This window comes from Schistocerca americana, chromosome 1 (assembly GCF_021461395.2).
Source record: "Schistocerca americana isolate TAMUIC-IGC-003095 chromosome 1, iqSchAmer2.1, whole genome shotgun sequence".
NCBI lineage: Eukaryota > Metazoa > Arthropoda > Insecta > Orthoptera > Acrididae > Schistocerca > Schistocerca americana.
Window position 1 is genome coordinate 879,309,188 of NC_060119.1, and position 540,010 is coordinate 879,849,197.

General features: G+C 43.4%; 1 protein-coding gene across 1 annotated transcript; it reads right to left on the reverse strand.

The window, feature by feature from the left end:
* Nucleotides 1-26,515: 26,515 nt before the first annotated feature.
* On the reverse strand, nucleotides 26,516-438,594 carry LOC124614230. The gene is made up of 4 exons (XM_047142926.1): nucleotides 438,560-438,594; nucleotides 412,962-413,137; nucleotides 118,416-118,577; nucleotides 26,516-28,612 (listed from the first exon to the last, which is right to left on the reverse strand). Exons 2-4 carry the CDS (start codon nucleotides 413,014-413,016, stop codon nucleotides 28,362-28,364), a joined length of 468 nt encoding a protein of 155 aa, XP_046998882.1. The 5' UTR covers nucleotides 413,017-413,137; nucleotides 438,560-438,594; the 3' UTR covers nucleotides 26,516-28,361.
* Between the last annotated feature and the right edge of the window lie 101,416 nt (nucleotides 438,595-540,010).

Below are 540,010 nucleotides of genomic sequence, written 5' to 3' on the forward strand. Positions count from 1 at the left end.
CTCCAAAGAAGGGCAACTGTAGTGTATGTTGGAACTACGTGGTATATCACTGTTGTCAGTTGCAGGTAAAATTCTCACAAGAATTGTATTAAATCGGCTCCAAGTTATTTCAGAGAAGATTTTGCCTGAATCACAGTGGTTTCCAAACCTCCAGAGGCATGACAGATATGATCTTTTGGGCTAGGCAACTCAGGGAAAATGCAGAGAGCAACATGAGTCTCTATATATAGTCTTCTATGGCCTGAAAAAAGCCTTTGATTCAGTACCTAGATCTACCACATGGAAGGTACTAAGACAGTCTGGATGTACTGAACACTATGTGGATCTGGTCCATGCTCTACATGATGGCATGTCTGGACAGGTTTTTCATGGTAACTCTGCATTGGGTTCATCTCCAATCACCTAGGGTTTGAAACAAGGTAGTGTGATTGCTCCTATCCTCTTTGCACTGTACATGGCAGCCATGTTACATGAATTATCTACAAACATCCAAGGTGTGGAGATTAAATTTTGTTTTGATAGAGGTCTCTTCAATCTGACAAGACTTTGTTCACAGAGATTACCCAAGTGACGGAACTACAGTGTGTCGATGACACTGCATCACCTGCTCTAACACCGGCAGAGTTACAACTGTCAGTTAACTGCTATAAAACTGCATGAGATTGCTTTGGTCTTACCATCAATGTGGGAAAAACAAAAGTACTCACCTATTCTGCCCCAGCTTTAACTCTCCCTGTGTTCGGTATGTCTATCCTGGACGCAACACTGGAGCAGGTCGAGCAATTTTCATATCTCGGAAGCATATTTTCTAAACAGTGTACCCGCAAACAAGATATTGATAAAAGAATTTGGGCTGCCCATACAGCATTTGGATGGTTGATATACAGATTCTTCACGAATAAAGACCTAAAGCTGCACACCAAACTCATGGTGTACAGAGCTGTTGTTATTTCTACACTCCAGCAGGACTGTGAAACTTGGAAACTATACCATCATAACATCAAGAAACTTGAATGCTTCCACCAACAAAAAGTCAGATATATCTTGAACATTAAGTGGGAGGACCATGTGACACACATTGTAGTTCTCAAGGAAGCACATCTAAACAGCAACAGTATTGAGGCAGCCATCATCATTCATCAACTGTTATGTTTAACCCATGTTCATCATCTGAGTGATACAAGGCTTCCCCCCAAATCCTTCATCATGAAATCCGCTCCGGCAGCACACCTTATGGAGCCCCTCTCAAGCACTTTACAGACCAGATAAAGCACATCATGAAGACAACTGGCATAAACATGTAAATGTGCGAAGAATGTGCTGTGGACCACTTACTGTGGAGGAACACTACATAGATCACTGTCAACTTGGTTGAAGGAGAATGCCACAGACACGAAGAGTCCAAGCAATAAGCAAGAAAGCTCTGTCAGTTACAAACCTGCCCTCCTCCAACCATTCAGTGTAATGTATGTGGACATATGTTTAATGCCAGGATTGATCTTTTCAGCCCTGGAAACACATCCAGAAGCTGAACTGAAATGGCTGCATGGGGCAGCCATGTGGTCTAAGGTGCTTGCCATGGTTTCCAGAATGAGATTTTCACTCTGCAGCGGATTGTGCGCTGATATGAAACTTCCTGGCAGATTAAAACTGTGTGAAGGACCAAGACTCGAACTCCCGAGTTTGAGTTTCGGTCCGGCACATAGTTTTAATCTGCCAGGAAGTTTCTTACCATCATATGGTTTGCAAGGCTGCCCCCGTCAGAGGTTTGAGTTCTCCCTTGGGCCTGGGTGTGAGTGTTGTCCTTAGCATAACTTAGTTTAAGTTACATTAAGTAGTGTGTAAGCCTAGGGACCGAAGACTTCAGCAGTTTGGCCCCATAGAACTTACCACAAATTTCCAATTTTGAACTGAAGTGCTCATAATATGCAGGAAGAAGCTGTGCATACTCAGAATCGAGTTGGAGCCAATCTACATCTACATCTATGTGATTACTCTGCTATTAACAATTAAGTGTCTGGCAGAGGTTTCAATGAACCACTTTCAAGCTGTCTCTACCGTTCCACTCTTGAACGGCGCACGGGAAAACTGAGCCCTTAAATTTTTCTGTGTGACCCCTGATTTCTCTTATTTTATCATGATGATCATTTCTCCCCATGTAGGTAGGTGCCAACAGAATGTTTTCGCAATCGGAGGAGAAAACTGATGATTGAAATTTCATGAGAAGATACCGTCGCAATGAAAATATCCCTTTGTTTTAATGACTGCCACTCCAATTCACATATCATGTCTGTGGCACTATCTCCCCTGTATCACGATAATATAAAACGAGCTGCCCTTCTTTGAACTTTTTCGATGTAATCCGTCAGTCCCACCTGATACAGATCCCACTCTGTAGGGCAGACAAGCATAGTGTAAGCAGTCTATATAGTAAATCTGTTGCACTTTCTAAGTGTTCTGCCAATGAATTGCAGTCTTTGATTTGCTCTACCCACAAATTATCTATGTGATCATTCGAATTTAGGTTACTTGTAATTGTAATCCCTACGTATTTAGTTGAATTTACAGCCTTCAGATTTGTGTGACTTATTGCGTAATCGAAATTAGAGCGGATTTCTTTTAGTATTCATGTGAATAACTTCACACTTTTCTTTATTCAGGGTCAACTGCCACTTTTTGCACCATACAGATATCGTATCTAAATCATTTTGCAATTAGTTTTAGTCATCTGATGAATTTACAAGACAGTAAATGACAGCATCATCTGCAAATAATCTAAGAGGGCTACTCAGATTGTCTCCTGTGTCATTAATATAGATTAGAAGCAATAGAGGACCTATAAAACTTCCTTGGGGAATGCCAGATATTACTTCTATTTTACTTGATGACTTTCCATCTATTACTACGAGCTGTGACCTTTCTGACAGGAAATCACGAATCCAGTCGCCTAACTGAGGCGATATTCCATAGGCATGCAGTTTGGTTGGAAGAGGCTTATGTGGAACAATGTCAAAAGCCTTCTGGAAATCGAAAAATATGGAATCAATGTGACATCCCCTGTTGATAGCACTCATTACTTCATGAGTATAAAGAGATAGTTGTGTTTCACAAAAACAATGTTTCCTGAATCCGTGCTGACTGTGTGTCAATAAACTGTTTTCTTTGAGGTAATTCATAATGTTCCAGAACCCTACTGCAAATTGACATTAGTGATATGGGCCTGTAATTCTACGGATTATTCCTACTTCCCTTTTTGGGTATTGGTGTCATCTAAGCAATTTTCCAGTAGGTATGGAACTTTCTGTGAGTGAGCAGTTATATATTATAATTGCTAAATATGGAGCTATTGCATCAGTATACTCTAAAAGGAACCTGACTGGTACACAATCTGGACTGAAGGCCTTGCTTTATTAAGTGATTTAAGCTGCTTTGTTACACTGAGGATATGTACTTCTAAGTTTCTCACCTTGGTAATTGTTCTTGATTGGAATTCAGGAATATTTACTTCCTCTTCTATGGTGAAGGAGTTTCGGAAAACCGTGTTTAATGACTCTGCTTTTGTGGCATTGTCATCAGTGGCTTCATCGTTGTTATCGCGCAGTGAAGGTATTGATCGTGTCTTACCACTGGTGTGCTTTATGTATGACCAGAATCTCTTTGGGTTTTCTGCCAGATTCTGAAACAGAGTCTCATTGTGGAAATTATAAAAAAGCATCTCGCATTGAAGAACATGCTATATTTCGAACTTCTGCAAAACTTTGCCAATCTTGGAGATTTTGTGTTCTTTTAAATTTGGAATGATTTTTTTGTTTATTTTACAACAGCGATCTGACCCATTTTGTGTACCATGGGGGATCAGCACCATCACTTATTAATTTATGTGGTATATATATCTCTTTGAAATCATTTCACATCTTTTCAATGCTTATGTGAGCAGATCAGAAGGAGAGGAGACTGTCTCTTAAAAAAGTGCTAAGAGCATTTTCAACAGTTTTTTTAAATATGTGTACTTTGTGTTTCTTTTTGATGGTTGTGGCTGTTATGGTATTCAGCCTAGCAGCAACTGCCTTGTGGTCACTAATTCCTGTATTCGTCATGATACTCCCTATTTGTCCAGGATTATTTGTTGCTAATAGGTCAAGTATGCTTTCACAACCATTTATGCTTTGAGTGGGCTCATGAACTAATTGTTCAAAATAATTTTCTGAGAAAGCATTCAGTACAATTTTGGATGACATTTTATGCCTGCCACCGGCTTTAAACATATAATTTTTCCAGCATGTTGAGGGTAGATTGAAGTTGCCACCGACTATAACCATATGAGTGGGGTACCTATTTGAAATTAGACTCAAGTTTTCTTTGAACTGTTCAGCAACTATATCTTCTGCGTTGGGAGGTCGGTAAAATGATCCAATCAATAGTTTAGTCTGATTGTCAAGTATAACCTCTACCCCTACTATTTCTCAGAAACTATGTAATACAATTTCACTACAAGGTAAACTACTCCTGACAGCAAGAAATACTCCACCACCAACTGTATTTAATCTATCTTTTCTGAACGCTATTAGGTCATTTGAAAATTTTTTGGATAAGCTTATTTCCGGCTGCAGCCAGCTTTCCGTGCCTATTTGAGCTTCAGTGCTTTCTATTAGAGCTTGGAGCTCTGATTCTTTCCCAACACAGCTATGACAATTTACAACTACAACACTGGTCGTTTCTACAACTACCTTACTGAGTTTTACCTGCCCCCTTTTAGACGGCTGCCCTTTCTGTGGTTTCCTGAGACCCTCTAACCTAAAAAGCCGCCAAGTCCCTTTCACACAGCCCCCGCTACCCATGTAGCCACTTCCTGTGTGCAATAGGCTCCTGACCTATTAAGCAGAACCTGGAAACCCACCACCCAATGGCACAAGTCAAGGAATATGCAGCCTACTTGGTCACAGAACTGCCTGAGCCTCTGATTCAGACCCTCCACTCGGCTCAGCACCAAAGGACCACAGTTGGTTCTGTTGACAATGCTGCAGATGGTGAACTCTGCCTTAGTCTTGCAAGCAAGACTGGCGGTCTTTACCATTTCCGCTGGCCACCCAAAACCAAAAAGAATCTCCTCTGATCCAAAGCAACACATGGCATTAGTACAACATGGGCCACCACCTGCAGCAGTTGGCTGGACCCCATACTCTTCCTGGCATCCGGAGACACCCTTTCCACATTCGGAATGACTCCCTCTGGTATGCACATGGAATGCACACTGGCTTCCTCCCCCTCCTTGGCAGCCATGTTAGAAGGGGCCCCATAATGCACCTAACATTGGAGCTCCTAACTGCCAGCAGACCCAACCTCTGTGAATCCCCAGACCATGCAGGCCGAGAAGCTTCCTCTGGGACTGGGTGGACAACTGCATCCAGCTCAGAGACTTCATCAGCCACAGACAGCACCCAAGACCTGTTCGTCAAACGAACTGGGGAGGACCTATGATTGGCCCCTCAGAAAGTCTTTCACTGCCTGCCAGACTTTGGAATGATCTCCCTCTCGACCACAGGTGCAGGCAGTACCGGGGGTGGTCACAGCAGTAGACCGATCGGGGAACACATGGGATGTGCTCGATGTCCCTCACATCCCCGCATCTGAACCCCCACAGTGACGCCCCTTGGCAGCAGCCTCAAGCTGTGTTACGGAAGCCAGCACTGCATGGAGCTGTGAGCAAAGGGTCACCAACTCAGCTCGCATCTGTACACAGCAATCACAGTGCCTATCCATTACTGATGTCGCTCCTGTTTGAAACTCATAAAAATATGTAATAAACCAACAATTTACTCACCTTATTAGCAACAGGAACTTGTGGTGTTCTCTCACTGACAGTCTAACCAACACTAAGCTGTTCTAACCAAAACAAACAAAAGCCTGTATGATAGGAGGGTCAATACAAGGGTCGATATCAATGGCAGTACTAAACTTTCTAAAATAAGAGGTTGTTCCCAGTAAGCACTCAAACATGCAAGAAATTACAAAAAAATACTAGTAACTACACAGGTAACTGAAAATAAGTCGCTCCTGTTTGAAGCTCATAAAAATTAGTAATAAACAAATGGTGAACTTGCCTTATTAGCAGCAGTAACTGACAATGATCAATGAGGCAGAAATTCTTTCAGGTCGGGCACAATAACCAGCTACAATGGAGCATCCATGTTATGTTTGCGGATTTTGAGGGGCATGTAGAAGGTGGCTGTACTGGTTGAGAAATGGAAATGGATTCAGGAGAGAGGTTCTGGGAGAGACCTAAGGCTTTAAGCAGGGATTGGATGTTATGTTGGACTTCTGGGGTGGGATCACTCTGGCAGAGTTTATAGGTGGAGTAGTCAGATAGCAGAGGCTTTCCACAAGGTAGTTACTGCGATTCACAATGACAAGGGAGGAACCTTTGTCTGCAGGTAGGATGATTAAGTCAGGATTTGTTCAGGTCTCTCCCCCCCTCATCCCACCCATACCCTGCTATTCCTCCCCTCTCCCTGCCCACTCCAGATTGACACTCAAATTGACACTTGCATTCTGGTCTGAGCTGCTGGTGATGGCAGTCATGTGTGTGTGAGGTGTGCTTGCTTGTGTGGATTTTTGTGTGTTTTCTTTTCTAAACAAGCTTTTTGCCAAAAGCTAAATGTGCAAGTTTTTTCATTGTGCCTGCCTGCAACTTAGTGTGTCATCTGTACGGTGAGTAGCAATCTATTGTTTTCCTAATATTGTTGATATTCCAACCACAGTTTCCATTGTTTGATTTTGCCTAATGACTTTTCTTCCATCCCACAACCCTGTGATTTTTTCCTTAATTACTATTTTCTAAAGCATTAGTCTTCTCAGTGCCTGTTCTTTCCTTATTTCCTCTGTTTTTTCATTTCCTTCCAAACTGCACATGCTCTGACTTCCAAGCCACTCTGTATCAGTGATCTTGTCTGCTTACAACAGAAGGCTATGTGACTGCTCAGATTGGTGGTAGTGCTGCGTCTCATGCTCCACATTCATCCCACCATTAATTATAATTCTTCTTATTGATCACATTTCCTCCCTCATCCTTGTGATTTTCACATTTTATTTTCCACACCTACCTGTACTACACGGACTTTTGAACCTCAACCTAACCAACCCCCTCCAACTCTCTTCCCTTGACCCAACACGCACTTAATCCTATACCTAATCCATTCCTTTTCTCCCACATTTTTGTACATTTTTACATGCTTGTGGCTTTTTTTACAGTGTCACATATTTGTTTATATTTTTATGTATTTGTGCTGGTTTAGCATGTGCCTACATATTTGTACACATCATTTCTTTTATCCAGCTCCTCTTGCAACTATCTAAACCTTCATTTGCCGATTTACACATCATTTCTGTTTCCTCAATACCATCCCTACCACAATGGTCCCCTGGTCCATCTTTCTGTACTTGTTCAGAAAAGTATCCCTTTCCTTGGCTAAAACCCAGTCCCATACCCCGTTCCGTAAATGCTGCCTAAACCATGGAATCCCTCCCAATGACCTTGCCATAAAAAAATTCCTTTCTCTGCAACCCACCCCTCCTTTTACAGTGATCTTCTCTTTTTGAGATTCTGGCAGACCCTGGTCCTCACAACCCTGGTACAGTACTACAGAAACATATCTGTATGGCACATGCATGCCAGAACCACCTCTGCTCCCTCCACAAGATGCTGCCACTATGAAATCCCTTCATTTCCGAAAGAGAACCCTCTGCTCTCCACTACCTGTAGGAGCCTTCCAGACACCACCTCCATAAGTTATCCAAACTACTGTCATCCTACTGCTACTTTGGGACACCACTATCCACAGTGTCCCTCCTCATCAACTCCTCATAGCACCCAGACCCTGTCTAGCTGACATTATCATCCTGCCTTGTCCTCCAAAACTCCCTCCAAAGCCAGAGCTGAAGTGTGCTCTACTCTCTGTTGTTAACCTTGTCACCGAAATCCTCAGCCCCACGGAAGTTTCAGTCCTATCCAAAGGCATCACCGTTACCCTAAATCCACATTGGCCCCCTTGGCCAGAGAAGAAGATGAAGATGCATAAATCTCTGGATGTACCCCCCCCCCCCCCCCAACATCCCAGGAGGTATTACCCTTTCCCTTTCAATCAGGGTCTGATCTTACATTCATGGATGTCACTTCATCCTCGCTGGTGACGCACACTGATTCGGCACAATGAACAATTCTGGCCCTTTCAACATCCATCCAGCCTTCTGTAATACTCTCTTCCAATGGAACAATAATGTTTAGTACCCTCACCACCTGGAATTGCAGTCTCTTCTTTCTCTCTACTCTCTTGCATTGCAAGAATCTCATTTTATGGATTTTCATTTGCCGATTCTTCGTGGTTTCCATGCCTTCTGCTGGAACCAGTCCGATTCAGTCAGTCTTTTGTGAGCCTCCATTGGTGTCTGCACATTGGCCTGCATGGACATTGTTAGTTCCTGGGTTCCTCTTCATACTGCACTGAAAGAGGTGCCCAATCAGATCCAGCCTCTGTGGTCCCACAGACTGGCCTCCTATGCTTCCTGCTCTTCTTGCCGTCATTCGACAGTTTCCTCCTCCCTTCCTTTACTTTGGGGATTTTAATGCCCATAACCTTCTGTGGGTGGTGCTGTGACCACAGAGCAGGGCAGGATTGCTGAAGACCCACTGGCATGGCTTGATTTCTGCCTCCTCAACACTGAAGCCCACACACACTTTAGTGTGGTACACCGCACTTTCTCAGTTATTGATCTTCCCATCTGCAGCCCTGGATTCCACCCCCTGTTCAATGGGGAGTTCATGATGACTGTGTTCTTTTCTGCAGCCTCACTCACCTGGACACCCTTCAGGTGGGCCTATACAAATGTGCTTTGGGAGACCACTTCCTCAGCTACCATCCTAACAGTGGCACTCAATGGCAGTGATGAGTCCATACAGAGTTTGACTGATGCCATCCACTCAGCAGCTGCTTGAATTCTCCCCGATAGAAGACTGTCCCTTGATGGACCCCTGATATTGCTGTGGCTGTTGAAGTCCACTGTTGTGCCCTCCAACACTACAGAAGGCATCCGTCTCTTGAGCTCTTCCTAGCCTTTAAATGGCTTTGTTCCTGGGCACGTTATGTTCTTAGGCACCAGAAACGGATTTGCTGGGAATGACATGTTGCTGCCATAGTGCCGTATACTCCCTCTTCCCAGGTATGGACAAAGATCAGGCACATTTTAGGTTGCCGTCCTCCTGCAGGTGTCTCAGGAATTTCTCTGAATGGTGTTATCCTCAACAGCCTGGACTATATCACAGAGAACTTTGCTCAGCATTTCATCTAGGTCTCAGTGACTGTCCACTATCCATCTGCATTTCATTTTCTCAAACACCGTCTGGAATGACTCCCTTTATCTTTGTTTCTCACCACCTAGAATCTTATAAAGTCCCATTTAGTGAGTGGGAATTTGCCAGCACCCTTGCTCTCTGCTCCTGGACTGGACGGCTGCACAACAAGATGCTTCAACACTTATTGGTGCCCAGCCAACGTCACATACTTGCTTTTTTTAACCATCTCTTGAGCTAGGAGGAATTGTCTTCCCAGTAGTGAGAAAGTATCATTGTTCCAGTTCTGAAATTGGGTAAATTACCTCTTTAGATGGACAGCTATCATCAGATCAGTTTAATTAATGTCCTCTACAAGTTACTTGAACATATGGTGAGTCAAAGGCTGTCTCAAATCCTTGAATCCTGGGACCTTTCAGCTTCGACCCAGGTGGTTTGCATCAAGACAGCTCTACTGCAGATAATTTAGTTCATCTGCAGTGAGATAGCCAAACAGCTTTGGCTGGCATCAACACCTTATTGCAGTCTTCTTTGATCTGCATAAAGCTTATGATACAACATGGTGCCACCACATCCTCACCGCCTTACATGACTGGGGCCTCTGTGAGCCATTCCTGAGTTTTATCTAGAACTTTCTTTCATGTTGCACTTTTCAGGTACACATTGGAGCCTCCCATATCCCATCTATAGGAAAATTAGTTTCCACAGGGTCTGTTATGAGTGTACCTCTTTTTAATGGATGTCAGTGGTCTGTTGGTGTCTGCGATGCTTCTGGTTCCCCCTCTTTGTATCCTGCTGATTTATTTTTTTTTATTTTTATTTTTATTTTTTTTTCATCCATGATGGGTGCTGCTGAACACAGACTGGAAGAAGCAACACACTGAGCGCAATCTTGGGTTCTTGCTCGTGGCTTTCATTTTTCAGCTGCCAAGGCAAGCATTGTGCATTTTTGCCATTGCCAAACCCTTCATCTCCGTCCACATCTGTACCCAGATAGCCAGGCCCTCAGTGTGGTGGGCTCTCGTTTTATGGGATGGTCTGTGATGCCCGGTTGACAAGGCTTCCCCATCTTCGTCAACTAATGCAAACATGTTGATTGCACCTAAATGCTCTTCAATGCCTTAACAACAGCAACTGGGTCATGGACTGCTCTGCTCTAATATGGCTCTACACAGTACTGGTCGAGCCCTGTGTAAGTTACAGGAATCTCGCATACGGCTCGGCATCACCTTCACCATTACTGATGCTGGACTTTATACACAATTGTGGACTACAACTGGTAACTGGTGCCTATCGGACTAGCCCCATGATCAGTCTCCTACCATGATCAGCCTCCTAGCGGAGGCAGGGGTTCCACCATTATGAGTTCTGCACCAACAACAGTTGATCGCTTTTGCGTTCCACATTCACTGCTCCCTGGTGCACCCAAAGTGCGGCCTCCTCTTTCCAGATATGCAGATCCACCTCTTGCAACAGTGGTCCAAATCTGGGGTTATGATCATCATCTGTATCTGGTCCCTTTTTTCTGATCTCCAGCTTTCTTCTCAACCACCTCTTCTTCAGGCGTACCCATGTACACTTCTGTGGTGCATCCTGTGTCCACAGCCCTTCTTGGCCTATCACGAGATCCGAAAGACTCACCTCATCCTGAAGTTCTCCACAACCAATTCTTCTCCGTTCTTGGTGTATTTCGGGGATTGGAAGTAGTCTATACTGATGGATTGAAGTTTGCCGATTATGCTTGCTTTGCTTACATTCATGCAGGATGTAATGAAGTCCTCTCCTTTCCAGATGGCTGCAGAGTTGGTAGCCATCTCTCATGATCTCGAACATGTCTGTTTGTCTGTTCCTGCACCAGTGACTCCTTCTGTATCTGTAGCAACTCCTTGAATAGATTACAAGCTCTTGACCGATGTTATCCTCACCATCACTTGGTCTCGACTATACAGGATTCCCTTTTTGCCCTCAAAATAATATAGACGCTTAGTGGTCTTTGTCTGTACCCTGTGTCACATTGGGATCCTGTGGAAATAAACTGGCTGACAGGCTCACCAAATTGGCCAGCAGCAAGCTGTCTTTTGATGCTGGTATTCTGGAATAGGAACTTTGATCAGTAATACGACGTCAGGTTCTAAGGGTTTAGAATGTGAAATTGCTTACTCTGACTTTGCCAAACAAACTATGGGCAACCAAGGAGACCACGAATTTGTGGGGGCCCTCCGTGAAGACCTCTCGCAAAGACTCCATCATCCTTTGCCGGCTCCACATTGGCCATACTGGGCTGAGTCACAGTCATCTCATTTCATCACAAGGTTTGACCCCGTTGTTATTGTGCTGCCCGTTTGACAGTGGTTCACATTTTTCTGAACTGCCCTAACCTAGGTGCCCTGCAGAAATCTCTCAATCTTCCTGATTCGCTAACACTGGCGCTAGCACATGATGCCTCAGTGACTGACCTCGTTTTATGATTTATTTACAAAGGGATTTTTTACTATTCTTTCAAAGGGAGGGCCCCTCAGCCTTGTCGGCCTATTGAAGGACTGGCAGGATGCCCTGTTGCCTCATCTGCCCTGAATGGGTAGCAGCTGTCTGGGCTTGATAGTCCACTCCAGCACTCTCACTACCTGCCCTTCTTTCTCCTTCTTCCATGTTCTGTTTCACTTGGTGTTCTTTCTCTATTCTCTTGTGCTTCTCTCACTCTGTCCATGTCACTTGTATAATTTCTAGGTATTGTTGGGTGAGGTGCCTTTAGTACATGGTGAGGGGTATGTTCCCCATTGCACCTTCTGCCTTTGGGGGCCTCCAGCTGCTACCTGGATGGGACATCTCACCCATCTTTCTTACTTTCGCTCCTTTTCTTCTTCTTTCCTCTAAGCGTTGTTGACCTCCAGTAGACCTCGGGGTTTCCTTTCCTTCAGTTTTGTGCACTCAGCCCTCCTCTGGTATGCAGTTTTCCTTGTTCCTGGAAGAAGGGGCTAATGACATCATAGTTTGGTCCCTTTAATTAATAAACCAACTAAACAAAATCCACAAACCCAACAATCCTAGACTCTCCATTGTAACTGGTTATTGTGCCCCCACTGGAAGAATAACGGCCTCATTGACGAACACCTCCAAACCAACTGCCCAAAATGTACCCTCCCACATCAAAATTACCAACCACTTCCTTCACTGACTCTACATCATCCCCACCCTCTTACCTTCTGGATCCCTATTCATCACTGTTGATGCCGCTTCCCTATTCGCCAACATCCCTCATGCACATGGTCTTGATGTTATTGAACAACTACCTTCCCCAACATCCTTTAGACTACAAACCAACTACCTCATTCCTCATATCCTTTACTAACTTTGTCCTCACACACAAGTACTTCTCCTTTGAAGGGGAGGTATACAAAAAAATCCATAGCACAGCCATGGGCACCTGCATGGCACCACCCTATGCCCACCTGTTTATGGGTCATCTAGAGGAAACCTTTATAGCCTCCCAAAATACTAAACCCCTGGTCTTGTTCAAGTTCATTGATGATACATTATGTGATCAAAAGTATCCGGACACCTCCAAAAACATACATTTTTTATATTAGGTGTATTGTGCTGCCATCTACTGCCAGATACTCCATATCAGCAACCTCAGTAGTCATTAGACATCATGAGAGACCAGAATGTAGCACTCTGCAGAACTCACAGATTTCAAACGTGGTCAGCTGATTGAGTGTCACTTGTGTCATACGTCTGTAAGTGAGATTTCTACACTCCTAAACATTCCTAGGTCCGATGTGATAGTGAAGTGGAAACATGAAGGAACATGTAGAGCACAAAAGTGTACAGGCCGACCTCATCTGTTGACTGACAGAGACTGCCGACAGTTGAAGAGGGTCGTAATGTGTAATAGGCAGACATCTATCCAGACCATCACACAGGAATTCCAAACTGCATCAGGATCCACTGCAAGTACTATGACAGTTAGGTGGAGGTGAGAAAACTTGGATTTCATGGTCGAGTGGCTGCTCATAAGCCACACATCACGCCGGTAAATGACAAACGACGTCTTGCTTGGTGTAAGGAGCATAAACATTGGATGACTGAACAGTGGAAAAACATTGTGTGGAGTGACGAATCATGGTACACAATGTGGCGATCCAATGGCAGGGTGTGTGTATGGCCAATGCCCGATGAATGTCATCTGCCAGTTTGTGTAGTGTCAACAGTAAAATTTGGAGGCAGTGGTTTTATGATGTGGTCATGTTTATCATGGAGGGGGCTTGCACCCCATGTTGTTTTGTGAGGCACTATCACAACACAGGCCTACATTGATGTTTTAAGCACCTTCTTGCTTCCCACTGTAGAAGAGAAATTCAGGGATGACGATTGCATCTTTCAACACGATCGAGTACCTGTTCATAATGCACGGCCTGTGGTGGAGTGGAACCTTCACAATGTCCCAGTCCATTGTTATGATGCCACTCCCAACCCCAACTGCTTGCCAAAGAGATCATATCCCTGAAGTAGATCAAGGTGCAAGACATGCCCAATCTATCCACCCTTACCCTTTCTACTCCAGTTCTATCACGTGCTTATCCTACCCTATCAGAGGCCAGGTTCCCTGTGAAAGCAGTTGTGTCATATAGCAGCTCTGCTGTAATCACAGCACAGCTTTTCATACTGGTATGACTAACAACCAGTCATACACCAGGATGAATGGCCAATGCCAAACTGTGGCCAGGACCATATTAGATTACCCTGTGGCACAACATGCAGCTGAACGTAACATGCTGAGTTTCAATGGCCGCTTCACAACTCGGGCTGTTTGGATCCCTCCCTCCACCATCAGGTTTTCTGAACTGCTGCAGATGGGAGTTATCCTTACAACACATTCTCCTCTCCCAACATTATACTGGCTTCAACCTATGGTAACCTACTATGCACACACCCTCCATCCAACAGTTTCCACCCCCTCTGTCCTATCACTTCCTCACAACACAGGCCTACATTGATGTTTTAAGCACCTTCTTGCTTCCCACTGTAGAAGAGAAATTCAGGGATGACGATTGCATCTTTCAACACGATCGAGTACCTGTTCATAATGCACGGCCTCAACCTCCCTGCCCCACAACCTTCCAACGCTGTCCCTGGCAATCTTGTCATGCCTCCACCTAGGTTCTGGATGCTCAGCCAGACAGCATTCTTTTCTCCCTCTGCCCATACTCTGTTACCCCTCCCACTTGCCTACACCACTCCAGATTGCAGCTCAACATGGTAGTTGCATTCTGGTTCGACCGCTCTCATTGTGTGCCACCCTCTACCAACACACCTGGCCATCTTTCTCCTTTCCTGCCCCTCTCCTATTCTGCTTCCAACCCCTCAACCTCTCTGCCCCACAGCCACTCGACACTGCCCCTGGCAGTCTTGTCATGCCTCCACTTAGTCCCTGCATACTCTGCCAGACAGCACTCTTCTCTCATAAGCCACACATCACGCCGGTAAATGACAAACGACGTCTCGCTTGGTGTAAGGAGCGTAAACATTGGATGACTGAACAGTGGAAAAACATTGTGTGGAGTGACGAATCACGGTACACAATGTGGCAATCCCCCCCCCCCCCCCCCCCCCATCCATACTTTGCTATCCCTCCCCCTTGTCTGCCCCAATCCAGATTGCCACTCAATATGACAGTTGCATTCTGTTCCAAGCTGTCGGTGATGGTTCTCGTGTGTGTGTGTGTGTGTGTGTGTGTGTGTGTGTGTGTGTGTGTGCGCGCGCGCGTGTGATCTATGTGCGTTTTCTTTTCTGAATAAGGCTTTGGACAAAAGTTAAATGTGTAACAGTCTTTTCATTGTGTCTGTCTGCAACACAATGTGTCATTTTTATAGTGAGTAGCAATCTATCTTTATTCAAATATTGTTTAAAATTATATGAACAATTTAGTATGTGGCTCAAGGTACACAAACATGTAGCTTTTCATGCACTCCATTTACAAGTAGTGCAGTAAAGCTCCTGAAATTAACCCACCCTCCACCTACTGTCCACGCACCCTCCAGCCAACAGTTTCTGCCCCCTCTGTCCTATCACTTCCTCCCAATTGTCATCCCCTCAACCTCATTGTTTGCTGCCCTCTGCCAAGGCATTCACCTGTCTTTCTTCTTCCCTGCCCCTCTCCTTTTCTGCACCCGCTCCCCTCCCTGCCTCGCAGCCTCCCAACATTTAACCCAGCAGTCTTGTCATGCCGCCATCTAGTCCCTGCATGCTCTGCCCAGCAGCACTCTTTCCTTCAACCTGTACCCTGCTATCCCTCCCCCCTCACTCTACCATTACAGACTGCTGCTCAACGTGAAAGTTGCAGTCCGGTCCAAGCTGCCAGTGATGGCGGTCACGTGTGGATAGGTGTGTTTGCTTGTGGGAATGTGCGTGTGTGTTTTTTGAGGAAGACTTTGGCTGAAACCTAAATGTGTAACATTCTTTTCACTGTGCCTGTCTGCAACAGTGCATCATATCTAAGGTAAATAGCAATCCATTCTTTTCCTAAAGTTGTTAATATTCCAACCTGGAGTTTCCACTGTTATCTTCTTTTTATGATTCTTTTACGATTGTGTGATGGCAACAGCAGAATGGTTTTGTAGTTTCCCTTGAGAGCGTGTGTCTAACTATACCAACAATGCTGGGTTAAAACAGTCTTATCCTTCTTCGAAATAGCTCTGTGTAAGAACTGTGAAAATCTCCATAACAGTCCCATACTGACCTGAATGGTTATAAATCTGGTAGCCTGACTCTGAATTCCTTGTACCTCCTCCTTGTATTCAGTTATTTCATTTACAGTATTTTATGTATCGGCATTTCTGACAAGGAGATATTTGTTAATGCTGACTATAAATCAAAGTGTTTGGAAGGCATTCCTAAAGGTGTCTGTTGTGGTGTGGCTTTGTATGGTAGTGAAACATGGAAAACAAGCAGTTCAGCCAAGAAGAGACTAGAGGCTTTTGAAGTGTGGTATTGCATGAGAGTGCTGAAGATAGATGGGTAGCTCGAGTGACTTATGAAGAGGTAATGGATTATGAAATCTGGGAAATGACTAGCTGAACCCTGGCTTCCAACTCTTCGAGCATGTGTGGACTGGTTGCATGCACCTTGTTTTTATAACAGTCCCCAAAGATAAAAATCACAATGTTTTCTACCTGGAGAAGGAGAAGGCCAGTCAACTATTCTATCATCAAAAGCACTTCATATTGCTGTCATAGAAGCATAGGTGATGTGTGGTCTTGCATGAAATAACCGTACATCTTTGCATTAGGTATTAGTGCTTGAAAAAAAAAAAAAAGGATGCAGTATATTGGCCACATATCTGTCAGACCATATTGTTTCATGAAAAAGATGGTCCAATAATTTGTCTTGCACTAATTTCACACCACACTCCTGTTTTCACATCATGCAGACGTTGTTTCTGTAATTCATGAGGATTTTTGGAGCTCCAACATCGAATATTCTGAGAATTTACATACCCTGATAAATGCAGCCATTCTTCATCAGGGAAAAAAAAGTGTCTCAGAATCAACTTCCCCATCGTGCAAAGACTGTAACAATCAGGTGCAGTAACGACCTCATGCAACAGTATCTGAGTTCCTCAGTTGATGCACTACCAGTATTTTATATGGTTTCAATTTCAGTTTGTGCACAGCTCTGTGAGCAGATGCTCTTGACACACTGAAGCCCAGAGATTTTCTCAGACATCTTTCCAAGGCCTCCCTTATCTCATATAATTTATTTTTGGTTAAAACACTAAGCCTTCATTTGTGTAACATAGATCCAGTCTCTTGAAATTTCTTCACTAATCTGTATATTGATGAATCATTGGGAACATGCACAAAGCTGACATTCCACATATGATTCTGTTTTTGCATAGTTCAACACAAGAAACATCTGTTGATCCTTTGCGTATACCATACCAAATGGAAATTCAAAATGTAACACCCGAACACTCATTCACATGGTTTAGAAGACACACAAGGTGTTTCTGTCTGAGGACAGAGCCCAACAACGTATCCCCGACTCAGCGCAGCTGCAATGACAATATCTAGCTGTTGTGACAGTGCCACGACATTTAAGAGTGACGCCACGTCAGTACGCGCAAACGGTGATAGAGGCGCTCCGCAACTCGGCTGAGCGCAGGAGCGCCACCTAGCTACGAACAGCGCCAGCCGCATGTCACGGCACGGCAGTCGAATGACCGATACGGAATTGGTAGCATGCAACAATATTTGAAGCAATTAGACTTGACAAAAAAACACAAAAGAAAACACCAGTACACTCAGTCACACAGTGTAGTGAGTACTAGGGAAGTATTGGTATCCAAGAACTATGCATAGCAACAATCAGCATACGGAGTGGCAACAGCCTGCAAATGCACCACACAACCTGCGGACGCCTCCCGCATGTCTTTCATGAGAGACCCTGTATTTATTAATGTCTATATCAACATAGAATTTTAATTGTATGATTATTTCATGCAATTCTACTGACAAACGCAGCTACCAAAGCACAGTTCTCGGAAATCACTCTTCCCGCACTCCTTATGTGAATGGAACAGGAGAAAACCCTAATAACTGGTACAATGGGACTTATCATCTGCCACGCGCCTCATGTTGATTTGCAGAGTATGGATGTAGATGTAGTGCAGATATCTAATGCAACTGCCTAGTAAGCAGGAGGCCTGGTTTTGTCTACCGGCCTTGGTACAAATTTTCTTTGTAGCCAAAGAGTTCTTTCATTCCCTGAATGTGGGAGAGGTAGGAATTTCTCATTTCTGAACATATTCTATGTCCAGCCGTGGGATCAAACACAGAAATGGTGTGTGTTCTTTCAGACATGTCCAAAAGGACAGGCAACATTCATATGGATAAATACTTTATTCATTGCCCAGAAGACAATTTCACATAATAGCACATAAAGTACGTAAAATAAGCTAATGTCCTTGTCTAAAAGTCAATGCAATGTGAGCTATTTCTAAGTGAAAACATGCTGAATTTCTTGATTAATTTTCTAGTAGTTGATTCCAATTATAGTTTGTTATGCAGTAGGACACCAATGAATTACACACATTGTGCTTTATTTTGAGCATGACCAATCATTCCTATTTGTGGATCCAACACATAATTTTTGTTTGAAAAATTGAACCAAGCTATGCTATGACCAATTGTAAGCTTGTTCATCTGTCATCTGGACTGTGTTTGATATGGGCATATTTGGACCCTTGATAAGTGTGGTTGCATCATCAACCAACCATACAATTGCCAAAGGCTCTTTTAAAAGCTTCGAAATGTCATTTATAAGGGGTACAGGCGAATAATAACAACAATTAAAGCATCTACACCTATACTCTGCAAACCTTTGTGAAGTGCATGACACAGGGTACGTCCTTTGTATCAATTATAAGGCTTTCTCCCAATCCATTCACTTATGGATAACAGGAAGAGTGATTGCTTAAATGCCTCTGTGAGTGCTGTATATAGTCTACATCTTGACTTCATGGTCCCTATGAGAGAAGTACACAGGAGGTTGTAGTATATTCCTAGATTGACCACTTAAAGTTGGTTCTAGAAACTTTATAAGTGGGTTTTCATGGGATAGTTTGCATCTATCTTCAAGTGTGTGACAGTTCAGCTCTTTCTGCATCCTTGTGACCATTACCATGGGGCAAACAAAGCTGTAACCTTTTGAATTGCCCTTCTTTCTATCAGCTTGTATGCATCAAATGCACTTGAGCAATACTCTAGGATGGGTCACAAGAATATTTTGTAAGCAGTCGCCGTTATAGACTGATTGCATTTCCCTAGTATTCTACCAATGAACTGCAGTCTGTCATTTGCTTTACCTGCGACTCCGAGTATGTGATCATTCCATTCCACATCCCCACATTTTGTTACACACAGGTATTTGTATGGGTTGGTAGATTCCAGCTGTGACTCAATGGTATTATAGTCACAGGATAGTACATTTTTTTATTTTGTGTGGTGCACAATTTTACATTTATAAAGATTTTGAAATCTTATCAAGATCTGACTGAACAGTTGCACAGCTTCTTTCAGACAGATATTCACTGTAGATAACTGCATCATCTGCAAAAAGTTTGAGGATACTATTATTATTGTTTACAAGGCCATTAATATACAACATGAAAAGCAATGGTACCAATGTGCATCCCTGGGGCACACCTAACATTACTTCTACAAACTGTCAATGACTCTACATCTTAGATAATTTGCTGTATCATCCATACCAAAAAAAGTCCTCATCTAGTCACAAATTCCAACAATGGAAAATACAGGATAGAATGTAACAGTATTATGAGAAGGAAAGTTGCTACGCACCATATAGTGAAGATGCTGATTCGGAGATAGGCACAACAAAAAGAGCCTCACAATTACAGCTTTTGGCCATTAACCACACTGCCAAGTGTGGTTTCAGTTGCCTGAGACTGCAGGCATGTGAGTTGCATTGGTGTGTGTGTGTGTGTGTGTGTGTGTGTGTGTGTGTGTGTGTGTGTGTGTGTGTGTGTCTATTGTTGACAAAGGCCTTAATGCCGAAAGCTATAATTGTGAGAGTCTTTTTGTTGTGCCTATTTGCGACTCAGCATCTCTGCTGTATTGTGAGTAGCAACTTTCCTTCTCGTAATATAGTCACAAATTCTGCATGATACCCCATATGAACATACTTTGGATAATAAGTGTTGATGTGGTTCTGAGTCAAATGCTTTCTGTAATTGGAGGAATACTATGTCTGCATAACTGTCTTGTTCCATGGCTTTCAGTACATCAAGTGAGAAAATTGCAGATTGGATTCCATATGATGTATGTTTTGGCATCAATGATAGTTGGCAAGGAGAAGACCATTCTGTTCAAGATACCTCATTAAGTTTAAGCTCAGAATATGTTCTAAGATTCTACAACAAGTGGATGTCAAGGATATTGGCCAGCAATTTTGTGGATCCCTTCTGCTACCCTTCTTGTAGAAGGTTGTGACCTGTTATTTCTTCCAACTGCTGGGCATGGTTTTTTGTCCGAGGGATCTAGATTCCAGGTAAAAGAGGGACTAACTGAGCTGCAAATACAGTACAGAATCTGATAGGGACTCCAGTGGGCCTTGAAGCTTTATTCAGTTTTGAGAATTGCCACTGTTTCTCAACACCACTGACATGAATATCTACTTCACTAATCTTTTCAGTGGTAGGAAAATTAAACTGGGGAAATATGACTGGGGTTTTCTTTGTAAAGGAACATTTTAAAATGGAGTTAAGCATTTAGCACTAAGATATTCATTCATTGTCAGCCATCAAGCTGAAATGGGAGCTTTCTGTGAATAACTACGTTTTCAGAGAGAATTTGAAAGCAAATCTGTGCTTTATGTCATTTGAAATTTGCGTATTGTCTTTCAATAGTAACAATATCTTGACCTTTCAATGAATCGATGCCTGATATAAATTCTCTTTATCTAAGATTCAAGTAGGTCTGAGCATCAAATAAACAGCTACTGTGGAAGAAACTGAGTTTCATTTCCAATATGCTTGAAGAAGAGTCACCTCCTAACACTCACAGTTCAACTGCAAGGAATAAAAGGCTATCTTGAAAATCATTTATGAGTATCTTTATACAAATAAATTTTGTGCTCCATTAACACTGTGCTGTCTAACCTAGAACCAGAATGTTCACTGACTGGCTATGTCAATAGGTGGCCAGCAAGTTTAATTCTGGCAGATACAAAACAACAACAAAAACCACAGATGGTGACAGACTGTAGCTGTATCAAATCAGTCAAACGCAGTCATGGATCTGGATCTTCACCAATAACACTTATCCAAGAGAAGTGTAGAGCACAAGGAAACAGAGCAAAAGGATGGGAATGCATTTTCTTTGCAAATTGTGATATAAGCACATCATTTAAAGAATGAAAGATGGTAACAGTGGACCCAAATAGAAACATACAAAGATTTGCCTTGAAGGATAAAGCTTGTCCTGTATGATTTCTTTCTCTCCCAAAAATTAAGAAAGCTATCTGTGCAAAGAGAAACAGATATTTCTACCAAAAAGCATTTATGAACAGATTTATGAAGTAGATGTATTACAGGACATTTGCTAAATAATTTGAGAATATACTCTGGTGCATAAAATTTGGTGGACAGTATTTTGAGATGATTTCGAGGGAAATTAATGGGAAAAATAAAATTTACATGGATTTTGGGAATTCCATGTTACATAACTTGCATATCTAATGATCAATATGTATACAGATGTGGGTCACAAAATTTTATCCTTTGAACAATTCTTTGGCAACAACACCCTGTGGTATAAATTAATGTTGATGAACATGGAGGAAATGTTTTTCTTTTGCACATTGTTTCAATTCTCTACAGTTGAGATGATTATTTATTTACCTGATTCTAGTTTAAAATCAATAATCTAAATGATTTTTCCTGTGATTAGTAACTATTTCTCAAGCTGTTATCATATTTTCAAATTACTGTGTGATTTATGGTGTCCATAGCATGGTCCACAGTCCTGGGAATCCTTACTCCCATAAACGCCAAGAACAGGTGGAAAATGACATGTTAACCATCATACAGTGCTAAGGTTTATATCTAATTAGGCTTTCCCTAATTTTCACTCATTTCCTTTCATAATACATCTTCTTTGCAGCCCTCTCTACAGATCCATTTGCAATGGTGTATCATTTGATTTGATGTTCTGCTAGTTGGAGAACAACCCAGCTGTCACAACTAGAATCACAATAAGAGTGGTCCTTCAAGTATTTGTTCCATAAAGTATGAGTAATATTATTTAACAGTTAACTGCTTAGCTTTAAAAATAGTTTCAATAGCTTCTTTTATACTAGCAAATTATAGATTGCATGATAACTAGTGCATTTATTGGTAAATTCCATTAACCCAATTTTTTTCTTTATCGTGCATTTAATGAATTTTCTTGATTGTCTCTAGGTGGAGAGAATGAGGGTATATTACTTAAATTTGATTTGCTTTTAAAATATTCTGACCCTTTAGCTAAACTGGATCCATTAGATACTGGTGGTACACAGGAAAGGTCAGAACACTCAGATGTAAAGGACAGCAGTAGTTACAGAAACCCGTATTTTATAGCAGATCTAGGTTTCAGATATAACACAGTCATCACCAGTGCATTACCAGAAGAGTCATAAAGATACAAACATGTCAGAGCATAACCTTGTAACAGTTAACGCTAGCATTTGCATGGTAGAATCAAAACTATTCCGACTCTGCCATGTAAATGCTAATGTCAACTGTCACAAGTTTATGCTCTGTCACATTTCTACCTTTATGAATCTCCGGGTAACCTTCATGACTCTTCTGGTACTGCACTGATGATGACTAACCTACAGTCAAAAATCTAGCCCTGGAATAAATTACAGATTTCTAAGATTGACTGCTGTCCTACTTTGCATTTGGATTCCTTTCCTGTGCCATATTTGCTTCTGAAATACAGAGCTGTAGTGTCTGAAACAATCACGAGTGGAAACATAAGAGACCATCATAAGTGAAATTTCCTCATTACAAAAGAATAAAGAGTTGTTTCAATAAAATAAAAAACTTTTTATTGTGTAACTACGTCAATATAAACATAATTTTAGATCAAAATAGGAGCATTTAACACAATCACTTCTGAAAACATTTATTAGATCTTTTGTCATTCTGTTTATGCCATGTGATTTCAAAGGGCTTTTTAAAAGGTACCTGATTTCTTGCCCCCTTGATTAATAAGTGAAAACTATAAAATATATTATATATTTATAACAACAGCCATATCAGATTAACACACAGTTGGTACAGAATTGCTGGAATCAGAACAAAATTTAAAATATTAGGCCACTGCAAGGACATAATTAAAGGTTTATAAAATCAGTAACCGATACATGGCAGTATAGTTTCAGTTTCACATGCTCACTTTCTTGTCTGAAATTTCCAAAACAAACTGCATTTAACAACTTCAAAACCGGAATGTAACATACAAACAGCTTAGAATAATTTAATGCACTTGCTAAAATGCAAACGCATTCATAGGAGAATATCTACTTAACATGTTTCAACAACATTTCTGCATTGTTAATAAGTTCAACAAATAAGGTAACAAACATTATATACAGAATACTTCTTTATGGAAACATTCTCTCACTCTCTCTTAACAACAAACATAATCTCTCTATGTTGCTGTCCATCTAGAACACACGACTGAATGAAAGCATTCACTGTAATTCTTTTAGAAATCATGAAATGCTTTTTGAATTCATTTCTCCATCAGTAAAGTGACACACATACAACAAAAATAAAATGTGAAAATAAATATTCTGCAATGGCAGCAAGGCATGTTGATTACTATGTACTTTCTCTAACTCTATATACTACAGATCACATTGACTCACTGCAAAGTAGCATTTTGCACACTAACCAACCATATCCAGAGGATTTAAAGCTGTGTAAGTGTTATTTTAGTAGAACATTAACAACATTGCATGAGTTATTTAGCTTTTCTACACATTTCAATAAATGTGCTCGCTGTATGATATTTAGTGTTCACTCAACTATGCATACAAATTAATTGTGTTCAATGAGGAGTTGCCATTTTCTGTAAAACTTTTCTGTTTTTTTAATGTACTGATACTCGCACTTGAATACGTTTAAAAACTGTTTACTCAAGCCTGTTTACCATTAAGAAAACCAATATTTCTCTCTATGCATATTCCTTTACACTGACCTTAGTGAAACATTGGGGCATTCATATCTACAAGCTTTCAAACAGACCATCATACAAAGAAAAAAAATACTTTATATTCTTCAGTCTGATGAAGTAAAATCACAGCTACACACTTCATTAGATATGTGGTAAAAGTTATTGCTGCAAACACATCATTACAGTAGGCATCACTTGTGAGATCTAACAGGGCAGCCACCTCTACACAACAGATCAGTTTATGATTACATCATATTTGGTAAACAGTTCCAATTTTACATAACATGTAGCTACTCTGTTGATAAAATACAATGAAACAATGATCCTGGGTAATGCGAGGATTTCCTTTACTGTAAGACAGACAAGAAGCTCATTCTTAAATGTGATATACATGCTGTAATAATAATACATTGAAACTCTCAGATGATAATTATATGGCATTTTTTTTACTATTACTGGGATGTTATAGCTCTGGAAGTTAATACAGTATGTTATTTTGATGGGGAAAATTGATGGAACACAAAAATTTATATCACAATAAAAATACTGAATACCACCAGAACAGCTGTCATACAAGAAATGGAAGTCAAAAGCCTCCCCACATCTCCAAGATTATGATTAAAAATTGTTCACACTATTCTGAATAATAATAAAATACTTTATCTGGTTCACTATTTCAGGCGTTTGAATGGTTAATGTTAGTCTGTGTCAGCATCTTATTAAATAGTATTAATTTAAATTATAATTCATTTGTTTAAAATTATTTATTATACAATAATTAAAATGCTATTGTAAAACCACTACTTACATATAACAATACACTAGAGTTTTTAGCCCATGAACACTAGTGTGTCAATACAGCTTCTGCTCTAGTTTTTAAGTTATAATATTTACATATTTTAAAACATATTACTTGACTAATAGGCTTTTATTCCCTTCTTAAAGCATATCTTATGGAACCTTCTAACACTTCTTGTTACATTTGTAATCACTAAGACTTTTCCACACCATTACCTGACTTAGAAGCAGTGTGCACAGAAGTATGTTAGTTTTGTTCTTTTGTTAATGAATGAACATATACATGTTTTCTTAATATTTCTGATTGTGCAACAACACTTACACAAATGCATAGTGTGCTGCCATATGTGGCTGTGGTAAAGGTGCAAGTGCTTTTGTTTCCAGTCAGTTATGGTATCTGAAGAAATCCGTGTATGAATTACTGTGAAGTGATCATCAAACTCTGTTAATGAAAGTGGCTCACTGTTCATTTATTCCATTTCTTTTGATCTGCTAAGGCCTTTAACTTTTTCTTCAGTTCTTACTTTTCATCCCTCTTCAATTGTGGGTGTACTGGGGTTTATAAGTGCATTGTTACCATTTATTGATTTATAGTTAAGTTATAGGCTATATGTGTACCTTGATTTTTAACAATATATTTAGGGCAATTATGTAACTAAAGTGGAAGAAGCCATAATGATGGACACATCAAAAGTGTGAAATGTAGCAGTAGGTTCTTCCGAGACACACATCAGACCATGTTGTATGGGCTGCTAAGGGTTTAAAAAAAAAAAAAAAAAAAAAAAAAAAAAAAAAAAAAAAAAAAAAACTCTGAGACGTTTTGACACATTTTAACAGAAGCTTCATTTTTAACACACTGTGTGCAAATATATATACGTAGAAAACCAGCCATTACACTTACTGATTTAGTACGCAATCCAATTGATCTTAAACAGAAAGATGCTATACATTTAAAATACTGAATGAAGCCAAAGCAGGAATGATCCAAATTCCACACTGCATCTGGTTTTGAGGTATGTGTGTTATGTAATATACATTAATAAAGGAAGCATTAACGTAACAAGTTATTCTTGTGAGTATTGAACAATATTGACAAATGGATCACTGAAGTTAAGAAATAGTCTAATATGATATCAGACCACAAAGCATTTATTGCAGTTTGATAGTAATATAATCACTGTAACACTTAATTTTCTACAAGGAAGTTCCTTGACATAAATTTTTGTATACTTTGTTTATACTGAATTCATTATAGCGGTATAAATAGTTATTTATGGCCAGTCTGATTAACAGAAGACAGTTTTATATTCCACAGATTACTGTATGCTGACAGGTTGTCATCATACTTAACAGAGGCCGAAGGGTATTCCAGCATTTCATGTTGTCTAAATTGAGCAATCTGCACAGGAATACTAATGGTGTGAGATATAGGCAGTGTCGGTCTGAAATTACTTGGTTTATTTTTGATAGTTATTTAATAAAACTATAATAGGCCACCCGCATTCATCACATTTGCCCAGTGCATACCACCAGCAGACTTAAGCCGAACAATTAGTGTAATTAACTCTGCATAGGTGAGTGTGTTGCATCCTCATGTCACTGCAAGTAGTTTTGGAACATATGGTTACTAATGCTGATATCGTAGTGTTTTAATTAACTCAAAAATGGTAGATTAACATAATTGTTGTAAACATAGCCTGTTGTTCTTATTGTGAGCAGTCTCCAAGTGTATTATAAAAAAATAGTAAAGAATTATTTTTTCCTTACAGAGTATGCAATGGTTACTTAACCGAAAGCTCAAAAGATTTCACGTCACAAGCTACAATATTTGTAACTAAACCAACATTACTTACATTTCCTTTTTATGAGGTACGTGAAGAATATCATTAGTTGTAACATTCTAGTTCTTATTATTTTTTATTCATGCAAATATAACACAATAACTGAACATTTAATAATTACATGAATTCTTTTGCTCTGCTTTATAGTTATTGCCCATGACAATTAACATTTTATCAGCGACACAAAAATGAAAGATGAAGAAACAAACAATGTCGCCACACTTCACGCACATTATATAGCTTCTACCATATTACTTTATCAAAATTGCAGTTTCATTCTTTACATCGATCAAGCATGAGCCACATGTAGTAAGCAAAATTCACGTTGTATTGAAACACTTCCCAGCAACGTGTCTTTAATATTACGGTTTCCCTTCCTCACTGTGGTTGATACGTATTTCTGGATCTCATTCGTGAACTATTTTCCATCGTGTATACAACTATCCAACTACAGACGAGCTGCTGATCATAATACTTTTGGTTTACAAATACACTTAACTACTTAAGACCCTACTTATTATAACTTTTAAATAGAACTTTTTTTCAAAGGCTTAACGCATCTACACGCAGGCAACCTCATACGTCATCTGGTAAGAAATTTGCAAGTGATCTGAAAAAAAAAAAAAAATCAAATAATCCTTCTGGCAAAATTCTGCTCTGCTGCAATCTTGTAGCATTAAACGTCTTCCTCAAGCGTGACGCCTACTACATTTTATGCTACATTGTGTTTTTTCCTCGCTACAAACTGCGCATTTGCAATACCACCGGTGTCGTAACACAGTTAAATGGTCTAGTAATTTCTGTACGAATTACATGGTTCTTCTCATCACAGTTCCACCACTACAATTTTAACGCAGAACAGTCTAATTACAATATCTATAGGCTAATGACTGCTATCGAAATAGCCGAGTATGAAGCAATTGTTGCTTAGTACCTTTGTTGTACTGATTTTTATATTGGCTGATTTGGACTGTCGATTGGATGTCGTACTGTCTAAACAGTTAAATTTAATTAATCAATCGATGTACAGTTCTTTTTGTTCCGTAGTACGGTAAGCCACATCAAAATTAGAGACAGTGTGACTTGTGAATCGGAGAAATAGCTTAGTGAAAGAAGTATTTCTCATGTCGCTTTGCCATTAATTTCTTTTACTGCATGCCGACATTCTGTATTTGTTACCGAAAGTATTGCCTCTCTATTCGAATGAAATATTCGTGCTGTTCGTGAAAAATAAATCAGTTTCATATATACTTCCAACGCACAAACCGTGGTAAATGTGCGATTACTTCGTGCTTAATGCGACGAGGTACTGAACACAGACTGCAACGCTTCTAAACTAAGCGAATTTTGCAAGAAAAGAAAGTACAGGGGAGACTGAAAAGCAGTAGATTTTGGGTGTGTGAAATCTAAACTTAAACATTCGATACGACACTGCGTACGAGGCTCGTGTGGGAAACGTAACTGAAGGCGGGTGACGGGTCGTGGCGAGACGTAGGTGTCGACTGCGACGCGAGAGGTTTTGCAAACGCGGGTTAACTGGCGTTCCGTGGCGTCTCTGCTAGCGGGCTTTGCTGCTGGTGCTGCCTGGAGGTCGGATGGTTGGTGTGGCGACAGCCGGCCGGCGAGGCGGCGTTATAAGGCGCTGGGGGCAGCCGACACACTGGCGCCAGCGCCTGCGCCAGCCGCCAACAACGCTATCGCCAGCAGCGCACCCGCCGCCGGGCCAGACCGCGAGCGCGCTGAGTTGCAGCGGTCCTCGTTGCACGTGCAGTACTGCACGTGCACATCGTGTGTGCCCGATCGCTGGAAGCACGAGCGGCCGTCGGAATTCGAGTCATCCGTCAGGTAGCCGCAGCCGCGTACCACACGAGTCTTCCCGTACACTGCAAAATTAAGAAAAAGGAAAAACTAGGTTACAATCTTTGGTACAACAGATTCAGAAAAGCAGTAGCGTGTCACCTCTGCAAGTTGCTGGTGTCGGGCGTCCTACCGCCAGGCGCCAACGACCCCAACTGTTCTTCATTCTAGCAACTGGCTCGCCATGTACGATAATATACCTAGAAAGAACTAACAACGCTGGCTATTTACGCGTAAGCACACTCAACAAAAAATTAATCGACCCCAGAAGACATGTTAATACGTTTAGCGTCCACGAGATTCTTACAGTATCCTGTATCCAGCTAAAGCCACTCATTGATGATGAAAGTGGACTATCAGACCAATTGTGTGATTGGATTGAAGAGTTCCTAGATAACAGAACGCAGCATGTCATTCTCAATGGAGGGAAGTCTTCCGAAGTAAGAGTGATTTCAGGTGCGCCGCAGGGGAGTGTCGTAGGACCGTTGCTATTCACAATATACATAAACGACCTTGTGGATGACATCGGAAGTTCACTGAGGCTTTTTGCGGATGATGCTGTGGTATATCGAGAGGTTGTAACAATGGAATATTGTACTGAAATGCAGGAGCATCTGCAGCGAATTGACGCATGGTGCAGGGAATGGCAATTGAATCTCAATGTAGACAAGTGTAATGAGCTGCGAATACATAGAAAGAATGATCCCTTATCATTTAGCTACAATATAGCAGGTCAGCAACTGGAAGCAGTTAATTCCATAAATTGTCTGGGAGTACGCATTAGGAGTGATTTAAAATGGAATGATCATATAAATTTGATCGTCGGTAAAGCAGATGCCAGACTGAGATTCATTGGAAGAATCGTAATGAAATGCAATCCGAAAACAAAGGAAGTAGGTTACAGTACCCTTGTTCGCCCACTGCTTGAATACTGCTCAGCAGTGTGGGATCCGTACCCGATAGGGTTAATAGAAGAGATAGAGAAGATCCAACAGAGAGCAGCACGCTTCGTTACAGGATCATTTAGTAATCGCGAAAGCCTCACGGAGATGATAGATAAACTCCAGTGGAAGACTCTGCAGGAGAGACACTCAGTAGCTCGGTACGGCCTTTTGTTAAAGTTTCGAGAACCTTCACCGAAGAGTCAAGCAGTATATTGCTCCCTCCTACGTATATCTCGCGAAGAGACCATGAGGATAAAATCAGAGGGATTAGAGCCCACACAGAAGCATACCAGCAATCCTTCTTTCCACGAACAATACGAGACTGGAATAGAAGAGAGACCGATAGAGGTACTCAAGGTACCCTCCGCCACACACCGTCAGGTGGCTTGCAGTGTATGGATGTAGATGTAGATGTAGAGCTACCAAATTGTGAGGATGTTATTGCTACATTTCACCAATGTGATAAAAGTGCGGTAGTTTCACGTACATAAGTTATAAAAGGGCAGCGCACTGGCGGAGCTGTCTTTGCACTCAGGTGATTCGTATGTAAAGGCTTGCGACGTAATTATGGTCGCACGAAGAGAATTAACAGATTTTGAACTCTGATTGGTAGTTGGAGCTACACGCATGGGACATCCCGTTTCGAAAATCGTTGCGGAATTCAATATTCCGAAATCCATTGTCAAGAGTGTGCGGAGAATACCAAATTTCAGGCATTACCTCTCACCATGGACAACGCAGTAGCCGACGGTCTTCACTTGATCGTGAGCAGCGGCGGTTGCATAGAGATGTCAGTGATAACAGATAAGCAACACTGCGTGAAATAACTGCAGAAATCAATGTGGGACGTACCACGAACGTATCCGTTAGGACAAATGGTTCAAATGCCCCTAGAACTTAGAATTAGTAAACCTAACTAACCTAAGGACATCACACACATCCATGCCCGAGGCAGGATTCGAACCTGCGACCGCAGCGGTCTCGCGGTTCCAGACTGCAGCGCCCAGAACCGCACGGCCACTTCGGCCGGCTCCGTTAGGACAGAGGGGCAAGATTTGGCATTAATAGGATATGATGGCCGACGATCGACGCAAGCGCGTTTGCTAACATCACGACATCGCCTCTCCTGGGCTCGTGATCATATCGGTTGGAAATCTGTGGCCTGGTCAGATGACTCCCCTTTTCAGTTGGTAAGAGCCGATGGTAAGGTTCAGGTGTGGTGCAGACCCCACAAAGCCATGGATCCAAGTTGTCAACAAGGCACTGTGCAAGCTGGTGGTAGCTCCATAATCGTGTAGACAGTGTCTACATGGAATGGACTGGGTTCTGTTGTCCAACTGAACCTATCACTGACTGGAAATATTTATGTCTGGCTACCTGGAGACCATTTGCAGCCATTCATGTTCCCAAACAACGATGAAATTTTTGTGGATGACAATACGCCACATCACCGGGCCACAGTTGTTCACTATTGCTTTGAAGAAAATTCTGGAGCGAATGATTTGGTCTCCCAGATCGCCCAACATGAATCCCATCGAACATTTATGGAACATAATCGTGAGGTCAGTTTGTGCATAAAATCCTGCTGCGGCAGCACTTCTGCAGTTATGGACGGCTGTAGAGGCAGCATGGCTCACTATTTCTGCAGGGGACCCCCAACGACTTGTTGAGTCCATGCCATGTCGAGTTACTGCATTAGGCTTGGCAAAAGGAGGTCCGACACGATATTTGGAAGTATCCCATGACTTTTGTCACCTCATTGTAGTTCCAGATATTTGCTATGGGATTAAGGCCGGGTGATTTACCACGCTAGTCGAGGTGCCTGAATGTTTGTGAAATCAGTGCAGCCCTGTGAACGTGACTGTTGTCGTAATGGAAGATGGGAGTGTCCATAGCATACTTTTCTTAAACTTACAGAAGTAAGGGCAACATCTGGTCATGGAGAATGTTGAAATGGAAATGGAAATGCCCTGTGGCTAGGGCCTTCCATCGGGTAGACCGTTCGCCTGGTGCAAGTCTTTCGAGTTGACGTCACTTCGGCGACTTGCGTGTCGATGGGGATGAAATGATGATGATAAGGACAACACAAGACCCAGTCCCTGAGTGTAGAAAATCTCCTATCCAGCCGGGAATCGAACCCGGGCCGTTAGGTATGACATTCCGTCACACTAATCACTCAGCTGCCAGATGTGGACAGTCTTGAAATGGACACCCTGCTTCATGTTCACAGTAACCTGAATGATTGGGGCCAAGTCACAGTGCGAAAAACACCCAGAAAACATCACAGAACCACCTCTGGCTTAGCCTGAACTACACCTCCACATACTGCAAGCTAAATAGTTCAGTGAGCCGTCGGTGCACTCGATATGTTGCATGATTTGAAAAGAGACTAAATCGCAACTCATCAAATCACACTATATGCCTCCAGTCAGCTACTGTCCAGTCTCTGTGTGCTTGGCCCATTGCAGAATTCCAGCTCGATGTACCACTGTGAGAAATGGCTTATTGTGCGATACCCTATACCAAATGTCCGTTGTAGGCAGTTCCCTTCGCAATGTTTATTCAAAAACTAGTTGAAATGGACTTGCATTAATTGACGGCATTATATCCTGCCAGGTTTTTAACCGATCGTCAGTGAAGAGGCATGACTCATCTCTGCTCCCTTTCATTTAGGATCTAATTATGACTGTTGTTCTTACGTCATGTTGCATTGCTGAGAGCAGTATGTCATTCCCTGTAGACATGCTGTGTGGTACGTGTTGACATGCTAACAAGCTAGACAACTTCGTTCCCGGTGCGCTCAAGGGTACATCCAACCACGATAGCTCTTTTCTATCCTTCAGACACATCTCCACGTTGACTCAACTTACTGCTCTGATTCCAAACAACAGACCGGCCATTACTTATCACTTCACTGTTGTGGCTTACGTCAGCAGTGGAAGGTCACATGACAAACCGGTACTTGTTCTACACCATCTACAATGCACCAAAGCGACCAGTTTGCTCGTATGAGAGAGTGACTGCTCCGTGAACTCATACGAGCAAGCTGCCTAAACAAATATGACTTGATAACAAACTCATCAGAATATTCTAATAGACACGGAATTTGTTACGTTCGTAACATATGATGAAGATAATGACGGTGATGTTTATGAAACTGATGATTAACTGATGAAAAACATATTAGATGATAGAATTGCTACACCAACATTTTCTCCATAGTCACTTATCAGATATACACCGAGGTGAAAAAAGTCATGGGGTACCTCCTAATACAGTGTCGAACCTCCTTTTGCCTGGTGCAGTGCAGCAATTCGATGTGGTATGGACTCAACAAGTAGTTGGAAGCCCCTGCAGCAATATTCAGCCACACCGCCTCTATTGCCATCCATAACTGCGAAAGTGTTGCTGGTACAGGATTTTTTTGCATGAACTGACCTCGCGATTATATCCAGTTCGATAGGATCCATGTCGAGCGATCTGGGTGGCCAAATAATTCGCTCGAATTGTCCAGAATGTTCTTCAAACCAATCGCGAACAACTATGGTCCCATGACATGGCACATTGTCATCTACAAAAACATCATCGTTATTTGGGAACATGAAGTTCATGAATGGATCCGAATAATCTCCAAGTAACTGAAAACAATCAGGACCCAGTCCATCACATGTAAACACAGCCCGCACCATTAGCGAGCCACCATCAGCTTGACAGTGCTTTATTGACAACGTCGGTCCATGGCCGCGTGAGGTCTGCAAACACTGCTGCTCTCGGTCGTTAAGTGCAGGCCGTAGATCACTGCGCAGTCCGTAGTGACAGGTAATACCAATTGAATTCCCTAACGATTTCCAAAATGGAATGTCCCATGCGTCTAGCTCCAACTACCACTTTGCATCCAGAGTCCGTTAATTTCCGCCGGGCGGCCATAATTACGTCTGAAACATTTTCACCTGAATCACCCGAGTACAACTGACAGTCCCGCCAATCCACAACCCTTTTATGTCTCGTTCATGCGACACTACTGCCATCTGTGTAAGTGCATATCACTGTCCGATGATTTTTGTCACAACAGCGTACGTACGACGAGTGAATAATTGACACCATGTATATCAGATGTAAGAATAGTTATACCAAAATGTTCTCTATAGTAACATACCAGATATAGGTAGAAAAAGTGGAAATGTAAGGCATCACAATCATACAGCAAGACGTGGTTCTCGAGCTTCAGCAGAAAAACAGGATGAAGGGTGGGTACTTCAGGCACCCATCGTCAGCTTCATGTTCCTGTGGTGAACGGAATCAGGGTAGGATGCCCTTACCGATCTCTAGACAACACTCCCGTAATGAAATCGAGGCCTGGCGAATGCTCTGTAGAATTGCAGAGCGCCGGAGTCGCGATCTGAGCTACTAAAGTCTCTTCTGATTGTTTTCTCAGATGATAAACTGAGTAGTAACCTGACATTTTCTACCGATTCTACGAGTCGTTTAACAGTCAATTTCAATGAAAGGGATAGTTATGACGCTGAACGAAGAGAAAACAATGGAAAACTATTCACTCACAAAGAACATTCTACAACTCATAGATACTCCGCAAGCTACCGTATGGTGCGTGTCGGAGGGTACCCCGTACCACTACTAGTCAATTTCTTTTCTATTCCATTCGCAAATAGAGCGAGGGAAAACGACTATCTGTATGCCTCTGTACGTGCCCTGATCTATCAAATTTTATCTTCATGGTCCTTACGCGGAACGTACATTGGCGGCAGTAGAATCGTTCTCCAGTTAGCCTCAAATGCCGGGCCTCTAAATTTTCTCAATAGTGTTCCTCGTAAAGAACGTCGCCTTCCCTCCAGCAATTCTCATTCGAATTCCCGAAGCATCTCCGTAATACTTTCGTGATAATTCGAAACTTCCAGTGACAAATCTAGCAGCCCGCCTCTGAATTGCTTCGATGTCTTTCCTAATTCCGAGCAGGGGCGGATCCCAAACATTCAAAAGTTACTCAACAGTGGCTCGCACTACTGTCCTATATGCGGTGTCCTTTACAGATGATCCACGCTTTCCTAAAATTCTTCCAATAAACCGAAGTCGATCATTCGCTTTCTCTACTACAATTCTCACACGCTCACTTCATTTCATATCGCTTTGCAACGTTAACGCCTAGACATTTAATTGACGTGAGTGTGTCAAGCGGCACACCACTAACACTGTATTCGAACATTATGGGTTTGTTTTTCCTGCTCATTAACTTACATTTTTCTATATTTAGAAGTAGCTGTAATTCATCACACCAACTAGAAATTTTGTTCAAGTCACCTTGTATGCTCCTGCAGTCACTCATCTTCGACACCTTTCTATACACCACAGTGTCATCAGCAAACAGCCGCACGCTGCTCCTTACGCTGTCCGACATATGATTTATGCGTATAACACACTTGCCTGGGGCAATCCTGACAATACTCTTGTTGTGATGAACACAAGAAGTGTTTTAACGATGGATGGAACTCTGATTGGCTTTGGAAAAGAAGCTAACTCTTAAAACATTGCCTTGAAGGTATTTATTCTTCTGAATTAATCAGCTTGGCAGAGAATCACATGAACCAACAAAAAATTATATTACGAGGGTGAGTCAAATGAAAACCTTAAATTTGCAATAACAAAGCGAAATTTCAAGCAGTTATCCGGTAAGTTGGTAAGCGTGCTACAGCGTGCAGAATGGCCTATAGGTGGCAGCATAGTGCAGATGCACACATACCGTCGCAGTATCAGTATAAAGATGGTCGCCCCACTTGCAACTTGCACCAGGGAAGAACAGCGTTCTGTTATTCGGTTTTTGCGTAGTGAAGGTGTGAAACCTATTGAAATTCGTCGACGAATGAAGGTTCAGTACGGTGATGCATGTTTGTCACAGCAGCAAGTCTACGAATGGAATAGGAAGTTCGCAAATGGTGTGACTTCAGTGGAAGATGCTCCTCGTCCAGGTCAGGCACAACGAGTTGTGACTCCACAGAACATTGCAGCAGTTGAAGCCATAATGAAGGAAAGCCGCCGAGTGACACTGAATTACATTGCAGCATGTTTACAGATTGTCATGGGTCAGCACACCACAGTTTCACTAAATGTCTGCAAGATGGGTGCCTCGGCAGCTGACTCCTGAAGTGAGAGAACGACATGTTGATGCTTGTGAAGAACTTCTTCGGCGCTTTGAACGAGAAGGTAATGGCTTCCTTGCAAGAATCGTTACTGTGGACGAAACCTGGGTTCACTTCCACCACCCAGAAACGAAGAGAGCGAGCAAGGAATGGCGCCATTCCTCATCACCAAAACCAAAGAAGTTTCGAACAGAACCATCAGCAGGGAAGGTTATGCCGACTCTCTTTTGGGACGAAAAAGGCGTCATTTTGGAGCATAGCATGCCTAGAGGGACCACTGTCGCCAGTACATCATACAGAGATCTCCCAAAAAATCATCTGCGGCCTGCAATGAAATCAAAGCGACGTGGATTGCTGTCAGCAGGTGTCCTTTTGCAACATGACAATGCAAGGCCCCACACTGCCTGTACAACAGTTGCAACCATCAGAGACCTGCATTTTGAGTGTCTTTCTCATCCACTATACTCACCAGACCTTGCCCCAAGTGATTTCCATATGTTTGGACCACCCAAAGACGGAATGGGAGGAAAGAAATTCGGTTCTGATGAAGAGGTACGGCATGCGGTGCATGAGTGGTTGCACGAACTACCAAAAGAATTTTTTTTCTAAAGGAATTTATGCACTTTGTAAGCCCCGGAGGACTTGCTCTGAGCGTGGGGGAGATTATGTTGAAACGTGATACAGATTTGTACCACTTCTGCACAATAAATAATATTTTTAAAAAAATGTAAGGTTTTCATTTGACTCACCCTCGTAATACGAGTAAATCGACGAAACTAAAAGTATCTTAATGTAGTCTGGTAAGCATTCTCCAAAACAAGAGACACGCTGATATAGACTGATCAACCAAAACATTATGACTACCTCATTTGAAACGTAATACAGAAGCGGTTTACGTAGCATGAGTTCGACAGGTTCTTGGTACGACTCCAGAGGTGTGTGGCACAAGCTGTCTATGCACAAGTTACGCACTTCCCGTGGTTTGTGGGCACAGAGCTGGCACCTCTTAACATCTCATATGTGTCCCATCGAGTTCAGATCAGGCGAAATTGGTGGCCACTACGTCACTGTAAGTTCACTATCGCGCTACTCACACCAATTGCCTTATGGTAGGTATAGTTACCTGCCGGAAGATACCATCGCCTTCAGGGAAAACATGTATAATGAAAGGATGTAGGTGGTGTCCGATAACGTTCACGTAGTCCGCAGTTGTCATGGTGCCATCAGTTATTGCCGCAGGTCCGATGGTAGCCCAGGTGAAAGCCTCCCATAGCAGAATACTGCCTCCGCCAGTCTGTACCCGTAGCGCGGTCCGCATTTCAAGCAGCCGTTTTCGCCTGGATGACGGCGCATCCGGACATGACAGTCCATCTGGTAAAAAACTAGAAACGTGATTCATACGACGAAGTGACAAGTTTCCACTAATCTATTGTAATTGATGACGACGATGGTTGAACGTGGGGTCGCGTAGCGATGGTTTGTTGTGGAGCTCCATGATTAGCGTGCTCTGAAGCCCTCGTGCCTGCACTGGCATTGTAATCCGCCATCAGACCTCCTGCAGGTCGCCATCTGCTCTGCTTTACAGAACGTGCAAGCCTCCGAGGTGTGGAGATGCAACAGCTTGTCGCCCACACGTGGTTCCACCGTCCTTCAACCACTTTCCATATTATGCTCATGACAGTTGCACACCTACGGCCGACGGGTTTCGCAGTTTCCAAAATGCTCGTTGCCCGATGTGGGGCCGTTTGGCTTTTGGAAAAGTCACTTTTGTCCTTATTTGCGACCCGTGTCATCGCTAGAAAGATTTCCCATTTGTGTCTGCCCCGCTTATGTAATGCACTTTCCGCACCGCGTCGCATGCCCGCAGTGCAACCAGGCGGCGTTTAATCCCGCTGTGAGCAGTAATGGTAATGCTTTGCTCATCAGTGCAGTAAGCGCGTGAACGAAACATCTGTATGACGCCTCCACGAGGAGGAGGTGTTTCAGTGGAAACGGGACCAGTACCATCAAATTCACACTGCGTACTGCTCGATGGATAAGAAGCTTCGAGGTGCCACACACAGCGGTGGTCAGGCCAATTTCTACCATTACGTAAGACTGGGCGGCCGCCTGGGGCGGCTAAGAGCAGAAAAAATTAAGTTCGAATCAAACAATGAAACAGTTGGGCAAATGAGGAGAAAAAAAATGAAAAAGAGGAAATATGAAAACACCGAACTATTTTCAAAAGCGTACGGAGCAGTTACTTAATAAGCCTTTACTTACTTTGACAAAGGTAAAGACATTGCCTCTATCTAACTCAAAACTAAAGCACCCGCTAGTGATTCATCTCGCCCGAGCACTGGAGAGGTGCACGTTCGCTGCCTTGCGATCATAACGCGACTTTATGCTATACCTCCCTCAGTCCCTCTTTTTGTTTTTGTGACTGCAGGTCATTCGTCAATTGCCAGTTGTATTGAGTGGTTCTGTTGATGTTTTTAGTTCTACTGTTATTTCCTGTCGATAATCGATCACGTATTCACAAGTTAGGTTTTAAACTTTTCTTTTAACATAGTAAAAGGTGAGTGCAGTTCATCATACCCATGCATAAAAATGAGATAGTGTCTATCTGTCTCTGATAGGCTGAGACTCGCAGAGAGAGGAGGAGACTGGTGTTTAACGTCCTGTCGACAACGAGGTCATTAGAGACGGAGCACAAGCTGGGATTAGGGAAGAATGGGGAAGGAAATCGGCAGTGCCCTTTCATACGAACCATCTCGGCATTTGCCTGAAGCGATTTAGGGAGATCGCGGGAAACCTAAATCAGGATGGCCGGACGCGGGTTTGAACCGTCGTCCTCCCGAATGCGAGTCCAATATGCTAACCACTGTGCCACCTCGCTCAGTCGCAGAGAGAAAAGAGCTGCATTGTCTTTTCTCAAACAAATTAGCTGTCGTTTCCTTAAACTAGGACGTATGTATTTGTTGTTCTTAACCAACTTTAAAGAACTGGCGACAAAGAGTGAAAACTGACGACTGTCCCCAGAAAATGAGGACGTCTGCTCGCCTTAGTTTAATGGGAGATTTGAATTGTAGTGCCGTTGGCTGTTGGTGGTGGTGGTCGTGGGAGAGGGGATATCGGACAGACCTATAGTAGTAAAATAAATAGAGGATAGTCATTTTTCAACTACAGCCTAGGGCGGCAAAACACCTAGCAATGGTCCAGGCGGTGGTTCATCATCTATTTTGAAGCGTTTGCACTATCGGTATTGATTCGTATGGTGTTTTACCAGTCTTTGGATTGGGAATTACTATTACAAGGGTCGAATGAAAAGTAATGCCTTCAGTACTGAAAGGAACCAACGGGGTTAACGATTATGGGTAAAGAATTGTAATATTTCTTTATTTACCGCCTATGCCGTAGCAGAGAATTAGATTGTTTCATAACAGATATTAAAGAGAATATCAATGAGTAATTTCATCCTGAAATAACGTAGACCACAAATCATAATTATAGTTAATTTGCGCCTGAAGTAGACCGGACGCATTCTCTTTCTTGTCCGTCATTAGTGGTAATCTGATGTATAGAAACTTTAATCCGCCATTTCATGCAATCCCATTTGATGCGACAGCTGATGCAATAATAATATAAACATTGTGGAAAAAGCATTGTTCAACTGGACATACCAGTGAACTGGTGCGAAAAAAAGATATAAAATAAATCAAGCTGTGTTATGTGTCTCGTTAATTTCATTAATCAAAATATGAGCGTTTTCTACCCTCGACGAAATTAACTGCTTATAAGCATACAGAGAGGTGCATGGTCAAATAAATTATTCACTACGAAGTATAAGTTAGAATGTTACAGAGCACATTGAAAGGTGATAAATATCGATTCGGATTTAGTATGGACTGTCGACTGTGCGGCAGATAGCAAATTTATACCATGATACGATATGTGAACCTTCCAAGTAATAATGAATTACAGTATCATTAATTTCTGAAATGTAGCACATGCCAATCGAAACGACACAATAAGAATTCGAGAAAGTATTTTTAAAAAAAAAAAGCAATAGTGATGATTTAAGTCTCAATTTTGAGAGAAATATGCTTGCCTAAAGTTTAATCGACATTTTTCTTTCAACCTGTCTTCTCTGTCCTCAGTTAAACTTGCTAGAGGTAGTCTATTCTTTCCGATTAATTTCAACAGATAAAAAGCCGAAACGTGACCCACGCGTCTACCACAAGTAGAAGGAACTTTCTCGTACGGTCACATTTTCACGTTGTACCTGCATAACGAATTGATAAGAGAAATAGAATATCATTTGGAATATTATAACTGATTTTTGTTAAGAATTTTTGATGGAGAACGTAACAAGCCACAAATTCTCAGCTGATTTACAGCCACGGAGTTCAACAAGAACCAGCATGGAGAAAACAAAATTGATTGTTGTTGTTGTTGAAGAACAGCGTTGCTCATGCTAATCGGCCTCGGCTCCCAGTAAAGAGTGGTCTTCGCGGTTTCAGATTTGAGCGTAACTCTGTCCGAATGGCCGGGTTTCTTCAGAGCCCAGAGAGCCTGTGCGTGTGTCCTGCGTTACATAAGCGGCCCTGAAGCCTTAAAACAGCGAGGCGGGTATCGATCTGTGGCTTCCAAGTTGACTGCCCCCTCTACCACTACCTACAGGGGTTGGACAAAAATATGGATACATCGCTAGAAATGCATGCTTGGACATAAATGCGGATGTCAGTCAAGTCTGCAGATTGCACTATTGTGTTTGACAATGAACGGCACTTGTCCAATGTCCTCAATACGTTGCAAGTGTGAATCGTGGTCAGAACAGTGTTGTGTGTACTCGTTAAGTGCATCACGTCGGAGCTCGAGGCATTCGAACATGGGCAGATTGTTGGTTCTCGTGCGGTGGGTGCTTCCGTAACCATGGTAGCCGAAGTGTTTGGTGTTTCAAAAGGGACCGCATCATACCAGGTGTAGGGAAAGCGGAAAACATCATCCGCTAAGTCACAACGCGGACGTAAGTGTGCGTTGAGTGATCCTGATGGAAGGCCATTGATGAGGACTCTGATGAAAAATAAAAAGATGGCAGCTGCAGAGGTCACTGCAGAGCCGAATGTCGCAATCGCAAAATCTGGCAGTACGAAAGCAATACGAAGGGAGCTTCATAAGCAGGGGATTGCAGGGCAAGCTAGAATTCCAAATCCACACATCAGTGCCGAAGCCGTAAAACCTGGACTGTTGAGCAATGGAAGAATGTCATCTGGTTGGTTGTTTCCAACTTCTGCCTAACAAGGGGAGGCCACGACGTTTGGATCGTGGATTTACGCAAACTTCGTACACTCGTAATACTCCATGAGGACAACAAAATGTGTAAGCAGTAGCGCGTATTTCTCAAGTGTTATTGAGAAAATCGCAAGATAATTTCGGTCGTCAAATAAATACCTGCGCGTGGCCATTTTTAACGTGAAGCTGCGGCAGCCGAGTGGTTAGCGTTCAAGCACCGTAATCGCTGTATCGCTGGATCGAGTTATTTTCTTTACTATTTATATTACAATTGATATAATGGGAAAAATACGTGTAATCGGATGAACTTTTATTGAATTTACAATGTTATTTGGCAGTCTACAAATTTTTATTATCACAAATAATATAATATTCATAACTTTATGTTTTCCATATTTTGACGAAAAATACCATCCTGCAACTTGTAATGTCGAAAGCGACGATTAATTGTACATCTCTCGCAAGCCTTGTGTGCCGGTCAAAACTTGCCGGTAACAGGTAGTTTCGGGCTCCTTCCAGGTATAATGGATTTCTCAAATCACGGACAAGCATACATTTTCAGTATCACTTTATGCGATTGGTCGATGGTTATGAATATTATATTATTTGCGATATTAAAAAATTTGTAGACAGCCAAATAACATTGTAAATTTAACAAAAGTTCATCCGATTACGCGTATTTTCCCATTATATCAATTGTAATATAAATAGTAAAGAAAATGATTGTGTTGAAAATAAAAAAAAGAAACTGACGAACGGGACTCGATTCATCGAACCAGCGATTAAGTGGCTTGAACGCTAACCACTTTTTTTTTTTTTTTTTTTTTTTTAAAGGTGTGCTTTTGTTTGTTGATCCTTCCACTCAGTTTCTTTTTATTACAGAGGCCAACCGGCACTCTGACCGAACACACTGAGCTACCGTGCCGGCTATCACTCGGCTGCCGCCGCTTCACGGCAAAAATGGCAAAAATGGCCACGCGCAGATATACTATGTATATTTGACGACCGAAATTATCTTTCGATTTTCTCAATAACGCTTGAGAACTACGCGCTACAGCTTACACATTTTGTTGTCCTCATGGAGTACTACGAGCGTACGAAGTTTGCAGTAAATCCGCGTTCCAAACGCCGTGGCTTCCCCTTGTAAGTTTATGTTCCAAGATTAAACATGACTGGAGTTCGGCGACGATATGGGCAGCCATATCGTGGTATTCCATGAGTATAATGGTTACTCTGCAAGGTCTCTCTAGTGCCAAGCCAGCCGCTGTGGTCGAACGGTTCTAGGCGCTTCAGTCCGGAAGCGCGCGGCTGTTACGGTCGCAAGTTCGAATCTTGCCTCGGGCATGGATGTGTGTTATGTCCTTAGGTTAGTTGGATCTAAGTGGTTCTAAGTCTAGGGGACTGATGACCTCAGATGTTAAGTCCCATAGTGCTTAGAGCCATTTGAACCATTTCGAACTAGTGCCAAGGACTATGTGATCATTTTGGACAATCACGTCCATCCCATGTACAATGTTTGTTACCCAAATGTCATACTGTTTTTCTTGAAGAAAGACGCCCTGTTCGCACAGCTCGCATCGTCCAAGAGTCGTTTTCTGAGCATGAGGATGAATTGTCGCGCCTCCCCCGGTTATCACAATCACCAAATCACAATGTTATTTACTTTTCTGGTCTACTTTGGAGACTAGGGTGTGTGATCGCTATGCACCGCCATCATCGTTACCTGAAGTTGCTACCATTTTGCAACGAGAATGATGTAAGATTATATTTAAAACTTTAAAGGGCCTGTATTTATCCATTCCGAGACGACTGGTAGCTATTTTGAATGCTAATGGTTTTCCAGTACCATATTTGGCATGACAGTTTGTTGTGCTTTTGGTGTTTCCACGTATTTGTAACCCCCCCTCCCCCTCCCCCCTGCATATCCCGGCGCATTGCACAGTCGTTTCCGCAAGACGAGCTGTCGGCCCTGTCTGGTGAGGGTGCACTGATAGGCATGACTCAGAACTTCAAGGAATCAAGAACTCTGTTCTCGAGAACAAAATGGAATTGAATACACCTCCGAGAACCGAGAACTTTTATGAGAACAACCAAAACCCGTTCTCGTTCTGGTCTCGAGCGACGATGACATGATCTGCGGAACGGGAGGTCTCGTTCTCGGATGTGGAATTCGAACAACTGACATCAGTTCTTGAGAACGTAGAGAACACGTTTGAATCAAGAACTCTTCATTTCTCGGTTTGTGCAACACTAGTCTTGATCGTCTCTCGACGCTAATACTCTGACGAAAAATAAATAAATAAATATTCGCAAACGCAAGAAAGAGTTGTGCGACACACACGAAAGTTGGTAGGCGTGGTTCTACATCTGAAAGATGATGCCTACTCAAAGATTAGAACCGAACATATCTGGAAGAAGTCAAAAGAAACGGGATGCTGATTCCAGAATGAGATTTTCACTTTGCAGCGGAGTGTGCGCTGATGTGAAACTTCCTGGCAGATTAAAACTGTGTGCCCGACCGAGACTCGAACTCGGGACCTTTGCCTTTCGCGGGCAAGTGCTCTAGCATCTGAGCTACCGAAGCACGATCGTCGAGATACTGGCAGAAGTAAAGCTGTGAGTACCGGGCGTGAATTGTGCTTCGGTAGCTCAGATGCTGGAGCACTTGCCCGCGAAAGGCAAAGGTCCCGAGTTCGAGTCTCGGTCGGGCACACAGTTTTAATCTGCCAGGAAGTTTCATATCAGCGCACACTCTGCTGCAGAGTGAAAATCTCATTCTGGAAACATCCTCCAGGCTGTGGCTAAGCCATGTCTCCGCAGTATCCTTTCTTTCAGGAGTGCTAGTTCTGCAAGGTTCGCAGGAGAGCTTCTGTAAAGTTTGGAAGGTGGGAGATGAGATACTGGCAGAAGTAAAGCTATGAGTACCGGGCGTGAATCGTGCTTCGGTAGCTCAGATGGTAGAGCACTTGCCCGCGAAAGGCAAAGGTCCCGAGTTCGAGTCTCGGTCGGGCACACAGTTTTAATCTGCCGGGATGCTGATTGATTTCTAGGATCCATAAGAGAATCAGCAATAAGCCTTCTGAAATCGCCAGAAGGGATTCGGGAAAACCACAGCAAAAAATTTTCAGGACGGAAATGCGACCGAGTCTCGTCCAGATGCAAATCATGTGACTCAACTACGGGTCCACATCGCGCTCATATCAAGGAAAACCCTGGTGAGACGGTTCACTTAATTAGGGAAGATTTTTTTTTTTTTTTCGTTCTTCGAATACCTGACGGCTACCAGAAGACTAGGCAAGTTGTTACAGCGGAGATTAATGAAACACGTACGGAGTTGTGGAAACGAAAGTCTACACACTGTTGATTTATCAAATCTGAACAGAGTATGTCTGCGTCGATGGTCCAGCCCGATAGAACCGCTTTGTGTTAGCATGTTTAGTCTGACCGCAGAACGAACACCACCACTTCTTTCGAACTATTCCAATTCTCGACGTCATTTACTGGAGCCCTGTTATATTTTCCACATTAAATTGCGCAATCGATCATTTGAGTCAAACTGTAATGCTCTATTCACTCCTTTCATTTCACTTCAGCAGTTTATTTGTTTGTAAAATAATTTGCCTTTCTCGTTGATTAAATTTAGTTGTACTTTTTAAATGAAGAAGGAAAGCCATTTATAGAGATAGAAGTACCAACTCTGAAATGCATTCTTGATTCTGCGAAGACTTTCGTATGTTTTTGCCATTTTTATAGCGGAGACATGGACTTTCAAAAGTTTTTGAGCGTGGCAGAGTAACAGTAATGCCAGCCTAGAGTAAAGCTATATACAGATTTCTACCCCTTAGATAACACGCTAGTTTACAAAGGTTTTTTCTCAGTCAATAAGGGACAGTGAAATAAAGAATGTGGCTTTGTGAAGTTCTGTTAACTCGTCAAAAGCAGAGACAGGAATGGTGGCTGTTAGTGCTAGGGGGGATCAGGAACAAAATTTTCCCTCTGCAGATAGTTCACAGTTTTTCGCCTTTGTATTTTGCACAACGTTTTTGTGGACACAGGGTTTGCAGCCCCTCATCCCAGTGAACATTTCTCGCAAATTTATGCGTATTATGTCGCATGATCAACGTGACACACGAGGCGGAAATATTCAGTGGCATGCTGCAGCGTTCTTTATAGTGGAAGCGACGCGTGTAAAAGAAAAGGACGAAAATAAATGTAAAGAGAAATGAGTCTGCAATTTTTTGTTCAAGTCTCGTGGATAAGAGGCACTTAATCAGTACACCTAACATTCACGCGACAGGCCCTGTAGCAATCTTTCTGCAAGAAGCTGCTTTGGTTTCCTTCGACGACAGCCTTGATAGACGATGTGCCTTTTTTAGGCAAACAGAAAGCCTGATAACGATTATCGAAATTTTCAAACGGTATTTCCAAGCTGGTTCTGCATACACCATCTTCTATGCCATTTTAACATTTTCTACTGCAGTATCTGCTAGATCGAGCTTCTCTTTCTTGAAGAAAAAACATAAAGCAAAATCTGACGATCTTCCAACTTATTTCCTATCATTTTCGAAGTTATTACAGAAAATCCCGAAAACGACTTCAGTGTAACGTGTGCTCCCTGGCATGTTACGTAAACCTGGCATTTCAGCTAGGTCATCGAGTTACGCAACAGCATTCGGAAAAGCAAGAGTGAATCGGAATGAATCTACACGAAATAACAAACCCAAAGAAATTATTCGTCAACGCAATACTTCGTGTTGGCTTAATCATTCTACTCTACTTAATCGTTCTACTGCTCAGATTTGTGCATTTGTTAAAAGGTCATAAAGGTACGAGTATCTCGACATAAGTTTACGAATTACATAGGATGACATTATCAGATTATTTACCTGACTGTGTCCTCTAGAAAGTTCGCCCTCTACCGATCAAATTAATCTCCTCGTACAACAGTTTACAATGCAAATTATAGCTTGGAATAACGGTTGATCATATTCTAGATTACTGTACTACAATTAGAACTTTATCGACAGAAAGTTGTTTCAGAATAAGACTCACTATAATCGCTTTAGCCACATTTGTTCTGTGAGGAAACGCTGTGGATTGTCAATAAACGGAGTGTGCCATTATGAATACATTGATTAGGGTGATACACAAGCTTCTAGCATTGTAGTTTCCACGATCTTGTTTCCACATCTTATTCGATACGCCTTGACTTTTGCACATATGATGAAAGGCTATGGTATTTGTGAGCTAGAGATAATAGTCTGTCAGGTGAAAAGAAAGGAAGACTTCCGGATTTTTAGCATGGTAGAGAAGCCAAGGCAACAGGCAGAGTGCAGTCTAGGGAATCACAACAAGACATTAATTATCTATTTTCAGATAGCCCATTAGACGATGCGGATTCGCCACACACAGGAAGACCACTGGGCTTTGTTGCAGGCCTTTTGAGCAGTTTAATCCACTATGAAACACGACAGTCAGCCCGAGAACAAGCAGTCGTGATGATTTGTGACTAGTCAACGGTGCGTCTCATTTATAACCCGTAGGTTTGCAATGGAAACCTCACTCTTTAAGTGAAAATATAAAAAAATCCGCGGGTTACCATTTGTACATTAACGTCTACAATATTGCAGTGCCTGTGTTATTAAGAAGTACGATGTAACGTTCCTTTGGACATGCATGCACGCGTGTATTAACAGGTATCATGATTACTTTTGAAGTAATTAACAGTTTACTTTCTTTTTTTTTTCATCATTTGACTGCCCTTTGTAATGTTCCTTGTGAGTGTGGCAGCGGATGTGTGGGAGTACGGATTACTGTTGACCGCTGTTTTGAACATCAACGTCACATTAAGTATAGTACATAACTTTTAAAAATGATCAGTTTCCGAGCATAGCCTAAGGAATAAACACAAGATTATGTTCGCAAAGACGAAGATCCTGGCTCACACTTCGAATTATTGGGACTCTGTTCATGGAAGCAGTGGAAATTAGAATTTGTGACAGCAATTTCAATAGCAGCTATGCACTCAGCAGTGCATGGAAGCGTCGCTTGATAGAGAGCGGTCATAGAGGAAGACTTCACGTAGTTCACCACCTCATAGGGGTGGTGACGCTTGTAACCCCTCGTTACATATCGGGTCTTTTTTGAAGCTAAAATTTATTCGAACTGGCAGTGAAAAGTCCCATATTTCATAGAAAATCACGAATTCCCGTTTTAAAGTAGATACAATTAAATAAAAAATAATAAGAGCCAGTGGAATAGAGTATTATAGGCAAAGTAGCAATGAGCTTTATTCAAAAATGGCTCTGAGCACTATGGGACTTAACTTCTGAGGTCATCAGTCCCCTAGAACCAAGAACTACTTAAACCTAACTAACCTAAGGTCATCACACACATCCATGCCCGAGGCAGGATTCGAACCTGCGACCGTAGCGGTGGCGCGGTTCCAGACTGTAGCGCCTAGAACCGCTCAACCACCCCGGCCGGCGTGCTTTATTCAAAGAGTCTCTAACAAACTTTCTTTTGTTTTACAACTACTACATAAATCCAATGCACGTATCTTTAGCGTATGGGAGTCTTTATCGTTTGGGATTTTGTAGCATCTGGGAGTCCTTGTGTTCGAGATTTTAGTGTTCGAGCTTTTAGCGCTTGAGTCCTGAGTATTCGCGTCTCTTAAGTTCATGCGGCACTGCGTGCAACTGTTAACTTCATTGAAAGCCAGGTCCATTAAAAGCAAATTTCTGTTTGTTTAATTTATTGCCAAAAGTACGAAAACTGACAGAAATGAGATAACGCTAACATCCAGCGAACCTCTCTGTCGATAAAAGATCGCTACCACTACCCCAGCTTAAGAACCTCAGTTGTTGCCGAAGCAACCACGCGTCACAACTTGACTTTGTGTTAAAGACTCTGTTTGGACATTTACTACCGGGCTAAAGCGGACCATTCATAGTAGTGAATCATATCAAGAAAACAGTGTTAATAAAAACCGAGTGAACAGGAAAAACTATAGTGTCCTCTGATTTCGAATAGAGTATGACGAGAAGTGTATCTTGTATTTGATTATCTTTGGACAATAATAATAGTGATATTTTATTTCACATGAATACTAAAGGGAATAATTTTCAACGGGCAATACATGGTGCTGTGTTAAATGAACCGCGTGACTTTTGAAGGAAGTGATTTGGTGTACATGTGCTACGCAAATCAAAGATATCAATTCATTTTGAAACGCGAATGTAATTGTTATGAGCATCTTGGGCGGCAATCGCTAAACATCGCAGTTCGCCAATAGTAATAAAATGAATCTAAACTTATTAACGAAAGATTCTGACTAAAATTAGTACAGAGAGCGGACATAATTAACAAATATTGACTGCAGCAACAAATACTATTGCGTCGCCTCGCTTTCGCGTATCTCGACGAGGTGAAGAATACTGACTGGGCAGAGAAAAAGGACATTACAGCTTTTGCAGATCGTGGAAGTGCCAGTAGGTATCAATAAGAGGAGTCACACGCTGTAAGCGACGCTGGACCTTGAGCACAATCACGGTAGAGGGTCCCACCTCAGCATTTACCGTCCCCATGACGTCGTCATGGCGCTATCTGGTCCTCCATCGTGATGCTGTATGCCCGACCGGGACTCGTATGGCAAGACGACGTGCTGATTCTCCTGCGTCCAGAGTCCCCTTTGGGCTCACCATTGTCGGCGCGCCTGGGTCTGTTGTCGCGTCAGGGCAGTCCGCAACGACCTTAGCCGTGCTCACAGTCCGTGGTGCTCCACATGCCGGCACGGTGTCCGTCACTATACATAAATGGCTGCAAACAAGCTAGTTTCCTGACTTGAGGTAGGCGACGTGTCTGTGTGATTATGCACGCCTGATCGAACGGCGAAAACCTGGGACCCAGCGTGTATCGAAAACCGACACACACGGACCGATACCTGCACAAACTGTCAAACCACCACCCGAGCCAGAAAAGAGGCATGATTAGTACGCTCGTAACGAGAGCAGGACGAATATGTGAGGCCCAACACCTCAAACGAGAAATGCAACACCTGGAAACTGTCCTGAGGGCAATGGGTACTCCAAAAAATTATATGAGAAGTGTAATAGAGCCAAACATTCGGCGAAGTAAGGAACCAGAAAAAGAAATGTCGGGTACGGCCTTTCTGCCATACATTCCCAGAGTGACGGACAGAATCGGCCGTATATTGCGCAAACATGTCGTAAAGACGATTTTCAAACCGACAAGGAAGATCAAAGAGTGTCTTAGATCGGCGAAGAAGAAAAGAACCACTTGCAATGTCGGGAATATACCGTATACCATGCACATGTGGAAAATTTTATGTCGGAATGACTGGACGATCCATCAACACCAGGATCAACGAGCATAAGCGACATTGTAGGTTGGGGCAGGTGGAGAAATCGGCCGTGGCAGAGCACGCACTCAATGAGACCGACCACGTAATAAAATTCGCCGACACGGAAGTTCTGGCTGTAGAGAAGCACTATCACACGCGCTTGTTCAGAGAAGCTGTAGAAATACAGAAACACGCGAATAGTTTGAACAAGAAAGAGGAAAGCCTTAAGGTCAACGGATCCTGGCTTCCCGTACTGCAGCGAACGACCGTCGCAGGTAGCAAGAGGAGAACCGCACCGGAAATGACCGCGGAGAAGCCCTCGGACGTTAGCGCCAGGTACATATAGTCTGCGCCCGCTAGCTCGGCTCCAGTTCACCACCGGCAATGGAGGGTGAAGCTTTGACAATGCCAGCCACTCGTGCTGGCGAAACGTCAGAAAAATCATTAGATGAACGTCGGCCGAAGAACCCGAGACAGAAGCCAATAGGCAGTTTTCAACAAGTGGCCACGAAAGCCTTAACAATTTTGTAAAATTTCTGTTCTCTCAAGCACTAATTGCGTGAGGTGGTTGAGATCCTGGATGCCGTTGAGTATGGCTCTCTTGAATCCATAGATTCTATACTCGCATGGAAGTTGTTGGATTCCATCCACCACGATCAGCAACATAAAAAAAAAAAAAATGGTTCAAATGGCTCTGAGCACTATGCGACTCAACTTCTGAGGTCATCAGTCGCCTAGAACTTAGAACTAATTAAACCTAACTAACCTAAGGACATCACACACATCCATTCCCGAGGCAGGATTCGAACCTGCGACCGTAGCGGTCACGCGGTTCCAGACTGAAGCGCCTTTAACCGCACGGCCACACCGGCCGGCCATCAGCAACATCGTCAGGGCCGGTGCGAGAACATTTTTTCCACATTTTCCCCTCGTACATTTTACCCTGTGTCAGTTATCGTTAATAATTGTGATACGTACTGTATACAATCTTGCACTGGGCGGCCCTAGTGCCTCTCCCAGTTGACGCCCAAAGCGGCTGCTTCTAACTGCGATACGTCCTTTATAGAAATCTTGCTGTTGTGTCACCTCCAGAGGTGTACAAATTCCCCTCGCAGCCTGCTTGCCCCTAGCTCCTCTGCAACCATTCATACAGGTCAGCCTGCCGCGACGTAAACACAAGAGTGCGCGTGTACTGAGGCACAGTGGGTAATGCGGCCGATTTGGGCTCCCGCACGCACGGGCTACCTGGGGTCCCGCAGGCCTGCCAAGCTTCGCGGGACCCGCTCAGCTTGCTGCGCCTGACAGGTTGCGCTGTCAAGCTACCATGACTAGAGTAGCCAGGTAGTTAGCCCGCAGTTCATTTATCGCAACGGTGGGGGCAGCACAATGAATAGGTCGAACTTTAGTGAGATTGAAAAAAATTGACAACCGGCGAAGACATGCTGGTAACGAAACAGAGCACAAGTGCCGCATGGGAAACGTTTTTGGTGTATTTATGAGGCCGCTTCAAATAAATCGGTATGTGTGTCTCAATGCAAACTATGTAAAAAAACTCTTAAGTACTTAGGGAACCTCGAGTATATTACGACATGTGTGCAAATTTGACAAGCAGTTCCCTCACTCCGTAAATATCTTGAAAGAGGATAAAGATTTAGTGGCCGAAAAGTGCGTCGAAATGAGTGCTAAGGACCTGAGACCATTTAGCAGTATCGAGGGAGATGGATTTCTTAATTTAGGGCAGACACTGATCGACATAGGTAAAAACGAGGAAGAGAGTGAAGAATGTGAAGAATGTTTATACTGCTATGACTTCTCTGAAGGAGGCTGGATACGGTGTATTAGCTGCGGACGCTGGGCTCACGGCACTTGTGCAGGGATAGAAAGTGATGATGACGAAGCTGTCCACACTTGTGTACTACGTGAAAGTGAGAGGCCTAAATAAAACGTAATACCTGATTCTACAATTGGCAGAACCATGTTTCGAAACCTAATCGTCACATTATTACGTTATTCCTGTCCTTATTTCAGCTTTAGAGATGAATTCATGCTAGTTCCCCATCTTACCCCGCATATGAAGCAAGACGGACAATTGGTAGTTTATGTTTCAAATCCAGATATTTCTAACTAAATGTAACACGTTTGCAGATTAATTGCATGTTATAGTAATTCAGTGGTTAAGTAAACAAATGATAGTCAAACCTACTTGAATTAGTTTAATTTTGTCCCTTTTGTAAGGGTTTAAAGTTAGCTTCCCCATCTTGCCCCGCCTTCCCCTATATAGATAGTAAGCCCGAAATATAAGCGTAAAGGAAGAATGTACAAGTAAAACCCAATATTTTTTGACCTGATATTAATATATATACAATGTTGGGGTTTGTCTTTTGGTGCTCAGGTAAAATAAAAACTTTTAATTAACGTTCATAATACGACAATGACGGGCGCAGACTAAACGACTGCGTAGCGCAGCTTAGCAGTAATACGGGCAGGCAAGCAAGTTTCCCGCAGCCTGCCCGGGTTGGGTTCTGCTTGGTTTGGCTGGGAGTGAAGCAGCCTGCCCTTTCTGTTGACAACGCACAGCGGCCTGCCCGCCTGGCCACCAGGCAAGCACGGGCGGGTTAAAAGCGGAACATGTACACCACTGGTCACCTCTGCGCCTCTCTCAGCTTGGAGTCCCAAGCGACGGCTTGTGTCGCTTGGCCTCAAGCCGGCCTTGAAGATCGTACAACAATAAATTGAAGTCTCGTTAGAGAACGATCCTACTGATGAGTAATTTCGGCGTATGTTGGCAGGTGATTCTTCTCCTCAAACGAACATGATATTCTCACAAGCAACCAACATCCAAATGCTATTTTTGAATGAGAAACTCACTCCGCAACCTTTCCTTACACACAGAATGCAGGTGGCGTTACTACTGCCTACAGTCCGCATCATGTAAGGAGGCATAAGGATGGCAGTTATGGCTGAAATAAGCGGTTTTCGCCTGTACCGAATTTTTTCGTCCCCAGCTTAATCTGACAGTTAAAAGCACTCAAAATAACTGGCTCTATTTTTTCCAATAATAAACTAAGACTTCGAACAAATATTGAAAAATTGAAATGAAGTTGAGAGAGTAGGAGATCTCGATCGATATGCGATTAAAGCTGTAGCAGAAATCGGTCTCAGTGTCTCCAGAAGCTGGCCACTGGTGGCCGAGCGGTTCTAGGCGCTTCAGTCTGGAACCGTGCGACCGCTACGGTCACAGGTTCGAATCCTGCCTCGGGCATGGGTGTGTGCGATGTCCTTAGATTAGTTAGGTTTAAGTAGTTCTAAGTTCTAGGGGACTGATGACCTCAGAAGTTACGTCCCATAGTGCTCAGAGCCATTTGAACTTTTTTTTTTGTCTCCAGAAAAGACAGCGAATGTGAAGGAGACGGGCGCAGCGACAGCGAGGGCGCAGGGCCACAAGTTGATGACTTCACTGTATCGTCACTTTTGGGTGGTATCAATTTTTCAGCCAGAAGCAACCACAAAATCAAAAGTTCGGTTATTATCCCAAGTTTATAGCACATCACTAGAATTACAGGTATGTCAATCGAATTAACCTTCTCCTCCAACGAACATTGTAAATGTTTTCTCGTTATGTGAAGTCACATTTTGTTGTGGCTCACGCTGTTTTTTTTTTAATTTTTTAAAGCAGATAAAGTATTGTACTTCAATGATACCGCGACTCATAAAATATTTCCAAACTAGGAATGGTGCCATTCCGCAATACGTGTCTGACAATGACAGCGTAAAACCATATACAACAGATGTGGACAAGATCTTGCGCACTGCACGTACACGCGTCCTGTGTAATAGGTCACGCCGCACGGCAACATGTGCAACTCAGACACTATTGTATTGATTATCATGTCATGTGTTTCTTGTCAATTTCTGCAGGATTGTTATTAAAATATCACCTAGCGCTTTTCCCACTTTCTCTGATAACCTTACATTTCATATCAATGGAAGTTTTTGCGAATAAACTTTACTCGTTTTTAAACAAAAAATTTATTTAAATTGCAGAACTTTTAGCACTGCTGCTAAGGCAGACCTATATGTCGGTTTTTTAACCCGGTTAAAAGCAAAAATAAAAAAAAAACTGTGATAATCGAGACCGAACAAATACCGAAAAACATCAATTATTCGGAACTAATATAGCATTATCGGTTTTAGCCCATCGATTTTTCCCATCTTTAGGAACGGGGCCCAATTTTCTGCCGTTTTGCGCAACCCGCTCAATTAACCGCTAGCAGCCAACAAGATTAATTCTTTTTCCGAGTGGCTAAATACTAGTTACAACTATTTGATGAGAATCTCTCTCCTCATGCATTAGTCTTTCCTACCAGTAATTCTTTTTTATGCACATTGATTTATCATTAACTACAGTCAAACAAACCCACACAGACACGCATTTTAAAATTACACATCTTTTTAAAAAAATTCTGTGGAGTAGAAGCAGTTGTCAAAACAAATGTAATGATTTCGGTTAGTGTTTGATGTTAATTTTGTCGTGTATTACATTTTTACTTATACTACAGTCCAGTGCGAACTGTGCCGGCCGAAGTGGCCGTGCGGTTAAAGGCGCTGCAGTCTGGAACCGCAAGACCTCTACGGTCGCAGGTTCGAATCCTGCCTCGGGCATGGATGTTTGTGATGTCCTTAGGTTAGTTAGGTTTAACTAGTTCTAAGTTCTAGGGGACTAATAACCTCAGCAGTTGAGTCCCATAGTGCTCAGAGCCATTTGCACCATTTTTCCAGTGCGAACTAAAATGACAAATATTGTAACTAGTTGCAATGACCTTGTCGTTAGACAGTCGATTTTTGAGAAAAATTGCACCTGACGCCTTCACAGAGCTGCGTCAACTTCCTCGCCTTTCGACGCGACGCGGAAGATGTGGAGCACTGGACGCAACGTCTCTTATATAGACAACTGATCAAAATAGATTTTAAAATTTATTATTCTCTTCATAGAGGCGAACGTATAATACAATATACCGCAGACAAATTAACTTGACTGTTGTCCTCAACAACACGGTCCGGCAACCCAGACATTGTTTGCCCACCCAAGGCCGTCATGTTTTCGCAAATCTCAGTTCGTCCACTCACCCTTGACGCTGCGTGTGTCTGCCCAGAAGCGCCTCCCTACCTGACGCCGACTGTAATACGAACTGTTGCGCAGAAATGCTAACCATTTGCATAGCCAATCATGTCAATTATACCAATTCGGTATTTGTTTAATGCCGTTCCATGGTGTCACAGTTTTAATGACCAACAGTGTAGACAGCGTATTAAAAAAGTATTCTGTGTTTTGAGGGGCGGTAGTAAGGACCAAAACAATAAAAACGTCCAGTAGACTCGGATTCTAAAATCAGTATCTTAAGAACTATGAGCACTTGTTAATCTTCTTTACTGCTAGCTCTTTGCTATTTGAACGACCTACAGAAGGCAGTTAACAAATGAGAACACATTATTCCGTTACTGTGAAACAATAGCGCTTCTAGTGTAATCTGCTTGTTATTACATACGAGGTGCACTTGTGAACCATCGATACATGAAGTGCTCAATATGATGTCCATTGAGAGCAAGATATGCTTCTGTCCGACGTCTTAAGGAATTGCGCACTCTCTGAAAAACTCCAGGTTGTGATATTTTTCAGCATACGGGATACGGGGTCAACGGTTGCTTCCATTTGCCAGATCATAACAGATCATTTACCGCGTGGAATAATAGGCTTCCATTATGCTGGTAACTCCAAAGATAAAACTACAGTGTAAAGGCACGTCAAAACTTATCAGACCACAAACTGGTTCCAGTAGAAGTAGTGTAGGCGCTGCACTTATCGAGAACTGTGAATACAGTTCGAAATAACAATACTAACAGATTTTAACTGCATCCTGTATCCGTGGAAAATAACAGAGGAGTGTGTCCTCATTGGTTTTTACTGCATTTTGTAGGCAGCAAAGTTCTCGCAGTAGAAGAAATGTGTTTCACAGTAGCGAAGGTGCGAAATTAACCCAGTCTCCATAGCACTTACGGTACGGTGCGCATTTTATATAGTCCATGTCTACTGGGTATACACACGTCAAAAAAAGTTTTGCGTCATCCCGGTTTCCAGAACTCCTTAAGACAGACGTTGACTGTGGATATTGTTTCACAAACACAGTCCCTTTGACTGTTCAGAGATGTCACTAAACCCGCCCAAAGATCTAAACAACCATGTATGAGCAGCGCCTATTACACGGAGGGGATCCGACAGCCGTACAGTTCCCGTGATTCCTCCAGGAAGGAGGTACACGGCTCGTGTTGTCTGTAGTTCAACCATGCCTAGACGGTCAATACCGCGGTTCGATCGCGTCCACATTGTTACTTTGTGCCAGGAAGAGCTCTCAACAAGGGAAGTGTCCAGGCGTCTCGGAGTGAACCAAAGCGATGTTGTTCGGACATGGAGGAGATAAAGAGAGACAGGAACTGTCGATGACATGCCTCTCTCAGGCCGCCCAAGAGCTACTACTGAAGTGGATGACCCCTACCTACGGATTAATGCTCAGAGGAACCCTGACACCAGCACCACCATGTTGAATAAATGCTTTTCGTGTAGCCACAAGACGTCGTGTTACCACTCAAACTGTGCGCAATAGGCTGCATGATGCGCAATTTGTATCACGCTCTCTTCACCGATGAGTTTTGCATATGCCTTCGACCCGACAATCGTTGGAGACGTGTTTGGAGGCAACCTGGTCAGGCTAAACGCCTTAGACACACTGTCCAGCGATTGCAGCAAGGTGGAGGTTCCCTGCTGTTTTTGGGGTGGCATTATGTGGGGCCGACGTATGACGCTGGTGGTCATGGAAGGCGCCGTAACGGCTGTACGATACATGAATGGCGTCCTCCGACCAATAGTGCAACATATCGGCAGCATATTGGTGAGGCATTCGTCTTTATGGATGGCAATTCGCGCCCCCATCGTGCACATCTTGTGAATGGCTTCCTTCAGTATAACGACATCGTTCCACTAGAGTCATCAGCATGTTCTCCAGACATGAACCCTACCGAACATTTCTGGGATAGACTGAAAAGAGATGTTTATGGACGACGTGACCCACCAACCACTTTGAGGGATCTACGCCGTATCGCCGTCGAGGAGGTGGACAATCTGGACCAACAGTGCCTTGAAGAACTTGTGGGTAGTACGCCACGACGAATACAGGCATGCATCAATGGAAGAGGACGTGTTACTGGGTATTAGAGGTACCGGTGTGTACAGCAATCTGGACCACCACCTCTGAAGGTCTCGCTGTATAGTGGTACAACATGCAATGTTTGGTTTTCATTAGCAATAAAAAGGGCGGAAACGATGTTTATGTTGATCTCTATTCCAATTTTCTGTACAGGTTCCAGAACTCTCGGAACCGAGGTGATGCAAAACTTTTATTGATGTATGTATTTGTTTTGTCATACTACCACCTCTGAAAATCTATACTAATAATAAATCTGTTGGTTGGTTGGTTAATGTGGAGGAGGGGACCAAACTGCGACGTCACTTGTCCCATTGGATTAGGGAAGGATGGGGGAGGAATTCGGCCGTGCCCTTTCAAAGGAACCATCCCGGGATTTGCCTGAAGCGATTTAGGGAAAACACGGAAAATCTAAATCAGGATGGCTGGACTCAAGTTTGAACTGCCGTCCTTCCGAATTTGAGTCCAGTGTGCTAACCACTGCACCACCTCGCTCGATAATAAATCTGTAAAACTGTCATGTCTGTTTGAACACACTTTCCAAAACTACTAGATGCATTTTCATGGGGTTTTACCGAGCAAGGTGGAACAGTGGTTAGGACGTTGGACTCACATTCGGAAGAACGACGGTTCAAACCCGAGTCCGGCCATCCTGCTTTGGTTCTCTGTGATCTTCCTAAATCTCTTCAGGCAAATGCTGGGAAAGTTTCTTTGAAAGGGCACTGTCGACTTCCTTCCGCATCCTTCCTTAATCCGATGAGACCGATGACCCAGCTGTCTGGTCCCGTCCCCCAAATCTAACAACCAAGCAACCAATCATGGGGTTTCCGCAGGTAACTTGAGCGTAGCTTGGGGCACCAAATTTGCTTTATTTCTTCAAAATCGGATCACGGAAAAAATATATCGTGATGCAAAATTTTATCAATAATAATATTATAAATGCGAAAGTAACTCTTCTGTTTTTACGAATAAACCATTTGGTAGACAGATAGCTTGAACCCCAGGATGAACACAGGCTGCTTTAGAAAAATGAGTAATACAAGATGCTCATTGAAATGAAGAACATTACGTGAATCATGGGAAAATATTTACACAAAGGAATTATAGACGCTGGCTGCGAGTGGGGATTGATTTAGATCAATAGGGAAAGTTGAAATTTGTGCCTGGCTGGAATTCGAACGCAGTCTCCTGCTTACTAGTAAAATGCGCTGACTACTGCGCCATTCAGACACAGCGGTCATCGCCACTGCACGGACTACCCTAGCATGTCTCCTGATCGAGTGAGATGGCGCAGTTAGTGGTTAGCACACTGGACTCACATTTTGGAGGATGACGGTTCAAACGTGTGTCAGGCCATCCTGATTTACGTTTTCCGCGATTTCCTAAATGGCTTCATATAAACGCCGGGATGGTCCCTTTGAAAGTGCATGGCCACTATCCTTCCCCATCCCTCCGCAATCCACTGGGGTTGATGATCTCATTGTTTGGTACCTTCCCCCGAATCACCCAACCAACCACGCCTCCTGCCTGGTACAAATTCTCAATTTATCCTCACGATACTAATGTAGTGCCCCTTGCCGACTATACTCGTTACTCGCAGAATTTCGCAGATTCCAAAAAGAGTTTGAGCCTGAAGGGATCACCGGCTGTCTCGCCTTAGTTATATATGTGTGGTGTTTGTTCCTTCGGATCTGACCTAAAGAACAGGCACCACATCTATCAAAATATTTACTGTTTCACTTCTGTATTTTATCATATTTGCGAAAAAGCTTTTGTTGGTTAATACGTGCTGCATGATACGATTCAAAGCAATGAGCTCAACATTTATACAATTTTCAGTGCGGTTAATCCATACTTCCATCACTATTTGTCGCATTTGTCTAATGTATAGGTAGTTCAACACCACGATGCATGGATGCGCGCTCCTGCCCTTGCCCCTCTGCTTGGCAGCGAGTCTACGCATGCCAACGCATCGTGCATTGGGATACCTTGGGCGGGGGAGAGTGGTGAGCAGTCAGGAGATATCCTTACCCGACCAGGCAGCCATATGAGGGCAGCTGATTTTACTGCATGTACTGTAGCTTACTTAGAATGAGAGTTTCACTCTGCAGCGGAGTGTGCCTGATATGAAACTTCCTGACAGATTAAAACTCTGTGCCGGACCGAGACTCGAACTCGAGACCTTTGCCTTTCGCCAGCAAGTGCTCTACCATTTGAGCTACCCAAGTGCGACTCACGCCCCGTCCTCACAGCTTTTACTTCTGTCAGTACCTCACCTTCCAAACTTTACAGAAGCTCTCCTGTAGATTACTTGTTCACCGCCGGCCGGTGTGGCCGAGCTGTTCTAGGCGCTTCAGTCTGGAACCGCGCGACCGCTACGGTCGCAGGTTCGAATTCTGCCTCGGGCAGATGTGTGATGTCCTTTGGTTAGTTAGGTTTAAGTAGTTATAAGTTCTACGGGACTGAAGATCACAGCAGTTAAGTCCCATAGTGCTCAGAGACATTTGAACTTGTTCACCGTCGTTCATCACAGCAATACTTTTTTTGAACACCCTGTGTATTAAATTGATGGGTATGATGTATTGGTGGTGGTATGTGGATTAAGATTGTTATTCTTCATTTTCGTTACGGACGGTCAAAGATGACGGTGGAGAGAGGGTGGTGGAAGGAATGGGGGCACTACGAACTATCGGCGGAAGTGTGTCGCAGCGGCTCCCGCTGGGAATGGGCCGCGTGGCGTGTGGTGCAGCCCGTCGGCAGAAGCACTCGCCGACGCAGGGCCCCTTGTGGCGCAGTGGCCGCGGGCCGCGGAGTCGAGGGCGCCCCTAATTGGAGCGCTGTCGACGTCGCCGTCGCCGTCGCCGGCGGCTCGAGGAGCTGGCCGGCGATCGGCCGCCACGGCCAGGTGGGAGGCGCCGGGGCCTCGTCAGCTGTGTGCGAACCCCGCTAATCTGTGTGCCGCACATGCGGGGCCCGGCCGCCTCACCTACCGGCAACTGCCGGGTGAGGGGACGGCAGCGCAGTCGTGTCTACTTATGGAGGTAAGGAGAGGTCTAACGTTCTGTCCCCGAGAAGGTCATTTCGAACGGAGCATAAAGCCGTCGACGCGTGGGACGATGCAGCTACCGTTGACGTGGACGCAGATAGGGTATCCAATGTGACGAGGCACAGCGCCCCCGGCCTGCTGCACGAGCTGGTTAAAGTGATTTTGCGCTCTCAGAGCTCTCCAGTCGCAGTTCTCGGCTTTATTTGCCTCGCAAACCACTTAGTTTGTTCACGAATGTGGACGCGTGTAGAATTCCTACGTTAGCTCTATTAAAACGCACGTTTCCTTTCTTGAACATATGCTAGTCATGTTGTCCTTTCTGTGATCTACATAAATAAAAACTTCAAATCCATGAAGGAATGGCCAGCTGGTGTGGCTGAGCGGTTCTAGGCGCTTCAGTCTGGAACCGCGCGAACGCTACTGTCGCAGGTTCGAATCCTGCCTCGGGCATGGATGTGAGTGATGTCCTTAGGTTAGTTAGGTTTAAGTAGTTCTAAATTCTAGGGGACTGATGACCTCAGATGTTAAGTCGCATAGTGCTCAAAGCCATTTGAACCGTGAAGGAATGAAGATACACGTTCACTCAGTAACGAATTCAGCTTAAAAGTTCACCAAATCGAACAAACTCACTGCTGACAGACAGCGCCCTTATATTTATGTAACACCAAATATTACAGTAAGTATTTCTATTTATTTCTTAGGAAACGCCCACAACCTAGTAGAAAAGGCGAAGGTGAGAAACAAATTTGCAAACAGCAATATGCGAACCCTCTACCGATCCAGGCCAGAAAAGAAAAGCACTCCGTCTTCAGGATACAAGTGGCCCATCGTGACCATCCGACTGCCGTGTCATCTTCAGTTGAGGATGCGAATAGGAGGATCCATGCCATAAAATGGCGCCTTAACCAAAGATGCTGTGCTGAAGCTCTACTTCTAGTGACCGCGTATTTTATGTTACAGTCTTCTAAAGACTTTTATCACTGAAATGTTATTGACAATTATAACAATTCGTAACAAGAACGACACATTTTCATGAGTTTTCTATAGGTCGTTGCCTTGAAATAGCTTACTGTCATAACAAGTGTATTATAACGTGAAAAGAACTAAATACGAAAATTCTTTAACCGCTAATAACGAATCGCTCTCGAGGCATCCAATATGGTGGTCCTTAGACACAGTATATGTTCATAGGGTGTAAAGTACAACATAAAACCCACCGAATATGGGCTTCTACTGAACACGACAAATGCAGTATGACGTCTTGCTTTGTGGTTCTAACATATGGAGCTTTCTTGCTCCCTACTGATTCTATTTTACGCGGCACGTTGCCGAAATATTGCGGGATTTATTTTGTGTTGCTATGACAAAATGGCTCCTTGAAAAGAAATAGCAGCAAGTGACATCACAAATATCGTGGAGCGCAACCTCAATGTTAGCTCTCATCCCGCGTGCCGACGGCTTAAAGCATATGGGAAAAAGAACGATTCACGCACAACCGTGACAGTGTTGTGACCGCTATCATTGCTGTTGATGTCGGGGTTTACGGTAAGCGTAGTGATGTGGGAGTTTGCGAAGATGCTATTGCAATACGACGTATTTTGTCTTTTCTTTTCTTTGCACTTAGGAGAGAGTGGCAATAGTGTACGTTTTGTGTTTTTGTCCGAATGCACACTCAAAAGCAGAATACCTTGAACGACTAGAGATAGGACGTTCCTAATCACAGGACATGTACATTGTTTGTTCTGCAGAAATGATCAGCATTTCAGTCACTTCAGTTCAGCCTGTGTCCTGTTGCCTAGTAAGCACAGGTTCCGCCCTGGGCTCTGAGAACCTGTTCCAGGCGTGATGGTATCGACGCGTATAAGACGCGAATGGCGTCCCGTGGTATAGCCATCCGCGTTGCACTCACCTGGTGTCAAAGTTCATGTATGGTATTTGACACTGGGTCACAGCACTGCACCCGTCGCTTCACCATATCCCACACGTTTTCGACTGGCGACAAGTCTAGTGATCTTGCGAACCAGAGCAAAAGGCTGACGTCCTGTGATACCAAGAAGGCACGTGTTCGTACAGCAACATGTGACCTTGAATTGTCTTGCTGAAAAATGGCGTATGGGGTGTTGTGCAGAAGGGTATTGCTATGGGTCGCAGGATGTCGTTCACGTACGTCAAACTGGTCACAGTGACCTGGACACGCACCAACTGTAATTTGTGGCTGTACCCAATAGTGCCCCACACCAGGTGGCCTTGAGTTGGCGTTGTATGTCTTGTGCGAATACAGTCCCTGTGACTCTCCCTGTCTGCGGCGAACCAAAATGCAGCCATCATTTTCAAGCAAACAGAACCTGGATTTGTCCGAAAACACTTTCTGATGCCAATTCTGTCACCAGTGACGTTTTTCATAACGCTTACCCTCTAGCATCTTTCTTCATATTTGTAAAATGTAGGCGGAGAAGCCGGCCGGAGTGGCCGAGCGGTTTTAGGCGCTACAATCTGGACCCGCACGACCGCTACAATCGCAGGTTCGAATCCTGCCTCGGGGATGGATGTGTGTGATGTCCTTAGGTTAGTTAGGTTTAAGTAGTTCTAAGTTCTAAGGGACTGATGACCTCAGAAGTTAAGTCACATAGTGCTCAGAGCCATTTGAACCATTTTTAGGCGGAGAAGTTGACGACGCGCACATAACCAGTGCTGTAATTATCGGCGATCCCTGATAGTGTACGATGTGTTATACTGTTCCACTGTTCGCTAGAGCCGAGGAAGATGCAGATCTGTCCTGTGTCCTGGAATGCCATTCGGATGTGGTGTCGATCTTCTCGGGGGGGGGGGGGGGGGGGGGCGGTGGTTTCGGTGGTGCGACCTGACCCATCTCGTCGTGTTCTACGGCCTTCCGTGAACCATTCTGCACACACACGTCGGGCTGCCGAAACACCTCGTCCCACACGAGCAGCAATTTCGCTGATGCATGCGATTATCTCATGCCAATAGTGCGCCCTCTTTCAAACCCATTGACTTGACGGTACAGTTCGCGCATAATTCTGCGAGACATCCTGCACGTCTGCTCAAGTCACAGTGGTCTATTACCTTCGGTTATAGCGACAACGAGAGCCGCAGGCACAGTTTAACTGTAGGTGGTATTGTGCCGCGGTATCGATCTTGACCTCGAACTCGCGGGCTGACATAGTTCAAATGCTAACCATTTCTGCAGAACACACTAATGTACATGCCCTGTGAATATGAACGTCCTATCTCCATTCTGTCGAGATGATCTGTCTTTTTCTGAACATGAGTGTACGTTCCATAATTGCCATTTCTGAAATTGTTATTTTCCATTCTCCTGATGTTGTGTACTTACGCCTGTGTGTGGTTAACATTTCTGCGAACATAATACAAGGCGTCCATAAAAGAATATCCCACTTGTATATTTGAATAGTATCAACTGTAAGTGATGTACGAGGGGCTTTCAATAAGTAATGCAACACATTATTTTTCTTGGCCGATTTCTGTAGAAAAAATGCGAAATCTGCTGTGGGACGTCGTGAAATATTCCTATTTCAGCCCCTATAGTTTCATGAAGTTCTGATAGGTGGTGGCGCCATATGTAGCCTTCTAAAAGGCGTCTGTAAAGAAGGTTAGTCCCAAGCAGAGACCCGTTATTGAGTTTCCTTTGGCGCAAAAACCAAAGAATATTCATAAGCGCTTGTTGAATGTCTACGAAGACATGGGGGTGAACAAAAGGACAGTGAGTCGTTGGGCGAGGCATCTGTCATGATCGCAACAAGTTCGCGTAGATGTGGCCCACTCCCGCGTGCCAGCCGACTGTCCACACGGCTGTTATTCCTGCAATATTAGAACGTGCGGACACTCTCATTGGAGGTGATCCACGCATCACAACCAAACGCCCCGCTGCTCAACAGGGCGTCTCTGTTGGTAGCGTCGACATACGCGGCCACCAGTTGGGTACTCAAAGGTGTGTGGCTGCTGGGTTCTTCGACGGGTAGCGGTAGATTTCCATATCTTTAGCACTCTGCGGGAAGCAGCACGTGGATGATGGGGAGGTTACTGATGCAGCAGGGCGTCGGCCAGTGGAATCCTCCGGACATACGGGCCCTCTGAGTAACGTGGCGTAAGACTGTCGCATGGAACGGAAATTACGTTGAAAAATAGGATTTTGTTGCCGAAAGAGAGGGGAATAATATGGTCTATTGAAAAAAAAGCCAACTTGCTTTCAGAACAAGATCTGGTACATTACTTATTGAACACTCCTCGCAGAGTACTGGTTTCTTGATTTGCCGCTTGGAGCACCACATAAACAGAATGGCGACTCCTGAGCGTAAAGCGATTAGTGTTCCGCTGCTGCCTAAGAGTGAAACTGTAAACGTACGTTTTGTTTAAAGCTTAGTTGTGATTCTCCGTGTGGCAAAAGCACCGCCGATGATACAGTCAGTTCGAAATGACCAGATGTCAGTGTAATGGAAAAAGCACGGGATGATCAAAAGTGCTTGAAAAGGATATTGACCGTGTCAGAGCGTGTTGCCCTCGTAGTTCCAAGAAGTCTGTTCGGAAAGCAAGTATTGAACTTCATTTGCCAAGGACGACAGTGCGGAAAGTTTTAACAAAAAGTTTACACACGATTCCGTACCAAGTATAGTTGGTACTGTACATGATTTAAAGCAAGATGACTATGGTGTACGCTGTAACTTTGTAAGTGAAGTATTGCAGCGAGAAGATGACTTTCTTGATCATGTGCTGTTCAATGACGAGGCAAATTTTCATCTACGGGGGAAGATAAATACCCACAATGTTCGTACCTGAGGGTCAGAATATCGTCATGAGCTTCTACAATATGAAAGAGATTCCCCAAAATTAAACTTTTCCGTGCTGTGTCCCGACGTGAGGTATGCGGATCACTTGTCTCACTGCAGTTACGCTAATAGGGGTCGCTTATCTGGTTATGCTTCCCCAATTAGAAACTGAAACTGAAAATTTTATTTGCCAACAGGACGCAGCCCTCACTATTGACATCTCTTTGTGCGAGAATGGTTGAACTTAGAAGTCGCTGACCATTGGACTGGCCATAATGGTCAATGCGACTGAATTGTTTTCCGCTGGCCTCCACGACCAGCTGACCTCAAGCAAGATGATTTTTTTCCTTTGGAGCTTTACAAAATATCGTGTCTAGGTTCTATGACGATATAATCATTTGCCAGACTTGAGTCACAGAATTGAAGAGGCTATTGCTTCCATTACATCGAATGTGTTAACCAAAGTTGAGAGGAATTGGATTTTTTGACTGGATGTGTGCCGTGAAACTAAGGATGCACATATTGAACATTTGCAAGAAAAACTACCGTACCATAGTTTACCAAAATTTGGTGTATGATTTGTTATAAAAAGTCTAAATTAAACTACTGAAATTGGGACGTTGTTATATGGACGTCCGTACTATAAAATTGTAGTTTCGCTTGAGAATTTGAACGTTCTGATTTGTCTAGTATTCTACGGGAGAGGTCGAGTCTTAAAAATCTCTCGAGAGGTCGCCAGATAAAACCGACGAAAGAGGTCTGGAGGGAAGTGAAGGAAGAATACTGTCACACACATACTGTCACGGAACTGCAGCTCACTTTTGTTACACATTGCGATAGCAGCGCGCCTAGTGGGCAGCAAGCTACACAGTTAAGTACAATATCGGATCAAAGCTAACAACATCGTTCTACAAAAGGGGGCGTACGCAGCGCAAAAAACTGTAGCAATCAAAAAATATGACACAAAATTTATGCTCCTGTAGGTTTCCTAAGGCCCGAAAAAGGTATGAAACAGCATATTGCAGGACTTAGAATGCAGACTTAAGCGGCCGAAATTTGGGTTTTTGGTGATACTTGTTTTATAGGCAGAAAGCCGTGGTCAAAGGCATAATTCTCTGTCCAATGTTTCGTCTTCAAACACTCGAACATCATCAAAGGCTTTAACCACTATGAAAGTAGTTACAGTCGCGCCGATGTATTTTATGATGTTTGTGATGGGAAGAGTTGACGCTGTTTCTTTTATTTATCACTGCGGCCACAACTTGTCTGTTTTCAACCTTTCTTCTTTTATGTTAAAATTGTTTTTGTTGTTTTGAATTTCTTTGGCCTCTCTGTACATCCTAATATAGTAACGATTAGATCTTCTTAAAACTACAGTGTCAGAGTACTTAGGAAACATTTTACTGACACAATGTTTACACCAACTAGAAAGCTTCACGAGTATCACAACACTGCAAAGGACTTACGTCCACCGCTTGTCACAACAAGAGTGTAAAAAATCCCTTGCACTTGCGGTCGAGTGTTTTAGGAACCACAAAAACAAACATTAATATCCGCCTTAAGGAACGCAAGTACAATTGTCGCTTGGCCAAGATGGACAAATCAGCAGTTGCAGATCATGCACCGGGACGAGGGAACCAACAAATTCGTTTCCCTGACACTGTGGTTTTACCAAGGTCTAATCATTACTATACGAGGACGTACAGAGTGGCCACAAAATTCAAAAGTGCAAAAACAACTTTAACAAAGAAGGAGGAGGATTGAAATCAGACAAGTTGTGGGCCTTAGTGCCAAATAAAACAGATAGCGTCAACTCTTCCCCACTACAAGCACCATAACATACACTGGTGCGATTCTAACTGCTTTCTGAGTCGTCGGCGCCTCTCATGATGTCTCCAGCATTGAAAGACAAAAAGTTAGTCGGAGAATTATCCTGGACCACAGCCTTATGCCCACAAAAAACGACTGTCCATTTAAGACTTTCTTGAAACTCACAGACGTTTACTGGAGAATAACGTTTCTTTTTTAAAAAAGAAATCGGTAGTAAACAGAAAAGACATGATGAATGGCAAAAAGTTGTAAATCTACACCTACCAGTTTACGAACCCGTGCAATAGGAAATTTGTGTGGAATGCAGAACCTACATTATTTAAGGCACCAGATAATCCAGCATTACTGTAGCTGAAGAGAAAACTACAACGCAAGCATGACAATAAAAGGACAAAGAACAATACAACTGCTTTACAACTCAAAAAAAGTCATTTCCGCAATCGTTGCCACATCAGAGCCACGGATTTAAGAAATTTTCAAAAGAGTCTATATTAAACAAATAACTGTGAGCTTGGAAGTCGAAGAAAGTGGAACAATGAGCTGATCTTTAGGTTTCGTGCAAAATTTTTGCTTAATAAGGAAAGTGACAATCGTAACAGTCAGCAACAGAAATAAATGCTTCTGATGGATGAAATATTGCATTTATATTCTATTGTTTTCAGTGGGACAAGTTGTAATCATATAAAATTTCAAAAGTATTTCTTCATGAAGACATCGTAGCTTTTGTCATTTCATTAATGAGTTTCGGCTCTGTTTACATTTATTTCGCAATATTCAAGTCTCTTGATATTTTACTAACGCTTGGGATGTAAAAATATATTAACTATTTTGTAAATTAAATAGAGGAAGTTAATGATCTTTCCTTCGAGAGGACCACAGTCATACAGTCAGTTGATGAACAGATGCGATGATTGCAGGTCACAGAAATATATTAGGAGTTAAATACGCCATACTGTAGTTAACGGTTCCCAGTTGTGCACAATATCAGCCATTTTATGTATCTCGGATATGTACTCGTATTCTGTTATACGATAACTGGTCTGTAAGACAAGAAATATGTTTCTTCGACGATGGCATGTCACTGACAGGTCAGAGTTACGTATTTCAACATTTCAACAAGCACTTGAAAATGACCACAACGCTGAAATCATGATTGTGTAAAATACGTAAGTAAACTATTAAATCCAAATGGCGTAAATTTCCTTTTTAAAAAACAAAAAAACAAAAAAGAAAAAACAGCCGGCCGGGGTAGCCGATCGGTTCTAGGCGCTACGGTCGCAGGTTCGAATCCTGCCTCGGGCATGGATGTGTGTGATGTCCTTAGGTTAGTTAGGTTTAAGTAGTTCTAAGTTCTAGGGGACTGATGACCTCAGAAGTTAAGTCTCATAGTGCTCAGAGCCATTTGAACCAGTTTTTTTTTTAAAAAAAAACAAGCATTAATGACGCTTATGTCGTTAAGTGAAGAACTACTCTGTTGCCGCCAGGGGCGCTAGTATGTCTTCAACTGTCAGACTTTGACAACTTTCAAACAGTTAGCGTCGCGATTATATAATTATGTCAGAGTTGCGTCGTCCGCGAGAGAGTAAAGTATGAGTTCGCAGTATCACCTTTAGACTGTGCTTTTCCGGTGTATGGCGCGAAGTGTTTCGGTAGATACCGCAGACTATGAAATTAAAATTGTGTTTAACTGCCTCATATTCTGAACTGACATTTCGCAAGGTGGATTTGAAATTGCGACGTGCAGACAGTAGTCACGTGTTTAGGGAGTAGACTGTTTTCGCCGTGTCGAGCGGGATGTGAACTTAATGGAACCACAAAGTAAAGTGATTCTCGGTGTAAACTGTTGTGCCAGAACTTAATAAAGTGAAAGCTATCGATCGTGACGGTTAAGAGAATGCTGTACGTGGTTGACCGCTTTGTATGAAGAGTACAAACTGTGAAGATGAAATAAAAAAAATTCTTAGGACGAAGTAACATTTCACAAAATAATAATCCAAAAGCTGTGGTGTTTGGACTGTGGAGTAACGTTTCTGCAAAGTGAACGTTTTCTGATGCATATCGTGGACTGTGATTATAAAGTGATTCTCGCCGTAACTGGTATGAAGACTACCATGTTCGAACTGTGGTGAGAAACTATAAATAGCGCAGCGGCGTCAGTACAAACCATGTGTTGGCTGCACGTAGCTCATTTGATCTATTCGCCGACTATAGGTAATTCATTCAACGAGGAGACTCCAAATGTTGCACTTTCTTTCTGCATCTATAAAGAAGTGGCCATTTTCAAAGGGGACAAGCACAGCAGCAATTATTAATGACTTCACTATTGGTTTATGGATCGCCAACATGGGACGACGACACGCTGAGTGATTCTATTCATTGGGCTTTATAAATTATGGGAATTTCTCCTCTCGTGGACAAATATCAGAAAGAATTTCTTTGTAACAAAACATAATTTTGTGCTGAAGTTACATTTACGACGTCTCATTGTTGCTACATTTATCATGAACTTAAAACCCAAGCATTTTAAATAAGACTTTCAGTGATTTCAAAAACTTAAACTAAAATTAATTTCTTTTATTAAATGACTGTCCATTGCTAATATTATACTTTTCCGAATATTTTATCTTTTGACGCTGCTGTCATTCTTGTTGCAGTAACAGGTACTATGTATTGATCTGCAGTGATAAAAATTTTTTCAGTTTTTGTTTTCTTCATCTTCTGCTACAAGTAAATGTGTAATTACGATGTTACTCCTGTCTTTTGCATGTTCATTCAGACCGCATCTGCTGGTGAAATACGTTCATCCTGCAGCTTCCACTATTAAACCAAATGGTTACGACCAAGCAGGAACGCGTAGGTGAAATTTGATTGGTGCAGCATTTATAACGTATGGAATATTTGAATCTGCATGTTATTTGTTAACGTATCAGATTTCGTCACACTCTGGTATTCCAGATCCACTGTGGGACCTTGCTTACTTGTTTGATGAATACTGATAATAGGTTCAGTCTGAGTGAGTGTAATATTCAGAGAATTGAGAAAAGTTAAAATTTAACTGCATACCCCTGATCATATACATGTTTAATTAGAAACGTATCAAGTTTTCTCCCCTTTTAATATGTTTTCTTGGATTAAATTTTGCTACAGTTTAAAAGATCAATTATTTTATTACTAAATGTTTATATGGTCATTTCTGGTAGAAATAATCTTAGGGAGGTTCCTTTTTCATTACAAGTTTTGCCTATTCCAAGAATGTTCAAGGAAACTCTGCTCTGCGAAAGATATTATATACTCGATATCCATATGTTACTGCAGATCGTGAGCCATTTCTCTTTAAAACGTATATTATGAGGGAATAATTTAGACTGGTCCCAGGAGCCACTTAACTCATCGTTTGAGTCGTGCCAGAAAGTAATCAGCAAACACTTTTAGCGTTGTCACTCAAAAATTTAGACTTTACAATAGGCAGATTCAGGCTTCTTCAGAAATTGAGTACATGGTTTTAGCTACTTGCTTACTGCAGAATTTTATAGAACATACGACAGAAATACGTAGGGTAAGCTGTTCTAAAACTTACAGAACTAGAGTTTTCCAAAAAATGATACATTCTTAAGAAAACAATACCAATGACAAACATTCCTACTGTCAATATTGTTTGAGGATAGTTAGTCATAATTTGTTTTTTCATTATAACTTCATTTTGGAGGTAAAAATAATTTTGACAAACAGTACTTTCAGACCGAAATGTGCACACAGTACTGGAACGTTTGTCACTTTTACGCAAATATTGACTAACTACTAACCGAATTTTACTTACATACACTCTCATACGTGGTAAATTATTCAGTCTCGTTTATTACATGGAAATAATTATTAAACAGTCAATATAGTCTTTAAATACGATATACACTGAAGCGCTAAAGAAACTGGTACAGGCATGCGTATCCAAATACAGAGGTATTTAAACAGGCAGCATACGGCGATGCGGTCGGCAATGCCTATATAAAACAATGCCTATATAAAACAAAAGTGTCTGGGGCAGATGTTAGATCGGTTACTGCTGCTACAGTGGCAGGTTATTGAGACTTAAGTGAGTTTGAACGTGGTGCTGTAGTCGGCGCAAGAGCGATGGGACACAGCATCTCCGAGGTAGCGATGAAATGGGGATTTTCCAGTACGACCATTTCACGAGTGTACCGCGAATATCAGGAATCCCGCAAAACATCAAATCTCCGACATCTCTGCTGCCGGAAAAAAGATCCTGCAAGAACGGGACCAACAACGACCGAAGAGAATCTTTCAACGTGACAGAAGTGCAACCCTTCCGCAAATTGCTGCATATTTCAATGCTGGTCCATCAACAAGCGTCAGCGTGCGAACCATTCGACGAAACATCATCGATGTGGGCTTTCGGAGCCGGAGGCCCACTTGTGTACCCTTGATGACTGCACGACACAAAGCTTTAAGCCTTGCCTGGGCCCGTCAACACCGACATTGGATTGCTTAAGATTGGAAACACGTCGCCTGGTCTGACGAGTCTCGTTTCAAGTTGTATCGAGTGGATGGACGTGTACGGGTATGGAGACAACCTCATGAATCCATGGACCCTGCAAGTCCACAGGGGACTGTTCAAGCTGGTGGAGGCTCTGTAATGCTATGGGGCGTGTGCAGTTAGAGTGATATGGGACCACTGACACGTCTGGATACGACTCTGATAGGTGACACGTACGTAAGCTTCCTGTCTGATCAACTGCATCCATTCATGTCCATTGCGCATTCCGATGGACTTAAGCAATTAAAGCAGGACAATGCGACATGTACAGAATTGCTACAGAGTGGCTTCAGGAACACTCTTCTGAGTTTAAACACTTCCGCTGGCCACCAGACTCCCAAGTTATGAACATATATGAGCGTATCTGGGATGCCTTGCATCGTGCTGCTCAGAAGAGATTTTCACCATCTCGTACTCTTACGGATTTATGGACAGCCCTGCAGGATTCGTGGTTTCAGTTTCCTCCAGCACTACTTCAGACATTAGTCGAGTTCATGCCACGTCGTGTTGCGGCACTTCTGCGTGCTCGCGAGTGCTCTACACGATACTAGGCAGGTGTACCAGTTTCTTCGGCTCTTCAGTGTATGATACAGGTTGACTTGTAAAAGCGATACACTGTCGCCTTCGACCTAGCCACCAACCATACACTGTTGTACCGCGGGTTGCCGCCGTTCCAATACGCTAGGAGCAGACCGGTGAGAGACATGTCCAGCAGGTGCCACAGTACCATTTGGCGCTAAGCTGGCCATATGCAGCGCTTCTATCCTCGGTACTAAACCACATGGCACCACCGCGCCCTCCAGGTATCCTTCCTCCGAACAGCTTTATAGGATGCTGCCCGTACGCTCTCCAGACACCCCACACCGGGAGTTAGCGTTACACGGTTTTCTGGGCTTAATACCAACCACGCCTAGTGGTTCCTCAGTCAGATTTCCTTCACCGAGCACAAAGTACACTCCGGGCTTTAGCAAGGCCACTTCAAGCGGATCACACACTCAAGACACGTAAGAAAGAAAGTCCCGAGTATTATTCCTCCTGAACCTCTTTTATAGACATGTATTAGCTACATTCTGATATATAATGTCAAGCCGCTCCTGCACTTAAATGTAGGGTATGCCTTTATCATATAATATTATATTGGATCATGTTGGGTTACAGCAGGAGTACTACGGCGCCTGTATATAAGAAATAAGAAAGGCCGCACACTCAAGACGTTGCTGCAGCTCTAAAATAGGTGAAATATGGAGCAACACTTCGGGCGGTAACATTGAAATATAAAATTGATAAAATGATCCTGCATAGGAATGCAGGTGATGTTCACTCAGGTGTGCAAGGAAGGAAGACAGCTGCTGAAAAAACAGATTTATCTACCAATTTCAAGGCACTTGCTACATGAATATTTCCGTTGACAAGAGCTGAGGTCACATTAGTTATTCAGCACTTCGTAGAACACAATGAGTTGATAATTCGTTTTAAATGTGGTACGCCTGATGCAAAATGGTTTAGAAATTTTTCTTCGCACATTTCGTTGACAATGAAGAAGCCTGAAGCTCTTGAAATGAATTGTAGGAAAGCTATAAGAGATCCCTTTACCATTTGTGATAAACTGAGAGAGTACTTCCTCGTGTGTCAGCTGGGGGCAAAAGTCTTCCGCAACTTATCGTTTTTGGTGGTATATCTTAGCTAAGTTTCGAAGCAGAAAGAGAAATGCATGCGGCTACAGATATGCCTGCACCATACAATGATCTAGAAGTTATGGCTCTAGAGTCTGTGAATGAGGACAAAATAGTTACATATTAAATTAAAAAGACATTTCGCTTATTAATAAGAGTGATCTGATAGGGAAGCTGCCAATTCTTCATGTTACTGCTGGGGTGGGAAATATCAAACGAGTAATCTGCTTTGTGTTTAAAGGTCTTGTTCATGATAAAAATTGAGACTGTGACTGTCTTTTGTGTACGTTTTTGCATCAATATATTAAGTATAATAATAGTAAACAGTTCCTAGGCATTGCTGGTTGACTTCATAGTATTTAAAGTACGCAATTTCTATACATTGCTGGTTGACTTCATAGTATTTAAAGTACGAAAAACAGATCCGTTTCATGCCATAAATATCCTAGCCGTATACCTCGCAAAAAAATAAACAGTTATACGAGCACGTACGTATCAGTTTGTTTTTTCTCTGTCTTAATTTTAGGACCTCGACCTTCTATTTCAATGTACATAACAGTATCATATGTGTATCATATTTTGGAGCAGACGTATCGCATTTACGAATTTCAGTTCAAAAATGATACACTGTTTTTATTTTTTCTAGCCTGCACTTGTAACTTTAAAGAAATAAGTACAGTCACATTATATCAGGTTGCTCTCTCTAACGTTTACAATTTTTTCCTAACAGTTACTCTTTTTCTTTTCAAATCTACAGACAAATTTTGTGACTTTGTATCACACATTACTTAGGTCACCTTACCCTTTTTTTTTTTTGGTAATGCAGCAAAGGTAGAAACTTAAAAAGACGTTTATAGTTTTCGTTCGACAGGAAATGTTACTACAATGTAATAAAGAAAAACACTGATAAATAAAAATTTCGTTACACTTGTTTCCACTCTAGTTCCAATACAGGTAGAATTCTTGAAATCAGTGTCCATGTATTTTGGTTTGGACAAACCAAAAAACAAAGAATACGTGCACATTGACTCAAACAGTTTTTGTCATTCATGTTTATGATGACAAATGAAACAACAAACTAAAAAAATGAAAAATCAGAAAGTTCGAAAACTCCACACGCTGCAAGGAGAGAAAGAAAATACAGTACGGTGCCGACAACACTATAATCCACAAGAAATACAACCACCATAGCACATGAAGGTGACAGCACTACAAGGGATGGCGGTTATCGGTAAAACAAACGGCTTTCGGTGAAATCGGGTTTTTCCAACGCCAGTTTAACCTGCGTGTTAAACTGCTCAAAATAACCGATTTCTCAAATAACCGATTTTCGGTTTTTTATTCCCATATCATGTAATAAACGTAAAAATCGAAAAAAGATAGAAAAATGTTAACTTCCTCAGTTTCAAGATGAAAATAATGCAAATATTAAATTAAGTAGGAAAATAAAACTTAGTCCTTCGCTGCTTTTGATAAGCGGTTGAATAATAAGAAAACATCACCAGTATTCTCCTACTGATTTTAATTTTTTGAAACTTAGCTCCGAAATTATGTTGTAACCGAGGATCATATCAATATTTCTAGATTGCAAATAGTCAGTGCTAAGGACTGAAAACTGAGATTGAAGAACTATTTTTCGTTTTAATTGTCCGTTTCCAAGGGCTACAAGCCGATAACGGCATATTGTGTAGATACAGACAGCAGATCAACTACTTTTTTTTCTTATAACTTTAACTGAACTGCTGATTTTTATGATTTCTCCTTTCATTGTGGCACAAGTTTGTTGCGGCTTCTCCCGTTTTCAGTCTTGTAAAGCAAATGCTGCATCGTAACTCAGTGATACCGCACTTCGTAAAATACTTCCGGAGTAGGGATGGTGCCATTTTCTCGCAATACAACTAACGTCCGACGATAAACTACAATACATAGAAAAGATGGGGCAAGTCTTGCACATTGCATGCACACGATTACCATGTAAGAGGCCACGCCACATGGTTCAAAATGGTTCAAATGGCTCTGAGCACTATGGGACTTAACATCTGTGGTCATCAGTCCCCTAGAACTTAGAACTACTTAAACCTAACTAACCTAAGGACATCACACACATCCATGCCCGAGGCAGGATTCGAACCTGCGACCGTAGCAGTCGCGCGGTTCCGGACTGAGCGCCTAGAACCGCTAGACCACCGCGCCCGGCACGCCACATGGTCACAGATACATTAATGTCTCAGCAATGCTGTTCCAGTTCTTCAGCAACGCCTTGAACGATTGCTTTTTCATCGCCACGGGTTGATTAATGCTTCGTAGCTTATTGCCATAGGACCGTCACGCCATTAAACGACAAAAAAGGTTCAAATGGCTCTGAGCACTATGGGACTTAACATCTGAGGTCATCAGTCCTCTAGAACTTAGAACTACTTAAACCTAAGTAACCTAAGGACATCACTCACATCCATGCCCGAGGCAGGATTCAAACCTGCGACCGTAACGGTCGCGCGATTCCGGACTGAAGCGCCTAGAACCGAACAGCCACAACGGCCAACATTCAGCAGTTCTGGCAGACAGAAGATACGGTATAGTATGTGATCTCTCTAGGTGCACCCATACTTTGTATGTAAGTATCTATAATGGATGAACACTACATAGGCATTCTTCAGTTCATTGGCATTCTCCGACAGTTTCGAAGGACTGCTACATTTCTGAAGACTGATATACTCTACACAGGAAGAGCAGATGTATTCTATTACAGTTGACTTATATTTAATAATGATAACGTACAGTGACTGAACAAAAAATAAATAAATAAATAAATAAACAAACGGTGAATCACTCAGAAGACACTCAAAAAATGTTTGTGAATTCCTAAGGGACCAAAATGCATAGGTCATCGGTCCCTAGACTTACACACTACTTAAATTAAGTTAAACTAGCCCGCCATTGGCCGTGCGGTCTAACGCACGGTTTTCCGGGCGGGAAGGTGCGCCTGGTCCCCGGCACGAATCCGCCCGGCGGATTTGTATCGAGGACCGGTGAAACGGCCAGTCTGTGGATGGTTTTTAGGCGGTTTTCCATCTGCCTCGGCGAATGCGGGCTGGTTCCCCTTATTTCGCCTCGGTTACACTATGTCGGCGATTGCTGCGCAAACAAGTTCTCCACGTACGCGTACAACACCATTGCTCTACCACGCAAACATAGGGGTTACACTCGTCTGGTGTGAGACGTTTCCTGGGGTGTCCACCAGGGGCCGAACCGCACAATAACCCTCAGTTCGGTGTGGGACGGCGAAGGGGTGAGGTGGACTGCGGTAGTCGTTGTGGGGTTGTGGACCACAGCGGCCGGGACGGATCCTCTCAGTCGTTTCTAGGTCCCCAGTTAGCATACAATACAATACAATACAATACAAGTTAAACTAACTTCTGCTAAGAACAACACACACACCCATGCCCGAGGGAGGACTCGAACCTCCGCCGGGAGTGGCCGCGCAGCCCGTGACAGGACGCCTTAAACCGCGCGGCCACTCCGCGCGGCTCAGAAAACACTGTCGGACGTCAGTGTAACTTTGTATGCACACACACCATTGACTGGTATGTAAATTATTAGAGTTGCAATTCTCTGTGTAAGGTAGAACAGCTATTAGAGTGCATTAGTGTTGTTTTTGTTTAGTGTTGTTACCAGGTTCAAAATGGCTCTGAGCACTATGGGACTTAATTTCCGAGGTCGTAAGTCCCTTAGAACTTAGAACTACTTAAACCTAACTAACCTAAGGACATCACACTCATCCATGCCCCAGGCAGGATTTGAACCTGCGACCGCAGCGGTCGCGCGGTTCCGGACTGTAGCGCCTAGAACCGCTCGGCCACCCCGGCCGGCTGATACCAGGTCTGGGAGGGTCTATAAGGGAGGTAAGTGATCACTGTGACGCACACGGAGATGCCACATTGTGGGGTGAGAAAGCGTTGTAACTACCTGACACCGTTTGAAACGGGCTTCATTGTGGGTCTCCATTTGGCTGGCTGGTGGAATCGTACAATATCCATAGTCGTGGGGGCATTCGCATGTGACTGGCCCCCTGCTGGACTGTATGGAAACGTGAGGGCAGGCATACTCGGCGTCAAGGTCCGGTCGAAAACATCTGACCACCGCAGTGGTGGATCCTCGTCTTGCGCTCCAAGAACATCGTAACCATTCAAATCTGCGCCTGTCATTCGAGAACAGGAAATGGACTCCCGGACACGTTCTGCGTCATTAATCGGAGACTATCAGCAACTAGACTAGGAAATTATTGTCCCAAGTGTAGGCTGCCGTTAACATAGCGACACAAACAACTGCGTTAAGGGTGGTGCTGTGACCGGGAAATATGGACTGCTGATGTATGGCTGGCGAATGCCGATTCTGTATTACCCTGGACAACGACCGTCGGCCAATATACGATCTTGTAGTGCCTGTATTATTCTGATTTACAATGCAAAGTTCCTCTGGACCCGCATGCAAATTTTAATGGTCATCACTGCATTTTATAGTCGACGGCTGTCCATATTCGCAATTGCGAATACATTTAATGTATATAGGCGAATATGGCCAATGTCTTGAAGAGGCGCAACGACATTAAGCGGCCCCTAGACCATCAATAACATCGCGCAATGACACTGCGCTATATTACTGACGTTCTCCCTGGACTGCTCAATAATATTGTCAATTATATCGTTAATAATAATGTGCAGTAATGCTGTGATTCGGAATTGAACGATAAATACGCTGCTGCTGTGGTAATAGGTGGATAAAATATTGGTTCAAGAAGCACCGAAGATTGCTCACGAAAATCTGTTCAGAGATATTGCGGTTTAAGAAGCCGCTTCAGCTGTGTTTAACGTTTTTATTATCAGATCACAACCGGTTTCGTGGCACTGAAGACCACATCCTCAGGTGACATCTGCACAATAGCGAATCATGAAAGACTAACAGACCCTAAAATACTCACTAGCATGAAAAAAAACTTCTAAAATAGAGAAAATTGTACTCACTTAGCGAAGTCTTGAGAGCTAAGTAGTCCGGAACATGGAATCCAACATTCGTTATCTGACCAAACCAATAAACTGCTAAATGGCGGTACGGCAATGAATCTTAATCAGCCGTACGTTGGAATCTTGATCCCTGACTCCGGCTGATTTTGATTAATTATTAGTTTGCTCAGACAACGAATATTTGGTTCCACTTTCCGGGCTACTTAGCTCTTATGACTAAGTCAAACTGGCAACAACACAATTCAGTATATCAGTTTTTTACAGCTGCCTGGTCAGTCACGTCAATGAATTTACTTCCGTACCTGTTAGAAAAACACCTGTGTTGTGTTTTTTATTTAATGTAACAGTTAATTAGAATTGTAATGGGCAGTCAAATGAAAAGAAGACACTACATATAACGACCTTGGGGCGGACGTTAGTGATGCAGGTAGGTGTATGTATAGAAGTGCACTCTGTTGTGAATCGGCAAGGAACGACGTGAACCTTCACAGCTCTGCCGTTTGTTAGACGTGCTGGATCCGGGGTCACCGAGACGTGTGTGCGTCCAGCTGCACCGAGGAGTCCGGGAAAGAGGAACAGTGAGATGTAATGCAGTTTCTGATAGCGGAAGGGGTGCCAGGCAGTGAAATTCATGCTCCTGTGTATGGCGAACACAGTACGTGCGCATGTGTTTGCGTGGAATAAACGATTCCAGGAAGGTCGGGTGTCATTAAAAGACAGCGGTCAGCCAGGACGGGATTATCGTGTCATTACGCCTTCTGTCATTACTGTGGTGGATCCTGCCTTCAGAAATGACAGCCGGCGGACGGTGGAAGTCATTCGGCTCATGTTGAGCATCAGTTATAGTACCGCTCACGCCTTCGTGACAGAGCATCTTAGGTTCCGGTAAATCTGTCGAGTGGGTTCCACAAAGCCTGACGAAGGAGCAGAAGCTGAACAGAATGTCAACATCACTGCAGCACCTGCAACGTTATCAAAGGTATCGTTTCCTGGCCCATACGCTCGAGGCAAATGAAACATGGTGTCAATCTTTTTGAGCCGGAGAACCAGAGCTAGAGACGGCAATGGAAGTACATGGAATCGCCCCCAACGAAAAAATCCAAAACCGTTGACGTCAGCTCCAGCAAGGTCACTATGACATTTTTCTTTGACTGCAAGGGCCCGTTGCTCATTGACTTTCAGGAACACGCGCCGCAATTAACGCACAGCACGTGGCAACTTTACAAAAACTGAAGCGCGCCCCAAGTCCAAACACCCAGGAATGTTGACGACGTCATTCTGTTGCGGGATAATGCCTGCCGGCATGTTGCCAAGGTTGTTTCAATAAGCTGCCGAAGTTTCGCCGGGAAGCTCTTACACTGCCATCATACAGCCCCTATCTCTCCCCAACGATTTCCATATTTTTGGAGCTCTGAAGAAAGACATTTGTGGTCGTGAATTTGCTTCGGACGAAGAAGTACACGACAGCGTACAATCACGGTTCCGTAGGCAACCGCAAACATTTTTTCCTGAAGGCAATGGCCGTCTTCTCTCAAAGTTGGGTAAATGTATTAAGAGTTATAGCGATTACTTTTGAATCAATAAAGAGTTTACTTAAGTAATGGAAACTCTAGGTTGCAATATCGGGAAAGGATAGACTGCTGCTCACCGTAAAGGTGACATGTCGCATTGCAGACAGTCACAACGAGAAGGCTGTTACATATTTAGCTTTCGGCCAAAGCCTTCTTCAGAACAGAAAACACACACACATTCTCACAAGCATGCAAGTATTCCGATCCGAGCTGCCGAAGATGGCGATCATGTGTGCTTGTGTGACTGTGTGTGTGTGTGTGTGTGTGTGTGTGTGTGTGTGTGTGTCTTCCTTACTCAAGAAGGCTCTGGCCGAACGATAAACGTGTAACAGTCTCTTCGTTGTGCCTGTTTGCAACTCAACGTGTCATCTTTACGATGGGTAGCAATCTATTCTTGTCCTAATATTGTTGTAAATAGTTTACTTACGTTTTTCAATCTCTCGGTTTCATTTCATAGGTTTTTGTGTCTATGACTTTGTGTTGTTTCCCGACGGGAGCGTTGTTTCAGACTGTTTTCTTAAACCCACAAAAGCGAGGCATTCGAGACAGTTCCGCACTGTCTTTTTGTGAACAAAATAAGGGCTCGCCGAGTGTCGGACCAAATGCGTGAGCGGCAGACAGAACTCAACTCTTTCTTAACTAGACGGGGCGACATATATAAAGATAATTTCTGGAGCTCTCCAAGGGAATGTCTAAAATTTGAAGAAGTGGACTAGCGGAAGCTCTATGAAGCAGTTCGCACAGGATGATGATGTCTGTTGGAAAATTACAACGCCTATAGACTGTGGGGAAATACAGGAAGACTTGCGGAGGATTTTTGGTGGACGAACTGACAGTTACTCTGAACGTAAATGTGTGTCACGTATTGCGCATTAGGTGAAGGAATCTGTTGTGTCTAGGCAAGACAGCCTAGACACAATGAGAGGAAGCCGAAAGGCACGCGCTAAGCCAAAGCAGGGTGCGTGAGGTCTGAAACAGGATACGTAATGAATGCTATAAAGAAAAGTACGTAGCTTCTGGAATACTTAACTTTAATCCATCCTTTTGGTACATCGGGAGATTGTGGCGATACAAGTGAGACTCTTTAGATACATGCAATGTTACTAATGGCGCCTTGCTAGGTCGTAGCCATTGACTTAGCTGAAGGCTATTCTAACTATCTGCTCTGCAAATGAGCGAGGCTTCGTCAGTGCAGTCGCTAGCAAAGTCGTCCGTACAACTGGAGCGAGTGCTAGTCCGTATCTCGAGACCTGCCTTGTGGTGGCGCTCGGTCTGCGATCACACAGTGGCGACACGCGGGTCCGACATGTACTAATGGACCGCGGCCGATTTAAAGCTACCACCTAGCAAGTGTGGTGTCTGGCGGTGGCACCACAGAATCAATTACTGTTCGATTACGCTATTAGCGACAAACCACTAGAGACAGTAATAATCGTAGGACACCTGAAGTTAACCGTACGGAGCTTCCTTAAGCGGAATGACCACATAGAACCATTTGTACGAAAAGAGATTGGGGACAAAGGGCGCCCATCCGATAGTTGGTTCAAATATTCATTACTCTGTGACAAGCAGTACTTTCCAACTGAGTTCCAAGTGCCATGTGTCAAGTTCTCCTCCACTTAGCTGGGATTGTTTAACGAGATAACACACGAGTGTCTGGGCACAGCTTTTTGGGCTGCCACAGAAATTATAGAGGAATGAAAGAACGTAAACAAGACTTTTGTTCCGCAAGATTTACACAAGATTGTTGAGTCAGCTAAAATTATGAACCCATTCCACGTAATTCCAATGCATAAAACCGATTTCTTTGATTTTTAAAAATGCTGCTAGAACATTATTGTCAATGCAGGATTGTAAGATCTCCGAACGCAGCATGATCAAAATGTCTAATACTCATCCTCCTCAAATATCTATATAAAAATTCTTCCTGTGAACCAGAAGAACGGGAAAATGCCAGTGTATTCAAAAGAGGAAAGACAATTGCGCATGTATGCCATACCACACTTCATCTGAAAGACCAACCATGAATAACAGTTGCAAAGCAGAAAGACCTATCGAAGGTGTTGCCATATCTTCCTCAACGGCAAAGGGAGTTCTACAGTTAGCTTTGCAACATCTGATATCAAGAACTGAATTATGTAAGAAACAGAAGTCAATACTGAGATATTATTTTTCTTGAATTTAATTATGCCAGTCTCCTGTAAAAATATTAAAAGAAATGAGGAATGGCTTTTGTTGCTACAATTCTCCTAGTTAAAATATTACTGCTGTATTTCTGTACATGTACCATTACAAATAAAATGGTTCAAATGACTCTGAGCACTATGGGACTTAACTTCTGAGGTCATCAGTCCCCTATAACTTAGATCTACTTAAACCTAACTAACCTAAGGACATCACACACATCCATGCCTGAGGCAGGATTCGAACCTGCGACCGTATCGGTCGCGCGGTTCCAGACTGAAGCGCCTAGAACAAATAAAATGTAGTGCTTCTCTATTAATGGATGTTTCCTAGTATTGCATTTAGAATATTCTTAATAAATTGTTTATTTTATCATTTGTCTCATTATTTTCAGATTATTCTGTGGTATCAGAATACCTTCTCAATTTTCCCTTTTAGGATCACTTTGTTATCCGCGTATCAGTCGGTCTGTCTGTCTGTCCGACAGGTAAGAACCCTATTTATGAGGAACGGGTTCAGGTATCATGTTGAAATTTATGTCATATACCAAGGTTTATGATGCCTTGAGCATGTAAAAAGTTTAAGTTTCTATGTCAATGCAGTCGAAACATACGGCCATTTATGTCACGTATTTTGATACTCCCAAACTCACTCATCAATATCTGTAGGGTACTTCCCGTTGAACTAAAATCATCAAATTTGGCAAAACGAAAGGTTTTGTAGAGCAGGAAAAGAAAAACTCCGAAAATTGTTAATCTGTAATTAAATCAAAGGAAAAAAATTTTTTTTTGTCAAGTTATCCGACTTCCGAATATCGTCTAAAACCCCTTTTTCTCATAAACGGGTAGGTGTGTCGAGTTAAAATTAATGTCACTAAAGTCTGCGGTCCCTTGGCGGTGTACAGCATTTAACCGTCTGTGTCGATGCAAGCAAAAGATACAGCCATTTATGTCATAAGTTCGATATTTTGTCATTATCAATATCGACAAAAGGCAAAAATCACCAAAATTCTCGATACCCAGCAAGGATGAACACAATAAAGTTTGTACGGAACCCTCAGTGAGCGAGACCTATTTGCAATCAACCGGAGTTTTTGGATGCAAATAGGTTATGTGGATAAAAAGATAAGTTGTTTCTTATTTTCCTGAGAAATGTGGAATTTGGCACTTAGAACCTCTTCCATATCCACTCTTCAATAAAAAACTCTTAGATGAAGATGAGTTTCCTCTTAGGAAAGCTAAACTCACCAGAGAAGCAGTTCCGACGCTAAGCTTGACAATGAAACCAGGACTAAAGAAAAACTAAGGTACGTTCACTGGGTTTGTCGAGCTATAAAACCGTTCGATAATGTAAAATGGTGCAGGATGTACTAAATTCCCAGAAAAAAAGCTATAACATACGATACATATGAGAAGCAAGAAGAAACAATAAGACTGGAAGATCAAGAACGAATGGCTCGGATTAAAAATGGCGTAAGACAGGGATGCAGTCTTTCTCCCCTACTGTTCAATTTGTACATCGAAGAAGCAACGGCGGAAATAAAAGAGAGGTTCAAGAATGGCACTGAAATTCAGGCTGAAAGAATATCAACGGTAAGATCCCAGCGGATCTGCTGTCCTCGAACATACTGAATAGAATGAGCAGTCCATTGCGCACAGAATATGGACTGAGACTAAACCGAAGAGACGAAAGTAATGAGCCTTAATAGAAATGACATTGGTGATAAACATAACATCAAAACTGGAGACCACGAAGTATACTTAGTGAAGGAACTCTGCTACCTTGGAAGCAAAATAACGTATGACGGATGAAGAGGACGTAACGAGCAGGCTAGCACAGTCGAAGAGGGCATTCCTGCCCAAAAAAACTCTACTAGTATCAAACAGTTGCGTTAATTTGAGGAAAAAAAATCTGAGAATGTTCGTCTGGAGAACAAAATTGTATGGAAGTGAAACATGCAATAACCGAGCGAGGTGGCGCAGTGGTTAGCACACTGGACTCGCATTCGGGAGGTCATTAGGTCGCAGTCATTAGGGAAGGAAGGGGAAGCAAATCGGCCGTGCCCTTTCAAAGGAACCATCCCAGCATTTGCCTGGAGCGATTTCGAAAAATCCTTTCTTAAACAACGTCTACAGTATAAGATCAACACCCTCTGCAAATTTCAAGTTTCTACCCTTAGTGGTTTGGGCTGGGCGATGATGAGTCAATGAGTCAAGTATCCGGACACCTGGCTCAAAATGACTTTGTGGCGCCCTCCATCGGTAATGCTGGAATTCAATATGGTGTTGGCCCACCCTTAGCCTTATATTCCCGGCAATCAGTTGCAACAATTATGCATATAATAAGTTGTTGAAAGTCGTTTGTCGTGGAAAAACTGGCGACTTCGAACATCATTATGTTTTCCGCAAACAAAGTTGTATTTCACAAATGTTATTAATTGTCTTCATAATGTTAACTACGTATAGTTAACGGAAGGCGTAGAAACGATATTCCGAAACGAATACGTATAGCGTAAGTCAAACGTTCGAATTAGAATAGAGACCCCACGAACACAAATTTGCTGTGGGAGGTATGAAATATAAACTCCGTTACTCGCTCATTACACTTGAAGGACAGATGTTGAATGGGCCGAAACGAGCCACCGCATAACAGCGTAGTTGACTGCTAACTTCGAAAGAAGGTAGATGCGGTCCCTAACGCAACTTATAACATCGTCGAAAATCAGTGCGGACGTGAGAGCTTTGGTACACCCCGTTAAACAAACGGAAAAATGGAGGCGGTACAATTGGAGAGCGATCCGCCTTCACCAACATGCATAAGCAATTCATTAATAGTTTATATATATATATATATATATATATATATATATATATATATATATATATATATATATTTGAATTACAAAAAACTAATAATAAAAAAAAGTTGCATGGCGCGAGATTCGATCCGGCGACCTTCGGATTACGAACCCGAGCGCTTACCGCTGCGCCACAACGCTGTAGAACATTATCAAGCGTAGAGAGTATTTCACCGCAACGGTTTCTTTTAACTCGATTTTCTCGACAACGGCTGAGAAGTGCATCTTGGTGCTTTGCCACATTACACCTCTGGCCATGAGCTTTTATTATGCGCAGTATGAATCGAATCTTAATTTCACAATTGGCGGCCTCCCCTTGTAAGATGAGAAATAGCATCACCTGAATGGCACGACTGTACTTCGTAACATCCAGATGTGTTCAATACTCGATACAGGTCGACTTAGAATGGACTAAAATGACAATAACAGAAGTCGGGATACTAAAAAAGACAAAATATAAACATGCGATGATTTTGTGAGCAATGAAAGAGGAAACTTTTTTCCAGAAAGGTGCCATGTAGCATACCGGATCCAAAGGGTACGAGAAATATGCAGTGATCAAAGTGCAGTATAATGAGAAGCGAAGAACAGTACGAAAATAGTTGAAAGAATTTAAAAGATCTTCTACTGTATTTTTCCAATCTCGCATTACGAAAATGGCATCGTAAGCGGTTCAAAATTTTTAGAAAATCGTCAAACAATAAATAAAGGACTGCTCAGTCGTACTTTGAGGAGTTACTATCTGACGTGTTTACATCGAAATGCCGTATGTTTTGAGCCCGTTTAAAAATAATAAATGTTTCTTTGTTTCGGGTATGACTTTTCCGTGGGAGGCAGAAGTACCTAAAGTTTCTGCCTAATCCTTGTTAGCATTTGGCTCGTTTTTATTGCTTCCTTGTCGCCGTCTAAGCGAAAATGGTGTCAGTTCAGAAAAAGACACAAACTCCACGTTGGAACCCAAAGTTCAAATTCATTGTTACGATGCAAAGGCAGTTTCGTTCTGTTTACAAGAAAGTAGTACCAGACGGCAAGAGGATAAAAGAGTGATACAGACAGTTTCCGGACACTTGCAGCATTCTGAAGCGGCATGCAGGGTGTCGCCGTGTCTCTGAAGAAAAAGTTGAAAATGTCCGTCCAGCGTTCCAAAGAAATCTATGCAAATCAATCCCCCGGGTTTCACAGGAACTTCTGACGCCACATGCAGCTATTCATAAGTCCTCAACCGGCTACGTCTGGATTCGTACAAGATGCAGATTCCACAGGCCATAAAACCCGATGACAGGCAACGGCGATATGGATACGTACACTCCTGGAAATGGAAAAAAGAAGACATTGACACCGGTGTGTCAGACCCACCATACTTGCTCCGGACACTGCGAGAGGGCTGTACAAGCCATGATCACACGCACGGCACAGCGGACACACCAGGAACCGCGGTGTTGGCCGTCGAATGGCGCTAGCTGCGCAGCATTTGTGCACCGCCGCCGTCAGTGTCAGCCAGTTTGCCGTGGCATACGGAGCTCCATCGCAGTCTTTAACACTGGTAGCATGCCGCGACAGCGTGGACGTGAACCGTATGTGCAGTTGACGGACTTTGAGCGAGGGCGTATAGTGGGCATGCGGGAGGCCGGGTGGACGTACCGCCGAATTGCTCAACACGTGGGGCGTGAGGTCTCCACAGTACATCGATGTTGTCGCCAGTGGTCGGCGGAAGGTGCACGTGCCCGTCGACCTGGGACCGGACCGCAGCGACCCACGGATGCACGCCAAGACCGTAGGATCCTATGCAGTGCCGTAGGGGACCGCACCGCCACTTCCCAGCAAATTAGGGACACTGTTGCTCCTGGGGTATGGGCGAGGACCATTCGCAACCGTCTCCATGAAGCTGGGCTACGGTCACGCACACCGTTAGGCCGTCTTCCGCTCACGCCCCAACATCGTGCAGCCCGCCTCCAGTGGTGTCGCGACAGGCGTGAATGGAGGGACGAATGGAGACGTGTCGTCTTCAGCGATGAGAGTCGCTTCTGCCTTGGTGCCAATGATGGTCGTATGCGTGTTTGGCGCCGTGCAGGTGAGCGCCACAATCAGGACTGCATACGACCGAGGCACACAGGGCCAACACCCGGCATCATGGTGTGGGGAGCGATCTCCTACACTGGCCGTACACCACTGGTGATCGTCGAGGGGACACTGAATAGTGCACGGTACATCCAAACCGTCATCGAACCCATCGTTCTACCATTCCTAGACAGGCAAGGGAACTTGCTGTTCCAACAGGACAATGCACGTCCGCATGTATCCCGTGCCACCCAACGTGCTCTAGAAGGTGTAAGTCAACTACCCTGGCCAGCAAGATCTCCGGATCTGTCCCCCATTGAGCATGTTTGGGACTGGATGTAGCGTCGTCTCACGCGGTCTGCACGTCCAGCACGAACGCTGGTCCAACTGAGGCGCCAGGTGGAAATGGCATGGCAAGCCGTTCCACAGGACTACATCCAGCATCTCTACGATCGTCTCCATGGGAGAATAGCAGCCTGCATTGCTGCGAAAGGTGGATATACACTGTACTAGTGCCGACATTGTGCATGCTCTGTTGCCTGTGTCTATGTGCGTGTGGTTCTGTCAGTGTGATCATGTGATGTATCTGACCCCAGGAATGTGTCAATAAAGTTTCCCCTTCCTGGGACAATGAATTCACGGTGTTCTTATTTCAATTTCCAGGAGTGTATATGAAATGCTTAACCGAATTGATCGGAATCCTGCTTTGAAAACTAATGTATCTGGAGCTGTGAACAAGCAAAACATTCGCATTTGGGAGTCACAGACTTCACACAGTGTCAGGGAAAGGGGCGAAATAACCCGGAAGTAACGTCTGATGTGGTCTTGGGTGCGACAAAATAATGGGAGGAGGCTGTCACAGGAACGACGTACCTAGGCAAGTTAGACATGTCTGCTTATGCTCAGGCTGAATGCCTGCCACCAAACCAATGGCTTCAACATGATTGTACTTCACCTCACTGGTCGTTGGACGTTCAGAAAACTCTGAATCGAACATTTCCAGAACGCTTGATTGGACGTGACAAATCTGTGAACTGGCCTCCACATTCTTCTAACATCTCACCGATTTTTTTCCTCTGGTGCTACGTGAAGGACAAGGAGTTCGCCGCTGCAGTATAGGACCTTCAAGGCCTCCGTACTAGGATTGTGGAAGTCGTCAGTGCCACCCTCCGGACATGTTGCGGCGAACCTGGATGGAAATGGAACGCAAACTAGACATTTTACGCGTCGGGACAGGGACTCACGTGGAATTGATTTGATTTAGTATTTTTTTGAAAACTTGACATACAACTAATTTTTGAGAAGGAAATACATTTATTTTATTTTATTTTTTATTGGAAGAAAATTGTAAATAGAGTATTTCGGTGTAGGCGCTCTGTATTTTTATCGGCTGATGATGACTTTGTAAGAATTCAAAACCGAATATGATACAAATTGTTTGACCTGAGGCTGGAAAACGAAAATGAAAGAATTAGCTTTATCACACGGTTACATGGTTGACTTTAGAGAGCATGCGTACTCTACGTAAGCTAAAATATATATAACTTAAGAATATTGTGATTGTAATTCGACCTAGGCACAGGATTGAGCAATGTCATAGATCTGAGAGTACACTTCGACATTTGAATCTCAATGGACTATCCAATGGCAGCCAGTGCTTCTCGAGAAAAAATGCTACCAATCGAAGTAATGGAATCGTGTTGGACTTGCTACTGCACACGCCACGTGGAAGTTACTCCTGCGGGAAATCAGGGTATGCTTCCTCAAACTATCCGAATGGATAAAGTCACGCATTACGTACAGTATTGGTGACGTTAGTTCTGACCTAAATGTAAATTAGCTGGAAACCAACTGTCGATGCAGCTACCTTATTTAAAGAAGAACCATGTCTTGGTTGGTCGCTATATCAGTCTATGAAAGGTCTTTAACAAAGCGGATTATTTCTTTGAATGATTCAGCTTATTCACTTGACAACACTTCACTTCTGATGAATGGGGAAAACGTAAAGCAGAACAGTTTTCGAAGGCCGCTCTTTCAGATTAGCAGACGAGAATCGTGACCACAACGTCTCCTCGTCCTGTGGACGTCAGAACGGAGCCGGGTGGTGCAGTGCTCGGCACACTGGACTCGCGTTCAGGAGGTCGCCGGCTCAAATGGTCGTCCGTTCATCATGATTTAGGACGTCCGTTGTTTCTTTGAATAGTTTAGGGCAAATGCTTGGTTGGCTGCTGCTGACATAACGAGGGTAACCGGCGCTCAGGGCAAACTTCGACTCTGACGTCCTTCCCTCCGACCCTCCTCTGCTGCCATTCCGCTCATTCTAGGGTAAAAACTGGGGTCCAACTAAACAATATTCTGAAAATATCTTGTAGCAAGTGCATGTCAACGGAGTATGGTAGAAAATATTCAGTGAGAACTATGATAGTAGTTAATGAAAACAAAGGTGAACAGGTAATATATTTTAATATGTTGGCTGTACAATATCACATGAATGCGAAAAAAAATGTGCAGATTAAGTTCAATACATTCGGAAGTATCTGTGGAACAATTGATAGAACTTTACAGCAAGAATCACGGAAAGAAAGAAGCTTGGAATTTTATAAAACAGTCGATTAGCCAACCCTATGTGGAAGTTAATCGTAGGTATTGAATAAAAGGCAAAAAAATAAGGCAAAGAATGGAACTGAGGTTTCTTATAGCGGCAAAGGATGTAAGAGAACAGATGAAATACGAAAGGAAGATATTCGTAAAGAGTTGAAAATTTGGAGTTTGGAAGAAAAGTGGATGAAAACAAATAAGATGGAATGGACATCTACAAATAATTCATCTGGAATCCCACGTCAGACAAAGAAGTTTAAACGGAAAGGGGAAAGAGATCCCGGCAGACCGAGAAAAAGATGGGAACCGTAACGAGCCACAACTGGTCTAATACGAAACGTGTAGAAGCAGAAGAAGATGTACCCTTCCTTGCCGGCTGCTGTGGCCGAGCGGTTCTAGGCGCTTCAGTCCGGATCCGCGCTGCTGCTATGGTCGCAGGTCGAATCCTGCCTCGGGCATGGATGTGTGTGTTGTCCTTAGGTTAGTTAGGTTTAGGGGAGTGATGGCGTCAGATGTTAAGTCCCATAGTGCTTAGAACCATTTGAACCATCTGAATCCCCTTCCTCCTCCCATTTTACCAGTTCCAATCCCTCCCCTTCTCTCTCCCTCTTCTCCTTTTCTTTTACCCTTCTTCATTTTATGGCCTGTTATAAACCAACGCTCACACGGAAAAGGCGTCTGGACACGTGCCTCCGCTGCTCTGCCCCTTTGCAAACTCGCTTCCCCCTGGTCCGAACTTGCGCTCTGTTTGTAACGACCTTGACGGAATGTTAAGCCCCGATCTTCCGTCCTTTCCGGACGTAAGCGGCTAGTAAGCTAAGCAGCCATGTCGGGCAGCGGCTGGCGAGGAGGCGCTGAGGCTGTGGTGTGGTGCGGAGCGGCCTGCGACGGGGGCGGCGGCGGCGGCGGCGCAGGTGGCGGCGACCGTGTTTTGCGAGCCCCGCAGAGTGTTTGCTGCTGGCCGCCTGCCATGATCGATAGTGGGTCACCACTGCTGCCAACGCCGCCCTCCGGCTTCACCGCTGGGGTTCACCTAGCCTTCTGGGGATCGCGACACGTCTAGACAGCCACCGACAACATTCGAGGCAGCCATCAATTGGCGATTTAGTGCGATCTCGTCCGACAGGCTGTAGCTTGCTTACCGTTGGAATTTTTGTGGCACGCGCTCCAGTGGAAATAGAGGAGAGCGCATCGGAGTTCTCAGTCGGTGCCAACTTCGGTCAAGATGTTAATATAATCCATCTCATACACCCGAGATATACTGATAAGCCAAAACATTATGACCACTGCCAACTGCGACATTGGACTCCCCCTAATGACGTTGCGGAGACGTGACGCTTTAACGAAAGTTTATAAGCGGAGCAGACAAGGACGGCGGATCACCCTAGAGAAGTTATCGACCGCAATTAGGAGCCGGCCGAGGTGGCCGAGCGGTTCTAGGAGCTACAGTCTGGAACCGCGCGACCGCTACGGTCGCAGGTTCGAATCCTGCCTCGGGGATGGATGTGTGTGATGTCCTTAGGTTAGTTAGGTTTAAGTAGTTCTAAGTTCTAGGGGACTGATGACCTCAAAAGTTAAGTCCCATAGTGCTCAGAGCCATTTCAACCATTTTTTTGCAATTGGGAAATCCATTGAAATAAGCTACTTTGATAAAGGGCATATTATTATTACGCATAGCTTGTCCACGAGTATCTCGAAAACGGTGAATCTGATAAAATGTTCAAGTGCTACTGTCGTGAGCATCTATGGAAAGAGGTAGAAGGACAGTGACATCACGACTGAGCACTAAATGGTTGGACGTCCTCCACCCTTCAGAGATTCGGAGGCTTATCTGCTGTGTGATTTGCGACAGGTGGTGATCTGTGACAGTCGGCCGGTGTGGTCGTGCGGTTCTAGGCGCTTCAGTCTGGAACTGCGTGACCGCTACGGTCGCAGGTTCGAATCCTGCCTCGGGCATGGATGTGTGTGATTTCCTTAGGTTAATTCGGTTTAAGTAGTTCTAAGTTTTAGGGGACTGATGATCTCAGATGTTAAGTCCCATAGTGCTCAGAGCCATTTGATCTGTGACATCTCTGCCAAAAGAGCACAATGCTGGTGCACGCACAAGTGTTTCGGAGCACACCGTTCATCGTACATTGTTGAACATGCAGTTCCGCAGTTGACTACCCCTACGTATTCACATGTCTGCCAATGACATCGCGTGTTACAGCCGCAGTGGGCCGGAACCATCGGGATTCGACCGTAGATCAATGGAAACGTGTCGGATCTTCGGGTGAATCACATTTTTACTACACTATGCCGATGGTCGTCTCCGCAAACACCGTGATCGGGATGAACGGCGGCACGAAACGGGCATCCAGCCACGGACGCAGGCTGGTGAGAACGGTGTTATGCTATGGGAGACATTCTCCTGCGTTTGCGTGGCATGCATGGTAGTAACCGAGGACATGCTGACCGCTGCGAACCACCTGCATGCTTGGCGTCTTCACCAACGACGATGTCATCTTTCAGCAGTGTAATTGTCCGTGTCTCGGAGCCAGACCCATGCTACAGTGGTTTGAGGAGCATTATGGTGAACTCACGTTGATGTCTTGGCTACCAAATTCGCCTGTGTCGTTATCGGTCACCATCACCACGTACGCAAATCTACGGCCCGTTATTTATGTGAACTACATGAACTGTGCATAGACATCTAATGCCACATACCTCCATAAACCTACCAACAAACTGTCGGATCCCTGATACGCAGTATCAGTTATGTATTTCGTTCCAAAGACAGGAAAACAAGCTATTAAGCAGGTAGTCATCAGTTAATTGAGTGTCAAGACAGTCGTTATATTCATTCAGCGTGCAACATACCAACTCACCAGAAGCTAATAGTAATAATTCCCTTAAAAGAGCATACTGGTCGCCTTACGCTTCTGTATATTGTGTAGAACTGGAACCAGGTGGTCATGTGGCCCTTCACCGATGACGTAGGTCATGGTTGTGCAGTGTTGTGTATGTTCCAGTCGGTTGTATGGAATCGGGGAAGTAAGATCAGTCGACGTGAAGATCTGACAGAATTTCAGAAAGGAATTATCGTGTTTGGACCCGTCCAAGACCACACCGTGAATGAAGTTGCTCGATTTGTTGGTTTATCAATGTGAACTTTTTGTAATCTACAAGATTTACTACATGTAGCCATGTCAGATAGCATGAGAGCAGTGATCCGAAAATGGTCCTAACCGATGGGGACCAGAGGGAAGTGCCACGCTTTGCAAATGACAATCGGTGGGAAGGACTCCGAGGCGCGCACTTCAGCGCCTTATCATCTACCATGGTTTCACCGTCCTTCAACCTCTTCCCTCACGACAGTACCACAGGAATAACGGAGCAGCTTCGCCGTTTTCGATATCATCGTTTCCAGGTGTCGGGACATAACAATCTGGCCTTTGACTTGGTCACTTAAGTCAGTGAGTTTCCCCATTTTGCACCAGCATCGTGGCTAGGATGACTGCCCATTCGTTTATACTCCGCTAATATACCTCCCTTAGCGAGTCACGTGCCAGTGAGGGGAGTCTCGCGGTCAACATTGGTCGTAATGTTTCGGATCATCAGAGTACATTTTATAATCTGTTAAAGTGTCGAAGGAGGCGTAGTAGACATCGTGATCACTGAATTGTGACCTCATACCTGATACCATATAAGGTCTCTGGTCGTCTCTAGAAGAACACTGGTCAAAGGTGAAAGATCCGTTTGGTATGACCTACGTGTTGTGGAATGACCTACGTGAGATCTCGTAGAAAATGTCGCTGGTGCTCAATAGGACTGAGACCTGATCAGTTTGGGGTTAGCTTGAGGCGATGACAGTACGCGTGATACACCTTCGAAGCATTCTACGAGAGAGCGCGCTCGATAAATGGATGCTATTGTTATACTGATAGACGTAATTGCCGCTTGGGAATGAGTGCATCTGTGTCGGACACACCCAGTTCACGAGGAGAACTCGTTACTGGTAGTGAGGCGTAAAGGTCTCTACGGACACTATCCATCAGCGGCCCTGCTTAGCGTCGAGGGGGCTGGTGGCTGGTGCCTGAGGTACGGAGGTAGTCCCAGCAGTGTTTGCTCGTTACGCCCTCTTTCCTATCGCTACTAACGCGTCCAACAAGATCATTTGTTAACACGACAGAACTTGAACTTGAGACCGACGGTCTCATCAGTGGGTTTCTGTCAGCATTTGTCGAGTTAGTCTGTCTCTTAGAAGGCATTAGAATTGGGTGATTTTTGATGCTTTTCTAAGTGTAGAAATACTTCGATGAAGTCAACTTTGATAGAATCAGAGACTTTTACACAACTATCAAACCTATATAGCTAATTAAACTATGAAAAGCGTTGAATTGAAGAAAAGAAGAATCAGTTGTTGCTCGAATATATACTACAATTATCATTTCTGAAAAGTCAAAACACAGTTTTAATTTGTTACAAATCACACCGTTCAACGCACAGGATGTTATAGAAATGAAATAAACTAAACTTCGTTAATTTAAAACCACTAAATTCGAAACTGGCGTTAAAATTAGCGTATAAGTTCGATTTTCAGCCTTTATCAGTAATTTCGCTTTTATGATTAAATATTGGGCCCGAAGTACAAGCAGTCGCAGAATGCATGTGTTGATTCTCACAGCATAGTATCATCTGGTAAATGCTCTGTTCGTATTTGTCGTACGTAAAATTTGTAAATTTATGGTAAGATCATATGGGACCAAACTGCTTAGGTCATCGGTCTCTAAGCCTACACACTTAGGTTAAAATCTAACTTAAACTAACTTACGCTATGGACAACGCACATACCCATGCCCGAGGGAGGGCTCTAACCAACCGGAGGAGCCGCGCGGACCGTGACAAGACGCCAAAGACCGCGCGGCTACCCCGCGCGGCTTTGTCGTATGATCAGTAGCATTGGTGTCACGTAAATACCCTCACTTCTTAACAACTGACATGTTAAAGCATACACGTCTCACAGTGCATCCATGACATTTCTGTCGTGCTATATTTCCAGCTGACAAGCTGCTCAATAGGCACCCACAAAGTGTCTCGTGCATGTTTTAATTGTGGAGATAACTTCGATATTTGCGGTGAAGTGGCATTTACTTCGAGAAGGTGATAAATTACGACTTTTATTTTCGCTGTGAAATTGACAAGCAGAATAAAAATTGGGAACCACAAGTACACTTCCCATATGTTCGACCAATCTCAACTTGGATTTAAATGAAAAAGGACATCGTAAGCCATTAGTACTGCTGATGATTTGGATGGAGTCCAGCTACCATATAAATGGCTGTTATTTTTGTATGGTTCCACTATGAAACTTAAGAGTCTCCATGAAGGGAAAAAGAAACAAGACTTGCATGCCCTAATAAACACTTCGAAACCATCCCTGTACTTCATAACAAAAAAAAAACTTCCTATTTATAAGCTTTCAGGAAAGGTTTCTGTTAACTGTAATGAATCTTCACTTGAGTATGAAAAACTGCAGACGTATCTCCCAGTACATTCGCCTCGGTTCTCAAGATGGCACAAAATAAGTTCAAAAATCTCACCAGGGATACAGAACTTTCTGGAAATGCGGCAGAACTTGTGGCATTATATTTGAAATCCTGAAAGTACAAGACTCGTTGATTGCGTCAACGTTCCGGAATAGAATTGAAGAATTAGTGCAGTTCTTTAAAAACTGAAATTGACCTTGTAGCAAAAAGTTTAACACTCTTTGTTATTCATAAGATGTTGCAGCACTAATAACCATCCGTCCCGCGTGGAGTGAGTCATGATATTTTTCACAACGTCTAGAATGCCCTGCGTCTTCAGAACTGTTTTCACGTGTTGGTTCTTTACTTCGGGTATGAGGCTGAAGTAATAAGGAAATTGTACATCTACACGGCTTCTCTGAGAATCACTCTTAAGTGCCTGGCAGAGGGTTCATCGGACCATCTTCACACTAACTCTCTATTGTTCAACTCTTGAAATGCGCACGGAAAAAACGAACACCTATATCTGTCCGTGAGAACTCTGATTTCCCTTATTTTATTGTGATGATCGTTTCTCCCTATGGAGGTCGGCGTCAACAAAATATTTTCGCATTCGGAGGAGAAAGCTGGTGATTGAAATTTCGTGAGAAGATCCCGCTGAAAAGAAAAACGCCTGTAACAGGTCCGAAGCACTCTACATACACATCTGCATAGGTACTCTGCAAATCACACTTAAGCGTCTGGCAGAGGTAGTCTTCCCTATTTCTCGATAATACAAAACGCGCTGCCCTTCTTTGTACTCCGTTAACCCCATCTGGTAAGGATTCCACACCATGCAGCAGTACTCCAAAAGAGAATGGACAAGCGTAGTGTGTGCAGTCTCTTTAGCAGATCTCATGCATCTTCTAAGTGTTCTGCCAATAAAGCGCAGTTTTTGGTTCACTTTCCCCACAACATTTTCTGTGTATTCTTGCCAGTTAAATAACAGACTCCAAGTAAATTGACTGACTACGTATGCTATGAGTGCTGTCATGAAGCTTATTTCTTTAATTCTTCCTTCAACCACTTTCTTGAGAGATGTGACGGAAGTCCTGATGGTTTCTTGTTTCATTGGCAAGGTCAGAATGTTAGACGGGTCTGTATTCAATTTTGCGTTCTCAATAAAGTACCTTGAAATTGCTGTTGACGTGACCTTATTTAGAATCAGCAACAGATCTTCACTTCATAGCTTACCGGTACGTTTAGAGCTAACTAGCTGCTTAAAATTCAGTATCATAGTTGAACAGGAGGCGAGTTAGTTGATAACTGCTCTAAGCTGTACAAACAAATCGAGTGTATCAGAGAGGAGGAGGTTATCTGGCTGTGTATGCTGGAAGGGTAAAGGCTGATTTAATGGGTAGTGAAAATTTCTTGAATGACAATCCAAATTCACTGACGGAAAAAAATAGCAACACAAAGAAGGAATTGTGAGAAATATATGAAAGTTGTCAGGCGTGTTTCTACAGGTGTAGATGATGTCTACCCAAATTTCGCACCAGCCGCACAAGAGCGACTTGGCTGCTACGGGGTGGGAGGCAGAAAGCCAGTGCGCACTCCGTGTGCTTACCGGGTGGAGTCATTACAGATTTGGAACGGGTCGTTCTGGATGCCATAAAGTGTGTAGGATGCAGCCAACGGCAGCCGGTGGCTCACGTCTGCACCAATGATATGTGTCGCTTTGGATTGGAAGAGATTCCCTCTGGATTCAAGCAGCTATCGGAAGTGGTGAAGACTGATATTCTTGGTAGCCACAATAAAATAATAATCGGATCCTTTTACCGATCTCCCAACTCAATTGCCGAAGGGTCAAAGAAACCTTGCGTCTAATTTCAAGCACGTACCCGACTCGTACATGCATGGCTAAAGTCCATACAAATACTTTCAGAGTAGACTTCCTGACACTTAAAATATTTATTCGATGTCAATAAATTTCTCTTCTTCGGTAACACTTCTCTTGTTATTTCCAGTATACATTTCATATCCCCTCTGCTTCGGCTGTCAGTAGTTATTTGCTGCATCAATGACAAAACTCATCTACTATTTCAAGTGTCCCGTTTCCTAATCTAATTCCCTCAGCATCAACTTATTTGATTTGACTACGTTCCATTATCCTTTTTTTTGCTTTCGTTAATGTTTATCTTATATTCTTCTTTCAAGACAATGTCCATTCCGTTCAATTGTTCTTCCAAGTCCTTTGCTGTCTAACAGAATTACAACGTCATCGGCAAACTTCGAAGTTATTTCTCCTCCCCCCACCCCCCACCCCCCTTAACTTTAGTTTCTCCTCCAAATTTTTCTTTGGTTTCCTTTACTGCTTGTTCAGTGTATAGGTTGAATAACATCAGGGATAGGCTAAAACCCCGTCTTTATACCCTTCATGCCCTTCGACTCTTCTAACTGCCGTTTGGTTTTTGTACAAGCTGTAAATAGGTTCTCGCTATGTATGTCACCCCTGCTACCTTCAGAATCTCTGACAGAGTATTCCAGTCAACGCTGTCAAAAGCTTTCTCGAAGCCTACAAATACTATAAACATAGGTTTGCATTTTCTTACACTAAGATAAGTCGTAGGGTCAATACTGCTTCTATTGTTTCTACATTTCTCCAAGGTCCACATTGATCTTCCCCGAGGTCGGCTTCTATTTGTTTTTCCATTCTTCTGTAGAAAATTCGTGTTAGTATTTTGCAACCATGTCTTATTAAACTGATAGTTCTGTAATTTTCAAACTTGTACCAGCAGCTGCTGTCCTTGGAATTGGAATTATTATATTCTTCTTAAAGTCTGAGGGTATTTCGCCTGTCTCATACACCTTGCACATCAGGTGAAAGAGTTTTGTCATGGCTGTCTCTCCCAGGGCTATCAGTAGTTCTGACGGTATGTCGTCTACTGCCGGGGCCTTGTTTTGGCTTAGGTCTCTCAGTGCTCTGCCAGATTCTTCTCGCAGCATCACATCTCCCATCTCGCCTTCATCTACGTCCTCTTCCATTTCCATAACGTTGCCTTCAAGTACATATTATCTATATACTCCTTAAACCTTTCATCTTTCCCTTCTTTGCATGGGACTGGGTTTCCATCAGAGCTCTTGATATTCACACAACTGCTTCTCTTTCCTCCAAGGGCCTCTCCAGTTTTCCTGTAGGCAGTATCTATCTTACCCCTAGTGATATATGCCTCTACATCCTTACACTTGTCCTCTAGCCATCCTTGCTTAGTCATTATGCACATCCTGTCGATCTCATTTTTGAGACGTTTGTATTCCTTCTCTCCTGCTTCATTTACTACATTTTTATATTTTTTCCTTTCATCAATTACATTCAGTATTCGTGAGTTACTCAAGGATTCCTACTAAGCCTTGTCTTTTTAGCTACTCGATCTTCTTCTGCCTTCACTATTTCATCTCTCAGAGTTAACCATTCTTCTTCTACTGTATTCCTTTCTCCGGTTCTTGTCAATCGGTCCCTAATACTCCCCCTGAAACCCTCTAAAACATCTGCTTCTTTCAGTTTATCCAGGTCCCTTCTCCTTAAATTCCTGCCTTTTTTTAGTTTTTTTGTTTTAATCTGCAGTTCATAATTAATAAATTGTGGTCAGAGTATCCCTGGAAATGACTTACAATTTAAAATCTGGTTCCTAAATCTCTGTCTAACCGTTATATAATCAATCCGAAACCTTCCTATATCTTCAGGTCTCTTCCACGTATACAACCTTCTGTCATGATTCTTAAACCAAGTGTTAGCTATGATTAAATTATGCTCTGTGAAAAATTCTACCAGGAGGCTTCCTCTTTCATTCCTTTCAACCAGTCCATGTTCATCTACTATATTTCCCTCGCTTCCTTTTCCTACAATCAAGTTCCAGTTCCCCATCACAATTAAATTTTCTCTCCCTTAACTATCTTAATAATTTCGTTTATCTCATCATACTTTCCTTTAATCTCTTCATTATTTCCAGAGCTGGTTGGAATATAAGTTTGCACTTCTGTGTTAGGTGTAGGGTTCGTGTCTATCTTGGCTAGATAATGTTTTCACTATGCTGTTCATAGTACTTTACCCGCACTCTTAGTTTCTCATACATTATTAAACCCACTCCTACATTACCCCTATTTGACTTGTATTTATTACCCTGTATTCACTTGACCAAAAGTCCTGTTCCTCCTGCCGCCGAAATTCACTAGTTCCCATTGCAACTATTTTCAAACTATTCATTTTTCTTTTTTAATTTTCCAATCTACCTGCCCGATTAAGGGATCTAGCATTCTACGCTCCGATCCGTAGAACGTCAGTTTTGCTTTCACTTACGACAAAATCCTCCTCGATAGTCTCCGCCTGGAAATTCCCGGAATATTTTACCCAAGGTGACGTCATCATCATTTAACCATACAGTAGAGTTGCATGCCCTCGGGAAAAATTACGGCTGTAGTTTCCCGTTGCTTTCAGGCATTCTCACTACCAGCACAGCAAGGCCGTTTTGGTTGCAGTGCAGATCAGTCAGTCATCCAAAAAATGTTCTAATGTGTATATTCCTCTGGGATCAAACTGCTGAGGTCATCGGTTCCTAGACTTACACACTACTTAAACTAACTTATGCTATGAACAACACACACACTCATGCCCGAGGGAGAACTCGAACTTCCGGCGGGAGGGGCCGCGTAATCCGTGACATGACGCCTCAAACAGAGCGGCACAATTATCCAGACTGTTGCCTCCGCAACTACTGAAATATTGCTGGACCTCTTCAGGAACCACACGTTCATCTGGGCTCTCAAGAGATACCCCTCTGTTGTGGTGCTTTCTGTATCGTTGGCGCACGCAAGTCAGTCCACCAAAGGCAAGGTCCATGGCTAATGGGGCGTTGGTTCTTACACATACTGTGTATTACCAGTCTTTCCCTACAGCTCACATCTATTTTTTGAAAACTTCTAACGTCTTGCACCACTTTACTATGTCCAGCGCTTTTTCTAGGTAGACATGTCGTTCTAACATTTCTCGATTTTTCTTAAGTCTTGTTCCACCTGATTTAGTTTTCTCATGCGCATCACTCTGTCAATGACGGAATGGTTTCTTTAAAAGAATCCCGAGTGATTTTCTCTCATATCATTGCGAACTAGTCAAGATCAGCGCCTCTGTATACATAGACGTCGACAAGACGTTGAGCTGCAACCTTCCCTCCATACATCTTCCGGGCTATGTGTTATCCTATAGCGTCTTGATATGTAGAGGGCGTAGTGTGTACAGAGGGTAGAAAGAGTTCACTTATCAGTCCCACGAGAGAAGAAGCGATGTTTTGGTGATATACGTCGCAACAACGGCAGCTGACACCGTCGGGTGTAGAGGCAGCTTAGCACACAACCACACTGCTCTACAACGACGGCTTCTTTCAAGCAATTAAACTCGGCAGCAGACAAGTTGTGCCCATAAAGACTCCCCGACGCCTGGTGATCATGGATGGGCCATTACTCTGTTAACGACGCCATCCGATGGAGATCTGCCGTCGGGGAAGAGCGAAAGGCAGGTCAGGGAAGAGAGACCCGACCTCAGAGCGTGGGGATTGGACTCCGCCTGCACTGGTTCTCACGCCCAAAAAGGCCGCTGACGTTAATAAACATAACTTGTCACCACAAAAGAATTAGAGCGGAGGATGGCACCAAACGATAGACTACAGGACTAGCATTCTGGCCAGCTCGCTACCCAATCCGAGAATTTCAGTATCAACGTTTCATTTGAGACGCGGTTCAAGCCGAAATTCCTTTTCTTAATGGCAGTAATTTGGCGCTCTGACTGTCGTTCAAAAAAAATGGTTCAAATGGCTCTGAGCACTATGGGACTTAACATCTTAGGTCATCAGTCCCCTAGAACTTAGAACTACTTAAACCTAACTAACCTAAGGACATCACATACATCCATGCCCGAGGCAGGATTCGTATCTGCGACCGTAGCAGTCCCGCGGTTCCGGACTGCAGCGCCTAGAACCGCACGGGCACCGCGGCCGGCCTGACTGTCGTAATTCGGACTAAAATATCTTTTTATCCTGTCTTTTCACTGCTGCACAGTTTATGCTATATAGGCATTTTCAAATGTATAATATAACCCCCCAAATTAATGTAGACTCACATAAGGAAACCGTAACACCAAAACAAAAAAGTTAATGTAGAGTAATGACACTTCGGAAATACATTTGTTTAGGTAACATATTGAAGTGATTAACATTGCAAGATCACAGGTTAATGTAAGTGCAAGATAAGCCATTGCAAAAGTGAAATGCCGCTGTATTAATAACCGCTCTAACCGCCAGAATGTTGAATGTAAGCATGCAAACGTGCGTGCTTTGTGTTGTACAGGCGTCGCATGCTAGTTTGTGGGATGGAGTTCCATGTCTGTTGCACTTGGTCGGTCAGTACAGGGACGGTTAATGCAGCTGGACTTGTCGATCGATGATGTCCCAGATGTGCTTGACTGAGACAGATCTGGTGATCGAGTAAACCAAGACAACACGTTAACACTCTGTAGAACATGGTGAGTTACAAAAGCGGTTTGTGGACAACTTTTAAGCTGTTGGAAAACACCCTCTGGAATGGTGTTTAATAAATGGCAGCAACAAGTCGTTTCATCAGATTGATGCACAAATATGCAGTCAGGGTGCGTGGGATAACCAAGAGAGTGCTCATACTGTCATATGAAATCGCGCACCAAATCATAACTCCAGGTGTAGGTCCAGTGTGTCTAGCACGCTAGCAGGTTGGTTGCAGGCCCTCAGCTGGCCTTCATCTAACCAACACACGGCCACTGATGCAGAGCCATCTTTCGTCATAAAACACAACAGACCTCCATCGTGTCCACAACGTGCCTTTGCTTGACACCACTGAACTCCCAAATGACTGTGGTTTGGGGACGGTGTAATGCATGCTACAGGTCGTCTGTCTCGGTGCCGTCCTTGAAGTAAGCGATTTGTAACAGTTCCTTGTGTCACTTTGGCGGTAACTGCTGCTCAAATTGCTGCTGCAGACGCAGTACAATGTGCCAGGGTTATAAGCCGAACATAATGGTCTTACTTCTCGGTCGTACCACGTGCCCGTCCGCAGCCCGGTTTTCTTGCGACCTTTCGTTCATGTGACCACCGCTGCCAGCAACTATGTACAGTGACTATATTCCTGCCAAGTCTTTCTGCAGTATCGTAGAAAGAACTTACGGCTTCTTGCAACCCTCTTACACGACCTCGCTCAAAATCAGCGAGCTACTGATAACTGCGTTTAAAGGCATTCCTGACTAAAATCAACTCGCTGCGTGCAGTCTCAAAAGTAATTAACGCTCACGACCGATACAGCGTGAATTTAAAGCAAACCTGATTTGCATCCTGATACTGGCGCTCCTAACATTGGGGCTCCCAAATGCCAAAAATCCCACCCCGATCTTGCAGGCTAAGAGGTTTCCTCTGAAACAGGACTAGCGACTGCAACTGACTAAGCGACGGTGTTAGACATAGACAGCACCTGGAACCTGTTTATCAGACTAACCGCGGAGGCTTCACGTTCGGCCCCCAGCAAGTCTTTCGCCGCCTGCCACGCCCCGAGGCGACCTTCCACACGACCGCGGGTGAGGGGCCAACCTCAGTGCGAGCAGTAACTGGACTGGCCACCGGTGCGGACCGATTGGCGGACTCGTGGGTTGTGCTGGGTTCAAAAATGGTGCAAATGGCTCTGAGCACTATGCGACTTAACTTCTGAGGTCATCAGTCGCCTAGAACTTAGAACTAATTAAACCAAACCAACCTAAGGACATCACACACATCCATGCCCGAGGCAGCATTCGAACCTGCTGTAGCGCCTAGAATCGCACGGCCACTCAGGCCGGCTGGTTGTGCTGGGAATCTGATGGATCCCCATGCCTGGTAAACAACAGTGATGCCCATCCAATGCAGCCTCAAGTTGTGTAACCGAAGCCACATGACCTGGAGCTGGTGCGAGGTTCACCAACTCGACTCGCATCCGTACACAGCAATCACAGTGTCTATCGATACTAAAGACCGTGGAAAACTACTCTCCACAGACAAACAAACGACTGTTGACACGTGCTGTTGAACTCTACTGTAGACGCTGACGAAAACGCAAGAACTGTGTCTAGATTAACACGTAGAGATTCAAAGACTAAACTACCAAAACACACAGTTGAAACTATATAATTCTCTCCTGGTTAGTAACTCATAAAATATCACAAAATCGGTTCCTTCCTTGCTGCTCCCTGTGCCTCAGCCGATTGGTGCTGTGAGCGAGAAGAAGCAAAGACGGAAATAAAAGAAAGGTTCAGGGTGAAAGGATACCAATTATAAGATTCGCGGACACATTTCTGTCCTCAGCGATTGTGAGGAAGAATTGCGGGACGCTGTTGACTGGACCGAACAGTCTAATGATCGAACGCTATGGACTGGGAATAAACCGAGGAAAGACGAAAATAATGAGCAGTAGCTGAAATTGGATTAGCTAGAATTTAATATCAGAATTGGGAACGACGAAGTTCGCGAAGTGAAGTAAATCTGCTACTTTGGAAGTAAATAACACACGATACAAGAAGCAAGGAGGACATGAAAAGCAGACTAGCACGGCATAGAGGACACTTCTGACCATTGACCTTAATTTGAGGAAGAAATTTGTGAAACTGTACATTTGGAGCACAATGCATGGAAGGGGATCGTGGACAGTGGGAAAACTGGAAAAGAAGAGAATCGGAGCGTTTGAGATGTGGTGCTATAGAAGGACGTTGAAAATCAGTTGCACTGATAAGATAAGGAGTGAGGAGGTTTTCCACAGAATCTGCGAAGACAAGAGCATGTGGAGAATACTGACAAGAAGAAGAGGAAGAAGAAGAGAGAAGGAGGAAGTGTGTACTTGAGGTAGCTCCAGAGGGTAAGAAATATAGGGGAAGACAGAGGTTGGAACATGTCCAAAAAATAATTGAGGAGGTTGGGTGCAAGCGGCACTCTGAGATGGAGAAGTGAAATAGGAGAGGCATTCGTGGCGGACCGCATCAAACCAGTAGAAGACTGACGACTTAAAAAATATGACGTAATTGAGTCTTTAGCCTCTACTGTAGTCTCTGATCTGCTCTAGCTCGAACTTCCAATTCCGCCACCCCACCCCTTTCGTGTTTAGTGTACACTCTAGCATCCGGCGTTACTTTATATTGGTAGCGTAGTCTTATAAAAACAAGTGGATTCTTCCATGTTAGGGCAGTCTTCAGCATTGCTTAGTGCACTTCCATATTCGTCACGAGTTCGTGTTGATGTTACCTGCTGATCTGTACAGTCGACTCACCCATTTCACCGCAGTATTCTCTCTTCCAGTAAGACATGCAGCAGTGCTTCTGTAAATTTGGAGAGGAGGAGAGAAGTAATGGCGGAAGTGAAATTGTGAGTGGGGGTTATGAGCTTTACCTGACCCCATTTGTAAGAATACCGCTGGGTACTGGAAAAATGTGTCACGCTACATTTATCTGTTTAGTGAGTTTTTCCTCTATGATTTAAGTGCTACTGGAAGCTGATTGAATCTAAATCTCTTTATTACCAACAGTACGAGAAAAACGTCATTAAAACCAATTGCAAATGCGAAATACTTGACCGTAATTGGCTTCTAACGTGGGAGCGTAGAGTCTCGTGTCTCGTCGGGATCAAACTCATTAGATACAGAGAACTCACTCCTCATGGACAAAGACCAAGCGAAGATAGTGACCACCGTGACATTCGCTTGAATTATGGAAACCATGCGAAATGTGTCAGCGCTTGCTGGACGGGGACTATGTGCGTCACACTGCTCCCGAATATAGTCCAATATTTTTACAACTACACCGATGGGGAAAAAATCGCAACACCAAGGAGGAGTTGTGCGACATAAAGGAAAGTTGCTAGGCGTGTTCCTACATATGGAAGATGATATCTATTCAGATTCCGCACCATTCGCATGAGAGTTGCGCTAGTAGCGCCACTGTAAGAATAAAAATCAGGTTTTCTTTAAATGCACTCTGTAACGATCATGAACTTTCGTTACCTTTGAGACTGGATGTGGTGAGCTTATGTTAGTCAAGAATGCATTTAAGGCGACGAGGACGCCGTTACCGGCACCTCACTGAGTTTGAACGACGTCGTACAATAGGGCTAAAGGAGCTGGCTGTTCCTGCTGCAATAAAGCAGAAAGACTTGGCAGAAATGTAGTCACTGTGCATGATTGCTGTCAGCGGTGGTAACGGAAATGTACGATCGCAAGAAGACCGGGCTTCGGGCGGCCACATGGCACTACCGAGAGTGAAGACAACTGTGTTCGGCGTATGGCCCTGGCACATCGTACTGCTCCTGCAGCAGCACGAAATTTGAAATTACCATATCAACACCGGTAAACCGTAACTTCCAATCATTTCGGACTTCACTGGTCGTTTTCGACCTTCCTCTTGCACCACACAATTCATTGTTACATATTATGATATCTGAAATTTGCTCGAAATCTCACAGACTGAGTCAGCGAATTGGTGAATGTGTTTGGACTTAGATCTCACCTTCCATAGTTTCGTCGACTGCAACTAACAATTTCATTCGGTATACACAACGTTATGAAGGCTCTTGATATGCTGTGGTGCTACATGGGATTGCTTCACTTTCGATTGTATCTACAGATGTTAAGAAAAGTATCACATATTACTATAGGAAGCAGTGTTGGTGGAAACTAGAATTTCCTATAACTATACGTTCCGAAACCAGTACCTGTTGGGATATAGGTTGTTTCAGTTGGGACGAGTAATGTTACTATTCGATGTTACAGGCAGGATTCATAAGAGAAGGAATAGTAAATTACCACAGTACGCACTTGGCGGAAGATGCAAATCCTCGAACAATCTTGGAGGTCAGACATCAGGATCGCCTCAGTAACAATGAATGGACAGGAATTGTCGGAGACACACCCATAGAGGCATACACTTTACCGATAAGAATGACAGATACTTCGTGTGTATCACGACGAATTACGAGCGCTATTGGAGAAAGTTACCCTTGCAGATTCCATTTTCTACGGATCGTGCAGTGGTACCTCATCACAACGTTTCAAGGGCGATGGACTGATCAAAAACGTCCAGTAGCATTGTCTCCCTGTTCACCAGACCTGAATCCGTCGGATTTTTGGCTATGGGGACATTTAAAGGCATTGGTGTAAGCCCAACGTATCGCCCATCTTCAGATGTTGCAGGAACGCGTTGCCAAACAATCTGAAGCAACTGGAATGGAGCCAGTTCTATGTGAAAGAGTGGGCGAATCAATACAAAGAAAGGACTAAACGATATTTCAGGATGAGTGGTAACCAGATGTAGCACTGCTTATTGTATCAGTTCTTATGTAACAGCAAAATGGATATGAGAAGGCAGATCGCTCCATATCTCGAAAGGTTTCGGTTTCCGAACAAAGAATGATAGGAACTTTTCTTTTAATTTTGATCAATACTTTTTTCTGGAAGAATATGTGACACTTTTTTGAAACACACAGGTTGTATATACTAGTGACCAGGCCTGGCTTCGCGTAGATAGCGGTTATAAATTACACACACAAAGCATCCTCGTGAATCAGTCTATCAAGTAGTGAAACTAGTAGCAAAATCCCTATTGCAGCGCCTTCATATACATACAGAAAAATGTGGCAGGGGACTCTAATTCAACATAATTCAGCCAAATTGCACACATATTTACAAATTATATACACAAATCTTACTGGCTATTCAATCTACCTGTCAGTAAGATAGTCTCTCTGGGCAGAACTTAAGCAACAAAACGTCTAGAGAAGAATTCGAGCAAGACGAGAAAATTCGCTTCAGAACAGGTGCCAGTGGGCTTGGTTACAACCATCAGGTTCTTTAGGTGACACCAAAACTTTATTGGTATCTCACCAAAACACAAAAGGTGTACATCGACTCCGAGTCACTTAATGTCAAAGACTTGACCGTTGTGAGTCAATGTTTTAAGTGCTGCGGCTATGGTCACTCCATCAAAATATGTAGAAACCAAGAGGCTATATGCGGCAAATTGGCCAAGCCGACCACAAAAAGTCGAAATGCAGGGCCGGGGAACCCATAGCATGTATTCCCTGTAGAAGCAACAGAAGACAACGTAATAACTCAAAAGCAAGAGAGTGTCAGACATAGACAATTACTACTCAGGCTCATTGACGGTGTTGATTATGATGATTAATCAATACATAGTGAAAAACATTGAGAATGATAATATACGCGACACTACTACAAGAAAGCACAAATCTCCCTCCTCTAGAAGCAGAAACTTCGATGTGCCATCTCATGGTTCCGACAGCTGAACCTACTAACGAGCAGCACATACAATTACGACTATATACCCGCTCTATTACATTCAACAACACTAGGGGAGAGTTATACAAATACAACGGAGTATCCTGAGGACATGACCTTAAGTGGAGCGATACATAACGCGGTAGCAAAACTAATAAAGAAATAGATGTTCTACTGGCTAAACTTTCAAACCTCGTTAATTCGAAGAACAGAGGAATTAGAGAACGAGTAAAATCCACAACACTTAGATACAGGCATCGCCGTATCAACAACAGCCTTGAGAACAGACAATCCAAGCACTAGACCCAACGCAAGGCAATACGCAAAACACACAAGTAACGAAAACCAAACATAACTAGGAACATCAAGTAAGAAGGGAAGTAAATACGGCACAACCAAGTGTGATCGTTTCATAAAGCCTGTGGTTTTTGTATCAGGCGGACTACTGAACCCGGGCACAGTACCACCAAGTACTGTGACCAAACCACATATTATTGAATGCAATAACAACAAAACTGGTGAGAAAGTGGCGGTAGAATAAGGAGACACAGATATAGAAACATCCATGCATTAATTCCTACCGACCCCAAAATCACAACCGGAAACTGCGAATACACAAAAGACAATACATTATGAAAGCGAATCTAGTAACGATGAAAAGAAAATGATGATGAATACAGGTGTCCAGTTGATACCTGTAACATACATAATCAACACACACCAGCAGATGGAACCAGTACAACAGTATCCGGTACTTCCTTGGCAGGACAATCTGCCACTGCACAATCCAACAATGCCACCAAACAGCAAAGTAACAAACCCCCACCTACATTCAGATTTCAGTCTTACAACAAAAAAACGAATTTGAATAAACCTCTACCAGTGTATCAGCTGGTATTGTAACACCAGTAAAACCATACAAAAAGAGTCTTCAACAGACGCCACAAAGTATTTTCAGGACTTGGCGTGTAACAAAAAAGGCGATAAAAGCGTGTGACGTAGTGAAGGTAGTGCAACACAGCACACGCCACGAAACGCTGACGTCACACCTACGTCCCATGGTGCCGACATGGAGTCCAACACACCCTCCATCAACGGCGCCACTGCAAAAACAACCACACCCGTCGGCAACAGCCCGATGGCATCCGGTACCACAAAAGCAGCGCCCATCGTAGCCAACAATATATTTAATTATAGTGACTTAGCAATTAATATTAAGCTAAGTAGATTAGAAAGAAAGGAAATTTTACAGGCAGATCAAAGAATGCTGCTTAGGCAGCTGCATTCAAAGGGTAACTCTCTGTTTCCCAGCTACGGAGCAAACAGACAGAATCACCTTTAAGACAGAAAGCATACCAACCGACCCCGATCAGTTGTTAGACTTAATGGTGCAAGTATGTATACGAAGGGAACAACCATTTGATATGGATAAGATTTATGCCGACTATTTCAGAGCACACGGACGGACGTACATCGACTATGCTCAAACTGGTAGCAAACGCTATGTGCACTTTAAGCACTCATAGCATCACTAATGAACATTCTTCAACTGAATGCAATGAGGAGCAAGCAATCTAGTGCTAAACTCCCCAAAATAGTTAAAGACCTAAACATAGATATACTGTGTCTACAACAGCCATACACCAACCAAGGCAAACTGGCATGCTTTCTGACAAATGTGATAACCATAACCGGTAATCAGAACAGCAAGGCACCAGTTTCCATATTAAATAAACATTTAAATATTGTCAAAATAACCGAATTATGTGATGAACTCTTGGTAACAACTGAACTTTCATATCAAGGAGATACATGGATAATTGCTTCTCTATATGCCCAATACAGTCATTCCAAAGCGCCCTATGCAAATTATATAAAGCTAATAGCCGAATACGCAGAAGATAAGGACATAAACGCCAGTTCCACAATTTGGAATTCCAACATAACACACGACAGAGGACGCATAATAAACGACATCAGACAGAAACGTGACTACACGTAGTTAACGTAGAAGGAAACATACCAACGCACAGTGGACTTGAGGGATCAGAAGGCAATATAGATGACACTCATAAATAACGCTGCCAGAGAACGCATTATGGACCAGACCACATTACTGTCAGTGACAACAACGCTATCACTTTCAGACTAACAAGACAAAACAACACAGTATACACCCGACACTTACTATTCCATGAAGCTGACTGGGAGAGACTAAGAGGAATAGTACAAGACGGAATCCTTGAAACCATCGGCGAAAGCATTGACTTCAAGGCAAACATGCTTACCGATCTCATCGCAAAAGTACAAAATACATCCTTACCAAAAAAACAGAACACAGAACGCTCACAAATACCATGGACAAATAAGCTGACTAGACTAAAACAAGAAACACGAAGAGCGAGACGATTATACCAACGGTCGAAAGCAGACAGAGATAGACAAAGGAGACTGTAAGCATATAGGCTCGAAAAAGACCAATACAAAAACGGATTATTCAAAACACGTTAACAACACGGGGACAGACATATGGCATCGCAAATACAGACAAGCATATCGTGGGAATCAAAATGAATAACTATTGAAAAATAAAGAGCCCACTAGTTCTGGGAACGCTAAGACAGGATGACGGCGTGATGACAAAGGGATGGAGACAAACAGCACAATTCCTGCTGCACAGTCTCCTATCTGATGAAATCGCCATCGGTGACACACACCAACAAGCAACACTGCGAGACGAACTGATCGCACCATACAACACTACCACAGTCACCTGTACTTTCGCGCAAGAAGAAGTGGCGATAGCGATCTCAGAGCTCAAAAACAAGAAAGCACGTTGACCAGACGCAGTTCATTAGAACTACTAAAACAGGTAATACCACAGATAACCCCATTCCTTACAACCCTGCTAAACGACGCTCTACGGCTGGGTCGTGTGCCTACAGTTTGGAAGGTCTCCAAGGTAGTCGTAATAACGAAGGCAGCTGACAGGGATCCATCAGATCCCAAGCCCTATATGTCTTATAAATACACATGCCAAGGTCCATGAAAAGCTACTGTGCAGGCGTTTACAGGCGCACAGAGCTCTACATGGCCTACGCCAACACCAGTTCGGCTTCAGAGAGGGAAAGTCGATTAATAATGCCATTAACCAAGCGTTACAACTTGCCAACAGCACCAGGGCTAAGTATGCAATTATGATTGACATTGCTGGTGCCTTTGATAATCTCTGGTGGTCCGCAATCTTCAAGAGGCTCAGAAAACTGTAGTTACCAGAAACACTATACGACAGTCTACTAGACTACTGTAAGAACAGAGTGGTCAGGTGACATATGGACGGCCGAAAACTAATGTAATTACAAAAGGCTGCCCCCAAGGTCGATCTGTGGCCCCATCTTCTGGGACATCACTATTGAACCCCCTCCTGAAACTACTGGAGGGAACAATAACGACAGATGGAGTTATCGCATACGCAGACGTTTTGGTCGTAGTGTCTGCTGACAATACGTCCCAGGTAGAAGAAAGAGCAAATGGAACATTCAAAACAATAAGACAATGGTGTCACAACAACAAACTCAAGATAGCCGATAACAATACAAAATACATTTTACTGAAAGGGTTTCTCCAGAGAAACCCTAGTCTTAATGTTGGAGACAAGCATTAAACGAATAGTTTAATTTTTTTTAAATTTCATAAATGTTTACAATCGTTTATCTATCCACTTTAAATGCAAGAATCTTGTTCATTTTAGAAAATTTTTTTTCGAATTTATAATACGTCTTAAACAATTTAAAAAACCCAACAAGAAACTGTATACTTGGAAGTCGCCCAACACAATGTTGGGTGAATTCCAGATAGACCATGTGGCCATTTCCAAGAGTAACACAACAGAAATTCTGAATGTGAAAACGAGAAGAGGATTTTTTAAATCAGACCACCATCTTCTACAGATAAAGACCAGATTACAACCCAATAGAAAAAAGCCAAAACTAAACAAAGTGCTGAGACCAGACCCCGAATACATAAAACTCAACAAGGAAAACATCTTACAGGAAATTAGTCAGACAAACACCACAAACTGGATAGAACTTGTGGACGTCCTCAAATTCGCGATGACATTGGGTCAACCCCCGAGAAGGATAAAACACAGGTGGTGGAATATAATATGTGACCAAGCAATAGAAGAAAGGACCAATGCCTGGAAAAACTTCAGTAGTCACAAAACATCAGAAAATGGCAACAATTTTTAGTAATCCGAAAAGAAACATCGAAAACAATTCTGAGGGGAAAAAGAAATTATGACAAACGGTGACTAGATGAGATAGAACAAGACTTTAAGAAGAACACCACCAGGAGTTTTTATAAGACGTTTAAAGAACATATTGCAGGATACCAGCCACTCAATCCTTGCTTCTAGAGACCGGATGGTTCACTAGAAACTAACACGAAGAATAACTGCCAAATCTTCGCAGACTATTTCAACAAACTTCTCAACTGCGAAAGACCTACAGAGGATATTCACTACCAGACGTCTACACAAAATCCCGACGCTGAACCACCAACCATCAACGAAACAGCAGAAATTATCAAGACACTGAAAAACAATAGAGCCCCAGGAGAAGATGGAATTACTGCAGAATTACGGAAGTTAAATGATGAAAGATTAACAGGAAAAATCCACAAAATCATATTAAACATTTGGAAAACAGAACAGATCCCTTCTGAATGGAAATGCGCACTCATCCATCCACTCCACAAAAAAGGGGATAAAACTGAACCAAGTAATTACATTGGTATCTCACTCGTGCCGGTCACATATAAAATCCTATCAAAAGTTCTCATGAATAGATTAGAAGAACAAGCTGACCCACAAATAGGAGAATACCAGGCTGGTTTTCGCAAGGGACGATCATGGAATCTGAAAATGATTCTCCAGATGAGAAACACCCGAAACACAGTGGTCACTTTTGTAGATTTTAAAAAGGCCTACGACTCAATAGACTGAGTAGCACCCTGCAACACGCTGGAAGAATTCATCATTGACAGAAAGACAAGAGCAATCATTCGGCAAACATTAATTGACGCAGTCTCCAAGGTCAAATTTATGGGGGATATCTCTGAACCATTTGAAATCCAAACTGGAGTGCGACAGGGTGACCGACTTTCACCATTACTCTTTAATATCATTCTTGAAAAAATTATCAGGACATGGGAGAAAGAAGTCAAAGGAATCCAAATTGGCATTAGAAAAGATAATAGATTCAATGTGAAGTGTTTAGCTTTTGCAGATGACCTTGCAATCCTCACAAATAATAGAAAAGACGCCACTAACGCCATAGAGAAGTTACACGAAATTGCACAAAGAACTGGCCTGTAAATTTCACATGAGAAAACCCAGTACGTAGAAAGAGTGCCACAAGACAAATTGCCTATTGTGACAACCCATGGGAAAATCGTACAAGTACCACATTTTAAGTACCTGGGAGAAATCATCCAGCCATCAAGGATCAACCTAAAGGCCAATGAGGAAAGAATAAAAAAACTACAGAAAGCATATAAACTCACGTGGAACTATTATAACAAAAAGTCCATATCCATTAACGCAAAATTGAGGCACTACAACACTGTCGTACTTCCGGAGGCACTGTATGCATCTGAAACAACACAAATAAGTGGGCAAACTAAAATCAAAGAAATAGAGAAACCAGAAAGGAAAATTCTAAGGAAAATTTTTGGCCGGATACAAGAGCAAGGAAAATGGAAGAAGAGACCAACATCAGAATTATATAAATACTCAGACATGATTACGGATACAATAAGGAAAAGAAGAATGCAGTTCTACGGACATATCCACAGGATGAATGAAAACAGAATTTGAAAGCGAATTCTTAATGTCATCAACTCAGGCAGGGGAAAAACAAAATGGATAAAAGAAGTTGAAGAGGACCTCAGACAAGCACACATAACAGTAAACGATGCAGAAAATAGAACTGAATTCAGGAACAGCATCAAAAAACATAAATTTGACACCACAACACAGAAGAGACCAGGATGCAAATAAACAGCGGAGCGAAAAAAACAACACAGTGAACACATGAAGAAAATTTGGGCTCAGAAAAAACATAAGCAATCATCATAAAGGAATTCAAGTTCAAATGCTCTCTTTAAATGGGAATAATCGAAAATAACAATAATAATACGTCTTAAGTTATAATATGTCTCTGTCTCTGCCTTCATAAATTCCTATCTTCCATTCATAAACTGCTAATTTTAAGATTTTAGTTTCTTAATTACTTTTAAGTTTATAAGCATTTAAAGCTAAAATATTATTAATTCTTATTAACCGTATGTGCAGTTGACGGACTTTGAGCGAGGGCGTATAGTGGGCATGCGGGAGGCCGGGTGGACGTACCGCCGAATTGCTCAACACTTGGGGCGTGAGGTCTCCACAGTACATCGATGTTGTCGCCAGTGGTCGGCGGAAGGTGCACGTGCCCGTCGACCTGGGACCGGACCGCAGCGACGCACGGATGCACGCCAAGACCGTAGGATCCTACGCAGTGCCGTAGGGGACCGCACCGCCACTTCCCAGCAAATTAGGGACACTGTTGCTCCTGGGGTATCGGCGAGGACCATTCGCAACCGTCTCCATGAAGCTGGGCTACGGTCCCGCACACCGTTAGGCCGTCTTCCGCTCACGCCCCAACATCGTGCAGCCCGCCTCCAGTGGTGTCGCGACAGGCGTGAATGGAGGGACGAATGGAGACGTGTCGTCTTCAGCGATGAGAGTCGCTTCTGCCTTGGTGCCAATGATGGTCGTATGCGTGTTTGGCGCCGTGCAGGTGAGCGCCACAATCAGGACTGCATACGACCGAGGCACACAGGGCCAACACCCGGCATCATGGTGTGGGGAGCGATCTCCTACACTGGCCGTACACCACTGGTGATCGTCGAGGGGACACTGAATAGTGCACGGTACATCCAATCCGTCATCGAACCCATCGTTCTACCATTCCTAGACCGGCAAGGGAACTTGCTGTTCCAACAGGACAATGCACGTCCGCATGTATCCCGTGCCACCCAACGTGCTCTAGAAGGTGTAAGTCAACTACGCTGGCCAGCAAGATCTCCGGATCTGTCCCCCATTGAGCATGTTTGGGACTGGATGAAGCGTCGTCTCACGCGGTCTGCACGTCCAGCACGAACGCTGGTCCAACTGAGGCGCCAGGTGGAAATGGCATGGCAAGCCGTTCCACAGGACTACATCCAGCATCTCTACGATCGTCTCCATGGGAGAATAGCAGCCTGCATTGCTGCGAAAGGTGGATATACACTGTACTAGTGCCGACATTGTGCATGCTCTGTTGCCTGTGTCTATGTGCCTGTGGTTCTGTCAGTGTGATCATGTGATGTATCTGACCCCAGGAATGTGTCAATAAAGTTTCCCCTTCCTGGGACAATGAATTCACGGTGTTCTTATTTCAATTTCCAGGAGTGTAGATATAAAATTTATTCAATTCCGAAGACTACAACTATTTTTAAATTTTTTTTGAAATGTGTTCTACATAGGCGTGACCCACTGTGGCGCTGTTAAACTGCTGTCAAATGGTGTTATTATTAACGTCCGTGTTCATCAGGTACATTTTAGTGATGTGAGATAAAGTATGTGTTGTGGCTAACCTGTGATGGTTCAATATATATTGCTGGTGTGATTGTCGATTGTTTAATGTTTATTTACTCTGTCGTTATCTCGAAAATATTCGTAATTAATTCTGTTTCTTGAGTCTCTGTTTTGTTGAAATTTAATAATGATTAAAAGTAAAGTTATTAGAAATCCTCTGAAGGCTTTTAAGAAAAGGAGAAATGTTGGAAAGCCAAAGGTATGTGTTATTACTGTAAACAATAAAGACGATAACCAAGTGAGTGAACCTAACCTCTCAAGTACACCTGCCCATAGCAGTCAAAGTGGGAAAGAAAATACTTCACAGAAGAAGCTTGGTTCAATGAGTGAAAACTATGAATGTTTTATGGGCGAATCGGATGTGAATGAAATATTTGATATGTCGGTTCTCAAAGGAATTTTTTCAAACTGTGTAAGATGTATTCATTGTAGTGAAGTTGGTCTGGAACTCTCCACAATAAAGCACGTAGGACTTGCTAGTGAAATACAACTGAAATGTGATAAGTGTTCATACATGACCACCTTTTGGAACAGTGTTGCAGTAACTGCAACTGAAGAAAATGGTAGCAAAATCTACGAACACAACAACGAGCGATGCTTGCTTTAGACAAGGAAGGCCTTCGGGCTGCAGACAGGGCTGTAAAGAGTCTAGAAATACAAGCAAGAGTAAACAGGAGGAGGAACAAGAGGAAGCTAGAGGAGGAGTTTGCAGAGGATGAAGATAATCCATCCTATGGACCTGGAATGCACTAAAAAGTTAATCCAATCTTTGTCGCTCGATTCCCAAAACTTTTATTTTCTCATACTAATTACATGTTTTCTAAGGATCTTCCAAACATATTTGTTTCAAACTTTCAGTAAATGTTACACAGTACCTTCTGCATAATTTAACACAGCCTTTTTCCAAAAAACTGTATATTTTTGAATATATAAATAAAAAATTGCAAAAAAATGTTGTGAATTTTCATTACAATTGAAAAAAAATCGTCTTTAATAACTGAACTAAAATTTTGTAAAATCCCTGTGTTAAGTTGTAGCCCATATTCCAATAAATAATCTGTAAAAAGTTCAACTTCCTACCTCAAATACTTTATGAGGAAAGATGTAATTTAGAAGCGTTATTTTAACATTGCAAGTATAGGGCGTTCCGGAGCCCCTTAACAGGATATACAAGGGACGCGAACAGTGGCAGATGTTGAATGATCACAGATGCCATGTACTCATATGAAGCAGTGGTATCAGTATCTGTCAGGGTTTGAAGGAGACGTCGTTGCGAGCCTCTGGCTGGTTGAATCGTGTAATATCCAAATTTGTGAGGCATTTGGATGTGCCAGTGACCCGATATTGGACTGCATCGGACTGTGAGAGCAGTTATATTCGACGCCACGGTTGCAGTCGACCTGTCTGACCACCACAATGGAGGATCACCATATTGCGCAGCAAGCACATCGTAACTCCTTCACATGTACGCCTATCATTCCACAACAATTAAGCGCTGTCGGGGGTGGCCGGCGCTTGAATGGGTGACCATCCGGGCTGCCATATGCTGTTGCCATTTTTCGGGATGTACTCAGCCTAGTGATGCCAATTGAGGAGCTACTCGACCGAATAGTAGCGGCTCCGGTCAAAGAAAACCACCATAACGGCCGGGAGAGCGGTGTGCTGACCTCTCCTATCCGCATCCTCAGCTGAGGATGACACGGCGGTCGGCTGGTTCTGATGGGCCACTTGTGGCCTGAACACGGAGTGCTGCTACATCACTGCTTTGGGACTAGGAGCAGCTTGATAAGAGTATTCCAGTTCCATTCGTAGGCTGCTGTTGACACCAGAACATAAACGGCTGCATTTGGAATAGTACTGCGACGGAACTGTTGATGAATGACGTCGCATGAATCATTGTTCTGCACTACCCTGGGTGATCTTCATCCGCGAGTTTGGCGACGACCTGGAGGGAGATCTCATTCTTCAAATGTTTTCGAGATGCACTGCAGTCTTACCCCTGGCGACATGATGTGGTGTGCCATTGCGTATAACTTCAAGTCACGGCTGGTAGTATTGAGGAACTTTGACGGACCAATGGTATGTAATGGACATGCTGCGTCCTCACAAACTATCTCTCATGCGACAATACATACTGATCAGCCAGAACATTATGACTAATGACCCACTGTCGACATAAACGCGTCCAGGCGATAGCAGCGTCACCTGGCGAGGAATGACTGCTAGACAGACATACGCACGATGCACATAGTATCAGCGAGCGTGCTGTCCGTGTGTAGAATGGGGAAGATGCGCGTTCTATCTGAGTTTGGCCAAGCGCAGATTGTGATGGGCCGGAGGCTCGGCACGAGCATTTCGGAAACTGCACGACTTGTCGGGTGTTCAAGGAGTGCTGTGGTGAGTGTCTTCAACACGTGGCGAAACCACGGTGAAATCACGTCCAGACGCGGTGGGCTTACGTGGCAACCCCTCAATACAGATGTCGGACGTCGTAGGCTGGGCAGACAGGTAAAACAGGACAGGCGGCGAACTGTAGCGGAACTAACATCAGATTTTAATGCTGGGCAGAGAACGGCTGTGTCTGAACACACAGTGCACCGGGCGCTCCTAACGATGGGCCTCTACAGCCGACGACCCGTGAATGTGCCAATATTAACATCACGACATCGGAAACTACGACTGAAATGAGCATGTGACTATCGGCGCTGGACGTTGGCGCAATGTTAGAGCGTTTGATGATCTGCCGAACCGCGATACCTTCTTCATCCTGCCGATGGGAGGGCGCGAATTCGTCGTCTTCCAGGGGACCAGCTCCTTGACACTTGTACTGCGGGACGGAGACAAGCTGGCGGCGGCTCAATTATGCTCTGGGGAACTTTAACGTGGGCATCCATGGGTCCATCAGATATCGTGCAACACAACATGACGCCCAAGTTTCAAAATGGTTCAAATGGCTCTGAGCACTATGCGACTTAACTTCTGAGGTCATCAGTCGCCTATAACTTAGAACTAATTAAACCTAACTAACCTAAGGACATCACACACATCCATGCCCGAGGCAGGATTCGAACCTGCGACCGTAGCGGTGGCTCGGCTCCAGACTGTAGCGCCTAGACCCGCACGGCCACTCCGGCCGGCAGACGCCCAAGGCGTATCCTACACTTACACCCCTTCATGATGGTCATGTTTCCCGACAGCAGGGGCATTTTCCAACAAGATAATGCGCCATGTCACAAGGCCATGAGTGTGATGGAGTGGTTCAAGGAACACAGTGGCGAGTTCCAATGCCCCCCCCCCCCCCCAACTCGCCAGATCTAAGATGTGATTGAACGTGTCGTCAGAGCTCGGGATTAGGTGACTTGTGTGTGCAGACATGGGGCTAGATCCTTCCAGCGTCCTACCAACGCCTCACTACTTCCATGTCACGACGCGTCGCCATTGTTATCCGTACCAAAGGTGGACATACCAACTATTACGCAGATGATCATAATGTTCTGGCTGATCAGTATGTGTGTGTGGGGGGGGGGGGGGGGGAGAGGGGGTAAGCCGCTTTTTAACAGGACAAAACTCGTTCACAAATAGGACATGCCTCTATGAACTGTCTGCGTAATGTTGGGGTACTTCTACGGCCAGCAAACATCCATTCCCGACAGAACATGTGTAGGACTGTCTTGGGCGTCAACTCTGTCCCAGAGTTAGTATCCAGGATAATATAACCAGTTACAACAGTTGTGGGCCACCTTGCCTCAGGCGAAGTACAACGCCTTTATGAGATCCTTCCCAACACAATCAGCACATGCATCTAGGTCGGAGAGGGTGCAACGTCATGGTGATGATGGGCCCATACTGCCAATTTCTTTATAGATTTGACTCGATTTTGTAATCACTAAAATAACATCACATACTCTCCCAACCCGTAAGGTTTCATTTCGTTTGCTCCTTCCCTTTTGGGTGCTTCACTTTTTTTGTCAGGCAATGCAGCTTCTAGTGTTGCTCAGATAATTAAATCCAATGGTGTGAGAACCTAATCTTGCTGTCGGCTACTTTCGAGTGGGTATTGAGGGCTGGTGGATGGTTCATGCTGAGCCGGGAGCTCACCTCTCTGGACGATCTTGCGGCAGATGGTGGGCTGGATCTTGCCCAGGTGCTCCAGCGGCGGCTTCATGCTGCAGTTCACCTCGCCCAGGGTGTACGGGTCGAATGGGTCGCCGCACCGGGGGTCGTACTGCGAGTTGCACTGGTAGCACACAACCGAGAACCCTGCAACAACCAACAACAGCGATGAGTGGCAGCTTCCTTCAGAGCAGACAGTTACAGTAGCTACAGGGTCAATTTAAATTAATTTTCATTTAATAGTGGAGCATGGTGGACTGCTCCCATCATCCATGCACCATTGCGAGCCTGGCACTAGCGGCTCGCACTGTTTTTCCAGTTCCTCTGTGCAAAACAGTGCCTGACAGTTTTCTAGTAGCAGACTTTTCATGGTGCGAAAATTTATGCTATTTCAGTAAAAAATACAAGTCTGGCCTCACTTAAAATCAAGAATAAATTTTGACATCCTTAGAGACTTTATAAAGATATATGCAGTATGTGAATACAAGAATTTTAAATGTTTTTTGTAGGAAACAGAGTCTTTATTGTTATGAATTGCATGTTGTCGAAACTACAAAAGAATGCTGTTTTCTGGAAATTATGTATACAGATGCCACAACTGATGTCGTTTCATGCAATCCGCAATGTTATATCTGGCATTCAAAAACCACCCGTTAGATTTCCATGTACTCTCAGTCAACAGGCGCAAACTACTAGTCCGACACTACACTACAATGAACAGGACCTTTTTGTAGGAAATTTAATGTAGTTCAATTTCGTACCGGAGTACGTTTTCGCTAGTTCCCGTAGTTTCCGAGATATTAAAGAAAAACGTACAAAAATGACCTTCAAACGCACCCCAATTCCCATACTCAGCCCCATCGATCAGTATTTCTAGTATGTTATTCAAGGCACCTCCTAGAGAAAGTTGCGATAGCAAAAAATATATCCCACATTTTAGTTTACATCGACTGGCCTTATTATGTCACGGGCTTAGTCGAACACTTGCAAACTGTAAAATTGGCGTTTATGTAAATTTTACCTAACAGTTTTTAGAATTTTATCAGCATAAAATAAACAATTGCATCGTTATATTCGTCAGGTCTTCTGATAAGAAACTACTGTGCTTTTAAGGGTTACATTTGGATCGAAATGTTAATATAATTAGTTTTAGCGTAAAGTTTTGTACAGTGATAGGAATGAGTGACACAAACAACATACTAAAAATCGTAACTGGTGAGGGATGAGTATGGGTGAGAAAGTGCGTCTGAAGGTCATTTCTGGCGTTTTTCTTGAATAATTAAAAAAATATAGCCTCCAGCGATAACGTTTCCCAGTACAAAATTTAAAGACATTAAATTTCTTACAAAAGGCCCTGTTCATTTTTCCTGTAGAACTAATAGTTTGCGCGTAGCGCGCCAGAGAATATGAGAATCTCGCGAGTGTTTTTGGAGGTTAGGTATAGCAATGCAGGTTGCACAAGGCGACATCGGCAGGGCAGCTACAGGGTGTTTCAAAAATGACCGGTATATTTGAAACGGCAATAAAAACTAAACGAGCAGCGATAGAAATACACCGTTTGTTGCAATATGCTTGGGACAACAGTACATTTTCAGGCAGACAAACTTTCGAAATTACAGTAGTTACAATTTTCAACAACAGATGGCGCTGCAAGTGATGTGAAAGATATAGAAGACAACGCAGTCTGTGGGTGCGCCATTCTGTACGTCGTCTTTCTGCTGTAAGCGTGTGCTGTTCACAACGTGCAAGTGTGCTGTAGACAACATGGTTTATTCCTTAGAACAGAGGATTTTTCTGGTGTTGGAATTCCACCGCCTAGAACACAGTGTTGTTGCAACAAGACGGTGTTTTCAACGGAGGTTTAATGTAACCAAAGGACCGAAAAGCGATACAATAAAGGATCTGTTTGAAAAATTTCAACGGATTGGGAACGTGACGGACGAACGTGCTGGAAAGGTAGGGCGACCGCGTACGGCAACCACAGAGGGCAACGCGCAGCTAGTGCAGCAGGTGATCCAACAGCGGCCTCGGGTTTCCGTTCGCTGTGTTGCAGCTGCGGTCCAAATGACGCCAACGTCCACGTATCGTCTCATGCGCCAGAGTTTACACCTCTATCCATACAAAATTCAAACGCGGCAACCCCTCAGCGCCGCTACCATTGCTGCACGAGAGACATTCGCTAACGATATAGTGCACAGGATTGATGACGGCGATATGCATGTGGGCAGCATTTGGTTTACTGACGAAGCTTATTTTTACCTGGACGGCTTCGTCAATAAACAGAACTGGCGCATATGGGGAACCGAAAAGCCCCACGTTGCAGTCCCATCGTCCCTGCATCCTCAAAAAGTACTGGTCTGGGCCGCCATTTCTTCCAAAGGAATCACTAGCCCATTTTTCAGATCCGAAACGATTACTGCATCACGCTATCTGGACATTCTTCGTGAATTTGTGGCGGTACAAACTGCCTTAGACGACACTGCGAACACCTCGTGGTTTATGCAAGATGGTGCCCGGCCACATCGCACGGCCGACGTCTTTAATTTCCTGAATGAATATTTCGATGATCGTGTGATTGCTTTGGGCTATCCGAAACATACAGGAGGCGGCGTGGATTGGCCTCCCTATTCGCCAGACATGAACCCCTGTGACTTCTTTCTGTGGGGACACTTGAAAGACCAGGTGTACCGCCAGAATACAGAAACAATTGAACAGCTGAAGCAGTACATCTCATCTGCATGTGAAGCCATTCCGCCAGACACGTTGTCAAAGGTTTCGGGTAATTTCATTCAGAGACTACGCCATATTATTGCTACGCATGGTGGATATGTGGAAAATATCGTACTATAGAGTTTCCCAGACCGCAGCGCCATCTGTTGTTGAAAATTGTAACTACTGTAATTTCGAAAGTTTGTCTGCCTGAAAATGTACTGTTGTCCCAAGCATATTGCAACAAACGGTGTATTTCTATCGCTGCTCGTTTAGTTTTTATTGCCGTTTCAAATATACCGGTCATTTTTGAAACACCCTGTAAATCACCCTGTATATACAGCCTGTTTTTTTTGTTTTTTTTTTTAAGTGTAAGATATTCCTACATGAGGTACTTCTGATCAAAACTTGAAGAGTATTTCCTAAAATCGTATGTTTGGAAACCAATACCTGATGAGGTATGGCCACTCTGCTTGTGACCAATACTGTATAGTATTCGGTAGTGTAGGCTGCGTTAATAACGTGGTTCATTGCACATGTCTGAATGGTTGTAATTCGCAGGACACTGGTGATGGCAAATTGTGATATATATACACGACGAGGCACCACGCCAGTTTCTACACATCGTGCGATAGCAACTCGCCGCAGCAATTCCTGAATTGAAATTAGTGCAGACGTTACAGGAGCGTGTGACCAACCACGTGAAATAATCAGGAAGCAGCGAGGGGTATTTGAAAGATATATCGTGAAGAAGGGCTTAAGGATGCGTCTGGATACGCGGAAACCACAAGCAGCACTGCGTGTAGTGTCTACTTCTAAATAGCAGACGGATGGGAATGAGAGGACGGATTGGCTCGTATTCAACAGGTATCAGTTCCTGGACGTATCATGCAGGAAACTTTCTTCCAGTTTTGACTAATATTGCCTCCAGTAAGAGTATGTGGCGGATTTTTTATACGCCTTGTACGTATACAGTGAGGCTACAAAAGTAGAGGGACAGCGATATGCACATACATAAATGGCGGAAGTATCGTGTGCACAAGGCATAAAAGGGCAGTCCATTGGCGGAGTTGGCCTCTGTACTCAGGTGAATCACGTGAAAAGGTTTCTGACGTGATTATGGCTGCACGACGGGAAAATTCAACATTCCGAGCTCCACAGTGTCAAGAGAATGTCGAGTATACCATATTTCGGGAATTAGCCCTCATCATGACAATGCGGTGGCCGACGGCCTTTACTTAACGACCAAGAGCAACGGATTTTGCATGGAGTTATCAGGGCTGCCAGACAAGCAGTACTGCGTGAAATAACGTCAGAAATCAATGTGAGACGTACGACGAACGTATTCGATAGGACGGTGTGGTGAAATCTGGCATCAGTGGGCTATGGCAACAGACGACCGACGCGAATGCTTTTGCTAACAACACGATATCGCCTGCAGAGCTTCTCCTGAGATCGTGACCAAATCCATTGGATTCTAGGAGACTGGAAAACTGTGGCCTGGTCAGATGAGTCCCGGTTTCAGTTGGTAAGAGGTGATGGTAGAGTTTGAGTGTGGCATAAATCTCACGAAACCATGGACCTACAAAACACTGTGCAAGCTGGTGGTAGCTCCTTAATGGTGTGGGCTGTGTTCATGGAATGGACTGCGTCCTCGGTATGCACGGCTACTGGGAGACCATTTGCAGCTATTCATGGACCTCATGTTCCACACAACGATGGAATTTTTATGGATGACAATGCGCGACATCACTAGACGGCGATTGTTCGTGATTGGTTTGAAGAACTTTCTGGACAATTCGAGGAGGAGGAGGAGATTAGTGTTTAACGTCCCGTCGACTAAGAGGTCATTAGAGACGGAGCGCAAGCTCGGATTAGGGAAGTATAGGGAAGGAAATCGGTAGTGCCCTTTCAAGGGAACCATCCCGGCATGTGCCTGAAACGATTTAGGGAAATCACGGAAAACTTAAATCAGGATGGCCGGACGCGAGTTTGAACCGCCGTCCTCTCAAATGCGAGTCCAGTGTGTTAACCACTGCGCTATCCCGCTCGGTGGACAATTAGAGCGAACGGTTTAGCCACCCAGATCGTCCGCCATGAATCCAGTCGAACATTTTTGGGACGTAATCGAAGTGTCAGTTTCTGCACAAAATCCTGCTCCGGCAACATTTTGGGAATTATGGGCAGCAATAGAAGCTGCACGACTCAATATTTCTCCAGGGGACTTCCAGCAATTTGTTCAGTTCATGCCACGTTGAGTTGCAGCGCTAAGCCGGGCAAACGGAAATCCGACACTATATTAGGAGGTATACCATGGCCGGCCGGTGTGACCGAGCGGTTCTAGGCGCTTCAGTCTGGAACAGCGCGACCGCAACGGTCGCAGGTTCGATTCCTGCTTCGGGCATGGATGTGTGTGATGTCCTTAGGTTTAAGTAGTTGTAAGTTTTAGGGGACTGATGACCTCAAATGTTAAGCCCCATCGTGCTCAGAGCCATTTTGAAGGTATACCATGACTAATGTCACCTCGCTGCACAGTAGAGAACAGCCCTGGGATTGCAAGTGTCCCTACTATGACTCGACTGGCAGATTTTTTCTGGTGTTTCTGCAGATATTTTCAATTCCGTTTTTGCAGCGTGCAGCTATATTCAGCGCAAACAAATACTGGTCATTAGGTGTTTCGTGCGAGTACAGTGTCAACGGAAAGTTTCCGTTTGCTTCCTGTTACAAACTATGTGATTTTGTAAGTGTAATTTTACATACCCGCTTGATAGAGCGGTCCAAAATTAGAGCGGCTTTAGTTTTGTCAATATGTGTTAACAGGGACAGTGAAACACGAGGAATAATCAACGCTCCAGCAGCGACTGAGCTGCGCTGCTGCATGGCACTAGCTGTCAGAGCGGGCCAGGACGGCACCAGGTTTCCCGTTTCTACCGCAAAACAAACAGAATCTTTCTGATGACACTGCGTTTAGCATGAAATACGCATGTATGATGAGTACTATTCGCCTGGACTGACACCTGCTACACATTCGAAAAGCTAAATTGAAAATATCTGCCGCAACGCCAGCGACTCTTAGAAAGACTCTTAAGAGGGACACCTTGAACATATATAGGGTGAACCAGAAGTCCATGAGAACTATGAACACTTCTACAGGTTCGCTCTGTGACACACATCTCTTCTACCGCAAGCTTTTTGCGTTTCATATTATGAGAGGCGGTAATACGGGCCAGAAGAAGAAAAAACGTCCTGTAAACATCGACCCTAAAATACATACCTTAACAGTTATGAGCATTTTGTTCAGTGTTTTACGACAGAAAAAATGAACAAGCGGTAATTGTTCTTAAGATATGCGTCGTAGAGCTTATGTTTACTGGACTTTTTTTTTTCTTGTTTTGGTTCATACTACTACCTCTCAAAAAATGAAAACCAAAGGGCATTCAATAGAAGAGATATGCCTCACAGTGGCGAAAATGAATGACAGTTCATAGCTGTTAATGTGTGCATTTTAAAGCCCTCTTCACTAGACTTTTTTCCTTGTATAGGTCCATGCTACCTCCTCAGAAATTTTCGTTGAAGTTCTTGCTCAACCTATATATGTTGTACCAAACAAACAATACTTCGGATACATGGATACCTCGTATCTCAGGTGTCAGGTGCCAGCTAATTTAAATAAGCCTATAGCTCCATTAATTCCTGGAAAATGCACCACAGACCCAGATCTGCCATACACTCATATCTAAGTTACAGAAACGGAGCGGGGTGGTGTAGTGGTTAAGACGCTGGACTAACATTCTGGAAGATGGGATCAAATTCACGTCCGGCCATCCATACTTGGGTTTTCTGTGACTTCCCCAAACCGATTAAGGCAAATGCTGGGACGGTTTATTTGAATGAGACAAGGACAATTTACTTCACTGTATTGTCAAATCAGAACTCGTGTTCTGTCTCTAATGATCTGGTGGTCGACGAGACGTTTAATCCTAATGTTATTTTCTTCCTAATTTATAGATTATGCATCTCTTAAAATTCCAGATTTCGCCGTAAAGATTAGTGCCGTATTCAATGCTAAGGATGTTTTATAATTCCGCATTAATATTATAGCAATGGGCATAACACTGTCGATTTAAAGTCAATATCATCGTTAAATACGAACCATTCACCGGAAACATCGATGACGTTCAGTTATTCAGTGAATGTGGGTAGTTTATGTCGTAGACCCATCTCAAAAATCTTTACGAGATTTTTATATACATTCGAAAAGTCAAGTTCTCAGAAGAGCTGATAGTATCTAACCGCTTATAATTTGTGGCCTGGTATAAATGGATAAGCTTCACCGCCGGATTCTGTGTACAAGTAACATATTATCACCTACCATCCATCGTCATATGAAATGCTGTGATGTACGTGTGTCAACTGTGTGTCTCTATTTTCGATCCTCTTAAGAGTAGAGCAGAGAATGGACATATTACATTGTGCCAAAATCAGACTCAGTTCTGTAATGCATTTATTTAATAGGCTGAACGCGTCAGAAGGGGCGATGTATAGAATGATTACAACCCCGTGTTGCCATAGTCAAAGTGATTTGTGTACTAATACGCCCAGTTTGCAATATTTCCCGTAAATGTCGTTTCTGTAGCTTCCTTAAACAGACATATTCATGTCGTTTCACTTCATTTATTGGATACGTGAAGCCTGTTAGCTGTCACCTAAAACACGCTGCGGAACTTTCGCAATGCTAAGTTTTACATGATGTTGCATTTCATATATTTCAAACAGTTCAAATGTGTATGAAATGGTTCAAATGGCTCTGAGCACTATGGGACTTAACATCTGAGGTCCCCTAGAACTGAGAACTACTTCAACCTAACTAACCTAAGGACATCACACACATCCTTGCCCGAGGCAGGATTCGAACCTGCGACCGTAGCGTTCACGCGGTTCCAGATGTAGCGCCTAGAACCGCTCGGCCACTCCGGCCGGCTTGAGAGGCTCCGTCCGTGCCGCAACCGCAGTGGTCCACAACCCCACGACGACTACCTCGGTCCACTTCACCCCTCCGCCCCCCCATACCGAACCACTCTTTCAGGGTTATTGTGCGGTTCGGCCACCGGTGGACCCCCCCAGAGAACGTCTCGCACCAGACGGGTGTAACCCTTATGTTTGCTTGGTAGAGTAATGGTGGCGTTCATGGAGAACTTGTTTGCGCAGCAATCGCCGACATAGTGTAGCTGAGGCGGAATAAGGGGAACCAGCCCGCATTCGCCGAGGCAGATGGAAAACCGCCTAAAAATCATCCACAGACTGGCCAGCTTAGCCAGCTTACTGGATCTCGACACAAGTCCTCCGGGCGGATTCGTGCCGGGAACCAGGAGCTCCTTCCCAATCCGGAAAGCCGTGCGTTAGACTGGGATTTGAGTTGGACGAATACCTGGCGAAATTTACCTGCATCATGTGTAGTGTCACCAGTGAAGTACTGAAGTGATGGTGTTACTGCATTAGGATGTTTTTCATGGTTAGCATGTAGTTCCCTAATATGTAAGAATATGTACACATATTTCAGGATTGTGTCCTTCTTACCTCACAGCAGCCTTCGGCCAACAGCCTTCATGAACTGACATAGCATATCAGGTAAGCATGGCTAGCATATCCGCAGGATGGCATTGGGAAGCTATCTGCTTCTATACAACAACAAATGCAAGAGTATATATTCGTGGCTGTCGGGTCACATTTAATATTCAGTGATTGAAACTAAGGTTTAGCTTGTCACGGAGGTCCCATGTGCGCTGTAATTACCGTACGGCAGCGAAACTTGGTGCATATGCTAATGCGGAACCGATTTACGCTGAAAAAATTTGTTCCTGTTTTGCCACCATGTGCTAATCTGGCACAGTGCAGCATCTCGCTGACATCTCTTGTTCTCATAGTGAACGAACTGCGTAAGTGGACTCGCATTCGGGAGGACGACGGTTCAACCCCGCGTCCGGCCACCTGATTTAGGTTTTCCGTGAAGTCCCTAAATCGCTCCAGGGAAATGCCGGGATGTTTCCTTTGAAAGGGCACGGCCGACTTCCTTCCCCGTCCTTCCCTAATCCGATGAGACCGATGACCTCGCTGTTTGGTCTCTTCCCCCAAACAATCCAATCCAACTGCGTAAGTGAGAGTTAATAATAAAATCACCAACATGCCTTTGTCACTTGTTTGACCTTTTCTGTCCATGTCGCGATCCTAGTCCATTATATATGGACATATTTCTGTACGATACGTCTTTCTCGCATTGACAGTGCCAGATTCGCAATAGTTGGCCAGAATTGGAACTAATTTTTTTCCCTCGTAAATCGGTTCTGCATTAATGCAGTAGAATATCCACCAAGTTTCGATGCCATACGATAATTGCAGCCTACTCTGGACCTCTGTGAATAGGTGAATTTAAGTATAACCATCCTGTACTAATTATGTCATCATATACAAATGGATGAACGTTTAATATTAATTAAATAATAATAATAATAATTAAATTACGAACTTATCCAAGAAGTTTGATACAGTTTGGACTGATACTTCATAGTGCAGCACTTTCAGTCTTCGTCAGTGTAATTTAGGTGGTGTACTGTTTTTTGCGGACTGTTGTAGACGAACACTGATTAGCTACAGAAGAGAGGGAGAGAACAGGTGAGGAATGAGGCGCTAGACGCATTGGAGGCAACGAGGGCACTCGAGGCGCGCTGACAGCCGCGTAATGCGGCTTGCATCGAGGGGGCGTTAGGCGCTCCACTTGAGTGCCGCGCTGTTTGGTAAGGGCCGCAGCGAATAAACAGCCGCCGTGGCACACGGAACAGGCGAAGCACGTGCTGGCAGTGGGGGTGGCTGCTGCTGGAGAGGATCAGCATCCCCCCCCCCCCCCCCCCCATCTCGCGTCGCGCTCCAAATTTCCGGCGTGAAGCGCAGCGCCCGCGGCGGCTCTGCTCATCAGCAAGGCGTGCTGCCTGGCGCTCCATCACCTGCCACTATCGCACAGCCACTTTCAACGAGGACAAAGCGCCCCTTCTTCTCTACTCGCCAACGCCGCTCCATACGTCTCTGTGCCGCGCATTCCTAGGAAGCTTGACATGCAGCACACGTATTCAGCCGTTCCTGCAGACTGTGAAACATTATGTATGGTTTCTGTTTCATTTATCAACGGAGATGGCGCAAGCCTATCCGTCGCCGGGGTGTGAACATTTCTTTCGTACTCCCAGCAGAGGTTGAAGTTTCGTTGATCAGCTAACCCAGTTATACTAAGAGGGCTATTGTTTTTTCAATCTCCAAACCACAATTAAACTCAAAAATGTTTTATTTGCAACTTTTAACTACTATTTGCAGCTACTTCCTCTCTTAGTCGTTGTAAGTAGGCTGTTTAGGTTTTTATGTTGGTAACGTCACCTAGCGCTCTGTATGGAAATCACTGGCTGTGCTGTGTGCAGTCTGTGGCTGGTGGGCATTGTTGAAGTAGTCACTATTGCAGTGTTGGGCAGTTGGCTGTTAACAGCGCGTAGCGTTGCGCAGTTGGAGGTGAGCCGACAGCAGTGGTGGATGTGGGGAGAGAGATGGCGGAGTTTTGAGAGCAGATGATCTGGACGTGTGTCCATCAGAGACAGTAAATTTGTAATACTGAATATCATGAACTGATATATATATATATATATATATATATATATATATATATATATATATATATATATATATATATAATGACTTTTGAACACTATTAAGGTAAATACATAGTTTGTTCTCTATCAAAATCTTTCATTTGCTAACTATGCCTATCAGTAGTTAGTGCCTTCAGTGGTTAGAATCTTTTATTTAGCTGGCAGTAGTGGCGCTCGCTGTATTGCAGTAGTTCGAGTAACGAAGATTTTTGTGAGGTAAGTGATTCATGAAAGGTATAGGTTAATGTTAGTCAGGGCCATTCTTTTGTAGGGATTTTTCAAAGTCAGACTGCGTTGCGCTAAAAATATTGTGTGTCAGTTTAGTGTTGATCAGAATAGGTAAAGAGCGAAATGTCTGAGTACGTTCAGTTCTGCTCAGCTGTTTGAAAATCAAATAATGTAAGAGGCTTATCAGCACAGTAATTCATAAATTTTTCTAAGGGGACGTTTCATCGTCATTCCAATTTAGACATTTTTCGTAGCGTGGCACGAACTTTCTAATACCCTCGTCATAGAAGGAAGAATGTATGAGGACAATAGGCTGCAAAATGGAATCGGCAGTGGAAATCTGATGACACTTTGCACAGGTGTGTTGGGCAGTGTTTGTAGTATGCCTGACGATCGCGTCACGTCGCTCTGTTCAGTTCTGAGCAAGCAGTGAGCACATAAAGATGCCTAGAACAATAGTGTCTCCTGCCAAGTATCTGTACCACGAGGTTTTGCCAGATTTCATGCAACCCCACATAACGTACCTGTCATGCATTTCTGTCTTAATGACAATGAAGACGCCCCTGATGCATTTTCTACGGGAAGTGTTTGATCGTCCACCTTACAGCCCAGCCTTGGCTCCCTCTCATGTTAGTGTCTACTCACATAAAATGCAGGCTATGAATACAACATTTTGGCACAGACAACGAACTGCTGACAAGCGTGGAGAAGTGGCGAAAAACACAGAGGGAGCTGCCTTCTACGACGAAGGTATTTGAAAGTTATTACAACGCTACAACAATTGTCGAAGTCGGAGTGGCGACTACAAATAGAAGTAGCTAGAGGGTGTAGCAAACAGTTGCAAATAAAACATTTTTGATTCTCACTGCGGTTCCCATTTCGCTACCGATTGGACCTTACTTTCCTAGTAGCCCTTGTACAAAGTGTAGATTGAAAACTAATTTTGAGAAGGCGGAATATCTATGCTGCAAAGAGGAGGGAAATAACTTTGGCACTATTGGACACCGAATTAAAGTGCTTAAAGAGTTTAAGTGTCTGGAGTATGTGAAACAGGTATGCAACAACAGATCAGGCACGGAAGACAGAGAGAGAAGGATGGAGAAAACAGGTAAGGAATGAGACGCTGGACGCAGTGGAGGCCGCAAGGAAGATTTCTGCTAATTCCACACACTGCTCGTTGTGTGTACCAAAATGCGTTCCTCGCAGACAGCTGTTCATGTGACAGAACAGATGAAAATCAGAGGATGCCAAGTCTGTGATGTATGGTAGATGATCAGATACTTCTCACAGAAAAAACTGCAGGAGCGTCTTTGTTGCATCTGTAGTATATGACCGAGAAATGTCATAAAGAAGGAAATCAGGCAAAAGCCCTCAGATGGATTCTACACTTAGTCTTCTTCCCCCCCCCCCCCCCAATTCGGAGAGCACCTCTTGCAACCCCGAATAGGGGCACCTATGATCACCAATATGATGTTGTTCTTCTCGACACAGGGGTCCTACAGCTGTCGCTGCAACTCCCATATCTGTCGCTAGACGCCTCGATCTCACCATTCTTTCTTATCCACTTCGATTCCTCTTCTCTCCATCGCTTTTGGACACACCTTAGCCACTTTTTTCGTGATGTTCCTCCTCCTTTTTTTCCAGAAGATTGCCATGAAAGTTCTTTCTTTGGCCATCTGTCTTCTTCCATTTTTTTGACATGCCCTAATCGTCCAAGCTGTCTTTCTTCTATACTATCTGTAACACTATAATTGGTCTACTTCCTTCCTCTTACTTCCTCATTTCTTACGCGGTCATGTCGGGAGATTCTACACGCTCTTTCTAAGTGGTCCTTTTCTAAACCCCGAAGTCTCCTTTTATTCCTTTCTGTAAGTTCCCAACACTCACTCTCATAACTTGTTATTGGTTCCACGCTGGATTTATAGATCCACATTTTAACCTTTAAATTCATATTAAAGGACCAAAGTGCAGCATTTAATTTTTGTACAGCTGCACTCCCCTGACTGATCCGTTGATGAATAGCTCTGTCACATCTTCCATCATATAGGATACTCCACAGACACTTACACTCTGTAGACATTTTAATTTGATATCCACCAAAGTCCAACTTAATTCCCTTCTCTCTGCAACGTAGATACTCCGTCTTCTCAAAATTAATTTTCAAACTCCACTTTTCTATTCTTCCAACAACTTCTTAAGTTTATAACATAACCAGTATGACTTCCGAATTAATAATTTAACTACTGCTGAGTGTTCAGTTTCACAGCTCCCTGGAGTTAATTTGTAGAGCTACAACTCGATCAGTCTGTTGGAGATATGCTGTAGAGATAGTGAAACTTGAACAGTGTGCTGGTATTGGAAGGATTTCAGTTTGTGTCTGATGCGGATTGCGAGTGGTGACAAGTTCACATACTTTATGTTAGACTGATGCATTTGAGCTTTCGGGTTCTCTTTTCCAAAAAAGCTTCTGACGATGGCACAGGATGTCTCGAAATTGATAATGTGAAATAAAATGGTTCTCTGACACGTTCGTATCGATATATTGTGGGTAAGCCAGAGTCAGTGCTTTGACTTTGAGTTCTTTGGCGCGCCGCGGGAGCACGCTGCTCCTGGATGGGCGGTCTGGAGACACAGCACAAGCGCCAAAGTGAAGTCTGGGACCTGGTCAGACAGTTGTAGTCATATCCCTAGAAGCCCGAACTCGCGAAGTTCTCCTGTACAGTGAGGAAGTTGATGTTGGAGGCAACAAATTATCCTCTTTGGCGGTGTCCACGCGAAGGGTAGCCACAGACAAAATTGTCGTTTTCTCCATGGCATCTCCATTGCTGGTATGGAACATTCATTCCGCTGAAGCAAGGTTACTTCACCACGAAGGTGTTGCTGGGAGACCGTTTGGCCGCTGTTATCACCACGCAGTGAGTTGATGGTGAGCTCCTGACTGCTGCAATGGACAATAATTGAGTTGTGCCAAAGCCCTGAATTTAACAGCCCTCGTGGGTCCCAATCACTGATGAGTAATTTCATTTTTTTTAAGGAAGTGGCAGCGCTAACGTGATTGCTTTGGGTTATTTATTTGTGTTAAGCTGTAGCATCACCCGAGCCGTATTTTGCCATAAATGGCGTTCACTTGGAACCGCTCGAGTTGTTATTCGCTTAAAGGTGTACTGTTTGATAAAAAGGGGCCATGTGAGAACCAATTACTTGCTGGTAAATTTATTGACGCGATTAAGCGATGAAAAAGATGCGACGCTGGTCCCTTATCTTAAATGATTCGTAATTGTTTTTATGACACTTGTACGTATTGTAGTATTGTTGTTTTTCTGTTTTATAGCTCTAAAACCTAACCATTTTTCATTCCACTATGTAAAAATTAATGGGATCGTCTGTTGAGACCGACGTCGAATGTGAAACCCAATCTTTCCTGGCAAAGTCCTCGAGGTGGGGCCTAGGCATTCGCCGTTTACTACCTGAGAGTTTGGTATAAAGCTACCATTCTAATTTCTTGCCTGTGTCGGTGGAAACCTGTTGGAATTAAGTTGATCCTTGAGATTGTTAGACGAGTTTTCTTAAATGTTAAGTTATTTTGAATTATAATTGGTATTTTTTAAATACATTTTCGTGTTAATTTTCAAAGACGCCTTTTGAACTGAGTTGATGTTTCATATGATTATTGGCGCCTTGAATGTTTGGAGATTAGCGCTTTTTAATTGAACCGATAGCGCTATAAAACCTTTTGATGTGCCATTATTTAACTGAATCCTTAGCTCCTTTAAACTGTTTTGGAAGTCTTTCACTTATTCTGAGTGACAATTTTAATCAATGCTTTGTGACCTTACATAATTGTAGTGTGAGGGTTTGCCTTAAAGATTAAGTTTGTTAAGGTTACCGACTTGTGCTTTGTGCAAATTGCTTTGCGATGCAATAAATTTGTCATTTTTCTGTTTAGTCAGGGCTCGCAAATTTCTCTCACAGCCGGATCCCGGTATCCTATACCCTTTCAGTCTCACTCGGAAGATGGAGAGAGGTACACGGCCGGAAATGAGTTAGGGAAATGATGTTTCTGTGGCATCACCGCACATATCTAATGGATCAAAATATTGAATAAATACAGCGTAATCCAAGTATATAAAATTACAGCTACACCTTCCGCAAAACCACCGGGAACGATATAATACAGGATAATCGAAGTCTGAAAGAGTAAACTCAAGCTCCACAAAACAAAGAGTAAACTCAAGCTCCACGAAACAATGTACTGCCTCGCCCTACCTTAGGAAAAAGTCATCTTGTCTGTCATCTCTCCTCCACTTCTTCCCTTACCTTCGTCGAGCCATTCGTCCCGAATGGGTAATAGTGGTAAAAATACGTTTCGGACTGTGTAATGACTACAGTCTGTGACATCTCTTCCGCGTGATGAATGTTGGTAAAAGTATTAGACTGTTTGCGCACTCGTAGGGTAAATCTCTGTCTCCCTCCCTCTTATTGTAATTCCACTCACTTCTAAGCATCGCGACCCATGATTTAATCCTCGTATCCCAGTACTGGATTTTGTTATCAACATTGTGCTTCTTAACAGACTTTTCTAAATTACTTGCATGCATTCTTCACAGCAGAGAAAGCAACCGCAGTTACCTTGCACTATTACGAGAAGAATTAAGTTTTTCAGAACCCACGCCTCCTTTCAGTTCGTGTGAAACTTTGTGTCAACACCGCATTTCGAATGTGAAATCTGCGATGTAACTTACAGATCAAGGTATCACTGTCCTATAAACAAACCGATAACAGTATCGGATGGACAGGAACTGAATTGTTATTGAAAGTGCAGATTCTTAAGCACTGTACTAACCGTCTCTTTCATAAAACTTCGAATACCCGAATGTCAATATGTTCTTTGTTCGCTGTTGGACAGAAAGTACTCAGACATCACTTAATATAAGTACAGGGGGACAATTATTGAACTATATGAAATAAAATCGTCATAACTTCTGAACGGTTTTTGTCAGGGCGTTCAAATTACGCGGTTGGTCGGGTGGCATGATGGGAATTGTATGATTTGGTTTAGCGACGAAGCCCACTTTCATTTGGATGGGTTCGTCAATAAGCAAAATTAGCGCATTTGGAGGACTGACAATCCGAATTTCGCGATGGAGAAGTCTCTTCACGCTCAACTGGTGACTGTGTAGTGTGCAACGTCCAGTCACAGAGTAATAGGTGCGACATTCCTTGATGAAACTGTGACTACTGAACGATACGTGAAGGTTCTGGAAGATGATTTCATCCCCATTATCCAAAGTGACCCTGATTTCGAAAAGATGTGGTTCATGCAAGACGGAGCTCGACCCCATCGAAGCAGCAGTGTGTCTGATGTTCTGGAGGAGCACTTTGGGGACCGTATTCTGGCTGTGGGGTACCCAGAGGCCACTGGCAAGGGCCTCGAATGGCCGCCATATTCACCGGATCTGAACAAATTCGACTCATTTTTGTGGGGCTATATTAAAGAAAAGGTGTACAGCAATAATTCCAAAACCATTTCTGAGCTGAAAACAACCATTCCGGAGGTCACCGACGGCATCGATCGTCCGACACTTCAGCCGGTCATGCAGAATTTCACTATTCGTCTGCGCTACATCATCGCCAATGATGGCAGGCATGTGGAACATGTCATAAACTAAACCCTAATATCTGTAGCGACGTTTACAAGGTTAATAAAGTACGTTTACGCCGTAGTTTGTAACTAATTTACGTTTTTTTTACACATAGTTCAATAATTGTCACCCCGTGTAATGACTGTAACTCGGTACTCAGTCGGCAGCGGCAACATGAATACTCGGAAAACTGAACTATTCCTTCCAGTTAAGTCAAGGGTCCGCAGGATGGAAGATTAGTATGTGCCACTGGTTTAAAAAGCCGGATTTGGATGCTGCGAATCCTAACACTCTCCAAGGCAACTGTTTCTAGGTTAGGTGCGAAGAGTAAACGTCTACTCAGAGGGAGGTAGGCTAATTAACGCAGAGAAAGGAGAGCACTGAAAAGGTCATTCTGACGAACTGGCAGTCTTCCAAGGCGGCTCGCACCAAAGGGCTCTACACCGTTTCAGTGAACAAGACATCACTTATAATAGCGATAGTTCTGACACATCGTCACCGTATCAAAATCTCGAAATAAGACTTTTGACACATTCTGTGTGTTTAATACTCGAAATGTTTTGAACTTCTAGGGATAGTGGGGGAAATATGGTTTTTAAAATAGAACGGTGTACTTTTCAATAACGAGATATACTGATATAAAATTAGACAAAATTTTCGTAGTAAAGTCGGTAAATGTGCTAAATGTAAAGCATCATACTCTGCACATTCAGCTTCACCTCTGTTACGTAAACGTCATACAATAAGCTGAAAACTGCGCCATGCCAGTAGCTCTGATTTCTAGATTAGCACATTTCTCCAATTTTTTTCCGAAAAACTCATTACAAATTTTATAATAATGTATTACATCACTGTCTTTCTGTTTTCAAAAGGTTTAAGGGGGGTAGGACGTCAAACGGGCCGACTTGGAGCAGGAAAGGCACCACAGGACATTTTAATTTCCACTGTCTATACTTTTGCAAATAAATTCATAAAACTTTGATAGCATGATCAGGAAGGATTCAGGATTCATAATCATAGCAGTTGAAGCTCAAAAACGTAACAAAATACATTTTTTACATGTGAAATTTCATCATTTTTTCACTTACTACTGGCTGCATTTGTTGCTATAGGTACACTTTTCTTCCTAAGTAAGAGAGATTCTTCGATGAATTTTGCACAGCGTACAAACTATAGTTACATGTGTATGAAACTCTAGAGTTTATTTAATTTATGAGAAAATGAATTAACTGGTACATTTTAAACTTCATGTTTAGAAAAAACTCAAATTTTATAGTTAATTATCTCAATTTTTACCACAGTTTTTAATAGATTTGGAAAATTCTAGAGTTCCATACACCTGTAAGTACTGCTTGTATGCTGGGCAAAATTCATCGAAGAATCTCTCTTACTTAGGAAGAAAAGTGTACCTACAGAAACAAATGCAGCCAGTAGTAAGTGAAAAAAATGATGACATTTCACACGTAACAAAAAGGTATTTTGCTATGTTTTTGAACTTCCACTGCTATGGGTGTGAGTCCTCAATCCTTCCTGGTCATGCTGACAAAGTTTTATGAATTTATTTGTAAAATTATAGACAGTGGAAATTAAAATGTCCTGTGGTGCCTCTCCTGTTCCAAGTCGGCCCGTTTGACGTACTGCCCCCGTTAAAACGCTATGTCGAATTACCGGCACAGATTTTAAAGCACTGGATCGAATCTGGGAGGAGAGAGAGGGAGCGTCAAATCCCCGTAATCAGATTCAGTCCCCGTGCCTCCTCCAAGTCACTCCAGTGAATGCGTTGACGGTTGCTCTGAACAGACCATTACTGACGCCCCTGCCTGAGCCTTGTGCGATCAGAGTTTGTGCTCTTTCTATACGGTACAGTCACAATGACGTCACCACCGCTTACGTTCGACATCAACGTGCAATAACTACTCACTGATGGCAGGTAGCAGCACTAACAGTAGAGAGTGTATAAATAGTGTCGGGAGAACGCGGGAAAATGTGAAGTCGTTGTCGTAATGCGGAAACTGAGCGATTGTCTGATATCCAAAAAGGGGCGAGCATTGACTTTTGGACGAAGGGTGGAAGCATTTCTGAAGTGGCTAAGGTTGTAAACTGTTCGCTTGCTGCCATGGTTAGAGTATACCGCGCATGGCGAAATTGTGCTATCCAAAATCGGTGATGAGGCAACTGTGGTGCACCACGGGCCTTGGATCACAGGGGTGAACGACAGCAGTAGAGATGTGTTCTGGCGAACAGATGTGCAATTGCCGAGCAACTGACCTCCCAGATGAACCAAGCGGCTATCAAGAGTGTCTCCTTAACGTAACGTATTGCGAATACATAGAAAGAAGGATCCTTTATTGTATGATTATATGATAGCGGAACAAACACTGGTAGCAGTTACTTCTGTAAAATATCTGGGAGTATGCGTGCGGAACGATTTGAAGTGGAATGATCATATAAAATTAATTGTTGGTAAGGCAGGTACCAGGTTGAGATTCATTGAGAGAGTGCTTAGAAAATGTAGTCCATCAACAGAGGAGGTGGCTTACAAAACACTCGTTCGACCTATACTTGAGTATTGCTCATCAGTGTGGGATCCGTACCAGATCGGTTTGACGGAGGAGATAGAGAAGATCCAAAGAAGAGCGGCGCGTTTCGTCACAGGGTTATTTGGTAACCGTGATAGCGTTACGGAGATGTTTAATAAACTCAAATGGCAGACTCTGCAAGAGAGGCGCTCTGCATCGCGGTGTAGATTGCTCGCCAGGTTTCGAGAGGGTGCGTTTCTGGATGAGGTATCGAATATATTGCTTCCCCCTACTTATACCTCCCGAGGAGATCACGAATGTAAAATTAGAGAGATTAGAGCGCGCACGGAGGCTTTCAGACAGTCGTTCTTCCCGCGAACCATACGCGACTGGAACAGGAAAGGGAGGTAATGACAGTGGCACGTAAAGTGCCCTCCGCCACACACCGTTGGGTGGCTTGCGGAGTATAAATGTAAATGTAGATGTAGACTTTTCAGCGAACGTTGATGCGCATAGATCTCTGCAGCAGGCGCTGGTTCGTGCTTTCATGGTGACAGCTGTTCATCGGCAATGAAGGCTTGAATCTGCACGCCAGTATCGCAACTGAACATCCACCGAGTGACGACAGGTGGCCTTTTCAGATGAATCATGTTTTATGCTTCATCGGACAGATGGCCATTTGCGTGTAGGGCGCGAAACGTGTGAGGTGACGGGCGAGCGTGGCGCCCTGAAAATATTCTAAGTTCGGAGTTGGCGTGGCCGCGCGGGGGCCTCTCGGCGGTCCACGGCCCGGCAGCAACCACGTGGTGCCCAACTTTAGCTGAGCAAGGGGAGTAGCCCCAGCGTACGGTCCAACCGACCACGTGGCTGGGAATTCCTTGGTGACACTGTGTCGATGAAGGAGACACGCCGGGAGTGCCAAAGATGGCGGACTTTGTGAAACCGTAATGGCAGACATTTCACAGTTCGTATAGAAATTAATAGTAGCCAGATGAATCATGATACCTCAAAAAGAAACATGTACATTACATTATTTGCACGACGATTCTGATGGTGTAATGAGATTTTCAATATATTTCTTAGTTTAAAGTTGAGTATCTGACTGTAAATTATACAAGTAACACCCAGCAACGAATTTCCAGAGTCTAAACAGTTCATCCGATTTCGTCCATCCACGTGTCTTTAGAAAGCTATTAGTGTAAACCTAAATTGGTATGAATTACAGGATGTGCCTTGAATAGTACATCAATTATTTGAGGTCAAATTGGCCAATTATTACTAATCGCATCAGACCATAAGTACTCCACAGTGACACGAAATAACGGTAGCAGCAGTCTTATAAAGATATTTATTCGTCTATGTCTTTGTTTATATCCGATACATACTATTCACGAAGAAATTTGTTAAATATTTACTGTGTTTTAGAAAGCACAGAGACATTACGCTACTGGCCTACCTTTTGTTCTATTCCTTTGATATATGTTTATTTAATTTATTTATGTATCTAATAATGTGTGTTAGAATGTGTTTATGGTCCATCCGTAGGAATATTTATTTAATTTCAAGTTATTTAAATGTAAATCCAGTATTTCGAGTGGGTTTCAATATGTTTGTGAGTGTACGTTGGCTTGGAGACATGGAGGGAGCAATCTAACCAACCACACGGGGTAGTTCTGAGCAGGGCTTCTGCAGTGAAGACGTAGTATGCGTTCACAAGTGAATATCTCGCAAGCTATGTTGTTGTTCATAACTCATTACGTGAAGTAGGAATCTATTGTTTCCCTGTTATTCAACTCGTATTTTATTTTAAGTGCCAGAGCATCGACACCAATAAGTGTTTGGCAGAAATATACCGCATTCTCAAATGTACTTCTACTATTGTACTCGACATTTAAGGTTGCTGAGATAGAACCTGCAGATTTTATTTAATTGCAATCTTTCATTTATAAATGTCTATATTACGTTCAAAATTCACAATTGCCGAGTGATAGGAACCTTCGGCCATTCGATGCATGTGTCTATTCATATTGTATTCTGTACACTCAGAAGTATTTGGCTTGTAATGCGGCAGCTACATATTCCAGCCCCTAGACAACGAAACCAGCCAACACTTTTCATAATGAGATTTTCACTCTGCGGCGGAGTGTGCGCTGATATGAAACTTCCTGGCAGATTAAAACTGTGTGCCCGACCGAGACTCGAACTCGGGACCTTTGCCTTTCGCGGGCAAGTGCTCTACCATCTGAGCTACCGAAGCACGACTCACGCCCGGTACTCACAGCTTTACTTCTGCCAGTACCTCGTCTCCTACCTTCCAAACTTTACAGAAGCTCTCCTGCGAACCTTGCAGAACTAGCACTCCTGAAAGAAAGGAGTGCTAGTTCTGCAAGGTTCGCAGGAGAGCTTCTGTAAAGTTTGGAAGGTAGGGGACGAGGTACTGGCAGAAGTAAAGCTGTGAGTACCGTGCGTGAGTCGTGCTTCGGTAACTCAGACGGTAGAGCACTTGCCCGCGAAAGGCGAAGGTCCCGAGTTCGAGTCTCGGTCGGGCACACGGTTTTAATCTGCCAGGAAGTTTCAACACTTTTCATATTTCAACTCTGAATCCGAGGGTACATAGTTGAGGGCCACACCACCACACATCATTTCATTTTGTATAATTTGAAAGCCCGCAAACGTTAGAATGCAAACACAGTGCAACAATCGCCGGAAGAGTCCAGGGTAAAGGAGGGACCGTTATGGTCTGGGGAATGTTTTCATGGCATTCCCTGGATGATCCCATCATTGTGGAAGGCACAATGGATAAAAACATGTATGCACCCCCCTGCAAGCAGTTTGCTTTTCCTTTGCACGATGGCACCTACCAACAGGACATTGAGACGTGTCACACAGCTCGCAGTGAGTTTATCGCATTCCTCTGGTCACCAAAGTCACCGAATTTAAACCAAATCGAGAGTCTCTGGTGCCACCTCGATCGAGCTGTTCGCACCTTGCTCTAAAACTGAGAAACTTAGCGCAGTGCTGGAGTCGGCATGGCTCCATATCCCTATCGGTACCTTCTAGAACACCACTGACCCTCCTCCTGCACCTCTCGCGCTACATGAGGTGGTCATTCAGGCTTTTGACATGTGGTACATTAATGTGACTGGACAGTATATAATGACGTAATCGTCCGCTGGGAGATAAACGCTTATCGTTATTCTACGCTTCCTTCTTGAATGCTGTTAACGGAGTTAATCTTTTATTTCTAAAACATAACCGAATTTAATAGTGATGGATAAAAGATCAAGGGTGATAATTATGAAGCAATAAACTATTATGTCAGTTTTTGAAATTCTGGTTGAGACGTGGATTCGTTTGTGAAATAGTATGGGTTTCTAAATTTCTGAGCTGACGTGTACAAACGTGTCGTGAAAAGCTGACACTGGAAAAAAAGATGGACAATTATTTCACTTTAAGTGACCATCATCGTTTCCCCATAAATCTAAATCGTACTACTTGCGCAGATAACAATAAACTCCCTGCTCTGAATAAGCACATGATTTAAAATAGCGAGAAGTGAAGCACTACATCCCCGGCGTCGAAGTCATATCTCCAGACGTGTTAAGACAAAACAATTACGCTGTACATCGAGTTGCCAGGTATTCAGGGATATGGTCCATACGGTTTTCATCAGTTTCTAAAACTTAAAGAACATGTTCGAGGACATAACTTTGACAGTGATAAAGCTGTTCTCTAGTAACGGTATTAAGAAGCTGGTCTCTCGTTGGGAGAAGGGAGAAATGTGTTCATCGCAAGGGTGAAAGTGTTGAGAAATAAATATTTAGACATGAAGAATAAAGATGCAGAACGTTAATAACGTTCCTCGTACTTAAAAAGCTTTAAGAGTTTTCACATAAAAAATTCGGAAGGATTACATTTCAATACGCCCTCGTACAATTCCCTAATTTTCTTCCAGTGATTCTCAACTTGGTATCTGCATTTCCTATGATTTGTTTTATGTGGTCATTCCTCTTTAGTTCACTCTGAACGGTTAGTTGTTTGATTAAACATGACGTTATTGAAAGAAGAAGATAGTCTCGTAAGTTAGATAATTCCACCGCATAAGCATACTCGGCTTTCCCAAAATTTAGAAATTTTTTTAGGACAATGCTTAAGTTTCTCGGACTGGAGTGTTGGTGTATAAATTTACACTGAAGCCAGAGAAATTGGTTTAGGCATGCGTACTCAAATACAGAGATACGTAAACAGGCAACGCCTGTAAAAGGCAAGAACTGTCTCGTGCAGTTGTTAAATCGATTACTGCTGCTACAATGGCAGGTTATCAAGATTTAAGTGATTCTGAACGTTGTATTATAGTCAGCGCACGAGCGATAGGACACGGTACCTCTTAAGTAGCGATGAAGTGGGGATTTTCCCGAACGACCATTTCATGAGTATACCTTTGAATACATCGGTGCGGCCGGAAAAAGATTCTGCAAGAACGGGACCAACGTAGACTGAAGAGAATCATTTAACGTGTCAGAAGTGCAACCCTTCCGCAAATTGCTGCAGATTTCAATGCTGGGCCATCAAAAAGTGTCAGCGTGCGAACCATTCAACGAAACATCATCAAAAAATGTTTCAAATGGCTCTGAGCACTATGGGACTTAACATCTGAGGTCATCAGTAGTCCCCTAGAACTTAGAACTAGTTAAACCTAACTAACCTAAGGACATCACACACATCCATGTCCGAGGCAGGATTCGAACCTGCGATCGTAGCAGTCGCGTGGTTCCGCGTTGAAGCGCCTAGAACGGCTCGGCCACCGCGGCCGGCGAAACATAATCGATATGGGCTTTCGAAACCGGAGATCCTCTCGTGTATCGTTGATGACTGCACGACACAAAGCTTTACGCCTCACCTGACCCCGTCAGCACCGACATTGGACTGTTGATGATTGGAAACACGTTGCTTGGTCGGACGAATACCGTTTCAAATTGTATCGAGCGGATGGAAGTGTACGAGTATGGAGGCAACCTAATGAATCCATGGACACTGCATGTCAGCAGCGGCGCGGGATTAGCCGAGCGGTCTTATGCGCTGCAGTCATGGACTGTGCGGCTGGTCCCGGCAGAGGATCGAGTCCTCCCTCGGGCATGGGTGTGTTTGCCTTTAGGATAATGTAGGTTAAGTAGTGTGTAAGCTTAGGGACTGATGACCTTAGCAGGTAAGTCCCATAAGATTTCACACACATTTGAACATTTTTTGCATGTCAGCTGGGGACTGTTCAAGCTGGTGAAGCCTCTGTAATGGTGTGGGGCGTGTGCAGTTGAAGTAAGATGGGACCGCTGATACGTCTAAATACGACTCTGACAGGTGACACGTAAGTAAGCATCCTGTCTGATCACCTGCATCCATTCATGTCTATTACCCATTCCGTTGGACTTGAGCAATTCCAGAAGGAAAATGCGACACCTCACACTTCCCGAACTGTTTCAGAGTGGCTCCAGGAACGCTCTTCTGAGTTTAAACACTTCCGCTGTCCACCAGACTCCCCAGACATGAAAATTATTGAGCATATCTGGGATGCCCTGCAACGTACTGTGCAGAAGAGGTCTCCACCCCATCGTACTATTACGGACTTTTGGACAGTCCTCCAGGATTAATGGTGTCAGTACCCTCCAGCACTACTTCAACCATTAGTCGAGTCCATGCTAGGTCGTCTTGAGGCACTTCTGCGTGCTCGCGGGGGCCCTACACGATATTAGGCAGATGTAACAATTTCCTTGTCTCTTCAGCGTATAACGTCAAAATGGGCAAGTACTGCACTTTATGGAAGTTCCACATTTTTAAAAATTTGGACAATTTCATAACTATTCTTAGTAGTGAAAGGCTGGCGAAAGGCATAAACCATTCACAAAATAATTAGAACTTTTACATGCACTGACAACTGGGCAAATCGTATGACACTGTGTAGCCTACTTTTCGAACGTAATATAGGCATTTTTTGGTTCGTCTTTATCAGACATTTCTTCTTTAATTTTGAATTTATTCAAAATTCCGACTTATTAATGCAAGCTTTTGTGTCATTGGCAAAATCTTATAAAGGTTGTTTGTTAGGACACAATTTTGTGGAAAATGGTCGCGTGCCTCTATAATGACTTTAATGATATTTAAAATTTGCGGTATTTTGTCACACAAGAAAGTTCGATCGACGAGTGAATAGACGTTTTCACCCCCCCCCCCCCCCCCACCCTCCCAATTTCTTTTTTTTAAAGAGCAATCACACAAGATACTACGTACTCTCATTCACATACTTACTATCATTGAGACCTTGGAGAATAATTGGCTATCTTTTTGAGCAGAAAAATTCCTGCTGGGGTGGGCTCCGTGGCGGAATTAGGAAGAGCTGCATTTGGGGAGCGAGAGGGCGCGTGCAAGCAGCTGCGGCTGGATTAGGGTCGCGCGCGGAGTTACTGGGTTTCATTTGCCCGCAGTGGCGGGGGACCCACTACCACACTTGCCGGGATTCTGCCTTGGCGGCGTATCCGATTGCACGTCGCTTCAGCAGTGCGCCCGGATTATACGAGGGCGGGGTCCATTCGCTGATAGGCTTGAGGTTTTCGATGTTAATGCCAGAGGCACTTGTCGCAACAGTCAAAAGGGCGCGGAGGAAGGATACATAAATAGAAGTGCTGCATTAACTCCGTGGAACAGAGAGACGAAGAATTCAAATAAGGTGTTCCGGAACGAGGAACATCAGTTTCTAAAAGCTGTCGATTGCAAAAACTGCTGACACGCCTTTATTTCTCGTTAGATGATAATTTACAAATTATTCCTCGGTGGCAAAAATTGTATGTATAAGTAAAGGTCCATAGTACTTTAGCAACGCAGTCCATTCAGATTAATGTGACTACCGCCTATGTTAGACTCAACGTGCGGTAACCACTTATAGACGGTAGGTGGCATCACTAGGAGTGAAAGGTATACAGGGTGGTCCATTGATAGTGACCGGGCCAAATATCTCACGAAATAAGCATCAAACGAAGAAACTACAAAGAACGAAACTCATCTAGCTTGAAGGGGGAAACCAGATTGCGCTATGGTTGGCCCGCTAGATAGCGCTGCCATAGCTCAAAATGATATCAATTGCGTTTTTTAAAATAGGAACCCCCATTTTTATTACATATTCGTGTAGTACGTAAACAAAATATGAATGTTTTAGTTGGACAACTTTTTTCGCTTTGTGATAGATGGCGCTGTAATAGTCACAAACGTATAAGCACGTGGTATCACGTAACATTCCGTCAGTGGGGACGGTATTTGCTTCGTGATACATTACCAGTGTTGAAATGGACCGTTTACCAATTGCCGTAAAGGTTGATATCGTGTTGATGTATGGTAATTGTGATCAAAATGCCCAACGGGTACTTCCAACGTAATGTTCTACCGATGTTACAACAAGATGTTTCACCGCATGACAGAATGGCGATGTACTTCCAACATGATGGATGTCTGGCATATAGCTCGCGTGCGGTTGAAGCGGTATTGAATAGCATATTTCATGACAGGTGGATTGGTCGTCGAAGCACCATACCATGGCCCGCACTTTCACCGGATCTGACGTCCCAGAATTTCTTTCTGTGGGGAAATTTGAAGGATATTTGCTATCGTGATCCACCGACAACGCCTGACAACATGCGTCAGCGCATAGTCAATGCATGTGCGAACATTACGGAAGGCGAACTGCTCGCTGTAGAGAGGAATGTCGTTACACGTATTGCCAAATGCATTGAGGTTGACGAACATCATTTTGAGCATTTATTGCATTAATGGGATATTTACGGGTAATCACGCTATAACAGCATGCGTTCTCAGAAATGATAAGTTCACAAAGGTACATGTATCACATTGGAACAACCGAAATAAAATGTTCAAACGTACCTACGTTCTGTATTTTAATTTAAAAAACCTACCTGTTACCAACTGTTCGTCTAAAATTGCGAGCCATATGTTTGTGACTATTACAGCGCCATATATCACAAGCGAAAAAAGTGGTCCAACTAAGACATTCATATTTCTTTACGTACTACACGAATATGTGATTAAAAATGGGGGTTCCTATTTTAAAAAAACGCAATTGATGTCCGATTGACCTACGGCAGCGCCATCTAGCAGGACAACCATAGCGCCATCTGGTTTCCCCCTTCAAGCTAGACAAGTTTCGTTCTTTGTAGTTTTTTCGTTTGACGCTTATTTCGTGAGATATTTGCCCGGTCAAGATCAATGGACCACTCTGTATAAAGCGTGTCGGGGGACACTGGAAACAGTACAGTCGTTGTCGTAATGCGGATACGGAGCGATTTACCTGACGCCCAAAGGAGCCTGATCATTGGCTCTCGGAACAAGGGTGGGCCCAATTCAGAAACAGTTAAATTTGTAAACTGTTCGCGTACCGCTGTGGATAAAGTATAACGTGCATGGCAACATGGCGCTATCCAGCACCGGCGCCGAGACAACTGTGGTGCACCACGGGGGTGAACGACGGCCTCGGAGATGTGTACGGGTGAACAGAGGAGCAACTGTTGGGCAACTAACCGCCCAGATGAACCAAGGCGCCTCCTGAACGACCATTCAGCGAACGTTGCTGTTGCTGCGTATGGGCGCCCACAGCAGGCACCTGTTTCATGCACCCACGCTGACTGCAGTTCAAAGGCAACGAACGGTGGAATTTGCACGCCACTATCGCAACTGAGCATCCACTGAGTGGGACAGGCAATCTTTCCAGATGAATCACGTTCATTCTCCATCCGACAGATGGGCGTTGTCAAGTGCGGCGTAAAACGTCTGCATTATCGTGTAGGGAATGCTTCCGTGGTATTCCGTGGGTGACTTCGTCATTCAAGAAGGCACAATGGAACAACACAAGTATGGGGGTGTCCTTGGGGATTACGTCCACCTCTACATGCAGTTTGCTTTTCCTCGGCACGATGGCATCTACCAGCTTGGCAATGCAAAATGTCAAGCAGCCCGAAGTGCTAGTGCGTGGTTCGAAGAGTACTACGATGGGCTTAGCGTAATTTTCTGGTCCCCAAACTCTCCGTTTTTAAGCCCAATCGAGGATCTGTGGGACCACCTCGACCGCGCTGTTCGCGCCATGGATCCTTAATCGAGAAACCTAGCGCAGCTGGTCGTGGCATTGGAATTGACATGGCCCCACACAACCTACCTAGAACCTCACTGACTGTCTTCCTGGACGTCTTGCAGGCTTCTGACAAGTGGTAACTTTAATGTGACTCGATAGAATTGTACAGGTATCCCATGAAATCTAGTGGCATTACCTCTGTTGAGCGATTTCAGCTGTTTGTGGATTCAGGGCTTATTTATTTCGACGTATTGCATTTCGATGTTGGTACGAACTCTCGCAGTACGATCTTCGTGAGCGAAACGTTTTAGGAAAAAGGCGTGTAGTATTACGTTCTTCTCTCTACCATCTAGCGATTCAGTGCCATTATGGTCACGGAGTGTCTAGGCTTCGATGCGTTTATTGATTTAACACAAGATCAAAATTTCTTAGGATTTTGTGTCATGTCTGCAAATACTGGACTGGTGCCCTTGTCCCGCCTCAGATTATGCTACGCAAACATAAATTTCGGTTTTTTCCCTGGGACTGGCTAGACGGTGCTTCTTGGACGCAATCTGACTGTGAATTTCATTCTGTAACTGTCCGGAATTGGCGAAGTTTAAAAGTTTCCGCGGCTGGCAGTCAAATACCATATCTCGACCTTCCATAATAAATCTCACGAGAAAGCTTTTGACGCCGCAGCTTTATCCGACCTAAGGTTTAAATTCTGTACCGATGCCCAGGCATTTGCCAGTGATGATTTTATTAATTATGTTGAACAATCTAGTTTCGAACAAGCTCCTGATGCTGCGTGGCAGGCTAACAGGGAATCACGTCGTGTGTTGACTGGAGCACGTCCACGCAAGAGTGATATAACAGCAGCAGAGTAGGCAGCTTTACGTTCACTTAGACTTGGCCCGGATATTGTTATTTTATCCGCGGCCAGGGGCTATAGTTGTTCTGGACTATCGAGAGTCTTAATACTTTCCACGCTGTTCCCCTTAGGTTATATAGCCATCCGCAGATCCAGAAAGAAGTGGTTCCTCTTCGTCCGATTCTGAATAACACTGGTGCTCCGACATATCATCTACATCTACATCTACGTGATTACTCTGCTATTCACAATAAAGTGCCTGGCACAGGGTTCAATGAACCACCTTCAAGCTGTCTCTCTACCGTTCCACTCTCGAACGCCACGCGGGAAAAACGAGCACCTAAATTTTACTGTGCGAGCCCTGGTTTCTCTTATTTTATCGTGATGATCATTTCTCCCTATGTAGGTGGGTGCCAACAGAATGTTTTCGCAATCGGAGGAGAAAACTGGTGATTGAAATTTCATGAGAAGATCCCGTCGCAACGAAAAACGCCTTTATTTTAATGATTGCCACTCCAATTCGCGTATCATGTCTGTGACACTATCTCCCCTATTTGGCGATAATACTAAACGAGCTGCTCTTCTTTGTACTTTTCCGATGTCATCCGTCAGTCCCTCCTGATGCCGATCCCACACCGCACAGCAATACTCCAGAACAGGACGGACAAGCGTGGTGTAAGCATTCTCTTTAGCATACCTGTTGCACCTTCTAAGTGTTCTGCCAATCGCAGTCTTTGGTTAGCTCTACCCACAATATTATCTATGTGATCGTTCCATTTTAGGTTATTTGTTATTGTAATTCCTAGGTATTTAGCTGAATTTACAGCCTTCAGATTTGTGTGACTTATCGTGTAATCGAAATTTAGCTGATTCCTTTTAGTACTCATCGAATAACTACACACTTTTCTTTATTCAGGGTCATGTAGAAAAGCACCTTGCTACACTGCTGAGCCCGCTAGTTGGTCGATGTGAGCATCACATTAAGAACTCGGAGAGTTTCTTACGTCGATTAGAGAGAATGCGTTTAAATGACTCTGATGTTCTAGTAAATTTTGGTGTGGTCTATCTCTTTACTAGTGTTCCTCCTGCAGATTCGTTACCGTTAATTGAGGTTAGGTTTGGTGTTGAATTAACGAATCTGTTTGACTTCTACTTACTTTTTACTCAACGACCAGTACTATGAGCAGAAAGATGTAGTTGCGATGGGAAGACCGTTGTCATCTATTATTGCCAACTTCTAGGAACGTGCCTTGGAGTCGGCGGCTATGAAACCTGCGTGTTTATTTAGATTTGTAGACGATACTTTTGTTCTTTAGCCTAAGAGCAGTTAGAATTTGAACAACTTTTTTTTTAGAAAACCTTAATTCATCCAGCTGAATGTTCGTTTCACGATGGAGATGGAAAATGATAGCTGCCTTTCCTTTCTTGGACATGCCTTTACAGGAAACCTACTCACACTGACTTGTATCTACAGGCTGGTAGTTGTCATCTCCCGGCTCAGCTTGAAGGGGTTCTCCGTACCTTGGTGCACAGGGCCCACATCATCTAGGACTCTGCGGGTTTGCTAGCTGGATTAGCCCATCTAGAGATCACCTGTCACCAGAATGGTTTTAGTGAAAGACAAATCAGACGTGCGTTGCGCTATCGACCAATCGTGCACCGGTGGAGTAATGACAGTACTAAGGTGGCACCAACGTATATGGTCTTTTTGCCTTAAGCAGGGAGCATTTCCATCAGGGTGCGTCGTATTTTGCGGAAATATAATGTGGAATGTGTATTTCGACCACTATCTAGAAGCAGGGCCCTTTTAGGTTCCGTAAAGAATGATCTTGGTTCCCGTAAGGCGGGTGTCTACCGTATTCCTTGCAGTTATGGCATGTCCTATATTATATGTGAGACTTAGAGGACCTTGGAGGACCGATGTACTGAGCGTAAGTGCCACACATGCTTACCACAGCCGAGCAAATCTGCTACTGCAGAACGTTATCTTAGGCACTGTTCATTCTATGGAATATAAGAGTACGGAGATTAGGGCATGCACTTCCAGCTATCGGGATAGCATTATTAAGGAAGCAGATGGAATTAAATTAGCAAGTGGCCTTATACATAGAGATGAAAATTTTTCCTTAAATTCTTGCAAGATATTCGCAAGGTGCAGGTCACAGTTATGAAGATGGAAGAACGGACGATGTAGGCAGACTAAATTTTCTGTAGTAAAATCTGTGTTGATTCCTCCATGTAACGATAGTTTATTGTCTACCTGTTTTGCCGATGAAGGGCTCAGTTTGGATCCCAAGCATCTGATGAGACATGAGACTTCAGTGTCGTATGTTCCATAGCATGCTTACACGGATAATATTGCCGTACGGGGTAGTCGTTTGGTCAGGGGCGCATTGTCACGGTTCGTGCCGCCCCCCTGCCCTCCCCCCCCCCCCTCCCCCCCGTCGGAGGTTCGAGTCCTCCCTCGGGCATGGGTGTGTGTGATGTCCATAGCGTAAGTTAGTTAGTTTAAGCAGTGTGTAGGCTTAGGGACCGATGACGTCAGCAATTTGGTCCCATAAGACCTTACCACAAATTTCCAAATTTTCCAACGGATATTATTCCTAAGGGAACTGTAGACCAGCTGCACTACGACTCTTCTTAAAACGTCTTATCTACAGGCCCTGATGAGCAGATAGGTCGTCTCTGTTTCAGTTTCATAAGGCGTTCACACAGTCACAGGTGGATTATGGGTATACATCGATTACCAGGGCCAGCGGTCTGAAGATCATAGACACACTGATCAATGAGTAGATAAGGCTGTACCCAAATGCCTCCAGAATCAGCACTTAAGTGTTGAGGATGGTGAGCCACCAATATCCACCGAGATGTATCACTTCATGTAAGTTGTCTGATCCGTAGTCATCTGAATTTCCACCTGATTGAGCGCCCATCCATGAAAATGAAGTTCTCCCCTCATCAATGAGGGACAGACATTTGAGATCCAGCGAAAACAGCCCAGTGGCAGCTGGTGTGAATCAGATTTGATTGCTTGCCCACGGTTGGAGCCAGCCGCCACTTTGGACTTCAAGAGGCCCAAGGTAATTCTTGTTTTCCTCGAATATAACAGGGAAAGCGCTTAAGAATTAATTTCTAGCATGAAGTTATGTAACATCTTATAACAGCACCCTAATTGTTTCACATTTTAACCTGCAGGATTTAATCTGTTCTATATCCCAATACTGCTCTTAAGATCCGACTACCATATTAAAGTACCATATCCAACACTGGCATAAAGGCAAAAATGAAATGAAATGATCGTATGGCATTGCTGGCCTGGAGGTCCCATCTGGGGAAGTTCGGCCGCCGAGTGCGAGTCTTATTTCAGTCGACGCCACATTGGGCGACTCGCATGCCGGTGATGAGGATGAGATGATGATGAGGACAACACAACACCCAGACCACAAGAGGAGAAAATCTCCAACCCGGCCGGGAGTCGAACCCGGGCCCACTGCATAGTAGGCAAACAGCTCAGCAGGCGGACAGCATAAAGGCAATGATCAGAGTACTTGAGCAGATTACATGCGTTCGTGTTACGAAATACCTCATACACTGTGATACCCTGGACTTAGGGGAGAGTGTTGTACCTAGAGGATAGTGTGGCTAGGAACAGATGATGTTTTTTGGTCGGTACATCAGTCTCGTGACTGATTTTAGAATCACATGAAAGAATGTGAACTAAAGACCATCATCAGCAGTTTCCGGAATTTTCTATGGTTTTTGTTGTTGTTAGGCATGAAGTTCAGTTTCGTGCAGCAATTGTAAATATTTCGCATTCTACACGTGTAGTGCTGTATAATATACTAAAAATATTGGGAATATACTGTTAATTCTTCAGATACGGAATTTTATGGTGAGTAAAATGCTATATGTTTTTAGAACTATTTATGTAACATGCGGACAGCTAAGCCATACTTCGTCGGTCGTGCGCCACCCTGTACCATGAATCAGATGGTCTTTTACCATGGAACATGTGATAGTTGCAAATGAAGTGAGTTTCTTTAATCTCTCAATAATTTTATCAGCTTTGAAAATGGAAATTGGGTTTAGTTTCCAGTAGCTCCTATTTTAAAATGTATTTGACTTGTAACTGGATTTTGATAATACTTCAGCTTGATTTGATTTCATGTTATCAAATTCAGAGAAACCTTAATTTTCCGGAATATATTTTCGTAATTTCGGAAATAGAATGAATACCATCATTTAAAAATAGATTACGAAAGTACGAGGTGCGACAATAAAGTAATCAGAATGATTTTCTTTGCTAGATGTGACAACCCTGCAGGCTTGCATAGGCACGATATCTTTGACCTTGGTCTATAAGCTGCTTCTAGACCAAGCGGCACATCGATGCAACTGTTCAGTCGTGGGTTGTGCTGTAATAAGTTAACACGTGTTTGTGTCTCTCGTGACGGAAATGGAACCGCATAATATTGCGCAATGGTATGCCATTTCTTTTTGTGTTAAATTGGGTGAAACCGCGACGACAACTTACAGTAAGCTTCAGAAGGCTTTTGGAGAGGAGGTTATGTCAAGAGGTCAAGTTTTTCCTTGGCATAAAATGTTTAGTGAAGGCAGAACGAATGTTGAAGATGAAGACCACAGTGGACGACCATCAACCTCACGGACGTATGTCAACTTGGCCAGGGTGCGTGAACTCGTACGATCTGATCGAAGATTATCCGTGAAAATGATTGCAGAAGAACTGAACATCAATCGAGAAACAGTTCGTCTAATAATAACTGAAGATCTTGGTATGAGAAAAATTTGTGCAAAAATGGACCCCAAAAGTCTCACACCACAACAGCGAGAAACACGGAAAAATGTGGCAGCCGATCTGTTAGAGCAAACGGTAATCAATCCAGAATTGTTAAGCCTTGTTATCACTGGTGATGAAAGTTAGTTTTTTCAGTACGATCCAGAGACAAAACGACAGTTCGCAATGGTGCTCAAAGGGATCACCCAGACAAAAAAAGCCCGCATGTCAAAGTCAAAAGTGAAATGCATGCTTGTGTGCTTCTTTGATTCCAAGGGAATTGTTTATAATAGGTGGGTGCCTCCTGGACAAACAGTTAACTAATATTACTACAAAGAAATTTTAGAAGGACTTCGTAAAAGAGTTCTTCGTGTCCGTGCCAACATTCCTGATAATTGGATTCTGCACCACGATAATGCGCCATCTGTCAGTACAGCAATTTTTAAGCTCAAAACAAATATCAGTACTACCACAGCCAACTTATTCACCAGATATCGTTCCGTGCGACTTTTTTCTGTTTCCAAGAGTCAAAACGGCGGTCAAGGGACACCATTTTCAAACAACACGAGATGTCCAAAAAGATGTGACGAGGGTCTTGGAGGCTATTACAGATGATGAGTTCCAGAAATGCTACCATCAATGGCAGAAGCGCTGGAAAAAGTGTGTGCAATCAAAAGGGAACTACTTTGAAGGAGACAACACTAAACTTGGCTAAAATGGTAAGCAACATTTTTTTCACATCGGTCTCATTACTTTATTGTCGCACCTCGTATATTAAACTTCTGTGAGAGGAATGACCAGAGACGAAGGTCGAACTACAACGCTCTCCACTGTTACAAGCTATCCAGTGCTTGAACCCAGCATAGAAACCAGTCCAGTCCTTACGGGCCACTTTGAAGCTACAACATCGAGCCAAAGAGGCCAAACTATTCTGAGTAGTAGGTCTTGTGTAGATTAGGATACTGAAGCAGTTAGTGGATAAACGAACACAGGAGGCACGCAAAAAGGCTACAGTGACTGCATGATGTGTAGTCTCGCCATCGAGGAGAAGAATCTTATGTCATTGAGAGGAAGACTGACTGTAACTGAGGGACAACAAACTGTAATCGGTAAATCGCACTACACAGTCGTGGCGTAGCTCCTTCCAGCGAGCGAGGCGGGATGAAGTTCTGTTACCTCGCCTACAGATTTGAATGGCAGCTTTCTTCAGATAGGGACTAATGCAATATAATGGCCAGTGTTATTACTGTTGTTGTTGTGATCTTCATTCTGAAGAATGGTTTGGTGCAGACTAGTCTGTTACGTGCAGGCCTCTTCATCTCTACACAGCTACTGCAGCCCCATCCACTTGAATCCCACTTCCTCACCACTCCACCCTCTACTATCAAATTAATCATTCGTTGTCGCTCATTACATGATCTATCAACGTGGCCCTTCATTTAGTCAAGCTGCACCACATCTCATCTCCGCGATTCGGTTTAGTACTTCTTCATCTAACAATATAACCTTCAGAAGTCTTTTATAAAGCCACATTTCAAAAGCGTCTATCCTCTTCTTGTCCTGTTTATCGTCCACTTTTCACTTCCATGCAGGACAACACTCAAACAAGTGCTTTCAGATAGGACCTTCAAACACTTAAATTTATAATAGAAGTTAACATACGACTCGTTTTCTTGTATTACCAGTCTGCATTTTATGTTGTATTTTCTTCTGCCATCGCTTGTTATTTTGCTGTCCAAACAGCAATATTTGTCTAGTAATACTAGTGTCTCATTTCTCAGTCCTGTGTGCTTAGAATCACTTGACTAATTAATTCGATTTCATTCTGTTACTTTAGACCATTTTTTTGGGAATAACTTCTTTTAAAGATACTCTCAGTTCAAACAACTGCAGGCCGGTGTGGCCGTGCTGTTCTAGGCGCTTCAGTCTGGAACCGAACGACCGCTACGGTCGCAGGTTCGAATCCTGCCTCGGGCATGGATGTGTGTGATGTCCTTAGGTTAGTTAGGTTCAAGTAGTTCTAAGTTCTAGGGGACTGATGACCTCAGATGTTAAGTCCCATAGTGCTCAGAGCCATTTGAACCAACAACTGTTCTAGTATGAAACTAACAGTACCGACGGCACTGTTCTAACGACTGAAATTCATTGGCAACAAAATCATATTTTGGGCACGTCAATACTCCATTTCAGCACCTTCCTTACGGAAGACTGGAAGCGTCTGGTTCCCGATGGCGAGAGAAACGTTAAGTATAATACTGTAATTTTACGTTTTCTATCACACTTATGTCTTTAGTTGACACAGCAGTGCAGTGGTTCTGATACTGAAGAAGATCCTTCAACTCCGGAAAAACAGGATGTTACCAAAAGTTACCACGAAAGGGCGGATCGAGCAGCCAAGGAGACGTGTCGTGATTCTCCGATGTTTCAGTGTGCCATACCCCTGCATTCTATCACCTCGCTGTTGAGGTACAAAGTCATGCGTAGATGGGAAGACCAGTGGTTGGAAGTGACCGACAACAAGCTCTGTGTAGTAAAGCCGACAACTCGGCCGTGGCGTACTTCCTTCCAGCCACGTCGACGGGGCGAGGTCCTCCTTACTCGTCTTTGCATAGGCCACCAGCCCATGACGCATGGCTTCTTACTCTGGCGAGACGTCCCTCCAATATGTGGTGCCTGTGGCGTGTAGATCACTGTGCACCACATTTTATTGGACTGCGTTTTATTTTCCAGCCAGCGGATTGCGGAGGATTTGCCGACGGATCTGCCCTCTATTTTAAGCAATGTTCAAACGAATGCGATTGAAGTTTTACAGTTCTGTGAATTATCTTAACGGAATCCAATGGAATAACAAATGTGAAATATTCCTGCGTCGTGATGTGGTTTTTTTGGTAAAGATTCATGTAGAATAATGAGCAACTTTGGGAATCTGATCAATATTGTTGAACCTGGATAGAAACAGAAAGCCGAGGACGGTGTTACTGCTGAAAAATCGTATCACTAACTGTCTTGAATAGTATAAAATTCGCACTGAAGACACTAGCCGATTTGTAGCTGGTAGGTATAATGTAATGATGACACGCGACATTTACAGTGTATTAGTTCTAGTGCAAAAAGACAGGCACACGTACGAAAATTTCAGTTATTTGTTAAGTTACCTAATCACAAAATGCTCTATTTTTAACAGGAGTTCAGGGAGATGTTTCTAATGTGTCAAGGTTTTTTGGTAAGTGGTCGGCGAGTTGGTCAGAGAGTCACATTTCCCTGTGCATTTCTTTTAGCTCTTCTGAGTTTTGTTTTCTCTGTGTTTTGCTTTCACGTATAGCTACTTTCCATCCTAATTGGTTTTAGCGCATGTGAGATAGAGTGACGGTGTGGTCATATCGAGTTCATGAGAGTACAACAATTTTAATTTATCTCCACATTCGTTTGTTTTGATGAGTGTAAGGGCGCTGATGATCTCGCCGTTGGGCGCCCACACGATTCAAACACACACACACACACACACACACACATACCAGGAGGAAAAAGACTCATTCCGAAGACGAAAGGCGATCATGGAAAAGAAATGTAGAGTCGTGCAACGAGGAGAGGCGAGGTGTGAAGTTTGTGACGTAACATTTATTTCAAAAGTCGTAGCACTTCACAAATATTTCCCCCGAAAGCCGCTAGTGCGACGAGTGTTCGCAAATCGGTGCACAGAACACAAATAAAACTTGTAGGTTTCTCTCGCTGAACACAATATGTCGTTCAGAGCTAGAGAAAGAGTGCAAGACGTGGTTAAAGATGCATTTCCTTATTCTGTTATCGCGAAAACTATGCAAATTAAAAGTATTAAATCTACAGAAATTATTAAGATTGTTATTGTAAAAATTAACTTAAAAGAATTGGCAAACATACTTCGTCCGTTGAAATTCATTATCTTAACGGAATCCAATGGAATAACAAATATGAAATGTTCCTACGTCGTGGTGTGGTTTTTTTGGTAAAGATTCATGTAGAATACTCAACTTTGGGAATCTGATCAATATTGTTGAACCTGGATAGAAACAGAAAGCCGAGGACGGTGCTACTGCTGAAAAATCGTATCACTAACTGTCTTGAATAGTATAAAATTCGCACTGAAGCCACTAGCCGATTTGTAGCTGGTAGGTATAATGTAATGATGACACGCGACATTTACAGTGTATTAGTTCTAGTGCAAAAAGACAGGCACACGTACGAAAATTTCAGTTATTTGTTAAGTTACCTAATCACAAAATGCTCTATTCACCTGACATGATGGTTGCCATTACACGCTGTTGTAGGAAGAATTGCCTCATACTGCAATGCCTCGAGATCATATTTTAATTTAAAACATCTACAGTTTTTCAAATGACCCCTTCCTAAAACTGCTTTACTCGTAAATGAGCTCCTCTCGATGCACGAAACCGCTAGTGAAAACCTCCGAACGATCCGATGAACGCCGCGAAGTTGTAAAGTAATTGCTGCGTAAATGAAAGTGTTGCGAACAACTACGCTATAAGCCAGTATTGGATTTAAGCCTTCCGCATTTGCTGCGCTTTTTGGATATTACATTTATTTATCAGTTTTTATGTTTTTTCAGCTGATATCAGAGTTGAAGACAGATTATTATTGCAAGCCGAGATTAAAAAGCCTGGAGCTCTTCAAAAGATCTCTCTCCAGACTGAGAAGTGCTCCATCATGCCTATGGACCTTTGCATCTGTGTCTCGTAAGACTCCATACGCGCTTGAAATGTGGAGGAGGATCCGTAGATAACTAGTACTATACTGTCTTCCTCCCCTCCACCCCTGTTTCCTTCCAAAGTCACTCACAGTTTGCGTGCGCGAAAAGAAAGGCAGAGCGTGTCTATGTAAGCCAGGATGTCTCTTAATTTTACGATCAGGATCATTATGCGAGGTGCTGAGGAAGGTAAAAATTTTGTCTTGTCTTTGCACTGCATGCCGTTGGAATTTTAAAAGTAAATCTTTACACGGTACACGCTATAGGATATGTTCGATCTACCTGTTAGACGAATGCTTGTCAAATTACTGGGCCATCAATGGTAGCCTAATTCTTTCGCCAAAGGTATTGCTTGATAAAATCAGGAAATCAGTACTCAGAATCCGTTAAGATGTATATACGACCATTTCATAGTTTAAGCTCTCCATCAGACAAAAACAAAAATAAGTAAATAAATGATGACATGTTTATAAACTAATTTTAAACAGCAAGGAAAAGTAAATTTAGTACGACCAGCAACCAGGTATCACATAACCTGTAACGAGCAAACTGACAGCGAATAAATCTGCGAAACTATGAAATAGTTGTCACATTTGTAACATCAAAGAACAGGATGGTCAAAGTATGCGTCTACATTAAAGACTAAATTCCATAATTAGTTTTACTATGCACGAGAAATTAAAACTAGTTTTTATGCAGCTGAGGTCAAAGATGATAGAAAATTTGACAAAAGACTTCAATTGTTTCTTAAAACGCTACGTGTTTTTAGAGTTTTTATACCGAAGAAATGTATTAAATTTTTGAGAGTGATGTACTTTCGAACCATTTTCCTGCCATCCACACCAACAGTGGAATATTCCGAATGAACTGCCAATAATTAGTAAGTAACTCGTAATACGTTCATTTCTAACGTTCATGTAGAGTAAGTCTAGAATTTCGTGCGCCAATTGAGTAGATCACTGTCAACGCTGTCATGCTACAAAATAACATATGGTTTGCGTATTCATATGGACGTTTCTTAGTTAGTGAAATTATTTATCAAACGGTGATTGTATATTCACTAAAAAAACTGTTGCTGGCAATCATGCCCAGTGTTTAGTTTCAAGCAGGCATAATTAAGACGATTTCAGTTTGCTGAATATAATTGATATATTTAACATCATTATCAGCTGCGGTATGTAGTGTCTCATATTACCTCGGGTGTTTTTTCCTCTAACAACGAAAGAAATGAAATATTTTCAGCTTCTGTCACAACGCTATATAACATATTTTGTGTCTATTGTACACCTTCCACGGCAGCCTTAAGGTTTATATAGTCGCGTTTAGCGTCTGGAGCGTATTGTATCAATTGACCAAATGGTATTTCGTTTATGCAGTCACTGTTTCTGACGATTCAGTTAAAGGCAGTTGGCGTTTGTTTGCTCTTTATTCTTTCTTCTAAGCTGAACAGAAATGTTTGGTCTTAAAATAAACTATACGAATAAACGTTAACCCCCGTACTCTGAAAAGATCGTCAGACAATTTCTGGACAATGAAACATTACTCGCATATGTAAAGCTTTTGAAGATTGTTACAGCTAGATCACATGATCAAGAAAGCAGTTTCATTTGACTACGTAGACGATTAAATACGTGTATCTCGCTGTGTGTTTGCTCCTCAAATACCTCTTTGGTCAAATTAAACGCCAGAAGCACTCATGCAGCTGTTCTCTGTGAACTTCATGTGATAAGAGATGAGATTAAAACCTCTGCATCTCATTAAAAGGTATATTTAGGACTAATTTAATCGAGATGGGAATCACAGGAACCTGCCACCACCACATCATTCAAATATTTCGTAATAATATTTTGTTTTCAGAAGAGCTTTCTTCATTCTTGTTATAGATTCTTCGAAGGGTTATGCGGAAATTATTTTCATTACAAATATTTTCGTTGAATTTAACACATCTATGAATAAATATATCTATTCATACAGGTTTCAATTAGCATAAGATCATGACAATGTTGTTCACAAGAATGGCGAATTTACGTCATCAATCAAAGCATGCAATCCTATCAATGAAAACATTGCTGTGCGGACCAAGGTTGTTAATATGTTTGAATGTTTATTTAAACTGCGAGAAATTTGAAGAAAGATTTAGGTAAGAATAGTATGATACATTGTCTGTGTAGTGTCTTCATGATGTGCAGTCATGCTGTTTTAAATGGTAACGTTCTGCACAAAAATAAAAAATTCTGTTGGAATTGCAGTCATTCAATTTTAAATGGTAACATTCTCGCCAGTGGATAAGAGCATTTGCTCGTTGTTGTTGTAGTACAGTTTGCAACAACAGAAAAATAATAGATCCTGTTGGTATTGCATACTTCTATCTCGTAGCGCTGACGAAGGAATATTCAAGTTTATATTTTCTATTGTTGAGAATCTGAAGCATCACAGTAATTGTTCTTTTAAGGTAAACGACTTCATTACACGGTGTCCTGACTGCCGAGTTATAACACACGCACTGTAGCGTCTTTGCACAGCGTTTCAAGATAGATCGTAATTTTTTTTCGAGATTGTTACCTAAGTACTCTCTGCACCATAGGCTGAGTTTTCTGTGGCATTTGGAAAAAAGTATTTTGTTGCTACTAATGTGACAGAGGCATATTCTATCTTATTATTTAACAAGACTGTTTGATGGTTGGAAGAAAAGACATTCAAGCAGTAAAGCTCTTGATCTGTAGCTAAAAACAGCAAAATTCCATACCGACAAGAGCACTGGATTATTCATGCATTTTGCAGTGGGTTGTTGTAAGAGACAATAACAGACAAGGATTTTCAGATTCTTGACTGTAATCTGCGAAATGCAAAATGGCCAATGACAGAAGAATTCCTAATATAGATTTGAATCAGTATGTTGATTTTAACGGGTTCCAGACGATTATATCCTCGCCAGCCTTAATTAATGCCCGGAAAGTAAATGCTTCTTCCGCTAAACATTTGCTTTACTTACTGGAAAGACATACAGGTTCATATATACGATCTTATAGTAATGGTACAGTACGAAGATTACACTACGAACTTTATTCTCTTTCAATTATATTTTCTTGTGTAAGACTATTTTAAGTGCTGCTATTAGTTTGATCCAACTGTGAGTTCTTGGTGAAACGCTGTATACTGTATTAACTAAATGAAATATTATTTGTTTTTTTCCACAAAACTTTATTATTTTTGGATGATGTAGTTTTCGGATTGCAAGCCCATTTCTCGAAAACAAATATTTACGCCTCCCTTCTGATTGCACGTAGATTTTGATATTCTGTTGTGCCATTCTGTATCATAAAGATAGCTTTTTAAAGAGATGATGCCACTAGTTTTAATTATTAGATGATCAGTTCTCTGATAACCAAAAACACCGTGTTCAGCATTACTTCGAGAAACTGAAGCCCATAATACTGCGATATTATGTACTAGTGAGTTGAGCATCACCAGTCTTGCATATATTAGTGTGAAACTTTCAGAGGCATTAATAACAACTGTTCCAAACAACATGGCAATCAAGTAGATAAACTCCATAACAAATTGATCCTCGCTCGTTCTGTGAAACAGATTTGGGTGAAAGTCAGAGTTACTGCTCTCTCTGTACCCAGATCAAGAGATCACTGAGTGGATAGTCGAGTGAACCGCTTACTAATTTTTTTGCTGGAGATATTAACCTTCTTTATTTGTTTAGAACGTAACGTGACTTAGAGAAAGATTTACGCTTTGACAATGACTCGGGAACGAAATAAGCTGTACAGTTTGTGCGAACAGTCTAAACGATTTCTCCTGTATTTTAACAGGTGCAGTGGAACACAGAGAATCTAACAAAATTAGTGTAGTAAGTAAAATTAGCTAAGCTAAAGCTATATTCAACCTGAAGCTCAGTTTGATCACCGCAGTGCATTTATAGGCATGTTTCAAATCGAGATAAAAATAACATATGCCCTAAATGCTACCAGTTTTATGTGGGTTATGTGACTCTCCAGTCTGTTCAAATACGATAGTGGAACTAGTTTTATGGACCACCAAACAATACTGATAGGGTATAATGGAATATGCTATCCGATACTTCCATCACCCATCATTGGATTAACAATTTTTGGAAGAAAAGTCCCAATCTACCGATTTCGATTTCCTGTGCCATTTGAGACAGGTGGCAGAATGACCCTTTAAAAACGCTGTGGCCCCTTTTTTCCAGAATGAATATGACCTAGTACACTGTCTGTAATGATATCGCCGTTGACGAGAGTCATGACTTGTTTTATACTACTCTTGAGGCTACATTTTTAAAAAGATTGTATGTATTATACTACACGACGAGTACTATTGCACGCATATTTTATTTTGATTTAGGTAAATCTTGAAGAAGAAAGCTTATTTGTCAGAAAAAACTCTACATTCATTTGCTAGGAGTAGCACTGTGTGACGTTCTCAATGGAGAACAGATTTCAGTCCCTCTTACAATAATTTCATAGAATTGATCTTTTAGATGCATAAAGATGAAATATAAAATGCATTATCGCATCATGTTTTGTAAGTGTGCGTCGAATTTCTCCTGACTTCAATTGGAAGAGGAGATGGTCGGAAACTTGTTACTTTTCTTAGCATCTTTACGTTACAATATAAGAAAACATAACGGGTCTGTGTGTGTGTGTGTGTGTTGGGGGGAGGGGGGGTGGAGGGGGCGAGGATGTTTATCCTGAGAACTTGCAAATGGAAATACACAGCTTACTTCTGGGAATTTTTAAATTTCAATTTCGTTTTTGTATTCTACTTGGTTGTTATTTGCAGTTTGTACATTATATTTAGTGCAATACATTTTGCAAAATGAAGGCAGCCTTAATGTCGATTTCACTCACTGCGAACATGGCGAACTCCAAATATCTATAAGCTACTTTTTTCATATCTTAAATCTACATTTTTTATCTCTTTTTAATTTAGGTTAATTCAGTTCACGATAATATTTTCCTAATAATGTAAAATATGAAATACATTGCAAGGTGCAAAACAGATTCCATAATAATATAGTAGCTCGGAAATTGAAAAGTGCAGAACCATTATTAGACGTTTCTCTTGAATACTCATCCTGTCTTTTGCAAATGAGCTATATCACTTGCTTTGTTTTACTTAAACTACATATCAGCAAAGTGAAAGAGAGGAGGAGTCAGGATCGGACCACATTCCCGAATTAGTGATGTGGGTTGTTTTATTCTAAGGATTTTATAAAAAAATTTGCGACCACAGATGACCTTATAATGTTGTCGGCCCTGTTTTACCCCCAGTAAACAGAAAGCTTCATGTTTCGAATTAATGGAGTTCTGCTGAATGGATACGCTTGAAGAGTTTCAAGCCAAGCAGGCGATCTTTCACATACAAAGCTCAGACGACTTCCAGACAGAAGCTATGTACACAAACATCCAGAAGGAGGCGCACAGTCACAGTCACAAAACTGCTCAAGGCTATTTAGCCATAAATAAATTTATAAAGTTAGCGGCACTGGTTGACTCGCAGGAAACTATAATGAAGACTTTCACGACTGGATGTCTTATCTGATGGTGAATCTTCCGTGTTGTATGGTCGTGGTCCATAAAATTATCTGTTCCTAATATTTCGCTCAGAGCTGCTTTGGGTCACGTGTTTAGAAATCTGTGTCACGTGTGATGTGTGTTCAGTTGGACAGGAGCATCGTCTTAATGCAACTGACAGTTTTTTGATGTCTACACAGCTCCGACCTCATGCTTGAATCTACCTTACGAACATGTGAGAAACCTTATTGGTTGGACTCCAGATGTATTGTCTAGTCTTTTGTAATCGTATGACCTGATGCCGATCGAACGTGGTGATCCAGTAGATAAGATAATGGAACCAATGTTATAATAATAATAATTTCGTGTGACTCATTGGCCTGGTGCAAAACTTTCTATTGGATGCCACCTCGGCGACTTGGGTGTCCCTTACATACCCCAGTTATGCAACCAGGGAAAGGGAAGCTCAGCTTAAAATGGAATCCGAACCATGTGTCGTTACTGGCGACTCCTCATATCACTGAGATGAGATGTCAAGGCTAGATTAATTAAAACACAAACTGAAAAATCCGTGGTCTGCCCAGGATTCGATTCCACGACCTTTCGGTTTCCAGTTAAGCGCTTTGCCATTTTTTTCACTCATTTTTTGTTCGTTATTCTTCGTTTCAGTTGGTCGGGGCGAACGCCACATGACACCCGTTGAAGCTCATTGTCGATCCATTCATCCAGTCCTCTGACCAAACTCGCTGAGCTACCCTGCCGGCACCGCAAGACTACCAGGCCCGACAGGGAGACCAGGATTTAAATCTTTGACCAACCGTTCTGGTTGCGGTGTCCCATGGTTTCTGAAAACCACTTAATACGTATCCTGCTATAATTTCCTTTGAAATGGTTACAGCCGAACTCTTCCCACATCTTCTCCTCTGTCTCGAATGACCTCTCTGTCATTCTGGAAAAAATTAATTGTTCCTCCCTCAGAACTCCGACGTTGCGCCGCAACTCCAAATGTCTGGTCACTGTAAGGAAAAGGAGACTGCAACTAACGTGTGTTGCACTTCTCTCACAGCTTCTGATGACCTTCTTCTTTTGATGCCAGCTGCGTAACTAACAAGCAGCGACATTTACAGACAAGTCGATGAAGTTGCATTAAATAGCTCCTGGCTCTTAGCCGTCCTTTTTATGTTCTTAATGCTGCTAATGCGACTTTGGCGCATTGAGAAAAAAAAAGAAAGAAAATGATGCATCAGCATGAAATTCCTATTTGTGGTGTCTATTGTTGCAGCGTCTAGATCACCACTGGATATTGTGGAACAAATGAGATTTGGTTCTTACTATATACGAGGGCAATTTTTTTCAACCTCAGATCGGACGCGAAAATCAAAAATTTTTATTTGCAAGCTTTAGCTACACCTTCCAGCAAGCTTCCCTACATAGCCGCCGCTCCGACTTAGACATGTGTCGTAGCGTAGTACCAACTTTCCAACTCCCTCGTCGTAGGAGGCAACTGCCTGTGATTTTCGCCCATTCCCAGCGCTAGTATGCAGTCGTTGTCTGTGTCAAAATGCTGTCCTCATAGCCAGCAGTTCATGTGAGGGAAGAGATGAAACTCATGGGAACACTGTCCGGATTGTGTGGTGAGTGATCAGACACATCCCATCTAAAACGTTGCAGGAGCGTCTTCGTTGAAGCTGCAGTGAGTTTCTGCAACAATGCCGTACTTTGCTCTCACGCATGACAGGTACATTGTGTGGGCTGCATTAGATTAGGTGTAAGTCCTCAGCGAATGACTTGACACGTTAGTGTGAGACTCTGTTGTTCTAGGTATCTTTATTTGCTCGCAGTGCGCTCAGAACAGGAGAGTGCAACGTGACGCGATAGACGGCCGTACTAGAGACACGGCGCAACGCATCCGCACTAAGCTTCACCTTATTTTCACTCTGGTTTTAATTTCGCAACCTAACCGTCGTTGGAAAAAAAGCCATCGTAGACCCTATCGTTCTCTTTATGCGTGTTGATTCTGCGTTCAGAAATTCATTCTGCTCCACGATCTGAACGGGTTTTTGAGATTCTGTGCCTCAGTCGGTAAAAGCGGAACCCTTAGAGGATCATTTTGTTGTCCTTCTATCTTTCCGACTGTAAAGAACACTTTTTCTTAGAAGCGGGTAGACGTACCAGTTTAAATTTGTGTCACTTACTATGGTATACGATTCCTTGGTGGTTTAAAAAAATTAGTCTTGTAAGTCAGTGTTATCAAAAGGCAGATATAATGTATTTTGATACTCGCAAACTCATTCATCAAAACCCACAGTGTACATCCCGTTGACCTAGAATCATGGCATTTGGCAAGAAGCAAGATTTCGCAGCACAAGTAAAGGAAAAAAAATCAGAAAATTGTTAGCTTGTAATTACTTCACACGAAAAAAACTTTTTTTTTTTGTTATGCGTCTGTCCGTCAGTTAAGACCGGTTTTTCTCAGGAACGAGTAGACATATCAAGCTGACGTTTATGTTATACACTAAGATATGTGACCCCTTGGAGGTATAAAAAATCTTAACCTTGTAATTCAGTGTTATAGAAAGATATGAGCATTTACGTCACATATTTTGATACTCGCAAACTCACTCACCGAAACCCGTAGGGTACTTCCGGTTGACCTAGAACCAAGGAATTTGGCAAGAAGCAAGATAGAAAAAAATCCGAAAGTCTTTAATAAGTAATTACATTAGCGGAAAAAAATATCTTTTGTCATGTTATTCGACTATCTGTCTGTAGCTGAGTAGCTTTACCTCTAATGTTGGTAATTTATTATAGTACGAGGCTCATCGGCCTATGGAATTCCGCGAACCTACAGTCCCCGTTTAGCGGAAAGATGCCACTTATTAATATCTACTGTTAGCGTTTCAATACACTGAATGGTTTTGTTTCTGTATTCTGAGCTGTCTTTTGTTCTTCTGGTAGCTCTCCTTTAGTCTCTTGATTAGCTCTCTGTTGTTCCCGCATGCGGTTGTGTATGCAGATGACTGTGAGGTACTGCGTCTGATCGAACAGCCTTCGGCAGAGCCCTTGTCGTCGGTTAGTGAGCTGCTACGAATGCTGGGTTCATTTCAGTCTTCCATGTGTTGAAAGGATTTACCTTCCAAAATTTCCTCCGCGATTGAAATTGTATTATCGCCCATCACTGATCTTGAGCAAGATTGGCTATTTTCATTGCCCGGTTTACCGACTGAGTGGCTCTCTGCGGTAATATTAATTTTTCAGCACCCATTTTCCTGTTTTAAAGGACCGCCTCTTTCAAACTAGCTTGATGGCTAGAATTCTCTAATTCGGTAATGATATGAATGTCTGTGGTTGAGACTGTAATGCACCATTGCTGCCTATGCATTATTGCTCACCGAGCGAGGTGGCGCAGTGGTTAGCACACCGGACTCGCATTCGGGAGGACGACGGTTCAATCCCGCGTCCGGCCATCCTGATTTAGGTTTTCCGTTATTTCCCTAAATCGCTCCAGGCAAATGCCGGGATGGTTCCTTTGAAAGGGCACGGCCGACTTAATTCCCCGTCCTTCCGTAATCCGATGAGACCGATGACCTCGCAGTTTGGTCTCTTCCCCCAAACAACCCAACCCAACCCATTATTGCTCCCTAAATCGTTTCGTCCACGATTTTCTAGAAACTATCATTATTCGACGCAGTTACTTCATTAACGTCTACGAGAAAAGGTTGTCAGTTTACAGCATTGTTAACTAAGATTTATATAAATAATGGTAGATTTCGAAATCTACCGACAATTTTCAAAGAATGATTTAGGATGTTTGTTTCAGTGTTTTGATATACATAGAATCCTTGAACTGCAGTGACATCCGTGAATCTTTATTGCTAAGGTTCGAATCCATCCGCCAAATATACTCGTATCATCTGTGTCTGTGTGCCTCATTTTGACCTGTTTTATTGGAAGTTTTCTTTCGTTCACTGACCTAGTACAGTACTTCTAGCCACTAATATCTGAATATGACTGGCTTGTTCTTCACGTCTCGTATTTGTATTTCCTGCTAGATGATTTATATAGCATACTCGCGTAGAAAATATGCATCAGCCATTAGGCGTCACCGGATGAGGGTACAGAAGGCATATGGTCAGCACACCCCTCTCCCGGCCGTTGTCAGTTTTCGTGACGTGTCGTCACATCTCAGTCATCGATTGGCCTCACAAGGGCTCGGTGCACCTCACTTGCCAATGGCACTCAGCAGACCCGGATGGTGACCCATCCAAAAACTAGCCAAGCCCGATAGCGCTTAACTTCGATGAGGGGGACCGGTGTTACCACTACGGCAAGGCTTTTTTTTTTGCTTTTTCTTTGCTACTGAGAAACCTGACTTTGGGAACTAAGGAAGGGCAATGATGATGCTGACACATGTTGTACAGCAAAGAGATTCACAAAACTACGGACGACGAGGTTATTCTGAAGTAAAATCTGTAAGACTACCTCACAAGCAGACACAACTTCCTTACTTCTACTAGAACGTGGGGGATTACTAATAATAAAGACAGAGAAACACGACAATGAGAAGTGAGCAGAGGGAAAACCACAATTGTGCTGTAAGCTCGAATTCTGATTGAGGCAAGAAAGCTAGGAAGAGATGGAAAGGACAATAGCTGAAGAGCAGCCATTGGCTAACATGAGGAATGATCATTAATGATAATGACCTAGTTCCTGTCTCGGCAGGATTCTACAGTTAAGTGTTTAAAATAGTTTTATTCTGCCTAAGCTGTTCATCTCCTAGTCCTGTAAGCTTAAAAAGTTGCCTCTTATGGTTAGCTGATGACTGGTACAAATAATTGTCTTATTTATTTTAAAAACTTTCTTCTAAATAGAAAGACATTTAAAAAACGTGGTTACGCCATAAACTTTTAGTAACCTTTATGTTTTTCGCGATAACAACAACTCTATACAAAGGATATGAGCACCTAGGATTCTACGAGGCGTTTCCAGGGGCTCGGCGCGACCTAGGAGTGACGTCCTCAGCGGTGACGTCGCCGACGGCGTTCGATAGCGCAGGCCCGCCCCCTCCCCACGCCGCTGCGTCTCGCCGTGACGTCATAGACGACCCGCCCCCTCCCGGTTTTACGACGGCGCGTCCACCGCCACAGAGCGCTAGCCGCGCCGCGGTGGAGGGCTCGCCTGTGACTTTGCGCCTGTCGTCGCTCTCCTGCCCCCTTTCACGAGTGGGTAGTAAAAAACTCTGCTATGGTACGGCTCTGTGATACCTGCAGCGGCTCGCTGTACGCGCAACATTTTGTCACAAATCCAGTATTAGATACACCTCTACAATGCTTAAAAACAGACCTTGAGTAAATAAACCGACACAGCATTTATCAGCATTTCAGTATTCGCCACTCCATTTCCAGTCATCGTTTTCATCGTCCCCCTTTTCCTCCTGTTGTTGTTGTGGTCTTCAGTCATGAGACTGGTTTGATGCAGCTCTCCATGTTACTCTATCCTGTGCTAGCTTCTTCATCTCCCAGTACCTACTGCAACCTACATCCTTCTGAATCTGCTAAGTGTGTTCATCTCTTGGTCTCCCTCTACGATTTTTACCCTCCACACTGCCCTCCAATACTAAACTGATGATGCCTTGATGCCTCAGAACATGTTCTACCAACCGATCCCTTCTTCTAGTCAAGTTGTGCCACAAACTTCTCTTCTCCCCAATCCTATTCAATACTTCCTCATTAGTTATGTGATCTACCCATCTAATCTTCAGCATTCTTCTGTAGCACCACATTTCGAAAGCTTCTATTCTCTTCTTGTCCAAACTATTTATCGTCCATGTTTCACTTCCATACATGGCTACACTCCATACAAATACTTTCAGAAACGACTTGCTGACACTTAAAACTATACTCGTTGTTAACAAATCTCTCTTCTTCAGAAATGCTTTCCTTGCCATTGCCAGTCTACATTTTATATCCTCTCTACTTTGACCATCATCAGTTATTTTGCTCCCCAAATAGCAAAACTCCTTTACTACTTTAAGTGTCTCATTTCCTAATCTAATTCCCTCAGCATCACCCAATTTAATTTGACTACATTCCATTATCCTCGTTTTGCTTTTGTTGATGTTCATCTTATATCCTCCTTTCAAGACACTATCCATTCCGTTCAACTGCTCTTCCAAGTCCTTTGCTGTCTCTGACAGAATTACAATGTCATCTGCGAACCTCAAAGTTTTTATTTCTTCTCCATGGATTTTAATGCCTACTCCGAATTTTTCTTTTGTTTCCTTCACTGCTTGCTCAATATAGAGATTGAATAACATCGGGGATAGGCTAAAACCCTGTCTCACTCCCTTCCCAACCACTGCTTCCCTTTCATGTCCCTCGACTCTTATAACTGCCATCTGGTTTCTGTACAAATTGTAAATAGCCTTTCGCTCCCTGTATTTTACCCCTGCCACCTTCAGAATTTGAAAGAGAGTATTCCAGTCAACATTGTCAAAAGCATTTTCTAAGTCTACAAATGCTAGAAACGTAGGTTTGCCTTTCCTTAATCTAGCTTCTAAGATAAGTCGTAGGGTCAGTATTGCCTCACGTGTTCCGATATTTCTACGGAATCCAAACTGATCTTCCCCGAGGACGGCTTCTACTAGTTTTTCCATTCGTCTGTAAAGAATTCGCGTTAGTATTTTGCAGCCGTGACTTATTAAACTGATAGTTCGGTAATTTTCACATCTGTCAACACCTGCCTTCTTTGGAATTGGAATTATTATATTCTTCTTGACTTTTCTTCCTATGATAGCATTATATAATAAAGTTTTATATATAAAGTATTGCCGGACGGACTGGCCGAGCGGTTCTTGGCACTACAGTCTAGAACCGCTGCGACCGCTACGATCGCAGATTCGAATCCTGCCTCGGGCTGGATGTGTGTGGTGTCCTTAGGTTAGTTAGGTTTAAGTAGTTCTAAGTTCTAGGGGACTGATGACCTCAGAAGTTAAGTCCCATAGTGCTCAGAGCCATTTGAACCATTTTTTATAAAGTATTCTGAAAAATTTGTAATATTGTTGCAGGGTAGAGATGTGGAGGAAAAACTGTTAAGTAAAAATTCTATACGTTGCGCCGTTTCCGATTTAATTAGCATTGAAATTAGCCAATCAAACCGTTGCCTATGCAAATTCAAACGGCCCGCCAGATACAATTAACGCCAGTTGTTCTCATAGTGTGAACTAACCATTACGTTGAAAAATATTCTCATATTTACGCAACCAGATAATGACCCAGGTCATAGCAACCTTCCTTAACGATTTTTCGACTTTTAGTACCTTGGTATAATACTGATCTGCCCCAATGGTGTAAATTATATTTCCTCGACCAAGTAACTACCCACAATTTGCATATTACTTTGGCAACATTATGACAGAAAGTTCGTTTATGGTGCACAATTTACGGCTGGTGAACTTCACTAAAAAAGAAATCACACACACACATGGACGCACACGCCACGCACACACCAACACACATCCACACACACACACACATCGCTATTGTGAAACGGCGTGCCCCGATCTTTGTTTAACATAACTGTAATGTGCACACTGCAGTGGAAAAGCGATTTCACTCCATACAAGGAAGACCAATGCCGACAACGGCTCTTAAGAGCGCATTACGAAACCTGAATAAGACATGAATCCAGAAACTAAGTTCCGACGACCGATAAAGGAAACAAAAACATCACTAAGTGAGAAATGTTTATTGGAATATTTACATAGATTCACTGGCTGTTTCTCAGCATAGTCACCAACATTAATGAGACATTTATTGTAACGATATACCATCAGTTGTATGACCATGTTATAAGAGTGCGCCGTCAACTTCTGGAGCCACGAAATCACTTCAGTCTGCACCTCAGCGTCGTTGAAGAAACTTTTTCCTGCCAGGAAACGCTTCATGAGATGGCAGAGATGAGTCACTCGGGGCGAGGTCGGGGGATGTAGGGTGAATGGTCGAAGATCTCCCATCGAAACTGATTCAACACATTTCATGCGGCGTTAATTGTATGGGGTCTTGCATTGACATGCACAAGCGTAATACCTCTTGTCAACATCCCAAGTCTCTTGTTCTTGGTCGCCCTCCTCAGATTTTTCAATGTTTGGCAATAACGATCAGCATTTACAGTTACCACTCGCGATGAAAACTCGCACAGGACGACATCGCGTCGATCCAGAAGACAGTGAACATGATTTTTTGACGGAGACTGTCTGCTTGAATTTGGTCTTCATAAATGAACGACTATGTCACCAGCGCAGTTAGTTTTTTTGTTTCTGGTGTGGCATGAGACAGCCATATTCCAACATAGTCGAGAAATTCGTCACCTATCTCTGTGTATCTCTTTAGCAATGTCAATGCCGCGGCCAGACTTTCCGTTTTGTATTCATCTTTCAGTTGCCTTGGCAACCATCTTGAACACACTTTATGAAAACCAAGCCACCGGGAGACAATATTGTGCAACTGCGAGCGAGACATCTTGGGGAACTGAGAGTCTTGAAATTGTGAAGGCCCGGTTCTGCAAAATTGCTTGCCGCACATTTTCCATCAGTTCTGGTGTCACCAGGGACGGTCGACAACTACGGTCTTCGTCGTGAATATTGGTTCGTCCTTCAGCGAATTGCCTGCATCATAGTCTGACCATTCTGTCGATCGTAATGTCCTGTCCATACACGTAGCACAATTCGCGATGGATCTCTGCTGGAGCTCGCTTCTGAGCGTGCAAAAATAGGGTAACTACACGAATCTCGCAGTTGGCGGGAGACGATATCAGAGAAGCCATTTTATACTAGCAGTGCGCAACCACTGCCATCACAAGATGAAACTGCACAGCATTATTCCCACACATCTTCTCTCTACTCCTGTGCATGCGCATTCAATTCGACTATTCATACCATCTCTGAACGCAATCGGAACTCACTTTCTGGATACGCCTCGTAGTTTATCGTAAGCAAGAGCGTGATAAGAACCAACTGGTGAGAAGACTCCTCTTACGGGACATGAAATGATCGTGGTCTAAAACAGATATAACTTCAAACGAATATTCAGGCACTTTTGATCCTCTAGTTCTCGCCCAAAACACACGTGAAGATCAGTTGCAGCAATATTCAACAGAATTTCGTAAAATATGAGTGTATGTCATAAATTATGTAAATGGCAAAGCTTCGAAAGAAAGTGAAGATATTGGACAATGCTATCGAGTTGAGGAATGTTGTTTTTAGTTGAGTATCTCTTTATGTATCGAAGGACATATTTTAGGTCTGTAATTCAGTACGTTAATTTTTTGTTACTTAAGACTAGCCTTGTGAGCGAAATGTAATATCCACTTTCTTACGTCTTTACAAAATTATTTCTTGTGGGTATCAGATCTGTTCACGTATTTCTCAGAGCTGTAGAGCGACGTTTGTTCGAGATCACTGTAGGAACTTTCGATCGAAGAATTCTCAATGTAGAAGTATCTGATGAATTACCGTTGTCTGTTTCAGTTCTGTCCAAGAACAATGTCAATCACTTATATCGAAAACTCGGCCAAAGTTACTCCTAAGAAAGACTCCTCCAAATATAACTCGCAATGCTACCATCTAGCTTCTAAGTCATGTTCTGAACGCAGGCATTTGATTTTCTGAAAATTCTGTGTTTGTCTTGTATTCGGAGACTTTCACTATGGTTTCCGGAAGTATTATGCTTTCGATCTTCAGCCAAAACGCGAATGTTTTTGCGTTCAGATTATCGATAGTAGACGGCATACATTCATTTAACGTTCTCGATATGCCCTAGCCATTTTGACAGACTGATCGACTACATCGTTGATTCTTTGTGGCTCGGCGTATAGAATCTGGTAATTTGTGATTGTGTTCTTTATATGCGTACCTTCACCCCAACAATGTTGAGTCACTTGACTGTCAAGAAAGAACAATTTTTTCACGTGTTTTCAGCCTTCAAAGATATGTTCCATATGAATTTATATGTCTGTGTCGACAAACAGCGTGTTTTCTGATGGCAAACTAAGCATTTCGTGCAACGAATCCATTTATTTCCCCTTCCGTTTTCCCATATCATAAAAGTGAAGTAATCGTTATAAATAGCAAATGAAATCGGTGTTTAATAACTGTTCCAGATTTCGCTCCCGGGACGAAAATAGGAACAGCACGGGGGACGAAATTACGAACGATCCCCAGATTTATTATATTGGCCGCTACAGCAACACAGGCCAAACATGTACGTGTAGCTGAACATTCGTTACCAACTAAGGAAACCGAGAATTCCTAGGGGCTAATATTAGGAACGGAACGATATCAGGACCCCTTGCTTTATCCTTATGCATTAGGAATCACACCTTTAGCCGCATTTGTAGGTCTTATTTAATTTATGCTCGATTTCTATATTCATTATACCATTTTCAAACCATTCTGCGATACCAGGTGATCATGTGAATACCAAGTCGTCATTATGCAGCGCACAGAATGTATAAAAAATCGACGTCCACGACGCTGAACCTTCTTTTCCTGCTTATGGTGGGAAGAGCGGCAGCGCATCAACATTCCTTCGTGAATTCACTGTTGCATCCGTAGCGAGAACAATCACTGCAGCTGTACGTTTTAAACAGTGTTTACCTAGCTTCACTGCGGCATGTGTTTGTTGTATTCCATGGATCGACAAGTTACGAAATATTTATCGTCTGCTGAAACTTTATACGTCCCAGAATTTTATGCAATGAACTATGGTTGTTCATCAGGAAAGGGGACAGTATCCAAATTCCTCATTGCTATATAATTATCTTATTATGCATGTAACATTATTTTATACGGTTCTACAGTTATCACATTAGATCTATGTCACAAGAGCTTGATCGACGTGCTTTGTACTCGTACTTCGGCTATCACAATTGCGCCATACATGTTCTAAACCCGCTTTATAAAATAACGCGTTTACGTTAAACAGCAGTATCGCACTTATACATTACTATCCAGCGATGTGAACCAAAGGTTAGTGTAACGGACGTGTATTTCGGGATAACCGAGACTGAAATACTTGTCAGCAACACAATTTAATGTTCTACAGTTTTCTTGCCATTGCCACTTATTTCATGCTGCATCTTCATAACCGGCCAGTCCAAAATAAAACACAGAAAAGTTAAGGTGGCGGTTTTACTGCTTCCGATGTTCTACATACTCTTTCCCACTTACGTAAAACGCACGGAACGTTCATACAATCACATGAAACGGCCAGAAGACCCCCTTTTTTAGATTGTCGTCCAACGCGCGTAACGCTGGCGTAGATATCGGTAATGTCGTCAAAACGATGACCTTTCATGAGAATTCCTGCACATTGCCATTTTGTGGTTGGCTCGTACTGATAGCACCAAGTCTCATCATTCGTGATGTTCTTTTCCAGAAATGAACTGTCCGCGTTTTGCATTTCAATCAAGTCGCGGCATACTCCACGTGTCGTTTTTCTTCTTCAAAACATTTTGGGGAATGTCTCCAGCTCTCGATTTAGAGATGTTACATCACTGGGGTTTGTGACACAACAACGTTGAAACATTACACAGGTTTCCAGAATGAGATTTTCACTCTACAGCGGAGTGTGCGCTGATATGAAACTTCATGGCAGATTATAACTGTGTGCCCGACCGAGACTCGAACTCGGGACCTTTGCCTTTCGCGGGCAAGTGCTCTACCATCTGAGCTACCGAAGCACGACTCACGCCCGGTACTCACAGCTTTACTTCTACCAGTACCTCGTCTCCTACCTTCCAAACTTTACAGAAGCTCTCCTGCGAAACTTGCAGAACTAGCACTCCTGAAAGAAAGGATATTGCGGAGACATGGCTTAGCCACAGCCTGGGGGATGTTTCCAGAATGAGATTTTCACTCTGCAGCGGAGTGTGCGCTGATATGAAACTTCCTGGCAGATTAAAACTGTGTGCCCGACCGAGACTCGAACTCGGGACCTTTGCCTTTCGCGGGCAAGTGCTCTACCATCTGAGCTACCGAAGCACGACTCACGCCCGGTACTCACAGCTTTACTTCTACCAGTACCTCGTCTCCTACCTTCCAAACTTTACAGAAGCTCTCCTGCGAAACTTGCAGAACTAGCACTCCTGAAAGAAAGGATATTGCGGAGACATGGCTTAGCCACAGCCTGGGGGATGTTTCCAGAATGAGATTTTCACTCTGCAGAGTTCGAGTCTCGGTCGGGCACACAGTTTTAATCTGCCAGGAAGTTTCATATCAGCGCACACTCCGCTGCAGAGTGAAAATCTCATTCTGGAAACATCCCCCAGGCTGTGGCTAAGCCATGTCTCCGCAATATCCTTTCTTTCAGGAGTGCTAGTTCTGCAAGTTTCGCAGGAGAGGTTCTGTAAAGTTTGGAAGGTAGGAGACGAGGTACTGGTAGAAGTAAAGCTGTGAGTACCGGGCGTGAGTCGTGCTTCGGTAGCTCAGATGGTAGAGCACTTGCCCGCGAAAGGCAAAGGTCCCGAGTTCGAGTCTCGGTCGGGCACACAGTTTTAATCTGCCAGGAAGTTTCATTACACAGGTTCACTGCTTAACACTGACTGAACATAAGTGACTGATCGAAAGCACATCTGTTGTTCACAGTTGTTAGTTCCAGATGCCACAGTAAGCATCAAAATCGGTTATATGCAAGGAGTAAAATCATCTACATTTATATCTATTTATATATTCCGTAAGCCACCGGATGGTGCATGACGGAGGGTACCTTGTACGACTACTAGTCATTTTCTTTCCTGTTCCACTCGCAAACAGAATGAGAGAAAGATGCGAGTGTTTATATATCTCCGCATAAGCCTTAATTTCTCTTATCTTCGTGGTCCTTGAAATGTACATTGGCGGCAGTAGAACACTGTCGTTCCGCAGTCAGCTTCAACTGCCGGTTTCCTAAGGTTTCTTAATAGTGTTTCCCCAGAAGAACGTCATCTTACCTCCAGAGATTCCCATTTGAGTTCAGGAAGCACCTCCGTTAACACTCGCGTGTTGATCAAACCCACCGGTAACAAATCTAGCAGCACGTCTCTCAACTGCATCGATGTCTTTCTTCAATATGGCCTGATGGGGTAGTAGTACTCATGAATGGGTCGCACTACTGTTCTATAGCGGTGTCCTTTATAGATGAGCTACACTTTTCTAAAATTTTCCCAATAAACGGAAATTCACCATTCGCCTTCCTAACTACCGTCCTCACGTGTTCATGGATTTGATATCGCTTTGCGACGTTACGACTGGACATTTAATCAACATTACTGGTCAAACACATATTAGTAATGCTATATACGAACATTACGGGATTGCTCTTCGTATTCATCTGCAATAACTTAAATTTTTCTATATTTAGAGCAAACTGCCATTGTCACACAAGATACAAAGTTGTCTCAGTCATCTTGTAGCCTTCTACAGTCACTCAACAACAACAACACAACAACTTCAAGTACACTATCGCGTCATCAGCGAAGAGCCACAAATTGCTGCTCACCTTGTTCGTCAGATCATTTATGTATATGGAGAATAAGAGTGGTTCTATCACGCTTCCCTGTGACAATCCAGACGATACCATTGTCTCTGACGAACAGTAGCCGTCGAGTACAACGTACTGGGTTCTATTACTTAATATGTCTTCAAGCTGCTCACATATCAGGGAACCTAATCCGTATGCTCGGATCTACGTTAACAGTCTGAGGCACCACGTGTCACCGTGTCAAAAGCTGGAAACTTTTTAGACGAAGGTGGTATGTTGTCTGCCAGCTAGTGTGCAATGCATGGAAGAATGTACTTCCTGCCAGTATCAATGTCTTTCTGCCTTATTCCAGTCGCGCGTGGAGTGACAGAAACTTAGCTGTCGGTATGTCTGTTATTTGTCTATGGGACCTAGGCGATAGGGGCAATAGAGCGGCTAAGCAATCTACCTCTAATACTAGTTCTCTAATATTAAGCAATAAGGTTAAGCGAGAACAACTCCGTCGTGTATATCACATATTCCTTTTAAATTTCCCTGGGGGTTTCCAGTGTACGGGTGTCTCTCGTTCTGTTCGTCAGTCGCGTGTACTCTGGTGTTTCGGAAAGTTTTGCAATTTCATTTTTGCAATCTGTATCTGAAATGTGCCCAAACAGTTCCTGTTCACGTCTTTCATACGACGCCCAGTGTCGACTGAAATCATCGGTTTGTTGCGCATTGCAAAACATAATGATCTTAAAGCGAAATTTTAAGAACCCATTCGGTACCCCAAATTAGTCTACCGCGTTATTCGTTTTATCGATATGCATTCACAGGATAATGAAATGTAGTCGAATTTAATTAGGTGATGCTGAGGGAATTAGATTAGGAAATGATACATTTAAAGTAGTAGATGATATTTACTATTTGGGCAGCAAAATAAATGGTGATGGTCGAAGTAAAGAGGATATAAAATTTAGACTGCTGATCGCAAGGAAAGCGTTTCCGAACAAGAGAAATTTGTTATCATCGAGTATAGATTTAAATGCCAGGAAGTCTTTACTGAAAGTATTTGTGTGGAGTGTAGTCATGTATGGAAGTGAGACATGGACGATAAACAGTTTAGACAGGAAGAGAATAGAAGCTTTTGAAATGTGGTGCTACAGAAGAATGCTGGAGGTTAGATGGGTACATCACGTTACTGATAAGGAGGTACTGAATAGAATCGGAGAGAAGAGGATTTCGCGGTACAACCTGACTAGAAGAAGGAATCGGTTGGTAGGACACGTTCTGAGTCTACAAGGTATCACCAGTTTAGTACTGGAGGAAGCGTGGAGGGTAAAAATTATAGCACAGAGACAAAGAGATGAATACACTAAGCAGATTCGGAAGGATGTAGATTACAGTAGTTACTCGGAGATGAAGAGGCTTGCACAGGATAGAGTAATATGGAGAGCTGCATTAAACCAGTCCTTGGACTGATGACCGCAACAGCAACAACAACAACAATACTCACAGGAACAACAAAAAACGAAAAATAGTCAGTATTCCAGCAGCGACTGACCAGCGCTTCTGCGTGGCGATAGCAGTCAGGGTGGGCCAGGTTGGTGCTGTAGCCGCTGGAGTACTGTGTTTTACTGTCACTGTTAATTCATATCGATAAATGGAATACCACACCAGACTAATTTGGGAACGCTGCGTCGAATGGGTACGTAAAATTCCACTTTAAAAATCACTTTGTTTGTAATGGGAAGCAAACCGATGCTCTCCATGACACTGGGCGTCCCTGGAAAAACGTAATGACGAGCTGACCCCAGCTACACGTTGCAAAATGGAAACTGCAAATATCTGCCGAAACACCAGAGAAAAGGAGACTGACGACTCTTAGGAGAGACACCCTCTATTCGTATGGGGTGTAATGATCTTTTACGAGACTGCATTCGCGCGACGTATGGTTTCATGTCTACTCGACACGGGCTTCAAACGTTGGTGCAGCTCTCTGGATCTGGTCCCGCTAGCGTCTTGTATGTGGTTTCCAAGACGCTTCTTCACAACTCTAAAAGTAAGCCTGCTATTTGTTACGTTTGCTACTGAATTTAGTGGTTCGCCCCATTTCGTGTTGTTCCGTACTACTAGCTCTAGATACTAAGGCGATGTGGCAAGATTTCTGAAATGTACACCGCACATCCATGTTTAAATACAGCTCTCATTAAGTGCACGTAGTTAAAACGGTGTCTGTGTTGGTCTCCTTTCCTTCTGAAAATAAGCTGGTGAATTTCTAATCAACATTACTTCTCGAGGCTGCAGAATCTATCATTCCGCCATTTCACTTACTGGATTGGAGATCCTGCTGGCTGTGACTGAGCAATCTCTTTAGCGGTCACCAGACCTGAAAACGGTGACGAGCCGAGAAATTTTCGCTGACCAGGTTAATTATTTAAATGAGTAGTGAGTTCTCAGTAACAGGCGACTTCCTGACGTAATTTATTTACAAAACTTGTAGCCGGTTACGAGTTAAGCGCTCATCATCAACGACATAATTTTCACTTTCTTCCCAATTTATCTTTCCTGGCCTGTATTGTTTAGCGCTCTTTCCGCTTTCTGTAACGATTATTTTGATGACAGTGGTATCTTATGCACGATATTTTTAATGAGAAAATGTACGACGGGCTCGCGATACCTAATATACAACACATTTTTTTTCTGAAAGCAGGTTGGTTTTATTGCGGATTCGAATACACCAGATTATTCCCCACTCTTTTGGTTACGAAATCCTATTTTTCAACATCATATCCGTTCAAAGCGACGGCTTATATCACCTTACTGGGAGAGCCTGACGCCCGAATGGGACCACTCTACTGGTCGTCGTCGGAGCCAACGTCTTGCTGCATCAGTAACCTCCCCTCGTCCACGTACTTCCCGTGGAGCGTATTCTTCATCCAACAGATGGAAGTCGGACGGCACTCGATCCGGGATGTAGTTTGTATGAGGTTCAAATGGTTCAAATGGCTCTAAGCATTATGGGACTTAACATCTGAGGTCATCAGACCCCTAGACTAAGAACTACTTAAACCTAATTAACCTAAGGACATCACACACATCCATGCCCAAGGCGGGATTCGAACGTGCGACCGTAGCAGCAGCGCAGTTCTAGACTGAAGCGCCTAGAACCGCTAGGGCACAGCGGCCGGCTGGTGGATGAGGAAGAAAAGGTCGTGAGCTCCTCTCGGGAGCGCCGATTTGTGTGAGGTCTTACGTCGTCATGGAGAAGGATAAGTTCGTTTGCATTTCTGTCTCGACGATAACTTTGAAGTCGCTTCTTCAATTTCCTGTGGGTAGAACAATATACTTCAGAGTTTATCGTTGCATTATGAATGAGGACATCAAATAGAATAACCCATTCAGAGTTCCAGAAGGCCATCGCCACGACTTTGCCGACTGATGGTGTGGCTTTGAACTTTTTCTTCGAAGGCGAGATCATGTGGCGCCATTCCGTAGATCGCCGTTCTTTCTGGTTCGAAGCGATGAACCAATGTTTCAAAGCCAATGACGATGTTCGACAAAAAATTGTCACCGTGACAAAAATAAAAACACCTATAGCCGTCCTTCTGATTTTATTTTATTTTGTCACTACCAGTTTCAACGCTTCATTGCGTCATCTTCAGGCCGTTTTTGGTGCGGTACAGGTCGATATGATCCCCATCAATAACCCAACTCATGGGGCCGGAAGATGACGCAATGAAGCGTTGAAACTGGTAGTGATAAAATAAAGTCATAAGGACGGCTGTAGGTGTTTTTATTTTTTGTTACGATAGTAAACGGCCGTCGTCCTAGAGACCTCCTGCTAAAAGGATGGACATACAAAAAAAAAAAAAAGAGTCAAGATCGGCCTCGTAAAGCGTAAGCAACTCCGCACGGACGGTCCTTCTTTGCTCTTTATGGTCTTCTGTTAGGAGGCCAGGAACCCAACGGGCACACACCTCTCAGTAGCCCAACTGGTGGACGAGTGTGTCAGCACTACCAACAGAGACGTCCAGCTGAGCAGTGAGAAGTTTGATTGTGATTCGTCGATCGCTGTGATTGAGAATGTCCGCACGTCCCAACATTGAGGGCGTCGCAGCTGTGTGCGACCAGCCGTTACGCGCGAAATCGGCCAGGTTTGCGCGACCTTGTTGCGATGATGACGGACGCTTCGCCCAACGATTCACCGTGCTTGTGCTCACTGCCAGGTCCGCGTAGACATCCTGCAAGCGGCTATGAACATCTGCGATTCTCTGGTTTTCCACCAAAACAGACTCAATGACAGCTCCCTGCTTAGAATGCATCTCCATTACTGACGCTGTTTTGAAGGCTACGTATAGCGCCGTCACCTGTCGGAACTTCATAAAACTAAAGGCGCTGAAACAGGAATATAAAGAATTTCGCATTTTTTCAACCAAATCTGGCCGAGAATAAAATGTGTTGCATTACTTACTGAACGCTCCTCGTACTACAACTAGTAGTAATCGTTAACTAACTTCCGTACCTTGCAGCTGGTGTGCGCAATATACAGGGTAATTTTGCTAACTGGGAGCAACTGAAAAGGATTTCTGAGAGGATATGGGGCAAAATAATTCGTACGGACATATGGCCGGAAATGTGTTCCATAGGAAGTATACCTACTAAAGGTAAAAATAGAAATCTTTGACAGTATAGATCTCAACCGTGAATTTTCTGTCTGTACTAGTGTTTTAGTACCAATTCCAGAGGCCAGTGAGCTGGAGCACCGTCATGTAGTAGCCACTTACCATCTGTAGTACCAAAGGCACGTTTCTAGCTGGGGAGGTAGGAAGCGCACATAAGACTCGCCTGTGAGGCATTGTGGGGTGGGGGGGGGGGGGGAGGATGTCTGGACCAACGAGGCGTCGCTTATAGTCGCCGCCCACGCACTGCAGCATCACCGGTGCTGATGTTTCAATGCCAGCATACAATGGGGATTCTCTGTAGCCCACAAGGCGCTGTTGTGAAGGCTGTGATACTGCCCCTCGTAAAAGCAGACTCATCTGTAAGTAGGATCGATGATAGAAGTCCCAGCCCCTTGGTAGTCTGCGCGACGAACCAGCGACAGAAACATCACGAAGGCAGTTCCATAGATAACGAGGCCTGCACGCATTGTAAGTGATGAGAATAGTGGTAGTTGTGGAGAAAGTTTCACACAATAGTCTGGCTTACCCCACGGCGGAGGGCGACTTTTCTGGTGCTGATACTGGGGTCACTGTCAAAGATCTTTTATCATCACCTTCAAGGGCGTATACCTCCATTGCAACGCATTACCGGCCATATGTCCGTATGAAATTTTTCTGTTCCTTATCCTTTCAGAAATAGTTTCCATCACTTTGTCCCCAAGTAGCGAAATCAACTTACATACTTCCACGTAATTCTTTAGGGATTTGTAGGGGAGTGTAACTGCTGCAGAATTTCTATACAGTAGCGTAGACTACACGGTGCTATTTCACCGGGGTGTCATTTCTACCAGATTTAGAAAATCCCAGTTACTTCGGTGTTAACGAATCTTGAATATACGATTTATTGCAACTTAATGGGGAACGGGCGGAGGGGTGGGGGTGGGGTTTCAGTAGATTCGCAATTTCATTTAAATAATCAATCCTTTCTTTTTGATTAACACTTTACAATGAATAAGTTCAGGTAACCTGCTTATAATGTGATTAGTATTGATTAGCATTGTTTCTTCTTTACTATAAGCTCATTTCAGCTGTAGCACCTTTCTGAACACACCCGTAGATGTTACAGTTGATGAACCTACTAACATGCATAAAAGTTGTCTATAAAGGTCACTTTATACACACCGACCGAAAAAAATGGCAACACCAAGAAGGACGTTGCAAGCTAGCATTCAACATTCTGACGGTTACACCGGTTATTAGCGTAGCTCACATTTGCAATGGCTTATCTTGACCTCATAGTAACTTCTGATCTTGCAGTGTTAACCACTTACATATGTTACCTAGACGAATGTATTCCCGAAAATACATTACTCTAGATGATTATTTTTTGGTGTTGTCTATATGTATATATGTATAGTTGGAATAGACGTCCATACGGCATCAGTGAGTTCCCTATCGATTGCCTATATGTTTCTCGTTTCTTATAAGTCGCATAAGTTCTATTTGTATAAAACTTTTTTCCTGAAATATCGTTGAAAGCTAGAATTACTATTTATTCTCGTTGAAGTTTTCTGTTTGTAGTGTGATCTTTGCTAGTCAGTGATGCTAGTTGTGCTTAATTGAAATTACAATTATGTTATCATTTGTAATATGATTTTCTTAGTTGAGTTTACTGTGTGTTTTTTATCCGTTTCTCCGAAAGTTAATAAAAGTCTTTAGGTAACTTTTATGTTAGAACAATTTGTTCATTAAGAATACCATTTCGATGACTTTTTGTGCGCCCATATATCTCGAATTCTTCTAGGATGTTCATAGCATGTCCTTTTGGTATTTTGTGTATCACTTGTAATGCGTTTTCGATATGTCCTGCTTTGTGGTTTTGGTTTTTGAGCTGTAAGTAAAAGTTTAATTGATTACTGCCGCACTCTTTTGTGTGTTCTTTAAACCTAATGCTAAAATATCGGTCCGTTTGACTGATTATAATTTAACACGTTCGTACACGAAATTTTGAATATGCCTGTCTTGCCAAACGTGGCATTTTTGTTTTTCCACATCGAATTTTCATTTTTACATTGTTGTGTGTTCGGAATGCTAGTTTTATGGTTGTTTTGTTTAAGACAACAGAAGAAAAATTTTTCAGCTCCAAATGGCCACTGCTCAACACAGTTATATATTACAATAGATATGCTAACAGGTGGAAACAATGAAGACATCCAGACCGTTCATCAAGAACTCAAAAACTTGCATCAAAATAAAATTTGCAATAGAAACAGAAACAAACAAATCTATACACTTACTCGACCTTAAAATCAACAACAATAGCAATCGTCACATGTTTGAAATCCGCAGAAAACCAACTACTGCAGGCAGCATAATTAACGGAAGTTCATGTCACCCAAAATCAGAAAAACATGTCTATTTGAAGTCAATGATTAAAAAAATAATCAGTTTACCACTCGAACACTAAGCAATACAAAATGAGCTTATAGTACTCCCATATGTAGCCCAACAAAATAATTTCAACCCGAATATAGTTCACAAATTGTACGAAAAATATAAAAGCTAAACCATACCCGACGACATAAAATTAACAAAAGAAAACAAAACCTAACTAAAAGCAACATACGTACAAACAAAATACTTAACACAAATATCGAATAAAATAAAATCTTAAACAAAACAACCATTAAACTAGCATTTCGAACAAACAACATTCTAAAAGCGAAAATTTGTCTGGAAAAACCAAAATCTAGCAACATGTTGACATTCGACAGTTTGCTCAGTGATGCAATATGAGCGTGTAATCGAACTAGGGGTAAGCATATATGTAAACAGACCTATATATACAATTTTTATAAACGTAAGTAGACTCACTAACTGTAGCATCTACATGTTTACTTGAGAATGACGCTATAGCCGAACCAAACGTGTAGTAAAGAAGAAACAGCACTAATTAAACTATTTGCAGCTTACCTGGAATTATTCATTATAAACTGTTACATTATGACGTATTGTACGAGCGGGCCCCGGCGAAAAGAAGATATTTTACTAACAGCTAACAACTAAACGCAGCACGCAGATGAAGACAGCAACTTTATACCCATACTGAAAAATACTGTTAGTTCTGTGAAGCTACTGAGTATATACGACGCGTGCATTCATGCGAGTGCCTTCGAGTAATGAGATGACCCATCAAAACAGCACTTGTATACAAAGATATCAGACCTAAAAAACCTAGACAGATCCAGTTTGTTTAAAAGAAGACAGCAATCCTGTCAGGTCAGGCGTGCACTACACACCGGAAGCAGCTACTAGGGTAGCAGAGTACGTGTGGCGTGCACACGGGGGTTTTTTAGGTTAGAGGGACCCCCCCTTGGGCGAAACGATAAAATACCTGACGGCTTACCAGAGAGGACATTATCATCGTTGATAAAGAACGTCCGTCCTCAGAGACCAAAAACAGGAAAAGTCAACGTAATATTGGTAAACTGCAGGAGTATCCAGGGCAAGGTTCCTGAATTAGTATCTCTTATTGAAGGAAATAGTGCGCATATAGTATTAGGAACGGAAAGTTGGTTAAAACCGGAAGTGAACAGTAACGAAATCCTAGACACAGAATGGAATATATACCGCAAGGATAGGATAAACGCCAATGGTGGAGGAGTATTTATAGCAGTAAAGAATTCAATAATATCCAGTGAAGTTATTAGCGAATGCGAATGTGAAATAATCTGGGTTAAGTTAAGTATCAAAGGTGGGTCAGATATGATAGTCGGATGCTTCTATAGACCACCTGCATCAGCAACCGTAGTAGTTGAGCGCCTCAGAGAGAACCTGCAGAACGTCGTGAAGAAGTTTCGTGATCATACTATTGTAATAGGGGGAGACTTCAATCTACCAGGTATAGAATGGGATAGTCACACAATCAGAACTGGAGCCAGGGACAGAGACTCTTGTGACATTATCCTGACTGCCTTGTCCGAGAATTACTTCGAGCAGATAGTTAGAGAACCAACTCGTGAAGCTAACGTTTTAGACCTCATAGCAACAAATAGACCGGAACTTTTCGACTCCGTGAATGTAGAAGAGGGTATCAGTGATCATAAGTCAGTGGTTGCATCAATGACTACAAGTGTAATAAGAAATGCCAAGAAAGGAAGGAAAATATATTTGCTTAACAAGAGTGATAGGGCACAAATCGCAGAATATCTGAGTGACCACCATCAAACGTTCATTTCTGAGGAAGAGGATGTGGAACAAAAATGGAAAAAATTCAGAAACATCGTCCAGTACGCCTTAGATAAGTTCGTACCGACTAAGGTCCAAAGCGAGGGGAAAGATCCACCGTGGTATAACAATCATGTACGAAAGGTACTACGGAAACAAAGAAAGCTTCATCATAGGTTTAAGAGTAGTCGAATCATAGCTGATAAGGAAAAGCTGAACGAAGCGAAAAAGAGCGTAAAGAGAGCAATGAGAGAAGCATTCAACGAATTCGAACATAAAACATTGGCAAACAATCTAAACAAGAACCCTAAAAAGTTTTGGTCATATGTAAAATCGGTAAGCGGATCTAAATCCCCTATTCAGTCACTCGTTGACCACGATGGCACCGAAACAGAGGACGACCGAAGAAAGGCAGAAATACTGAATTCAGTGTTCCGAAACTGTTTCACTGCGGAAAATCGTAACACGGTCCCTCACTTCAGCCGTCGCACGGACGCCAAAATGGAAAATATTGAAATAAACGATATCGGAATTGAAAAACAACTGCTATCACTTAGTAGCGGAAAAGCATCCGGACCAGACGAGATACCCTTAAGATTCTACAGTGATTATGCTAAAGAACTTGCCCCCTTTCTATCAGCAATTTATCGTAGATCGCTGGAAGAACGTAAAGTACCTAGCGACTGGAAGAAAGCGCAGGTCGTTCCCATTTTCAAGAAGGGTCATAAATCAGATGCGAATAATTATAGGCCTATTTCGCTTACGTCAATCTGTTGTAGAATAATGGAACATGTTTTGTGTTCTCGTATTATGACGTTCTTAGATAATACAAATCTCCTTCATCATAACCAACATGGATTCCGCAAACAGAGATCATGTGAAACTCAGCTCGCCCTATTTGCCCAAGAAATTCACAGTGCCGTAGACACTGGCGAGCAGATTGATGCCGTATTCCTGGACTTCAGGAAGGCATTTGATACGGTTCCGCACTTACGTTTAGTGAAAAAAATACGAGCTTACGGAGTATCGGACCAGGTTTGTGATTGGATTCAGGATTTCCTAGAAGAAAGAACACAACATGTCATTCTTAACGGTTCAAAATCTGCAGATGTAGAGGTAATTTCGGGAGTACCGCAGGGAAGCGTGATAGGACCTTTATTGTTTACAATATACATAAATGACTTAGTTGACAACATCGGTAGCTCCGTGAGGCTATTTGCAGATGACACGGTTGTCTACAAGAAAGTAGCAACATCAGAAGACTCGTACGTACTCCAGGAGGACCTGCAGAGGATTAATGCATGGTGCGACAGCTGGCAGCTTTCCCTAAACGTAGATAAATGTAATATAATGCGCATACATAGGGGCAGAAATCCATTCCAGTACGATTATGCCATAGGTGGTAAATCATTGGAAGCGGTAACGACCGTAAAATACTTAGGAGTTACTATCCGGAGCGATCTGAAGTGGAATGATCACATAAAACAAATAGTGGGAAAAGCAGGCGCCAGGTTGAGATTCATAGGAAGAATTCTAAGAAAATGTGACTCATCGACGAAAGAAGTAGCTTACAAAACGCTTGTTCGTCCGATTCTTGAGTATTGCTCATCAGTATGGGACCCTTACCAGGTTGGATTAATAGAAGAGATAGACATGATCCAGCGAAAAGCAGCGCGATTCGTCATGGGGACATTTAGTCAGCGCGAGAGCGTTACGGAGATGCTGAACAAGCTCCAGTGGCGGACACTTCAAGAAAGGCGTCACGCAATACGGAGAGGTTTATTATCGAAATTACGAGAGAGCACATTCCGGGAAGAGATGGGCAACATATTACTACCGCCCACATATATCTCGCGTAATGATCACAACGAAAAGATCCGAGAAATTAGAGCAAATACGGAGACTTACAAGCAGTCGTTCTTCCCACACACAATTCGTGAATGGAACAGGGAAGGGGGGATCAGATAGTGGTACAATAAGTACCCTCCGCCACACACCGTAAGGTGGCTCGCGGAGTATAGATGTAGGTGTAGATGTAGATGTATTAATGCTTCTTTCCAACAAACAAAATCAAAGCACTAGAACTCTAGCTCAGAGAATCTAGCGTATGATGAAGAAAGTTGCGTATCTAGTGCGATAAAAGATTCTAGCATTTAGGTACTATGGTATAGAGGAAGTACTAAAAAACTAACTCAACTACGAATGCAGTGTTTAACCGACGTGCCGTTTCGTTAGGTGAAACATAAATACGCAACCTGAACAATAGCTTTTATGGGCCGGAGTTTAGCTGAGATGATATTATGCTGCTAGGTCCGCCCCCCCTCCTCCTCCCCTACACCCCTCGGATATTCCATCAACGGCTTCATTCTGGGGATGCCCCAGAAGTTCATATCATTTTGTACTAACGACGGAAGGCCTTAACGAACTGTACAGGTAACATAGAGCAGCCGGTGAGTCCTTGGCATTTGTGGGTGCTGGCTATCGATCTAGCGGCATCACGGGCCCCAAATATTCCCTCCACCTTCCACTGCGGCACCACCTACTCGCGGACGCTTGCCCCCAACCGGTAGGCCACCCGTTAAGCGTGCACCGCTTTATTTGACTTCCTAACAAACTACAGTTACCGTGGTCGCTAGCGAAACGCGAAACAGCGTTACGCTTCGATTTAGCATAAGCTCCAAAGGGTTGCCGAATGAAACATAATACAATTACAACACATGTATGTGTGTCAAAAGTGGAAGCGAAGATAGCAACTGACAAAGTAGACTACGTTGCTGGCCATTACCACTGCAACATACTAAGACAGCGTGCATGCATGGATATGCAGTTAATTAACATTTCAGTGCAACCGTAAAAAATAGGCAGACGTAACGCCATCTACGCCATGACGAAGTCAAAGCACTAACAGCCTCAGGGAATAACTGTAGGTGAGCAGATACTGGAACCTAGCAAAGCCTTATTAGGCACTGTCACAGTGGAGGTGGTTTGTCTTTACCTTCTTCCGACCTGTTATGAAGTGTCAAGTGAGTACCTGAATGTGATGAGTGCTCGTCCAGTTCAGTGTTGGATGAAGGAAAGGGAGAGGGTGAAATCCTGTGCCGGCACATACCCTACTCCTGTCGAATAACATTGAGAAGCCGAGCTTAACGTCCCCATACGCCGGACGGATCACCATCAACAGTGTTACTTGCCCTCACGTCATGAGACATTGCGGAGAGATTTTGACCTTAATCTGGAAAATTACGAAAGACTGGTGGTCAGGAACTCTAAGCTACCGGCCGGCCGTTGTGGCCAAGCGGTTCTAGGCGCTTCAGTCTGGAACCGCGCGACCGTTACGGTCGCAGGTTCGAATCCTGCCTCGGGCATGGATGTGTGTGATGTCCTTAGGTTAGTTAGGTTTAAGTAGTTCTCAGTTCTAGGGGACTGATGACCTCAGATGTTAAGTCCCATAGTGTTCAGAGCCATTTGAACCATTTTTTTCTAAGCTACCATATCCTAGCTGCGGGAATTTTCCGTAACGTGTTGTGTAAGACACGTGTGAGACCGCGGTCACCACTCGCACAATGCAAACAAACCAGACAGTTTTCTTAGGGTGTCAACAAACCAATACCGCTGCGGTCTCTGCCTGTGAAAAACGCTTGCGTGCTTCTCCAGGAGTCTGTCCCAGACTTAGCAGCAAGTTACTTTGTTGGTGGAGAACCTGAAAGATCTCCTCCTCACGTCCACGGACCCGCAGGAAAAAAAAAGCTTACTACAGTAACTCGTTAAAGAAATGCTTGAGGACCGACAGACTTTTTCAAAATTTACTGACAAGCTAGTGGAGCTTGACACTGAGGACAATATTTATTTTCCTTCTTCAAATCCATGGCGCCAACAGTCTAAAAATTTTGCCCCGACGTTATATGCGAAGACAAAATCAAATTTGTGACATTACGATGGACTTGTAAACCATAAACCGGAGAGATCAAAGACTGCCAACAACTACACGTTTTGGTACGAATTCTTCAGCGGGATATCGTCATCTTGGCTTCCTGCTTCTGTCTCAAGTGTTGACAGTGAGCAAAGCCCTACATAACTACGACAATAATGTCGTTACTGTGGACTTGGCAACCTACAGTAAGTGAAACATGCTTGCTATTTTACTCCATGTAGTATTGTTTTCTTTCTTTCTGCAGCAATGTATTTAATTCAAACTACAGAATCAATGTTTTTGTGCCTTTCCCTGCCTTCAGAAACATCAAAAACTACACGCATACACTTGAATTTGTGTGGATAGAAAGCGGTCCAGTAAGATACAGGAAGGTCAACACTTTCGTCATTCGTAGCAGAAGTTTACCAAATGAGCATTCATTTTACTGGAACAATGACCCACCAGCATACACAACAATCGATAGTACGTCAAGTCAGCTGACGATTTACTATTTTGTTGTATGTATCATATATAATATTTTCACTTTTCACTCAGGTTAACGTTACTTATTAATGAGAAAAATTCTAATGTAACTGCTAATTTTTCTACAGGCGTAGCTGGCTATCCTATTCGCTTATAGCAATTACTTTCAAGTTTTCTTCAATTAGCGAAAGAAGGCAAAGTGACTGGATGCGAATCTGAAAAATGCCTTGAACTTATCCGCATCGTCGATCAAATGTTTTGTTACTGAAATGTTATTCTCTCCTTCTTCTTCACGAAATAAGAAGATTTGTCTGACTGCTTTGCGCTTCCTGAGTTCACTTCCCAAGAACGTACAGTTTTTCTCTTCTTCCTTAACTTCCATTTACTTTCGGAGTGCCAAAAATAATCGTTTTCATCCACGTTTCTCTTCACGGGACATCCACAACTGCTATTCATTGTCAATGATAAAATATACTACAGTTGTAAAAATTATTTATTTCTAAAAAGGAAAATGCTACCCGGTTTCAGGACGTGTGTCCCATCTTTAGGTGAATATGAAAATGAGTCGACAAGGATGTATAACTAAGATTAAAAGTATTTTAGATCGAGCACTACGCCGCATGTTCGGCCTTCGCTGTCTCCACTACTATTGTGCTCCAGTGCCTCGAGTCAAGCAAAATGTCCCGCGCAGCGCGTTGGCACTTGCGTCGCGCCAATGAACCCCACAATACTGCTCCCGTCTAGGAGAAACTATAGCACCCACCCACTTCCACCAAACTGCAAAAATAAATTCAAACCTTTCCGATACTTTTTCCCTCTTTCACCCCTCCACAAAAAAATATAAAGGGAACAAGTTTGTCACTTTCTACATTTTGGATGTTGGTTTGGTAAGAGTTCCGCATCAGACGTGAGAATTTAATTTATTACTTAACTATTACTCTGTTGGTCAGGAAGTTTACAGACGGTATCGACATATACTACTGAACGTAGTTATAAAATTATGTTGTTGTACGACACATAGTTTAGGAGATTTGGCAGGATAGATATTCAGTATCGTGAAAAATCAACATTTCTTAAAAACTTAAATATTTCTCTATTTCAATAACACAAAATTTTCGCTGAATTAAGAAAAGATGTCATAAGGTATTTCTTGTAAAACTCTGTCATGTACAATTGCTAAATTATAAAAAAGACACTACTTCCCTTTTTTACGTTCTGACGTGTACTGCCCCGCTCCTAGGAAGACGTCTCTCATAGCGTCCTGCGACCCACATCGGATAGCGGGAAACGCAAGCGTATTCCGCAGCATACTGCGGTAAATTTCCGCTCCACGAAATCGTAGCTTACGCCATCGCCTCTCCTCCACTTGCCAGCCAAACACTGACAGTGAACATTTTACACCGCCAGGATTGTAACTGGGCTACCTCCGAGTAGAGCGCCACTGCACAGGCATGCATCAGCCACCTTGACTACGGACTATTCAGCTGGGTCAGTATGGATTCGTAAACTTAATTTTGAATTTATACGGCGGCGACTGTGCACGCTACTTATATAAAAAAAAATTACACAGCGGTTCTCATTCAGAAATCGCATTTTAATGTTGGTTGTATATGGGAAGCTGAGACTACGTCTCGTGTACGAAAGAGAGACGTTTAACAGCACGTTAGAATTCGACAGCAGTAGGATTGCAGCCAATCGAGACTACGTACGGTTTGATGCTCCACGATGTTACCTCTTTCATTGGTCGGGATTTCACGACAGTCACATGAAAATAGAATCAATGAGTACAAGAGAGTCATATTTAAAGCCACGAAGGATGTCAATGGCCCAAGCAGCTAGTGTTCGAGAGGATGGACACGTTCCACACATGACTGTGAAAGAAGGAAGATTAGAGTCTAACGTCCCATCGGCAGTGAAATCATGAGAGGTGGAGCACGAGCTCATATTACGAAACAATGGAGAAGGAAATCCGCCGTTACAAAGGTATTACCCTGGAATTTACCTGGAGCTATTAAGGGAAATAACGTGGCCGTGCAGGGTCGCACATCAGAGGTACATACCTTTTGGAGTGCGCCGACCATATTTGGTCATAGATGCGCGAGCTTGGGAGTGTATTGCAGCAGGCCCTGCTGAAGATGGGCATGGGTAATATGCTTTGCAAAATATACCATATGCTTTGAAAAATATAACACTTCCTTCGCAATATTGCGAGGTGAACCGGTCTGACTGGGTGCGTAAACAGTTGGCACAGCAGTACGCAAGGGGTAGATGTCCTAGGCCTTTCCACACCAGCGGCCTCTGAAATTTTTAGCATACGTGGTGCAACCCATAGCTAAGCCCAAACAGGTACAGCTCGAAAGGGAATAAATAGCTAGCCATTTGTGCTAAAGTCACTTCTTTTAGTATCGGAGCTCTATCACCAAAGGATGTGTCGCTCGGCTGCCATCCGGAATGGTGTTCATGGACCAGAGTTCGATTCTGCGTCAGAGGAGTCCGCCCTGAGACCATGGGATCTGGAGCCGCCGTCTCAACGGGCCAGCACCGGTGCTGGGAAGAAGCTCGCCAGCAATCAACTCGGGATCAGTGGGTCACTCACTACCTTTATGTCATTGGGCTGCCACTTTCTGGACGGCATGGGGTCGCAGTTGGCTGAGCCACACGGAGTTGACGTTGATGCAGGTGAAGCAGTTGCGTCGCGGGCCACTGGATAGCTGATGCTGCAGCGTTGCTGGGTGACAAAACACAAGAGGCCTAGCTGCCACTTTCTGTACTGACCAACAGCGGACTATCATAATAAAGCGTTTGGAATTACAGGATGTTAGATTGGCGTCGCATGGCGTTCTCCCACGCCCAACTGAAATCCACCAGTCTATTGCCCTTGAGTCAGGAAATACGCTTATTTGCAGCAATACAAATATCCACACGGGCAGAGAACGAGTCGTGGAACACAGCACAATTTCAGCGTGACGACCATTGTTGCGGCTTCCCTTTACGTGGCAGTGGTGTGCCCAACTACAACACTCGAAACAGAAGTCGCACATCGTTGTTTTCTCAGACACGTCCCAGTTCTTCGTACAACGTTACAATGGATGTAACCGAGTATAGAGGTTCCGAGGGTAATGAAGACTGACAGATCGTGTTCATCATCGTCATACAACCCATCAGCTGGTGTGACGGTATGGGATGCCATTGGCAATACACCACGATCATGTATGGTGCGCATAAGAGCCGCTACATTTCTGACTTTTCAACACCGGTAGCAGTACACTATCGTCAAAGCCTCCGTTATGTTATCTATCAACAAGATAACGGAAGACGGAGTGTGATAACCTGACTTACCTTGATGTAGAGGGTGTAGGATTGTTTAAATGGCCAGCGCGTCCTCCAGATCTCTTGTAAATTAAAAATATCTGGTGACAGGATACTGAGAGACTGGCCCGCCACCACTCGCGTCACTAAGATTAATGGACTTCATTTGTATAAGCATTAGAGAATGTACTTGTATCTGTCATCCAAGTTCAATTCCTCTCGATTCCATCCTGGTTCTAGCCATTGTTTCTGCCAAAGTTGGCAACTCCTGGTACCAATTTCGCACCCGTATCCCCCCAAAAAACCTTCAAACGTAATCACACATGCTTCCTAGAAGCACAGTAAGTAAAATTTCGCTATATACTATCCGCCCTGGTATTGCAATTAAATGGTCAATAGTGTATGTACCAAGATACTGAGCACGAAGAAGCTATGTGGCTAAAACTCTGTTATTTTGCAGTCAATGTATAAAAGTGTATTTCTTGTTCGCGTACTATGTCAGCATCACAGTATTTTCAATTTGGATGTGTCAGCGGGGAGAACTAAGTGAATCCAGGCATTTCCGCAGAGAGATTTCGCAGAGGCAAATTAAACCAGATCTACCGTTAGCCTGTGTTCGACGTTACCTAGGATAGGTGTGAGCTAGTTGTCTAAGATCATTGTTAATTACTGAAAAAAATTCGTTATTCCTAAGGCAAGAATTCTAGAGATATAACGAACGACCCCTCGAAATGCAACAGAAGTCGGTTTTCACGGACGTACTCGTGTCCAGAAGTCACTGTTGCCCAGAACGGATACGAAATGTCGCTCATACTGGCGGCAACAACGACGTCATTGGTCTTTGGTGCTACAGAAGACGTTTGGATGGAATGATAAGTCACGACGTATCGTGTGGCGCTCAGATGAGCGAGTGGACACAGAAAAGAACGCCTGACCTTTGACAAAATGAACAGCTGTTTATGAGAACGTTAACACAATTGCACCCACTTTGAGCCACAATAAATGACATTTCCTTTATAAGAGGGTAAAAAAAAAATACTTCAGGCCACAAAGCTGGAACCATTGCACTTTTGAAGAAAGTCACGTGGATTTCCTGGACTGGACACCAATCTAAACCGCAATTTGACATACTTCGAACGACATGAATGTCAATTAAGTGGCACAACCGTCAGCTCTGAATTTGAAAGAAGTATTAACAGTCGGTCGGGTCTGCAGACACTCTAGATCAACCTACAGGTTGTGCGCGAACTAGGTATCCAGTAGAAAGCGAAACAAATATTTGCAAGTGCACTCTTAGCCACATTGTGAAAAGCGCGGAAAGTATAGGAGAGCCGTCGGCGGCCGCTGCAGGTGGCGGCGCGCCCGGCACCTGGCACGCGCTGGTACGGCGCGTCTGCTTCTCCGCCGCCGCTCGATACCCGATGACAGTTCGATAGATCCGCCACGTGCTTCGCCTTCAACGTCTGCACGGTCTCCCAACGGACCTCGGCCAATCGCAAGTCCGATTAGGAGTCATCGGCCAAGCTGTCTGTTGGGCCGCCATTTACATAAAGCGTAACCTCTTGCAGCGGATATGTGCACCACAACTTCTTACATTACGAGCACGAGGAAAGATTCAGTGGCGGTAAGCTGTCACTTAGAGCTCTTAGTATGATTCGTAGAATCGTCTTACCGACTCCTGGATTGGCTTGCAGTCACCGGTTCTTCATATGTAACGCGTACAGCCACGTGCAAAAGTTAGAGAGATGTTACTGTGCTTCTCCTTCCTGACGCGAATCAAGGACTGTTGGCTTTGTGGTATTTGTACATACGAGGGTGAGTCAAAAGAAAACCTTAAATTTGTAATAACAAAGCGAAATTTCGCGCTGTCATCCTGCAAGTTGGCAAGCGTGCTACAAACAGCGTGCAGAATGGCCTGTAGGTGGCAGCATAGTGCAGATGCACACGTACCGTCGCAGTATCAGTATAAAGATGGCCGCCCTACTTTCGACTTGCACCAGGGAAGAACAGTGTTCTGTTATTCGGTTTTTGCGTAGTGATGGTGAGAAACTTATTGAAATTCATCGACAAATGAAGGTTCGGTACGGTGGTGCATGTTTGTCACAGCAGGAAGTGTACGAATGGAGTAGGAAGTTCGCAAATGGTGTGACTTCAGTGGAAGATGCTCCTCGTCCAGGTCAGGCACAACGAGTTGTGAGTCCACAGAACATTGCAGCAGTTGAAGCCATAGTGAAGGAAAACCGCCGAGTGACACTGAATGACATGGCAGTATGTTTAATCTTAGTCATGGGTCAGCACACCACATTGTGCATGATGTGCTCCAGTTTCACAAAGTGTCTGCAAGATGGGTACCACGGCAGCTGACTCCTGAAATGAGAGAACGACGCGTTGATGCTTGCGAAGAACTTCTTCGGCGCTTTGAACGAGAAGGTGATGGCTTCCTTGCAAGAATCGTTACTGCGGACGAAAACTGGGTTCACTTCCACCAACCGGAAACGAAGAGAGCGAGCAAGGAATGGCGCCATTCCTCATCACCAAAATCAAAGAAGTTTCGAACAGAACCATCAGCAGGGAAGGTTATGCTGACTCTCTTTTGGGACGAAAAAGGCGTCATTTTGGAACACTACATGCTTAGAGGGACCACTGTCACCAGTGCATCATACACCTAAAAAATCATCTGCGGCCTGCAATCGAATCAAAGCGACGTGGATTACTGCCAGCAGGTGTCCTTTTGCAACATGACAATGCAAAGCCCCACACTGCCCGTACAACAATTGCAACAATCACAGACCTGCCTTTTGAGTGTCTTCCTAATCAACCATACTCACCAGACCTTGCCCCAAGTGATTTCCACATGTTTGGACCACTCAGAGACGGAACGGGAGGAAAGAAGTTCCGTTCTGATGAAGAGGTACGCTACGCGGTGCATGAGTGGTTGCGCGGACTGCCAAAAGGATTTTTTCCTAAAGGAATTTATGCACTTTGTAAGCGCTGGAGGACTTGCATTGAGCGTGGGGGAGATTATGTTGAAAAACGATACAGCTTTGTACCACTTCTGCACAATAAATAATATTTAAAAAAATTTAAGGTTTTATTTGACTCACCCTCGTATATTCGCACAAATTCATTGCTTGCTTTAAAACACATTATATCACTGAGTATTCTTCGTAAGTTGCTGTTAAACCATTAAAAGAAAGTAGACGTTCCATTAGAAAAATAGGTGCTCCAGTATCTCGATAGATAAAGAAGACACAAGGGGAACCAGCACAACAAATTACTTACTGCTTTTCGTAATGTCATTTGTGAGACACATCATTCTATACCTAGAAGCGTTTGCACATTATTTGAGTTGTCTTTATCCAAATTGCGTACAGAGTGTGACAGCTAAGACAGCCCATCCTAAATAACTGACGGAAAAAAATCGCAACACAAAGAAGGAGTTGTGCGACATAAACGGAAGTTAGTAGGCTTGTTTCTACATCTGAAAAATGATGTCTGTTCAGATTCCACGCCAGTCGGATACGAGTGGCGCTAGTAGTGTCAAAAAGAGAATGAAATTCAGGTTTGCGGTTAAATACAGGCTGTAATGCTCGTGAGCGTGAGTTACCTTCCAGATTGGACATGGTGAGTTGATTTTAGTCAAAAACGCCTTTCAGATGACAAAACGCCGTTATCAACACCTTACTGAGTTTGATCGAGATCGTATAATAGGCTACAAGAAGCCGGATGTTCCTTCTGCGAAATTGCAGAAAGATTTGTCAGGAATGTAGCCACTTTACATGAATACTGACAGCAGTGGTCACGAGAATGTACGGTCGCAAGAAGATTGGGCTCCTGACGTCCACATGGCACTACCGAAAGGGAAGACCATCAAGTTCGGCGAATTGCTCTGGTGCATCCTACTGCATCTACAGCAGCAATCTGAGCAGAAGCTGGCACCGAAGCGACACAACGAACTGTTACAAATGGGTTACTTCTAGGACAGCTCCGAGCCAGATGCCCTGTAGCTTGCACTGATCCGCATTCCACTCAACGCAAACCACCGCCATTTGCGACTTCAGTGGTGTCAAGCGAGAGCTCATTGGATGGCAGTGTGGAGGTCTGTTGTGTTTTCTGATGAAAGCTGGTTGTGTCTCGGTGCCAGTAATGGTCAGAAGGAGGCCAGTGGAGAGCCTGCAACCAACCTGTCTGCGTGCTAGACACTCTCTACCTACACCTGGAATTATGGTCTGGAGTGTGATGTAGTATGATAATATGAGCACTCTCGTGGTTATCCCACAGATCCTACCTGCAAATTTGACGTCAATCTTGTGATTCGATTTGTTGTGCTGCCATTCATGAACAGCATTCAAATGGTTCAAATGGCTCTGAACACTATGGGACTTAACATCTGAGGTCATCAGTCCCCTAGAACTTAGAACTACTTAAACCTAACTAACCTAAGGACATCAAACACATCCATGCCCGAGGCAGGATTCGAACCTGCGACCGTAACAGTCGCTCGGTCCCAAACTGAAGCGCCTAGAACCGCTCGACCACCGCGGCCGGCGAACAGCATTCCTGGGGGTGTTTTTCAACAGGGTAATGCTCGCCCAACATGTTCTACAGAGTGTCGACATATTGCCTTGGTGTGCTCGACCACCAGCTCTCTTTCCAATCGAGCACATATAAGACATATCGTACGACAACTCCAGCGTCACCCACAAACAGCATGAACCGCCCCTACACTGACCGACCAAGTGCAGCAGGCATGGATATCCACCCCACAAACCACATACGGCACCTGTACAACACAATGTATGCTTCGATGCTTGCTTGGGGTCAACATTCTGGTGGTGACACCTATTATTAATGAACCAGCATTTCACATTTGCAATGGCTTATCTCGCTCTTACATTAACCTGTGGTCAGAAATATTAATAACTTAAGAATGTTACCTAGACAAATATATTCCCGAAAATTCATTACCCTCCATTAATGATTTGTTGGTGTCGCGATTTGTTTACTGTAGTGAACATCCAGAATGAATAAATATCTCGAGGTGCGGTTTTCGTTGAGCTATAGCGACCAGTTCGGCGAATTTCCTGAAGTTCGCAAGTAATTTTTCTTGTTTATGGTCACCGAATTACGTCACCAACATTATTTAGTTTTAAAGTAACTATATACATTTTCCGTGGCATTTGAGAGAAACCTCGAGAGGACTTCAACGACATAACATGTATGGGACTTGATCAATTAGCCTCAAGATAACAGTGTCACAAACCATTGTCCTGCCGTCAGGAGAAGACGTTGCATAAACGTCTGCATCATCACACCAAATGTAAGCAAACACGTTATTCAGGTATGGTTTTTGTGTTTACCTGTGCGCTTGAAGTCTATCACTCTGTGTTGTGCTGCTGTAGCAATCAGGTAACTTGCTCGTAAAGCAATTGAGACATTCACAAGGTATACGAGAGTCGAAAAAGTGAATATCGTTTATGGCGAATGTCGCCAAACTGCTAGAGCAGCGGTGGAGCAACAGCGTGCGCTACCTAATATGTTCCAAAATATCGCGCATAAAAATGGGATTCTTCCTGTGCTCACATCTTGGGTTTTATTGGTGGCTCAAATGTTTTGGATAGCCCCTGGGCTAGGGACCATTAGTATACTCAACAGAAGGATCGCCTTGGTGTCAGTAGAAGGTTAAAGTTTGAGTATTACACACTTGTCTTGTTTAGGCAAATAGAGTAAATCGGTTGGTTCCTTTTGCATTTGATTTAGTTTACGGTGGGTCTTAATGGACTTATGGAGGCGCCATCGGTTCATGAACAGTTCCATAGGAAACCCCAATGAAGGATTTTCAACAATATTTTCCTACCAAAACCGAGTCACGGATTCCAAGACAGCTGTGCATAGTAAATGACTGAAATATTTACACTATATTCCTAAGATCTCGATGTCGAACAGCCTTGAAAATTTGGTTGATATTTTTATGCGTTTCCGAGATGCAGATGTTCAAAGTTACCCCGCTAGTACACTTAAAATTCGCGAGTGAAATCTGGTATGAGGCGAAAAAGTAGTTTATAAAGTGACGTAGCACGGAGAATTATGCTGCAAAATGTCTCCATTATCATCAGAAGGGTTCTGGAAACCCCAAGTTGTAGTACCGAATCAAATTCAAAGCTTTTGTGCACGTAAAATCCTGAATGAAGTGTAAAATTAGTTTGTGGTATTTCCATTTCGTGGTAAACTATCAAAATTTTACTGGCCTATAAAGTTCTTTTCGTACGAGTGATATGTTCTGCTGTGACAGGAAAAAGAAGGGAACCAGCGGAAAAATGCTCCTATCGGAGCACAAAATATGCGCATATGCTCCTGTTTAAAAGACTCTGACTGAAAAGTTTGGTACCAGCTCCCTCATTCTCCATTCTTCAGCACCTATGAAAATGTTACCAAAAAGTTTGGCATGCGAACATATTCGAGCTAGTTTTTACAGAAAGAGAAGGAGTCAGTGGCAGTGGGAAAGAGACGGAAAAGCAATAAATACTGGAAGATATGAGACAATGGTTATGGTATAGAAAGAGCGAAGGGGATAATGGCAATGTGCGAGAAAGAGAGGGACATAGCGGCAGTGGAACATAGCTAACAGTGACGGAACATTGCTAGGAAGAGAATGAAGGCGACTGTGACACTGTGGAAGGGAATAAAGAGAAGGAGAAAGTGGAAGTGGCTGAGGGGTGTTAGTGATAATGAGAGAAAAAGTCTATAACAATGACATCGAGGGAAAGAGAGGTAGTGACAATGAGAAGAAACAGCGACAGTGGGAAGTAATGAACGAGATAGCGGTAGTAAGAGAGATCAAAAGGGAGACAGTTAGAAGAGACAGTAGTATTAGGACAGAACTAATGGGACTGTAGCCGTGAAACAGGAGGCAATGACTGTTACAGAGACACATAGAGATAATGACAATCTGTTGGCCTGAATGAGAGAGTGAGAAGGACAAGTGGGAGTGGATAAGTATGAGCAACAACCAGCGATGGGCTAGTGGATGTGAGCGAGCTACATTTAGGGAAGCTTGTGGGAATGGGAAGTGAGTTGCATGTTAAAAAGAGTGCGAATATGTTCGCATGCCAACATTTTTGGGAAAAATTTGAAAAGTGCTGAGGAAGGTACAATGAGACAGCATGCACCTCACTTTACAGTCAGAGTCTTTTACATAGGCTTACTATATTCACCTTTCTTATGCCCCCATGGAAGTATTTCTCCTCTGGGTCTGAAGAGTATACAGATCGGCCAACCACTCACGATCTCCCTTTGCAAGCATTGTTAAAGAGTTCTAGAAACTGGAAATGTGGAGAATAAGATACTCCAAGGGAAAAGAAGAGCAACTGATGAAACTAATATTTCAGCAGCAGTAACACCCAATGCAGATGTCACTAAGAGGCATCTCGGAAGTACGAGAGGGACGAACAAAACTAATGTTCTGCAAATACTACATTCCGTTGCATTTCATCCTCTTCAAGGCAGTTACAAGCCAACGACATGGTTACGGTTCTCCGAATGTTATCTACGAAAAGTGCAAAGTTATGCCACATATCTATGCAAAATTGTCTTGAAGGAAGAAGCATCGTTTACAAACGATAGTGATATTTGAGTTCTGAAGTACTCATACCATAAACACAAAAACTACAAAGATCCGTTTGTTGTATGATCTCCTTGTAAGAAATATATCTTTCATGCCACAAGAAAGTTGTCTAATATGCAGTCAAGTGTTACATCAAAGGAAAACAACATCACTGAATGTGAAACATATTTTCCATATAGTACAACCTGACGCTCTTTTAAGTTAAAACTTCATTTAATTTTCATTTGCGCCACGTCCCCTCTTTATATCGTAACATGTGAACGCATCTGAAGATCAGATTATGCTGCTCCCACAAGCGAAAATGAAGCGATCAATAATCAAATGGGAAAACGCTACAGGCCCATCACAGACCATTTCTAAATCCAGACAGTTGTTCAGGAGAGCTTCTTGAGACACCATGGGAACTTAATAGCTCTGATTAACTACAGATAATGATACACCACAATGTCAACGACAAATAACTTCAAAAAGGTAAAGATATTGACAGGCCGGGGAGACGAGTTCGAGTGGCTATTTATTCATCGAAGATTACCTACAGGCTCTTTATCCAAAATATTATCAGAGCTCTGCTATGGTGGGGATAAGTACGCATTAATACTCTGGTATGAGATGCATAAGGCAGTTCCAAAGGAATGTGACAATGCTGCCGATGGTGAGGAGCCAGTAAACGTGCAATCACCCATTCGACGTCATCGTCAGATAATTCCAGTGGGCATGACCATCGTAATGAGAAAATCACGTAATGTATACGAGTTTCATGGCTAAATGCAATACGCTTATTGTAAATGGCTTACTTCCTCTCAGAGAGTGGCATTTTTCTCGTCAATGTAACAAGTAAGTAATCATTCCACAGCAATTTAAGGATCATGATGATGAATTTCAATTCCTGTAGCGATGCTTAAATTAGCTTGATATCAGCCCCATAGAATACATCTGTGACATCATTGAACCCCAATTCATAACTCAAAATGAACCCGTATTACTTTCCAGGGAATGAGTGATTTTGCAGTTTTATATCTATTACAACACCGAACAATGCCATCATGGATTGCAATTCCTTGCTTGCAAAGGTCTACTAAGACACGTAGCTATTCTGGATGTAAAACCTGAAGTTTAAGACAATTCAAGTGGTAAATCACTGTCGTGATTGTTCTTATATTTCTAATATGTGTTGTCTTACAAGTGCGTGTATCGTTTCTGCTCTCGACGCAGCAGTCCTTACTTCCATACGCAGAACATAAAAATCGCTACATCAGGACAGCACTGATTTCCCTTCCTCATTATTCTCTCTCTTCATCTCTGGTATTTTCTCCATACTCTCGGCGTTAGCTCATGCGGATGAATTATTGATGTAAATGATGAATAATGGATCGCTGCAAAGGGGTGGGAGTGGCAGCGGCTGTCATGGACGGCCACGGTGCTAAGATAGCGCGTTCTGCAAAGTCATCAAGGCAGAAAGCCATTTACATTAGCGTATCGCACACCGAGCGCAAATAGACTGCTTTAGCAGGTCGCTTTCCCTTGCAGGTTACGAACGGCGTTATTAAGCGATCGGCGACAGTTTTCAGCGGACAGATTGCATCTCCTTTCGACCCCGTTCTGATTAACTGCCTACGAACGTTTAGAAATCTGTTCGTTCGCCATCAGAAAACTGGGATAAAAACGAGAGTATCTGAGTGTTTGTTCAGTAAGTGTCTACTAAGCCATGTGCTTTGCCTCGCTCACTTTCCAGCTTCGGGCTACCTCTAGCCTGCGCGAACGTATGAAACACGCTTGAAATTCAACAACCGTACCGCATTTCGCTAACAGTTGACTCATAACTTATTTTTACCCTTAAAACGTATTAGAAATATTTTGGACTTACTCCTCTTGTTGCTGTTGTTATTAAAGCGAAGTACGCAGTCAGGGAGGAAACAAAATCATTCGGACTGTGTTAGGCACCGTATTTCGGAATTTATTACCACTCCTTTAAGAAATCAGGACATTGGTCCTGTCAGTAAGCATTGTGGAAGAGCGCGATAACTTAGGTGGGACGTAATTTAACTACAAATACTTATTTGCAGATTGTCAACGTCGACGTGCATGTTTAGAGAAATAATTTCATCATGAATTACCAAATGCAGTTAAATATGGGACGGAGTACGAAGATATCAACGAATTAGCGGACTGAAGTGTTTAGTGAACGATGTACAATATTTATTGCACAAACATTTGACAGCATGTCGTCCTTAACAACAAGCCCTATCACTCCGTTTCGCAGTCCGGCCACCAGGCATCACGACAAGATGGACTCCTACAAGTGTCTGAGACATTTCTTCATAATATGGCTAAGACAACTGGAATCGTAGCCCACAGTTCTACAGTGTTGCTTGCTGGAGGTGCGCTCTCTAGAGTACGTCCGCTTTTGTTCTCATATATTATTACAAAAAGACTGACGCTCTGCCGTATGGAACGGGTGTCTTTGGCTTTTTTGAAATTCCACCTATGGTTTCGCGTTGCCGTGCTAGAACACTGTCCAAGGGAGAGAGGTCAAGGTCGATAGGACCATTGCTTTTCGAATTATTTAGGGTAAGTCCCGTAAACCGCAACACCTCTTTTATTTCGTGAACGTTCCAGGACGCTGAACCTAAGTTTATACGCAGGGGCGCGTAATTACCTTCTGTGTTTAATCTTCATAATTAAGTATGGTTTTCTTAAGTGGAGCAATATACGTTTTGAACCGTTCTTTAAACGACGAGTACGGTCATACAACTCTTGTTAATGTTTGTGTTAAACTTTTTCGCAAAAATGACCGAGAAATATGCTAAAACTGGAAAATAATAATGTCGAGCTGCTCAATGGCCAAGTGCAAGGCTTTCAATCGGACACCACTTCAGCGATAAGCGTCTCTCTAATCCATCCCACTTATGTAACCACAGAAAGGTGACCTACTGCAATTCAACGTGGAATCCGAATCACGGTTCGCCGTCCTGTGTGGCCGCGCGGTTTGAGGCGCCATGTCACGGATTGCGAGGCCCCTCCCGTCGGGGGTACGATTCCTCCCTCGGGCATGGGTGTGTGTGCTGTTCCTAGCATAAGATACTTTAAGTTAGATTAAGTAGTATGTAAGTCTAGGGAACGACGACCTCAGCAATTTGGTCTCTTAGGAATTCACACACATTTGAACATGTTTTTTTTTTTTTTTTAATCACGTGTCATTCCTAGCGACTCCTCACAACGTTGAGAGGTGAAGGCTACATTAACAGCAGACTGAAAATTTCCGAAAGGGATTCGATCCAGGCACGTTCTGTACCATTACACCACCTGGCTCAACAACCGTAAAGACATTCTTCATTAAAGTCCATTGTCTTCCTGAATGTGACGAATAATTCGCGTCAAGACGATCCTACTTGAAGCGAGAAAACGATTTTCTGAGATGACTTCTTTGACAGTACTCACCTCATACATGGGAGTGTATCGAGATGTCTCCGCTGCCTACACCCTCCTATTAAATCCAAGGCGAATCAAATGTTGCAAATGTTAGACATTTCCCTTTCGATACTCCGGTTTTTAGCACTCACTCCTCATAACCTTCAAATATGCAGCAGTCAATATGTCACTGTAGAACAACACTAGAGCCTCAAATAAAAATGACAACTGATAAATACACGTCCGTGCGGTCGGAGGCGCCATGTCACAGATTGCGCAGCCCCTCCCGCAGGAGGTTCGAGTCCTCCCTCGGGCATGGGTGTGTGTCTTGTTGTTAGCATGAGTTAGTTAAGTTAGTTTAGGTAGTGTGTAAGTCTAGGGACCGATGCCTTCAGTAGTTTGGTCCGTTAAGAATTCACACACACACACACACACACACACACACACACACACACACACACACACACACTTAAAACAATCAAAGAAAACGCTATGAACATACGCTCCAACATATTTCCCATGAAAATTTTGTCACCAATGGTAAATTACATGCTTCAATATTACTCATTTGGTATTCTGCAAGACTCGGTTGTTAACGCATTGCGTTCAGATGATTAATCGAAGATATTACCAGCTGAAAATCAAACTACAATAATAAAAAAGTATGCTTGCTAATGCCAGTGCAGAAACGTGTACTGTAGGTCATTGAAGCAAGGCGCGGTGTATCCAGACCACGTGGGCTGACGCCGGCTGGTATCTTGTGCTGCATCCAGGGGGAATTCTCAAGTAATTTCTTTGATCAGACCAGACTGCCACGGATCCTTTCGCGGGAATATTTTTGCAGGTTCTGCCATTACTGGCGAGCATTTACACTGCGTGTCGTTTACCACTGGACTACAAGCAGGCTCAAAATGGCTCTGAGCACTATGGGACTCAACTGCTGAGGTCATTAGTCCCCTAGAACTTAGAACTAGTTAAACCTAACGAACCTAAGGACATCACAAACATCCATGCCTGAGGCAGGATTCGAACCTGCGACCGCAGCGGTCTTGCGGTTCCAGACTGCAGCGCCTTTAACCGCACGGCCACTTCGGCCGGCCACTACAAGCAGGTACGACATCAGAATACATCGAGCGGAGGACAGCACTTCCTGTTGAAACTTCTGCATCTTACAGTGTTGCCAGTTCTAGCAGACGGCTGGACTTTGGATTCTGAGGACAGCCAGTTTTATTGGGATGTTAAGTGAATCATTCGGATTTATAATCTTCTGGGCCTGCTGCGTGATAAAGATCTTTCAAGAACGTAGTAAATTTATACAATCAGTTATGCTGCTACGAGTATTATTTTTATTTGAACTAAAGGCCTATTTCAGCTATACAGCCAACATCTGGCTATCTGTAATAGAACAAAGTTATCTGTAATAGAACGTCTTATAAATGTTGGTACATTTGTTGTATTACAAGTGAGTTACTTATGAATAATATGAATTTACATACGAGTACGGTTTAAGTCCTAATTTGAAAATGCTGCCGATATTTTACACGTAACACCAAAAGCACCGATAGTGGATATACTGGAGGAAACTGAGATTTATTTATACATAAGAAACTATCCACATTTAATCCTTATCGAACAAATTTGACCTAAAATATAAACACTTTATCGAAATCTTCATTGGCTTTATCCACCAAGTTCCTGCGTAAATCATAATACGACGAGAGACAAAATTTAACTTAAATAACACAACGCCACATATATCCATTCAATATAACCCGATAACATCACTGGCAAAATTATCAGAAAGCAGATGTAACCATGCTACATCGCTGATCATCTGACATAATTGCAATCGCGAAATTTCACCTGGAAATTAAGTTTATTTCTGATCATAATTAATGAAATGTCAGAACATGCCACACAACTGTTTACTACTAGAATAACCAGAAATAATATAACTAGTAAACAAATAGGCAGCAACAGAAAAACAAGTAACTGATCATCTGTCACAAATTCTGTCACTCAGTGTCAATTACAGACTAAGATTTATCTCTGACTAATACTAAAATAAAAGTCATAACATACTACAAAATTGATTACTATTGCTACATTAACGTAAAATATGATCAGTAACAAATAAACAGGAACAGAAACAATGTTATTGCATGGAAATAAGGACTTGAAAACGTATGTAAAATCATACTATTCCTAAGTAACTCATAGAAATATAACAAATGTACCAAAATTTATAAGATGTTCTATTACAGATACCCTGATGATGGCTGTATAGCTAAAATGGGCGTATAGTTTCAGTGTAACTGGTTATACAGATTCGGATTTAATCTCTGTGACCGCCGGCTTGATTTTATGTCGATGTTTGTACGCATTAGACAGCAGAGGCAGCTGGTGAACGGCAAAGTAGTCGAACAACCACATGAATGTATTCAATAGGGAGTCAGGAAGTCAGAATTCTCACCTTCCGTCATGACAAAATCATGACTCCGCCATAAGTGTAATTTAGTGGTCTATTGGGTTAATGCTGTTTTGGCATTCCCACTGTCTGGGCTCGATTCCTACTTTTGGCGACAATTTTTAACAGTCATGAGCAGACCGGTCACTCTTCACCTCTGGTAACGCCAAGTGAAGAACGTTAGGTTATATAGTGGCTCCACGTCCACACTAAACGTGATGTCCCTTCCCCACCGAATGGAAAACAGTCAAATTACATTGGGCCCATTCAGAAATGGAAGACTCGGCCAGTAGACACTCTGTCACCAACAATCTTTCTTACAGTAGAAATTTGATTGTAGTTAGTGAACCAATAGTCATGTAATGTCTTATTTTATTTGATCTTGAGTTGTCGAAAATAGCTGTGTTGGACTGGAATTTAAACTCAGAACTCACATTTTGAGGGAACTGATTCCTTTTCGGGTCATCATTTCGCTGTTTCCACAAGATACTAAACTACTTAAGGTCCCCACGAAAGGCGCGTATCTAGGTTCGAATCCTAGCCCGCCACAACAATTTTCATCATGTCTTTTCAAATTCTGGCATGTGGACACCTACTCACAGACGATTTTTTATTTTTAGCGTCTCTATGTACATTGTCAACAATAAAAGTGGGTGTCGGTTGAGACTGCCAGTCAGACACACAACTTTCTGTCACATCCCTTAAACTTCAAGCACTCCACTCCCTCCTACTGATGAAAAATATTCGAGAGTTAAACTTTCTTCTTTCTTTCTTTGCTTGTGCCGTTTTTCCCGCGGATAAGCGGGATCGGATGTAGCAATGTTAGTTGAAGGGGTGGCCGGATGCCCTTCCTGCCGCCACCCCATACCCCCCGGGAAGGAATTAGTGTACCCCAACTGTCTGCGACTAGTGTAATCCATGGAATAGTGCGAAAGTGTTCAGATTTCTGCGAGCCGTGTAACTGAGGCGGGACGTGGGGAGCAGCCCGGTATTCACCTAGGGGGATGTGGAAAACCGCCTAAAAATCACATCCAGGCTGGCCGGCACACTGGCCCTCGTTGTTAATCCGCCGGGCGGATTCGATCCGGGTCCGGCACGCCTCCCCAAGTCGAGGAAGCAACGCGTTAGCGCGCTCGGCTAACCTGGCGTGTCCAGTTAAACTCTCTTCATTTGTAGTGAAGTTCGACTCCCAGGCCACACAGAAAGTAGAGTTTACAAGCGTCAAGGACTGTCTTACTTCTAACAACATGTTTCCTGATATTTGTAAAATCGTTATATTAATGACGTCTGGATTCATTGCCAATCAGAGCAGTGTTCTCTAATGGTCGCTTGTGGTAACCACTTTGTATAGCCAAACGACTATCCAGAAAGAGATTCGGGGACCTGCAAAAATGTTACTTATGTGGGATAAATGCAAGTCACACGGAAGGCAATTCAGGTCGCTTGGGCACTTTTGAGCATAACAGTACATGAAACTTCTACCAAGACATATTCATTCCATTCTGGAAGATATCAACGCGGCGGATGTATGCGCAACCACGGGACATACTTTTCGGACTGGCCAGAGTTGGTGAGTTCGCCCTCTCCTACGATATTTATCAGTGCAGGTGTGCGACAGAATAGAAGAATAATTTCTGAAACGGATTGTACCCAGCAAGTGTGAAGCACTTCTAGCGATTCCTCCAAGCTTATTTCCTTACACAGTGTCCGTCAGAATGAATATCAGGATATAAAAACGACAGAACTTCGCAATAAAGTGCCAGGTTTATTGAAACTCACATTGAAAAAAATATATGCCATCATATATCATGTAATGCACTGCTATGAAGATCCTCAGAGATAAGGACCGATGACGAAAACAAAGCCACGCTGAACCACATAGTCAGACGTTCACAGTGCAGGGTTTCTCACGCAGTCAAAGGGGATTACCTTGTTCACTTGGCGTCCAGTACCTGTGACTCTATTTATTTATACCACTGTATAGATGAAAATGGATCTTATCCGACATCAGTACGTAGTTTCGCACCTGCAGGTCGGCTTCTAAAAGTTCCAAAAGCGCAAAGCGAAGGTCAGTTAGGCTAATTCATGTTTTTCGTTTAGCTCGTGCACGACCTGCAGTGATGGATGTGCGCCGCAGGACGCGATCTGACATTGTTAGTGTCAAGGCATGTCTGATAGCATAACGGTGAGGACTTCGGATGAGTGCTTGATGCGCCTCCTCCAGTCGCTCCGAAGTCCTCTGCCCCGTTGCCCTGCACTTTTCTTCTTTGCATAAGATGCAGTAGACCTAAACTTTTGCACTCACCGTACAATCGTCCGATGATCCGGGACTTTATCATATCGATCCAACACGAAATGGCGACGACAATGTCGCTGAATTACGGTGGGAGATTAATTATTTTTGAAATACGCCACGATAGCGAATGCTCGATATTCTCAACTCCACAATGCCATAATGACAAATCGCATTTCTCCCTCAATACATCGCGTGCGTATTTGTTTTACGAAGGCACAACAGCAACGCTGTACTACATAGCTAAAATCCTGTTATTCGTTGTGCCGGATTCTATGCCATCAAGTACTTTTAGGTGTGTAGAATAAACTAGCCGTAAACTTTACGCAGTACTACGAGGGGCGCTCAATAAGTAATGCAACACACTTTTTTTTATGGTGTACAGTGTTACTGTACACCATATTATTCCCCTCTCTTTTAGCTACTTTTTAACACAATCTCCGGTCAACACAGCGGTCTTACGCCACTTTACTGGGAGAGTCTGTATGCCCGCACTACTGATCGACGTCGGAGCCAACGTCTTGCTGCATCAATAACACCCCCCCACCCCCTCCCCACCCCCCCCCCCCGCGCCCATCATCCACGTACTGCTTCCCGCGGAATGCATACTTCATTGGGCAAAGTAGGTGGAAGTTAGAAGGTGCAAGATCCGGGCTGTAGGATGGATGAGGAAGAACAGTCTAACAAAATTTTGTGAGCTCCTGTCGAATGCGCAGACTTGTGTGAGGCTTGCGTTGTCATGAAGAGGAGAAGTTCGTTTGCATTTTTGTGGCGACGAACACGCTGAAGTGGATTCTTCAGTTTCCTGAGGGTAGCACAACACACTTCAAAGTTGATCGTTGCACCCTTCAGAGTCCCAGAAGACCGTTGCCATGTTGTTACCGGCAGAGGGCGCGGATTTGAAATTTTTCTGCGGAGGAGACGTGGTGTGGCATCACTTCGTAGTTTGCCGTTTTGTTCCACGTTCGAAGGAATCGTGTATGATGATGTTCGACAAAAAATTGACACGGTTGGCCGCGTAACGCGTAAGCAATTCCGCACAGATGGTCCTTCGTTGCTCTTTACAGTCTTCCGTTAGGCGGCGATTAACCCAGGGGGCACACACCTTTGTGTACCGCAACTGATGGGCGAGTGGGTCAGCACTACCATCAGAGATGTCCAGCTGTGCACCGATGTGTTTGATTGTGATCCGTTGATCACCTCAAATGAGAGTGTCCGCACGTTCTAGAATTGCAGGAGTCACAGACGTCTGCAGGCAGCTTGCACGTGGAAGACCGGACTGGTCTGCGCGATATTATTGCGCTGATGACAGACGCCTAGCCCAACGATTCACTGTGGTTTAGTTCACTGCCAGGTCTCCACAGACATTCTGCAAATGCCTATGAATAGCTGCGATTTCCGCCAAAAGAAACCCAATGACGGCTGTCTCCTTAGAAGGCACCACTGTTACAGACGCCATTTTGGAGGCTACATACAACGATTCAACCTTTCGGTACCTCACGAAACTATAGGGGCTGAAGCCGGAATATCGCACGATGTTTCACAAGTTCCGAATTTTTCAAACGAAATTCGCCGAGATAAAATGCATTATTTATTCAACGCCCCTCGTAGAATGACTGTCGCCTGAACAGCTACGATAGTATCGGGGGTCAATATCTTGGAATGGTAAGAAGAGACAAGACTCGAAAACGCTCCTCTTGAACTTGCTCACGGCCTCCTGGCGGTATCAAGACAGATGCAACGCCGCCAAGGAAGGGGAGAGAAGCTATATGTCACTGATGGCAGTCACGTAAGAGCTGATTGAAAACACCCCCGTTGCCGGAGTGGACACGGGTCGATCGAGTGGCGCGGCGCGGCGCGGCGCGGCCAAACTGCGGCAGTTGGTGCCGGCGACGCGGGGGAGGCCGCTCGTAATCGTTTAAGCGACAGCGGGGCCCTCTGGTCCCCGAGACCACAAAACTCTGCGGATATAGGCTGCTTCCTCAGCTGACATTCTGAGCCGTTTACTGGCCTGCGGTCGATAGTAACATCAACCGTAAACAATGTTCGGATGTTTTTGTTGTTTTGTTGTTGTTGTCTACAGTCCGAAAACTGGTATGATGCAGTTCTCCATGCTGCTCTATCCTGTGCAAGCCTCCTCATCTCCCAATAACTACGAAACATACATCCGCTCACTGTATTTATCTCTTGGTCTCCGTCTACAAATTTTACCACCCCCCCAACCCCTCCCCCTCCCCACTTCCTTCTCCCCCATACACTTTCCTGCAGTTCAAAAATGTTCAAATGTGTGTGAAATCCTATGGGACTTAACTGCTAAGGTCATCAGTCCCTAATCTTACACACTACTTAACCTAAATTACCCTAAGGACAAGCACACACACCCATGCCCGAGGGAGGGCTCGAACCTCCGCCGGGACCAGCCGCACAGTCCATGACTGTAGCGCCTTAGACCGCCCGGCTAATCCCACGCGGCCTTCCCTACGGTACTAAACTGGTTATCCATTGTTGTCTCAGGACGTGTCCTATCCACCGACCCCTTCTTATAGTCTGATGGTGCCACAGCTTTATGTTCTCCCCAATTCTAATCAGTACCTTCTCATGAGTTACGTGAATTATTCTTTCAATCTCCAGCATTCTTCTATAGCACCTCATTTCAATACATTCTATTCTCTTAGTGTCGAAAATGGTTGTCGTCCACGTTTAACTTCCGTACAAGGCTACACTCCAGATAAATGGCTTCAGAAAAGACTTCCTGACTCTTAAACCTATGTTCAACAACAACTAATTCCTTTACTTAAGAAACGCCTTTCTCGCTGTCTACGTTTCATATCCTCTCTATTTCAGCCATCATCAGTTATTTTACTGCCCAAATAGCAAAACACATCAACTAGTTTTAGTGTTTCATTTGGTAAGCTAGTTCCCTCAGCACTGCGTAATTTAATTCGCCTTCACCCTATTACCCGTTTTTGCATTTGTTGATGTTCATCTTATATCGTCCTTGCAAGGCACTGGCCATTCCGTTCAACGGCTCTTCCTAGTTGTAAGCTGCCTCTGATAGAATTACAATGTCATCGGCAAACCGCAAAGTTTTTATTTCTTCTCCCTGAACTTTAATTCCTTCTCCATGTTTTTCTTTGATTTCCTTTACTGCTTGCGCAATGTAGAGATTGATTAACATGGGCCCGCAGCTCGTAGTCGTGCGGTAGCGTTCTCGCTTCCCACGTCCGGGTTCCCGGGTTCGATTCCCGGCGGGGTCAGGGATTTTCTCTGCCTCGTGATGGCTGGGTGTTGTGTGATGTCCTTAGGTTATAGGTTTGAGTAGTTCTAAGTTCTAGGGGACTGATGACCATAGATGTTAAGTCCCATAGTGCTCAGAGCCATTTTTTGATTAACATGGGGGGGGGGGGGGGGGCGCTACAACCTTGTCCCTTCCCTGCTAAACCACTGCTTTCTTTTCATGCCTATCGACTCTTTAACCGCCGTCTGGCTTCTGTGCAAAATGTAAATAGTCTTCGCGTTCCCTGCCACCTTCTGATTTTTAAAGAGTGTAATTCAGTCAATTTGTCAGAAGCCATGTCTAAGTCTACAAAAGCTATTCTTTCCGCACTGTAACTACATTTACAACATTTTCTGGTCATACAATTTTTTTCCGTATTTTATCATGAAAAGGATGTTTGTTATTAAGTTGGCTCACGTTTCCCTGAGAACTAATCGACCGATTATTTTTCCACCTTAACCTAGCTTCTAAGAGACGTCTTGGGGTCAGTAATGCCTTGTGTATTCCTAAATTTCTCGGTAATCCAAACTGACCTTCTTCTGGCTTCTGCCAATTTTTTTCATTCTTCTGAAAGGAATTCATATTAGTATTTAGTATTTATTCGGATGCTCGCGGTAATAACGAGTAAATTTCTCGGAGGGAACTGACATTCCGTTGTCTGGAAGCATTAAGTTTTGTAGCACTAAACAAGTAATAAACTTTTTGTTCTCTTCCATATCAAATTCGAGTAAGTTACAGCCTCACGAAGGGAAGAAGAAAGACAGATGACAGTAAAGAAAAAGTGCATGACTAATCGGTCAAGGAGTACAAGTCTCTGTCCGGACTCTTTTCGTCGCTCAGCCGAAGCTTTTTATGTTCGCTTCGGAAGACGTGAACCACCTGAATGAGTGTATAGACATATGGTTTAGTTGGTTGACTTGGGGGAGGGAAACAAACAGCGAAGTCATCGGTCCCAGCGAATTAGGGAAGGATGGGGAAGGAAGTCGGCCGTGCCCTTTCGAAGGAAGCATCCCGGCATTTGCCTAAAGCGATTTAGGGAAATCACGGAAAACCTAAATCAGGATGGCAGTCATCCTCCCGAATACGAGTCCAGTGTGATAACCACTTCAGCATTTCGCTCGGTGAAACATATAGTGTGTTGTATATCTGATTTTTTACAGGTGCGTGGCGGTAAAAATGTTTTAGTATGTGCTTGGTGTAAATCGCTTTACTGATTGTGAATGAATCCATGACATAATTTCAAATAATTTTTAACGAAAATAAGTTAGCTGAGGGCTAGCTCTGTGCTTTTTCTCGCTTATAACCAATTTGTCGGCCGTTTCAATCTTTTACAGAAAGTATAGCAATCATTTTAAGTCTATCGACTATTTTCAGGATAAGGTTAAGTGGCAGCTGTCAATATTCAAAATTAGTATGTTAATGGGGATAACAGTTCCGCTATAGAGAGCGAAAATTACAGCTGACGTAATGTAGGCACCATGGCGTGAAGCTGAGATACCCATTACACAAAAATGAAACCGAGTCGGAAATTATAGCTTGATTACAGTATGAAAAAAGCCGATGACAGTTGGAGTCCAATCAAGAACCAGGAATTAATGTCACCCAGCACTTTACGAAATTAAAGCAGCGTACCAATTCGCGAGAGTCAAGCCCGACTGTTTAGGTAGTTCAGGAGCAGTCCTGATATGTAAACGCAATAGAATCCATCCATTTTAACATTCTTTCTACTCAATGAATTAGATTCATAAAGCAATGAAATTACTGATACTGACGTAAACGTCTAATGTATTAGTTTGTGAATATATTGACTGAAGCTTGTGAAAGGAAGGATACGCGTGTCTGAAATGAACACTCCACGACACATTAGGTACATGACAATAGATAATTGGCACTTCAGAGCTGTTATATAGATGACCTCATGACACAGATCTTGACGTGACAGAATAATTGTAACTACAGCAGCTTATAAAAGATGATGCAATTTTTATTAGAATCTTCTGAAGTTTGCTTTTTTTTATCCTCAACATGACTCCGCAGAACTTGTCAGGCGCTGTAGGAAAAATGATGTAGCCAAAACTACGAATTTCCCATCAAATAAGTGGCCCAACTAGGGCGTAAAATTATTCCGAGATTGTAATCGGCTGCGTTCCCTTACTCAAAATATGAACGTCTCTCCTTATCTTATCCAATTTACATTCGCTACCACAGTTAATAATATCATATCTGCGAATTGGATTTGGATCGTCTCTCTCGCCTCAAAACACAAAAAGTCATCATCATTCTATATATCTACGATCCACTTACGCTCTTCCAAAGCATGCGTATGAACTGTGAAAGCATCGTGGAAAAAATTCTCAGTGGAATGGAGTGTTGTTGCCGGCCGAAGTGGCCGTGCGGTTAAAGGCGCTGCAGTCTGGAACCGCAAGACCGCTACGGTCGCAGGTTCGAAACCTGCCTCGGGCATGGATGTTTGTGATGTCCTTAGGTTAGTTAGGTTTAAGTAGTTCTAAGTTCTAGGGGACTAATGACCTCAGCAGTTGAGTCCCAAAGTGCTCAGAGCCATTTTTTTTGGAGTGTTGTTTTGGGTAGTTATTATGGACCTCCGTATTTTTTCACCATTAGTTAAGGCGGAAAAATAATTAATCGATTAGTTCTCAGAGCATCATGAGCCAGACTGAGTAACAAACACCATTTTCGTGATAAAAGACGGGAAATAATTGAGTGTGACCAGAAAACTTATAAAGTAGTGACAGACAAATTCAGTTGTGGGGCTACGGTTCACAGGCGCTCTATTTCAAATTTGGTCTCTTGATTAGTACTGTTCCTAATACACGCAATAAGCAATTACACGTACACTCAAGATGAAAAACAGACGCGCCACGAAATAATTACCCGAATTGGACGGAAATCGGTAGATGTGATGTACATCTACAGACAAACAAAATCGGAAACCTAGGATGATTTACTCAAGGGAAAGAGCTTTACAGATTAAGCAGGACAGATTAAGCTGGCTATTGACATTAACAGACTAAAAGTAGGGTATATGAGAATGTCAGTGGTGTTTGTTGCGGGATTGTATTGCGAGTCCTTTACGAGGTATCGTATTTTTAAAAATTTCCATACAGACATTTGTGCAGTACCTGTGGTAGCACATACTAAAGAACAACACAAGTGCATACACTAGTTCCATGGATTTTGACCAGTAACGAGGCCGGCCGGTGTGACCGAGCGGTTCTAGGCGCTTCAGTCTGGAACCGCGCGACCGCTACGGTCGCAGGTTCGAATCCTGCCTCGGGCTTGGATGTCTGTGATGTCCTTAGGTTACTTAGGTAAGTCGTTCTAAGTTCTAGACGACTGATGACCTCAGATGTTAAGTCCCATAGTGCTCAGAGCCATTAAACACGCATTTTCGTACTGAACGCAAACGCGAAATCAAAATTGTTGCACAGCAGAGTAAAGGACGAAAGGGGCTGTGCCTTCAGGACATTATACAAGAACTTGACCTTATATCATGAATACTTTCCAAAATCGTGGAGGTGCTGCAACAAATATAGATATCATTCTCGCAAACTCGAAAATCAGTGACCATTTTACCAACTGGAAGGTTTGTGACGTAGTTACAACAAATGACCGTAATCTCATTTACTTTGCAATTACAAACGCAGATAATTATTAGACACTAACACTCATCTCGAGCGACTATATAATCTACGCAGAGGGAAATGTGAATTTTTAAAGGCAGAATTCAAGATACAACCACTGCAAGGAAGCGGATTTTATGTTGACGCCAAAGTGGATGAATTGATGCGAGCGCTGCAGCTGGCGTAAGTCAAGGCGATCCCAACATTAGTTAGGAAGTCAAAAGGGTTTAAAATTCCCTAGAGCCCCGCCCTACAGTCCTTAAAACCTAGAGCTAGGCAGGCGAGGAGATACTACCAAAGATCTTCAGAGGAAACAGAATGACAAAGAAGACTGACTTTTTATCGAAGAGAAACATAATGGTCTACTACACCAAACAAGAGTAGAAAGATGAGAGGCGTACATTAAGGACCAAATGGTAACAGATGTTTGGAATTTTATATATAAACTTGCAACAAACAATGTTCGATCACCCACTGCATTTTCAACCAGGACAAGTAGGACAGTCGGGGGTTACTGAACGTGTACAAAGAAGGGCAATGAATATGTTTCAAATGGCTCTGAGCACTATGCGACTTAACTTCTGAGGTCATCAGTCGCCTAGAACTTAGAACTAATTAAACCTAACTAACCTAAGGACATCACACACATCCATGCCCGAGGCAGGATTCGAACCTGCGAACTTAGCGGTCGCTCGGCTCCAGACTGTAGTGCCTAGAACCGCACGACCACTCCGGCCGGCCAATGAATATGGGCAGCGGTTAGTTTGACTCATGGGAGAAGCGCTAAACAAAGCCTACTTGAAAAGTTTCGAGGAGACGCTTTTATTGAGAAATCTAGGAACATCTACAGCTCCTCCGTATTGCTCCCGTAGGTACAGGGAAACTAGGATTAGTCTAATGGCTGCGCGCACCGAGGCATTTAGGCAATATTTCTTGCGGCGCTCCGTATTCAAATGGAACGGGAAGAGACCCTACTAAGCGGTACAGTCGGAAGTAACCTTTACCGTGGACTTCATAGTGATTTGTAAAGTGTGGATGTAGATGCAGAATACTGAAGTACTGTTTCTTCTTAGTGTTATTCCTGTTATGCTGAGCTTGAGCTCGTGCATTGTCGTGGCTTCAGTTTTGCTAGGACGCTTCGTTGCTATAAAGAAACAAACAGTAATTGTCAGAGCTCTGGTTCAAGAAACTGCTAACAGAAGACCTGGATGGAAGTAAAACTCATAGGAAATTGAGTTCTTTCAAAATAAGACACAGACGGTTTAGAAAGAAACCGTGCTTTAGTTAAAGCAATACCTACGAAATACACAGATTACATACCTGGAAAAATAGAAATGTAACATCTGGCTAGCAAGAGTGTTGACGACAGGTATGACAGAGAGAGAGAGAGAGAGCGTGAAAAATTGCTAGCTACGAAGCAACATCGCGCAGGTAGTACACGGTTAGGATACTTCGGATGTCATCAATTTTGATTTCTTTTTAATGATCGCCAGGCATAGTGCCGGCCGCTCTCCTTTCCTGGGCGTGTGCGTAACATAGCGGGCATGGAGGAGCCGATTGGGTAATAGTAACTAACGAAAATTTTGTCGTGCAAGTGAACTTAATTCACACGCAACTAAGATGATTAAACAATTTATCTCTTGTACAGGCAATGTGGACTGGTTGAGCTACATGCAGGAGAGGTTCGTGTCCTGTAATTATTTTGCTATTGATCTGATATAAGTCCAATCCTGGGGTGCTATTCCAATACCGGAGAGCCTCGGCGATAGTGACTATTTAAAAAGGGGAAAATAAGCTGAAGATGTGTATTGAAGTTTGTGTTAGGGAGGGCATTGCTATCTATATCGCTATGGTGATGTAGTGGCTACAACACATGCCAAGTAAGTAAGAAGACCCGTGTTCAAGTCCCGACCGTGACACAGGTTTTAATTCATTTCTTCAGTTTCAACCATTACAGCTTCTATATCATATTCTGTACCAGCTTATATCATTATTTTACTATTGGTGCAAGGTCTTGCAAGGCTTAAGGTAATTCTCCCTACCGCCATTATTGAACATAATCTCGTTTATCCCAACAGCCCGCGGAAAGCCCAACGGTACCGACCAACCGCCAGGTCATCCTCAGTCGATAGGCATCACTGGATGCGGATATGGAAGGGCGTGTGGTCAACACATCGCTCTCCTGGTCGTCGTCAGTTTCCGTGACCGGAGCCGCTACTTATTGCAGTCAAGTCAAGTAGCCCCTCAATTCGCCTCACAAGGGCTGAACGCACCCAGACCCGATCGGTCACCCATCCAAATGCTAGCCAAGGCCGACAGCCCTTAACTTCGGTGATCTGACGGCAGCCGGTGTTACTATTGCGACAAGGCCGTGCCGTTGGCATTGAACACGTCACTGAAAACCAATTACCGGATGTTTATTAAGGAATTTAGCAAAGAGCACATATTGGACTACCAGCACTATGTTCAACAATTTTTTTTTTTTTCACGTTAACATCTAAACATCTAGCTGTGGACATTTGGTGCCCTAGAACTGAATTATACAATATAAAGTAGTGGGCCCATACACACATGAATCACTTTAAGAAAGAATGAAAGAAATATTTACCTACCTCGTTGCATACACATATTGCATTAAATGCAACGACGACATGTAAAAATTTGTCTCGGATCGGGAATGGAACCCAGATACCCAGATGCGCTGCTTCTCCAGAAAGTTTCCTTAGCCTGCTTGGCCACCCGAGCGCACCTTCCCCCAGCCCAAATCCCCACATACCGCACAGTACAGATGTAGTGTCGTCCGTTCATTATCCCCTATTTTCTCACAGCTATTCAGCTGGGTCCTGCAAGAGTTCGGACAGTGAGTGCATACGTGTACTTTAAGAAAGGCCTAATCCGAAGGGAAATGATGGAGCATACCGCATGGGACGTTTCGCTTCATAGAAGCAATGCCGGCGGCTGGAGGGACGGACTGTGAAAAACTAAGAGAGAGTAATGGGATATGGTGGCTTTACGCGTTTTTCTAGTTTTTCCGTTGTGCAAGACCCCCACCACCTGGCTCCAGATACCAAACAAGCGGGAATGACCTGAAAGAACGACTCCCGACTCTCCTCTGTCCAAGCTAACGGCGAGCACCCTCTACCGCTGGCAATACGTGGCCAAATGGTTCAAATGGCTCTGAGTACTATGAGACTTAACATCTGAGGTCATCAGTCCCCTAGAACTTAGAACTACTTAAACCTAACTAACCTAAGGACATCACACACACGCATGCCCGAAGCAGGATTCGCACCTGCGACCGTAGCAGTGGCGCGGTTCCGTACTGAAGCGTCTAGAACCGCTCGGCCACCGCGGCCGGCAATACGTGGCCAAGTAGTGCCAAAGGCAATGGAGGAGTATTGTCTTCGGAGCCCTTGGCGCCAGGCTATCTGGACTATACAGTATCCTTCCGTCTACCGGCCAAAATTGGTGCCCTTTTTACTTTGAGGCAGCTTCCCTACTCTTATTTGCAACATTACGGTTTACTGAATTAAATGTGCAGTCGCTGTCGCATTTTATGACATTTGAAGATAGCAAAACGAAAGCTGAAATTTTAAATTTCACGTTCAAGAGATGTTGACACAGGAGAATCGTACAAACATACCATCATTTGACCATCGGATAGACTCCCATTTGGACAACATAGTAATAAGCATCCCTGTTGCAGAGAAATAACTGAAAGATTTGAAAGCAAATAAGTCACCAGGTCCGGATGGAATCCCAATTCAGTTTTACAAAGTTTACTCTAGGGCATTGGCTCCTTACCTAGCCTGCATGTATCGTGAATCTCTCACCCAGCACAAAGTCCGAAGCGACTGGAAAAAAGGGCAGGTGACTTCAGTACATAAAAAGGGTAAAAGAACGGATCCGCAAAATTACAGACCAACACCCCTAACCGGTTTACTGCAGAACCCTTGAACATATTCTCAACTCGAATATAGTAAACTTTCTTGAGAATGAAAAGCTCATGTCCACGAATCAGCATGGTTTTAGATAGCATCGCTAGAGCGAAACTGAGCTTGCCCTTCCCTCACATGATATATTGCGAACTACGGATGAAGGGCAACAGGCAGATTCCATATTTCTAGATTTCCGGAAAGCAATTGACCCGGTGCCCCACTGCAGGCTGTTAACGAAGGTACGGGCAATGGAATAAGTTCACAGACATGTGAGTGGCTCGAAGACTTATAAGTAATAGAACCAAGTAGATTGTCCTCGACGGCGAATGTTCATCAGACACAAGGGTATCATCAGGAGTGCCCAACGGAAGTGTGATAAGACCGCTGTTGTTCTCTATACACATGAATGATTTGGCGGACAGGGTGGGCAGCAATATGCGGTTGTTTGCTGAGGGTACGGTACGGTAAGCTGTCGAAGTTAAGTGTATGTAGGAAGATACAAGACGACTTAGACAAAATTTCTGGTTGTTGTGATGAATGGCAGCTAGCTTTAAATGTGGGGAAAATGTAAGTTAAAGCGGATGAGTAGGAAGAACAAACCTGTAATATTCGGTTACAGTATCACCAGTGTCCTGCTTGACACAATCAAGTCCTTTAAATATCTGGATGTAACGTTGTAGGGCGAAATGAAATGGAACGAGCATGTGAGAACCGTGATAGGAGAGGTGAATGGTCGACTTCGGTTTATTCGGAGAATTTTAGGAAAGAGTTGTTCACTGTAAAGGTGCGACCTATTATTGAGTACATCTCGACTGCTTGGGATCGTACCACAGCGGTTTGAAGGAAGACATCGAAGCAGTTCAGAGGCGGCCTGCTAGATTTGTTACCGGTAGGTTCGAACAACACGTAAGTGTTATGCAGATGCTTCGGGAACTCAAATGAGAATCCCTGGAGGGAAGATGATGTTCTTCTCGAGAAACGCTCTTGAGAAAATTTGGAGAGCTGGTATTCAAGCTGACTGACAACAATTCTACTGCTGTCAACATACATTGCGCGTAAGACAACGAAGATAGATTCGAGAAATTTGGGCTCATACGGAGGCATATAAATAGTCGTTTTTCCCACGCTCTATTTGCTAGTGCAACAGGAAATGAAATGACTATTAGTGGCACAGGGTACCCTTCGCCACGCACCGTACGGTGGCTTGCGGAGTATCTGTGTACCTGCTATCTTCATCTACACCTACATAAGTGGTGGAGAGTTTAGTGAGGTGACTAGCTGCTGAGGCAATTTACAGTTAGGGTCCAGTTGGCTGATGAATTCTGCGCGGCCCCTCCCGCCGGATGTTCGAGTCCTCCCTCGGGCATGGGTGTGTACGTTGTTCTTAGCATAAGTTGGTGTAAGTTAGTTTAAGTAGTGTGTAAGTCTAGGGACCGATGACCTGGTCCACTAGAAATTCACACACACATTGATGAATTTTAATATTGAAGCTATAACTTTTGACAGAGAGCGAGCTACTGTTTTGCACCAGTATTGGAAAACAAATGCTTCATGTGATGCTGGGAATGTGTTTCTGTGCTGTTCCAATGAAATGGTCAAGGTTCATAACCTTCGGTGCTTGTAAGTGCAATGTGCGGGAAACACTCTGAGCCATGGACTTCGATTGAGGCAACAGTCTTTGGAGTACAGTTGCACAGCCGTCCATCGTCCAGAACAGTACAGACGCAGCCGCAGATTGAATGAAATGATCGCATGGCACAACACCCAGTCCCAGAGGGGACACAACATACGACCAGGTCGGGAATCGAACGGGGGCCCTTGCATGGCAGTCAGCCTCGCTCATCTCGCAGCTACGGAGCCACAGATGAACGAGAGAAGAAACGTGAGAGGTTAACAACCAGTTTGCGGAGACGGAACGCCAACTAATGTGGACCGGGACGTGTGAGCAGATGGTCCGCTGTGTATCTGGCGGAACCATCCCGGGGATCCCCCTACGTACTCACAGGAAAAGTTAATCAGAGTAGCAGGTCGGGGATTTGAAATAGAACTTCACCACCTGGCTACATGTTGCAGATGAAGGAAGGCCATTGTTTTCGAGCACTTTTTCAGCGATATCTAAAGGAAAAGAGCTATTTGATTTATTGAAAACTGATGTTATGTCTACGAAGGGAGTAATTTTTTCTGTGTTTATGATTGTGACTCTCATGGATTACAAGATCCAAACAAGTCGTGGAAATAATTTAATTAGCTAATATTTTAAGCCAAAAAAGTCACGTAATTCAGATTCGTTCCAGTCCCATTTTTAAGTATTAAGTTTGCCTCTTTAACCAGCAATCTGAAATGTTACACATTGAAACCAACGCATTACAAACAATATTTGTTGAATGTCCTCTCCCCTGAGATGTCTTACAACAATGTCGATGCCAAATGGCTTCGTCCCCAATAACTGCCGAAAGCTAGTAAGCGTTGACTACATTTCGCTCACCTACTGGTCCCTCATATGCTATCATTGGTCATACTGTTGACACATACGCCTGATTCTCAACATTATGATGAAAAAATGCAGAGGGGCAATTTTGTGTGTTTCAGCGTGATTTTCTCAGATAAGTTGGCTCTTCGATTTACTACACAGCTTCCTTCTAGATTAACATTTCCTAAAATTCAGCCTAAAAGAAGCTACTGTTTTTGTTTTTGGTCACATTCGTTGTACAGATTGATCGACAGTAATGCAAACACAGTTTCATTAGCTAGTTTCGTTTGATAGCATGCTGCTCTGCATGGGATTCAGTGACTTTCTTTGGAGAGTGAGTCAGTATTCAGGCTCGTGACTTAACACAGCCTATTCGTCTCTTTTCGTTGTACCCAATTCACTATTAACCTTTTTCCCAGTAAGTCCAACCTTGTCCATTTCGTCACAGGATTCATAATGAAATATAATGAGACTTCTCTCCTAGCTATGCTATGATTCGTAACAAGATACACCAGAATCCCAATTTCGCGTTCCTCCTAGAAGTCATATGGGGTTTCTCACAACCGACTTGCTGAATACTGGGTTGGTTCCCACGTCATACTTCAGGCACACGATTCGCAAACATTTCGATAAACGGTCTCATACTTTTACATGGATAACACTAGACGTAACCAGATGGGGTACAGAATTTCCGCTCGCGGAAGGAGACAGAGGAGGAGGAGGAGGAGGAGGAGGAGGAGGAGGGGATGGAGAAAGGGCGGGGAGGGTTGGGGACAGGAAGAGCATGCGTTCACCCTCTGCTACTAACACTGACAAATCCAGATAAACATGGGGACTCCGTGATGGCACAGGATAATGACAGGAGAAAGAAGAAAAGATCGGATCAGTTTTGTACTTCCAAGACACAGAGGAGGAGCCGAGCGGTCTAAGGTGCTTCCTCGGGCATGGGTGTTTGTCCTTAGGATAATTTAGGTTAAGTAGTGCGTAAACTTAGGGACTGATGACCTTACCAGTTAAGTCCCATAAGATTTCACACACATTTGAACATTTTGAACACAGATGAGGTTCATTTGCAACACGGCGCGCAGGCTGATAGAGTTTCTAGTTCGAATATCGAAGCCGCAGAGTTCTGAGAGCTATGCTTACTTAAATACGATGTGGCACAAGAATTTTCAGCCAGCAATGCAGATATAGGTTACCCGTGGTTTCCTAAAATAATTTGAAGCAAATGGGGGGATGATTGTTTTGAAAAGAGAACAGCGAATAACGTTCTCCGATATAACCTGGGTGTCCATCGTAGATGATCTCGACGTCGATAGCTCGCTAAACTCTAATTTTTTCTTCCATTAATTAGTTTTTGGAAAAAGTTTAGTGCGATGATATTGAGCTCATGCGTCTCATAACATGTACTTAAATAAAATGGCTGTTCTAGGAACATCACAGGCAACTCTTTGATCCAGTACTTTTGACTGTGTATAGTTAAATTTTGTCGCTGAGTGTGTCGCACGCTAGACATTAGACAGATGTTTACTGACTTAAGGTTGCTACTGTTTTGCATGTTCTTCAGTCTAACAATTTGTGAAGATGTCTCAGCAAATTTCATTCATGATATAGGATATGTTCCGCCTCGGTAGCTGAAGGAAGGAAAGTTGGGTTTAATGTCCCGTCGACATCGAGGTCATTAGAGACGGAGCACAAGCTCGGATTGTGTCAAGGATGGGGAAGGAAATTGGTCGTGCCCTTTCAAGGGAAACATCCCGGCATTTGCCTGCGGTGATTTAGGGAAGTCACAGAGAACCTAAGTCTGGATGGCTGGATGCGGGTTTGAACCGCCATCCTCCCTAATGCGAGTCCAGTGTGCTAACCACGGCGACACCTCGCTCGGTCTCCGTAGCTGAGTGGTCACTGCGGCTGACTGCCATGCGGAGGACTCGTGTTGCATTGTCAGTACTGACAGGCGTTTTCTGTGGTGGAAGGCCTGGCATGGGGTGCATGCAGCGTCGTGAGGCCGACTGAGGAGCTATGCGACAGATTAGTAGCGGTTCCATAGTCAAGAAACCCGACAACGACCGGGAGAGCGGTATGCCGACCCCATGTCCCTCCATACCGCATCCAATAATGCCTATGACGAAGGATGACATGCGTTCGGTCGGGCCCGATTGGTCCGTCTTGGGCTAGAATGGGAACTTTTTTTTAATAGGGTATAGACTCCCATAATGGTTTCACTCATTTTCAGAAAAGCATATCCAGAGAATCATCAATACAATCTTCTGCATATTTAAGAGACATCACTATCATCCTCACGTCACTGGTCCATTTCCTTCAGATGCTTTCTTGAAATACTGACGCAGGCTACGAAACTTGGCGCCTTCGTCTGCTCTCTTCTCCAGCTTGCAGTGACTCACACAAGTGCTGAATGTTGGATCGACACACTTCCAGCACGTAATGGTACCGTCTTGACGGCACCTGGCCACGGCGGCCTCAGGGCCAGACGGCCTAGCCCGGCCCCGGCCACGCGACCTTTGACATTTGGGAGACCGGGCCGTCTCCCCTCCACCGGCGCGGGCCAATCGATAGCAGGAGTGACGTCACGGTGCAGGTCACGTGGTCGCGCTGTGCCGCAGCACACTATCCGTTCCTCCCCTCCCTTCGCACCACGCCGTCCTTGTAAGAGCCCTGCGGGGCTGTATGGCACGAGGCAGGTCGGGGTGTCTTGCCGAGCGGCGGACGGCTCGGGGAATCCCCGTTCCCACGCCACTCTTGTCTTTTTAGAGACACTTCAAATTTATAGATTGTGCGATATGGCCAAAACTATGTTACATTACATTACAGCCCTCTTTCAGCTTAGCATTCTTCACATAAAACATTCTTGTAGAATGTGTTTCATACCGTCATCACTCAATAAATGAATATGGGAGAATAGTGAGACTTTGAATGTCTTAATAACTGACATCTGCGATGAAACTTTAAGTGTAGCGTTATTGTCTCTATCATAATAATCACTTTAGAGGTTACCGAGCGATGTGGCGCAGAGGTTAGCGCATTGGACTCGCACTCGGGAGGACGGCAGCTCAAACCCGCGTCCGGCCATCAACTTTTAGGTTTTCGTGATCTGCCTAAATTGCTCGAGGCAAATGCTGGGATGGTTCCCTTGAAAGGGCACGTCCAATTTCCTTCCCAATCCTTGACACAATCTTAGCTTGTGTTCCGTCTTTAATGATCTCGATATCGACGGGTCGTCAAACACAAACTTCCTTCTTTCTTTTCTTAACCTCATAGGTTCCTCGAGGGAAAAGTTCAAAAGTTCATCGACTTAAAAAGAATCATAAAATGCGGCTGATTCGCCTTTTACTGTCGGCAGATAGGGAGGTCAGTTACAGCTCATCGACAATATGTCACATTTCACCAGCATTTGTTCGAGACAGAAGCAACAAGTAGAGGAATGGAACCAAAAGTTTGCTATACTGTACTAACGTGACAGACTGTGAGTAACGTGACATATTCGCTTGCCAGCTCATTGGATCTCATTTACCTGTCGACGTAATTATACATTTCTCTATTCGTCATTTGTAAACTTAACTTGCTTATTAACAGATAAGTAGTCAGGAATAATAAGCAACTTTGTGAACTCCGTTAAAGTCGAATGGTGCTGTTGACTGATGAACGCCGGCCGCTGTGGCCGAGCGGTTCTAGGCGCTTCAGTCCGGAGCCGCGCTGCTGCTACGGTCGTAGGTTCGAATCCTGCCTCGGGCAGGGGTGTGTGTGATGTCCTTAGGTCAGTTACGTTGAAGTAGTTCTAAGTCTAGGGGACTGCTTAGAGCCATATGACCCATTTTTGATTGATGAACGTGACGCTCCACGTAATTGGTGATGGTTATGTCACTGATTTGTATTTTGCTCATTGGGTGGAATGTTGTGTTTCACGTGTGATTGTTTTCACGTAAGATTCTGAGTGCGTGTATAATGTAGGGTCGCGTCTGTGTAGATGGTGATAATGAGAGTGAACGCGAGGGAGGGGTCAAGTGAAAATCGCATAAGCTACTCTTTTCCGGTATGGTGACAGCCGCCGAATTTCACGTCCATGTTTGACGAACATGTCACATGGCGTCACTGTAGGCATTGCCGGTGTGTTGAGGATTTCACTTACAACATCCGGACAAAGTATGGTGACGCAAAAAATTTGGGTCATACGGCTTTTTTGCTGTCCGAATACTTGTGATGAAAATATCTTGTACATCCCAGACCTAAAACATTTATGTTTGGGGGCGAGCACCATCTCAGAAGTGTTTAGTTTCGACGAAAGCGGTTACGTTAACTGCAGTAGTATCCATAACTCTATTAAATTTGAAATCACTCATGGGTAAGAAAGTTCAGAAGATGAATATCGTAGGGCTGCAGACACTAGGGCATACGATCAGTACTCGTAAACGGCTTTTAAGGAAAGCCACTAGTACGTATAATGACGATGAAACCAAGGCGTCATGAAGCTCATTTGCTACTGATGCTGACCGTGTGTCTTCACTGGCAGACTTCAGTACTATCTCATTTTAAATTTATTCATCTCCCATCTTAAACTAATCAGCATTTCAACGCCGTTAACTAAGATTCTCTGTTTTACTAAAATGCGAATAGCTTACAGTCAAATAATATGACGGCATTATCTTGTTTCGGGCTAGCACAGCAGTCTGAGCTGGGTCGCACCAATATCCTTCGCTCTGTCTTACTAAGGTTTCAATACTGTATTTAGTTAAGACTTAATGTACTATCCGATATAGAAATAGAATAGTAGATCCTGTGTTTACATGCTAGTGTTAATCCTAAAACAAAGATGCCAATTTAGCCTTCATATTGGCTAGATTAGTCTACAATTTTTCTTATATACATTCAAGAATGGTGCAACTGATGTTCTCAGTATTCTGGAGGATAAAGGCTTACGTTTCCGCCCGACAGCCTAGATTTTGACTTCCTCGCTTTCCTTGAATCATTTCAGGTTACACAAGAAAAGTCCTTTAAAAAATGCTGTGATCGTTTCTCTGCGCCGTCGCTGACAATTATAGTCTGTACTCAAATCTCCAAAGACGTCGATGTTGATGGGCCTTAGGCTTTATAATTGCTTAGAATTTTCGTTCGGCAAATGAATGAGAGATATCACCTACAATCTCCTGAAAAGCTCAGAATTAACAGAACAGGTTATGTTCAAAATATGATCCACGTAGTTCACGTTTCGCGCGATCTCTAAGGTAATCCAGGTAAAGGCGAAAATGATATAAAAAAGGTCACTCTCATTTCGAAACTTCCTGGCAGATTAAAACTGTGTGCCGGACCGAGACTCGAACACGGGACCTTTGCATTTCGCGGGCATGTGCTCTACCATCTGAGCTACCCAAGTACGACTCAAGCCCCGTCCTCACAGCTTTAATTCCGCCAGTACCTCGTCTCCTACCTTCCAAACTTCACAGAAGCTCTCCTGCGAACCTTGCAGAACTAGCACTCCTGGAAGAAAGACATGGCTTAGCCACAGCCTGGGGGACGTTTCTAGAATGAAATTTTCACTCTACAGCGGAGTGTGCGCTAACATGAAACTTGCTCAACCAACTGAGCTACCGAGGTACTGGCGGAATTAAAGCTGTGAGGACGGGGCGTGAGTCGTGCTTGGGTAGAGCACTTGCTCGCGAAAGGCAAAGGTCCCGTGTTCGAGTCTCGGTCCTGCACACAGTTTTAATCTGCCAGGAAGTTTCATATCAGCGCACACTCCGCTGTAGAGTGAAAATTTCATTCTAGACACACTCAATTCCTTCGTTCAATCCACCTTAACCCTAAGAAAAAAAACGCAACCCTCTTAAATACTGCTTTGGACAAGCATATCAAACAGGGTGACCACTCCTATTTCTTGTGCGAAAAAAGCGCTCTCAGGCTGGCCTAGTTACCATTCTCGTATTCGTTTATTTTCTCTTCACAACAGGCAAAGCACAATCGTCAAAGCGAATCCGGCGGTTTAAACTTCCAACTTCCCGCACGGATAGCTTAAGGTGCATAACATACACTTGGAAGCCAACCGGCTCATGAGCGATTACGTTTCTCGCAGGTGTGTGCTTTACTTGCTGGACACAAGCTGCTCATTTTGCTGGTGAGCGCAAAGTGGCGAGGCTCAGTTGGGGCCACACTGCTGCATACTCGCAGTGTCTACGCGCTCGCGAGTACAGGAGGTGGACAAAAATACGGAAACACCGTAAGCAGAACGCGTTAACACATCTAATACGATGCAGGAAAACCGTTACAGTTCAAAAGAGCTCACACTCGTCCCGGTATTGATAAATAAAGGTCTTGTATGGTTTTCAAGGGTATCTTATACCATTCCCCCTGTAGAATAGTGGCAAATTCAGGTAACTGCGGTAAAGGTGGATAGCGATCACGCACCGTTTTCTCCAAAGTAGATCACAGAGGCTCAGTGTTATCGAGATCTGATGACTATGGTGACAAATCGTCCTCGAAGCCACAAAACAAGTCGTCGACGATGGGAACTGTGTGAACAGCGGCTCTGTCTTCTTGAAACACAGCGCCACCATTAGCGCCGTAGGGTGGACCTGACCAGCCAAACTGACCGCACAATCATTAGCAGTACTGCGACCTTGCAAAGTACCCGCGTGGCCCATGGAATACGACGTTAACGTTGCCCAAATCTTAACCGAAGCTCCGCCATACTTCCACTCCTGGGACGTAAACTCGGCTAGAAGTTGGAAGTAGTATGAAACAAGACTCATCCTGCCAAATGACTTTCTTCCACAACTCCATAGAAAGGGTTTTATGGCTTCGGCATCACATTTTCCTATTAGGGGGATTCGCATCACGAATGTGCAGTTTTGTAATTCCATCTCGCCCTGCAGTCCCGAGCTACTGTTTTGACGCTGGCAACGTTCACGAGCGCGATATGTGGTTCTGCAGTGATTTTTGCAGCTGTCGTTCTCTTATTTTTCGACACAACCCCTCCAATGACAGTCTGCCACGATCGTGCAAAATACACTTTCGTCCGCGTTGTGATTTAGCGTACGATGTTATCCGCTTTCCCTGTACAAATGTTCAAATGTGTGTAAATTTTTAAGGGACCAAGCTGCTGAGGTCATCGGTCCCTAGACTTACCCACTACTTAAACTAACTTATGCTAAGAACAACACACACACACACACACAACCATCCCGATGGAGGACTCGAACCTCCGGCGAGAGGTGCCGCGCAATCCTCTAACCGCGCGGCCACTCCGCGTGGATCTGCTTTCCCTGTATGCGGTATAAATCTCCAATACGGTGCCTTCTGGAAGACCAAACGCTTCAGCTGCCTTGGCTACGTAGGCACCCAGTATACGAGCACCAACAGTTCGTCCACGTTGGAAATCATTCAGCTCCGACGTAATACACTCACGACTACACAGAACACTGTTGTGGCCGCGACTGGCACTTGCAACGTATTGAGGTCATTACACAGGTGCCGTTCGTCGTCAAACACAACAGCGTAACCTGCAAGCTTAGTTAGCATCTGCATTTATGTTGAACCATGCATTTCTCACGGTATTTCCACATTTTGTCCAATCCCTCTACAGTATGTGACTCACAAAGTGCTCAAGCGAGGCTCTGTGTGTCAGTGCATCCCCGAGCGTTCGCGTACATGTTGACCATAAGTGTGTTCGTAACCCATGTTCTGTTCTGAATGGTTCGCTCCCATTTCGTTCCTGTCTTTTATTTGGCGGGGAAACGGTGTTACCCCTGTGTGATACCTCTCAGAAGTACAAAACCTTTCTCTTTATACATCGAGTGACAGTTATTATACGACATCATACTCTTATGTCTTTGCACTCAGTAAACTTCTATGTTATCTAATGTTGGCTGTGGAAACCTACTCATTTACATCTCTCCTGTTTCTTTAAAATTCAGCTTTAGGGAGGGGCCGACCTAGGCAGTTTTATGTCGCCTTTTCGTCAGCACCTAGCGTGTGAGCAGTGGTTAAGGAAGTGAATTTCTGTTCGAGAAATAGGGTCTTAGAACCCCGTAATGTAGAATTTTCGTAGACATTAGTTATTTCAGGAAACTCTGGAATGCTTCCTCCATCTTGACCATAGTCGATTTGCTACCGTTTCCTTAAAACAAGAATTTATTCACTGGTACAATCACACCAAATTTCAACAGAGGTGTCAGCTTTCGGTTGTCACCGTCATCTTCACTGAAGAGCAAGGCCACAACCGACAATTTCTATTAAATTTTGCATGACTGCGCCAGTGAACAAATCACGAGAAAAAGACAATTTGATCAATCACAGATTGACCCCCATGAAGACAGTAATGTCATCTTTCATATTTAATTCTACCGTCCTTTAAAAAGTATGCCGTTTCTCGGTTCCCTACGTGATCGACACCAATGAACCGTTATCCTAACACAACCTCACTTGATTAAGTTCTGCAAATGTTTGACATATTGTACTGCCGAAATGAGAAATATATGTATTTTTGTACATTAAGCAGTCACGTAGATAGAAGCTGTGTACCAACAGCTTATAAAAATTACAATACACCTTATGTTTGTAGAACACGTTGTCTGTTTCCTCGCTTTATTAGCTTCTGATCCACAGCAAACCACAGTGCCTCCACGTGCGGCGTTTTGAAAAGTGGACTCTAAGTTGTACAGTGTGCTTGTTTCGTTTTTAATCGGCATAATTTACAAGGGCACGTAGCTGTCTCGTGCAGCTGTCGGGTGCATATTTCAATGCTCTACAGCCAATTAGAAAGAGGAAAAGATTAAAAAAGGAAAAAATAAAACGACCAAGAATGCAAGCGCAGCTCCAATCAGGACGGGGAATCTATGCGAGTATCGATCCCGGGACGGTGGCGGCGCGCTGGGAAGCTGCAACGCCGTAATGGCTGGCCGTGCGTCGTAAAGCGTCCCGCGCTAAGTGCTCCGCTCATAAGAATGCCCAGATTGTGCAGACGAGGCCGCCGCGGACGCTGACCGAGGGCCGCTATTAGCCCCTCGCGGCTGGATGCACCCGGCGCACGCAGCGCAAAATACGGGGTGAGACGGCTAAAACAGGCCACGCAAAAAACATTCAGAAGAGTAAACATAGCAAGCTCTCGTTTTTCCCATGTTATAGGGGACAGAGTGGCGAATTTTCTGACCTACATAAGTAATTTTTAACTTTGTAGCTGCCGAATTATGACACTCATTTCTGAATTGATAATTAAATCAACACCCTAGCTGCAAACATGCGTTGATATTCAATTTTGGGGACATGTTGAAAATGTGTGCCCTGACCGGAACTCGAACCCAGGATCTCCTGCTTACATGGCAGACGCTCTACCCATCGGAGCCACCGATGGCACGGAGGATAATGCGCCTGCAGGGACTTATCCCTTGCACGCTCCCCGTAAGACCCACATTACCAATATGTCCACACCACCACATTCGTTGTGTGTCTAATAGATGTTTGCCCATCACACTTATTACTCGCTGCAGATTAATCTACCAAGCCCGTAGGAGTTGGGGCATAGCGCGTGCGTTCGCACAAGAAGGTCAATGGCTGGATAGCCATGTTTTAACTATATATGAAGGTAGTATCTGTTCCCGAAAGAATAGATACCATTGATGACGGTGCAACTTCTCTAGAATGGAATGATAATTAAATCGACACCCTAGCTGCAATCAATCGTTGATATACATCACTGGGGACATGTTGAAAATGTGTGCCCCGACTGGGACTCGAACCCGGGATCTCTTGCTTACATGGCAGACTCTCTATCCATCTGAGCCACCGAGGGCACAGAGGATAGTGTGCCTGCAGGGACTTACCCTTGCACGCTCCCCATGAGACCCACATTCCCAAACATCTATTAGGCGCTCTACAAATGTAGTGGTGTTGACATGTTGGGAATGTGGGTCTCACGGGGAGGGTGCAAGGGATAAGTCTCTGCTGGCGCACTATCCTCTGTGCCCTCGGTGGCTCAGATGGATAGAGCGTCTGCCATGTAAGCAGGAGATCCCGGTTTCGAGTCCCAGTTGGGGCACACATTTTCAACATGTCCCCAGTGGTGTATACCAATGCCTGTTTGCAGCTAGGGTGTCGATTTAATTATCATTTCATTCTATAGAAGCTCCACGGTCATCAATAGTATCTATTCTTTCGGGAACGGATACTACCTTCATATATAGACACTCATATCGTTTTTTTTTTCCTATGGCATCGGAAAGGGCCATTAAAAAGGACTTCAGCAAGATACATGTGCAAAACTTGATGATCAGCCGGCCGATGTGGCCGAGCGGTTCTAGGCGCTACAGTCTGGAACCGCGCGACCGCTGCGGTCGCAGGTTCGAATCCTGCCTCGGGCATGGATGTGTGTGATGTCCTTAGGTTAGTTAGGTTTAATTAGTTCTAAGTCCTGGGGCCACTCTTTTGGGACATTAATATGGAACTCCTCTTGGACAATCTACAGAACAGTGACGATGTGCTAGAGGGCATAGCCTACGCGGACGACCTCCTATTGCTGGTTGGCGGCCGTAGCCGCGAAGACTTAGAGCCGAAAATTGAGAGGGCTATCTCCATCTTGAGTACATGGTGCCATACGACCAAAATGAAAGTCTCACCAACAAAGTCCACGTACCTACTCTTGAAGGGGCAACTAGTCAGGAATCCAACAGTAAGAATAGATGGCTCACCAGTTCTCCGACGCCATGAAGCGCGAAACTTGGGAGTAATCGTCGATGAGAGGTGGACTTATGCATCACATATTGACACTGTCACATAAATCATTAGAAACACTAAACAACTTAATATCAATCGGTCACAAGCGATTCCATCTGCCACCAGAATTGATCAAACTGTATCACAATAGTATACTGACATCTATTGTAGGATATGGGTCAGGAGTCTGGGCCCACAGGCTCACGAGGGTTATGCCTGCCATGGCTGTGAGAAGAGTGCAGCGGAACATGCTTCTTAGATCAGTAGGGGCATATAGAACAACACCGGGCGGAACACTAACGGTGTTAGTGGGGCTTTGTCCGCTTGACATTAAAATCAGAGAACAAGCGACATGGTACTGGGTTAAGAAGGGAAACAGGGAGAAAATAGTCAATCTAATGGGGATACATGTGGGAAATAAATTGGAAATTAAACGAAGGGGGGAAGAACTTTGGCAACAACAATGGGATAACGAAGAAACCGGTCGCAGAACATATGAACTGCTGCCCAACATTAGGGAAAGATTGCAATTAAAACATTTCACACCATCACGAGGACTGCTGCACTTCCTCACAGGTCATGGACCCTACCCGGCATATTTATGCCGGTTCGGGAAACGGGCTACACCAGCGTGTGACTGTGGGGCCACACCAGGCACCCCAGAACACGTGGTTATGAGTGCCACCTCTTTGACGACGTAGCAGCGCAATTACGTCAACAGCTACCCAATTTTGACACGTATCACCTGCTCAGGCACGAGAACCATTTTTCAACTCTAAATAAATTGGCGAATGAGATATCACTTAAAGTAATAAAGGAATATCTAAGGAACAACGACTAGATATCATATACCAAATTTGACCCCGCGCACCTGTCCTGTTCCGCCGGGGCGTGGATTGGCCAGCCGCCTCACGGCTGGAATCCGCCACGTCTGGGATTAGGGGGAGGGTGCGCCCAACCACCGATCTAGACACTCACCATTTTGACTCTAGGCTAAGTTAGATTAAATGTAGGATAAGCTAGGATAACAAAAATAGTATAGTACTGCAGCGAACAACAACTCCGGCCAGCCCGGTGCCAGGGGCACGTTCACCGGGATTAGCTCGGTGAACAGGGCCACTAAGTAGGTTTATACAACGCTGGCACACCTGAAACGCTGCAGGTAGATGTACATTAGCATAAGAAGAATAAAATAGCATAGAAAGACATAATTGTAGTCCCCATAGTGAGAACAAGGAAAACTAACATAGAGTAAGCTGTAGTAGTAATATCAAATTGTATCAACTAGGACCCACTAATTATATAAGGTGGTGGGTTGTTATGTATCACATATATTGAAGAATAAAGATTTTTTTTTTTTTTTAGAAAAAAAAAGTTCTAGAGGACTGATGACCTCAGAAGTTAAGTCCCATAGTGCTCAGAGCCATTTGAACCATTTTGAGACAAAACTTGATCAAAGACATCCGGTCACCTATTAGTGGGGATTAATATGGAGCGCGTGCACTCTGCTGGGGGCACTTTCAATGTGTCTAAATGTCTGTGGAGGAATGGCAACCTGTTCTTCCTCAAGAGTCGAAACAACAGAAGGTAGTGATGTTGGACACTGGGGTGTGGAGCGAAGTCGACGTTCTAACTCATCCTAATACGTTCCACTGGCTTCACGTCGGAACTTCGGGCAGACCAGTCCATTTCAGGAATGTTATTATGCACCAACCATTGCCCCACAGATGGTGCTCCATGACAGAGTGCATTGTCATGCTGACAGAAACAATCATCGTCTCTGAACTGTTCCCCTATTGACAACAGTACATAATGCCGCGAAATGTGTTCTTATTCCAACATCTACATCTACGTGATTACTCAGGTATTCACAATAAAGTGCCTGGCAGAGGGTTCAGTGAAGCTACTACAAGCTGCACCTCTACCGTTCCACTCCCGAACGGCACGCGGGAAAAACGAGCACTTAAATTTTTCTGTACGAGCCCTGGTTTCTCTTATTTTATCGTGATGTTCATTTCTCCCTATGTAGTTGGGTGCCAACAGAATGTTTTCGCAATCGGAGGAGAAAACTGACGATTGAAATTTCATGAGAAGGTCCCGTCGCAACGAAAAACGCCTTTGTTTTAATGATTGCCACTTCAATTCACATATCATGTCTGTGACACTATCTCCCCTATTTCACGATAATACAAAACGAGCTGCCCTTCTTTGTACTTTTTCGATGTCATCCGTCAGTCCCACCTGATTCGGATCCCACACAGCACAGCAATACTCCAGAACAAGCGGGACGAGCGTAGTGTAAGCAGTCTCTTTGGTAGATCTGTTGCACCTTCTAAGTGTTCCGCCAATGAATCGCAGTCTTTGGTTAGCTCTACCCACAATATTATCTATGTGATCGTTCCAATTTAGGTTATTTGTAATTGAAATCCCTAAGTATTTAGCTGAATTTACAGCCTTCAGATTTTGTGACTTATAGCGTAATCGAAATTTAGCTTTTTTCTTTTAGTACTCATGTTAATAACTTCACAGTTTTCGTTATTCAGGGTCAATTGCCACTTTTCGCACCATACAGATATCTTATCTAAATAATTTTTGCAAGTCGTTTTGATCATCTGATGACTTTACGAGACGGTAAATGACAGCGTCATCTGCAAACAATCTAAGACGGCTACTCAGATTGTCTCCTGTGTCGTTAATATAGATCAGGAACAATAGAGGGCCTGTAACACTTCCTTGGGGAACGCCGGATATTACTTCTGTTTTACTCGATGACTTTCCGTCTATTACTTCGAACTGTGTCCTTTCTGATAGGAAATCACGAATGACGTCGCACAACTGAGCCGATATCCCGTAGGCACGCAGTTTGGTTAGAAGACGCTTGTGAGGAACGGTGTCGAAAGCCTTCTGGAAATCTAATCTTGCGCATTTAGTGTTTACTGAAGGTCAGTCAGAGGACCACACTGTTATCACTAAAAACAGAGCCTTCCGTAGCACCACCTCCTCCATACGTCACTGTTGGTGCAGCACCTGATGGCAGGAAACGTTCCCCAGGTATTCGCCAAACGCGAACGCCTCCATCGGATTTCCACAGGGTATAGCGCTCAGAACTACTCGTTTCCAGTCATCCACTGTCCAGTGGCGTTGTTCTTTGCACCACCGCAAGCGTCACTTATCACTGACTATGCAAATGTTAGGCTTATGAGGAGCTACTCGACGATTGTACCCCATCAGTTTTAACACCATACGGACAGGATGACCTAGATGGATTTCTGGCAGCGCTTTGGATGGTTGAAATGGCTCTAAGCACTATGGGACTTAACATCTGAGGTCGGTCCCCAAGACTTAGAACCACTTAAACCTAACTAACCTAAGGACAACACACATCCATGACCGAGGCAGGATTCGAACCTGCGACCATAGCAGCAGCGCAGTTCTACATCTACATCTACATTGATACTCCGCAAGCCACCCAACGGTGTGTGGCGGAGGGCACTTTACGTGCCACTGTCATTACCTCCCTTTCCTGTTCCAGTCGCGTATGGTTCGCGGGAAGAACGACTGTCTGAAAGCCTCCGTGCGCGCTCTAATCTCTCTAATTTTACATTCGTGATCTCCTCGGGAGGTATAAGTAGGGGGAAGCAATATATTCGATACCTCATCCAGAAACGCACCCTCTCGAAACCTGGACAGCAAGCTACACCGCGATGCAGAGCGCCTCTCTTGCAGAGTCTGCCACTTGAGTTTATTAAACATCTCCGTAACGCTATCACGGTTACCAAATAACCCTGTGACGAAACGCGCCGCTCTTCTTTGGATCTTTTCTATCTCCTCCGTCAACCCGACCTGGTACGGATCCCACACTGATGAGCAATACTCAAGTATAGGTCGAACGAGTGTTTTGTAAGCCACCTCCTTTGTTGTTGGACTACATTTTCTAAGCACTCTCCCAATGAATCTCAACCTGGTACCCGCCTTACCAACAATTAATTTTATATTATCATCCACTTCAAATCGTTCCGTACGCATACTCCCAGATATTTTACAGAAGTAACTGCTACCAGTGTTTGTTCCGCTATCATATAATCATACAATAAAGGATCCTTCTTTCTATGTATTCGCAATACATTACATTTGTCTATGTTAAGGGTCAGTTGCCACTCCCTGCACCAAGTGCCTATCCGCTGCAGATTCCGGACTGAAGCACCTAGAACCGCTCGGCCACAGCGGCCGGCAGCACTTTGGAGTTCTCAAGTGATACCTTATGCTCGTTTCAAGCGATTATTTACATCCACCTTCCGCAATGCTTGGCGGTCGCTATCCGTCAGTACGTGAGATCTGCTTGGTCTTGGTTTAGCAGTGGTTGTTCCTTCGCATTTCCACTCACAATGACATCATCGAGAGTCGACTTGGTCAGCTTTAGAAGGGTTGAAATGCCCCTGATTGGTGTGTTCCTCAGGTGACATTCAGTGACCAGTCCACTGAGCCGTCCTGACCGACACAGTCCACTGTTACTCTTTCTCCGCCGACAACACAACACTCCCTGTCCCTTTTTATAGTGGCTGGTCGCCCTCTCGGGACTTCCAGTGGCCAGTTCCACATTACATAGGGGTGTCCGGCTACTTTTGATCAGATAGTGTAGTATGAAGATAACGGCGTCGCAAACTACTGTCCCGCTGACGGGAGAAGAGATCCCACAAACGTCCGCCGCGGTGTACCAGATTTAAGCAGTCTTCCACATCCACAACAGAGGCACAAGTACCTCCAACCTCCAGAATCTGAGCTAAATGGTTCAAATGGCTCTGAGCACCGTGGGACTTAGTACCTGAGGTCATCAGTCCCCTAGAACTTAGAACTACTTAAACATAACTAACCCAAGGACATCACACACATTCATGCCCAAGGCAGGAATCGAACCTGCGACCGTAGCGGTCGCGCGGTTCCAGACTGTAGCGCCTAGAACCGCTCGGCCACTCCGGCCGGTGAATCTGAGCTCTTCTCAGCAACGGAGGAGTAAGCGTAGCAGTGAACCTTGCTACGGGCTGGAAGCAAATGTTGGATCAATATCTGTGTTCGTTGCCCTATACAATGTGTAGCATTAATCTGACAAGAAATTACAGCCTCAGCTTCGTCACTGTCAGCTACCACATCTTTGTAGCTGAATGGTGCCGCCGCGGTAGCACATCGTGTTCGGTCAAAGCGTTAGCTACCCTCTGTAATAAAAAAAACTGAGTAAACAGACCAACGGAGAACTTAAATGGGTGTCATCGGACGTCCGCCTCGAACAAATTCAACGAACAATATAGAACAAAATGACATAAAAAATAGAGGAAACGTGTTTAAAAAATGGTCAGTGTGACGGATTGTCAATCCTCTGGGTCCGGGTTCGATTCCCGGCTGGGTCGGGGAATTTTCTCCGCCCAGGGACTGGGTGTTGTGCTGTCCTCATCATCATCTTATCATCCTCATCGACTGAGCGAACAGACCAACGGAGAACTTAAATGGGTGTCATCGGACGTCCGCCTCGAACAAATTCAACGAACAATGTAGAACAAAATGACTTAAAAAATAGAGGAAACGTGTTTAAAAAATGGTCAGCGTGACGGATTGTCAATCCTCTGGGTCCGGGTTCGATTCCCGGCTGGATCGGGGAATTTTCTCCGCCCAGGGACTGGGTGTTGTATTGTCCTCATCATCATCCTATCATCCTCATCGACTGCAGGTCGCCGAAGTGGCGTCAGATTGAAAGACCGGCACCCGGCGAACGGTCTGCCCAACGGGGGGCCCTAGCCATACGATAAAATAAAACCACCTGTGGCTGGCCTGGGAATGAAAATTACTTTTATTTAATTATTTATTATTGTTGTTACTTGTAAGCCTGTCAGTTACTACTTAAACCAGGCTGTCAAGTTTCTGTAACTTTAAAATCTTACCTCCTTCAAAATATGACGGTACATGTACTAGGTTAGTTTTTATTTCTGCTGTGTATTGTATACCTACATCCAAGTCCAGTTAGCCCTCCAGTAGGCGAATTTATAACCCTGCTACGGGAACCCTCTACTATTACTTCATGTTACTGCAGCGTGTGCACTGTGTTGTCTACGCCAATAATCCACCATCAGTTTAAACTTACTACTCAGCAGTCTACTAAACTGATATAGGCTTCGAGTCTCGTGCTGTCTGCTACGCATTTTCAGAATAAACTGACACGCTTGATGCCAATATCAAACATTCTGTCGAACAAAATCCATATCTGGTGGCGTCTGTCACTTGGCCACCGGCCTTGTTCGATTAATGACAACTACTCACCATACAGCCTGTTCCAGGTGGCATTAGTTTCCATTTCGTATCAACGGCTTGGAAGTCGTCCTAGGCGTTTTTGACTTTGTCATTACCGGCTTTTGTGACACAGAACACACGTTAATTCACGGGGCATCAAATGTAATATGATTTCTTTTACAGCTTATCGCAGTCCTGCTTCGTGTCGGGGACACTGGTAATTGTGACTGAGGAGGAGCACCATTTCACGTGTTGAATGGATAAATCTCATTTTCAGTCCCTTTCGTGCAATATCAAAAATGTCATTGGTTCTACGGTCTATACGAAAGGTTTCACATTCTTGCATAGGTCCGATACAGCACGTGTAATTAGAACAATGGCACACGGAGTAGGAAACATCACTTATATCTCGTGGGGCTTTTGACAATTTTGCTACTATCTATACGAGGATGTTTTCATCATGCCAGCTACCGCAGACTTGTGTGAGTTGTTGGGTGTGTGGGCGGCCGTCGCAGCGTGCGGCCGTGCTGTCGCGAGAGCATCGACCGCCGCGACCTACGGTCCCGTGTCCGTGCGTGTCCCATAGCTCTGCTGCCGCGGCTCCTGGCTGTACGTGCAGCATCTGGCAACACAACCTGCGTTGTCTCTCCTCTGTCCAGCGCGCGTTTCTACACTAAGCAATGTGAAAATTTCTACACATGTAGTGATGGCCGTAGTGAATTCCATCTCGCAGGGTATATAGAACTGTGCGTCAGCAATCCGTGATTATGAGTGCTATGGGGTGACTTACACGGAGGCCCAGCTGCGCCGTCTCATGTGTGACCGGAATGGCCAGTTTAAACATAAGCTCCACCAGTGAAGAGCTGTGAGCGTATTTTAAACGAGACAAGAAGCGCTAGCGTGCCTGTGGATGTCAAAAGTTGCATTCTCAGCACAACTGTGCGGAATGAACAATACGCGGCAAAAGGGTTTTTCGTATCACGAAATTTCGGCTCGTACGGTACATGCTGCGGTGACAGTGAAACGTGTATAGGGCAGTGGATAGCAAAGAGCTACACGCAGTCAAGATCAGGTACGAATTATTCACGGGTCACAGAAAGTACTGGACTACATGCCCGCTCGGCTAGCCGCGCGGTCTGAGGCGCTGCTTCCCAAGCGGGAAGGCGTGCCGGTCCCCGGCACGAATCCGCCCAGCGGATCAGTGTCGAGGTCTGGTGTGCCGGCCAGCCTGTGGATGGATTTTAAGGCGGTTTTCCATTTGCTTCGGTGAATGCGGGCTGTTTCCCCTTATTCCGCCTCAGTTACACTATGTCGGCAATTGCTGCACAAACACTGTCTCCACGTACGCATACACCATCATTACTCAACCACGCAAACATTTGGGATTACGCTCGTCTAATATGAGTAATACGAGACGATCCCGGGGAAGGGGGGGGGGGGGGGGATCCACAGGGGTAGAACTGCTAATAACCCTGGGTTCAGTGTGGGGCGGCGGTGGGGTGGGGGGACTGTTGTGGCCTGTTGTGGGGCTGTGAACCATCTACATCTACATTTATAGTCCGCAAGCCACCCAACGGTGTGTGGCGGAGGGCTACGGCAGGACGGCAGGACGAAGCCTCTCCATTGTTTCTAGGTCCCCGGTTTAATACATACATACATACATACGCCATAGGCAATGTGTTTCCTCATTCGTCCCCCCGCCCCCCCCCCCCCCATCCACCCTTCACCCAGAGCACCACCAACCACACGCAATAACGCACGCACGAACGTAATAATAAACGAATACCACACAACCGAAAAGCACACAACACTATAAACAGAACATTTGGTTGGAGAACATTTTTGCACACATGCGGTTTCCTATTCGGCCCCACCTCCGCCTCCACCACCCATTTTCCCTCATACGCTTCCAACTGTGTTGGTTTTTGGTGCCAATAGTGACATGTACTGTATACAAATCTTGCACATTGGCACCCCTGTCAGATGAGTGATTGTGTAGAGTAGTGCTATATCTAGTTGTTTACATGATTCCTGAAATGAAGCGACAGGAGATGCTGAAACCTGATAACAGCGCAGACACACTTCGTCTGAATCTCACCAAGCGCATCCCAAAAGATAAGTGACAGACGGATAACCAGCGAATAAGTCACACACTGCAGAGAGGAACAAGATGTAACTCAGCTGTGCACAGCATGCTATGCACTCATTAGAAGCAATACGCCACTATCCCCTCTCCCCGTTGACATGCAAATCCTAGTTTAAGTTTTTCGAGCACAATGAGTCGCTTCGATTATCTCCGAATAAAGAGCCGCTTCACTACAAGGCACAACTGAGGTGGGCGACCATGGCGTATTTCGTTTCTCAGTGATATCTATGTGAAGGACACTAATTCCCACAAACAGTCTTACCGATCGTCGATAATTATTCCCTTACAGTGAAACTCTGCCGAATCGAATAAGTGGCTTGGCTGCCGCATGTTATGCTCGACTGAGCAGTTTGAATAATCTTCACAGTTTCTACTTTCTAGTGATTTTTTTCTTTTGGTTTAATACTAGGAAAGGTCGATTGAGAAGGCACTGGCCATAAGACGCAAAGCTTTTGCTTCCAGTTCCAGTTACAGACACAGTGCCATTCTGTCAGAGGCGACAATAGCAGAGGATATTTCGCTAGTGAGCAAAACGACCACATGGAACTCCTAAAAGGTGCGCCTCACGTCTCCCATTTTGACTGACGGCTGCGTCGTGCCGTTCGAGCAGCTGAACAAGCCCTTAGCACTGAGTAACTTCGCCGTCTACTGGTTTTTAAAGAGGTCGGGCACTATCAGGAAATGGAGCATAAAAGCTGCCGTAAATCTGGATGCAGACCTGATAAGCGTGGCTCCGTGCCGGTCGATTGTGTGGGACTATGCGGCCACTCTGGGCTCGCCGCTCAGCTACAGTTCTTAGGTTCCGCAGCTGTTTCCTCTTCTGCGCACGAGCAACAAGACTGCTGCACAATCCTACCTTCATTATTTTGCACCGACCACTAACAGCATTTTATTTCCATCATTCTCCTGCCCGCTTCACTTTTTCAGTGAATAAGTCGTTATAAAAACATCAACGAAAGTCCATATGTTTATCAGTCGATTGAAATAAAGAATAGGAAGGCGAAATGGCTGCATCGTTAACACATTGAACTCATTATATATGCACTGACCTCTGTAATAGATTTATCTTTAAATTAAAAAAAAAAAAATCAACATTCACAATACGATCTGGAATCAATGCCTATACACTAGTTCAAAAAAATGGTTCAAATGGCTCTGAGCACTATGGGACTTAACATCTGTGGTCATCAGTCCCCTAGAACTTAGAACTACTTAAACCTAACTAACCTAAGGACATCACACACATCCATGCCCGAGGCAGGATTCGAACCTGCGACCGTAGCAGTCGCGCGGTTCCCTTATACACTAGTCAATGCACATGACCCCACAAACAACTACAACAAAAAAAACCCACGGATGGTAGAAGATTTCTGGTAAGATCTGGAGGAAATCCCCAACAAAATCCCCACGAAGCACGTGAAAGATTTCGCTGCCCAACTAGACGGGGAAAGAAAATTCAAAGACACAAAAGGAAAACACATGACCCACAAGCGGCCAAACAAGAACGGAGAGAACCTGATGCACTTTTTCAGGAATTTCTACCTCAAAATCATGCCTGTGCAATTCCAGAACTCAAATAAGAAACTGTGAGCTTGGAAATCTTCTACCAAATCCCCAGGAAAATTTCAGATAGACCACATTGTAATATACATGAAAAACGTCAGAGAAATTATGAATATAAGAACAAAAAAATGATTTTTCGAATGTGATTACCACCTACTCCAAACTGAAGCGAAATTTACACCCAGCAGAAAAATCAAGAGAATCAACAGAAATTTCCGAACAGACTCAGTGTACCTACAACCAAACAAGAAAGAAAAATAGAAAAAATTTTAAAAATCGACAATAACACTGGACAGAATGGTCAGAAAAAATTAAGAAACTGATAAAGTTGCGACAACCACCGAGAAAAAGGAAACATAGATGGTGCTACATGACATGTGAGGGAGCCATAAAAGACAGAAGACAAGCCTGTAAAAAATTATGAGTCATAGAACATCCGACAAATGGGAACAATTCAACGGGGTATGGAAGCCCACTTCGAAAACAATCCGTAGAGAAAAAAGAGGTTACGGAAACAACAGACTGAAAGAGACAGAAGAGGACTTCAACAAACACAACACACGAAACTTTTACAGAACATTCAGAGAAAATATGACAGGATACCAAACATCGAACTTAGGCTTCAAAAGACAAGACAGAACGCAGAAAACAAACCAGAAAAAGCACTGTGAAATATTAGCGCAGTACTTTGACATACTACAAAATTGTGATAAACCGGTGCAGATCCTACAGTTAGAGAAGCCACAGCCCAACCTCGATTCCTAACCGCCGACACACGAGGAGATCGTGAAAATAATAAAATCAGTGGAAAATAACAAAGTACCTTGAGAAGATGGACTGGTTGCGGAAATCTGGGAATTAGACTATTAACACATCACGCCCAAAATGCACATCATCATAAAAAACGTCTGGGAAACAAACAAGATACCAGAAGAATGAAAGTCAACGATAATACACCTCCTCCACAAGAAAGGAGGCAATATAGATCCTAAATAACTACAGAGGAATATCATTACTATATGTGACATACAAAATTCTACCAACAGCTCTGTTCAGTCGGCTAGCGCCTCAAATAGATCCACAGATAGGAGAATACCAAGAAGGGTTCAGAAATGGAATATCATGCAGTGAACAGATCTGGTGGCTGAGAACAATATTAACAATAAGAAAGTCCAGGAACACCACAATAACATTCGTCGACTTCAAGAAGGCCTACGACTCCATAGAGAGAGAAACACTCTTCAACACACTGGAAGAAATGAAAGTGGACAACAAAACCAGAAAGCTAATCCAGGAAACATTAATAAATACAACATCCAAAGCGAAGTTTATGGGAGAGATCTCGGAACTATTCGAAATCAAGACAGGATGAGGCAAGAGGTGGCCCGTTACCCATTCCATTTAACTCGGTCTTGAAGAAAATAATCAGGACATGCGACAAAGGAGTGAATGGGGTGATTGTGCGGAGGCACAAGAATAGAACCGTCAACGTTAAATGTCTGGCCTTTGGCGATGGCATAGCCATAAAAAGGAAAACAGAAAGAAGCCAAGGAAGCTCTAGAGACACTACACGAAATGTCAACCAAAGCAGGACTACAAATTTTATACGAAAAAAAGCAATACATGGACACAAAATCCACGGACAGACACCCACTGGTAACAAAGTATGGAAAGATAACACAAGTAGAAAGTTTCAAAAGCCTGGGAGAGATTATACCGAAAACAGGAATGAACGCGACGCCCACTGAAGAAAGATTTACAAAACTACAAAAAGCACACAAACTTATGTGCAATCAATACAACAAAAGAAGTATTCCCATCAAAAGTCCTTGTATGCCTCAGAAACAACAGTACTCAAGGGAAGAACTAAAATCAAGGAGATGGAGAAACAAAAGAGGAAAATACTGTGAAAGATCTACGGGGCAGTTCATAAAGAGGGGATCTGGATAAAGAGACCGACAAATGAACTGTACGAACAGACGAAGACGATTTCAAACAACATCAGGAAATGAAGGGCAAACGTCTACGGGCACATGCATAGGGTGAACGAAAATAGATTGACCAACATTTTTGACATAGTGACAACCAGTACAGTGAAAATCAGCTGCGTAAAGGAAATCATGGAAGACTTCAAGAAACTGAACATCTCCACAGAAGGCATAACAGACATGGAAAAATACAGGGAAAAAAATCAGAAAACAGAAAAAATGTATGTGAATTTCTAAGGGACCAAACTGCTGAGGTCATCAGTCCCTAGACTTACACACTACTTAAACTAACTTATGGTAAGAACAACACACGCACCCATGCCCGAGGTACATGTTTATTGCAGCTGTAATAGCACTCTCTTCTTTTGTTAGTATTGTCTCTGGCATCTATAAAAAACTCGCAGGTGCTGGTTTCAATTGCAGGATACTGTTGTTTAGTATATTTGCGCAGATTTCAAGATACAACAAATATCAATTTTGTCCTATCGAGCGGAATGGCGTAGTGGTGAGACACATGAAGACTGCGATGCAAATACCCTTCCGGCCATCCTGATTCAGGTTTTCCGAGTTTTCCCTAAATCTGTAATGGCGAATGCCGAAGTGTTATTGAGAAAGGGTACGGCCAATCAATTTCGTCATCCTACACCAAAGGTAGGTTGTACTCTGTCTGCCGGCCGCGGTGGCCGAGCGGTTCTAAGCGCCTCAGTCTGGAACCGCGTGACTGCTACGGTCGCAGGTTCGAATCCTGCCTCGGGCTTGGATGTGTGTGATGTCCTTAGTTAGGTTTAAGTAGTTCTAAGTTCTAGGGGACTGATGACTTCAGATGCTAAGTCCCATAGTGCTCAGAGCCATTTGAACCATTTGTACTCTGTCTCTAATGACCTCGTCGTCGACGAGGGGTTAAGCACCAACCTTCCTTTCTTCCTTTCAATCTGATCGTAATCGCCATACTTGCTAGTACTCGAATTAGCTTGTGGAACCAGTCAACTCAATGCTTCCGGCGGTGGCATCACCAGCTTCGGTCACCTCTACATCTACATCTACGTGGATATTCTGCAGATCACTTTTAAGTGCCTGGCAGAGGGTCATCGAACCACCTTCGCCTTCATAATAATTACAGCTCGCGGAAAACACGAACACCTATATCTTTCTGTGGGGATGGCCAGAGTGGCGCTACAGTCTGGAACCGCGTGACCTCTACGGTCGCAGGTTCGAATCCTGCCTTGGGCATGGATGTGTGTGATGTCCTTAGGTTAGTTAGGTTTAATTAGTTCTAAGTTTTAGGCGACTGATGACCTCAGACGTTAAGTCCCATAGTGCTCAGAGCCATTTGAACCATCTTTCCGTGGGAGCTCTGATTTCCTTATTTTATTATGATGATCGATTCTCCCTATGTAGGTCGGCGTCAACCAAATATTTTCGCTTTCGGAGTAGAGAATTGGTGGTAGAAATTTCGTGAGAAGATTCTGCCGCAACGAAAAACGCCTTTGTTTTAATGATGTCCACCCCAAATTCTGTATCATGTCAGTGACATTCTCTCCCCTATTTCGCGATAATACAAAACGTGCTACCCTTCTTTGAACTTTCTCGATGTACTCCGTCAATCCCATCTAGTAATGATCCCACACCGCGCAGCAGTATTCTAAAAGAGGACGGACAAGCGTAGTGTAGGCAGTCTATTTAGTAGATCTGTTACATTTCTTAAGTGTTCGGCCAATAAAACGCAGTCTTTGGTTAGGCTTCCCCACAACATTTTCTATGTGTTTCTTCCAATTTAAGTTGCTCATAATTGTGATTCCTAGGTGTTTAGTTGAATTTACGGCCTTTACATTTGACTGAGTTATCGTGTAATTTAGTGGATTCCTTTTATCACTCATGTGGATGACCTCACACTTCTCGTTATTTAGGGTCAATCGCCAATTTTCTCACCATACAGATATCTTTTCTAAATCGTTTCGCAATTTTTTTTGATCTTCTGATGAGCTTACTAATCGATAAACGACAGCATCATCTGCAAACAACATAAGACAGCTGTTCAGATTGTCTCCTAAATCTTTTATATAGATAAGGAACAGCAAAGGGCCTATAACACTACCTTGGGGAACGCCAGAAATCACATCTGTTTTACTCGATGACTTTCCGTCAGTTACTACGAACTGTGACCTCTCTGACAGTAAATCACGAATCCAGTCACATAACTGAGACGATATTCCGTAAGCACGCAATTTCACTACAAGCCACTTGCGTGGTACGCTCCAACTACGGCGAATATTGAGACGGAGCGATCCCCGGCGGAGGCACCCACTGCCATGTAGGCAGCCACTCTGATGTTCTAGGACAGGATTCCTGTGTACCTAAGATTGCAGAGTTAGACGTACTTCGAAAGTGAATGGGAACGTCACCTATCGATAACTGAGACACGCCATCTGCTTAAATTATAAATTATTTTCATAAATCTGAAATGAGTACGTAAGACTGAAGTTTGTGGAGCTTCTGGTACGCCCTCAGAGGCGTCTGAAGACCGGCTACAGAGCAGTTCAACAGCGCGCATTCCAGTGTACGGGAGCTAGCAGTGAACGCAGACGTTTCCTTATATAGGAGACACGGTACGAATGCGATACCATATAATCAACAAACTTGTTTGGTGATAGAATAAAGGAAGCAAACGATGGCAAATACATTTCTTCCATAATGAAATAGTTAGAAGCGGAGTACTGGATCAGTTTAGCGGGATTTTCCATCATAATCTGAAGTTTTTCTAACAAATATGGCGTAGCTTTAATGTTCCACGATCACTCCAAATGTAAACCCACTGATCTTTAACCACAACACTGAGATACGCCATCACACAACCAATTAAGGTTTCGCTCTATGTGCTCTACCAACGATGTTTTCTCGTTACTGCTTATGAAAACACATTCGTTATTTAAAGAGTTATAGTTTGTTGTGCTTTACTTAATTGATAATTAGTGATAAGAATACTTATTACCATTTCTACTCCTTCAGAGCCAGTGCAGTTAGATTTGCATTCTGTTTAGTTGCTTCAGACCGAGTTTAAGAAAGAACTATTTACCGTGTTATTTATTCTAACGCAAGTTGGTTAATGCACAGGCATAGAGACCCTGTATTAAGCAATGAAGTTACAGATTATGATCATCAGCAGACCCCTGGTTTAAATTCAGAATTATTTCAAGCTTCTCCCTGTCCAGTATTGCTACTAATTTCATGTGTGTCGGTAATTAGTTTTATAATCTGTCACACCTAGTTCACTTAAGGTAAGTGTTGTTGACAGTTTACTATCTCATTGACCATTTGTTTGTTTGCAGCACATTTATCTGCAAGGTTAGGTTACTATGTTGTAGTATGAACAGATATAAGGAAAGAGTTTAGTGTGTATGTCAAGCAAGGTTAGGTTAGCCTTAACACTGCCTTCGGCTTTATCATTTTGCTTGACACAAGAATTCCTAATCAGGCTGGCGACCGGTTTTAATATGTAATATTACAATCTACTTTTGTGCTGGGAGAAGGTCTGTTCCTGACCCATCTGTTTACTGTTGCTTATACTCTGCTGGAGTGTTTCGGAAACGAATCCCAGTTTGTTCTGTTTCCAATAGGTTATCTCACAGTCAACTTCCTCAAAAATTCCTCGCGAAGGTATAACGTTACCATCTATTGCCGTTTAAGGTGGTCGGTGGTACCGTTACAACTTCTGCAGATTCATTACTTGCGTAATTGCCCACTTACCACACATTTCTCTATATTAACGCTGAATTATTTTGCTGCAGGACGTGAGAGACACAACATTATCAAATAGTGTATCACGAAATCTGCATGTTCATATATGCAGGCCGCCGAATGGTGCATGTTGGAGGGTACCCTGTACCACTAGTGGTCATTTCCTTTCCTGTTATCTCGCAAATAGAGCGAGGGAAAAACTACAGTCTGTACAAGCCCTATTTTCTCTTACGTTAGTGGTCTTTACGCGAAGTGTACGTTGGCGGCAGCAGAATCGTTCTGCAGTCAGTTTCAAATACCAGTTCTCTAATTTTCTCAATAATATTTCGTGTAAAGAATGTCGTCTTCCCTTCAGGGATTCCCATTTGAGTTCACCAAGCGTTTTCAAAATATTCTAGTGGCGATCGAACCAACAGGTAACAAATCTAGCACCGCCACCAATGAATTGCTTCGATGTATTCCTACAAGCCGACGTGATGGGGATCCCAACTATTCGAGCATTACTCAAGAATGGGTCGGACTAGCGTTCTATACGCGGTCTTCTTCACAGATGAGCAACAAATTCCTAAAATTCTCCCAAAAAACCGAATTCGACCATTCGCCTTCCCTACTTCCGTCCATTCATATCACTTTGCAACGTTACGTCTAGGTATTTAATCGATATGATCGTAGAGGATGAAAATACCGCTTCAGTTGTAAATTACTTTATATTCACACGACCGGTTTCGGACTGTTATAAGCCAATCCTCAGGTGTCGTTCTGGAAATAGCAAAAGACGGGAGATAATTTTCAAACGCCGCAACACACATAAAAAACAAAAAACAATTTTTTTCTAAAAAGTTTTCAAAACTTTTAAAAAACATTTCGAAACCTCCGGTCGGGCTAGGTGCTATGAAACCTATATTCGTGTACATGCTTACGATGTTGAGATTTGCTAGATTCGTATCACTGGTTACAGTTACATGTTTGAGGTGTGTAATTAACTCCACTCTGTTCTTGATGGCATGATCATCATGATGGGTTAGCCATGGGATCTTACATTGCCAGTATAACAGCTAATATTTACATCAATCACATTGAACATCAGTTTTTTTCAACCCGCCCCCAACATCTTCAAAGAGTAGTATACTACAAAAGATATGTCGATGACATCATACTTTTATATAACGGGACCGACACCCAGCTGCAGCTTTTTCAACACGACTTTAACAAAATGCACCCTAAGATTCAGTGTACCATAGAATACCATTCTGGCTTTACACTCCCATTTTTAGATCTAGAAATTTCGTTACAGAACAATAATGTTCACTTCAGCATATTTAGAAAACCAACTACGACTAGTTCTATTATTCATTGCTCTTCAGTTCACCCAAAGCCGCAAAAAATGGCAGCTCTTCGTGCTATGCTTTACCGAGCGGCCAGAGTTCCTCTCTCAAAAGAGTACCAGCGCGAGTTGGATACCATTAAATTCATAGCACAGGCTAACGGCTGCCAGCCAAATGTTGTTGATGTTCTTCATCAACAAATGCAATCAAAAGGCGCTCCCAACGATCTGTACGGGATTAGCCTGTCATCTACTAATAATGATAACTGTTTTTTTTTGCAGGATCCCATATGTAGGTGTTATATCTGACATGATTGGCAAATGGCTTAGGAAGGAGGGGGCTATACCCGCCTTCTACACCCCGCATAAGGTCAATCACCTATTGAAGCACCACGAAACCAGACAATCGCTACGCACAATCGGGCGTCTATCGCATCCAATGAAGTGAGTGTCCTTCCGTATACATAGGCCAAACAAATGGTTCAAATGGCTCTGAGCACTATGCGACTTAACTTCTGACGTCATCAGTCGCCTTGAACTTAGAACTAATTAAACCTAACTAACCTAAGGACATCACACACATCCATGCCCGAGGCAGGATTCGAACCTGGGACCGTAGCGGTCGTTCGGCTCCAGACTGTAGCGCCTAGAACCGCACGGACACTCCGGCTGGCATTCATAGGCCAAACTGGCCGTTCCTTTAACATACGGTTCAGAGAGCATCAGGATCTTAGCAATTCCAAATCCGCTCTCATTAACCACCTGAAGGATCATAACCATTCCATTTCAAATACAAAGACAAATTTCAGGATTATACATATTCAACGTAAGGGCTCGGTTTAGAAAAAAATTGTTTATTGTTTTTTATGTGTGTTGCGGCTTGTGAAAATTATCTCCCGTCTTTTGCTATTTCCAGTACGACACCTGAGGATCGGCTTATAACAGTCCGAAACTGGTCGTGTGAAAATAAAGTAATTTGCAACTGAAGCGGTATTTTCAACCTCTGCTATAGCGCTCAGTTTCGGATGGTCTGCCAACAGGATTGTTTGTCGTTATGATTGTGTTAAGCAGCTCTCTTCTGATGCTCTATTGAAACATTACGAAATTGTTTTTTCCTAAACATCTGCATTAATTCAGGTTTTCTACATTTAGAGCAACCTGCCATTCATCACACTAACTAGACGCTTTCTCTATGTCATCTTGTGTCCTCCTACAGTCACTCAGCGACACCTTCCCGTACGCCACAGCGTTATCAACAAACAACCGCAGATTGTTTCTCACCCTGTCCGTCAGATCGTTTATATATACCGAAAATAACAGACCGTACTGTATTTTCATCCAACTGTTAGATAAGTGAAGTTCTCGAAGTAGCAATGAAGCAGTATTATTGGTTTTAAGAATTATGCTTCACGATAGGATACTCAGACCTTCACAAGCTTTGCCATGTATCTCATTCCAGTAGTACAGGCTATTTCACAAAGATTCACCCGATTTCACGAGATTATATCTATCTCGTCAACGGAGACAGAAACTTGGTTGGGTATAAAATTACGCACAGGACTACAGAGCTTTTATTTTGAAAAGAACCACCCGATTTTAGCAGGCTATATCTTTAACAGAGTATTCGTTTACCTTCCAGAAACGTTTAACGCCCCCAACTCCTCACGACACACAAATCGAGCGCACAGCCAACAGCCAGACGACAGTCAAACTCATTCCATATTTTGGGATGGAAGGCATATAGACGGACACTTTCACAGACCATCACGGAAAGCATATAAAATACAGTGGCATGGGGCGACATTGGAGGCCAATAGTCCAAAGCGATATCCTTACGCCCGTTACTGTAGATCAGTCGTTGCGACTCGAAAATGTTGAAAAGTTAACACAGAATGCCGTTTCTGTGTTATCACCATCTTTATTGGCTAACGAATTTTCTGTTTTCATTCTCGTAGAAGGTATATTGTTGTGAACTTAAATGAATCTTTTTGAAATATCCTCTGTTTTAGCGTCATTGTCGCCCCTCTCCTTCCTCCCCAGTATTCCATTACATCCCCGTAAATGAAGGCCATTTGTCTTGACAGACGGAACAAGAGTGTGAAAACCTGCCGAAGGAAGAGCTACCTACCGTGTAATTTAGGTCGGCAGTGAAGCACGCACTGAAACTAAAAATACTCTCTTCTCGTTTCATGTCGTGCAAACCACTCGAATCTGTATCTCGTGACTAGTGGTTTATTATTATATCTACATCAACATCTACATTTATACTCCGCAAGCCACCCAACGACGTGTGGCGAAGGGCACTTTACGTGCCACTGTCATTACCTCCCTTACCTGTTCCAGTCGCCTCCGTGCGCGCTCGAATCTCTCTAATTTTACATTCGTGACCACCTCGGGAGGTATAAGTAGGGGGAAGCAATATATTCGATACCTCATCCAGAGACGCACCCTCTGGAAACCTGGATAGCAAGCTACACCGCGATGCAGAGCGCCTCTCTTGCAGAGTCTGCCACTTGAGTTTGCTAAACATCGCCGTAACGCTATCACTATTACCAAATAACCCTGTGACGAAACGCGCCGCTCTTCTTTGGATCTTCTCTATCTCATCCGTCAACCTGATTTGGTACGGATCCCACACTGATGAGCAATACTCAAGTATAGGTCGAACGAGTGTTTTGTAAGCCACCTCCTTTGTTGATGGACTACATTTTCTAAGGACTCTCCCAATGAATCTCAACCTGGTACCCGCCTTACCAACAATTAATTTTATATGATCATTTCACTTCAAATCGTTCCGCACGCATACTCCCAGATATTTTACAGAAGTAACTGCTACAAGTTTGTTCCGCTATCATATAATCATACAATATAGGATCCTTCTCTCTATGTATCCGCAATACATTACATTTGTCTATGTTAAGGGTCAGCTGCCACTCCCTGCACCAAGTGCCTGTCCGCTGCAGATCTTCCTGCATTTCGCTACAATTTTCTAATGCTGCAACTTCTCTGTATACTACAGCATCATCCGCGGAAAGCCGCATGGAACTTCCGACACTACCTACTAGGTCATTTATATATACATATTGTGAAAAGCAATGATCCCATAACACTCCCCTGCGGCACGCCAGAGGTTACTTTAACGTCTGTAGACGTCTCTCCATTGAGAACAACATGCTGTGTTCTGTTTGCTAAAAACTCTTCAATCCAGCCACACATTTGGTCTGATATTCCGTAGGCTCTTACTTTGTTTATCAGGCGACAGTGAGGAACTGTATCGAACGCCTTCCGGAAGTCAAGAAAAATAGCATCTACCTGGGAGCCTGTATCTAATATTTTCTGGGTCTCATAAACATCTGCTCATCTTTGACAGCGTGCATAACTTTTCGGTCAACCAGCTTTTTTCCCTCAGCTGTTCCAGAGGGATAGCGTAAGTGATGGATTCGGGTTCTCTTTCTTGGCTGGTACGATATCTTGTCTAAGACTGATGGCTAGTACAAGTCGATTCTACGACTCGTTCGCTCATTTTCGCACTATTTGTTGTGCGCAGCGTACCATTTAAGGAATCTGGTTCCCAATTTGCGGTAAGGCCGCCCCCAGAATTAATCTCGCAGGAACGACGGCGAGAATTTTGGTCAAAAACCAATGGCCGAGATTAATTGTAAGGTGAGAGCAGGTGAGACGTTCTACATACTGCAAGTGGCTGCCCGCCACACAGAACTGGGTTGCGGCGAGGCAGTGGCGGTCGATGGCTCGCCGCCGGGCGTCGATCGCAAGATTGGCCGCAACTCCACAAGGGGCCGGCTCCACGGCAACGGCCTACTTTTGGCGTCATAAGCGTCACCGGCCTCATGTCTCATGTATGCTGCACAAGCTACGGTAAGGATAACATGGTACAGGTATAGAACTACATCCACGACCACGTCTACATCTACAGGGCGACAATTACTGAACTATATGAAATAAAATTGTCATAACTTCCGACCTCGGGAAGAATCAGTTTGGATTCCGTAGAAATGTTGTAACACTTGAGGCAATACTGACCTTACGACGTATCTTAGAAAATAGATTAAGGAAAGGCAAACATACGCTTCTAGTATTTGTAGACTTAGAAAAAGCTTTTGACTGGAATACTCTCTTTCAAATTCTGAAGGTGGCAGGGGTAAAATACAGGGAGCGAAAGGCTATAAACAATTTGTACAGAAACCAGATGGAAGTTATAAGAGTCGAGGGGCATGAAAGGGAAGCAGTGGTTGGGAAGGGAGTGAGACAGGGTTGTAGCCTCTCCCCGATGTTATTCAATCTGTATATTGAGCAAACAGTGAAGGAAACAAAAGAAAAATTCGGAGTAGGTGTTAAAATCCATGGAGAAGAAATAAAAACTCTGAGGTTCGTCGATGACATTGTAATTCTGTCAGAGACAGCAAAGGTCCTGGAAGAGCAGCTGAACGGAATGGACAGTGTCTTGATAGGAGGATATAAGACGAACATCAACAAAAGCAAAACTAGGATAATGGAATGTAGTCGAATTAAATCGGGTGATGCTGAGGGAGTTAGATTAGGAAATGAGACACTTAAAGTAGTAAAGGAGTTTTGCTATTTGGGGAGCAAAATAACTGATGATGGTCGAAGTAGAGAGGATATAAAATGTAGACTGGCAATGGCAAGGAAAGCGTTTCTGAAGAAGAGAAATTAGTTAACATCGAGTATAGATTTAAGTGTCAGGAAGTCAGATGTTCCGATGTGTGTGAAATCTTGTGGGACTTAACTGCTAAGGTCATCAGTCCCGAAGCTTACACACTACTTAACCTAAATTATTCTACGGACAAACACACACACACACACCCATGCCCGAGGGAGGACTCTAACCTCCGCCGGTACCAGCCGCACAGTCCATGACTGCAGCGCACGAGACCGCTCGGCTAAACCCGCGCGGCGTCAAGAAGTCGTTTCTGAAAGTATTTGTATGGAGTGTAGCCGTGTATGGAAGTGAAACGTGGACGATAAATAGCTCAGACAAGAAGAGAATAGAAGCTGTTGAAATGTGGTGCTACAGAAGAATGCTGAAGATTAGATGGGTAGATCACATAACTAATGAGAAGCTATTGAATTGAATTGGGGAGAAGAGAAATTTGTGGCACAACTTGACTAGAGGAAGGAGTCGGTTGGTAGGACATATTTTGCGGCATCAAGGGATCACCAATTTAGTATTGGAGGGCAGCGTGGAGGGTAAAAATCGTAGAGGGAGACCAAGAGATGAATACACTAAACAGATTCAGAAGGACGTAGGTTGCAGTAGGTACTGGGAGATGAAGAAGCTCGCACAGGATAGAGTAGCATGGGGAGCTGCATCAAACCAGTCTCTGGACTGAAGACCACAACAACAACAACTTCTGATCGGTTTGCGTTAGGACATTCAAACTGCACGGTTGGCTGCGGGGCATGAGGGGAATTAGTATGCGGATGTATGATTTAGTTTAGCGACAAATCCTACTTCAATTTAGATGGGATCGTCAATAAGAAAAATTGGCGCATCTGGGGGACTGAGAATCCGCATTTCGCGATCGAGAAGTCTCTTCATCCTCAAAGGGTGACGGTGTGGTGTTCAGTGTCCAGTCACGGAATAATCAGTGGGTATTCCTTTGTGGCACAGTGACTACCGAACGATACGTGAGGGTTTTGGAAGCTGATTTCATCCCCACTATACAAAGTGACCCAGATCTCGACAACATGTGGTTCATGCAAGACGGAGATCGACCCCATCGAAGCAGGAGAACGTTTGATGTCCTGTAGGAGCACTCTGGAGACCACTGGCGTAGGTCTAGATTGGCCGCCATATTCTCTGGATCTGAACACATGCGACTCCTTTTTGTGTCGCTGTAGAAAGACAAGGTGTACACCAATAACCTCAAAACCATTGCTAAACTGAAAACAGCCATTTAGGAGGTCATCGACAGCATCAATGTTCCGGCGCTTCAGCTGATCATGCAGAATTTCGTTATTCATTTGCGCCACGTCATAGCCAATGATGGCAGGCATGTCGAACATGTCATAACCCAAATCCGAATATCTGTAGTGACGTTTACATGCTGAATAAAGTGTGTGCACGCCGTAGTCTGTGACTAATTTACGTTTCTTTTTATATAGTTCAATAATTGCCATTCCGTACATCTAAATGGATACTCTGCAGATCACACTAAGTGCTTGGCAGACCGTAATCGAACCACCTTCACAATAATTCTCAATTATTCCACTCTCGAATAGCGCACGGAAAAAACGAATACCTATATCTTTCCGTAGGAACCCGAATTTCCCTTATTTTATTCTGATGATCGTCTCCCCTACATTGATCGGGGTCAACAAAATATTTTCGCATTCGGAGTAGAAAGTTGGTGACTGAAATTTCGTGAGAATATCCCGCCGCAATTAAAAGCTGCTTTAATGATCTCCACCCCAAATCCTGTATCATATCCGTGACACTCTCCCCTCTATTTCTCCATAATACAAAACGTGCTGCTCTTCTTTAAATTTTCTCGACGCACTCCGTTAATACTATCCGGTAGTATTCCAAAAGAGGACGGACAAGCGTAGTGTAGGCAGTCTCTTTAGTAGATCTGATGCATCTTCTAAGTGTTCTGTCCGTTAATCGCAGTCTTTTGTTCGCCTTCTCCACAACATTTTCTATGTGTTCCATCCAATTTAAGTTGTTCGTAGTCGTAAATCCTAGGCGTAGTTGAATTTACGGTCTTTAGATTGGATTGACTAATTGTGTAACCATAGTTTAACGGATTCCTTTTAGCACTCATGTGGTTGACCTTCCACTTTTCATTATTTATGTTCAATTGCCAATTTTCGCACCGTACAGATATTCTAAATTGCTTTGATCTTCTGATGACTGTACTTGTCGATAAACGACAGCATCATCTGCAAGCAACCTAAGACCGCTACTCAGATTGTCTTCTAGATAAGGAGCAGCAGAGGACCTATAACACTATCTTGGGGAACGCCAGAAGTCACTTCTGTTTTACTCGACGAATTTCTGTCAGTTACTACGAGCAGTGATCTCTGTGACAGTGTGACAGGAAATCACGAATCTAGTGGCGTAACACAGAAGCAAGCAGTTTGATTTCAAGCCACTTCTAAGGTACAGTGTCAAATAACCTTCTGGAAATCTAGAAATGGGGACTTAATTTAAAATCTCCTGTCGATCGCCCTCAACACTTCGTGTGAGTAAGGAGCTAGTTGTGTTTCACAAGAATGATATTTTCTAAATCCAGGTTACCATGTGACAATAGACCTTTCTTCAGCCGGCCACGGTGGCCGAGCGGTTCTAGGCGCCTCAGTCCGGAACTGCGTGACTGCTACGGTCGCAGGTTCGAATCCTGCCTCGGGCATGGATGTGTGTGATGTCCTTAGGTTAGTTAGGTTTAAGTAGTTCTAAGTTCTAGGGGACTGATGACCTCAGATGTTAAGTCCTATAGTGCTCAGAGCCATTTGAACCATTTTGAACCGTTCTCTTCGAGGCAATTCATAATGTTCGAACACAATATACGTTCTAAAATCCTGCTGCAAATCGACGTTAATGATATGGGTCTGTAATTTAGTAGATTACTCCTATTGTCTTTCTTGAATATTGGTGTGTCCTGTGCAACTTTCCCGTCTTTGGGTACGGATTTTTCGTCGAGAGAGAGAGAGAGAGTTTGTATATCATTGTTAAGTACGGAGCTATTTCTATTGCTTTCAGTGTTATTGTGCTATTGCTTTCAGTGCCTGCAAGGAACCTAATTTTATACAGTCAGGACCGGAAGACTTGCTTTTATTAAGTGATTTAAGCTTCTTCACTACTCCCAGGGTATCTACTTCCAAGTTACTCTTTATTTGAATTCTAGAATATTCACTTCGTCTGCTTTGGTGAAGGAATTTCGGAAGGCTGTGTTTAGTAACTCTACTTTAGCAACACTGTCATCGATAGTATTACCATTGCCATAGTGCAGAGAAGGCGTTTATTTTGTCTTTCCGCTAGCAAATTTTACGTACGACCAGAATCTCTTTCGATTTTGTGCTTGGTATCGAGACAAAATTTCGTTGCCGAAACTATCATAAGCATCAGGCATTGAAGTCCGCACTAGATTTAGAGCATCAGTAAAAGATCACCAATCTTAGGGATTTCACGTTGGTTTAAATTTGGCATGCTTTTTTCGTTTTTTCTGACCCGTTTTGTGTACCAAGAGCGACCACCCCGTCGTTTGTTAATTTATTAGGTATAAATCTCTCAACTGCTGTCGATACTATTTCTTTGAATTCAAGCCACATCTGGCCTACATTTACCGGTACAGTGTTAATTTGGAAGGAGTGGAGTTTGTCTCTCAGGAATGCGTCAAGAGAAATTTTATCTGCTTTTTTCAGTAGGTATATTTTTCGTTTACTTTTGGAGGATTTTGGAGTTATGGTTTTCAGTCTCGCTACGACAACTCTGTGTTCACTAACCCTTTTATCCGTTTCGATGCTTGTTATTTGCTCAGGGTTATTTGTTGCTACGAAGTCAAGCGTGTTTTCACAACCGTTTACTATTCGAGTGGGCTCATGAACTAACTGCTCGAAATAATTCTCACAGAATGCGTTTAGTACCATTTCGAATAATGTTTCATGCGTACCTCCCGATTTAAACATGTATTTTCGCCAGCTTTTGGAGGGTAAATGGAAGTCAATACCAACTGTAATTGCATTAGCCGGGTACGTGTCTGAAATATACTCAAGTTTGCTTTGAGTGTTTTAGCAATTATATCATCTGAGATGAGAGGTCGGTAAAAGGATTCAATTATTATTTTATTCGGTTGCCAGGAATGAGCTCTACCCTTACTAACTCGCAAGAACTATCTACTTCAATTTCGCTACAAGATAAACTACTTCTAGCAGCAACAGACACGCCACAGCCAACTGTGTTTAGCCTATCTTTACTGAAGAACGTTACGTCCTTCGTAAAACTTCTGCTGAACTTATATCCGGCTTTAGCCAGCTTTCAGTGCCTATAACGATTTGAGCACAAGTGCTTTTTATTAGCGCTTGGAGCTCTGGAGATTTCTCCAACACAGCTGCGAGAATGGTCCCGTGATCTACGTTCTTCCTGTGTTCGACCTGCACCCTTTGAGAGTGAAGCGCTTTTTGTGTTTTCCCCTTGACCCTCTAAGCTAAAAAAGAGAAAACCAGTCCACGCCACACAGCTCCTGCTACGCGTATAGCCGCCTCTTGCGTGTAATCACCTCTGATCTATTTAGAGGAATTCGAAACCCCACCATCCTATGGCTCAAGTCGAGGAATCTGCAGGCTACAAGGTCGCAGAAACGTCCGAGCCTCTGATTCAGACCCTCCACCCGGCTCTGTTCTAGAGGTCCACAATTGGTCCTGTTGACGGCGCTGCAAATGGTTAGCTCTGCTTTCATCTCGCAACTAAGATTGGCAGCCTTTACCACATATGATAGCCGCTCGAAACCAGGGAGGATCTCTCCGATCCAAAGGGACACACATCTTTGGTACCGACGTGAGCCACAACCTACAGTTACCTGCATCCTGTGCTCTTCATGACATCCGGAAGAACCCGTTCCACGCCTGGAATGACTTCATCTGGTATGCACACAGAGTGCACATTGGTTTTCTTCCCCTCATCGACCACTCTATCCCCAAGAGGCCTCATAACGCTCCTAACGTTGGAGCTCCCGACTACCAATTACCCCACCCTCTGTGATTCCGTGGGTCTTGCAGGCAGGCTCTGAAACAGCACAAACGACTGCATCTGGCTGAGGGACAGTGCCAAAGCCACAGACAGCACCTGGAACCTGTTGGCCGGACTAATCGCAGAGGTCTTACGTTCGGCTCACTGGGAAGTCTTTCGCCACCTGCCAGGCCTTGAGGCGACCTTTCACTCGACCAAGGGTGAGGGATCAACCTCAGTGCAAATAGTAACTGGGTTGGCCATGGGCGGTCCGATCAGCGGACACTTGAGTCGTGCTGGACGTCCACTGGATTGCCAAGGACGGATCACAACAGTGACGTCCATCCACTGCAGCCTCAAACTGTGTAACTGAAGCCATCACAGACTGGAAAAATGGTTCAAATGGCTCTGAGCACTATGGGACTCAACATCTTAGGTCATAAGTCCCCCCTAGAACTTAGAACTACTTAAACCTAACTAACCTAAGGACATCACACACACCCATGCCCGAGGCAGGATTCGAACCTGCGACCGTAGCAGCCTCGCGGTTCCGGACTGCAGCGCCAGAACCGCACGGCCACCGCGGCCGGCCACAGACTGGAGCTGAGAGTGAAGTGTGACCAACTCGGCTCGCATCCGTACAAAGCAATCACAGTCCCTATCCACACTAAAGACCGTGGAAAACTACACTACACCGGCAATCAAAGGGCTATCGACGTACGCTAAGGAACTCTATTGTAGACACTGACGAAAACACGATAACTGTTTCTAATAAATTAGAGTAACACGCAAACTAAAGTGCCAAAGCACTCAGGTGAGACAAATAATGCGCTCCTGATTAGGAACTTGTAATATGTCACAAAATCGGTATACTTTCCGACACAAACGAAAACGCGAGAACTGTGTCTATTATTATTAAATCAACATGCAGAAATTCAAGAAACTAAACTACCAAAGCACGCAGTTGAAACTATACAATTCGCTCCTGGTTAGGAAAACAGCCGGTATCCAAGGGGCATTGCATTCCAAGTTAGGAAACCTTCCACTCTTGAAATATGCCTCCAGTAATTCATTAAACGGAGCATATCATTTAGCACTCTACAGCTTCTTAATGTAGTGCTATTCGTTCAGATACGGTACCTGTGGGTCGGAACTGATAGAAGCGCTCGTGGGACCAATGACGTCTCGTCGTTTCGACGATAAGACGCAGGATACAAAAACTGATATCTGGCGCTCATCTCTGCAGACCGTACTTGTTTGAAAACATTTTTTAAAAATATTTATTATTTTTCAGGATATACCGAATCTTTGAAAAAAGGGCGCTTTCGATAACCGGCTATATCTTCTCAGCGGAGTTGTGCTACCACGTTCTTAAATAATTTTTACGATTATTGTTAATTATAAGGATCAAAACCTAACAGTGAAACACTTGTACTTTTGTTAGGCGTTGTTTTGTAACTAATTACCTCATTTTTTATTTTATGAAAATAACTTTGAAAGAAAGAAGTTGCTGATATTTATTTTCACATTGTGACTTAGCAACATTTTGTTGAGATGTTGGTTGCAACCATCAACAGAGCTTTCGTTTTTATCGATGTTACAAGGAGTGTCAAAGGTTTCAAACTGCGGTGAGTCGCAATTTTTGCACATTCGTACATTTTAGGGAATTCATCAAGTGTACCGCTGTAAAATGTTAACTGCGCCCACTTAACTTCTTTAAACAATAAAGTTAGCTCGGTTCCAGAAGGTCAAAAATTACTTTTTTTTAATTCGTGGAAAAATGTCAGCAATGTCTTTCTTTGAAAGTTATTATCATAAAATAAAAATTAAGATAATTACAAATACATCCAATGAAATTGCACGCTTTTGGAAATCATTTTTTAATAATTACAATTAATAAAACCGGAAAAATTATTTAATACCATGGTAGCACAATTTTTTTCGAAAAAAATAAGCCTAGAACCGTTACTGCAGGGCCAGCCGCTGAGGAGATCTAGCCAGTTATCGACAGCGCCTTTTTTCAATAAATCGATGTATCTCGAAAAATAATTTTTTTTTTTACTTTTTCAAAAAAGTATACTTTTTTGACTTACCGTGGGCTATACTTACAAAAAATGGTTCAAATGGCTCTGAGCACTATGGGACTTAACATCTCAGGTCATCAGTCCCCTAGAACTTAGAACTACTTAAACCTAACTAACCTAAGGACATCACACACATCCATGCCCGAGGCAGGATTCGAACCTGCGACCGAAGCAATCACGCAGTTCCAGACTGAAGCGCGCTATACTTACAGTAAATAGCAAGTATGCGGACGTGGACGTGGATATTAACGAGCTACAGTAAACCAGATTTTTAACGTTTTTTTCAATATATCCCCAAGCGTAAGAATAAATCGATCCTTATGAAAACCAGTTGATAGATCTTTTTAGGCCCTACAATTGTCTCCTGTAACATTTTTCGATTAGAACTACAGTTTTTTATTTATTTAAGAAAACCGGTTTTTTGCAACTTCGCAGACTTGTTTTTGGTCATGTTCGACATCTTGGGTCGAGTCCTCCCTCGGGCATGGGTGTGTGTGTTGTTCTTGGCTTGAGTTAGTTTAAGTAGTGTGTAAGTCAAGGGGTCGATGACCTCAGCAGTTTGGTCCGTTAGGAATTCACACACATTTGAACTACATAGGGAATCACGAGCAATCATCGTATAAAACTAGAATATTGATCACATGTGTTATCTTTCCATGTACTCGCATGGGACGAAACGGAATACTGTTTGAGCTAACAGCAGAAAAATTTTATTGCTGTCTTCTGTAAGTAACACTGAGTGAATAACTGAAACCACTGAAAGACTGAGCGCCTTCTTCATACACTCCTGGAAATTGAAATAAGAACACCGTGAATTCATTGTCCCAGGAAGGGGAAACTTTATTGACACATTCCTGGGGTCAGATACATCACATGATCACACTGACAGAACCACAGGCACATAGACACAGGCAACAGAGCATGCACAATGTCGGCACTAGTACAGTGTATATCCACCTTTCGCAGCAATGCAGGCTGCTATTCTCCCATGGAGACGATCGTAGAGATGCTGGATGTAGTCCTGTGGAACGGCTTGCCATGCCATTTCCACCTGGCGCCTCAGTTGGACCAGCGTTCGTGCTGGACGTGCAGACCGCGTTAGTCGACGCTTCATCCAGTCCCAAACATGCTCAATGGGGGACAGATCCGGAGATCTTGCTGGCCAGGGTAGTTGACTTACACCTTCTAGAGCACGTTGGGTGGCACGGGATACATGCGGACGTGCATTGTCCTGTTGGAACAGCAAGTTCCCTTGCCGGTCTAGGAATGGTAGAACGATGGGTTCGATGACGGTTTGGATGTACCGTGCACTATTCAGTGTCCCCTCGACGATCACCAGTGGTGTACGGCCAGTGTAGGAGATCGCTCCCCACACCATGATGCCGGGTGTTGGCCCTGTGTGCCTCGGTCGTATGCAGTCCTGATTGTGGCGCTCACCTGCACGGCGCCAAACACGCATACGACCATCATTGGCACCAAGGCAGAAGCGACTCTCATAGCTGAAGACGACGCGTCTCCATTCGTCCCTCCATTCACGCCTGTCGCGACACCAATGGAGGCGGGCTGCACGATGTTGGGGCGTGAGCGGAATACGGCCTAACGGTGTGCGGGACCGTAGCCCAGCTTCATGGAGACGGTTGCGAATGGTCCTCGCCGATACCCCAGGAGCAACAGTGTCCCTAATTTGCTGGGAAGTGGCGGTGCGGTCCCCTACGGCACTGCGTAGGATCCTACGGTCTTGGCGTGCATCCGTGCGTCGCTGCGGTCCGGTCCCAGGTCGACGGGCACGTGCACCTTCCGCCGACCACTGGCGACAACATCGATGTACTGTGGAGACCTCACGCCCCACGTGTTGAGCAATTCGGCGGTACGTCCACCCGGCCTCCCGCATGCCCACTATACGCCCTCGCTCAAAGTCCGTCAACTGCACATACGGTTCACGTCTACGCTGTCGCGGCATGCTACCAGTGTTAAAGACTGCGATGGAGCTCCGCATGCCACGGCAAACTGGCTGACACTGACGGCGGCGGTGCACAAATGCTGCGCAGCTAGCGCCATTCGACGGCCAACACCGCGGTTCCTGGTGTGTCCGCTGTGCCGTGCGTGTGATCATTGCTTGTACAGCCCTCTCGCAGTTTCCGGAGCAAGTATGGTGGGTCTGACACACCGGTGTCAATGTGTTCTTTTTTCCATTTCCAGGAGTGTATGTCATTGAATAATACTGCACAGGATGTAATTGATTTTGCGACCATTATGGTACGACGAAAGTCATATTTGCTGCCACTTCTTCTCAAACTCGAAATCAATTTAGAAATAATCAGTTTTGCGGGTTCAGGGGTGACCGCGGCGCAACAATCGTTATCTGAAAAGCTAAGAGCAGACATATCCTCACTATCACTTCTGTTTTGTATGTTCATAGGCGTCTGTTCGGACGCATTGGCTAATTTGAAAAGTGTACGTAAGCATTTGCTGTCAGACTGTTGCACACAAGTTAAACACCGCACTACGGTCAATATGCTCAATACACCCAAACGTCGTCCACAGAAATCTCATCTATCAAAGAAAAGAAGGTCACAATGTACTGTCAGTGCGCAAACAAATGTGTCTCATGATGAGAGCATGCTATGGCTAGCCCTTCATATGGTGGATCTCATTCTTAAAGGCTTAGTACCGTAAATCTATACTAGTAGGAAGTGTTAGAGACATATCTTATGCGCAGCCCACGGTATAACAAAAGCCGATGAAAAGTAGCTACAGATAATGGCAAATATGCCACTACAGCAGCATCCAAGTTTCCGTTCCATGACCCCTCAGTGCTACTTAGATTAGGCGTATGTCATCCCTTGTGACGTCAATCTAACTATCCACAGCGTTATTTATCAAACATTCGGTTCTCTCGAAGCCAAGGCTTTCCTACACAACAAAAATGTTACGTTAAAGATTGAAATTCCACTATACATAGAGCATATTCACAAAAATCTTCTTCATATTCATAAACTTGGTAACAGTGAAACTACTGGAGTCGTCGTGGCGTAATGTATGTCACAGGCAAGTTAGGTAATGGACAAAAATACTAAACGCTGTCGCCCTCGATATCCCCTTACAAGAGTTAGACAAAGTAATATGAACTTCCAAATAGAATGGTGTAGGGTCATTGTTTGGCGTACAAAACAGCAAGACTCCCCTTGGGTATCGATGCATATAAATTTAGAATAGTGACTACAGGAGTTCATAGCATTCTTCACAAAGAAACAGCTCCAACTGCTTAGGAGATACTACACAGTGCTAATTCTTTTTTCAGTACAGACTTCAAATCTGTCAGTTGAAGAAGTCATGGACGACCCTTTACTTCATTCTCGTCGTTTACAAAGTAATATTCAACAGAAGATGTTGCGGATAATGGTGGTGGTGGTGGTTAGTGTTTAACGTCCCGTCGACAACGAGGTCATTAGAGACGGAGCGCAAGCTCGGGTTAGGGAAGGATTGGGAAGGATATCGGCCGTGCCCTTTCAAAGGAACCATCCCGGCATTTGCCTGAAACGATTTAGGGAAATCACGGAAAACCTAAATCAGGATGGCTGGAGACGGGATTGAACCGTCGTCCTCCCGAATGCGAGTCCAGTGTGCTAACCACTGCGCCACCTCGCTCGGTGGCGGATAATGCATCGCTATTGAGTAAGCGTTATCACGTAATATTGTTTCACAGAAATTACCAGCGACCTTTCCTTTCAGATTACCCAAACCAATATGTAGTTGAAAACTGAACGCTTCGTCTAAGGTTTTCTGCTCACAAACGCATCCTGTGGTAGACGAGAACATAGAGAGCAGAATCGTCATGTGTTCCCAGTGGTCTGCAGCCTACATTTAATTCTACTGTTTACGATAGATTGAGCAACAACAGTTCTACCAAGAATTGTTTCGCTTATGCAGCTCCCGTCGAAGTGCTTCCCTTGAAACTGTATTCTCTGACGGATAATATGTTTAACCGACAGTTTTCTTGTTACTGGTAATAATCCTCTTTATTACCTCTGCGTCCCTGTCAGTAAATTTATTTTTTCTGTAAATATGTGTATAGCAGATGAAATTTTTCCGTCAAGTCTGTATGCTGTCATGGTACTAGATTTTGTAGTTCTCGATTTTTAAGTGCTGTAAAAATTATCGCCTTCTAAGGTTAGAATTAAACAGATACCTATACACACTATTGTTGTTCAAGACTGCAACACTATGAAGGAAGCATCAACTAAATAGGCACCGACAATTTGCCCTCGCTCCCTGTTTAGAGGGCATAATCTGATTATGAACGTGGCTCAACACAACGTCACGACGATTATGGGCGTATTAATGGCTCAGAACACTTTAGGAGACAAAAGGAGAATGCAGAAGACTACCTCAGTGCGTTACATGCAGAAGTCAGAAAACCAGCTTCCGAATATGAGCAGTTTATATCTGGATTTTCACTTCATTTTGTCCAACTCGTGTACTTCCAGGCATAACATGGAGGTTGACTGTTCAGGTTACGTTCACACTATCTTACTGTGCTTGTAACAATATATGTCTGTTGCCCTGATTTTAACGTACTGTAGATTTCGTATTATTTACATACTTCCTTCATAGTGTTGTAGTCTTGAAAAACAATAGTGTGATAGGTGTCTGTTTAATTCTAACCTTGGAAGGCGATAATTTTTCAGCTTTACATTTTACTTTGTTAGTTGACGCAAAGCACTATCGATCTATGACTAACAAAGAAACGGTTCGATCGTGCCATTGCACGAAGAGCGTGCAACGGTTATTTTACGGTATAAGACATGTTCGTTTCGTAGCGGTGCTCCCGTAGCACCCATTTAGTTCATCTCCTTCTCGAAGCAAGATCTGCATTAGTTCTCTGGCCACGTTCTAGTTAATTGTTGCTGTAAATCATTAACGCAAACATCACTGAGATTGCCGTGTAACAAATACAGTCATTCATTTGAAATATAATTTCACCGTTCTGCCATGGAATAGCACGCAGCAAGATTTGCACTGGTGACCAAAATTAAAGCAACGCATTAGGGAATGCATAAATCGTGGAAGGTGCACTTCAGTATGAATATCTCGGAAAACTTAGGTTATCAAGCACTCAATATTGCAATATTAAACCTCTGACTTTAATGCTGCACGTTTTCTCAATAGTCTTTAATTACTCTCCGTTGCACACAGATTATTTATCAGATGACCGTCTATTTCAGGTCAATAGATGTACGACCTGCTCAAGTATCACAGTAACCTGCTAGCTTCGTATCTTATCAATGGCGTGTTGTAGCAGCAACGCGGAACCATTGAAGAGTGGTCGGAAGGTTGACATGAAGCAGCTCAGTCCTGCTTCGGCATAACGAGCACGTTTTGTACGGTTGCATCAAAACGGCAAGCCATGCTATGCCAGCAGCTTCTCCAGTTTCCAGGAAAGAAGCATCTAGTTGCTCGTTACTTCGAAATGACCCAACATATGGCGCTCCCATCTCACTATAGAACCTAACAGTAATTATTCTTGTTCGTTTAATAGATTGACTTCGTCCAAAGATATTCATCCCCCTAACAATCTCCTTTTTGGTCAAACTAAGTGTAGCGAAAAACCATTATTGGGTAGTAAGTCCCCGATCGGTGAGGTTTTCTTTTTAGCATTCATAACATGTATTTTCTTTGAAGACTATGAATGTTCTGCTTTAAGTGTAACCATTTCTTATAGCTGACTGCGATAAAGGGTGGCCGGCCGGTGTGGCCGTGCGGTTAAAGGCGCTTCAGTCTGGAACCGCGTGACCGCTACGGTCGCAGGTTCGAATCCTGCCTCGGGCATGGATGTGTGTGATGTCCTTAGGTTAGTTAGGTTTAATTAGTTCTAAGTTCTAGGCGACTGATGACCTCAGAAGTTAAGTCGCATAGTGCTCAGAGCCATTTGAACCATTTTTGATAAAGGGTGTACGCTATAGCCTCGTGTTTATTTTGTTTGCGAAAACAAAGAAAACAGAATTTATGCAACCGAAGCTGACACATAGCCTACACTTGTCTACTGAGTTCAAGTGGATGGCCGAACAAAGATATGCATTCGCCGGACGGCTCACCACGAACAATGTCTGATGGTCTCACTCTTTGAGGCACTGTACACAGCTCTGACATCTAACCTTGGACAGTGGTACGTAGTATACTCGTTGCTCTCACCTTGCTTCCCGCTGTCAGCCAGATAGTGATGATGAAAAGACCTCGACCGTCAGATTACTAACTGGCAAACTCTGGATTCCACTCCTCTTAAATTGCGTGTTTTCGGGGCCAACGCTGCGGAGGTAACACCGGTTTTTCTATTGTGATCTGCTGTAATAACTTTAGATTCTGGAAATGGCCTTGGTCACTCAAAGCACATGGCCCTACAATTTACCATTTCAGGTAATGCACTTCAACCAATTTCTTCTCTGAAGTCCTGCCGTTGAGATACTGACATATTATACAAAACAGGCGGACAAAACCTTCTGTACACTGTCTTTTCGGATTCGTGTCCGCCAATATCTGCAGCGATGTCGAATAGAAACAATAGAAACCAGTGCACAGAACTGCCGTGGGTTCATTTACCTAATGGGACAAAATACTCATAAGACATTTGCCAGTCTGCACTACTGGGATGCGTACTCGATTCTTTCTATACATTTTCATGTCTAGGAATTGGTACATCAGCAGTTCTATTTCATTAACTGATATGGCTGTCAGTGTCAGTTGCCCAGTCTTCAGTCTCGCTACTGCCTTCCACTGTTTAGTTTATGGTACGGTGAGTTAACTACAATCTGCAAAACTGTAGTGGCCTGCCACGAGCAATTGATTTAAATTGGAGCATTCTAGTCTCTATAGACAATGTTTCATATGTACAATACGCTGTTGTCCAATGGGTACATCATAAGCACAGTGAACAAAAAGTTAGGCTCAACCAGGCGACATTACGCTAATACAGTGCAAAGTCGCATCTAACCTTAATTCGTCGAGGATGAAAATCCACAGATCTGTTCATCGATGGCATATCCAGCTCAACCTGCTCGTTGGTCATTAGATCCTGGGGAGCTAACAAATTGCTGAGATGTTTATCGGTACATTTCATCTGCTATCCTAAATAGTTCCAGACTTTTCGTGTAGCATTAAGATCGGTAGCTTTAGCAGGCCAATCAAGGTACGATGGGGTGCCTGAACATATGGTGCAGTCATGTGAATGACATTGTTGTCATCTTGGAAAATTGGACGGTGCATGGCGTACCCATCACGGAAATAAACAAGAAAAGGGATACATGGTCACCAAGAGTATTATAATAAACGTTCTCGACCATGTTCACGGTAACTTGAATAAATAGTCCGAACTCACGGTGCAAAAGTTCTCGTAGAACATCATAGAACCACCTCCAGCCTGCGCTAATCTCTTTACACAGTGCAGGTTAAACGCCACATTGAGTCATCGATGCACCAGGTGGCTTGCATCATCTGAAAACAGGCGAAACTGTAACTTGTCGGACCACACTACACACTTCCAGTCAGTTGTTGCCCAGTTTCTGTACGGTTTATCCCACAGAAGAGGTGCAGCGTTATCTACTGCATAGACCAATGATTTTTTACGAGGAACTCGAATATAAATGTCCACTGTATGCAGTTCCCTTCGTAATTTTCGCTTGTAATCTAGAAGGGTTGGATCTGCATTCACTCACGGCCAGAGGTGTACACATTCCTCTTTTAACCTGCCAGTGATTGCCAGTTAGCCAGCCAGGCAAGCCGCCGCACGTACGGGCAGGCTGCACTACTCCCGTCCAAGCCAAGATTTAGTTGTATGCTTTCATTGTAGTGTTAGGAGTAGGTTTCAGAAGTTGATGTTAAGTGTTATTTTGCCTGATTATCACAGAAGGAGGCTCAATGAAATATGTATTCCTTTTGTATCACTGTAGGCTAGAAATTGGTGAATTTCATTTGTATTTTTTTCTTTGTTTTCGAAGTATATCAGGCGTATTTATTTATTTCGATATGAATGGTTTTCTCTGCAACATCGCTCTCTTTCGACTAGTCTGGCTATTCTCATTTCGAAACATCGTAAGGTCATAGCCGGCCGCTGTGGACGGTGCTTCAGTCCGGAACCGCGCTGCTGCTGCGGTCGCAGGTTCGAATCCTGCCTCGGGCATGAATGTGTGTGATGTCCTTAGGTTGGTTAGGTTTAACTAGTTCTAAGTCTAGGGAACTGATGACCTCAGATGGTAAGTTCCATAGAGCTTAGAGCCATTTGAACTATAAGATCACGTCTAATACATGCTTCCTGTAGTAAGCAGAACCATCTCTAAATGTCGGGGTCCTTTGCGTCTAAGAACGTGAGCATGTCTGTATAATGCAATGCCAACTAAAGTTTTGGGAGTCTAGTTTCTGTAAACTTACAGTGTTTTAGCCAAATATGCCTTTTTCCAGGATGTGTATTGGCTGAATTCGTTTTAAGTGGCCAAAATAGTACTTTCTAAGTTCCCCAAATGCATTTTACCGCAGACGAAGTTAGTTTTTCATTTACTGTACTTTATAAAGTTCATGTCCGTAAGAAGAAGCTTTTCTTTCATACTAAGCTTTCTTCGCGCTACGTTCCATATCACAAGAATCTGGTTTTTCATATTCACTGAACTATTTTTTTCCTATTTCAATCAAAGTTTCTCCTAAATTTAGAAAACCTATACACTGCTAAATGGCCTAAAGTCATTAGCACACGTTTCCACACACTCTTCAGCCACTAAGTCTTTGTCCTCTTTCAAAATATTTATGGAATGAGGAAACCGCTGCTCAAATTTACAAACACGTCGTAACACACTCGAGGTTCCCGAAAGAGTTTTATTAACTTTTTACACAAATTACGAAGCTAGACACCTACCAATTTCTTTGAAGCTGCTTCATAAATACACGAAAAAGTTTCATCTGCTGGACTTGCGCTCTGCTTCGTAACAGGTGTACGTTCCCCAATTTTTAATTTCTTCTCAGTCGATTTTTAAGTTTAGTTTGTTCATTTTGCTGCTTCTAAGGTTGTGATAAATGAGCTGCAGAGAAACTGCACACGTAAACACATACTTGGGTATTCGGGTAGTCACGTTGAATTGACAGCGCAACCTGCTGTCCGGCGCAGCAGGCTGCACGGGTACCGTGAAGCTTGCCAGACATGCGGAAACCCATGTTGGCCTATCTTAACGACAGTGCTTCAGTACACATGTACTCTTGTGTCTCCGTTTCGTCAGGTTGGTTGGTTGATTTCGGAGAGGGGACCAAACAGCGAGGACAACGGTCCCATCGCATTAGGGAAGGATGAGGAAGGAAGTTGGTCGTGCCCTTTCAAAGGAACCACCCCGGCATTTGCCTAAAGCGATTTAGGAAAATCACGGAAAACCTATATCAGGATGGCCGGACGCGAGCGTTGCTGCAAGCTGAGCTGCTTTAATGGTCGCGGCGGAGATACGGGCAGGCTGACTGGAAGGAGAATTTGTACACCTCTGCTGACGGCAGCAATTCCTGTCGTATTTGAAACCACTTGTCATTAACAGGACTCGTCTCTGGTCCCTGTCAGTTAGGACCTGTTTGCGACTGCTGTTCATACTCCGTGTTACGTGGCTGCGAGCGGTATACTAACCGTCTTGCAAGGAGACCACATGGTAGTCGGATTATTGTATATTTATTGTACACGGTGTTCAGAACTTAAATATCAATAACCCATAGCTGTTAGATTTAATTCTCAAAGATTCTCGAAAATATCGACTTTGAGATTTTCCGAGTGTCTTTAATACACTAAACCGAAGACGATTCTTCCAGCGGTAGAATACTCGTTTGCCAACTGGGGGGCCCGGATTCGACTCCTAGCCAATGCAAATTTTTAAACAAATGGACATCTTCTATGGGCATTTCTGTGAAGAGTTAAATACATAATCATCATTTATTGCATTAACAGGCCTTTGAGGCCTACAGCAGAAGAACAATAGGAAAGAAAAAAAAAACATTACAAACACAAAAACCCCCAATAAAAGGAATGTCTGTCAATCACAAGAGAGGAGGTGTTTGCTGCAGATGGCACTCCATCTTTTTCGGTCTCTAGCATCATCCTCCACGGCCGCCGGTTCCAGTTCCTGAAGGATCGTCGTCACCCGATCACTCCAGCGCGCTCTTGGGCGTCCTCTCGGGCATTTTTCCGTGGGTTGAGAGTAGAGGACTCTCTCAGGAAGGAATCCGTCCGCTCATAAGATGTGGCCAAACCACTGCAGTCGCCTCTGTCCCAATATTCGTCCAATGTGTGGCTTTCCAAACCTCTGGTACAGGTCTTCTTTTTTTCTTCTTTCCCATTTACCTTCCATGTTACTGTAGACGGGTCCATAGATCTTTCTTTCAAACGCACATATTGAATCTTCTGTCGTAGCTGATGTCGCGCAAGTTTCACAACCATCTAAAAATACTGGCCTCATCAGTGTCTTGTACAAATGGACTTTGTTCTTCTGAGATGTCAGACGAGATTTAAAAAGATTGTTCAGACTAAAGAACACGCGATTGTCACTTGTTATGCGTTGATGTACTTCTTTCGTCATTTCACTTTTGTTGGTTAATATTGAGCCCAGGTACTTAAACTCTTCAACTCGGTCGAAGGTATGCCCGTCTACTACAATGGAAGGAGGGAGAACTCGACGACGTGATACTCCAAGATATTTAGTTTTGTCCTCGTTCACCTCTAGCCCAATTTCCTTTGCATTTTGGAGGAATCGGGAAGTATCAGCACACATTTGCTCTAAAGTGTCGCCAATGATCACAACATCATCAGCAAATACCAGAATGGATCTCCTTGTCTCAATCCATTTTGGATAAGGAAAGGTGGTTGTAGTTGGTTGCCAAACCGTACTTTCGAAGTTGACTGGACGTAGCAAGCTTCAATTAGACGGATGTATTTCGATGGGATGCCAAGTTCCTCTGACGTATCCCATAATGTGACGCGGTCAATGCTGTCATAAGCTTGCCGAAAATCGATGAAGATGAGATGTAGTTCCCAACTGAACTCATAGAATTTTTCTATCAGCTGACTTAAAGTAAATATGTGGTCAATGGTAGACCGTCCGGGGACGATCGCACATTGATATGTGCCTACAATTCCTTCAGCCAGTGGTTTCATTCGGTTTACCAGCAGAGCTGTAAAGACTTTGCACCCAATTTCAAGAAGTGAAATTCCTCGGTAGTTGGATACTTGGGTAGCATTACGCTTCTTGAAGATGGGACATATAATTGCTCACTTCCATTCTTCAGGAATTATTTCTGCTGCCCAGATGATGGATATTAATCGTTTCAATGATCCGTCAGTAGTTGTCCTCCCAAGCGAAGCATCTCAGCTGTGATACTGGGGCCTTGTTGTTCTTGAATAGTTTTAGGGCAACACTAATTTCTTCCTCTGCTGGTTCAAGGCCTTCTACTCTATCAAAACGGGCTCCCGTCTGAGTTGTCACCGTCAGTGGAACGTCCCGATTCAATAAGTTCTCAAAATGTTTTTTTAAAATATGTTTGCCTACTCTTCTGGTGATACCACTTCACCCGTATTATTCGTTAGAACCAATGTAAGTTGTCGGTAGACACCTCTGGCAAATCTTGAGGCCTGGAAAAACGAGCGTGATGACTTTGCTTCTTCTACTGCTTTCAACAATCTTTTATGGTGTTCCCGTTTCTTCTATCTCATGAGTTTGTCCGTGTTACGGCTCGCTTCACAGTAGACTATCCTTGCTTCTTCTGAAAGATTTTCTAATCACTGTACCCTCTTCGTTGATCTTATCCCAACAGATTCCCGACATGCTTCATCGAACCAAGGTTTACTTCTGCGTTTTGGATGGCAAGTAAGCTCTCCTCTTGCACTCTGTAGCACTCCATTCCTCAACACCAACCTTGTGTCTTCCACGTTGGTAGGGTTCTCCTTTATTGTGAGGTTTTCTGCGATGTTATCCTGATAGCGTTGTCTCGCTTCTACATCCTCCAACTTATCCTTGTCAAAGCGGGCCATCTTTTCAGGATTTCTTCGACACTTGGTAGACAGTTTCAGAGGTAGTTTGACTACCACCAAGAAATGATCGGAATTCATATCCGCCCCGCGGAAGGGTCGCACATGGTCAACAAGAACATGGTCGATCTGATTCATCGTACTTCCATCTGGGGATATCCAAGTAACTTTATGTACTACTTTGCGGGGAAAGTATATGCTTCTAATGGTAATTCTCCTTGTCTCGGTGAAGTTTATTAGTTTGATACCGTTCTCGTTGCTTGTTTCGTGGATACTGTCAGGACCAATCGTTGACAATACTGTACTTCTCTTCCCACTTGGGCGTTGAAGTCTCCCATTATCAAGTGAATTGAATGTCTTAGTAGTCTGTCTAATACATTCTCTACTTTAAGGAGGAAATCGTTCTTTGTTTCCTCATCAGAATCCTCTGATGGAACATGACAGTTCACTAGGAAGATCTTATATGGTTTAGCGTTTAAAATCATCCAACAGATGCGGTCATTTACTGGAGCCCACTTGTTGACAGCCGATATCATTTTATTGTGGACGGAAAATCCAGCCCCCGAAGCCCAGGCCTGACTTTGCTCATTGCTGTTAAAGAGCGTGTGGGTATCTCCAATCTTCATAACACCCTCAGGAAGTCTCGTTTCTTGCACTGCTGTCACTAGGCATTGATATTTACGCAGTTCTTATCCAAGCTGTTTCATTGGCCCCGTCATGATTGACCTTACATTCCACGTTCCAATTCTAAATCCAGAGAATCATTTATGTACTCAGTTTTGTCAACATTTTGATCTGTCCGGCCATTTCTTTAATAATATACATAAAATACATAAAGATGAAAAAATTTAATTTGCCGATTTTTTCTTCAACGGAGATCGGTAGTAGAGAATGAGTACTGCATTTTGTGTGCGATATGTTATTAGAAATAAGAAGACGAGCATTTTTTCTAAAGCTGACAATCAGATATGTGTAGATTATTACATAGTTGATGAATTTTATATTTAGAAGACGCAGGTATTCGGACTGAACAAGAAAAAAACGAAAACATAATGACCGAAACGAGACTCGAACAAACGACACAGTGATTTAGCAGCTCAGAGCTCTACCGATATTCTTCAGAATATTTTTACGCATTTTAAACTTAATGGAAATGCCCGTAGAACATGCACCTTTATCTAAAAATTTGTATCAGCGAGGAATGGAACCCAGGCCCCCTACTTGACAAACGAGCGTTGTGCCTTTTTTTTATTTTGTTCGATATAATCCGTTGCGTTTCGTCTGGGCTGACGTCATAATACATCCGTTCAAGTTGATCGTTGATTCCTTGACTCAGTTTTTTTTTTTTTTTATTACAGAGAGTACACAGCCCTCTGACCGAACATTCTGAGCTACTGTGCCAGCACCATAGAGCCACCCTGCTTGTCGAAAAATCAACCATACTTTAGGATATAAAAGACGCTCGGAAGAACTTCAAAAGCCTATTTGCTCTAGAATTTCTGAGAGTTGCAAAGAAATGCTCCAGGAAATTGCTGTTTAATGAGTTCTAAACGTAATGTACCATAAATACAAAGAATTAGAAAATTCCGATTGCCCTGTGATCTGCTTGTTAGACCCGTTGGAGAGCCCACGCTGCTACAACAAAAAATCGTGCATCTTGAATCACTTTATGGTCTTTGATACGTCCGAACATGTTAACCCCTTTTTGCCATTCTGTCACGTCTCCATGTAAACCCATCTTAGTGCACTGATTTCACACAGCCGATTGACACAAACGTAATATTTCATTCCCGTGGCTCAATTTAGATGTGCTAAGTCGTATGAAAGCCTGGCACCAGTTCCACACCATTTACAGCACTCCAAAGCAAATAGTGCGTTCTCTTTAGGGACTCCCCGTATTTTTTTCAGGGAGGTTACCTGTTTTCAGTAAGAGGAATTCTAAGGACTGATATAAGTAGAGATAGTGAGGAAGTTTGTTTGCTGCTTTAATTTTGGACACCAGTGTAGTTGCAGGTGGCGGGCATGGGCAAGGAGCAGCCACCGAGCCCCGAGGCCAGTTCGTCGGAGAGCAGTACCACTGACACGTCTTCGTCAGAGGATGAGGAGCAAATGACGGTCGGTGTGCTGTCGACCCCGAGCGTACCAAACGTCGAGCCGGACGCTGATAAGGGCGCTCAGCCAAGTGAGGAGAGAGAAGGTGCGGACAGTGATGAGCCGGCCAAGACAGCGGGGGCGGAGGCAGCTGCTCCAGCCGAAGAGTGCAGGTAAGCCGAGCGGGTGGTCACGTGACCGTGGGGGGAGGGGGGGGGCACACACTGCTGGAATATACCTGGAAGGTCAAGCATTGTACTGTGTGAACATGAGCCTTGCGTCTTGGAACGCAGCATAAGCATTGGGGAACAAACATCGCACAGTGGGATTGACCTGATCAGTTAAAATCGGGAGTACTGCCAGAAGCTGCAGTTTTTGGCAGATCGACGTCGCATCTGTCAGTCGAAGACAGAGGCTTGACCGGAATTCTTTCATTATCTATACCTGAGGTCGTAGAATTTCGATTAAAGGAGGTTAGTCATGGAGACATTCGTATAGGTGTTGGCGAGACTTCGATTCATCCACTGTTTACGTATAGGAAACTGGTAGGGAGAACGCATTGTTATTCGAATTATACACGGACTCCCCGATCGCCGTTGTCGCAAAGGAAATGATGAAACGTTATTGTCTGTCCAACGGACAAGTGAAAACTCCTTTTGTTATGGTTACCTGACATGGTCAATCGGCGCAGGAGTCTTCTCATGAAAACCAATTTATTTGCTAAGATTGCTATGTGGATTACTAGTTTCTGCAGAATGCGCTGCCGTCTTCAGATCTATAAAAAGAAAGTATGCCGAGGTTACAGTCATATAAAAAAATGTGGTAGGGCATAAACGACAGCTCAGTGACAAACATTATGTACCCAGAAAACCGGGCAGTGTTAGTTACGTCATACAAAGCTTAAGCCACTCTATCACATTAGGACTTTACTCTGTAAAATACGAGGGATGTTCAATAGGTAATACAACACATTTTTTTCTTAAAAGCATATTGGTTTTATTCAGGATACTAATACACTATATTACTCCCAACTCTTTTGTCTACAAAATCACATTTTTCAACGTAGTCACCGTTCAAAGTGACAGCATTAGTCTGCCTTACTGAGAGGGCACTTCTGCCCACATGGTACCACTCTACTGGTTCCCCATCATACACGTGCTGCTTTCTGCATAATGCATCCTTCATTGGGCCAAACAGATGGAAGTTGGAAGGTCTGAGATCGGACTGTAGGGTGGTTGAGAAAGAACAATCCAATGACGTTTTGTGAGCTCCTCTCAGATGCGCAGACTTGTGAGAGGCTTTGCCTTGTCATGGAGAAGGAGAAGTTCGTTTGCCTTTCTGGGGTGACGAACATGCTGAAGTCGCTTCTTCAATTTCCTGAGGTTAATGCATAACACTTCACAGCTTATCGTTGCCCGATGATGGAGGACAGCGAACTAAATAGCCCCTTTATGGTCCCAGAAGACAGTCTCCATGACTTTATCGGCTGAGGTCGCGGCTTTGAACTTTTCCTTCGGAGGAAAGGTGGTGGGGCGCCACATCACGGATTGCCTTTTTGTTCCCGGTTAGAAGTAATGAACCTACACTACTGGCCATTAAAATTGCTACACCACGAAGATGACGTGCTACAGACGCGAAATTTAACCGACAGGAAGAAGATGCTGTGATATGCAAATGATTAGCTTTTCAGAGCATTCACACAACGTTGGCGCCGGTGGCGACACCTACAACGTGATAACATGAGGGAAGTTTCCAACCAATTTCTCATACACAAACAGCAGTTGACCGGCGTTGCTTCGTGAAGCGTTGTTGTGGTGCCTCGTGTAAGGAGGAGAAATGCGTACCACCACGTTTCCGACTCTGATAAATGTCGAATGGTAGCCTATCGCGAATGTGGTTTATCGTATCGCGACATTGCTGCTCGCGTTGGTCGAGATCCAGTGACTGTTAGCAGAATATGGAATCGGTGGGTTCAGGAGGGTAATACGGAATGCCGTGCTGGATCCCAACGGCCTCGTATCACTAACAGTCGAGATGACAGGCATCTTATCCGTATGGCTGTAACGGATCGTGCAGCCACGTCTCGATCCCTGAGTCAACAGATGGGGACGTTTGCAAGACAACAACCATCTGCACGAACAGTTCGGCGACGTTTGCAGCAGCATGGACTATCAGCTCGGAGACCATGACTGCGATTACCCTTGACGCTGCATCACAGACAGGAGCGCCTGCGATGGAGTACTCAACGACGAACCTGAGTGCACGAATGGCAAAACGTCATTTTCTCGGATGAATCCAGGTTCTGTTTACAGCATCATGATGGTCGCATCCGTGTTTGGCGACATCGAGGTGAACGCACATTGGAAGCGTGTATTCGTCATCGCCATACTGGCGTATCACCCGGCGTGTTGGTATGGGGTGCCATTGGTTACACGTCTCGGTCACCTCTTGTTCGCATTGACGGCTCTTTGAACAGTGGATGTTACATTTCAGACGTGTTACGACCAGTGGCTCTACCCTACATTCGATCCCTGCGAAACCCTACATTTCAGCAGGATAATGCACGACCGCATGTTGCAGGTGCTGCACAGGCTTTTCTGGTTACAGAAAATGTTCGACTGCTGCCCTGGCCAGCACATTCTCCAGATCTGTCACGAATTGAAAACGTCTGGTCAATGGTGGCCGAGCAACTGGCTCGTCACGATACGCCAGTCACTACTTATGATGAACTGTGGTATCGTGTTGAAGCTACATGGGCAGCTGTACCTGTACACGCCATCCAAGCTCTGTTTGACTCAATGCCCAGGCATATCAAGGCCGTTATTTTACGGCCAGAGGTGGTTGTTCTGGGTACTGATTTCTCAGGATCTATGCACCCAAACTGCGTAAAAATGTAATCACATGTCAGTTCTATTATAACATATTTGTCCATTGAATACCCGTTTATCATCTACATTTCTTCTTGGTGTAACAATTTTAATGGCCAGTAGTGTATATTTCATAGCCCGTGACGATGTTTGACAAAAGACAGCGATCATCCCAGTGATGGGCGAGCAGTTCCGCACAGATGCTCTATAAGGTCTTCCATAAGGGGGGGCGAGGAAACCAACGAGCACACGTCTTTGAGTACCCCAATTGATGGACGAATGTGTTGGCAGTACCAGCAAAGACATCCAGTTATGCACTGAGATGTTTACTTTGATCCGTCGATCACCTCGAATAAGAGTGTTCGCAAGTTCCAACACTGCGGGAGTCACAGCTGTGTTCGGCAGGCTGGCACGCGGAAGATCGGACAGGTTAGCACGATCTTGTTATGATGATGACAGACCCTACGCCCAACGGCCCACCGTGCTTTTGTTCACTACCTGGTCTTCGTAGACGTTCTTCAAACGCATATGAATATCTGCGATGCTCTGGTTTTCCACCAAAAGAAACTCAATGACAGTTCTCTGTTTAGAACGCACCTCCGTTACAGACACCATTTTGAAGGCTACGTATCGTCTGGAAACTTGTGTTGCGTGCTGAGGTATGCGGTGGCACCACAAGCAACAAAATAGAAGCTTCTAAGTTGATGCCATCGGCAAGTAAGAAGTTGTACAAGTCAAGTTTTAGCTATCGAAAATTCAATTATTGGCCGGTTTTGGTGCCTTGAAGTTGACCGAGGACCTTAAGATTTTGCATGAACCGCGGTCTGGCAGCCACATTACATGAGAAAATGCGAAAAGTGTTAATATGTAGTAAAAACCTAAGAACACATCCCGTTTTCGTCATTTGCTTTCGTAATGACGTAATGCCAGATCGTCACATTGGTCGCTTTTCTCTCGGAAACGTTTACATTGATCGTCTGGAAACCGCATGTAAAGCCTAATTTACACGACGACACTAGGTTGCAGGCAACTGCGCTACCGGCCACTGAGCGTGCGCGCCGCGAATTTGCGCAACTCGTTGATGAAACTAAACACTTTCGGCGTGTTCCAACTTTGGCGACACTAGTTGCATGAGTTTTGGGGTTATGTGTGTTCGTAGAGGGTAAACAAACTGAAATGTGTTGTGGGGAACGGAGAATAGTGTTCGCTTTTTGGATACCTATACTTCCCATAGGTGTTTGTGGGATTTCAGTGAACCTGATTACAAAAATAAGCAACATATTAATGCCGTTGAGACCGTCATGTGCGATCATAACATAGATGGTTTGACAATATCTGTGCTGCAGGGCAAAATGTATTGAGTTAGGAGCACATATACAACTGAATTAAGAAAAATACAAGCAAGTGTGATTCTAGCTGTGCAATGTTCTCGTCTACAAGACTAAAATCCCATCGTTCGAGTTGCCCAACTCTTTGTTAAAGGAATATTGTTGACAGGAGGGAAGGCTATACAAATTCAAGAAGCTGCATTCTTTATTCAATATCCATCTATTTAAAACGTCGCTGCAGTGCTCCCCGTTTATATATGTTTGAATTTTGAAATATTGCCACTGTACAGATCTGTCTTCAAGAGAGTAGTTTACAAACCATTCTCTTCTTAATGCTGCCTGCTTCGAATAATTATTGTTGATAATTTTCAATAATTATTCACATTAACAGTAATAATTATGGTGTTAATTAAATAGCGTCATCACCAACTAAAACTGTATCTTGTAGCATGCCGAGTGTTCTCGATTGTAATGCAAGCAATATGATATGTAATTTCAGTTCTGACGATAGTGCTTCATGCATTACAGTACCTTTATTCCTTATCGCATAATTAACTCTATTTAGAAGAAACCTGAACAGATATGGTGACATTCTAAGATAATTAAAACAACTTCATGGATCTTCAGTTATAAATTATTTCAGCAAGGATGCTGGGCAACAGATCTGACGTGTTTTCTTCATCCAGTCACGAATCGAAACACGTTTCTTATTTTTTTTTCTTATGCAGCGATTCCACGCAACAAGCTTCAACTCCATCACAACTCGTGCGACGTGCAGCTACCGAAACGTTCATTTCAGACACGACTCAGGGACCCACAAAACGACGAAACTGAAGTGTATACTGGTGTCGCCGTGTCTACGGTCGCATATGAAACCACTTGCGTGCAACTCATTCCACGCAAAGAGTGGCGCAACCCAATGTCGTCGTGTAAACTTGGTTTAACTAAAGGAAGTGAAGCGAGAATATTCCACGATGTCACATAACAAATTCTGCGCTTTTTCAACCGAAGTTCTCCGAGACAAAAAATGTATTGCATTACTCATTGAACGCCCTCGTAATAACTCTCATACGCATACATTCCAAAGTCAAGACATGATAATGAATACCTCTAATAAGTATAGTTTAAATAAAAACATACTGTAAGAACGTCGAGGCATTACAGTGGGATGCCAGACGTGCTGTCACTGCTAGTAATATGAAAGCCACGAACAGGACGGAGACATGCCACAGCTAGCCTCTTTCTGGTATAATGTTATGTTGGCTGCGACTCAGTAACTGACGGATGGCTCTGAGCACTATGGGACTTAACATCTGTGGTCATCAGTCCCCTAGAACTTAGAAGTACTTAAACCTAACTAACCTAAGGACATCACACACATCCATGCCCGAGGCAGGATTCGAACCTGCGACCGTAGCAGTTGCGCGGTTCCAGACTGAGCGCCGAGAACCGCTAGACCACCGCGGCCGGCAACTGACGGATGGATTTGGAGTGTATCGGAAAGTAATGCTGAGAGGTACCACCAGATGACAGTCTGCACTGTATGACGTCATTTACAACTAATGCAACGGGGTCACACTTCGGTGTAACATAGGAATTAATAGACTACGTAGCATCAAGATATTGTGATAGACCTTCAGCTTTACCATTAGAGCTCTCTTGTGATTTAGTGTAGGACCTAGGTCACGAGCAAAGGACTGCCACACCGATGTCAAATCGTCATCATGTTAAAGGAGGCCGGCCGGTGTAACCGAGTGGTTCTAGGCGCTACAGTCTGGGACCACGCGATCGCTACGGTCGCAGGTTCGAATCCTGCCTCGGGCATGGATGTGTGTGATGTACTTAGGTTAGCTAGGTTTCAGTAGTTCTAAGTTCTAGGGGACTGATGACCTCAGATGTTAAGTCCCATAGTGCTCAGAGCCATTTGAACCATTTTGTTACAGGAAGATAATCTTGTGGTGTACGTTACGGCTAAGTATTAATAAAAGATTCTTACCTTGCATATATCGTAGATCTTATGACAATAAGAATAACATAATAGTCTATAATGCAGGGTATTGATATATACGTTATTCATAAACCCATGACTACATCACGGTTACAATACGAATATTAAATAAATTAAAAAAATATTTAAAAGTATTTTTCTGTTCATGCTGACTTATTGAGGATGTGAAAATATGGTATCACTGCAGTTACAAAACGTAGTCGGCCGATAAGTGTAACTACAGTATCGTTAATTTCTCTCTTAAATAGACCTACAATATATTCTTAGAAATGGTGCCTAAGGGCTATAATCCAATTACAATTTCACGCATACAGCGGTGGCACATTGATTTAGAGATGAAAATTTAAAATAAAAAGAAATATACGAAAGGTATATTTTATATGTAATTTTATACTGGTACATGTTGTTATTAAAATGTTTTGTACGGCAGTTATATTTTGTATTGCTATCCTACAGCATGTAGGGGCTTGTTTTACAGTTTGCTATTACATAATTGTTAATTGTCATCCTTCGCTTGCAGCGGAACCGACCAATAAGGTCAAATCCTGTTTCATAATTCTATAAACTTCGACTGTGTAGCTTTCACCTAAAGCAAATTCTATCACCTATTGTAATTGCCATTGACCTGTTGTGTATCCTACTACATTTTTTATATGAATGTAAGCTTGTAAGCTCGGCACTTTTTCTTTTAATAGATCTGAAGATGGCAATACATATTGACGAATTTACTAATCCAGTAATTGTGTTAACATAGCGATTTTGGCAAATAAATTGGTTTATATAAGAAGACTACAGTACTTCTTTTGCTTAGGTGTCCAGAGGATTATCGCTCAAACTGTGATAAAAAATGGCGGAAAAAATATGCAAACACTTCGAGAAATGAATGCTTGAACGTAAATTTAGATGCTAGCCAAGCCTGCAGGTTGACCACGAACGGCACTTTACAATGTCCCCAACATCTTGCACGTCCCAATCGTTCTCAGAATAGTGTTCTGTGTCGTTATGAATGCATTATGTCAGAGCTAAGTGAAGACGAACGTAGGCAAACTCTTGGCACTCGTATGGTGGGTGCTTCGGTAACAAATGTAGCGGAAGTGTTTAGTGTTTCAAGAGGCACCGCACACAGGGAAAGCGGAAAAACATTATCCGCTAAATCACAACGCGGACGACAGTTCAGATATTACATTCTATTTGGCTGTTGTAATGATGTTTCACGGAATAAAAAGTTTTCACTGCAACTTGCTCCTCTCACTTCATCACATGCGTTAATACTCGGGGTAAACTGTGTAGACCATCATGGATTACAGTCTTCATCAACGTGGCGAATCTCTTTTCTCAAATTAGCCTCATTTGTTAGAGTAGCGAAACAGGGACATTTTCATCGTAGCGGCAATAATTTTTCGAGCAGGCCACTGTTCACCCTGTTTTAAGTTCCAGTAGAAGGACGTGTTGACATTGATCGTTTTCCTCCCTCACGCATTCAGCAAACGAATGTTGCGCGTGTAGCTACTGTTTCTGTTCTCTTCGTTCATCTAAACTGTTGCCACAACTCAGACACAATTCACAACAAAATTCATACGGAAATATGGAAGTATCATTCGGCAACTGCATCGCAGTGGTGCTAGGATTCCTCAACGGGACTTACTTTGTAGGAGCCTACAACACGTCTCCCAGCTCATTTATTTTTCGTTTTGTTTTAAGTGTTACATTTACATTACTCCATTTACGAAAGGATTTCATTTCCTCAGGTGACTTGCATTAGGCCTTAGGCGTGTAGAGCCATTATAAAATCTTGTGGATCAAGAGTAAATTCCAAGTTTCGGAGAGTTAGTGTAGAACACTTTAATATTAGTTACCAAAATCTACACAAAAATTATATATATTATATATTAATATTTCGAAAGCAACTACAGTTAGATTTATTCATCACTCCGTTTTACAGCTCTTGCAGTAGCCGCGTTTGCAGACAAAGTAGGTGGGACACTAATTTTTGCCGTTACAGTCCTTTCGAACTGCTGCGAAATTCCGACCAGAAGAACGCAGACGCAGATTATGAATAACTTTTTAAAATTTTTAATTTTGTATTATTTGCTAATTAAGATCATTTTACTACGTCAGTTCGAAGTTTGGCACATATCGGAAGGTATGTTCTCTCGTCCTATCTTTCGACCTGAGATGGAATGAGAGAGTATGCCTTCTGAAATGTCGCAGACACACTGCGAATTGACAAGCAAGAAACTCGAGAAAGTTTGCTGTTATTTAGTATTTGAACATAACTTCTATAATGTAGCAGTGCATCCTCTTCAGTCTGCACTTTTAGTTGTGCCTTGCTGGGAGTAGACAGGCGAGACCGGTAGAAATTACTGAGTTGTTTCTCCTCGCTGTCAAATGTTACTTTGTGCATTTGTCTCGCAGACTGGGGTTCCGTTTTGTTAATACGTGATTTGAAGTACACTACTGGTCATTAAAATTACTACACCACGAAGATGACGTGCTACAGACGCGAAATTTAACCGACAGGAAGAAGATGCTGTGATATGCAAATGATTAGCTTTTCAGAGCATTCACACAACGTTGGCGCCGATGGCGACACCTACAACGTGCTGACATGACGACAGTTTCCAACCAATTTCTCATACACAAACAGCAGTTGACCGGCGTTGCCTGGTGAAACGTTTTTGTGATGCCTCGTGTAAGGAGGAGAAATGCGTACCATCACGTTTCCGACTTTGATAAAGATCGGATTGTAGCCTATCGCGATTGCTGTTTATCGTATCGCGACATTGCTGCTCGCGTTGGTCGAGATCCAATGACTGTTAGCGGAATATGGAATAGGTGGGTTCAGGAGGATAATACGGAACGCCGTGCTGGATCCCAGCGGCCTCGTACCACTAGCAGTCGAGATGACAGGCATCTTATCCGCCTGGTTGTAACGGATCGTGCAGCCACGTCTCGATCCCTGAGTCAACAGATGGGGACGTGTGCAAGACAACCACCATCTGCACGAACAGTTTGACGACGTTTGAAGCAGCATGGACTGTCAGCTCGGAGACCATGGCTGCGGTTACCCTAGACGCTGAATCACACACAGGAACGCCTGCGATGGTGTACTCAACGACGAACCAGGGTTCACGAATGGCAAAACGTCATTTTTTCGGATGAATCCAGTTTCTGTTTACAGCATCATGATGGTCGCATCCGTATTTGGTGACATCGCGGTGAACGCACATTGGAAGCGTGTATTCGTCATCGCCATACTGGCGAATCATCCGGCGTGATGGTATGGGGTGCCATTGGTTACACGCCTCGGTCACCTCCTGTTCGCATTGACGACGCTTTGAACAGTGGACGTTACATTTCAGATGTGTTACGACCCGTGGCTCTACCCTTCATTCGATCCCTTCGAAAACCTACATTTCAGCAGGATAATGCACGACCGCATGTTGTACGGGCCTTTCTGGATACAGAAAATGTTCGACTGCTGCCCTGGCAAGCGCATTCTCCAGAAATCTCACCAATTGAAAATGTCTGGTCAATGGTGGCCGAGCAACTGGCTCGTCACAATACGCCAGTCACTACTCTTGATGAACTGAGGTATCGTGTTGAAGCTACATGGGTAGCTGTACCTGTACACGCCATCCCAGCTCTGTTTGACTCAATGCCCAGGCGTATCAAGGCCGTTATTACGGCCAGAGGTGGTTGTTCTGGGTATTGATTTCTCAGGATCTATGCACCCAAACTGCGTAAAAATTTAATCACATGTCAGTTCTAGTATAATATATTTGTCCAATGAATAGCCGTTTATCATCTGCATTACTTCTTGGTGTAGCAATTTTAATGGCCAGTAGTGTAATAAATATCATCATTACTGTATGAGCGGTTTCGGTTCTTGTTTCGCTAATACAAAACTTCAGAAGCGCATTACACGTACATGTGCAGCTATAACACCGATATACAGCGCCGTGCTCCTCTGCATTGGTCATTGCCATCGGCTGCCTATGCACATTCTTTCCTCTGCTGCCAGCAACTACGACTGAAAGTGCCGCCTGACAGTAGACACCCTATATGCGATTTGTGTTTACAATGTCTAAACAATATTGTTAAAATTCTGTCTTCCCTACACAAAACTCGATAACAGGAAAAATGGCGGGTGTCTTCAAAATTTCGCTCTCGTATTCAATTTTCCGCGTAAAATATTACTACAGCTAATTTCTTGAATGCTATACACAAAGTGTGACATAGTTTTTGTAAACATAATATTGGTGTGTCTTCAGGGTTTAATATTTTTAGCATTTTTGAATTTTGTGTTCAAGGATACCAAATATTTATTTGAAGACACCCACGTATTTAGTAGGCACTACTGGCTTTAATGGCTATTTATCAGTGAACATGCGCTAGTAATAGCATTTAATATGCCACTAAATTAGTCAAAGGATGAAAGATATTGCTAAATAAAACTTATGTCTCAAGCCAACACATAAATCTAGTTCCATGTTGTAATGATTAAAAATAATATTGTACTCGTAATTTCGTGGAAAGAATTTGTAACTACTATTGGGCCTAGGCGCATCTTTAGACAGTGTGACCCGTTTTCATGGCAAATTAGATAATTGTTCCTTTCACGTTGTTAACAATTATTAAAAGTGCTAAAGCATACATATTAAAACACAGATATTTCTGGATAGGTCGCGTACTGTCAAAACAATCATTCCCTAAAACAATATATAATGTTTTCTTTACAATGTAGCGTCTTGTGAGAAAGGCCTTTCGACTCATACACCATCCTGTATTGTGGGTACTACTGAAGTCACGTTAAATGAAGTATATAATTGCCTGCAAATGGCGTTGAAACGGTGAACACACATAATTCCATTCATGACTGGCTGTAAACAAAATATATTGTTTCGATTGTTTCGTTTACACATAAAAGCAGCGTGTAAAAGTGTTGTACAGCGTGTAACTACATTTTCTTTACACCTTTTTTGGACAGATTTCTCACACCAAAACAAGAAAAGAAGTCTAGTAAACGTGGGTTCTAAATTGCGTACCTTAAGAGCTATGGGCACTTCTTTATCTTGGGTACTGTGAAGCGAATCTCATCTGCTGCAAGCTCTTTGCTTTCCATATTTTGGAGATGGTAGATGGCCCAACACAAGAGAAAATATCCAGTAAACTTGGTCTCCAAATTGCATATCTGAAGAATTATGAGTACTTGTACATCTTCGTTACTGTAAAACACATCTGTTCTACTGAACGAATGCGTATAGCTTTTAAGATATGCATTTTATAGCCCATGTGTGCCGGACAATTCTTTTTCTTTTGGTCCATACTGCCTCCTGCCAAAATATAGAAAGCAAAGAAATTTCAATATAAGCGATGTGTTTCGCGGTATGAAGATGAACAAGTGCTCATAGCTCTAGACATTTTTTCTTGTTTTGACATAAGGAATCTCTCCTCAAAATCTGTAAAGAGAATTTTATTACGTTCTGTATATACACCTGCAAAGTGGAAATGTGCATCAGTTCTTGCTCTTCACAAAAAAGGAGATAAAACCGATTTGAATAACCACAGAGGAATATCACTGTTTCCTGTTGTGTACAAAGTTCTGTCAAAATCCTTGTTAAGTCGTCTGGAAGAAGAAGCAGATCCATTGACAGGAGAGTATCAGACAGGATTTCGCAACGGCCTATCTTGTGTAGAACGCATATTGAACCTAAGGACAATTCTGCAATTAAGAAGATGTAGATATACTACGAAAACTTTTGTCTGCTTCGAAAAGGCTTACAGTTTGATGGATAGGAAAACGTTATTCCATACTTTAGAGAACTTCGAATCGACAAGAAAACAAGGGCAATTATCCAACAGACATTAACAGATACAACTTCCAAAGTTAAATTGATGGGAGAAACTTATGAGGCATTTCTTAAAATCAACAATAGTGTTCCCCAAGAATATGGACTCTCCTCCCTCCTGTTCAACATAGCTCTGCAAGAAATGTCAGGACGTGGGAAAAGGAAATAAGGAAAATCAATTCGCAATTAAGAAGATCGCAGAAGCAACATGAATTGTCTGGCATCAGCAGACGATATCCCTGTTCTAACAAACAATAGATAAGAAGCCAAATTTCATAGGAAACTGTCCTACATATCTCCTGTGGAAAAATTCAATACATTGAAAGGAAACCTGCAGATGATCTCCCCATTGTAACTCGACGCAGGAAAGTGTCACAAATTACGCACTTTAAATATTTCGGAGATATCATCCAACCATCAGGAATGAACACAGCAGCCAATAATGAAAGAACCTCAAAATTACAAAAAGCATATAAGCTCAAATGAAGTCACTACAATAAAAAAATCTATATCTGTCAATGCAAAATCAAGCCATTACGACACAGTAGCTCTACCGGAAGCGCTCCACGCTGCAGGAGCTAGCGTGACTCATGGTCACACAAAATTAAGAGAGCTTCAAAAGCAGGAGAGGGAACTTCTCAGGAAAGTATTCATACCACTTTCTCGTGAAGGAATGTCGACAAAGAAGTCTTAGAAAAATGTCTACAAACAGACATAAACAATAACAGACACATGTAGAAAAAGAAGAATGATATTTTATAGACATACCCGCAGGGTCAACAAGAACAGGCTCACGAGGCAAGTCTTCGAGATAACAAACACTAGCAACGACATGACAAAACGAATTACTGAAACAAAAGAAGACATTAATGAAGTGGGAATCACACAGGTTAGCGTAATCATTCACGAAAAGCTCAGAAATACCATTAACAAACATAAACATAAACACGTCGAAAATAACCAGGAAAAGAAGGTCGGTAGAAAGCAATAGGTAACACAGTGAGCATTTGAAGAGAATTTCGGAAGAACGAAGGAACAAGAAAAAATCATGACTACTCAAGTTCAGACATGCTCTTAAAAGGAAATACACGAAATATATTTATATATATATAATTTTTTCCGTATATTTCTTTTTAAGAAATACATATATATATTCAGCCAGGTGTCTAGAAATGCAAAAAAAAAAATAATAACGTATAGATCTAAGGTAGCCATCATCTCACAAGTAAACGTGGATCACAGTAACATTCCGACTTTTTTATTCAGTCAGAAACTTTTTCAATATACTTAATGTATTTTTGTGTAAACCATTAATTTATTTATATCACAGAAATAACAACATATGGTTTGTATGGTAAATGTAAGTCCAAAGAATAAATTAGACAGAAACTGATTACGCACATACAGATCGTTGAGTCAACTAACCTGTGGCGAGTTGTAGTTTATTTTACCAACTTTATATACCAGTGCTTGTGAAAATTTACAGCAGCAAGAGGGACATATGTGACTGAAATGAATTTCATCCCACGGATTAGGTACATGGCAATGATGTACCTGATCATCGAACGTGACATATGAGTGCTAAGCCATGGAACAGTGCATATTCTCAGATTGCGGTCATTACAGTATCGGCCAACACGTTGATGGTCATCATTTTAGGGCAAGTTGAAGCCACAGTCGTCCTAAAATAGTATATTTTGCCATTCAGCACGGTACCAACAGTGCTGCACAGACGCCTCATTACCACAGCAACTGAAATGTCAGGTTTACCAAAGCCAGTCTACCCAGTTCGAACTCACCCACACGATGATTAACTGACGTCGATGAGGCCTAGTAACATTTGGTTTCAAGTTTCTAGTTCGTTAGATCCCTCAGCATCGAGTTAGTTTCTTGTGACATTGAGCTCAGTTACACAAGTGAACGTGTAGCTAGATCTACAGGCAGTCTTAATGAATTATTACTGGTACACTGCTCCACACTTCACCTGAATTTACATTCGCTCAGCCTATTCATTCTGGGGGGGGTTTTAATTTCCACAATTACAGGGTCCTCTAGATAACATACATAAAATAAAGTTTCAAATTTCTACCGCAACCTTAATAACTCATATTCTGTCTAGAGATCCACATTCCTGTAAATGTTCTAGCTTTTATATCTCCAAGAACAAGAATAATTATGCAAACATAGGTTAAGAATGGCAGCCAATGATCCCGCTATCAAGTGCTGCTGTCGCTAACTCATTTGCTAGAGCCTATGCACCAACTGAGCAATGGGACGCGTGTTTGGTTGCAAGGGTGACGTTGGTGGCCCCCTCTAAAGGATGTACGTGCCCGGACATTGGATCGGTGAAGTGTATCTGCTGCAGCTCGGACGACGACAAGACGTGTAAGGCAGCCGACGAGGAGGCCAGCGAATCCGCGTCGGAAGGGGAATCTGAAGAGCAGCAGCTAGATGCGGAAGATCTGGCAGTAGAAGAGGTGCCTGCCCAGGAGGGGGAAGCTGTCCCAGCTGAAGATCAGGTGGCGGTAGAAGACCAGGAAGTGGCAGAAGGTCAGGAGGTGACAGAAGCTCAGGAGGTGGCAGAAGGTCAGGAGGTGACAGAAGCTCAGGAGGTGGCACAAGACCAGGAGGTTGCAGAAGACCAGGAGGTTGCAGAGGGCCAGGAGGTTGCAGAAGGCCAGGAGGTTGCAGAAGGCCAGGAAGCTGCAGAAGACCAGGAGGTTGCAGAAGACCAGGAGGCTGCAGAAGACCAGGAGGGGCAGCAAACCCGGGAAGTGGCAGGAGAGGAGGAGGTGCCAGAAGCCGAGGAGGTGGTAGAAGGTGTACCTGAAGCGGAGGAGCTCCCACTCGAGGAGCAGGAAGATATGGCGGAGACACCGCCTGAGGAACAGGAGGTGACAGAGGAGCCACGCGAGGAGGAAGTGCTGGGTGAGGAGCAGGAGGGAGAGCAGGCTTCTAGCGAAGACCAATGGGCAGAGCGAGAGTCCTCATCTGAGGAGGAGGTAGTGGGGGCGGCGGAGGAGGAGCCACCTGAGGAAGAGGAGGCGCCATCCGAGGAACCGGAGCCGCAGCCAGAGCCGGAACCGGAGCCAGAGGCCGTGCCCTTGCTGCAGGAGGCACCACCGTCACAGCCTCGCATACTAACCTCTGTCACCGACTGGGCAGCGATGGCCGGTGAGTCCTACTGCACTCTATTATGTTGTGTTTTACCTTACTGTACCTACTTTAAGGACGCATATGCTGTCGAATCACATCTTTATGACTACCTTCTGGATATAACACCTACGATGCGATGTGCTTGGGTGGAGTAGGTATTTCAGTTGCTGGGGTTCTGCTGGAATATGTCATGAGGGATATGATGTCAGTGTTCTTGTCACATACTGGAAATCATTCTACCTCCATTCTGCTTTTACCAAATCAGTCCTCTTATCATTTCAAATGTTTCATCACGTCATGATACTAAGGCTTCAAAGGAAGTGCTTCTCGAGAAGTGTTACTTCCTGCGACTCCAGGTCGTATATGAACACGGTAACGTAGATCTAACCGCCACAGACAGAAGAAAGACTCATCGCTGAACACCACAGGGCCTTACTCAATGTCCCAGCTGACTCTGGCTCCAGTCCATGTAGATCTACATTATTTGTTGTATGCTGCCAGCGGTAGACGTCAGATAGTAACTCTAACGTCTTAATCCAGCTTCCAGTAATCTTACCGCTACGGTTCGTAGTGACGCTTTGACTGTAACCACTGCCTTTGTTTTCTGTTCAAGAAGCCAGTCGAACAGTCCTACAACCCTCGCGCAATGTGGTCCTTCTGGAAGGACCTTTGCCTAATCTTCTTGCCACACTCGTGTCCTGAGTGCACTCGATTCTGTGGTCATGGCGCTAAAGCCAATTCTCTATGCGATCTGTCGATGTGACATTCCCACGTCCCTTGTGCCACTGATCTGCCCTTTCTCATAGTCCCATAGATGGTGATATGCACTAAGTGCACGTCCTCTGGGTGTGCTTTGTAATTATTTTCAAGTGAAAAATTTGCAGCAACGTTAGACACAGCAATTGCAATCATGTATTAATATCATTCCTCATTTGTAGGGTTGGCTTTGTCTGCAATGAAAACGTTGAAATTAAGCTAGGACAATGACTAAATTTTAATCAAAATACATGAGGCTCATAAATGCTGGTTAAGATCTATGGGAGGCACCTATTAGGGAAATAACGTGCAGAAAATAGTTTCAATGCTTCAAGAACGGCGATTTTAACGTCGGAGACCTGTATGGCGGTGGACGAGAGAACGTTCTTGAAGCTACTGGAACCGACAGAAGCAATCACAGTAGATCATTATCGACAGCAGTTGATTGGTTTGATCCGAGCACTGAAAGGCAAACGTTCGCAATATTTACCCCCACCCGTCGTATTCTCCAGATATTGCTCCCTCTGACTACCAGCTTTTTCAATCAGTGGCACACTGCCTGGTTGACCAGCACTTCCGGTCAGACAAAAAGTGTAAAAATTTGATAGGTTCATGGATCTTCTCAAAAGACGCGGAGTTCTTCCGCTGTTGGATTCGTATACAGCCTACAAGACGGTATAAAGTACTGCCCAGCGATGGTTTGCAATTTTAACTGTAATTTTTTTTGTAAGTTTTTCACAGTAAGGCCTCGAACTTCAGGAAAAAAGGGCGGAAGCAAAGTTGTAAACCTAATACTAAACGTCTTCTCCCTTCCTCCCTTCTTTACTCATTTTGCTTACCCATTAGTACTATTTCTTCGGTTCTTTCGTACCTCGTAGTTTACTTTTTTAGTTCTTCCCCACGAAGATTTCCCTGCTTCCCTTCTATTTTTTCATTAGCTCTAGTTCTGCTAAGTACAATACTGAACTGCAAGCTGTCTGCTTTTTACTCGTTCTCTTTCTGAACTCGCAGTTTGTTGACAGTCTTTTCCCTGAAGCCATCTTTCTCCGTCTTCCGTTTTTCCCTCCCTCTGTTTTACTATTTTCAGGGAAGAGATTTGTCATTTTCTGTTCTAAGCTTGTGATTATCTTCTACTTTCTTCATCCTTAAGTAATACACATAATACATTATAATTTACGTATTACATTTCATAATGAGATCATCTGATAATAAATTTATCATTTATTTATAATACTATGAAAAGGATTGTGGTATGTGACTATCAAAGAAATTTACAAAACAATACATATTTTGTCCTTCAGTCATTATTATTCCCAAAAATAGTTTGGCATGGTGCATTTCGGCATCACATTGCTATCTTCACGTGCCCCGCTCTAATTCATATCCTGCTGAACACGCTTAAATGAAGTATGATGTTTCTGGCAAGTTGCCATTTATTTATCTTTTGATCAAAGGTGAAGGTATTTCGCCAGATAATCTAATTAGCGCATTCAGTAAATACACCGTACTTCAGAGGAATGTGTACTATTCATAACAATGTCTGAATAACATTTGGAATTCTGAAGATGGTAGTGTGCTCGGGAGAGGCATTTGCCAAATTATGTGTGGTAATAAAAGACAGTGAAGTATGAAAGAGTATCGTTCTGTAAATTTCATAATAGTTTTATTATTACACCAATTTTCTTTCAGTTGATTTTAAATTGTGATTTATGTTTTGGTATGTTGCCTAAAACTAGCATGATTTCACTTTCGATTGTGCTGTTTGAAAGCAAGCTAGAGGGCGCAACTGTAATTTTCCATAAAAGTCTATTTCAGTATCATGCGCGTGGAACGATCCTTATAGTAGTCATGCACCACTTCTTTCATCATAAATACTGCTCCAGTTACGAAATTCTTCCGATACTTAGGTGTATTAGACTAAATGGTATCAACTAAATTCAGAATTGTAGAACGACTCGGCATGTGAACTTGGCCTGTATCAATTGACTGATGTGAAGCCCTAGTACTGTCGGCGGTGAAAGGTAACATCCACCCCTAACATTGTAGAAGCACCCCTGATTACATTAATCATCATTACTGTCAAAGTTATTTCAAGGATTAGCCAAGTACCAGTGCCATCGAACCTGATGTCCTTTGAGTTAGTACATTTTAGGCGTATGACACGGATTTAGGCCAAATTCACTCGTTACATCTAATATATTAGACAAGTGACGCTTTTCTCTTTTGTCTGGTGTTGATTGATGTTTATAGTCAGATTGGCAAACAAAGCATCTAGAGAAGAACTGGAAAACATGGGACACTTTTCCTCAGGGATCCTTTGGACACACCATCTCACATTCGAGTGAAATGCTTACCGAAACAATTGGAAATATAAAGTTAACAGTGAGGACCATGTACAGGTCTTTGCTTCACGGGGTTGGCGTTGAAAGATATGTGGTCCCCATGATCCTGCCGCACAAATTTCCACCTGGACGAGAAGATGATTGAAGTGCTCAAAATACAGTTCCACGCCCTATTCAGTAGAAAAAGAAATGTTGGAACTCACGTTGTTAATCTGTACTAAGACAGAGAACCTTGCGGTAGCGCAGAAATTCAAATACCAAATATAATAGGCAAGCTCTATGGATCGCTTGAGATTGCACGTACATGGGAAAATGCCGTAGAAATACAATGACACAGACGGATTTTCTGCATGATGCTCTCAGAATATTGCAATTCACATTTACATGTCATTTTTGTTTATGGATTGGCGCTAAAGCATGTGCTATCAAAGTCTCTTCGCGAGTTGATTACAACGATCGTAATATAATAGTTGATATGGAAGTTCATTGCTCCGATCACCTTGAATTATTTTGGATAATTCTAAAAGTATTCAGATGTGTATCGTTGCAGAGGAATGTCCGCTAGCCAGCTAGTTTTAATCGTAGAAAGTGCGTGATTTTATTTCAATGAGCAGAACTGCATGATTCATATCCAAGTGTTACTGAAACTCGTACATCGTTCAATTAGTTTTCCTGCTCTGTCAAAACCCACCATGATAGGTCAGATCTATGGAGTGGATAGTTCTCTACGAATCCGTCTGCGGGACTGAAACAGACGAAACTTACCAGGTTGTCAACTAATTGAAGTGCATCAGACAAATTAGCATCATACCGTGCGATACCACCGTCGCGACATAGCCGACGTAACACAAGAAGACAAGAACCGAAGACCTTGGGAAATTTCTTGCAATATCTTTAAAAAAATGGTTCAAATGGCACTGAGCACTATGGGACTTAACTGATGAGGTCATCAGTCCCCTAGAGCTTAGAACTACTTAAACCTAACTAACCTAAGGACATCACACACATCCATGCCCGAGGAAGGATTCGAATCTGCGACAGTAGCGGTCGCGCGGTTCCAGACTGAAGGGCCTAGAACCACTCGGCCACACCGGCCGGCTGCAATATCTTACCCAGTAACTAGGAAGTGATGGTGAATACTGCAGCAAGTAACATATCAAACGTTGATTCTGTAGGAATGTTTGAGAATAACATGTACATAGCCACGGACACGGGAGAATAAAGCTTTTCGTGGAAGAAACGACAAAAAATAAGGAATCTCATCCTGTCATTATCAAGAAATTGCTTTACGGTTCAGAGTCGCTAGCGTATGTCAGCGAAAATATTTACATGCACATATTCCTGGTATGTTTCGAAGTCAAGAAGTAATCCATTTGATGTCGAAGTTTAATCTATTGTATAATCTGATGTTTCTGTTGTCAGCGACAAATTTTCACCAGGAAGGTTGTGCATTATACCAAAACATCTAAAACACGTATCACTGAACATCAGACTTGTTCTCTAACATTCTATTTCAATATTTATCAAATTGTTTTTATTGCCACAGAGCTTGATGATAGGTGTCACCATACACATCGCCGTTGCAAGGCCGTGCTTCAAATGCTCCGATTCGGTCTACGTATCACCAAACACAACAAGGGTCGAAGGAGCAGTGGTGTAACTCGTATCCAGGGTAGATTTGGACTTCGCTGCTCCCACCGCTCACCCCACCCCCACCCCTCCTCTCAATCCTCCTCCGCCCACATTCTGCCATTTTTGTTAAATCCAAATTGCTGGTGAGGCTTTTAATTCGTTTATTGAGTTCAACGTGAGTTGACGATAAAGTAAAAGGCACAAATATCAATAATTATTTCATGTTATTATATTCAAAACATGGAAAAAAACACAGAACACGGACACACTGCTTGCAGCAGTGACGCAATGAAATGAAAGTATAAGGTTCCAGAGACCTTTTCAAGCCTCAAATATCTATGCATATTGAAGTGACGAATGAAAATTTATACCAAAGTCAGGATTCGAATCCATATCTCCTGCTCACTAGGAAGCTGCGCTAACCACTACGCCACGCCGGAGCAGTAGCTTTGTATAACTGTATGGACTGCCCTAGCACGCAGTGCCGTTCCAGTTTAGGAGTGGACGTGAATGGAAAATTGGAAATTTGTGGTAAGATCTTATGGGACCAAACTGCTGAGGTCATCAGTCCCTAAGCTCACTCATTACTTAAACTAACTTACGCTAAGGACAACACACACACCCATGCCCGAGGGAGGACTCCAACCTCCGACGGGGGTAGCCGCGCGGAGACGTGAATGGGAATTCGAATTGAGGAGGGTGGCGTGCTACGGTAGTTCGTGCAGTTGCGCAAAGCCACTGTGCCAGGATGGCGTAATGGTTTACACATCTGCCCGGTGAGCAGGAGACTTCGGTTCCAATCCTGGCCCCGGTACAAATTTTCATTCGTCGCTTCAGTCTACATATATACCGGGTGATCAAAAAGTCAGTATAAATTTGAAAACTTAATAAACCACGGAATAATGTAGATAGAGAAGTCCTTGGAATGACATGGGGTTTTATTAGAACCAAAAAAATACAAAATTTCACAAAATGTCCGACAGATGGCGCTGGACAGCAAAACGTCAGTGACTGCGCATGACAATCGTGTATAAAAGGAGCTGTAATGAGAGAGACAATCAGATGCGCCAGCAGTCGCAGCATGTTGACGTTACCTAAAAAGGCGCTTTTAGTGAAGCTGTATTATCCGAATGGGGAATGTTCTAGTTCAGCGTTACGATCCTATCGCCATAGGAAGGGGATTCGAACGATAAAGGTCCGTTGACAAATGCAGCTGTGGCGAGAATGATTTCGAAGTTCGAAGCCACAGGTTGTTTAGACGATAGACCCCGTAGTGCCCGACCGAGCACAAGGCGTAATGCTGCTGAGCAGTTCAGGAAGAAATGGAGACTGTAGCGGGTTCGTCTATGCACGGGGAAGTCAGCGCTCGTGCAGTCGCACGTCGCACCGGCATTCTATACACTACTGTTTGGTTGGCACTGAGGCGTACCCTCCGATGCTATCCGTACAAAATCCATCGGCATCATGAACTGTTACCTGGCGATTTAGTGAAGCAGAGGGCATTTGCGGTGTGGGAGTTTCAAAAGATGGCGAACGATGACGATTGGTTGAGTAACGTGTTGTGGACCGACGAATCTCATTTCACGCTCCGAGAGTCTGTCAACGTCCACAACTGCAGAATTTGGGCTACCAAAGATCCTGGAACTGTGGAAACTCCATTGGACGACGAGAAAGTCACGGTATGGGTTGGATTTACCACATCTACCGTTATCGGGCCTTTTTCCTTGGACGAAATGCGTGATTCTGGATTTGTAACTGCTACCGTGACGTTGAGAGGTACGCCGATATGTTACAGAATCGAATCATCCCCAGCATCGCTGATAAACACCTGCTGGAACGTACGATGCTTACGCAGGATGGCGGTCCACCCCATATTGCTAGACGCGTGTAAGATCTCTTGCTCGCGTCGTTTGGTGATGATCGTTTGCTCAGCCGCAACTTTCGTCATGCTTGGCCTCCCAGGTTCCCAGACCTCAGTCCGTTCGATTATTGGCTTTGGGGTTACCTGAAGTCGCAAGTGTAACGTGATCGACCGACATCTCTAGGGATGCTGAAAGACGACATCCGACGCCAATGCCTCACCGTAACTCCAGACATGCCTTACAGTGCTGTTCACAACATTATTCCTCGACTACAGGTATTGTTGAGGAATGATGGTGGACATATTGAGCGTTTCCTGTAAAGAACATCATCTTTGCTTTGTCTTACATTGTTATGCTAATAATTGCTATTGTGATCAGATGAAGCGCCATCTGTTCTACCTAACAGACAGAAATAGGTAAAGGCACCCAGGGGCCGCTCCCCCGCTGCCACAACCGAGCACGCCACTGCAAACTAGGTGTTGTAATTGTGGCGCTTCCCATCCAGGTCGGTTCTTATAATGCTGCTAGTGTTATATGTGCCAACTGCAGTGCCGAGCATTTTTGCACAAACAAATCTCGTATACAATATCACAGAAGGAGAATGGCCCAGGAATTGAGCATTATTCACAAAATCTCACCATAAGAGGTTTTAACGTCTAATTCACTCTACAGCGGAGTGTGCGCTGATATGAAACTTCCTGGCAGATTAAAACTGTGTGCCGGACCGATACTCAACCTCGGGACCTTTGCCTTTCGCGGGCAAGTGCTCTACCATCTGAGCCACCCAAGCACGACTCACGCCCCGTCCTCACAGCTTTAATTCCGCCAGTACATCGTCTCCTACCTTCCAAACTTCACAGAAGCTCTCCTGCGAATCTGCCAGGAAGTTTCATATCAGCGCACACTCCGCTGTAGAGTGAAAATTTCATTCTAGAAACATCCCCCAGGCTGTGGCTAAGCCATGTCTCCGCAATATCCTTTCTTCCAGGAGTGCTAGTTCTGCAAGGTTCGCAGGAGAGCTTCTGTGAAGTTTGGAAGGTAGGAGACGAGGTAGTGGCGGAATTAAAGCTATGAGGATGGGTCGTGGGTCGTGCTTGGGTATCTCAGTCGATAGAGCACTTGCCCGCGAAAGGCAAAGATCCCGAGTTCGAGCCTCGGTCCGGCACACAGTTTTAATCTGCCAAGAAGTTTCATATCAGCGCACACTCCGCTGTAGAGTGAAAATTTCATTCTAACACCTGCACTGTTTTCCGCGTCCCCCCGACACGTTTTGTATAGTGTCCACAGCTCGCGCTGGCACCTGCCATCTGTGAGTGGTTATTGCACGTTGACGTCGAACATAGAAGATGGCCACATTAATCAAAAATGGCTCTGACCACTATGGGACTTAACATCTATGGTCATTAGTCCCCTAGAACTTAGAACTACTTAAACCTAACTAACCTAAGGACATCACACACATCCATGCCCGAGGCAGGATTCGAACCTGCGACCGTAGCAGTCGCGCGGCTCCGGACTGAGCGCCTAGAACCGCTAGACCACCGCGGCCGGCCCACATTAATCTGACGGGATCGTGTAGAAGATCAAATCTTAGTGTTGTAAAATGACCCTTTGCTCACAGTGGTACCTTCACCTTGTGGAAGGTTAGCAGTAGACTCTCCGTCTGTTCCACATCGCCGGCCGCTGTGACCGAGCGGTTCTAGGCGCTTCAGTTAGGAACTGCGCTGCTGCTACGGTTGCAGGTTGGAATCCTGCCTCGGGCATGGATGTCTGTGATGTCCTTAGGTAAGTTAGGTTTAAGTAGTTCTAAGTCTAAGTGTCGGAAGTTCCATGCGGCTTTTCGCGGATGATGCTGTAGTATACAGAGAAGTTGCAGCATTAGAAAACTGTAGCGAAATGCAGGAAGATCTGCAGCGGATAGGCACTTGGTGCAGGGAGTGGCAACTGTCCCTTAACATAGACAAATGTAATGTATTGCGAATACATAGAAAGAAGGATCCTTTATTGTATGATTATATGATAGCGGAACAAACACTGGTAGCAGTTACTTCTGTAAAATATCTGGGAGTATGCGTGCGGAACGATTTGAAGTGGAATGATAATATAAAATTAATTGTTGGTAAGGCGGGTACCAGGTTGAGATTCATTGGGAGAGTGCTTAGAAAATGTAGTCCATCAACAAAGGAGGTGGCTTACAAAACACTCGTTCAACCTATACTTGAGTATTGCTCATCAGTGTGGGATCCGTACCAGATTGGTTTGACGGAGGAGATAGAGAAGATCCAAAGAAGAGCGGCGCGTTTCGTCACAGGGTTATTTGGTAACCGTGATAGCGTTACGGAGATGTTTAATAAACTCAAGTGGCAGACTCTGCAAGAGAGGCGCTCTGCATCGCGGTGTAGATTGTTCGCCAGGTTTCGAGAGGGTGCGTTTCTGGATGAGGTATCGAATATATTGCTTCCCCCTACTTATACCTCCCGAGGAGATCACGAATGTAAAATTAGAGAGATTAGAGCGCGCACGGAGGCTTTCAGACAGTCGTTCTTCCCGCGAACCATACGCGACTGGAACAGGAAAGGGAGGTAATGACAGTGGCACGTAAAGTGCCCTCCGCCACACACCGTTGGGTGGCTTGCGGAGTATAAATGTAGATGTAGACTAGTTAAGTTCCATAGAGCTCAGAGCCATTTTTTGTGGTGAGAGGTAATGCCTGAAATGTGGTCTTCTCGGCACACTCTTGACACTGTGAATCTCGGTATACTGAATTCCCTAACTATTTCCGAAATGGAATGTCGCATGCGTCTAGTTCCAACTACAATTCCGCTTTCAAAATCTGTTAGTACCCGTCGATCGGCCATAACCACGTTGGGAACCTTTTCATACCAATCACGCGAGTGCAAATTACAGCTTCGCCAATGCACTGCCCTTTTATACCTTGTCTTGTACAAGACACTACCGCTATATGTAGTTGTGCATAGCGCTGTCCCATGACTTTTGTCGCGTCAGTGTAAGTACCGGGTGGTCAAAAAGTCAGTATAAATTTGAAAACTGAATAAATCACGGAATAATGTAGATAGAGGTACAAATTGACACACATGCTTGGAATAACATGGAGTTTTACTAGAACCGAAAAAATACAAAAGTTCAAAAAATGTCCGACAGATGGCGCTTCATCTGATCACAATAGCAATAATTAGCATAACAAAGTAAGACAAAGCAAAGATGATGTTCTTTACAGGAAACGCTCAATATGTCCACAATTATTCCTCAACAATACCTGTAGTCGAGGAATAACGTTGTGAATAGCACTGTAAAGCATGTCCGGAGTTATGGTGAGGCATTGGCGTCGGATTTTGTCTTTCAGCATCCCTAGAAATGTCGGTCGATCACGTTACACTTGCGACTTCAGGTAACCCCAAAGCCAATAATCGAACGGACTGAGGTCTGGGGACCTGGGAGGCCAAGCATGACGAAAGTGGCGGCTGAGCACACGATTATCACCAAACGACGCGAGCAAGAGATCTTTCACGCGTCTAGCAATATGGGGAGGTTCTAATAAAGCCCCATGTCATTCTAAGCACGTGCGTCAATTTTTACCTCTCTGTCTACATTATTCCGTGGTTTATTAAGTTTTCAAATTTATGCTGACTTTTTGATCACCCGGTATCTACTACAACAGAACGAAAGGTGAGAAAACTGTGGAAGTGGTTGTGGTTGCGATTCCGTTAGCGGAAGTGTGGGCTGGGTGTAGAGCGGTCGGTGCGGTGCGCAGGGGACACGGCCCGCAGCGTACCACGGCTGGCGGCTAACGCGGCGCGGCGCGCCTCGCAGGTGATGGTGGAGACGGCGCGAGACGCGCACCGCAACCTGCGGGTGGCGCCCATCACCGTGCTCGCCATCAAGGCCATCAACCCGCTCGCCGACATCACGCCCGAGGAGGTAAGCTCTGCCTAGCCGCGCACACTACTTCATCAAAAGTACGCTACTGGCCATTAAAATTGCTACACCAAGAAGAAATGCAGGTGATAAACGGGTATTCATTGGGCAAATATATTGTACTAGAACCGACATGAGATTTAATTTTCACGCAATTTGGGTGCATAGATCCTGAGAAATCACTACCCGGAACAACCACCTCTGGCCGTAATAACGGCCTTGATACGCCTGCACATTGAGTCAAACACAGCTTGGATGGCGTGTACACGTACAGCTGCCCATGCAGCTTCAACACGATACCACAGTTCATCAAGAGTAGTGACTGGCGTATTGTGACGAGCCAGTTGCTCGGCCACCATTGACCAGACGTTTTCAATTGGTGAGAGACCTGGAGAATGTGCTGGCCAGGGCAGCAGTCAAACATTTTCTGTAACCAGAAAAGCCCGTACAGGACCTGCAACATGCGGTCGTGCATTATCCTGCTGAAATGTAGGGTTTCGCAGGAATCGAATGGAGGGTAGAGCCGCGGGTCGTAACACATCTGAAATGTAACGTCCACTGTTCAAAGTGCCGTCAATGCGAACAAGTGTGACCGAGACGTGTAACCAATGATACCCCATACCATCACGCCGGGTGATACGCCAGTATGGCGATGACGAATACAAGCTTCCAATGTGCGTTCACCGCGATGTCGCCAAACACGGATGCGACCATCATGATGCTTTAAACAGAACATGGATTGAAACTTCCTGGCAGATTAAAACTGTGTGCCGGACCGAGACTCGGGGTCGTGCTTGGGTGACTCAGTTGGTAGACAGCACTTGCCCGCGAAAGGCAAAGGTCCCGAGTTCGAGTCTCGGTCCGGCACACAGTTTTAATCTGCCAGGCAGTTTTATATCAGCGCACACTCCGCTGTAGAGTGAAAATTTCATTCTAGAAACATCCCCCAGACTGTGGCTAAGCCATGTCTCCGCAATATCCTTTCTTTCAGGAGTGCTAGTTCTGCAAGGTTCGCAGGAGGGCTTCTGTAAAGTTTGGAAGGTAAGAGGCGAGGTACTAGCGGAAGTAAAGCTGTGAGGACGGGGCGTGAGTCGTGCTTGTGTGGCTCAGTTGGTAGAGCACTTGCCCGCGAAAGGCAAAGGTCCCGAGTTCGAGTCTCGGTCCGGCACACAGTTTTAATCTGCCAAGAAGTTTCATATCAGCGCACACTCCGCTGTAGAGTGAAAATTTCATTCTAACACCTGCACTGTTTTCCGCGTCCCCCCGACACGTTTTGTATAGTGTCCACTGCTCGCGCTGGCACCTGCCATCTGTGAGTGGTTATTGCACGTTGACGTCGAACATAGAAGATGGCCACATTAATCTGATGGTCTCCGAGCTGACAGTCCATGCTGTTGCAAACCTCGTCGAACTGTTCGTGCAGATGGTTGTTGTCTTGCAAACGTCCCCATATGTTGACTCAGGGATCGGGACGTGGCTGCACGATCCGTTACAGCCATGCGGATAAGATACCTGTCATCTCGACTGCTAGTGATACGAGGCCGTTGGGATCCAGCACGGCGTTCCGTATTACCCTCCTGAACCAACCGATTGCATATTCTGGTAACAGTTATTGGATCTCGACCAACGCGAGAAGCAGTGTCGCGATACGATAAACCGCAATCGCGATAGGCTACAATCCGACCTTTATCAAAGTCGGAAACGTGATGGTACGCATTTCTCCTCCTTGCACGAGGCATCAAAAAGACGTTTCACCAGGCAACGCCGGTCAACTGCTGTTTGTGTATGAGAAATCGGGTGTACACTTTCCTCATGTCAGCACGTTGTAGGTGTCGCCACCGACGCCAACCTTGTGTGAATGCTCTGAAAAGCTAATCATTTGCATATCACAGCATCTTCTGTCTGCCGGTTAAATTTTGCGTCTGTAGCACGTCATCTTCGTGGTGTAGCAATTTTAATGGCCGGTAGTGTATCTGGACACCCGTACGTAATGCGGAATTGGCCTCTAGATGCGAGAGGCGCTTCCGCCAGCATAATAACAGGCGACCCAGGGCATATAGCGTCGTCAGTAGACAAGCAGTATCAGCAGGATGAGGCAATCAGGAGAACTCAGCGACTTCGAACGTGGACTAGTCATTGGATGTCACCTGAGGAACAAGTAAACCAGATACATTTCAGTCCTTATAGAGCTGCCGAAGTCCACTGTCGCTAATGTGTTTGTGAACTGGAAAAGCAAAGGAGCAACCGCAGCTAAATCAAGACAAGTCAGGCGAGCGACGAGCATTTCGGAGAGTCGTTGTAAAATGTCGCTCAAAATGAGCGGAAGGAATCAGTCATGAGTTCCAAAGTGCCAACAGCTGTCTAGCTAGATCTATGACTGGGCATTGGCGGCTAAAACTGGAACGAGAATACCGCTGTACCCTATGGAAATCCGTTCACGTTTGGCGAATGCCTGGGAAACATTACCTGTCACCAAATGTTGCGCCAATAGTGAAGTACGGAGGAGGTGGTGTTACCGTATAGCGCTGTTTTTCGTGTTTACAGTGCGGTCCTCTTATTGCGCTTAAGAAAAGGTTAAATGATTAAAAATCTGAACACATTTTGCAGCATTGTTGCTGTTGTCAATAGAACAGTTCGGGGACGACGATTGTTTGTATCAGCAGGCTAACGTACACTGTCATAAATCAGCGTCTGTGCGGCAATGGTTTGTGGGCAGTAACGTTCCTGAAATGGACTAGCATGCTGGAGTTCCGATCTGGGCCCAATGAAACACCTTTGGAACGACTACGCTCCAGACACCAGCGTTCAGTATCACTCACCACCTTCTGTTGTTTCGGCTCTTGAGGGAGAGTGCGTTGCCACTTCTTCGCAGGCATCCAGAGATATTGAAAGTATCCCCAGCAGAGTTCAAGCCGTCATAAAGGTAAAAATGGAAATGAGCGTTTGGCGTCAATTGCCGGGAGGCTCCCTGCGGGGCAGGTCAGGCCGCCGTGGTGCAATTCTTATTACATTCGACGCCACATTGGGCGACCTGCGCGCCGAATGAGGATGAAATGACGATGAAGATAACACAACACCCAGTCCCTGAGCGGAGAAAAATCTCCAACCCACCCGGGAATCGAACCCGGGCCTGTAGGACGGCAATCCATCAGGCTGACCACTCAGCTATCAGGGCGGACATCATAAAGGTGATACACCCCTATTAGTGTCCATTTATAGCTGTCCGGATACTTTTGATGAGACAGGCTTTTAGCATTATTTTAGGTTTCGATTTTGCAGAATGACTGTAACATTTGCATGCGATCGTGCAAAATGTCACTATATTGAAGGACGAAGAGCGCGTTGTGAACCCTGCTCCGACAAAAGTACGTGACTGGCCGGTAGCTGATGTTCAGAAATGAATCAAAGTGCCTCCCAAAGGTTCCATTAAGTAGTGCAAATTATGCCAAGAACACGTTTTTGTTCAAAATGGAAAAAAATAGTAGTAAAGACATTGTCTGAACGGAACTCTCGGCATAATCCTCCAACCTGAATCCCACAGACAATGCATGAAACACATTGAGACTTGCTGCCCACCCACTCCGGAGCCTATGAATACGCAAACGTCGTGGAAAGCAAAGGTGGACAATGTACGTAAGAATTTCTGAAGTCTCATAAATAATGTTACAACAGATTTGGACCACGCGTTGTAGTTCGAGGTGCTCATACTCCTCACAAAGTTACTAGAATGCACGGGGAACGCAAAAATCAGTATCCAATTGGTATTATTCTGTAGTTCTTCATGAATACGTTGTAGTTTATGTCATTTCATTGTTGAGCTTTTGTCTGCAGCGCGTGGTCTAGTGGCTACCGTTGCTACCTCTGGATCACAGGGTCGCGGGTTCGATTTCCGCCCGGGTTGGGCATTTTCTCTGCCCGGAGACTGGGTGTTTGTGTTGTCCGCATCATTTCATCATCATCATCATTCGTAATAGTAGCTAAATTGGACTGAGTAAAGAAATTGGACTGTGTGAAAAACTGTATGGGCGCTGATGACCGCGCACTCGAGCGCCCAACAAAACCAAACATCATCATTGTTGAGATTTGGCTCTAATTGCACTCATTTTACGATCAATTCTGTCTCTTCACATTTTACTAACGCTCGGGACGCAAAAATATAACTGCCATTTCGTACATTGAGCAGAAAAAGATTTAACATAAATCTTGCGGCTCATATGACGTTAAGTGATGGCCGACCTTCTCGCCGATTGAGACGTTAATGTCGCTCAAACTGTCAGACAGATACAACTTTCACAACAGTGCGTATCACGACCGTATTCTGTTAGACTACCGTGATAGTTCGCTGCTATCGTTGATAATCAACCGAAATTAAAAATTAGATAATCTCAGCATAAAGTACGTGACCTATCCCCTCTTTGATATGGTCGTGTACTTAACACAGGATGCGCAGACACCACTGAATAGCGCTCCGGTAGTGTATACACAACGCTAATGACAGACTACAAGTGTTAACCCACCTAAGTAAAACGTTAAAATCTCTAAGAGTAACACTCGACCAAAACCTAACATGGAACGCCCAGCCATGAACGAACAAAGGAAAGCCTACAATAGACTGCTACTAACCGGCCCAACATGAGAATTAAATCTCACGATCATGATCCACACGTATAAAACACTCAGCCGCCTAATTTTTATCCATGACAGCTCTCGTTCCTCCCAAGTTTTATCGCTCACTCGAAATCCTGAAAGCACATGCATTCGACCTCGCCTTACGCATCCAACTATCTTCTACCACGGGCGTATCCTATACCAATTAACCTCCTCAAACATACTTCAACATTTCCTCAGACCCAAAGAACATCTTCATTCTTCCATATCTTCTGTAAATTTAAGACCAAACACCTTATAGTCTCCCTCATCCGTCTGCTACCGCGCTATCAACTCAGCCCACCCTCTCTTCACTTCCATACACTCCACGTACTTTCCCAGCGTAATTTCAATCACCTCCCCTTCTCAGACTATTAGCTCATCTCGGAAATGTACCTTTCCATCCAACCATAACTATCCTACCAGTTCGATGAATGAATCCAGTATTTCCTTGGACAGCTTGTGTCCCACAAACCTGCTAATACCCACGTACCATTTGTCAGTTTCTTCCCGCATACATATCCCCCGTCCTTTCTCATGTAACTTTCTCCCTAGTACTTCCAACATCCCAATTCCTACTCACAGTGGCCGGGAGAGTTCTATCATATCGTGCGCATAATATAGAGGATGTACCTCACATGATCTTGTCATAAACATCAACATCACCTATTTTACCTTCTGAATTTTATTATATTAAAACCAATTTTTTTTACTGCAATGACACAAGAGCGGAAATTCGACCACTGCCAACACCAGTAGCAGGAATATAACTGAAGAGTGGAAATGAAAAAGTTCTGTGAGTCATTTTTTCACAAAACTTGTTTTCAGTGCTATTGTAATCTCGATCCTCTGTTGCACGTCCGTAGACTTGTTCGAAGTGTCAGATCATAGAGAAAATGTTTTAAACATTCATTACTGTAGTTGAGTGGACGTAAGTTGATCACTGACAGCTGCTGTGGGTCAGACGCGGCAGTTTCGCAGGCCTCCCTCCACCAGTAACGCAATGCGGTTTTGTAAACGTTTCTATGGCAATGTCTCAGTGTTGTCAGAGTTTTGTAGACGGCTACCTATTTCACCTGCAGCCATTAGCGCTTCACAGTTGAAAGCCTCCAAGAGCGCTGGAAGCTGTCAGGAATCTTCTTACGTCGTCTCGACTATAGGTGGTGCATGGCCTTCGTGGCAAGCAATGCCTCCCAGTAGAGTTCCAACTGCCATTCGTTATTGTCTCCAGCATTAAGTTTGGGATAGTCTGAAGAGATAACACACAAGATTTTGGTGAACTTACACAGCTGTTTGAGCTACGACAGACATTTTGCAATTACAGAGAAGAAAAGAGGTAATCAATGCCTTTGCTTCTCAATATTTACACAAGATCGTCGAATAAGCTAAATCTATGAATCCACTGCAGTAATCTTCCAAGTTTTATCAGCGTGACGACTACTTAATGAAGTGCTTCCTGTCAAGTTGATTTCATTTTCATTTCATGCCTAATATTTCGTCAACCAACCTAGCTGTCTTCTTCAGGTGAGGCGAATTTTGCTGTTGTGTGTACTCGCCGCCATAACTCCACAGTCTAGTGGGAGTCAAGGCAGCGAGTACACATGACACCAAAACTTGTACCATTTGGAGAAGACAGCTGGGTCGGTCGGCGAAATATTGCGCTCAAAATGAAAAAAAAAGTTCGTAGAACAACCGGACACACACCACTTGCTATTTCTTGTAATTGCAATGCATATAAATGACTTCTTTCGTAGTAAAGATGCCACTGAAATATTGTTGTCAATGCAGGTGTGTAAAATCTTCAAATGCAGTATGACCAAAGTGTCTCATACACTTCTGAAATACCTATACGGGGTGTCCTACGAGGAGTGGTTAATATTCAGGGAAGTGTCAGGAACGATCATTCGAAGCAAAAAAGACGAGTAAACATGGGCTCTAAAGTGCATACCTTAAGAGCTATGAGCATTTGTGCAGTAACAGAAATGTGTCTCACAGAGGTGAAGACGAACAAGTGCCGATAGCTCTTAAGATATTCATTTTAGACCCCATGTTTACTCGTCTTTTTTGCTTCGAATGATCGTTCCCGTCATATCCCGGAATATTGACCACTCCTCTTGATACACCCTTTATAAAATGTCTCACTCTGAAAAATGTTAATGTATTGAAAAGTCGAAAGACCGAGGCAGATGTAAGCAATGCCTTACTTCGTCTGAAAGAGCAGCCACAGTTATAAGTTGCGAAACTTTTTTTTTGGCGATGTTCCCATTCCTTCGTCAACAGCACATGAAGGTTCACAATAAACTTAACAACATGTGTTCCGAAGAATGAATTGTGTAAGACACAGAAATCAACACTGAAAGACTTTTTTCTCTGACATTTATCTTATTCTCTTGAAAAAAATTTAAAAGAAATGTGAGATGTTTGGCTACAGTTCTACCAGTTAAAATATTAGTGCTTTATTTGTGCACTTATTTTAACACGAATGAAACATAGTGCCAATGTATTAATGTAGGTTGAAAGAGACACTTTGATATTGGCATATATATCTGTCAGTTTCTTGGCATGGCACTTAGAACGTTCTTAATAACTTATTTATTTTCTCATTTGTCTCATTATTCTTACAGTGATGAGGTGGACTGCATAATTCTGTGGTATCAGAGTATGTTTTTAGTTTTTTGGATACAAATAAGTTACGTACAAAAAAGGATACATCATTTTCTAATTCTCCTGGCAAATGTCAGATTTGGCACCTAATATCTTTTTCATTTCCACTCTTCAAAAGACAAGTAAATGAAAACATAAGAATTTATTTATTTATTCGAATGAACTTACACACATTGCCATAAATAAATTAAAATTTAATTTTATTCATATTTTGCAGCTTCATTCAATACACTGGAGGTAGGAATTAAAAAACGCCTTCAGTCACAACTTTTGTGTTTTATTAAATACACGATGCATTTCGGATCCTATGCGTCCATCAACAGGTGTAATTTGTCTTAATACATGTTTTAATTCTTCTCTTGAATGAGGTGCAGTGCATATTCCACATAATCCAAGAAAAGCGTTTTTAACGTTTCAGCACCAGCAAACATCGTTTTCTCCATCGTTTTCGTACATGTCACTTCAACATGTGTGTGCAAATGTGCCTCTCGAATGAAGTGACATGTACGAAAACGACGAAGAAAACAATATTTGCTGGTGGTAAAGCATTAAAAACGCTTTTCTTGGATTGTGTGGAATATGCATTTCACCTCATTCAAGAGAAGAAATAACACATGTATTAAGACAAATTAAAAATTACAAAAACTATTAAAAACTTAAACTAAAGGAACAGATATCTATTTTGTTTATTGCAGTTTTTAATCACAAATGCAGGTCACTGTGGGTCAACCATTCTAGTGCTTCGGTCATGAGATCACGGATGTCTTGTAACGCACCCCTGAAGGATGTATCGGGGCAAACCAGAGCCAGGTGGGTGATTGTTTGCTCTTTAGCTCCACATCGATCGAGTCGGGGACATTCTGAAGCTCCCTGCTGAGTTAGGCTCTTGTTGGCAGATTCTGTGGTTTGTGCGAATCCTGTTGATGTTGCGCCACTGTCTTCGGGGAAAAAAGATCCTGGTATCTTCAGAGTAGGACCTGTCACGAGGTGGGAGTTCGTGAAATTCCTTATCTTGCCAAAGTAATATCCAGTTATCAGTGACGTTGAAGCCGTTGAGTCGGTTGGCGACTGTTACAGGTAAATGTCTTGACTTAATCTCAGTTGCTGCCTTTTACAGAACTCTGCATCAACGTGACTGGGAAGGGAAGAGATGACATTCACTTTTCCAGCTGTGATTTGAGGACTGCCAGTCATCTCGCTTGGAGAGATGCAATATAGGTCAATAATGGTAGCCACTGAATCGGAGTAGTTGTGACACTTCCATACTGTCTTTTGATCTCCTGCCGAACACACTACGATGAGAAGAAGGCAAATAGAATAAGAACAAAAACGTTGTAGGTAGATACGGTGATGATGGCTGCCTGCGAGGGATGTGTAGTGGTGGTGCTTCAATGCGAGATGCTTTTAATAGTTTCCATAACGAAAGTCTGTCTCGCAATCTGGCAGAAAACCAAAAGATTTTCTGATCGTATGAAAAGTACACCAGTGGCAAGACGCAAGCAATACCTTCACTGCACGACAATAATGTTGATGTTATTGATGACAGCGCCACTGAACGGAGTTACTAAACACGGTTTTCCGAAATTCCTTCACAAAAGAAGAAGAAGTAAATATTCCAGAATTCGAATCAAGAACTGCTGCCAACATGTCTAATTTCAAGTACATATATCCATGGCGCAGCTTAAAACAATTAAGACTTCCGGTATAGATTGCATATCATTACGTTCCCTTCAGAGTATGCTAATACAATAGCTCCATATTTAGCAACCGCTCACTCGTAGAAAGAGACTGGACAGTTGCACAAGTCACACCAACACCCAAGAAATGAAATAGGAGTAATTCGTCGAATTACAGACCCATATTACTAACATCGATTTGCGGTAGTGTTTTGGAACATATATTGTGATCGAACATTATGAACCACCTCGAAGAAGACAATTTAGCGACAAATAACCAACACGGATTCAGAAAATATCGCTCTTGTGAAACGCAACTATCTCTTTTTGTTCTCGCCAAGAAGTGAGTGCTATCGACAAGATTCGTCAAATTGATTCCATATCTCTAGATTTCCAGTAGGCTTTCGACAACATTCCACACAAGCGATTTCAATTAAATTGGGCGCCTATGGAGTATCGTCTCAGTTGTGTGACTGTATTCGTGATTTCCTATCAGAAAGATCACAGTTCATAATAACCGATGGAAAGACATCTAGATAAACAGAAGTAATATTTGGCGTTCCCCAAGGAAATGTTATAGGCCCTGTGTTGTTCCTGATCTACACGACGATATAGGAGACAATCTGAGCGATCCTGTTAGACTGTTTGCAAATAATGCTGTCATTTACCGTCTTGTAATGTCATCAGATGATCAAAACGAATTGTAAAGTGATTTAGGCAAGATACCTGTACCGTGCGAAAAGTGCCAATTGACTCTAAATCGTGAAGTGTGAAGTCATCCGCATGATCACTAAAAAAATACGCTAAATATCTATTACACGATAAATCAAACACATATAAAGGCTGTGAACTAACTAAATAGTTACGATTTACGATTACAAATAACTTAAATTGGGACAATCGCATAAATAAAGTTGTGGGAAAATCAAACCGAAGACTGCGGTTTATTGGCTGAACACTTAGAAAATGTAACAGGTTTACGAACTGCTTACACTACGCATGTGCGCCCTCTTCCGGAATACTGCTGTGCGATGTGGGATCCTCATCAGGCAGGACTGACGGAGGACATCCAAAAAGTTCAAAGAAGGGCAGCTCGTTTTATAGTATCGCGAAATAAGGCAGACAGCGCCACAGATATGATACCTGAACTGGGGTGACAATTTTTAAAACAAAGTCGTTTTTCGTTACGGTAGGATATTCTCATGAAAATTTAATGACCAACTTTCTCCTCAGTGTGAAAATATTTTGTTGCCGTCCACCTACACTACGGGCCATTAAAATTGCTACACCAAGAAGAAATGCAGATAATAAACGGGTATTCATTGGACAAATGTATTATATTAGAACTGACATATTATTACATTTTCACGCAGTTTGGGTGCATAGATCCTGAGAAATCAGTACCCAGAACAACCATCTCTGGCCGTAATAACAGCCTTGATTTCATTTTCACGCAGTTTGGGTGCATAGATCCTGAGAAATCAGTACCCAGAACAACCACCTCTGGCCGTAATAACAGCCTTGAGACGCCTGGGAATTGAGTCAAACAGAGCTTGGATGGCGTGTACAGATACAGGTGCCCATGAAGCTTCAACACGATACCACAGTTCATCATAAGTAGTGACTGGCGTATCGTGACGAGCCAGTTGCTCGGCCACCATTGACCAGACGTTTTCAATTCGTGACAGATCCGGAGTATGTGCTGGCCAGGGCAGCAGTCGAACATTTTCTGTAACCAGAAAAGCCTGTGCAGGACCTGCAACATGCGGTCGTGCATTATCCTGCTGAAATGTAGGGTTTCGCAGGGATCGAATGAAGGGTAGAGCCACGGGTCGTAACACATCTGAAATGTAACGTCCACTGTTCAAAGTGCCGTCAATGCGAACAAGAGGTGACCGAGACGTGTAACTAATGGCAACCCATACCATCACGCCGGGTGATACGCCAGTATGGCGATGACGAATACACGCTTCCAATGTGCGTTCACCGCGATGTCGCCAAACGCGGATGCGACCATCATGATGCTGTAAACAGAACCTGGATTCATCCGAAAAAATGACGCTTTGCCATTCGTGCACCCAGGTTCGTCGTCGAGTACACCATCGCAGGCGCTCCTGTTTGTGATGTAGCGTCAAGGGTAACCGCAGCCTCGGTCTCCGGGGTGATAGTCCATTCTGCTGCAAACGTCGTCGAGAACTGTTCGTGCAGATGGTTGTTGTCTTGCAAATGTCCCCATCTACTGACTCAGGGATCGAGACGTTGCTGCACGATCCGTTACAACCATGCGGATAAGATGCCTCTCATCTCGACTGCTAGTGATACGAGGCCGTTGGAATCCAGCACGGCGTTCCGTATTACCCTCCTGAACCCACCGATTCCATATTCTGCTAACAGTCATTGGATCTCGACCAATGCGAACAGCAATGTCGTGATACGATGAACCACAATCGCGATAGGCTACAATCGGTCCTTTATCAAAGTCGGAAACGTGATGGTACGCATTTTTCCTCCTTACACTAGGCATCATAACAACGTTTCACCAGGTAACGCCGGTCAGCTGCTGTTTGTGTATGAGAAATCGGTTGGAACTTTCCTCATGTCAGCACGTTGTAGGTGTCGCCACCGGCGCCAACCTTGTGGGAATGCTCTGAAAAGATAAAAAAGAAATGATCGTATGGCATTGTTGGCCGGGAGGCCCCATGCGGGGAAGTTCGGCCGCCGTATTGCAAGTCCTAGACGCCACTTCGGCGACTTGCGAGTCAATGATGATGAAAGACACACAACACCCAGTCATCATGAGGCAGAAAAAAAATCCCTGACCCCGCCGGGAATCGAACCTGGGACCCCGTGGTTTTTTTTTATCATTTTGTTCGCTTTCGTTCGTTGCATCTGTTCGGGGCGGACGTCGTAAGACATCCGTTTAAGTTCGTTGTTGATCGATTAACTCATTTTTTTGTTACAGAGAGCTGCTAACCCTCTGACCGAACACGCTGAGCTACCGTGCCGGCTAAAAGTTCTTTATGGACAGAGACGCTACCCATTACGATTTTTTTTAAATCTCATTTTGTTCTATACTGTTCGTTGAATTTGTTCGTGGCGGACGTCCGACGACACCTGTTCAGGTTGTTCGTTGATCCGTTCACTCAGTTTTTTTTTGTTACAGAGGGTAGCTAAGCCCTCTGACCGAACACGCTGAGCTACCGTGCCGGCCGTGTTCGGGAAGCGAGAACGCTACCGCAAGACCACGAGATGTGGACTCTGAAAAGCTAATCAGTTGCTTATCACAGTATCTTCTTCCTATCGGTTAAATTTCGCGTCTGTAGCACGCCATCTTCGTGGTTTAGCAATTTTAATGGCCAGTAGTGTACATAGGGACGAATGTTCATCATAATAAAATAGAGAAATCAGAGCTCGCACGGAAAGATTTAAGTGTACGTATTGCCACACGTTTTTCGAGAGTGGAAAAGTAGAGAAGTAGCTCGAAGGTGATTCGATGAACCCTCTGCCGAGCACCTAATGGTGAATTGTGGAGTAATTGTGTAATGTATACGTAGATACGGACAGACTGTCGGTTATCGAGTGGCGAGCAGCGTATGTGACGCGGCGGCTGGCGGCAGGTGTTCACGCTGCTGTCGAACAACCTGGCGGCGTCGTGCGTGACGTTCGCGGCGGGCGTGGCGTCCCTGGCGACGCTGCTGGTGTCGACGGGGCGCGGCGGGTCTGTGGGGTGCGCGTGCGCGGCCTGGCTGTCGGGCGCCGCGGCGCTGCAGACGCTGACGCGGTCGTCGGCGTCGGCGGCGGGCGCGGCGCTGGCGCTGTGCTACGTGCCCGTGCTGGGCGCCGCCGTGCTGGCGCGCGTCGCCGGCCTGCACGGCGTGAGCGCCGTGCCGCTGGCCGGCGCCGCCGCCGCCTGGGCCGCCCTCGCCGCCACGCGCCTCGCGCTGCTGCTGGCCGCCCCCGCGCGCGGCGCCGCCGTCCAGCGCGGCGACGTCATCTTCGCCTGCGCCGTCGTCTACACCGCCATCGCCGCCCTCGCCATCGTCTGAACGCTTGCCCTGGCCCAATAAAGTCTCTACACGCTCTCTCTATCTGTCTTTCTTCTGCAGTCCGACAACAGTCTGCTCAGTGAACTGACGGCTACGTGTTGCTCGAGTGTGTGGAATGGGACTGTCGGGAGATACTGAACGCGTACAGACAATGTCAGCACGAATGCTCACCGTTTTGTTTCAGCCACGGAAACACATCCCGGAGATGCTGAAAGCCTGAACTGGGCTCCTAACTATCCCGCGAAATACGAAATTAGTTGTGCGTGCATTAGTAGCATGTAAGATGCAGTGCTCCTTCTGGCAAGTATGAATGTCCGAAGGAGCACTGCATCGTTCTTACAAGTAAACCTACCCGAGGGATACACTTCAATTTCGATCAGCTTTGATATGTTTAGTGTAGACGAAAATAATACACACGCATTTTTTATTCGTGCCCTTACTGCCATTAAAGGGGTCAAGCACTCCCTCGAAAAAAAATTAGGTTTACTTTTTCCAAATGAATACCGTTGAAACGGTAACAAATAAAAAAACACATCAAATGAAAGTCTTATCATTTTAATGTACTTCTAGATTTACAATAACGTTACAATAATAATATACAAACAATTTAAAATATAAAATAATTAATTCTGAAAATATAGATTTAGACAATATAGTCTATGGAGAACAGCGACCTGATGCCATATTTAAGTTAAAATGAAGTCAAAATAGCAATAATATTTGTTTATTTATCGGTTTCGGCTTATGTAAAAGCCATCTTCAGAATTTTTGGCCCCCTATAGCTGGAGCTGGCGGCTCCTCAGTTGTCTCTTGATACCACGATCGTATCACGAGACAACCGACTAGCTGGCGCTGCCAGCACCTGCCATAGGCGGCCAAAAATTCTGAAGATGGCTTTTACATAAGCAGAAACCTACAAATAAACAAATATTATTCTGATCTTGACTCTTCATTTTAACTTAATTCTGAAAACATTACAATTTGAAAGCAGATGTAACAAGAAAACACACACACACACACACACACACACACACATATATATGTATATAAACTGAAACACATTGGGCTCACATACAGCGATGTAGTGATATCTCCTGTTTATTTCTGAAAGTTGCGTCTTTGGAATACCACTTCATCATATTCGACTGAATTTCGTATTAACAGTGCTATACGTTTCGCTATTCATCAAACTTTGAAATGAAAAATAAAATAGTTGGGGGGAGGGCATTTTGAAAAAAAATGGGTTCTTCGGCATTTCTGGATGCACTGTTGTAACGTACATTAAAAACGATAGAATTTTTATTTCAAGTATCTTTTATATCTATTACCGTTTCAATTGTATTCGTTCGGAAATATTAGACTCAGTTTTTTTCAAGGAGGTGTTCACCCACTTTACGGCGGTATGGGTACGTATAAAAAAATATGTCTCCTATTTTGCTCTGCACTACAAGATACTGAAAGCCGATCAAAACTGAAGTGTATCCTTTGGGTAGATTTACTTGTTAGTAATGCACATACTGCTATTTCGTATTTATTCGCCAATACCAGTCTCTCGGCTCTCAATAAATATGTTATTTTCTCGAGAGGAATAAACGTAACCTACGAGTGCAGGTTCTGGACATGGACGACGACATGTCAAAGTTTGGGTCTGATCATGATTCGTGCACGGATAGCCGAAGCAGTTAAGGTGACGGCTCGTGTAAAGTGGGAAATTCGCTTTCGAGTCCCAGTCCAGCATAAATTTTCACTGTCGTTATTCCAATATATATCCTATAGTGATGCATATTCAATATAACGAATACATTAACTGTGTATCTGCGAAAGCCATCTTACAAAGTTTTAACAATCATCGTTAACTGAGGAATCTAGGAAAATGCTACCACTCGCTAGGTATTTCTCCCGTTTGACTGCAAAGAAAAACTTAGACTAATTACAGCGCCTACAAAGGCTTAGAAATCAGTCTTCCCGCACACCCTATGTGAACGGAATGGATGGAGCCCTAATAAAGTATCCTCTGCCATGCGCTTCACAGTGGTTTACAGTGTGTATAGTTCAGCTCACTAATTTCAATAAATCTTGACTGTTATATGATATTGAAATATGAACAAGAACAGAACTTCATTTCTCCAAAAATATAGCTATACAGCATGAATCTGCTGCCCCTAGCCCCAACCTCACATGACAGAGCAATGTTGTTGGCCAGTTCATTCTCGAGATCTGATGCACATTGTGAAAATGTCGCAAGACAGCTGATAAGGTATACAAAGACTTCTTAGACTTATTGTATGAATTTTGTTTATGAAACTATTTTAACACGTTGTCAAAATGTCGCAGAATAACTGGTAATGTGTACAAAGATATCTTTACCTATTGTACACGTTTTATGAAACTACCGTAACGCATTAACGAGGTGAGTCACATATTAATCTTTTCATCGGGCTGTATACCAGAAAGTTGTTACTTCCATGCTTCCCATTTTGATATCTCCTACTAATGTCACTGTTTCCGATGGTGAAACGCACTTTATAAGGCAACGTTTGTGAATCATTTTCGAAAGATTAAGTATCATAAATGGAATAAACTTACAGAGATATTCAATACTTGTATGATTACACTGCTAATAACACAAAGAAAGGTTCCAGGCACTTGCATAAGTATGGCAGAAGTAAAGGTATATTTTGATCCAAAAAATCGTGTAACTCATGGATAATCCTCACTTGTCTTTTTTGCGGTATGATTCCGTTTGCTAAGAGTCGTCCAAAGCTCTGAGAAGGAACTTATATCGATTAAGTGACTGTCACCTATTTGGATACCGTTCCTGATAAAGAACCAGTGAAGGTTGCATACAACGACGTCGGTAGGGGCAACTGAATAGCCGTGTGTACAATTAAACATAATTACGTAATACAAACAGAAAAATTATGTTACTTTCATCACTTCCACTGAATTTACTGGTTGCCTCACAAACTCGAGACATGTAGTCAATAAATTTTTGTTGGTACTGCGAATGTCTATGATTCCTCTCATCCTTAAAGAAATACCACTGATGTTCCTTGCTTATTATGTGAACTTTCCTGACACGTCTGTAAACTTCATCCCATACCATTTCAGTAGGATTACAATGTGGGCTTTGCGACGACCATATCATACGTTTCAGTAGCTATTGTTTTCGCTTTGATGCAATGTACAGAGCGACACAAAAGGGCGTTAACATTTGTAAATGCACTAATTCAAAGAATAATGTAGGTAGAGAGGTAAATCTTTACCCATATGCCTGAAATGACATGGGATTTTATTGAAACTAAATACGAGTGCAAAAACCGGCCAACAGATGGCACTGGAAAGCAACACGTCAGGGACACCGAATGAGAATCACGTACAAAATGTGCTGTAGTGAGAAAGGAAGTCAGATGCGCCAGCAATCATGTTGACTTCACCAGAAACGGCATTGTTAGTGAAGATTTACTATCCGAATGGAGAATCCGTTTCCGCATCTTCGATCCTATCGCCATAAGAAAGGTGTTCGAACAGATAAAGGTCCTGCGACAAGTGTCGCTGTGAAGAAAATTATAAGTGCGAACCCACAGGTTGTTTAGACGATCGCGTGTGTACCGCAATAGTCAAATCTCGTTAGGGATGCTAAAAGACAACATCCGACGGCAACTTCTCAGCGTACCTACTGATATACTGTACAGTGCTGTTCAGAACATTGTCCCTCGACTACAGATGCAATTGATGAATCACGGCCGACACATTGAGCATTTGTTGTAAACATCATCATCTTTCCTAAAATCAATTGTTATGCTAATAATTGCTTTTGTATCATACGAAACGTCATCTGTTGGTAATTTTGTGCCCTTTTTTGTTTCAATTAAACCCCTGGTCATTTTAAGTTTGTGTGCCAATTTTTACCTCTCAACCTACGTTAATCCATGAAGTGTTAAGTCATCAAATGTTAACGGACTTTCGGGTCACTCCGTACTTCTTACAGAACGCCGATCGATATTCTGCGTCATTATCCTGTTGTAATGTGAACCCTTTTAAGCGGAATCCCCATGGTACTGCATAATACTGAAGTCCGCGGTGATAGTGTTCTATTTTCACAGTATTGCCAATGCTATCTCCTGCAAAACAGCCCTAAACCATAACAGGACCCCCTTCTTGTTGGTAATTTTGTGCCCTTTTTTGTTTCAATTAAACCCCTGGTCATTTTAAGTTTGTGTGCCAATTTTTACCTCTCAACCTACGTTAATCCATGAAGTGTTAAGTCATCAAATGTTAACGGACTTTCGGGTCACTCCGTACTTCTTACAGAACGCCGATCGATATTCTGCGTCATTATCCTGTTGTAATGTGAACCCTTTTAAGCGGAATCCCCATGGTACTGCATAATACTGAAGTCCGCGGTGATAGTGTTCTATTTTCACAGTATTGCCAATGCTATCTCCTGCAAAACAGCCCTAAACCATAACAGGACCCCCTTCTTGTTCAACTGAAGATAGAATGTACTTCTTGGCCACCCTTTCTCCTTCAAATCGACGAACAAAATCTCCTCCTTTTGGCACTAAAAATCCGCAATTTCGACTCATCTGTGAATAAATAACACTTCCTACCACACTTCATGTGTCCACTTACTATGTTCCCTAGCTCACGAGAGTCTCTTATTTTTATTTACGGGTTTCAGAAGGGGTTTCATAGCTATCGTATGTCACTCGAAGCCGTCTTCAATCAGTCTCATTTTTACTGTTACAACATATACATTTTCCTTGTTCACTTCTACAAATTCTACATGAAGTTGTACTCCTGTTCTGATCCTATTTCTATTACTAGTAATTCCAACAAATTTGTCATCACTTTCATTGATTAACGTAGTCGACCTAGTCGAGGAAGGTCTTTATTGACATGTGTTGTCTAGCGGTGAAGGGTGTCTTCCACTCCAGCTAGAGAAGCGCCACATTGTTTCGAAATTTGGGATGTACATAAACCTGCTTGTCAGAATCCTAAAACAGCAGCACATTTCTCTACAGAAATCTCCACTCTTGGATCCATAATAAGGATGTGCACAGTGTCAACTCTCATTAAGGTTGGTTGGTTGGTTGATTTGGGGAAGGAGACCAGACAGCGTGGTCATCGGTCTCATCGGATTAGGGAAGGATTGGGAAGGTAGTCGGCCGTGCCCTTTCAAAGGAACCATCCCGGCATTTGCCTGGAGTGATTTAGGGAAATCACGGAAAACCTAAATCAGGATGGCCGGACGCGGGATTGAACCGTCGTCCTCCCGAATGCGAGTCCAGTGTCTAACCACTGCACCACCCCGCTCGGTCCTCTCATTAAGGAACTGGAGTGCAGCAACCATATGGTGTGCATCCTATCACTGCTTCAGGTACATTGCGGACATCACAACACTATAGGCAACAGTAGGGTAGGTACAATGGACATTCATTCATCACACAAGTAAACGAACAAACCCCTGTATCAACTCCATACTGGTTCAATTCCCATAAACAGCGAAACACGTATTTTTTATTTCTAACTGAGCAGTCAAATTCAGATTTTTATAAATTTAACTTTAAAAATGCTTTCATAATGAAATATGTCATACAACACCCGTAGGGGCTGAATTTAAAAAAAAATTAATCATATTTTTTATTGCTGAGAAGTCAAATATCAATTTTCATAGATCTAGCGTTAAAAATACTTCAGTAGTTCTTTACTAATGATTTATTGTCAAAAAACTCTCACCCACTACTTTACCTCCAAAAGGGTTACATTTAAAAAAAAAATGCTGAAACACGTATTTCCTTATTTCTGATCGACAAACCAAATACCGATTTTCCTAAGTCTAGCTTCAAAATTGTCTTAATAGTGATATTTTTAAAAAAGGTTTCATCCCCTGTTTCATCCCCATAGGGGTGGAATTTCGAAAAATCCATTCTTAAAGATGTCTACAGTATGTGATCAACACCCTCTGCAAATTTCAAGCTTTCCACCCTAGTTTGGGCTTGCCGATGATGAGCAGTGAGTGAGTCAGTCAGTCAGGACATTGCGTTTTATACAGGGTGAAAAGTATTTCAACAGACAAACTCTGGGAGGTTGTAGGGGACATCAAAACCAATATTTTTCCCTAATGTTAATTTTTCCTATGAGGATTATTTAAACCGGTGGAGGTCGTATTACGCTCTTCAGTTGTTAGAGGCTGTATTAGGATCTTCAGTTGTCAGAGGCCTTATTACGCTCTTCAGTTGTAGGAAACTGCTGTCCACCAGTGTAGTAGTGCATTGTCTCTGTTTACTAATGGAGCGATACACCTGGAGTGAGTACACTGATACGGTTGGTGCGTACTACGTAGCGCACCACAACGGACGAGCTGCACAGCGGGTTTATCAACAACAATATCCTAATCGCCGCATCCCGCATCATACGACCTTTGCTGCTGTGTACCAACGTCTGAGTGAGACCGGGTCATTTAGCAGATTACATGGACAGGGACGCCGTCGCACGGTAAGAAGGCTGCAATTTGAGGAAGCTCTCTTGCAGCATGTGGAGTGGGATCCTTCAATCAGCACTCGTGCAATTGCACGTAACATGGGGACGAATCAGACGAATGTAAGAACAGTCCTTCGAGAGCAATTGCTACGTCCATTTCACTTACAGCATGTCCACAATCTGGAACCAGTTGATTATCCACCCAGAGCACAGTTTTCGCAGTGGTGCCTGGAACAGTGTTAAATGCATCCTACATTTCCATCCTCTGTGTTGTTTACCGAGGAAGCAATGTTCGGGCGTGACGGAGTCTTCAACATGCACAATTCGCATGTTTGGAGTGAGGGTAACCCACATGTCACAGTTACTAGCGCTCATCAAGTGTGGTTCTACGTTAATGTGTGGACCGGTGTTGTTGGGGACTGTTTAATTGGGCCGTATCTGCTACATAGGCCATTAAATGGCGGGCACTATTGGAATTTTCTCGCCAGAGCATTACCAAAATTGCTGGAAAACGTCCCGCTCGCTACAAGACAACGGATGTGGTTCCAACATGACGGGGCGCCGCCACATTTCAGTCATCGTGAGCGTCGATTCCTGGACCGACGGTTTCCAGAAACGTGGGTTGGCAGAGGCAGAGTGTTTGTTGGTTTAATTAATTTGCCACCAGAGAAATCTTCCTCTGCCGGTTTAAATACTCCTCATAGGAAAAAATGAGATTAGGGAAAAATATTTGTTTTGATGTCCCCTACAACCTCCCAGAATTTGTAGGTTTAAATTTTTTTCACTCTGTATGTAGAGATAAAGGAGTGTATTTTTAAACGTCCAGCTATGTAGAAACAGAAACAAGGAAATGAAAACGATAAATATAATTTCCTTTTTGATTGATTGACCATTCACATCAGAAAGCTTTCTGCCAACCTCTATACATTAAAATTTACACCAATTTGCTATATGTTTTCGAAAAAGTGTTCTACGATAGTAACGTTTTGGTAGGAATTATGGAATTATGTGAAGATATCTGCTTTATTGTGGGAAGAACTGTGAATCTAGAAGGCTCTCTCGCCCGAGGCGGGGCTGCAACTGATGAGGTGCGCGCCGCAGCATTCAGTGTCGGGACAGCCTCCGGCGTGCGCTGCGGGTGGCCCACATCCGCCAAAGCGCTGCTCCGCCAACCACCAGCCGGATGCACGCCCACTCCAAGCGTACTGCCTACAACGCCGCTAATTACTGTGTCATTTGCCGCTGACAGAGAAGAAAAGAACAATCCGCACCTCTTCTCCACACTCACCGCACATTGCTGTTACGCCTCCTGCGACTTCTCTTTATCAACTATGATAAACAACAGGAGCAAAATGTAGGAAATAGTGAGCCAAAGATTAGCTCGGTACCACTGAACGACTTACAAGCTCGTGTTGTCATAATCTAGTCGTATATTGTGTAATAAACGTACGATGCGCACAGCGTGTTTCAGAGCTAATTCCGGAGCGAGGCGGCACGGTTCTTAACACCCAACCTCGCATTCGGCAGAAGCGGGATTCAGGTTCCCGTTCAGCATCCAGATTTAGATTTCTCGCAATTTCTCTAAAGCAATAAACGCAAATTCCGGAGTAATTCCTTTGAAAAAAACACTGCAGATTTCATGATGCTCCAGTCATACTCTGTCATCGTATGTTAAGGGGGGAAGTTCATGAGATTAATCGAAAATGTCGATTTTCAATTCAATAGTAGAACTCATAGACAGTATGTTCCCGAAGTTTCAATGATGAATGAAATTGCATCCGAAGATTCGTGATTTCCTGTCAGGAAGGTCGCAGTTCGTAGTAATAGACGGAAAATCATCGAGTAAAACTGAAGTGATATCAGGTGTTCCCCAGGGAAGCGTCCTGGGACCTCTGCTGTTCCTGATCTATATAAATGACCTGGGTGACAATCTGAGCAGTTCTCCTAGGTTGTTCGCAGATGATGCTGTAATTTACCTTCTAGTAAGGTCATCCGAAGACCAGTATCCGTTGCAAAGCGATTTAGAAAAGATTGCTGTATGGTGTGGCAGGTGGTAGTTGACGCTAAATAACGAAAAGTGTGAGGTGATCCACATGAGTTTCAAAAGAAATCCGTTGGAATTCGATTACTCGATAAATAGTACAATTCTCAAGGCTGTCAATTCAACTAAGTACCTGAGTGTTAAAATTACGAACAACTTCAGTTGGAAAGACCACGTAGATAATATTGTGGGGAAGGCGAGCCAAAGGTTGCGTTTCATTGGCAGGACACTTAGAAGATGCAACAAGTCCACTAAAGAGACAGCTTACACTACACTCGTTCATCCTCAGTTAGAATATTGCTGCGCGGTGTGGGATCCTTACCAGTTGGGATTGACGGAGGACATCGAAAGGGTTCAAAAAAGGGCAGCTCGTTTTGTATTATCACGTAATAGGGGAGAGAGTGTGGCAGATATGATACGCGAGTTGGGATGGAAGTCATTAAAAGGTACGTAAATTACTTATTGAAAAAAATTTTAAATTCCATAAAAAAATAAACATATATAATCCAAGGAATTTAATAGTAAATACACTCCTGGAAATTGAAATAAGAACACCGTGAATTCATTGTCCCAGGAAGGGGAAACTTTATTGACACATTCCTGGGGTCAGATACATCACATGATCACACTGACAGAACCACAGGCACATAGACACAGGCAACAGAGCATGCACAATGTCGGCACTAGTACAGTGCATATCCACCTTTCGCAGCAATGCAGGCTTCTATTCTCCCATGGAGACGATCGTAGAGATGCTGGATGTAGTCCTGTGGAACGGCTTGCCATGCCATTTCCACCTGGCGCCTCAGTTGGACCAGCGTTCGTGCTGGACGTGCAGACCGCGTGAGACGACGCTTCATCCAGTCCCAAACATGCTCAATGGGGGACAGATCCGGAGATCTTGCTGGCCAGGGTAGTTGACTTACACCTTCTAGAGCACGTTGGGTGGCACGGGATACATGCGGACGTGCATTGTCCTGTTGGAACAGCAAGTTCCCTTGCCGGTCTAGGAATGGTAGAACGATGGGTTCGATGACGGTTTGGATGTACCGTGCACTATTCAGTGTCCCCTCGACGATCACCAGTGGTGTACGGCCAGTGTAGGAGATCGCTCCCCACACCATGATGCCGGGTGTTGGCCCTGTGTGCCTCGGTCGTATGCAGTCCTGATTGTGGCGCTCACCTGCACGGCGCCAAACACGCATACGACCATCATTGGCACCAAGGCAGAAGCGACTCTCATCGCTGAAGACGACACGTCTCCATTCGTCCCTCCATTCACGCCTGTCGCGACACCACTGGAGGCGGACTGCACGATGTTGGGGCGTGAGCGGAAGACGGCCTAACGGTGTGCGGGACCGTAGCCCAGCTTCATGGAGACGGTTGCGAATGGTCCTCGCCGATACCCCAGGAGCAACAGTGTCCCTAATTTGCTGGGAAGTGGCGGTGCGGTCCCCTACGACACTGCGTAGGATCCTACGGTCTTGGCGTGCATCCGTGCGTCGCTGCGGTCCGGTCCCAGGTCGACGGGCACGTGCACCTTCCGCCGACCACTGGCGACAACATCGATGTACTGTGGAGACCTCACGCCCCACGTGTTTAGCAATTTGGCGGTACGTCCACCCGGCCTCCCGCATGCCCACTATACGCCCTCGCTCAAAGTCCGTCAACTGCACATACGGTGCACGTCCACGCTGTCGCAGCATGCTACCAGTGTTAAAGACTGCGATGGAGCTGCGTATGCCACGGCAAACTGGCTGACACTGACGGCGGCGGTGCACAAATGCTGCGCAGCTAGCGCCATTCGACGGCCAACACCGCGGTTGCTGGTGTGTCCGCTGTGCCGTGCGTGTGATCATTGCTTGTACAGCCCTCTCGCAGTGTCCGGAGCAAGTATGGTGGGTCTGACACACCGGTGTCAATGTGTTCTTTTTTCCATTTCCAGGAGTGTATGTTAATTTCATCTAAAACATAATACAAAATTTCCTTGCCGTATCTTCAAAATTTCGGATTTGATCATATTTTAAGTAGGGTGCGTTTTTCAAGAACGTTCCGCCTTAACGATTTCGTCGCCTAAGGAACGTGAAATCCCTGATCTTTCTACTTCAATTGCTTCGAACCGAACACCCGACTCTCTTAGCTTTTATTGGCGTGAGAGATTAATGCAATGCTTTCAAGTGTATAACCGAATGGTTGATTCCGTTTTTGCGCAGTATTTCGACGACCGCCCCAGTCTTCTTCATTAAGTACTCAGAGTTGTGCTGCAATGCGAAACCGCCCGATGTTATCCAGTCAGCGCCTCACAGCTCGCAGCACCTGAAACAAGCGACTGGATAGGCCGTAGAAATATTATTTATAGTGTTAACTGAATCTTCCGTCGGTTCGTGATAGAACAACATTATAATAAATGAAAAGCGCAAGTTTGCTTTTGTTTCTACAGAATTACTTTTATTGTAACAACCGGTTTTCGGCTTAGAAGGCTGTCTTCAGACATTTACTGATTACTGTCCCCAAAGAAGTTACAATGTTTGAAAACGCTATTGGGAAAGAAGGTACACATCGAAACTGAAGCAGAAACGTACAATAAACAGCATGTTTGACAGTGTGGTGGTAATGCAATGTAAAAAGTAAAAAAGTTGAACAGTAAATACAAATACAGGGAGTAAATATGAAAAAAAGTTTAATACAAAACTGGAACAGCTACCTGCATAACACTTTATATTAATAAACAAAGCCAATAAAATAAGCCGGCCGCGGTGGCCGATCGGTTCTGGGCGCTTCAGTCCGGAACCGCGCGACTGCTACGGTCGCAGGCTCGAATCCTGCCTCGGGCATGGATTTGCGTGATGTCCTTAGGTTAGTTGGGTTTAAGTAGTTCTAAGCTCTAGGGGACTGATGACCTCATATGTTAAGTCCCATAGTGCTCAGAGCCATTTTATCCAGCCAATAAAATAAAATTAGTACTTGGCAAGTCTGCTTCGGGAGGCGTGAAACATGGAGAGCAATGAACAAACCAATTAAAAGAAAGAATTGTCAACGTAACTAAAGAATATACGAAGAACTTAAATAATATCAGTAAGATTAACACAAATGAATAAAGACGGGAAAATTGAGGGAATGCAATCATTAAGAGTGTGGTGGTACTGCATTTTAAAAAGTAAAAAGGAGCAAACAGAACAAACATTAACACAAAACTGTACCTATGTAACAGCTTGTATTAAATAAATGGACCGAGTAAAATAAAAAAATGTACTTGATGAGACAACTTCAAGAGGTATTAAACGTGAAAAGTAATACAACTACCAATTAGAAGAAAGACTTTGCAACTGTAACTAGAGACTACATGGATAACATGCGTAATTTCAATAAAATGAAATAACTCAGTGAATACAGGAAAATGGGAGAATATAAAGGAACAGACAATGACGGAAGTAATGAAAAGCAGAGAGGATTGTGTGAAGTTTAGGAGAGGGGAAGTAATCCCAATCGTGCAAAAGAACGCTTCGACTGGCAAGCTGAAGCCTGTTAATCAATATTATTTCATGAAAATTAGAGAAAAAAAAGGTCATCTTTATGGTCTGTGGCACTGTCGATTAAGTTTCTTTAGTTTCGATATTAAAAAACGCAAGTGAAATTTTAAACTCTTGTTTTTTCATAACAACGTTTTTCAAGTTGGCATGAGCTGTAAGTCATGAAATACACACGCAGTTACATTATACCTTTTTTAAACTTGTGATTTGGTGTTATTTTTTTTCTTCTATAGTACGTAGGATTTTAACGATATATTTTAATTTCGATTTCTGGTGCCCATTTTTATAACGACTTTTCTATCGAAAAAATTGACACTTATTTCAGAGAGCCGCCATTTTGTTAAAATCATCTTTTTTAATATCCCTACGTACTACGCTAGACAATATCATCAGTTTCAAAGCAGTTATTTGAGATTTTGTACTAGGTTGGAAACTGTAGTGTTTAGAGCCCCTACCAACCGCCTTCTACTCCGGAAGGCCTTTCGTCGATATTGTGTAGTGTCCTCTGGGTGCAAGTTTTTTACTTAAAAAGATACATAATACTATCTTTAGTGGTTACAATAAAGGTCTAAAGTCAGTTTTGTAATTTTTTGTTATTTTATTGAATATCGATCCAAAATCGAGCGCCACCCTGGTATAAGAATGGGAAATATCGACCAATTAAAACCGACCGATTAAAACCGACATTTTAGTTCTGAATAACTGATATTTTTTGGTATTTGTTTGGTCTCGGTTATAACAGGTGTTTTTTTTATTTTTTACCAATAACTGTGTAAAAACCGAAATATCACCTAGCCATAGCAGCAGTGCTAAAATTTTGATCTTTAAGTGAAATTTTCTTAAAACGAATAATTTTTATCCGTAAAATTTTCATTGCTTTGAAGTACTACGTTATTATAGAAAACCAGAAAAGCGATCAGTGAAATTTTGATAACAATGCAGACAGAAAAGAGCAACAAACACATGACACAAAAATTGGTACAGTATTGCTGAGACAATAATGTACCTGTTACCATGTGGCGTGGCCTATTAGAGGGTATGCATTTACATGCAGTGTGCAAGACTTGCCCCATCTGGTTTATGTGGTAGTTTTGTCGCTGTTGTCATTAGACATCAATTGTATTACAGAATGGCGCCATCCCTAGTCTGGAAGTATTTTACAAAGTGCGGTACGAATGACGTACAGTGCCCCCTTTGCATTAAAAGATTAAAAACGGTAGCAGCAACAACGAACTTGCGTCATCACATAAGGAGAAAAATTAAAACTTTACAATTCACTCACAGTTTATAGTAAAAGCAGGAAATAGCTGATCTGCTGCCCGTGTCTATATATGTATCTATCTGTTTGTATTCCTTGAAAACGGATTAACAAGAAAAACAGAGTTCATCAACCTCAGATTTCAACCTTCAGCACTGACTACTCATAATGCCCAAATAGTCGTACGATTCTCGATTGCGACAGCATTTTTGAGCAGAATTTCCAAAAATTAGAGTCAGTAGGAGAATACTAGTTATTTTTTTATAGTATTCACCCATTTGTCACTTTGCGAGAAAAGCAGCGAACAGTGAACGGACTAAGTTGTCTTTTATTTGCCTATTTAATTTAATATTTCGATTCTTTGTATCTTGGTACTCAGTAAGTCCAGATTTTTCAATGTTTGTCCAACTTCTACGTTTATCACAGGTAATGATAGGAATGAAAAACAGAAAATAATTTCAGAAACCGGTTATTTTGAGCGGGTTTAATGCTCAGGTTAAAGTGGCGTTGAAAAAATCTATATAACTGAAAACCGGTTGTTTCAGCCATAACCGCCGTCCCTACTCCCTTAAAACAGTAAAACAGCAAGCGACGATAAGCGAGGCGAGGAAAGCGTTTCCACTTGAGCGGGGGCTGGCGAGTGCAGATGCGGCGGCTGTGGGCGAGTGGGCTGCTAGTGCAGAGTCTGCAGCGCCGTGCCGGGACTCGTCGACCTTGGAGGCAGCGGCGCGGAGGACCCGCCTATCGATTCCCGAGGGAGGCGCCCAGCCCGGGACCTCTACCGCTCTGCCCACCGCCGGAACTCTTCGCACACCACACCGACGTCTGCCACGAAATGACGGTCTCCTGCTGCCCGCGTTGTAAACTCATGGAACACGTTCTATGCTTGCGCTTTTTAACGTTTCTGGAGACCGAAAAACTCCCCTACAAAAAATTCGCGCATTCCGCTAACAGCGATTTTATGAAACGCACTGAAAGTCATTTAGCGAACAAAATACGAGTTTATCGTCTATGAGACCAGATTTGTAACTTACTATAGCGGCCGTCAACAAAATTGGTACCTCAAGGTCATTTCACCGTCCTGCAGCATTGCCAGTTAGAGATAATTTCAAATGTTAGTAAAAATTCCTAAAAAATATTAGACATCTCTATTTTTAATGTAGAATATCACGGAATGCATTCCGTAAGAAAATTCTTGCCAGCTACGACGTAAAGAAAACTAACGTTAAAAGAAATATGCAAATATAAAATAATTCCGAGGTAAAAAACAAAATACCGTTAGAAGTGCGAAACAGTGCCGCCTGCGTAACGAGAAATTCTGCTGATGAATTTGGGTTCTGTTGGACCTTCTAGAAACTTGGAGAGAGAAAGTTGTTATAAAAACTATGAAATTAATTTTGATAACTTCTGAGACCGACCTCGGCGAGGATCAGTTTGGATTCTGGAGAAATTTAGGAAGACGCGAAGCAATACTGACCCTACGACTTCTCATAGAAGGTAGCTTAAGGAAAGACAAACCTACGTTTATAGCATTTGTAGACTTAGCAAAAGCTTTTGACAATGTTGAATGGAATACTCTCTTTCAAATTCTAAGCCGGCCTTGTGGCCGAGCGGTTCTAGGCACTTCAGTCTGGAACCACGCTGCTGCCACGGCCGCAGGTTCGAATCCTGCCTCGGGCATGGATGTGTCTGATGTCCTTAGGTTAGTTAGGTTTAAGTAGTTCAAGTCTAGGGGACTGATGACCTCAGATGTCCAATAGTGCTTAGAGCCATTTGGACCATTTTTCAAATTCTAAATGTGGCAGGACTAAAATACAAGGAGTGAAAGCCTATTTACAATTTGTACAGAAATCAGATGGCAGTTACAAGAGACGAGGGGCATGAAAGGGAAGCAGTGGTTGAGAAGGGAGTGAGACAGGGTTGTTGCCTATCCCCGATGTTATTCAACCTGCGCATTGAGCAAGCATTAAAGGAAGCAAAAGAAAAATTTGGCGTAGGAATTAAAGTCAAGAGAGAAAAAATAAAAACTTTGAGATTTGCCGATGACATTGTACCTGTCTCAGAGGTAGCAAAACACTTGGAAGTGCAGATGAACAGAATGAACAGTGTCTCGAGAAGAGGATATAAGATAAACATCAACAAAAGCAAAACAAGGGTAATGGAATGTAGTCGAATTAAATTACGTGATGCTGAAGGAATTAGATTAGGAAATGGGACACTTAAAGTAGTAAATGAGTTTTGCTACTTGGGAAGCAAAATAACTGATGATGGTCGAAGTTGGGAGGATATAAAATGTAGATTGGAAATGGCAAGAAAAGAATTTCTGAGGAAGAGAAATTTCTTAACATCGTGTATAGAATGAGATTTTCATTCGGCAGCGGAGTGCGCGCTGATATGAAACTTCCTAGCAGATTAAAACTGTGCCGGACCGAGACGAAGTCGGAACCTTTGCCTTTCGCGGGCAAGTGCTCTGTCAACTGAGCTACCCAAGCACGATTCACGCTCCGTCCTCACAGCTCTACTTCTGCCAGTACCTCGTCTCCTACCTTCCAAACTTAACAGAGCACTTGCCCGCGAATGGCAAAGGTCCTGAGTTCGAGTCTCGGACCGGCACACAGTTTTAATCTGCCAGGAAGTTTCATCGTGTGTAGATCTAAGTGTCAGTAAGTCGTTTCTGAAAGTTTTTGTATGGAGTGTAACCATGTATGGAAGTGACACATGGACGATAAACGGTTTAGACAAGAAGAGAGTAAATGCTTTCGAAATGGTGTGCTATAGAAGAATGCTGAAGATTAGATGGGTGAATCACGTAACTAATGAGGAGGTACTGAACAGAACTGGCGAGAAGAGAAATCTGTGGCACAACCTGACTAAAAGAAGAGAGATTCTGAGGCAAGAAGGGATCAACAATTTACTACTGGAGGGAAGCGTGGGGAGACCAAGAGATGAAAACAGTAATCAGATTCAGACGGATGTAGTTTGCATTAGTTACTCGGAGATGAAGAGGCTTGCACAGAATAGCGTAGCATGGAGAGCTGCGTCAAACCAGTCTTTGGTCTGAAGACCACAACAACAACAACATCTGAGACATCATTATGGTATCGTACGAATGCATTTTATTTGCTTCGAGCGCGGCAGCGCGCGAGTACTTGGGTGCGGCCGCCAGTGTTTCAGTTATGACGGCTCGCCTCGATAGCACCGAGAATATTCCCTACGTCACAAAAACTTATTTTCTGCTCCTACTGACACTTCGTCACTGCGCCAATCACACACATCGCCCACATACGCAATACAAAAGTAATATGATACCTTCAGTCCAATATTTCCGCTGAAGTCGAGAGAAATATATTTTTGCTTATGATTTTGTGAAACCCAATTTTTAGCGAAGTATACTACAATACTACTGTCCTCAGCAAGCGGCGAATGTATTTCACACAAAATTTCGTTCTTACTGCTGCAGTGTCTGTGCTTTCCATTAAAGAGTTTTGTCCATCATTATACTTCCTGAATCAAAAACCAAGTGAAGAGGGAAGGCAAAGGTCTGTGAGCCAGAGTAATTACTTTTTCACGGAAACTGCTGTATATTTTTCTAGTCATCGGATACTCTCTTCTGTTGCAGTATCGAAGCACAGTTCTACGCTCTAACTTTTTGTCAAAATCGTTCAATTCCGTAATTTCCGCCTTCATTTATATCCCTTTCTTAGATAATCAAAACATATGCTCACATCTAGGGGTTCTGCAAATGTTACTATACTGTTAATACGGAACACAGTCGATTCGGATACATCACAAGGTTTTGTTGTCATTTTATGAACTTGCACAAAATTTATGCTATTCCTGACTTCTTCACTGCTGCCTACATCAGTAAAAAATATTCAGTACGTTCAATACGACAACTTTAGATTGTTTTCGAACATCTTCTTGCCTTCTACGCAAACACCGACCCGAGTAGCACTACATGTGATTCCTTGCTCTTGCATTTTGCTTACGTATCAATCACAAATTCCACAAAAGTTTGAAACCACACGTGAACAAACAGCATTGCACGAAAACACAGAACATTCAGCTGGCGCTGACATGATGCACTGTTAACAGTGTACATGTGGCAATAGAGCTATCAGGCGGGCAAATCACAACGCTTAGCTGCGGCGCGCTGCAAGGACTAGGTGTGATCTTGAAGGTGTCCAATTTCGTGGCGGCCGGTCTAGCAGATAGATCTCAACACGTTGTTCTCAACGTGACGAAGACGTCAGATGTAAAGGTAATTTCAAGTACTCCAATGAATATTGTGAAAATGCAATGAATGTTTACTATACACACTGCCTGACACAACAGTGAATCACCCAGCCGACGGTCGGATGTCTATACAACTTCGTACACGTACACAGCGTTGGCGGGTACATAAACGATTCTTTGTCACATGTAGGACGGTTGCAAGAGTGCTTTAGTGTTGTTCGTGTTTGTTGTGGATATTAGAAATTTAGGGTTTGTAACAGGTGTGAACAACGCCAGATGTTATCACTTTGAAGAACACAGAGAAGCCGAGATCTCGTGTGAGAGAGTGTTATCCGCGACTGATAGAATTTGAAAGGGAACTTATGGTGAGTTTCCATTTGGACGGCTGTCGAATCGTGCAATATCCAGATTTTTGGACATTCGGATGTGACAGAGGCCTGATGCTGAACAGCATGGGAGTGTGAGGGCAAGCATTTTTGTTACCAAGATTCCGTCCGACCACGTCTGACCACCACAAAGAAGGATGGCTGTATTGTGCGCCAGCACATTATAAGACCTTCACATATGGGCCTGCCATTCGAGAACAAGTAATGGCCTCCCTGAACACTCTGTGTGATCCCGCACCATTCGTTGGAAATTGGCAGCAGCTGGAATAGGAAATTACCGTCCCATGTGTAGACCGCCGTTAACACCAAAACAAAAACGGCTGGTCGATTACACTACAGCATGGACTGCTGATAAACGGTGTTCAGTGGCGAATTGTAGTTTTACATAACCTTGGATGACCATCGTCGAGTATGCCGGTGCTCTGAGGAGAGGCCCCATTCCTTCAGTGTTTTTAAGAGGTACAGTCGTGTTACTTCCATCGTCATGGTGTGTGGAGCCTTTGGACATGACTTCAGGTCACGGTTGATAGTGATTGAGGGAACTCTGGAGGCACAACAGTGCGTCACGGACACCGTACGTCCTTACACTGTTACCTTCCATGGGACAGTGCCGTGGTGCAATTGTTCAACAGCACAGTGCTCGTTCACACATGGTACATGTCTCTATCAAGAGGTCGTCCCAGAATTGTCCGCGATAAAACAAGTGTGGGACCAGACCGGACGTCCACTCCGTCCCAGAGCCCATATCCAGGATATGAAGGACCAGTTAGAACAGTCGCGGGCCATCTTGCCTCAGAAGACGATAAGACGGCTTCATGATGTCCTTTCCAATCAAATCAGTGCATGCATTGACGCCAGAGGGGGTGCGACGTTATGCTGATGAGTGGTCCCCTACTGCCTAGTTCTTTGTAACTTTCACTCGATTTTGTGTTCACTAAATTAACACCACATACACTCTCCATACGTGAGGTTTCATTTCGTTTTCTCTTACCCTTCTGGGTGCTTCAAATTTTTTTTTTACAGGCAGTGTATATTAGCAATCTCGAGGATAATTCTGGAGAGTCCATAAAGCTATTCGCGGATGACACTGTTGTCTATAACAAGGTTGCTACGATAGGAGGCTGTAGCGAAATGCAAGAAGACCCGCACACGATCGGCGACTGGTGTACGGGCTGGCAGTTGACCCTAAACGTGAATACATTTAATGTACTGAGCGTAAATAGGCGAAGAGATCCGTTATTGGTCGATAAGCTGCTGGCATAAAATCTACAGAAACAGTAATTAGCTTAAAATACTAGGAATGTAACAGTCAGAAGTAACCAAATGTACAATGACTACATACAAAAAATGTAGGGACTGCAAACACAGGGTGTCTCCTGGTGTTTTGACGATTTCAAATTTGAACAACGCGTGCTAAAACCAAGGTACAGCGACGGTAGCGCCGTCTATTACTTGTCCGGAGTGTCAAGTTTCATTCCATATACAGGTCAGTAATCAAGTCGTACTGGTCATAGCAACATCGTGCGTTCGCGGTGGAGTGTTACTTTCGCTACAGCGAATCTGTTGCGCGCGTGCGGCGTGCCTTCGTAACCATTTCAAGATTCAACCGCAATGTCCAATTCCTGCTTGTGGAACAACATTGAAATGGGTAAGAAACTTCCGTGCAATTGACTGCATAGAATTGAAAATAAGCCGGCTCTCGAAAAATCGCCCGAGCTCCCGAAAACATCGAACGTGTGCGTAGCAGCAGGCAAGCGCTCGTCGTTCGTTACGAAAACGTTCCATCAAGACGGCACGACAGGCCACACATCCAACAAGACGTTGCAAATGCTCCGTGAAGCGTCTGGTAACCGAATAATTTCCAAACGGGGTTGTGTCGAATGGCCGACTCGCTCGCCTGATTTAACTGTGTCAGACTTTGGCCTATGGGGTTATTTGAAGGCGAGAGTGTACTTAGACCGGCCGAGAAGCTTGCAACAGCTACAAGATAGAATTAGCGAAGAAATTTCCAGAATTCATCCAGTAGTCACGAAAGATGTGTTCTAAAACAGGGTGAAACACCCCGAGTATTGTGTAGCCATGAATGGCCGTCATTTGTTCGATGTAGTATTTCGTAAGTAAACTTGAATAAATGTTGTACCATGTGTATAACGTCCAACTTAGTTTCGCTATTAGTTTGTGTATTATTCAAATTTGAAATCGTCACAGAATTGTGGAACGCTCTGTACCAGGCTGAGATTCATTGAAAGAATCTGAAGGAAATGTAATTCATCGATGACAGAATAGACTTGCAAAACACTTGTTCGAGTGATTCTTCAGTACTGGCCGTCAGTCTGGCACCTCTACCAAGCTGGATGGAAATGGAAATGCCGTGTGGCTAGGACCCCTCGTCGGCAGACCGTTCGCCTGGTGCAAGTCTTTCGAGATGACGCCACTTCGGCAACTTGCGTGTCGATGGGGATGAGATGACGATGATAAGGACAACACAAGACCCAGTCCCAGTCCCGATGCAGCCGGGAATCGAACCTGGGCCGTTAGGTATGACATTCCGTCACGCTGACCACTCAGCTACCAGGGGCACCAAGCTGTATTAATATTAAGAGATAGAGGACATCATGCCAAGAGCAGCGCGATTCGTCACGGAATTGTTTAGTCGTAGCAACAGCGTTCGGAGGTGCTCAAATATCTCCAGTGGCAGACACTACATGAGAGGCGTTTTGCATCATGGAGAGCTTCAATGTGTAAATTCCGAGAGCGTATGTTTCAAGATGGATCGGGAAACACATCACTTCCTCCCATATACGTCTTGTTAAACAACCACATGAGGAAAGCAGAGAAATTAGAGCACATTTGGAGGTTTATTGACAGTCGTTCTTACCACATACAATTCGCAAATGCAGCAGGAAAGAGGCGAAAGAGAGTGGTACCAGCAGTTTCTTCCGCCACACACTGTACTGTTACTTGCGGAATATAGACGCAAATGTAGACGTAGCCTGTTAAGAGTTTCAGAAAAAAATGTGCTGCGTAATGCAAATTACAACGCTTAAACCGTAGAATTCAAAATTAATAGGAAAATAACCAAAAGATTACAAGTCATTGCAGTATTGACTCTGAAACTTTCGGTGGTTGGAAAGTTCACAGGGAAGTCGATGTGATGCGTTACCTCGGCATTTACATCAGCACACGCAAATAGTCTTAAGAGACATTCGATGCAGTAGCAACAAGACAAAAGACACATTTGCACAGATGAAACCTGTCACAACATCAAGTTCCAAATGCGAGGGTTACTCGAGAATTAAAAGTAACGTTTTCAAAAGAAACGTTTTATTGTACTCGTATAATAATAGAGTGTATGGCGCAACGGCCTGGTGCTAGTCTTTCGACTGGACCCCACTTCGGCCACTTGCGTGAACCTGAATCAACGGCACCGGGTGTTCTCAGGCGGTCACCCATCCAAGTACTAACCGGGCCCGACGTTGCTTAACTTCGGTGATCAATAGTGAAAAGGTCGTTGGTACTTTTTATTGTGAAAGCAAACAATGCAAGTAACATTATTTCTCTGCGTAATCCCCCTAAACCTCTATGCACTTCCTCGGTCTCTTGACAAGCCTCCTAATTCCTTCGTGAAAGAAGCTTAGCGGCACCGTGCACATCCACCCTCACACTGCCTCTACAACCTCGTCATCACATGAAAACATGGATACACGCAAATTAAAGAGGTTAAAATCACTCGCATCTATATCAGAACTGTATGGTGGGTGTTCCAGCAGCTCAAAATCAAGATTGTGAGTTCACTGGATTGTTTTCCAAAGACGGGCAGTTTATGAAACCTTCCGTCTCCCCTTTGTTTTGATTTTAAGTTTGAGGTCTCGCAGTACCTCACAGTGGGTGTCACTATTCTCTCTTTGACCTTTAGGAGTGTAATGAATCATCAGTCGACGTTCCATATAGCAAAACAATCGCATCATAAACTTGTCTGCAGATGCTTGTCTTTCCAATATTTTTACTGTAGGCGAAGACAGAAGTTTCCACACCACTCTCCGCCACTTACTCTGTGGTTCAAAGTGATGGACTTAAGTTTCACCAACGGTTATAAATATGGATAAGTAAACCTTCTCTATCTTCTTCAAAACTACTTAAATGTGATATCGACATTTTCGAAAATTGCAGACGAAAACAAGCACTGCGATAGTTTAGACATTGATGGACGTTTAAAAATCGTGAACCGGGGCTAGTGTTCAATCTATGCGCAGTACCATCCATTCAGGCGTCACTATCATCACGAATCATTCGCTCAGCGGTTTCGGTGTTCCTATCTGTTTTCGAATTGGATGGTCTACACGAACGCTCTTCGTTCCAGACAGATACATGTCCCCTTTTAGAGCGATTTATTCATTCGTACATTTTTGATTCTGCGTACGATTTCCGCAGTTTTAGTCTCTTAAGAACACAGATAACGCATCATTCACCTCATTTCTTCCTTGATTCATACGGGTGACGGGGGATCCCATCGGCTGGACTGTGTTATTTGCTGAATATGTCGTAAACATTCGCAATAATCTGGCGTCAGCATCAGCGTATGATGCTGAATCATACGCCATCTCGAGGGTGTTAGAGCGAATGAATCGGATTACCAAAGTCTCATCTACGCCGACTCCCTAAATGCCCTTCAGAGCATTTGTCACATGTACTAAGCCAATAAAAATATCAAGAGGATCAAAACTCTCTTTTCCATCTACGAGGTGTCATCTTGTTTGGTATCAAAGCGTGTGGGAATTCATGGTAACGCGGCAGCAGATGAAGCACTAATGGATGCTTACAAGGGAAATACAATATGACAGTTACCTCGTTGTTGAGATACATGATCATTAGTTTATGGGGTGATTCTATGTAGCTTTTGATTTTCTGCATAGGTTTTCAGGTTGGCTCGCTAATCCTAATCTTTTCCCAGTGTTCAGCCAGTCATTCTTCACTGTTACATTATTACATTATTTCGATAGTTTGTAATTATAGTCTGTGCGTTTTAACAATGTATTTTACAGAATAACTGTAGACTGACTTTCATACGCAGCACAGTCACATTAATGTGACCACCGCCAATGTCCGACTTTAAAGTGTAATAATTACTCACAGGCAGCAGGTGGCAGCACTAGCAGTGGAGGGTATACAGGGTGGTCCACTGATAGTCACCGGGCCATATATCTCACGAAATAAGCGTCAAACGAAAAAACTACAGAGTATGAAACTTGTCTAGCTTGAAGGGGGAAACCTGATGGCGCTATGGTTGGCCCGCTAGATGGTGCTGCCATAGGTCAAACGGATATCAACTGCGTTTTTTTTTTTTAAATAGGAACCCCCATTTTTATTACATATTCGTGTAGTACGTAATGAAATATGAATGTTTTAATTGGACCACTTTTTTCGCTTTGTGATAGATGGCGCCGTAATAGTCACAAAAGTATAAGTACGTGGTATCACGTAACATTCCTCCAGTGCGGACGGTATTTGCTTCGTGATACATTACCCGTGTTAAAATGGACCGTTTACCAATCGCGGAAAAGGTCGATATCGTGTTGATGTATGGCTATTGTGATCAAAATGCCCAACGGGCGTGTGCTATGTATGCTGCTCGGTATCCTGGACGACATCATCCAAGTGACCGGACCGTTCGCCGGATAGTTACGTTATTTATGGAAACAGGAAGTGTTCAGCCACAGGTGAAACGTCAACCACGACCTGCAACAAATGATGATGCCCAAGTAGGTGTTTTAGCTGCTATCGAGGCTAATCCGTACATCAGTAGCAGACAAATTGCCCGAGCATCGGGAATCTCAAAAACGAAACGTCGGTGTTGAGAATGCTACATCACCATCGATTGCACCCGTACCATATTTCTATGCACCAAGAATTGCATGGCGACGACTTAGAGCGTCGTGTACAGCACAAGAGAAATTACGGGACAATGAAAGATTTTTTGCACGCGTTCTACTTAGCGACGAAACGTCATTCACCAACAGCGGTAACGTAAACCGGCATAATATGCACTATTGGGCAACGGAAAATCCACTATGGCTGCGACAAGTGGAACATCATCGACCTTGGCGGGTTAATGTATGGTGCGGCATTATGGGAGGAAGGATAATTGGCCCCCATTTTATCGATGGCAATCTAAATGGTGCAATGTATGCTGATTTCCTACGTAAAGTTCTACCGACGTTACTACAAGATGTTTCACTGCATGACAGAATGGCGATGTACTTCCAACATGATGGATGTCCGGCACATAGCTCGCGTGCGGTCGAAGCGATATTGAATAGCATATTTCATGACAGGTGGATTTGCCGTCGAAGCACCATACCATGGACCGCACGTTCACCGGATCTGAAGTTCTCGGATTTCTTTCTGTGAGGAAACTTGAACGATATTTGCTATAGTGATCCATCGACAACGCCTGACAACATGCATGTGGGAACATTACGGAAGGCGAACTACTCGTTGTTGAGAGGAATGTCGTTCCACGTACTGCCAAATGCAATGAGGTTGTTGGACATCATTTTGAGCATTTATTGCATTAATGTGGTATTTACAGGTAATCACGCTGTAACGGCATGCGTTCTCAGAAATGACAAATTCACAAAGGTACATGTATCACATTGGAACAACCGAAATAAAATGTTCAATCGTACCTACGTTCTGTATTTTAATTTAAAAACCCTACCTGTTACCAATTGTTCGTCTAAAATTGTGAGCCATATGTTTGTGACTATTACAGCGCCATCTATCACAAAGCGAAAAAAGTGGTGCAACTAAAACATTCATATTTCTTTACGTACTACACGAATATGTAATAAAATGGGGGTTCCTATTTTAAAAAAACGCAGTTGATATCCGTTGGACCTATAGCAGCGCCATCTAGCGGGCCAACCATAACGCCATCTGGTTTCCCCCTTCAAGTTAGATGAGTTTCGTTCTTTGAAGTTTTTTCGTTTGACGCTTATGTTGTGAGATATTTGGCCCGGTCACGATCAGTGGACCACCCTGTATAAGCCATGTCTGGTGGTCGCGGTAACCAGCGCAGTCGTTGACGTAATGTGGAAACGGAATGATTTATCTGACATCCAAAAGGGCGTGATCATGGACTTTCGAGCAAGGGTGAAAGCATTACCTAAACGACTAAGTTTGTAAACTGTTTGCGTGCCACTATGGTTAAAGAATGGCTGCGCGGAGTGGCCGCGCCGCCTGTGGGGCCATGTCACGGACTGCGAGTCGTCCCTCGGGCATGGGTGTGTGTGTTGTTCGTAGCATAAGTTAGTTTAAGTAGTGTGTAAGTCAAGGGACCGATGACCTCAGCAGTTTGGTCCCTTAGGAATTCACACACATTTGAACATTTTGAAAGAATACTGTGCATGGCAAAGCGTTTCCCAAACGACTAAGTTTGTAAACTGTTCGCGTTTCGCCATGGTTTAAAGTATATCGTCCACGGCAAAATGGCTCTGTTCCAAACTGGCACCAGGGACCGCAGAAGGCAGGGGTGAACGACGGCTGCGGAGATGCATACGGGCAAACAGATGTGCAACTATTGAGCATCTGACCGACCAGATGAAGCAAGGGGTATGAACAGTGTCTCCTCCACGAATGTTGCTGCGTATGGGCCTCAGCAGCGGGCGCCTGGATCATGCACCCATGCTACTGTTGTCAATACAATTCTTCTGGGCTGTTGACCACATCGTCAAGATATAAAATTGTCCGACGTTTCGGCCACTACTGCAGATGGCCTTCCGTACTACTGCTGTTCGTTAGGGACTTCGGCTGGAATTTGCATGCCAGTGCCGCAGCTGGACGTCCACTGAGTAGCGACAGGTTGCCTTTTCAGATGAATCACGTTTTATGATCCATTAGCGTGAAACGTCTGAAAGCAGAGCAAACACCCTGCAAAAATCACCGGAAGGGTCCAGGCTAGAGGAGGAAGCGTTATGTCTGAGGGATGTTTTCGTGAAATTCCCTGGGTGATTTCGACATTCTGGAAGGCATAATGGATCAACACAAGTGTGCACAAGTTGTGACCATGTCCATTCCTACGTGCTATTTGTTCTTCCTCGCCACAGTGACATCTACTAGAAGGACAATGCACCGTGTCACTCAGCTCTCAGTGTACATGCGTTGTACGAAGAAGATCAGGTTGAGTTTACCGTACTCTCCTGGCCTCCAAACTCCCCGGATTCAAACACAGTCGAGAATCTGTGAGACCATCTTGGTCGGGCTGTTCGCGTCACGGATCCTCAGTGGAGAAACCTAGAACATCTGGCGGACCGCATTGGCGTCGGCGTGGCTCTACATACCTGTCGGCACCTTCCACAACCTCCCTGGTTCTCTTTCTCCACATCCGTGCTGCAAAAGGTGGTTATTCAGGCTTTTGACAGTTACTTACATTAATGTGATTGGGCAGTATGTATTTGTGCATCTGTTTGAAAGTGTGAATGCTAGTGAGTGAGAAGGTAGAAGAGAGGATCCGATTTCTATTTAATATTTTATTGTTTTAAACTCAATTTCAAAAGTTTTAAACATAATCATCTCAAATAAGATTACTAAGGGCGCTGACGACATCGATTTGAGCGTGCTGTACGTACACTATGTCATCAATAGTATCCGGACACCTGGCTGAAAATGACTTACAAGTTCGTGGCGCCCTCAATCGGTAATGCTGGAATTCAGTATGGTGTTGGCCCACCCTTAGACCTGATGACAGCTTCCACCCTCGCACGCATACCTTCAGTCAGACGCTGGAAGGTTTCTTGGGGAATGTTTCATTCTTCACGGAGTGCTGCAGTGAGGAGAGGTGTCGATGTCGGTCGGTGAGGCCTGGCACGAAGTCGGAGTTCCGAAACATCCCACAGGTGTCCCATACGATTCAGGTCAGGACTCTGTGCAGGCCAGTCCATTACAGGGATGTTATTGTGGTGTAACCACACAGCCACAGGCCGTGCATTATGAACAAGTGCTCGATCGTGTTGAAAGATGCAAACGCCTTCTCCGAAATGATCTTCAACAGTGGGAAGCCAAAAGATGCTTAGAACATCAATTTAGACCTGTGCTGTGATAGTGCCACGCAAGACAACACCCTCCATGAAAAACACGACCACACCATAACACCACCGCCTCCAAATTTTACTGTCGGCGCTACACACGCTGGCAGATGATGTTCACCGGGCATTCGTCATACCCACACCCTGCTATCGGATCGCCACATTGTGTTACCATGATTCGACACTTCACACAACGTTTTTCCACTGTTCAATCGTCCAGTGCTTACGCTCCTTACACCAAGCGAGGCGGCGTTTGGCGTTTACGGGAGTGATGTGTCGCTTATGAGAAGCCGCTCGACCATGAAATCCAAGTTTTCTCACCTGCCGCCTAACTGTCATAGTACTTGCAGTTGGATCCTCATGCAGTTTGGAATTGCTGTGTGATGGTTTGTATAAATGTCTACCTATTACACATTACGACCCTCTTCAACTGACGCCAGTCTCTGGCACTCAACAGACGAGGTAGGCCTGTAGGCTTTTGTGCTGTACGTGTCCCTTCACGTTTCCACGTCACTATCACATCAGAAACAGTGGACCTAGGGATGTTTTTGGAGTGTGCTAATCCCGTTTATAGACGTATGACACAAGTAACATCCAAGCACCTGACCACGTTCGAAGTGAGTGAGTTTCGCGGAGCGCTCCATTCTGCTCTCTCACGATGCCTAATGACTACTGAGGTCGCTGATATGGAGTACCTGGACAGCAGCAGTAAGTGGCAGCACAATGCACCTAATATGAAAAACGTATGTTTTTGGGGGTGTCCGGATACTTTTGATCACATACTGTACAACCTGCCATCCGCTATCGACAATCAAGGGTTGTTTCTTGCTACACATCTCTCGTCCTCGAGTGCCTCGCTCCCTTTATCCCCCTGCGGCTGCTGGTATGTAATGGGCAGCAGTAGTAGGGTCGCGTGCGGCCGTGGCGTGAGGGACGCAGCAGATACGAGCATGCTGGCCGCGGCCGCTGGCGCTGCTCTGGAATACGGCGAGCAGCTAAATTTGCGCCGCCACCGGCAAATCCTCCGTAGTCACGGCATCCTCCGGCAGCTCGCTCTGCTGTGACCTACAAAACGTGCTGCTGCCCTGCTCACGAGCACGCATTTCAAGTGACGAATTACGTCAGCAAATGCACGTGTTATTCATACATTTTCACGACATCGCACCGCGTTTGGTATTTTGACCCAGTGGACATTCCAACGAAGCGCAAGTTCATAGGTGACTGGTTATATGCAGGGTCGATCAAGAAGAAAGAACAGATTTCAGTTGTTTGTTACAGACTACTATGAAAGATAGAAACACATTGTGCATGTCACTGGATAGAATAATGGTTCAAATGGCTCTGAGCACTATGAGACTTAACATCTGAGGTCATCAGTCCCCTAGAACTTAGAACTACTTAAACCTAACTAACCTAAGGACATCACACACACCCATTCCCGAGGCAGGATTCGAACCTGCGACCGTAGTGGTCGCGCGGTTCCAGACTGTAGCGCCTAGAACCGCTCGGCCACACCGGCCGGCGGATAGAATAAGGTTCAAAGTTTTACGTTCGCACTGACACAATAGTATACACTCAGCATGAACACCGTGCTCGATAAACAACGAAACGGTAGTCTATTTCCTTCCACACACGAATCAACAGGTCCATGTTTACTGAATCGACAGCTTCAACAGTTCGATTTTTCAGCTCTTGAAGAGTAACTGCCATAGGTGGGACGAAGACTCTGCCTTTTAGGTTTCCCCACAGAACAAAATTGCAAGGCGTACCTGCTCGGTTAGCAGCGCGGTCTAACGCGCTGCTTCCCGAGCGGGAAGGCGTGGCGGTCCCCGGCGGATTTGTGTCGAGGTCCGGTGTGCCGGCCAGACTGTGGATGGTTTTTAAGCCGGTTTTCCATCTGCCTCGGCGAATGCGGGCTGGTTCCCCTTATTCCGCCTCAGTTACGCTGTTTCGGCGATTGCTTAGCAAACACTGTCTCCACGTACGCGTACACCATCATTACTCTACCATGTAAACATTTGGGTTACACTCGTCTGGTATGAGACGTTCCCAGGAGGGGTCCACTGGGGGCCGAAACGCACAATAACCGTGGGTTCGGTGTGGGGCTGCGGTGAGGAGGGTGGACTGCTGTGGCCTGGTGTGGGGTTGTGAACCACTGAGGGCTACGGCGAAACGAAGCCTCTCCGTCCTTTCTAGGTCCTCCGTTTAATAGACAATACACACACACACAAATTGCAAGGCATGAGGTCAGGAGAACTGGGAGGCCAAAAGCAATGAACAACATCTTGTTGTTCACCTCTTCCAATCCAACGTTGGGGGATAGTGTTATTAATCTAACGATGCACCTCAAGATGCAAGTGAGACGGTGCGCCGTCATGCATAAAAAGTAAATCATTGGAATCTTCGTGAAGTTGTGGAAACAACCAGCTTTGCAGCATATTCAGGTATGGCATTCCAGTCACAGTTTGCACCACAAAAAAAGAAAGTTCCACAAACTTTGTGAACAGAGACGGCACAAAACACATTCAGTTTCGGAGTCTATTCCACATTTGATGACGACGCCAGGGTTTTGTGAACCCCAAATTCTTACTTATGGAAGTTTACTTTACCCGATAGATGAAACATCGATTCCGCCTAATAGATGATTCATTCGGAAGAAAAATCCTCTGCATATCCTGGAGAACTGAAATGCAGCATTCGCAGCTTCTATTATGGGACTCAACTGCTGTAGTACCTGCAAATTTTAAGGCTCCATACGAAAACGTCGTTTCAGAACACGCCTCACCGTTGTTTGAGGAAGATGAACTTCTTGGCCGGCCCATCGGTGAGTCTTCCGAGCGCTACTTGCGAGCGCACCTCGGATACTCTCGACAATTTCATCAGACTTGGGTGGCCCACCAGTGCTCTTCGCTTTCCATGTGATACCAACTTCCAAGAATTTTGTATGTCAGTTATAAATCTGCACGCGCCAGAGACGGCTTCTTTCTGAATCGCCGGCGGAATGCAGGTTGCGCTTGAACAATGGATTGACTTAGCGCAAATTGCAATACACAAAATGATTTCTCTTGTGGTGTAGTCACCATGTTGCTTCATACAAACAACAGCGCAGCTGTGTTTCAGTCTTTTACAGTTTGTCTATAATGAACAATTGAAATCTGCTGTTTCTTTTTTAATCACTCGGTACTTGCGTTCGTTTCAAGAAGAAGTCAAATCGGTAGAGCTTTGATGCATCAAGCTTGAGATAGGACAGGAGCCATCCAAAACTGATATCGAACACAGATATCCGTGAATTTTCCTCATATCACAGCTTGCCACCACGGCCGAGAACGCAAGCACACGCTGGTTTCGTAGCGGGAATGTTTCTCTCCCAGCGTACGCCACAGCCGAAAAAAATTGTAGCTAATAGGGATCAGAAAGGAAACGTAATTATCTCAGAAAGGTGTAAGTTGAACTAAGGAACGCTTGTGAAAGCGTCACTAATCGTAACATTTTTGTTCAAAGGTATTTTTTTAATCGTCTCCACCAAACAGAAAGTACAAAGTAGTTGACTGAATAGTGTATCCGAAAGTCAAAGCCAATTCTCCATTACACACGCTTATTTGAAAAGATTAAATGTCTAAAAAGTTCATTTATTATGTTGGAGCATAAATGTTTGCAATTTTTTATTGTCTTTGACATAGGTGGTACATCTGATGACTAAAACAATGAATAAGAATATGCAAAACACATACTAATTGATATCAGGAAAATAGTAAGCCGGCCACTGTGGCCGAGCGGTTCTAGGAGCTCCAGTCCAGAACCGTGCGCCTGCTACGGTCGCAGGTTCGAATCCTGCCACGGGCATGGATGTGTGTGATGTCCTTAGGTTAACTAGGTTTAAGTACGAAGTGTAGGGGACTGATGACCCAAAATTCTTAGAGCCATTTGAACCATTTTTTGAAAATAATAGTAAAAATAAACTGATTTGTTCTAAAGAGATGTTGCGTCACATTCTTCTTGTTGTAGGATGGCTTCAGTAAGTAAGGATTAAGCAATGTGCAGATCTAGACAATCCAATAAGTCTTGAATTATGCGGATTTGGCTAGAGGTTGTAGTATTTTGGGACGGAACTACATGGAGTACAGGGAGAAAAAGAAAGAAAAGAAGACTTCAGAAAGGAAGCAAGACTTCAGATATATTTTTCATTTTGTATTTTAATAAAGGGGCAGGTCACTAAATACTTATGCCATCTACCAAACTGGTGAAAGCAGTGTAAGAAAAAGATTACATCGTTTCAAGCTCGTAAACTATGAAGACCTGAACACATTAAGTTACATAGTCCAGACACACTTGTGTGACGACCAGTGGCTATGTTCGATGTAGACGTGCAATATACGTTCACAAACGGCGGGTCGCTGCACTAGCCGTGGAGGATATATAAAGATGCATCAGATGCAGTGCAGACTTTGTCGTAATGCGGAAACTGAGCGATTTATCTGACATCCAAAAAGACGTGATCATTGGCTTTCGGGCCAAGGGTGGAAGCACTTACGAAATTGCTAAGTTTGTAAACTGTTCGCATGCCGCCGTGGTATACGCTGCAGGTCAAAATGGCGCTGTCCAGAACCGATTAAAAAATGGTTCAAATGGCTCTGAGCACTATGGGACTTAACTTCTGAGGTCATCAGTCCCCTAGAACTTAGAACTACTTAAGCCTAACTAACCTAAGAACATCACACACATCCATGCCCGAGGCAGGATTCGAACCTGCGACCGTAGCGGTCGCGTGGTTCCATACTGAATCGCCTAGAACCGCTTGGCCACTCCGGCCGGCCCAGAACCGGCACCGAGGCAACTGTAATGCAGCACGGGCCATATGTGACAGGGGGAACGACATCTACGGAGATGTGTACGGGCTAACGGAAGTGCAACTGATCTCCCAGATGAACCAAGGGGTTGCCAATAATTTATCCTCAAATACCGTTTGGCAAAAGTTGCTGCGTTTGGGCCTTCGCAGCAGGCGCCTGGTTCATGCACACATGCTGACGGCTGCTCATAGGCAACGATGTGACGACAGGTAGCCTTTTCAGATGAATCACGTTTCGTGCTCCATGGAACAGATGGCCGTTGGCTGAAACAGTGTGAAACGCCTGAAAGCAAACACCCTGCAACCAGGAGGGAGCGTTATGGACTGGGAAATGTTTTAGTAGCATTCCCTGGGCCTTCATGAAGGCACATTGGAACGGCATAGGTATATATGTATCCCTGTGGACCATGTCCCCCTTCTACATGCAGTTTCTTTTTCCTCGGCACGATGGCATCTACCAGCGGGTCAAGGCATCGTGTCACACAGCTCGTTGTGTACATGCATGACTCGAAGAGGACCAAGATGAGTTCACCGTACTCCCCTGGCGACCAGACGCCCCGGATTTACGGCCAATCGAGAATCTGTGAGACCACTTCGATCGGGGTTTTCGCACCATCTATCCTCAACCGACAAACCTAGTGCAGCTGGGCCCCTTCCAAAACCTGACTGACTCTCTCCTTCCACTTCCGCGCTACAAAAGGTGACTGATTATTCAGTCTTTTGACAAGTGGTCACTTTAATGTGAATGGACCGCGTAGTATATAGAAGCTCCATTAACGTGAAATACTAAATGTGATGACGCGTGACTGTCAAATATTACACATAATTTTGAATCCATGGGCAAACTTCAGTGCACACGGAGCTACACGCTTCGAATACTGCCTGTTAGTAGTGGTCTGTCCGGATGAGGACGTTAAGATCGGCTTCCTCCCTGGCGAGGAGAAGAGTGCGTCTACGAATCGTGTTTCAGTCTCGGCCATAAAAGAGCACTACACATACACGTGCTCTCCACATGTCGTAGAAACACACTTGATACGCTACACCGAATAGAAGAGAATGTGTGTACCTCAGTATTACAGTTTAGAACATGAAGGCCCACGATACCATTTCACAGCATTCGTAGTTGAGCTAATGACTAGGCCATCGGAAAAGAAGGTGTCATCAGAACGACACGAAAAATGCAAAACATGAATGAAAACACGAATAATTAGGCAAATTAAATGCGTGAAACTACTGAGCTTTTAACGGTCTTTCATCTGTCATGAGAGAAGTGTAAGCATAGAGATTTTCAGAATCTTGTAACCAGATATGACATTTGTTTACTGTGTGCATTCGGTATTATCAAATCATATACCCGAACAAAGTATTCTTTACTAGTTACTTTCGTAACTGAACGTTCATACTGATGTAGCCATTACACATAAATACTTTTTTTGCTATCCGAATATGTTGTGGGTGTAACAGTGCTTTTGACTGTGCCATTTGAGTGGTTTCTCTTTTCTGACCAGATTTTTCTCTTCTACCTACTGGTGACCATCAGCATGACTGTACTGGCATGATGGTAATAGAGCAAGAGGTGAACTCGTTGTCATATCAAATAATTCGAAACTGAAACGCCACGCTATTGCCTCACGTAGACCACTACAGGTGGACACGACAATTCTCTTGCAAGGTGGTTGGTCTATTCAGCGGCGACGCATTGCGACATTGGTCGCCGGACGGCAGTACCAGTGTCCCGTCCACTTGCCGTAGCCCTGGCAAAACCCGCGTTTATATCTGTGGACTGTCGAAAACTCGGCATGTAGCGTATGAACTGAATAATTTGGTGGACTACGATTACTGCCGACTACGCCGACTCGGACACTGATAATTGTGCCCGGGAAAGAAAACATAGCGAATGACAAAAAGTATTCGGTAGTCCGTGTCACTGATGACTTGCTCCGCTGCGAGTAAGACTCAGGAGGTACACGAAAACTATCGAGTCGGCAAGAACGTGTGGGAGAGAAGACGGGCGAGTAACTAAACGTTTCCGTTGCTCCGAGTTCGGAAAGAATAAGGAATTTGAAGACTACGAGACCTACCGAGTCAGGCGCGAACTGCATGCTGTGATGAGAACATGCGAACAGCGAACCGTTCTAGACGGTATTGAAACGGTAGTTCCAATCACGTGGAGTACTTGTTACTCAGTAACGCATACATACGACATCAAAAATCGTACTTGTAACCAATATATCACCACCGCCAGACTGTGAAAACTCACTTATTCCTCGAGACGTTAACGAAAGCCATATGCTGTAATATGTACCAATGTATGAGTCACAAACAAGCTGGTTCTCTATCGTTCGGCATGACTGCACCAGTAGTTAATATGCTTCGTAGAGTAGTGATGTAGCATGTAATTTAACCACGAGTGTGAGTATGATAACGATGGACTGTTATTTCCGTAATCGCCACGAGTAGGTCCGTTCTGAGCAGCTTGTAATACATTTCTCCAGTGAACATTCGTGCATTCTGATAAAATTCGTTAAGGCTCCTCATTGGGAATCTTATTATCGCTGATAGGGTTCTATGTAGTGAAATAAGTCATATTACCTAGTGGCATATCACGTGGAGATTCAGCAGTCTAAATCGTGAAAAGAAACCCACACGGTATCGTTCCTTCGCAGTCTAAATCGTGAAGAGAAACCCACTGGGTTGTGTTTATATTTAATGTACATGGTTGTGATGAGTGCATGTAGCATGTAGCATGTGCATGGAAAAGAGATGGAAAATAAATCCGAGGCCAGCACAAAGCCTATTGCTCCTGAATAGTACCAGGCCTGTCGCCGAGCGTCATGTCTTCACGGATCACCATCAGTACCGCCAAACGCCGTCACGCCTGGAGCACAGCGGAGAAGTTTGAATTTTAATTCAGGACGGGAGCGACGTCTGACGATCAGGAAGTTCGTGTGAACACCTCTCCTCCCCTCATCTCTCAGGTCTTCTGTTTACAGATACGGTAATCAGTCCATGTGGCTGTACAAAACGTGCAGATGAATTTATTTTGTTTGTGGTCTAAACTTTTAAACTGCACAATTTTTTTTTAAATCAACACTTTCCACACCCAAAACTGTTTCAGACTAAAATGAGATAATTATTCTTGGGTGTTGGTCACTAATACTGTGGATAAAAATCTTTAATGTAAAAAATCTTGAATGCAAGGTGCTATGTAGTTTTTTAGATATTTGTTAAAAGAAATCTTCTATACACCATGAGCTGTACTTGAAATGTTTATTAACCAAACCGGTATTCGGGTATCAGTGCCATCTGATACAGAGGAACAAACAACTTTGTGTATATCAATTTTTACAACATGACAACTGTATATATAAAAGCAGAGTCTACTGTATATATAAAAGCAGATATATAAAAGCATAAGTCTATTTGCATTATGAATCTCTATATCAATGATATGGGCATCACATATAAATTCCTTATGATATTCAACTGGATGTGCATCTAACAAGCAGACAACCATGTACGTGCCTAGAACTCAATTAAAACCATGTCTATGTTAATACGACAGGATATGAAATCTGTCCTGCCTCACAGTACACAGGTTGTAGTGTGTATTATTGATGACAAATCTTAGGCCGTGACAGTTCTTCAGCAAGTCCGACATAACTGTCATATATTGTAATAACTGACACATCACTGACATAAAGATACATAATGTAAGTAGACTACGTTTCTGTTATTGTATATACAGTTGTCATGTTATAGAAACTGATGTACATACAGTTGTTTGTTCGTCTGTTTCAGATGCCACTGACGATAAGTTATACACCTGAATACCGGTTTGGCTAATAAATATTTCAAGTGTAGTTCTTGGTGCATATAAGATGTCCTTTAACTAGTATTGTGGGTATTTTGTAGATTCTGATTTCCGATATGAGATACTTCGTGCATTTGTAGTACGTCATATCAAATAGTAGAAGTTTTCCAGTTCGCCGAACCTATATTGTCCACTAGATAAGTGTTATTTTGCGTACATGCTCCAGGATCATTTATGCAAGTTGACAATCGTGCACGGTGATTGTACAAGTCTCCTCAGTGTCGCTTTACGTTTCTCTCATTTAATATTTCTTTGTTTCTAAGGAAAATCATTTACCTACGCACTTGCAATGGCAACGAAAATCTAACTCCTGCCAAATTACATAGCGGATTAGAAACAGACAAGCTGAGAAAAATTGATTGAAAAAATACTTTCTCAAGCTCTTTAGTCAAGTAAGAAAATATATTTTAATTATTTTATGTTAAAATAAATATTTAAAAAATGTAGTTCCTGTATTTCTCGCAATGACGTGTCATCTATCGTCATATTTTAATTCGTAGTACCGGTTTACGTATGAAACAGTACGAAACGAATAGTATGACATAAAATCTAGAACTGGTGATTGCGTGTGGAAGTGGGTTCGGCGACCTTTGTGTCGATATCGGCGCTGTCGATATGGGTCGACAGCGGCAGCCGCACCGGCAACAGCTGCGAGCCGCGGCAATCCACCGCGGCGCGCCGCCACCAGCGCTGTCTGGCGTACTGCTGGCGAAGCTCTTTCCAGTGCCTCCACTGCCCAAACCTTTATAATACATATTTTCCCCAACGCTGCAGCCTGCTGCTTACTGAAGCAGATGTTTCTTCCTGGCAAGCGACAATTTGTAACAAGAGTAACCATTGTCTGCTACTAGCTAAAAAATTCGTCTTTTGTCTCTAATTTTTCGTCCACAGCGAGGGAGCACTGAACAAGTTACGAGAACAACGGAAAGGGACTGACTGTGATTTACTTCAGTCACTAGACAGGCAATATACTGAAGTGACAGAAGTCATGAGATAACGATAAGCACATATGCAGATGGCGACAGTATCGCTTACACAAGGTATAAAAGAGTAAAACATTGGCGGAACTGTCATTTGTGCTCAGGTGACGTGAAAAAGTTTGCAAACGCGACATATCTGTACGAAATTGATTAATAGACTTTGAACACGGAATGGTAGTTGGAGCTAGACGCGTAGGATATTTCATTTCGGAAATCCTTAAGAGAATCCAATATTCCGAGATCCACAGTGTCTAGAGTGTGCCCACAATACCAAACTTCAGGCATTACCTCTCAATACGAACAACACAGTGGCCAAAGGCCTTCACTTAACGACCGAGAGCAGCGGAGTTTGCGTAGAGTTCTCAGTGCTAACAGACAAGCAACGCTACGTGAAACAACTGCAGTAATCGATGTGGGCCGTTCGACGAATTTATCCGTTAGGACAGTGTGGCAAACTATGGTGTTAATGGGTTTTGGAACAAAGGGAGCGCCTTTGCTAACAGAAAGACATCGCTTGCAGCGCCTCGCCTGGGCTCGTGACCATGGCCGTTGGATTGTAAACGACTGGAAAACCGTGCACAGGTCAGGTGAGTCCCGATTTCAGTTGGTAAGAAGTGATGGTAGGGTTCGAGTGTGGCGCAGACCCCACGAAACCATGGACCCAGGTTGTCAACAAGGCACTGTGCAAACGTGGTCGTTCCTTAGTGGTGTAGGCTGTGTTTACGTGGACAGGGCTCTCTGGTTCAACTGAACCGATAATTGAGTAGAAACGGTTATGTCCGGCTACTTGGAGACCGTATGCAGCCATTCATGGACTTCATGTTCCAAAACAATGATGGATTTTCTGTGGATGGCAATGCACCGGGCCACAGTGGTTCGCGACTGGTTTGAAGAACATTCTGGACAATTCGGAGGATTGATTTGGCCAACCAGGTCGCCCGACATGAATCCCTTCGAACATTTATGAGACATACTCGAAAGGTCAGTTCGTGCACAAAATCCTGTACCGGTAACCCTTTTGCAATTATGAACGGCTATAGGAGCAGCATGGCCCAATATTTTTGCACCCGACTTCCAACGACTTTTTGAGTCCATGCTACGTCGTGTTGCTGCACTATACCTGGCAGAAGGAAGCCCGACACGATAATAGTCGGTATCACGTGACTTTGTCACGTCAGTGTAAGCAAAGCAATCGACGAAAAGCGTGATGCGCACTGTCGTGTAGTGAACACAATACTAGCTCACCGAGAATCGGACCAGATCCAGCAGGTAGAACTCAACTTGTTTTAAATGGTGCGAAGACGACTGGTGTGTATATCAAGGCAACATTACCGGCCAGTTACTGTTTACAATCCATGTAAATGAGCTTGTGGATGTCGGCGGAAGTTAAACGAGACAGTTTGCTGATGATGCTGTTATCTGTAGAAAGTGACAACGCCAGAAAACTGCCGCGAAATGCAGGAAGACCTGCGGAGGCTCGCTGATTGATGCAGGGACTAAAAATGGTTCTGAGCACTATGGGACTTAACATCTGTGGTCATCAGTCCCCTAGAACTTAGAACTACTTAAACCTAACTAACCTAAGGACATCACACACATCCATGCCCGAGGCAGGATTCGAATTTGCGACCGTAGCAGTCGCGCGGATGCAGGGACTGGCAGCTGTCCCTAAGCACAAACAAATGTTAAGTATTGCGCACAAATAGCCAGAGACATCAAGACATTCATTAATGATCGATTATGCTATTGATGATAAATCAGTGGAAACAGTAACAACCGTGAAACAGCTACCAGTAGCCGTCAACAGCAACGTAGAGTTTGACATACACCTGGAAAAGTCAAAGTGGGAATAACTGGACAGTCCATCAGCGCCGGGATGACCATACATAAACGTTATTGCAGGCTGGGGCGGGTGGAGAAATCGGTCGTGACAGAGCACGCGCTGTGTGAGGTCGACCACATAATAAAATTCGCGCCGCGCGGGATTAGCCGAGCGGTCTTAGGCGCTGCAGTCATGGACTGTGAGGCTGATCCCGGCGGATGTTCAAGTCCTCTCTCGGGCATGGGTGTGTGTGTTTGTCCTTAGGATAATTTAGATTAAGTAGTGTATAAGCTTAGGGACTGACGTCCTTAGCAGTTAAGTCCCATAAGATTTCACACAAAAATAAAATAAAATAAAATTCGCCGACACGGAAACTCTTTCTGTGGAAAAGAGCTAACAGGTTATTCAGGAAGGTCATAGAAATCTACAAGCATGACAATAGTATTAACAAGAAACAGGAAAGCCTCAAGTTAAACAGATCCTGGATTCCCGTACTGCAGCGAACGACCTGCATGGGTAGAACCACAGCGGCAATGGCCAGGGAAAAATTCTCAGACGTTGGCGCGATAGGTACGTATAATCTGCCGCCACGAGCTCGACCCAGTCTACTGCCAGCAATGGAGGGTGAAGCTTTGACAATGCCAGCCACTCATGCTGGGGAAACGTCAGAAAAACCGTCAAACAAACGTCGATCGAAGAGCCGAGACAGAAAACAACATACAATTTACCAAGTTACCACGGAAGCCTTAACAATTTTGCATTATACACGGCGTATAAAAAAACGTGTCACGTATTTCTAAAGGAGGTAGTATTGGTCAAAACCAGAAGAAAAGCTCCTACAATATGGTCGGAAATCCGTTACCTGTTGAGATATTGGTCAATGGCCGGCCGTTGTGGCCGAGCGGTTCTAGGTGCTTCAGACTGGAACCGCGCTGCTGCTACGGTTGCAGGTTCGAATCCTGCCTCGGGCATGGATGTGTGTGATGTCCTTAGGTTAGTTAGGTTTACGTAGTTCTAAGTCTAGGGGACTGATGACCTCAGATGTTAAGTCCCATAGTGCTTAGAGCCATGTGAGCCATATGGGTCAATGCATCCTCTCGTTTCCATCTGCTTGTTGCGTAGAAGTAGACACTATAGAAAGGAAATTTCATATCAGCGCACGCTCCGCTGCAGAGTGAAAATATCATTCTGGAAACATCCCCCAGGCTGTGGCTAAGCCATGCCTCCGCAATATCCTTTCTTCCAGGAGTGCTAGTTCTGCAAGGTTCGTTGGAGAGCTTCTGTAAAGTTTGAAAAGTAGGAGACGAGGTACTGGCAGAAGTAAAGCTGTGAGGTCGGGGCGTGAGTCGTGCTTGGGTAGCTCAGATGGTAGAGCACTTGCCCGCGAAAGGCAAAGGTCCCGAGTTCGAGTCTTGTTAATCTGATTGGTAAAGTGTATGACCATATGATTGTGTCTCTGACAACTCCCGCCCGTATACCGATACCGGAGCAACCCTACGTGTCACCTCCATGACTGCTCGACGACTTGGATCGCCCATAAGCGCATATTGTGGTAAATTACTATGCCGTCTGTGTGGAACCCTGCCTCATCTTCAAATGAAATGCAAGCTGTGAACTGCGGATCTTCAATGCCCCATTTCTCAACTGGTAGTGCTTCCCAGACATATCATAACAGGAACATTTTTTCTGGTTTTGATCATTAACACCTCCTGTAGGAATATGTGACCCTTCTTTTAAACGTCCCGTATATAGCGCTCCAAAGCGATCAGTGCGCTCTTTTAAGGGGATGAGTAATATTTTGTCTCGAATTTACTTGTTTACTTGGAGCCTTCGTTTTCTCAAGCGAATGTGAGGTTTCATTTTTTATACGCTCTAAGACAAAAAAAACACGCACCACGAAGGAGTTATGAAAATTGGTCACAAATTGATATTCATATAGATATCGACGAAGAATGCAAAACTGTAAACTTTGGCGGCCAATGAATAAATGTGTGAAGCTGCGGCGCAATTTCACCGCGCAACTGGCAATGATAGTAAACAGGAGACATGTCGATACCAAAGCATACATTTGCGAATTTCATTTCGTGTACTCAGTTGTACAGTAACTATGCCTCGTGGACAGACGTGCGAACAATAAACGAAGATGTCAGAATTTGAGAGAGGACGTGTAGTTGGGCTCAAAGAAGCCGGTTGAAATACCTGGCGAATCGCTCGATATTTGAACAGAAGCGACGTCGCTATTCAACGATACTGGCAGGAATGGGTGAACCGTGGCCGAACACAGCGTCAAGAAGGAAGCGTTCGACTTAGAGATACGACAGAACGAGTGGGCCGAGCGGTCGTCAGGGCCCCAGATTCAACATTATCATCGATCCGACGTGCAACTACGAGGGGCGTTTGAAAAGTCCGTACAAAGTCTGAGAGATGGCACCACCAGCGCATATCGAGCTCATATTTAGTTAGTAGCATCTTTGGAAAGAACACACACCAGGTTTCAGCCATATTGGTCTATTTCTTTGTGTTTGACATTCGTGTGAATAAAGGAAGTCGAGTGATTGTCAAAAAATGGGCGAGAAAGAATTTCGTGTGGTGATTAAACATTACTTTTTGAAAGGTAAAACAACTCAGGAGACTAAAGAGAAGCTTGATAAACATTTTGTTGACTCTGCACCTTCGATTAGAACAGTTTATAAGTGGTTTCAAAATTTTCGGAGTGGCCATATGGGCACAAGTGATGCTGAACATTCTGGACGCCATGTGGAGGTTACGACTCCACAAATCACTGATAAAAGCCATGGTATGATGATGGATGACAAAAGAGTTAAGGTGCGTGAGATTGCTAGTGCTGTAGGCATCTCGAATGAACGTGTAAATAATATTTTGCATAAACATTTGGACATGAGAAAGCTATCCGCAAGATGGGTCCCGCGATTGCTCACGCTTCGCCAAAAACGGAATCGTGTGAAGTGTTGCAAGGATGGTTTGCAGCTGTTTAGGAAGAATCCGCAGGACTTTAAGCGTCGTTGCGTGACTGTGGGTGAAACATGGATACATTACTATACTCCTGAGACCAAACAACAATCTAAACAATGGATTACCAAGGGAGAATCTTCACCAAAAAAGGAGAACACCATTCCTTCGCTGGAAAGGTTATGGCGCCTGTCTTTTGGGATTCGCAAGGGATAGTCTTCATAGACTATCTGGAAAAGGATAAAACTATAACAGGTGCATATTATTGATCGTTATTGGACCGTTTGAAAACCGAGCTGGAAGAAAAGTGCCGGCGATTGGACTGCAAAAAAGTCCTTTTCCATCACGACAACGTTCCAACACACCCCTCAGCAGTTTTGGTCACAAAATTAATGGAAATAGGCGTCCATCTCGTTTCACATCCTCCCTATTCTCGAACTTGACTCCCTCGGACTACTATTTGTTCCCCAATTTGAAGAAATGGTTGGCGGGACAAAGATTTTATTCAAACGAGGAGGTGATTGCAGCAACTAATAGTTATTTTGGAGACTTGGACAATTCCCATTATTCGGAAGGGATCAACAAATTAGAACAGTGTTGGACGAAGTGTATAAGTCTAAAAGGAGACTAAGTCGAAAAACAAAAAAGGTTTACCCCAAACACGTAAGTAGTTTCTATTTTTGCACGGACTTTTCAAACGCCCCTCTTAGTGCTTCAGTGACCACAAGGAGCATTAGTACGCGGCTCACAGAAAGGGGGCTGAGCTCATTGCGCCCCTTGAACCAACTACCATTGACCTCTGTACACTAACAAGGACGCTTCCAGAGGTGATGGGTACATTCGGCCTGAAATCTCACTGTAGATATGTCTTCAGTGATGAGTCCCGCTTCGAACTGAGCCCCAATGACCGGAGAAGACGTGTCTGAAGCCGCGTTAGACAGAGGTGCTGTACCAGCCTGGCTGTCACCCGCCATACGGCCCGAGCTGCAAGAGCGGTAGTCTAGGTACAGATTTTTTCATAGCAGGACACCTTTGGTTGTCATACGGGGGACCCTTACAGGACAGCGGTACGTCGACGATAGTATTTGTCCCGTTTTGTCGCCCTTACTTACATTTCAGCAAGATAATGCCCGCCCGCACGCGGCAAGAGTTTCTACAGCTCGTCTTCGTGCTTACGAAAGCCTACCTTGGCCATCGAGGTCGTCTGATCTCTCTCCAATTGAGAACGTTCGAAGGATTATCGGCTGGGCCCTCCTACCATCTCGAGAATTTGACGATCTAACACGCCAATTAGACTGAATTTGGCACGATATCTCTCACGAGGACATCCAACAATTCTATCGCTTAATGCCGAGCCGAACAACTGCTTGCACAAGGTGCAACCCATTACTGACGTTCTCAGTTTGTGAAGCTCTTTCTCTGGAATAAATCATCCAGTTTTTCTGAAAAAAATGGCTCTGAGCGCTATGGGACTTAACTTCTGAGGTCATCAGTCCCCTAGAACTTAGAACTACTTAAACCTAACTAACTTGAGGGCATCACACACATCCATGCCCGAGGCAGGATTCGAACCTGCGACCGTAGAGGTCGCGCGGTTCCAGACTGTAGCGCCTAGAACCGATCGGCCACTCCGGCCGGCAGTTTTTCTAAAATTTGGATCATTTATTTATCTGTACATGTACATCATATCTTTCAATTTCCGTCTCATTCCCATGTGGTGTGTCTTTTTTTCCAGAGCGTATTTTAGACAAGTAAGTCATATAGTCGAACATATGTTTTGCAGATGTACGACTGTGTTGCCACTGGCACATAGCGTAGACAGGTTACTCAATTGCGAATCATGCACTATTAGCAGTTCCATAGTCGCAGTTGCAAATTACGGCAGTCGAAATTATACACGTTCTGTGCACCTGACGCCACGCGTTCTCCGATAGCCAATGAGCGTTCGGCAGTGTTGTGAGCGCTCTGCTATGAACATCGTAGCCAGTGCGAGCATTGAACGTGATTGTAGCGAAGTATTTTGTGAATTTTTATTCGATCTGTTGTGAGTTGTCATGGTTGATGATGGTGGTAAGCGAACAATTCTAAATAGCCAAGTGAGAGACACAGTTTGCGAGATAAAGGTCTTCTTTAAGCACAAAGCCCCTCTATGCTCCTCTCGGAACCGGCGACTCTCCAATCCCCGTCCGTGCGTCGACGTGCGTGGACGCGGTCGTTCGTGACTCGTACGATTGCCCTCCAGCGACGAGCACGCTAGCCAGCCAGTATCTAGGGCCGGCGGCCGCCACGCCACCCCTGGGGCCTGGCCCGGTCCACGCCCCCTGACCGCTCGTAACGCTTTCGCCGGAAACTGCTGCTGGCCACGGGCGCCGGCTGCCAGAGATTTCCCCACCCCCTACCCCGCCCTCACTACCCTGCGTTTTCTGTTCCGCCTCCCGATCGCAGCGCTGAAACCGCATGGCCGCGTGGTGTTGAACATTTTTCTTTCCGTCTCGGATGTTCGCTCTGTTCGTCTACGAGACCCAGGAGGCGGCGGATACAGACGCCCAGGTAGATGGGATATTTCTCGACTCCCGGAAGTCGTTCGGTAAAGTTTGCCTGATGATCAAAATACGAGCGACGTAATACCAGACCAACTTATTGATTGTACTGGAGGAAGAAAGATTAGGATTTAATGTCCCGTCAGCATCAGAGATCATCAGAGACGGAGCACAAATTCGGATTGTTTCACGGATGTGGAACGAAATCGATCACGCCCTTTCAAAGGAACCACCTCGACGTTTGCTCGAGCGATTTAGGAAAATCGCGAAAAACCTGAATCAGGATAGCCGGACTCGGATTTCGACAGTTGTCCTCCCTAACGGGAGCCTAGTGTGCTAAGCACTTCGCGACCAAACTTGGTGACTACTGAAGAGATACTAGGAAATACAACCACAGCATATCGTTCCTAACGGAGAAAAAACCTCAGACAAAAATGTAATTCGAAGAGTAACGAAGGGGGGTGTTACGGGAGCATTACTTTTCACATGTATATCGGGGAGAATGCTCCACTAGAGGACAATGTACCTCGGAACACATGGCGTTTCTTGATTGGTGTCTCAGTTTAGTGACTGATTTTAGAATCACATGAAGGAATGCACACTAGTAAAAAAATTGTTCAAATGGCTCTGAGCACTATGGGACTTAACCTCTGAGGTCATCAATCCCCTAGAACGTAGAACTACTTAAACCTGACTAACGTAAGGACATCACACACACACCCGTGCCCGAGGCAGGATTCGAACCTGCGACCGTAGCGGTCGCGCGGTTCCAGACTGTAGCGCCTAGAACCGCTCGGCCACCCCAGCCGGCGCGCACTAGTAGTTTCCGGCGTTTTGTACTCTTTTCGTTGTTCTGAGAGATGTTGTTTTTTCTGCAGTATTTGTAAATATTACGTATTCTACAAATTTAAGTGTTGCATAATACATTTATGCTATTTTGAGGATTTTGTTAGCTCTTCAGTTACAGAGTCTTATGGTGAGTAAAATTCTGAATACTTTTTTAACAAGCTTCGTGTGAATGATTAAGCTACACTTTTTCAGTCGTGTATCATCTTGTACCCCGGAACGGAAGGTCTTTTAACACGGAACACGTGATATTTGCAAATGGACTGAGTTTCTTTAATGGCTTAACGATTTTTCCTGTCTCGAAAATGGAAATTTGTGTCAGCTCCTATTTAGAATTGTTTTTAACTTGTAACTTGTTTCTGATAATATTTCTTAATTTGATTTCACTTACTGATCATCGGTATGTAGTAGGTAGATAACGTAGCGAATAGACTATTGTATACGCTATTGACAAGACAACACTGACCATGACAACACTGAATCACGCATAAAGTCAATGTTATCATCTCAAAGTGGAATAAAGAAGAATATTAAATTTCTGTTACACAGCCAAAAGTGTTAAAACTGTTCCAAATACAACACTATGTAAGTAACCTAGCGGATAGCGTCGGTAGCTCCAGGAGTCCCTTTATGGATACTGGTGTTGTGTACAGAAAAATCGCAACGCCAGAAAATACGAGGGTTGGAACTTTAATAGCGGCAACTATTTATTAACAGATCGTACAATGTAGATACGTGTTTCAATGTTTTACTGACCTTCAAAGTAGTCACCAGCATTGTGTATAACTCGTTGCCAGCGATGTGGAAGTCGTAGGATACTCTTAGCAGTGCCAGTTGTGTTGAGAGTTCGAGCAGCGCGATCTATTGCCCGACGAATTTGTAGCAGTTCTGGAGTGAATGCCGTGAAGTGTTTCCTTCAGTTCAGAAATCGAGTTGAACTCACGAGGGCTTAAGCCAGGTGAGTGCAGTAGGTAGCGTAACACTTATCAGCCCCCTCAGTCAAACAAATCAGTAACAGCTTGCACCGTACGTGCTTGAGCATTGTCCCGCAAAATGATGGTCAGGTCGTGCAGAAAGTATCATTACTTCTGTCTCTACGCTGTTCATTTTTGGAACACAACCTACGACCAGCTTAGAGACAGAAGTGGTGACACTTTCTGCACGACCTGGCCATCATCTTGCAGGACAGTGCTCAAGCACGTATCACACATAAAGTTCGTAGAGACACGTGCCATGTGTAGACGAGCATTGGCTTGTAGAAAAGTGGTACCACGATACTATCGCACGAGAGGTAACACAGGATGATGCAGAATGTACGTGACGAACCACTGTGCCGTTAGAGGTCAGTCACTACCAGCCTAACCTGGAGTCATACCCGAGGCTCCCCAAACCATGATGGCAGGAGTGACGTCGCCGCATCTCTCCAAAACATTGGAATAATGGTACCTCTGTCCAGGGTAATTGAAAACCTTAAATATTATTTATTGTGCAGAAGTGGTACAAAGCTGTGTCACTTTTCAACATAATCTCCCCCACGCTCAATGCAAGTCCTCCAGCGCTTACAAAGTGCATAAATTCCTTTAGAAAAAAATTCTTTTGGTAGTCCACGCAACCACTCATGCACCGCGTGGCGTACCTCTTCATCAGAACGAAACTTCTTTCCTCCCATTGCATCTTTGAGTGGTCCAAACATGTGAAAATCACTTGAGGCAAGCTCTGGTGAGTATGGTGGATAAGGGAGACACTCAAAATGCAGGTCTGTGATTCTTGCAGCTGTTGTACAGACAGTATGGGGCCTTGCATTGTCATGCTGCAAAAGGACACCTGCTGACAGAAATCCACGTCGCTTTGATTTGATTGCAGGCCGCAGATGATTTTTTAGGAGATCTGTGTATGACGCACTGGTGACGGTGGTCCCTCTAGGCACGCAATGCTCCAAAATGGCGCCTTTTTCGTCCCAAAAGAGAATCAGCTTAACCTTCCCTGCTGATGGTTCTGTTCGAAACTTCTTCGGTTTTGGTGATGAAGAATGGCGCCATTCCTTGCTCGCTCTCTTCGTTTCCGGTTGGTGGATGTGAACCAAGGATTCGTCCCCAGTAACGATTCTTGCATGGAAGCCATCACCTTCTCGTTCAATGTGCCAAAGAAGTTCTTCGCAAGCATCAACACGTCAATTTCTCATTTCAGGAGTCAGCTGCCGTGGCACGCACCTTGCAGACACTTTGTGAAACTGGAGCACATCATGCACAATGTGGTGTGTTGACCTATGACTAATCTGTAAACATGCTGCAGTGTCATTCAGTGTCACTCGGCGGTTTTCCTTCACTATTGCTTCAACTGATGCAATGTTCTGTGGAGTCACAACTCGTTGTACCTGACCTGGACGAGGAGCATCCTCCGCTGAAGTCACACCATTTGCGAAATTCCTACTCCATTCGTAGACTTGCTGCTGTGACAAACATGCATCACCGTACTGAGCCTTCATTCGTCGATGAATTTCAATAGGTTTCACACCATCACTACGCAAAAACCGAATAACAGAACGCTGTTCTTCCCTGGTGCAAGTCGCAAGTGGGGCGGCCATCTTTATGCTGATACTGCGACGGTATGTGTGCCTCTGCACTATGCTGCCACCTACAGGCCATTCTGCACGCTGTTTGTAGCACGCTAACCAACTTACAGGATAACAGCGCGAAGTTCCGATTTGTTATTGCAAATTTAAGGTTTTCATTTGACTCACCCTCGTTCTTTAGAACTGTAACAGAGATTCATCAGGCAATAGACCGCTCCACTCAAACTATCAACGCAAATTGTGCTGCTAAGGGTATAAATGGTTCAAATGGCTCTGAGCACTGTGGGACTTAACTTCTGAGGTCATCAGTCGCCTAGAACTCAGAACTACTTAAACCTAACTAACCTAAGGACATCACACACATCCATGCCCGAGGCAGGATTTGAACCTGCGACCGTAGCGGTCGCGTGGTTCCAGACGGTAGCGCCTGCTAAGGGTATAGTTACGGCTTCCACATTGCTGGTAACGGGCTATACACAATGCTGGTGACTACTCTGAAGGGCAGTAAGAAATTGAAATATTTATGTATTTGGTATTAGTTGTAAATAAATAAAACGTTACAGACATCGTACGTGGAATGAGTCAGTTTGCATGATATTTTTACAGGGTGGTCAGAAACAGTCTGAAACGCTTGTAAGGTTATTGCAGGGTAGGCTGTGCTGAGAAATAAGCTAATAGTTCTACGCATTGCACCGTTTCCAATTTAATTAGCATTGAAGTTTGTCAATTACGCTGTTGCGCGCACAAATTCAAGCAGCCCGCTAGAGTCGGTGTCGCCAAACGAGTTCTTCGTTTGGTTTTCTATAACCGAACAATAGCGCGATACAAACGTTGGATATGAATGGGTAGTAAGGACAGAACCCAAGCCAAAGCCTGAGCGGTCTCATAAGCTATCATCTACGCTAAGAGAACAACTGATACCAATTGTATCTGGTGGGCCGCTTGAAATTGCGAACACAACAGCCTGATTGGCTAACTCGGAAACGTATCGAACTTTTTCCTTAGTAATTATTTTACAGCACAACCTACCCTGCAACACCCTCACAAGCTTTTGAAACTGTTTCTGACTATCCTATATATGATTAGCTTCAATGGATGGCTACGTGCTTTGTGATGTAGCCATTTACAGAATGATGTTCCAGGGTGCAATCTACGAATATTCGTCGTTTTTCTGCGTATCCTTCCCTTGCTGTGGAGAACACCTGAAACTAATTACAGGAAACACAGAGAAACATAAGCACTTTTTGTTCCTATGGTCCATCTGCAAATGAAATGGGGAGAAGTTTAATAGTGCTATTTGCTTTACGCTGATCTGAGGAGTAGCGATGTATCAAAAAGTTTCCATTTGAGAGCGTTGCTGCAGCATATATGCAACGTAGGGCGACTCCGATGCGGGTATATAAGAGCTGACATGTAGACAAGAGATTAGTGTAACATTCGTGTATTTCCGACGTGCGTGCGGAAAAAGAGGAAACGTGAACGGTGGCGACGTTGCTACCCAATGCAGCCAAACAGGAACAATAAAAGGCAAACACCGGTAGACATTCATCGGTGAATGAAGAACATGTGTGGAGCAGCATGTCTGTCGAAAACCACCGTTGTGAAATGGTGCGGAAAATGTCCAAATGTGTGTGAAATTTTATGGGACTTACCTACTAAGGTCATCAGTCCCTAAGCTTACACATAACCTAACCTAAATTATCCTAAGGACAAACACACACACCCATGCCCGAGGGAGGACTCGAACCTCCGCCAGAACCAGCCGCACAGTCCATGAGTGCAGCGCCCTAGACCGCTCGGGTAATCCCGCGCGGCAATGGTGTGACAAGTTCCGCCCTGGTCGCGATTCGACACAAGACGTCGGTCGAGCTTGGAGACCAGGCTCAACCGGGAGACTCAAGTGGGAGATACTGGAGCGCCCACCCTGTAGGCCTGATCTCTCCCCGTGCGAATATCACGCCTTCGGTACCTTACAGAAGGCCTTGAAAGGTCGACGTTTGCTGTTGGTCGGGGATGTGCAGCAGGCAGTTACGAACTTCTTCACACAGCATGACACGATGTTTCACCTGATGCGTCGATAAGATGATTGCTGCAATACTCACGGCGATTTGCCTGACTGGCATACCGATTCCGAACTGTGCTCACTTCTAACAGAAAGTTTTTGATCGTCCCTCGTACAGTGCTACATTGTTGACGTGAGTTCAACGAATTTTGAAACCGTCGATGGCACCCGACTGATCAACATATTTAACTTTCTGATCGAGAATGGGATTTTCTGATGCCTTCGCCTCACCACTGAACGATTTATCTGAAATTGGCCGGCAGTCGCGCGGATGGAATGAGCGAATCGGTGCGCACCACTAATCAGTTACCTTCCTGTCATGTTCTCCTCTCTTTGTGCGTCGTTCCCATCGCTACGGTCAGCAAATGTTTTCACCGGCAGCTTACTCAAGCCGTTTAGGAAAGCACGACAATGGACATCGAAGGAATCGGGAGATACGCGGATGGGATCGAACAGAGCGGTATAGCCAATACGAAAATGAAACAGAAATGCTCGGGAAACTTAAATGAGATCTTTGGAAAAATGACGACGTGGTTCTGGCGAAACTCTGTTGGGTAAATTTATAGGGCTGTATTCGAAAAAAGCTACGCGACCATTACGCTGTCACCATCGTATATCTTGCATATGGATCATGTGGTTAAGAGAGAGGACTTGCTCAGAACCATCTAGGCAGTCATTTTTCCATCTCGCAATATACGAATGGAAGTTAACAGAAAGGCGATAACACTGGTGCGAAGTACCCCTTCCGACATTATACACACATCAAAAAATGTTTTGCATCACCCTGGTTCCCAGACTCCTGAAGATAGACGTTGACTGTGGACATTGTATCGCAGACACAGTCCCTTTGACTGTTCAGAGATGTCACTAAACCCGCCCAAAGATGTAAACAACCTATTAGACGGAGAGGATCCGACAGCCGATCAGTTCTAGTCATACAACCAGGAAGGAGGTACACGGCTCGTGTTGTCTATAGTTCAACTATGCCTAGACGGTCAATACCGCGGTTCGATCGCGTCCGCATTGTTACTTTGTGCAAGGAAGGGCTCTCAACAAGGGGTCCAGGCGTCTCGGAGTGAACCAAAGTGCTGTTGTTCGGACATGGAGGAGACAGGAACTGTCGATGACATGCCTCTCTCAGGCCGCCCGAGGGTTACTACTGCAGTGGATGGCCGCTACCTACGGATTATGGCACAGAGGAACCTTGACAGCAACGCCACCACGTTGAATAATGCTTTTCAGGCAGCCACAGAACGTCGTGTTACGACTCAAACTGTGCGCAATAGGCTGTATGATGCGCAACTTCACTCACGACGCCCATGGCGAGGTCCATCTTTGCAACCACAACACCATGCAGCGCGCTACAGATAGGCCCAACAACATGCCGAATGGACCGCTCAGGATCGACATCACGTTCTTTTCACTGATAAGTGTCGCATATGCCTTAAACTAGACAATCGTCGGAGACGTGTTTGGATGCAACCCGGTCAGGCTGAACGCCTAAGACAAACTGTCCGGCGAGTGCAGCAAGGTGGAGGTTCCCTGCTGTTTTGGGGTGGCATTATGTGGGGCCGACGTACGCCGCTGGCGGTCATGGAAGGCGCCGTAACGCCTGTACGGTACATGAATGCCGTCCTCCGACCGATAGTACAACCATATCGGCAGCAGATTGGCGAGGCATTCGTCTTCATGAACGAAAATTCGCGCCCCCATCGTGTACATCTTGCGAATGACTTCCTTCAGGATAATGACATCGCTCGACTAAAGTGGCCAGCATATTCTCCAGACATGAACCCTATCGAATACGCCTGGGATAGATTGAAAAGGGTTGTTTAGGGACGACGTGACCCACCAACCACTCCGAATTGCTGTTGAGGAGTGGGACAATCTGGACCTACAGTGCTTGATGAACTTGTGGATACTATGCCACGACGAATATAGGCATGCATCAATGCAAGAGGACGTGCTACTGGGTATTAGAGGTACCGGTGTATACAGCAATCTGGACCACCACCTCTGAAGGTCTCGCTGTATTGTGGTACAACATGCAATGTGTGGTTTTCATGAGCAACAGAATGGGCGGAAATGATGTTTATGTTGATCTCTGTTCGAATTTTCTGTTCCGGAACTCTCGGAACCGAGGTGATGCAAAACTTTTTTGATGTGTGTATATGAATATGTTGATGTAGAAATGTTTCAGAAGACGGTGATGTGGTCAAAACCGAATTAAAAAGTTCTTGTAACTATGTCTCCGGTGTCCAGTAGACGTGGGAAATTCGTGCGTGATGTAAGACTTCAAAAAATAAGTTACATATTATTATGGAAGGCCAGGTAATATTTACTGAATGCTACACTACACTTTAAAGTGACACAGATACGTAACACTATTTCTCAACATAGTCAACAAGTCTCCGTAAACAAAGGCCGGAACCTTCTACCAATCGTTCAGTTCCTCGAATCCGCTTCTTGGTCACGGAGCCATTCGAGAACCCTCATCGGCGGGAGATCTCGATCCCTCCCAGATGCACTTTCAGCTCGGCGAAACGAAGGAAATCGCGGGGTGCAACGCCTCTACTTCCCGATCGGCATCACTCACGTCTGTGCGGCCTTGGTCAAATTGTTGGCACCATTTCACGGCAATTGGATGCGAAATTGCCTTTGGTCCATATATCGCCGGAACCTCACGGCGAAGCTTTGCGCGATTTAGACGTTTTTTCCACAAGAATCGTACTGTCCCGCGTACTTCAGCTATGGAGGAAGTTTTCAATTGCCGCGCCAATTCACCCCCACGCTGTGATGCTCCTGTTATCCGTACCGCATCAGAACTATGTCTTCAGGATACTAGCAACGTGTACTCATTTCTGACAATGCACACTCTTGTTGCACAATGGTCTTAGCACGTGACGACTTGTGTAATTCACTCTTCGAAGTCATTATGTATAACGCATTATTTCTTTCACAATAACACGCGTATATTGAATACAGGGGCAGGAATACTATATATACACCGTGCTACACTTCTTATAGTGGTACTGGTATAAATGGCATTGATGTTTATGAAGAGTTCCAAACCGTCTTCTTACTGTAGTGCGCAGTCCGGAACCGCGGGACTGCTACGGCCGCAGGTTCGAATCCTGCCTCGGGCATGGATGTGTGTGATGTCCTTAGGTTAGTTAGGTTTAAGTAGTTCTAAGTTCTAGGGGACTGATGACCACAGAAGTTAAGTCCCATAGTGCTCAGAGCCATTTGAACCATCTTACTGTAGTGGTCTGAATTGAAGTGTTTTCCTTTGTTTTCAACAAACTTTGTGAGAAAGACAGAGGCTCATGTTATACAGACTTTGAGCATGTGAGACTTGTGTTCGTGCAATTTATTACTTGACATCTTGTCTTTGCGGTACTGCCGTCCCGTTTCTTATTCGATTTACTGGCGTCACTAAGTTGCTGGCCTGCCTGCCCGTGAGTGGCAGTAGCAGCGCTATTTTACAGAAGTAACTGCTACCAGTGTTTGTTCCGCTATCATATAATCATACAATAAAGGATCCTTCTTTCTGTGCATTCGCAATACATTACATTTGTCTATGTTAAGGGTCAATTGCCACTCCCTGCACCAAGTGCCTATCCGCTGAAGATCTTCCTGCATTTCGCTGCGATTTTCTAATGCTGCAAATAGCTCTGAGCACTATGGAACTTAACATCTGAGGTCATCAGTCCCCTAGAACTTAGAACTAAAGCGCCTAGAACCGCTCGGCCACTGCGGCCGGCTCTAATGCTGCAACTTCTCTGTATACTACAGCACCATCCGCGAAAAGCCGCATGGAACTTCCGACACTATCTACTAACTTCCTATGTTATGATTAATTCTTAATTTGACTGTTACTTATCAGTGAAGCGCACCAGCGGTATTTCCTGCCCTGTGGCCGTTAACGCTTCAGTTACCTGCCCTGGTCGTTAGCGTAGTTTGTAGGCAGTGTGCCTTTTCCTCGTCGTGTGGTTGCTGTCCAGCACAGCGTGTAGTTCGACAGCCTTTTAAGTTGTTTGGTTCATATTTGCTTAGAGTGGTTATTGTTCCCTTGGCTGTTTTTAGGCGCCAATTTCTGGAGGCGTAGTGCTGTTCGTATTTTCTTCTTCGGCCGATATTCTCCATCGGCGTGCCGTTGGCCGGACGGAAGGGAATTGGTTAAATTGTTGGTTGGTCCCTGGGCCGTCCCTAGTTTGGGTTTCCATCCAATTACCTAACTTCAACTCTTGGCTGCTTGTCTCACCTCTCCTTACGGTTGAGTTACCTACGCCGGCACGGTAGCTCAGCGTGTTCGGTCAGAGGGTTGAGTGCCCTCTGTAATAAAAAAACTGAGTTAATCGATCAACAACGAACCTTAATGGACGTCTTACGACGTCCGCCCCGAGCAGATGCAACGAACAAACGCGAAAAAAAAAAAAAAAAAAAAAAAAAAAAAAAAAAAAAAAAAAAAAAAAGCGCGCAGTCCGGAGCCGCGCGACTGCTACGTCGCAGGTTCGAATCCTGCCTCGAGCGTGGATGTGTGTGATGTCCTTAGGTTAGTTTGGTTTAAGTAGTTCTAGGTTCTAGGGGACTGATGACCACAGTAGTTAAGTCCCATAGTGCTCAGAGCCATTTGAACCATTTTTTTGTGATTTTCATTTTAGTTAAAGTATTGTGCGAGGCCTATGGCCGTGTATTAATTCAGTTTTTTTTTAATTTTACCTTAAGGCCTTCAGCCACGTTGAATTAAAATTTTGAGCATTGAGTGTTTTAGAATTTTTTTTTTATTCTTAGAAATATTTCTGTCTGAAATTGTTTGTAATGCAGGCCCTAAGCCGTTAGTTGTTCCATGTGTTATGTGTGGCCTTCAGCCGAGGATTTGCATGAACCCCTTAATAAGGCGGTCAGCCGTGTGTATTCTCTAAAGGAAAATTTTTAATAAGAAGCAAGGGGTTTATTCTAAATCAATTATCTGACTTGTTGTTCAGCCCTTCAGCCGTTGTTCCAAATATGTTGTGGCCTTCAGCCATGCAATAAATTAGTAGGCCTTCAGCCGTTAATCGTTTTCACTGTATGTTTTTTAAGAAAAAAATTTTACCTTCTATTTTTAATTGCTTTTGATTTCTAAGCCAGGCCTTCAGCCATTCTTGTATTTGCTGTGTGGTTTTGGGCCTTCAGCCCAGAAAGTATCCTAAGTTTTCTTTAACAAGGCCTTCAGCCGTGTTGTTTAGTTGTGATCTTTAAGCCAACGTGCAAATAAGTGGTTCTTAGAAAAATAAAGTTGTTTGTTTGATTGTGCAACCCACAGTAACTGTTTACGGTCCCATCCTCAACCTTAACCTTATCCTGTGCGCTCTCTGACTACCTACCTATCAGGTCTCAGACTTTTAATTTACAGCTGAGAAAAATATTGATGAAGTAGGAGTTATTCTTCACTCGCTAAACCACGACCCTTTGACAATGACAGAAACAATTTACAAAAGAATCGCCGTTCCACATATAACAGTGTGGCGAACGTTAGTCCAACATCACAAGCGGGTGCAGCCACTTCAGGTAATCAGTGGAGCCCCACGGTTGGAACTTTGCCGATGGTTACTTCATAATCGTTGAGTAATTTTGCCCATAATGTTCAATCATATGGCTATTTTCATGCTCCACGACCTACAACGAAAATCCGCATACTGTTGTGGAGACACCATTACAGTATCACAAATCTGTAAATATTTGGCACAGTGTTGCTGTTCGTCTTACGCGGCTTACGTAAGAGAACTGCACAAGTGAGTTGTCGCTGTTACTGGATGAAGGTTGCATGCAGTCGGTGCCAGTCCATTTTATCTCAACGGGTGTCTTGCACATTCTAGCACTCACGTAACACGTCATCTAAATCTAGCGTTGCCTGACCTACGCATCGACTGTCTGTATGGAAAATTGAACAGGACAAGTAAAAGTAAGCGCAAGGCTGGAAGTATTCTCTCGGATTATGAACCGTGTTACCATCGCTACGTGCTTAGAAGAGGTGTACGTAATGCTCTGGGGAAATATTTTTGTAATGTCCATCTACCCGTTGTAAATTGTTTTCGTGTGTTTTCGCACCAGCAAACTGATTTCTTTTGTTTTCTTTTTTTCTCTTCTCCGCGACTCTACAACCACTGAAAATAGGACACGTGTTCATGTTAACCTTTACACTTGAATAATTCTTCCTACCACCTACTGATATATTCTCCTCTTCTCCTCAAACATCCTACGCACCCAGAGAGGAGCTTTATTGACTTATTAAGCAATCTACTTCATTCGGATGGGAACCCAGTCATTAACTGAAAGCTATTTCATTTTCTGCATGGCATGATCACAGTTTGGGCCAACGTAGCGCCAATACGCATATCTTGCCAGAGACATTCACTGCAGCAAAAGCAGTCTTCTTCAGCACTTAGCAGCAGCAAAGCCACGTACCTTGATAGTGTGGCGTAATAAGCAAACGCCAATGAGGCATAATAATTCCGAATACTTAAATAATAGTTGGTTCTCTTTTGCAGAGGCGGCAGATTACGTAAAAGCCTCAACAGTTTGCTACTGCGTGTATTAGCAAGAAAGGGAAGCTGTAAAAAACGGCCTGAAATACAGAAGCTCATCTCTCTCGACTCACCACATGACGACTGATCTACGGTTGGTGTGGTGTCTGACTCCTCTGTAAAGAAATGAACATCAGTTATTAAGAGTTCACTGTCATGGCGCAAATAGCACTGCAGCGCCGAACCAAGCTGAGCTGCCGATGGCCGAACTGAGTCCATCGCGCGCAATGCATCAACTGATAGAATGCTACAACCTGTTATTTTCATACGACTTACTTAACTGATGCTGTATCACATCATTTTTTTTCATCTTCCTTATGTGGTATTTTCCAGCCTTTGCACTGATGTCCAGAATGATTTTTGTTTGTGCGTTAGTGCAGTTCGTTGAGTTCTGGATATGTATTACGTGTTTTATACTGATGCTAGTCAGAAATGGACTGACAATAACACATCTTCACGACATACACATTGTGAAACAACCTAAAAAACTTTCCAAGCACTTTTTTGCTCGTGACTACAAAATACTGCTCGTTTCCAATAAAATCAGCGCAGATTCGTGGCTGTTATTGCGTTGTAAGCTGTGAGAGAGTCCATTAAGGCGCGTCTATCTTTCCTAAAACTAACTGAAACCACACAGAATCGTGTTTATTGGGTGTGCTGTTTCTAACGAAAAAGTATTTTCACCATCTCTCCATGAGTAGATCCGTGTAAACGTAGGAGGGACGCTCCGGAAGAAAGTTTCGTCATTGGTTTTCACACGGAAACTTTATTGCAAATACACCATGACAAGAACTATACACCTTGTACAATTTTTCGACATAGTCGCCACCGACATTTGAATATTTGTCATAGTGTGTAATCAGTTTGAAGAAACCACTCTGGTAAAATTCGGTGCCCTGCGATGGAAGGAAGTGTCGCATAGCCTGCTCTGCCTCAGCACTGGTTTGGATGTGACGACCCGAGCGTGCGGCTTTCAGTGCAGTAACAATGGACACTGGACACGTTCGAGCCTGTAGCCCGGATGGCCCCGTCTCTCCCACCCGAAGCGACGAATCTTATCCCGTGTGAGCATTGCCGTGTGTGGGTTTGCGTTGTCGTCCCCGAGCGCAGCATCTTCACTCAAGAGCCCAGGACTCTTTCGTCGAACGGCGGACCTGAGTTTGATGAGGGTGTCACGGTAGCGTGCCGCATTGATGGTCCCTTGTTGGAGGATCTCAAGGGGAATGACACCTTTCGTATCCCAGAACACTGTGCCCGTACCTTTTTCTGCGGAGGGTGGGTGATACTTCGAATTTTTTCCTCCCTGGTGAACTGGGATGTTTCCACGTTAGGATTCTGGAGTACAGTGTTGCACCCATGTCTCGTCGCCTGTGATTATTCTGAACGGCAACTCGTTTCCCTCTCGCGCGCACTGCATCAAGTGATCGAGGGTCATTCCAATTCTCGCACTCTTGTGATCTGGGTTCGGGCTTCTCGGAACCCCTCTTGCAGACGCTTTTCGATAACCCGACACGTCATGGATCATATGATGGTCCTGAATGCGTCAGTTCGCAGTGTGGATGCCACGCCTGACACCTTTATGCACCTGTCCGCTAACACCATATCCTGTACTCTAGCAATGTTGTTTTCATTCGTGGATGTGAAGGGACACCTGCTCCGAGCATTATCCTCTACACTCTGCCTTCCTTCTCTGGACATGCACCAGCAACCAACCATTATGTATTCTCGAATAACTTCGGCCACCTAGTTTGGTGCCACTCTTCTTCAGCTCTCTGGGCATGTACCATTCCTCCTCCGCTGACGTCCCTTCCGCCGCTGAACCAACAACAGCGTGAATTCATATGGCGTTTATTTGTTTCCCCTTGTGTACCATCTTCTCTTTCAAAAACAATGACGTAACTACTTTCGTAACGTCCCTCGTGTGATGCCGGACACCTGGAAACATCCGATACAATATTTTGCAGTTTGCTCTTGTTCCGTGGTTTAAAGATCTTGGAAACTGCTTGCGAATAATTACCCCGGAAAAGGAGAACAAGTTCAAAATTTTGTGCCTCTGTGGTATAGTGTGGATGTGACAGGCATACGCTTTGCAGCAGAACATTGAACCACGTAAACCTTATTCAATAATCCTCATGTATGAAAAATCTGTAGGCCTCATGGCATTTGGTTTGAAATGCTGCTGTTAACCAGGAGGCATATGGAAATTGTATTTTTATGCTGATATTACATTTTATCTATATGATTAGACACACTCTAAATAGTTATTCGAAATTACATTGACGTAAATATTCCACGCATTAGCAAGTAACTCGCAAATAATTTTGCTATAAAAAAACTTCTCTGTTCAACTCGGGTATCTGAAAAAAGCTTCTGTGAAAAAACAAGATGCCGAAAATTGGGAGTGCTAAGTGATTTTTGTGTAATTTGTAAGTTACGTCACTTCCTGTTTTCTTTGACAGGAGGATGATTTTTGCGAAACAGATCACAGTTTATTTCACTGCACCGAAATTTCTGATTCACTGTGCAGTCACATTCCTGGAGGTTAACAGAAAACACGGAGCGCAGCGTGTCTAGACCACAGCGTCTACTAGATGCCAAAACCCTGCTTCCTACACTTCCACATGTCACGCTCATGGAAATACAGCTACAGGGGCTGGACTAATGTGAACACCCAGGCATAAACATTTTATTCCCCGAGCTTGTTTAACGCACTGATAAAAGATATTTCTCGATTTAGTAGTCCAGACGGCAGGCACTAAAAAAACTGGGGGGGGGGGGGGATATTTTACAAATACCGGCCAATTTCACTGACATCGATTTGTTGTAGAGTCATGGAACATATTTTGTGTTCAGACATAATGACCTTTCTAGACTCTGAGAAGCTTATCTGCAGGAACCAGCACGGTTTTAGGAAACAGCAGTCATGCGAGACACAGCTCTTTGTGCATGATATACAACAGGCTCTAGATACCGGCTCCCAGGTTGATGCCATATTTCTCGACTTTCGAAAGGCGTTCGACTCAGCTCCGCACTGTCGCTTGCTCCAAAAAGTGCGCGCTTACTGTCTATCCGAGGACATATGCAGTTGGATAGAAAGTTTTCTAACAGACAAGGAGCAGTATGTCGTCCTGAACGGGGTGACTTCAACAGAAACAAGCGTAACTTCAGGTGTGCCCGAGGGCAGCGTAATAGGTCCGCTGCTTTTTACGATTTACATAAACGATCTGCTTGATGGTATGGACAGCATCATTAGATTGTTTGCCGATGATGCTGTAGTCTACTGGAAAGTGGTATTACACGAAAGTTGTGAACAAATCAATGAGAATTTGCAGAAAATAAATACGCGGTGTAATGACTAGCAGTTACCTCTCAATATTAGTAAGTGTAACCTACTGCTTATAACAAGGCGAAAATCCCCATTAAGCAACGAGTACAGAATAAATGTCCAGTCTTTGGAAGCGGTAACATCCCTCAAGTATCTGGGTGTGACTATTCGAAAAGATCTCAAACGGAAAGATCAGATTACACAAGTAACGGGTAAGGCGAACTCTAGATTGCGGTTTATTGGCAGAATCCTGAAGCGATGCAGTCCTTCAACAAAGGAAATAGCTTACAATACGTTAGTTCGCCCAGTCTTGGAGTATTGTTCGTCTGTGTGGGACCCTTACCAGTTGGGTCTGATTCAAGAGACTGAGAAGGTCCAAAGAAGAGCGGCAAGATTCGTGACTGGTACATTTAGCCATGGCGAGAGCGTTGCAAATCTCATAGAAAATTTGAAGTGGAACACACTTGCAGATAGACGGCGCGCTAAACGGAAGGGGCTGCTCACTAAATTCCCAAATCCGATCTTCACCGAGGACGTAGAGCATATATTATCAACACCAACTTTCAAATCGCAGAATGATCACCATTCAAAGATAAGGGAAATTAGATCTCGTACTGAGGCGTTCAGACGTTTTTCCCTCGCGCGATCCGCGAGTGGTACAGAAAGGGGGGGGGGGGGGGCGGAATGTGACTTAGGCGTGAATTGCGCCCTCCGCCACGAACCGAATGGTGGCTAGCGGAGTATATATGTAGATGTAGAGGTTCGAATTTTCTGTATTTTTAGTATGTTGCATTTACGTGGACCGTACTGTAGGTCCAAGTTTTCGACATTCAGAATGCTGCACTAACTAGAGGGAAACCGAAAAGCTGCGAAATTATGGTACTTTTTCAGAACTTCTTTCTGTAATTTTTCAAGTTGAGTGAGAAAGAGCACGTAGACATTTCGGGTAGGGCGATAAATTTCCTGCAATTTTCATTGGTTAAATATGTTCTTACAACAGATACTTACCAAGATACAGAGCTTCAAACATAATCAAAAAACTGCAAAAAGTGCCCCCTTTAGTATTATAACTTTCATATCGCCACAATTATTAAAAGAATAATGGAACATGCCTCAAGAGGTCAATGTTTATCACGCCCTACACACCCACTAACACCTGCACCTCTCCCTTCCCAGCCCCGCCTGTCAATGGGGCTGGAGAGTTGGGTAACCAGCTGCCCTTGGAGACTCAGCGCGTTTGGTGCCCTCCACTCTCCGACTACCATCCTCCATCACTGCCTTGAGCTGTTATTGAATCTAGAACTTCTTCGTATAGTATAGTAGTCCTAATGCTTCGCTACGGACTCAATAGTTACGCAAGTGTACCCTAATGAAAAACATCATTAAAGCTGAACGGATGTAGAATTGGAACCTGCATGTCGAATGTGTAAAAGAGAAGTAATTCCCGATTTCCACTAAGCAGTTCATCTGAACTATGCCAAGAAAGTACATTGTACTACAGCCGGCCGAAGTGGCCGTGCGGTTAAAGGCGCTGCAGTCTGGAACCGCAAGACCGCTACGGTCGCAGGTTCGAATCCTGCCTCGGGCATGGATGTTTGTGATGTCCTTAGGTTAGTTAGGTTTAACTAGTTCTAAGTTCTAGGGGACTAATGACCTCAGAAGTTGAGTCCCATAGTGCTCAGAGCCATTTGAGCCATACATTGTACTACGAGGACACGATCAGCCTAAAAGACAAAATGGGTCCTCAGGAATTGCACAAATTCAATCTTGAAGACTACGTCAGTAATCGTGGTACCTAATAGTTCTGGTCGGGCAACTGATGTCAGACACGACCACTGAGCAAGTTCTAATTAGGGCGACAGAGAGTTTTGGAAGGCTGTCTCATGGTCGCTGCATAAAGAATACTGTGCTATCTCGATGGATTTCGGATATACTACTCCTCCAGCACGTGTGTGAACAAATAGAGATGTTCAGTAAAGCACGTTCAGGAACATCTGAGCAACTTGTAGCTATGAGGACTTCCCGTGTAACCAGAGAACAAGTGATCACAAAGAGATGAACTGTCATTTAGCTCGAGGAATTAGCATCAACTGAATGAAGAAAACTGAGCGAGAAAATTTTGAAGATGTAATGTTTAAATGAAAGAATAGGTTATTACGCTACCTCAGTTACATGTGCCCTGAAAATTGAAGACAAAATAAATACAGTCGATCTTCTTACTCTCAACGAGTTTCCTTCCCAAGAAGTGTGATGCTAAACTGAGAGAACTGTTCCAATTTGAGCTTGCTGCGTGTCTCTTCACTGAGGACGGTATCCGCAAGGACAGCAAGTTAGCTTTATATCCAGCGTTACCTCCAGTACAAGAAGAAGTAAATCTTGGGATGTGTAAATATACAGTAGTAGATAGTGAATACCTTCTACGTGGAGTTGTATGGAGAACAGCTATAACAAAAGCCACGATGAAGTCAGTGTGCAGGATCTATGTGAACTATAAGCAAATATACTTCGGATGTAATGGCGTAGCTGATTCCTTACGTCCGTTACCAAAGCATCAAAGCAGTATACTTTTTTGCAATAATCCACAAATTAATCTTCTCCACAATAACAGCTCTAACAGTGTCGAAAGAAACTTTTTTTTCCCAACGACACTGACAAAAGGGACTTCATTTCAATGCTGACGACTGAAATGGTTGCAAAAGGTATTGCGATTAAGCGGGCAACAGAATGTTGATTAGCGCTACACCGAAGTCTGCTGACTTTGATATCGTTAGCTTCGCAGCTGAAGACGTAGATATCCTGGTATTGTTGACAGCATTAGCCTCTTCTCAAAATAACATCTATTTCGAGATGCTACATAAATGATCTTTTGGATAGGGTGGATAGCAATGTGCGGCTGTTTGCTAATGATGCTGTGGTGTACGGGAAGGTGGCGTCGTTGAGTGACTGTAGTAGGATACAAGATGACTTGGACAGGATTTGTGATTGGTGTAAAGAATGGCAGCTAACTCTAAATATAGATAAATGTAAATTAATGAAGATGAATAGGAAAAAGAATCCCGTAATGTTTGAATACTCCATTAGTAGTGTAGCGATTGACACAGTCACGTCGATTGAATATTTGGGCGTAACATTGCAGAGTGATATGAAGTGGGACAAGCATGTAATGGCAGTTGTGGGGAAGGCGGATAGTCATCTTCGGTTCATTGGTAGAATTTTGGGAAGATGTGGTTCATCTGTAAAGGAGACCGCTTATAAAACACTAATACGACCTATTCTTGAGTACTGCTCGAGCGTTTGGGATCCCTATCAGATCGGATTGAGGGAGGACATAGAAGCAATCCAGAGGCGGGCTGCTAAATTTGTTACAGGTAGGTTTGATCATCACGCGAGTGTTACGGAAATGCTTCAGGAACTCGGGTGGAAGTCTCTGGGGGAAAGGAGTCGTTCTTTTCGTGAATCGCTACTGAGGAAATTTAGGGAACCAGCATTTGAGGCTGACTGCAGTACAATTTTACTGCTGCCAACTTATATCTCGCGGAAAGACCACAAAGATAAGATAAGAGAGATTAGGGCTCGTACAGAGGCATACAGGCAGTCATTTTTCCCTCGTTCTGTTTGGAAGTGGAACAGGGAGAGAAGATGCTAGTTGTGGTACGAAGTACCCTCCGCCACGCACCGTATGGTGGATTGCGGAGTATGTATGTGGATTAGATGTAGTAGGAGAAATACTTCCCCCTCGTTCTGTATTCGTCAACATAACGCAAATTCTGTCCACGGCATATTCTTCCCCTTCGTGCAGAAAACGGTTATGACTCTACTTCAATCCCGTTTGGACAAGGAATGAAGAAAGTATCATGTACGAGAAAAACCATTCCTTGACTGACTTGGCATTTTCAAACACAACGCCAAACACTGCAGGTACTGTGGATGAAGATACACTGAACTATCTCTGGACAACTCTACAAATCCACGTAAAACCTAAATACCAACTTGTGAGATTGCCACCTACTTGCGACACTGCCTAGTATTATTCTCGTCGTACCTGCGTACGGAGAGTGGACAAAAATATGCAGTCACCAAAGACACAGCACATTGCCTTGCCCAATACGATGACGGACACCCGTTGGCATTCACAACGGCTTCCAGTCGTCTCGGAATGGATAAACACAGGTCCTGCACGATTTTCAAGTGAATCTTGTACCATTCTTCCTACAAAATAGTGGCAAGGTCAGATAACGATGATGGAGATAGACAACAACAATGATGGAGGCAGAGCCAGCCGTTGTGGCCGAGCGGTTCTAGGCACTTCAGTCCGGAACCACGTTGCTGCTACGGTCACAGGTTCGAATCCTGCATCGGGCATGGATGCGTGTGATGTCCTTAGGTTAGTTAGGTTTAAGTAGTTCTAAGTCTAGGGGGGACTGATGACCTCATATGTTAAGTCCCATGGTGCTCAGAGCCATTTGAACCATTTTGATGGAGGCAGATAGCGATCACGCACTGTTTGCTCCAAAGTAGACCACAAAGGCTCAATAATATTGAGGTCTGGTGACTGTGGTGGCAAGGAGAGATGCAATAATTTTTCCTTATGCTTACAAAACCACTCTTGGACAATGCGAGCTGTGTGAACCCGTGGTGTTGGAACACATCATATCTACTGGGAAACAGACGTTGTACCATGGCATGGACCTGATCAGCCAAAATGGTCGCATAATCTTTGTCAGTAACGCAACCTTGCAGAGTAACCACGGGACTCATGGAATACCAGAACATGGCTGCCAAAAACATCACCGAACCTCGCCATGTTTCACTCTTGGGACGTAAACTCAGCCAGAAGTCAGAAACAGTGTGAAATAAGACTCATTCGACCAAGTGACATTCTTCCATTGTCCATAGTCCAGGTTTCGTGGCTTCGGCATCACGTTTTCCTGCTACGGACATTTGCATCTCTGATGAGTGGTTTTTGAATTCCAGCCCTCTCTGCAGTTCCCAGCTTCTGTAGTTCCCTTGGTGTTGTTTTGGGGCTGACAGAGTTCACGAGAGCGACATTTAGTGCTGCGGCGACTTTTTCAAGTGTCATCCTCTTGTTTATCTATATGAAGATGGTAGCTGTTCTTTCGGACATGTCCGAAGAACAGATACCATCTTCATATATATAGTTAAGGCTCACCGGCTATTTGACCATCTTCTGTGCAGATGCACACACATTGACCGAACTCTTACGGGAATCGGTAAAGCCGCGAGTAATAAGTGTAGTGGGCAGGGGCACTACGAACATAGTGCGGGACAATAAGTTCGGAATGTGGGTCTCACCGGCACGATAGCTCAGCGTGTTCGGTCAGAGGGTTTAGCTACCCTCTATAATAAAAAACTGAGTAAACGGATCAACGAACAACCTGAACGAGTGTCATCGGACGACCGCCACGAACAAATTCAACGAACAATATATAACAAAATAAGATAAAAAAGATGGGTAGAGCGTCCTCCATGTAAGCAGGAGACCCCGGGTTCGAGCCCCGGTCGGGACACACATTTTCAACTGTCCCCTTTGACGTATAGCAACACCTGTATGCAGCTAAGGGTATTCATTTAATTGTATTGATTCAATTGTAATTTCACTCTTGTTTATCGTCACACTCCCCTTCAATGACCGTCTTTCACAACCACTTAACACACATTTTCGTCACCGTTGTGGCTTAGCGGATAATTTTTTTTTTCACTTTCTCCGTATGCGGTATAAATCTTCGATGTGGTGACTCTTGAAACATGAACACTTCGGCTGTCTTGGTTTCGGAAGATCCCACCAAACAGCACCCGCGTTCTAACTCACTCACCTCCGACATATTCCGCTCACAACTACACAGAACACTGTTCTTGCCGCGACTGACACTTGCAACTTATTGAGGACACTGCACAGATGCCGCTCGTGGTCAAATAGAACAGCGGTACCCTCAGATTTGGCTACCATTTGTATTTATATTCACGAATGCATTTCTCGCGTTGTTTCCTTATTTTCGTCCAATCCCTGTACAATTGCAGGCATGGATGGCTATGTGGGGATTCATCAGTTTGGGGCTGGACGCTGACTAAATTGGTCGGGAGGGGATGGGGGGGGGGGGGGGCAGATTCTCGAAACAACAACGAAAAACGCAGCTCTAAAATTTTTGCTGAAAATCATTTCTTCGAAATGTACGAAAGGATGCACCGTAGAGGCCTATAGCTTCAAAAAAGCAGGACTCCGATACTATGTTAATTGACAGACATTGTTGTGGCCACGCATGCGAGAATTCACGTGAGCCGGAAATTGACGAAGAAGATGCTGAGAGGGAAACCCTGACTGATGACTGCATCGCTGAGGAGGAAACTCGTGCCCCATTTGACTTGCCATTTGGACTAAAAAGCTTCAAGTTGTTAAATTTTTTGGTGTGACTCTGTATTCTGCAACATGTGTTTCGTTCGTAGTAATTTTCATTTTTAAATATACATTTAGCTAGCAAGAAATGGGATTGTATTCAAAGTAATGGAAAATTTTATAAAATGTGCATTGTACAGAACGAAGATTGTGTGTTTTCCATGCAGTTACATTCTTGTACTGAATGCAGACCCCGCCGAAGACAGAGAGCAGAGAGGGAGGGTCTTTGTGGGATTGTTAAACTTTGACAGTTAGAAGGACCTAGCACGAAAAAAACCTACATTTTTTCCCACTTTTACGTACCCTTGGCAGGAATGAGCATTCCATTGAGACAGGTATTGGTACTAAACGGTGAACAGTAGAGTCACCTACCATTATCTTTTTAAATAATTGTAGAATTAAACCTGTAATGATATGATCTGCCCTTTTGGAGTTTTTTTGATAATGGGACAATTTAACTGTTCCTTTGATGTTCTGTATCCTGGTAAATACGTAGTGTGAAAATACGTTTGACCAGTGCAAAATGGAGAAAATTTTACGCTCTACGAGAATTATCTACATGATCTGGATCATGCAACGCAAGAGGGAAAAGTTGTAGACAATACTCTGAAGAAAATGCCAAAATTTCGCGGCTTTCAGGTTCCCCCTACGTAGCACAGGATTCCCGAAACCGAAAACTTGGGTTATGCCCTACAGATTACCTACGTACAACACACTAAAAGTTCAGAAAATTTGTATCTTTCGTAATATCTAATGTACCTGCCGACTGGACTACAGGACATAGGAGCCGTAGAACAGCCGAAGGGAAAACTTGCCCGGCTGGTATTGTAGTAGCGTTTCTTTCACGCCTTCTCGGTTTCGAAGTGAGGTCCGTTACCAAGGGATACGGCACAAATAATTGCAAGACGTGTACCTCACATTGTTCAGAAGAAGAGCTACATGTCAGTCGACAATACACGGTAATGGGCAATCCACAACGGACGACCGGATGTTTATAACGACACACACTTGAGTAGACGCTCAAAGGTTTCTGCTTTTTTTTCGTTCTAAATACCCTCTCATCCATTCCGGACTTCCTACTGCAGTATTAGTTGTCCTGGCACACAGCTCGTCGTGGCTACTTGCGGGTCTTATAATGGCAAGAACTGTATCACTTGGAAACGAGCATCCTCTCTAAAACGGTATTAATGTGATATGAAGATTGTCGGTACACCAGGACTCCTTATTTTACCGCTGTTGTGTTTCATTCCATCACCTTATATCGACATCGTACGATAACACCTGTAGTTCAAGTATGAAAAGTGTGGGTTAGCGAGTGACGTGGCACGGTGTTTAAGCCACCGGACTCGCATTTGAAATGTTTTCATTCTTCGACCATACAGAGTCAGTTTTGCCGTGGGTTCCTTATATGTTTAAAGAAAACGCATTTGAAAAAAATACTCGCGATTTTCTTCGGCATCGATATGCTATCAGAGCTTGTGTTGCGTCCGTAATGATTTCGTCGTCGACGTTGGGTTAAACGCCATCTGTCTCCCTTCCTCTTTCATTCTGGCTTGTTCCTGCCCTTCCTCTTTCATTCTGGCATGTTCCTGAATGACGTAAGGTACTGCACACTGCAGACGAGGACGAATTGTTGGTGCCTGCATACATGACATCAGTCCTTAACCTACTACAGCAATCCAAAATTACAGCTCACAGAGCGCATAGGAATACCTTGACTGCTAAATGTAATGACGCAAGAAAAACTACTTGAATCAAAGAGACAGAAGGCGATGAACTCAGTAGAGCTGAAATATATGTTGTGGGTATATGAGTCTACGTTTACACAATTCCCTGGCGCAGGTCATCCTTACATATGAAGGGCGCCATGGCCAGCGCACAATCTAGACTATCTTTTTCCACTAGGAGAGCTAAAAGGTAATGTTTGTAAATACAGCCGGTGGCAATGTTCACTGAATAGCATTTATTTCGCTCCCAGCAGAGAATTTGACTTTCCCGGCTATTGTTGACCCAAACACGCTGATACAAATGTCCCACACTGGTGTGATGAGGATGAGGATAAAGTGATACACTTTCCCCAACGTTAACATGACTGATGTGAAATTTTATGGATAAATTATGTTCTGTATCAGAAAAAAAAACTGATGAGCTCATCACTTTTCTCCACACAGAATAAGAGAAATTTCTCTGCGAGGTATGGTATAAATTCCTGTTGAGCGCAATTACGGGTTTACTCGTATATGAATATATTCCCAGGAAACTTCATACAGTTCCAGATGCGATAGGTGTGCCTGTCTATATCAGATGGGCGTTCAAATTACTTTGACGAATATTCGATGATGTAGTGAGGTCACTAACTGCAACTTGCTTGCACAGTTGCGAGAAACGTTCATTGTGGTTTGTAGAAGCTGTAGAGAGACGTACTTGCGACTGGTAACGGTCCGGCAAATCTGTGACCTACATTATCCTCGGGTGTACACCCGTGTTGAGAGATGATAACCGTGATATTTCGATTACCAAAATTTATTTAGAAATATTGTAGATGAACATCTGTTTAATCTAGCTTAACAACAGAGAAGAACGTATGACAGAAACAGCTGTGGCCACAAAAAATGGAATATTTTTCATGGCAGATATTTCCGAAAATGCGAGAAAAAGAAGTATAGGTTTATTCATATGAAAGTCAAAAAATATATACTGCGCGATAAAGTCTTCTGTCTGTACGTGATGGATAACGATGTAGGAATATTTACGCGTAAAGGTGATGAAATGTTCTTCCAGAAAATGACTAAACTCAAGCGGTAATCAGCCGGAATGATCTCGATTACTTCCCACTACTGAGCAAGACGTAATCGAGCTATTAATAGTCTTTAGACATTCAGGAAAAGTACTCCACAGTGCCGTCGGCAGTGACCCACGAATGCCACACTTAAAGCTCACAGGTCAGCGTACACAGACCGCGGCTCTGCTGCCTACCGGTTGCGGCCTCGCGGTCTCTTTTTCCTCTTGGGAACACTACAAAGACAGCAGTGATGTTGCTGGTACCGACAGTCGGAGATGTCGAAATGAGACCAAGGCGCGTACATTCTCAAGTCCACGGAGTGAACATCGAACCACGCTGACAAATCTCTTGAGTAATGAGTAGTGTCCTGCTGATGGACTCTCTCAGGATGCTGTTAAATGTACAAGATTCCTACAACATCTGCCTGCGTGGAAATATGGCAGACATAGCAGCTGACCCGTTTCGTTAATGTTCTCGTTACCCATGCATGAACGGACGTGAACTACACGTCGCTGCAGAGACGAACCCATCTTCTCAAGTATGACAGCACGTCGAGAGACATTCGAGTACTAAAATGTAACGAGATTCACCAGTCCAGCCCTTTCTCCATGCTTGTTGTATCCTACTACGGCGGCTTTGGACGCATACGGATGACTCCCTGTAACTTATTTTGTGATGGAAGCATTTCCGTTAGATCCTTTTTTGATGGCTTATCACGTATCCACCGTGTTAGATGAGTAAAACTTCAGACCCGTCAAGGAGAGAGGAGGGAGAAAGTGACACTCGCTGCCAGCATACGGGATGCTCAGCTCTAGTCACACCAAGCTGGTCGACCGTTGTCAGTCGAGCAGCGGTCATGAACCAAATAGTTTTATCTTGTGACTTCGGTTTTACATATCTGATGGAATAGAATGATCGTGAGAGCAGTTGTTTTATATTTTTTATTTCTGTGACAATGATTTTATATCAGCTGGTCTGCCTCATGTATCGTTATATCCAAATGGTTCATAAATGTTACGCTACATTCATATCCGATGATGAAACCTTTAGTGTGTTGAAACCGGTCATCCAGTAAACAGTATTTAAGCGGTCTTGGCTTTTGAATTATTTCTACAACAGAGTGAACGCCCCACAACACACTATGTGTTCACTGCAAAATCGTACATTGTGTGCACTGACACCCCTCATCATCACACATTCTGAAAATGCCGAGAGCAGATAGCTCGAAAGCCTTCTCACTATGGAAATATAATACATCTAATGGCAAGAAATAAAGCTGACCTCTTTCAGACTTCCACGTTGAAACTGGTATCGGTGAACATGAGGCGCTTGCAACAACAATGATTACGAAAGTGCAATGGGTAAGTAAACAAGTTGAAAGAGTTTACATGTTCATTAATTTACATAAAGACGTAGTAGTGTCATCTCTCCACAAGGAACTGGAAACAATTACCTCTGGCCAGGAGAAAGGAGAGGAACTGGGCTCAAGTGTAGGAGAACATGTGTAGCTGAGCAAGCATCGTATAGATACGTATCTAGTTAGTGATGGGTCCCTCAATGGAATACAGTCTTTTTAACAAACGCATAACGAAACAGCGATTACTGCACCTACGTGTAAAACAAAGCATAGTGCTGTAGGTACAGAGATGGAAAAGGAATCGTGCGAGTATTTACTGTGTAAAAGGCAACGAATGAAATCTTCGGTTGCTACCGTATAGAACCTTGTCACATGACCTCTAGCAAAACCCAAATAAATACCGATCATATGTAAAGTTAGCGTCCAGACATTCTTGAATGAAACAGGAATTCAAATTACGGGTAACAAAGCAAACTATCAATTCTGAACTCCGTTTTCAAAAAATCCAAGATTACTGTCCCAGTCTAATTCTCGCACCACTGCAAAGATAAGTTATGCAGATATTAATGTCAGTGGCATTGAGAAACAGCTGAAACGTTAAAACTAAACACAAAGCTCAAGGCCTCGATGTAATCTGCATCATATTCTATTCAGAAATTTCGTCTCAGTTGGCCCATCTTTTAACCATAATATATCGCAGATCCCTTGAGAAAATCGTTGTTCAACAGCTGGAAGAAAGCATAGGTCACGCCCATCTTCTGGAAGGGCAAAAAATCTTTGACAGCCTTCCGTTGCAGAATCTTAGACCATGTTAAGACCTTAAACATAACAAGGTTCATTCCTCATTACTAGAAGGGCATTCTGTTAGCAAAAAGGTGAATGGCCTTTCAGATCATGATGCACAAATTTTAACTCTAAAAGATTTTTGTGCTGCAACACGTGTTAAATATAGTCATCAGCTGTTTAGGAAAGCTGATCCAGTTGCTGTAGAGACCTTTGTAAACCTTATCAAGGAACAAGAGTGGCAAGATGTTTATAGCGCTGATACAGTAGACGATAAATATAATGCTTTTCTCAAGACTTTTCTCGTGCTCTTTGAAAGTTGCTTTCCGTTAGAACGTTCAAAACAGGGTACTACCACAAACAGGCAGCCTGGGTGGCTGACTAGAGGGATAAGAATATCTTGTAGAACAAAGTGGCAATTATATCAAAACGTTAGAAACAGTCAAAATCTAAATGCAGCAGCCCATTACAAAGAGTATTGTAATGTGCTTAAAAATGTTATTAGGAAGGCAAAAAGTATGTGGTATGCAGATAGAATAGCTAAGTCTCAGGATAAAATTAAAACCATGTCGTAAAGGAAGTGGCTGATCTGCAGAGACAAGTCGAGGATATAGAATCAGTGCGTAGTGAGAATGTCCGTGTTACTGATAAGTCGCATATATGTACAGTATTTAATAATCACTTTCTGAATATAGCAGGTGAACTAAATAGAAACCTAGTCCCAACAGGGAATCATATAGCGCTCTTAGAAAAAAGTGTTCCGAGACTGTTACCTGAAATGCTCCTCCATGATACTGACAAGAGGGAGATTGAGTTAATAATTAAATCACTAAAGACCAAGAACTCTCATGGATATGACGGGGTATCTCGAAGAATACTGAAGTATTGTTCTATGTATGTTAGCCCAGTACTTAGCCATATCTGTAATTTTTCCTTTAGGAGTGGTCGGTTTCCTGACCGATTAAAGTACTCGGTAGTGAAGCCACTTTATAAAAAGGGAGACATTGATAATGTTGACAATTTTAGACCTATTTCTATGCCATCGGTTTTTGCTAAAGTTTTCGAGAAGGTTGTATATGCAAGGTTACTGGAGCATTTAAATTCACATAATTTGCTGTCAGATGTTCAGTTTGGTTTTAGAAATGGTTTAACAACTGAAAATGCTATATTCTCTTTTCTCTGTGAGGTTTTGGACGGTTTAAATAAAAGGTTGCGAACGCTAGGTGTTTTCTTTGATTTAACGAAGGCTTTTGACTGTGTTGACCACAAAATATTACTGCAGAAGTTGGACCATTATGGAGAAAGGGGAGTAGCTTACAATTGGTTCGCCTCTTACTTTAAGAACAGAAAGCAGAAAGTAATTCTCCGCAATATTGAGAGTGGTAGTGATGTTCAGTCCCAATGGGGCACTGTTAAGTGGGGCATTCCCCAGGGGTCGGTGCTGGGGCCACTGCTGTTTCTTATTTATATAAATGATATGCCTTCTAGTATTACAGGTGATTCAAAAATATTTCTGTTTGCTGATGACACCAGCTTGATAGTGAAGGATCTTGTGTGTAATATTGAAACAGTATCAAATAATGTAGTTCATGAAATAAGTTCGTGGCTTGTGGAAAATAATTTAATGCTAAATCACAGTAAGACTCAGTTTTTACAGTTTCTAACTCACAATTCAACAAGAACCGATATTTTTATCAGACAGAATAGGCATATTATAAGCGAGACGGAACAGTTCAAGTTCCTAGGCGTATGGATAGATAGTAAGCTGTTGTGGAAAGCCCATGTCCAGGTTCTTGTTCAGAAACTAAATGCTGCTTTATTTACCATTAGAACAGTATCTGAAATAAGTGACACTTCAACACGAAAAGTAGTCTACTTCGCATATTTTCATACGCTTATGTCGTATGGTATTATTTTTTGGGGTAATTCTTCAGACTCAAAAAGGGTATTTTTGGCTCAAAAACGGGCTGTTCTAGCTATATGTGGTGTAAGTTCGAGAACCTCTTGTCGACCCCTATTCAATAGTCTGGGAATTCTGACAGTGCCCTCGCAGTATATATTTTCTTTAATGTCGTTTGTTGTTAGCAATATTAGCCTATTCCCAAGAGTTAGCAGCTTTCACTCAGTTAATACTAGGCACAAATCAAATCTGCATGTGGAATGCACTTCCTTGACTCTTGTGCAGAAAGGAGTGCAGTATTCTGCTGCATCCATTTTCAATAAGCTACCACAAGAACTCAAAAATCTTAGCAGTACCCCAAACTCTTTCAAGTCTAAACTGAAGGGTTTCCTCATGGCTCACTCCTTCTATTCTGTCGAGAAGCTCCTGGAAGAGCTAAGAAATTAAGCAAATTCCAGTGTTACATTGTTGATTTTCTTAATTTAAACTTACGACTTGTCACCTGAATATGTGTTTTTTTTTATATTTCATTTTATGTGTTTCTAATATCGGGTTATAATTTCATGTATTGGCTCGTTCCATGGCCATGGAGACTTCTCCTTAATTTGGGCCCACGGAACAATAAATAAATAAAAAGGCGTCTCAAACTGAATGACCTCCTCCATGTCAATCGTCATGGATTAGGAAAACATTAATCATACAAAATTCCACTCAGGCCTTTCTCGCGTGTTATCCTGAACAGCATGGATCAAGGCAAACTGGTAGATACAGTATTTCCTGACATTTGAAATCGATCTGACTCGGTGCCATACCAACGCTTCTTAACGAAAGTAAGATCAGGGAACATGAGGTATCATATGACACTTGGATCGAAGATTTCTCAGTAGAATTGATGCAGCATTTTGTCTTAGATGGAGAGTCATCGACAGATGTAGAAGAAACTACAGGCGTGTCTCAAGGACATGTACTGGAAACCTTGGTGTTCATGTTGTAGATTAATGACCAGGTAAATAATATTAACAGTAACCTCATACTTTTGGCTGACGATGTAGTTATCTATAGAGAAATACTATAAGACGTGGAGCTTCTAAACGCTCTCTGGGAATAAAATACAGCAGCCGACTGGCCCGCAAATAGAACAGTTTTTTTTGTGTCAGTTTTTTCGTTTGGGTTTATTGAACCATACCGCCAATAGTTGGTACAAATATGAAATCATATGTACTGGGAAATCATAATACTAACCTTAAAAACAGTAAATATGAAAGAATTATGATGTACTTCAGGTCAAGAAGTATGAAATGGACCTACATAATGATTGTTGTTACATGATCTTTTCACTGTACATGAATTGTTACACCGTTTGTTCACTGTTCCAAAGACATTATAGCTACATCAGACATGCGGCCATATTTATATCAAGAATAAAGTTAGTTATTTTCATGTTCCATGCATCATTTGTACGTTTAAGCATAATTATCTGGAAGGAGTTATTGCCAGTCACATTACACTTTAATTTGTAAATATGTCTACCTGCTGACCATTTACAAATTCCTTTTTTAGTAACTGGTTGGTGTATTTGATGCGGCTCGATTGTTAAATGTTTAGTACATCACAATATTACAAATTATAAATATATTATCAATTTAAAAACAAACACAAAAGAAGCAAATGTGGCAGATTTCAGAGTTTGGTTGCATATTTTGTTGTATTAACATAATTTACTTATGTATCACATGTCCGTATCGCGCGAATTATTTTTATGCTACACAAAAAGATAGCTGCGTGAACCATCAAACTCATAAAATTATACAGAATATAAGAATTCACAAAACCTAAACGAGATCTACAAGATAATTTTATGTCTGAACCCTTACTAAAAGAATAGCCAATTATCTGAATGACATATATAAACAACACGCCAAATGACTCTCCAGCCGCGCGGGACTAGCCGAGCGGTCTGGGGCGCTGCAGTCGTGGTCTGTGAGGCTGGTCCCGGCGGACGTTCGAGTCCTCCCTCGGGCGTGGGTGTGAGTGTTTGTCCTTAGGATAAGTTAGGTCAAGTAGTGTGTAAGTTTAGGGACTGATGACCTTAGCAGTTAAGTCCCATAAGATTTCACACACATTTGAACATTTTGACTCTCCAAAGGTACCTAAACTGTGTACTAACATCCCCACCGACGATGCAACATTTGTTATAAAACATAACGTCACAAAATACAGGAAGCTTTCTTCTGCAGAAACTACTGACTGGCATAGAACTCTTACAGATAGTATTAAAACATAATTATTTCCCTTTTGAAGGAAAACTTCTAAGCAAGAAAACAATTAGACTAGCTACGGGTGCCAGCATATCGGAACTGTGGTAGAAATATTCCACTACTATCTGCAGCACAGGGTACTCACAAATAAGACAACATGTAATAGATGGGGAAAGTAAAGGTGATGCACAACCAGCCTCCAAACCATTAACAAAATAAACAAGAGTTTGAATTCTCTTGTGACTTGTGAACATATAATAAATATCACTATAAATTTAACAGATTTAAAATATCACTATAAATTTACCACAAGTAAACATCTGCGAAAATAACCAGGAAAAGAAGGTCGGTAGAAAGCAATAGGTAACACAGTGAGCATTTGAAGAGAATTTCGGAAGAACGAAGGAACAAGAAAAAATCATGACTACTCAAGTTCAGACATGCTCTTAAAAGGAAATACACGATATATATACATATATATATATATATATATATATATATATATATATATATAATTTTTTCCGTATATTTCCTTTTAAGAAATACATACACTCCTGGAAATTGAAATAAGAACACCGTGAATTCATTGTCCCAGGAAGGGGAAACTTTATTGACACATTCCTGGGGTCAGATACATCACATGATCACACTGACAGAACCACAGGCACATAGACACGGGCAACAGATCATGCACAATGTCGGCACTAGTACAGTGTATATCCACCTTTCGCAGCAATGCAGGCTGCTATTCTCCCATGGAGCCGATCGTAGAAATGCTGGATGTAGTCCTATGGAACGGCTTGCCATGCCATTCCCACCTGGCGCCTCAGTTGGACCAGCGTTCGTGCTGGACGTGTAGATCGCGTGAGACGACGCTTCATCCAGTCCCAAACATGCTCAATGGAGGACAGATCCGGAGATCTTGCTGACCAGGGTAGTTGACTTACACCTTCTAGAGCACGTTGGGTGGAACGGGATACATGCGGACGTGCGTTGTCCTGTTGGAACAGCAAGTTCCCTTGCCGGTCTAGGAATGGTAGAACGATGGGTTCGATGACGGTTTGGATGTACCGTGCACTATTCAGTGTCCCCTTGACGATCACCAGTGGTGTACGGCCAGTGTAGGAGATCGCTCCCCACACCATGATGCCGGGTGTTGGCCCTGTGTGCCTCGGTCGTATGCAGTCCTGATTGTGGCGCTCACCTGCACGGCGCCAAACACGCATACGACCATCATTGGCACCAAGGCAGAAGCGACTCTCATCGCTGAAGACGACACGTCTCCATTCGTCCCTCCATTCACGCCTGTCGCGACACCACTGGAGGCGGGCTGCACGATGTTGGGGCGTGAGCGGAAGACGGCCTAACAGTGTGCGGGACCGTAGCCCAGCTTCGACGGTAGCTATTGGGGTTTAGGCCTCGCTGACCGCTCTGCTCTACAGAGAGTTCCTTTCGAGGCGCCAGTAGCGCTCGGTTGATCGGCGGAAGGTTGAGCTTGCTCCCTTTCGTCGAGAAGCCGCGTAGCTCGCGGAGAAGCTCTATTGTCGTCAAGAGTCACTGACTCACAGTAACCCGTAACTTCGGTTACAAACCTAGCGAGACTCTCTCGTTCTTTGTTAGGGTTGATCAGTGCCAGGGGCCCGTTCACGTCGGACCACCCCGCGTACTGTAGGCAACTTCTCTTCCTCCGCACCTCCTTTAGGTGCCGCGCCACTGCACCAACGGCGCACGGTAGGCCGTAGGGTATTCCCCCTCTTCGTAGGACCTACTATTAGCCTTTTCTTCTCAGAAAAAGCATAATTGTCGTGCCCACCCACACCAAATAAAGCTCCTGCAAACACACGATGGCAGATTCCGCCGGTGTTTCCCCCGCCCTAACCCGCAGCAAGGCTGCAGCTAAAGAGGCGCGAGAGTCGGCTGTTCCCGTCGACGTCAGCGTCCCGCTTGCCGCTGTTGAGGAGGTGTTGGCCGACAAGGACCGGCAGATCGCTGCGCAAGCGCAGGAACTGCTGAGCCAGCGTCGATTAATAACCGACCTCTGCGGCACAAGTGAGTCCCCCACGCGGACAAGTACACTCCATATAACATTACATTCACCTGCATCTGGTGACTCATGCACCACTGTCCCACTGCGGCAACCGACTCCAACGGCGGAACCGGCAGCCGCAGATGCGGACACAGAACAACACTACACTGGGCCCTGGCAGGTGGAGGGCCCACGACGCAAACAAAGAAACACCACGCAAACAAGCGAGCAAACACACTCGCAAGGTAGCCGAAAGGCGCTGCTACCTACACCAAAACCCGCGCTTCATGTTAGGAACACCAATGCTACAACAACAAACACGACCCGACCTGCGGTCAGTAACACCACACAAGCACCAACCGCAGCTACGCCCACACAACAGAAGACTGGTTTTCCCCCAGTCGTAATCCAGAACTACGGGGACCTCAGCGTCCTCAACACAACATTCGCGGAAAGGCACTCACCTTGCACGCTACACACGAAGTACTCTGGGGATAGGGCCTCACTGTACGTATCAACTAACAGTGAATATAAAGATCTCCTTATCTTCCTCAAAGAAAAGGAAATCGAGCACTATACGTACAGGACCGCCGAAGAACGGACACAGCAGTACGTGGTAAAGGGGGTGGACCCCAACACCCCAAACAACACAGTACAAGCGGCGCTTAACTTCCTTGGATTCGACTGCAAAAGTGCTTCCAGGATGACAGGCTTCCGCTCCCACCACCGTCTACCACACTACCTGGTTGAGATGGCCGATACGGCCGCCTCCCGCGGCCTTCTCCAGATAAAAAGCCTTCTGCGGATGGACGTAAGGGTAGAAATCTACGAACCGCCACAAGTCCCCCAACAATGTAACAACTGCCAGCGGTTCGGTCATTCGGGCCTCCGCTGCGGCCTGGCACCCCGTTGCCGCGGATGCGCTGGCAATCACGCTTCCAACGCATGCACACTAATACATGAAAACATACGCCGTTGCGCCAACTGTGGCCAAGCCCATGCGGCCAACTACAGGGGCTGCAACGTGTACAGAGAGGCGCAGAGGCGCAAAAACCAACAGTCGAAGCCACCCAACGTCATAACACGACCAAGGCCCGCACCAAACCCTGTCAGGAACGGAGTGTCGTTCGCCATGGCTACACGCCCTGGAGGAGCAGTGCAGGCCGCGGAACCTCTGCGCCCAGCACACACACCTATCACAACCGCTGCGACAGCAACACAATTGTCTCAGCCAACACACGACACTGCACCCACACCGGTACCAACACCAGCCCCCAGAAACAACACGACCCCACCCCCTGTAGCCACTGCCTGCGAACCTACACATGTCACACATGAAAACACACTAACACAGGGAGCCCCAGAACCGAAAACCCAGAGAAGGCGTAGGCGAACACGTGGAAACAGGAGCGGGAACACGCGCGCACCACAACAGAATACCCAGCGACAACAAAACAATGACACACAGACACACAGCCAGCAAGCCAGCAACACCAGCACACACACTACTCCTCCCCCCAACACATCTAATACACAGGCACCACAAAATGTTCTACACAACAACACCACAAGCGCCAGCCCATCCATAACGCCAACACCCGCACCAGCGGCCGCTAACACCGCAACTGAGCCACAGGCCGACACACACAACGCCAACACAACATCCGGGGGTTTATTGGAAACACTATTCCCCCGTCACACGACCACCCAGATCCTTCACAAGATCTGGGCGGCCGTCGCCACACTCCTTACACAGCTCACGACTGCCCAACCCGGGCAGTACTGGGCTGCCATACAAACAGCATTCACCACACTGTTTACACACATACATGGATAACACACCACACCCCGCCCCCATCGCAAACAACCAGACACTGACACAGATCCTGTTCTGGAATGCAGACGGGATCAATAACAAAAGGGCGGAATTCGCCGCGTTCATGGAGCGTAAGGGTATCCTTATCGCACTGCTGAGCGAAACTAAGCTCAAACCACGCAACCAACTAAACTTCACCGGCTACTGCGTCTATCGTACCGACCGACCGGACGGCTCCGGTCACGGCGGAACAGCCATCATCATACACAAAGACATAGAACACACAAACATAGTGCTCCCCGAACTCGAAAAACTAGAGGCAACCGCCGTCAGGGTCGTGTTCAACGGAGCCTACACTACACTGGTGTCAGTATACAACAGCCCTAAAAACATCAAAACACGCGACATCAGCACAATACTCAACACATCACCGCGCGTAATAGCCGCTGGAGATCTTAACGCAAAACACCCGGACTGGAACTCACGAATACGAAACTCCAACGGCAAGAAACTATACGAATATGCACTAGGACGAAACTACATCACACTAGCGCCGACCGAACCGACGCACATTCCCTACCGGAGGGGACACAGGCCAGACGTGCTAGACATGGCCCTCATCAAGGGCATAACAACGACACTCAACGTTGTCGTTGAAAACGATCTGCCCTCAAATCACCAACCCGTTATACTATACATTGAAGAAACACTGCAGAACATGGAACAACGCAGGATGTTAGACTACAGGCGCGCGAATTGGACCCAGTTCAAGGAAGCGCTTGACAGTCGCATCCCACCAACCCACGCGATTAACGAGACAGCCCAAATTGACGAGGCAGTCGAAACCCTCACCGGCGCCGTCCAGGACGCAATAGCCAACACCATACCAATCCGCACGCCACAACAACACAGTGCTGCCCTGCCCCAGGAAATCCTGGGCCTAATCTCAATGAGGAACCGCCTCAGGAGACACTGGCAGCGTACCAGGCGCCAGCACTTCAAACGGCACATTAACAGGCTCCAGGGTATAATCCGGGAAAAAATACAAACATTCAAGACACAACAGTGGGACCAGAAACTCGAAGGGCTAGACACCACGCGGCCTGGCGTGTGGCAGCTAGCCCGACACTTCACCAGGGAGAAACTGTACACCCCCACGTTACAAGGGCCAGACGGACCAGCATATTCGGCGGAAGAAAAAGCGGAACTGATGGCCCTCACACTCGCAGCGTCATTCACACCGAACCTGGATCCCTCAGACCCAGCATTCACACTTGATACGGACCAGGAGGTCACACGCATCTTGGCCCAACCAGCGCGCAACAACATCCGACAAGCTAGTACAGCAGAAATCAAATGGGCCATCATGCACACCACAGCTAGGAAGGCCCCTGGTCACGATGGCATTCAAAACCGTGTCCTCCAGGAGTTCACGGACAAAGCTGTAGACTACCTAGCACACATTACGAATGCCATACTCAAACACCAACACTTCCCCGCCTTTTGGAAGACGGCCAAGGTCCTGATGTTCAGGAAGCCGGGGAAAGACCACTCCCTCCCACAAAATTACCGACCCATCAGTCTGCTGAGCGCGCTCAGCAAGATCGTTGAGAAGGTAATATTAAAACGACTCACCAGGCACTGCATCACAAACGACACCCTGAGACCGGAGCAATTCGGTTTCAGGAATCACCACTCAACAACACAACAACTCCTCCGCGTCGTTGAATACATAACACACGGATACAACACAAGCAAGGCAACTGGGGCGGTGTTCCTGGACATCGAAAAGGCTTTCGACACGACATGGTATACAGGCAGGAGTACCCCAAGGAAGTATCCTAGGGCCCTTACTGTTTAACCTCTACATCAACGACCTCCCAGCTACACATAACACGACGGTAGCAATCTACGCGGATGACACTGCCATCCTTGCGCAAGATTGGAAGCCGTCTAACATTAACTCACGACTACAGACCGCACTCAGAACGGCGGAGCCTTGGCTGGTGAAATGGCGTGTTAGAGTAAACGTCGACAAGTGCGAGGCCGTTCTGTTCACTAGAAGACCGAAGCAACTGCGCAAACATCAGCACTGCAACCCAATAACACTACACACACGCCCAATACGTTTCCGCGAGAAGGTCAAATACCTCGGTGTCTGGCTGGACAGGAAACTACTCTGGGGGGACCACATTCAACACGTGACCAACAAAGCTAACGCGAGGCTCAAACAACTCTACCCTATGCTTAACAGGCGTAGCACACTAAACAGGAGGGTGTCTAGGTCCATGTACATGACACTTATTAGACCCCTGATGACGTACGCAGCCCCTGTCTGGGGATACGCTGCGCCAACTCGCCTGCGCCGTCTGCAGCTCATACAGAACAAAGTACTCAAAATCATAAGCAACGCTCCGCGCTACACACGCATCGCGGATCTTCACCGGGAATACCGGCTAGATACTATCTTGCAGGTATTCCAAAAACTCTCCACACGACTGTACAATAATACGAGACACTCGCGCAACCCGTTTATCCTTTCTCTGGGTAACTACGACCACAACCATAGATGGAAGCATAACAGACCAAAGACATTACTGGCTAGGAACTGAACATCTATGGTCTATAGAACGCTAACACGACAGTACTGGCGAGCCCCTGCAACACAGTTATTACTGGAAACCCAGATGTGCGACTAGCCGAAAAACAGGCAACCGCAGGGAAACCGTACTGTACACAGCACGCAAACCAGCCACACACACCCCCCTACACAGTCCGTGAGCCGATCTATGACCGATCGCCCACTAACCCACAACGACCTTGAACTGTTGCAGGGACGCAGCAACTGCAGCAAGCGCCGCAACAAGCTCCAACAACGACAAAGGTAACGATGCACGATACCTCGAACTAACACAACCACACCTTGCATGCACTGTCGCAGATAGCAAGCCGCTACTGCCCTTACTACCCGTCCTACTGTCGCAGAGGTTTTTTTCCCTTGGCGCTGGCCTTGGCACTTTTTTTCCTCTGCTCTTACAACCGCTACCCTTCGATCGCTTTCGACCACTTCTATCTCCTGATGGACCATGTTAATGAGTAGTCTTACCCAGACGCATGGATAACATCACAGCCTGCATCCTGTGACGCCTTGATTCAAAACTAACATGCATACGGAGGTGACAGTAGAACTTTTGTGTTGGTCACCACGTTGGTGCGGGCGTGGAGGGGTCCCATCCTTGCGTAAAAAAAAATCCGTATGCCACGGCAAAGTGGCTGACACTGACGGCGGCGGTGCACAAATGCTGCGCAGCTAGCGCCATTCGACGGCCAACACCGCGGTTCCTGGTGTGTCCGCTGTGCCGTGCGTGTGATCATTGTACAGCCCTCTCGCAGTGTCCGGAGCAAGTATGGTGGGTCTGACACACCGGTGTCAATGTGTTCTTTTTTCCATTTCCAGGAGTGTACATACTTCTTTCCAACTCCTCAACATGCACAAACTGGTGCCATACGGTACCATTCAGTGATTCATAGAGGTCTGAAAATGCCACTGAGTAATGAGAACTTCCAGAACGAAATGAAAATCATAAAAAGGATAATTGCAATCAAAGGGCATGAGCTCACAATAGTAGACACCTTAGTTAAAAACGTAAAAAAACACCAACCATTAAGAGTCAAAACAATTCAGTAAAAACAGCAGCCCCTTAACGGTACTATCTCCAAAAAATTGTAAATTTTTCAACTTATACAAAGTGGGAACTGCATTATAAAAAGCAATAAATTATATACAGGCTGCCCCATAATTAAAAAACAAGCAGTGAAGATAAATTTTCACCCTCTTGTGCACATAAAATTACACACAGCAAATTCCCAGCTGAATACGTAGATCAAACCTCCACACTAGATAGAAGGCCCGAATCAATGCATTTGGATAAATTCTCAGCTGAATATGTATGTTAAACCTCCACACCAGGTACAAAGACCGAATCAACGCATTTAGATACAACACACCATTCAAATACGCAATAGTCTTCCATATAGAACACACTGGATATCACTTTGACAGTGCACAAAACAGTCTGAAACAAAACGCACTACAGAAAGAGCACAAAATGTCCCTGTATGAAGAAATAGAAATTTATATTCTTGCGAAGAAATGTGGTAAAAATCTGCTCAACCACAATAATGTAATAGGCTCAACCACTTTCTTCAAAAAAAATTGGTACTATATGTAATGTTTTTTTCATAATTTACAGTTAATTTAAGATCACAGCATTTTAATTTATCTCTTCTTCTATTATTCCTATGAGTTCTACCTAACTATATTCGTATGCACTCTCTGTTGCAGCGTATTGATCTTTGTAACACAATAAATAATTTAAGAAATATAGACATGTAATATATAACTAAAATTTTTTAACAAAGAAAATAGCCATTCAAACTCTGAAATGAGCCTCATTAGATTCATTTATTTTTATTTTTAAATTCCTAATGTATTCATAATTTTCACTTTCGTGATGTACAACAAAGCTTCAGCAATTGCATCAACTACTTACTTAGTGCAAATGCCATACCTCTGATACGTACAATATAGTTGTAAAAAGTGGAGGAACGGTGTAACGCCTCATGTGCAGTAAACATGCAACGACTAGCAGCATGCAGTATCTATTTGGTTTCCTTTAGCTTAAGCTTGCATCATTACTGATTTTATTTCTGACAAAGCTATCTCTGAGGAAAATTTTCTATCACTAACGAAGTAGGAAAAGTAACCTGCTTTTTACTTGGCCTGCCGTTGTGAAAAGGTTTCTGTAGTCCTCATTAATACTAAGATTGCAGCTGTGTAGTTTACACGCGAAGATTATAGTTTGAACCACTGAAACACGTAGTGGTATAGTAAATAAATGACTCACGGAGAAAACTGTTTTATTTATGTTTAATTACAGGCTATAGCCCTCGTGGTACAGGTCTTTATGGACGCAGCAATTAATTCACTGCTGGAATTTTACCATGATGGTTCACGTTCGCATAACTCATCGCCTTCGTTATTAATATCGAGTTGAACTACATGTCATAGGCACTATAATCGTATTTTGTACTTTCTCCCTTTGCCTTAACGACATGATCTGAAAATTTTTTCAGTCGCTAGAATTGACAATAACTAGTACCTAGAAGATTGTGAAATGCATTAGTCATTCTCGTGTAAATAACGGGAAGTACTAACAGGAGAGCCGATTCTGCAGCTCTCATTCTGGGCAACTGTGCAAAGGGGCAGCACACAAAATGTCCGCGAACGGCCATTATTTCAATGTGAGCCGCGATCTGTGTTACAAAGGGCCGGAGGAATGGAAAGAACACAAAGCACAGCCGCGTTTTTGTTTCGTCTTCCCACATTCAGCACGTGTATCTTACTCGACCGGACCACAGTGTGAAGAAGTGGAGTACAAATTGGACTGCGAGAACACAGCTGAGTTGTTGCAACAATCACGTAAAGTCACTGAAAACTACGCATGAATATGTGTCTCACTCTTTTCCCAACTTTAATGATAACGAAGACTAGTACACATTATACGGTTAGGCAAGAAGGGTTTAGTAGCTTTTTCACTTTACTGCAACTATTCAATATTAACCATCAACCGAAAGTAATAACTCTCGCTATAATCAGGAAAGAGAGCCCTTCACCGTATCACCACTTCCACCTAATTCCATCGCCGCAGAAGCACGCTCTGGTGCAAACGGTCCGCCAGGCGCCTGCCACGCCCACACAAGCCAGCCTGGATCCCACGTCATCTTCTGTGACTCACTACTCTATGAGCCCTCCTTCCACTGCCCAACAAATCAATGTCAGCATTTTTTGCACCAGTCTAAGACACTCCTCGCTTTCCTTCTTGTGGCCACTGCCTTCTGTGCAGCCGGTCTATATGAAAACGGAGACATTTTGTCTCTCTGCAGACTGCACCATCGTTGATCTCCATTGCTCAGTTGCAATCAAAGTCTTCTGCAGTAGATGCCAAGTGTGTCTGACGAATTGTTCGCACGGTACTATTTATGATTTAGAGGTCCATGTCAGTCACAATTTACATCTGTTTAAAGCTCAATACTGATCTTTCTGAACGAAGGCTGGTTTTGGCGTTTGTTGAATATTCCGATCCATTCCAATAGAACCATGGACACATGTTGGCCCTGTGAAAACTCTTGAGCAACAGTCCAAACCAGTTGGCTCCTCCAGTCACGTTCTCTTCTCGGTTTCTTAGTTCTCTCCGTTGGCTCATTCCGATGGACAACATCTACGCTGCGAATATCCTGTGTGCCATTAACTTACGTATTCTCAACTGCATAGTTCCACTTCACACAAAGCTCGTTCAGTGGGCTGTCAGGAATCTCTTAGTGTGTGTAATAATACATATAGTGTATGGAAGACCAACAGTGTAGCGCTTAATTTAGAAAGGGCGTAATACAGTGATGTAGTCCTCGCCCCTATTGTTCAGTCCTTACGCCTAAGAAGCAACGACGCAGCTACAAAAGTTTCAGGAATGGGATTAAAATTCAGAGCGAAAGGAAATCATTGATAAGATTCGCCGCAACTCTTCTGTCCTCAGTGAAAGGAGGAGCAATTTCAGGACCTGCTGAATGGAATGAACAGTCTAATGAGTACACAATATGGACTAAGAGTAAACCGCGGAAAAAATAAAGTAATGAGGAGTACTAGACATGAGGTTAGCGATAACACAAAAATTAGGAACCACGAAGTAGACGAAGTTAAGGAATTCTGCTACGTTGGAAGCCAAATAACACGGACGGACATGGTAAGGAGGGCATAAAAAGCAGAATATCAAAATCAAAGAGGGTATTCTTGGCCAAAAGAAATCCACTGATATCAAACATCGTTTTTAATTTGAGGAAGAAATTTCTCAGAATGTTTGTATACAGGGTGTAACAGAATGGCGTTTTAAAATATTGGGAGATTTTGGAGCACGAATTTTTGAACGTTTTGATACAAGGAACCCATAGCCAGAAATGTGAAATAAAGTTCCTACAGCCGCCATTAGACTGAGAATGTTTCTTTTAGATTATAGTCACAGTTCATTTATTTCGCCTACCGGCATCCATTTCGGTACACAGCACCATCCTCAGGCCATCCTGTCATCAAAAATTGCGATAGCTTTAGTGCAAAAATGCAAGAACAATTTACAAAATAGTATTCTCTATGACAGCAAACGTATGGTATATAGTGCACCTGAAAATTTATAGGTAGCCTCTTACCCCTGGCACGCAGTCGTCTCGCTCTCTTCCCAAGTAGGTATGTCAAATATTATTAAAAAAGACCAGTGTTAAGCTTTAAATTGATGTAAATTGCCGCAAGCAGTGATCAGAGTACCATCTATTTGCAGAAGGCTTTCTGTAGCTCTTAAAAAATGTCACGAGCATAAAATTTAAAATTAAGAAATTACATAACAAAATAGTCTCCACTGTAATAAAACATTAAAAGCAATATTACCATAATCTTCCGTCGGTTCTTGGTAGAACAACATTATAATAAATGAAAAGCAGACTGGTGCTTTTCATTTATCATTAAAAGCAAGATAGCAAATCTGTTTAGCCAAGTTTACATCTTATAATTTCTTTCCAATAACTATAATTTTGTACTTCTAATATATACAACTATGACGACGACGACAATTGCTTAATTTAAAGACTCATGGCTAGATCGATGTTTTATGGTGGTGCAAATTGTACAGGGTGGGGCAAATATAAGTGGTCCAGAGCACAGAGTTCCGGGCACAAGAAACACAGTAGAGGAAAGGAAATACAGTACTAATCTGACTATAGCAAATGCTGAAAGTGGCCACCGTGCTGGGCCCTGGTCAGCAAGTTGCTGAAGGCTGAATGATCAAATCTGTACTGCTGCATCGCTACAGTCACATCCGAAAGGTTCTGCTGCAGTTCTTGAACACTACGAGGGCTGTTGCGATACACCTTAGACTTGAGGGCTCCCCACAAAAAGTAATCGCACACCAGCAGTTCAGATGACGTCGGTGGCCAGCTAGGGCCGCGAGCAGACTGACCTGTCCTCACTACTCCGTCAGGCGTGAAGTTTGTGTAAATGTTCTCTAAGGTTCGGCCGGCTGTAAGGGCAGTTACTCCATCCTGATGGAGGTAAACGTAGATCTTTTCCTCCTCCGTTAATTCTGACAAAAATGGTTTCAAAACGTTGGCAACGTAACGTGCCGAAGTGAGGAAAGAAGATGAGACCAATAGTGCGGCGTGCAGATACTGCACACCAAACCCCAAACTTCTGATCATGCAATGGTGTTTCGTGGAAATATGGGGATTCTACTCTGCCCAGAACATGTGATTCTGTGAGTTGACATAACCACTCAGGTGAAACCAGGCTTCATCAGACGTAAAGAGTAGACCCATGTCCAAGCCATTCATTGTTATCTCAATGAACAGCCAATCACAAAACTAGTGGCGCCCAGGAGCATTTGCTGATTTTAATTCATGAACAACAGACACTCGTTTGGGACGGGTGTGCAGGTCCAGGTGGAGTATTCGTCCACGTGATCGACGTGACTCTTGCGACAAGCGTCGAGCTGATTTGGTAGGGCGGGGTCAGGGATTTTCTCTGCCTCGTGATGGCTGGGTGTTGTGTGCTGTCCTTAGGTTAGTTAGGTTTAAGTAGTTCTAAGTTCTAGGGGACTTATGACCACAGCAGTTGAGTCCCATAGTGCTCAGAGCCATTTGAACCATTTTTTTGATTTGGAAGGACTATGAAGCGTTTTCTGGTGAACTGCAGCCACACTTTCTTGTGTGCAAACACGTTTCGGAATGTTTCCTGAGTTGTTCAAAACAGATTCAGTCTGACGCCATTTTCGGACTTGCGTTGCATGGCACTTCGACACCATTAACTTATGAACATACGACTGATCATATCGTTTCCACGACTTCGTTGTCACGTAACTTTCCACAACGAACACCCGCTGCTCCACTGTAAATAGCATCTTCCCCTTTGCACTGCTCCATCCACACTAATACAGTCCACACTACGCTCTGAACCGGTGTTGATGACGTGGCGGACGTACACATAGTGTGCGTGCCACGTGGTGTCACATTCACGTCCAAACGTAACCACTCATCGGGACACTTTTATTTGCTCCACCCTGCATATAAAGGTACAATGTAAACTTCGCTATTATGCTTTTAATGTTTTACTGCAGTGGGGCCTATTTTGTTACGTAATTTGTTAATTTTAAATTACACACTCGAGACATTTTTTTTAAGAGGTAAAGAAAACCTTATGTAAATAGGGGGCATTCTTATCACTGCTAGCCGCAATTTACACCTGTTTAAAGCTCACCATTGATCTTTTCTCTTAGCATTTCACACACCTACTTGGGAAGCTAGCGCGACGATTAAGTGCCAGGGGTAAGACGCCACCTACATACAGGGTGGCGCACGAAATGTGTTAGCATTTTGTTTTTGAATATAAACTTTATTGTCAATACAATCTAAAAGGAACATATACTACAATGAAGAGCCGTCGATGGAGATTTGTTCTAACTCAGCATATGCTCAATATGTCCACCATTTCGTTTCCTAACTTCCTCCAAACGAACACTGAAGTTAGTGCCGGCCGCGGTGGTCTCGCGGTTCTAGGCGCTCAGTCCGGAGCCGCGTGACTGCTACGGTCGCAGGTTCGAATCCTGCCTCGGGCATCGATGTGTGTGATGTCCTTAGGTTAGTTAGGTTTAAGTAGTTCTAAATTCTAGGGGACTGATGACCACAGATGTTAAGTCCCATAGTGCTCAGAGCCATTTGAACCATTTTTTTTTTAAGTTAGTGATTACCCTACGACACATGTCTTCCGTAATTTCACTGCAAGCTTGAAGAATAAGTCTTCCGAGCTCCATTAAATCATGTGGACGTTTCGGGAAAAATTTTTCCTTTAGGTACCCCCAAAGAAAAAAGTCACATAGATTGAGGTCTGAACTATTGGGGGACCAATTTTGTCCGCCATTGAAGCGACCTGGAAACCTGAGTGAAATGATCCGCATGAAATGTTCGTGTCAAAACTCCAACACAGTGTTTGCAGGATGTGGCTATGCTCCATCTTGCACGAACCACTGCGTGTTGAAGGACAAGGCAGTAGCAAGAAGCTGTGGAATGAAGCTATTGCGAAGTATGCTCAAATAACACTCGCTGTTCACAGTTTCTTCAAAGTAAAAGGGTCCAATAAATCTGTGACGCAATTGCTGCCCACGCTGTAATCCTCGGAGCATAATGTTGTCGTTCATGAAGCACTTGTGGGTTTTCAGTGGGCCGAAAGCGTACATTTTGTTTGTTAACCACACCGTCTAAATGAAAATGCACCTCGTCTGAAAACCAAACGTCGTTGAGAGTTTCTTCCATATCCTCCGCCTACTGAGAAAACAGTAGTCTCTGCTGCTTGTGTTCTTCAGTGAGCTTCTGTGCACAGGTCATCTTGTATGGGCACATCTGGAGGTCACTTTTAAGAATGTGTTGAACGGAGAGTTTGGATATTCTCAGTGGCACTGCTGCCTTTCTACACGATTTCCCGGGACTTCTCTACACAGCAACTCGTACCGCTTCAATATTCTCCGGCGAACATAGAGGCTTAGGCCGAGGTCGCTTCGCTTCCAATACTGTTCCTCCCTGTACAAATTTATAGTACAACCTGTGGATGGTCTTCTTGCAAGGGACCCATCGTGTGTTAAACTGTTGTCGAAAACGCCTCTGAGTCACAACAAAGCTTTTCGTTTCATGAAAAAGTAACACAATTGCCGATCGTTGCTGTGTCGTCAGTCTTCCATTGACAGCCATTGCTGCTTACTAGTCTCCTAGCGGCAGCATCGTGAATTAGACGTCATTTCGTAACTCAATTGTTTTTCCAATCTCTGCTGGTACTGCTATAGAGATCCCAGCGGGATATCTAATGTGTGTCATAAATTGTGAAGGGAACAATTGGTAACACATTTCGTGCGCCACCCTGTATTTTAAGATGCACTGTGTGCCATACGTTTGCTGTCATAGAGGATACTATTTTGTAAATTGCTCTGGCATTATTGTACTGATGTTATCGAAATCTTTGATCACAGGATGGCCTGAGGATGGTACTACGTACCGAAACCGGTAGCCAGTAGGTAAAATAAATAAAATGCAACAATTGACTAAAAAAACTTTTTCAGTATTGTATCGGTCGCTGTTCCACTGACAGTATGTCGTAATACACACCATTAGGCTGAGAATCCACGCACTACCTATACGAGCAGTTACCAGGTCAGATTCTCAGTGAACAGTTGGGCTGGAATCCTGGAGATCGCCTTATTGGACCACACATCTTACCAGAACGTTTGAATGGTGCATAGTATTTGAACTTTCTGGCCAATACCTCGTATGAACTTCTAGAGAACGTTCTCTTGCAACTGAGCACTCGTTTGTGGTTTCAGAACGTCGGTGCTCCAGAGCAGCTGGATGGTCGGGGCACGGCATATCTCACAGACAACTTCGGACAGAGTCTAACTGGAAGAGGGTGTCCATCCGATTGGTATGCATTTTGGACAATTACACGTTTCCTGAGGAGCCAGACAAAAGCCCTGAAAAATTGTCGGTAATAGTGGCCAATTATTGCAGCACTCTGAACAGAAACTAATGCCAAATAGTTTTGTGGGCCAAAACTGCTGTTACACATTTAAAGCTCTTAAGGCATTACAAAACATATCAGCGAGACAACTCCAAACCGCGTAACAGAAAGTCCTCGATTTGGCAGCGTCCTCACACTCCCATTAAGTGCCAATGGAACTATTTGTCGAAACAGCCTACGAGAAAAACTCATCAAACGTACGTACTTAATTCAACAATGCCTTTAAATATTGAATGTGAGCTAGTGATCTGTTTGTAATGGAGTGGAACTTCAGTTGTCTATTTAAACCGGTGGTTAGCACACTGGACTCGCATTCGGAAGGACCACGGTTCAAACCCACGTCCGGCCATTCTGATTTAGGTTTTCAGTGATTTCCGTAAATCGCTTTAGACAAATGTCGGGATGGTTCCCTTGAGAGCGCACGGCCGACTTCGTTCCCCATCCTTCCCTAATTCGATGTGGCCGATGAGCTCGCTGTTTGGTCCCCTCCCCCAAATCAACGAAACATTGTCTTGAACTGTAAATGACTTACGTAACGATCGTATTGTTAGACATGTTTGGTTAAAAGGAAGCTGAAACTAGGCAACTGCTGTGTTTCCACGTACACACTGCCGTGCCACACCAGATGAATGGTTGCCGTGGTGGTTCTAATTAAGTGCGTTGGTAATCATTGGCAATCTCCACTATCGCGATTTGGAGATGTAAGCAATAGCAGTTTTTGAGAGGTACATAGCAAATTGAGATCACATCACGAAATTCCCACGTTTGTTAGAGGAATAGATATGTTAGTCACGAAACTTTGACAGGAGCACCATTACTCGCGTCTAGCAAATATTTTGTGTTTTTTCCTGACAATTTTTCTGGTCTTTTGTAATTTTTATCTACCAGTCCATCAAAAGGTTTCATTGTAATTCTGTTAACTGCAATAACATTTCAGATCCTACAGTTAGCACTGCGCTGAAATTTCTTTTATCTTTTTTATTGGATGGTTAACGGACTACTCTAACAAAACCATCAACACGATATTAAACAACTGTTTACGTGGCACGCTAACTTGCAGATTGGCAACTACGGTCGCTGTCAGCTACAGGGCTATATGACTATGTGTTTCTTGTAACATAGGCCCCAACCTTTTTCCTCCTCGAAGTAAATTTCTGTCGAGGGACGAAGAGTATTGACGTGCTGATGTATAACATAAGGTACAACACGCGTTCTGAATAAACCCTGATGAGGGACGAAGAGCAATAACAAATATGCCAATGAAGTCCATCTCTAGATATTCAGAATATCTGGTGTATTTGGTTTACTTCTAGCTGTTGGTACTGAATGACGTGAAACAAGACATTGTTTCTTGAGAATGAGCTACTTCGAAGGAATAAGCAGAACGCCACTTGACTGAGGTTATGAACCCGTCTCGCATGTTGTGCACCGTATACAAGTAGCTGCGATCATGCGGTCAGAAAGATTACTGTTGCCACAATACTTGAGGCACTGGGCTACTATTCAGGAGAAAAGGGTTTGAATTCGTTGATATTTTCCATGTTATTGGTAGAGGGCCCTCCCACCACATTGCTTTTAAATATGAAATTATTTCAGTCAATACTCACATACGTTATTTAATAGGTATTCCATTTTCTACTGACAAGTCATTACCAATAGCCAATACAAGTATCTCTGACGCAGCTACCGGCCAAGATTACTTATAGGCTATTGGTAATGACTAGTCAATCGAAATCGGTATAGCTATTAATCAATCTAAGTGAGTATTGAGTGAAATAAATTTTATAGTTAACAAATTTAATTTCTCGTGCGACCACCCGAAGGCGGTTTCTGAGATTTTCCTAAATCACTTAAGGAGAATGCTAGGATGGTTTCATCGCCAAAAATGTAATACGAAGAAGGAAAGCTAAAACACTTTGCTACCCTACCATTCTCCGCCTAAGCTGTCACGGCCCGTTGTTCATATGGCAGCAGCTAAAATCTCTGGTCTTCGTAAAGGGACGCATTACTGCGGTCTCTGTTAGGGTGGGATGCTTAAGAGTCGTGCATCGATCTCCGACATCTACAGAAGTTCCAAAATTCACTACCTTTATGTGCCGTTGGGCACTTATGCAAATACACAAACGGGGACATCGGCGTGTTAAGTCCGCAGCTCGCGGTCTAGTGGCTAGCATTGCTGCCTCTGGATTACGGCGTCCCGGATTCGATTCTCGGTCAGGTTGGGATTTTTTTTTCCCCGCGGACTGGGTGTTTGTGCCATCATTCGTGACGGTGCCTCGATTGGACTGTGTACAAATTGGGACCTTGTACGGGCGCTGATGACCGCGCAGTTGAATGCTCTACAAACCAAACATCATCATTATCGGCGCGTTAGGTACAGTACGTGGCCGAAATCAGCCCACCACCTCACTGAGCGCTCTTCGCGTGAGGTCAGGAAACGCTCCCGAAGGTATGCGCCTGCAGAGATAACGTTTCAGCGCCATATACGTGTCTCCTGTCAGAATGAGTGAACGGTTCCAGCTTAGTCAGTTCCAAATTGGTATCATTAAGGGGTCCACAAGTTTCCACACTCAGTTTTAGATGTTTTGCTGGAGTTATTTGTGCCCAAATCCACTCATAGCGATGTTATTGACCAGTGCAGACGTAATAGAGATACCAAACGCGACCACTGCTCTGGTAGGTCAAAGAAATTAACTGCCGTAAACCGTAGAACCCTAACGTAAAATACCCGAATCGCTCGTCAGACAACCTTGCCAATCATTGAAGAGGGCTTCGGCTGCAGTTCAGGTATAGAGACTAGTGAGAAGACGATTTGTGGACACGAATCACTCGCCAGACATCATTGTCAACCACTGAAGAGGATTTCGGTTGCGGTTCAGGTACAGGGACCAGTGAGGAAACGATATGTGGAGTGGCAATAGCGCTTAGTGCTTGACAATTTCTTTGAAACCGCACTGCAAATGAGCACTCGAAGAAAAAGCTACGTATCTTAGAGTACTTACTCAACGATCCCACTGATCTGCTGACAATTGGAAGAAGCTATTGTACAACGACTGGCCACAGATCGTGATGTGCCACTCAGATGGACATGTGCGAAAGTGGTGGGTGTCTGACGAACGTTACTCATCCTAGATGAGCGTTGTAGCGGAGGGGTGGTAAGACAGTGCGGTGTTTGCCTTCCTGATTTCAGAACGGAGCACTAGTTTTGCAGACGGAAAAATTAGAAAACTTTTTAGACAACAACACCTTTTCGAGCTGCGTTAACAGTTTGGAATCAGATACCTTCCACGTCTATGTGATAATGCTGTTGTCCCATAGCAGGGCACACTACCTCATGACTAGAAGAAAAACAGATTTGCTAGACTAGCGTGCTCCAGTCCCAGACGTCAGCCTCATATAAAACCGTTACGTAAGACTAGAGCGTCGTAATTCTCTCCAGAAGTCAGCGACAGTTTTACAGCAGACATGAAGAAGAATGAAAAAAAATTCCAGCTTCACTGTTGCAAAACTTAATGTGGGACCTTGTTCGAAGATGAAATAGTATTTGGACACCTTTGATCATATGGTATTGGAGTGGTCAGCAAAACCACAAGATGCTAAGATTTCTTTGCATCACTTGCTAGTTAAGACTACAGACGTGCGGAAGCGAGAGGTCAGCCCCTAAATAGCATTAGGTACAGGTTCTTAGTTCAGCCACTATATTGCGTAATCCGAAGGAAGAACAATTAAAGATCGCAGAGAAGACAGCCGGAATATAATTAAAGTTATTAGCCTTCTTAGAAAAGTGGACATGCTAGAATAATTTATGGAAACATACAATAAATGAAGCTGAATATTGGATAGTATATGTTAACATTTCGGTCTGTCTGTATTGTCCTGTCTGTATAATTCTTTCAATGTATTGAATTGTGTACCTTTTATAGAGTGATATGTATTGATAATTTAAAATGGCATCCCTGCTGTTACTGCTCGGTGTACGTCGTAGTATTTGTCAGTGATAAGTTTTTGGTATAGCTTGTGAGTGTATTTTAGTCTCTCTCTCTCTCTCTCTCTCTCTCTCTCTCTCTCTCTCTCCGTATAAACAGTGAGAGTCAGCTGCCCCTACCGCTGTCGTTTTATGCAACCCGCAATGTTGTTTCTGGCCTTCAGAAACCGCGTTCGAGATTATAGTGTTCTCTCGCTCACTGCGCGCTAACTATTAGGTCAATTTAAAAAATGAAAAGAACCTTTTTTGTACAAAATTTAATTTAGTTAAATTTTATACTGGATACATTTTCGCTAGAGGCCGTGGTTTTCGAGTTGTTCAAGAAAAATGTATAAAAATTACTTTCAAATGCACCTCCACTCCTACACTCAATGCTCACCAATGAGGATTTCTAGTATACTGTTCGTGGTACTTTCTCCTACACTGTACAAATATTCGCAACAACACGAACTATTCCCGATATTCGATCTTTTTGGTCTCTATTGATCCCGATATTCAATCGTTTTTGGTCTCTATTGAATCGGTCATTACGCCACCGACTATTTCGTTAACATTATTAATTCAGAGGTGCCCGTTAAGGTAATGAAAGAAAAAATAATTCTGTAAACGTTACGTTAAAACTAATTATGTTGACAGTTCGATCCAAATTTAGCCCTTACAAGTACAGTAGCTTCGCAGTCAGAAGGTCTTACGAGTACAACGATATAATTGATTATTTTACGCTGTTAAAATTCACAAAATTACTGGGTAAAATTTACATAAACGTCAGCTTTAAAATTTGTAAGTGCTCTACTAAACCGGTGGAGTAGTAAGGCTGGTCAACAAGACCAAACGTGCCATGAACAACATCTAGCAATCCTGATCGGTGGGAGCTGATTGTGAGAATGGGGCAGGGGGGGAGGTCTGAAGATCAATTTCGTACGTTTCTTTCTAATAACTCGAAAACTACGGCCTCTAGCCCAAACGTATCCCGGTTCAAAATTTAACTACATCATATTTACTACCAAAAAGGTGATGTTAATTTTTTCTGTAGGACTAATACTTTGCACATAGAGAGCGAGAGAATATGAAAACCTCAGGCGTGGTTTGTGAAGGCCACTTATGACATTGCGGGTCAAGTGGCTGTGATCACTTAAGTGATTAGCAAATATGGAGTAGGAGATGATGTTTTTCCGGGCTCTGATAATGAGTGCCTGGATATCTGATCTACATAAATGGACTGACAAGAGTGGCATCTGAGTGGATAAATGTCTGAATTGTTGAATTTGTCTGTGGATGTGTCACGAGGTCTGCGTTTCTTCTGCGTCGTGGTGTCTGCGCGGTATCTTCCCTGCAGTCTTAGTTCCCTTTTCTTTTACATCTTAGCAACTTTGTGAACTATTTTGTTACTGTAGGTGCCTGTGTACAATTTTGCTCTATAGGGAAGTCCTGTTCTGTTGTACCTGTGCGTTGTTGTTGCCTAGTCTTAGGTTTTCATGGGTTGCTGTTTGAAGTTTATATGTGCATGGTGACTTCCTTCCATATGTATTAAGTACTTAAGGACTGAGTTTTTTTATCACATGTGTGTTATATTCATTTTCTATGGCTGTTTGTTTTATTATATTTGTTGTCTGGAGTTTTGTTTGCTTATGAGTGTTTTGTAAAATCTGTGAATGATGTACGTGAAACTTTCCTGCTACTGTGTCTCCGGACAGACTGTTTGATTGAAGGTACTCATGCTCGTAGTTTTGGGTTTGTAGATGTTGTGAAATCATGCAAAAAGACTCTAGGAAGCCTAAGCGACTAGTAACTAAGGTAAAAAATACCACAGTAGACATAAGTAAATGCTTTGACCGAATTTTTCAGTCGCCACGGTCACCGTGAAAAATTTTACATTTACTCACCTACGAAAAAATAAGGACCAACTGATCAAGGCACAGAAGTTCTCAAGTATATTTTAGTAATAGGAGACGGCGGCCGGTCCTGTAACATATATCAGTTACTCAGTACCGAACATTTGATTCACCAGGTGCGAAGAATTTTGTCAGCACTGAGCTAGGATCTCCAGTTGAGCTTCCAGTTTAATCTCGCGATAGGCATTCTATCGTCTGATGTGGCTTCGAGAGAGACCTGAAATCGGTGTAGAGGCTCGGTATGGTTAATAAAGTTCATAATGGCCACTAATTTTCCTTCTTCATGTCAGAAACACTTCTTATCATCTATAACAGCAGTATATATTGATTTTCGTGTAGAAGGAAGAAAAGACATGGTAGTTCAACGACAAACCATTGAATCGAAAATCTATATGAGTATCCCGTATTAAATATTTTACAGCTAGAACTGATTGGTAATGAGAATTAATTGAAGTAATGTACGACCGCGAAGAATGAATAATCGGTACATAATGTATTAAATTAGAAACGTCCGTTTCTTTAAGAAAATTATGAAGAATTGTTTTTTAAAGACAATTAACGTGTCGTCTTTAAAATACATTTACATCTACCCATACACCCCCCCCATATTGATTTGAAGATTGCAACAGAGAACAGAACTCTCCTTGGTAAAGGCCACAGGGGAATAGTTTGCTTTCTAGGTCAGGTTTTCCACAAGAATATGAAACTCTAGTGTATTTTCTAAGGAAATTCATCAGCCAGATAAAATGACGTAAATAAGCTATGTCATCAAAAACTATTAAGGATATGTCTAGACCTTCAGCGACTATTATCACTTGAGGTCCTCTGCCTCGCCGGGCAGGTAATTAGTTGAACAGTTTTTCTTTCTGTTGGCAGGCGTACCTCATTGGCACATGGGGGACACAGTTTCGATCCCTCGTTCTACCAGATTTTTTTTATTAGGACTGAAAGAGTTTTCTCTGGCCTATATGGACAACTGAGGCGCTATTTAAAGATTTGAAGAATGTGGCTTTTACAGCCGGATGAGCAGTATTCAAATCAGATAGGTGCGTCCACGCCTCGATATTACCTTTGGCGTAGGATGAAGCTTATTGTGGTACAGTTTTGGAGTATAGAAAGTTAGAAACTGTAGTGAGTATTTGCTCATTCTGGTCTTTAAATTTCGTTCACTTGCTGCTATTTGGCGGACATCTAAAGTATAAGTGTGTGGTGCAGTATATAATATTTCTTGGACACGAGAGCTAAAGTCTTTATATCAAATGGAGGGTAGAAGATGCCCACAACCAGAGGGCAATAAAAAGACGGTGGGTATTCAGACAGAGGATGAGCAGGTCGCAAAATACATGTGCAGGCAATAATGAAATTCGTGTCTAAGCATCTTTTTAAGCGCCATGTACGGTTAGAGCTTAGAGGAGTAGACAATTGGTTAGCATTTATCGAAGTACTTCTATAAACCTGAGCACTCAAACTGTGCTTTGATGCCAGTGACATTACCGGAAAGTAACCTCCTATCGTCTAGTCAATTCATTTTTTTTTTTCAAATACTTATTTTAAAATTAAAAGTTATCACACACATATGTAAAAGAAGAGACGAACTTATATTCACTTTGGTATCTATCTTCGCACAAGCTGAGAAAATGCGCAGACCGATGCTTGCCAGAGGCTTAAAAACGGGTTTCTCGGAAAGAACTTTCTGCCAGTCTCATAGACTATGTATACATCGAGAACAGTAAATTTTAACATTAAAGTATCACTCAGGCAGAGAAGAGCGTTGAAAGCCACCTTTTTCAGAGAATACGTACAAAACTGACGACTTCTTACGAATGAGTTATGCAAGGCAGTAGGTGGCCTATCAAGGAATACAATTTTTATTATTTTTTCACTTGAAAATTGATCTATAACTAAAAAATTTGGTATGTTCATTTTAATTCAGTTCAAAAAAATTGAGAGACGAAAATCTCTTCAACAGTTCGTAATACTGTGCGGAAAACCATGGTCCAACTAAAACACTGGAAATAAAACACTTTTTTTCGAAGAACGTGAAAAACTAAAGAGAGACGTCAAATTTTTTTACTTCCTCTTTTCAGTACGTGTTGTCGTCGCATAGTCTCTTTCCAATATCACGCGCTCAGCAAAGTAAGCCATTGATTAGTAGATAAATCAGCTGTTTATTATTGCTGATTGAAATAAGATAATTATTGCTCTATCGACACACATCTATGGATTTAAGCAACGAATTGTTGGCGATAATTGGTTCTATACCTATATCTGCAGCGATTTTGCTACAAACCTCACACTGCCATCATCCCAAGTCATGTCGACGTAAATGCAGAAAACTACCCGTCACGCGTATTGTGTAAATTTTTGCTCCTGTGTTAATATCTTAGTTTCGTGTTCCAGTCACACGTTACATAATCGAGATACTGCCACTCCTACTGTCATACATGTCGAATATTTTTTCACGTTTGGCTGTGCGCCAAGTACTTTTTAGTTTTATCGTAGAGCATGGGGTAGAATTCATTAAATTGTGCATACCCAGGCAAATGTAGCTGATGGTAGCTAATACAGTGCGACAAATTAAAACGTCCCCAAGTCATGAACATCGAACTGCTGTCTACCATTCTATGCTGTTCTCAAAAGAACGCGAAGTGTTATCTAAGCTGTGCCCTCATAACAAGCGATGCAGTGGATGGGTTCCCGCCTATGACAGGGACTCGGCATTCTGCAAAAGCTGGGGAGCTGCGTGGGGTTTACCTGAGTGCACGCAGACGACCAGCAGGAGCAAGGCGATGATTGGCCGGCGGTCCATGTCGGCAGTGTCTGGCAGTGGTGGTGCCGCTCTTGCTGCTGCTGGCGCTCACTCTTCAGCCGGAGTCCGTTAGCTCGGCTGACTCGCTGGGCCCGACTCCAGCGCCGCCACGCGGACTGCCCTGCCAACATCGATCTTGCTCTCACGGTGCACGAAGGCGCACGGCCGCTGCCGATTGTTGTCGAAAACTACCGAACGCTATCCGACGTCTCGAACCGTCTTTCAATAGTCCACATCCACCTCTGTAGCCTGCAAACAATTGTGAAGAACTAGGCAGAGTCTGCTTCCATTACATCGTAATTGCATTTTCTGCCTATTACAATCAGGAACGAGCCGTGCGGAAAACAGCACCATACGCCTCTTGGAGAGAAGTTACAAGTCCACACTTATTCTTACGCGCCCCACGGCAAAAGGGAGGTGAAGGAACCACTTCTAAGAGTTTTCCCACTAGTTTTCCACGATATACTAGGCGTCTTTCTTCGAGATTTTGCAGCGGTTGCTGTACACTCTTGCGCAAGCCAAAGTAGTCTGTGACCATCTGCACTACCCCCACCTTTAAACGCTCAGTGTCCACAGTTGACCTTGCCTGATACGTGTCTCACAGACTTGAGCGGTGTCCTGATATAAGCCACCCAAACTTAAGTGCTATCGGCGGGATGGTGGAAAGTAGAAAATAATTTTCCGTCTCTCTACAAAATCGCGCTGAAGCACCTTTCTCTCACCAGCGGTAGCTCAGCTAGTGTCTATGTGACCCGTAAAATGCCACCTTCGAATACCTACCATTCCTTCTTGTCTTATAATTGTTGTGAAATTTCGGTTACTGCACAGAAACACTAACATCTACGTCTTTAAAGTTCTTTTGCTCGTCTTGAAAGATAAAACTTAGTTAAATACACCCTGCGAAAAAATACGATGTACTCCGAGGCAGTTATGCTAAGGGACACAAACTGATATTGCAACAGGTATCGACGGAAAACGCAAAATTGAAAACTGTGACGGTCGATGGACGAATGTGTGAAGCTGTTGGCAAGGATGGTAAACAGGGGACGTGTTGTACAAGGATAAAAAGTACTGGCGAAATTCATTCTGTGTACTCGGTCGGAGAGTAACTACGTGCCTCGCAGACAGGTGCGAGAACAATACACGTAGATATCAGCATTTGAGAGAGGACGTGCAATTGGGCTCCAAGAAGCCGGTTGGAGTAATCAGAAAATCGCAGGAATGGGTGAACCACGGCCGAACACGGCGTCAAGAAGGAAGCAGTCGACCTAGAAAGACGAGAAGAAGGTGAGGACCGAGCACTCAGAGACCCATATTCATCATTCTCATCGATCCGACGTACAACTGGTACTTCAGTGACTACAAAGACCGTTAATAGACGGCTCACAGAAAGGGGACAGACCTCATGGCGCCACAGCCAGAGGCTGACTAACGCGTTGTTGACGTGTTCAATTTGTGAAACTCCTTCTCATGAATGAATCATCCATTTTTTCTGAAACTGTAATCATCTGTTTTTCTCTGCATATACATTACATCTACTGTACCTACACCCCTGGAAATGGAAAAAAGAACACATTGACACCGTTGTGTCAGACCCACCATACTTGCTCCGGACACTGCGAGAGGGCTGTACAAGCAATGATCACACGCACAGCACAGCGGACACACCAGGAACCGCGGTGTTGGCCGTCGAATGGCGCTAGCTGCGCAGCATTTGTGCACCGCCGCCGTCAGTGTCAGCCAGTTTGCCGTGGCATACGGAGCTCCATCGCAGTCTTTAACACTGGTAGCATGCCGCGACAGCGTGGACGTGAACCGTATGTGCAGTTGACGGACTTTGAGCGAGGGCGTATAGTGGGCATGCGGGAGGCCGGGTGGACGTACCGCCGAATTGCTCAACACGTGGGGCGTGAGGTCTCCACAGTACATCGATGTTGTCGCCAGTGGTCATCGGAAAGTGCACGTGCCCGTCGACCTGGGACCGGACCGCAGCGACGCACGGATGCACGCCAAGACCGTAGGATCCTACGCAGTGCCGTAGGGGACCGCACCGCCACTTCCCAGCAAATTAGGGACACTGTTGCTCCTGGGGTATCGGCGAGGACCATTCGCAACCGTCTCCATGAAGCTGGGCTACGGTCCCGCACACCGTTAGGCCGTCTTCCGCTCACGCCCCAACATCGTGCAGCCCGCCTCCAGTGGTGTCGCGACAGGCGTGAATGGAGGGACGAATGGAGACGTGTCGTCTTCAGCGATGAGAGTCGCTTCTGCCTTGGTGCCAATGATGGTCGTATGCGTGTTTGGCGCCGTGCAGGTGAGCGCCACAATCAGGACTGCATACGACCGAGGCACACAGGGCCAACACCCGGCATCATGGTGTGGGGAGCGATCTCCTACACTGGCCGTACACCACTGGTGATCGTCGAGGGGACACTGAATAGTGCACGGTACATCCAAACCGTCATCGAACCCATCGTTCTACCATTCCTAGACCGGCAAGGGAACTTGCTGTTCCAACAGGACAATGCACGTCCGCATGTATCCCGTGCCACCCAACGTGCTCTAGAAGGTGTACGTCAACTACCCTGGCCAGCAAGATCTCCGGATCTGTCCCCCATTGAGCATGTTTGGGACTGGATGAAGCGTCGTCTCACGCGGTCTGCACGTCCAGCACGAACGCTGGTCCAACTGAGGCGCCAGGTGGAAATGGCATGGCAAGCCGTTCCACAGGACTACATCCAGCATCTCTACGATCGTCTCCATGGGAGAATAGCAGCCTGCATTGCTGCGAAAGGTGGATATACACTGTACTAGTGCCGACATTGTGCATGCTCTGTTGCCTGTGTCTATGTGCCTGTGGTTCTGTCAGTGTGATCATGTGATGTATCTGACCCCAGGAATGTATCAATAAAGTTTCCCCTTCCTGGGACAATGAATTCACGGTGTTCTTATTTCAATTTTCAGGAGTGTATTTCCATCCCATACGGGTAATTCCTTCGTCGTACATCCTTTTTTTTTAATTGAGTCGTAAAAATAGTTTATTTGCCAAGACTGTTCCGACGGTTGACCTATTTAGGTGACAAACAATAATGTCAAGAGCCTTTAAATGTCCTGAGAGGGCCCGCATCTCGTGGTCGTGCGGTAGCGTTCTCGCTTCCCACGCCCGGGTTCCCGGGTTCGATTCCCGGCGGGGTCAGGGATTTTCTCTGCCTCGTGATGGCTGGGTGTTGTGTGCTGTCCTTAGGTTAGTTAGGTTTAAGTAGTTCTAAGTTCTAGGGGACTGATGACCATAGATGTTAAGTCCCATAGTGCTCAGAGCCATTTGAACCATTTGTCCTGAGAGGTAATACCATCTGAGGAAAAACTATTCTAGAAACCACATTAAGCCGGCCGCTGTGACCGAGCGGTTCTAGGCGCTTCAGTCCGGAGCCGCGCTGCTGCTACGGTCGCAGGTTAGAATCCTGCCTCGGGCAAGGATGTGTGTGATGTCCTTAAGTTAGTTAGGTTTAAGTAGTTCTCAGTCTAGGGGACTGATGACCTCAGATGTTAAGTCCCATAGTGCTTAGAGCCATTTGAACCATTTGAAACCACATTACTGATTCAATTCCGATTGTGAGTCCCGTTGCACATACGCTCCCGAAAAAATCGAAGTCCATCAACGACATGATGGAAGTGCCCTGCTCCGCGCTGGTACAACAAAACAGTATGCCGGTAGCCCTGTAGTACGAATAGCAGAGACCGCTACTCCAGACGCGCGAGACTGCCTGCGTGAGTACGGAGTCCAGAAGCTTTACAGCCTCCCTCACTGGACACTCTTCCAAGCTCCAAAATTTAAGGTTTCCATAGATCGTTTAAGGCAAATTCGTCATGTTAAATCCAAATCCTTCTTCCTTCTTTGTACCAAAATTTAGAAAACGACTCAATTTTACTTGACACTCAGCTGGCCAAACAGGTTCAGTCTGGAAACGAGCAAAATGCTTCACATACAAGTTGGCGAAAAACAACCCAATATGCGGTCAGAAAAGGGTACGGTACGTCGAATTGGGCAAAATTTTCCAAACAGCCGTAGCTCTGAAATGCACCGTTGTTGAGCAGCAGCCAATCAGCGACGAGCGGTCGGAAGTGTTTGCATTTAAACTAACTTGCCCCAACAGTTACGTTAAAGAGCGCAGTTATAATTAAATTAGCTGAACATCAGAACTATGCAAGTTTCAAATTCCTATCCATGGGTCTAGCGGTTCTAGGCGCTCAGTCCGGAACCGCACGACTGCTGCGGTCGCAGGTTCGAATCCTGCCTTGGGCATGGATGTGTGTGATGTCCTCAGGTTAGTTAGGTTTAAGTAGTTCTAAGTTCTAGGGGACTGATGACCACAGCAGTTAAGTCTCATAGTGCTCAGAGCCATTTGAACCATTTGAACCTATCCATGGCTGACTACGGGGGACTCGAATTTTCTGTGATGTTTACTAAGTAAAGCTTGACTGTTAAAGCAGCTTCGCTAAATGTACCGTAATGCCATTAATTTGTTAAGATAAGAAACTGTACTGCAGAAACAGCATTGCAGTAAAATAGTGAACATTTCGTACTGTAAAGCATAATGTTATAACATATTAATTTATTTCGAGCCACTTTTCCGCTAGTTCCTTATCTTTGATTCTCAGTTGGGTTAGATTCCAGAGACGCTTGCGCGTGTAATTGAAATATCGCTGCAGTCGTATTCGTTCTACAAGCCAGCTATCAGAAAATATAAGTCACAACCGCCATTTTAAGACCCTCATTTAGCGCAACAGATTTTTTTTAGGCCTTATTTTAGTATTAGAGCTTACTGAGTCAATTAGCAAAAATATATCTTGACAATTATTTGATGGCAAAAATTCAATTTATCGTTGTGATGTAGCTACGCAGAAGGCATCCTAAGGTGTTGTACGCCTACAGCGAATAAACGCCATGATAATTGTTATTGACTTTACTTGTGAATTGTTTACTTATTCTCATCACTGAATTATATAGGAAAGGAAAAGGATTATGAACATTTCCATCAAACAGTTGTCAACAGCGCAAATATGTTTCACAAAATTCATAACACACAGCTGTTTTTGGTTCTTTTAATGTGCTATTCGTTTCGGTTACAAACCATCATCTGGTTCAAAACTCGAACAAAACACCTTACATATTACAAAAATGGAAACTTTGGAGTGCACCTATTGACACACTCTGTGACAAAAATACCCTTTTCAACTTGAACCTGATTGACATATTATTGTCAATGAATGTGTTACCGATAATAGCTGCATTCCTGTGTTGCCATTTTCGTAACACGAGGGTCGTGCAGTAAGTAATGCAACACATTTTCCTCTGGGAGCAAGTTAGTGTCAGGATTCCAATACACCATATTATTCTCCACTCTCTTGGCTACAGACTCGTATTTTTCAGCACAATCCCTGTTCAATGCGACGGCCTCACGCCGCCTTACTAAGAGAACATATACGCCCGCATGGTTTCAATCTAGTGGCCGACGTCGGATAAAACGTCTTGTTGCATCAATAACCTCCCCACATCCACGTACGCCTTCCCGTGGAGTTCCTCCTTCTTTGGACCAAACAAATGGAAGTCGGGAAGTGCGAGATCCGGGCTGTAGGATGGATCAACAAGAACAGTCTAAGGCAACTTCGGGATCTCCTTGTGGGCGGGCAGACTTGTGTGATGTCATGGGTTATCATGGGGAAGGAAAAGTTTGTTTACATTTTTGTGGTGACTAACATACAGAAGTCGTTTCTTCAATTTGCTGAGGGTAGCATAATACACCATGAGGGAGGACACCAAGCAGAATAACCCCTTCAGAGCCCGAGAAGACCGTAGCCGTGACATTATCGGTTGAGGTGCGCCTTTGTACGTTTTTCTCTGAGGAGAGGTGGTGTGAAGTCATTCCATGGATTGCCGTTCTCCTTGCGGTTCGAAGTGCTGAACCCATATCTCACCGCCTGTGATGACGTTCGACAAACAAAGTCACGATCACTCTCGTAACGCGCAAAACATCGTTCCTTATTGTCTTCTGTTGGACGGCGAGGCACACAGCGGGTACACACCTTTGAGTATCGCAACCGGTGGACGAGTTTGTCAGCACTGCCAACAGGTACGTCCAGCTGCACAGAGCGGTGTCTGACTGTGATCCGTCGATAACCTCGAATGGGAGAGCCCACACATTCCAACATTGCAGGGGCCACAGCTGTGTGCGACCGGCCGGCACTCGGGAGACCGGACTGTTTCGCGTGATCTTGTTGTGATGATGACAGACGCCACATCCACCGAGTTACCTGGCTTTTGTTCATTGCCAGTCCTCCGTATTCACTGATCAGCCATAACAAGACCACCGACCTACTACACTACTGGCCATTAAAACTGCTACACCAAGAAGAAATGCAGATGATAAACGGGTATTCATTGGACAAATATATTATACTAGAACTGACACGTGATTACATTTTCACGCAATTTGGGTGCACAGATCCTGAGAAATCAGTGCCCAGAACAACCACCATAATAACGGCCTTAACACGCCTGGGCATTGAGTCAAGCAGAGCTTGGATGGCGTGTACAGGTACAGCTGCCCATGCGGCTTCAACACGATACCACAGTTCATCAAGACTAGTGACTGGCATATTGTGACGAGCCAGTTGCTCGGCCACCATTGACCAGACGTTTTCAGTTGGTGAGAGATCTGGAGAATGTGCTGGCCAGGGCAGCAGTCGAACATTTTCTGTATCCAGAAAGGCCCGTACAGGACCTGCAACATACGGTCGTGCATTATCCTGCAGAACTGTAGGGTTTCGCAGGGATCGAATGAAGGGTAGAGCCACGGGTCGTAACACATCTGAAATATAACGTCCACTGTTCAAAGTGCCGTCAATGCGAACAAGAGGTGACCGAGGCGTGTAACCAGTGGCACCTCATACCATCACGCCGGGTGATACGCCAGTATGGCGATGACGAATACACGCTTCCAATGTGCGTTCACCGCGATGTCGCCAAACACAGATGCGACCATCATGATTCTGTAAACATAACCTGGATGCATCCGAAAAAATGACGCTTTGCCATTCGTGCACCCAGGTTCGTCGTTGAGTACACCATCGCAGGCACTCCTGTCTGTGATGCAGCGTCAATGGTAACCGCAGCCATGGTCTCCGAGCTGATAGTCCATGCTGCTGCAAACGTCGTCGAACTGTTCGTGCAGATGGTTGTTGTCTTGCAAATGTCCCCATCTGTTGACTCAAGGATCGAGACGTGGCTGCACAATCCGTTACAGCAATGCGGATAAGATGCCTGTCATCTCGACTGCTAGTGATACGAGGCCGTTGGGATCCAGCACGGCGTTCCGTATTACCCTCCTGAACCCACCGATTCCATATTCTGCTAACAGTCACTGGATCTCGACCAACGCGAGCAGCAATGTCGCGATACGATAAACCACAATCGCGATAGGCTACAATGCGACCTTTATCAAAGTCGGAAACGTGATGGTACGCATTTCTCCTCCTTACACGAGGCATCACAACAACGTTTCACCAGGCAACGCCGGTCAACTGCTGTTTGTGTATGAGAAATCGGTTGGAAACTTTCCTCATGTCAGCACGTTGTAGGTGTCGCCAACGGCGTCAACCTTGTGTGATTGCTCTCAAAAGCTAATCATTTGCATATCACAGCATCTTCTTCCTGTCTGTTAAATTTCGCGTCTATAACACGTCACCTTCGTCGTGTAGCAATTTTAATGGCTAGTAGTGTATATCTATATAAGCCCGCCCAGGCGTCACCTGGCGAGGAATGACTGTTAGTCAGACAGACACACGTTGTGTAGTATCAGTGAGCGTGCGGTCCGTGTGTAGAATGGGGAATGAGCGCGATCTATTTGAGCTTGAAAGAGGACGACACGATCATATCAGAAACTGCACGACTTGTCAGGTGTTCGAAGAGAGGTGGGGTGAGTGTCTTCAACTCGTGGCAGAACCAAGATGAAACCACGACTAGACGTCTTGGGGGTGGTCAGCCACCCCTCATTACAGATGTCGTACGTCGTAGGCTGCCTGACTGACAAAACAGAAACAGGAGGCGAATTGTGACGGAACTAACGCCAGACTTCAGTGCTAGGCGGAGTAAAAGTGTCTCTGAATACACAGTGCATCGAACACTCTTGGGCCTCCACAGCCGACGACCCATGCATGTGCCAATGTTAAAACAACGACATCGGCAATTACACTGAAATGGGCATGTGACCATCGGCACTGGACGTTGGAGCAGTGGCAGAGCGTTGCATGGTCTGATGAATCCCGATACCTTCTTCATCATGCCGATGGCAGGGCGCGAATCCGTCGTCATCCAGGGGAACAGCTCCTTGACATCTGTACTGCGGGACGGAGGCAAGCTGGCGGCGGCTCCATTATGCTCTGGAGGACATTCACGTCGGCATCCATGGGTCCAGTTGAGTTCGGGCAAGCGCCATGACGACCAAGAAGTATCGTACGCTGGCTGCAGAACACGTACTACACGCCTTCGTGACGATCGTGTTTCTTGACGGGAGTGATATTTTTCAACAAGATAATGCGTCATATCACGAGGCCAGGAGTGCGATGGAGAGGTTTGAGGAACACAATGGCGAGTTCCAATTGATGTGTTGACCAAATCTGAACCCGATCGAACACATTGAAAGTGGCGTCAGAATTCATCGCCTCCCTCCCCGGAATTTACGGGAATTAGGTGACTTGAGCGAGCAGATGTGGTGCCCATTCCCTCCATCGTTCTCTCAAGGCCTCATTGCTTGCATGCCACGACGCGTCGCCGCTGTTACTTGTGCCAAAGATGGGCTTAGCGGCTATTAGGTAGGTGGTCATAATGTTCTGGCTGATCAGTGTACATTCCGCAAGAACCTATGAACACCTGCAATGCTCTGGTTTTTCACCAAAAGAAACTCATTGACAGCTCTCCGCATGGAACGCACTTCCGTTACAGACGCGATTCTGAAGGCCAGGTATAGTGTCGCCACCTGTCGGAACTTCTTGTTTCTCATATCTAGAGAACCAGCAAACCAGTCTTTCATCTGCTAGATGCACACACCACAATCGATGTTCGCTCAACTAAATAAAGGCGCGAAATGTGCAGAAGCAGTCAACCGAACAATCTACATGGGAGGGAATAATGGTCCAGCGCAATCACACGTGCCTATTCAATCTTCTCAAATTTCCACGTGATCACGAAAGCTACCCAACACATACTAAGTATTAGTTCGTTATTCTGCCGTCTGGAGGTCGACACAGTTAACTCAGCTACATTCGTGCATTCCAACAGGCCTTTCCATTTGGACGGCTCCAGCCGTTAACGGGAAACGTGGATCAGCCCCACCACAGACCGTGCCGGCCGAAGTGGCCGTGCGGTTAAAGGTGCTGCAGTCTGGAACCGCAAGACCGCTACGGTCGCAGGTTCGAATCCTGCCTCGGGCATGGATGTTTGTGATGTCCTTAGGTTAGTTAGGTTTAACTAGTTCTAAGTTCTAGGGGACTAATGACCGCAGCAGTTGAGTCCCATAGTGCTCAGAGCCATTTGAACCACCACAGACCGCGCATAGACAGAATCATCCTGCGAAATTGTTCACATATATATTTGATCGATATACTTAGAATTAAATGTTAGGATACCCGTTTCAGCTGAATGGCATTCGACAATGAGCGAAGTATTGGAAATACATCCTGCTGACGGCTGTGGCTCTGGAAATACAAATATCTCTACTATTCTTATGATTTGGCATATGTATCCCTTCGCCATCACAGTATCCCACGCCAATCCCATACATTCCTTTGCACATGTCGGAACACAAACACGTACTTTATAAGTCTGAAGCTCAAGGCGAACCTATCACACATCCCCTACTATTAAGTATAATACTTCGTCAATAACTGATTGCTGGCAATACTAAATAATACTGACAGAAAATCAACGATGGATGGACATGTCTAATACGTTTTCTTTCGAGTGGTACCACTGTATCCTAGAAAGAGAGGCATATACGTCTTACAAACAGCGAGACGTTAAAAAAAAAAACACACACAACCATATCATAAGCAGTCTTGGTTCTACAGGTACATACAAGTATCCATGTTAAAATCTATACCTGCTTTACAAATAGAGGTATGACACTACCTCTGAATGAGGTGGTTTTTTGTCCAGACAGATACCGTGATTGTGAACGCTGGAGTGTATAGTATCAGACAAACAGTGCCCTTACACGTCGCCGACAGTGTAACCTCGTAACAAAATTACCCAATTTAGATAGTGATTCAACAACGGTACGTGGTATGAAACTGGTATTTGCGAATCCCTCACGCCACCGCAGCTAGGTATTTCTACAGTATTTGTAACACACTCTGCCTCAATGCCATGTCAGAGGTTTGGTGATATATCCGCTGGGCTATAGGCAATGGTTGATTGAGAAGGATCACAAACAGTAGATGGTGTGCTGACTGAGGTCGTAATAAATGTAGACTAAATTTTCTGATCTCTAATGCTGCGCTACCTGCTAGAAATGCTGTCTGGGATTTGGAATCAAGTCCCTCCATTCAAGCATATACCCGCATTGTATCCTATGGAGGGGTCTTTTAATGATTACAGCCATTAGTGAATCATATTTCTGGCACTCTCATATCTCGAAACGAGTCACCTCTCTTGAACCTATCTGCTATAGTAAAATTCCAGCCTCGCTTTATGTAGTCCCTATACTTCCTGCAAATGTCCTCTCACACTCTGCACTACCATCCCTGCAGCTTTGCGCATGTGATCATTCCAATGTAAGTCGGAATTGAGTAGTAGTTGGAGGAAACTATATTTACCACCTTCTGCATACCACGTAGAAACAGGCCAAGCTATGACAGGACTGTGATTTGACTATTCGATGGAAACGGGAACTGAGAGAAGGATGAGGATTTTTGCTCCTGTAACTCTGGTGCACCCCCAAACTACAAACATGTACTACAGATCCATGTCCATTCACATCTATCTCCCTGACATGCTATTTTCTTTATCCTGTACCATCCATCAGAGGAAAATTACGAACTATAAAAGCTCAACTAACTTCATCCAATAGAGCACTAGATAAGAACTTTACTGCACCTCTCTCCTCCCATATATCGAAAACAGATACCGCATGCGTGCAGGCATCGAGCAAATGTGACAATCCTATTAAATATACAGGTATTGATCAACCGCACAGACCGGTTTAAAGTTCCATCACCTTTACTCTAGGAGGATGATCGTATCCTGCAGACGATGCTGTAAGTCGCAAGAGACGCCCCCTGTGGCCCTGTCTCGTTGTTTGAAAAATTGCATTTTTTCTGCTTTAACATGCTTTGTACACTGCCAAACATTTTGTTTTTCTGCCACGACTTTGAGGTCTGTGTCAGGTTCTGTTCCACTGCCTCTCGCAGACAACAATGACGTAACCCCAAAGTACCATTATCCAAGACATTGCACTGTGACGTGATTGACTTCATTCAAGATGGCTGCTGTGACATCAGCTGATGATGCGATTGACGTCATTTATTAAGACGTTCTGATGCATGGCTTCTCGCAGACAACAAGGACATCACCCCAAAGTACAGTTATCCAAGACGTCGCACTGTGACGCGATTGACGTCATTCAAGATGGCTGCCGTGACGTCAGCTGATGATGCGAGTAGAGTCACCCAAAATGGCTGGGAAGAGCCACACCCCCATGCCAAGCCCTCCTGGTGGGAAGTTTGAATTTTGGAGGAAAGATAGGCCAATTGGGCTACCTCTAGATGTCACACGGTGTGAATCATATTGTTACTGCTGTTACCATAACACACTGCACACCCTGGATGATTTTAAATAAACGTCATTTACAAAATAAGGAATTTGGAAGAGTTTTACGGCGTTGGCGTGGATTTCCAAACTACATTTAAACTTATCAGTCACATTGATGGAATAGCTAATGGCTCTGCATCCCGTTCTGACTGATTCCTCATATTGCAGTCATGTATGAAATCACTGTTTTGGTGCTAGCCATCCCCAGAATGTGACACGCACTGGGAGTGGATGACAGTGGGAAATATCTGATGTCGCGAGTATACCTGAGGTGTATGTGATTATGCTGTCTGTCTTCACGGTATATGTACAAGTATCTGGCGGCCAATAGCTATATGAATGATGTAAAATCAGCTGCACAGTATAACAATGCAAGTGTTGAACTGGACCTGCTATAGCGTACAAACAGGATAGCCAATACAGCTATAACAATACATCCCCTCATTGGCACCCCTAAGCGTACCCTCGCATTTTCCTTGTTGTACTATCAATAGTGATGTTGATTACAGTACACCAACTCACATAAGTGATGTCTTTCCAATCATTACGTCCGCAGGTGCGGTGCGGTATTCATTATCACACACAGTTCCAGACGCCTGTCCTTCATTACACTCGTTTGAGAGAATCTCGGCAGGATGCAGCACCTTCCAGAAGCACTGATTCAAAGACTTTGTCAGATAATTTCCTACGACTGAGGAGAATCGAGACATATAGCTGGTGTGAGTGTAGGTATAGAATAACTTTTCCAGGCGCTGTACAGATAGAACAGATAACTGCACTGTTTGTGTAAAATGTGTATATATTGCAGTGTAATGTTACTGTGGCTTATGTTGTGGCATGACCAGAGGAAATGAGCGTGTGTCCTATCGTGAGGGACGTATAGATTCAGCGCAATGATAACCGCGAGGGGATGAGAGAGATTTTTACGTGGAAAATTAAGTGTGCTATAGATAGTGAGAATCGTTCCAGAACTACAGCAATCAAGAGGAGACATTACTTGTAAATCGATTGGTGTCAGATTGCAGCAGAAATCGTAATATTTAATTCTAGTAAGACTGGTAAATATGTTCCTGGTTCCCAATATTCTTGTGAGTCTTGTATGTATTTGATGATCTATAGAATTTTCGAGAGATCGACTTGGTTCTTGTTTTACATAGCCATATGACATCAGTATAACATAGAGAACCTTATTAGATGCACTTGCAATGGTGTGTAGTTATGCGCGTGCACTTTGGGGATACGTCAGTCACTCTGGGGCAGGTAAGCTCGGCTAGACACTGCTCGAATTTCCCGTTAGGATCATGAGGAACAATGCACCCTGTGCTATTCTGGAACAGATTTCTCCAGCATCTGCGAGAGTGAGTCACTCGGCAATTAGGTCTTCGCTGGAACGTGGGTAGAGGGAGGGATCATGTCGACAGCGGTGAACACGTGCGCAAGTGACCTATCTTCCCACCATTGTCTTAGGTAGGTAGAGGTATGTTGCATTGTTCTGATGGAATTTGAACTTCCCGCCATTTTCTTGGGGAGGGGTGGGGAGGGGAGCTGGGGTTTGGTTAGTGGAGGTAGCCCAGTTGACCTATCTTCCTGCCAAAATCCGCCATCTTGGATGACGTCACAACCGCCATGTCGGATGACGTCATGTGTTGTTGCCAAGTCTACAGGCCAGCATCTTGGATGATATCATCACCACTGTCTCAGATACATCTAGCAACAATGGAGAGTGGGGCCGTAACAGCTTTGTCCCCCTACTCAACCATCTTTGCAACCATGCAACCATGTCACCATGCTGTGCGGTACAGATGGGATCAACATGCCGTATGGACCACTCAGGATTGGCATCACATTCCCTTCAACAGTGAGTTTCGCATTTGCCTTCAACCAGACAATCATCAGAGACGGGTTTGGAGGCAACTCAGTCAAGCTGAACGCCTTAGATACACTCTCTAGGGAGTGCAGCAAGGTGGAGGTTCGCTGCTGTTTTGGGGTGGCATTATCTGGGACCAACGTACGCCGCTGGTGGTCATGGAAGACGCCATAACAGCTGTACGATACGTGAATGCCGTCCTCTGATCGATAGTGCAACCATATTGGGGAGACATTCGTCTTCATGGGCGACAATTCGCACCCCCATCGTACACTCTTGTGAATGACTTCCTTCAGGATAACAACATCGCTCGACTTGAGTGGCCAGCATGTTCTCCAGACATGAACCCTGTCGAACATGCCTTGGATATAAAAGGGCTGTTTATAGACGATGTGACCCACCAACCACTCCAAGGGATCTACGCTGAATCGCCCTTGAGGAGTGGGACAATCTGGACCAACAGTGCTTGATCAACTTGTGGATAGTATGCCACTATGAATACAGGCAAGCATCAATGCAAGAGGACGTGCTACTGGGCATTAGAGGTACCGATGTGTACAGCAATCTGGATCACCACCTCTGAAGGTCTCGCTGTATGGTGGTACAACATTCTATATGTGGTTTTCGTGAGCAATAAAAAGGGCAGAAATGATGTTTATGTTGATCTCTATTCCAATTTTCTGTACAGGTTCCAGAACTCTCGGGACCAAGGTGATGCAAACCTTTTTTTGATGTGTGTATAGTTACCGCTACTCTCGTAGTTGTCGAATATTTATAATAGTGCCTCACAAAACACATTCTCTTTCCAGAAATACTTCCTCACTTTCCTCCCTGATCGGCTGTCGTTCCATGGCCGTCATTCCACAATGGTGCTTTTCCAACATAAGGTTATTTGCAAACATTCCCTCGATTCGATGTCGCCCTACCCTGCTCTGGCCTTGTCATCAGTTTTTTCTGTAACTCCCTGGCAGGTCAAAACTGTGTGCCATACCGGTACTCGAACCTGTGACCTTTGCCTTTTTTACCAACTGAGGTTCCCAAGCACCACTCACGAGTTGCCCTCATAGTTTTACTGCCCCCAGTCCTCATCACATATCTTCCAAAACTGTGAGGGTGCTTGGGTATCTCAGTCAATACAGCACTTGCCCATGAAAGACAAAGGTCCCAAGTTCAAGATCTTGTGTGGCACAAAGTTTTAGTCTGCTAACGAATTTTAAATCGTTCCACACTCCGGTGCAGACTGTGAAATTTAGAAGGTAGGAGAAGAGGCACTGGACGAAGGAAAGCTGTGAGAACAGGTCACATGTCATGCTTCGATAGCTCAGTCGGTAGAGCAATTGTCTTCGAAAGGCAAAGGTCCCAGGTTTGAGTCCCTGAGGGTATTTCCCCTGACTCATATCTTGCACACAGAGTGAATAGTTTCGCCATTGCTTACTGTCCCAAAAATCTCAATAATTGTGAGGGAATGTTGTCAACTATAGGAGTCTTGTTTCAGCTTAAGCCACGTCAAATTCTTCTCCCAGTATCATATCTCCTATCTCAATTTCATTTACTTCTTCTTCCCTTCAAGTTCATTTTCCACATATAGCTCTTTTATACAATCTTTCCACCTTTCAGCATTCCCCCTTTCGCCAGAACTGTTTTTACATCTGAGTTCTTGATATTCATACAGCTGCTTCTCTTATCTCCAAAGGTCTCGCTAATTTTCCAATAGTTGGCATCTATCTTTCCCTTAGTCATGTGTGCTTCTACAGCCTTGTATTTGTCCTCGAACCATTCTTGCTTAGCCATTCTCCATTTTCTGTCAACCTCATTTTTTAGATGTCTGTATTCCATTGTGCCTGCATCATTTGATTTATTTTTATATTTTCTGCTTTTATCAGTTATATTCAATATGTCCTGTATATTTCTACTGCACTCTGTATTTTTACCAATTTCATTCTATGCTGCCTTCAGTATTTCATCTTCTGAAGCTACCCATTTATTTTATATTGTATTCCTTCCCCTCCCCCCCCCCCCCTTTCCCTAAAGCGTTGCCCAATGCTTAAGAAACCAACCTCTCAGCAACTCTGGAATTCCTTTAGTTTATCCAGGTCCCACCTCCTTAATTCCCTACATTTCTGCAATTTCTTCAGTTTTAATATGCATTTCATAACCAATAAATTATGGCCGGTGTCCACATCTGCCTCTATAGTTGCATTACAATTTAAAATTTGGTTTCAAAATGTTTGTCTTACTATTATATAACAATCTTTTTACATGATTCTTGAAACAAATATTAGTGGTGATAAATTCTGCTCTGTGCAAAATTTTATAGGGCCACTTCTTCTTTCATTTCTTGTCCCCGGGCAAATTGACCTACTACATTTCCTTATTTTCCTTTTCCTACTGCTGAACACTGGTCCCCCACAACAATTAAATTTTCGCCTCCCTTAGCTATCTGAATAATTTATTTTATCTCCTCACACATTCTTTCAATCTACTCATCATCTGTGGAGCTAGCTCACATGTACTACTATGGTGGGTGTTGGCTCTGTGTCTATCTTGGCTACAGTAATGCATCTGTTGAGCTGGTCATAGTAGCTTACTCACATTCCTATTTTCGTTTTGATTATTAGACCAATTCCTGTGTTACTTCTGTTTGAGTTTGTATTTATAACCCTGTACTCACCTGACCAGAAGTCCTGTTCTTTTGACATCACACTTTACTAATTCCCACTGTATCCAACTTCAACCTATCCATCTCTCTTTTTAAGTTCTCTCCATCGGAACAGGTTTTGGAAGGCCCAGTGGTACAGACCAACTGACATGTCAGCCTCAGCTCATAGGCATCACTAGATGCAGATATGGAGGGGCACGTGGTCAGCATGTGGCTCTCCTGGCCATTGCAGTTTATGAGCTACTGCAGTTTCCCCTTTCTTTCAGATATTTGTAAAAACAACATGTTGGCTAATGTTAGACCAGATCAGTCAGTCATCCACACTGTTGCCCCTGCTCCTATTGAAAAGGCTGCTGCCCTCTTCAGGAACCACAAGTTTTTCTGGCCTCACCACAATACCCCTCCATTGTGGTTGCACCTGCAGTACAGCTAATAGCTGCCCATATACTACAGGTATTTATAATAGGACTGGTTTTTGTTTACAGCAGCTATTTTCTTGAGTTTCAGAGTAGTACCTAAATTATCTTTCTCCACAATTCAGACAGACATTCATCAACCTATTTCATTAAAAAAAATTAAATAGAATTATTTCCATTTATGTTTGAAATGTTGCACCACACTATAATGTATAAAGTCAGCGTCGCATGGAAATTCTCATGCCTTAGTTAATGATGTTGAGAAGATAGTAACAAGTGAACCATGTGGCCATGTTTGCATAATAGTTCAGTGATATGAAGCAACACAGTCTTGATACTTGAGAAAATGTAAAAATCATCTGTTTTCTTGTTGTGTGTGCAACACATGCTTTCCTTGACAGGTCATTTTCAATAAGAAATGGACATTTTGCACAATTGATGAAGAACTGAATCAAGTTTAAAGCAGAGATTATCCACTTCTGCAGTGACATTTGTTTGTAATTCGCAAATAGAGCGAGGAAAAAGCAACTGCATATATGCCTCCATATGAGCCCTAATTTCTCATATCTTATCTTCATGGTCCTTATGTGCAATGTATGTTGGCAACAGTAGAATTGTTTGACAGTCAACTTCAAATACCAATTCTCTAAATTTCCTCAATAGCGTTTCTCAGAAAGATAATCACCTTCCTTCCAGGGATTGCTATTTGAGTTCCTAAAGCACCTCTGTAACACTTACATGTTGTTCAAACCTACTGGTAACAAATCTAGCAGCCCACCTTTTGCTTCAATGCCTTTCTTCAATCTGACCTGGTAATGATCCCAAATACTTGAACAGTACTCAAGAATAGGTCTCATCAGCATCCTACATGCAGTTTCCTTTACAGGTGAATTACTCTTTCCTAAAATTTTCCCAACAAAGGCAAGTTGACCATCCACTTTCCCTGCCACAATCCTCACATGCTCGTTCCATCTCATATTGCTTTGCAATGTCACACCCAGGTATTTAAACAACTGCAATACTGTATCCGAACATTACAGATTTGGTCTTCCTACTCATCTGCAGTAACTTACATTTTTCCACATTTAAGGCCAGCTGCCATTCATCACACCTACTTGGATATTTTGTCTAAGTCGTCTTGTATCTTCCTGCAGTCATTCAGCTTCAGCACCTTACCGTACACCATGGCATCATCAGTAAACAACAGAAGATTGCTGCCCACCCTGCCTGCCAAATCATTTATGTATATAGAGAACAACAGCGGTCCTATCACACTTCCCTGTGGTGCTACTGATGATACCGTTCTTCTGATGAACACCCACCATCAAGAACAACATACTGGGCTCTACTATTTAAGAAGTCTTTGAGCCACATACATATCTGTGAACTTATTTCACATGCTCCTACCTTCGTTAACAGCCTGCAGTGGGGCAGTGTGTCAACATACAATCTGCCTGTTGCCTTTCACCCATAGTTCACAGTATATCATGTGAGAAAAGAGCATGCTGAGTATCGCATGACCAATGCTTTCTAAAAACACGCTGATTCATGGACACAAGCTCCTCAGTCCCAAGAAAATTTGTTATATTCAAACTAAGAATATGTTCAAGGATTCTGCAGAAAACAGAAGTTAGGGATATTGCTCTGAAATTTTGCGGATCCCTTCTTTTACCCTTCTTAAACACCAGAGTCACCTATGTCTTTTTCCAGTCACTTGGGACTGCACTTCATAAGTTTCAATTTTTTCAATGTTGTTATGATAACAAGTGGGAGAGAGGGGGGAGGGGGAGGGGGTGGTTCAGGAAAAACACTCAAGACATCTGATATACTAAAGACTTAATGTAAGGCACATCTTTTTTACACCACAATAATTTTGGAACTCCTACAATAAAGGCCGCAATGTGGAGCCACTGAGGGGGAATATTTTGAAAATCAGGTGGAGTTTAGTGAACATATCATTTCCTGTTGCCGCATGATGAACAAAAGTATTCACAAACTCTGAACTACCCTCGTACGCACTTCCCATTATGGATGGCACTGAAGTCAAGGTTGCCACTTCACAAAACAGTTTGATTACAAAGAATAACTGAATCTTGGCTCATTGTGTCACTAATAAAGAGGTAACATTCACCCATTATCTGAGCTACCTCACAAAATATTATGAGACATGTTTACTTTGATATGACTTCTGTCAGGGGTTCTCCAAAAAGGTTAACATGCTATTGAATTTTTTTGTAGTGTCATGCAAAAACAGTTTTAGGAAAATGAGCTGTAACACACAGATCCAGTGTTATTTCCTTTAAAAGATGCCTCAAGTCAAATACTTAGTACAGTCAACAATAATCACAACTTTAATGTACAAAATACACACATGAGAAAATTACCAACATAATACTATAATAAAAGACAAAATTGATCATAAAAAATTAACATTTGGTACATTTGTGTGGCAGATTGAGACTCAAATTCATATCACCAGCTTTCCACCCCTTACAGACAAATTCAAAACTCTAAATTGTCACTAAGTCTTCTCCTTATTTTCCACATTACAAGGGTGTATCAAACAGAAACAATTTGAATCTGGTGGCTGTGGTAATGGATGGAAATGGACTTGGCCCTGACAGGACACTGGTGGAGATGTCTAGAATAGCATTATGATGCCCTTCATTACTATCCAGTGATGTGAGTAATACCATACATTTTGTTATATTACGTTGGTGCATAAGTTCATAGCATTTTTGTTTTGCATGTTGGCATTCCGGTTCCTATGGATTTATTTACCAATCATCAGTTTTTATTTTTTGTAGTTCACTGTTGCTGTCTGACTTTACACATTGTCATTTGGAGATAGTGAAGCTTTTGATGATAGAAAAGAGTGCAAAGTAGAGAAATCAGAACATTTCCGATGTATTCTGTTTGAGTTCAGCAGTGTGTGACAGCAGCAGGGACAACCTTAAACATTTGCACCACATATGGAGATAATTCCATTGGGCAGAGCATGGCAAGAAAATGGTTTTCTCATTTTAAAGAGGATTGTTTAGACTTTCGGGGACCGATGAAAATCGTTTAAACATATTAATCCAAAATCATCCATGTCAGAGATCATTCCATCATCATGTCACATTTGCATGCAATGGAAAGGGTCCAAAAATAGAGTCTGCTGGTACTGCATGCTCTAAGCCAAAATCACAAAAATCAGTGGGTTTCCACATGTGTATCTCTGCTTGCTCATCATCAATTGGCTCATGAACAACACAGACCATTACCATGCTGTATAATTACTGGTGACAAAATATGGTGTATTTATGCTGACAGAATGAAAAGAAAGGAATAGCTGAGCCCAAACAAAGCAGCAACTCCCCATACAAAGACTTTCGCAAATCCACAAACCGTCATTGCTGACATTTATTGTCAACATTTGAGACTTCTTTCAGATGCAATCCAAGAACAATAACCAGGAAGATTGTGTGAAGTGATGCTACTCCACAATAATACCTGCCCATGTTCTTCTAGACTGACCAAAAAACATTATACAGGAGTTGGGTTGCGAAGTGGTTCCACACCCATCTCATTCACCCGATCTTGCACCCTCAGATATTCACCTTTCCCCCTCTATGTCTAACAACTTTCAAGGATCTTCCTTTCAGATAAAAAATGCACTCCAAACATGGCTCAACAAATTCTTCACCTCAAAACCGTGTGATTTCTAAAGTCGTGTAATTGCAAAGTTACCCCAGTGTTAGCTGACTGTTGTAAATAGTAAAAGAGAGTATATTATTCATGGCTAAAGTCTCTATTATGTGTATCTGTTGTGTTTATTAAACTTCTGAAAAAATGCTATGAATTTATGTACCAACCCAATAATTGCTGAATTATGCACAAGGAACTATCTACACAAAAGACTTTGCACAGTGCCCATGGTTTCTTTTCTTTTCCTCTCCCCAGAGAGCTGCTTCACTGCAAGGTTGCAATCTTTTCTGCTCCTCTGTTTCTTAACTACAAGGAGAGCTGAAAATTAATGCCCCTCACTGCTTTAAGTCAAAACTCTTGAAGATTTTTAACAAAATCAAACATTATTAACATTTTACATCTTTATTGTTCATATCTACAAATTTAAAGCTGTCTTCCACTAGAGAGCTCTGAATTGTAGTAAGTAACATGGTGGTGTTAACGTAACTATTTCAGTGTGTGAGAAACAACTCAGAGAACTGAAACCACATATTCAAAGTGTTCATCCGCACATGGAGCATTCACTTTCCCCTTCAGCATGACAGTGCCAGTCCACACATGAATGTTGCAAAATCATGCCTTGGGTTCATTGTCCTTGATCATCCTCTGTATAATTCCATCTTGGTCACATCCGATTTTCGTCTGTTTCCAAAAGCTGAAGAACATTTTCAAGGACTTCAATTACTTTTCAGCATGCCCTTATAGTAAACTGCAAACTCTGAACCAATTCTTGAGAAATATTGCCAGATTCTCCAGAAAGAATCTCAGTAAGTGTTGAACAGCTCTGTCTTCTCTTGTCCAGATATGCAAATCAACATACTGCTGTAAAACCTAAATCCAAGAGTTCACTTATGGGGTTCCACGACATTACAACTTGCCTGGCTGTCTTGGTCTCAGAGTAGAGATAGTGCCACCTCAAATTCTTTTGTTGAATCAAACCCAGTGGCATTTTATTACTTTTTTCATTAATAAAGTTGTATTTGCTCTTCCCCTGAAGTAGTTTATGATTTTGCCTTTATTCTACACTTTGTATTCAAAATCATAGACACTTGGGGGGGGGGGGGGGGGGGAGGAGGGAAAGAGATAAATGAAACACAATTAATTAATTCTGGATAAAATAATTTTGGGAATTGGACCATGTCATTTTCTGGATAAAATAATTTTGGGAATTGGACCATGTCATTGTAAACTACTAGCACAACTGAGTTGCTGATGTTTGGATCAGCTTGCTGCTATCCTCATCCGAGAGGCAAACCAACCTGAAGAAGGTCACAACAAGTTGATCAAAATGTTGGCAATTTAGTTGTTTTAGTAGTTTACAGTGACAAGGCCCAATCTCCAAACTTATTTGATCTAAAGTTATACAGGCCACAGAAGCCTACAAACAATTAATTCATGTTTTAATGAAATCAATATAACTTTTTCTAGCTATTATTCAGCTTCCTGATTCCTCTCATTTTCAATTTTACACCTAGTGCATACAGAACTGCAGCCTAACCATAAATTATGGCATTAGTGCTAGCATAACTTATACCAAATTGGGCTGGAATAAAAAAATGTGCATTTCATTATGAGAAGAAAGGTCAACATGAAGTATTGATGTACTGAAGGCAAAAAAAAGGAGCACACACACAACTGGGTTTGGAATGGAAACATTAGTACTGGTCCATTAAAGTACTCTCTGTCACACACATGGTATGGTGGCTTGTGGAGTATGGATGTATACGGAAACAATTTTATCCTGAGAAGAGGTACTAAGTATACTGCCACTAACAATGTAATGCAACTCCTGTACAGAACTGTAGAACAGCTGAAGATACTCCAGTCTCCCAGTTTACCCACATTGAAAATTTGGAGACTATCTTGGAACCCTGCACTAAAAGTAATCGCATTGTGAATAAAAGTGATTTGAAGAAGCACTTCCAGAAGCATGGTACAAAAGAGGCATGGTTCCAAGGGGGAGGGAATTTTACTTAAAACATTCATATTTTTATGTATATCAATTTCCAAATTTCTCAGCCAATTGTCAAAGAGGCTCGAAAATTGTTGGGATTCTAAAAAATTACAAACCATATTTAACAAATGATACTTTCCAGTGATGTGCCTCCAAGCTTACTCACAAGGGTGGGCTTGTGTCTTTACCAGCTGCAGCAAACATTCTAGACAGGAAATTGTTCCCATTCACAAGCTGGCAACAACAAATCCAACAAGGTTCGTAAGCCCTGAAGTAGAGTTGATGACCTACTTGAGGTTAATTAAGATAAATAAGATAGTAAGGAAAAGACCCACAACTAAGAATTAAATATCAAAGACTCATTTTCCTGAATGTAGGATTAAAAGAAAGGACTGTCAGACAAACCATTCTTCATCTTTTACATAGTCGCGTAGGTGTGGTCTACAGACTTGAGTTTACTATCATAGTCACCAGGTGAATGCGCATTTCAGTTTTATATTGTAAATTATGACAAAGTTGTGAGAGTCTGTTACTACTACAGCGCTTACATTAATTGCATGACATACACAAATTTCAATTTTTCAGATGAACATTATTCAAACTACATATTTATTTGAACTGCAATGTCTTGGAAGTTATGTTAACATGATGTACTAACTGTTCACCTAACCAATTGCTGCTCTATGAAAATCATGCTATATTGTTATTAAAATTGTACACATCTGTGGCAGTTAGAAACATGCAAGAATCAAACCATGGATCTGCACCTGGGGCAAAATATCAGGAATGGAGATATAGAAACAGATAGACTCAATCAGTAGTATGTACACAGAAGTAAAAAGAGATGCATCTTACTATTACAGCACTTAGTATGACAATGTAAATCACATCTTTTAAAAAAATATCAGTCCATTTACTCAAAAAAATTGTAATTTTAGTCAACAGTTACTCATCTCCTAAACAAGCTCCAAAGTCAATCTATCTAGGTGTCTGATACTTTTTCTCTTAGTTGGCATCAAGATGTAGCAAAGATTGGTCAGGAAGGAATGAAGGAGCTATACAATAGTGATTCACTGCATATCACACTTGTGGTGGTACAATCAAAAAGCTTAATCCGTAACGATCTATAAAGAAAGATATTCACCCCTTCCCAGGAAAGAATTAACATAATTTTACTGTTAGCAATATGTGCACTAATAAACTAAAGATGAAGTGCCAATAGTTGATTCCTTGAAATATTTTCTTGATTCTTTATCTGAAGAATTGTGCCGTTTCGTACAAGCACGTCTGTAAAGTAAGTAACATTTTGGAAAAACTCTTACAAAACATTTTTTCAAAGCAAGATTTATTTTTACAGGAACATTTCTAAACTATTTTTCTACACAATTTCCACCATTGCTGGGGTATTTGTTATAGTGGGAAATTAACTTTTTTATGCCATCTTGATGGAAAGATGCTGCCAGTGAAGACAGCCATTGCTGAATACAGTTTTTTGCATCATCATCACTGTCAAAGCACCATCCTCCAACATCATGTTTCAAGTTCAATTAGAAGTGGTAGTCAGATGATGTGAGATCAGGGCTGTATGATGGGTGATCGAACTGCTCCCAACCAAATTACTGAACAAGATTTTGAGGGACACCTTCAGAATGGGGATGAGTATTGTCATGAAGCAGTCGCAAAATATTTAAAGTAATAAAGAACATATGGGTAAGTGAAAGCATGCCAGAGGAGTGGAATACTGGAATAATATTCCCAATACATAAATAAGGAGAAACACTCGATTGTGAAAACTATGGGGGCGTAGCCCTACTGAAACAAGTACATAAGATTTTCTCTGGAGTGCTGAATGAAAAAATAAAGAAGTGCGCCGAAAAGATACTCGGAGAATACCATCAAAGATGGCGGTTAGTGTAAAAATTCGTTGTGCGTCTCCGAGAAAAAAATGTGAATTTTGCCGTGAAAAAGAAGAATTGTGACAGTTGTAAGGATGAAATTACAAAACTCAGCGAAAGGGTGTCTAGTTTACAATTTATTATCAGTTACTTGAAGATGGATATCAAGAAACTTAAAGAAGAAAAAAGTGAACAGAACATGAAAAACTCACGCCATGAAAGTACGAATATGTTGGAGAATTGGACGGAAGTGAAGTACAAAAGACGCAAACAGATTATACAAGACACAGAAAACGGCGAAAGAAACATAAATGTAGTGAACGAAAATTACTTTCAAGCTCTTTCAACTACGGATTGTGAAAGTGAAGTTAACAGTGCGAGTGTACCATGTGGAAAACCAAACGACTTTGTGAATAAGGTAAAACATGGAATATTTCAGCAGCAGTTAAGTAAAAGATCCTATGCGAAAGTGCTCACGAAAAATCTTCCACCGATAAGCTGCTCTACTGAGACAATATCGACATGTGTTAGCAAAAAAGACAAAATAAATAGTGCCAAACAAGACTTCGCCTACTACAAAGGTAGGCAGAAAACAGGTAATCTCGGAACAGCAAGTACCGGTAAAATTGAACTGTATGCCGACAGCCAAGGACGAAATATAGCCACTGAATTTCGGCGTACAAGTAGTCAGAATTTTAGTTTTAACTGTACAATAAAACCAGGAGCAAAATTCAGTGCTGCTACGTCAATGAGTCAAGAAAAAATTTCCTCATTGAGCAAAAAGGACTTTTCCATCTTCCTGGCGGGATCAAATGATATAGCTAGGGATGAAAAAAATGATCTCTTAATCTCGCTGAAAAGAAAACTGTATGAGCTGAGAGGAACAAATGTTATTGTTTTTTCAGTGCCACACCGTTACGACTTGATAGAATGGTCCTGTGTAAATAAAGAAGTTGAAACTGCAAATAAAGAGATGCAAAATATTTGCAAGCAGTTTGAAAATGTAACATTTGTGAACATCAGCAATTTAGGGAAAAGATTTCACACAACACATAGTTCTCATCTAAATGTACTTGGAAAAAACGTAATAGTAACAAAAATTTTAGAACTTGTAAATAAAATCTCAAATGTGCAGTGTGATGATAGAAAAGTCATACCTCTCATGGACAGGAAGTGTGTGTTACCCGTAGACTCCAATGTGAAATCTGCTGTCAGCGAAGGTACACCTCTCCAAGACAAATCTGAAATTTTATTAATGCAAGTAAACATTCCAAATGTCAATAATTCACAGAAAGGCACAGCAGTTATGGAACAACAAACACCAGAAATAAGTGAAACAGCAGCAGCACCATCATTATCAGCAGAAGCAGCAGTAGCAGAACCAACAACGACTCGAGCAGCAACACAGCAATGCTTAAGGAGGAGCCAAAGGAAAAATACATCTGTGTCATTCAGTGATAATTTTTTATGGTTTCAAGCCAAGAAGAAAATAAAAATGTGAAAAACCAGCCTGCTAACTCACAGATAAGTCACAACAACATCCTATTTTTAAACATTCAGGGTCTTGAAAATAAAGTTGAAATTCTGGAGGAGTCATTGCCACAGAATAAGTATTCTTTATTATGTCTATCAGAACATTGGCTTAAACCAGAACAAATACAATACTATGTACCAGAAGGTTATAAACATGGAAACAGTTTTTGCAGATCTCAGTGCCGTAATGGTGGTACTGTTATCTATGTTTCAAATAAAATAGAGTGTAGAGCACTAGATCTTAGTTGGGCATGTGTAGAGAAACACTTTGAAATTACCGGGATCATAGGTGATATAATGAAACTTATCATAGTATGTATCTACCATTCCCCTGAATCAGATGATAAAACTTTTTTAGATAAGTTAGACAGTGTACTCTGCTACATAACGAAATGGAAACAGTATGTAACTGTAATTGGGGGAGACTTTAATTCAAGCTTTGATGTAACATGTAACAAACCCAGTGTAAATAAGTTACTGAATATGCTAAGGCAGCACAACTTCCATCATGTAAATTGAGAACCAACAAGACTACAAGCGTGCTTGGATAATGCTTTCGTCAACTGTGCTCGAGATACGTACTCCACCAAGGTAAAGGAATTTGTTTTCTCAGACCACTCCATGTCAACAGTAGAGTTAAGACATTTTATAAAAGGGGATGAGAGCAAGGCTACACAAAAGTTAACAAAATCTAATATCTTAATATTAACAAAACACAATCTCATAAAAATAAAAACACACCAGCTAAGCATAACAAACTGGGACAAATTATTTCAAAACTGTGATTCCAGTGCCCAAACAGTTTATGAAACATTCCACAATTACTTAACAGGTATTTTAAAAGCCCATCTTGTTCAAAAGAAATACCATAAAACAAGAAAGGGTAAATTTTGGTACACCAAAGAACTGGAGAATCTACAAAATAAGCTACTGCTGTTGAAGCGCCTCGCCAAAGTAAACAATTCTAATGAAATTAAGGATCTCGAAAAAATCACTAACAAACTGTATAAGAAAGAGTTGCAATTGGCGAAACAAAGATACAACACAAATTTCATAAAATATAGTAAGAACCAATGCAAAACAACCTGGTCAGTAATTAATACTGTTAAAGGTGAAGTCAGAAACCTCAACAAGACAGTCCCAATATCAACAGATACATTCAATAAATATTTTGTAAGCTGTGCTTATGATATCGAAAAGCTGATCAGTAAACCCAATGTAACATGTATAGATTATCTGAAGAGAGCAAACCTAAATCATAATAGGGCCAGATGATCATTGAAACACTTCAAAGAGGTATGCCAACATGAAGTTCTTAAAATAGTCAAAGAAATGAAAAATTCAAACAGTACAGATATTTTTAATATGTCAAACAATCTACTGAAAGAAATCATACATTACATTGCAGCACCATTAACATATTCTATAAACCTGTGTCTCATAGAAGGGTTTTTTCCTGATCCTCTCAAACTATCTAAAGTAACTCCAGTCTTTAAGAAGGGTGTCAAATCAGATCCTGTAAACTACAGACCAATTTCATTAATTCCAGTACTAGGAAAAGTCTTTGAAGGCATAATATATAAGCAGATGTATGAGTACCTGGAACTAAATGGAATGTTAAGTGCATCACAGTTTGGTTACAGAAAAGGAAGGTCAGCTATACATGCCATAGAGCTCTTAGAGACATTCTAGCAGCATTTGAGGACCATGCGCACACACAGGTAACCTTATGTGATCTGAGCAAAGCTTTTGACTGTGTTGACCACTCACTTCTGCTCTCTAAACTTGAGTAATATGGAATATGCGATAAAAGTTTAAAACTCATCAAATCATACCTCAATAAAAGGAAACAGGTGGTGAGTTCAGGAAGTCATCTGTCAAACATACTCGAGGTTCAACACGGAGTGCCACAGGGATCTAAATTGGGACCACTTCTTTTCCTTGTACACATAAATGACTCACCAGGAAATATAGATGTAAAGACATATATGTATGCAGATGACGCAACCTTTCTATCTGTAAACCATGTACTTGATAACCTTGTAAGTGATATGAAATTGGCAAAAGAAAATGCAACATCATGGTTTAATGCCAATGGTCTGCTGTTAAATGAGGAAAAGACCCAGAATATGTGGTTCAGTCTATCAAAGACTACAAAAATAGAAAAACAAAAGGCAGAGTTTTTAGGTATTGTACTTGACAACAGTCTAACATGGAACTCTCATGTTGATCACATAGTGGTTAGGTTGTCAAGAGTTATATATTTTTTGAAGAGACTGATGTGTTGTGTGACATTGAGTACGTAAGGACAGCGTACTTTGCCTTTTTTCAGTCTGTTTTAAGGCATGGGTTAATACTCTGGGGAAACAGCAGAAAAATAAATGAAATTTTGGTGATCCAGAAGAAAGCAATCGGAGTAATGGCTAAGGTAGTAGTAGTAGTAGTAGTAGTAGTAGTAGTAGTTTATTCATCCAGAGACAATGTACATTGATAGATTTCATCAAAAAATACATAGTATATATATACACACACATATAGGGTGAACAATACTATACAAAATACAGATGTGCAAAGTAGATTACATAACATCAGACCACATTGAAATAGCATGTACAACTTTGATTATTTACATTGATGTATGAGAAAGACTTTTTACACGGAATACACAGTTGATATTTAGATATAACACATACAATTCTAGCACTTTTGTACATATTATTTATTTAGATCATAGCAACAGTCAGATAGAAATTACTATTGGCACAGAGTACATAAATATAATTGTTTAGTATGAAACTATTCCAGGTATTCTTTTACACTATGATAGCAGTTGGTCATTAAAAATTTGAATACTGCTTCTTTAAATGAAGACAATTTTTTTATTTCTTTTATCTTTACCGGTAGTTTGTTAAACAATCTGCTTCCTTGTATGTTTGTTTGTTTCTGCGCCAAAGCCTTGTTAACTCTTTTTGTATGAATGTCATTGCACTTTCTTGTGTTGTAAGTATGTAGATCCGAGTTGGATTGGAAATTGTTAATATTTCTTTTTACATTAATTACGCTTTTCTGTATATAGAGGCACGGTAGGGGTAGAATATTCAGCTGTTTAAATAATTGCTTTGAAGGAGTTAGCCTTGAACTGTTGGTAATTATTCTAACAGCTCGTTTTTGTAGAGTGAAGATGGTTTTGAGATTTTTCTTGCTATGACCCCAGAAGGGGAGGCCATAGGTAATAGCAGAATGTATATAAGCAAAGTAAACAGCTCTGCTATATTCCCTACTACATACAAAGCTAATAACACGTAAAGCAAAGCAAGCAGAGCTTAACTTATGCGAGAGATACAGGATATGGGATTTCCAGTCTAAATTTTCGTCTATGTGTACATCTAAGATTTTTGTGGTAGCAACTCTCACAATTTCTTTATTTTGTATTCTGAGATCTAGATCAGAGTGTGACTTTGCTTTCCTGTAATGGATATAATTAGTTTTAGAGATATTTATGGTTAATTTGTTCACTTAGAACCAATTTTGCAATTATTCTATAACTCTGGTTGCAGATGTTGGCAATACCCGGTTTATGTCAGTTACTGCAATGTTTGTGTCATCCGCAAACAGGGTTACATGAGTACCATTTACTGGAATCTTGATATCATTTATGTAAAGAAGAAATAGGAGAGGTCCTAGAACACTCCCCTGCGGTACCCCAATTGGCACAGTCTGAATATCCGATCTGTAAACAATACTTTGGTTTTTACTGTTTGCTGTTGCAGTTTCTACTACCTGTTTCCTATTATGGAGATATGACTGAAACCACTTTTTAGCTACTCCTCGTATAGCGACATATTCTAATTTGTCTAGCAGGATATCATTTTGGACAGTATCAAATGCCTTTGAGATGTCCAAATTTATTCCTATTGTACTGTTGTTCTTATCTAGCCCCGTTACAATATTTTCAGTGAATTGGGCGATGGCTGACTCTGTACTCATTCCTTTGCGAAAGCCATGTTGGTTTACAGACAATAGATTGAATTTCTCGAGGTAATTTGTAATTCTGTTTTTCATGACTGTCTCTATTACTTTTGAAAATACCGATAATAAAGCTATTGGTCTACAGTTTCCCACTTCATGTATATTGCCCTTTTTATTCAATGGTTTTACTTTTGCAATTTTTAATCGTTGTGGAAAGACACTACAATATGGCGCCGAGTGAGGATCGCGAGTGTGTAAAGTCCGGAAAAAAGTGTAAAAATAATGAGGAAAAGTGTTTATCGTGCAGCTGAACACAACGGGCATAAATAAATCGCACAGTGAACTCCACTCAGGAACCATTAACTGTAGTAGCAAAAATATAAGTCATAACTTGTGCAAAAAGTACGGGAGAGTAGGCAGTAATGGCGTATGCGAGACAAAGTTCCGTTCTTGGTGTGCAAAAGTTGATCCGTCGCCGAAAACACACGAAAATTCATCGTCAGAAAGGAAATATGATACCAATGTCTACAGGGCCAGACTAAACCCACCTATTCAATTACGAAACAGCTACGAAGTGCTAAGCGAAATAAGTGATGATAGTGCTTCAGAAAATATTTTTGAAAATACGCAGGTCCATGTTTCAGCTGTTGCTGCTCCCCGGAATAGGCCTACACGCAATTCAGGTCAACATATGCCTAGGTCACAGCAAAAAGTACATAATCACATGGGAAAACTGCACATTCTAGCTGATAGCCACGGGCACGGAATAGCCTCCCTTGTTAATGAGGCATCAGTTGTGAAATCTACGAGTTATGTCAAGCCTGGGGCTTCCCTTTCGGAGGTAATTAAGAATATTTACACTGATGAAATTATCAAGTTGACTTCAAAAGACTTTGTAGCTTTGTTTGGTGGCTCTAACGATGTATATAAAAATGAAACCACTAAAGCCTGCTCAGAATTGAGAAAGCATCTGGCTCTTTTGTCTCATACAAACATTCTCTTTGTCAACATTCCACATCGCTATGATCTGCCACGCTGCTCTTGTGTGAAAAAAGAGATTAGTGCTGCTAATGAGAGTTTTTCCAGTATATACAGTCAATTCGAAAATGTTTGTGTTGTTGATATTAGTGGCATTGGTCGAAGATTCCACACTTCTCATGGCCATCACTTGAATGGCCTAGGGAAGAAAATTGTAGCACAAAAAGTATTGGATGAAATAAAAAGGCACCAGCAAACACCTGCAGCACCATCAACGACAGTAACAGTATCACCACAAAAATCAATAACAGCAGGTTCATCACAAGTAGCAACAACAACAGAAGCAACAGCAACAACAAAATCATCACCATTAGCAGCAGTAAAATTACCACAAATGGTCAAACCACAATCAGTAACTGCAACTAAACCTTCGGCGGAAACAACAGCAAAACCAACAGATACTACAACAACAGATCCACCATCAACAGAAATAGTGCCAATAAAAGAATCAAAGGCAGCAACAGCATGAAGAATCCTGTCAGCACCACCACCACAACCACTACCACTACCACCACCACCACCTCCGGCCACAGAAACAGCAGCAGCAACAACAGCAGCAGCAACTGAACCAACAACAACAGTAGCAGTAGCAACAAAACCATCAACAACAGTTGCAGCAACACAACACTGCCTAAGGAGAAGTCAAAGACAAGGTACATCTACATCATTAAATAAGGATTTTTTGTGGCTTCAGACAAAGAAAAGGAAAAGATTGTGACAAATCAGCAAGAAAATTTGCAGATAAGTCACAAATACTATGGAAAAAGCAGCGCATTACCAGGTAATGACAAAAGAAAAAATACTTGCAAAACAGTCAGGATAATGTGTCAGAATATTCAATGCCTCAGAAACAAAGTACTAGATCTAGAAGTAGCTTTAAATAATCTTGCTGATGTCTCTTGTATTTGTTTATCTGAACACTGGTGCAAGGCTAGTGAATTAAGTCTCATAAATATAAGCAAGTTTAATTTAGCAACACATTATTGCCGAAGCGTTTTTAAAAATGGTGGGGTATACATATACTCTAGAGTAGGACTGCAGTTGAAAGTGAAAACAGAATTGGACCATCTAAATAAAGAAAAACATTTTGAATCATGTGCCATAGAGTTAAAAACTGAGGAGAAGAGTGAAAAACTAGTTGTCATTACAATATATAGATCTCCACTGGGTGACAAAAACATATTCTTCAAAAAATAGAAGCAGCATTAAACACTTTTTATAGTAATGAAGTGAAATTATTTTTATGTGGAGATTTTAATATTAACCTGTTAATTGAAAGTGATGAAAAAAGACAGCTTTTGAGTATACTCAGCAGCTTCTACATGAAACCACTCTTTACAGATGCCACCAGAATAACAGAACTGCCATCTTCTCTTTTAGACAATATTTTCACAAATATGAAGAATGGTATCACTGAGCCACTAAACGTAAACTTAGGTCTTTCGGATCACAATACACTATTAACATACATAAATTACTCTATCGGACCGATGACCATAGCAGTCTGGTCCCTTTAATCCCACAAACCAACCACACTCTATCCCCAAGGCAGTAAAATATAAGTGGGGATACAAAAGGCACTTCTATACAGAAAAAGTGAATACTTTCATCCAGTTGTTAGCTAATGAAACCTGGGAAGATGTCTTTGCACAAACAACAACCGAAGAATCTTTCAATGCTTTTTCTAGTACATTCATGTCCCTATTTGAGATATGTTTCCCAAAAAAGCTCACAAAGATCAATGTCATGCCTAGGAACACAAGCCAGTGGATAACACCTGCTATTAGAGTATCTAGCCAAACACTAAAACATATCAGTCAACTCAAAAAAGATAACAAAGATGAACACTTCACAGATTATGTTAAGACATACAAGAAAATGTACAGGAAGGTGATCAAAAAAGCCAAGACAATGCACAATGACAGTGTAATTGCTGGGTCAGGAAACAAATCGAAAGCTACATGGAATGTAGTAAAAAAAGAAATAGGCCCAAGCAAAAATGTTAGAAATCCAGATGACTTTGTTTTAAAAGATGATCAAGGTGTGCTAGTCAGAAATTTTACTTTAGCAAATTACATTAATGACTAATTCATAAATAGTCCAATCAATCTGAGTAAAAATTGTTCTAAGATTAGTAGAACATCAATCCCAGAAGAACAAAGTGTTAATTCATTATTGCTACCTCCCACGAACAAATTGGAAGTTAATCGAATAATAAAAACAATGAAGAATAAAATGTCCTCAGGGATTGACGAGATACCTTGCTCAGTCATGATGAGATGTGCTAGTGTCATATCAGACCCCCTCTCACACATCATAAGCATACCATTTTCAGAAGGTAGGTAATAGAACACATTGTAAACCATTGTTCATTAAATATAGAATTTTAACAGTAATTCATTTATATATTCTTGACAGTGTTAACTACATACTTGCTGAACTACCTAATTTAAGTGTAACAAATGAAAGGCATGGCTACTATACTAAGACGTGTACTTCTCTGCTGTTGCCACAAAATAGATTAACTAAAACTAACAATAGTCATAAGTATATGGCAATTAAAATATATAACAAACTGTCTAAAAATGGGTCAATCAAGCCCGACAAATTATTTAAAGGCAATGTTCATAACTTCTTCTTAACTAATCCATTCTATTCATTAGAAGAATTTTTAGAAACGCCCAATATCAACTTAAATATGTAAAAATTTATTTTGTGAAATTAATAGGTTAAGTGAACTGACTGAAGTCTATTGCATGTAATAATGCTGAATTACTAATAAAGAATCTGAATCTGAATCTGGATTCCAAACAAATAGAGGTATGTCTGACCAGTTGTTTGTTGTTAGACAAGTAATGGAAAAAATTTATGAATATGATATAAATCTCCACATCCTGTTCATTGACTTTAAACAAGCTTTGGATAGTATTAATAGATCACCATTGTATAAAGGGCTGAAAGAATTGTGCACCAGTGATAAACTAAGAAGATCAATCAAGCTAACAATGAAGGATACAAAAGCGAAAGTAAAAGTGAATAACAGGATGACCAGGCAGTTTGACTTTGAGGAATGAGTGACACAAGGTGATGGCCTCTCTGCAATACTGTTTAACTTAGCATTGCATAGTATCATACAAAAAGTAGATAAAAGAGAAACAATAATGATGAAGTCCAGCCAGATATGCACATATGCAGACAATATTGCCATTGTGATGAGGGATGTAACATCACTTACAGAAATATATGGACAAATAGAAACAGGAGGAACAAGAATTGCACTTATTGTAAATGAAAGCAAGACAAACTATATGGTTATGTCCAATTCTGAAGCTAGAAGAACACCACCAGACCTGACGATCTCTGATAAATGCTTCAAAGCTGCTAGATGTTTCCACTATATAGGTGTCCTCCTAACCAATGATAATAGTATGAGACAATGTATTAGAGAAAGGATACAAGCAGGAAACAAAGCCTATTATGCAAACCTAAAGATACTCAAGAACTCTCTAATTACAAATACAACTAAATTGGGAGTATACTATTCCCTTGTGTGACCTGTTGCCACATATGGATCAGAAACGTGGACAATGACAGAAGCAGGCAGTGACAGCCTAAGGGCATTTGGAAGGAAAATCTTACGAAAAAACTATGAGCCTGTGTGAGAGGAAGAAGGTTGGATAGTGAGATACAACCATGAAATACAAGAGCTGAGGGTGACGGAAGACAGGATGCCCAAATGAATAATGAATGCCAGACTGTATTCCACCAGAAGGAAGCGCAGACCAAGAGCTAGATGGATGGGCAATGTGCTGGCTTACCTTGCCGAGATCGAGATCCACGGATGGAAGAAAGAAGCTGAGAACGGAGAGATATGGATGAATATTGTTGAGGAGGCCAAGGCCCACCAAGGGCTGTAGTGCTGAAGATGTAGAAGAAGAAGCACAATGCCTTGACTGAGCATTACATGTCTTTTATTTTGAATTAATTACTGAAGTTTCCTCTATGTTTCACAGCTTTTTTTAAAGAAATGTCAAAGCATTGTCATATTACTTTGTGGGCATTTGCAAGCATTTTTGGAACCCAATCGGGAAACAATTTGTACAAATTCAAGTGATTTGACAACCTCACACAAAGCAGTTTTTGAAATTTGTGGAAACTCATCACAAAGCATTTTTATCATAAACCACCTGTTTTTACAAATTTTTCTCATTCAGTTCCTCAACCATATCATCACTGACAACAGGGGCCACTAACTCCATGCCTCATTGAGAACATTGGTTCATCCATTATTTGAATTGTCTCACCCACTTCTCATCATTCCATCACTCACTACATTTTCACGATAAATCTCTACAAGCTGATAATGAATTTCAGCTGGCTTAACATTCTCTGCACGCAAAGCCATACTACTGAGTCCACTCCACAGTCAGCGGGCTCTGAGATTGTCTTAATACATTTTGAAGGATCACTAACAAGTGTAATCACAACACAAACCAGCTGTAATGGCATCAGTGGAAAGACAATGAACCAGCGAGACAAGTGCAGATGTGCAGAACTGCAACATTCTAGTGCCGTGATTGCAGTAGAAAAAAATGGTACTTACTTTCCAGACAAAACTAATATAATGAGCCCTAAAATCACACTGAACTTTATTTCATGGGACCGGCACAAAATATTCTCAGGTGTAAGATTTCCTCTCTGCTGTCATTCACAAGCACTACAAGTATTGTGCTTAGTATAGCTCTTTTTTATCCACTCTGTATGGACATGGCTGAAATGGAATGACCAGTTGTGCCTCATGTGATGTTTGGTATTGCAAGCATACTGATCACTTTAAATAAAAGACCACACCTTCATTCATGACTCAGCCTATATGCAAACATTCAAGAGTCTCAATGAATCATGCTTTATGAGTGTGTACATGTTTTCTGCATTATTTAGCTCTGAAGAAAGGCACTGTCTCAAAGCTTAGCAACGTTTGGAGTCTTATTTAAGTTGCTGTTATTATTAAGTGCTTAACTATATGGCAAATTTTATTCTTTCTAATATTTGTATTTTTAAGTACTTATCATTGGCATGAAATGATCTGAAATCTGGAAATATTTGATTGTCTCCCCAAACAGATGAGACATTTCATTGCACTTCATCAGATTATGCACAAGGATATTCTTATGCCTGCACAATAGATCTACATTGTGTTCCCTTTATTGCACTCATCACAATATCTCATTACTGACTGGCACAAGGGATATGTGAAAGGGGACTTTTGCCCATCTTTCCAGAGGGAAATCCCGTGTTTCTGAACGTATGAAACTTTCTCTTTTATTGAAACATGACATGTATATTGTGATCAACAAACCTGGTTTCAAAAAAAGGTTCTCTAAACTGACTAGAATGTAATTATTTTATTAATAAGCTGCAACAGCAATAAATAAATCATTTGTGTTTTGTATGAAGTCAGTGTTTTCATTGTGTGTGTATATTCCTCTCACTCCATTAACAAAACAACAACAACAATAAAGTCTTGCCCCTAGCAAATTATCTTTCTGCATTAAGAAAATTAACAACTCATCACACTTTTATTCCAACCGTGCCAGTCCTCTGGCCCACAACAATACTCTTCAAAACATACAGAAATATCAAGACATGCTTCTCACAGCTCTGCACTCTCCAGAATACCCACCTATTTGCCCCTTCACTCTCCACAACCCACACTTAATTGCCACTTTTTTTTAATCTCTAATCTCAATAACAAGTCTTAAAATTGATTTTGCCTCCTGGCAGTCACTCTTGTACACATAGTAACTGTCCCAATGTTAAGAAATGTTCCACTTATGTAATGTGATATACAGAGCACTCTTTTAGTACTGTGAAACTATATGAAGCCTATTACGGCCAACTTGGGGAAACTCAAGCTTAACAGCTTAGTACTGTCTACAAAGGGAGTATCCCAATTAGATGTGGTCCATCCACTTCTACAAACAAATATCACCGAAATTGTGATGGGCTTTCACAGTGCCCTTATCTTGAAGTCACTTCCAGAAAGGTCATAAATAAATGTGTTTCATAATATATGGATATAAAATTCACAGTTGAAGTTAAAATGAAATAAACTTTTTTGGATAGTAATAAAATGGAAAAACATTCTTTCAGCACCTAGACAACGAACAACCACAGAAACAAAATTACTTTCTGCATCCAATCAAATTGTATGTACAAAAAGGAAATAACCAAACTAATAGCCAGAAATAGTGTTCAATGTACATACAAAAAACCTAGCACTAACAAATAACACATGGAAAAAAAGGCAGCACAGAATTTAGAATAATGAAAACAACCATTCTATTTTCATAACCACATTGAAAATTCTCAAATGACACAACACAAACATAAGTGGAGCATATCAGAATTAAGCCAGTACTAACACAAGACAAAGAACAAGTAAGGCAGACAGAGCCAAGACAACACAATTACATTTGAAAAGACAGCAATTCAAAATCCTGCCAGGCCATCTCCTTTTATGTTTTGTTTGTGATTTCCTCAAACCACTGTACATGCCAAGTTGGTTCCTTTGAAAGAGACATAGTACTCTCTCTCTCTCCATAATCTCTCCGAATCTCAGTTTGCTATCTCTCTTCTCTCTCTCTCTCTCTCTCTCTCTCTCTCTCTCTCTCTCTCTCTCTCTCTCTCTCTCATCTATCAGGAGGATGAAAAACATGTGGTGGGAGAATAAATGAGGGTAGAGTGCTCATACATGAACAAAAACAAGTCACACACTACAGAAAGTACACATACAAATTTAACAATTGCCATCATTACTGGAACAGGAGAACAATATGAGAAAAGTTCATAAATTAGTAACAGACATTTTACCAATGCTGCCTTTACCAATGAGTCTAACAGCACAGTTTAGCAAGAATATTGATTCATTTTATGGCTCTTGTATTGTGTTTACACAAACATAGGCTGAGAGCAATGGAGCAAAGTGTAACCATAGCCCTTTCAACTGCAGTATGTAAGCCAACCAGTCCATATCAATGAATATATAAATTTTCAACTGCTAACTCTGCTGTAAAATTAACATGGCAAAAATCAAACAGCTTTTGTTCACAGCACTTGAGAAAAGCATGAAAGCAGCAGTTTCATTAAGCCCACTGCTTACCTTTTTCATCTTGTTGCATACTACTCTATCTTTCCACTCTTTTTGTGCCCACTATCCCTGTGTAAACAAATTTTTTGTATCTGACAACAATATTGCTATAGTTCATGAAAATGTATAACATAACAGTAAGTGGGATGACATCCAGGTTTTTTTACCAACCGTTGGATATGGTCAGTTTAGCAGCAGTATCAGATTGATTGCTGATAATGCTATTGTCTAACAGATAGTTTCATTATTGGATAAATGACTAACACTGGTGTGAAGCACCCTTTGCCATCAACAATGGAGTAGTCTGTGAGAATATGATGTCAAAGTCCATTTACATAACAGATTTTGCTGTTTGGGCATCTACAACAGTTTCAAGGAGTGTGTGAGGGTTTTCTCCTTCTTGAAGTGATCTTACTCGTTTCAGGGGGATCCCACCTTCCAATAGACTTTTCCTGTGAAATAACTACTGTTACGTAGTAACAGCCTAGCATATTCACAAATAGAGTTTATTATCCCAATAATGAATCAGTTTAACTTCTGATTGGCAATAACTCCATACAACCAACTTAAAAGACTAGATTCTCCTTATGGTTCTGAGTCAAATTCGGTTATTCATCGATCTCCTTCATTACCAACTCCCATGTTCATGGAATTTTGCCATGAATCAAGCTCCATGGCACTCCGTACTACTCTGAAAACTGAGCCCCTGCCTGCTCTGATGTCACGAGCAGCCTTTTGGTGTCACTGGAATATCTCCAACATAAATCACTACATGAGTCTGAACAGAACCTAATTTTTTACCTATAACTATTATTACTTAAACCTAGTCTTTCACAGTTCAAAATGAAACTATGTGGTAATGCTCTTAACTATCCAAGATACTCCAGTATCACTTGACACTTCCTTTTCCTTAATATCAACACAGGAAAACAGTAGCTGGACTGCAGTAAGAACAAATCAATAGAATCACCAAAGTTGAAAATAAGCCTAATATCTCTAATGCTTGCAAGCCCCCGAGAATAATGTAAGTTGTCGCTCTCTCTTAAGCTAAGATTAGATTAGGTTAGGTTAGATTCAGTTTTTATTCCCAAAAATGAGATGATTCTCATGGATGTGGAACAAGTTACAAAGCATAACAAAAAACAATTTAATTAGATAGATGAAAAATCTGCTCACCAAGCAGCAGCAGAACACACACATAGAAGAAGATTGAAATTAGGCAAGCTTTCAGAACCAACAATCGGTCTTTCCTTCTCATCCCATGCGGTTAAGTCTCCCCCGATCTGCGGTTCTGGGTGATTTTCCCACAGTCTATCCCTTTTCCCAGATCTCTCCAGTTCTTTTCCTTCACCCCTCTTCCTTCCACTTCAATCCTTCTGCCTGAAGAAGGACCAACTAGATCCTAAAACCTTGCATAATTACAAACTTGTTAGTAGTAGTAGTAGTAGTAGTAGTAGCTTTTTCATCCAGAGACAATTTACATTGCATGGATTTCGTCAAAAAATACATAGTATATACACTCCTGGAAATTGAAATAAGAACACCGTGAATTCATTGTCCCAGGAAGGGGAAACTTTATTGACACATTCCTGGGGTCAGATACATCACATGATCACACTGACAGAACCACAGGCACATAGACACAGGCAACAGAGCATGCACAATGTCGGCACTAGTACAGTGTATATCCACCTTTCGCAGCAATGCAGGCTGCTATTCTCCCATGGAGACGATCGTAGAGATGCTGGATGTAGTCCTGTGGAACGGCTTGCCATGCCATTTCCACCTGGAGCCTCAGTTGGACCAGCGTTCGTGCTGGACGTGCAGACCGCGTGAGACGACGCTTCATCCAGTCCCAAACATGCTCAATGGGGGACAGATCCGGAGATCTTGCTGGCCAGGGTAGTTCACTTACACCTTCTAGAGCACGTTGGGTGGCACGGGATACATGCGGACGTGCATTGTCCTGTTGGAACAGCAAGTTCCCTTTCTGGTCTAGGAATGGTAGAACGATGGGTTCGATGACGGTTTGGATGTACCGTGCACTATTCAGTGTCCCCTCGACGATCACCAGTGGTGTACGGCCAGTGTAGGAGATCGCTCCCCACACCATGATGCCGGGTGTTGGCCCTGTGTGCCTCGGTCGTATGCAGTCCTGATTGTGGCGCTCACCTGCACGGCGCCAAACACGCATACGACCATCATTGGCACCAAGGCAGAAGCGACTCTCATCGCTGAAGACGACATGTCTCCATTCGTCCCTCCATTCACGCCTGTCGCGACACCACTGGAGGCGGGCTGCACGATGTTGGGGCGTGAGCGGAAGACGGCCTAACGGTGTGCGGGACCATAGCCCAGCTTCATGGAGACGGTTGCGAGTGGTCCTCGCCGATACCCCAGGAGCAACAGTGTCCCTAATTTGCTGGGAAGTGGCGGTGCGGTCCCCTACGGCACTGCGTAGGATCCTACGGTCTTGGCGTGCATCCGTGCGTCGCTACGGTCCGGTCCCAGGTCGACGGGCACGTGCACCTTCCGCCGACCACTGGCGACAACATCGATGTACTGTGGAGACCTCACGCCCTACGTGTTGAGCAATTCGGCGGTACGTCCACCCGGCCTCCCGCATGCCCACTATACGCCCTCGCTCAAAGTCCGTCAACTGCACATACGGTTCACGTCCACGCTGTCGCGGCATGCTACCAGTGTTAAAGACTGCGATGGAGCTCCGTATGCCACGGCAAACTGGCTGACACTGACGGCGGCGGTGCACAAATGCTGCGCAGCTAGCGCCATTCGACGGCCAACACCGCGGTTCCTGGTGTGTCCGCTGTGCCGTGCGTGTGATCATTGCTTGTACAGCCCTCTCGCAGTGTCTGGAGCAAGTATGGTGGGTCTGACACACCGGTGTCAATGTGTTCTTTTTTCCATTTCCAGGAGTGTATATACACACATATAGGGTGAACAATACTATACAAAATACAGATGTGCATAGTGGACTACATAACATCAGACCAAATGAGTGTCCTGCCACCACTTTTTTATCCATCCAATTAAGTTATTCTGTCAAAAATTGATTGTTTTTGTTGTTAAAAAAACTCATTACCCTGATTATTTGTCAGGAGAGTGTCAGAATAGATGAACACTTTACAGTAAACTGGAACTGCTAATATTTACAGAATAATACTCTGTCAGAATGAAATGTAGTTACACATTTTTAATAAATTTATTGTACACAAAATACCCAATCTTGGCTGTTGTGACCAAGTGCTGTCAAAACTGAAATCCAAGAGACATTTTTACTTAAGATGATTAACAGTCCCTGTTAAGATATTCATCTATACAATAGAAGGAGTCTCCTATCAAAAAGTCTTTCAGACTTCATTTGAAATAAGTTTTTAATGGTTGTTGGCAATTTATTGAAAGCGTGTGTTCCAGAATATTAGACCCCTTTTTGGATCAAGGTAAGTCATTTTAGGTCTCTATGTAAATTGTTCTTATTCCTAGTGTTGATGCTATAAATGTACAGAGAAGCAGTGTTAGAATACAGAGTTCCAAGAATAACTTTCTACATGGTGTTCTTGAATGTGCACCACAAATGAGTCTTATTACATGCTCTTGCACGCTAAAAACTTTTGCTTGGCTTGTACGCAAAGTACGCACGTTTTTTTTATGTGTATCTCCTGCATTTGACATCATTCTCACTGCATATACAGGCTTGTCTAGGTGCTTCAGCAATTCTGTGATATACCCTTGCCAACTGAATTTATTATCGAGTTGTAAACCCTGAAATTCACCACTGTCAACCTCTTTGATCTGCATGTCTTCATATGTTACACATATGCTGGAAATAAATGTCTTTTAAGTTCTGAACTGTGTGTGGTGGGTCTTTTCAAAGTTTAATGACAGTGAATTAGCTTTAAACCATTTACCAATGTCAAAATTTTGTACATGGCTGCATTTTCAGAGACCGTGAATAGTTACAATTGAAAGAAAAACAGCCCTCAGTCACTATTTTTAAGAAATTCTGAAGAAGACACTCCTAGCAGTGTCGAAACCAGGTTAATTTGTTAAAAATAGTGACCGAGGGCTGTTTTTCTTTCAGTTGTATTTACTAATGTCAGTGAAAATATTATTAGCAGCCATTTCTAAGTCTATGCCTGACTTCCTACTTATTGCAATGTTTGTATCATCTGCAAACAAAACAAACTTAGCATCTTGCAATATAACAGACAAAAGATCATTAATGTACAGAAGAAAAAGCAATGGATCCAAGATGGAACCCTGAGAAACACGACATGAAATTAATTCCCATTGGGATGAAGACTGACAGCTTACTCTGCAGGTATTTCCCAAACGACACCATTTGTTTCTTGTTTGTTAGGTATGACTCGAACCATTTCGCAACACCGCCAGTGACATCATAATATTCTAATTCACTTAAGGGAATACTGTGATTCATGCAGTCAAAGGCCTTTGTCTGGTCACAGAAAATGCCAGTACGCTCTAATTTGTTATCTAATGAATTACGTACATTCTCACTCTACATGTAAATAGTTTTCTCTGTATCAGAACCCTTAAAGAACCTAAAATGTGATTTGGACAACATATTATTTGCAGTTAGATACTTAAGGAGATGCTTTAACATAAGCTTTTCAAATATCTTTGTAAAACCCAGCAAAAGTTAAATTTGTCACTAGCTTGATGGTATCTCTTTTCATCGGTTCTTTTAAAGAGGCTTTACTTCAGCACATTTTAGCCAGTCTGGAAATATTCCTCTAAGAAGAGATAGATTACACAAATAACTTAAGATAGAACTCAACTCACATGAGCATTCTTTGATTAACTTCATTGATACTGTCATAGAAGAAGCTGAGTAAGACAGTGGCGTAATAGTTATGATACTAAACAGTTGCATGGAGGGTCGTAAGTTCAATACTCGCCTGGACTGTACAATTTTAATTTCTATATTTGGTTGGAGTACATTCCAGAAGTACCCACAAATGTCAAGAATCATTGTACTGGAATGTTCTGTAGCTGTATATATACTGTATGTGTTCTGGCCGGAAGCAGTTCGCTCTGCACTCTTGTATGTGCAAGTGCTGAATAAACCTTTGTTAAGTATTAGTTAGTGTTCGTCATTCATCGAATTACACCTTCTTCTACATGACGTTATTGTGGTGGAGGCACTAGGTATTGGAAATTGTGGCAGGGCACATCATCAACGACACAGTGGCTCCTATCAGGCCACGACAGAGCCGCTGTTATGTGGCGAGAAACCCGAATTCGAGCCATATTCAGCAGATCGCAATGTACTGGAGACAGAATAAGAAGAGGACGTTACGCTGACAGCAACTGCGTGCCACCACATGAGACATCCTTCTAGGTTCTCTGGTGACTATGGCCACGATCCAAACAAGTGGCTGAAGGTTATCGAGCGTATAGTCAAATTTAACAAATGGGATGACAGCATGTGTTTGGCTAACATATTTTTCTACTTGGAGGGCACTGCCAAGCAATGGTATGAGAACAATCAGGAGAAGTTCACAAGCTGAGAAGTATTCCAGGCGGAACTGCACAAGTATTTCGGCGACACACTACGACAGAAGTGCAAGGCTGAAGATAAATTAATGTGCAGGGCACAGCGTCCAGGAGAAACTGCAGCATCCTACATTAAAGACGTCTTGGAACTCTGTAAAATAGTGGATCCTAGAATGAAGGGGGAAGATAAGGTTGCACATCTCTTGAAGGGTGTTGCTGAGGACATGTATCAAGTCCTACTCCTGAAGGAGGTTTCGAGAGCAGACAACTTCATAAAATTGTGCCAGTATATCGAGGCAATGCATGAAAAAAGAATTACATGCAAAAAGTTTGAACAGCTTCCAAACGTCATCTCCATGTCTGTGATGGAGGAAGCAACTGATTTCGCAAGTGTTCTTCGTCAGATGGCACTTGGATTGCACCGCGAGCAAAGAACCGAGGCGCTTCAAGAGGTCATACGGAAGGAAGTGGAACAGACATTGAACCCAACCTCTCGTTCTTTATTTCCCTTTAAAACGGTGAAAAAGTCGAGACCCAGGCGGAGTTACGTTCCTACAATGCCGCATGAGGAACCTGTTTGAGCACCAAGGAAGACTGACGTCTGTAGGACCCAGTATGTTTCCACTGCGGACGACCGGGACATGTGGTGCACTATTGTCGAAAAAGGCGACGGATATTTGATGATGCCCGCGCCAGAAAACAGCAGACCGTTAGCCGACGCCAACTCCGGGACGACGAAGATGAACAAGAAGATGTGGGTGCAGGACGATGTAGGTCACCATCACGGCAAGCTAGCCGCTGGAGAGGACGCTCCCCAACACTCCGATCAAGGTCTCCATCGCCGTTTTGAAGCTCCAGACCGATCACCTAGCCGCCGCAACATGGAAAACAAAAGGGTGCGACATTCCTTGGAGGTGAGGCCGCTGAATAGAAAAATCCTCCGCCGACAATCACTGCAAAAATGATAGGAAACTACGTCGATATCCTCATGGATAGCCAACCAGCCCAAGCACTTGGGGACTCTGGAGCATCATGTTCAGTCGTTTCGGAGAAGTACCGTCGCCAGTTGTAGAAAACCGTATTCGTCTACAAAAAGAACATCTCTGCTGAAGGTGGCTAATGGGAAATATGTGAAACCTACAGGAAGATGTGTCATTCGTGTGGGTGTAAGTAGCCATACACAGCCCTTACAATTTATCATCTTATAAGAGTGTGATCATGACGTCATTCTCGGAGGGGCCTTTTTGAAAGCTTCTCAGGCAATTATGGATTGTAGTCGCTCAAAGATTATGCATACGAGATGAGATACTGTGGACAGGAAGATGCGCATCCGAGTGTGTGGAGACTATGTGTGCTGGATGAAGTGATCATTCCTGCAGTCAGCGCTAGAACGGTAACTGTGAAGTGTCATGTCATGCATCAACCCATGGATCTTGTAGCGGAATGTAAGAGAAGCATACCACTGAAGAATAACTTGGTCATCCCAGACTCTGTCGTCTTTTTTAAGAACGGATTCGGTGAATTGTGGGTAGTTAACTGTCGCCGAGATCTGCAGATCCTTCCAAGACACACGTGTGTAGCAAATGTTGAGAAGTTAATTGCAGAACAGCTGAGCCCCTTAGAAACCTCCCATGCTAAGTCTGTGAACGAAATTATAGCTACCACTACAAGATCTAATAGCTCGACTATCACCAGATCTCACTAAGGAACTACAGAAGAAGCTACCTGCCATTCTTCAAGAGTTCTCTCAATGCTTCAGTCCACAGGTGAAAAGCAAATTAGACAAACCGACGGTGAAGCACTGGGTTAGCACTGGAGACCATCAACCAATAAGCCAGAGAGCATACCGTGTGTCAGCAATGGAGCGTCGAATAACTCGCGACGAGATCGAGAAAATGACGAAGAATGACATCATGCTGCCTTCGCAGAGCCCATGGTCGTCACCATTGGTCCTCGTCAGGAAGAAGGATGGCAATTGGCGCTTTTGTGTTGATTACAGGAAGCTTAATAAGATAACTAAAAAGGACGTTTACCCTCTTCCACGAATTGACGATACACTAGATTGTCTGAAGGGGGCTAAGTTTTTCTCAACCATGGACATGTACTCTGGACACTGGCGAATCGAAGTAGATGAGGATGATCGTTAGAAAACTGCATTCATCATCCCTGAGGGCCTGTACGAGTTTAAGGTAATGCCGTTTGGTTTGTGTAATGCGCCAGCAACTTTTGAACGGATGATGGAAAATCTTCTAAGGCACCTGAAGTGGACGATGTGTCTTTGTTATTTATATGACATTATAGTGTTCTCAGAGACATTTGACGAACATATAAAAAGACTGAGGGCCGTTCTCAAGTGTCTCTAACAAGGCGGACTGAAAATTAATCCAAGAAAGTGTCTCTTTGGAGCAAAAGAAATCAAAATACTTTGACACCTTGTATCAAACGAAGGTGTGCGGCCAGACCCAGAAAAGGTGAGATCTATTACGGAATTTCCTATTCTTAAAAGTATTAGAGGTGTGAGAAGCTTCCTCAGATTATGTCCTTATTACCATTGTTTTATCAAAGACTTTTGTATCAAAGCCAGGCCACTCCAAGAGTTGTTAAAAGCTGATGCTAAATTTATCTGGGGTGGTGCTCAACAAGATTCTTCCGAAGTACCGCGAAAAGCTCTGACGGCTGACCCTGTCCTTGGTCTGTATGATGAGAGAGCACCTACAGAACTACACACAGATGCCAGTGGGTATGGGATCGGTGCTGTTCTGGTGCAAACTTTGGATGGAAAAGAGAAGGCTATAGCCTATACTTCTAGAACACTTACAAAAGCCGAATGAAGCTACTCAACAACAGAAAGATACAGTCTTGCTGTGATCTGGGCCATGTGCAAATTTCGACAGTACCTCTATGGAAGGCCATTCACAGTTGTTACAAACCATCATTCACTTTGTTGGCTGACAGGTCTTAAGGATTCAACAGGACGACTCGCCAGGTGGGCACTACGTCTTCAAGAGTATGACATTACCATAGTGTACAAAAGTGGAAGAAAACAGCAAGATGCTGACTGTCTATCGAGATAACCCTTTGCAAGACCATCAAGACTTTGATGAAGATAGTGACTGTCTTGCTGCACATCAGGATCTCTCTGCTGAGCAGAAGAAGACCTACGATAGAATCCGCAAGAGTTTTTTCTGGCCAGGTTTATTTAGAAGTGTCCGTCACTATGTGTCACACTGCAGAGAGCGCCAGAGGACTCATACAAATTCCGCCAGCCAAACCGCCTTTCCAGCGTGTTGGGATTGACCTCCTCGGACGATTTCCAACATCTGCTAGTGGCAATAGATGGATTATTATTTGCACTGATTATCTGATACGCTATGCCATTACAAAAGCCGTGAAAACACCAAACATCCGAGATAGCCAAATTCATCGTGGAAGACACTTGTATTAAAACATGGCGCCCCAAGATCGTTAATTACGGATCGAGGGAAAGTTTTTCAAACGAATCTTGAGACAGAGACAAACCGTTAGTGCAGCATTACTCATCACATGACGACTGCCTACCATCCGCAAGCTAGCGGGCTTACTGAACACCTTAATAAGACCTTGGCCGACATGCTATCAATGTTCGTCAGTGTTGAGCAGAGCAACTGGGATGAGCTGCTACCTTTCGTAACGTTTGCCTACAACACCGCCAGACAAGACACCACAGTATTTATGCCATTTTCCCCGGTGCATGGGCGAGAGGCGACTACGACAATGGACACTGTGTTTCCGTTACATCCTGATGACGTGGACGACGACTACATCGGCCAGGTGTTAACCAGAGCTGAGGAAGCTCGGCAGTTAGCTCGAGTCCACACGCTGCAGGCTCAAGAAAACGATCGCCGAAGGTATGATGCGGTCTCTCTGAGAAGCTCCTCAGGCTCTACTTTGGATGTTGTAAGACAGTTGTCTGATGTTACTTATGAAGTTGAAAATTTCGACCCCGACGCAAGATGACGAAAGATCAGAGATATGGTCCACGTCCTTCGAATGAAGCCCTACAACAATCCTGCCACCCAGGGTAAATTCGAAGCTCCAGCGACAGGCAACAAGCGGAAAGGTGACGAAGAGCGTAACGGCAAAAGAAGTTCTAAGAAGATCACCGCCAGGGCGAGCATCAGTCATCGGAAGTCGGAGTATGCATGACCGGTGGCTCGTTCCTGGACGAGGACGACGTAACACCGAGACGCTGTTCTCTTAAGGAGGAAGCAATGTCGCATAATACGCTGAGTAGCACCGCGGTGTAATGGTTATGATACTAAACTGTTGCATAAAGGGTTGTGAGTTCAAAACTCACCTGGACTGTAGAGTTTTAATTTCTCTATTCGGCTCGAGTACATTCCAAAGGTACCCACAAATGTCAAGAATCATTGTACCGGAATGTTCTGTAGCTGTACAAATACTGTATATATTCTGGTCGGAGGCAGTTCGCTCCACGCTCTTGTATGTGCAAGTGCTGAATAAACCTTCGGTAAGTGACGTTAGTGTTCGTCATTCATCGAATTGTCCTTCTTCTGCGTGACAACATGTTATCAAAACCACTAGAATACTTTGATTTTTAACACTAAGCTGTCCAGCTATACAACAGTGGTGTCGTGCAAGAAATAGTAGTCAACGGCCAGCGACACCACAGTTGTGTCGGTGTCGTGTGCATAGTATCGCATATGAGTATGAGCTTAAGGTCTTTCGGTAATTAACAGATTACGAAAGGTAAAGGGCCATGTTCCACTATTAAATCTTGCGTGATTACACTACTAAATCTCTCAGTACCCAAGTTGCAATTAAGGCAACAAGAATTAAATCATTTAAGTGATAATGTTACGTTCCACCCAAGTAATAGCTACCTGAAACATTATGCAGGTTGGATAACATTATGTGGGTTTAACTCTTCAGGCTTTCCCGGCGATCTAATGACATCTTGGGTTGTCGGGTGTTCTGCCAGATATCAGCGTCGTACTTGCACGATATTTCGGTCACGTAGCTCGAGACCTTCATCAGGTGCGACCTGAGACTGCTCCTCGAGTGGCCCTGGTCCAGTATTTATGCCTATGGCCTTCCCCCTCCACCAACGGCTGCAGGCGCTTCCTCTGTGGTCCGCGCCCATTCCCTGTGACCTGCTGGAGCGTTGCTGCTCCGTTTTCCGTCCGCTGCGGTTCTAGGTGTTCCCTCTGCGGTCCGCGCCCACCAAACCCGCTCCTGGGGGTTTCATCTACGGCCTGGGGTACCAGGCGTTCCCCCTGCGGTCCGCGCCCGCTCACCACGACCTGTTGGAGCGTTGCCGCTCCGTTTTCCGTCTGCTGCGGCTCTGGATGTTCCCTCTGCGGTCCGCGCCCACCAGTCCCACTTCTGGGTGTTCCATCTTCGGTCTAGTGCTCCTGGCAGTCCGTCAGGGGCTCGTTTACCATCTCCATGTCTCTGGTTCTTCTGTTTGTGTAGTTTTGCAGCTGGCCCCGTTGCTCCTTCAACAATTCCAGAGCCGGATCCCAGGCTCTGCTTAGCTGGTACCCTGTGTCACGATTCATAAGATCGTCAGCCATTTTAATCTCAATCAATTCGCTTATAACACTGTCCCAAAATCTGGGTGTTTGTCCTAGAATCTTGGTATCCTCATACTTCATGGCATGATCTAGTTCTAGACAGTGTTCAGCAATGGCTGACTTAGTCACCTGTCTTAATCTAGTGTGCCTCTGATGTTCTTTGCACCTGATCTCCACAGTTCTTGTCGTCTGGCCAATGTAGGACATGCCACATTGACAAGGTATATTGTAAATCCCTGGTTTTCGTAACCCCAGGTCGTCTTTGACACCCCCCAGCAGTCCCCCGATCTTGTTGGATGGACAGAAAACACACTTGATATTGTGTTTACGCAGGATCCTACTGATTCTGGCAGAAATAGAGCCAGCATAGGGCAGATATGCCACCTTCCTTGCTTCATCTTGGTCTTCTTCAGGAACCTGTGGTATAGTGGCTGGTCGGAGTGCCCTCTCAATTTGTCTGTCCATGTATCCATTCTTGGAGAAAACTGTTTTGAGACGTTCTATCTCTATGGGTAGATTCTCTTGATCTGATAGGGCACGTGCTCTGTGGACCAAAGTCTTCAGAACCCCATTCTTCTGTGCAGGGTGGTGACAACTGCTGGCCTGCAGATATAAATCAGTGTGTGTAGGTTTTCGGTACACACTGTGGCCAATTGATCCATCTGCTTTCCTCTGGACTAGTACATCCAGAAATGATAGCTGGCCATTCTTCTCCAGTTCCATGGTGAACTTGATATTAGGGTGGCATGAGTTAAGATGTTCAAGAAACTCATTGAGCCTGTCCATCCCATGTGGCCAGATCACGAAGGTGTCATCCACATACCTAAAGAAGCATGTGGGTTTAAATGTGGCTGTCTACAATGCCCTCTCCTCAAAACTCTCCATAAACATGTTGGCAACCACAGGGGACAGTGGGCTGCCCATAGCTACACCTTCAGTTTGCTCGTAATATTCGTTTCTGTACAGGAAATACGTGGATGTCAGTGTATGACTGAACAGGTCCAGCAGAGCACCATCAAATTTCTCTCCAATCAGTTCTAGTGAGTCCTTCAGTGGAACCCTGGTGAACAGCGATACCACATCAAAACTAACCATGATGTCCGAATCTGTGATGTGCAGTTGCTTGAGGCGTTGCAGGAAATCTTCTGAGTTGCGGATGTGGTGAATACATTTCCCCACATACGGAGCCAGGAGACCTTTCAAGTACTTGGCTGTTGTGTACGTAGGTGCCCCAATATTACTGACAATAGGACGTAGGGGCACACCCTCCTTGTGTATTTTAGGCAGACCATACAGTCTAGGTGGCACTGGCGCTTTTTCCCGTAGTTGTCTGATGATCTTATCGGGCATCCCTGTTTCCTTCAAGAGAGCACTAGTCTTCTTGGCCACCTTGTCCGTGGGGTCACACTCCAGAATTCTGTATGCAGGGTCCTCCAGAAGTTGGCGTACTTTCTCATCATAATCCACTCGCTGCAAGATGACAGTGGAGTTCCCTTTGTCTGCTGGCAGTACCACAATGCTGTTGTCTTCCCGTAGTTTCTTGAGTGCAAGCCTCTCCTCGGTGGTGATGTTCGATTTCGGCAGCCTGGCCTTGGTGAGGGCCCTGCAGGTCTCTCGGCAGACTTCCTCTGCCACATTAGGTGGAAGTGTGGCTGCAACTTGCTCTACTGCACTGACGAAACCTGAAATGGGTACGTTTCTAGGGGTCGTAGCAAAGTTGAGACCCCTGCTGAGTACCTTTAAGGTTGTATCATCAAACTGTATGCCACTCAGATTCGTCACCATGCGTGTCTCTTCCCTCTGCTGTGCTTTCTTGCTCATGCGTTTGAGGAGAGGGCATTGGAGACAGCCACATTTAAACCCACATGCTTCTTTAGGTATGTGGATGACACCTTCGTGATCTGGCCACATGGGATGGACAGGCTCAATGAGTTTCTTGAACATCTTAACGCATGCCACCCTAATATCAAGTTCACCATGGAACTGGAGAAGAATGGCCAGCTATCATTTCTGGATGTACTAGTCCAGAGGAAAGCAGATGGATCAATTGGCCACAGTGTGTACCGAAAACCTACACACACTGATTTATATCTGCGGGCCAGCAGTTGTCACCACCCTGCACAGAAGAATGGGGTTCTGAAGACTTTGGTCCACAGAGCACGTGCCCTATCAGATCAAGAGAATCTACCCATAGAGATAGAACGTCTCAAAACAGTTTTCTCCAAGAATGGATACATGGACAGACAAATTGAGAGGGCACTCCGACCAGCCACTATACCACAGGTTCCTGAAGAAGACCAAGATGAAGCAAGGAAGGTGGCATATCTGCCCTATGCTGGCTCTATTTCTGCCAGAATCAGTAGGATCCTGCGTAAACACAATATCAAGTGTGTTTTCTGTCCATCCAACAAGATCGGGGGACTGCTGGGGGGTGTCAAAGACGACCTGGGGTTACGAAAACCAGGGATTTACAATATACCTTGTCAATGTGGCATGTCCTACATTGGCCAGACGACAAGAACTGTGGAGATCAGGTGCAAAGAACATCAGAGGCACACTAGATTAAGACAGGTGACTAAGTCAGCCATTGCTGAACACTGTCTAGAACTAGATCATGCCATGAAGTATGAGGATACCAAGATTCTAGCACAAACACCCAGATTTTGGGACAGTGTTATAAGAGAATCGATTGAGATTAAAATGGCTGACGATCTTATGAATCGTGACACAGGGTACCAGCTAAGCAGAGCCTGGGATCCGGCTCTGGAATTGTTGAAGGAGCAACGGGGCCAGCTGCAAAACTACACAAACAGAAGAACCAGAGACATGGAGATGGTAAACGAGCCCCTGACGGACTGCCAGGAGCACCAGACCGAAGATGGAACACCCAGAAGTGGGACTGGTGGGCGCGGACCGCAGAGGGAACATCCAGAGCCGCAGCAGACGAAAAAACGGAGCGGCAACGCTCCAACAGGTCGTGGTGAGCGGGCGCGGACCGCAGGGGGAACGCCTGGTACCCCAGACCGTAGATGAAACCCCCAGGAGCGGGTTTGGTGGGCGCGGACCGCAGAGGGAACACCTAGAACCGCAGCGGACGGAAAACGGAGCAGCAACGCTCCAGCAGGTCACAGGGAATGGGCGCGGACCACAGAGGAAGCGCCTGCAGCCGTTGGTGGAGGGGAAGGCCATAGGCATAAATACTGGACCAGGTCCACTCGAGGAGCAGTCTCAGGTCGCACCTGATGAAGGTCTCGAGCTACGTGACCGAAATATCGTGCAAGTACGACGCTGATATCCGGCAGAACACCCGACAACCCAAGATGTCATTATGCGGGTTGGCAACACTGCGCCCACGCGGACTCTTCGAGTATTTGCTGCACTAAATAATTATAAAAAACGTTGTTATTAAGCTATTTTTAAACGTGTACAGGTGTTATTAATATAATATAAGTGTTGTTAAATTAGTGGAAGTGTTAGTGAAGTATAAAATAAGATTAAACGGGGTAAGAAGCGTATTTTTCTTCTCGCGCGTGTAGCACGAATCCTAGGCCTAATTTCACGCGCGCGAATCGTAAGTAAGCAGTGAATTAAACTTATAGGTAAACGTAAACGTTTCCAGTTCGTATAAATATAAGTGCTGTTACATTAGTGGAAGTGTTAAAGAAGATTAAACGGGGTAAGAAGTTTATTTCCTTCTCGCGCCTGTAGCACGGATGTTAGGCTTAATTTCACGAGCGCATACCGTAAGTAAACAGTGACTTAAACTTATATGTAATCACCAGTTTTTTTATTCAGTACTCTTTCAATTTATTTGTATCTGCCTAAATAGTTTCTAGGGTCCTTTGTTTACGTTTTAGTCAGTACTTAAATCAGTTTATACGATTTCTGTTTTTACCATGAGTGAGAAGTGTGTGACATGCCGTAGGATAGTTAGTTCTGGGGTATGGTGTGATGGGTGCTGTAGTTTCTTTCATTGGGGCGAATGTAGTGGCGTGGGAAATGGGGACATAAATGAGGCTCGCCAGTGGTATTGTAAGATCTGCAGTAGAGATAGGAAAATACTGGAACAGGAAGGGAAAATTGCAGCTCTTCAAGCTGACCTAGACAAGGCAAGGGAGGATCTGGACGGGTTAAAGAGGGAGAAGGGCGGACAGAGGTGGGAAGTGGCAACAGGTAATAGGGGGAACAGGCAAAGAAGAGCATCAGACAGCTTTGTCATAAATCTTGAAAACGGATTTGAACTGTTGCCTCAGTCAAAATCGGATGAGCCTCATGTAGCTGAAATGCTGTAGAAAGGGCACAACAAGCTTTCAAGGACTTGAAAAAGGTAGGGAAATTTGAAAAGAGAAAGAAAGCTCTGTTGTTAGGTAGTTCCCATGGTAGAGGTGTTGGCCAACTACTGCAGGAAAATCTAGGTCCAGAGTATCAGGTCACAAACTTTTTCAAGCCTAGTGCAGATCTGGGTCAGGTAACAGAGGATGTAGGTTCTTTACGCAAGGATTTCACAAAGGAGGATGCCGTGGTTAGTGGGTGGTCCGGGAAATAGCATTGACAGAGACTCAGAGTATTCCATAGAGAGTGACCTGGTGAAGATAGCATCAGCAACGAAGCATACGAGTGTGGGATTTCTGTCTGTGTTGAGACGCCATGATCAGCCTCATTTGAACTCTTCTGTAGGGAGGGTGAACTTGAACTGGCTGCTTAGGATGGATATAGGGTCCCATATTGGTTTGATTCCTGTGGATGCTATCGATAGGTGGGACTACACTAGGCATGGCCTTCACCTCAATAGGAAAGGGAAGGGAAAACTGTCTGGGTTGATTGCAGAAAACTTAAGGGGGGACACTGTCACAAGTGGTAAAATACCAGTGGTCACAGGTGTCAGAGGGATGCCTTTTTTAGGATAGGGAGGGGGGAAGTTAAACGAGTTTTAAGAGAGATTGGTAGACCCACTCCGTTTGAGAAAACAGATGAACAGGAGTCAGATTTTAGCATACAGCCTCCATTTAAACAATGTTTAACGGAAAGTAATCAGAAACTGCCAGTTCATCTTCGCCAAAGCAGTTATAATCCCATTAGTATGCAGTATCAGTTATCTTTATTACACCAGAACATTCCGGGACTCAGAAATAAAGTTGATGAACCACACATTTGTATCGATGAAATGAATTCATCTTACCAAATTGACATAATGTGCCTCTCTGAACATCAAGTGACCACTGGTACAGATATGTTAGACATTTCAGGATTTAAGCTAGCTTCCTACTTCTGCAGAGTAGATATGGACAGAGGAGGAGTTGCCACATTTATTAAAAACTGCCATAAATTCAAGAACATTGACATTAATAAATTCTGTTTAGAGCAGCATCTATAAGCATATGCAACAGAAGTAGAGTTCCGTAACAGATCCTATATAATAGTAACTATTTACCGAGTACATGCAGGAAATTATAATCTATTCATAAATCATCTAGAAGCTCTTTTGGATTATTTAACAGGAAGAAACAAGAAATTTTGATTGCTGGTGACTTTAATACAGATTTTCTAATGCAATCTTCCAGTAAGCATTTACTGCAGTTAGTAATGTTGTCTTTCAATCTAACTCACACTGTAAACTTTCCAACTAGGATCACTAAATCCTCAAGGACAGTCATTGATAACATTTTTATAGACAAATCAAAGGAACAAAATCATACCATAAAACCTGTTATAAATGGACTATCAGATCATGACATGCAGCTCCTTGTTTTAGATGTAAATTCTAAGCAGATTATCAAGACTGCTAAATCTGAGTACAGGAGAGTAGTCAATCAACAAAAAATTGAGTGTTTTAGAAAACTGCTCAAAGATATGAAGTGGGAAGATGTTTATAGTGCTCATGACATGAATGAAAAATATAACACATTCATGAACAATGTCAGTACCATGTTTGAAGCCGGCCGAAGTGGCCGTGCGGTTAAAGGCGCTGCAGTCTGGAACCGCAGGACCGCTACGGTCGCAGGTTCGAATCCTGCCTCGGGCATGGATGTTTGTGATGTCCTTAGGTTAGTTAGGTTTAACTAGTTCTAAGTTCTAGGGGACTAATGACCTCAGCAGTTGAGTCCCATAGTGCTCAGAGCCATTTGAACCACTTTTGAACCATGTTTGAAAACTGTTTTCCTTTAAACGTTACTCAAATTAAACAGAAGTCTATAATAAAACCATGGATTACACAAGGAATAAAGATTTCCTGTATGACAAAAAGGGAAATGTATCTGTCGACCAAGAATAGCTCCAATGCTGATGATTTAGCTAAATATGAGGATTAGTGTAAAATATTAAAAAAAGTAATTCAGACATCTAAACAAATGCACTATGAGAAAAAGATAGCAAAGACAGGGAACAAAATAAAAACAATATTGGATATAGTGAAAGTGGAGACTGGTAGAACCAGAAAGGAACAGGAGCAAATAGCACGAAGGTTAGATGACATATTAGTAACCGATGGGCATAGTGTGGCAAATCTATTTATCAAGTACTTTATATCCGTTACTGATAGAGTGGGATTGTCAGGATCAGTAAACAATGCCCTTGAATATCTGAAACTAGCCTTTACAAATAGCTTCAGGTACATGAATGTGTCACTCACTTCACCAAAAGAAATAACTTCCATAATAAAATATTTAAGAACAAAGTGTTCTAGTGGCTACGATGAAATATCAACAAAGTTACTTAAGGCATGTTCTTGTGAGTTTAGTACAATTCTGAGTTGCTTGTGTAACCAGTCAATTATAACTGAGACATTTCCTGACTGGCTGAAATATGCAGATGTTAATCCACTATTCAAGAAAGGGGATATAGAGATACCATCAAACAACAGACCGATTTCATTTTTGCCAGCATTCTCAAAAATTTTAGAAAAAGTAATGTACAGGCAGCTTCTCAACCATCTGACCACAAATAAAATATTATCAAGAACACAGTTTGGATTTCTGAAGGGTTCTGATATCGAGAAGGCTATTTACACCTACAGTGAGAATGAACTTAATTCATTAAATAACAAGTTACAAGCAGCAGATACTTTCTGTGTTTTGTCAAAAGCATTCGATTGTGTGAACCACAACATCGTTTTAAATAAATTAGAATTCTGTGGTGTCACTGGCAGTGCTGCAAAATGGTTCAAGTCATACCTCGCTAACAGGAAACAAAAGGTGTCAGTGCAAGGGACTAGGCAATTAAGTGATCAGTCATCATCTGAATAGGAAGAAATTACATGTGGTGTCCCACAAGGATCCATCTTAGGGCCATTCCTTTTTCTTGTATACATTAATGATCTCTCATCAGTTACACTGCCAGAGGCAGAGTTCGTTTTGTTTGAAGATGGCACAAGTATTGGCAATAAATAGTATGTCGAGTGTAGTTCTAGAAAGATCTGCTAATGATATTTTTAATTCAGAACCTGTCAGAGGTTTCCACCCACCATATGCAAAAAGTATGAAGAAGAGCAGATAGAAGAGGTTGACAGTCCTAAATTCCTGCGATTACAACTTGATAATAAATTCATTTGGGAGGAGCACACCACAGAACTGCAGAAACGCCTTAACAAATCTGTATTTGCAATTCGAGTGTTAGCAGACATAGGCGACATAAAAATGAAAAAGCTTGCATACTTTGCCTACTTTCATTCCATAATGTCATATGGTATAATATTTTGGGGTAACTCTTCAAATCAAACAAAAGTTTTCAGAGTCCAAAACTGTGTGACACGTACTATTTGTAGAGTAAATTCACGGACGTCCTTAATGAAATTTGTCCTAAATAATATATCTCGTTTTCCAACGAACAGATCAGTTCATACATACAATACCAGGAACAAAAATGATCTGCTCAAGGACTTAAAAGCACTTACTTTAGTTCAAAAAGGGGTCCACTACTCAGGAATACTCATCTTCAATAATTTGCCAGCAAAAATAAAAAATATAGTTACAAATATATATCAGTTTAAAAGGAGCCTGAAAGACTTACTAGTGGCCAACTGCTTCTACTCCATTGACGACTTTTTTAATAGAAACAAATGATGTATTGTATATATTCATACTATTGGTATTGTTATTTCAGCTTTTTAAAAAAATTGACATGTTCCACATCCACGAGGATCTCCTCAGCACGGATCTATGGAACGAAAAACTAATCTAACCTAATCAGAGACGATACGATTATTTATGATGAATGCGCGGGCGTCTTGTCTGACGTTCAGGACGACTTGGCCGCTTGGGTAGAAGACATTGGATATAAAAAATGAAAGTGAAGCTGAAGCGTCGGAAGATAGTGAAATACGTCCGAGAAGAATTCGGCGAACGCTACGGTTGCCAATTGATTCGGATGAATCAGACGAAGAAGACAGTACACAGGGTCCGACTGATTTACCGAGGACCAGTAATAAATTTGAATGATCTCCGGGTCCAAACATATTTCCCAAAGATACACAGAGTTTCGAGGATCTATTTGAATGTATTAGCAACGAAATCAACTAGTACTACAGTCAAGACAGAAATAGAAGGAAACTGGATAAAGCCGGCCGAGCGCTTCTAGGCGCTACAGTCTGGAGCCGCGCGACCGCTGCGGTCGCAGGTTCGAATCCTGCCTCGGGCATGGATGTGTGTGATGTCCTTAGGTTAGTTAGGTTTAAGTAGTTCTAAGTTCAAGGGACTGATGACCTCAGATGTTAAGTCCCATAGTGCCCAGAGCCATTTGAACCATTTGAAACAGGATAAAAAAACGCCAGATTTGTCGTGTTACGGTACCCGAACTTAGAAAATTGTTTGGGCTTGCTATCCGTATGGGATTTGTAAGAACAGCAAAGACCGATGATTATTGGCCACCGAATCCGTTGATAGACACGCCGATATTTTGCAAAACAATGTCTCGCAACCGATTCAACAAAGACTATTATTTTTACCTTTTTCCGACAACAACAGTGAACCGGATAATGCCGGCTCTTCAAAGTACAATTCGTAATTGATTACATTTCCAAAAAGTTTAAGGAAACTTTTAATCGAAGCCAAAACATCTCAATTGATGAAGTAATGATATCGTGGCGTGGACGGTTAAATTTTAAGTTTATAATCCATCGAAAATTAGGAAGTATGGCATACTCATTCGTATGCTGTTAGGAGATACATTTCCTCATTCGAGATATATTTTAGCACTGGACAGCCTTTAGAAAAAACACCTTCTTATGGAAAGTGGCATCACGTCTACATGGATAATTATTATAATAGTGTAGAACTTGCAGAGAAATTACTTGAAAAGAAAATTCGAGATTGTGGAACGATACGACAAAATAGAGGATTTTCGGAAAAATTAAGCGCGCAAAAGTCAATGTGTTTGAAGCTTGTCATCAACGGAAACGTGAAGTACTCGCACAGGTATGGAGAGCTTCGAAAATTAAAACGATACGGATCATCTCTACAATATACAATGCCACTTTTACTGACACTCAAAGAAAATGTAGAAAAACTGATTAGACAAAAAAAACTGAACTTGTGTTAGACTACAACAAATACATGAAAGGAGTAGATCGGGCAGACCAATGTTTGAATTATGACCCTATATACAGAAAAACTATAAAATGGTCAAAAAAGGTTCGCCTGTACCTCTTTAACTGCGCATTATTTAATGCATTCCGTGCATGTCAATATTTCAGTACAGAACACAAGATTCTCCGACTTCACGATTTTTTATTGACAGTGTCTGATTAGTGATAAAAGACCATGTATCTGCTTCTGAACAAAACTTTAGGCTGCCACTACATCGCGTACGTCTCATCATAATCCGGTTGGCAAACTTTCCGGTCACAGAAAGCAACACCAACTAATACTTATTTCCGAAATGAAAACGAAGAAACTGCCATATATGTTCCAAAAACAAAAAAATGAAGAACAACAAGCTTGATGTGCAAATTTTGTGGAGTTGCATTAACATCTTGGAGGCTGTTTTGCTGCATATCAAATGAAAGGGAAGTACCAAAGACAACGCAAATAAAGAAATAAATGAAACAAGCCAATTTTGTATTTATTTACGTATGTATTTCTTCGAAATTTCATGAAAGTGGGGGAAAAGGGTTGAAAACTAACGATGAAATTAGTGAAACTTAACAATTTATAATCTCCCGATAATGTCAAGAACGGCCAGCGACAATCCAAGTAATCCGAATTAGCGCTGACGGCGCCAAGAGAATAAATTTGTACAAGACGTGCGGACGGCAAAGCTGTAGTCTCGTAGGCCACTGACCGCTATTTCGCGCACATCATTGTGGCGTCGACGGACGGCATAGTGTTAAGGATTTTATGATGGATGCTGCTTCTTTGGGAGACTTGAGTGTTTACTTGTAAATACTGGTCTCAGATACTCCGTTACAGTGTTTACTGAACCTGATAACCCCAAACTGTCAGTAACAGAAACAAAGAACTTGTTTAAGAGTTTTACAACACTACATGCACTTGTTACTAATGCCTCACTTATTTTTTAGAGCTGTCTGTTATTCTTCCTTTTTGGCCCCAAGTTTCTTTGTCTTAACTATATCCCATGTAGTTTTTACTTTGTCACCTGATGTAATGGTCTTTTCTCTCATAATAAAGCTGGTTAGATTTCTGGATTACTTACTTCAATAATTCGCAGTATTCTTTGTAATGCATTACAATGCTAATATCTGAGCTGTTCCTAGATAGTAGATACAATCTCCTTTTTGTCCCACATCATGCCTTTATTCCTTGTCTAATCCGTGGTTTATTTTTAGACTACTGTTACCTCTATGGGAAAACAATTTTCAAACGAGGATGTAGTTTTATTAATGAATGCTTTGTATTTTCCATTTGAGTCAGAATTTTTGTAAATGCCTATACAGCTCATGCCTTTGAGCAATCTCCTAAAATTCTCAATTTTTGACTGATTTATTACCTTTCTGTACTCAGATTATCAGATTATATATATATATAAAAACAAAGATGAGGTGACTTACCGAACGAAAGCGCTGCCAGGTCGATAGACACACAAACACAGGTCTATCGACCTGCCAGCGCTTTCGTTCGGTAAGTCACCTCATCTTTGTTTTTATATATAATTTTTCCCACGTGGAATGTTTCCCTCTATTATATATATATATATATATATATATATATATATATATATATATATATATATATATATATATATATATTATCATGACAAGTCTCAACATTTAAGACAAGATGCTGCCTGTCATTATCAGACAGCCCATTTACATTGGTTTCATGATATGACTATTTTTTTTGCTCGATTTGCCTACAAAGATATTATCAACAGCATACCCTAGTTGCAAAGTTCGCAGAAGGAATTAAATTGAATGGCAGTGTTACTGATTGCAATAACTGTTCATTGAGAGAGATTTTTAATAAATCCTTATTAAAATCACCAGCAACGACTATTTCCTTGTATGCATGGCTCTTCCATAATTTTTGCGAAGAGGTAAAAATTTCCTGAAGGTGCTCTATATACTTACTATCATAAAGTACTTATTAAGAAATACTACTTCTGTTGCACAAGCTTCTATGTGCTGCTCTGTGCAAAATTTATTAATATTCTTGAAATTAAAACAGTTTCTGACAAATGTGGCAACTCCTCCTTTCTCCATATTTTCTCTGTAGAAGTAAGAAGCTAATTTGAATCCTGAAACATTTAACATCTGTTCCAGTGGTCACATGATGTTCAGAGAAGCAAATTGTACTATCTGGTTTGCTCAACTCTAATTCTTCAACACAAATAAGCAACTCATTAAGTTTACCTCTTAGATCTCAATATTCTAATGCAATAAGGATAACTGATTTTGTGAAACTGGATGAACCTAATTTTTTTGTTAATTTTTTAATATCTTCAGTTCCAATTGGACTGTTTCCATGAATTGTGTACATTAAAATTTGCTTTCTGGCTGCCTGTTTTATCTCTGAACATCTTTTGTTTCTGCCCTCCCTACCCTAAAAAAACTGCTGTTCTGTCACTTGCAACCACTGGTACTTTACCACTTCTGATAGTGCACTGCACTCTGTCTTGTGCTTCTTGTCTGCCCCCTGCCTCCACCCCCCCCCCCCCCCCATTGTTTACTATTAGCCCAGACAGTATTCCCTTCCCTTTCCTGTTGAGGTAAAGGCCATACATTGTATAGTCCCACCTACTGATATTCAACAGGAACCACACCAATATGAGATCCCATACCCGATGGAAGCACTCTTTCCACATCCAAGTTAACTCTCCTAATAGAAGAGTACATGAGGCTGTTCATGGCACCTCAGTACAGTTACGAGCCCCTCTAATTTCAGGCACACACCAATATCACCATCAATTGGTCGTTAAAAGCCTCCCTACATTCCTTCCTTCCTTCCACCACAATCATCATCATCATAAGGATGTAGAGATCAACATTATGACCTAAATTAACCTGGGTGCTCGAAACTCTTCTTTCTCTTGAGACTGGGTGGCTGAACAACTACTATGTAGGCTTTTTTCTATTGGATCTCCACAGCTCTTGTTTTTTACTACTTTTAATATGTTACCATGTCAAAGTCTTTTTGCAACACTATTTCTTCTTCTTTTTCTGCTCCAAGCATTCATGAAGACATTACTTAATCTCAGCAAAGTTAATCACCTTACGTTTACAGCCAAGTTTATAAACTTATGGCTAGTTGATGGCATTTTTATTCGAACTTAGACAGCCTATTTTTACTAACAATTCTGCTGAATTAACCTGATGTCATAAATACTTCGGGGTGAATATTTTTTGTTTATGCCATTGTTCCTTCATATTTTCTCTGATGACATTGTGCTGCATTGTCAACACTTCCTGAATAATTTGCTTCTGACAGTGATGACAAATTGAATTAGAGGTAGCTTAGAGAGAGAGAGAGAGAGAGAGAGAGAGAGAATTCATGTTATTCGGAAAATGGAATAGACTCGTGAGTCACATGTTGTGGCTGTCATTGTAACAACAGAGTGAATGATGAATGCAATGGAATAGCTGCATATCTACTCTTGATGAGTTGTGTGTGTGTGTGTGTGTGTGTGTGTGTGTGTGTGTGTGTGTGTGACACAGGGGGCCCCATCATCTCCAAGGCCACTAAGGCTCTGGGCTTTACACATGTCGCCATGTCAAAAATGCGTCACAAGTACCTCAATTCAGGAAAAAGTCAGTGCCAGAGATAGCTACACCAGAATATAGCATATCACTTGTCAATTCAATGTAGTATCACAACTAGTGATCAGCTATATCCTACAACATCAGCTCACTGCAGGCTATGAATGCCACTCCCGACACATGTACATTCTTAGACATAAAAATTGACCGCCGGCCGGCCGCCACAGAGACTAACAAAGGGAGGCCACAACGTTTGGAACGTGGATTTGCTGATAACTTCGTACACTCGTAGTACTCCACGAGGACAACAAAATGTGTAAGCAGTTGCGCATACTTCTCAAGCGTTACAGCAAAAATCGCAAAATAATTTCGGTCGTCGAACATATATCTGTGCGTGACCATTTTAACCATGAAGCGACTACAACCGAGCGGTGACGGCGCGTTAGTTCAGCGTGTTCTGTCAGAGCGTTGGCTTCCCTCTCTAATAAAAAAACTGATTGAACAGATGAACGAACAATGTGAATGGGTGTCATCGGACGTCCGCCCTGAACAAGTTCAGCGCACAATATAGGACAAAATGTTCTTTTTTTTTCGTTAAGTGGTTGGCGTTCAAGCCGCTGGATCGCTGGATCGAGTTCCGTTCGTCAGTTTTTTTTATTTCCAACAGTCATTTTCTTTACTCTTTATATTACAGTAGATATAATGGGAAAAATACGTGTAATCGGATGAACTTTTATTAAATTTACAATTTTATTTGACAGTCTACTAATTTTTATTATCACAATTTATATAATATTCATAATTATCGACTGGTAAACGACCAAAGGCATAAAGTGATACTGATTTAATCGAAAGAGAACGAGAAATTGCTTCTCGGAAAACGCTGTTAAAATACACTCGATACTGTTCACCAATTAGCAGCGCCGATTTTTAAGGAAATACTGCGTTATGTATGGTTTGCTTCCAAACTATCGTCTAAAAGAGAGGTTTTTGAAAATGTTAACAAGGTTAGTTTTTCCACAGAAAACGTCAAAAGACCTTGCGTACGCAGAAACATAGCATTTATTCAATGGAGCTGGTGCCGTTTAGCTTTATGTTTTCTATGTTTTTACGAAAAATACCGTCCTGCAACTTGTACTCGTAATGTCGAAAGCGACGATTAATTGTACATCTTTCGAAAGCTGTCTGTGCTGGTCAATACTTGGAGGTAACAAGCCGTTTCGGGCTCCTTCCAGGTATAAGGGATTTCTCAATTCACGGACAAGCATACATTTTCAGAATGACTTTATGCATTTGGTCGTTTACTAGTCGATAGTTATGAATGTTACATTATTTGTGATAATAAAAATTAGCAGACTGCCAAATAACATTGTAAATTTAATAAAATTTCATCCGATTACACGTATTTTCCCCATTATATCAATCACAGTATAAATAATAAAGAAAATGACTGTGTTGAAAATAAAAAAACTTACGAACGGAACTCGATCCAGCGGCTTGAACGCCAAACACTTTAAAAAACTTGTTCAATAATGCTCGTTGAATTTGTTCAGGGCGGACGTCCGTTGACACACGTTCAGCTTGTTCGATGATCCGTTCGCTCAGTGTTTTCATTATAAAGGGAAGCTAACGCTCTGACCGAACACGCTTTTTTTTTATTCCACAAAAACAGTAACAAAAATGGCTGCAATGAAATGACATAAATAAGGTGACAGATAATTGCAGTTATAAATTTCAGCATTCAAAGAATGAATCTTTAGCAGTAGCACAATTTAGCACATTCACTGTCACCTTCAACTGGTGGCAGTTCAGCGTGCACATTTCCTTCTTCTGCAGCCTGAGGTTCCTCATCATCATTTCCCAGACCCAAATTAAACATTCAGTAAATCCTTGATGTGTGTTCCTTCCAGGGTAAATTACGTGGACAGAAGAGCAGTCCCTAACAGCGACATCGCAAAATCCTTCGCTGCTGACCGTGCCGGCACCACTCGGCTGCAGCCGCTTCATGGTATAAATGGCCACGCACAGATATATATTCGACGACCGAAATTATCTTGCGATTTTCTCAATAACGCTTGAGAAGTACTCGCAACTGCTTACACATTTTGTTGTCCTCATGGAGTACTACGAGTGTACGAAGTTTGCAGTAAATCCGCGTTCCAAACGCCGTGGCCTCCCATTGTAAGTCCGAGTCGATCACGTAAGGTGGCCAATAAAACCGACCGTACCTGACAACGCTAAGTCCGGCCACCTGCACGATCTGGCAACATTGCTAGATGCGGAGGTGTCAGAAGGAAGTGTTGTCTGCTTCCGAGATGTAGTTGTGTTGGGTGAGCTTGTGGTACTTGGGCCGGCACGGTAGCTGAGCGTGCTCGGTCAGAGGGTTAGCTACTCTCTGTAGTAAAAAACTGAGTGAACAGATCAACAAAGAACCTGAACGACTGTCATGGGACGTCTGCCACGAACAAATTAATCGACCAATGTAGAGCAAAATGAGATTTAAAAAAAAAGTGGTAATCGTCGCGAATTATAAATTTATAGTTGCGTGTTCGCGTCCAACGCATTTCTTTTAAATTTTTTTTTATCGCATTTCGGCCCTTGTCTAAAGTTATGAGTCTGATTTAACATCGAAGATAATTCGCTTCACATTCTACCCACCAGCAATAACAAGTACTTCCAGAAACAATTCCGCAGGACACCTCGTGGCTGCCTCGCGATCAGAACAGCTTACGCTCGAGCGTTTCCTTCCAGCGGCTACCGGCCAGGCGCCACCCGCCGCCTGAAATACGGCGCCGCCCAGGTGAACGCGGCGCGACGCTGTCAGTGTGTGTCTCAACTGTCATTTTCGAATTTGAAGTTCTAGTTATCATCTTGCAGTGAAGCATTGAATTTTGTGTACTTGAAAATCATGAACTACGGTTAAACGTTGTAAAATTGAGTCGCAAGTGCAAAAAGCTGTAACGTCTGAAACGCAGTATTTACTTTTGGTATAACAGAGGGGTGAATGCAGAGGAGGCAGCTAGAAAGATTTGAACAGTGTGTGGAACAAGTGCTTTTGGGAAAAATACTCTAGAAAAAAATATTCTTGTCTCAAGAAAGATCGTTCTGGCATGAATGATTTTTCTCATTAAGGACGTCTCGACTACTGATACATGTGATGGATTACCATTTAACCATCATGCGACATTTGCATTCAACAGGCAAAGTTCAGAAGTCTGGTGTAGGAGTACTGCACGCTCTAATTCGAAACAACAAAAATCAATGGAGTGGCTATTATTTAACGTCATCAGGTCGCTCATTGTGCGTTCCTATACAGTACTGTTATGGTGACGAGTTATGATGCCTTTATCGTTAACTTCCTAAGAAGAAATGAAAGGCTGAGCCCCATCAAAAGACGTAAACTCGAGCAAAGAGTAGTGTGAACATAATATTTTACATTGATAGCTCCAAAAGTGTGAATCACAGCTGGAAATTGTTGCCAACAAATGAGACACCTTGCGGTCGCAGTGTAAGAAGATCGAACGACAAAAAATCACCGAGTGCTACTGCATGATAAGGAACTCTGTTGATTTGAGAAACAAAACTATCCAGGAGATAGATAGGAAAGTCATCTCTCAGGCACCTGTACTGATAGGGAAGTCCTCTCTCAAGCACTTGTCCCTCTCATCATATACTCGCAAATTTTTACCTTTCCCACTCCTGATCGATCAACCGTCAAGGCAATTCATTTCTAGACGAAAATACTCTTCAAACTACATTGGTTTAATGACATCGTTAGAACCAGTAGGTTTCTACTGGTGTAGAATTTCTAAACTACTTTAGCATTGTCATATTGTTTTAGATATCATGAAAGAAAATCCTGTTGCTGATTAATTTCTTAGATAATTACTGTTGCGTACAGTAAGCTGATGGAAAACGGAGTTAAAATATTCAATGTACTAATACAAATTAAATTCAGCATTCAGCTTACTACAGAAACATCACGACGGCAGTCTATCTTAATAAAGCATGAAGTATCTTTAAGACGATTGAGCCTGTTTTAATACGAATTAGTAGGATGTTACCGACTTTTGACTCCCAAACTGTCTATATTTACTTCATGTCCTGTATCATTCGCAAGTATTATGAAAATGTGGCAGTTCATAGATAAAATTATGTATTCACAACAACAACAACAACAACAACAACTAATATGTCGGTAGGAAACAAATGTGGCATTATGAATTTTGCAGTACCGTAGGGTTTTCGCTCTGACGCCAAGGGGTACTAAAAGTAGCAAAACGAATTTTGCTCGAGCGTTGTCTTACGATTCCGTTACTGAGTTTGTATCTGCCTGCTTGTAGCTCTGCTACAAAAAATTAAAAATCTGGCGTTCAGCGAGTCTCGAAAGTCGAACGAAAGCAGTTTGCACTTGGTAGCCAAGCATGTTACCTGGGACCTGTTTTTTTCCTAAAGTGGGTAGACATCATTTTGAGGTTGAATTGTTGGCAAATGTCAGTCAGCCGTGTGCGGATGGAGTAAGTGTTTCGGTGTGTTGAATTTGTAGACATGGTGCATCTATACGTTTTTTTCAGTCCCAAATAGAGAGTTGATGTCTCCCATTAGTATTTTCACGTCATCTTGATGAATTTTGCTCATGGTTTTTTCGAGTGTGTTCCAGAATTTTTCGACTTTTTCAGTGTTTTCCTTATTTTCGATGTTGGTGGGGGCATGTACATTGATGAGTCTATATTTTTTATTGGGAATCTGAATGAGCATAGACATAAATCGATTGTTAATGGGTGTAATTTCTTTGACAGAGTTGATGATAGATCTGTGTTCGAGAAATGCCATGCCAAAGATTGGTGCGCCTTTCGCTACCTTTTGTTGTGCTTTGCTCTTGAAGATGTGATAGTTTCCGCAATGCAAGGTTTTATTGTCAGTTAGTCGTGGTTCGTGAAGAACAAGGATGAGAATTTTTTTTCGGTCGATTTCTTATGTGAGATTATTTAGTTTTCGTGTTTGGATCAATGTATCATTGTTTAGTTTTCAAATGCTTGTTTTCTGCTTGTAGGGAAATTTACCAGAGATCTCCGATATTATTCTGTGCTAGCCTGGACTCCCCAGAATCCGAAAATCCAGCTGCCGCCTGTCGACGGGCGGGTTGTGTATCACCTGGGGTAAAGTTGACTTTGCTTTCACAGTAGTTCATGTTTGCTTGTGTTTCATTGGTTTGGCCTGGGTGATACCAGGAACGGGCAAGACCAGAGGGTGTTGAAGTCTTTGGAAGCAAATATTTTCAGTCGAGCTCAGTCAGCTAACAGACGGTGACCAGAGTACGGGTGATTTTCACTCAGACGTGTCTGGATTTTGGGTTCAATGGGTTGAGTAGCCGTTCAGGATTGTGTTAGTATTTGGGTCACCCGAAGTATATTATTTCCTCAGTGCCACCCATATGTGGGAGGCTTTCACCTATCCACCACACGGAATTATTATTATTATTATTATTATTACTATTATTATTATGTCATCAGCAAATTCGATATGGTGTATCTTCCCACCACTGAAATAGATGTGTATTGTTCTATTCAATATTTCCATCACATAAATGTGGGTTATAATTACGTTACATTGCTGCTAGTAGACATATTCCTCACTTTTTCTTAGACATTTGGTACCTGTTACTCCATCAAAGGAATTTATGTGCGCAGCATTGTTGCAATACAGATGTTCAAATTACCCGAGTTCTGTAATTGCATTTCGATACCAGGTCGTTCTATTCGGATTCAGCCAGCCAGTCTTAATGTGGATATCCAACTGCAGCTCTCATCATATGATAGACTGGGTAAACCACATCCTTAATCGGACCGTTGAATCTAGATCACTTATCTATGGCAGGGCCAGCATTCTTAAACACTATGGAAAATACTAATACAATGTGCTTATTACAATTACGTTATTTAAACATAAATATATGAAGTAACGAGATAACAGTTTATTTACAGGAGCGGGGCCCCATCCATCAGAGCAGAGCAGTGCAAGATTGGTTTCAGGGCCATGAGAGGATGAAGCTATTGCCGTTTGTTCCACGATCACCGAACATCAACCAGATAGAGAATATGTGGGGAGAGGTAACAAGTTCATTGCCTTGCGGACTTACAAATGCAAGAGACCTTTGTACGAATATGGAAAACGTATGGTGGGAAGTAAACCATCACGCTACACTGTCGACGACTTTGTGGTGTCACCGCCAGACACCACACTTGCTAGGTGGTAGCCTTTAAATCGGCCGCGGTCCGTTAGTATACGTCGGACCCGCGTGTCGCCACTATTAGTGATTGCAGACCGAGCGCCGCCACACGGCAGGTCTAGAGACACTTCCTAGCACTCGCCCCAGTTGTACAGCCGACTTTGCTAGCGATCGTTCACTGACAAATTACGCTCTCTTTTGCCGAGACGATAGTTAGCATAGCCTTCAGCTACGTCATTTGCTACGACCTAGCAAGGCGCCATTAACATTTGCTATTTATGTTGTGATGCATGTACCGTCAGACCGATGTTCACCAATTATGGATTAAAGTTAAGTATTCCAGAAGCTACGTACTATTTTTGCTACTATAAAGACCTTGTCATTTTCCATACCTCACGCCAGCCTGCGTGAGCTTAAACGCGTGCCTTTCGGCTATCTCATAGTGGCTTGGCTGTCTTGCCAAGTCACAACAGACTTAATGAAATCAATGCCCCTACGCCTTCGAGAAATCTTACGTAATGATGGTGGCTGGGTAGGTTACTAAAAGTATACTCGTCCACAAAACCCTTGTGGACAATTTCTGATAATCGGTCAAGTTTTGCTTTGTCGCAGCTCTTTAGCATACAAGTACATTTACTTTCAGTCTCATCCTTAAAATTTTTGCAATGCAAGGTAATCGAAAAATCTCGTCCACTCGACGCCAACTGAGGAATTGATTGGTGGCTGTGTTCACTGGAGACAGTGACTCTGTGTGTGTGTGTGTGTGTGTGTGTGTGTGTGTGTGTGTGTGTTTGTTTTCGTGTTCACGCACAATCTGAATCAATACTATCAACATTAGAGAGACGACCAGCAATAAATATTGCATTAAATGTGACTGAAAAGTATTTTAATGCGATGGAAAGTTACAAACTGAATTTTTTACCCAACTCACGTCCTGCATATTACGTTAAGTAAGATGTATTAACTCCATAATAGCGTTAGGAGAGACAGTGCGCTCTTGTTGTCGCGGCTCGCGACAAGTGCAGCGATTAGCAGTGCCCAATGCAGCCGCGATTTGTTTATGTTGGCTGAGCGTGGACACTGCAGCAGACGCTTCGCCATACCCGGATAGAAATCACCTTGGCTCTGACTGCAGTGAGCGGACATCACTGCCTGCATGCTCTTATAGTAACAAACGAGAGACTCAACTCACAGGTGCCATGGAGGAATTGGAACGAGTATCATGTCATTAGTCATCAGAATATAAACCATTGATGAACTGTCCACTCTATTTGAATCCCAAGAAAATAGGAACCTTCTCAAAAAGGAATGTGAGGTGATATCAAAATTTATCCAACATACAAAAATTAACTGCAGAGCACACAATGAAATGTTATATCTTGGAAGAGTATATTTCATTACCTCTTCTCATATCAACTCCCTTGTTTTAGTATGAAGTGAAAAAATAAACACGAAAAAATAAATCCTGAGAAGCGTACAAGTCATTTCCTCTTCTCATATCATAGCTTTTGTTTTAGTATGAAGTAAAAAAATAAACAGTTTAGGGTTCTGTAGCATAATATGACACCAGATTCTTATCGTAGGCGTTATTGGAAACGCAAAAAGCAGGGAGCTGCCCATCATTTGTCCAAAAGCCTGTTTCCTTTCACGCATTACTACCGCTCGAAGATTCTTATTTAAGGACTTGCGGGCATCAAGTTCTTCAGCAGAATAAGCCTTATGTTATTGTGCTAATTATGGTATGGAAAAAATGCAACAAAGACGAGTTCCTCTAGAGCAGTGAGGATATTTGCACATGTCTGTATTCAGCAATGACTGCCAGCTGTCACAACACTTCACCGAACCCATGCGGCAGGCAACACAACTGTGAGTGCACTTCAGACTTTGTAACTCTACGCTACCGCGCACGATACTTATCAAAGCCTGTACTATGGTAAGTTGACGGGCTTCACCTTATGAGAAAGGATTTTGGTGTAATTATTGACCGCGTGTACCTGAATGGAGGCAAAATCAGACTTTCACCCACTCAGTAACAACAATGATACGTCAAGCAAGTCTGAAGTGCAAACTACACGTTAGGACGGACAAGAAACAACACAGCAGATGCTACCAAATTGTTAATAGTACGGTCGCCAGCCTAATTGGGCATTAACAGAGTTTCTTCCCAATTCAAGTTGATGTACGTTCATACAAAACAACACGTAATGACACTGCTTAATATGGTAAATTTTAGAACCAGAAAATCTACTGAACTAATAATTTCACTTTCTGTACTAATATGAACAAGCCATAAATACACAACAATACACTATAATGTTTACTACAAACTTCGTACTGTCTACTGATCTGATTAAAATCGGGCATAGGTTACCCTAGAAATAGTACTTTCGAAACTTACATACAATGTCAATTTTGAAAAAGGTAAAACACTAATAAATTTTGGTTTTATATTGACTTTAACTTTGCTAGTCAAATCAGTTCAGTACACTTCAGAATTTAAATGAATAGAATTCTAGCATAGATAGGTCTGCAGGTAATTCTTATTAACATAAACTTTAAATCTTCATTTCGGGACACTCGGATTGCACAACATGTGGAAAGGACCCTGTCTAGGTTAGTAATGAGGATAATTAAATGATAGGACAGTTCTGGTAAAAGTTAAGTTGTTATTGAACAGTCAGGAACAAAAGTAACATTGGTTCACACAAATACAGTATTAAAAGTTTCAACCTGTTCGTATCGATGCGGCGGTTGGCGGGCGGCGAGATGGCGAGGCGCAGAGCACACATACAATCACAGCTATGGCTCTTGATGTATCGGCACTTTACTTCTTCATAGCGTCGCAATATTTTTCCATTTAGTGCCTATAGAATTTTGCCATGCTGTATAGTCGTCGGAAACGGCACATCCGAGGCTCAATGAAATCACGTTTTCCAGGAGAGCCTCCTCGATCCAGAACGTGTTGCTCAGATCAAAGCCCAACTCCGACTACTACTGCTGAGCCCGTTATGCCGTGCCGCGCCCGTGTGCATTTTCCCGCGCTCGCCTGCCATCCACCTTTTACCGCTCCCCTTACAGACAGGGTATTCACCTGAGGTTTTGCATTCTACATATCCTAATACATTGCCTACGTATGGACCAGACACACAATTACAATTTTAAACATGTTACAATAGATCCAACATGGGTTACACTTCAATTCTGTTATAGCATTGCTTGAAATTTGACATAAATATTAATATTCACATCGAAAGCTGTTTACAGTTTCTTTAACATAATGACATGAAAAGAAAAAGAAATGAAATCAAAACATTGCTTACACTAATTTATCGAAAATCAGAAGAAAAAATTTTCATATGTACAATAGTATAGCGTTGGTGCTGTTACACATGCCCCTGTTTCCATTAAATTTCACTAAGTGCAAATTTGATGGGAACACTAAATTTTACATTTATACAGGGGTTCTGAATCTTTATGTGAATGTCCCAAAAAATTTATACCACAAACTTCCTTTCACTCACTTTATATAGGTCTACACTTTTTAACATATCAAGAACATTTACTTATCATTTACTTAAGTGCCTTTGGCACAGTCCAACCTCCTATCACAACATTATTTAAATAGCAAATTACTCATCTTTACTAAATTTCTCAAAGAAATAATTTCAAAATCTGGAACACAAACACTTAACTACAAAAGCAAATGCAAATATCTATATACACTATAAGACAATTTGTTGCTGCTTGTATTGAATGGCAGTCCATTTTCTTACTTACTAAAAAAAAAAAACACACAATAATATTTAGAAAAATCACTACAAATAATTGCTGCCTATTATTCAGATTTGGGCAGTCCATTTCGCATCATTTTACCACATCACCTGTACCACACTTACAATTCACCATTGACTATTTATCTGCCCTCAGTGGTGTTTGGCAGTCCTTTATATTATGACTCATATACTGCCCACTTTGATTTTTGACAGTCCCATCTTTTATTTGGCTTGCAGCATTTACCCTTTCTTTTCAGCCCTTTTCTCCATACATCTTTACATTTACAGTACATTTGGTAATCTGAAACTCACATAACTACATTAGCACACTGTCATTGGTATACATACATTTACAAAGATTTGTTACATTTGGAATAAAATAGTTTCAGCATAATATACAGCACATTTATTGCAAATTGCTTTCTGATTGTACTCAGGTCACTCACTCCTAAGAACATACAGTTTCAGGTCCACAACGTTTCTTACACCTAAAGGTCTTTTGTATTTTGGGTAGATCAGGTAGTAAGCATTATCGTGTGGAATGTTCTGTATTATATACGGTCCATTATAAATATATTTAAATTTGGAAATTTCATGGTTCAGTTCACTAGACTTTTCGTGGGTTTTTAGAAGAACATAATCTCCAATTTTAAATTTTGAAACTTTCAGATTTTTATCGTGTCTTTTAGATCTAGATTCAGCTTTTTGCTTTGCCCTCTTTCTGACTAATTCTTTCTTTTGACTCAACCCCAAACTTGTACAAGGCGGAAACTCTAATTTTTCCTCAATTAAACTTTTACTTCTGCTGCCTAACAAAATTTCTTCCGGTGGGAACCCAGTAGATTCATGATGTAAGGTGTTCATGACATTCTCAAAATCCGATATAAATCTACCCCAGGCTCTATAGTTATGACTGCAGTACGTTCTACACAATCTCCCTATTTCTCACATGTACCTTTCAACCGGGTTGCAAGCAGGATGGTAAGCTGCAATATATTTAACCTCCACACCATTTTGCTCCATTCCTTCTTTCCAAATTTTGGATATGAACTGGGGACCATTGTCAGATAGTACTGCCTTGGGTTTCCCGATGGTTCTGAAGTATTTGACCATCCTACTAAATACAGCTTTTGCTGTTGCTCTTTTCAAGGGGTATAATTTCACAAACTTTGAGAATACTTCCAAATTACTAGAATATATGCACAATTTCCCGAAGTCTTTGGGAGGGGACCATACAAATCTACTGATAATAATTCTAGGGTGTCTTCAGGTAATGTACTTTGCATTGGACCTCTACTAGTTCTGTTCGGTACTTTGGCCCTTTGACAGACATCACACGACTTAATTCGTTCATTTACCTTCTTACTGACTCTATCAGCAATCACTATTACATTATTCAATTTACCCAAACATTTCTTTGGCCCACTATGCCCCAATGCTAAATGAAAATAATCTATGACATTAGTATCAAACTGGTGTGGCCAACATACTCTCCATTCCTCAGTGACTAAATCTTTCCTCCTATATAAAATACCTTTAAAAATTTTGTAATATTTCTTAATTTGAGTATACTGCACACTGTCAAAATTTACCTTCACAGATTTCCATGTCGGATCCTCATTGTGATGGTATCTCATATTTTTACATATTTGCTCAATTTTCCTTTTTTCTGAAACCTCTTTCATATACCTGATCTGAAAAGTACCCTCTTCACCATTTTCATTGGACACTTCACTCATACCATTAGGCAATTGAGATCAAGCATCTGCCACATAATTCTCAGTACCCTTAACATAGCAAATCTCGTAATCAAATTGTTGCAGGTATAAAGCCCAACGAGTTAGCCTGCCATTAAGTAAACGACAATCTTTAAGAAAAGTTCAAGCTTTGTGGTCAGAATGTATGATGAGCTTATGGCCCCACAGATAATTTCTGAATTTCTTTAACCCCCATATAATGGCTAAAGCTTCCTTTTCCGATATAGTGTAGTTTCTCTCGTATTTTGTTAGAGTTCTACTTGCAAACGCGATAGTCCTGTGTTCGATTTCTTTGCCTTCACAGATTTCTTGGAAACCTTCTATACCAATTCCATAAGCACTGCTGTCAGTACTCATATGGAAAGGTTTTGACAGTATGGGGTGATGCAAAATATTGTCATTCAAAAGTTCACTTTTTAATTTTTCGAAATCTCTCATACACCCTTCAGTCCACACAAAAGCACTATCTTTCTTAAGTAGATTATTCAAATGAGGACTATTAAAAACTTGCCCCTTGACGAATTTTCTATAGAACCCACATAAACCTAAAAAGGCTTTCAACTGTTTTCTATTTCTAGGAGCTGGACACCCTGCTATTGCACTTAACTTTTCCGGGTCCTTGCCAATACCGGTCGTAGTAATAATGTGCCCCAGAAACTTTATTTCCGACTTCACAAATTCATATTTCTTCCACTTAAGTGTCATGCCCCCTGCTTGTAGAGCAACAAAAACTTTCTGCAATAATTCACAATGCTCTTGCCATTCTTCTGTAGCAATCAGTAAATCATCTACATAAATGGTTAGCCGGGAACTCAATTCTCTCCCTAATACAAAGTCCAGAGCCCTAATAAATACTGCCACAGAAGTGCTAAGCCCAAATGGCACTACTTTATACTGATAGCATTTCCTGGCGAATAGAAAGGCGGTATATTTACGGGATTCTTTGCTCAGTGGGATTTGCCAGTATCCAGCGGTTATGTCCAGACTGGTTAAATACTTCACGTTATAAAATTTTTGGAGCATTTCGTCCAGATTTTCAGGTCTGTCTATTTCCTTCTTTACAATTTTGTTCAAAGTCCTGGCGTCAATAACTACTCTTACTCCCCCATCCCTTTTGTTCACGATGATAAGGGGACTATTATATTCGCTGCTGCTCCGTTCGATTACACCCTATTCTGTCATTTTATCTATTTCCACTTGCACAGCCTGCCTCTTTGATATGGGTACCGAAAACGGTCTTACAAAGAAAGATTTATGCTCTATTGTCTCAATCTGGTATTCGAAGTTCTTAACTAGGCCAGGTTTGTCCGAAAATACGATACTATTACTTTCTAAAATATCAAGCAATTCTGTTTTCTGATCAGAAGATATCTCCTTCAAATTTTCCACAATTTCTTTAAAATTATGCCTCTGCTTGTCACTCTCATCTATTAACCTCTGGACATGGTACACCTCATACATGTTTGTCAAACCATCATTCCCTTGGTCGATCTCCAACAATAAAGAATCAATTTCTGAATCGAACACCTTCCCATTTTCCTCAAATTTTAATTCCAAATACATGGATGCATTATTAATTTTAATCACTTCCTGGTTACAATCAATAATCACCTTTTCTTTGTCTAACCAATCTATTCCCAGAATCATTTCAGTACTCAAGTCTGGCACAGCCAAAAAATCGTGTTCAAATTTTTGTCCTTTTACGCTAAGTTCAACCAAAATCTGGTTCTTTACCGGCTTGCTAGTCTTGCCAGTAGCACCAACAATTTTTACACCAGTCACTGACATAATTACTAGTCCAGGCTTATCACAAATGTGTTCGAGAAACGGCTGGGAGATTGCACTTATCTGAGATCCAGTATCAAGAAGTACTTGCAATTTCACATTATAAATTTCAACTGGTATTACAGTTTGTTTAACTGTCGAATGTTTTTCATTGTTGTGGTCTTCCCTAAGCAAATCCTGATCGACGATAACATCGTCCCAAGATATGCTTTTAACATTCACATCACCTATATCTGGCAGTTTCTTTGGTTCCGGGAGTTCAAAATCATTAATTACTTGAACTCTTTGTAAAATAGACCCTGAGTCGTCAGGTGGCTCTTTCTTTCTTTGTTCAGTCTCGACATCTGGATTTTGTTTTGAAACTTCGTCATCATTAGATATAATATCGCAATCAGCTGTATCCCCATTATTTTCACTAGTACCGAAATATTCGTCATCTGAACTATCGTCAGAATCCGACCATTCTGGATCGCTTTCAGGTTCTAACATAAAAGCTTTTCTGAGACAGGCACTAAGTTCTCCCTCTGCATTTTCGTCAGGCTTTAATTTTAATTCAATATCCTCTTTTGGCAAAACGGCCTCATTATCAGCTTTACTCACATCCACTGTTACTTCATATTTAGTGTAATCCTCGTGGACTTCAATTACTTTTAGGTAATCACCTGCCTCTTCCCCACGGTGCCTTTCGGTAGCAGCTTGTACTATTGGCTGATCATTAACAGAAGTTACTTCCTCGTCAATGCTAAGGATTTCATCCTCCAATTCCTTCCTATCTTTAACCTTCGTCCTATCGGCAGCACGCATACTTTGCGCGGCGCTATTTACTCTCTCCTCTTTAAATTCGGGCCATGTCACCTTATCGACGCCCCTACTATCTCCTTTTTCACTAATTAACCTCCTTGCCTCATATTCCTTCTTAAAATCCTCCCACTCACATTGCTTAAGGCCTTTGTACAGATCGTCGATCAGCACACGCCAATCAGTTACTTCTGCTAATTCATTTTCGCCATTTACTTCAATACTAACACTGCTAACCGTACCTCTCTGTGTATCCACAGTTTCATCTATTATTTCCTTCGCCACGGAATTACCACTCATAATGTATTCACCAGCTCTTACGGCAATGTTCGTACCTAATGCTGCCGCATTGCTAGCGGCTTCTCTCTGAACAGCTGTTCCGCTAGGCTGGGCCGTTGCCCTCTGATGCTCCACTCGCCTGTTAACAAGTATTGCTCTGCGCGGCGAAGATGACTCATTCGCGCTCGCACCTGACGCTTGTTTCGCAACAACACGTTGCGTCGTTCCACCCCTGTCTCTAACCTGTATCATAACTTTACTGGCAGTCCGGTAACCTTTCTTAAATCGGGGCCGGTATATACTGTCCGCTTCCGTTTGGCCCGCAACGTTCGCGGAAATCAGTTTCCCGCATTGTTATTATTTTGCGCGGTGTACCCTCTTCCGCGAACTGGATAACTTCCTCTTCCTCTGCCTCTGCCTCTTCCTCTCTGTATCACGTTGACGCGAAACCCTTCGCCGTCATTTCTCTCGTCATTATTGCGATTAATCCTGTTACTAAAATTTTGAAAATTGGCACGACTTCGTCTTCGACCCTTTAGGGAAATGCTAGGAAGCTGCGATGATTGCTTCCCACGTATCTCTTTGAATCTTCTGGAAGCTTTTTATATAGCTCCCATATGATTTCTGAATCGGATCTTCTTCCTCTTAAATGCGTCAACTTTCGGTACCAACATTCGCAGAAATCTTTCAAAGAATTCCTGCCCCTGTTATCATGAAGTTTCGCCATGATAAATTCGCGCCACAAATGATCCTGTTTTTGTTCGGACCAATATTCTTCCGTAAATTTTTGCTTAAATTCTTCGAACGTCATTCGTTCGGTATTCAAATTAATTCCCCAGCGCTTAGCGTCACCTGCTAAGGCGCTAATTACTACGTTTATCTTTTCCTGACCAGACAAGTGTTCAGGAATTATTCTCTCGCAATTTTTGATGAAATCTAACGGATGCCATCCGTTATGTTTCTTGGCGGGATCGAAGCGTTCCTCACCTTCCAACAGCTTCGTAAGTGGTGTGCCATTATAGACAACACCAGGTCTATCTTTAATTTTACTCTCAAGATCGTAAATTTTGCCTTGAATTTTCGAAGTATTTTGTTCACACTTTTGTAACTTTCTCACCTAAATCTCTTTCAGTGTCCGAAACTGCCTTTTTCAACTGTGATATTCCGTGTTGACATTCGTTTACGATCTCAGTTTTAAGACCAAAAACTTTTTCGTCTACTTTTGTTTCGACTAGAGGCTCTACTTTATCTTGGATGCTGAGAATTTCAACATCAAACCTACTGTTAATGCTGTCAACTTCCCCCTGCATAGTATCCACATTCTTGTTAATTGTGTCAATTTCAAATTTCATAGAATTTACTACAGAGCTTAAACTACCCACTTTTTGTTCTACCTGTTCTATTTGTTTACTAATTTTAATTCCTTGTTCTTCTACCTGTGTTTTAAGCTGATCATTCTGTGTTTTGAGCTGATGGCTCTGTGTTTTAAGCTGCTCGTCAACGTGTGTTTTAAGCTGACTAACCTGACTGCTAACTTGTTTTTGAAGCTGATCATTCTGCGTTTTGAGCTGCTCGGCAACGTGTGTTTTAAGCTGATCATTCTGCGTTTTGAGCTCATCAGCATGTGTTTTAAGCTGATCATTCTGTCCTGCAATTTGTTTGGTCAATCGTTGAAATAATTCGTTCATGCTTAAAATTTTCACACTATTCTGTTCTACGGAATTGGTGTGTTCCGATCCTACTTCAAAAGTTTCTTTCGGTTCTTTCTTTATCTTTGGTGAATCAAACATGTCAGTGGATTCATTCACATACCCACTATCATCTACAAAGTCACCCTCTACTTCTTATTTTATTCCTTGCTGTGTTCTAGGCAATCTCGACATTTCAATCTGTTCATTAACATGTTCGTGGTATTGTATGTACGCCAATTGTCTACCGCTAACGCCATCTGTTATCTGGCCGCGTACACTCCTGTCATTGCCAGCCGCATTTTCCATTACGTTCGGCACATCTACTGTTTCTACGTTCTTGTCCATACTGAATGCATATTACACCACGCTACTATACTTGACGTTCATTGCTATTTACTATACTAATTATTATTGTAATTCATGCCACTGAACATCCACAGTTCGGTATTCACATTAATTTGTGACCGACAACAACTGGATGTCCTGTCACCGGGAAGCCACTTGTAACTCTACGCTACCGCGCACGATACTTATCAAAGCCTGTACTATGGTAAGTTGACGGGCTTCACCTTATGAGAAAGGATTTTGGTGTAATTATTGACCGCGTGTACCTGAATGGAGGCAAAATCAGACTTTCACCCACTCAGTAACAACAATGATACGTCAAGCAAGTCTGAAGTGCAACTACACGTTAGGACGGACAAGAAACAACACAGCAGATGCTACCAAATTGTTAATAATACGGTCGCCAGCCTAATTAGGCATTAACAGAGTTTCTTCCCAGTACAAGTTGATGTACGTTCATACAAAACAACACGTAATGACACTGCTTAATATGGTAAATTTTAGAACCAGAAAATCTACTGAACTAATAATTTCACTTTCTGTACTAATATGAACAAGCCATAAATACACAACAATACACTATAATGTTTACTACAAACTTCGTACTGTCTACTGATCTGATTAAAATCGGGCATAGGTTACCCTAGAAATAGTACTTTCGAAACATACATACAATGTCAATTTTGAAAAAGGTAAAACACTAATAAATTTTGGTTTTATATTGACTTTAACTTTGCTAGTCAAATCAGTTCAGTACACTTCAGAATTTAAATGAATAGAAAAGATAAAGGGGGGGGGGGGGGGGGGGGGAACCTGAAACTGTTATGATCACTGTACTGAAATTTTGACTATTGAGAGCATTAAGCACTCAAGATTTCCAGTATATGAGTTACAACTCTTTTTTGTCTTATTTCTTGCTCATTTAACTACTATTATTTTTGCCTCAAATTAATCAAACTTCATTACTAAACCAATTTCAACATTATCTTCCAACTTCGTCAGACCTATGTTCTTTACTTGTATATTCATTAACAATAAAGTTCTTTAAACATCATTCTAGCATAGATAGGTCTGCAGGTAATTCTTATTAACATAAACTTTAAATCTTCATTTCGGGACACTCGGATTGCACAACATGTGGAAAGGACCCTGTCTAGGTTAGTGATGAGGATAATTAAATGATAGGACAGTTCTGGTAAAAGTTAAGTTGTTATTGAACAGTCAGGAACAAAAGTAACACTGGTCCACACGAATACAGTATTAAAAGTTTCAACCTGTTCGTATCGATGCGGCGGTTGGCGGGCGGCGAGATGGCGAGGCGCAGAGCACACATACAATCACAGCTATGGCTCTTGATGTATCGGCACTTTACTTCTTCATAGCGTCGCAATATTTTTTCCATTTAGTGCCTATAGAATTTTGTCATGCTGTATAGTCGTCGGAAACGGCACATCCGAGGCTCAATGAAATCACGTTTTCCAGGAGAGCCTCCTCGATCCAGAACGTGTTGCTCAGATCAAAGCCCAACTCCGACTACTACTGCTGAGCCCGTTATGCCGTGCCGCGCCCGTGTGCATTTTCCCGCGCTCGCCTGCCATCCACCTTTTACCGCTCCCCTTACAGACAGGGTATCCACCTGAGGTTTTGCATTCTACATATCCTAATACATTGCCTACGTATGGACCAGACACACAATTACAATTTTAAACATGTTGCAATAGATTCAACATGGGTTACACTTCAATTCTGTTATAGCATTGCTTGAAATTTGACATAAATATTAATATTCACATCGAAAGTTGTTTACAGTTTCTTTAACATAATGACATGAAAAGAAGAAGAAATGAAATCAAAACATTGCTTACACTAATTTATCGAAAATCAGAAGAAAAAATTTTCATATGTACAATAGTATAGCGTTGGTGTTGTTACAACTTCATTCAGTAAGACGTCAGGAGATGGACGGAAACGTCAAATTAACGACGCCTTCCTAGTCGTATTCAATCCAGAATGAGGAGTTATTAAGGTAGTTGACCGTTCTAGTAATTACATTTTGAGTATTCCAATAACCAAAAGAACCCTTTAGTGTGAAACCATAGGGAACTGCATTAATATCAAACTGCAAGAACATGAGACAATACGTGGACTCTTCTCTTAGCTGGGTAACCTGTTGTTGTTGTTGTTGCGGTCTTCAGTCCTGACACTGGTTTGAAGCAGCTCTCCATGCTACTCTATCCTGTGCAAGCTTCTTCATCTCCCAGTACTTACTGCAATCTGCTTAGTGTATTCATCTCTTCGTCTCCCTCTACGATTTTTACCCTCCACGCTGCCCTCCAATGCTAAATTTGTGATCCCTTGATGCCTCAGAACATGCCCTACCAACCGGTCCCTTCTTCTTGTCAAGTTGTGCCACAAATTTCTCTTCTCCCCAGTTCTATCCAATACCTCCTCATTAGTTATGTGATCTACCCATCTAATCTTCAGCATTCTTCTGTAGCACCACATTTCGAAAGCTTCTATTCTCTTCTTGCCCAAACTATCGTCCATATTTCACTTCCATACCTGGCTGCACTCCATACAAATACTTTCAGAAACGACTTCCTGACACTTAAATCTATACTCGATGTTAACAAATTTCTCTTCTTCAGAAAGGCTTTCCATGCCATTGCCACTCTACATTTTATATCCCATCTACTTCGACCATCATCAGTTATTTTGCTCCCCAATTAGCAAAACTCCTTTACAACTTTAAGTGCTTATTTCCTAATCTAATTCCCTCAGCATCACCCGACTTAATTAGACTACATTCCATTATCCTCGTTTTGCTTTTGTTGATGTTCATCTTATATCCTCCTTTCAAGATACTGTCCATTCAGTTCAACTGCTCTTCCAAGTCCTTTCCTGTCTCCGACAGAATTACAATGTCATCGGCGAACCTCAAAGTTTTTATTTCTTCTCCATGGATTTTAATACCTACTCCGAATTTTTCTTTTCTTTCCTTCACTGCTTGCTCAGATTGAATAACATCGGGGAGAGGCTACAACCCTGTCTCACTCCCTTCCCAATCCGCTGTTTCCCTTTCATGCCCCTTGACTCTTATAACTGCCATCTGGTTTCTGTACAAATTCTAAATAGCCTTTCGCTCCATGTATTTTACCCCTGCCACCTTTAGAATTCGAAAGAGAGTATTCCAGTCAACATTGTCAAAGGCTTTCTCTAGGTCTACATATGCTAGAAACGTAGGTTTGCGTTTCCTTAATCTGTCTTCTAAGATAAGTCGTAGAGTCAGTATTGCCTCAAGTGGTGGTGGTGGTTAGTGTTTAACGTCCCGTCGACAACGAGGTCATTAGAGACGGAGCGCAAGCTCGGGTTAGGGAAGGATTGGGAAGGAAATCGGCCGTGCCCTTTCAAAGGAACCATCCCGGCATTTGCCTGAAACGATTTAGGGAAATCACGGAAAACCTAAATCAGGATGGCCGGAGACGGGATTGAACCGTCGTCCTCCCGAATGCGAGTCCAGTGTGCTAACCACTGCGCCACCTCGCTCGGTATTTGCCTCAAGTGTTCCAATATTTCTACGGAATCCAAACTGATCTTCCCCGAGATCGGCTTCTACCAGTTTTTCCATTCGTCTGTAAAGAATTCGCGTTAGTATTTTGCAGCTGTGACTTATTAAACTGACAGTTCGGTAATTTTCACATCTGTCAACACCTGCTTTCTTTGGGATTGGAATTATTATATTCTTCTTGAAGTCTGAGGGTATTTCGCCTGTCTCATACATGTTGCTCACCAGATGGTAGAGTTTTGTCAGGGCTGGCTCTCCCAAGGCCGTCAGTAGTTCTAATGGAAGGCCCGAGGCCTTGTTTCGACTCAGGTCTTTCAGTGCTCTGTCAAACTTTTCACCCAGTATCGTATCTCCCATTTCATCTTCATCTACATCCTCTTACATTTCCATAATATTGTCCTCAAGTTCATCGCCCTTGTATAGACCCTCAGTATACTGTTTCCACCTTTATGCTTTCCCTTCTTTGCTTAGAACTGGGTTTCCATTGGAGCTCTTGATATTCATACAAGTGGTTCTCTTTTCTCCAAAGGTCTCTTTAATTTTCCTGTAGGCAGTATCTATCTTACCCCTAGTGAGATAAGCCTCTAAATCCTTACATTTATCCTCTAGCTATCCCTGCTTAGCCATTTTGCAATTCCTGTCGATCTCATTTCTGAGACGTTTGTATTCCTTTTTGCCTGCTTCATTCACTGCATTTTTATATTTTCTCCTTTCATCAATTAAATTCAATATTTCTTCTGTTACCCAAGGATTTCTACTAGCCCTCGTCTTTTTACCTGCTTTATCCTCTGCTGCCTTCACCACTTCATCCCTCAGAGCTACCCATTCTTCTTCTACTGTATTTCTTTCCCCCATTCGTGACAGTTCATAACCAATAGATTGTGGTCAGAGTCCACATTTGCCACTGGGAATGTCTTACAATTGCAAACTTGGTTCCTAAATCTCTGTCTTACCATTATATAATCTATCTGATAGCTGCTAGTATCTCCAGGATTCTTCCATCTATACAACCTTCATTTATTATTCTTGAACCAAGTGTTAGCTATGATTAAGTTATGTTCTGTGCAAAATTCTACCAGACGGCTTCCTCTTTCATTTCTTCCCCCCAATCCATGTTCACCTACTACGTTTCCTTCTCTCCCTTTTCCTACTCTTGAATTTCAGTTACCCATGACTATTAAATGTTCGTCTCCCTTCACTACCTGAATAATTTATTTTCTCTCATCATACATTTCATCAATTTCTTCATCTTTAGAGCTAGTTGGCATATAAACTTGTACTACTGTAGTAGTCGTGGGCTTCGTGTCTATCTTGGCCACAATAATGCGTTCACTATGCAGTTTGTAGTAGCTTACCCGCACTGCTATTTTTTTTTATTCATTATTAAACCTACTCCTGCATTACCCCTATTTGATTTTGTATTTATAACCCTGTATTCACCTGACCAAAAGTCTTGTCCCTCCTGCTACCGAACTTCACTAATTCCCACTATATCTAACTTCAAACTATCCATTTCCCTTTTTAAATTTTCTAGCCTACCTGCCCGATTAAGGGATCTGACATTCCACGCTCCAATCCGTAGAACGCCAGTTTTCTTTCTCCTGATAACGACGTCCTCTTGAGTAGTCCCCGCCCGGAGATCCGAATGGGGGACTATTTTACCTCCAGAATATTTTATCCATAAGAACGCCATCATCATTTAACCATACAGTAAAGCTTCATGCCCTCGGGAAAAATTACGGCTGTAGTTTCCCCTTGCTTTCAGCCGTTCGCAGTACCAGCGCAGCAAGGCCGTTTTGGCTAGTTTTACAAGGCCAGATCAGTCAATCATCCAGACTGTTGCCCCTGCAACTACTGAAAAGGCTGCTGCCCCTCTTCAGGAACCACACGTTTTTCTGGCCTCTCAACAGATACCCCTCCGTTGTGGTTGCACCTACGGTATGGCCATCTGTATCGCTGAGCCACGCAAGCCTCCCCACCAACGGCAAGGTCCATGGGTCATGAGGGTATGGGTAACTTATTACTGTTATTTAGGATTCTCTCCGTCCTAGGCGTAATGCCAATGGAACTTCACATTCATGAGACGCTTCCTGCTATTCTTGACAAACATCAGCAACTTGTAATCACGGTGAGTTACAACTGTATGATGATAATGGTACAGGTTTTCAGTGGGTGTGGTGGTGTTATCCTGTCAAACTGCCTACAGTAACGTTAATGGTGGCGCACATAATTTAGTGTTGACTCCCTACTTAAGTAAAGGTAGTGTGGTGGCGTCGTCGCTTCTCTCTATTTGGCATCAGCTTGAGCAATCCGATTTAACGAACATATTACTCCATTCGCGAGCTGCTAACGATACAGAGATCATCGTGCGGGTCTTACATTAATTCTGCAGTGAATTGCTTAACGAATAGTATCCTCAGCTATGCAGCTGAAATGACTCATTACACAGGTACTCTATGTTGCACTTGGTTAAGCGGTCAGTTCGCTGCAACCCTGCTTCTGCTGTTCGTAAATATGAGCACTCGTTATTTGACTAAATATGCGTTACAATCTGATTCGCATGTATATGACATGGGTTACCGTCGTCACAAAGCAATGACTAAGGATTGGATCCCACTGAAGTACCGTTACATTGATGGCAAGACAAATATTCGCAAATCACCGTCACTGCCTCAAAAAACAATTGCATCTTAAATATCGAAGGACCGATGTCCACACTGTCACAGCGCGTTGAAATACAGCAACGACGGCGGATGAAAATTTGTGACCGACCGGGCTTTGAACCTGGACCTCCTGCTTACTAGGCAGGGCAGATGTGCTGACCATATATATATATATATATATATATATATATATATATATATATATATATATCATCAGCATCAGGTAGGCGGAGGCAAAGAGGGCAGGGGTCGAAGATCCGAGACCTGGCCACAATGCCTCCCCCATCCCTGTCACTGAGTAGCTGCATTATTCCCATGTATTCCATGTTTGTTCCCATATATGCCTTAAATTGTAGAACAAAATTGAAGTAGTAATTAAGGTAAAATAAACTATAGATTGCCGCTTCCAATGGCGTGCGTTCCTTGTAGAACATAACTCATAACAGCCAAAAGTGTGACGGAAAAATGCATAACAAACATTCATTCAGAAACATATTCACAATTTAAGGTATTATGCACTGGATGCATATGAGGTCTGTAATGAAGACATATATTTTTCAACAAATGAAAGAAATTTCGGAGGCGGAGGGGTTTTTGCAAATTAGAACAGTTCTGATTTTAGAACCAACATAAAAGAAGATCCCAGGAATAAAAAAAAGTGACGGAATAGTATTCTGCTTCTAATCAATAAAACTTTCCACCTCCTTGTAGCCCACATAAAGCAATAGATAAAAAATGTTGGAACCATTCTTTATGTTCGTTATTCTTCTTCAACTTAAAATGTTCTTCTGCAATATAAAACATGTACACCTCTAGATTCGAAGTTTTGTTTGTTAATATGTAAGACACAAACTGTCCCAGAAGCCACGAATAACTGTTATTCTTTGCGGACGGGTAATATTTCCAGTCAGGTTGTAAAGCTTCAGTTATCGGTATATGACTTTCTGCGGTTCTGTTGGTAAGTCTAATTTCTTCCTAGTCCAGTTCCAAATTCTGATTCTATTTTCACGTAAGAACAAGTAAGCTACAGCCGACATTTGTAGCAGTTTGGAGATGGTCTCGATTTGATTTTCCATAATCGTTCCACTGTGGGTATGGTTTCTTTTACAACGTCTTACCATACGGCACTGACTCAAGTTGGTAGAACTTTATTGTTGATATTTTTCCAGACGTTCATCCAATTTTTAGTAGGTTAATTTACTTGAATTGGGTTGTGAAGTCGATGTCTGGTAATATAATCATAGACAGTTCTAGTGTTTGTTTGTGCTGGTGGAAGTCTTATATAGCTCCAGTTGACACAGAACTTTCTGACGTAATCTAGGCTGGCATCTATATGTGCTACATTAACAGGAGCGTTCCTATCCCCAGAATCTAACGAGAGGCCCCCCAGGGGGTCCACAACTCTTTTGTGGATACGTGCATGGCGAGTACGGGGCCCCGAGCCATTGCAGCCTTCTTTCTCTCCAGGGCTGCATTTCCCTTCCCTTCCCCTCCTTTCCCCTCCTTGCTCCTTTCCGCTCGCCCTCTCCTCTCCCTCTCTTGGTGTCCTTGCTTATGTTGGCCCCGCTATCCTCCTGGTTCTGTTGGTCTTCCAATTCGGCTTTGTTGCATAATTATTTCCTCCTTTTGGCATTCCTTGGTCCCCCTCTGGGGTTTGACCTCCATTCCAAAATTTCTGCTCCGTAGTGTGAGCCATTTGGGGAAGAGCACCTTACCTACTGTCTCCGACTTGCGCCCTCCTAGTACATTCCACCTTTTCTTTCACGTCGTTGTCTGATACTAGGGTGCATAGCCAGCACGGTAGCCAGCCCGTGTGGTGGGGTCGCTATGTACCCTTTTGGTTGAGCCCCCTGAACACACAGGGATCACACTTCTGATACCTGAGCTGTGACCACCTCATGCATGCCTTGGAGTGGTTGCCCATCATCCTGGAGCATCGGAACTCCCGGCAATGGCCGCCGTGCCAGATGGCCCTTGCTGTGGCTGGGTGGCGCCCGTGAGGAGAGCCCCTGATCGGAGTGGGTGGTATCAGGGCAGACACTATGCAAATGAAACGCATACGGGTCCAGAACTCTGGCCGTTCTTCTGCAGCCGTCTCTCTGCGTGGAACTGATTCCTCAAGTCCTGCTTCTCTTGCCCCTTCGGCCTTCCCTTCCATGGCTACCCCCTGGGAAGAGGGTCAGGCCCGTCGGCTAGGGGCAAAACCTTTCCCCCGTTATCTAGTTTGCACCAGGACTGATGGAGATACTTTCACCAGTGACAAACCTTTATTCTTTGTGGAACACATTGAAGACAAGTTTGGCGAAGTGGACTCCCTGAGCAAGGTGCGGTCGGGTTCGTTGCTGATAAAAACTGCTTCAGCTGCCCAATCTGCGGCCCTTCGCGCCTGTACTCATCTTGGCACAATTCCTGTGTCCATTACCCCCCACCAGTCTCTAAATATGGCACAAGGTGTGATTTTTCACAGGGACCTCATCCTTCAAACTGATGAGGAACTTCGGGACAATCTCGGACGGCGGGGTGTTCACTTTGTTCGGCGTGTTCAGAAGGGTCCTAAAGACAATCATATTGATACTGGTGCCTTTATCCTGGCCTTTGAAGGGGATACCCTCCCTGAGAAAGTTAAGATTATGGTCTATCGCTGTGATGTGAAGCCGTACATCCCCCCTCCTATGAGGTGTTTTAAGTGCTTGCGTTTTGGACACATGTCTTCCCGCTGTTCACAGGCCCCTCTCTGTGGTGACTGTGGATGTCCACGCCATAAGGGGAGTCCCTGTGTTCCCCCTCCTGTGTGTGTAAATTGTCATGGTAGTCATTCTCCACGTTCACCAGATTGCCCAGTCTATAAGAAGGAAAAAAAGATACAGGAGTATAAGTCCCTCGATCGTTTACCCTACACAGAGGCCCGTAAGAAATATGCATGACTCCACCCTGTGTCCATGACATCTAGTTACACCTTGGTTACATCTTCACCCCTTCCTCCCCCCTCCTTACCCCCATCCCGGACCCCTCTCCTCCCCCCCTCCCCTGCGGCTCCCACACCTTCTCCTATGGGCGCTGCTCCCCCTCCCCAGCCGGAGAAGTGTCCCACTCCTTCGGCGTCTGCCGGTCAAGGGCGCCTCTCCCGGGATGCCCCTTCCCGGCACCTTCCAGGCCAACGGTCTTTGCCACGCGACGACCGCGAGAGCCGCGGTCTGTCGGCCCCCAGGTCGCCCGGTCTCTTTCTGTTCCTGATCTTGCTGCAGCTGGCTCCTTCATGCCACACAGCCCTCCTCGATCTCAGCCTGAACGGAAGAAGAAACATAAGTCCCGTGACAAAGAGCCTCTGGTGTCACCGGAGGTCCCTTCCCCGACTTCACAACCCGATTCTGACCTGTCGTTCATGGATGTCGCCCCCTCCTTGTCGGTGACGGGTGGGGACCCGGCGGTATGACTGGATTTAAAGTGTTCAGCCCCCATTTAAACCATCGTTCTGTGGTTCTCCAATGGAACTGTAATGGATACTATTGTCACCTTCCGGAATTAAAATCCCTTCTTTCGTCCTACTCTGCAGCTTGTGTGGTTCTCCAGGAATCTCATTTTACTGATGCTCACTCACCGACCCTCCGTGGGTTGCGTGTTTTCTGTCGAAATCGGGTCGGACCCCTGCGGGCTTTTGGTGGCGTTTGTACATTGGTCCGTACAGACATTGCTAGCACATGGATTCCTCTTCAAACTACATTGGAAGCGGTTGCTGTTAGGGTCCACTTCGACCCTGCCATCACAGTTTGCAATCTTTATCTCCCTCCTGAGAGGACTCTTACACCTGCTACCTTAACCGCCCTTCTTCAGCAACTTCCTCCTCCCTTCCTCCTCCTTGGGGATTTTAATGCTCATCATCCTTTGTGGCGCAGTGCCTTTCCATCTAGACGAGGTCTTATTATAAACCAATTTATTGCAGACCATGACCTGTGCCTTCTTAATGATGGCTCCCCTACTCATTTCAGTGCCGGTCATGGTACCTTTTCTGCCATTGATCTTTCTCTTTCTTCTCCCTCTCTCCTCCCTTCATTACACTGGTCGCCACACGACGACCTTTGTGATAGTGACCATTTCCCGTTGATTATCACGCTCCCTTCCCGCTCCCCGATGGACAGGTTGCCTCGTTGGCCTTTCCAACGCGCCGATTGGCCTCTATACACTGCACAGGTCGCGTTTTCTCCCTCTTTGTCGGATTCTATTGATGACGTCCTACGTGACGTGTCTGACGCGATTGTTCGCGCTGCTAGCCTTGCTGTCCCGCGCTCATCTGGAGCATTTCGTCGCCGGCAAGTCCCGTGGTGGAGTACAGTTATTGCCATTGCCATCCGTGATCGCCGTCGAGCTTTGCAACACTTTAAGAGGCACCCATCCGCAGCCAGCCTTACTACCTTTAAACGCCTTCGCGCTAAAGCCCGTTATTTAATCAAACAGAGCAAGCGGATATGTTGGGAACGATTCGTTTCTTCCCTTGGTTCTGCTGTCCCTCTGTCACGGGTATGGGCTACACTTCACTCTCTCCAAGGTTGCCATCGGCAGTCCACCCTCCCAGGCCTTCACCTCCCAGATGGCATTTGTACGGACCCATTAGTTCTTGCAGAACATCTAGCGACCCATTTTGCAGTGGCCTCAGCGTCAGCCTCCTATCCAGCTGCTTTCCTTCATAAAAAACAGTGGGCTGAAGCTTCCGCCTTATGTTTCACCCCTTGTGAGTCAGAATCTTACAACGAACCTTTTACTGAATGGGAATTTCTTTCTGCTCTGTCTTCTTCTCATGATACGGCCCTTGGCCCAGATTCCATTCATAACCAATTGCTTCAACATCTCAGTGCTCCACAACGGCAACATCTTCTTCGGGTGTTTAACCGTATCTGGCTCCAGGGTGACTTCCCTTCTCAGTGGAGGGATAGCATTGTGGTTCCTGTCCTTAAGCCTGGTAAGAACCCCCTATCTGTTAACAGCTATCGGCCAATTAGTTTGACCAATGTTGTTTGTAAGTTACTTGAACAGATGGTAGCCCGTCGGCTCAATTGGGTCCTCGAATCTCGGGATCTATTGTCCCCTTACCAGTGTGGCTTTCGAGAGGGACGGTCTCCAATCGATCATTTACTCCGCTTGGAATCCGCAGTCCGGCAGGCTTTTTCCCAGCGCCGCCATTTGGTTGCAGTGTTTTTTGACCTTCGCAAGGCCTATGACACGGCCTGGCGCCATCACATCTTACTTACCCTTCATCAGTGGGGTCTTCGGGGTCCACTCCCGATTTTTATCCGCCAGTTCCTGATCCATCGGTCATTCAGAGACCGAGTTGGTACTGCTTTTAGTTCTCCACGGATCCAGGAGACGGGCATCCCACAGGGTTCTGTCTTGAGTGTCCTTTTCCTCATTGCTATCGATGGACTTGTGGCCTCTGTCGGTCTCTTGGTCGCCCCTGCCCTGTATGTGGATGATTTCTGCATTTGGGTTAGTTCCTCCTCGATGGCATCTGCAGAACGGCAGCTCCAGGTAGCTATACGGCGTGCCTCTGCATGGACCCTCTCACACGGGTTTCAATTCTCTCCTTTAAAATCGCGAGTGGTCCATTCTGTCGCCGTACTACGATCCACCCTGATCCAGAGCTCTATCTCGCTGCACAAAGATTGCCTGTGGTCCCACAGTTTCGTTTCTTGGGTCTTCTTTTCGACAACAAGCTCACTTGGCTGCCCCATATCAGACTCCTGAAGGTCGGATGTTTCCGTAAACTCAATGTCCTTTGCTTCCTTGCCCACTCCTCTTGGGGTGCGGACCATTCCCTCCTCCTCCGTCTTTATCGTGCTCTAGTTCTGTCTTGCTTGGACTATGGTTGTCAAGTTTATGGTTCAGCTGCTCCTTCCACATTGCACGTGCTGGATCCAGTCCACCATCGTGGTATCCGTTTGGCCACCAGTGCCTTCCCTACTAGCCCTGTTGATAGTCTCCTGGTTGAAGCTGGGATTGGGATCCCCCCCCCCCCTTTCTGTTCGGCGGTCCCAGCTTCTGGTGTCTTATGCACTCACTATCCATTCGTCTCCCACTCATCCTTCCTATTCTATCCTGTTCCCAGACCATGGACGTCACCCACCCGACTCCCGCCCTCGGGCGGGTTTACCGGTTGGGCTGCGCCTTGCATCTCTTTGCCGTGATTTCCAGCTTCCTTCTTTGTCCTGTCTTCCTCGCTCCCTCCCCTCTACCCCTCCTTGGTTAGTTCCTCGGCCTCGAATTCGGATGGATCTCCGCCGAGGTCCGAAAGATTCCATCCCCCCGGTGGTGTTCCGTTCCTTTTTCCGCCAAATTTTATGGGAGTTTCGGGATGCTGTTGTTTTTTGCACTGATGGCTCTAAATCTGCTGATCATGTTGGGTATGCCTTCACGTCCTCTGTTGGAACAGAAAGTCATCTGCTGCCACCTACATGTGGGGTGTTTACTGCGGGATTGATGGCAATGTCCCAGGCCCTTACCTTTATTAAACAGTCCCAACACAACCACGTTTTGTTATGTACAGACTCGATGAGTGGCCTTCTTGCTATTGACCGGTGTTTTTCGCGCCATCCCTTGGTCTCTGCCATCCATGACCATCCCGCTGATATTCACCGTGCTGTTTGTTCCATTGACTTCCTTTGGGTCCCTGGCCATGTGGGTATCCCGGGTAATGAGCTCGCTGATCGTTTGGCTGGGGGAGCAGTTACTTACCCCCCATTTTCTGTAACCCCTCCTGCAGCGGATTTACGGCTTCACATCAAATCCCGCTTCGCACAGTCATGGGCCAATTCTTGGGAGGCTACTCCCCTGTCTAATAAACTACGTGCAATTAAGGTGACACCAGGCCCGTGGAGTTCTTCCTTTCGCCTCTCCCAAAAGGACTCGATCACTCTGTGTCGTCTCCGCATTGGCCATACCAGGCTGACCCATGGTTTTCTTTTGCGTGATGAGCCACCCCCACTATGTGGTTGTGGGGCCTTCCAGTCAGTAGCCCACATTTTGGTTGAATGCCCCCTTCTTTTGGCTCTGCGTGCTAAGTACAGGCTCCCCCGCACTTTACCTTTGATGTTGGCTGACGATTCCCGGATGGTCTCTCTGGTTCTCGGTTTCCTCCGGGAAAGTGGTTTTTATACTCAGTTTTAAGTTTTTTAATCTCTCTCTGGTGTTGGGGGAGGGCGGTGAGTGTTTGGGTGTCTCCCACTGTAAGCAGTGTTCGGAGATTCCCGATTCCCCTCCCTGACCGAAATTCTCTTTTCTTCCCCATTTACTCTGTTTTTACCCTTTTTGTAAGGCTTTGTTAGTCTTTCTATTCCCATACATACTTTCTCCATTCTAGCAGTTGTACCGTTTACGTCACAGGTGGTCTTGCCTATGCTGCTTCAGCATAGTGTTGGGTTCGTTCTCTTGCCGACTTCCCTCATTTTTTTACCAGTGACAACATGACTGCCCTTTTACGTTTTTACCTTTTTCCGTTTTATTTTTCTGACTTTACTGAGATGTCCCATTAGCGGAATGGAGCCTATTTGAAACAAGGGACTGATGACCTTGCTGTTTGGTCCCTTAAACCTCAAACAACCAACCATCTAACGAGAGGAACAGAAGTTTTATGATGTCTGTCTTAGTGGCATGTATTAGTTTAAAAGCAAGAGTTAGTGCGTCACATCTAGATTTAACGTATTTAATTCCAAGATCTCCGTTTTGCCTCTGCAAAGTTGCCGTGTGGAAGGACACTTTGAAGATATTTTGTTTCCACCCATACCAACACGCTGCAGCTAGTATTTTATGTGCGGTGACCTGTGGTATCGGTAAGGCTGCTGTGACATGATATATTTTATGTATGTATTTATAAACTGAACTTTCTGCAGTTGGTCTAACGATTGCATGTCATGGTCCTTCAACAAGGCTCTGATGACATTAAGTTTCCGCGCTCAATTGCTCGTAGCCATGCGCTTGGAATTCGCCCTTAACCACAGTCCGAGTTGGAGTCTTTCTTCAGTTTCATCTAACCAGTGTGCACCAGGTACTATTGTAAGAACCGAGATGCAGTATTTTGGATTTAAAATTGTGTAAATTTGTGGTCCCTAAGCTTACACACTACTTAATCTAACTTAAACTAACTTACGCTGTGGATAACACAACTCACCCATGCCGGAGGGAGGACTCAAACACCCGACGGTGGGCACTATCGGGACGCAGCAGCCAACCTCTCTACACACGCTCCTCGTAACACGCAAATTCCCATGGTAGCCGCATACCACATGCGCGGTACCCCCCCCCCCTTCCCACCCACCCTCCCCCGTCCATTATTCCACTCGCTCGCGGCCCGCGGCCACACTGTATTCCCGCGAGGGTTCGGACGATGACGTGCATCTGGCACTGAAAACTTTCGATGACCCGTCAAGACCTGAATAATTATACAGGATGTTTCAGGAGGAATAGTAAATATTGTAGGAGATGTTAGTATAGACAAATTGTAGGAAAAATGCCATATAAAATGTGTCCAATTTTTATTGAGTACATATAGCTGGGTTCAATGCATTTTCGTTTCGCATGTTGGTCCTTACAGGACCCAGTTGTCTACACTTACCTTGAAAATGAGCTTCCAGCGTTGTTCGAAGAGGTTCCTTTGGCTACAAGGATGCGTATGTTCCTCCAGCATGACAGGGTGCAATTCTAGTCGTCAGGTGACACATTACCCAAACCTAACATTTCCCGGAAGATGGATCAGTAGATATGGGCACTTTTCTTGCCCACCAAGGTTCCCAGACCTTATCTCTTTTTGCCTCCGGGGAGGGTTAAAGGCGAAGTTCAAATGGCTCTGAGCACTATAAGACTTAACTTCTGAGGTCATCAGTCCCCTACAACTTAGAACTACTTAAACCTAACTAACCTTAAGGACATCACACACATCCATGCCCAAGGCAGGATTCGAACCTGCGACTGTAGCGGTCGCGGTTCCAGGCTGTAACGCCTAGAACCGCTCGGCCACCCCGGCCTGCTTAAAGGCGAGGTCTAAAAAGAAAAGGTAAACCCAAGAGCCGATTTGATCGTTCGGAATATGAATAGTGCAGCCCTTACAAAAGAACGCAAAGACGACTTCAGAAGAGCTACATGCGCTGTTAGCAAGAGAAGTCAAATGTGCATTGAAGTTGGCGGGGGGAATTTTTGAAAATCAACTTCGAACGCCCTCATTTGCTTTTGCTTTGAGTTTGTTAGGGTTAAGTACTAACAGATGTATCTTTGTTCTCAGTAAAAAGTGGACGCATTTATATGGAATTTTTTTGTGCAATTCGTCTGTACTACCACCTGCTAAAATATCTACAATTCCTCCTGAAACATCTTGTATATGAATATACACTCCTGGAAATTGAAATAAGAACACCGTGAATTCATTGTCCCAGGAAGGGGAAACTTTATTGACACATTCCTGGGGTCAGATACATCACATGATCACACTGACAGAACCACAGGCACATGGACACAGGCAACAGAGCATGCACAATGTCGGCACTAGTACAGTGTATATCCACCTTTCGCAGCAATGCAGGCTGCTATTCTCCCATGGAGACGATCGTAGAGATGCTGGATGTAGTCCTGTGGAACGGCTTGCCATGCCATTTCCACCTGGCGCCTCAGTTGGACCAGCGTTCGTGCTGGACGTGCAGACCGCGTGAGACGACGCTCCATCCAGTCCCAAACATGCTCAATGGGGGACAGATCCGGAGATCTTGCTGGCCAGGGTAGTTGACTTACACCTTCTAGAGCACGTTGGGTGGCACGGGATACATGCAGACGTGCATTGTCCTGTTGGAACAGCAAGTTCCCTTGCCGGTCTAGGAATGGTAGAACGATGGGTTCGATGACGGTTTGGATGTACCGTGCACTATTCAGTGTCCCCTCGACGATCACCAGTGGTGTACGGCCAGTGTAGGAGATCGCTCCCCACACCATGATGCCGGGTGTTGGCCCTGTGTCCCTCGGTCGTATGCAGTCCTGATTGTGGCGCTCACCTGCACGGCGCCAAACACGCATACGACCATCATTGGCACCAAGGCAGAAGCGACTCTCATCGCTGAAGACGACACGTCTCCATTCGTCCGTCCATTCACGCCTGTCGCGACACCACTGGAAGCGGGCTGCACGATGTTGGGGCGTGAGCAGAAGACGGCCTAACGGTGTGCGGGACCGTAGCCCAGCTTCATGGAGACGGTTGCGAATGGTCCTCGCCGATAGCCCAGGAGTAACAGTGTCCCTAATTTGCTGGGAAGTGGCGGTGCGGTCCCCTACGGCACTGCGTAGGATCCTACGGTCTTGGCGTGCATCCGTGCGTCGCTGCGGTCCGGTCCCAGGTCAACGGGCACGTGCACCTTCCGCCGACCACTGGCGACAACATCGATGTACTGTGGAGACCTCACGCCCCACGTGTTGAGCAATTCGGCGGTACGTCCACCCAGCCTCCCGCATGCCCACTATACGCCCTCGCTCAAAGTCCGTCAACTGCACATACGGTTCACGTCCACGCTGTCGCGGCATGCTACCAGTGTTAAAGACCGCGATGGAGCTCCGTATGCCACGGCAAACTGGCTGACACTGACGGCGGCGGTGCACAAATGCTGCGCAGCTAGCGCCATTCGACGGCCAACACCGCGGTCCCTGGTGTGTCCGCTGTGCCGTGCATGTGATCATTGCTTGTACAGCCCTCTCGCAGTGTCCGGAGCAAGTATGGTGGGTCTGACACACCGGTGTCAATGTGTTCTTTTTTCCATTTCCAGGAGTGTATGTGTGGCGTCTGTTCTTTCGGACATGTCCGAAAGAAAAGACACTACTAATCTGGGTTCGAACCTGGTCAGGCACAAATTTTCATCTGACGGCATTGTTCTATTTCAACGCCTATGACAGCCTGGACATCTGTCCTTCGATATTTAATTGATTAACAAGGCTGTCTATTTCGATTCGTAGTGTATGTTCTTTCGGAAATGTCCGAAAGAACACACACACACACACACACACATATTTTTATCTTAAGTGCTACTCGGAAAATGTTTGGCAACTCAGTGATAGTGCCGACTGGAGCTTCACCAACCTATTCATTTCACTAGATATAGTTGTAATTTTCTGAACAATTCCGGTTAATTAAGCTTCAGCTTCACCAACCTATTCATTTCACTAGATATAGTTGTAATTTTCTGAACAATTCCGGTTAATTAATTGACAGCGACAGTGTCTCTCATCATTTACTTTGTGATTGCTCACATTCTTGATACCTTACTGGACGTGCTATTGTAACTGTAGCCAAAGATTCAAACCCCACTGGAAAAGTATGTTTCAAGTCAGATGGTTTTGCTATTCCCCTACTATCATTGAAACGATCCCAACGAAATTAAGTATAGGAATCCTACGAAACCCTTGAGTTCATACTGCGGTGCTGTGCAGATGAAAAAAGAAGTTTTCACAATTATCAGATGACAGATGGAATTTGTCAGGTTCCACTAATTATGACTGCATTATTAATTGTCGGTTCACAGGCGCTTTTCTGCCGCTTATTGTAACTGTTTTTTGAATGTTAGAGCTGGAAGAATAGAAACATCAGATTTTCGCCATATGGAATATTCGAATTCACCTCAAGGCTTCACGTTTCGAGCAAAGGCAGAATATCCGTCAGAAAAGATGACAACAAGAAGCCAGGCCATGCATGTTTTCTGGCGGATGTGCCAATGACAGTGATCTCAATAACAATATTGTACAGCAAAGATACGTTGCCAACTGAACCACTGGAGAAGCTCCAAAATTGTGAACCGCGTCTGGTGAATACGCTTTCAAGGTTTCGGCCCGATTAAGACAGTAAAACCCAAATAATTCAAAAGGCTCTGAGCACTATGGGACTTAACTTCTGAGGTCATAAGTCCCCTAGAACTTAGAACTACTTAAACCTAAATAGCCTAAGGACATCACACACACGTCCATTCCCGAGGCAGGATTCGAACCTGTGACATAGTGGTCGCGCGGTTCTAGACAGTAGCGCCTAGAATTGCATGGCCACCTCGGCCGGCCCCAAATAATTGTCGCAGTTATTAATTTATGACATTTAGTTGGCACTCAGTGCACCGATGTATTACAAGTAATTACACTCTAGCCCCTAAACCTAGTTACAGAAATGCAAATAAGACTCATGGACATTTTATGAGGATATTGCGTCCCTTGCCACTCACAACTATAAAGCAAAGCTATAGTCACTTCCGAGGTCACTCACAGAACACATCAGCTGGTATCCTTCCAGGCAGTATAACTGAAACTTTGGACTCGCATTCGGGAGGACGACGGTTCAATCCCGCGTCCGGCCATCCTGATTTAGGTTTTCCGTGATTTCCCTAAATCGCTCCAGGCAAATGCCGGGATGGTTCCTCTGAAAGGGCACGGCCGACTTCCTTCCCCGTTCTTCCCTGATCCGACGAGACCGATGACCTCGCAGTTTGGTCTCTTCTCACAAACAACCCAACAACTGAAACTTGGCAACTGCGCAGAATATGTTCGACAACTCTGTGACCGACGACTTACTGCCTTGATGGCACAGAACTATCCTGCTAAATTCACTAGATATTATCGTGTCATTTCAATTGAATAATGTGTGTGATTTTCTCTTGATATGTGACATAATGATATCAGTTAATCCTTTTGAGTCAACGAAAGTCGTTCAACACGTGAAATACAACTTACTCTCGTCTCTTATGTTGCGATGTATCTGCCATAGCGACTACTGGGCCAATAAGTAAGTCAAAACACCGCACTTATTCGCTAGCTCCTAAGCTAGCTCAGCGTGTTCGGTCAGAGGGTTAGCTGGCCTCTGTAATAAAAAAAACAGAGTAAACGGATGAAAAAAGGTGACGTGCTTGCCTGGTAGCTGCACGCTGCCTTTGTTCGCCTTTCGAGAGTTCACACTACTCTTTGCTCGAGTTTACTTCTTTTGGTGGGGCTCAACCTTTCATTTCTTCTTAGGAAGTTAACTATAAAGGCATCATAACTCGTCACCAGTAACAGTACTGCATAGGAATGCTCAATGAGCGACCTGATGACGTTAAATAATAGACACTCCATTGATTTTTGTTGTTTCGAATTAGAGCATGCGGTACTCCTACACCAGACTTCTGAACTTTGCCTGTTGAATGCAAATGTCGCATGATGGTTAAATGGTAATCCATCACATATATCAGTAGTCGCGACGTCCTTAATGAGGAAAATCATTCATTCATGCCAGAACGATCTTTCTTGAAACAAGAATTCCTTTTTCTGGCGTATTTTCCCCAAAAGCACTCGCTCCACACAGAGTTCAAATCTTTCTAGCTGCCTCCTCTGCATTCACCCCTGTGTTATACCAAAAGTAGATATTGTGTTGCAGATGTTACACCTTTTTCCAGTTGCGACTCAATTTTACAACGTTTAACCGTAGTTCATGATTTTCAAGTATGCAAAATCCAATGATTCACTGCAAGATGATAACTAGAACTTCAAATTCGAAAATGTTAGTTGATACATCCACTGACAGCGTCCCCCCTGTGGGTCCGGGGTAAGAATAGGCCCGAGGTATTCCTGCCTGTCGTAAGAGGCGACTAAAAGGAGTTTCAACCGTTTCGGCCTTGGGGTTTGACCTCCATTTTTCAAAATTCTACAGAAGTACGAGCCTTTTGGGGAAGGACACCTTACATGGTGTACCACTGGTCCTAAGTGCACTAAGACCTTGGCACTCAGCATTGCACCGGCGCTGTAACCATACCCACTATTCCTCAAATTGGGCCTAAACGCCTGATGGGTTGTCCAAGTTACGCCCATAGTGCATCTCCATCTGCACCAGCGATCATGATGGACTTGCCATGGCACCAGAAATCCAGCACGGTAGCCAGCCCGTTGTGGTGGGGTCGTCATGTACCCTCTAGGTTGTAGCCCCCTGACAATACAGGGATCGTACTGCCGATACCTGAGCTGCACCCTCCCCACGTCGGCCAAGGAGTAGATGCCCATCTCCTTGGGGCATCAGGACTCCCAGCAATGGTCATCCTGCCAGGTGGCCTTTGCTGCGGCTGGGTGGCGCCCGTGGGGAGAGCCCCTGGTCGGAGTGGGTGGTATCGGGGTGGACGTTTCGCAGATGAAACGTCAACATGTATCAGGTCGCTCTGCGGCCGAGTCTTTCAAAAGAAAAGGTACCGTTTCTAGTTCTGGTTCTCCTGCCCTTTCCCCCTTGGCCACTCCATGGGAGGAGGGACAGGCCCGCCGGCTTGGGGCGAAGTACTTCCCCCGCTATTTGGTCTGTTCTCGAACCGATGGGGGAACGTTCGCTACCTCCAAGCCCATGTTCTTTGTTCAGCACATTGAGGACGTCTTCGGGGAAATCGAGGCTCTCAGCAAGATGCGTTCAGGGTCCGTCCTTATCAAGACCACCTCCGCCACACAGTCGGAGGCGCTCCAGGCGTGCGACCGCCTAGGGGACATCCCAGTATCCGTTGTCCCACATCTGGCACTAAATAGGATGCAGGGGGTTATTTTTCATCGTGACCTCCTGCTACAATCTGATGAGGAGCTCAGGGCCAACCTGGAGGGCCGAGGCGTGCATTTCGTCCGGCGAGTCCAGTGCGGCCCCAAAGACCGTCGCCTCGACACCGGGGCCTTTATCCTCGCCTTCGAGGGGGACGTTCTCCCGGAGAAGGTAAAGGTGATGTGCTACCGGTGTGACGTGCGACCTTACGTCCCGCCTCCTATGCGCTGTTTTAGGTGTTTGCGCTTTGGGCACATGTCATCACGGTGTGAGGCTGAGCCCCTTTGTGGCGATTGAGGACGTCCTCTTTGTGAGAAACATACATGCACCCCACCACCTCGGTGCGTTAATTGTCCTGGCGTCCACTCGCCTAGATCCTCAGACTGCCCCGCATATCAGAAGGAGAAGAAGATACAAGAAATCAAAACTTTGGATCGGCTCTCTTATTCAGAGGCCCGGAAGAAGTACGACCGCCTCCATCCCGTGCCATTGACCACCTCGTTTGCCTCAGTTGTGTCCACTCCTTCCGCGGTATCCTCACCCCTATCCTGTCCCCCCTCCACCTCCTCCGCCCATCAGGGGGCTCTGCCTCCGCCTCCCAAATCCCTCCCTTCCAAATCCTCCTCCCCCGTGGCCCCCACCCCCTCTGCCCCAGGGGCCACCCTTCCTCCTCCTCCTCCTCCTCCTCCTCCTCCTCCTCCCCCCACGCCACCTGAGAAGCGATCCTCTTCTCAGGTGTCCATCGGGAAAACGTTCCGGACCCCAGCTTCCGAGGTCCGGCATTCCAAAACGGACCCCGCGCGTGAGGACCTTCTTCGGGTCCAGCCCACCATCCCTGTGCCTCCTCGGCCTTCCAAGAAGGCCTCCAGGAAGAAGTCTCTATCCCCCTCTCCACCCCGGCGCGTTTCGTCTGACGCTCCATCCGTGAGTCGCTGCTCCCGGCCGTCCTCAGTTTCGCCGGGATGCTCTGCTGCCAGGCGCTCCGCCGGCCTTTCGTCGGCAAAAGATGCGGCCCGTCCTACACAACCAGGGACAGCGGCCGCAGCTGGCGACGAGTCGATGGAACCGGATCCGCCTCCCGTCGGTTGTAGCGTAGTTCCCTCGCAACCTGGCCCTCCGCGGCCGTTGAGGTGACCAGCTCTTCCCCCGTCTCGTTCCCCCAACCTTCTGACTAGCGATGGCGTTGTTTCATTGGAACATAAGAGGTATTCGATCTAATTGGGAGGAATTACAACTGCTCCTCTGCCTGCACTGTCCGCTCATCCTTGGTCTCCAGGAAACCAAGTTGCGCCCGACTGACCGTATTGCCTTTACCCACTATACCTCGGAGAGGTATGACCTCACCCCTGTGGACGGTATCCCAGCTCATGGTGGGGTCATGTTGCTCGTTCGGGACGATATTTATTACCATCCCATCCCATTGACCACCCCACTCCAAGCAATAGCTGTCCGCATTACTCTTTCTGCTTTTACTTTTTCAGTTTGTACCATCTACACTCCACCATCATCTGCTGTTAGTCGGGCTGACATGATGCACCTGATCGTTCAGCTTCCCCCGCCGTTTTTATTGTTTGGCGACTTCAATGCCCATCATCCCCTTTGGGGCTCTCCTGCGTCCTGTCCAAGAGGCTCACTCTTGGCAGATGTCTTCAACCATCTCAATCTTGTCTGCCTCAATACCGGCGCCCCGACTTTCCTTTTGGACTGTACTCATACCTACTCCCACTTGGACCTCTCGATCTGTTCTGCCACTCTTGCCCGTCGGTTAGAGTGGTATGTCCTTTCTGACATCTATTCGAGCGACCACTTCCCCTGTGTCGTTCGTCTCCTGCACCACACCCCATCCCCACGTCCTTCGAGCTGGAACATACTGAAAGCTGACTGGGGACTGTACTCCTCCCTGGCGACCTTTCCAGACCACGATTTTCCCAGTTGTGACAGTCAGGTCGAATACCTCACGGCTGTTATCATCAATGCTGCCGAACGTTCCATTCCTCGTACTACTTCTTCTTCACGTCGCGTTTCCGTCCCCTGGTGGAACGAGGCTTGTAGGGACGCTATCCGTGCTCGACGACGTGCTTTACGCACCTTTCGCCGCCATCCTACGTTGGCAAATTGTATAGAATACAAACGACTCCGAGCGCAATGCCGTAGAGTCATCAAAGACAGCAAAAAAGCTTGTTGGGCCTCTTTCACCAGCTCCTTTAACAGTTTCACTCCCTCTTCTGTCGTTTGGGGTAGCCTGCGCCGGCTGTCGGGCATTAAGGCCCACTCCTCGGTACCTGGCCTGACCTCAGGTAATGCGGTCCTTGTTGATCCTGTGGCTGTCTCCAACGCCTTTGGCCGCTTTTTCGCGGAGGTTTCAAGCTCCGCCCATTACCATCCTGCCTTCCTTCCCAGGAAAGAGGCAGAAGAGGCTCGGTGACCTTCCTTCCACTCGCTGAATCTGGAAACTTATAATGCCCTCTTTACTATGCAGGAACTCGAACGTGCGCTTGCACTGTCCCGGTCCTCTGCTCCGGGGCCAGATGCCATTCACGTTCAGATGCTGGCACACCTTTCTCCGGCGGGCAAAAGGTTCCTTCTTCGTACCTACAATCGCGTCTGGACCGAAGGTCAAGTCCCCAAGCGTTGGCGTGACGCCGTTGTTGTTCCTATACCCAAACCCGGGAAGGATAGACACCTTCCTTCTAGTTACCGCCCCATTTCTCTTACAAGCTGTGTCTGTAAGGTGATGGAGCGCATGGTTAATGCTCGGTTAGTCTGGATTCTTGAATCTCGACGACCACTTACTAATGTCCAATGCGGCTTTCGTCGCCGCCGCTCCGCTGTTGACCACCTTGTGACCTTGTCGACATTCATCATGAACAACTTTTTGCGAAGGCGCCAAACGGTAGCCGTGTTCTTCGACTTGGAGAAGACTTATGATACCTGTTGGAGAGGAGGTATCCTCCGCACTATGCACAGGTGGGGCCTACGCGGTCGCCTGCCCCTTTTTATTGATTCCTTATTAACGGATCGAAAGTTTAGGGTACGTGTGGGTTCCGTATTGTCCGACGTCTTCCTCCAGGAGAACGGAGTACCTCAGGGCTCCGTCTTGAGCGTAGCCCTTTTTGCCATCGCGATCAATCCAATTATGGATTGCATTCTACCTAATGTCTCAGGCTCTCTCTTTGTCGATGACTTCGCGATCTACTGCAGTGCCCAGAGAACATGCCTCCTGGAGCGCTGCCTTCAGCGTTGTCTAGACAGCCTCTACTCATGGAGCGTGGCAAATGGCTTCCGGTTCTCTGAAGAGAAGACAGTTTGTATCAACTTTTGGCGATATAAAGCGTTCCTTCCGCCATCCTTACATCTCGGTCCCGTTGTTCTCCCATTCGTGGACACAACTAAGTTTCCAGGGCTCACGTTGGACAGGAAACTGTGTTGGTCTCCACATGTCTCTTATTTGGCGGCCTGTTGTACACGTTCCCTTAATGTCCTAAGAGTTCTTAGCGGTTCATCTTGGGGAGCGGATCGCACTGTCCTGCTTCGCTTGTATCAGCCCATAGTCCGATCGAAGCTGGATTATGGGAGCTTCGTCTACTCGTCCGCTCGGCCGTCCCTCTTACGCCGGCTCAACTGCATCCACCATCGGGGGATATGTCTTGCGACCGGAGCCTTCTACACTAGTCCTGTGGAGAGTCTTTATGCTGAAGCTGCCGAGTTACCATTGACCTACCGGCACAACGTACTGCTGTGTCAGTATGCCTGCCGGCTGTTGTCTATGCCCGACCACCCCTCTTACGAGTCCTTCTTCGCCGATTCTCTCGACCGTCAGTACGGGTTGTGTGTGTCTGCCCTGCTGCCCCCCGGAGTCCGCTTCCGTCGCCTGCTTCGACAATTGGATTTTGCCCTCCCTACCACCTTCGGAGAGGGTGAGAGCCCGACACCACCTTGGCTCCAGGCTCCGGTTCCTATTTATCTCGACCTCAGCTCACTCCCGAAGGAGGGTACTCCGGCTGCAGTGTATTGCTCACGGTTTGTCGAACTTCGTGCTCGACTTGCCGGTCACACCTTTATTTACACCGATGGCTCCAAAACTGACGATGGTGTCGGCTGTGCCTTTGTCGTCGGGGCCGCCACCTTTAAATACCGGCTCCTCGACCAATGTTCCAGCTTTACGGCCGAGCTTTTTGCTCTCCATCAGGCCGTTCAGTATGCCCGCCGCCACCGCCATTCATCGTATGTACTCTGCTCTGACTCACTCAGTGCTCTTCAGAGCCTTGGAGGTCCCTATCCGGTCCATCCCTTGATTCAATGAATACAGCAGTCCCTCCATTCTTTCGCTAATAATGATGGTTCTGTCAGCTTTCTGTGGGTTCCCGGACATGTAGGAGTGCCTGGGAATGAGGCTGCGGATGCTGCAGCCAAGGCTGCAGTCCTCCTGCCTCGGCCAGCCTCCCATTGTGTCCCGTCATCTGACGTTCGTGGGGATGTATGTAAGAGGCTTGTGTCGTTGTGGTGGGATGCTTGGTCATCCCTCCAAGGAAACAAGCTCCGGGCAGTAAAACCGCTCCCAACTGCTTGGACAACATCCTCCCGACCATCTCAGCGCGAGGAGGTCCTTCTGACCAGGTTGTGGATTGGGCATTGCCGGTTTAGCCACCGCTACCTGCTCTCCGGTGATCCAGCCCCGCAGTGCCCTTGTGGTCAGGCATTAACAGTGCGCCATGTTTTATTGTTGTGTCCCCGTTTTAGTCAATTTCGTGTTATCCTGTCCCTGCCATCTACTTTACCAGATGTTTTAGCTGATGACGCTCGAGCAGCTGCTCGTATTCTGCGTTTTATAACTTTAACTGGCTTGTGCAAAGACATTTAACCTTTTTACTTATTTTATCTGCATCTTTGTCAGGTACTTCTGGTGTCCCCCCATCCCCTTGAGTTTTAGCAGATTCCATTTGCTCTAACACCAGTGACTGGGCGCTAACGACCTCAGCAGTTGAGCGCCCTTAAACCCTACAAAAAAAAAAAAAAAAAAAAAAAACCTGACAGCGTCGCGCCGCGTTCACCTGGGCGGCGCCCGATTACAAGCGTCGGGTGGCGTCTGTCCGGCAGCCTGTAGCCACTGCAGTGCGGGGAAACTCTCGATCGTAAGCTGTTCTGATCGCGAGGCAGCCACGAGCTGTCCTGCGGAATTGTTTCTGGAAGTACTTGTTATTGCTGGTGGGTAGAATGTGAAGCGAATTATCTTCGATGTTCAATCAAACTCATAACTTTAGAAGACGCAACTGCAAGTTTATAATTTGAGACGATTACCACTAGACCACACGCTCACCCAACACAAATACATCTCGGAAATAGACAACACTTCCTCCTGACACTTCCGCATCTAGCAGTGTTGCCAGATCGTGCAGATGGCCGGACTTAGCATTGTCAGGGGCGGTCGCTTTTATTGGCCACCTTAAGTGGTTCAAATGGCTCTAAGCACTATGGGACTTAACATCTATGGTCATCAGTCCCCTAGAACTTAGAACTACTTAAACCTAACTAACCTAAGGACATCACACAACACCCAGCCGTCACGAGGCAGAGAAAATCCCTGACCCCGCCGGGAATCGAACCCGGGCGTGGGAAGCGAGAACGCTACCGCACGACCACGAGCTGCGGGCCCACCTTAAGTGATCGACCCGGACTTAGTCTCTGTGGTGGCCGGCCGGTGGTCAGTTTTTATGTCGAAGTCTGTACATCTGCTCACCAAACGTCACAGGGCAGAGATTTATAGTGATGCAAGAATGCTACTATTGATACTATAAGGATGGAAGAAAGTAGACTGGTATGATTACTATCATCACTAATGCTTAATTTTTCTTTAAACATCTACTGTAGTATGCTGGTTTTGCAAGAACAGTCTCCTAACCGCACATGACATTGCCGTCGTGGTTGCACCTTTTAATATCAAAGCCCATAGAAGGCTCAGTTTTTCTGTCTCTTTTCTAATGTGCAAGTCTAGTTCTATATGACAAAAGCCGTGAATTTAATATTACCCATTAGCGATGTTAGGTAACTGCTGTTACCCCCTTTTATTATAATTATTTTTTTTTTTTTTTTTTACAGTAATAAATGGTTGCACTCACCCATATTTCTGTCCTACATACTTCTTAAGAAAAGCCTTTCGAGAGACAATGGTCTCATTGACAGGCTATGAAAACTTAACTCATGAGATTAAAACATTAAAAAAGTCTACCAACAAAACTGCAGTGTTCATAAAATGGAAGGACACAGAAAAAAGGCTATGCTGAATTATGAGCCCAACTGTGCCTAAATTAAGGTCTCAGCTGGAAGCATAAGAATCACCATCTATTTGTCCAACAGCGAATTGTAGAAACAGCCCAGCCTGTAAGATAACTAGATTGCTCAACCAATTTTTTTAAAAAAATTGTAGGGCCACGACAAAATTAAGGAGAAACCAGAACCAGTCACTGACTCTCCCCACTTGGCTGTGATCAAGGTTAAGAATCTATATTCCCATGTTATGGTGAAAGAAATGATCGAGTTGATAAAAGGAAATTTTCTTCAACGTAACAACAGTTCAAGGCAAGATTCCGTCAAATTCATTGAACTTATAAAGCCAATCACAAGTTATAAATATTTCACTTTTAATCACAGATTTATATTACAAACAGTTAAGTCATGGAGTCCGGCATTTCAGGGACTATGGATGACATAGAACAACTATCCTAAAAGTGGGCATGCCCTCCTGGAGAGGGGGTGGTACAGAGATTAATAGAGGTGAGCACTGGCTTTTATTGCAATATTTATATTTCGTATTACATAAGGATAAGACTTCCAATGAACAAATACTGCTAGAATTAGATTTTCATGTCCATTAACAAAGGTAACTTTGCCATTGTTACTTTGCTGTCTTATTCACAAAAACTTGCCAGTAGATACTTTGAGCAGGAATGCTGAGAAAAGTCTGGAGTAATATTTCATCGCTCAGCCCCCGTAACCGATCATCTGCAGGGTTAACCACTTACCAAAAATTTAACAACTGCTAATGACAATAAGCTGCATGACAATGTAGCTGCCACTGCATTGCAAAACTGACTACAAGAATAGATTGTTAACCACAGCCACTGTGACTGTCCACTATTTCTGACAGGCTTCCAGTCAGTTCAAGGGTAGTAAGTAAGTTAGAGTTAAATTGTAGTGCATGTTCAGTGGGCATAGTTAACCAGATCAAGAAGAAAGTGATACAAGTGTTGCCATTCTCATGTGTAAGTGGTCGATTCACAGTGGTAACAAGAGATCCCATGGAAGTTATTCACCTAGTGTGTCTTCTCCTTTGATAGTATGCAATTCTAATAAGGAAATAGATTTGAAGTTAATGAAAATACAATATTCTTTCACACCTTCCCATGTTCCGATCAGCATGTTAGTTCAAAATGCAAAACTGAACTGAGTAAATACTAAGCTGATTGCCTGACTTAGGCTTTATCAGTATTCTTTTGAATAATGAGGAATGACAGCAATGTGATCTTTGTTTAGAGATTTTGGCCAATAATAGCATACAAAAACGAGACAGACACCTACAGACAAAACATCCAGACCAGGTAAGAAAACTCATCAAATTTTCTGGAATTCAACTTTTGCTCGATAGAATCCGGCAGAGTGCATTTGCCTTCTGTGAAAAGCCAAGTCAATTACACTATCAGCTCATCATGGAACTGGGCCACCAACCACACCACAAGCCGACTACATACTGACCTGATTTGCTTAATTTTCTCCACAGCAGCCTGAGGTAAACTCACCAGAAGCCAACCTTGCTGTGAGAATCATTTTCACTGCAGGAGCATGACGACAATATTTACAAAATTTCAATTAATTCTTCCCACACTCATAAAAACACGCGAAATCATGCATGGAGAACAGTTTGGCGAGGCTTAAATCAGTACCACTCTCAGATGATGAAAAATCAATTGCTACCACACCTTCATTATAGCCCAAAATTCGTCCTGCAACTTTATGACAGTACTGATTTCGAAAATCTTTTCCAACTAGATGTTTTTGTATGCTAGTGATATGAAAATAAAATTGCATGAGGACTGGAAGGGAGGACTATAGGCGAAGACATTTCCTTTTTTGTGAACTGTCTTCTGTTAATCTATCACAGACAAATTGTGTTGGTGTAAGTACCAATGAAGTGGCAGCATTTACTGGAATTAAAAGGAAATTCATGGCGAGCTTATATGCTTTTACTCCTTTAAAATCACGCACTACACGACAGACAGAGATGCATTGGCTCCTAACGTAGTGCAACCAGAAGTCAATAAAATGCCGAATGATGCAGTCAGTGTTGTAAAATTTGTGAAAGCCTGAGCTTTAAACAGTAGGCTACTTTCCATCCTTCATGAGGAGATGTGTCCTACTCATGATATGCTTCCATCCGAGCCACACTGTATCGACGTTCGTCCACGCAAAACACAAGACTTCATGACTGCGCGGATTGTTGATGCAGCACTAGTGCCCCAGATTCTTTACTCCAATAGCTATAATTACATTTTTTTCCTACTGATCCCACTTCAACCCTCATCCTGACATACTTTGCCATTTTGTTCTCTACACCTGCCCTTGGCACATGAACATTTGTCCTTTTCAACAATGATTCTATTCACTTTTAACATATTTGTGAATATTTTTATGTGGTATCACATTCTTTTGCATATTTGTATGTATCTGTGCATGTTTACATATTTTTTATGACCATTTCTCTTATCCAGCTCCTCTCTCAACCATCAACACCTATTTTGCCCATTTCTGCGTCATTCCAGTTTGCTTTACACCATTCCTCCCACAATTGACTATTGTTCCATCTTTCTGCAACAATTTAGAAAAGTTTTCCATTCCCTGGCTAAAACCCAATCCCACATCCTGTTTCTCAAATGCTGCCTAAACCGCAGAATCCCACCAAACAGCCAAACTGAAGAGTCCTTTCTCTGGATCCCACCCCTCCTTTCACAATGACCTACACTTTTTCAGATTCCACCAATCCCTGGTCCTCACAAACGTGGTAACGCAGAAACACAGCTCTATAACACAGGCATCCCAGAACCACCTCTGCTACCTCCAAAAGATACTACTACTCTGCAATCCCAACTCCATACATCACATCTCTGAAATTGAATTCCTTGCTCTCCAGTATCTGGAGGAGCATTCCAGACACCACCTCCATAAATTATCCAAACTGCTGACATCCTACTGCCACCTCAGGCCACCACTAGCCAACCCCTACTGCACCCACAGTGTTCCTCCTCATCTACCCCCCATAGCAGTTAAGCCCAGCCTAGTTGACCATTTCAACTTGCAACATCCCCCAAAAGTCCTTGCCAACTTTCCACCAAATCCAGAGCTGTAACACTGTTGTTAACCTTTCCACCAAAACCCTAGCTCCACAGAAATTTCAGTCCTATCTGAAGGCCTCAATTTTAGCCCTACACCCAAATTTAACCATGCAGACCTACTCTCCTTCTCGATCCCTGCAATGAAAGCACTTCTTTGCTGCCAATCCCTCCAACTAAAACCACCCTAATTCCAACACTGAACCCTGTCTCTTCCAGTTCATATCATTATCCAACCATGATTCTCCCCCACTCCCACCTAACCACCTGCTGATCACCTTCCAGGAATTCCTTGCCTTCAACTTAGCCTCACCATCCTTCCCCAGGTCCCTTCCTCAGAACATCAACCTTTCATGGGAAGAAAGAACAGCCATACGCAACCTCAAAACAAATTCTGACCTGATCATCCTACCTGCAAACAAAGTTTCCACCACTGTTGTTATGAACCGCAGTGACTACCTGGCAGACTCTGACTACTACACCTATAAACTCTGCCAAACTGATCCCATCTCAAAAGTACAACACACTCCAATCCCTGCTTAAAGCCTCAGGCCTTTCCCAGAACATTTCCCACAAATATATTTCCCTCCTCACACCTATGACACCCTGCACACCCACCTTCTACATGCTCCCCAAGATCCACAAACCCATCAATCCCAAACACCCCATTGTGGCCGGTTATTGTGCCCCATTAAAAGAATTTCGGCCCCATTGACCAACACCTCCAACCAACTGCTCGTAATCTAGTCTCCCGTGTCAAAGACACCAACCACTCCCTTCAACTCTCCACCCCTTTTTTACCTCCCAGATTCCTACGCGTCACTGTTGATGTTACCTCCCTATACACCAACATCCGTCGTACCCATGGTCTTACTGCTGTTGAACACTACCTTTCCCAACGTTCTTCAGACTCCAAACCCATTACCTCATTCCTCATAACACATTACCAACTTCATCCTAACCTGCAATTACTTCTCATTCGAAGGGAAGGCAAATAAACTGATCTGTGGCATAGCCATGGGCACCCGCATGCATCCTCAAATGCGAGCCTCTTTATGGGGCACCTACAGGAGACCTCCTTAGCCTCCCAAAACACCAAAACTAGTCTGGTTCACGTTCATTGATGATATCTTCATTATCTGGAGTCAGGGCCAAGACACCCTATCTTCGTTCCTTCACAATCTCAACACCTTCTCTCCCATCCGTTTTACATGGTCCTCCTCAACCCATTGTGCCACCTTCATGGTCATTGACCACCTCCTCTCTGATGGCTCCATCTGCACCTCTGTTCACATTAAACCAACAGTACCCTGCATTTTGACAGCTGCACCCCTCTCACACCAAAAATATCCCCTGCATGCAGCCTGGCCACTCGGGGATGGAATACTTGCAGTGACAGAAACTCCCTTGTTCAGTATGCTGAGGGTCCCACCAAGTCCTTCACAAAGAGGCACTCTCCCTCAGAACTAGTCTGCTAAAAGATCTCCCATGGCCTTTCCCCTCACATCCCCAAGAACCAGCCACAAAGGAGTGTCCAACTGAACCACACCCTTCGTCAGGGCTTTTATTACATATTACCATGCCTTGAAATGAGGGAAATCCTACCCAAGATACTTCCCAACCCTCCTAAAGTGGTCTTCTGTTGCACAACCAACCTCCCCAACATCCTAGTCCATCCCTATGCCACCTCCAATCGTAACCGCTTGCCAAAAGGATCATAACCCTGTGGAAGACCTAGGTGCAAAACCTGCCCAATCCACCCACTCAGCACTTCCTATTCCAGCCCTGTCATAGGTTTATCCTACTCTGTCAGGGGCCAGGCCACATGTGAAAGCACCCATGTCATTTACTAAGTCTGCTGCAATCATTGCACAGCTTTTTATGTTGGTTCGACTACCAACCAGCTTTCCACCAAGATAAAAGGCCAAAACATGAAGCTGAATGTAACACTATTTCAATGGCTGCTTCACTACCTGAGCCATATGGATCTTTCCCTCCACCACCAGCTCTTCTGAACTGTGCAGATGGGAGTTACCCTTATAACACATTCTCTGCTCTCATAATTATCCTGGCCTCAACCTATGGTAACATACTGTCTTCACACCCTCCACACAACTGTTTCCACCCCGTCTGTCCTGTCCTCTCATCTCATCCCCATTCTCACCTCCCACCCTGTTTATTTGCAGCCATTTGGTAACGCATCTGCCCATCTTTCCCCAATCTTCTCCTTTTTTCCCCACCTCCCTACCCTGCAACCTCCTGATGCTGTGCCTGTTGGCACTCTAGTTCCTGCACATTCCACCAGACAGCATTCATCTCCTCCCCCCCCCCCCCCCCCTCCCCCAACCATACACTACTATCCCTTCCCCTTTCCCACCCCCTCCAGATTGCTGCATGCATCCCACAAGTTACATTCTAGCCCAAGATGCTGGAGTTGGCAGTTGTGTGTGTGTGTGTGTGTGTGTGTGTGTGTGGTTTTTTTTTTTTTTTTTTTTTTTTTACTGATGGAGGCTATGATCGAAAGCTTTATGGTAAGTGTCTTTAACTGTGCCTGTCTGCAAATTCCTACCTGGAGTTTCCATTGTTTGATTCACGATATGCTTATATTGCACGTGGAGGTAACTTGGTTGCGTCGTGGTGAAGTCATTCATCGTATTGTGCAGCTGAAGGATGAACTTTGTCTTTTCTTACTGAACAGAAATTCTCAACTTGTGGCTCTGTTTCTGGATGAAAAATGGCTTCCAATATTGTGCTACTTGGATGATGTTTTGCAGAACTGAATGTTAAGATATCACTTCAAGGCCAAAATAGTAATGACATCTTTCTAAGGGAGAAACTACATGTGTTTAAGAGAAAACTGACTTAGGAAAACTCAGGTAGAGAAGGGTGACACTGTTAGGTGTTTTCTTATCTAAATGATTTTGTGAAGGAAAATAAGCCATATGAAAGTAAAATTTGTAGAATTATCATTGTACATCTTGAAAACTTTTTCCAACAATTCAAAGATAAATTTCCAGAACCTTCATCTAAGTATGATCAGATCCGCAATCCATTCAACACGTTCTTAAAGCCCACTTGCCGACATTAGAAAAGGTGCAGTTAATAGAACTATCAAGTGAAAAAACACTTCAGAATGTATTTATTAAAGTCTCTTGAAAATTTTTGGGTGCAGGCTCAAAATCAATATTCCAATTTAGTAAGAAGGGTAGTAGCCATGTTATAACCCTCCATGTCAACTTATATGTGTGAGCCAATAGCTGCTGCTTCAAATATCCAACCATAACTGGATGTGCTTTCTTCACAAATTCAAGCACATCCGTCACACTAAGTGTGAAAATGTCAGGAAATTCCCAAATTTTGAACCATGTGCATTTTTATCATTAACACTTTCGCTGCGGCTGACGCTTATGAGAGTCACGAGAAGCCATGAGGCAGTGTGGGCTGACGCTTATAAGCATCCGTGCTCACTGGTGGATTAGTCTACTTGCAGCGGCTAAGCTAGTATCAAAGCGTGTAAACTTTTGTTTTGTGCGGGCAGTTATCAAACGTATATTTTTCGTAATGGCGGCTAAGGAACCGACGACACCTGGACCTTCCAATGTGAATAGGAGCAGGAAAAGTGTTAATTTAACAGAGGAACAGTTACTTAGCGTAGCAGACGACAGTGGTTTTCTGCGTAGAGAGGACGAGACATACCACGGAGATTGTCATTTAGAGGCTGCAGAAGATCTGCAGAGTGATGATAGCGTGGAAGCACAGCTTTCGAATCTGTTTCGTGACAGTTCCGAACCTGAGGATACGGATCATGACGATTGTGCGGAAATCGACGACGAAAAAGAGCCCGACCTGTCACACGGAGATAACCCAGCTGAGTCCTGGCATAAAGAACCACATAATATGAAGATTAGATGGGTAGATCACATAACTAATGAGGAAGTATTGAATAGGATTGGGGAGAAGAGAAGTTTGTGGCACAACTTGACCAGAAGAAGGGATCGGTTGGTAGGACATGTTCTGAGGCATCAAGGGATCACCAATTTAGTATTGGTGGGCAGCGTGGAGGGTAAAAATCGTAGAGGGAGACCAAGAGATGAATACACTAAGCAGATTCAGAAGGATGTAGGTTGCAGTAGGTACTGGGAGAAGAAAAAGCTTGCACAGGTTAGGGTAGCATGGAGAGCTGTATCAAACCAGTCTCAGGACTGAAGACCACAACAACAACAATATGAAGTATCACCATTTACGAAAGAAGTTTTGCTAATTCATCCTGCTGGCAATTCTCCTATGGATTTCTTCAGATTATTGGTAATAGACCAATTATTGCAACTTGTAGTTGATGAAACGAACGATAACGCAGTTAACATATTGCTGAGTGAAAATACAAAAGAGGGATCTAGGATCTGTAAATGGAAACCTCTAAGTATAGACGAATTACATATGGGTAATGTTAAATATCCGCGATTACAAGACTACTGGAAGAAAGAACCGCTGTTTGAGAATAGAGGAATAGCAATGAGTATAAGCAGAGACCGGTATTTGATCATATTACGCTCTGCATTTTGCAAAAAATTCATTTCCAAGAAACCCAACACCAGACGATTGTTTATATAAGATACAATCTATATTGGATTATTTTAACACGAGAATGACTCAAGTGTATTACCCGGGAAGAAATTTATCAATAGATGAATCATTGATTCTTTGGAGGGGAAGATTGTCATTTAGACAATACATAAAAAGCAAACGTAATAAATATGGCATTAAGATGTACATGCTCAACAATCCAGATGGTTTCATAAATAAGTGCGCTGTGTACACAGGAAGAAGTGGAGACATGAAGGGAAAAGGTAATGCTGAAAAGGCCATTTTGCATTTGATGGAAGAAAAGCTGCATGTTGGTCATCACATTTACTTGGACAATTATTATAACAGTTTTCATTTAGCTACAACTCTGTTGAACCTAAACACACTTTCCACAGGTACTCTGAAATTAAATAGGAAATATACTCCCGAAGATGTATCGGCAAAACTTGGGAGAGGAGAGACAATTGCGTGGTATTCTAATGGAATTATGATTGTAAAATGGAAGGATCGACGAGAGGTTTCCCACAGAAAATCAAATGTTATGGAGCACGTGACGAATGCATGCCAGCAAATAGTCACGAAACCTTTGCCTATTATTAGGTACAATGTGTTTATGTCTGGGACTGATAAACAAGATCAGATGATGTTATATTATTTATGTGAGCGAAAGACTATCCGCTGGCCTAAAAAACTACTCTTTTATGTTATTGACATGCTAGTTTTCAATTCTCTTTATCTGTACAACACATACTCAGGAAATACAATGATGATCCACGATTACAGAATGAACATTATAAACGGTTTCCTTCCACCAATGGATGTTCCACAAAATGTGAGCAAGAAACATCACAAACAAACACACGTTGTGCAAAAGCGGGAGGCTACTGCAGGGAAGAAGCAAGTTATGAGGAAGCGGTGTAAGAAGAGTGTGGAACAAGGCAAGCACACTGGTACACCATACCAGTGTACAACCTGCCCAGACAAACCTGGATACTGCTTGAACTGCTGTATAATTTTCCATAAGTAGCAAAAACGAGGTATCGGGGAAATTCCGATTATCAAAGACAACTTCTTTTATTTCTTTTGACATTGCATGGTTTCTTTTTATGACGTGAAAGGTTAGAACTTTTTTTCACAAGTACTCAGAAAATGAGGTTTTTTTGTGTTAAGTCGACTTATTTCTTATTGCGTTGTAAAGCGTTCACTTCAGTTTTCCCGAAAGAATTTGTTGTGCTAAATTTGTTTTAATAGCACCACAATTGAAGTGATAGGCAACACGAGAGGAGCCTCCACGTAGGGTGTGGTTCGCCTACAAATTTCTACACATCCGGTGTCCCCTGGGGGTCTATGATAAATGGAGACGGCTAATTCTCTCATTGCAGGAGCAAACATGCTACTAAATTGACGACCTCTAGCAGAGTCAATCTTAAAAATGCGCATTTGAAGTAAATATAATTTCAAATGAATCCAGTTTCCTTTTTTTCCTTCTTAACAATTTGCATTTTGGAATCTAAATTTTTCCTGAATGCAGTGGATTTGTTGCTTGTTTGAATTGTATTTTTTGTTACATTATCAACAAATCACGAACATTTGAATGATGCCTGTGACCCTATAGGTGTCAGACAGCAGACTTTAAAACATGGCCACAATACAGCCGAAGCTTATTTGAAGTAATGCATCTAAGGTGTCATCATTAAGTCAGTATAGAACATGATCCTACAGATCTTACAAACTCTTGACCTCAGCCTGTAGCTCAGGTGTGCTTAGGAGTTTCAGTTCCGAATGGTACCTGCCGTTTCAGAGTGTTACTGGCCCACACTCGCACGCTGGCAGGCCGCACTTGAGAGTAGCGCGCCTGCACCGATGCCATAGCGAAAGTTTTTAAATGTAATACAGATGGTAACAGGTAAACTTTCACTAATTTTTAATTAAATGTGTACACAGTGAAATACACACAGGTATACTTGCTCAGTTCCAATAACTGCACACTCAGCTGCGATTATTTATAAACTAGTTGTAATTGTTAACTTCCACCACCCTTGAGTAATACAAATACACGATAATTTAAAGAATATGTTTAACTCTCATGTACTCTGATAATTATTGTTACTGTTATGATAATTGGTAGTTGCAGTAATTACAAGTAAATAGATACCATGGGCTATTTTTGTACCAAGTATGAGAAGTGCTTATGAAGGAAAGAAAGATGGGAGCGGGGGTCAAAATAATATATTTATTTAACAAGGAAGATTACCAAACATCCATGTGATTTAAGAAGTCATTTTATTTTCACAACCAGTTTCATTAATTCAATATGCCAACTTCAAGTCCCATAGCACGTCATGTGTAGACATTAAAACATGTTGATATTGGCATACAGGAGCCATCAGGCAGATTGACAAATTCTCAAGTCTTCAATGGAAGCACTTGAAATAAGAATTCACGACATCCAAATACTGATGGCTCCTTTATTTCAATATCGACATGTTTCAATGTCTATATGTAAGGTGCATGTGCGGCCTGAAGACAGCATATTGAACTGCCAAAACTGGCTGTGAATATAAAATAACTTCTCAAATCACATGGCTGTGTGGCGATTTTCCTTGTAAAATATTTGACCCGCCTCAGTTGTGTCCACAATGGATCGACAGAGATTAAAATAATTTATGCTTCAGAAGGAAGGTGCAACAAAAAAGTTCGAGAACTGCTGGCCTAGTAGATAAAGTTTTAAAGCCTAGCCACGCCATTATGGGTCAAGTGGTTTATTATAAATGTTATGTGGACGACACTTTGTTGCTTGTTGATGGCCCTGTGTAAGATAGAGAAAAACAGAAAAAAGTCAAAGATGCCCATAGAAAAATTGAATTTACCACGGACCATGAAACTGACAGCAATTTGGTATTCCTCAATTTTAATATTAAAGGCACCACAATAAAAACACATTTACTGTTTGCAGGAAAGCGACAAGTAATACTGTGATTGCTAATGATTCACGACATCCACAGGCTTTTAAAGAAACTGTCTTCCGTTAAAATACACTTGGCAGTCAATTTGCCAATGAGCATGAAGGCTAGAAATTGAAACTACACATCATTAAGAAGAAGGCGGTTAACAACAGTTATGAAGTAGGTATTGTTAATAAACTGTTGTGCAAAGGTATTAAGAACAGGAAGAAAAACTTAACGAAGTAAAAACAAAAAGGTCCCTTTGCCATATTGTGAGACAGTCTTGCAAAAGACTTAACATTATTAAACCACACTGTGTTAAAACAGCATTCCAGACAAACTATTGAAGTATAACCTGAAGCACGATGTCAGCACAAAGATAAATAAGTTAGTGAGATCAGATGTGCAACCTATGATGCAAAGTATACTGGACAAACAGGAAGAATATATTCAATCATATACGAGGAAGACAAGGACACATTCAGAATAAGTAACTATGACAAATAAGCTGTTGTGGCAGAGGGTTCATCAAACCACCTTCACAATTCTCTATTATTTCAATCTCATACAGCGCGGAAAGAACGCAAACCATTTATGAAACAGGCCACCGTCTTAAGAAAATGTATGGCTGAAATCTTGCTGTAGAAAAGGAATGGAGAACTCTTGATCTGCTGGAAGAATTGGGGACTGCCATTCATGGGAGGAAAAAAGTCACAATATTTTGAACATGCACGTGAAAGACAGTGCAACAAGATTTTTTACCAGCTTTGCAGAATTATTTTAAGACAGATGCTTAATTATATACACTTCAGTACACAATAACCCCTGACCACTCCATAAGTGTCAACTAGACACTATCAGGTGTACCGGTATGAAATGAGCGTTAAGATACAAATGTGTCGATAGGGAACATTTGTTGTTAACGAGCCTTAATTTTTTGTTTGTTTGGTTGGTATGATATCTGTCAAAGATATTTAGTATACATAAAGTCATGGAACAAACAGCATCATATGTTTTCATTGTGTTAATGTCAAATTTTGTACCAGAAAGTGATGATTTGCGGAAAGCATTAACTTTTTGTTTTCATTTCAAAACAAGTGCTGCAGAGTCACATCGAATGCTTGTTGAGGCATATGGTGATCGCTCTATCAGAAGCAACATGCAAAAGATGGTTTCTACGGTTCAGAAATAATGATTTTGATGTAAGAAATTAAGAACGTGGCAGACCACCAAAATGTTCGAAGATGTCGAATTGCAAGCAATATTGGATGAAGATGATACTTTGAGTCAGAAGCAAATGGCAGCAATGCTAAATGTTGCACAACAAACAATTTCTGACTGTTTGAAAGCTATGGGAAAGATCCAAAAGTGTGGAACATGGGTGCCACATGAATTGAATGAAAGACATATGGATAACCGAAAAACCATTTGTCAAAGTTTGCTTCAAAGACATGAAAGAAAATCAGTTTTGCATCGAATTATTACTGGCGATGAAAAATGGATTTATTTTAAGAATCAAAAAAGGGAAAAATCATGGGTTAATCCGCGACAACCATTAACATCGAGTGCAAAACCAGAACGATTTGGCAAGAAGACAATGCTCTCTGTTTGGTGGGATCAAAAAGGTGTGGTGTATCATGAGCTTCTAAAACCCGGTGAAACTGTGAATACTAATTGCTACAGAGAACAAACGATCAATTTGAACTATGCACTGATCGAAAAAAGACCAGAATGGGCCAGAAGACATGGCAAAGTAAATTTTTTTACACGACAATTCACCTGCACACAATGCAAAACTGGTTCAGGATACAATCTAAACACTTGGCTGTGAGCTGCTACCCCCACCCACCATATTCACCAGACTTGTCCCCTTCCGACTACCATTTGTTTTCATCAATGGGACACGCATCGGTTGAGGAACACTTCGATTCCTACAAAGAAGTCAAAAATTGGGTGTCCGATTGGTTTGCTTCAAAAGATGAGCATTTCTATTGACGTGGTGTCCACAAATTGCCAGAAAGGTGGTCAAAATGTATAGAAAGCAATTGTCAGTACTTTGAATAAAATGTTTTTACTTTTCAATTCAAAATTATTATTTCATTTTCACACACACACACACACACACACACACACAAAAAAAAAAAAAAAAAAAAAAAAAAAAAAAAAAAAAAAAAAAAAAAAAAACCCTCATTTCATACCGGTACACCTGGTAAGTACACAGCAGACTAGCAGAACGTAATGAGCTGTAGTGCGAGACAGGATGGCTATTGACAAAAGTTGACAATTTTAATGTAAGGTGAAGGCCCACAGTCTAATAAGTTTTTATTTTATGAACTCTGCAGTTGCGTCGGTAGATTTTTTAATGTTTTAACCCAATGAGTTATGTTTTTACAGCCTGACGATGAGAGCACCGTCTTTTGAAAAGGTTTGTTACGTTGTGAGTAGGAATGAAATTAGTTGAATACCAACAATTACAACTGTAACAGCTGTGAAGTTTCTACGAAGATTTTATTTTTATGTATTGCTCATAATATCACAGAAATCTGTAACAACATATTTACACCACCAATTAAATATTTAATGTCAACATTTAATTTCTGAGGTGTATAAGCGACATGAACAGAATGTTGTTGCAGTCTGATACTAAGTTATTTCCTGTGATCACTTTTCATGTTCACAATGCAAAGTAATAACATGCAGTATGTTACTGTGCCTGGTAAAATGACCAATTTAGTTCCCATTATGATTGAATAAGCAGCTCACCTTGCCAAGTAATAAATTTCAGTAACATTTACAAAAACACTGAAGGTAATTGATGACACAATACACTAATAGACCTGAGAGAGAGAGAGAGAGAGAGAGAGAGAGAGAGAGAGAGAGAGAGAGAGAGAGAGAGAGAGAGAGAAGGGGGAGGGACAGGTGTTTACCATGAGTAAAATAGGTTCTAAATTCATCAAGTCTTCATTTGCTTCAATTTCTCACAAAAAATTAGATAAATAAAATTAAGTACAATACTATGAAACCACAAAGTAAACCTTGGATCTCTGCAGGTATCTGAGCGTCTTCAAAATGAAAGAGAGAATGTTTCTAAACTAGCTGCAATAAGTATTTGGAAGTACTTTCGTATAACAGTGTTTAATGCACTAAGAGAAGTTGGAAAGAAGTTCACGAATATGTGTATCTAAATCATCAGCCAGAACAGTTACATTATGGAATACATGTTCCAAAAAATGGCTAATTTAGGTCCTATTTAAGAAATAGAATGAAGAAGATTACACTACATTAGACTGTGGTAAGTATTCACTGATGGATACAATAGCATCTGTATGTGTACAAATTATAATGAGTTTTCATAGGGTTTAATAATGGGCCTGTGTTTTTGCTATACAGTATTATTTGAACCAGATGACAACTAGTTCTTTCTGGACATGATGCAAGTACAATACTGAAATCAGAGAAAGAAGCATCTAATCTACAGAGAAAATAGGTATTAATTTCTGTTACATTAACAGGATAACTTCAAGCTCTAGAGGGGGAAAAGAACATGGCATATATAGCTTTGAACTGCCAAAAGTACCCCACCTTCAATTAATGTATTCTTCCAACAAAAAATAATCATCAAGGTACAAAGTTATTCTATCCTTGGTGTGCAAATTTTCAAAAAGTTAACCTTTCAAAACATAAAACTCTTAATATTCAATTAACTTTGCTATAAAAGTAATTTTCATTTCATTACCTCACCAAAATGTATTGACCAAAAGGGTAATTAGAATACTTCTCATAAGAGCGTGTTTAAGCAGGTTTGAGTATTAATAGCAATCTCAAAAGTATTTTTCAGCAATATAACTAAGTATGGATAGTTAATTGTCATTTGCAGGACAGGGTGCACAAAGCTACAACATAGCTGTTGGTTTTTTTTTTTTTTTTTTCTTTCCATATGTGGCTACAGGACTAAGCTTTACAATATGTGCTTAGTTACAGTATGTACAACAATGAAGTTCTAGTAGTGGGCCACAGATTGAAGCAGTAGCTGGCAAAAAAAGTTACGTGCCCAGAAATTGCTGTCAGTGTGAAATGAAATCACAGAACATGAGGCTATATGGCTGTAGCATGCCAATTATAAAATCGTTCCAAATGGACAATGAATCTCTCAGTGTATCAATAGAGTTAGCATAGTTTTGAGAAGGCATACAGGGGCATCACAGTTCGCAATTTTGTTGCACCTTTTATTGAGGTTAACTTCAAATACTTGTAGCAACTTATCTTCCAATATCTTAAAAGCCTGATTATGTAGGAGACAACATCTGATCTAATCCAAATTCCTTATCGGCATCTCAGGGCCTCACAACTGCCGTGTTTGTGGTGGGGCGGTGGGTGGGTGGGTGGGTGGGGGGGGGGGGGGGGGGGGGGGCGAGAGATGGGGTAAGAGAGTGTAAGCCAACAAACTATGCTGTTTCTTATTGTAGGATGTTCAATACAGGGAAGCACTCTTAGCAAGTTTAGATCTCACTAAGTTTAATTTTATGTCCTTTTTCGATGCTGCATGTGCACTCCCTATCAACAATAGAATGCTCAAAGGGGGTCTGAAGCATTTTCACTATTTAGTCAATCATCTGATCTCTGCACAGGCTTGGTTTACAAAAAGGAAGGAAGGAAAGAAAGAAAAAAAGGAAAAAGAAAACCCACAGAATAACGTCGCCATGGGCGGAGTTGTGTAGTATGCATTTCTGCCACTAGGCGCGTATAGCACAACTCATTGCCAGTTCAGTGCCGCCTGTGTTGTCAACCTGGCTTGTACTGTTCATCTGCAGTGATTGTTTTTGCTAGCGTTGTTTGCTCGACTTAAAAATGGCAACATGTTGGTTGATGACAAACCTTGTTCTAGACATCTACCAACTGCCCAAATCAATGAAAATATTGAAAAAATTCGAGAGCCTGTGCTCAAAGACCATCGACAGACAACAGACCAACTGTCAGATTCATGGGTTATCTTTGAGATCAGTGTTCAAAAAAGACCCGATTTGTGGCAGACAGGAGACTGACTGTTCCACTACGACAATGCGCCTCCACACACAGGCATCTATGTTACAGTTTTTGGCTAAAAATTGCTTGATTCCACTGCCCCACACACCTTGCTCACCTGACCTTGCTCCATGTGACTTTTTTCTTATTTCCAAGTATGAAAAGGGGGCATGAAAGAACACCAATTTGACAACACTGAAGAAGTCAAGAAAAAAAATCTGGGAGGAGCTGTCAGCCATTTCTAAAAACGAGTATAAGAAGTGTTTCAAACAGTGGAAGCACTGGTGGGGCAAATATATTAGTTGCGATGGAGAGTATTTTGAAGGGGATATGGTTGTTTTGTAAACAATTTGAAAATTTGTACCTTTTAAAAAATAATTCCAGTTTTTTTGGGTACCCCGTCATAAAAGACGGCACAAGATTGTCATGCAAAAACCACTCTAGACATTATAGAATATTGTGAATCTAATCAGACTCATATATGCATCTATAGCATGCGTGAAATTGGAAAGAAAATTATTAATTTGTCTTGTCAATAATGAAGTGGTTAGAAATGGAGCACAAGTTTGTGTCAGACAAGGGAGGAAAGAGATATGTCGGTTTAATTTTCAGAAGAAAATCTCGGCATTAATTTCAATTTAGGGAAATACTGAAAAACTTATATATGGATAGATGGACTGGGATTGGGACTATGTTCCTACAAAATGAGAACCCAGTGCACCAACTACCGATCCAAAGCATACACCACATAATACTTTAATATCAAGGTGGCTCATTCTTTCTGTATATCTATTTTGTGTATAGTGTATTGTTAATCCTTATTAGTTCTCTCTCTCTTCAGAAACTAAGTAAGGAGATTTTCATAAATAGCTGCAGTCTGAAATGCAAAGCCTTTTTCCCAAAAAAAAAATTAAATACAGGCAATGCTACTGTCTATTAAAGTTTCAGTTAACATAAACAACAACTCTCTTTTCTGCACAAGCTTATATCATACAGCTAACCACATTAAAATTATTACTATAATAATAATAAACACTGACTATAAATTATAATAGGTAGGCATAGCAGTCATTAATATTCATACTTTTAATGACCTAATGTTACTTAATTACCTTTTTATTTATTCATTTTAATTTAAACACCAATTTATGTTTCAACTTATGCAGTCATGAGTACACTAATGTACAAACTGGAAAAAAAGAATCCATTACGCACTCAAGCAAGGTGTCACTAATCTATTAGTAGACTAAATGCTATGATTGATAGCAGTAGTTTTATTTGCTGTAGTAGTTGTGGTGGTGGTGGTTTTAGTAGTAGTAGTAGTAGTAGTAGTAGTACACCCAACTCTACATTATCGTAAAATACGAAATGAATTATTAGAATTGCAATTTCAGAATATAACTGTCTTGAGTGTAAACAAGAAGATGAGAAAAAAGTTGAGTAACTCACATCCACAACTTAAAACTTTGTTTTCTGAATGCAAGCCAGTCCATGAAGAAAATTTTAATATCCCTTCCATCTGCAAAGGATAATGCAAGTTTGCATAAAAGATACAGGGTATTAAAGGGCCTACTTTGACTTTGTAAACAATGTGCAGTAGAGACATGTAGTGTTGTGATATTCAAAAACCATTCTAACTTTAAAGAGTGTCTCATATTACCAAGCAGAATTATTAGTGCTAGCTAAAATTGGCAGCGTAACTTCACTGAAATTGATACACAGAAAATTTCTTCTGAGATACCTGCAAATCTGAATTGTTTTGAGGCAATGAAGAAAGAGAGAGTGGGCGACAAACACACTAGAAAAAGAGACGCCCTCGACAACTGGAAGACAAACATGAGACAGAGAAGGTGGATACTAAAGCGAAACCTCATCTGTCAAAGTTTGCATCTACAACTCTGAAAGCGTCAACATTATAACTAATACACTGATACAGCTTATTAAGATAAGTCTGAATAATAGAAGTGCCATGTGGTTTCTAAAACAACCCAATCAAAGTTACTTTTCTATCAATATGTGAACATCTTGACAAAAAATGGTACGTTATGTAAGTGCATCCATTTTGCTGAATGTCATTAGAGATGAGGAAAGTCCATTCTGTCAAACACGTTTATAAATTAAGTTTGGATAAAGTTTGCAGACTAATTCAGGATACTAGCAACCTTAAGCACAGCACAATGAGCTGCTGCTAATCACCCGGCCAAATTTTAGGACAAGATTTGGATTGGGAGTGAAGTCATTAAAGTTAACAGCAAAAAATGCTAGTCATTAGTGATGACGTCTGCTCTGGTGGTTGTTTGAATGTTTGCTGTATAAGTAGATAGCACTACAATAAACAATGTCTGCAGTGCACTATTACCAACAAGGGAACCTCCCCATCGCACCCCCCTCAGATTTGGTTATAAGTTGGCACAGTGGATAGGCCTTGAAAAACTGAACACAGATCAATCGAGAAAACAGGAAGAAGTTGTGTGGAACTATGAAAAAAAAAAATAAGCAAAATATACAAACTGAGTAGTCCATGCGCAAGATAGGCAACATCAAGGATAGTGTGAGCCCAGGAGCGCCGTGGCCCCATGGTTAGCATGAGCAGCTGCGGAACGAGAGGTCTTTGGTTCAAGTCTTCTCTAGAGAGAAAAGTTTAATTTTTTATTTTAAGACAATGATCAAAGTTCAGGCACTTGCACATAATCAACTTCGCTCTCCAAAATTCCAGGACATGTTCAGATTTGCTTGGACATATGCAGGATTTGACGGTCTACACACGGAAAAATTTGAAAACTTTAAAAGCATATGTTTTGACAGAGCACAGGGGAAACTGAGCGACTGTGAAACTGTTGCATTCATTTGTTGCAGTTTATGTGAGAAACTCTTATGTTTTCATCACTTTTTTGGGGGGTGATTATCACATCCACAAAAAAACCTAAATCGGGCAAGGTGGAAGAATCTTTTTACCCATTTCCCAAGTGTACAAGTTAGGTGGGTTGACAACATATTCCTGTCATGTGACGCACATGCCGTCACCAGTGTCATATAGAATACATCAGACATGTTTTCCTGTGGAGGAATCAGTTGACCTATGACCTTGCGATCAAATATTTTCGGTTACCATTGGAGAGGCAAGTCCTTTCGTCTACTAATCGCAAGGTTTTGCGGTGTGGTCGCAAAACACAGACACTAAACTTATTACAGTGAACCAAGACATCAATGAACGAACGGACAGATCATATCTTTGCAAAAATAAAGAAAGTAAACTTTTCACTCGAGAGAAGACTTGAACCAAGGACCTCTCGTTCCACAGCTGCTCACGCTAACCACGGGACCACGGCACTCCTGAGCCCACATTATCCTTGATGCTGCCTATCTTGCGCATGGACTACTCAGTTTGTATATTTTGCTTATTTTTTTTTTTTCATAGTCCTACACAACTTCTTCCTGTTTTCTCGATCGATCTGTGTTCAGTTTTCAAGGCCTATCCAACATGCCAACTTATAACTAAATCTGAGGGGGTTGCGATGGGGAGGTTCTCTTGTAAGAAGGCACATATGAATAAACTTAGCTAAACAATATTTTCCATTGAGAGAGAGAGAGAGAGAGAGAGAGAGAGAGAGAGAGAGAGAGAGAGAGAGAGAGAGAATCTTCTCAGAAGCAACACACTCCTTTCCACTCAATCAATCAATCTACCTACCACATTCCACCTTTCAATGATGATGTCTTTTAAGTATTTGGATCAAGGGCGCCCACAAAATAGTTTGTAGGGGGTAGGGGGTAGGGGGAATATTTTGGAAGATGATTGGTGACTTGTAAATAGCCATAAGAAAGTTCCAGCTCCAACCCTTTTAAAAAGCTGTGTAATACCAACTTTTACACCATTTTCTTGAAAGAAAAATGCCTGACTCCACTACATTTTTTCCTAGGGGTTGGGGGGCCGTTGGCAACAAGTACAGGTGCCCTCAATTAGGGAAAGGAAGGTGATTTATTAAACTGTACACATTGTGGTACATATCACAGCCCTAGCTGACACTGTGTTTTTTTTTTTTTTACTTCCTTTTGTTCCTCAAAAGTAAGGCTTCTTTAGCAAATATAATTCTGCTATCATTGAAAATTCCCCAGTTAATTTTTGCTGTTACTATAACAAAGACAGATCTTCACAGGCTGAAGAAACTTACACTGAAAATGTCAAACCAGAGCATATGTTTCTAACTACAAAGAAAACATTTTTTTATCATAGAGGATGGTACTCTAAATATTCTTCAACTATGGTTTCCTTATTTAAATCTGAGAACAAAGAATGCAGGCACACCCCTATTTAAGGAATCACTATTGCACTCTTGGAATAAGTTAATGTAACAACTTAAAAAATGAATTAAGACAGATTAAGAGTTAAAGCATTGCCTTCTAACAGAGAACTGATGTCTGGCTACCAAAAAACTATTTGTCCATGCAGTTACAATGGCATGTGCAGTGTAAATAACACTCATTGTGATTAACTTAATATAATTTATCCTGTATTGTGTGTAAATATTTGTAATACATAACTCATACTTTGACAAAGCCACAGAGTGGCATGGAATAAGTGGAAGTTAAAAACACTTTGTTTCATAAATTAAGAGAAGAGTAACTATGGTGTCAATGATAAGGTAAGTTCGTTAAGAAAACAATGAAATGGTCCTACAATGTAACTACATCAGTAACCTACTTTCCCCATAAATAACACACAGGTCTGCTTCAGCGACTGAACATTTTACTTAATCTGTGCCTTTTACAGATTTTAGAAGGGGTAAACAAATTTGTGCGCACACCCCGCCTTCACACACACACACACACACACACACACACACACACACACACACACACAACGTAACACAAAATAGGCCATTTTTAATTTATTAAAACACGATACAGAATAGTCGTACTTAAAAACGATAATGAAATGGGACTGCAGACCTTAGAGATGTACAAGTCCTCAGTAGCATCAAGTTTTAATATTGTTAGGTTACCCCAATCAAATACAAAGTGTGCTCAGTAAAAAAAAGATACTGCTTTATATTGATCGGACATACGTAAAAAAGATACAAGAAGGGTGAGAATGGAAGCAACAACAGTGAAAGAGCTCTATTAAAATTTCATCACTTACGAAGAGAAAGATGTAAATAGATCACTACTGGGAAGAGTTAAGGGAACTTTTAATGTCAGATATGTGCCTGCGAATCTCTAGTAATGACGAAACACAAGCATAATGGATACACAACAGGTTAAACACGTGTTTTAAATGGTACTCAAGCTGACAGGTAATATTGCTTTTGGA

Bases quoted from the DNA above. Each gene is read 5' to 3' on its own strand.
- LOC124614230 (XM_047142926.1), bottom strand. From the start codon at position 413,016: ATGGACCGCCGGCCAATCATCGCCTTGCTCCTGCTGGTCGTCTGCGTG. The intron at 118,578-412,961 runs GTAAACCCCACG...TGGTTGTTGCAG, and splicing joins GGTCGTCTGCGTGCACTCAG to GGTTCTCGGTTGTGTGCTAC. The intron at 28,613-118,415 runs GTGAGCTCCCGG...TTAATTTTGCAG, and splicing joins CCGCAAGATCGTCCAGAGAG to TGTACGGGAAGACTCGTGTG.